At 41.3% G+C, this 558,509-nt stretch overlaps 50 protein-coding genes and 1 long non-coding RNA gene across 93 annotated transcripts in view; 31 read left to right on the top strand and 20 right to left on the bottom strand.

The window, feature by feature from the left end:
- Positions 1-2,416, top strand: part of nmt2 (N-myristoyltransferase 2) — a 6,665-nt gene extending 4,249 nt beyond the window's left edge. Inside the window, exon 12 of the mRNA XM_028426250.1 lies at positions 39-2,416. Within this exon, the coding sequence (XP_028282051.1) occupies positions 39-59 (21 nt within the window). The 3' untranslated portion in view covers positions 60-2,416. The remainder of the gene's footprint in view (positions 1-38) is intronic.
- Positions 2,373-4,006, bottom strand: rpp38 (ribonuclease P/MRP 38 subunit). Of its 2 annotated transcripts, none has more exons than XM_028426251.1 (2): positions 3,815-4,006; positions 2,373-3,612 (listed from the first exon to the last, which is right to left on the bottom strand). In XM_028426251.1, exon 2 carries the CDS (start codon positions 3,603-3,605, stop codon positions 2,763-2,765), a length of 843 nt encoding a protein of 280 aa, XP_028282052.1. In that variant the 5' UTR covers positions 3,606-3,612; positions 3,815-4,006; the 3' UTR covers positions 2,373-2,762. The 2 variants fall into 2 exon arrangements, with proteins under 2 accessions (XP_028282052.1, XP_028282053.1); XM_028426252.1 differs by having other exon boundaries at positions 3,819-4,006.
- Positions 4,007-4,745: 739 nt separating this feature from the next.
- Positions 4,746-6,509, top strand: acbd7 (acyl-CoA binding domain containing 7). Its single transcript, XM_028424602.1, has 4 exons — positions 4,746-5,078; positions 5,732-5,849; positions 5,937-5,999; positions 6,102-6,509. Exons 1-4 carry the CDS (start codon positions 5,067-5,069, stop codon positions 6,173-6,175), a joined length of 267 nt encoding a protein of 88 aa, XP_028280403.1. The 5' UTR covers positions 4,746-5,066; the 3' UTR covers positions 6,176-6,509.
- A 784-nt stretch (positions 6,510-7,293) lies between these two features.
- Positions 7,294-13,224, top strand: crot (carnitine O-octanoyltransferase). 2 transcript variants are annotated; one of them, XM_028424599.1, is made up of 17 exons: positions 7,294-7,428; positions 7,917-8,040; positions 8,315-8,439; positions 8,523-8,704; positions 8,788-8,912; positions 9,027-9,135; positions 9,271-9,364; positions 9,465-9,590; positions 9,682-9,783; positions 9,888-9,971; positions 10,060-10,167; positions 10,718-10,848; positions 10,947-11,070; positions 11,147-11,225; positions 11,739-11,832; positions 11,970-12,089; positions 12,172-13,224. In XM_028424599.1, exons 2-17 carry the CDS (start codon positions 7,926-7,928, stop codon positions 12,290-12,292), a joined length of 1,839 nt encoding a protein of 612 aa, XP_028280400.1. In that variant the 5' UTR covers positions 7,294-7,428; positions 7,917-7,925; the 3' UTR covers positions 12,293-13,224. The 2 variants fall into 2 exon arrangements, with proteins under 2 accessions (XP_028280400.1, XP_028280401.1); XM_028424600.1 differs by having other exon boundaries at positions 7,298-7,428; positions 7,895-8,040.
- A 16-nt stretch (positions 13,225-13,240) lies between these two features.
- abcb4 (ATP-binding cassette, sub-family B (MDR/TAP), member 4) lies at positions 13,241-22,670 on the bottom strand. Of its 2 annotated transcripts, XM_028424597.1 has the most exons (29): positions 22,640-22,670; positions 22,466-22,531; positions 22,257-22,337; positions 21,994-22,069; positions 21,543-21,708; positions 21,402-21,447; positions 21,136-21,327; positions 20,876-21,047; positions 20,664-20,788; positions 20,239-20,410; positions 20,023-20,136; positions 18,924-19,034; positions 18,725-18,850; positions 18,447-18,650; positions 18,188-18,358; positions 17,779-17,940; positions 17,522-17,698; positions 17,274-17,420; positions 17,091-17,195; positions 16,933-17,010; positions 16,781-16,864; positions 16,489-16,692; positions 16,285-16,385; positions 16,061-16,201; positions 15,370-15,526; positions 15,074-15,271; positions 14,635-14,841; positions 14,285-14,431; positions 14,003-14,209 (listed from the first exon to the last, which is right to left on the bottom strand). In XM_028424597.1, the coding sequence occupies exons 3-29, from the start codon at positions 22,319-22,321 to the stop codon at positions 14,003-14,005; spliced, it is 3,855 nt and encodes a 1,284-aa protein (XP_028280398.1). In that variant the 5' UTR covers positions 22,322-22,337; positions 22,466-22,531; positions 22,640-22,670. The 2 variants fall into 2 exon arrangements, with proteins under 2 accessions (XP_028280399.1, XP_028280398.1); XM_028424598.1 differs by lacking the exon at positions 22,640-22,670 and having other exon boundaries at positions 13,241-14,209; positions 22,257-22,330; positions 22,470-22,635.
- Positions 22,671-24,647: 1,977 nt separating this feature from the next.
- On the top strand, positions 24,648-33,368 carry rundc3b (RUN domain containing 3b). 2 transcript variants are annotated; one of them, XR_003671901.1, is made up of 13 exons: positions 24,648-24,879; positions 27,139-27,254; positions 27,487-27,620; positions 28,068-28,153; positions 28,336-28,425; positions 28,653-28,733; positions 29,008-29,182; positions 29,316-29,473; positions 30,529-30,675; positions 30,893-31,014; positions 31,096-31,301; positions 32,282-32,310; positions 33,189-33,368. XR_003671901.1 is itself a non-coding variant. In XM_028425145.1 (11 exons), the coding sequence occupies exons 1-11, from the start codon at positions 24,785-24,787 to the stop codon at positions 31,239-31,241; spliced, it is 1,350 nt and encodes a 449-aa protein (XP_028280946.1). In that variant the 5' UTR covers positions 24,657-24,784; the 3' UTR covers positions 31,242-31,920. The 2 variants fall into 2 exon arrangements, 1 of the variants encoding a protein (XP_028280946.1); XM_028425145.1 differs by lacking the exons at positions 32,282-32,310; positions 33,189-33,368 and having other exon boundaries at positions 24,657-24,879; positions 31,096-31,920.
- Positions 32,184-36,105, bottom strand: slc25a40 (solute carrier family 25 member 40). Its single transcript, XM_028425146.1, has 10 exons — positions 35,937-36,105; positions 35,609-35,713; positions 35,249-35,308; positions 35,054-35,160; positions 34,802-34,869; positions 34,415-34,539; positions 33,681-33,964; positions 33,483-33,564; positions 33,198-33,278; positions 32,184-32,923 (listed from the first exon to the last, which is right to left on the bottom strand). The coding sequence occupies exons 2-10, from the start codon at positions 35,706-35,708 to the stop codon at positions 32,790-32,792; spliced, it is 1,041 nt and encodes a 346-aa protein (XP_028280947.1). The 5' UTR covers positions 35,709-35,713; positions 35,937-36,105; the 3' UTR covers positions 32,184-32,789.
- Positions 36,106-36,558: 453 nt separating this feature from the next.
- On the top strand, positions 36,559-42,503 carry dbf4 (DBF4-CDC7 kinase regulatory subunit). Its single transcript, XM_028425743.1, has 14 exons — positions 36,559-36,666; positions 36,781-36,811; positions 36,908-37,036; positions 38,092-38,255; positions 38,987-39,190; positions 39,289-39,339; positions 39,429-39,498; positions 39,586-39,662; positions 39,786-39,831; positions 39,943-39,988; positions 40,087-40,212; positions 40,379-40,493; positions 40,980-41,095; positions 41,175-42,503. Exons 3-14 carry the CDS (start codon positions 36,976-36,978, stop codon positions 41,956-41,958), a joined length of 1,860 nt encoding a protein of 619 aa, XP_028281544.1. The 5' UTR covers positions 36,559-36,666; positions 36,781-36,811; positions 36,908-36,975; the 3' UTR covers positions 41,959-42,503.
- A 1,676-nt stretch (positions 42,504-44,179) lies between these two features.
- adam22 (ADAM metallopeptidase domain 22) lies at positions 44,180-91,079 on the top strand. 3 transcript variants are annotated; one of them, XM_028424722.1, is made up of 31 exons: positions 44,180-44,444; positions 44,727-44,887; positions 48,617-48,693; positions 59,718-59,784; positions 63,769-63,851; positions 66,059-66,122; positions 74,229-74,295; positions 74,439-74,515; positions 75,055-75,123; positions 75,646-75,717; positions 76,602-76,768; positions 76,855-76,939; positions 77,174-77,264; positions 77,353-77,404; positions 80,943-81,042; positions 81,130-81,201; positions 81,271-81,363; positions 81,684-81,764; positions 81,844-81,894; positions 81,979-82,042; positions 82,136-82,241; positions 82,322-82,441; positions 82,533-82,701; positions 82,919-83,030; positions 83,742-83,832; positions 83,909-83,962; positions 84,047-84,154; positions 84,529-84,629; positions 84,776-84,842; positions 87,788-87,911; positions 88,484-91,079. In XM_028424722.1, the coding sequence occupies exons 1-31, from the start codon at positions 44,348-44,350 to the stop codon at positions 88,502-88,504; spliced, it is 2,763 nt and encodes a 920-aa protein (XP_028280523.1). In that variant the 5' UTR covers positions 44,180-44,347; the 3' UTR covers positions 88,505-91,079. The 3 variants fall into 3 exon arrangements, with proteins under 3 accessions (XP_028280523.1, XP_028280522.1, XP_028280524.1); XM_028424721.1 differs by having other exon boundaries at positions 84,047-84,247; XM_028424723.1 differs by lacking the exons at positions 87,788-87,911; positions 88,484-91,079 and having other exon boundaries at positions 84,776-84,846.
- On the bottom strand, positions 70,380-73,785 carry cldn12 (claudin 12). Its single transcript, XM_028424726.1, has 3 exons — positions 73,648-73,785; positions 72,418-72,681; positions 70,380-72,321 (listed from the first exon to the last, which is right to left on the bottom strand). The coding sequence occupies exons 2-3, from the start codon at positions 72,634-72,636 to the stop codon at positions 71,512-71,514; spliced, it is 1,029 nt and encodes a 342-aa protein (XP_028280527.1). The 5' UTR covers positions 72,637-72,681; positions 73,648-73,785; the 3' UTR covers positions 70,380-71,511.
- gtpbp10 (GTP-binding protein 10 (putative)) lies at positions 91,041-94,473 on the bottom strand. The gene is made up of 10 exons (XM_028424725.1): positions 94,352-94,473; positions 93,839-94,032; positions 93,647-93,738; positions 93,417-93,561; positions 93,253-93,326; positions 93,091-93,143; positions 92,904-93,011; positions 92,724-92,801; positions 92,515-92,638; positions 91,041-91,885 (listed from the first exon to the last, which is right to left on the bottom strand). Exons 1-10 carry the CDS (start codon positions 94,382-94,384, stop codon positions 91,683-91,685), a joined length of 1,104 nt encoding a protein of 367 aa, XP_028280526.1. The 5' UTR covers positions 94,385-94,473; the 3' UTR covers positions 91,041-91,682.
- Positions 94,474-97,577: 3,104 nt separating this feature from the next.
- osgin2 (oxidative stress induced growth inhibitor family member 2) lies at positions 97,578-100,993 on the top strand. Of its 2 annotated transcripts, XM_028426311.1 has the most exons (7): positions 97,578-97,666; positions 97,755-97,891; positions 97,969-98,160; positions 98,246-98,337; positions 98,428-98,573; positions 98,619-99,089; positions 99,198-100,993. In XM_028426311.1, the coding sequence occupies exons 1-7, from the start codon at positions 97,600-97,602 to the stop codon at positions 99,605-99,607; spliced, it is 1,515 nt and encodes a 504-aa protein (XP_028282112.1). In that variant the 5' UTR covers positions 97,578-97,599; the 3' UTR covers positions 99,608-100,993. The 2 variants fall into 2 exon arrangements, with proteins under 2 accessions (XP_028282112.1, XP_028282111.1); XM_028426310.1 differs by having other exon boundaries at positions 98,428-100,993.
- Positions 100,959-109,210, bottom strand: nbn (nibrin). The gene is made up of 17 exons (XM_028426308.1): positions 109,096-109,210; positions 108,376-108,497; positions 107,465-107,586; positions 107,196-107,355; positions 106,996-107,099; positions 106,794-106,911; positions 105,997-106,187; positions 105,798-105,898; positions 105,576-105,708; positions 105,286-105,494; positions 105,025-105,178; positions 104,064-104,709; positions 103,868-103,957; positions 103,545-103,682; positions 103,314-103,424; positions 103,188-103,237; positions 100,959-102,298 (listed from the first exon to the last, which is right to left on the bottom strand). Exons 1-17 carry the CDS (start codon positions 109,124-109,126, stop codon positions 102,265-102,267), a joined length of 2,514 nt encoding a protein of 837 aa, XP_028282109.1. The 5' UTR covers positions 109,127-109,210; the 3' UTR covers positions 100,959-102,264.
- Positions 109,211-109,820: 610 nt separating this feature from the next.
- On the bottom strand, positions 109,821-110,449 carry LOC114449025 (prostate-associated microseminoprotein-like). Its single transcript, XM_028426334.1, has 3 exons — positions 110,344-110,449; positions 110,065-110,173; positions 109,821-109,995 (listed from the first exon to the last, which is right to left on the bottom strand). Exons 1-3 carry the CDS (start codon positions 110,447-110,449, stop codon positions 109,821-109,823), a joined length of 390 nt encoding a protein of 129 aa, XP_028282135.1.
- Positions 110,450-116,258: 5,809 nt separating this feature from the next.
- Positions 116,259-118,718, bottom strand: LOC114449094 (fibrous sheath CABYR-binding protein). Of its 2 annotated transcripts, XM_028426451.1 has the most exons (5): positions 118,190-118,718; positions 117,832-117,886; positions 117,641-117,752; positions 117,313-117,556; positions 116,259-117,237 (listed from the first exon to the last, which is right to left on the bottom strand). In XM_028426451.1, exons 1-5 carry the CDS (start codon positions 118,481-118,483, stop codon positions 117,157-117,159), a joined length of 786 nt encoding a protein of 261 aa, XP_028282252.1. In that variant the 5' UTR covers positions 118,484-118,718; the 3' UTR covers positions 116,259-117,156. The 2 variants fall into 2 exon arrangements, with proteins under 2 accessions (XP_028282252.1, XP_028282251.1); XM_028426450.1 differs by having other exon boundaries at positions 116,259-117,556.
- A 4,353-nt stretch (positions 118,719-123,071) lies between these two features.
- LOC114448010 (acyl-coenzyme A thioesterase THEM4-like) lies at positions 123,072-125,982 on the top strand. Its single transcript, XM_028424610.1, has 6 exons — positions 123,072-123,506; positions 123,884-124,073; positions 124,308-124,470; positions 124,730-124,840; positions 125,297-125,421; positions 125,518-125,982. Exons 1-6 carry the CDS (start codon positions 123,381-123,383, stop codon positions 125,559-125,561), a joined length of 759 nt encoding a protein of 252 aa, XP_028280411.1. The 5' UTR covers positions 123,072-123,380; the 3' UTR covers positions 125,562-125,982.
- A 1,711-nt stretch (positions 125,983-127,693) lies between these two features.
- Positions 127,694-136,065, top strand: LOC114448008 (acyl-coenzyme A thioesterase THEM4-like). Of its 5 annotated transcripts, none has more exons than XR_003671881.1 (7): positions 127,694-127,969; positions 128,347-128,536; positions 128,956-129,118; positions 131,087-131,155; positions 135,003-135,113; positions 135,215-135,651; positions 135,748-135,766. XR_003671881.1 is itself a non-coding variant. In XM_028424607.1 (7 exons), exons 1-7 carry the CDS (start codon positions 127,844-127,846, stop codon positions 135,780-135,782), a joined length of 819 nt encoding a protein of 272 aa, XP_028280408.1. In that variant the 5' UTR covers positions 127,694-127,843; the 3' UTR covers positions 135,783-136,065. The 5 variants fall into 5 exon arrangements, 2 of the variants coding, with proteins under 2 accessions (XP_028280408.1, XP_028280409.1); XR_003671882.1 differs by lacking the exon at positions 135,748-135,766 and having other exon boundaries at positions 135,215-135,428; positions 135,527-135,614; XM_028424607.1 differs by having other exon boundaries at positions 135,527-135,651; positions 135,748-136,065.
- A 2,300-nt stretch (positions 136,066-138,365) lies between these two features.
- rorc (RAR-related orphan receptor C) lies at positions 138,366-153,742 on the top strand. 2 transcript variants are annotated; one of them, XM_028424603.1, is made up of 13 exons: positions 138,366-138,507; positions 138,598-138,690; positions 142,677-142,706; positions 148,865-148,950; positions 149,514-149,655; positions 149,731-150,084; positions 150,167-150,268; positions 150,346-150,467; positions 150,845-150,977; positions 151,066-151,173; positions 151,264-151,374; positions 152,119-152,228; positions 152,343-153,742. In XM_028424603.1, the coding sequence occupies exons 1-13, from the start codon at positions 138,471-138,473 to the stop codon at positions 152,505-152,507; spliced, it is 1,593 nt and encodes a 530-aa protein (XP_028280404.1). In that variant the 5' UTR covers positions 138,366-138,470; the 3' UTR covers positions 152,508-153,742. The 2 variants fall into 2 exon arrangements, with proteins under 2 accessions (XP_028280404.1, XP_028280405.1); XM_028424604.1 differs by lacking the exons at positions 138,366-138,507; positions 138,598-138,690; positions 142,677-142,706 and adding an exon at positions 143,800-144,099.
- A 1,344-nt stretch (positions 153,743-155,086) lies between these two features.
- LOC114448007 (extracellular matrix protein 1-like) lies at positions 155,087-159,739 on the top strand. Of its 2 annotated transcripts, XM_028424605.1 has the most exons (10): positions 155,087-155,325; positions 155,610-155,666; positions 155,957-156,019; positions 156,155-156,184; positions 157,064-157,338; positions 157,907-158,112; positions 158,304-158,571; positions 158,647-158,846; positions 158,990-159,077; positions 159,162-159,739. In XM_028424605.1, the coding sequence occupies exons 1-10, from the start codon at positions 155,256-155,258 to the stop codon at positions 159,342-159,344; spliced, it is 1,440 nt and encodes a 479-aa protein (XP_028280406.1). In that variant the 5' UTR covers positions 155,087-155,255; the 3' UTR covers positions 159,345-159,739. The 2 variants fall into 2 exon arrangements, with proteins under 2 accessions (XP_028280406.1, XP_028280407.1); XM_028424606.1 differs by lacking the exon at positions 155,610-155,666 and having other exon boundaries at positions 155,094-155,325.
- Positions 159,740-160,867: 1,128 nt separating this feature from the next.
- pip5k1ab (phosphatidylinositol-4-phosphate 5-kinase, type I, alpha, b) lies at positions 160,868-173,429 on the top strand. 2 transcript variants are annotated; one of them, XM_028425164.1, is made up of 17 exons: positions 160,869-160,965; positions 162,715-162,753; positions 166,010-166,044; positions 166,457-166,549; positions 166,795-166,925; positions 167,021-167,138; positions 167,247-167,399; positions 167,545-167,844; positions 168,937-169,175; positions 169,267-169,350; positions 169,428-169,476; positions 169,562-169,646; positions 169,757-169,927; positions 170,040-170,172; positions 170,256-170,318; positions 170,402-170,501; positions 170,588-173,429. In XM_028425164.1, exons 1-17 carry the CDS (start codon positions 160,920-160,922, stop codon positions 170,588-170,590), a joined length of 1,842 nt encoding a protein of 613 aa, XP_028280965.1. In that variant the 5' UTR covers positions 160,869-160,919; the 3' UTR covers positions 170,591-173,429. The 2 variants fall into 2 exon arrangements, with proteins under 2 accessions (XP_028280966.1, XP_028280965.1); XM_028425165.1 differs by lacking the exon at positions 162,715-162,753 and having other exon boundaries at positions 160,868-160,965.
- Positions 173,430-176,091: 2,662 nt separating this feature from the next.
- LOC114448685 (protein tyrosine phosphatase type IVA 3) lies at positions 176,092-181,116 on the bottom strand. Of its 3 annotated transcripts, none has more exons than XM_028425811.1 (7): positions 180,781-181,116; positions 178,990-179,410; positions 177,200-177,332; positions 177,014-177,106; positions 176,793-176,923; positions 176,613-176,687; positions 176,092-176,525 (listed from the first exon to the last, which is right to left on the bottom strand). In XM_028425811.1, the coding sequence occupies exons 3-7, from the start codon at positions 177,293-177,295 to the stop codon at positions 176,408-176,410; spliced, it is 513 nt and encodes a 170-aa protein (XP_028281612.1). In that variant the 5' UTR covers positions 177,296-177,332; positions 178,990-179,410; positions 180,781-181,116; the 3' UTR covers positions 176,092-176,407. The 3 variants fall into 3 exon arrangements, with proteins under 3 accessions (XP_028281612.1, XP_028281610.1, XP_028281611.1); XM_028425809.1 differs by having other exon boundaries at positions 177,200-177,337; positions 180,781-181,114; XM_028425810.1 differs by lacking the exon at positions 180,781-181,116 and adding an exon at positions 180,370-180,511 and having other exon boundaries at positions 177,200-177,337.
- A 5,233-nt stretch (positions 181,117-186,349) lies between these two features.
- On the top strand, positions 186,350-189,114 carry LOC114448290 (protein NDRG1-like). The gene is made up of 12 exons (XM_028425162.1): positions 186,350-186,506; positions 186,593-186,698; positions 186,841-186,961; positions 187,088-187,150; positions 187,227-187,287; positions 187,488-187,574; positions 187,709-187,765; positions 187,879-188,045; positions 188,134-188,233; positions 188,326-188,361; positions 188,464-188,515; positions 188,624-189,114. The coding sequence occupies exons 1-12, from the start codon at positions 186,456-186,458 to the stop codon at positions 188,848-188,850; spliced, it is 1,128 nt and encodes a 375-aa protein (XP_028280963.1). The 5' UTR covers positions 186,350-186,455; the 3' UTR covers positions 188,851-189,114.
- A 1,947-nt stretch (positions 189,115-191,061) lies between these two features.
- LOC114448764 (focal adhesion kinase 1-like) lies at positions 191,062-236,309 on the top strand. 16 transcript variants are annotated; one of them, XM_028425924.1, is made up of 36 exons: positions 191,062-191,313; positions 197,734-197,760; positions 206,475-206,755; positions 206,853-207,019; positions 208,586-208,673; positions 208,955-209,034; positions 209,196-209,258; positions 209,404-209,458; positions 209,722-209,862; positions 210,033-210,110; positions 210,762-210,869; positions 211,621-211,738; positions 212,039-212,069; positions 212,397-212,467; positions 212,877-212,894; positions 213,441-213,497; positions 215,251-215,271; positions 216,724-216,821; positions 216,906-216,990; positions 217,078-217,178; positions 217,652-217,767; positions 217,989-218,089; positions 218,194-218,283; positions 218,406-218,610; positions 222,790-222,901; positions 227,471-227,548; positions 227,675-227,857; positions 228,136-228,285; positions 230,609-230,671; positions 232,150-232,189; positions 232,719-232,822; positions 233,020-233,028; positions 233,910-234,065; positions 234,223-234,303; positions 234,419-234,504; positions 234,713-236,309. In XM_028425924.1, exons 3-36 carry the CDS (start codon positions 206,519-206,521, stop codon positions 234,837-234,839), a joined length of 3,318 nt encoding a protein of 1,105 aa, XP_028281725.1. In that variant the 5' UTR covers positions 191,062-191,313; positions 197,734-197,760; positions 206,475-206,518; the 3' UTR covers positions 234,840-236,309. The 16 variants fall into 16 exon arrangements, with proteins under 16 accessions (XP_028281725.1, XP_028281723.1, XP_028281721.1 ...); XM_028425922.1 differs by lacking the exon at positions 191,062-191,313 and adding an exon at positions 192,831-192,958 and having other exon boundaries at positions 228,136-228,249; XM_028425920.1 differs by lacking the exon at positions 191,062-191,313 and adding an exon at positions 192,831-192,958 and having other exon boundaries at positions 228,136-228,261.
- Positions 236,310-239,901: 3,592 nt separating this feature from the next.
- LOC114448766 (prostate stem cell antigen-like) lies at positions 239,902-243,553 on the bottom strand. Its single transcript, XM_028425933.1, has 3 exons — positions 243,443-243,553; positions 241,045-241,161; positions 239,902-240,892 (listed from the first exon to the last, which is right to left on the bottom strand). Exons 1-3 carry the CDS (start codon positions 243,483-243,485, stop codon positions 240,681-240,683), a joined length of 372 nt encoding a protein of 123 aa, XP_028281734.1. The 5' UTR covers positions 243,486-243,553; the 3' UTR covers positions 239,902-240,680.
- A 1,416-nt stretch (positions 243,554-244,969) lies between these two features.
- Positions 244,970-248,454, bottom strand: LOC114449051 (cleft lip and palate transmembrane protein 1-like protein). The gene is made up of 17 exons (XM_028426388.1): positions 248,144-248,454; positions 247,821-247,912; positions 247,551-247,719; positions 247,343-247,470; positions 247,086-247,164; positions 246,896-247,013; positions 246,718-246,812; positions 246,555-246,639; positions 246,352-246,452; positions 246,210-246,269; positions 246,072-246,122; positions 245,917-245,999; positions 245,796-245,830; positions 245,623-245,678; positions 245,456-245,500; positions 245,234-245,367; positions 244,970-245,124 (listed from the first exon to the last, which is right to left on the bottom strand). Exons 1-17 carry the CDS (start codon positions 248,342-248,344, stop codon positions 245,058-245,060), a joined length of 1,599 nt encoding a protein of 532 aa, XP_028282189.1. The 5' UTR covers positions 248,345-248,454; the 3' UTR covers positions 244,970-245,057.
- Positions 248,455-248,908: 454 nt separating this feature from the next.
- On the top strand, positions 248,909-255,174 carry mrs2 (magnesium transporter MRS2). Its single transcript, XM_028426389.1, has 12 exons — positions 248,909-249,830; positions 250,027-250,091; positions 250,235-250,271; positions 250,568-250,680; positions 251,912-252,073; positions 252,188-252,318; positions 252,667-252,783; positions 253,090-253,159; positions 253,401-253,483; positions 253,603-253,720; positions 253,876-253,989; positions 254,095-255,174. Exons 1-12 carry the CDS (start codon positions 249,443-249,445, stop codon positions 254,152-254,154), a joined length of 1,458 nt encoding a protein of 485 aa, XP_028282190.1. The 5' UTR covers positions 248,909-249,442; the 3' UTR covers positions 254,155-255,174.
- Positions 255,175-255,982: 808 nt separating this feature from the next.
- On the top strand, positions 255,983-264,580 carry LOC114449055 (syndecan-2-like). Its single transcript, XM_028426392.1, has 5 exons — positions 255,983-256,260; positions 260,294-260,426; positions 261,366-261,535; positions 261,697-261,976; positions 262,058-264,580. The coding sequence occupies exons 1-5, from the start codon at positions 256,201-256,203 to the stop codon at positions 262,219-262,221; spliced, it is 807 nt and encodes a 268-aa protein (XP_028282193.1). The 5' UTR covers positions 255,983-256,200; the 3' UTR covers positions 262,222-264,580.
- Positions 264,581-265,629: 1,049 nt separating this feature from the next.
- LOC114449054 (carboxypeptidase Q-like) lies at positions 265,630-275,134 on the top strand. Of its 2 annotated transcripts, XM_028426390.1 has the most exons (11): positions 265,630-265,751; positions 266,177-266,303; positions 266,879-267,088; positions 267,174-267,290; positions 267,373-267,580; positions 268,230-268,437; positions 270,841-270,952; positions 272,468-272,559; positions 273,415-273,510; positions 273,788-273,893; positions 274,317-275,134. In XM_028426390.1, exons 2-11 carry the CDS (start codon positions 266,177-266,179, stop codon positions 274,475-274,477), a joined length of 1,437 nt encoding a protein of 478 aa, XP_028282191.1. In that variant the 5' UTR covers positions 265,630-265,751; the 3' UTR covers positions 274,478-275,134. The 2 variants fall into 2 exon arrangements, with proteins under 2 accessions (XP_028282191.1, XP_028282192.1); XM_028426391.1 differs by lacking the exons at positions 265,630-265,751; positions 266,177-266,303 and adding an exon at positions 266,312-266,763 and having other exon boundaries at positions 274,317-274,477.
- A 1,566-nt stretch (positions 275,135-276,700) lies between these two features.
- On the bottom strand, positions 276,701-279,009 carry dscc1 (DNA replication and sister chromatid cohesion 1). Its single transcript, XM_028424634.1, has 9 exons — positions 278,558-279,009; positions 278,296-278,464; positions 278,062-278,196; positions 277,856-277,946; positions 277,627-277,765; positions 277,479-277,531; positions 277,234-277,388; positions 276,979-277,127; positions 276,701-276,903 (listed from the first exon to the last, which is right to left on the bottom strand). Exons 1-9 carry the CDS (start codon positions 278,725-278,727, stop codon positions 276,792-276,794), a joined length of 1,173 nt encoding a protein of 390 aa, XP_028280435.1. The 5' UTR covers positions 278,728-279,009; the 3' UTR covers positions 276,701-276,791.
- A 63-nt stretch (positions 279,010-279,072) lies between these two features.
- mrpl13 (mitochondrial ribosomal protein L13) lies at positions 279,073-285,137 on the top strand. The gene is made up of 7 exons (XM_028424635.1): positions 279,073-279,223; positions 279,759-279,882; positions 280,225-280,318; positions 280,613-280,673; positions 281,325-281,411; positions 282,061-282,182; positions 284,605-285,137. The coding sequence occupies exons 1-7, from the start codon at positions 279,197-279,199 to the stop codon at positions 284,627-284,629; spliced, it is 540 nt and encodes a 179-aa protein (XP_028280436.1). The 5' UTR covers positions 279,073-279,196; the 3' UTR covers positions 284,630-285,137.
- A 2,616-nt stretch (positions 285,138-287,753) lies between these two features.
- col14a1a (collagen, type XIV, alpha 1a) lies at positions 287,754-390,244 on the bottom strand. Its single transcript, XM_028424636.1, has 48 exons — positions 390,129-390,244; positions 388,785-388,900; positions 380,833-380,949; positions 378,316-378,465; positions 378,115-378,210; positions 363,988-364,143; positions 363,735-363,854; positions 363,466-363,630; positions 363,171-363,335; positions 362,352-362,503; positions 361,374-361,503; positions 361,011-361,156; positions 360,751-360,880; positions 360,520-360,659; positions 359,316-359,442; positions 358,258-358,397; positions 356,191-356,323; positions 355,782-355,817; positions 354,612-354,754; positions 352,506-352,638; positions 351,458-351,580; positions 350,290-350,439; positions 347,557-347,673; positions 344,823-344,969; positions 343,577-343,651; positions 342,135-342,274; positions 339,444-339,567; positions 333,440-333,583; positions 333,190-333,354; positions 333,004-333,042; positions 332,780-332,918; positions 331,281-331,423; positions 330,273-330,382; positions 324,314-324,472; positions 322,662-322,739; positions 322,063-322,149; positions 309,840-309,893; positions 307,822-307,917; positions 307,244-307,297; positions 302,483-302,536; positions 298,396-298,449; positions 297,829-297,900; positions 295,380-295,415; positions 294,309-294,375; positions 293,981-294,172; positions 291,433-291,510; positions 290,442-290,597; positions 287,754-287,880 (listed from the first exon to the last, which is right to left on the bottom strand). Exons 1-48 carry the CDS (start codon positions 390,176-390,178, stop codon positions 287,852-287,854), a joined length of 5,427 nt encoding a protein of 1,808 aa, XP_028280437.1. The 5' UTR covers positions 390,179-390,244; the 3' UTR covers positions 287,754-287,851.
- Positions 390,245-398,941: 8,697 nt separating this feature from the next.
- deptor (DEP domain containing MTOR-interacting protein) lies at positions 398,942-418,906 on the bottom strand. Of its 2 annotated transcripts, none has more exons than XM_028426408.1 (11): positions 418,557-418,906; positions 418,272-418,364; positions 415,527-415,705; positions 414,974-415,097; positions 410,066-410,244; positions 407,045-407,227; positions 406,465-406,602; positions 405,282-405,352; positions 405,059-405,163; positions 402,008-402,124; positions 398,942-401,877 (listed from the first exon to the last, which is right to left on the bottom strand). In XM_028426408.1, the coding sequence occupies exons 1-11, from the start codon at positions 418,568-418,570 to the stop codon at positions 401,866-401,868; spliced, it is 1,215 nt and encodes a 404-aa protein (XP_028282209.1). In that variant the 5' UTR covers positions 418,571-418,906; the 3' UTR covers positions 398,942-401,865. The 2 variants fall into 2 exon arrangements, with proteins under 2 accessions (XP_028282209.1, XP_028282210.1); XM_028426409.1 differs by having other exon boundaries at positions 418,272-418,361.
- LOC114449063 (uncharacterized) lies at positions 411,919-412,443 on the top strand. The gene is made up of 3 exons (XR_003671943.1): positions 411,919-412,004; positions 412,085-412,215; positions 412,305-412,443. It is a non-coding gene; the product is annotated as an uncharacterized LOC114449063 (long non-coding RNA).
- Positions 418,907-420,460: 1,554 nt separating the features above from the next.
- limd1a (LIM domains containing 1a) lies at positions 420,461-436,179 on the bottom strand. The gene is made up of 8 exons (XM_028426406.1): positions 434,350-436,179; positions 429,704-429,805; positions 425,768-425,835; positions 424,768-424,830; positions 424,061-424,191; positions 423,119-423,170; positions 422,040-422,108; positions 420,461-421,627 (listed from the first exon to the last, which is right to left on the bottom strand). Exons 1-8 carry the CDS (start codon positions 435,560-435,562, stop codon positions 421,493-421,495), a joined length of 1,833 nt encoding a protein of 610 aa, XP_028282207.1. The 5' UTR covers positions 435,563-436,179; the 3' UTR covers positions 420,461-421,492.
- A 3,240-nt stretch (positions 436,180-439,419) lies between these two features.
- lars2 (leucyl-tRNA synthetase 2, mitochondrial) lies at positions 439,420-462,823 on the bottom strand. Its single transcript, XM_028426387.1, has 21 exons — positions 462,680-462,823; positions 459,317-459,561; positions 458,179-458,310; positions 455,184-455,275; positions 455,050-455,110; positions 454,875-454,964; positions 454,438-454,581; positions 451,920-452,027; positions 450,495-450,654; positions 449,950-450,054; positions 449,596-449,711; positions 449,226-449,509; positions 446,735-446,833; positions 445,272-445,409; positions 445,085-445,188; positions 444,170-444,349; positions 443,873-444,042; positions 443,004-443,081; positions 442,787-442,898; positions 441,786-441,913; positions 439,420-439,773 (listed from the first exon to the last, which is right to left on the bottom strand). The coding sequence occupies exons 2-21, from the start codon at positions 459,548-459,550 to the stop codon at positions 439,594-439,596; spliced, it is 2,715 nt and encodes a 904-aa protein (XP_028282188.1). The 5' UTR covers positions 459,551-459,561; positions 462,680-462,823; the 3' UTR covers positions 439,420-439,593.
- A 6,526-nt stretch (positions 462,824-469,349) lies between these two features.
- tmem158 (transmembrane protein 158) lies at positions 469,350-470,803 on the top strand. Its single transcript, XM_028425953.1, has one exon. The coding sequence runs from the start codon at positions 469,745-469,747 to the stop codon at positions 470,444-470,446; it is 702 nt and encodes a 233-aa protein (XP_028281754.1). The 5' UTR covers positions 469,350-469,744; the 3' UTR covers positions 470,447-470,803.
- A 732-nt stretch (positions 470,804-471,535) lies between these two features.
- Positions 471,536-475,945, top strand: cdcp1a (CUB domain containing protein 1a). 2 transcript variants are annotated; one of them, XM_028426606.1, is made up of 9 exons: positions 471,536-471,742; positions 472,123-472,323; positions 472,410-472,769; positions 472,852-473,220; positions 473,550-473,738; positions 473,823-474,191; positions 474,277-474,630; positions 474,752-474,836; positions 474,967-475,945. In XM_028426606.1, exons 1-9 carry the CDS (start codon positions 471,622-471,624, stop codon positions 475,418-475,420), a joined length of 2,502 nt encoding a protein of 833 aa, XP_028282407.1. In that variant the 5' UTR covers positions 471,536-471,621; the 3' UTR covers positions 475,421-475,945. The 2 variants fall into 2 exon arrangements, with proteins under 2 accessions (XP_028282407.1, XP_028282406.1); XM_028426605.1 differs by having other exon boundaries at positions 474,277-474,633.
- Positions 475,946-477,393: 1,448 nt separating this feature from the next.
- On the bottom strand, positions 477,394-478,924 carry clec3ba (C-type lectin domain family 3, member Ba). Its single transcript, XM_028425904.1, has 3 exons — positions 478,718-478,924; positions 478,502-478,600; positions 477,394-478,404 (listed from the first exon to the last, which is right to left on the bottom strand). Exons 1-3 carry the CDS (start codon positions 478,812-478,814, stop codon positions 478,004-478,006), a joined length of 597 nt encoding a protein of 198 aa, XP_028281705.1. The 5' UTR covers positions 478,815-478,924; the 3' UTR covers positions 477,394-478,003.
- Positions 478,925-479,652: 728 nt separating this feature from the next.
- On the bottom strand, positions 479,653-484,931 carry fez2a (fasciculation and elongation protein zeta 2a). Of its 2 annotated transcripts, XM_028425665.1 has the most exons (9): positions 484,499-484,931; positions 483,235-483,343; positions 482,910-483,026; positions 482,653-482,785; positions 482,280-482,536; positions 482,063-482,143; positions 481,849-481,924; positions 481,701-481,766; positions 479,653-480,632 (listed from the first exon to the last, which is right to left on the bottom strand). In XM_028425665.1, the coding sequence occupies exons 1-9, from the start codon at positions 484,840-484,842 to the stop codon at positions 480,616-480,618; spliced, it is 1,200 nt and encodes a 399-aa protein (XP_028281466.1). In that variant the 5' UTR covers positions 484,843-484,931; the 3' UTR covers positions 479,653-480,615. The 2 variants fall into 2 exon arrangements, with proteins under 2 accessions (XP_028281466.1, XP_028281467.1); XM_028425666.1 differs by lacking the exon at positions 482,063-482,143.
- A 464-nt stretch (positions 484,932-485,395) lies between these two features.
- On the top strand, positions 485,396-488,416 carry ubxn11 (UBX domain protein 11). Its single transcript, XM_028425286.1, has 14 exons — positions 485,396-485,518; positions 485,599-485,639; positions 485,885-485,977; positions 486,063-486,163; positions 486,254-486,305; positions 486,387-486,460; positions 486,531-486,618; positions 486,705-486,922; positions 487,001-487,078; positions 487,147-487,264; positions 487,346-487,449; positions 487,529-487,602; positions 488,069-488,194; positions 488,275-488,416. The coding sequence occupies exons 1-14, from the start codon at positions 485,448-485,450 to the stop codon at positions 488,414-488,416; spliced, it is 1,380 nt and encodes a 459-aa protein (XP_028281087.1). The 5' UTR covers positions 485,396-485,447.
- A 188-nt stretch (positions 488,417-488,604) lies between these two features.
- Positions 488,605-498,483, bottom strand: cep85 (centrosomal protein 85). 2 transcript variants are annotated; one of them, XM_028426014.1, is made up of 14 exons: positions 498,318-498,483; positions 497,460-497,519; positions 497,223-497,354; positions 493,999-494,789; positions 492,737-492,867; positions 492,481-492,598; positions 492,223-492,408; positions 491,982-492,134; positions 491,742-491,896; positions 491,531-491,648; positions 491,116-491,166; positions 490,910-491,017; positions 490,575-490,818; positions 488,605-490,496 (listed from the first exon to the last, which is right to left on the bottom strand). In XM_028426014.1, exons 2-14 carry the CDS (start codon positions 497,497-497,499, stop codon positions 490,333-490,335), a joined length of 2,391 nt encoding a protein of 796 aa, XP_028281815.1. In that variant the 5' UTR covers positions 497,500-497,519; positions 498,318-498,483; the 3' UTR covers positions 488,605-490,332. The 2 variants fall into 2 exon arrangements, with proteins under 2 accessions (XP_028281815.1, XP_028281816.1); XM_028426015.1 differs by lacking the exon at positions 498,318-498,483 and adding an exon at positions 497,649-497,758.
- Positions 498,484-500,696: 2,213 nt separating this feature from the next.
- Positions 500,697-507,202, top strand: wdtc1 (WD and tetratricopeptide repeats 1). 2 transcript variants are annotated; one of them, XM_028426342.1, is made up of 16 exons: positions 500,697-500,773; positions 501,364-501,499; positions 501,635-501,718; positions 501,824-501,870; positions 502,268-502,379; positions 502,537-502,724; positions 502,814-502,996; positions 503,113-503,207; positions 503,349-503,464; positions 503,552-503,627; positions 503,718-503,814; positions 503,908-504,078; positions 504,180-504,415; positions 504,664-504,832; positions 505,399-505,591; positions 505,709-507,202. In XM_028426342.1, exons 2-16 carry the CDS (start codon positions 501,434-501,436, stop codon positions 505,904-505,906), a joined length of 2,031 nt encoding a protein of 676 aa, XP_028282143.1. In that variant the 5' UTR covers positions 500,697-500,773; positions 501,364-501,433; the 3' UTR covers positions 505,907-507,202. The 2 variants fall into 2 exon arrangements, with proteins under 2 accessions (XP_028282143.1, XP_028282142.1); XM_028426341.1 differs by having other exon boundaries at positions 500,739-500,875.
- A 1,061-nt stretch (positions 507,203-508,263) lies between these two features.
- On the top strand, positions 508,264-510,531 carry LOC114448541 (transmembrane protein 222-like). Its single transcript, XM_028425548.1, has 6 exons — positions 508,264-508,398; positions 508,586-508,670; positions 508,753-508,784; positions 508,873-508,969; positions 509,052-509,182; positions 509,989-510,531. The coding sequence occupies exons 1-6, from the start codon at positions 508,280-508,282 to the stop codon at positions 510,074-510,076; spliced, it is 552 nt and encodes a 183-aa protein (XP_028281349.1). The 5' UTR covers positions 508,264-508,279; the 3' UTR covers positions 510,077-510,531.
- Positions 510,532-511,094: 563 nt separating this feature from the next.
- On the top strand, positions 511,095-512,718 carry LOC114448540 (trophoblast glycoprotein-like). The gene is made up of 2 exons (XM_028425547.1): positions 511,095-511,415; positions 511,579-512,718. Exons 1-2 carry the CDS (start codon positions 511,156-511,158, stop codon positions 512,546-512,548), a joined length of 1,230 nt encoding a protein of 409 aa, XP_028281348.1. The 5' UTR covers positions 511,095-511,155; the 3' UTR covers positions 512,549-512,718.
- Positions 512,719-513,364: 646 nt separating this feature from the next.
- kdf1a (keratinocyte differentiation factor 1a) lies at positions 513,365-516,686 on the top strand. 2 transcript variants are annotated; one of them, XM_028426531.1, is made up of 4 exons: positions 513,365-513,529; positions 514,007-515,037; positions 515,313-515,387; positions 516,059-516,686. In XM_028426531.1, the coding sequence occupies exons 2-4, from the start codon at positions 514,026-514,028 to the stop codon at positions 516,142-516,144; spliced, it is 1,173 nt and encodes a 390-aa protein (XP_028282332.1). In that variant the 5' UTR covers positions 513,365-513,529; positions 514,007-514,025; the 3' UTR covers positions 516,145-516,686. The 2 variants fall into 2 exon arrangements, with proteins under 2 accessions (XP_028282332.1, XP_028282331.1); XM_028426530.1 differs by having other exon boundaries at positions 513,367-513,713; positions 516,059-516,685.
- A 1,599-nt stretch (positions 516,687-518,285) lies between these two features.
- Positions 518,286-519,491, bottom strand: nr0b2a (nuclear receptor subfamily 0, group B, member 2a). Its single transcript, XM_028426011.1, has 2 exons — positions 518,893-519,491; positions 518,286-518,782 (listed from the first exon to the last, which is right to left on the bottom strand). The coding sequence occupies exons 1-2, from the start codon at positions 519,425-519,427 to the stop codon at positions 518,541-518,543; spliced, it is 777 nt and encodes a 258-aa protein (XP_028281812.1). The 5' UTR covers positions 519,428-519,491; the 3' UTR covers positions 518,286-518,540.
- Positions 519,492-523,756: 4,265 nt separating this feature from the next.
- On the top strand, positions 523,757-526,018 carry gpatch3 (G patch domain containing 3). The gene is made up of 7 exons (XM_028425850.1): positions 523,757-524,174; positions 524,341-524,810; positions 524,895-525,069; positions 525,236-525,295; positions 525,390-525,511; positions 525,596-525,723; positions 525,812-526,018. Exons 1-7 carry the CDS (start codon positions 523,766-523,768, stop codon positions 525,993-525,995), a joined length of 1,548 nt encoding a protein of 515 aa, XP_028281651.1. The 5' UTR covers positions 523,757-523,765; the 3' UTR covers positions 525,996-526,018.
- Positions 526,019-526,302: 284 nt separating this feature from the next.
- gpn2 (GPN-loop GTPase 2) lies at positions 526,303-529,231 on the top strand. 2 transcript variants are annotated; one of them, XM_028425630.1, is made up of 6 exons: positions 526,303-526,372; positions 526,639-527,151; positions 527,710-527,866; positions 527,951-528,111; positions 528,590-528,720; positions 528,881-529,231. In XM_028425630.1, the coding sequence occupies exons 2-6, from the start codon at positions 526,732-526,734 to the stop codon at positions 528,951-528,953; spliced, it is 942 nt and encodes a 313-aa protein (XP_028281431.1). In that variant the 5' UTR covers positions 526,303-526,372; positions 526,639-526,731; the 3' UTR covers positions 528,954-529,231. The 2 variants fall into 2 exon arrangements, with proteins under 2 accessions (XP_028281431.1, XP_028281432.1); XM_028425631.1 differs by having other exon boundaries at positions 526,312-526,372; positions 526,712-527,151.
- A 2,159-nt stretch (positions 529,232-531,390) lies between these two features.
- arid1aa (AT-rich interaction domain 1Aa) lies at positions 531,391-546,553 on the top strand. 2 transcript variants are annotated; one of them, XM_028424709.1, is made up of 20 exons: positions 531,391-532,606; positions 534,816-535,034; positions 535,128-535,727; positions 535,820-535,915; positions 537,108-537,348; positions 537,996-538,085; positions 538,187-538,357; positions 538,904-539,237; positions 539,328-539,473; positions 539,564-539,649; positions 539,741-539,950; positions 540,028-540,232; positions 540,390-540,525; positions 540,630-540,799; positions 540,896-541,094; positions 541,503-541,628; positions 541,970-542,063; positions 542,268-543,111; positions 543,200-543,330; positions 543,425-546,553. In XM_028424709.1, exons 1-20 carry the CDS (start codon positions 531,692-531,694, stop codon positions 545,294-545,296), a joined length of 6,885 nt encoding a protein of 2,294 aa, XP_028280510.1. In that variant the 5' UTR covers positions 531,391-531,691; the 3' UTR covers positions 545,297-546,553. The 2 variants fall into 2 exon arrangements, with proteins under 2 accessions (XP_028280510.1, XP_028280509.1); XM_028424708.1 differs by having other exon boundaries at positions 531,692-532,606; positions 540,372-540,525.
- A 702-nt stretch (positions 546,554-547,255) lies between these two features.
- On the top strand, positions 547,256-549,335 carry pigv (phosphatidylinositol glycan anchor biosynthesis, class V). Its single transcript, XM_028425897.1, has 3 exons — positions 547,256-547,602; positions 547,771-548,937; positions 549,022-549,335. Exons 1-3 carry the CDS (start codon positions 547,534-547,536, stop codon positions 549,307-549,309), a joined length of 1,524 nt encoding a protein of 507 aa, XP_028281698.1. The 5' UTR covers positions 547,256-547,533; the 3' UTR covers positions 549,310-549,335.
- A 1,822-nt stretch (positions 549,336-551,157) lies between these two features.
- On the top strand, positions 551,158-558,090 carry zdhhc18a (zDHHC palmitoyltransferase 18a). Of its 2 annotated transcripts, XM_028426144.1 has the most exons (10): positions 551,158-551,780; positions 551,875-552,035; positions 552,287-552,436; positions 552,704-552,841; positions 552,942-552,993; positions 553,420-553,522; positions 553,610-553,722; positions 554,588-554,693; positions 555,701-555,771; positions 556,402-556,537. In XM_028426144.1, exons 1-9 carry the CDS (start codon positions 551,548-551,550, stop codon positions 555,740-555,742), a joined length of 1,098 nt encoding a protein of 365 aa, XP_028281945.1. In that variant the 5' UTR covers positions 551,158-551,547; the 3' UTR covers positions 555,743-555,771; positions 556,402-556,537. The 2 variants fall into 2 exon arrangements, with proteins under 2 accessions (XP_028281945.1, XP_028281944.1); XM_028426143.1 differs by lacking the exon at positions 555,701-555,771 and having other exon boundaries at positions 556,402-558,090.
- The last annotated feature ends 419 nt before the right edge of the window (positions 558,091-558,509 follow it).

Below are 558,509 nucleotides of genomic sequence, written 5' to 3'. Positions count from 1 at the left end.
TTTTCTCCTCTAACACCAGGTTGATCTGTGTGTTTCAGGTTGGCCTTGTCCTTCAGTAGCAGCTCTCTTCACAGCTGCTACACAAACACTAGAGGTTGTCAGTGACCTCTGGATACTCCTTACCTGGACATACAGGTCGCCCAAGCTAGACAATGAGAACTACAACAGTAAAAACCAACCTGGTGACCGGGAGGAGGTTCACTCGGCTCTCGTGTCATCAAGAACATTCTCAGTTCGCCTGGAGGTGAAAACTTAAATCATCAACATCTTGAATGTGAAGTCATGCTATGCCTGAAATACTCATACAGTACAAAGCTCCTGACATGCGCACTCACATTTAGACACACAAGTCTGACATTCAAGAGGATGCCTTGACATTATGATTTATTTTTTTTGTTTAGTTCTTCTTCCGATGCTTTGTCCCAAGAGACGGGCATTTGATTTCACTGACATGGAAATATGTAAATGAAAACCGTAATGACAAGTAAACCTTACAAGATATAACAACAGGTTTCATTTTGTTTATACTCTCCAAACGTTTAGTTCATGTGCCCATGTTCCTTGTTATTGCTCTCCTTCACATTCAGACTCCTTTGTTTTTTTGAGTGTGTCTGCTGGCTGTTTTAGGCCTCAGTAGAAGTAGAAACGCTGAGAAAGAAGCAACCTGGAGAAAGCATCCTTTAAACTACAAACATACAGAGAAACGCTGTCAAATAACACATGAACAAAAAGGGGTATCTTCACAAAAGGACTCATTCAGCTGGTGCATTGATATACATGTTTTTGTTAAAAATCGAGTACAGTTACTGTACATTTAAAGCCAGATCATATTTATTCCTGTAGTGTACGTTTGGGGTTTGGGAGGGCTGATCCAAAGTATTTTCCTCATAGTTGGTGTAGAAGTCACTGACTTTGTTCAATGTGGTTTTTAATGAAGAATGTATTGCATTGATGAAGCACAATTTTTTGATTTCCTAAACAAGCAAAAAGGGTCTAATTTTAAAACAGGTTTCCATGCAACTTTATTTTATGTTTACACAAATGATGGGGGCTGTTTTCACATTATGAAACTACCACTGGTAACAAAACATTAAAACCATGCATGCAATTATACATGCAGGTGTTTGTTTTTACAAACACAGCATGGGTTATTTGCATGTTAATGGTGTGCTGAAGCAGGGCGGTGAGAATATGAATTTAAAATGTTTTTAGTTTTATAATGTAAAAAATTCCTAGAAATCTGTTAAAAGCAACAATAATTTAATTGTTGTCTCTTAAGTAGCTGGGTGGTCAGAAGTACAACACTGTGCTTATAAACTCTCATTCATACCACCTGTTACTATCTGACTACCTGCAGTAGGATGGTAAACTTAATTAACTCTTTAGGGAGAACTAAGCTCAGCACTCAGTGCTTCAGGAATCATTTCAAAGCTGGTGGAGTGGCTGAACAAACAGAAGTCTGCATCAATAACCACATCAGCTTCAGATTTTGAGCATTTTCTTGATTTCTCTAGATTTGTTTTTTAATGGTACTGTATTTTGTGTGTCAGAAAAAATATCCAGTAGGTCATTTTTTAGTGTGTTGTGCAGATAAATGCGTGAAAGTTCTGATATTTATAACTGTACCTTTCAAAAATGTCTTAAAGCATAAGTTCTGTCCTTCCTCTTTCCAGTATTTCCCTAATAATTCTAGTTTTTGAGGGTGTTTGAGCAGTTCTGTGTGACAAAAAGCTGACCCGCTCATTGTGTGAGGGGAGCTGTTGGTTTACTCAGAGCTCTGAGTTTTTTTTAATGTTCAATGTTTCTGTTCCTGTGGCTCTGCATAACTTAAGAGGTAAAAGCTGCTTTCGTTTTCTGTTGTTAATGTACTTCTCATCCCTTTATTGAATAGCCAGACAAAGGTCAGTCAAGGATTCAGGGTTCCAAGATTTCTTTAATCACTGAAAGGTCCACAGAGACAGATATTACTGGCATTACTTTAATACTGAAAATGGGTTTCTGAGTCAACGGAGTGCCTCCTGGATGTTGTTGTGTCACAGATGTGTTGCCTGCAGCTGTTTGAATGAACATAGAGCATGTCACTTTTGCTGCCGTGTTGATTTTAGCATCGATGTTACTAGCCACACCCTTTAGTGAGAACTCAACCAGAAGTACCTGCCTTATTTAAAAGTTTTTGGTTTTTTTTTTTAAAAAAGATATGGAGGTGGGCTGAGGGGGTGTACTTTTCAAATGTCATACAGCTTTCTCTAACTGAAGAACAATTTTTTATTCAACTCCATTGTAAGCTGTGGAAAAAGCTAAAGAACTTGTACCAGCATCATTTAGACATGACCCCATGCAAATAACAATCTGTTTCAACACACGTCAGCTATACCAGCATGGATATTTGATTGAATAAACTCACTTTAAAAAGGAACATGAGCGACGAGTAACTTCTTTATAACTGACAAACTGAGGGAATTTTTTTATCACCAGATACTGACTGGAAATAGAAATGTTACTAGAAAAACTTTGAAAGAAAGCAACCTGACCCTCATAGTATAAGTTATTATAGTATATAAGCCATCAGCGATGAAAAACTAAGGATTGCTAAGCTTGTTAGGCTAAAACTTAACTTAAATACAACCTTCTGTCCCCAAAATTCATTTGTCCTTTTGTCCCTTCAAATAAAACAACATGAGAAGAAACAATAACTGATTTGTCTAAACCATGGGTCAGAAGTTGTCAAGAAGAAACACCTCCAATGTGGCAGAGTCTCTGTTTCATTTGACAGGGTTCTTCTTAGGCTTCACTTTTCTTTTCTTTGCAGGGTTAGCAACTATCTTCTTCACTTTAAGAGGCTGCAGAACGGAGAAAGAGGGGGATGCTGTGACCTGCTCAGATTTGCTCTGCAATTTCCGTTTTTGGCCTCTCTTTTCACCATCTTCCTCTTCCTTCTCCTCCTTTATGCCAATGTCCTCTTCAGGAGTCACTCTGGCTTCTGCACCTTGTAGCCATGCAACGTCCAGTGCAGGTACTTTTGTTTTAATGGCATCGACAGTGTCAGAGAACACCTCATTGTCTTTGGAGGAACACTGCCTGAATCCCAGTGCGAGAACACTTTTCAGCCCCAGTGGCTCCGACACGCTCTGACTCAAACGGGGCACCTGGCAGGCCGGCACTCCTCGTGTTGCACTCAGAGCTATCAGGTGATTTGTCATGTGTTTTGGTTTGACAGACTTGCACACAAGCAGCAGTGCGAGCTCGTTCCTCTCCAGAGCCTTGGTGACCTCATTGATGCCGATGGCCAGCTGTCGTCTGGCTGCCAAATTTGTCCAGCCATTTTTGGAGGAATGACACACCTGTGTGTCCTGGCTAATCTCAGGACCAGGTTCGGATGTAGCAGCTGGGTTCTGCTCTTTCTTTTTCCTCCAAGGGCGAAACCCTTTTACCTCCTTCTTCTCAAGTCCCACAGAGAGTAGTTTGTCACTCAGAGTTTTCAGGATGAAATGCATGGTTTCTTGGGGAAGGGGACCCCATTTTAGGTTGAAGGGTGAGTTGAAGGAGGTCTTGGCTTGAATGTGCCTTTTCATTTCCTTCTTAGCTGGCTTTCCATGGGTTGCCATGGCTCACCTGTAAATAAAAAAAGAGAAAAACTATCAACACAGACACAAGAAATGAAATACAGACAAAGGCAAAATGTGTTTAGCCTCAAAATTATCTGATACATTGCTACCATATCTTCTTTAAACCAACATTAGCATAAGCCTAAATAAACAATTGTAAAAGGCAGGAATAAACCATGCCCCAGTAAAATATACCAGAGGATACTCACCTACCTGAGCTTCACAAACACCAGTGTTGATTTTCTGCCGACCAGATAAACAGACGCTAGTTTAATTCACAATAACAGTTTCTGTATGAATATTACGACATATATGACAAACGCGAGCGCTCTTTAATTAGCTTTGCCTGATTTTAATGCAACTAAAGTAACTTTCCCCTAACGGCACGGGTGAGCTACAGGGCGCCGCCATTTTGTTTAAATTGATAAATCTTTATTTAAACATTTTGACCGAACAGCGCCCAACAGCGTTAAAGGGACAGCACGACATTACAAACGAGTCATTGATTTAAAAATAAAATAAAACTAACTAACTAACAATAACTAAGGCTACGTTCAGACTGCAGGCTAAAGTGACCAAAATCCGATTTTTTTGCACGAATGTGACCTGTATCTAATATTGTCATGACAGTCTGAACAGCTCTTTTTTTATATCCGACCCAGGCCACTTTCATATGTGGTCCTAAATCAGATACGTATCCGATTTTTTGCAATGCGACCTGAAGCTGGATCCATACTGAACGGCTATGCGGCATATAGCCGACTTTTGTGTCAGTGAAAGGCGACAGACGTCACAATTCTGCGACACAGGAGCGGGCAGACAAGCGGTGTTGTTAGCAACCCGCAGCTGTTGCCAAGAAGTAGAGCCCAACTCCAAACCGCTTGTTCACAGATGAGGGAGATGAATGTTAAGAATGAAGTCAGTGTCGCTAAAAGCACCCACACACATCTCTGTACAGACGTTGCAGCTACTGCTGTCTTCCTTCTCAGCGTTCTTCTTAATATTATTTAATTATGTTGGCTACGATCGGACATTAACATAAAGCCACACAAGCACACGTCGTGTCCTCTTCTGCGCATGCGGGTCACTTCAGGGCCGCAGTCCGTTCACACAGGAGAGTGGTAGCAGTCGCATATTTTTTTGTAAACACCAAAAAATCGGATTTCACCAAAAAAATCCGAATTGAGCATTAAGACGTAGCCTAAGAGGCCACTGTTACAAATCGCTAAAGGAGGTTTGGATTGCAGGGTTTCAAAGCGTGTGTGTGTGTGTGGGGCTGACAGCCAGCCAGCCAGCCAATCAGCTCCTCCGCCGCGCTGCGTGTCCTCCTCTGCAGGCCTCTCCTTGGCTCACAGTATTTTTGCAACGATCAGCTGTGCTGCAATTACAGCTGCGCAAAACCCTCCAGAGCAAGAAGCGCGTTGACCTGCGGTACTGCTGTGCGAGCCTGCACCTGCGATCATGACTCTACAGGTAAGCAGAGGAAAGGCAGTTGCTGCTTTTAGCCTTCATTTGAGTGTCTTATAAGATGCATCATTGTCGCCGTTGAATGAATAGCGGTTTGGGCGGTGCCACGTTCACGCCATCCACTGTATGTAGTGTCATCCATCTTTGATAGAGTGTTTGATGTAAATGAAGAAAGCCAGCTCTAATCATAGTTAGTAGAGATAGAGAGAGCAAGAAAATATTATGATGCAAGAGGCTACAGATACATTAAGCAATTTCCCCTGGGATTAATAAAGTATTTCTGATTCTGAGTGCCAACTTAGTTGACTAAGGTTTAGAGTTTTTTTCCCCCTAAAAAGGTTTCCTGTGGTCTATTATTATCTGTTCTCCACGTCCCAGATCTTTTGTAAAGCAGATTAGAAGTAGGCACAAAGACTCTTGAATAAAAGCTCATTGTTTCTCTTCAACTTGTGCAATACTTAGTTTCCCGGACTTGATCCGTGGGCTGGAAAACTAGGCACAGATTTGTCATTCCGCATCGTCTGTCACTAATACATGCACATTTTAATACTTTTATACACTCCTTCCTTCTGAAACTAGGCTTCTATCCAGGTTTATAATGTAATGGTGATGATGTGACTAGTTGGAGACTCTCTTTCCTCTCTGCTTGTCCCCCACAGACAGAGTTTGAGAAGGTGGCAGCAGATGTGAAGAAGGTGAAGACGCAGCCTACAAATGAGGAGCTGCTGGGCCTGTATGGTCTTTATAAACAGGCAGTAGTTGGAGACGTTAACACTGGTACTGTGTGACTTACAGCACATAAACCAAATCACTTCATTGTAGTGTTGCTTTCATTTCATTCTGGGCATGTCCTTCTGCTTATAGATAGACCAGGAGGCATAGATGTTAAGGGGAATGCCAAGTGGGATGCCTGGAACTCCCGGAAAGGTAACATGAGTGTAAAAGTGAAAATGAATAAGACGTCAGCACTGTTTAACTAAAACATTGGAGAAGTTTTGTAATGCTTTCATCCTTTATGCACTCTTTCAGGAATGTCCAATGATGATGCCATGTCAGCCTACATTACACTCGCTAATGATGTCATCAGCAAGTACGGGATGTAAGGCTTGAGGCAGAACTAATGCAAAAATGACAACAGACTAATTCAGTCACTGAAACAAGCTGCTGCTCATGTGAGAAACAGCCTTCTGCTGCCCGAGGCCATAATTATGCAGAATAATGACTGATTTAACCCTTTCCTCTGACTTTTTTTTATTTTATTTTACATAGTCTTATTATTTGTAACTGATTAACTCTTACTGTATCCTTTCAGGTAAAAAAAAATTAATATAAAATGTACTGTATGCTACACTTTTATTTGTAGTTTGAATTAAAAAAAACTTAACACTGTCATATAGGCACATGGATGTGTTGAAAATAAAACTCTTTTGCACTGCTTTTTGCCTTTTGAACTCAGTTGTGAACTCTGAATGACTGTATCTTACTGGAACACACAAAAGATGGTCTATGCAAACTAAACATGCACTACAAACAAAGTGCATGTTTCGACAAAACAAGGAAAAGAAGAGGACAAAGAGAAGCAAAAAGGGGAGAGAACAGCTCAAATAAAAAATAAACAAATCAGAATACATGAAAATGACAAACAACAAATGCAAAATGCCCCCCCCCCCCACAGAACTGTTTATATAAAACTATAACTAAAACTGTTTAAATAAAAGTAAAATTTCCTTTCCTTTACAGTGTTAATTAACCAAATCATACACATAACACAAATAAAAGCAAATATTTCTGTGTGAATGTGGTGTACATACTTTTGCTTTAGTCACTGTTGTAACATGAAACATGTGGGTCCGAATTGTGTTGGGCTGTTTTCATCAATAAACTCATCATATTGTTCTGTGCAGTGAGAGGGTTTGTAGATTTTGATCCACTTCACTCATATTAAAATGAATATTTATTATTGTCCAGCATGGAACGGATGAATGGCTGTACTAACCAAAAGCCACTGAACTGTAGCCTAATTGAGTCAGAAACAAAACAATAGTACACAAACAAATATGTAAACAAGAGTTCAAATTTGCCTCTTCATAATGTCATCTTTTTTTACGTAGATATTGTTTTTATATTTCAACCCCGCCGCAGCACAAACTCCTTTTTTATGCTGATAAATATTTAGGTCAGACCGACGCATGCGCAGTGAGTTGTTCCGGGCTGGCACCGGGACAGCGCCTTAGTGGGGTAAAGGTGACCGGTTTGTGTGTCTGCAGCTGCGGAGAACGACACAACGAGCGGCTCACGTAGTCAGCCAGCAAAATAAAGTTATATGCAGTAAACCGAGGGACGTATCCCGAAGAAGGTGAGCTAACAAAACTAGCTAGCAACTTTAGCAGTTGTTGTTGGATTAGCATTAGCGATTCGATGTAGATGATAACGGCTAATGCGTTTACTGTTGCGTGTTTACTGTTTTATGGTTAGACTGTGTGGGTAGGGAACGTATAGATCTGATATGTCCACCTGCTCAGGTGTCACGTATGGGAGCCATTAACCTCACTATAGGAAGCTGAAACCTTGGATGTACCGTAGTTTTAACCTAAAAACTGTGATACGCGTTGACATTAGTCTGCTCCACCAGCTATCTAAAATCAAACCTTTTTTAAATATTTAATACTGGAGGAATCACCCATGTTGCTGTTCTGCTAAACAGTTAATGATTTGCGTTTTGATAATGAATAATGAAAAAGTTTAAAAAAAATAGATTTATCTTTATCTGTACCATAAAATGTGAAGTTTGACAGGTTTGACTCATACCAAGACTATCACAGTTGATCCTTTTTATCAACACAGGGAGAAGAAATGGCCAATCATTTGTCAGAGGCTGTGCCAGAGCGGACCTTCCAGTACCAAAGCAGTCTGCCACCTCTGCCTGTCCCGTCACTAGAGAGCAGCCTGGCTAAGTACCTGGATGCAGGTGGGATACCTAATGTCCCTGTTATTGTCTTTCACACATTTGCTAATATTTAATCACAAATAAGCCAACCACACACGAATATGTGTTATTTCAATGTCTTGAGCATTGTTTTGAGATGTATAAAATAGAAATAGATAAAACCAAAGAAACCAAAGAAATACTCTTAATTTTGCAGGTGTGCAAAACATTGAGTGGTTGTGTCGTTATTTTGTACATATATTGAGTGAATCCACAGAAAATGACCAAAACTTGTTTCCCCTTCATTGTCCACCAGTTAAGCCATTTGCATCTGACACGGAGTTTAAAGCTACAGTGGACATTGTGAAGAACTTTCAGGAAGGTGTTGGCAGAGAACTGCATCAGAAACTTCTGCAGAGAGCTAAGTCAAAGAAGAACTGGGTGTGTAAGCTTTAAAGGGATTGTTTTTGTCCTCTTTAGTCGTGGATGTGGATACTCAGCTCACAGTTTTTTTGATTCTTCAGCTTGAAGAATGGTGGTTAGACACAGCGTATCTGGAAGTCCGCGTTCCCTCTCAGCTGAATGTGAACTTTGGCGGACCAGCACCCTACCTGGAGCACTGCTGGCCTCCTGCAGAGGGATGTACTCTGCAGAGGGCCAGTGTTAGCACATGGCACACATTGCAGTACTGGAACCTGATCCGAACGTAAGACGTGATCACACAAGTGTTTTTGCAGTGTATTTCCCTGTTTTTCAGTTGAAGTCAGACGTTTGTGTATGTTATTAAAGGGAGAGGCTGGCTCCTCAGAAATCTGGGGAAACTGTGTTAGACATGGATCAGTTCAGAAATCTCTTCTGCACCTGCAAAGTACCTGGAGTGAAGAAGGACACTATTAAAAACTACTTCAAGACAGGTAGTGTACAGTCCACTCATCATTTTTGACATTCTGACTAAAAACTTTTAACTTTGACCTACTTGTGAAGTTTACATGTTGCTGTTGAGTAATGTACATTTTGCTGTCACATAGAGTCAGAGGGTCCATGCCCCTCCCACCTGGTGGTGATGTGTCGTGGGCGGATTTTCACATTTGATGCACTTTTTGATGGACAGATTCTCACTCCTCCAGAACTTTTCAGGTGATACACAAATACACAAAACTGACAGGACTTATATGTTCAGTATTTGAACACAAGATAAAGAGTCTTTTGGACTGCGGAAAGAAAAGCACCCAGTGTTGATGTGTGTGTGTCTCTGTGTGTTAACACGTGTAGGCAGCTGAGCTATGTGAAGAAGCGCTGTGAGGGAGAGCCAGAGGGAGATGGAGTGGCTGCTCTCACCTCTGAGGAGAGGACTCGTTGGGCGAAGGTAAGGGTGGTCACATTCAGAGGAACATCAGGCTTTGAAAAAACTCCTCATATACAAAGTATAAAGAAGATCAATACTCCTTTGTTTACATCCTCTGCAGGCCAGAGAGCATCTAATAAGCATTGACCCATACAATAACACGATCCTGGAGACAATTCAGAGCAGTCTGTTCATCGTATCTCTGGATGAGACTAAACCCTACTCTACCCCAGAGAACTACTCGAATGTAGGCACACATTTGAATTCTTTACGTTTTCATGTAGTAGCTATGAGTTTGATAGCGTGACTTTTTTCTTTAATTTTCATTTAATTTGCAGATGGCCCTGGAAGCCCTTACTGGAAACCCCACCATCCGCTGGGGTGATAAGTCATACAACTCTCTTGTGTTCTCAGACGGAACCTTTGGGTCCACATGTGACGTGAGTTTTGCTAGACAGCACATTTGTTTCATTAAACAACACATTTTTAGAAAGTATATATATAGATATAGATATCATGACTAGATTAAACATTTGTTTTGCAGCATGCTCCATATGATGCCATGGTTCTTGTGTCTATGTGTTGGTATATAGACCAGCAGCTCAAGGCTACAGAAGGCAAATGGAAGGTAAAGCCTTGCTTGTTTGTGTACATAAATTAAAAGAGCTCTCGTTGCTGTTTCATTTTTCACACTCAGTACTGGTACTGCATTTTAGGGCTCAGATGCAGTCAGATCAGTACCCACTCCAGAAGAGCTTGTCTTTACTCTGGATGAAAAAGCCTGCAGAGATATCAGCCTGGCCAAACAGCAGTACCTGGAATCGGTGAGCCTGTGTTTAGACTGAGGGTGCAACGGTTCATAAATCAACAGTTCAGTTTGTATCACAGTTCTGAGGTCAGGGTTTTTGGCTTTGTGCACGATTGGGCGCAGAGTTGTGTGGGTCTCCTCTCTGCCTAGAATGCAGAGCAGAGAGGAGGCTGCTGTGTGAAGCTCCTGTGAGACTGACTGCCTGTGAGTGCTTTGGGGCAGAGGAGGAGCTCACAGTCGCTGCTCGTTGAGGAACTTCAAAACGATACATGCTTTCATGCCAGTCTCCAAAAGTCATCAGAGAAAGTTGCTAGATTTGTCGCTAGTCACCTTTGACAACATTCAACTCTGTGGCAGTGGGAAAAATGCCTCCCTGCATTACTGCACATGTCCACAACTGAGCAAAACACATGCCCCGAACCGAGACACATGTACTGAACAGTTCGGATTTTCTTCCTCAACCTTCCCATCTCTAGTTCAAATGATCAAAGCCTGATTTAAAAAATGACTTGTACATGCAGAAATAATTACAGCTGTTGGACTGATGTGTGTCTGGGCTTTTACAGTCACAGGACCTGCAGGTTGTGTGTTACGCCTTCACAGCATTTGGAAAAACAGCTATCAAACAGAAGAAGCTGCATCCAGACACTTTCATTCAGCTGGCGATGCAGTTGGCTTACTACAGACTGCACAAAGAGTATGCACTGGTTAACCACTTTCCTATCTGTTTACTAACACCTTTATGATGATGTTTTTGAAGCTAATCAAGATTATGACCTTCATTTTCTCCCGTAGCCATGGAAGCTGTTATGAGACAGCAATGACACGCAAGTTCTACCATGGCAGGACAGAGACGATGCGACCCTGCACTCAGGAGGCTGTGAACTGGTGTAAAGCCATGATGGATCCCACATGTGATGTAAATATTTTTGCTCTGGTTAAATCATACAGAACATCAAAGCAGTGGAAGTTTTTTGTAAACATTTTTTTCTCAGGTTAATGCCAGGAGGAAAGCCATGCTGCAGGCCTTCAATAAACACAACAATCTGATGGCTGAAGCACAGGAAGGCAAAGGTCAGTTCACAGAATTGTGTATTTCTGTATAAGTATTTCAGTGTAACAGTTCATTATGGAAGGCGGACCATTACATATTGATGAAAACTGGAGTTTTTTACAAATGTACAGAAGGTCATGGTGGTGACTTTAGCAGCATGTCCTGGCAGGACATGCTCAGATATTATACTTTAAGCAATTTCCAGTTGGGATCATTAAAGTATTTCTGATTCTGATTCTGTTTATAAAGGCCACATATATGTAGGTCATGTTATTCAGAGGGTTAGGGTTGACTAAAGAAACAAATTAGTCAGTAGACTGATCTTACAAAAAGCATTTCCTCTTCGTTTTTTAAGTCATTTCTTTATGACATGTCATAGCCTCAACAACTCAGGATTAGGAAGCTACTCCTCCATTTTTTAGAAGTCTAAAGTACTATAACTTAAAAACCTCTGGTCAAAATGAAATCAGCCCGTGGTCACTGAAGAGCACCTACAGTGTCAGCTGGATATTTGTTTGCTGTTTTGTCTCCAGGTTTTGACAGGCACCTTCTAGGGCTGTATCTTATCGCCAAAGAGGAGGGATGTCCTACTCCAGAATTGTTCACAGATCCACTCTACACACGGAGGTACTGTCTCTTTAAAGATACTGGTATACTAGCCAGTATCCACACTATATCACTATATATATATATATTCTAAGTGACTGTACATTAGCTAGAAACTGTTTTTCTGTCTGTGTGTAACTGGGTGTGTGTTTGTGCAGTGGAGGCGGTGGTAACTTTGTGCTGTCATCCAGCCTGGTGGGTTACACTACAGTTCTGGGGGTAGTGGCTCCCATGGTGCACCAGGGCTACGGTTTCTTTTACCGTATCAGAGATGACAGGTGAGCATACAGATGTTTTCCTAAATATAACCTACTGAAAACCATGCTTAGAAAAAACACATTATTACATTCCTCCCTCTAGGATTGTGATCTCCATCTCAGCCCGGAAATCTTGCCGTCAGACAGACGCTGCGTCGCTGTTTAATAGCTTCTCTAGCTGCCTGCATGAGATGTTCCACCTCGCTACTATGTCTCAGCTATAGATGCTTAGAGCAGGATACTTTAAACACTTACCTCTCTGCCCCGTGTGAGTATCAGTACACATACAGACAGCACAAATCAATGCAAGAAGTACAGAACGTGTACTGTTAAAAATAGTCTGAAAATTTCCATGTAAACAGTGTTTTGAGGTGTATATAGTTTAACTAATTTTGAATGTCCACATTGAAGAAGCCTAGGACTGGATGAATGGAAAAATCATTTGGGCATTAATTTTAACTCTAAAAATGCATTCCATTGATACTACTACCACTACCCCTGTATATAAGAAGAGCTCGTTGTAAGCAGGTGAAAGCTATTACAGTTTTCATTTAATACTGTTGTGTGAATGGATCCATCTAAAATGTACACACTGGTTCTTTAAAAAAAGAAGAAAATGTGCAGAATAGTTGCAGTATCATGGTTGTTTTTATTTCCTTACCTAAATAGTTTGATTAAAAAAAATAGTTGTATTCTGATCTAAGGTAGGAGGACATCTAGGAAGTTTGCCATCAAGGTTTTCAGGGCAAAGGGAATCACTGTGATATAAAAGTTCTGACAAGGTTCTGCAGACACCATATATAAGAACCACCGAGCATGCTCTGTCAAACCATAACTCACTGTTTTACTGTTTAGGACGGTTTGGTTTAAAATCCCTTTGTAACGTTAACACTGAAGGCAGATTCACTTACGTAGCTAGATGAAAAACCCTCTGGTTGTCTAATAGTTTCTGCACAATGTGTAGTTTCACATCTGTTGAGTTACAGACACCTGAATGTGCACTTGACTTCTGTTAAATACCATGTAGAAACTCTCACATGTTCTCTGCCTTAATATACTGAATGTTGACTAAACTTTTCTAACTGTACAACATGTTGGAAGCAGGTGTGTAGTGCAGTATGAACATTCTGATGAATAAAGTTTCCAGTTAAATGAATACAATGATGCAACTGTTCCGTATTTGAATATAAAATTTTAATAGTTACATATTAGGCACGTTCTTCAAATATATTAGTGATGTAGAATCGTCTGTAGATTCTTGGTGGAGAGAACACAGCATTTTCTAGGTCGCTGCACTACTTGCTTCATTATGAAGCTGAACTCAGACATTACAGTACAGAACATGTTAACAATGACCCCCTGGTCCCAAGTTATACTCAATGGCAATAAATCCAGTGCATTGTTAGTTTTGATCATAGTGCATTTGTCGTTGACAGTTTGCCCCTAACAAGAGGAATTTTAAGAGTTAGAGACTGGCCATAAACAAAGGAAAGAGCTCAATCACACCAAGCAGGCAATGATGAGGTAGGAAGTGCTGAGAATTGGTGAGGAGCTGAGGGAAGAAAAGGGACAGAGAATGACAGTTTGACTTGTTGCAGCAGGAAAAGAACAGCATGGCATCCTATAAATTTATCAAGCTCTGGAATCACTTTTTCTATTTACTTTACTTACATAATCAGCAGTTTTCTGTCTACATATACCAAAAGGGACCAAAAAAGCTGCCACTAATCAACAAGAAGTTAGATTTTAAACCTAGGCTGTAACTTGCATGACACGAACAACACATTCACTCCTCAACTGGTCCACTGAATCTGTCAGTCTGAAACTGCATAATGGTACAAACATTAAACAGGGAGCAGGTGATAAAAGGCTCCACCCAGCCCTGATCTACCATAATGAACAAAGGAGTGTAGTTATTTGGTTGCTGCATCCTCTCATTCCCTCCTATAGCCCAGCTGTGTGGTGACCAACATGTAGTAGACTCCCTTCTTTGCCAGCAGCTGTTGATGTGTGCCCTCCTCAACCACCTCTCCCCCCTGGAAGACAGCAATGCGGTCTGCATTTTGGATGGTGGACAGACGGTGGGCCACAATGATGCATGTCCTGCCCTTGCTGGCCTGGTCTAGGGCATCCTGCACCACCTGTGGAGAGACCAAATTGTGAAACGCTTGTGGTTGTTAGGGGAGGCGATGTCATCTGAGTAAGCAATCACTCACCTTCTCGCTCTCAGTGTCAAGTGCAGAGGTGGCCTCATCCAGGAGCAGCACTTTGGGGTTGCGGAGGATGGCTCGGGCTATGGCTATTCGCTGTTTTTGACCACCTGACAGCTGAGTCCCCTTGTCACCTGCCTGGGTTTTGTACTTCTGCTCATGGAAACAGAAAGATGGGTGTCACTGTAGATGCCAAAATTAGATGTGTCGCAGAAATCACACACTTGGCAGCCTGATTGTATAAGGACACACACAGTACAGCTCCAAAACTACAAGTTCAAACACACACACGGCGCTTTTATTGACCTTTTAATGTTTTATCCATCTGCACTTCTATAAAAAGTCTCATAATTTACCTGTGGCAGGTCTTGTATGAAGCTGTGAATGTTGGCCGCTTTAGCAGCAGCCTCTATCTCCTCCATGGTTACCGTGCGGCTGTTGTCTCCGTAGGCAATGTTTTCAGCCAAAGTGCAGTCGAACAGGACAGGCTCCTGTGAGACGATGCCTATCTGGGATCTCAACCAGTGGATGTTCAGGTGCTTGGCATTCATGCCATCAAGAACCTGATAAAAAATGGTGACTGAGCTGAGTGATGTCATCACTGCTGAAGGTTTATGGAGATTCAGAAAATGAAGGATTGTCTAGATAACGGCGCACATGTAGTAGTCTTTGATAACATCTTAAGGTCTCATCAGTGCTGACAGCCATAAACACCTCACTCAGCTAACCATTAACTAATTACTTGTAGGGGCTGTTAGACAGTCGATTGCACAGAATGTGAGTTTGTTGCCTCACCACTCTCCCTTCTAAGGGGTCGTAGAACCTCTCCAGGAGTTGGATGGTGGTACTCTTTCCACAGCCGCTGCTCCCCACCAAAGCCAGAGTCTCTCCCTTCTTCACCTGCAGGTTCAGGCCTTGCAGGATGGGCACATCAGGGCGTGATGGGTAGTTAAACTTCACGGAATCAAAGCTCACGTTGCCATCAAATTTGTCCTAAGGTTTAAACACATTACGGAGGCATGACATGTTACTCTGTGTTCCTTTTAAATAGCTGTATTTGTTTGTGGTGTGCGGGGCTTGGTGTTGCGTACCGGACTCTCTCCTTCCTGTGACAGATTATCAATGGCAGGCTGTTTGTTCAGCAGCATCATGAGGTGGGATGCAGACAGTTTGGCCTTAGCGTAGTTTGGAGCAAAGGAGTTGGCCTCTCCAACAGCCATGGCGCCAAAGAGAACAGCCGAAATCACACTGCCAGAGTAAGGTAAACTCAGATTAGATTCTTTACCCAGGTAACAGTCAGTGGAGTGTAAAATGGGATTACGGTACATAAACTCAAGCTAACATGGACCTGAAGGCTAATGTGACTGATATACAGATATTTGTGATTCAGCTGCTCTAGGTGATGTCAGTGTATCAGAATGTTTATAAAGGGCTTTAAGATTATGATCAAAGGAGGAGATGAGTTATTATTTCTATGTTTTATAACATTCTAGTCTGAGGCATAGTGTGAAGTTTGGACTTCTTTATATAACAGAGCATAAACAAAGGCTTCTCCCAGCAATGACCAACACGTGATTGGTGCAGGTGTCCCATGTGCTCCAGGTTTACAGCCCGGCCAGTCACAGTGGCCTTTCACATGCTTTGAGGGTAAATGATTAACAGCAGTATAAACACTTTCTGCTCACTGGTTCAGATTACCTGCTGTCAGTGTATACAATCTGTACAACATATTCACTCCACTGTTAATCTCCTGGATAAGAGACTCTGTCCCTGGTTACTCACAGGAACACCCCTTCAGCATCCATCCTTCCTGACTGGATGAGCCAAGCTCCAAAACGGAAACAAGCAGCATATGCAAAGTAGATCATGGCCTGGGAGAAGGAGTATGTAATGCCGTATATGTGGGCCTTTTTCTGGGAGTTCCTGTACAAAGAGTAGGAGAAAGATGCAATCAGAGATGCACATATTCATACTGTATGTCCTGGTCAAAATGTCATTCGTCTTACTTATATGGCACTTCGAGGTTTTCCTGATACAAAGCTTCAAACTTGGCTTCTCTGGTCAGCGAGGCAACTGTTCGAATATTCTCTATGGCCTCTGTAGCGATCTATAGAAACATTCAGAACAAACAGATGTTCTTGTTGTGACACCAGTGCTTTAATGAAATATGTTCATCCTTACTTGAGTCATATGTCCCGCTCCGTCCTTACCTTTCCAGCCTTCTCCAGCTCCTTCTTGTCTTTGGCAGCGTGTCCGGTTAGCATTTTTATCTCTATAGCTCCAGCCGCTGCTATGAAGGGCACCACAGCCAGGAGGAGGAGGGTCAGCTCCCAGCCATACACCAAGGCCAGAATCACACCTGTGCCCAAGTTGGCAAAGTTTTGTGCGAGCGTCGCCATACGAACTCCTGAAGCCTGAGCAGACGGTAGAGATGAAAACAAACATCAGGATTCACCGTATTATTTGACGATTCTTTGTTGTAAGGTCTCTGTCGAGGCTTACCCCTTGCACTTGAGCTGCGTCTGTAGCCAGTCTTGTAGTGAGCGCCCCAACACTGTTTTTGGGTTCATCAAACCAGCCAAGATCCTATAACAAAATATGAAAATGATCACAGGGAACACCATCACTTCTTAATTTCAGTGTTCTTTACAAACCTGTCTCATCATGGCCTTAAAAGCCAGAAGTCTCAGTTTCAGGGTGAGAACCTCTCCAGATTTACCAAAACAGAAACCCTGTAATATGAATATGTATGTTTTTAAACTGCACCACAATCATCTGTGAGCGTGTGTAAAATGTATGTCTGCATACTTACCTGCAGGAACATAGTGACAAAGGATACACCTCCAATAGCAACAAACATGAGGGAGAAGAAGTTAGATCTTTCCCTGACGACCACTGGATCTGGCTCTGCAAACACCTTAGAAGAGAGTAAACAACTCATTGACAGCTTTGCAATTGTGCTGCACATAAAACAACTTAGAGTAGAGTAACCTACGGTGATAATCTTGGAGAAGAGGACAGCGAACAGAGGCTGTATAGCTCCATTGATGATGGCACAAATGGTCCCCACTAGAATGAAAGGCCACTCAGAAATGTTGAGACGCATCACTTTAAAGAACGACACGGGGGGGACATTTTCATCCTGCACAAAGAGGAAGGAGGATGAGCTGAGTCGCATCTGCTTTCTTTTTAAACTGAATTTATTCCATAACTTTGTTAAAGCATTCACACACAACAGCTCACCTCTTCAGTCTTTTCCTTTAACTCCTCCACCTCCTCTTTCTCTTTCTCCTTTTCTGAGGCAGCCCTGGAGGAGCCTCTTGTGGATTTCCTCCTGCATAGTCCAGACTCTGACTTAACTAATGGACTCTTCTCCTCCTCATTCTCTGCCTCCTCTTTCTCTGTGACACTCTGAAAAGTCTGTGGTGGGAACAAAACAGAAGGAAACTGGAACAAACTGGAACAAAAACAGGTAGAGTTTCAGTTTGTGCTTGTGTTACCTGCATGGTGACCAGTGTGTGGTAGACTCCCTGTTTCTCCATCAGCTGGCTGTGAGTTCCCAGCTCTACAATTTGACCTTTCTGGAAGCCAGCAATCACATCAGCATTTCTGATGGTCGAGAGCCGGTGAGCCACAATCAGCGTGGTGCGACCTAGTCGGACCTGCACACACAAATACAAGCTTCAGTGACAAACCACTTAACAAATGCAGTATTATTTACACATCTGTGTACTATATGTCTCCAGATTTACATAACACCAGTTTTGTTCTTGAACCCTGTTCATCAACTGCTGCTTTAGTCTCACATCCACACAGAAGCTTCTTTTTATAACTGTTCTCTGGATGCTCATAGTTAATCTCATGTAATAGTTAATCTTGTAGGTAAGGTGAATGTGTGAGTGTTTGTACCTTATCCAGAGCAGCCTGCACGATGGTCTCACTCTCAGCATCAAGAGCAGATGTGGCTTCGTCCAGAAGAAGGATTTTAGGGTTGCGGACTAAAGCTCGAGCGATTGCAATCCTCTGCTTCTGTCCTCCGCTCATTTGAGTGCCACGGTCTCCAACCAGTGTCTCAAACTTCTACTCAACAACCAACAAAGAGTGTATTAGAAAGTTAAGTCAGATAAGTTCAAGTGAGCATTATATGGAGGCACACATGTTCTCCTACATCAGGAAGCTTCATAATGAAGTCATAAGCATTGGCTTCTTTGGAAGCTTGTTCAATCTCCTGTTGCGTCACATCTGGTCGGCCGTATCTGATGTTCTCAGCGATGGTGGTGGCGAAGAGAATGGGCTCCTGACTCACCACTCCAATCATCTCTCTCAGGTAGCGGATGTTGAGGGTACGGATGTCGTGACCATCAATAGACACCTACAACATAGATGTACCTGTAAGTAGATGGACTGATTTTTTCCATTTGCTGATGCTGATTTATTGATACTTACAGATCCTTCCTGGGGATCATAGAACCTCTGCAGCAGCTGGATGGTGGTGCTTTTACCACAGCCGCTGCTGCCCACTAAGGCCATGGTCTGTCCGCTCGTCACGCTCAGACACATTTCATTCAATATCTGCAGATGAACAATGTCAGTGATGAGATCCCATCTGATTTAACATACAGTTTGAGTCAGTGGGGGGACATACTTTGACATCTGGCCTTGAGGGGTAGGTGAAGTGGATGTTGTTGAACTCAATGTTTCCTTTGATGAAGTCCGGCTTGTAGCCGACCTCTGAGTAGCTGTCAATGGTTGGATTCTGTTGAGACAAGAGTCACCGGTATTTCACTTACTCCTTAAGCTCTGCTCTGGTCTGTAGTTTGGTCACAGTCCAGAACCTGATTCTAATCATAACATCAAACAGACAATGGAAGGAAGGCTTCAGTGTATTTAACAAGGCTAATGTTTATTTCCATAGCTCCACACACACAAGCCTGTGTGGTGCGGCTAACGAAGGCTGAGCTCTGATTTGAGACTGTTTTATGTCTAAGCCTTTGGTCTTCCAGACAAGGCAGCAACATGTATCTGCAAGGCACCTTTGTGCTTTACAATAAAAGACATCTTCACACATAAATGACGGATTATATTGATTGCAAATGGCTCCCTAAAACACTACATTTTGTCATTTGGGTGAGGCAGGTTAAAGTCCAAGAAAGTCTATACAGAGGTGGCAGGTGGAGGTAATAAACTGAAACCTTCACCTTAGAGGTCGGCTGTTATAAGCTGCGTAAAAACGTAGGGATTAAGTTAAAGTATCAACAACCTACCAAAGCTACTTTATGAGGAATGACTAATTAAGACAGAATAGTAAATAAATGACTGTGTTGTTCTGTAAGAGATATACCTTCTAAAAAACTACTGGAAAGACTCCGGACAAAAAGTGTGGCTACTCAGAACATTTAAATTCCACTGATATCCACCCTAACTTCATCTGTTAATAATTATATTTGAGTCATTTTTGGGGAAAATAAATTGAAACGTAGTGGCAGTACACAGCTTTGGCTGTGCAACAGCAACCGAATGACCTGCTGTGTCTTCATTCGAACAGCAGGTGCTCCAATTAGAGCAAAATCCACCCGCCGTATCATTACTGACTCCAGGTTGTCGGCGGCATCAAAGCCGCTCTCCACAGTGCCAGAGCACAGTGGTGCCTGTTCAGTGATTCAAACTGACAGCTGTCCAGAAGCAGAGATTCAGATGACTACGAGGTATTTTATGTGTGCTTTGGGTCAAAAAATGTTGCTTACATGATCGATGATGCTGTACACTTTGTATGCAGCTCCGCGAGCACTGGCAAAGGTCTGTATGTTGGGAGAAGCCTGTCCAACCGTAAACGCTCCAATCAGCACAACAAAGAAGACCTTCAGACACACAGAGACACGGCGATGAACCTTTCTCAGAGTCTCCATTATGTTTAAAGAAATAATAAAGTGCAGACTTTCAGTCAGAGTGCGTCTACTCACGGTGAGCACATTTCCGATAGTGTACTCTTTGCTCAGAATGAGAGTACTGCCGTACCAGAAGGCCAGAGCGTAGGACAGGTAGATCATGAGGAAGGTGAACCCCATGGCAATGTTAGCAGAGATCGCCTTCTTTACTCCCATCCTCTTAGCATCCTCCAGGTTCTTATGATATCTGGTGTGCAACAAAAACGCAAAAACAAGGTTGTGTCCACATCTACTGTACAACAAAAATTAGATTAGGGTGAGTCTGCAGTGAGAAATGAGGGATTACTGTCTGCAGAAAACATTCAATTCAATTTAATTCCATTTTTAAGGGTTTTATTCAGTTACAGCCTTTTTCTGCAATCACTGCACTGGACAACATTGATCTGGCGTCTCACAGTAACAATATTCATGGACATTAGTGTATGTACGTGCATACAGACCTCTGGATCTCTTTCTCTTGACCACTGAAAGCAAACACCGTCCTGATGGCAGAGAGCACCTCTTCTGCCACAGCGCCAGCTCTGGCATACGCACTCTGTTCTTTAGTCGTAAAGGACGCCAGCACCTGTATGGACAAAGATGTGCCTGAATGTTATTGATAAGATTCCCGTGTCTCCATGATCCAAATAACAGAAGGAGAAGGGGTGCTTACCTTACTGAACAGCGCTGCTGAAATGGCGAGTGCAGGACTTACAGCCAGGATGACAAGAGTGAGCTTCCAGCCTTTGGTGAAGCCGATGATGAAAGATGCAACAAAGGTGGTGAAAGCCTGGACCAGCATCCCCGCCTTGTCACCGATACCCTCTTGGATTTTATAGACATCACTGTACGTGTAAATACCAACATTATGATTGTGATCTTCGGGTGAGTAAGGTTTACTCTCTCACTCTGTGTCATGTCTCTGTTACCCACTCTGTCAGACGTGTGTTGAGCTCTCCTGTCTCATTGACATCAAACCAGCCGATGTCTTGCTGCATGATGCGGTGGAAAAACAAGGTGCGGATTCGCTTGACCTGCCGCCCGGCTGCCAGGGTCCAGAAAGACACCTGCAGGTAGGCAGCGATGAGTACGCCGGCTCCCATCATGGAGTAGTAGATTGCAAATCTGAGAGAAGAGAAGTGAGATGTTAGCTGACTCAGTGCTTGGCCTGCCTGATGTAACATCATGTAACATCTTACTCAGTCATGTCCTCCTCCAAGGTGCTGTTAATGTTAATGGTGAAGTCTAAGGGACACAAAGGCAGCAAAATACAGTGTTAAACAAAGCTGCAATACTTCTAGAGTTATTCCTTTCAGGTCATAGTGTGCAGCCAGACTCACTGGGGAGGAGGCTGGTGTTTATGTGTGACGCGGCATCGTTCATTATAAAGCTGTCTGTCATGTCTCCAAAGACGATGCACATGAGAGGAAGCACGACCCCGTTGGTCATGGCCATGATCGTCCCAACGATGATCATCAGAATGTCCAAGCTGTCTGAAAACCTGAACTACACTCACACGAAGCGGAGAGTGTACAAACACCAAAGTGAGTGTGTTGAATGAGGGAAAAACTCTAAGCAGCCATTATCTTCTCACAGCAGGAGTCTGGTGGAGTTCAACCCAAACAACAGGAGGATGTGCTGCACTCCCATCCTCTCTAGCCACTTCCCTTCTTACCTAACACTCTCACAAAGCTTCACACACACTTAACTGTACTTTAGGAAAGTAAAAACTACGGTGCACACAAACACCTGACTGACAGAAGGAGATCAGACTATGAGAAGTGAGCTTACCACGGCGATGGGGCCGACCATGGGCACCTTTGGCTCCTTTTCTTTTTCCTTCTTTGTCTTTTCATCCTTGTTCTCTCTGAAGGAGTCATGTAAAAGTCACATATCTTCAAATATATAGCCGAACACTCTATGTTTTACGATTTGTCTTCTATTATTATCATTTCATGTAACAGCCTACTTTCTTTCAAACTTGTCATTCTCCATCACGTTTGAGGACTCATTATCTTGACTTGGTAGATAAAGAATGAAAGTATTCGTTTGACCTTAAATCTCCATTCTGCGCGTGTTTGGTGTTGGACAGTTCTTCCATCTCTTTCGTCTCCTCCATGTCTGGCTCCTGTCACAGAAGGAAACACAGTGTATAGACATTTAACACCTTAAATCATCTCCTAAATAAAACACAAGCGACAAAGAGCTAAAAATAAAAAGCTGCTGGACTCCAGGTACAAAATATAAAATAAAAGAAGTCGAGTCACCGTCTCTCGCTGTCTCTCCTCTGGTCGCTCCTCTGGTCAGGTTCAGTAGAGATGTTACAAGCCTGCAGTAAATTATGTGACGTCCTCCTCCTCCTCCTCCTCCTCACGTGTCTTTATAGCTTCTGATCGTGTGAAAGATACATATATACATGTTTTCCTTACTTACGTACTTATTAATTACATGTCTTTTCCACAGCAGGCAGCGCAAACCATCTATGCTGGGTGACTGGTTCCAACACACTTCATGTGGCGTTTCTTGCACATTTCCAGTTAAGGCGGATTTTTATGACAACAACGCCACAGCTGAGTTTATTGACACCACACTGTATGCTAAATGAAGCGAGCAGGTGTCGTTTACGTTGTTCTGTCATTTTATTAATGTGTGTAAATTGCTGATATTCTACGTGTGTATTATCCGCCACTTCTAACCTCCTGTTTTGGTTCGGTAAAAAGTTGGAGTCGAGAGTGGAGGGAGGTTAAATACAACACACAGGACCAGACCATGAGCTGTGTGTGTGTGTGTGTCAACTGACTAGGATATGCTGTTTCGTTGCATTGTACATGTGCAATGGCAATAAAGTCTCATCTAATCTGATATAATCTAATATGCACACTGTTTGATCTTATTGTTAATATCTATCTCTTTAGTAGAAAGTCCAGTCAGAAGCTGATATGATGATATGAGTGGGCAGCATGTCCTCTTCACCTGATGCTGCTCAAAGGTGTCAAATGTGAAGATGTAGTCAGAACAGTCATTTTATTTCACACACAGGTGTCTGTATAAGTGATAGGAGTGATCATTCTGTAAGAACATTTTATAGATTATAATTATGATATCACCTGTTAAAGTCTGACACAGACAGAAGGTTTCCCACAGAGGAGAGTCTTATCTCCATCGGTATATACATCAGTGTCACATTTTTCCTTTTGAAGGACTTTTTTTGCGGTTTGATGATGACAGCTGTTACTGCTGTGGTTTGTTGTATCTTCTAAAGTGCACGAAGTAGCTCTGAAACTAAAAACCACATACAGCACATCAGCCATGAACACATAAATAACTGCTGAGCTGCTTTTTCCATGTTCAATATACAAAATACATCTTCCCCAAAGAGCTTTGACATGTAAAAGTATTAAATATAAAATATAAACTGGGGGTCTGGGGTTATTACTCCTGACCAAAAACACCATTATAATTTCATTTAAGTTTCATCCAATCAATACTCATGAAATCTACAGAATAATTCAGATTAAGAGAAAAGCACTGTTAAGTAGTAAACCAATAAAAACCTGGTTACACTTTAACAGAAAGGCAAAGCTAGCCTAGACTCCATTGTCACATTTCAAAGGTCGGAGTTGTACGAAACATTTTCCCTGTAGACTCCAAAGATGTTTCACATGAAATAAAATGACATTTTAGAAGCTAGGTTTTTCATTCTGTGGTGTTTATTGCCACATCCTTCCAATATGACTGAGCCACGGGTGAAAAGAGGCGTGAGGAGTGAGGAGAGGAAGTGGAAGTGAAGACAACAAACATAGATGTGATGCTGGAGAGAAGCCAGGTGCTGTTGTTACATCAGGCCACTAGAGGGCGAAGTCACTGATGTCAGGCTTCGGTCTGTTTTACACGAAGGAACAACTGAGCACAATATACTACACACAGTATGTACAAACATGTGGGATTCAAACTTACTGTTGACATTAACTGGAGATAAGGTCTTTTCATTCATTCTTGTTTGATTAATCCACACATCACTGATAATAATGATGTGTAATAGTAATAGTAATATCCTTCACACAGGCAGGTGTCTGGATGATATCAGGCCACTCACAGCTTTCATTCAATTCACCACACCCTCTACTGTCAGTAACAACTCCATTTAATCAGTCTCATTTAAAAAAAATAATTACAATTCATCGTTCTGGGGAATAAAATAACCGGAAGGCCATCTAAACAACATGTCTGAATTTCGGAGAATTTCTCTTTTTTACAATTTAACATCGATAAACTATTAAAACAGACGAACATGCACGTTCCTACAGCTTCCTTCGTAGCTCTTTGCTCTCTCTGCCAAACAATTAATAAAAGTCATTCGCAAAGTCTGCTGCTCGAGCTTTTATTTTGAAAGCACCAAACAGGAAGTCCTCCGCCAGTCTCAGCTTTACGTTCAACACCTCCTTTCAGTGGAGCATCTTGCGTTTCCTCCGAGGTGACGGACGAAACTGGTCCTGCCCTGTTCCTGGTCCTGCGCGGGGAGCGGAGCCGGAGGACAGCACACCGCCTCCGGACGCACACACACACACAGAGACGGGCCGGGATGGCGTCGCTCGGCGTGGGGCTGCAGCTCATCCGCAAGCGAGGAGCAGGCAGGAGCGGCGCGGTGGAGAGGAGGAACCTGCTGACGGTGTGCAGGTGGGAACTCCTCATAGTGTTTAAATGACGAGGCGGCGTCTGCAGCTGAATGTATGACGATAGATTTCTTAATTTAAAAATCTGATGCAGGCGTTTGTTAAAAAAAATGATGGAAGTAGACGACAACCTCCATGTTTTATTAAAAACATGACTTCTAGGCTGGAGGAGGAAAGTCACTGTGTGGCTGCTGCACGAGTTGTGATGAAAACATGATATAACCAGCTGGATGAGCTCATGTTAGTGTCTCTTATTGTGGTTATTGTGTTTAGAAATAATCCAGGCTTTCTTTATAACTCACTGTCACACCCACCAGCCTTCATTAAATATTCATACCATCACATTTCAGTTTTAATCACATTGAATTCAGAGGAGGCTCCGAGCCAGAGTTTCAGAGATCATCAGCAAAAATTCCTGCCTCCTACAGAAACGTCTGACTCTGCCAGGAGAGAATCTGATTACTTTGTAGAATAACAGACACACAAAAGATGGTGAACTAGGTGACTTTAAGTAGGCAAGCATCCATGAAGGATAAAATGGTAAGGACAGTGTAGATCTCACACACACACACACACACACACACACACAAACACACACACACACACACCTGCGTTTTTCTGCCTCTCTCTGTCAGCTGTAGTGAAAAGCTCTCTGCTTGTACTATTGATTTGTGGTGCTGCTGGCAGATGTCACTTTCTGACTGACAGTCCCTGTGGTGTGTTTCAGACAGAGGAGCAGAATGGGTCACTGAAGAGGGAGGACATGGAGCTGTTTTTATAGTTGGGCTCTGAGAAAGTGTCAAAAGACAAACTGATCCCAGGTCCATTGCTAACTGCTCAGCCTGCTTATGCTCTGAAAACTCGTGTTGAGGCGACCGATCATAACAGATATAGATGTTTTCCTTTGGTAGCACTAATGGACTTTCAAACTGACTGGAAAATTTGCAAGTGTTTTTTTTTTAAATCTCATTCTCTGTGAGCTAATAAAGCCTAATAAACAACACCGTCTTTATGTTTGTACCATATACACCCTGTTATAGGTTAAAATAATAATAGTCATCAATGTGTTCTCTGACGTCTCAGCTCTTACTCTGCCTTATGTTGTGCGGTGTGTGTCAGAATTACTTCAGCAAACAAAGATACTTCAGGTTTTCCTGCGATCATTTCTAGCTTCAAGCATTAGCTGCCTCAGACTCTTCCTTAAATTGACACCGTTCAGTGTGTGTACTGGAGAACTGCTGAGGTTGTCAGGTTTATTGCACTCTAATGGGAGCTGAAGGAAATGCATCCGATGTGCACATTACATCGAGTGTTGACCATGAGTGATGAGCAGGCTACGGAGCATCTTCTGGCTTCAAAAGTAATTTTAGTGCAATCTAGAGGTCGTCTTATTTCTAATCTGTCATACCTCTTTTTTCTACTGTCAAATTCAATCAAACTTTTCTCATTCATAAGGCACAGCACTGAAAACAAATCATGACTATTTTTCAAAAAGGGTCAAAGGTCAGTCGCCTAGCAACAGCGTTCTCCTGATTTACACCACTTCAACACCAGTATTGTGCGCTTGACTTCAGAAACACAACATCAAGAATTACAATAGAGGGAAAGACTTGTTGTTTTTTGCAAAAATGGAAGCACAGGATCCATCTGTTGGTTTGACATTTTTAAGCAGCTTCACAGATGTATGACTGATAGGATAAGTGTAGTATAAAAGGCTTAAGAGCATGATTGTTTTGAAAAAAGTTGAAATACACGATAAGTGCTTAAAACTGAACCCTGGATTTTTACCTTCTTCCACAGGAAGCGCAGTCACACTGCTGCTAAGCAACAAGGGGTAGCGAGTGAGATACGAAGTCAGATAATTAAGTTGATAAAGGCTACACACAATTTGGCAGATTTCTCACAGCACACACGCATGCACTGTGACACATCGCAGCCCTGTCCATTAACTTTCCTTCCTGTGTAATTAGTTGAAATCAGATTATGCAGTCAGTCAGTCGGTGCACATGTGGGCTGCACATTATGGCTGGTTTCATCTCAGGAGATTAATCAAAGCCTCATTACAACTACGGAGGCCATATGTTTATGTTCTTTGCCATGTAATTGATGTTAAAAATGTTAAATGTGTTAATTAAGACAAATCTGAAGCAAATGTTGTTTGAGTGAAATGTGATATCAAGAAGGAGCGACGTGTTTTTGTCTCTGACACCGTTCAGTGGCAGAGGGTCCAGTAACCAGTGTTTGTGTCTTCATTTATGCTCAGGTTTTCAGTGAAGACGCTGCTGGATCGCTCCTGTTTTGAGACCATAGATGACTCATCTCCAGAGTTTGTTAATTTTGTTTCTATCCTGGAGCACATCCTCAGTCATCGACTCAAAGGTGCGCATCCTCCCTCTCATAAAGTCCACACAGGTCAACACAAAAACTGCAAACACAAGAGCAGGATTGGTAGAATACAAGATATTTATACATTTGAACTGAGGTTTAGGCAGCAATGAATCTTAGTTATCATCCAATGAATGCATCATTTCTGCTGTGTGCATCAATTCAAAACAGAACAGTATAGATGCAGATGAGTTCTTGTTCTCTGCTGTGCTGTGTGCTTTTTTAGGTCAGACAACTTGGTTTGGCTACGAGAGTCCTCGGAGCTTCTGGGATTACATAAAGGCTGCCTGCACTAAAGTACCCCATAATTGCATTAGAAGTATTGAAAGCATGGAAAATGTGCGATCATCGAGAGCAAAGGTGAGGCTGAAAAAGCATTGTATATATAATGCTTTAATATATGTTTAGTAAAATGTGAAAAGATAAAACTGGTTTTATATACTCTTTTAATGTAAATGTATCCTGGTCTACAGTACACACAGTGCAGACTCAGGCAGTTGTGCTTTTGGCTTACTTTGCATTATCCTCTTAGCAAAAGAACAAAGGAAGCAGTCAGGAAAAATGTTAAGAGGACACGAGCAAAAAACGTGACTCAGTCATAACTCATGTAAAGAGAACTGGAGCAAACATTGTTCTGCAAACAAGAGGTGAGACTTGGAGACTCAGTTTTAACAGGAAATACAAACAGCAGCTTTGCAGAAGAGCCAGAAAGATAATTCTAAAATAATGTTTGACTTTGACCTTTGAGCTTTTATATTAAATATAAATACCAATAATCAAAAGTGCTCCACATGTGTCCCTCTGCAGGGCAGGGCCTGGATCAGAGTTGTCCTGATGGAGAAGCGGCTGTCGGAGTACATGTCATTTGCACTGAGGGACTACAAAACCACCAGGTCTCGGTGTAATACTTCTGCACATCCACGTTTCAGCATATGTGTGATCACAGCAAGAATCTGTTTGTTATCAGTGACTTAATTTATTCCTCCTGCCATAACTTGAAGCTGTCAGTCGTCACATATCTGCAGCTGCACCTGTCCACACCTGTTATATTTGTGTGCATGTGTTTGTGTTGTAGGAGGTTTTACGAGGATGGGGCGATCATTCTGGGAGAGGAGGCGGGACTGTTAGCAGATACGCTCATCGGACTCAACACCATCGACTTCAGGTATTAATTGGCATCAGTCAGTTCTGTTCCTGTTGCCCTAAAACAGAGCAACCCAACACTTCAAACCTACTGAAAAAAGGAGCAGGTGATGGATACAAGGATGTTTCCAGACACTGAGCATTATTAAAATCAGACACTGAGTGAACTGACACCTCTTTGATGTGACATAATAAGTTATTTGTTGGAGAGACTGTGCAGTAATTGTCCTTCTTGTTCCCTCTGTTCAGCTTCTGTCTGAAAGGGGAGATCCTGGACGGCACTTGTCCCGCTGTCATCGACTACACACCCTACCTGAAGTTCACTCAGAGGTAAACGGTACATATATATATATCTCAAAGCTCATCATTACTGCAGGTTTTACAAACTCCCACACAGCGGTGCATTTCATTTGTCCATTGAGTGAAAGGACAGGGCAAATGGTACTATTGATCCCTATTAATAGTCTAAACTTAATTTCTGTACTGGTCAAAAAGCCTGCAGTCTGTATTAGAAGTTAATTTGTGGAAAAAAGAGGCTGCTATTTTTGCCAGCGCTGTCCAGAATTGTGTACTAATATGAGGCACATTTTTGTTCCCTGTGTAGCGCAGACAGCATCAGCAGCGATGAGGAGGAGATGAGGACTCTGGGGAGCAGCGGCAGTGAGAACAGCACGCCTGACAAAACAGCCACGGCCGCTTCCATCTTCACAGAGCAGAGTAACTTGGTCAGCAAGTGCAAACGCTTTGAGCAGAAGTATTGCATGGCTCTGGAGCAGAAGGTAGAGGATCTCATATATCTTTGTGGTTTGTGTTGCTTTAAGTAGAAAAACAAGTGTGTGTTTGCGGAGCAGCACCTTCATGGCTCTAACCAAACACAATGTGTTTACCTCTGTGTGTGTGTGTGTGTTCCAGGCTTACCTGGAAGAGCTGGTCCGTCTGCGAGAAGCACAGCTGTCAGAGGCCATGTCACACAACAAGGCTCTTCAGCAGAGCCTGGCAGACACACACCTCACCCACACGCTGGAGAAAGAACAGCTTGAGTACATCATACTGGAACTACAGGACCAACTGTGAGTCCACTGCCCCGTGTTTATGTGTCTGTGAGTGCATGCGGGTCGCTGACGATTAGGTGAAGAGATTTGCAGCAGGTCCAACTGTGAATTTGACATTCAGGACACAGCAAGGGGGCAGGAGGTTGCAGGTGGTGTGTTATTTGTGTGGTCTTTAAAATCAGTTGCACTCAGTGCTGCTTTAAGCCCATGAGGAGGGATTGTGTCTCAGGTTGGTCACTAAGACCCTGTTCACAATTCAATAGAATCAATTCAATAGAAGCTACAAAATGTGTGGAGGAGGGTTTATGTCATGAGCGCTAGAAGTGAAGCTGCAGCCAGTGCAATGACTCAGAGGATGGTTTAAAATGCAAACAGGGTGAAAATCAAAATGAGCGAGTGAGGGAGGGAGAGAGAGAGAGAGAGAGAGAGAGAGAGAGCTCTCACAGTGATTACAGTGAGAAAAACAGAGGATGACAGAATCAGTCAGAGAATATTTAGGCAATGCAGAAATAAATAGAGAAAAATAAACCACATCAGACACAGGATACTTGGGTGAATAGTGTGTTAGTATATAAGTGATTATAGACAATGGATGGATGGCAGCATTAATCTGTTTAGTCCGCTGCTGTAAAACTGCAGAATGTTCTGGGTTTACTGTGAATCATCTGTGTACAGATTCATGACACGGTGAGGATGAATCCAGACTTTGAGGATCCTCAGACTTATCTGCTGCATGTTGACATTCTGTGTTTACATATGGATGCCATGATTATGGCGTCCATATGTGAGGCTAATTCACCATGCTAACTGTTTTGTAATTGAAGCAAAATACAGCATAATATGAACCAAGGAAACATGCTGATGGCTTCTATTAGACAATGACAACATGTCACCCATAGATAGACCCTGTACTGCAGGACAAAGCAGGTTCAGAAGATGGATGGTGCCACATATGGCTCCATCTTCCTTCTTTGACACAATTAAGACATCAGTTACTTTGCACACATTTTTGCATCATCATAGAAGAATGTGTTTAGTGAATAAATGTTGCTGTGACTGTCTTGTGTTTCCAGAACTGTGATGAAGAACAATGATTTGAGATCAAGACAAGAATTAACAACCCATCTGACCAATCAGTGGCCGTCCCCGGACGCCTTGGATGCCAACGCTGTTGCCTTGGATACACTGCTGTACAGGAAGAACACAGGACAGTGGGAGGAGTATGTACATACAATACACACATAATTTAATCAATAAAACATTTTTAATTTGTGCCATAGAAGTCCTGACATTGTTTTTTTGCACAGTCTGAGGCATAGGTCGGTCCTCAATCACTAGAAGAGCAAATCATCAGAAATTGTTGCTGTTTCAGTGTCTGTTCTTGTCAGCACTGATTATGCGAGTGGTCTTTATTGATCCTCTGTCCTCTTCTTGCAGGAAGAGCTTCCAGAGTCTGGAGCAGCTGTCTGCAGACATGAGCCTCTCTCAGTCTTCACTTGCACCGTCACACACTCTGAGCCTGGAGGCTCGACCACCCCACACACAGTGGCCACACAAAGGTACTGCACGTCCCTGTCTGCATGTAAACACTGCTGTCTGAGAGGATCTCAGTCAACTCTGTTTGTTGTTTTCTCATCCAGGTAAAGAAGAAACTCCATCTCTAAGAGGTCTGTGTGGCTCCCTCACCTCAGTAGCCAGCTACAAGTCTCTAGCCAGCCTGAAGTCGAGTGAGTGTTTAGCCAGTCCTGCAACAGAGATCAGCAGTCCAGGCGTCACTCCCTCGTAGGAAAAGAAGAGCTAAACACAGCTCCCCACCAGGGCCAGACAATCCAAGAACTTTCTCAATGTAGGTGATATTGATTTTCTGTTGTAGAGGTGGTTCATGTTCTGTTTGTGGAGCTGGGAGCTTTAAGAGAAGTCACTTGTGCAAGCTGAGAATCTGTTGTAGCATGTCCTTTGACCATCTCCGTCACCTTTAATGTCTGATTAATGTACCATGCAGTTGTAAAGACCTCTGACACTTCACAGAGAATGTCCAAATGTAACTTCATACGAGTGTTTAAATTCTTTGTATTTTTATGTGTGCTGCATTTCCTGTCTTGGGAATGAATTAAGAGAGATTAAGAGAATGCAGATGTAGGAATTATATTGTCACTTTGCAGCATTAAGAAGACGGCAATGACTTTATGTGTCTTTACTTATCTGTAAGGAGGTTTTACAAGAGATGATATTGACTGTAGAACAGATCATTCTAAGACAACACAAAAACAATATGTTTCAGCAGTTTAGTCTGATAAGGTCTTCTATTCTGTTTCTAATTCCTATTTTTAATTCACTTATTTACCTGATTTATGATCCTTGTTTTGTCAGATCACATCTTCATTTTTGTCTGTAGTCTTTTGTTCTCCGGTGTCATGTATCATGCAGTATCTGATAGTTTTGTTCTCAGGATTAATATTCATCCTTCCATGCTGTTTACTTTATATTATTCCCTTTAATTATTAAAATACAGTATTTGACAATGGCTAGTTGATCATTCCTTTAACTCTGTATAATGACCTGTGGTAAGATTAACTGATAATATGCAGCAGAGAACAGTATTAGCAGAATATCAGTATAATGTGATTTGTATTAATTGTGACTAACCGTGTACCTCAACACTGAACTCGTACCTTTACTCTTTGCCTTCAGCTTGTTCCAGCAGTCATTTGCACAGACGTACAGCAGATGTTTTATTGATTTGCCTTTTTTTATTCTCATTTTGAATAAACTTCACTTGCCAAAACACTGAATTTTTTTGACACGTGTATTTCTTTTCTTCAACAGGTCATAGAGCTTCAATGAAAAGACATCAGGTACAAGGAGTCACAGTTTCATGTAGTTTACATGGGTACACTTTTGTGTGTCCCTCATGTTCCACAGTATCAGAGCACTATTGTGATTGGTGAGGGATTCATTGATGCCTCTAGTTTCAGGCACAGTGCACATAATCCCAGTGAGGCAGCTTCATGTGGGACCCGGAGTTCAAATTCTTATTAACAAAGGAAGGCTGCCATCTGCTGGCTGTTAAATACATCTTGCGTCATGTGATTACAACAATGTGTACATATTTACAGCACATATAGCTGTCAATGTAAAATAATGGTAAATAAATATTGTAATAAAAACATTTGAAATAATTTTAATATACTGGAATGCAGGAAAGGGACAAGAATGTTTTCTTCATTTTTTCACTCCCAGTTCTGCTTTTGTTTTTAATTTGGCAACATTCGCTTCCAGGTATAGTATATAGCAGTAGCCGTCAGGGTGTTTGTTGTCTTTGGAGGGAAATCTATCAGGTGTTACTGGTCTGCAGTGGCCTGAGTAACCTCTCCTGGTTGTGTTTGCGGAAAAATGCTTTTCCAAACTCATAACTGCTGATCATGATGGCGCAGGCGGGGGCCACTTTGATCAGCCTGGGTAGGAAACCTGGCAGAGAGACAACAGGCAAAGAAAAGAGATTACATTTCAGTTCTGCTTGTTAAAGATTGTCTTTCTTGCACGTTGTCATTCTCTGTGAAATTTATAAAGATCAGATGTTAGAGCATAGTTATTGTGGAGGTCATCACAGTGCCGGAACGACTGCTGAGTGAAAGCAGATACATTATCAATGTGAGCACGCACAAGCAGCATCATGACAGAGGTCTTCTTATTGTGCTAACACTGTGTGACATCGTGTCTTTGTGATCATTAGGACACCTACCTGCAAAGAGTCCACCAAAGCCGTCCTGTGCCACAATCCTTCTCATCACATAGAAGGTGGAGGAAGGGACCTGACAGGGCACTGACAACACAAAAACACCTTTCCAACAGCTTTCCACACATAAGAATCACTCAACTGACGGGGCCTGTTTAATAATTGAAAAGTCTATAATCACCAGTCATCATCATCAATCATCAGTTAAATCATAGTACTGTAAGAGATTTGTTTTCTCTCTGTTGTTTTTCCTCCACATCATGATATGTAAATAAATAATGGCATAATTACAGTTCTTTGCTTGTAGCTCTCCGGTCTCCACCTGTCTTCTTGTTTTGACGACATCAAAAGGTAAAGTTACCACAGCCGCAATCTGAAAGACATAAAATGTCCATTTCTGTCAAGATCTGTTTGCTGACAGAATTGGTGTATTTATCTGCAGGCTGGCAGCTGAATTCTGTGCTGCTTTAAAGAGGGAAATGAACGTACAGATCCTGACACTGCTCCAGATATGAAGGTGATGGTAAATGTGGGATCTCTGGTGTTGTACCGGTCACACAGCCAGCTCTTCCCCCTTTCATAGTTGTACCAGTACATGGCTGAGAAGGGCACATCTCTGAGCAGCGTGGGCCCCAAACCCCTCCACAGAGACAGCCAACCTTCTGTCTGCACTGCTGAACGGATGCACTCGGTCAGCTCCCTGTAGGACTGCTTCTGAGACTGTAGCTTAGTGCGGATCAGCTCCAGAGGGCTGATCACTGTCGCTGAACCCACTGATAAGAAACGGGAGAGATTACATACTAAAATACAAACATCTTATTCTCACAATATTGAATTTTAATTAAAAAGATATGTAATTCTTATTAAAAAGATAATCACTCTGCAAATGTATCACACTTTACTTACTAGGCTTTTTGAATTCAGGTTTTAATAATCACTTATGGGCAGTTATTAAAACGAGAAGCTCAGACAGTGAGCCAGGGTCACAATGTGCCTCACATTTACGTACAAGCAAACTATATTGTGAAGTATAATTACATAAAGGCCATAGGGCAGACTGCCTAGAAACTAATGTAGAAATTAAATCCCCAGCATTATTAAAACACTGGTCCTTGTTAGTGCTGACTCTGATGACTCTGAAGATCCCTTTTACACATTAGATGTATTCCATTGTGTTAACCTTTAACAAGCAAAAGTTTTCCTCAGGGACACAGTAAGCATACCTCTGGCAATAGCTCCTGCTAAGAGAGGAGCCTCCTGAGCATGGCTGCCCATCCAGACCCTCAGTGCTGCACACAGCTGGTCATAACATGTGAAATAGATCACTGTGGCTGGGACAGCCATCACACTAGAGACAAAACACACAGAGGCAGACGTCAATCATGACGAATCATCATAAATCAGTTGTACTTCAATCCATTTTTGTCAATGATTCTTCTAGAAATCTTATGTTGGTTTGCCACTTTAAAGTAAAACATCCTTAATGTGTGCATCAGGGACAGGCTAAATGACTATTGACAAGTGTTCAATAACTTGGTTTAGAAAAGGCAGCAGAGGCAAAATGTACTGCAATCAGGGAATAAAACAAACCTAGGAGATGGCACACTTACAGGGTTGGAGGCAGACCGCTCCATAGTGCCTTGACTCCCTCACATCGTATTATTTTAATGAAGGCATCCTGCAGGGTGAAGGCTTACTTTAGCACAGAGTTCTGTTTAGCAGTCAGATGGTATGTACTGTATCTCAATAAGGCTGTGTAGCTTTGTTTTGTACACAGCACTATGAACCAGAAATTCAAAACAATAGGGAACTTGTCTGTGTACAGTATAATGCTAAACAAATAAAGGGCAATCTAATCTTACCAGAGTCCCATTGAAGTAACCCGGGGCTCTGTACCAGGCCTTGGAGTTGCCATTTTCACACACACATATGTGGTCCATAAGTCCATTGCAGTACACAAAGCATTTGCCTGAAATATATTGTGTTGAAATATATTATGTTATGTGGTATAAAATGTGACAACTGAACAACACAACTTAAATTCATATTTAATATACCTTTGGGGAAGGGAGTTTTCTGTGCTTGAAGTCTGATCTTCACGACATCCAAAGGTGTGACTGGGGAAAAAAAGGCAAATCAACCTGAGTCCTGTGTTCACTGCAGCTCTTCAACTCTTACTAATGCAAGACTGTATTTAATCAAGTAGTAAACAAAAAACAATATGTGTACTTTTCAGTAAACCTTAAAGTATTCTCTATTCTACTATACATGATTCATTTACTAAAGCATAATACCAGATTAGTAGCCGACACCACATCACCTATTGTTATATAAAACTGGATACAGAAACACAACAACAACTGTTTTAGGCTCTTCGGTTAGTCAAAAACATTGTATGTATTTGTCTGTGGTCTCACCAAATACAGATGTGAGGATGGCTCCGGAACAGGACGCCACCATCTGTTGAAGGGGAGTAATGCCACCATTGGCAGGCGCAGCAGAACTTTGACCACTCATACTGTCTTTAAAAAAACATGACATACCAATTTGACAAATTAGACGTCATTCATTGTGCACGCTATTAGGTATTATTCTCATGTAAAGAATTTGCTTTGAGACATAAGCTTGTTTGTGGCCGCAAAAACGTTGGTCTCGTCAACGTGTTATCAGATAGTGTAACGTTACATGATAAGACTGAAACACAGGCTAACCTTAGTTAGCTAAGTAGCTTAGCCAATATCCTACCTGCTAAAGAACTTTAGCAACAATGATGTCTCTCATGACCCTGTTCATCCCTCTCAGGGTTTCTAGTTTCCTGACAGTGCGGTAGTTACTGCTGTCCTAATGAAAGAAATTTTACACCGCTATGTGTTTAAGGAGCTGTAGCTCTGGCTAGCTCACGTTACTGCAAACATTGCATGACGACATATCATATTAAGCTGACCACATTCGTGGAAAAGTTTGAATTTTACGTGAAACAAATCGCAATAAAAAAAATCGACCTAAGATGTATACGTATAATGAGTTTGTAAATGAAACAATTTTATGTTATATTTAAATGTATTATTTCTGTTTTTGACATAGTTATGTGGAAACATCGATTCAAAATTTAAAAATGCGTTTACCTATGTCCGGGTTGCCAGATTAGGAGAGATTTACGTTAAATCGCGTCAAACAGTTTTTATGATACAGTTCTGACAGCTGTTAAATTTAGAAAACAATGCGATTTTATTAAAGAATAAGATTAAGATTTAGTGTAATCTTACAACGGTACAGGTAAATATAACGCGAGAACTTGCTTTCATGAATGTAAGAAGTAATATGCGTCCGGAAAGTGTCAAACATGGCAACACAGACTTTCTGTGTCACTGGAGTTAAAGCGGGAAAGGGTGGTCTGGAGAAACGACGATTTAAAAGTTTACTACAGATCGTTGTGTAGTTGTAAAATAGCACGTCCGTGGACAGTCTGTGAAAACAAACATGCTACTACGGCCTTTAGCGAGTTTATCCACGTTAGCTTAGAGATAATGTAAGCAAATCAACAACTCTGCCCGCTGAGGAAACGAGATACTTAACGTACGAGGTAATTCAACCAGAAGTCAACAATCATCCAGTTTAAGGTAAGTTAATGTTACATTTATTATGTTTAAGCATATTTCTTTTGTTGCTTTCCGTGTCCTCTTTGTAAACAAAGCCATTTCTTTGTTTACACACAGGGGCAAACGCGAACTTTATATGGGATGTTGACTCAATACAGGAAGGCAGGAAAAACTAATTTCTCTCGATGAAAGAGAATAAAATGAAGCCAAAACGAACCCAGAAGCACGCAGAACATAACTGGCAAGGTATTGTGTGTTTCCGTGTTATACTAACATTTATTTGCAGTTTCCGTGTTTTTGTGTCACGTTTTAATACGTCGGGTTTAGGGTTTAGCTAATTTATTTACTGGTACGCTAACCAACTAATTTAAAGCCGATAGATGTTTTTTTTCTCACTAGATGTAAACCCAAGCAACTAAGCTAAAACAAGAATGTTATTTTTACTTAAGCTGTGCGTAAGACAAATGGGATGCAACATGTAATAGGTGACAAATGGTAAACAGAGATAGCTTAAGCTTTAAAAAGTTGGAGTAGTGAGTAGTTACAGTTTAGTTTAGTATGCTGAGTGCCCGTATATTGCTTCTGTAAAAGTGACATTCCCCAGTTTGGGATAAAGTACTTGTATTCTATTCTATAACGAATGAATGCACTTCTGTAACTGATTGACCAGTGTTGTGACCTACTCTGGTCACCCCGGATTCCCAGACTCCGTCCCCGAAGCACAGAACATTGAATGAAAACCAGTACTGATCAGTTTCAGTTTCGCCTTTATATAAAGGGAGAATGCACAGCTCAATACAGACCCCTCGATCTGCTCCTGCAGCTGACCATTTGCATTCTGTCCGTCCCATGCGTTAGGCTCGTTTTATTAATCTGACAACAAGGTGTGGTTACATTTACATAGAAAGGCATAAAAGGTAATGTTTTTCAGTGAAACATGCATATTCAATAATCACAAGGTGGAAGGCGTATACGAAACTAAAAGACATTGAAGTTCTCCCACTCACATCTTTGATGTGAGTGTGTGTGTGTATTCTCACAGGTCCTCCTGTTACGGCCTTGAGTATATCTTGTCTCTTTGGCAAGCTTGTGTGGGTCAACTTAGGGGTTTGCAGTTCGAATTTCTAAACTAACCATTAAACATCAGAATGCTTTATGACCTCAGTCAGAGGTCACGATCTATGAGCAACCATACACTTTTACCATATGTGCAGACAAACATATATTTTGACCAAGTTTGACCATACATTTCCACACCAGTTTGAGTCATTTGTCACCCTTTGAAACAATTGTGTTTTTAGGAAAAGGTGGAAACACCGGGAAGACGCTGAGCCATGCAAAGCATACATCAGTTGTGTCCTCTCCTGCACAAGTCAGACCTTTTGCTGGTAAAGTGTTTTACCTGGATCTACCATCAAACAGACGAGCAGAGACACTGGAGAGTGACATCAAGGAACTAGGAGGGGTGAGAAACAATCGTAATAGGAAAAAACAAACTGTACAAACTAGCATCTTCTGCTGTCTCCTCATTTGATGTTTTTATACACTGTCATAAACATAATCTAGACTCACTCAGTCATCATGTCTACATTTGCTTGCTTTGTTTGTGAATTTAAATTAGTCCACATAACTTTTTCTTGTTCTAATCGACCTAAGGTTTTATAAAGACTTTTCAACGTAACCTACACTCTTTAGTTTTACCTAACAATGTCCTAAGGGTACATGTGAGTCGTTGACCCACCCCCCCAAATCATGTGAGTTGATTGTCTTCTGAGTGCAAATTGGTTCTGAGCCGTTTGTGATGTACTTTCAAGACTCTGTTGATCATGAAACACATCTAAGACTGTTGTTTCAGTTAAATGGAAATAGATTCTTTCAATCGTCTTTTAAACCATGTCTGGCCAAAAAAAGTCTTGAAAGTGTCCCTCGTATATCAAATGCTGTTGTTTGGTGTGTCCTGAGTAAGGAGCTGGCTCTCCTGTGTCGAGCCATGAGGTTGTGACTTGGGTGTTTTGTTTTGTTTGTCCAATGTACGGGTCTGTGCATTCCTCACAACATACACTAAATTGCTCTGCCTGGGTGTTGTGTGCTTGGTAGAATCTTTAGCCAGTTGTACTCAAAAGTGTGGTTGGCTTCACCCTGCAGCTACATTGAAAGCTCCAACAAGTTATTCCGTCTTCACACTTTGTCTTGTAGACTGTTGAGAAGTTCTTCAGTAAGGAAATTAAGTATCTGGTATCCAACAAGCGGGAGGCCAGGTATGTGCGCTGCCTCAGACAGGACTCTCCTGTCCCCAGCCCAGACTCTGGACAGAGTTCACCACACCCTCCCCCAAACCCACACCGCTCTGGCACCCATGGGGACAAAATGAAAAACAGGTCTCAGGGCCACGCAGACACAGTAAGTTTGCATATATTGTTTGTAAGTTTATCTCTTTTTCTTTTGTATATTATTTTTCTAGACATAAATGCCCTTCATGTTTTGCCATTGTCTTACAGTTTGCATCAAGCCGAGGAAAGTCTTTGGTGGAGAGAGTTGTGCAAAAACAGGTTTGTTATATCAGCACCAGTAGTATTTACAAAGAAGAAAAGAATATGTTTTTGCTTTCTGTTCTAAAAACCTTGCTTGTTTATTTTAGGAGAGGGTACAAATGAACAAGATCCTGTCAAATGCTTTAGAGTGGGGAGTAAAAATCCTCTACATAGATGGTAAGTTTTGCTTTTTTATTTTTAGATTGTTTGTATTTGTGCTGTGCAGAAAATTGAAGTTAATTTTGCCTTGGCTTGCTCTTACAGATGTAATGGCATATGTTCAGAGGAAGAAAAAGGTCATTAGCAGCCACAAGCCTGTGACCACTGCTGTTAAAACAAGTGTAAGACTACATAATATAATTTATCATTACTTTATTTTTAAACTTATCTTAAATGTGATTATTATTTTTTTTAAATCATTATTTAAGTTTTCATTTGTGTTCTTTTCCTGTCATCCTCATTAGGTGAAAGCTGAGTCAGCAACAAAGCAAGGCCTTCAAAAATGCAAAGGTAGCAAAAAAACAGATTAATTAATACTCTGACTTAAATTGTCAGGGATAAAATTTCAGTGTCTTCTTGTCTTTTGTAAATACATGCTCAGACATACACTGTTTGTTTTAGGGGGGCGGATCAGTAAACCTTTTATCAAGGTTGAGGATTCAAGTAGGTAAGAGACTGTTTATGCAAAAAAACCTGACACCCATGGGCTGTGTTTAAGTTGTTTATATTTGTGAATTATAACACACAGTTTATTTCCCTCATCAGACATTACCGCCCCATCTACCTCAACATGTTGAACATGCCTGAGTTCAACCTGAAGACTGTTGCTCCCGGTAGTCCCTTTTGTATTGAGGACAAAGCTCCTCTAGGAAACAAACAGCGGGGACACAGGTATGGCAATTACCTTAATATGCAGACAGTACGGCATGCCTTACCTTTGCAATTAATACACTCTTATCAGACACTGTAGGGGCTCACAGTGAACATAGTAAATGTAATCACACATTTTCTAAAATGTTTTGAATGAACACTTTCTATGTTAACCGTCTGGTAACAGAGGTGCAAAAGCCTCAGCCAGTGAGGAGAGAGCTCATGGCTGGAAGAAGAACAGAGACAAAAAACGAGGTGGATACTGCGAGTGCTGTACGGTCAGATATGACAACCTCACAATGGTAAGTTGGCACTTTTTAAAAACTGGCAATACCATGCCATAACACACACACATTTCCTATACACTACTGCTGATAAACCAAAAGCCAGAACAAACTTGCAAACAATAGTTTTAAGAGTATTCAATAACTTGCCATCTGCAACTTGACCAGTTGATACTTCAACATCCTACATACTGGTCCTAGAAACGAGGGGTTTTAGAGAAGGCCTTTCACATTTTAACATTGTTTAGCCTTTCTGGGCTGATTTTAAAAACTACTGCTAGCACTAGATCCTCTGCACTGGTCCTTTAACATTGTCATGGATACAGAGCTCATTGTTGATGTCTACTTTTTAAATTGCCATCATTCATTGTGAGCAGTTATGTGACAGGAGCTCTTACAATGATATTTTTTTGTATGCAAGTGTGCACTTTGATAAATTGAGCTCATTAGCCTTCGCTGTATAGCTGCAATTATCAGTTATTTAACTGCATATTTTTTGTTTAGCATCTACAGAGTGAATGCCACAAGGCTTTCTCTAAGAGTGATGCGTACTTGGTGGTGGACAGACTGATTTCAACCTTACCCTGCAACTTTATCCCCATCAAAACTAAAGCAAAAAGGTATTGAGTAAACCTTCAGCAAGTACATGTAACTCTTTATTCCAGGCAACTAATATCATATATTTCTCTCACTCATTAGAACAAAGTGCAGTGTTTCATCTGTCCTGGTTGCTTCTGGACAATGTAGAAAAATTGACATAAGCCACAAGGGAGATCCTGATCACTCGGAGCCTGTTAAAGAAGAGCATCACCAGACTCTTGATGGGCACAATGAATTATACACAGAAGACATTATAAAAATCAGATCACCTGATTGTTCTCCACTTTGCCGAAAAAGGAACTGTTATTCTTACTCGGACAGATTCAAGCACAGACGCCCTGCTCGCAAACGGATGTGCAGACAGAATTTCTTGACTTCTTGCACACAAAGAACTGAGGAGGACCATATAGCTCCCTCCAGAAATGAATGTCTTCCCTCCAGAGATATTCCAGATGACCCAGTGGACCAAAAACCTCACCAACACCTAAGCTGCTCAAATTCTCACATCCATAACATGAACATGCAGAATGAAGCATCCCAAAAAAGGATCAGTGTTATGACAAATGAACAAGAGAAGTCTGATAAGAATGAGGATACATCACTGTGTAAGGCTTTACATGACAGACATGTATTCACTGCTACAGTGACTGAAGGAAATTTGTCAGAAAAGGAAGAACAATGCATTCCTACACCTAGCTTCTCTCCAGTCCGAAAAAAAATACAGAGGAGAGTCAAATTTTATAAGCACAAAAGACGGAAAGTGGACACAAGGCTTGAAGACATAAAGCCATGCGAAGGTCCTGGGAACTCGATACTGAAGCTGTGGGAGCTTTTTCAGTCCAGTGAAAACATGGATGTGGAGTTTCATGGATTTGAGGATTAAGTGGACCTTTTCTGTTATGGATTGTGTGCAGGTTGTTTACCCTGATAAATGAAATGAAAGGGCAGCTGCTGGTGTGTTTTAATATCGTGTTTACAGAGTAGATTAAATTATAAAAGTGTTTTTACAGTGACTGCTTATGTGCACATTTTATGCCATTCTTTTCTCTTTGCAGGTACTTGCTGACATCACACCACATGTATACCATATATAACATTGTATAAAAGTGAACTGGAAACTGAATAACTTAACAGACCTGTTATATTACATTGACAGTTAAACCCGCAAAATGTATAAAACTGTTTCATCTTTGTTTTAACTTAAAGTTGTTTTTGTTCGGTCTACATTTCAGCTGGCTTTAAATATCACTCGGAGGTACAGCATCTCTTTTTCTCATTTGTGAAGGGTGTTTAAGGGAAATTGGTGAGATATCATGACAGCGCTTCTGAAACAATTCAATGTCATAGATCTCTTGTGGATGCTTTGATAAACAAAGGCTGTGATGATGTGATGTGAAATTTTTACAGGTTTTCATTTTGTGCTGCCCTGCACACACGCTTCTTAATAGAATCACATTCTGCTTGCGTGTGTGTTACTTGGCGTTTTTGGCTTTTAAGGATTCCTCCAATGTGAACTTTTCACGACCTGCCTTCACATGTTTTATTTCTTTCTGATGCATTAGCTCGGCTTCTCCATTTCCCTTGCATTCAGTGCATTAGCATAGTGCCCTTGTTCTCCCTCGCTGCTTTTAAAGTGATGCTCTTGTTCAGACAGGAGTCTGTTTGCTGTTGGCATTTAGGGAAATGAGCATAAGTATATTTGGAGGTACAAGAACAGCAATACTGCAAACACTGCTGGATGCACACACTCTCTGCTCCTCACGCAGGTCTGTTCTTTATTGGCACAATGTGCTAACTGCCGGTTGTATTTGGATGTATGAATACCAATATCAGTCTAAATATTGGCATAGTAAATTGCTGATTATACTTCCTGTTTTGAGCCTTTACCGTTAGAACGTGTCCACAAGAGGGCACTGATGAGAACTTACTGTGTTCTCTTCCAGCTGAAGTAATTGTGCATATCTGTAGGTGATGTCGCCTGAGGGGTCACACAGAATAACATAGAAATGTGTATACATATGTAAACATTATTATTGTTTAACATTTATTATTACCAGATACAGCAAGCTTGTTACTGTGTGTGTTATTATGCAGCCAAGAAAAACCTCTAGGCATGGCATGGGTTAAACTTTGTTTTGCTGGCATTAATGCATTAGCATAGTGCCCTTGTTTTCCCTTGCTGCTCCCAAATGGATGCACTGGGTCAAATGGGACTCTCTGTGCCACTGGCATTAAGAAAAGAAGCATCAATGTGTTTCAAGCATAGCAAGCAAAAGAATAAGGCCCTCCTGAATGCAGATGTATTCTCATACAGAGCCCTCCCTGCTGCCACTGTGATTTATGATCACAGTGCACAAACTTTACCTCCCCCCATACATACAGTATTATCTTGACAATTTAAAGGTATGTACCTGCTCATCCTTTGTGTGGTTGCTGTGGACTGAAGTCCAAACACAGCCCTCGCCTCTATGAGGTTTACACCTGTAAATATTCACCTGAAAGTGGCTGGCATCTCATATAATCATATATCTTTAAACTTGTCAGTGTACCCTTCATGAGTTCATACATTCCATGGCATATTCTTGTGGTGACTATAACTCCCTTTATAATTCACAATTCCAAGATTGTTTATCACATGTGTTGATGAAGATTCTCAGTCATCCAGGTCATAATTCGTAGAGAAGATTGAAGCAAAGCGTCTGCACTTGTATCACATGCTTGGACTTGTAGTGTTTATCATTTTGGGAGGGGGGTGGGGACTTGGCTTTTTGGAGCCCTGGCAGATGATGGAGTGAGTCATGATCATAACAGGCACGAATGGCGCTTGTGCAGTTGCTCACGGTGGATCTGGTACAGCACATCATTCAAGTTGGTCCAGTCGAGTGAAGGCCGGCCCGCAGTTTTTCTCCAGCCTGCCTCCGCTCATATTTATGCATAAGACGTTTCTGCAGTGAGCCGCTGGACATTGATGTGTTTTAAGGAGGTGTCCCCAGCTCGCCTCCTTCTCCACCCTCCCTCCCTTCTCCCACCCCCTCTCTGTCTCTCTCTCTCTCCTCCGTGCCTCCTCTGTGCCGCTGATCCGCGGGGTCTCGGTGCGCTCAGACGCGCTCGGCGTTCAGACTCGCAAGCACCCTGATGGCCCCCCATCAGAGACACTGCGCTAACCAGACGATCAGCCCGGGCTTCAAGCTCCCCTAGCGAAGGCAGGACCCCAAAAGCCTTCTCCTGGAATACCGCATTGTTTATCATTTCCAACCAGAGGCAGAAAGGTGATGATGCTGATGATGCGCCCGCGATGGTGGATTTCCCTTTTGTGCGTCTATGAATTGATGCACGTCGCTCACCAGAGCAGCCCTGATGCCCCAAAAGGTAACAGATACTATTTTGGATAAAATATGAATTATTATTGCACAAAGAAATCGTTAAATCCGTATCAATGGGCCTGTTATGTTTTTTTTTAAATCACAGCCTGTTTCATGATCTACATCCAAAATATGCACGTATCAGCCCATTGCTGTTGATGTTATCAAAAGAAATGGGACCAATCGACATTACAATGCCAGCGTTGTTCATGATGGTGTTTCAGTTACTCCTGGTTTCCGCACGGAGGGAGCAGGCGGGTAATAAAACTGGTGTTTCCTCTCTGTGCAGGAGACGCCTTTTTGAGCTTGAAGGCTCTTCGTGATGCAGGCAGGTTTGTCGGGAAGGAGGACACGGTGCCTCTCCGCCTGCTCTACAGCAGACACAACCACAGCCAGATCACACAGGATGAGCTCAGCACCAGGGTTAAAGCCAGCTCCGGCTCCACGCAGGTACACGGTGTTTTTTTTGGCCAAGAAAGAGCGTGTCTGACGGAGGATGTGTGAGCTGGAGAGCTGCCTCCTGCAGACGTCTCTCTCTTTTTTTTTTTTTTTTTTACAGCTTGTTCATCCACTCGTCTCCTCCCCTGCTTGTCCTCAGAGGGGGGATTGATAATTAGTTAATAAGTAGCAAAACAGAAAAAGCAGTGAAACATTTAGACAAGAGCAGGCCGCGCTAATTACAGGTGCAGGTGCTATATGGGTCATTACTGCGTTCACATCCAAAAAACAGACTGTCCTATAAAATGATCTGTATATATTTCCACAAGGTTCATTTGGTCTTCACTTTTTTTAACCTAAAAGTATTCTTTTTAATCAGACCAGTGTTGAGGGTTTTGTTACCTTGACATGTTTCGACCTGCAGGACGGGGACACTGGTCTGATTAAAAAGAATACTTTTAGGTTAAAAAAACCAGATCAATCAGATAATTAATATATATTTTTATTGATAACCGGCTAGTTACAATGCTCAAATTCTACAATTCAGCTGCATATTTATCCTGTAGCAAGCAGAAACTAGCTAATAGAAAACAACTGGTTGCAAAGCAATCAAACTCTGGTTATTTATAATAGCTAATAATAATCATTATCAGCACCTTCTGCAGGTTGTTCACTGTTAGCATTATAGATTTGTCCACTAGAAGGTGCTGTAAACTGTTTTTACTCAAATAAAAAAAAGTGGACTCAAAAAAACATGTCTATCACTTTTAACGCACATGACAGCAAGGGTGTTTCCAGAGACCACACAAAGTCATGCACCTGGTTTGACAAATAGTAATCAAAAGAAAGAAAAGATATGTGAAAATTATTAATTAATTCATTAATTTTTAGTTTTTTAGCCTTAAAATTGTGTTTACAAAATCAGTGACACTAGGAAACTTTGGGGTTTGGGTAGGAACCCATACCTAAAAAAGGACTACAAATTCTTTCCTACTTTACGGGATACGTCACATCCACAAAGGAAGTTCAAAGTCATGGCTGAAGCAGCGAATAAACCGATAAAAGTGTTGAAATGAGTGAGGAGTCCATACTTTAAACTTTCATTAGCGTTCACCAGACTTGTTTTCTCCAATACATTCAGCACTCGGCACAAACTCGGCACGCTCGCTATGATTACAGATTGGTTTAACTTTCTTTTCCAGCTCAGCTCAACAGAATAGCAGAATATTTATTTCAATACACTTGAGGAAATTTAAATATACATACATTGATAAACTTTATTTTGTTCAAACATGATCAACCCACTCTCATCCCATAACATTAAATTGGCACGTACTGTAATTTTGCATTGTTTTGTGCACAATGACACAACTTTATCTTTTTGTGACCGGAGACCTGAATGTTATATTATTGCATTTTAATGTGATGTTTTTTTTTAATGTAATATTGATGTAATTTAATTGTTTTATGCAGCCTGACATTTTCATGACACCTAGCACAACAACCTACAATCTAATCCTGTTTTTAAAGACCTAACCTTTGTGTGTTACTGCCTAACCTCATCCACTAGTGGAAATCAAAATTGGAAGTGACAATCACAGGCACAGGGCTTCAGTAAAATAAAGCGATTGTGGCTGATTTTGAATTTATACTGTCAAATGGCTGATTTGTGTATACGTGCATAACGTTAACATTTCACAAAATAACCAGATGATTTATGTTGTTGTGCATGAAACGATCAATTTTATTACGTGGCTATTTCATAAATGGGATGAAACTGTGTTGTGATTTAAAAAAAGCACTGAGCTGTTAGTTCTCCAAACCAACCACCTGCAGAAAAGTCTACTGCAGCCATTTGGCTTTGCCTGCAATAACCAGTACAGCCCTATTATAATCACTGTAACTGTGTTCACTCTGTCAGTACAGTAAAGCAGCATGGCTCCTTTCTAGGAAAAAGTCAATTAGCAGCTTGACAACCAGTCATGTGTTTTTAATTTGTGTTAGGCCTGTGTAGGCTAGCCTATTGTGGGCTCAGGGAGTGGAGAAGGCTACAGATGGTAGCAGGCAGGGAGGTGTTAACCCATTGTCTCTATTACATCTCACACAACTGCAGCCCAATGGGTAAACATGTGAACAGGAACCATCTGCTATCGCATATAATTTTAATATTTTCCTTTTGAAGCTGATACTAATCTTAGCACAGCTTTGAAATTTGTCATTTTTTTCTCTGCACAATGTTCTAAAGTGATTTGCTGAAATTATAAAAATCATGTAATGTATTATCTAAATGCAGCTCACATTTCCCTGAATTGTTTTGGTTCTCATGAGTCAGTGATAAGTGTTTTTTAAACTCCCAACTTATAGCTCTACTAGAGATTCATACAGTCCCTAAAGCTGTAAACTGGACACTAGAAGTGAGGAAGAAATCAGGGTAGGATGATGAGGAGGCAGGCGATGGCACCTTTGATTCTCAGTCTTTAACTCTCCAGAGAAGTTGAAACGCATGATGTCACTTGCACAAAGTTTGATCCGTTATTAGCTGTTTTTAGATCAGCAGCCTAAAAACAAATCTGTCAAATAGTTCTGAAAATGTGTGACACACAGGAAGTTATTTATAGGCTATCGCCTATTTTCAGACATAGACACGAACACTGATGAATGAGCTTTGGGGAGTTCAGTAAAGTGCTCTTGTTGTTTTAGTGGAAAAACAAATGCTTCGAGCAGGATCAGTCTGTGTGTAAGTGTGTTGGTTTGTATGTTTTGTTTTTATTATTATTTTCCTGCAGAGCACTGATAGCAGTCATGCTTCAACGATCAAGAAACTCATGATCAGAAATCAGTGAAGAGTCAGTGGTGGTGTCTTAATATTGGTAATACTGGGAGGTTCTTTTATTAAACACAATTAATGATACCTTCTTCCCACATTTAGGATCCAATCTACCAGAATCAAATTTCATCACCAGTGCGGGATTGCCATTTGTATGTGCTCATACACACGCACACCCACACCCACTTAACTGCTCATATATGCATTGCCCACGTACACACTCCTGCAAACAATAGAGTCTGTGGTCACTGGGGACATCATGGACTAAGGTCATCCTTGGGTGATTGCAGGGGGAGTTTGTGAAACGAGGGGGGAAAAAAAAAAATCCCACACTTACACCCCTCCTTCCCTCATTGTCATGCAGTGTCCGATCCGTAATGAAGGTAGCCTGTGGGCCAAACCTACGGGTTGTGTTTAGGGTCAGCATTGGGAATCTCCTGCACCTACAGGAATTATTCCAGGGAGTTCCTTTTTGACCCAAGGGCTGTGTAATGAAGCCTGCACCATATGTGCCCAGCGCCTGAATGAATGAGTCCAACCCTCCTCCTGCTGAATCAATCACACACAGTGCATGCAGCCAGAGAAGTGTGCTTGGGTTTGTGGTTGTGCATATGTGTAGTTGCCCCCAGACAAAAACAGGATACCACAAAACATGAATTAACTGGGTGTTGGTGTAGGAATTTCAATGATTGACTGTGTAACTTAAACAAAAACATTCTGACAAACACTGAAATGAATGTTTGCTGGTGCGATGTTGCACTCTGGTCCTTCAGATTCAGACAAACAGACCCTGATGGCTTAATGAAAACATCAATGTAGATGAGAATTGATTTTAATGTGTATGATAATGGCTTGAAAACTAATTATGATAATGGCTGCTCTCAGTAAATAACATACACTCTCTGCCTTTTCAGGTGAACCATGTGGCACAGGCAAGCTTTCAAGTTGATGCCTTTGGGAGAAAATTCATTTTGGATGTGGAACTCAATCAGTAAGTATTACATTGTGAAATCTTTCTGTCTGCATGACCAGCTGGTTACTAAGCTAACACTGCATCTGTATTAACAGCGTATCTGCCTGAAGGTTGTCATGCTCGCAGTTATTCTTCTAGGTTTGTGTCCCTTCTTGTTTACGAATAGTCACTAACAGTACATATTTTCCAGAATTGATTATAAAATCAGTTTAATGTTAACTCGAACAGAATCTGGAGTCATCCATCATTCACTCTTGATGGTGTAAATCCCTGAGCACATATTAAACGTTAGACACAGACTTCAGTTTTTGAACTGCAGTCAGTCACTGGGGTGCTGCTGCACAGAAGTTGTTTTTCTCCTCTGCAGTGCTGTTTGCCTGTTTTTGCACATGAATGGCTACCGGTTGTGTATGACTGTATATGCATTTGTGCATGTGTGTGTGTGTTTGTGCTGTACACCTGCATCAGGTCAGTTATTGTCTGTGTGATTTAGAGGTACCATAGAAAGTGCTTTACAGGAAAGGCTGTCTCACTGCCCTGTCAGACACCGATATTGATCACAGTTGTGCTGATGGAAACTGAACTCCTCTCTTCATCCTCTTACTCCATGTACTCTCTCTTTGCATCACCCCTTTTAGTGTTGGCACCATCATCCCTAAGCTTTTCCTCCTTCATTTTTTTCCGTTTCCCTTTGTCAGACCATCTTTGTCTCATTTATCCTAAAAGCCTGTGAACTTGGCTCACACATACCGTGATGCTGCCTGCTCATCACAGTGGAAGTGACTCTCCGCTCCTGCTGTGTGAAGTGTTACATCACAGGAATTCCCAGGTTTAGAGGATATGTTTCTGTAAAGCCTGCAGTTCACTGCATGACACAACAGCCTGTTACACATGCGAAGAAAGTCCGTATCAACAATAATAAAACATACATAAAATCATTTTCATTGTTTACTAGAGAGTAAATTAGCCTCTTGTCAGACAGGCAGACAGACGTGAAATGGGGAGAGAGAGAGGGTGTTATGACATAAAGTAAAGATCTCTTATATTGAATATTGAGCCATTGAAAATGATGTGTGTGTATGTTAATGGTTTGAGTTTAGGGTGTCTTGTGATGGACATTTTCCACTATTTTGTGTCCTTTCCGCTTGACAGAGACTCTGTTTACAGATAACTTTCATTCCAGACAGCATAAACCCACTTGTTTGCGTGGGTGCAGGAGTGGGAAGTATTTTAGATAAATGGGCCAACATTGCTTTTGGGCTCCTGGTAACAAAACCCAGTTCTCAGTTTGATCAATGAGCGACTTTACTGCTGTGCATTTTTTGTGTATTTAATTGTTGCCATGAGCCATAAGAGAAGTGTGTTCTTAGTTTTCATCATTGGTGTTATGTATGCGTTATCATCATCTCTCCTTCTTTGCCTGGGGTTGGTGTTTGGCCTCAGACTGTGAATAATGGGAGTGTGGGCGTTTTGTTATAAAGTCATATGCATGTGCTTTTTGGACTCATGGTGGTTGTTACATGTATTGTGTTCTGATGTGAAAACAGCGAACAGTTTGTGTTAGTGTCAGTTTCAGTTAGTCCAGCACTTCCAGGCTCAAATATTTCAAAAGATCTGTACAGACATTCTGGGTCCCCAGAGGATGACTCCCTTGTTGCGGTGTTCCTTTCCTTTTAGTGACATTGTGAGGTTACATTTTCAGTTTGGCAAATGTATTAAATAATGGTATTCCCACTATCCGTATTTGTGTCTTGCATTAAAGAAATGCTAGCATGCTAACATGCTAAACTATCACTTTTGCTTTTATGCTGAGATTAATTCTGTCGCGTGTGCTGTTGTTGTTGGCTTTTTCATCAAACATGCTGTATTGACTCAAGCCACCCATCTGAAGTGTGACAGTCTATAGAGAGGAAGTCAGGAGGGGGTTGGTGGGTCAGGGGATCCTTATTCCCCCCTTGGAGCCTTTGTCTTCTTCATCTCAGCGACTGCCTGCATTTTACCCTTCATTGGACTAGAGTGAGCCAAAATGTGCACAGGGGTTGGGGGTTGTCGCTTTTTTTAATCATCCTCCATCCTCCAACACCCACACACACGCATTGCCACCATTGACTGCCCCACACCCACTCTCCATTCAACCCTGCTCCTACCACCCCCTTTATCCCGCCCCTCCCACCTGCTCTCGCTGAATAATAGATGGTGCTGTAACATTAAAGAGGAGCATGCACACGTGTGTGTGTGTGTAATGGGTTCTGTGCCTTGTCCATCACGTGGTGAACGGGAAACATTTGACCGCTGTACGTGTATGGAGTTACATATAGGTCCTTTTGCACAAAATGTACACATGCTCTCAGGTGAACAAGGACTTGCACACATGCACAGGCTCATAAGCACATACAGTTTTTGCCCATCATTGAAAGTTTTACAACAATGCATTTCACAAAATGGGGAAAGAATGTAGAAAAATAGTCTGTATAACCACACCCTTAATGTAGCTTAGCAGGAGATGATTCGTAGGTAGGAGAGATAGTTATTATGATAAAATACTTGGTTTGTATGCTAACCAGCTAGCTGCGGGCTGTAGCCTTGTGTAATATCACTTTGTACTACAAGATGAGAAGTCTTTGTAGTGTTTACATGAAAAAAGGGAATAGTGCTTCCCAGAAAGCTATACGTTGAGAGCAGGGATTGTTTTAAACCATTTTTACTACTTCATGATATTCTGGAGAAAAAGATGACATAACTTTATTGCTACAGTGAAATACAACATTGGTTCATCTTTCAAACTGCAGACAGATAAACACTGTTTTATAATACTTAGAAACTGTTTTTCTTAATGGTTTGTTATATTCAGCAAATACGCACACATTGTGACAACACACTGTGTCAAACAGTGTCCTGGCTGTGTCGTCGGAGTGGCAGAGGAGTAAAAGAGTGGACATGTAAGATTTATTCTAACAGTATGTAGGGTATGTATAACGGGGTGTGAGAGCAGACAGGGAGAAGAACAGGTGGGCAGGTCCAGCTGGGACTTGAGTTTCATAACCTCTCTGGTGTTATGAAATAAGTTGCTGCAACAACACAAAGAGAAAAAGGCCTCTCCCTGCCTCCTTGTGCAATGTTGACATTGACAAATACTTAATTATTTCCATTACTGTGTTGTCAGCTTTCCCTCTATGTAGACAAATTCTTTATGCTAATGCATAGGGTCAATTAAAGGAAATGCTGACTGCATTATTCATCTTTTCGCATTTATTGTTGGGGCTGGAGGGGATGGAGCTCTGATATAACCTTCTAGCTGCCTGTGTTTAGCTAGAAACTAACTAAACATCCAATGGTTCAATGGTTTGATGAATGTGTGAATCTGTGCATCGGCAGGAAAGTGTGTGAGTTACTGGTGCAGCCGAGTCTTTGTGTGTCATCTTGTTGGGGCTCAGGTGCAGAAGAGGTACGTGAAGTGTTGTCTTAATTAGAGATAACAAGAATGGATCGAAAGAAATGAGTCTCAGACAGAAGGAGGGGGGATCAATACTTAAGAGGAAGAGAATGAATACAACAAAGCAAATGACTTCTTTGTGTTTGTCGTAATTTTATTCATGCTGGAGATTTTAAACTGAGTTCAAAGTTGAAAGTCACTTTTATAAGTGCTGGAAGTTGCACCATTTTGCCACAATTCATACATTCCATGATAAATATGAGTATTTTTTTTCTTGTGGGTAGGTGTGTGATTATTGGTCAGTATGTTGATAATCTTAACCCCCAACACGTGTTTTATATATTATCTTCCAGGTGCAACACATTTTAAAAATATTCCTGCATGTTAGTGAGGAATGTTTGTCTGCCTAATGTAACACATGTTCTGTCTGTGCAGGAGGACATGGTGAAATAGACCTATAAAACAATATAAAGCAACAACGTGGACATTTTTCATTTAAATAAGCGTGATTTGCATTCAGGTTCTTGCCACTTGAGTTCTCATAGTGCTGATTGATGCTATCTGTGCCAATAAATCTCTTTCACATTATACTGGGGTTTTAAAGCTGCTGTCAGTGGTGATATTCATGGTAGCAGAAAGGTAGTAAACCTGAAAAACACTGTAGCAGCTGTACCTATGTGGACAGAGTAGGCTGCAGTACTATAAATATACTGGGAGTATATGGTTGAACCCTTAATCATAAGGTGAAGCATCCAGGTTTCTGATGTTTAAAGTGTTTGTGTAATTACCCCTGTTGCCAGTGGGGGCAGAAAGACGTTCTGCACTATAGCTTTAATGTAGGTTTAACTGTCAGCACAGTATGATCACTGCCTTTTGGTTTCTCTTTCTCTTTGTGGTTGAGAATCTCCTCCTAAATGATCCTGGATTTTTATGTTTTATTTACACATTGCTTTTATAATTTAAAGAGGATTTTTCAAAAATGCTGCTCATTGTTTGCATTGATGATTCAGATGGAAGAATTGCCATAGTGTTGGCAGTGCTCTAAATGTCATCTAACAGTGTCTCTGTGTGAAGATAAAGCGGATTTTCTGGACCTCTAGATGGCCAAAATATTTTTTGGACAGTAATGTCTTGTTTACAGGATAAGTGCATCAAATGCCATTTAGCTGAGGTCATTTTCATCATGACTTTGTCTGACTTTCAATGTGTGGCACTCATCATTTGATACTTAAAATGTGAGTAGGCGTCCGGCAGCCTTGGAACATGAAAGGTGCTGATGCTGTTCTGTTATTGCTGTGTGTGTGTGTCCCTGTACCCATCATGCACGTGCATGCCTGTATTTATGCGTTCTTCGCTTGTCCTTACATGTGAATGTGCTTCACATCTTCACATGCATATGATTTAATGGTCTCTCATGTCCCATTCCAAGATCATTTATCATCCAGCCATGTCTGGCTTCCTGCATCCTGACATTGGTACAGCCCAACTCCACTCTTCCCCTCCTTTTCCACCTTGATGTCTGTCTCTCCTCCTCTGCTCCTAGGTCTGTAATTTATTGCAGAGAGCCGTGATCTGATTTACTGCAAACTTAATGAGAAAAACACAGAGAGGGCAGAGCGTGTGTGAGAGGAAGGAAGAAGGAGAGAGTGAAAGTCATAGTTAAAGGATGGAGAGAAAGAAGAGAGGTCAGTGAGAGAGAAGACGATGTCCTTCATGCACCCTTGAGTCTTGCTGGGTGGGTTGAGTAAGTGTAGGAGATAGGGAGAAATATAGAGCATGTGTGTGATAGTTAGGTACTTTAAAGGGGTACAAATCTTCTCCTCTCCTCCCCCTCTTCCTTCGTCTTCCTCTCTTGCTCAAGTTGTGTTTCTCTCTCTCAGATCTGTGTGTCTGCAGATCAAACAAACACACATACACATACTTCAGTTCATAGCTTTACATAGCACATAGGGAATTATGTTTATGTGTCTGTGAGCTGATGCAGAGCTCAAATAGTTTATTACAGACTGTGTTTGCTAAGAGGATCATCATAACGTCCAGGACTGTGTATATACACTTTTTTACCTGGTGTGTCAGCCTGTATATGTTTTGAGTTTATGGTGTCAGCTGTATGGGGTAAGCAGGGTTAATATTGAAGAACAAATAGCACCCTGGATGTTACCGATAACGTAGTGTAAATATATGTTGCATTTAAGGCCCATATAGTGGCTCTCAGACTCTCGGCTTGGTGTTGCACTGTCGGCGCTAGCTGGGCCTCTGTCAGCGGCTTTTTTGGCAGATTAAGCATGTTGAATTGGTGAGCGATCATTTTGGTTTGCTCTGCATCTTTGTACTTCTGCATTGGCTTAATTTTTGCTGCTTGGATTAACTGCAACATTCTGGTCCAGACACAAATGACAAAAATGCAATTGATCTTTGGACTTGGTGTGTCTGGGCCTTTAATAAAGACATTATGATCTTTTGTAATGATAAAATGTGTAAGGTTTGACTGAAGAATAGGTTAATTTCATTTCATGGTTGTGTTGAGATGGCTTCCTCATTCAATCTTTGTTAGTGTCGTCCTTGTTTGGTGCAAAAATTAAAAAAATATTTTTCTCTTTATCATTTAAAATTAAACATTTAGCTCCCTGAGATGTTTTCAGTTTGGTATAAACAATAACAGTACCATGGTGATGTTAAAGGAAAAGTCAGCAGTTTGAACTAAAGAGGTGGAGTGACACCTTTAGGGGCAGGGCTCATTATTATTACCTCCCACTGTCACCTTACATGCCTTTATTTATTCCCCACTCTGTGTCTCCCACCCTTTCATTCTGCTCTCTCAAGTCATCTCACTCAGTATGGAGGATTAGTGGAGACAAAGAGAGATCCAGGAGCTGGCTGTAGCTGAAGACAGGAGCAGGAGGAAGACTGTTGTTCTCTCAGCAGGAAAAGATACTAATGCCTCTCTAAAGTCTATTGTCTCTCATAGCTTACTCCTTTCCTTCTGTTATGCTGAATAAGAATGGTTTCAACGTCTGGTTTACTGTCAAGAGATTAACTATTTAACAACATTTACAACCCCACACAATCTGATGGAGATAGATGGGGGGCAGAGTTACCCAGCGCATAAGGCTGCATATGAAATGGCATAAAATTAAACAAGATATGTTTGCTTGATCCCATGTGGATAGGGCTCCTGAAGTCTGTCTCTTTGTTTCTATTAACCCTGTTTATAGACCATGAACCATCCACATGTTCTCTTTAGTGCCTGCAACATTTCTGGCCACTACATAATTCAGGAGTCAACCTTGTTCGGCCTGTATGTTGCGTGCCATAAACCCAATGCATAAGCTTTGGGCTTGATTTTTCTGTGTTTTTTTGTCTTCAGTTTGTCTTGTTTGTAAGCATCAGTATTCCCTTTGCAACAAGAGCAGGGCTCCCTGTGAGTCTGCGGGTGGAATTGCATGTCTGATGAGTGATTGGAGAGAATGAACTATAGCCTGGAGACCTTTAATGAGGCCTCAGTGGGAGGGAGGCTGAAGCAGGAGTGGGGTGTGCTGGGCAGGTGAAAACAGCTACAGCTTTCTCCAAAGGGAACCCTCATTGCCCCCCCCCATATCGCTTCCTTTTTCCTTTTTCACATCTTTTTTTTTCTTATCCACCTGCCCATCTTGCTGCATACCCTCTTGCTTTATCCAGTGCACTTATCCTTTCTCTCCTCTGCCTCTCTTCACTCAGCACTCCCCCATCCTCATTACGGATGCCTGACACAGCACATGTTCAGTCCTTTGTGTGGAGGTACCCTTTTATTACCGGGTTAAATGGCAAATCCATATATGGAGCACAAAGTCCATTTGATGACTGCAGTGCCCTTTTGCAGATGTGTATGAATGTATGAAGATATCTTATTTTTTAAATTGAGTGTCTGTTTGTTTATGTGTTTTGGGATGTTGAGTGTATTAAGAAGAGTCTTTGAAAGGACTGTGTGAAAGCAATGAAAAGCCTGGCACCCCAACACTTCTGCCAATCCACTCACTCAGACACACACACATAAACATTAGTCCTGCCAATCCAGCCCTATTTTCTGCTCTTTTTCATCTCAATGCCACTGTGGTGCCTGGCGACACAGATTGTGAGAAGAATTTTAAACCACACGGAAACTTAGTTCATGTGTGTGTGCATGATTCACCTCAGGAGCTCTAACTGGGTTGCCACAGCAGATGTCTTTGCCCAGAGCAACTCACAACAAAATGCTTTCAAGGAAGGATGACGTTTGATGTGACTGACAGCCGGACGGACTGAATGAACTCACTGCTTCTTACTGCCAGTTTTTACCTTTGAAAGACCTACTTGATAAAGTTAAGTGAGATTTTTTTAGAGCAGCATTTTCCCAGCTGAAGCAGTATCAGTGCTTTTACCTGCTTTTGTATGTGTGTGTGGGTTGGCTGACATTAAAATACAGAGAAAGCGAGAAAGAAGGATGTGATTACTATGTAAATCGTTGTTCTAGGGTGTCTATGACACATTGTAAGCTGAAAGCTGAGTGTCTGTGGATCTACCTTGGAAACATCCTCTAGGCCTGATTGACAGCTGGATGCTTGCTCTCTAACAGATGTTGCTGCAGCAACAGTGCCAAGAAATCTCACTTTCCAGTACAATGGAGGATAAGCAGACTATTTAACAAAGCAATGAGCTGTGAGATGGAGAGTAACATACACTGAGACAGAAAATGAGAGAAAGCTGTGAGGGATGTTTGCTGCTTCTGCACTACACAGATGACACTACAATTTGACCATTTCTGGTCCTGATGATCTGTCATTTTAAAGCATCAGATATTGTGACCATGTGATAATCTCATAAATTTCTTCTTTCTGTTTTTCTTTCTTGTTAAAAACAGCCTCAACATCATTTTACAAACAGCCCTTTGATAAGCTTTTATGTTTGAAGCTTCAGCCTTTATTTCTACAGAGATAGATTATGTACAAACAGTAGAAAGATATATCTGACATTTTGTGATTGTTTGCACATCAGAGTGAAGCTACAAAGGCATACACGTGTGTGCTGATGTTCAGGTGGGGGGAGGAGGGCTACAATATGGGAAAATCTTTCCACATTTGTATGTGTCAGTGTGGGGGATGGGGGTTGAGGCTGAGTTTGCGTCTTTGTCTGTCAAATAAATTATTTAAATCCCACAACAATTAAAGCTGAAATCTGTTATCAGCGTCCTCCATTAGAGGTCCGTGTGTCTGCCATACTGTCTCAGTATGCTCCACGCTCTCTCCCCACCCCGCCTGGGCTCAGCATGCAGCCAGATAAAGATCACAAGCTCTGAATCTTAAACACACACCCCAGCAGAACAAAGACAAGTGCACGGCTATGACCCAGGGACTCGTGCACACACTAAATATCTTCATCACAGGGGTGTATGAATATCTTGACGCTGTTTCCTTTTGATGCAAAATGTTGATCAAACGTTATTGTGTCTGGGGAGTCACAGTATGTTTTATATGTACTGTGGAGGTGAGTCTCAGATGTTGTGTGATCTGAGGTTGAAGGGTGTGTAGTCTGTACAGTGGGGGTTTTGTGCAAAAGCAGTGCATGATGGGATACCTCAGTTCTGCATTCACACATTGTTTCCCCGCTGTCTTTAAATTTCACTGCTTCTTCCCCTTCTTCCTGTGCCATTATCCTCCAATCAACAGCTAGTTTTACCTCCTTCCTTTTAATTTTACCTACATAAAAATACATATATTTCTAACAAATTCAAATGATCACGTATTAACAATTATTTTATATCCATTTATAGAATGTTTTTAAAGATGGATGAAACGTCTTTAGCACATCAGTCGATGTTTCCTGAAACGCAGTTTTGAATCTTAGTGCCCTTCACCATCTCAGTGTGTGTTCACCTAACTCCTGACTAATCCAAAAAAGAGTGTGAGGTGGGCAGATGCAAGGAGCAGGCAGCTAGCGACTTGTGACTCAAGGGTGAAGCAAATAACTAGTAAGCATATCTTGCCATAATGAGGCTTGGCTCCATATGTCATATTTAGATTATAGATCACTTTGGAGAGCCTTTATTTATGATTAAATATGACAGGATTGGTTAACAATGTTTTGATTTTCTGTCATCTCACATGCTAAAAACGCTGCTTGTCAAAGTATATTCTGCAAGAGATAATAAGCTAAAAAAAACGGCTATGAGCATAAAATTAGGAATAGTAGAATTTAAGATACAAACTGAAGAAGCAGCATAGTGAGGCTGATCACTCTGTAGTTCAGGGGCAGCAGGTTAAAACATGGCAGTGATACCAATTATATAAGGCTGAGATGAAGCAGATTATAATTAATTAAAGACTACATAGGAAGTGCACTTTTTCTCCGGTACCTTTATTTTGCATCAGCAGCAACTACATGATCAAACACTTTAAAAACTCAGCAGCTTAACGTTTGTGTAATTCATGCAAAAAAAAAAAACTAAAAATGATATTCAGTCTGCAGTTTCAACTTTGCATTTTAGGGAAAATCTTTCTTCAGGTGTTTGCTGTTTTATATCAGTCTCAAAAGCGCACATACAACCTGAACAAGATGAAACCTGTCCCACCCACTTGTCTGGTTGTTGACAGGAAGTTAGTGAAGACTGATGGCTCTCAGGGTCAGTGTGGAGAGAGGCCTGTTTGGAAACTGTTCTGTGTTCTGTGTTAGTCGCACATTTTAAAAATATAGCGGTAGGCTTGCTATTTACCTTTTTTTTTCTTGGAAAGTCTCTTCATTTGGCAAATGTAAACACATTTGATATAAATGAGACTATAATGATGAGTGTTTTTTTTCTATGATCCTCCTCTGGTGTAAGGGTGCCTTTGTTTGTTGTAGATCTGTTTGTGTATATCCAGTCCTCAGATTACTGCTGGCGCTGCTCCCTGAGAACTCCCACGCCTTCTTGTGTATTTGTATGTATGAATATCAGCCTGTGTGTGATATGTTCAGGTCATTTATTTATGAGAGTTGAAAATATTTAATTATATTTTCAACTAGGCTGAAAAAGAGACAAATACCCATTCATTTGTCGCATTCCTTTGCATATGTGTGTGTGCAGTAGAGCTCATACATCTTTGTCTCAGGTTGAGCTTGCGGTGTGTAACTCCGTTGGGATTTTTGGGCTCTGCTCTGCTCTGCTGAGAAAGCACACACAGGCTAATATTTATGCCACTCTTTCTCTCCTGTACTTTCAGTTTATTTCCTGCCCTCATCCCATTCTGCCTGTGTTGGTTCTTTTACTACTTACTGACCTTCACTTGTCCTTCATTTCTCTGATAGACACACTCTTTTTTCACACTCTCTCTCTCTCTCTCTCTCTCTCTCTCACACACACACACACACGCACACACACCAGACATTTGCTAGAAGGCTGGATTTGTATAATTGTGTTTGTGTGAGTTTGTGTGCTGGAAATAGCCTTGTCCCTGAACGCTGGTCATAATTAGCTGAGCTAATGCTCTGAAGCTCGGCGCTGCCACCACAGAATACGATTGTTCTATAAAACATAAGCACACTCAAATAACTGAGTGACACTTGAATAAAAATCATGCATTTTCCATCTTTAATTCCCTTTTGTCTTCTTCTCCTTCAGTGATCTCCTGTCTTCGGGGTACGTGGAGAGGCATTTGTCAGAAAACGGGAAGACAGTCATCACCAGTGTAAGATTCTGCAAATCATCTTCCCTCATGCTGCGTCACACTTTCACTGTTCCCACTTAGCAGTATTTCTTAAGTTCTTGACATAAAACCATTCAGCCTTTCTTATTTACATCTTTTTGGGCTGCTAGCAGATGTTTTCAGTGTTAGTCACTGGTTAAAAAGTTAGCAAGTACCAGGTGAACATAAATAAGGTTTTTCTGATTGCAAAAACTAACCCATCGGTCAGTGGAGTATTTGACCTAAGTTCATCAGCTCTTCTAGAACCAGCTGTGGTTTAAGGTCTGACCACAGCTGGTTAATGTTTTCTAACCAAATAGTGACAAAAATCAGCCATATATGTTGTTTCGGGTGAACTTTGGCTGTCAACTACAGCTAAAGCTACAGAGTCAACGACTCTGTAATTGACCAGAGTCTTGGCTCACCAGATGGGTTTGTTACAGAACCATCTGGGAAGTTGTTGTCAGAATCTGTTTGGACAGAGCAGACACTTTCAAAAAATACTTGGCAGGTGATTGGATGAGCCATCTGTCTGCTACGTCTGTCTTCAGCCCAACTTTAACCAATCAGATCACTTCTCACTGTCATCACACCTAAAACACACCCGTAGCTGCTGGTAGCTCCTGTTAGGGGAACATGTACACACACATGCACATGTATCATTACTGTCATGTGAGATTATCGTCATACCAGAATCCTGCTTCCTTGCATGGTATCCCCTGATTTTATTTTCACAGAGAGAAACCACACCCCACCCATCTTTCCTCTGTTCATCTTACATTACTGGAAACTTCAGTGAAGCTGTGGCTGGAACCCTCAGCTAATATGAGATTAAGATTCCTGTGATAATCCTCTAAAATCTAAACTTCAGTTACAGGACATCCGCTGAGACGTTGTGTTACATGACATAAGTGGGGAGAGATTACAATGGTCAGGATTTACTTAGCTAAGCAGCAGATTAAAGAGAAATTAGATACTTTACAGAGAATGATCCATAGTATTACACTCATAATTATGGCACTTATTTGAAAGCAATCTGTGAATTAATTCTCCTTGCAGATGAATATCCAGAACTGCGCTCCATCTGTAGTTGGCATGGTTTAATTGGATAGAACAGAAACCCCTTTTACTATTGCTTTGAGAGAGGTTAATATGCGACAAGCCCTGTTTGTTGCTCCGCTCACTGCAGAGGTCAGAAAGTCAGCTACTCTAACACAGCTGCTACTGCTCTGATAGAAGTAGGTCAAAATCCTCTCTGCTCATGTAGGAGAAGTAGTACCAGGCAGTTAAATGTGGCCTCTGTTGTAACTTTCTGTTTAAAGTTTGCGTATTCAGAATAGGAGGACCCCTATCATAAGTAATCAGACTCACACTGCTTGTTTTTACTTTACATAATTGTGAATCCAGCCTGGATTGTTTTTAAAGCACACAAGCAGCTTTCAAGCTGTTAAATTCATATACTTTCTGTCTGACAGTGTTTGCTTGTTCTAGCTCTTCATTAGATCAACACATTGATTACAGTGTGAGAAATACTCACACAAGCTTTAATTAAGTGCCATCTTTTTTTCCTCATTGATATGTGATTCATATCACCCACCACTCCACCCTCTTGTGATGTGCACTTTATGTGAATGTGACATTGGCCCTGAGCATTAGTTTGTATTGACAGGCCTGTTGTATTTATGGAGTTTACTTGTTTCTCCTACTATCTTATGTTATTGCGGTGCTCAAACTTTAACTGGGAGCAAAGTGTCCTACTTGTTTACCAAGTGTCTAACCTCCACATTTTCATTGTGTATTGTGTTGTCTACATCAGATGATTAATTACTCTTTGTACAGGTCTTAGGAGATCACAGATCACACCAATTTAGCATCACACACACACATTGAGGATGTACCCACAGCACAGGGTTTTGGGTGTTTCTTCCTTTGATAAGAAGTGGAGCAGAAGGTTCAGGGCGACAGGGAGAGGAGAGACGCTCGGATAGTAGAGCACAGCGCCACTTATAAATAGCCTGCTGTGTCTCTTCGTTTCACTCTCCCTCTTTGCCTCTTTACACAACCTATCTTTCTCTTCATCTGTAGCTCCAATTAGGCGGATCATCCACATTTACACACACTGTTAATTTTGTTACACCTTTCATAAGTTTAGTATTCTGTCAGCCTGTGTGTTGTTAAAATTGCACTCTACTTTGTATTTGTCTACTTATCTTAAAAATGATATTGTGATAGAGTTAACAGGATGTGCTTCTGCCGTTTGTATCCAGTAAGAATTAGGTTAAAATTAAAATGATGGTAAAGATATGAAAGAGAGAGAGGGGAGCTGCAAAAACTGTAAAAAGCTCAAAGAAAACAACAAAACAGTTTCAATGTGACTGATGCTACTTTACTGTTATAATTCAATCACAATGACACACACTCAAATGCACGCTACTGCTCACACACACACTTTCTATTCACACCCTAACTTTTGAACCACTTCTGATAACTGTAAACCGCTTTTAACTTCTTTCTGTTCTTGTGAAATATGTATAGAAATAAACCATAGGACCGGTATGTGGACATGCATGTTATACCTACAATGAGTGAAGACAATGAAAGTGTAATGTTCATGTGTCAGCTTGAAAATACCAACAAGATGTTGGTATGTTTGATGAGGCTGTCTCCCGCTGCCTCCTGTGTTTATGCAGAATCAAGCTGTAGTGCACTTTGACAGTTGTAATCAGTTACATCTTAAATCAATGTACATTATACACAATGTACCTTTATGTTTGTACAAAAACATAAAGGAAATATATTATTTTAAGGCTCCATTAACAATTGAATCCAACTATAGCGAGCTACCTACTTAGGCATGTTAACAAAATTGCTAACAGTATATGCACTGAAATACATTTTAGTGCATGTATTCTATATTTAATGAAACACATTCTAACCCTCCCTGCACTGCACATTGACATGTGAGAAATATAGATCTTATTTAACTCTTTTCAAGGAAGTTAATACACATGTATGAGATCAAATAGGAAGCAATGTTGCATGAACAGTGTTCAGTTCTTATTGAGTCAAGGAAGTTAAGATCAACAGAAAAATTGTAGCAGAGAGGTTTTGTTTCTTACAATTAACATTTTCTGTGTGTAACTTTCTTTCCCTTTACATGACAATGTGTGTGCTGTACACAGCAGGCAAAAAAAAAATCATTTAGAAGATTTCAAGTGGAAGAATTTGGTTCGCTTACGTTCAGCCCTGACCTCAAACCCATTAACACCTCTGGCTGTTAGCAGGATAATAACACACACACAAAGTTCAGGTTTCCACGTGCATTTGTAGTTTAATAACATGCATCCTCACACAAACCCATCAGATGTGGTCCACTGAAAGAGCTGGATGCAGAAGTGGATGTAGAGGTGCGTTGCTTTGTGCTACATAAGAGTTTAGAGCAGAAATTGATCCTCTGATAAAAGCTGCGTTTCCTCAGGGAGACCCGCTTCCTGGCTAATGGCTGTTAGGCAGGGAGAAATGGACCAGGAAGAGATGCAGAGCACTTTAGACACTTACACTTCATACACGTCTATAGACAATAAATGTGTGTTTATGCTTGCAGAGAGAGGAGGAGATGCACACACACACAGATAAATGAAGACAGAGAAAATGAGTGGTTGACTAAGATGGAAAAAAAATTACCAGTGACGGATGGTGTGGCCTTCATCTGTGGAAAAATTGGATGGATGTGAATGGGTTAAAGTGGAGGTGCAAAGTAGTGAATAAACACACTTACTGCATGCTCACATGCCTGCACCACATTATACTTGGACTTGTGTGTATTAGCAAATGAATTCTGTGTGATTGATCGCTCTGGCCTTTTTTCTTGATGGAATATGGTCATGCATACGTCAAGTGGAATAATTCACTCTGTGTTTCAGACATTTTAGGAAGGAGCCATGTACATGAGCTTACAGTAATCTGTGTGTGTTTGTTTTTGCACAGGGAGGAGAGCATTGCTACTATCAGGGAAAGGTCAGAGAAATTCCTCTCTCCTTTGTGGCTCTCTCCACATGTCATGGATTACAGTAAGTACAAATATTATGGATGTGATTGTATGTGTGTGTTTGTCAGCCATAGCTGTCTCTGTGTGCTCACAACCTGAGCCTTTACTCCCATTTATTCATTAGGTCGATGTAATTAGTTTTAGCCAGCCCTCGCTGACTCTCTGCGCAGGTTATCAGAGACAGACAGACAGACAGACAGACAGACATCTTCTCCTCTTCTACTTCTCTTGTTCTTCTTCTCTTGTTTTTCTCTCCTCTTCCTGTTTCCTCCTAACGTTGGTATTTTTAGCATTTGCGCTTGAAAGTAACGCTCTGTCAGCGAGATGGGTCAGAAACAAAGCCTTCTGGGAATATGCTCTGAATACCTGTGCTTTCAGTCAGTGAATGTATTTTTGTGTGTATGTGTATGAAGAAGGCTGTTGATTTTGTGTAAGTTTGAAATCAAGTTGTTGTAATGTCATCATGTGCTTAAGGGAACATATGAATAATTATGTATAAAACATGCACCTATATGAATTAAATTTGTTCAGTTTATATTGTAGTAGTCTGTAGTATTTTAATTTTATATAAAATAACAGCTATTTTGTTTTTATAAACAAAACTGTGACATGGGGATTTATTTTGTTAGGTTTTTACTGGATTCATAGAAAATATTCCATCCTGCACATCTGCACATTGTTGACAGATCATTATCACTTAATTATCACTTTCCCCTTGAAGTCCAGGCAAGATAAAATTCAATAATCAGTGCTGACATGTAATTTCAGCTAATTATGTGAGCAGGTCAGATTGATACTTGCTGAGTAAGTTAAAGCAGGCACAGGCTTTTAATAATGTTTGTAGTTTTTATATCATTGTGGCAGTGTGGTAGGAAAATTCATCTAACACAGCAAATTATTTAATGGTGCATGCAAAATAATGAAAACAGAAGCAGTGCAAGCTTATAAAGCTGTGACAGATTAAACAGATTTAATGTATTACCTCCTGCTATATATGTCACATTAAGGGCTAAACGGCCTAAATGTCAGAGTAGCCTTTTGTGTCAACAATAGTATTGATAATACAATTTGACTAAAGCCTTGTGTAAGATGACGGTATCACTTAGGTAAAGAAATACACACTCTGATATTATGATGGTGTGTGTCTGAGTGCGTGTGTGTGTGTAGAGAGAGGAGGAGGGGGGAATGAAGGGAGTATATAGTGGTGTCGGGGGGTTAGACATTAGAGGGAGAGTATTTCCCTCATGCTGAGTCAGGTGTTTACCATAATATACTTCCTGCTCTCTCTCTCTCTCTCTCTCTCTCTCTCTCACACACACACACACACACACACACACAGATACACTGAAACTTTACCCTGCAATGCAATAGGCTTACAGCTGTATGTAGAGGGATGGTGCTCACAGTTACATTCTTCAAATGTTGCCAGCTCACTGCTGACTCTGGATTAAAACATCATATGAGCTTGAAATTTTTGACTGAAGTGCAGATGTTTCATCAATGTATTAACTGAAACACTGGTAAAAAAAAATAATCACTTTCAGTTTAGAACAGTGCAGACCTAGGATACTATGCAGGACCCTCAAGCTTCTAGGTCTCCTCCTTTTTTATTATTTATTATTTAATGTATTTAATTATTTATTATTTTTTGTAATGTAAATTACCAGACCCTTTAATTGTAACAATTGAAAACATTACGTACTTTGGACATTCTGATCCACTATGACCCATGCACTCCCTGTGTAATGTGCTGTAAGTGCTATGTATGCTGAAGGAGACGTATCTGTGCTGAAGGCCAGAAAGGCTGAAAAAAATGGGGAGAGAATATTAGAGGAGAAAGAAAGATTGTGTGTTCCTGCAGTGTTTACCCTTCTGACTTCACAATTTGACCCCGGCAATCTCCTAAAAGCTTCAGATAAAGTTAATTAATGGCTGATGTCAGTTCACGTGCACAGGCGCACGGGCAGGTGGGCTGAGCAGGCACAGAAGACCTTCAACCAGCTGCTAAAAGACAAACTGATTTTCAGTATATGATTGCTTGTTCAAATATCTGTTTGTAGCCTTTTCAGTGTACCCATTCAGTTTATAGTAAGGTAAAGTGAGATTACAGCAAACACTGAAGTGACTAATCTGTTACACTGATAGCTGAGTTGAGTTCTTCCATTTAGTGATGAATAAAACAACAGAAACTTTTGCTGATCTCTCCTCTCCTCTCTTCCTCTTCTTCAGTGGGATGTTTTTCGATGGCAATCACACCTACATGATTGAACCAGGAGGACAAGGCAGCAGCAATGTAAGTACTCTGAAAATCTGTGTGGATGTACTTTCAAGGAGCTGCTGATGACTCTTCTCAGTGAGGACTATCAGCATGTCCTCCCTCCATCTATATCAGCTCAGTCTGATGTGCCGACTCATTTGTTTTTGTCATATTACCACCGGACAGCTTGTGATTTTAACTGTTGTAATTTCAATGTTTATGTCTGGTTAGATTTTTTGTTTTACAGTGTTGGAGGTTTAGGAAAAATTGCAGCCATGTCACTACCGCCTTGATAAATATGTTTTTTCCTCTTCCATTTGCAAGATTTTGCAAGTTTTTTTTGCACGTACTAAGAATGAAGAGTTCGGGTGTTGTAACTGACTCAGGGTAAGGCTTGGTGTCACCTCAGCATCTTAGCTTAGACCAAAACCTTGTGACCTCTCTGAATATAATTTTCCTACAGTAGACATTTGGCGGGTGAACATTGTCCTGAGAGAAAGCTGAATCAGTACAGCTCACAAAGCAGTCACTGTGACTCCTATAGAAGCTTGAGGTCTCAGGACATAGCAGATTTACTGGTTAAAAAGCCAACAGACAGCAAAAAGGCCTTCAGCCAATTAGCCAATTACAGCACCATGATCAGAACGAAAGGACAAATCTAAGATTATCTAAAGACGCATTATGAGAGTGAAAGAGAGTGAAAAGGCTGCTGATACCCTGTGTGTGTATTACTGTGTCTGTGTGTGTGTTACTGTGTGTTTCTGGTCTGATTAAAACCTCCAGAAGATGTGTGGGTGTGGTGTTAATCAGTGAGGGACTAAACGGGAGCAGATAGGAGAGGTCAGGGACTTGTGTGTGTGCGCTCATGGTTGTCCGTAGTTGCCGTCCGGCACACAGATAAATAAGAGCATGGACTATGACTACAGAAAAATGGATATGGAGGAGAAAGGTGGAGAGATAGAGGTTTATAAAATAAATGAAATTAAATTGTCATTGAATTTTCTACAAAGAAACTGTAAAACCAGAGGAAATAATTAATTTGTGAAGGTAAATGCTATTTCAGTTAAGCAATAATGAAAAGGACAGTCAGACAGAGAATGAGCGACAACAACACTTGAGCCCACTCTCCACTCCTTACCTCTCTCCTCTTCCACCATCATTCCTCTTCAGCATTTTCTGGAGAGACAGAATTATTCAAGCTGCAAGAGCAACACATCTTAACTCAGAATGTTTCTGCAGCCCTCTATAAAAATAAAGTGTCTTGGGTTTCTTTTTTTGGTCACACGAACACAGTGACGTAAAATGCAGGAAAAAAAAAACAGTTGTGACGTTTGGCCAAAAACTCTGTGGGATATCAAATATTAAAAATCTATCCAAGGCAACATCTTTCACAGTCACACAGAAGAATTAATCACAACATTATGAACAAATTAGATTTTCAGATAAATAATGCAGAACTGTTTATGCTGCATGTTTAGTTTGTTTTTATCCTGAATTTTCCAGACAAATTAAACAGTTCATGTGTGTATAGCCACGTTTACTTTAGTAAATTAAAAAATGTATTTCTGCTTTTACAATTTATTTATATCCTTTTCATTACTAAAACTTAGCCCTGGGATACTGAGGCCACTTTCACTGTGATGTGCTGTGTCGACTGACTCAATTTTACATCTGTGTAAAAGCAGTTTAAGAACAGTTGTTTATAAATATAGTTTATATCTGCAGGATTTGCACTGCTGTCGATCCAAGTAATAACAAGAAACCAGCAGAGAGCTTATGTAAACACACCATCCACCATCGTGAATCTGCATGAAACCAGGCACGCCTGTTTAACTGAATGGCAGCATCCAGAATTCTCTCTCTAAACCACATCCCTCAAAGAAAACAAAGAGGTAGCAGTGTCTACACACTTCTGTCTTATTGTTCAATTTATTGTCTGGACACCCAACCTCTTGCTGTGTTTCCACTCATCAGGCCAGACCTGTGGCCTGATGCTGCTTGTGTCCTAAGCCCATCAAATGGTGTCATGTCATACTAGGTCAGCAGCTAGTGGCCTTTAGTTGTTGGTTTGTATTCATAAACATAGTTTGCTAAAGTTACAGGTCAGTTTCAGCATTTGGTTGTTAAAAAATGCTTCTCACCTGCACAGGTCTGTGCTGCAAACACATTTATCCATAGTGCAGTGCATAGCTCCATTGGCAGTATTGGTTTTGGCTTGTTACTTTGGGAATGCTGTCTGCATAACAATGCCACAGACAGTGCTGCCCTGGAGTGCACCACTGGCTGTCAGACTGCCAGTGAGGAGCTCCGGACGTCTGCTCCCTGTGGGCAACAGTCCATCCTGACTGCCCCCCCCCCCGAGTTCCTCTCTGTGTACGTCTTTCTCCATTTAAGTCTCACTTTGTGTCTCTTTGTCTCTTGTGACAGCTGGGTGTCAAGTCGATCTCAGGCACACAGATGTTTGCTGCTAAAACCTGTAGGTCCTCTGTATGTTAGATATAGAGACTCTTTTTTTCTCTTTATCAGTCAGTGAATGCAGAGGATTTTTGCTTGTGATGCACTAATTCTGTTTGAACTAATCTACTTGAAAGTGGGAAAAAATGGTTGGACTGCGGCTGTGTTGAGATGGAAAATCAGCGTGGCTCCTGTTGGCCATATGGTAAATCCATCTGCCCTTCTTCCGCCAAGGCAGAAAAAGTTATGCAGGACATTAGCTTAATGTCCTGAACAAGCTGCTCTTGTCACTGTATGAAGATGAACTGGTTTTAAAGTGTCCTGTCGTAACATGTAAATATACAACAGTAGATCGCTGAAATTAAAGTTCACACGCTAATAGTGATGTTCCTGGGTGCTTTGTGGCCGACACATCTTGAGTGTGTGTGTGCAACCAGACAGTTTATAACTGCGGATTCATGATGCAGACTGGAACACACCATATGTTCAAGACTCCTGTTTTGTTATGTTTTTGGGACACCTTTCTACGCCCCACCTGCACCTTGTAGATGATATGTTGCATTGTGATATATCAGGATTTATCATTCACATTTATGAACAAAAAATATTTACATATATAAATACAAATATCCATCCAGTATTTCTGTATCCACATCCACACATATCCTGTTGTGCTTTGTTGATAACAGGTTTGTGTTTTCATTGCTCAGTGTGCTTGATGCTCTGACCTGCAGGAGATGGATGACGGGAGGCTGGTGTGGGGGAGATGAGTGGGGAGGGGTGTGTCAGTGGGGGTAGTGCCAGGTTTTAGGGTGGGTGTGTTTGCATTAGGTGCCAAGGGGAGGATTTTTTTTTATACAAGCACAATCTGGAAGCGACACTGAAGCTGATGGGATGAAAAAAAAATAGGGGTGTGTCTCCCCGAGGCCTCAAGCCAACTTCATGTAACTAAACCTGGACCAGTTCATTCACACTTGCTGAGAGAGAGGGAGAATGAAATGCGTGTTATCCCGCCCTGCTTTATATTCATGAGCCAGCAGTGTGTCTCCGAGGTACCGTCTCCCTTGGCAACCCTGGCTCCGCCTTGTCTCTCTCTCTCTCTCTCTCTAGCTCAACATATGAAAGCCATCTGTGTAGACCTTCTTAATCTCCATCACTACACACCCCCTACCAAAAGTGTGTGTGCTGTGTGTATATTTTTTAAGTGAGATTATTGGCTACGAGTGATGATCTGCCGAACAAAGACAACACAGGTCAAAAAAATGCTTTGTTACGACAGTTAATTCAGCCACCACGGCTCTGATAATGGTGGCTGATGCTATGTGCGTGTTCTGTGTCAGATGCTCATTTTAATTAAGGCCTTTATTAATCATCAACCGCTAAACTCTCAAGTGTCACATCAAAGACAGAGTCGCTTCCAATTATGACTGCTGCAGTTTAGGCTGCTGTTAATTCAGATGCTGAGTCCACTTGGACTACATCAAAGATAAGACAAAACACTGGAGCACTAAATGCAGACTTTAATACAAGGCCTGCTGATTTTAATTGCCTTTGGTTTCTATCTGGAGACTGTGGTAACCCAAATATTTGCCCATGGAGCAGATCAAAGTTCAGGACAAATGTCAATGAGTTAATACTCTCAAAGTTGATTTTAAAATGTTCTGTGCATGCTAAAAAAAATGTCCCGTTACAAACATAGCATGCATTATTTCAGTAATGAAGCTCAGTTTCACCTCTTAGGGTAGATGAAGAAGAACAAATTCATCACAAATGACTCTATTCTGACCCCTTTAGGTACTCTTGTATTTTTTAAACTGGATTTGTTAGTCTCTGCACACATTTGTTTTCTAAATTATGTTTTATTCAAAACAAAAAAGCATAGAAAAGTCCGCTCAACAATGTCTTTGACCTTAACAGTGCAGTATAACATGGACACATATATGTTGATCAGTGCTCAAGACATATAAAAGGCAACAGGCTGAAATTTGGCTTACAGGACTTTTCACTACTGAACATCACACTTCAGGTTGATTTAACTACAGCACAATAAAACACATCACTACAAGTAGAAAATTACTGTTAGTGTTTTTGTCATTACAGTTCATGATTGTGTAATTTAAAAGCAGTTATAGGGTTCCTTAGTGCCATGTTTTTTCTAAATGCTATATTAAATATACATGTGTTACAGTAAATGATTGAGTTATATGTTAGAAGCTGAACATTTAAAAAAGAACTAAAGACAGAAGTCTGTAGACAAAGGCAATATAAACTGGCACAGTGTTCACAGTTAGTGCATTTGACACAATTATAACAGCTGCTCTTCACAGGGCACTGTGACAATACAAACAAAAAATACACATGGGTGAGTTATGTCTTCATCAGGACCACAGAAGACTAAGACATTGTCTTATGTTCAGTAGTGATTACAAAAGACCTCCATACTATGTATATGAAGGCAAAGTGTTAGAAACATAACAAAATGTAACAGAAAATAATCATTCAGACAAGCTTTCTTAAATCTTATATCAAGCATAGGAATGTAAACAGCAAGTTAGTCTGTTGGCCCATTTGACAAGAGAGAAGCTAGTGGTCCCACTATAGTGAAATCTCTTTCAGTGTTGGACAGCAAATATATATGTATTTTCTTCCCTTTCCAAAAAAGTAAGTGAGCTAGAGACAGTGTTAGTTGTACTAGTGCTTAAGTACTGGTAATCCTTGTTGTGAGGATAATCTCATCCTTCATATCGTACCTCTGAGGTTGTTTTTGCCCTGCTCTCAGCCTCTGTAATCAGCAATTTGCAGACCTGAGCTGACTAACAGAATTTAGGAAACTATCACTCCAGAGGCTGTAAATGGATCTCATGTTATAAACTTTCATCTATCATGTTGTATTTGTTTTATAAGTAGTGAACATTATGGAGGTTCATGGACAGAGACCTTCACTGTGCTGAGGTTCTCAGCCTCTTTTCTCTCACTCTGCCTGTGTTAACACAGGAATGTCAATCTCTATGGCTGACATTCGTGAGCGGGTGGAGTAACGATGGCCTGCGTAGCTGGATGCATAGCCCTGAGAAGGAGCGTAACTCTGTGAGGGTGCATAGCTCTGAGACGGAGCATAGCTGTAGGCCTGGCCTCCCACCTCTGATCCGTACCCATCAGGAGCAGAAAGCTGAGACACATACACCTGTGGTGGAGCAGCAGCAACCACACTTGGTGCATAGGCCTGAGCGGGCACATAAGGCTGGGTGTCAATCACTGTGGGAGGGTACATCTGAGGTGGGAAGGGCTGAGGACCATAAACTGGGGAAGGAGGATATCCGTTGGCAGTGAGAGGCTGGGCAGACAGAGAGGTAGACATGGATGGCAGTGGCAACCAGAAAGGTGAAGGCAACTTCTTACACATACAGTACCACATGAACATTAGCAGTGCAGCTAGCATCAATCCTCCAGAGCAGCCTATAGACACATACACAGCGAAGCCATCAGAGAAAATATTGTCATATTTGATGTTCAACTCCTTGGTGCAGAACAGGAACCACACTGAAGGCGCGATGGCAATTGCTCCGCCTAGAAACAAGAACATTCCAGCTACCAAGTGACAGCCTGCACTGTTCACCAGAAAGCGGATAGATTTAATGTCTGGTTCAGGCTTGTTTGAGCAGCAGCAGGTTTTACACATCCCAGCCATGCACAGCAGCAAGGCGACAGAGCCGAAGAACATGCCAGTAGGAAGGCAGAACTGCAGGAGCCGCAGCTCCAACCGGTCCACGTTAGAGTACCACTGGAAATAATAGAAGATATGATTTTGTATTAAAACCATTTTTGTCATAAACACAAAAAAACTCTCAGCAAGGAAGTAAAAGTCTCAAAGCCATACCTCTGAATCATAGTAGTAACATCCTGAATAGCCATCCTGTTTTACACATTTAGCCCACAGCCCATCATACACACTGATGTTCTTGGCATTGCGATTGAAGGTGACGAGTCTCGTCACACGCCACTGTGGGATTAATGCTGCCACAGCAATTCCACCCATAGACACAAAGGCAATGATGAAGGCAAAGGCATTGGTGGCGTGGATGTCCCGGCAAGACATTGTTGGTTGGTGCTGGCAGAAACTGAGGCGTAATAGAGGGAGTTCCTGTGAAAATCAGACAGAAAGCAGTGGCTGGTCAGTCCAATGAAGCAGTGTTAACTGTCATAAATATTTTTTATATATACCGAACTCCTGAAAAAACTTGATTATACAAGATCATCTGAATGGCCCCATTACTATTGATGTGAGTTAACTGTGCCACAGGCTGACCTAGCTATGGGCAACCCCCCTGTATCTCTATTCACCACAGTGTAGTTGACCCAATATCTGCTGTCCCCAAGAAACAATGCTCTCATTTCATTAGCAAACACAGTGGGAATGACTCTTTGGCTGAGGTTGCAGAGCATTACATAGACTCTACACACTGAACAATAGGAAATTGAATTGCTGACCAGGATGATGCAATTTTTTTTGCTTTTGTAGAAACCATGAGGATTTAAACTAAGATTATGTGTCTAGGTTGCTCTTTGCTACCTACTGGTTGTGTTTAAAGCAATAAAGCACACTGTGAGCTGAGTTCTTGTGTGTTAATGGCCCAAAACAAAAGAGGTTTACCCGGTTTATAATATATATTTTTGTTTTTATGTGTGAGTGAGGGAGACTTTTAAAGTCAGGATCACACAGCAGTTAGTTAGTTAGGTGGTCATGAAAAAAAACATTACTGTATGATAACAGGCCTTTACTCAGCTGTTATTACAGCATGCAAGACAACCCGCACAGCTAAGCTAACCCTGGATAGTTTTGCTAGCTGTGATACTTTTGGTGTTAACCCACCGTAAGGATATCGATTAAAAGTAATCGATATTTGGACATAGTACCAGCCGTGTTCACTAAACCCGTTGCCTGCATATAGTTACATAACGTCGAATTGTTTTTAATAAATATGTTTAACGCTTATTAGCCAGTAAGCTAATGGCTACAAAGTTAGCATTACTGTGTCGTTAACCTGTTGCGTCTCGATTGTTTAAATGTGGAGCTCAAACCCGTTAAATACATTATCGACAACAATACCTTATTTTCCTGGTGTCCAGTCAAGTGTTTACAGCGGAGACATTTCAGTCTGGTTTACATCCTTAAACACAACCTGAACCGAACCGAACCACAGCCTCGTACAGTTGCTCACAGCGTAAACAGGAAGTGGCCTGTGACTAACTTCCGGTGTTTCTGCCCTCAGTGCTGTTCTGACAGGCAGTTAACCCGTGCTTTTCTGCTGCTCTTGTTCACTGCTCACAGCAATTATTTTGTGACTTAAACTTCTGTAAACACAGTTTTTGAGGTGAGGCTGTGTGCAGGAATGAAAGAGTACAGATTAGATTGGATTTATTTTTATTTGGGTTCTCCTAATTAAACCCTCAGCTGTCAAGTGAACAGCCACTCTAAGACAAGTGTCCTTTCTTAACAGCTAGAAAGTGAACTTTTTCATTACATTGTTTATCTATATTTGTACTAATCTTTGTTGTGTGGGGCTGTCAGGTACCAGGTTCTATCCATCTTTGTTCTCAGGACTGAGATACTTCAAGTGGACAGAACAGTGCGTGCAGCTTTCATATCATCTCCCTGACAGACGGAATTCTTTTTTCTTTATCTTTCAGGGAGACATTCACATCCACATGATTTATAAGTCTGCAGGGCAAGAGGGACTGGGTGATCTTTTCAGTGGTAAGATGATGGCTGGAAAAGCAGTTAATATTTAACTAAGCAAAATGACTGTTGGGTTCTGTGTACTGTATTACATGTTAAACATAGAATGTGTGTTTGGCTGCTCCTGTATGCTCAGAGCAACTAATGTTTGTGTTTACAAGGTGATCTACCAGAACCACCCTTTCCCAGCCCTCCATTCCCTGGGTCAAAAGTGGTTCACAGGAGAAAAAAGAGACAGGTATGAGTCAACTTATTTCAAGCATGAGTATGTATGTGTGTGTGTGTGTGTGTGTGTGTGTGTGTATATATATATATATATATATATATATATATATATATATATATATATGTGTGTGTGTGTGTGTGTGTGTGTGTGTGTGTGTGTGTGTATATATATGTATATGTATATATATGTATATGTATGTATGTAAAAGAAAAAATGCTGTTGATGCTTTCTGCTCAAACCTAGTTATATTGTTTCCTGCCCATATGTAAAATCACAAAGCTAAAGAGCACACACTCTTGCCTGGCTCTCTTCCCACACAGCAGCTTCACCTCTTCTTCTTTTTCATAAAATATTCATCTTATGAGTAGAGGGGAGCTTGGTGCTTCCATCTTTGCTCAGACATGTCTGCAGCTCTCCCAAAGATAACCCTGCTTTAGCTTTGCAAAGTAATGCTTATTGATTTTGTCCAGATGCAGAAGTCAGGAGTTGATCTTCATGTTTACTGTGCATTTCTAAAATTCTCATATGATATGTACCATCTTTCTTCTCAGGCTTTGTTTCGAAGTGTGGAAGATGAGACTAAATACATTGAGCTGATGGTGATCAATGACCATTTAATGGTAAGCTTTTGACCAAGTGTGGTACAAGGATGACGGACTCAATGACCCAGACTTCAGAAATGTGCTACCTGTGCCTCCACAATAAAATGCTGCTAACAAATCTTATACAAATATGACCACACCACATGACTCCCATCATTATGTCAGGAGCCACAGGTTTATATATCAATTGTACAGAAGTAGCAAGACATAAAATAATTTGCTGCTAATACTCATATACGTCTGTAAAGGCAGGACCTTTATACGAGCCTTTTACTTGTAATGGAGTATTTTTACTTTGCTGTGTTCTTTATCAACTAAAAGATCTGAGTGCTTTCTCCACCACTGCTGCAAAGTCTGAGTGTGCATTTCAAATGCTTCTTTGACTGCCTGACTAAGATCCACTGGGACTGACTTTATTTAGTGTTATGCACAATTGACATTATGAGTAAACATGCTGACATAAGCTCCTTTTCTATTTAAATAGCTTTAATCCTATATTTATTTGTTTCCTCTCCGCTCTCTCTCTGTCTTCCTCTTCAGTATAAGAAGCATCGGCTTTCCGTTGGGCACACGAACAACAATGCTAAGACAGTGGTCAATATAGCTGACATGGTAAGAATTGTATTGATCCTCTTCTTGGAAAGCACACCACAAGCACTCCCAGGTATCACAACCGAGCACACATTGCACTGATTTCTCATTCAATCAAACTCACTTTCCCCATTTAAAATCTCTCCTGCACCATAATGCGCTGCAAGCAGCCATTAACCAGCCGGTTATGAGCTTTCAGATCTCAGAGGACTGAAGCAGCAGTGACATCCCAATAACTACTGAGGCTGGTATTTCATTGTTTGATTATTTGTAGCCGTGTGCTGTGTTACTGAAATCTGACCTGCTACAGGGTCACATCGGTAAGCTGATAGGCTGGTGAAGCTGGAGAAAGGTCACACTTTTTGTTGTGCCCTTGAAGATGATCATTTGAATCCGGCTTTATTTGGGAAGGACACATCGATTTCCACTGGGAGTCCTAAACATCGTAGCACTTGCATATAAATACAGTACACAAAGAGGGAAAAAAGCAACAGTAACACTTGTTCATGTTTTTCATGTTTGACTCTGCACACCAATGCACAGAGACGTATATCACTGACCGCTTCCTCTCTGCTCCGTCAGCTTTTCCTGACGAGTATTGGCAATCAGTTTAAGTGTAGATGATTTGCTCTTCTCCAGTGTTTGTCCTGCCTCTGGGGCCCCAAATAGATTTGTATCTTAAGAAAGCAAACATTATTATTTGCCAGCGAAATTGCTGCCTCGCTTTGTGTTTCACTGTTACCTTTGTTGACTGTCTGGTCCTGCTTGATGTGCTGCCGTCTGGATACAGCATCATACTCTGTCTGTCCGTCTGATCATAATGAGCAGGTGGAGATGATGATGAGTTTTGACATTTGTTCATTGAAGTCTTGAAAGGTGACATTAAGTTTACTTTAATTCCACAGATTTTCAGGGAGCAACTTAATACCAGAATTGTGCTTGTTGCCATGGAAACCTGGTCAGCTGACAACAAGTTCAACATTGATGACGATCCCATGGTAACCCTAAAAGAGTTCATGAAGTACAGAAAAGATTTCATCAAGGAGAAATGTGACTCCGTTCACCTCTTCTCGTAAGTTTAGATATTTGAAAAAAACAAATTGTTTCAGCATCTTTTTATTGAACATACTTTTTGTTGTTGTTGTTGTTGTTTTTTAGAGGAAACCGTTTTCACAGCAGCTGGGGTGGGGCTTCTTACATGGGAGGAGTTTGCTCTCTTACTAAAGGAGGCGGAGTCAATGAGGTAAGTCAAAAATAAATAAATAATGACAGCCTTCCAAAATCACCCTCAGTTCAGAGTGAAGTACATACAAAAGAAGCAGCATAATGATTATACTTGAATTTTCCAGCACCTGTACTGTATGTGTATTCATGTAGTTTCAGTTTAGTTGCATTCAGATTAGCTGGGATGAAATAATTGATTGATTTTACACAGTGACTGATGTGATATTCTGTTTGTTCTCTTTTTCTTCATCAGTACGGGAAGACAAATGAGATGGCGATAACCCTGGCTCAGTCTCTTGGACAGAACATCGGCATCTTCTCTGACAAGAAGAGGATCCTCAATGGTACGCTAAAAAGTGAAACTATATTTTACAACCTTTGTTGTATATGTGATTTTGATGTGATTACAGCATTTTTAACTATATTTTCTAGGAGAGTGCAAATGTGATGATCGCTGGGCAGGCTGTATCATGGACGACGTTGGGTAAGTTAAAAAAAGTGTTTTCTCATCTCAGCTCACAAGAGTCATTGCTCACAGATGCAGTGACTCAGTTCTCTGCCATCAGAGTTTCCTAACAAATTATAATCACAGTATCCACTTGGATGCAACTCTACAAAGACGCTGTTTCTATTATATGATAGATGTTTAACAGTCACAGTCTCATTCTGCCTACAGAGTTTAGCTCTGAACATGATGTCTTTATTGTGTAATCCTAAACAAACTTTCCTTGTACGAGTATTTCAGAGATTAACTAAAAGTTTTCAAGCTGAATAATCATCTAGCAGTAATCAGGCCATTTCAAATTCTACCTAAATATTCGCCTGTTTATCAGTTTAAAATACAGATATTTGAATATATTTCTATTTTTGCATCACTTGATTGTAATGGTAGTTTTGCTGTTTACCACTAGGTGTCAGCCCAGGTGTATTTTCCACATCTTTGCTTTACATAACTTCATCAGTCTTTCAGGAGTTAAATGTTATGTAATGGCTTGCTTGCCAAGGTTAGAAAATATAAGTCATTCTGTGTGTGTTTTGTGTCGTCGGTTTCATACAGAAATCATGAAAGTGTTCGTCTTAAAATGTGTCTGCTTGGCATCATGCTACTGTGAGCATATGGGAGTGTGTGTGTTTGTGTGTGTGTGTGTTGGTATGTGTATACCCCTCTTCTTAAATACCTCTTGCATTCCCTCTTTATCCCGAATGGGACAGCAGGTGAGCAGAAGTTTGCTAGAGCGGTTCTTGCTTGTGCTGGTTCTGAACCAACTGGCTGCCCAGGGAGGGGGTTGTCAGTCACCACAACCTCTCCCATTTCATCCTACAGCACGGCAGCCACTGTGACCCCAGCTTCTCTTTTTATTTAAACCGATATGAACAATACAGTTTGATGTCCACTTTATAATACACTTGCTGTATTTTTCATCATCATCATCACATGTACTTAGTGTGTGTTCTTCGGTTGTTTGTCTGATCAGCCAATCAAAATGTTCTTTCATTTTCTATTTATTGATAGGCTCCCTCTGTGCCTCACCCTTTAAAAATCAGGACCCTCCATCGCCTGTTTTTGTCCATGTCTAACCGATTGATACAGTCTGCAATGTCATTCTCATCTTAGGTCCTTTAACATTCCACATCCAGATCGTGCTCTATTGAGTTACCACATAAACCTGAGAAACCCCGATTAGTGCTCTTAAAAATTAAGCCAATGGTATTTCAGACATTTGTATTCAACGAGCGACTTCAGTCATGTCCATAGACAGATATTTATTTTTATCCCTCAGCACCTGCATGTGTGATCTCTGTTGCCTGACTAACACTACTAACTATTTTCACATTTTTTTCACAGGGTGTGAGCTGCTGTGTGTACATGAGTGGATTTGTCTGTTCACATACACAGTGTAGTGTGCAGTGTGTGTGTGTGTGTGTGTGTGTGTGTGGAAGCTTTTAGTAGGCATCTTAAATCCTAACTACACCTTGTGTGAGCATGGTAAAAAAACATTGTCTTTAAGAGACCAGATAATGATTTGTTTTAATATACATTAAGGTTGAGTTAGGATTTTGAAATAGATAACATTTTGTAGTGTTTTTATACTTTTATTTTCCTCTCATGAAAGAGTGAATGGTGAATATACCAGGACAAAATATGTATTTTATTTTAAAGGGTGTTACATTAATAATAATACATTAAATCCATAAAATCCGAAATACACCAAGCAGCAATGACATCAGACCCACCTCATAATACCATGAAAGGGTGCGCATGGTCTGAAGACTGTATGTGTCAAAGTAACATCAAGGTTTTCCAGCACCTGGCCATCAACATGAGTTCCATCAGACCTTCTTCCACTGTTCCAGCAGCGTTGCTCCAACCTTCACATGCCCATTATTGGTTCCTCAGTATAGGCACTCTGACTGGTCTGCAACCACACACCCGACAGCTTTCCATCAAAGACAGCATTACACTTACACTTGCTCATTTTCCTCCTTCAAACACTGTTTTAATGTTGAGAGTTGTTTCTGCTCGGTGTATACTGTAGCAAGGGGGAAATGATGATGATGATGTTGATCAGCATAGTAGCTGTTGTCCAGCCTCCTAACAGCCATTAGGAGGCAGATGATAAACAGATGAATGAAGGAAGAAGAAATGATGAGGGAAAACTGAAGGAACAATCCATCCCTAAATCTAATAATTGTGTTTTTCTTGTGGTCTGCAGTACTACTTCATGTAGGAATTATGTTCTAACTATGTCTGACAATAGAAATACTCACAACCATCCAATTGTGCAACTGAAGAGAATGGAGAGAATGCTTATTTCTCCAAAACTCTACAAGCAAAACACTCTAGATCAAAGAAAAGATGATTATTTGATCTTTGGAAGAATTGTTCCTGGAAATGCTTTTTTTCTGGGCTTCATTACACAAGTACAGTCTGTACTGGAAGGAAAATAATTCCAGTATTACTTGACGGTATAATACATATTTTGGTCCCATGTTGATATGTACTGTGAAATGGAGAGTCTTTATCATGGCTGGATAATAACACTATCCCACATCAAGTTGACTGCATGTTTCATTTTTGCTTCACCCCTTGTTGTTTAAAAAGGGGCTGAGAACTACAAAATTTTGATAAGATTCGGGCCCTGGCACCAATTCCGAAGATTCCCACATGGCAGCTGGGATTTAAACTTCAACCTGATCAGTTTAGGAAATCTTTCTGAAATATTGTAGTGTACTCCATTCATCACTGTATGTTATTAGCCAACCATAATCATTGTAGTTGGCTTCACTTAGTGACATCACTTATAAAATGACCTCTCACAGCTCTCAGACTCTCCCTTAGAGTCTCTTTGTTATTGCATTGTCTTCTGGTGATGTGAGATAAACGTCCGCTCCGATGGAATCATCAGCATTAACAAAGATAATAATATTTAAGTGCTGGCCATTGTAACGCCTCAACTGATTTTTCAACACGTCTGCTAACCTCTGGTGTTGATTTGGCTTATTAAGAATTAACGGAAGCAATCAGTGGTTCACTCTATTTATAAAACTGTCAGTATGATTTCTGTTTTGAGCATCTTATCAATGTTTGCACTGATGTGATAGTATTACAGCACAATATCAATAGATGATGCAATAACAGTTCTTTTCCAAGACAAAGTAAAAACATCTTATAGGGTCCATTCACATCCCACACATATCTTCATATGATCCTCACAATATTAGTAGCACTGTATATCCGCCCCCATGTTATTGTAAGGATCTCCTCTGAACTGTGAGTATGGTTCACCTGTGATGAAAACCTCAAAAATATACAAATATAAGTAAATCATATACCACAAATCTGCTGTACCCATGTATCAACTACTGACTGTAATTATTGTAGAAAAAAAAAACATTGATTAGGTGTAAGAGTATGAGAAAGACAGATTATATGGGTATTTGTTTTGTCCTGTCTCACACTGTCTGGGGATGCTGTTTGTATCCATGGTGACACCATCATATGTTGTGGTTGTGTTGAACAGTTTCTACCTGCCCAAGCAGTTCTCTGACTGCAACGTGGAGGAGTACTACAACTTTCTGAACAGCGGTGGAGGAGCTTGTCTGTTCAACAAACCTCTGAAGGTACGTCAAACATACCCATGAACATACACATACTGTATATGTATGTATTCATGTAAATATTTATTTTTCCATTTTTACCCCACTCAGCTGCTGGACCCTCCTGAATGCGGAAATGGATTTGTGGAGCCAGGAGAAGAGTGTGACTGTGGCAGCCCAGTGGTGAGCAAAAAAAAACTTTGACACACACCATAACCTGTTGACAATACTTATACTTATTGAATTTTCCAGGAATGTGCTAGACAAGGAGAGAGCTGCTGTAAGAACTGCACCCTGACCCAGGGCTCCACCTGCAGTGATGGACTCTGCTGCAATAACTGCCAGGTACAAAACAGGCAAAGCTCCACATCTGAGTGTGTAAAACACACGGAGCACAGAGAGCTGACAGAGGAGATGTACTTTTGAAGCTGCCATTCAACTTTTCTTTAAAAACTTGAATCTTATTTTTTAGCCTCTAGAACCTAATGCATGAGCAGCTTTAAGTCTCAAACCTTTCCTTTGTGTGAAGCTGTGGCCTGATGGACTGATATTAGTGTATATTACAGCAAAGAAAAGGATTTGCTTGGAGTCATCTACAGTGTTGTCCATCTCATGTGTATTGTATATTGTATATCTCATGTGTATTGTAATCCCATTGTATATAGATGGAGTACATGGGCGTTACATGCCGAGATCCAGTGAATGACTGTGACATCCCAGAAAACTGCACAGGCAATTCCAGCCAGGTGAGTGTGAGCTCAGTATGTTTTTTTATACTAAGAATCACATCGCTGTATTTTTAAAGCATTTTTTGTTTTCTCACAGTGTCCACCGAATGTGCACAAGATGGACGGATATACATGTGAAAAAGACCAAGTAAAACCTCTGACAGTTTTTTATACTTTTCAGTAAATTACTTGAAGAATGATATTTATTTTGACACTTATATTCCTTTTACAGGGTCGCTGCTTCAATGGAAGGTGCAAAACCAAAGACAGGCAGTGCAAGTACATCTGGGGAGAGAGTAAGTGCATTGTCTCCTAGACCTAAACACTGGTGGTATTTCACGGTCCATGGAATATTATACTTAAGATTGGAGGTGATGTGTCTCCCTCAGAGGCAACGGCTGCTGACAAGTTCTGCTATGAAAAGCTCAATATTGAGGGGACAGAGAAAGGCAACTGTGGGAAGGACAAAGACACATGGATCCAGTGTAACAAACAGTAAGTCTGCTCGGTGAGTGACATATTCAGTGCTTTGTTATCGTCTCCTGCTGATGTGTGTTTGTGTTTTTGTGTGATAGGGATGTTCATTGTGGCTACCTGCTGTGCTCCAACATCTCACCTGCCCCCCGACTGGGAGAGCTGCAGGGAGGTCTGACATCTTTCTCAGTAGCTCAGCACAGTGCGTCTCTGGACTGCAGGTACAGATCTTTTTTTAGCTACAACACTTCACATCATGTCTTTCACATGTCAAGTGCTTTGTGAGTGAGTCTGTGTTTGTTTGCTCCTCAGCGGAGCTCACGTGCTGATCGACGGAGACACTGACCTGGGGTACGTTGAGGATGGGACGGCCTGCGGAACAGACAGCATCTGTTTCAATCACAAATGTCTCCCCGTCCAACAGTTCAACTTCAGCACCTGCCCTGGGACCACAGACAAGACCATCTGCTCTGGACACGGGGTACGGAACCGGCTATGGACACACACAGGAAACGTGCACAACAAGTTTTATCTTTTAGCTCAAACTGTTCACATGTCTCGATCAGGGATCCCTTGACTTGAAATATCATTATATATATGTAAAGCAACACCTTAAGTTTTCCTGACCACAAGTTTAATTGCTATAATTGTTTCTCTCTGAGACAACAAAATAGATATTTTCTATTTGCTTTCCGTAGGTGTGCAGTAATGAGCTGAAGTGTGTGTGTTACCTGGGCTGGACAGGAGAGGACTGTAGCTCCAAGTCTCCTTTCAGTTATCTGGTAGTGGGACCCACTGCGTCTGTTTCAGGTAGAGATTTCCCTCCCCTGTTCATGCCTCTCCTCCCTGTCAACATTCAGGTCTGCTCTCCATCACTGTACTACTCACTTTTTAATGTTTTCTATCATTTTATCGCTCTCCTTGACCTCCAGCCCTCAGATTTTCTGTATCAACCTTTTTTTTGTTTTTTCTTTGTTTGTTGCATTTCTGTTGTTTTTAGCGTCTGTGTTTGCTCGTGTCTGCTGAATATAACCAGCTGTATTTGTATTTACTAAAACCATGCATGTCACTCTTTTTGTTTGTCATTATTTTCACACTCATTCTTTGTCGACAGGCTGATGTCTTTGACGGAGTGACTTGAGGTCAGATTTGAGTTCCCTTTTCATTGTGTTTGTCCTGTCCTTTGATGTCATTTCCTCTTTCACACCAGCTTCACCCCAGTCAGTTAATTAAAACCTCTTAAAACCTCTTTGATTTTAAACATAAACAGTTTTTTTATTGTCATCCTGAATGGAACGTTCCTCTGAGAGTAGTGCTGGAGGGTAACAGCAGTTTGGTGGTTCTCGGTTTTCCTTTTAAACCTTTCCTGCTTATTGTTCAGTGTTTTTGTGTTTTGCTGCCGTGTTTTGTGGCTTGTGTATTCCCATGTGTGTACATGGCTCAGGATACAAGAGACACACACCACCCAATTAACACACATTTGGCCTCCCACTCTCCTCTCTGCCTCTGTCTCTGTCTCAGGTATCACCACTACCAACATCATCATCGGGGCCATTGCAGGCTCCATCCTCTTCCTCGCCCTGATACTGGCTGTTACAGCCTGGTGCTACAAGTGAGTATCGTGCGTGATGCGTAATAATGTGCTAAAAGATAAATGGACTGATGGACTGTATGATTTATTTTTTCAGGAGCTACAAGCAGAGACGCTATGTTGAGTCAGAGGTTCATCGAAGATTCTGCCGGTTTGCTCACTTTTTTAAAAAAATACTGTCTGACTGTCTCTTTTCCTGTTATCTAGCATCCTACATGTTATCCTGTATTTGCAGACAAATGCCCCCAGGTGATTATGTCACAAAGCCTGGAGATGCAGATTCATTTTACAGTGACATGCCTCCAGGCGTCAGCACAAACTCCGGCTGCAGCTCCAAGAAGAGGTCAGCCTGCCTGTCGCACCTGCAGATTTGCACCCTGTCCTTCACTCCCTCCATCCCATCCATTTCTCAGAACATCTCAGTGTTTGGCTTCAGGTGTGCCATCCCATCATCACTCATTCATTTGTGCACAGCTGGGTGTATGTGTGTGAAGATGAGCTCAGTATGTGTTCATATCATGCTTTGTTACTATCACGGCTTTCTAAATTTCTAAAATGTCCAAATATGTGAACATTTTGGAAATGTAGAGTTGTTTATCTGTCATGATAGTTTATCATGGCTCATCTCCTTCCTTCGCCTTAGCCTTTCTCTTTTCTCCATCTTTATGGCATTTAAAGAGGGACATTTATGAACTGTTTTGTGTGTATGTGGTGTAGATCTAACGGCCTGTCCCACTCATGGAGTGAGAGGATTCCAGATGCCAAACACATCTCCGACATCTGTGAAAATGGGCGACCGAGGAGTAACTCATGGCAAGGTAACGTAAATCCCTACTGATACAGTACATCAGAGGGAGCAGCTTCTCCTGCACATCAGAAATGCACTGTGTTTGTTTTCACACGTGTTCTGCATTGTATCATCCTGATATTCCTGTATTCAAAGTGTGTTTATAATTCTCTCCAGGAAACCTAAGCGGAAATCGTAAGAAACTGAAAGGAAAGAAGTTCCGTGCACGCTCTAACTCCACAGAGTAAGTTCCTTATGGGGAGTCGAAAACAGTTTACACATGATCTGCAGATAAACAGACATTCTGTGGGAAACAAACTCTTTTAAAGGATAAAGCTGCCATTATTCTTTAAATTAGATTTTGATGTCAACATTTCCCACAAAAGCAAGCACTTAAGTGAATATCATATGCACAACTTTCATCATAATTTTGAACTTATTTGAAAATGTTTGCTCCATCAAACAGAATGTGGATAAAAATGACATTTTCAAGGGCGTGCGTAATTTTGTCTCCACCTGTGTAGGAATAGACCAAAACAGCTTAATAACTGGTTACCCAAATGCCCTAGTAGGATGACTTTATATCCGAGTGCTTATGACTTTGTACTTTAAAAATGTGCTGTAACTGGAAGAATGTTTTCTCAGATTTTGTCTCAGAGATAGTGATGCAAATTGTTCTGAACCTCGTTAGTCACAAATCACTTTGAACTCTGAGCTCTTGTCCGACCTGTGAGGCTGTCCTCTTAGCTGCGAACAGATAAAGTATTTGCATATGTGCTTGTTGACTGTGAATGGACAATGAGCAGTGTGCATGGGCTGCCTCCCAGCCTGGCGTGCAGGTGTGTTTGTAGGTCTTGTAGCACACCTGCACTCATTATGAGCATGTGACTGACTGAGAGGCGAGAAGCTAACTGCTTGGAATGATGTGCCTGATGACTGAGCCTGTGACACACTACACAGTTGTTTGTGATTTTCATGGTGCCGTTTTCATCTGAAACCACACGCAGGTCTGTCCACCACCATTTTCTCACCATTTTCTTGATTGCATCTTGTTCAGAATATCTCTGCTCTGCTCTGCTCTGCTTTCCTAAAATATCTCCTCTTCCTCTCTCTCCCAACCACACCTTTGCTAATTTTTGGAGATTTTTCTGTCCTTTTTCTTTTCTCTCTTTCTCCCCCCTCCTTGTGTTGTGTCCATTTATCCCCACCGCCCACCTCACCTCCTCCCCTCCTCCTCCCACAGGTATTTAACCCCTCGCTCCAAAACAGAGTTTTATGATGTAACTAAATGGGTAGAAGATGTGAATAAAAACACTCAAGGACCTTACCTTAGGTATTACCTCAGACCATGTCCTGTACCCCACACGCTTGTCTTAAACTCCCTCACTTTTGGTTTCATTTGCAGTTTGGTAGTGAAGAATTAGCGACAGTGTCTTAGTCTTTTTCCCTGAAGATGCTTTAATGTAGTGACAGTGTTACTGACACCTGGCATGTTGCAACATGGGGTTTTTAAAAGGGGTGGCCAAACAGCATCAAAAATATGAAAAAATACATTTTTATGCTTTAAATTTTACTATTTTAATTTGCAGATTTTATTTTCTGCTATATTGCATTGATGCAAAAGAATTAATGGTTCTTTCTGCCTGTGCTGGTGTTACTAGAGAGTCGTGTTACTCTTAATTTCTCCTTATTCCCTTCTTTGCCCCCCCCCCCTCCCCCTCCTCCTCAGTCTCTTGTTACCTCTGCATGGTCAGTGTTGTTCCGTCAGTAAGTGTTTGTGCGTCAGGTCCCGCCTCGCTCCCTAGGACCTCACATGTCTTTGCGTCAGTGTGATGTCACTGCTGCACCAAACATTTAGGGTGCTGCTCCGTGACATCATCACTGTGCTGCTTTTATGTAGGCTGACTCCTCTGATCGTGTCCAAGGTCTATAGATAATCAAAATTATTAATCACTGGAATCTATAGACCTTCACAGTGTCCAGGAGCACACTCTGTACCCTCCCCATGTGACAGCATCAACTGAAGTAAGGCCTGAAAGAACAGAGAGACATAGAGCTTTATACACTCAACAAAAATATAAACGCAACACTTTTGTTTTTGCTCCCATGTTTCATGAGATGGACTTGAAGATCTAAACTTCATTCCAGATACACAATATTACCATTCCTCTCAAACATTGTTCACAAATCTGTCTAAATGTGTGATAGTGAGCACTTCTGCTTTGCTGAGATAATCCATCCCACCTCACAGGTGTGCCACATCAAGATGCTGATCTTGAGATCTTGTATTAAGAGAGCCTGGTTACAGAACAATTTCCATTTAATAGCACTAGTTCCTTTTTAAATTGTAATTTATTTAACAGGGGATATTTGAATTTGCTGAAGGAGAAGCATTGAAGCACAGATAGAAATAGAGAGATAAAGAGGACCATATGAGACCTTTGAAAAAATAATCAAGTTTTTCAGAACAGAATCATTTTTATTATGTCGGAAAATTCCTTCTGTAACCAGTCGTCCATCCACTCTACTCTCTCCAGGTCTTTCTGATCTGATCTGTGTAACAGCTGCTGCACATGTGGCAGGCTGTTTGTGGCCGTTTAACTGAATAGGTCCTCTCCCTCTGAATCTCAGTATGTTGTTCTTACCCAGCTCCAGTCTGGTCTTCAGTCACAGTTATACTACTTACTCGCTCCCAGCACTCAACATTTAAACACTGATCTAACCTGCCAACCTGACGACACACCGCTTACACAGACAACACTTGTCACTGTGGCTAACAGGTTATTTATGCACATTGTGGCTGACTTGATGAAAGTGCTGTGGTGTTTTGAAGAATATGAGTAACAGGAAACTACGTCTGTGCCCACACTGCAGCTGGGAACTGTGTAGCGCTGTGTTCAGAGGTTACTCTTAAAGGCAAAGCATCGGATGCACCGGTTTGTTTTTTAACACATGACCTGTCGCTTGCATTTAGTGAGCAGCAGTAAGAGCTTTTAAGAGCAACCTCTCACTTTAGGAAGGTGAAAACTGTATAATTAGAGCAGCTCAAGCAGGATGTTGCCCAAAGTCACAGATCTAACATTAGCTAAACTTCCAGGCTCTAACCTGGTTTATTTATCTGTGTCTTTGGCCAACTTAATCCTTCAACAGTGGAGGCGATATAATTATGTCACCACCTCTTTTCCTCAGGACACTGTCCCCCGCCAAGTCCCCAACGTCCTCCACAGGATCTATTGCATCTAGCAGGAGATACCCGTACCCTATGCCGCCTCTCCCCGACGACCAGAGGAAAGCCAACAGGCAGAGCGCCAGGGTAAGTAGATTCAGCCATGATGACGATAGGATTTGCACCTTAAAGTTTAATGAAGTAATTAAGTTAGTGTATCCTTGATTCAATTTGAAGATCTGTGTCAAAATGCAAGAAATTCTGTCCTGGTGTATTTAACAAAACCAAAACCTTGATGCAGCATCTTCAGAACACCTCTGTAACAAATCGCAAGTAGAGCTGAGGCAGGTGGGTGATCGCGAAAGCAGGAAATTCGCATTGTGAAACACCAACTGCCTGTCACTCCAAGTGGTCACAACTATAATTATGCGTAATTTTAAGTCTGAATATAATTAAAACAAGTCAACAAAAAATCACCCCCTGTACAGTTGACACTAGAAGGGGTCAAATGAAACCACAATTGTTGTCTGTTCCCGGCTGTAAGCATATTTCTGCTGCGATGTTTGAACATGGGAGTCAGCCCCCAGTGGTTGCAGTGTGAACTGCAACTTCAAGTCTGAGCCTCTGAGGTTGTTGCTTGATAAGACGCCGTCAGTTCAGTCACACGTCTCTTTCTTTCTAACTTTTCTCCCTGCTTTCTTCCCTTCTTCTCTCTCCAGCTGTGGGAGACCTCAATATAACAGCTGTCTGACCCACTCTGCAGAAAGACCTTAAAGAGCTACACTTGTCTCTCCTTTTCTATGAATGAAAAACACAACAATAAAGCTAAATTGACTCTAAGCAACTAAAGAGAGAAAGAGAGAGAAACCAAGAGAGAGCCCCCCCGCACTGGACAGGAGGTGTGTTTGAGTTAGTGTGTAACAAGTCAGCATCTCCGAGACCATCTACACCTGATGGCGTCATTCATTGGATCTCTACTGGATAATGTGGAGTGCCGGTGAAGAAACCAGCTCTACATCCACTCCAGACCAGCTGGAGCTCAGACTGAGCTGTTCCTGTCTGCTCAAGCCTCACCAATGGGACTGAAAAACCTTAAGATCACCGCTTTGAACCCCCCCACACGTCCTATCACCTCATTACACCCTCCCTCACTCGGTTCCTGTCACTTTGACACCATTGCCCCCGGTCTGAGTCAGAGCAAGGAGCAGGCCATCATTATCACACACTGCATCACCGGGTTTTTGTCAGACCGTTCTGACACACGTGAATCACTGTAGAAACTCCAACCCTGTATGCATGACAGCCCTGTTTATCAGCAACCTCCTCCTACTGAAAAGAAGCACTGGAAGGAAAGCATGCGAGGAGGGCAGTGATTTTTATTTTCTCTTTTTCCAACCTTTATAGGCTCATTACTTTCTCTCCACTGCAGGTAACCTGATATTGTATTACTAGTTGAATCCCATGACATGAACTCTACCCGACCCCACCTTGCTCTTCAATCTCAGTTTGTGTGTGTGTGTGTGTAAATATGTACAGTGAAATACACACAGAGTATGTTTTTAATTTTTATTTTGAAAGACGAAATGATTGGAGAGAAAAGCCTCTTCTCTTTTTGTGTTGTAGACAGAAGCGGATCTCAGTAGATACATGTAGAGACTCTGCATTCTATTTTTGAATTTCCCCCTCTGTGACTGTGACCTCTAAACATTTCTCCATCCACAGCAGAATGTAAGTGTTTCTTTTATATTCTCTAAGCACTATTTCCATCCATCAGATGTCCAGTAATGTTGTGGCACATTCCTGAGATGGGTTTTGATGAGTATTAACTTAGCTAAATTTGAATAGTTCCATGTGCCATTCTCCAGTGAAATGAATGGACTAAGATGTGTTTGGTGTAGTTATAGATGTGCCACTTGTCATTCATGTGGAACTTTTCCCAGTAATGATGATGTGTTTAGTTTCCCCTGCATTTTACATTTGGATGTTTGAAACCAGTATTAAGTGACTCGGTTCACGTGAATGTGGAGGGAGGTGGATTCGACCTGAGACTGAAAAATGTGCATTTTGGATTTAGCTGTGATGATTTGAGATATTTAGCCTTGTAAATGATTAACTATGCTGTACAGTGCTTGCTGTTTGAGCTTGTGAAGACCAACAGCATGACAGTTCTATATCAAATTAAGTCATTTCTCCAATAGGATGTATGTGAGACCATAATGGAAATAAGCATGAAAGCCCCCCCCCCCCCATCCCTCACCTATTACTGTTGTCTTAGTGGGTTTGTGTACCACTGACTATACTGTTTGTCATGACAGGAAGCAGGGTTTGAAATGGGATGGCTTTCTGTGGCTTTTGTCATGTCAGTGTAGTTACTTAGGGTAAATTTCTTGGATACAACTCCCGCTCTCCAGCAGCAAGTTCTTTGTACAGTTTTGACTCTACCTTGTGTAGAAACTTGTCTCAAGGCCTCATATTTGTCATTTTACTGTTGGTTAGCTTTGGTTCCAGTGTGGGCACTTTTACATTTGTAATTCATGTATGCATTAGGACTGTATAGGTAATATGATCTTCACAATATCAGACTAATATTGCTACTAGTATCCTTTTTTATTAAGTACCTTTGTAATGTTCACTTTTTTCTCAGCGTTATGTACAGCAACTATTCAAACAGTAATTAAGTGCATTATTGTAATTATGTGTGAGTTTGAATGGAGACATGAGGTTTTTTTTTAACACATTTGTATTGTGGCCAATAGAAGCTCTTGTTCCTTTGGCATATGCCGATCTGTATGATTTAAGGTTTGGGCTCATGATTTGCCTTCTACCAGAGCTGCTGTCTGTGCTCTGGACTTTTTAAAGTCAGTGTGCCCAGTGGAGCCTGAGGAGAACATCACCTTAGACATGGTAACACTGTGCTACAGCTGGACATTGCATTGCACAATGCTCTGAGGACTCTCCACTGAGGATGCAGGCTGCAGGGATTTTCAATCTTCCAAACATATCTGCCTGCACACACGGCTGACCGATCCTAAGAGGACTCTGGCAAACGTCCCCCCCACAGATGAGCTGTCTGGCCAGAGACTTGAATGTATTCGTGTACCGGAGCGCGTCATCCACCCTGTCTCAGCCACGTGCTCCCATCTTGCCAGACTACTCTGCTCCAGGAACCTTAAAAATCCCACATGTACCTATTTTGTCATTTTTTTTATTTAATTTTGCCTGTACAGACTGACAATGCAAAAATCAATCCCCATATTTTTTTCCTCCTCTTAATCATTCAGTATTGTAATATATTTAATATAAAATAAAACTTTCATCAACACATCTGTGTGCTGACATTTGTAGTAGACAACAGACACACACAATCAGTTTTACACCCTGATGTGCACCCATCCAACACAAACCCTGTTCTGTAGCATCAGGCCCATGTAACTGCTACTTACATGAAGACGGGTTGTAGTAGATGGTGGTCACTGCTTTACTTTGCCCTCCCTTCACAACCAGCACAATCAATTGACAAACAAACATGTTACCTCGCACAACATGAGTTGCTGTTCATACAAATAACACAAACTACTGAACTGTTTTAGTGCACCAACAACTGTCATGTTGTGCAAGGTACATTTACTGGTCAATGCTGTGTGGTTGTTATAAAAAGAATGGTCTGTCTGTACTGTCTCACAGTACATTTTTAGATGATATAAATATACAGTTCAAATTGTTTTAGCAGTCTTAAATGTCATGAATGAACAGGCCAACATTCAAAGTTCAACACGATGATTTGGCTGTAATGTCGCCCACTGTAAGCTGCACAGTTTTGTTGTCACGGGTGACATTCATCTCCAAGCTGGTACAATGCAGCTGCTCTGCAGTTCTGTTGCAGATGGATGAGATGTCGGCCATGTTTTTCTCAAATGATCATGTGAGCTGTGACCTTAGCGTCTGCAGCCTTTCTTGATGGATGGTTTTAGTAGCTAGTACTGCGTCTTCGTCAAGGGACTGCCGGATGCAGCTCTTCAGATGGTTTATACCGAACCCAGTGACAGCAGAAACGGGGACAATGTGTCTGAAGTTCAAATAGCGCCTTGGTATCATATCATTAGGCAGCAGATCAAAGAACTCTGTGAAAAACAGCAGAAACAAAACACAATTAAACAAATTATTAAAGTAGATGCTTCAAACTGATATACAGTGTAAAGTACAAATCGGATGCATTCAAACAAGATATTTTAGTTGTATTAACTGCAGTCTGTTTTTTTTTTTACAGTTCAGTGATCTATTACTTTAGTAAAACTACACACAATTTATCACTCTAGCCTATGATTCATTGCTGCTGTCAGGTATTTGTTCTAATCATTGCATCCTAAAGGCTGAATTAATGACATAGTAACTGTAGGAGCCAAAGATTAATTTATAGAAAATTATCGTTTCTTTTCTCTTTGAGTATGAATTTAGGTTGGACTGAGCAGATAAAGGAAGGAGCCATCTCTTGGAGGGTGTGGTAAGCAGGAGGACAGTCTCTTTGACCTCACTTCCTCTTCCTGCCAGAAAGATATAGGCCTCACCATTTTTTTTGTTGTACAATCTTTAGTTAATCTTCATAAATAACTTTAATTTGAATGGACCTTCTGTGAAGTTTGGTTAAATTATGTGAGCGTCAAGACTAACTGCGCTGCCACCAAAGTGGTTATAATATAGGACAAAATAAGAAAAGAAATAACCACTACTGTAACAAAAAATAATCACATACCTTCTGGATTTTGTAGCTGCTCCCTCAGCTCTGCTAGTTTGTCCTCGGCGTCAGGCAGGTCCATCTTATTCACCGCCAGTAACGCAGGCTTTGACAGCAGCTCCTCCTTATACAACTCCAGCTCCTTCAGGTAACAGTTATAGAGGAGATAGAGGAGGATGGTCAATCATGATTATGATTGTGACATTTTTATGTAACTTAACTCTCACCTTTGTCAGGAGCTGCACAGCTTCAAAGGCCGACCTGAAAGGTGTTTTAGCTGCCAGCTGGAAACCACATACATCAACCTGCAGTCAGGAGAAACACAGACCGTCAGTCATCATGAGGTCGTTTCCAGCTGGTCATTCCGACCACACACAGACATAATAGTTGTCAGCTTGTGTACACACCACAAGTAACAGCTGCTTGGTCCTTTCTACATGTTTGAGGAACTTGTGACCCATGCCTTTGTTCACATGAGCCCCCTCAATTAACCCTGGGAGGTCAGCAACAGAGATCTATCAAAATAAAAGCACAGATAAATGAAGAGAGCACTAAAAAGAAGCAATATACCAAAAGCTATTATGCCTCTCATACCTGCTTGTAATCCGGATACATCAATTTGCCAATCTCCGGCTTCAACGTTGTGACTGTGGAAAATTAAGGAAAAATCATTTAGATTTAGCAGAATTAAAGATAAGCACTTTGATCAATCTGCTCAGAATCACAAATGAAAAGTGAGAAAATGTATTTGCTTACAAGCATAGCTGGCAATCTGAGGTGTGGCATTAGATAACGATGTCAGCAGAGAGGACTTTCCTGCATTTGGGAACCTGAAGGTGAAACAAAAACATCATTTACTCACAGAAACAGGAAGAAAAATCAGCTGACATCTGTATGTTTATACATGTTCCTGCTCTCACCCTACGAGGCCCAGGTCAGCAATGAGTTTCAGGTCCAGCCTGATGTGTTTAGCCTGCCCTTTACTGGGCTCAAAGGCAGAGTAAAAGGAGCCTCCTGATCCTCCTTTAGCCACCATCACACGGTCACCTTCAGCATTCAGTTCACCTGATTAAAAAATGGTTGAAACAAATTTAGGTGGGTGAGCCACTCCACTTTCATTTGTGGGAGGTACTAAAGGTTCTTCACATACCAATTTTTCTGCCATCATCACTGGTGACAGTGATACCAACAGGAGCAAAGACCTCCCTGTCCTTTCCTCTGTCTCCTTTCAGAGCTCGGACACTGATGACAGATTCAAACAGCTCTGATAATGACTGCATGTTCAAGTCAGTAAATGAGCCTTAAGATCAAATATTAAGGTTTTGAATTTGTTGAAACCAACCTGCTATTGGCTCCTGATCCACCTACAAATCGTTTCTGTGGGTATTTATCCTTGATCTTCTTTAAACTCATGTTCTTTGACGCCACCACCCAAACATCTCCCCCATGACCACCTTGTCCTCCAAGACGAGGCAAACCCATGCCCCCGCTGCCTCCACGGACATACAGACGGAGGTTGTCCACAAAGTTTCCATACTGGAAATAATGGACACAATAAGTCAACAGAACTACATTTGTCAAGCAGACACCTAATATTTCTTTCTATCCATATACATCTAAATATTAAAATCTCGACGATTTAAGGACTAAATGCCTCTAAATACTAAAACAGTAACCATATCTGTTTCCCATCAGCCCTCCTCTGTAGCGCACTGTTAGCTTATCATTGAAGACGTCAGTCACTTACAGCGCAGCTTGTTTCACAGACAGTTAGCTTCGCTGCTAATATAAAGCGTTACAACCTCTTGCTGAACAATAGTTTGTCTCCATGATACAGGTCTGATGCAGTTCTTACCTTCCGGAGGCAAATCCTACTCAGGTGCACCATTTTCGGTGGCGTTTATTTGCCACTTTCTGTGTCACCGCAGCTAGCTGTTAGCAAACATGTGTTTGTGTGAAGGACAGGAAGTAGTGGTGGTTTCTCTGCGCTCATTGGTTGTGGAGACGCAGAGGCGGGACTTTACTGGACCACGTAACTGCTGGGACAAGATGTTAGTACTGTAATAAAAATCGTGTAAAGTAGCATTATATTATATAAACATATATAATATTTTACATTATATTGTCCTCTATACCTCTTGATTATCCAGATGCTACACATCTATCGTGCCTTAAAAGTGAATAGGTCCTGCAGCACTAATGATATAAATGATTAAAAACTTATTTTTTAGTTACAAAAAGTGTGTCTAGCAAATATATTATTATATTGACCGGACAAAAATTGAGACATGTTTCTTTCAAATATAAAAGACCATTGAATCTGCTAAGGTTAACCTACATGTGGGGAGCGCGTGTTAAAAATATAACAGTTCACTTTATGCCCACTCAGTGCCAGCAGTGTCGGCGGCGCTGTGAGGATGCTGCTGGGAGATGCTCTGATCTTCTCTCCCTCTCTCCCTCCCTCTCTCTATGTGAACGCGCTCAGCCTGCCGGTGCAGAGTGAGATGCGCATGTGACGACAAAAGCAGACGCAGGACCCGGTTTCTCTCTTCCACACTCTGCCATCAAGACGCAGAGAAGATCAAACCCCTCAGTCATCCGTTAAAGGCTGCCAGACCAGATCTCACCGGGTCTGCTGGGATTAAACTGCACGGAGGTAAGAGTGTGTGTGTGTGTGTGTGTGTGTGTGTGTGTGTGTGTGTGTGTGTGAGGTGTGCGCGTGATGACGAGAGAGAGGTTGGCTTATTATCTCATTCAAGACCCCCAGACAGTTGGATAGGTCCTCCCACCGGTGTCTGTCTATTTATACGGCCACAAAGACCGCCGCGGGTCGTGATTACAGGACTCAGCGTGGAGACAGAGATAAATCACAGCGCGGTAAGACCCTGTTCTTGGCAAAGTGTTGTGGATGCCCGTGAGTGTGTGTCTGAACTAATTTATGCAACGATGGTGACACAGACACAGTGGATGTCGCATGCGCCCCTTGCGCCTTTTTGGACGCAGGTTGCTCGGAGTCAGGGGTGGAATGGGAGTCCATGAGGAGGATGGTGTGTGTGTGTGTGTGTGTGTGTGTGATGGGGCATCATGCTGCTGCATCACTTCCTCCTGCTGCAGCAGCAACATCCAGAACCAGTCCAGTCCTAACCTGAGTTTAACCTCAATTTTGTAACTGCTCCTCAGACTGCTGCGCGCAAATTATCTCACGTTGCAAAGGCCCGTTAAAACCAAACGCGTGGAAAAACGCAGCAAGAATTAAGCTTTGCAAATGAAAGACAAAAGGACTGGTTCACTGTTTACATGTATTCGTTGTAAATATAAAACTGTATATAAGACTAAAAGTTGAACACAAAGTTACTCCATCATGTTCCATCATGTTCTAGAAAAGCATGGTCCCCCACCACATGCTGTAAAAGGCACACATGTAGGCGCATGATAACTGTGCAAAATGAAACAAAGTGAAGCCAACACACACATTAGGATCAGGCATTTCTATTAATATCACAGATTTTGCTGAAGATGTACTGAGTGTTTTACACTGAATTTAAAACACAGCAGGTGGTGAAGGCAGGTTTGCACTGATCTCAAAATGTCTGAAACTGTAAAAACAGCACATGATGCAAACACCACTGTTGTTGCATCACACTGTGTTAACACCTGTCAAAGACTCTGCTGCAAATGACACTGATGTTACAGACTTTTTCATGTTCAGGGCCTGGACCTCCTTCTAATGCTACATACAGCTGTCTGACTGTGTCTGTTTATTTGAAGCTAGTGTAGAGTAAGTGAACTATGGAGTCAAAGATCAGCTTCCTGTTCAGTCAGGCTGTTATTTTGCATTTGTTTACCTGTTGTAGGCTACATGCCATCAGCAGGAAAAACACTGCCAACATATACAATCTACATCAGTGTGTCTGCAACTAGGAATCCAATCAAAAGTTGTTATGACAGAAAAAACTATGTGATTGTAAACACTGTGTGTGTTGTCACATTATTCAGTGGTGTTGAAGTGCTAGTCTGTGTGGCATTCTCCAAACAGGGCCAGGCAATGTGTGGAATCCCATTGCTTTTACTGAAAAGGGTAAACAAGCTGACCGGCTGGCCTACAGACACAGGTCAGACGGGGGGGAGGGAGGAGTGCAGAGAGGGGTGCACTGTGGTGGCAGCAGGGGGACATGGCAGCTTTAGGGGAAACTAGCCAGACTATTGGGGAGTAAGACAAAAGCAACACGAGCAGTGTTTTGGTTGGTATGAAAGTGGGGCAGGTGGGCACTGTTTGCTGTAGTTGGTAATGTTTTGGTGGGAGAGCCTCTGAGTGTGTGTGTTGGTGGAAGTGAGAGGAGCAGGAGTTGTGATGGTTTGATCTGTCAGCATGCCAGGACCACATTCTCATCCTGCTCCTGTTGAAAGAGGCGGCAAAGACATAAACAGGCCCAGTGGGATTAGGGCCCACTCGGAGGAGTGATCAGGGGGGATTTGCTTCCCGGCGGGCACACAATGGCACTATGGCGTAACGCACAAACACACACTACACATGCTCCACGGCAACATTTCACAACAGACCCAGGCCTACATAAATCTGATTAGAACTCCCTTTTGTTTGGGAAGCGGCGCTGGGGTTAACAGACGCTAGTCTCACTGCGGGCCATGTGTGAGCGGACAGGGGGTGTGTGCACACTGGTGCGATGGCAATTAGAAAAGCTGGGGGTCACGTTGTGTTGTGGCGGGGTGTTTCCACGTGTGTGAAGTCCCAGACAGACAGGGAGGGTCATGGCTGTGTGTGGAAGCACAATAACAGGATGAATAAAGTTTTTTTTCTCCCTCAGTGTGTGTGTGACTGAGTCAGCTGATGATGGTGGATGGAGACAGGATCTAAGCTAACATGAGACAACAACAACATTGGCAGACACAAAGACAGTAAGCCGGTTTGAACCTGTTCAAATAATCTGACCCAGAAACATGAAAACAGTGGAGGGACAAAGCCCAAACGAGGCTCTGCTTTTAGGGAAATATTGAACGGGCAGCTGTAGAAATGTCTGGAACTTTCCTCACATTTCGATTATTCTTTGCCCCTCCTCAGTGCCGACTCTGGCCCAGGCTGCAGCCATGCCTCTTCTGGAAGAGACCACTCTGCCCCATGAGCACCCACCTACTCTCCCCGTGGTTATCATCGGTAAACTTTTTCCACATGTCCCCCCCACACAGAGTTTTCACTTGTTTTAAATTTCAACCTAACATGTGATCCTTTTCATCTTTTCTAGGCAATGGGCCATCAGGTATTTGTCTGTCCTATCTGCTGAGTGGATACAAGCCCTACTTAGACACAACAACTGTCCATCCAAATCCAATATTATACAGAAAGCTGCAGGAGACAAAGCACATTCCCATCACCGAACAGGTAAAAACACATGCAAAGTTCTTCTTTTGAACACAATCATATTAAGGTGAGTGAACACAGGGATTGTTTTCTTGCAGGATCTGGAATATTTGAGTGAAGGTCTTGAGGGGAGGTCAAGGAATCCTGTGGCTGTGCTTTTTGATACATTGCTGCACCCCAATGCTGATTTTGGCTATGAGTTCCCTCCGGTCCTTCAGTGGAGGAGGGACAAGCAGCAACACATACCACATCTAGTTCTGGGGAGGGCAACACCTGGGGGTGCTTGGCATGTAAGCCTTTATGCTATACCTTTATGACTGTCCACATCTATGAAGTGTTTTCATTTGCTTGACTCTGCCTCCCATGTCTTCCCAGGCAATGGAAGGCTCCATGCTGACCATCAGTCTGGGAATCTGGCTGGAGCTTCCTGGGGTCAACTACAGAGACCTGACCAACGGTAAACGCAGGTAAAGAGAGACGACGAGGCTGACACTGCTCGAGTCTGAGTTTATTTCTGTGCCACTTTTCTGTGCCCTTATCACCTCTTTCTTCTGTAGGGATATGACAAACGACAGGGCCACCCCAGAGGAGATCTCATCCTATTACCGTAACTATGTGAAGCTAAAGGGTCTCCAAAAGAATTTTGTTGACAACACCTACGTGACCTCTGTCCAGAAACTCTGCCGGGGCCACGAGGGGGAAGGTCATGAAAATGGGCACTGCGATCAAGGTGATGGAGGGGTGGGAGATGGTGGAAATGAGGGCTTTGAGGGAAATGGAGTAGAGTGTGTAAACAGCGGAGGAGGAGGGGGAGCTCTCTGGGAAGTAAGGGGATACCAGCAGGTGCAGAACGATACTCATGTCCCCTTCTCTTTGTTTGCTGAGAATGTAGTCCTGGCCACCGGTGTGTCCGATTCACCTGTCCGTTTAGGTGTTGAGGGGGAGGATCTACCATTTGTGTGTCACAGCATCTCAGACCTGGGCTTGGCCATAAGCAGGAGACAACTGGATATAAACTCTGATCCGATTCTAATCGTAGGTGCTGGTTTGAGCGCTGCTGACGCAGTCCTGAGTGCTTCACAGAGCAACATTAGAGTGCTGCATGTTTTTCGTAAGAGTGTAGATGACCCAGACCTCATCTTTAAGCAGCTTCCCAAGACCCTGTATCCAGAGTACCACAAAGTTTACAACATGATGTGCTCTCAGACCTACACAAATGTGGCACCCTCTGCTGCTCCCAACAGACCCCAGGCCGTTAGCATTGCCTCTTCAGTTTGTGCCAAAATGTGCCCAAAGCCCCAGCTTGCTACAGGTAACGTGGCTGGTAATGTCACCCTGTTTCCTGACTACACCAGTTTCCCTGAACACTGCGTGGTGTCCTTCCAGCCAGATATGAAGTGCTTGCTCCAGGGAAACAACTCCCTCAAAGCTTTCAAGATCTCCATGGCCCTGGTACTTATCGGGACCACCCCAAACTTGTTTTTTCTGAAGGGTCAGGGCCAGTACCTGGGTCTGGATCCAACAAGACCCATCTCCTGCAAGCAAAATCCCATTGACATCCACCCCTACACTTTTGAGTGTACCAAGGAGCCAGGTCTGTTTGCCATGGGCCCGCTGGTGGGAGACAACTTTGTTCGCTTCTTGAAGGGTGGCGCCTTAGGCATCGCCTCCTGTCTGCTGAAGAGACTCAAGAAGAAAGGCAAGCTCATCAGCAACAGCGGGAATAACTTCATTTGAAAATGTGCTGGAGAAACGAGCCTTACGCGACGATCTTAGGGCGCAACTTCAAACCCAACTGTTGTGAAACTTGGGAGTTTCAATGTTTTCATCATTAATGCAGTGTTTTCTCATCCAAGCTAAGGCAACTGTTACAACCTTCTGAGACCAAAAAGACAATGGATGTACACTAATTCGTTTCTAAAGAAACAAAAGAGCTTTCAAGAGTCTTGTCTGACTTCATATGAAGTCCACATAAGTCCAAGTTATCATGTGCCAATGTTTTCTAGGCAATCTGTAACCTCATAACTGAACGGGACCTTATTTTCATCAGGGTTATTTTTTCATTCACCGTGTGTCTTCAATCCATCTACTTACCACACTGAACTCGCTGTCATATAATGCTTTAAGTCTACTTTAACTTTGCCTTTAAGAGAGGGAACACTCAATAAAAGCCACAACTCCCATTTCATTCCATTAAATTCAATGCAAGTGTGGTCTCACTTAGAAAAACTCCACGAGAGGGGTTTGACTTCAGGGTTTTTTCTGCACCAAGGACCCCCTAAAAACGGTTTAAGACAGGGCCAAAGGAAGCCAAAACAACAAGCTGGAAAAAATACTATAAGTTCCCATACAGTGTAGGGGTTTCATCACAAAGGCCCATAGTGAGTCAGGAAAAGCCCTGCACAATCTCATAAACTGTGACCTTAATGGCCAATAAGTCAAAATATATCTGATTATTGAGCCTTTTTTTGGTTTTAACATCAGAAGATTCTTCTTTTAGCTGCTATTGTAGGTAGTTGGAGCCATAAATAAACCTGACCTGCTTCGCTGATACTGAAAGGCCTTCTATGCAAAACACTTGGCTCCGAATGATTTCTCTCTCTCTCTCTCTCACATACACACACACTTCTAATTTTACTGCTTCGGTTCAAATATCCAGACATTTTAGATTTTATTTACCGTACATTTATTTTCATGAGAAGCGTGAAAGTCTTGATGCACGTTGTGATTTCCCAGAATTTCCCAGAAAACCTGAACTTTTCATCTGAAACACAGAAACTCTCTACCGCTTTAAATTTAGACAAAGTAAACTTGAAAGTTGAAAACAGTGGAAAAATAAGAACTTTTGCTGTTTAATTTCGGATTACATAAATACTGGAGTCTGGAGATAAAGTCCTTCACCACTTGCTGTGTGATGTGGGACATTTATCTTGATGTAGACAAGACAGATGACAGATGTTTAGGCACATATTTAGGCTGAAACTGTGCCACTTCTTCTTAGTTGTATCTTTTACACATTAATAATAATCTTTGTAGAAGTGTAATAGTAGTTTCTTAATGTTAAACATCATACACAACTTCTCAGTTCTTACTTTGACCACAGCGGATTTATTTTCACATCAAACAGCCACTACAATAGAAAATATTATAACGTGTGACGGTAGCAATCTATTTACCCTTACTATTATTAATATTTTTTCTTTTCTTTCAGTCATTACGGTACTGTCTCCTAAAATGTGATATGCAGAATCTCTTTCCGTGTGTCGCTCACACACAGCTCATGCTTTGTTTACTGTGATGTGACATTTTGATTCTTGTGTAGGGGAATTCTTCTTCTTTTACCCTCCTTCAGTACAATATGAGTCAGTGTTGGGGGTAATGTGTGACTTAATAACATATTATGTAGTAATATTACTTTTTCTAAATTAGTTCAACACATGAATTGTTTAGATTTTGGTAATAGTCAACTAGAGAAGATGTTACTTATGTTTGGCTGAATTATACCTTATTGCTTTTTATTACTGACTTCTGAATACATATTGTTTTGAATATATGCATGCAGGCATGACCCACTGCCTAGCAGCAGACAGGAAAGTACTAAGAGGATGGATGTGAGAAAGGTTTGTGGACTGATAAAAACCCAAGGCTGTTGCAGGTGAGACGTACCTGTCCACTGCTATAAAGCACAATGCTTTTTTTATTTTTCTATTTTGTGTCTATACACTTAACAGATTAGTGCAGGTGTGTAAGATTGCAAAGCCTTCAAGTAATAAGCTAAATATTCTTATTGAAAGATAGAAAATTTGTGTTTTATGGCCAGTCTACAGCCAATGAAAATAAGAGTTTTATTTCAAGCTGAATGCTGAGTTAACTCTTCGTGGGCTTAGCTGTCTGCAGAGAAAGGCCAAATGAAGTTTGGCATGACAACTAATTATATGAACATTTTCCGATCTGGTTAAAGTGCCTGAAGAGTGAGCTCACTGGAGATTGCTTGAGAAATCATTACACTTGAATCCCAGTCTGAAGTTTCAAGGTCTGCTATAAACCAGGGAGAACATTGGGTCTTAACTTCACTTGGACGGATCAGCTGCTTTAAGCATGCAGAGTTTTAAAACTCTCTTGTATGACTGCAGAGTTTTTAATGTTTTGTATGCCATATTTTTTATTACAGATAATAAAAAGTTTAAGCAAAAATCTGAACAGTTTCTTACATTGTTTGCTGTCAGTGACGTAATTAGAACGTGACTACATTCATAAACAGGAAGAACAACAATACAAAACAAATAAAACTAAATCAGCAACATGAAATTATGGAGTCTATAAAGCACTGCTGGGAGTTGCATATATGTCCTGTGCCTCTGAAATGATTCCCTTGGGGAAGATATGAAGGCATTTCATCTTCTCTTGGATAGTTTGGTGGGGTTGTACCTAAAGAGACACACACACACACACACACATAAGAGTGTATCATCTCTCCATGTCAGAATGGGCTTTTAACATTCCTCATGGATCACTCCTCAGTGTCCTCAGAGGCATTTTGAACAAACAATAAAAACAGCCCAAATTAAGCGCTGTAAAACAGACAGTGTTTGAACAGCTTAAAGCAAACAAGCTTCCTATAAACCGCGTCTGGAAACTTCGTGTAGACCTATCAAAAAAATACCGGATTGTTTTCTCAGCAGCCGACTCTGTTCCCCAGCTACGCATGACTGACTGGGCATGACTCAGTGATCAAACAGCTCAGTCTTGACACACACACAAAATCAATCTCAGACTGTCTCTTTTCTGCTTAGTCAAAGAAAACAGCACCAACCTACATCACCCGTTACCCTGACAACCACCGTGACGAAAGAAGTGCTAGGGCCTGATTGGTTCAACAGAAGCGACAATGGCCCCATATCCATAGTTCTCAGTTAATTATGTAGTGTGCACCTGCTTATAATAACTACGGCTACACAGGCAGAATCAATAAGAGCACATCAAGGATTCTACTCAAATGAGAGAGCATGTGAAGATGAACAGGAGAAGCTTTTTCTGGCTTTTAATGGGATCTATACTCCTAAAAGATACAAATGGAATATTTAACATGGCAATAACTAGGTTTTCTTTTGGACTATACTAGACCTTTGGAGTTTTTAAGAAATAAGTGACAGTAAAAATGTTGATGAAAGGGCTGAAGAGGCAACAGGACTTGTAGGGCTACAGTCTCTTTTTTCTTTGCGTAATCTTTAGAGGTTGACTTATTTTATGAACCTCAGACAGAGTCTTTATCTGAGTATTATTGCAGATGAATAACACACAAGAGGAGATTTCTCACCTGAAGAGGTCATCGCCTGCGGTCTCGTCCCGTTTGTTCTGGCGCTCCTCCTGAAACACAAAATACATTAAAATGCAAATCCAACATTAAAGACAACTGATGAACAAATAAGTGAGCCTACAGTACCTCAGCTGCATCTTTCAGCCATTCATCAAGATCAGAGTTCTTGCCCCTGTTGTGGACCAGCAGATCAGATCCTCTGATGACGTGCTGGAGGCTCTCTGTACCTGGCTGGCTCTGTCGCATACAAACACGGAAATGACACACAAACATTTACATTACCATTTTCTGTCTGTAATAAGACTTTGAGTTAGTCATCAGTACTGATCTCACAGGCGTGTGGCACTGCAGTCTGACCTTGTGGAATTTTTTGAAATTCTTTGTGAAGCCGTTCTGCATCGGCTGAGGTTTGGTTTTGGGAGGAGCCCTCACAGTGAGGGATCTGAACTCTACCACCAACAGCTTCTTTGGAAGATCTTCATCAACCTTTGACTCCTGCAGAGCAAACCAAAAGCGTAGATTGTCACTACATGGTTTAAACTGCAATGATCTAAGTACTGTGGCCTACAAAAGCACAAATAAAGAGGAAAATCCTACATGTAGGCAATGTAGTGAGAAAACAGAGCTTGTTCAATGTAAAGACATGGGACAAGCTGAAGAGTAAACGAAGTTCCACTAACCTCAACCTCCTGTTTGATTACAACAGGTTTCAGTGGGGTGTTAGTTTCTTCTTTAATGTGGCGAAGATCCACACTAAGTAGTTCTAAATCCTGCACAAAGAGAAAAATATGAAAACTGATCAATAGTATTGATGCAGACAATCGAGTGAAGCCGTCATGTATGTTTAGATTCAGCATGAATGAGAGAATACTTTACCTCAACATAGGACTTCTTATCCTCTTCCAAAGGCAAAGTGCTTTTACTTGTGCTGGCTGCTGAAAATTCTGATGGTTTGCTGGACTCATGTTTACTTGTCATGGAATCCTTTGGATGAAGCTGCTCTATTTTACCAGAGGTTATACGCCGTTCAGACTGCCAGCTGTGGTTCTGAAGGAGATTCGAGTTTTTCTCCACCTCTGGCTTTTCTTCAGTTGATTCCTTTTCATCCAGGCGAACCCTTTGTCTCTTACTTGAAGAGGCCTTCACAGGAGTTAAAACCTGTTTTGGTTTTGTTGAACTCTGCACTGTTGGCTGCCCTTTCTGACAACTGAAGACTCCCTCATCATCCATATCATCCATGTCCAGAGACATGATCGACTCAAGTTCCTCTATCTCTATGTCTTCTTCCATCTCCTTCCTTTTCCTGCTGTGCTGTTCCTCTGAGACCACCTGAGAACGTCCTGTAAACAAATCTGTGGCTGTGCCTTGGGTGCTCTGTGACACAAACCTAGAACTTCTGTTAGGAGGTGAGGGCATTTCCTCCGATCTGGCTGGCGTGTGTGGTGGCTGCACGGTGATGCATGATTCCAGTATAGGACGCTTTGGCTCTGACATGACAGCCAAGGGCTCATCTTCCAAAGGCCTTGATGACAGGAAGGAACAGAGACCAAGGGGTAAAGTTTATCCCAAAATATGCTTTTTAATTAAATCTATCTGTTTTTCTCTTTTAGTAATTTGTTAACAGTACAAAACAACCCTAACACATGCCATTCACTTTGCATTGCTTTGTTTTAATATTTACTAGAATATCAAATAACTCAATGAGTAAATATCTACATGTATTTTAAACTTCTTAGTCTGTTTTACTGTCACCAAGTGAGAGAATGTTTCATGATATCACTAGGTAATGCAGTTGACAATTAGACATTGACAAAAACACTGGGATTGCCCTGTTTACCTTTTCTTGTTGACTGGCTGAAAGAAGGTAGTCAGAGTCGACTGTTTCTGTGGGGAGACTTGTGTAGATGTTTTAGATTTCTGAGGTGACTGCTTATAAAAGGATGTCTTCATGCCAACATTGGTCTTAGATGTTGATGGCTGAGATGTTATGCCTAAAACAGCAAAAACAAGTACAATGTCACACATCCCTAAACATTTAATCAGAGCAACAATGATGCATAAAGCTGGCTCTGGACAGTGTATCTGTTCATGTGGCTACCTGCTAGTTTGGAGGCAGGTTTCTTCCTCTGTGAGTCAGTGTTCTCTGCAGCACTGTATGATGAGTTCATCGTATCAGCCACAATGCACTGAGTGGCTGCCTTCGGAGCTGTGAGTTTGGAACCACGGAGCTCACTGCTATTTTGAATTTGCTTCTTTTCTGGAGTTTCACCTACAGCCGGCACTGCTGTTACCTCAGATAGCTTTATCCTGATGAAACAGGAGACATTACACATTTAGACCGGGCACACAGTTTGAACAGCTTTACTGCATGGGACTGTGGGTCTGTACCCTTGTGATGGCTCTGTGTTAACTACATAAGCTGTGATGTTCTGAGATGCTGCAGGTAACACAGTCTCATCCACAGCCATGTTCTGTGACAGTGATGCACTGGGGAGTCTAGGTTGTATTTGAGGTGAAGGACCTAAAACACAAACATCAACAAATCAGAAAAAAAGACTGATGAAAGAAAAACAACCAAATTGTTTAGTGCTTCTCTGCCCGGTCACCCACCTGAGTATAGACCTGAACAGGATGGATTGCAGTACTTGTCGCTGGAAGCATAGATGGCAGCAAAACCAATTTCGGACTCAGTGATGACTCGAAGGCCACTTCTGCGTCAAAATTACAGTAAAACACATCATACTCACATCACCCCTTCACCTCAACGTTTAAAATTCCTAAAAAGCCATCTCTGCTTTGTGCTTTGAACCTTTCAACGATGCTCTTTGCAGAGCTGGCCCACTCTGTGGTAGAGGAAGCAAGCAGAACTTGGGAGCTGCCTGTTGTAACATCTACCAGGCAGCTCTGTGGAGACTCCAGCAGGTCTCGGGGCAGGGAGCCCACTTCCAGCAGCTGACTCCTGCCTCCCCCAAAACTCACTGCTGCACTCAGGCGCTTCATCTGTAACCAACCCAGGAGACAATCACATACAGGGGAGGGTGCAGGGAGGGCTTAATCCCATTTATTACACAACTACTCATCAAAATACTCATAAACATAGAGGTTTTATATTTATCCATACATGATTTATAGCAGTGGCAAGGTTGAACTTAAGAATTTCTACTGTAAAAAAGATTTACTTCAACATGCATTACTCCATTCCTGTAGCTTGTGATGAACATTAGTCACTTCCTGTGAATTATTACAAACTAAATATCTCTACAAGTAATTTGGAAACTAACAGATTCTGAACTGTAAAGGGGATCAGTAGCTACAGCTCTTCCACAAAACAGCCTCGCCACTTGAAGCACCGACTGTCCCAGAGGCTGCCGACTGCCTGGCAACTGAGAAGTAGCTGATAAACAGGAAGCTCACAGGACCATGTAACTTACACTGTAAGGAGCAGGGCAATGGGCCATTTTATTAGCTACAAATGCTTTTCCCTCTAAATTGTTATCGTTAACTGGATAACTGGACAAATACTTAACCTGCTCTCTGAAACTAGCACCTGAAAATAGGACAGTTCTCAGAACTATATTTTAGTATCACAAAAAACAAGTAACAAACCTGTTTGGCAGTGAGGAAGATGAAGGTCTTTCCAGTGAAAAGTTGTTGGCGAACTGCAACTGTTCCAAGGTTAACATCCTCTTTACTCAAAATGGGTTCATCAATCTCAGGGATGAAACTTAACAACAAAAGAGTACAGAGAAATATAACAAGGGAAATACAGATTATAGATTTGTATCTATATTATAGATTTTGTTATTACCTCTCAACTTTGGGTAGCAGTAATCTCTGCTGTACAGCATTGTTGAGTTCTGAGAAAAACTCCGGCTTCACAATGGGACGACAACACAGTAAGGCCGAAATTGTCTAATTAAAGCAGAACAATTGCAAGTTACAAGATTCATACAGATGACCAGAGACATCACATGTTCTAATGAGTATAGAAACTCTGCTTCTCCTGACCTTGATGTTGACTTTAATAGAAGGTGTGGTGAGGTGGGTGCAGTCCTTGGTCCACATGTTGACTAGTTTCCCCCCCATAGCCGACAAGGCCCGAGAGAGGGAGGTCTTACTCTCACTGTCTAAACACGATGAACATACGATGAAGCTCTGCTGATCCACGCTGTTAAGAAGACACATAACATAACATAATGGTATTTTGTTATTATTTATTTCATTTAAAAAGCATGTTTCTGAGTTGTAAACAGAACCAAGCAGATCTTGTTACAAACCTGAATTTGCTTTGAAAAATCCCAAAAGTAACATTGTCCCCTGACTTCAGGTTCAGCGGCACTGTTAGACGCTCATTGTTCACAAATGTGCCATACTTAGAGGTGTCCTTTAGAGTCAAGGTCTGAAAACAAAATATAAGCAAACCTTGAAATGCATTAATCTAACAAACCCTCCTACATCTTTGTGTTTAATAATGCATATGTTGACAAGAAAACCTATCCTTAAAATGAATCTTATTACGGAAATGTTTGACAAGCCCAAAAACAAATCAATCAAACTAACAGGCTTAGAGCTAATGGAGAGGACTGCAGTCTTGTCTCTGTGCTAAAAATGGAGGCATTTGTCAAATGCAACAGTGCTATACCTGATACTGTAGAAGATTTGTAAAATTTATAAAATCCTATCAATACAGCTGAGCAATGTTACACATGAAGTGGTGAGAATCTAATAGCTTTATTGGTTGGTTCATTTTCATCTAGGGCTTAGGCAACAGCACCACCTTCTGTGCCAAGGTGTTATGACATTCGTATTTTTTTATTTTATTTTGCATTACAGTATTACAAAGTGTGTTATGGTGGCTAACACAGGTGAAGATAGAGAAAAGACCCAACACATTAAGAACACATTTTAATTAATTTGAAAACACTGGAAATGCAACAAATATGAAATGTGATGCTAACAACAGAAACAGAAAGTGATTGCAACACAAGTAGTACAAACAACAAAGAAAACGTTTCCAGTTACCCTAGACAGTGAGATGGTTTTGGAAATTAGCTGAAATCTCTTAGTGTATTTTAAAATTATGATTAAATTGTTTAAGTATACCAAGAGGAATCTCTTGAATATTTTCAATCTGTGTAATAATTATTATATGTGACAGCTCTCTGTATTCTCTCCTCACTGTACCTACCTGGTCAGTAACAGTGAGGGAAGCATGTGCCCTGCTTATGGATTGGTCATCGGGAAGAAGTATGTCACAGTTCTTGCGGCCCACCACGTACTCCTTACTGGGTAGGAGATAGTGGGTGTTACCTGTTAGAGACAGATTAAGGTTGAGAACTCATAGCAGACAAACAAACATATTCTTTCACAACAATGTTGAAATAAACTCTTGATCAGCAGGATTTGTGCTATTGTAACGTTGTCTTCTGTTATCTAGTTTTACTGTGAACTCAAAACACTTCATGGAACTTCCTGGAAATAAAGAAGTACACCTGTTTCCTCTTTAACAGGTTTACGTCTTTATTTCCTATTTCCACTTTATTTATCTGATCACAAGATGCTGTTCACAAGATCCATATAATACATGATGGTCACAGTTAAGGGGAGAAAAGTATTTAGTGAACAGTTTAAGCTTATGTTACCTGATTTTTATTCCCTGTTATGTTCTCGGTAAAGTTGTGAGTGTTTCAACAACAAATGGCAGTTTTAGGCATCCTTAAAATGCACACTTAGCATAAAACAAAAACATTCATCACATCAACTAGCAGTAATAATAACACAGCTTGCGAACAGGCACTAGGGTTTTAGATAAGCTAACAAAGCTAACTACGTTTTTTACAATCAATAAGCTACTGTCACTAAATAAATAATACTAAATACAAATATCAGCCGTCACAGAATACATTACCTCCAGGGTGCAGAGGCGTTAATATCCACATGTTACTGCCGCTATTTGAAGCTTCTTCATCAGCTCAACCAAGTTTAACTATGCAGCGGACTGTGGTAGGCGCCGTGTTGTGACGTCATATTGCTGCGCCGCATTTGGAAGGAGCTACCTTTACACCCAGCCAAACTGTTTGTACATTTGTGAAGCATATTTCAGAAACTAGACTGATTTGAGACCTCCTTTACAGTTCATGGTGCTGATGTAGATCAAAATGTAAATAATAAAATATATGAGTAATGGATTCAAAATTAAATCACTCAAATTATGCATATTGGAAACCAAAACATGATAAAAACACATGCATATCCACATTCAGACTCTCAAAGACTTGTCAAAACTCCTGTTTTATTAGGTTTATTACATAATGATAAACAACAGGTAAATTCTGCTGGGCACCTGAATGATTACTATATATTATATATTTATTTATAAGTGTGATGATATAGTTCAACAACAACAAATATACCACATAGTATTTTTATTCATCATAAAACATGAACCAAAACCTCTCAGAAAGATCAACGTTACTTCAAACATTAACACTTAATTTTTAAAATGTAAACCCATGAATATAAACAGCAAGAAGATATGTTGCTATTGGCAGATGTTGCAAATGATTTTCTTTCTTAAATTAACCTTTACCTTTTTTTCATCTATTGCTATAATCTGTAAATAAATAGCTGAATTTAAAATAAGGGGTCATTGTCAGATTTCCATGGCTGACCTGCAGCCGTTCTCAGACGGCCTTGTCCCCACAGGCAGGGCAGTTTATGATTGACTCTCATCACTGCAACGCTGGTGCAAGAGTCAGGTTTACGGATTATTTCGCACCAGTCTGGGTAGTCCACAGGCTTAGCTCCACTGTGCACAGAGAAGAGTGTGAATGGTACAGTCAAGTGTTTTTGCACTGCACAGAAAAAACAAACTTACTGATCACAGCATCCAACTCCAAACGGCTCCATGCAGACACACTGGTAACAGTCACTGGTGATCCAGCTCTCTCCAATTCCATACACCTGACCCATGTGTTCACAGCTGCCTGAAGACAACGAACAACAGGAGCTGTGAAGACGCTCTATTCTTTATGTAAATGTGACATTTAATGGTGATGAAGATTCTCAGTCATCCAGGTCATTTGTGACCACTGAATGTGCATGAATATTTAAAAAGGCACACACGTTTCTAGAGACATGCACACCTATGTCTTACCTTTGGTGTTGAAGAAGCATTCCCCACTGTTATACACTGAGAAACATGGCACAGTGGCACTCAGGAACAGGAGTAAAGCTGAGAGGACTCCTGCTGTGTTTGCCATTTCTGCTGGTAAAAAAAAAACAGTGTAAAGGTACCAAGACAATAATGAGCTTACAGAAATCAGGTTGTTTTCTTACTTATTTCGATTTCTCCAAGAAAAATGTTCTGTTTCTAAATTGTATGTCAGGTCCTTCCTTGCTTTCATTCACCCTCCTGTTGTTCCCGTCCCTCCTCTTTTTGTCTGTGTCTCCTCCTCGGTTCCGCTCTTGAACTGGCTCACTCTGTCCCCGTGGTCTCAGATATTTATACTGCACCAGCACGTTTTTTTTATCTACGCACTCATTCTACTGTCTTTGTTGCCATTTGTCCACTTGTTAATTACATTTGTTCATCTGCACACACACACACATAGAACATGTAGACACACACACACACACTAATGAGCATTATTATTACAATGTTGGACGTTCCTTCTTCACGGACAGAGCCCCAGAGTATACAGTGTGCACTCTTTCAGATAACATTTGTCTCGGGGGGGTGCCATTTGACCCTAACAGTAGATCATGCTGGTGACACCCTGTGTAAGACAACCAGCCAGTGGCCTTTTGTCCAATGAAGGAGCTGCACAAACATGAACCTTTGACCTGCTGCTCAGTACGTAGTTTAGAAAAGGCCAGGTTTGTGTTTTTACTGTCTGATTTTACAGCACAGGTTCCAAGCAGAGATCCCGAAGATGATTTTCTTTCTCTTACAAATGACCAATTTTCAAACTCGCTGATGCATATCAGTTGCTTAATTCAATTTCATTTAATTAAATTATCATGCAAATAATAAGATAGAAAAATGATTCAGTGAACTTCAGTTGAATTTTCCTATATGAAGAAGTCTCTGTGTGTGTGCAGTGTGGGGTTTGTTTCAGTAAGAAAAGGCCATTTAGGGCTTCTAAATTTTATGTTTCGATGTTTTTCATCATTGTAATGTTTGAGTAAAACTCCTGGAGTCTTCTGATAATGTGCTCATATGCACACACACACACACACACACAAAAGTCAGAATTGTTTGGTTCTTCTAAGGAGAGATGCCCGGAGGCTGATCTTATCTCTCTGATTCTGTAAGCACACTGCTGCACCTCTGCAAACATGTTATGTTATGTTGCAGTGACTACGAGTAAAAGAAACGACATTTCCTTTTCTGAATAAGACACTTATCTGATCATTAGATTTAAAAATCCGTGACAACAGATCAGATAAACTACAAAGGCACACACAAGCTCCTGCTATGCTGCGCCCTCTAGTGCTGCAACTCTCCCACTCCAGATGTAATCACATAATTATGCAGATGTTTTCTGTGCACTCTGACATGTCTACCCAGCTTAACAAGTGCTGTTAGTTTTGTTTTTTTAAACAAAAAATGAGCCCTCACTTTACTGTCACTGTTTTTTTTTGTAGGTATGCACACTACAATGTCTCCTCCTATGCTTCCTTATTAAAAAGGGCTATTACAGCATACAATGCCCTTATAGTAATTTATTGACTGGGATGGAGACTGTTTCATTATTTAAATGTATGTATGTATTATTGTCATTTAGTTCACATGTGGGTCAGGCATGCATAGACAGTAATGAATCATTCCACTGAATATCGTATTATCAGACTTTATTTATATCCACCATGCCACAAAACATTATTAACCCATTCCTGAAGATAAAGAACATGTTTAAAGTCAAAGAACCAGAAGAAGAAAAAGTCTGACCTCTCCCAGATTCTGCTCTGCAACACTGATATCATAAACCTATATGGTGTTAGATACAACGCCTGTTTGCTTATGGAGCAGGATGTTGTGGCACATAGGTCCCATCGTAAGACTAAAGTGCTGTTTGAAGATTGCATACGGGTGTGTGTGTGTGTGTGTGTGTGTGTGTGTAAATGAAAGTGCAGGTGTACAAAGGAACGTGACATTCAGGGTTGCTTTTTTTATTGTAAAGATTAACACATTGTTTTTGTTCTGTTGATGTTAAAGTATATTACAAATATATATATATATATATATATATATATATATATATATATATATATATATATATATATTTATATATTAAGCCATTACAGTGCATTCAACAGTGACTGTAACTTTACCTGGTCATCTGGCCTCCTGAGTCCTCTTACAAAGGTAGAACAAGGCTGAGAAGTCAGTGCCAGACTCTGTAGGAATATGTCTGATATTTAGTTGACATGATAAAGCACAAGAACAACCGAATATCAAACATATCACACAGCCCCTGGCCAATCAGAGCAAGTCCTGGAGAAGCCTGTGGCAAAACAGAGACACAATGCAGTGAGAATAAAATGCCAAAGGAGTGACAGAAACCACACTATAAGTCAAAGTAACCAGGATTCCAACAACCTGTGCAGCTAGGATATGACACAGGAGCAGGAAGTCAGAAATGACACAGGGAGTCAGGGATCCTGTTTCATATCTCTGTTTGCGTCAGGTAACACAGTGGTTGACAGTAGACAATAGGAACAATTCAATTCAATTCAATTCAGTTTTATTTATATAGCGCATATTACAATCAGACATTGTCTCAAAGCGCTTCACAGGAACCCCCCTAAGAGCACTGTGGCAAGGAAAAACTCCCTTTAAGAGGAAGAAACCTTGAGCAGGACCCGTCGACTTAAGGGGGAACCAGTCCTGCAGGAGCCTACAGGAGAAGAGGGAGGCAAAATGCAAAGAAAATCTGTCTGACGTATACAACACACACCAAATATTGAAGATACTCACATGTTCCCTGCATCCAAAACAAGAATCACGGTTTCCTGTCAGTTAAATCTTAGATTAAAGAAGTGTTATAATAAAAACTCTGCTAATTCTGAGTGTGTGTGCAGTTAAAAAAAGTGACTAACTGTTAAATGTTTGTGAGGCTGTGAGCTCTTCCTCAGTTGGAACACATTTATATACACAACCCTGTGTGTTTGGGGGGGACCATCTACACCCATTAACAAACACACCCACTGCCCCATGTAATTAAAGGATATTGATTACCTTCTGTGGCCTGCAGCCTTTCCTCCCCACATTAGCCTGATCAATAGATGTGATGTTCACTCTACTGTGCTCACAACACACACACACACACTCGTCCAGAGTCAAATAACTTTCACATTTTGCCTGTAGGGAGGGCAAACGAGAAGCATGGCGGTCATTTCATGTGTGTGTTGTATCACTAATATTCACCATAAACATTTAAATATATAAAAAGATAAACATTTGAGTAAGCCCAATTATAATACAATTTTAGCATTTCTAAAATCTAAATAAAAGCAAGAATTGTGGTGTGATAGTAGAGGGTAACATTATAAAACTAACATAATAAATCTAATCTATAAACTAAGATTTCTTTCAACAGCATCCACAGGTGCAGGCTACATCCTTTATTTGATGAGATGGCATCAACACTTCTATCCTCTCTAAATGTTGCATTTCTAAACTGGGTCACTGAGAGGAGATGCCTTGTGTTGTACTTCATACAACAATTATGTAATTCTGACTGTAAACATAAATAAGAATTTTATTTAAGCTTATCAATAATTTGATTTGAAGCTGAAATCATTTAATTGGAGGCTCAATCTCTTCTTTAGGTGAGGACATAAAGTGTTTTGAACACTTGGAAAAACTAAGAGTCGGGCTGACCTCTGGCTGTCAGTATGACCTCAGCATGTCTGCACACAGGCAGTGTGGGGCTTTAAAACATGTGCCGAATTCACATGAACTGATAGATGTGATGGTTGTGGGTCATCATTTTGTTTTTAATTAAACAGACGCAGCTGGGCCATGCAGTATAGAGTGAAACTAAAAATGTATCCAGAAAAACTGCATTCATTCATGATTGAATGATGATGATGAAGACATCAGTTCTTTGTCACTATTATGTAATGATGCCCTTCTATGAACATCTAACCGCGTCATCAGTGACAAACAGCATGCTATTTTTAACACAGCTACATACTATATTTTATATTTCTGTAGAACTGGCCCACTCCACGTTATGAACAGCAGACCTCGTTTGTGACATCAGTCAGACTGTCCCTGTGTGCTGCCTCCTCTCCTGGTATGACGCTGACCTTGTCGGCCTATTGGGGCGGAATGATAGCCCTCTGATTGCCTAATTGTGAGCCTGCGGGGAGTATTTTAATTTCGAACAGATGGAAGCCAGTGTGAAGCAGAGCGAGGGAAGACAGGATGATATACTATACTAGAATACATGTACTCCAATGCTTTTAATGATTAAACAGGATTTACATTCACTCAGTGCCCTTAAGATCCTAAAAGGAAAATCATTTACCTCCAACTCAGTCATCTCCCAGTTTCCCCTCATACAGAAAGAATAACAGATTTTTTAATGTGTTGATCAATCTGAAAGAAGCCACAGATGTCACAGTGGTTATGCACCTCAGTCTTTTTCCTCATGTGAGAGAATCCACATCCGCAGCCAGTAAAGCACAGTGAGACACTGAACATGACGTTTCTGTTCTAGATAGAATCTGGTTTATTCAATTACAAATAAATCTTAGCTTCATTACTTAAATTAAGTGTTATGATGCTGTTTTTATTCATTCGCCTCTGCTTCACTGCTTAACAACAGAACAAATACTTGACCATATAATAGCGGTGTAAAAAGCATTATTCTCTGCATCTGTGATTTTCTTTACAAAAAGTCATTAATAAAAATAAATAAAAAATCAACTTTATTTGAAAACACACACACTTAATGAAAACTGTACAGCTGGAGCTTCACCAGGATAACACAGTGAAGTTTATAGAGGGTGACAGACGAAGGCCCGGGCTTCTGTGATTGGTCAGAGCTCTGGCTTCTCCACCTCTCTCTCTCACACAGACCCAGAGGCAGGGTCAGTAAGAAAACAGAGGCAGACAAGGTTAACTGTGAGTATTCAATACATACCATATCTCTGCCTTTCCAGTGTTAGAGGTGGGGGAGTTATCTAACCAAATTAAAGGCCAAAAGCCCAAAAGATACATGCCGACTACTGAACTGCAGGACAGTCTCTTGCATTGTGCCACTTGATTATTTGCAATGTGAATCTTTTTGCATGCAGTCAAATTTTACTCAACATTGTATACCAGGTTTGCTGTCCGAGAAGCCGACTCAGAGAAATGTGAAGTTACAGCTTTTATACTGGTGGGGTAAAGGGTGTGTGTGTGTGTGTGTGTGTGTGCCGGTAAATGAATTATGAATTATGAGAGGTGTTGCAGGTAGGGGTCAGGAAGGTATCTTACAAAGGCAGGATAAGAGTTGCGGTAGTTAACAACAGAGAGTAGCGCTGGAAACAACACTTCCACCACCAGGGGGTAGAGGATAGAGTTCAGACCTTTTTTTGTGACAATATAATAAGGAATATAAGGTTTATTAACCAACACTAATCAATGGGGCAGACAACAAAGGGTGCATATTAGATGTATATTAGCAAATGATGATCAAAGCAGCCGGATTGTGACTGAGATTTTTCATCAATGTACAACATAACAAAAAAATATCTGTAAAAAGTTAGTTATAGCTGTTCAGAGAGCAGGTTTCTTATCACGTCTCTTGTTGATCTTTTGTTTCCGTGTTTGTATGCTTTAATGATTAGCTGACCAGGATACAGGTTAGTGTGATTTCACAACCCTGCATCAGTAAGGCCCCACACCCTATCCATTGTGTACTGTGTGTGGATCATTCTGACACACTGACCCCAGGTGAAATGAAAGTGAGACTGCTTTTTGGCTGCATTGTTTTGCATACTTGAGTTTTCCATAAAGCTACATTTAACCAAACCTTAACTTTCTATTTAGGAAACAGGTGCACGTACACATACTTCCATTAAGGTTACATTATCATTTAATGCTTTGCAAACATAGGGGCATTCTTTTTTGTTAGTTCACAGCAGTGTATTATTACAACACACTGAATTTCACATCTACCACCATCATTACACAATGAGGAAAACCCGTCTGTCTGCTTATAAAGGTTTCGGTGACTGAGGGACTGACAAAAAAAAAGCCAAGAATGTGAAACAGCCTAGATAGGAAAAACATTTGCATTACAGGGTTGTCTGGTTTTTTTACAAAAGCATTTTATATCAACAAACAAAGAACATCTACCAGGCCCATGCCAACATTTTCCTGAAGCAGAAACGGCATATACTGTGATACTGCAGTGTGTTTACATAGACAGGATCAGGTTTTGAAGGATCCTGGTTTTTTGTTTGCACATGCTCCCTGGATATGGATTATGATGTGCTACCTGCAATATTCTAAAGGTGACCAGGATAGTGTTGCATTTAAATATCTTTGCCTGAAGAGAAATCCAAACATATACAGCCACAAAGAAACTTTTATTACATTTTGTACACTGTGGGAGAAAGTGTGGAAATATTGACCTACTACAGTCTACCTGGCAGACAGTCACAGCTATTTAAGTTGCACCTTTATATTGCTGACAGCCCATTTGAATGAATAGCCATTTAATGCTTGTAAACATCACAGGTGACAGTCGCAAATAGTAAACGTAATAACTAACTGATCATTTATCATCTGTGTCCAGGCTTCTCTGGGTCCTATTTACACTTCTTATACAAACAGGATCAAAACCAGGATCCATGCAGGATGCTCATGTTCATGCAAACACACTCAGTAAAACATGCTGAAATCTGGATTCACAGTTACTTTGCCTCAGACTTGTCCTTAAGGCCTCTGCTTTAGGCTTTTACTATTTTAGGCTTCTGCTTTGGGCTCCTCCTGTTTTGGGGCCTCTGCTTTGGGCTCCTCCTGTTTAGGGGCCTCCTGTTTGGGGGCCTCCGCTTTGGGCTCCTCCTGTTTGGGGGCCTCCGCTTTGGGCTCCTCCTGTTTGGGGGCCTCCGCTTTGGGCTCCTCCTGTTTGGGGGCCTCCGCTTTGGGCTCCTCCTGTTTGGGGGCCTCTGCCTTCGGTGCCTCCACTTTGGGCTCCTCCTGTTTGGGGGCCTCTGCTTTGGGCTCCTCCTGTTTGGGGGCCTCTGCTTTGGGCTCCTCCTGTTTGGGGGCCTCCTCCTGTTTGGGGGCCTCTGCTTTGGGCTCCTCCTGTTTGGGGGCCTCTGCTTTGGGCTTCTCTGGTTTCACTTCAGCACCACACAGTTTACTGTAAGAGGATATAAATGTAGTGAGTGTGTAGATGTTATGGGTGTGAATAACTTTGCAGGTTTATATGTAGAAGTAATCACACCTGTCTGATGGCGATTGCTTCAAATAGTTACACACTGGGCTCTGCGCTGCAAGCTTCTCTTTCAGTGCTTTCTGTTCCATTTTCCAGGTGTCTACTTCCTTTTCTAATTCAGCTGTACGTGACATTAATATCATGAAATTCTGGATTTTACCATTAAAAACTGACATTGAGACCCATAAAATGTGACTTACCTTTCAAATTATTTAATTCCGTCTCTGCCTTTGCCAGCTGATCTGTTTCCAATTTCTGTGAAAGGAAAACTAAATCTCAATTTTGCAACACATTTTTAAAGAGTTAATCTGGTTTTTAACCTTAAAACATTCTTTGCACGGTAAGAAGTCACCTTAATGACCTTTGTGCAAACAGCTTATAGTCAAGAATCTCTTAAAAGAAAATTCCCATTCTCCCTCATAAAACCATAAGAGCCATCGAATGTAATCATTTACACACACACACACACACACACACACACACACAGAGAGAAAGCACAAACAAAAAAGGACTAATGGCTGCTGTATGTGTGTGTGTCCTTGCACTTTTTCTCCACACCTGGTCTCCTGTGCATATGTCCACATCTCCCTTCGCCTTGTCTGCTTTGACCTGGACCATGTTCACCTCTTCCTGCAGTGCGCCCTGCTCGCTCTGCGTCTTGTCCAGCAGGTTCTGCTTCTCCGCGCTCTCCTTCAGATACTCTCCCAGCACATCGTGGGTCACCCGCAGTTTGATATCTTGGAATCTGTTCCTCTTCTCCTCTATGTCATGTTCCCTTTTTCGTAACTTAATGGTTCCCAGCAAAGCGACTGACACGACTAAAGTTAGAGGAAGCAACACCTGTACTTTCATCCTTGGACGGGAGCTTTGCGCGTTCTTATGTGCGGGGCTTTGTCCTTAATGCTGATGTCCTTACAGTTGTTCCCACAGCTGTCACAACGACGCTTTTTTAACTTCCATGTGTGATTCAGTGATCAGATACACACTGTAAACCTGCTGTGTTCCTGTCTGTTGAGCTTAATCAATGCAGAGCCTGGTTCACCTGGACAGGACTTCATCAGTGTGAGCTGCTGCGGTAGAAACACGCCCCCCTCCCCTCTTCCCCTCCCCCCCCCCTCCTTCCTGCATGCATTGTGACGGGTTGGCACAGATCACCTGTTCATGTTCCGCTCACCTTGAGCGCACTGTGTAACCTTATGGACAAGTCAAATGTGACTGCAGATAAACATGAAAGATTGTTTGGTATCTGTGAGAATCTGTCTACAAAGTGCGCACATAGCTGCGTGCTGCAGTCCTTAGTTTTGCAATCTTGAAAACATTGCGGAAGAATGTTGATCTTTTTTTTTTAAAGAAGGTTATAAGAATAAAATTCAAATGAACACACAGGCGGATGTTAGGCTCAGAGAGGTAACACAATCCCGATGCAAATAAGGTGTTTGTATAAGCCTGGTAAATGCGTGCGGAGCAGACGCGGACGACTAAACATAAAAAGCAGGTTCTTCGTCCCGCCCAGCCAGTTGAACAGGTAGATCAGGTAACAGGTGGCGAGCCACGTAGAAGCACCGGACTCCGGGGCACAAAATAGGACATAGAAAAAGGACAAAGGGTGATTATCTGTGGCCCTCTTCATTGATCAGGTGGTCTTTTCTCAGCCAAGATGAAGGTGGCGGTTGTCCTAGTCTGCCTTAGTATGGCTGTGATGGTTGGCATGATTTTCCAGACCGTGACCCAGGAGTTCAAGCTGCATACACTAAAAGCCCGCATGGCAGAAAACTCAATGGAAGTCAAGCGGAAGGAGGACGCCATCATCGAGGTGAAGTCTAAAATCACTGCTCTAAAGACGTCGCTGTCGTCCGTCAACACCAAGATCGAAGAATTGAGGAAGAAGAAGGCAGAAATTGAGAAGTCGACGCAGGACGTTGACAATGGTCTACAAACGTGCAACAAAAACAAGGTGAGGCACACACACACACACCTGCAGCTGCTCTTCTATTTGAATGAGAGATGCATCATTTCAGAACATGCACCAGTTTATTTTACATTTCCACTTGTGTAACGCTGACAAATACCTTCACCTTCCTTATGTAGGAGGACGCCATCAAAAAGAAGGCTGAAATGGCAGAGGTCATGATCAAAATCAAAGGTAAAATGAATTATGAGAACCATAATTAAAAGTCTTTAGATGTTGTATTGAGTTTTATTGCTTTATCAATCAGGCTTTATACCTCAGTGTGTTTTTATAACACTAAATCTAAAAACTGGTGACAGCTCTGCCTGCTCACATCTGATATATGCACTGTTGTGCACCCTTGACATCCATTAAGTCTAATGTTGACTGTTACTCTGCTCTTTTGAGACTGAGAGGTACAGACTTTTTATTTGTTGATGATCAGTATAATGCGACCAATGGAACCAATGCCAGGTCCATACTGCAGACCTGTAATATTAACCTGCAACTTGACAAGTGGAGAACCATCATAACACACATTGGCTTTGCATATTATTTATTATGAGCTAAGGGCCACAGGCTTGTATAATAAACCATCTCATGTCTGCTCCGTTAGTATTTAAAGATATTTACTTTGCTAATTGGCTGATGAAGTAAATTTCAAAGGGCTTGTTTGCCAGCCAGGTCAACCCTGGTGGATGAATGTCATACTATCTATGGATGGTCTGCCTGGTCTTTTTTTTTTTTTTACTATTTTATTACTGTAATTTGTTTCTATTATTTGTTTTAGCGGATCACGAAGCAGCTAAAACTAAAGCTCAGGAGGACATTAAGACCTTGAAGCAACAGATTTTGGACAGAGACACATCTATCTGTGCTTATGCAGATACAACCAAGGAGGAAGCACGGTAAGAACACAAACAGGAACACAAACACCTTGTGTGTGTGTGTGTGTGTGTGTGTGTGTGTGTGTGTGTGTGTGTGTGTGTGTGTGTGTGTGTGTGTGTGTGTGTGTGTGTGTGTGTGTGTGTGTGTGTGTGTGTGTGTGTGTGTGTGTGTGTGTGTGTGTGTGTGTGTGTGTGTGTGTGTGTGTGTGTGTGTGTGTGTGTGTGTGTGTGTGTGTGTGTGTGTGTGTGTGACTCTCAGCTTCAGTTGCCTAAAGACTAAAATTCTTCATTGCATTCTTGCTTTTGCAGGAAACTGTGTGGGGTTGAAGCAACAAACTAGTAAACTTAGAAGTGCTTCTCAGTGACTGAACATTTTCTAAGTGAAGCATACAATGAGTCAAGGTATATGTTTTGTTTCTGTTATTGCTGATGGTCCAGCTCTGCTTGTTTCTTATGAGAAGGGTTGGTTTAAAATGTCTGTACATTCTTTCGGGCATGTAATGAGGGGAAACGGGCTGTGTTGTTGTATATATTTTTTATATGGTTATGTTGGTTTGGTTGGAGCTTCAGTTTGTTTCTGTAAAACTCTGACACTTACTTGTGTTTACAGGCATCACAGATAAATTTGCTGTCAAAGGTATTACCGGTACTTAAATTAGCTGCCGGGCTGCTACATGAACCATGTTGTTTGAGGCAAGAACACTGTGTTTGGTATTGTCTGAACCATGATAAAGACTGCATGACATGTCATAACCAGAAAAGTCCAAGCTCATCAGTATGATATCTGTGCAATCCAAAAAATATTAACATGTTCATTAATAAACATGAAGTGAGTCATTTTGTTTGAGATTCAAGGTTAACCCTGGGCCTTATTTGCCAAGTTAGAAAACTTAGTTAAATTGTGCTAGTGTACAAATCATTGTATTTGTTTGACTTTTGGGGCAAAACTCAAATAATGTTCCTTCAGTTGTGTGTTCCTCTAGCTCCCCCTAGTGAAGAACTGAGGATTGAGGCCATCTGCAATCTTTCATACTTTTACTTGAGTGCACTGAGCAGTTATTTCTCTCTCCTCTCTGTATGAATAGATCCTATTGGGATGAAGTGCTAGCAGCAACACTCATAAGTGATTGTTACAAGACTTGATCCAATAAATAAAATCAGGATATTTTAGTGCTGTTTGTGAACATTTGTCTTGCAGAGCATTTTATTGTAAGAGAGGATACAGTGTGTCCTTTAGCCCTGTTATTGATATATAGCTACTAGAAAATCCAAATTCCATTTTGTGTTGCTTCTTCTTTATCAACTGTCAACAAGAAACATAGTAAGTTATAACAACACTAGCAGCTTTAAGTGAGTCAAATTGTTTTTGTTTTTTTATATGCAAACGAAGTACACTGCTCAAAAAAACAAAAGGAATCAAGGATCAATGTAAATCAAAATTATTAACCCATAGAGGTCTGGATTTGGACCCATACTCAAAATAAAAGTGGAAAATCACATTACAGGCTGATCCAACTTAAGTGGAAGTTCCTCAATGCATCAATGCCTTCATCATGCAGGAACTGCTGACACACTTCAGCCACATGAGGACTAGAATTGTCATGCATCAGAAGGAACCCAGGGCCCACTGCACCAGCATATGGTCTCACAATGGGTCTGAGGACCTCATCCTGGTACCTAATGGCAGTCAGGGTACCACTGGCTAGCACATGGAGGGCTGTTCAATCCTCCAAAAAAATGCCTCCCCACACCATTACTGACCCACACCAAACCGGTCATGCTGGTGGATGTTGCAGGCAGCAGAACGTTCTCCACGGCGTCTCCAGAGTCTGTCACGACTGTCACATGTGCTCAGTGTGAACCTGCTCCCATCCGTAAAGAGCACAGGGCGCCAACGGTGAATCTGCAAATCTTGGTGTTCTCCATTAAGTGCCAATTATCCTGCGTGGTGTTGGGCTGCACAAGCCCCACTTGTGGACGTCGGGCCCTCATGGAGTCTGTTTCTGACAGTTTGAGCAGAAACATGCATATTAGTGGCCTGCTGGAGGTCATGTTGCAGGGCTCTGGCAGTGCTCCTCCTGTTCCTCCTTGCACAAAGGAGGAGGTAGCGGTCCTGCTGCTGGGTTGTTGCCCTCTTACGACCCCCTCAACGTCTCCTGGTAACTCCTCCATTCTCTTGACACTGTGCTGACAGACAGCAAACCTTCTTGCCACAGCTGTCATTGATGTGCCATCCTGGATGAGCTGCACTACCTGAGCAACTTGTGTGAGTTGTAGACACTGTCTCATGCTACCTCTAGAGGTGAGAGCACTGACAAAATGCAAAAGTGATCAAACATCAGGCAGAAAGGATGAGAACAGAGAAATGGTCTGTGGTCAGCACCTGCAGAACCTCTCCTTTATAGGGCTTGTCTTGATAATTGCCTCTCATTTCCACCTGTGTATCCTCAACATTTCTGAGCCTTATCTGTGCATTATACCAACATTTCCTCAGTTACTGGACATTCAGGTTTTGTATAAAATGCCAAAAAAATTGGTTGCCACTCTGTCGCAGCCAATCATAATGCTGACTGTCAAACATGTGACCTAAATGAGGCGTGTCTGGGCACCCTCGTGCCGGAAGTTGACATGTCTGCTGATAGTGACAGATGAAAGTCACCGGTAAAACATTCGCGGTGAGACTACAGACTGAGCAGCCGGCCCTACTGTATTGTTTTGTTTTCCGGAATATCTGTACACAAACATGTGTTAAACACCTTTAAAGTATTCTACTGTTTTACTACAGCGACAGTGTTCTGTTACCGTGCTAGCTAGCTAGCATAGCAACTACCTCGTAGCCCTCTACGGCTGTTGTTACACCATCGTAAAATAACAGGCAGCTCTTTCAGATCAACTCAGTTTAAACATAGTACAGATGGCAAGGACTCTTTGTCGAATATTTAAGGGCTGCCAGAGCATCTGTTCTCTCCCACTAATGAAGACTCGACTCCACCCGTCTGCCAGCGTCTTATTGAGGACCGTCTGTGTGCGGAGGATGTTGGTATGTATGTCCGTCTGTAGAATGACCTGTTCTGAGGAAAGTGCTTGAAATCCCTGGTGGGGGCTTTGTGAATGAGTTTTTGTTATGCGTGCTAGTTGTTTGGTGAATTTATGCTCCTGTCCATCCAGGAGTTTCCCTATTGGTGTGACTGCATCCTGTCCCACAGCTGAAAACTTGGGTTTTGGCATGTTATATTGCATCATTAAAAGTAGCATCTATATTGGTAACACTTGTGATTGACATAACTCGAGGCTGTAGTTTGTAGTGGTGTTGAAATGCACTGCAACATAGCTGTTTTAGATGTTTTGCCCAATTACACACATAAGTAAAGTAAATCCTGAAAATTGAGGATTATAATGGATTTGCTTGTGTTGCAGACGCTGCCATTACCCTTTTCACCCAAGGCCCGCGACTTTAGTCTGCCAAACTCCTCATGGGGAGCAGAAATGAGGCAGTTGTATGAGCATTACAACAGCCAGTGTGAGGAGGAGATGAAGGGAGAAGAGAAACAGGACTGGGCATGGAAGAGACTGCCAAGCTACAATCGTTCTCTCAAATATGCTACAGGTACAAATGCAGACATCCTTTCTGCTTATCCATTTTGTTTATGAAGAAGAACAGTAAAAACACAGTGCTGCTTTGACAGGACAACAATGTTGTGGTCAGTTCTGTATCCCTCCTTTGGCGAGTTTCTGTTAAAAAGGAAAAAAGAACATTTTTTATATCTCATATATGTTTTATTTTTCTTACTCCGGTTTGTATCATCACCTACACGTTGTTTTCTTGTTTTTTCCTTACTAGGTGGAGTGTATCTGAGTAAGATAATCCAGTCAAAAGCTCGCCTTTTTACCCGAAACATCAAAGAGCCTGGGGCAGCCTTTGAGTATGTCCTCTTTGTTAGCAAAGATGAGCAAAAGTGTGTGTGCATTTTTCAGGCTGGGCACCTACTGGAGGGCCCCCCGGGGTAAGATAATAGTTATTGTTATCCTAGTTTGTGTATAAACATCATAACAACACAACACTGGTTACTCAAATTTGATTCAATGACCTTGGTTTTTTGATTCTGCTCCCTCCCTCTCTCTCTCTCTCTCTCTCCAAATTTCATCTCTTCCTCCCAATTATCAGCTTTCCATAAAAGTTTTTTGCTAGTTTTAAGTAGTATATATATATATCTATCTAACAGTTTAAATTGTTGGCTAATAGGCCTGTTTGTGTGCTTCCAGACATGTCCACGGGGGGGCAATAGCCACCATGATTGACACTGTGACAGGAACTCATGCTTCTGTGCTCTCTGCGCCTGTTATGACTGCCAACCTCAACATCAACTATCGCAGGTAAAGAAGAATCAGTTTTTATTAGCAAACAATGATTTACTTAAATCTACTCAAACAGAGAGTTTAATAACATTACTAACCAAATCATTAGCAGAATAATTAATAAGTTTTATGTTCTGTGTTTTCTTATTTGTTTTAGTAGAAATAATTTAGTTGCATGTGGGGAAATTCAAATGTGCTGTCCCTGTGTAAGACTGCAGGCAGCACACAGACTGTAGGCATCTGCTCTGAGGTGGTTTACTGTGGACTGACATTGAATGATGATACATAAATGCTTCATGTCATTAATTAAATGTTCAGTACTCTCCGATTCAGTCAACCAAGGACCAGTAATTTAACCCATGATACCCAAAATGGTAATATTGCTGTACCTCTCATACCTGCTTAAGGGAGTTAACCTTATAACTTAACCTTTATAGTCTGGCCAGTTCTAACGAACCTTTGTCTCGTCTCAAGGCCCATCCCACTGGGAAGTACAGTATTGATTGAATCTTCTCTGAACAAGACAGAAGGTAGAAAAGTCTTGATTTCATGTAAAGTGACCAGCACCGATGGCTCCAAACTGCACACAGAAGCAACAGGTAACACATATATACAACATGTCTGATGGAAAACTGTTGTTGCATCTCCACTTTTTGATAATCTCTTGTGTGTTTGCTTTTATGCCTCTCGTGCAGCACTGTTTGTGGCGATCAATGTTAGCCATCTTCTGGGAGGGTGACTCAATGCTGCAACCTACTCCAAACACTCAGCAAACAGAGGCCACACTGCGTGTATGTATGAGTGTGTCTTTAACTTGGAGTATTTTATTTTTTTTACTGGATTTTTGTACATATTTTCTAGGAGAAAGTTAACTTAAAATGACTTTATTGGTCTTTTATTAACTACTAATAACTGTTTCAGCAATATATTATTTATTGACAAAATGTTAAGGGTTATTTATTGTAACTTTAACAGTATTATTGGTTTTATCTAACAATGGGGCCTTTTGGAGAGAGGTTAATGCTTGAATAAACATTTCCTCCAAAAAAGCCTTACTTTTTAAACGTGTTTTTTCTATCTATCTATCTATCTATCTATCTATCTATCTATCTATCTATCTATCTATCTATCTATCTATCTATCTATCTATCTATCTATCTATCTATCTATCTATCTATCTATCTATTGCACATATTGACATATTGTGTAGGTCTTCTAACATGATAAACACATAAATAAAACTAATTTTCAATGCATAGTAAAAGTCACAATGTATAGGTGTGATTAAGGTAAAATTATATTTGTTATCATTCAGAGCCAAAAATAAGACCTCAAACTACCGTAATACCAAAAGGAGTTTTCAATGCACTTGATGGATGTATGTAGCTGTTTTTACAAATTATGATAAGTTTTGTGTGTTTTTAACATTACACGTGTGAGTTTTGATTTTCAGGTGTGGGTTGCTGACTGTTACCCCGCTATGTGTTGGATGTGGTTTTAGTTGAATGGGGGCGTGAATTAGCATCCTGTGAGAATATTTTGCGACTTACAGTGGAGACACAAGCAGCTTCAGACTTATAATGACCATAAATAGAAAAGTGGCATTTTGTTTTTTGCCTTGAGCCTTTAAACATGTTCATGTACATTTGGAAAAGGCTGAGGCGTGCCACACTCTGCCATAATAAGTAACGCTGTCCACATCACAGAGATCTGTGCTTCTCAGGCAGCTGCTGCAGACCACTGTGCTCAAAAAGATATGCTTGTGATATTTCACCGGAAAGTATGTAGGGCACTTTTTATGCTTATAAATATACTGAATTTACGACAGGCTGAAGGCAGCGTGGAATTATTTATTTCATATCACTTTTTTGCATCTTTACCGGCTTTATAGACATAAACTCCTGCAGAACAAATATCAAATGATGTTAAACAAAAACTTTCATGGTTTGGTTTAGTTTTTCTTATTCATTTATTTACTGTCCATTTACCCCTGTTTTGGAACTAAATGGTTAAAAAGATCTGAATACCTGAAGAAATGAAGTTATCAGGTGCAGCTCAGGACATTTTTGGTTACAAGTCTGCAGACCATACACACTTTTCACTGCATTTAACTTCAGTTCTCACAAGTACACAACAAATTAACACAACAGCTTTTTTCTTTTCCCCTGAAGAATCACGTGGTTGTCGGGGGGCAGTTGTTTTCCATTTTCAGTTAAAACCACTTGCAAGCCCTGACCACTGTGATGTGCTAGGGGCATGATGCATTCAGTGTTTAAAAATCAGACTTTAAATAATCTGAATAGAAATCTTCATTTCCTATTGGACAAGCCAGGTGGAAGCACATGAGACACATCAGTATCTGTTTGAGTGTTATCTTGAGGGGAGACGTACAATAAAACAACCAGGTCCATTTCTTCAGAAAAACACTTGTTACACTATATGTGTAGTTTAGAATGAAGGCTTTACTGTTGCTTAAAATGTGTGGTTTCACCCTAAGAGACTTAGGACCTGGGACTTAGGTTATTATTTGACAGCCTGCGATGCTAGACTAAATATAAGACCTTTAAAAAAAAGTAGCAAAATTACAATGTAAACATACTGCGTATTAATTAAAGCGATGTCACCATTTTATTTAAGATGTCTGAATAAACCGTTGCATGCTGGCCCAGCGCTGCTGTGCTGTGAGTCCGCGGAGATTATTTAATCGTATTTTAATTTATGTAATTTATGTAAAGGATTCCCTCTGACTATTCTCGACTTCCAAACTCCAGTCCAGTAGGTGGCGGTAAATGCGTCTTAAATTGCCAAACGCCAGCTAAATTCCTGAACGAAGAAGAAGAAGAAGAAGCGAAACTCCTAAAAGAAGAAGAAGAAGAAAAAGTTGACATGTCTGCTGATAGTGAAAACATTCGTGAGACTACAGCTAGCATAGCAACTACCTCGTAGCCCTCTACGGCTGTTGTTACACCATCGTAAAATAACAGGCAGCTTTCAGATCAACTCAGTTTAAACATAGTACAGATGGCAAGGACTCTTTGTCGAATATTTAAGGGCTGCCAGAGCATCTGTTCTCTCCCACTAATGAAGACTCGACTCCACCCGTCTGCCAGCGTCTTATTGAGGACCGTCTGTGTGCGGAGGATGTTGGTATGTATGTCCGTCTGTAGAATGACCTGTTCTGAGGAAAGTGCTTGAAATCCCTGGTGGGGGCTTTGTGAATGAGTTTTTGTTATGCGTGCTAGTTGTTTGGTGAATTTATGCTCCTGTCCATCCAGGAGTTTCCCTAATGGTGTGACTGGATCCTGTCCCACAGCTGAAAACTTGGGTTTTGGCATTTTATATTGCATCATTAAAAGTAGCATCTATATTGGTAACACTTGTGATTGACATAACTCGAGGCTGTAGTTTGTAGTGGTGTTGAAATGCACCTCAACATAGCTGTTTTAGACGTTTTGCCCAATTACACACATAAGTAAAGTAAATCCTGAAAACTGAGGATTATAATGGATTTGCTTGTGTTGCAGACGCTGCCATTTCGCTTTTCACCCAAGGCCCAGGACTTTAGTCTGCCAAACTCCTCATGGGGAGCAGAAATGAGGCAGTTGTATGAGCATTACAACAGCCAGTGTGAGGAGGAGATGAAGGGAGAAGAGAAACAGGACTGGGCATGGAAGAGAGTGCCAAGCTACAATCGTACTCTTAAACATGCTACAGGTACAAATGCAGACATCCTTTCTGCTTATTCATTTTGTTTATGAAGAAGAACAGTTAAAAACACGGTGCTGCTGGGACAGGACAACAATTGAGTCATCAGATCTGTATCCCCCTTTTGGTTTAGTTAAAAATTCCAAAGTTATTTCTTATTTCTGTATGTTTTAGGACACAGTTCAGACGTTATCGATCACCTCATAATGCAATGTATATGTTTCACTTAGTATACACATTATCTCTGATTTCACTTTAGGTAGTCTTAGATTGTAATTTTTATTAGGCGACCCTGCAACTTTTTTTTTTAGCATCAAATACCTAAATTTATTAAAATTATTAAAAAGGAAAATCTTTTATATCTCATATATGTTTTATTTCTGTTTGTATTATCACCTACACATTGTTTGCTTGTTTTTCCTTACTAGGTGGAGTGTATCTGAGTAAGATATACCAGTCAAAAGCTCGCTTTTTTACCCGAAACATCAAAGAGCCGGGGGCAGCCTTTGAGTATGTCCTCTTTGTTAGCAAAGATGAGCAAAAGTGCGTGTGCATTTTCCAGGCTGGGCACCTACTGGAGGGCCCCCAGGGGTAAGATAATAGTTATTGTTTGTGTATACACATCATAACAACACAACACTTTACTCAATTTTGATTTAAAGACCTTTGTAGCAACTTCCTCAAACCTCCAATAGTCGCCAGATGAAAAGAAAGTTGGGCCTGACCTATTTGTCTGACGCGCTGTATTGTGTGATTAAAAAAAAAAAGACGCTGAGGCGTCTTCCTCTTGATGAGATTTTATATGGATGATCATGAAACAAAACAGAGATGAATACTTAAACCAAAAGAATAAACCGGTGATGAACGTGCAAAACTGTGCGCTATAGTATGTTACATTATGCTGCGTTATGTTGGATACTGCGTTGCGGTCAACAAAAACTGTGGCTACCCAGCTTCCTTCTCTCCTAACACCCGTGCCGGTGAGTGAGTGCCCGTTTTATAGATCCCAGTTGTCACCACCTACACCCACATGACGCAAACATTCCCCATCACATTGACAACCAGCCTAACAAAACGACAAACGACTCACTACTACACACAATATATGGCTTCCACACACCAGCCCCTAATTATTATGCTAACACATAAGAATTACCCACAAAACAAAAATACAAAAAATACGCACCTGGCGAACGAATCCACTTTGGTCCGGAAAAGTCTGTATCACTCTCCCCATTAGCCAAGAGTTCCGAGGCGCCATACTGTCTATTATAATCACCAGATCTCCCACGACGAGATTTCTCTTTAGTCCTGTCCATCTCTGACGCTCCTGTAGCTGAGGTAAGTGCTCCTTAACCCATCTCTTCCAGAACAGGTCAGACATACATTGAACCTGTTTCCACCTCCTCCTTCCAGGAGGTAATGAAGGTGAAGTTTTTAACAACAACAAGTGATTTGGTGTCAATGCTTCTAGGTCATTCGGATCCATGGAGGCCTTGGTGATAGGACGGCTGTTAAGGATGGCTTCAATCTCACAAAGAACTGTGTGAAGACCTTCTTTATCCAGGTTTTGTACACTGAAGGTTGAATTAAGGACTTTACACACAGACCTTATTAGCCTCTCCTATGATCCTGCATGATGCGGGCCAGTAGGTGGATTGAAGCTCCATCTGATTCCCATCTGCAGCATGACATCATTGATCTGCCCCTGATTCCACTGTTTAATGGCAGCTTTCAGCTCACGCTCTGTTCCTCTGAAATTTGTTCCATTGTCAGAGCGCAGCTCCCGCACCCGTCCTCTCCTGGCAATGAAGCGCCTGAGTGCATTGATGAAGGAGTCTGTGTCCAGCGATGGAGCAACCTCAATGTGTACGGCTCTGATGGCAAGACAGGCAAATATGACGCCATACCTCTTCACCATGCTCCTTCTGCTTTTAACCTCAAATGGTCCAAAGTAATCCACTCCCACACAAGTGAATGGTGGTTCATCTAGGACAATTCTGTCATGAGGTAAGTCTGCCATTTGCTGGCAAACCGGCAGAGCATTCAGACGACAACAAATGATGCATTTGGAGAGTACCTTCCTAATGGCAACACTCACGCCAGTAATCCAGAACCTCTCCCTTAGCTTAGACAGCATGTGGTTATGTCCACCATGTCCCACTTCCTGATGTACATGTCTAAGCAAAAGCTCTGAGACGTGATGATCCTTTGCCAGTATTAGGATGTTTAGCTTCCACAGGCATAGACAATCTACAGAGCCGGCCACTGACTCTCAGGATTCCATCTTGCAACTGTGGGCAGAGCTTATGGAGGTGACTGGATCTCTTAATGTGTTGACCTTTCTCCAGACTGGCTAGCTCCTCAGGAAATCTCTGTCCGTGACAGAACTTAATGACGGCAAGCTCAGCCTGGTCCAAATCCTTCACTGTAAGACACCTATGCACAGCTGTTCGTTTAAAAAGATTCATCTCCTCTGCCACTGAGAATCTCTGTTGTTCCTTGTTAATGTGAGACCATGCAAAGGTCAGATGTAACCGTCTCCTCTTCTCCACACAGGTCTTTGATCCTCAAGAACCATGCCACTGCTTTCTTTAGGCGAGTCCAGGAGGAAAAATACTGGATCAGGTGAGTGACAGGATCCTCCTTAACTTGCACAGCATTCACTGCAGCAACCCTTTTAATCTCAGGGTCTTCAGGTGAAAGATAGTTGATGTCTTCTGTGTTAACAGGCCACTCACTCTCAGGATGTAATAGAAAGCGAGGTCCTGACACCCATGCTGTGTTCTGAATAATCACATCCACCTTCACACCTCTAGAGGCTATATCCGCAGGATTGCTGGCAGTGTCCACATACCTCCATTGAGTAGAACAGGAAGCTTTTAGGATCTGAGAGACACGATTAGCAACAAAAACTTTGAATCATGAAGTCTCGTTCCTGATGTACTTCAGTACAGATGAACTGTCTGTCCAAAACACAGAATCCAAAAGATCCATCTGCAGCTCTTTCCTCCACAGAACATCCATGCGGCTGGCAATGGTTGTGGCAATGAGCTCCATTTTGGGGATCGTAACTGATTTCAGTGGAGCCACTCTGGCCTTCCCCATAATGAAAACACTGTGTATTTCTGACTGCTTGCTTCTCAACAGCAGATAAGACACCGTTCCATACCCGACCTCACTGGCATCACAGAAATGATGTAACTGGGCTGTAGCAACATCTCCAAGCCCGGGCAGTTTCACACATCTGCCAATCTCAAACATGTCCAGCAGATGGAGCTGCTGCAGCCATTTCTGCCACTCCTGACATACTGATTCAGGCACAGTGTCATCCCAAGCAATCTTTCTCCTGCATTGGTCTCTCAAAGTCTTCTTGGCTGTTGAGACCACAGGGCTCAGCATTCCAAGAGGATCATAGATGGAGCTCGCAGTCGAGAGGACTCCTCTTCTGCTGGGTGGTCTGTCTTTCAGTACAATCCTGAACTTGAAAGAATCTGATTTTATGCACCATTCCACACCCAACACTCTCTCCGCAGATGATGAATCTAGCTCCATGTTTAACCCTTCCATGCCTCTTGCTCTTTGACTTTCAGAGATGGTTTCTAGCACTCCGGCCTGTTGCTCATCCTTGACCTTTAGAGCACAGAGAAACCAACTCATGTTAAAGTGACACTGCTTCTTCCTCTGTGGCCACCGACACAAGACAATCATCCACATAAAAACAATGCAATAATTTATCCACTGTTTTCTCACTGTAGTGATGTCTGTAGTCCTCTGCACACTTTCTGAGTGCACATTTTGCACAGCTGGGAGATGATGTTGCCCCAAACAGATGCACTTTGGTCTGGGACAATGGGCAGCTTGCAGTCCAGGCTGGTCTCCAGCCCCTGTAAGACCACTTGACACCAGCATATTGTCAACAGACATCACTGTGTTCCTCTCAGCCTGTTCACAAACACTTGGACAGGTTGCTTATGGAGTACTGTGGGATGCTTCAGGCTACACCTTGAGCAGGAAATCCTTTTACGGCATTACAGCCTATCTTCTTCTCATGAGCCATTTTTCCCAACTGCACACATACATCCAATGTATGTCCTCCTCCACAGCAAATGCACATTTATCTTCCCGTTTGTCTGATTTCCTTCTCCTTCTTTACAGACTGATATGTTTTTAATGATGCTCAGCATGTTGGAAGGTAAGTCCAAGTCATGAAGATACTGCACTTTTTCCATGGTGTTACAGCAACCTCTGAGGAAGAAGCTGAAATCCTGCAGGGCCTTCACATCTTCAGTTTTAATCAGAGGCCATAACAGGGCTTTGTCCATGTAAGCAGAGGCAACCATCTGTTTGCTCCCAAACTGCTCCTTTAACAAAGTTTTTGTTTTCAAATATCCCCGTTCTAGGTTAATGTATTGGCAGCTCCTCACAAGCTCTTTGGCGTGACCTTTTGTATGTTCCAGGAAGTACAGATGATCACAGCTGTCAGTGGTGTTCTTCTCAATTCCATTTTCAAAGGCTCTGATAAAGGTGTGGTATTTTAATGAATTCATATGGTAGTGTAGTAGGGTCTGATGTTTGAAGGTTGTATGTTTTCCATGACAGGTGTATGTTTGATCTTTGGTTTTGCTCCTGGATGTCTGTCACCATACTGTTCAGGTGCTGATGGAATAAATTCATCTGCATTGATGTTGAGTGGTGGGTTTGATTTTGCAAAATAAGAATTCATTCCATCTGAAACCTTTGACGTCCTCCTACCACCTGTCGCACCGTGTGTTTTGAGAATTTCAAGTTTTGCCATTTCTCCAGCAATTTCAGCCTCCAGCTGTAGCTTTTCCCTCCTTTTACGCAGCCGTTCCTCCTCTTCTTCCAGCAAAACTGGGATGTTTTGTTGCTTCCAACATTTGAGACACTGTCACATGGATTGATGTTATCCTCGATTTTATTTGTGTATTCGATTATTTGATTTAATTCCACAGAGCAAGGTGCATTCACTTCTGCTGAATCCTGTGGCTTCTGTGAAACATCCCGCGTTTGTTCAGTTTGCTTTTGAAATGTACTGCTGTATTAAGATTAAGAAACCTTTATTAGTCCCACAGTGGGGAAATTGCATATGTCATGATGCTTGCAAACCATTCCTTTTGTTTAATAACTTCATCGCAACAGTTCATCAGGTGCAGTGGTAGCATTCTCACACAGTGTGTTTAAATTCATTAAACATTGTTTTGTTTGAGACACATTTTCCCTTTGTTTCATGAGTTATTTCATCTTTGGTATCAACCCTTTGATTTTATTAACAATGCCTTTACGTTATGTTGCAATCTTTCAGTTTTATTCATCAAGGCCTATTGAGTGAGTTTGCTTTGCCTTCTTTTCCCAGACTCTGCAGAGCACGAGGTGGCACTTGTTTGACTCATTGTCACTCTTTTCATTCATTCACTTTTCAGTGAAACGCAGCATTTAAATACATCCACAAAGCGTAATAAATCCAGCATTTATTTCAACAATCCAATCATTTTCCTTTGAAACATAATCCAGCATCGCACATTCAAGCCACAAGGAACAAATTCAGCGCAGGATCGCATCCGATCAGCATTCAATCATTAAAAGTCTCAACAGCGACACTCCGGATTCCTTACCCCCACACACATCCACAGGTAAGCTTACCTGTCCTCCATGACAGGACGTTAGATGTGGCCCATTCATTCAAACTGCTACACTTACTTGGCGTCTTCCTGATTCCACTGTGCTCTCGTTTTGCGAGTGATGACTTTCTTGATATGATGCCTTTTTTGTTGACAAAGTTGTGGTGAAAGGAAAGTTGGGCCTGACCTATTTGTCTGACTGCGGTGTATTGTGTGATTACAAAAAAAGACGCTGAGGAGATTTTCCTCTTGATGAGATTTTATATGGATGATCATGAAACAAAACAGAGATGAATACTTAAACCAAAAGAATAAACCGGTGATGAACGTGCAAAACTGTGCGCTATGGTATGTTACATTATGCTGCGTTATGTTGGATACTGCGTTGCGGTCAACAAAAACTGTGGCTACCCAGCTTCCTTCTCTCCTAACACCCGTGCCGGTGAGTGAGTGCCCGTTTTATAGATCCCAGTTGTCACCACCTACACCCACATGACGCAAATATTCCCCATCACATTGACAACCAGCCTAACAAAACGACAAACGACTCACTACTACACTACAACACAACACAACACAATATATGGCTCCTACAACCGTGGTCCTATGTTGTGATTCTGCTCTCTCTCTCTCCCTCGCTCTCTCTCTTTCTCCAAATTTCATCTCTTCCTCCCCTTTATCAGCTTTCCATAACAGTTTTTTGCTAGTTTTGAGTCGTATATATATATATATATATATATATATATATATATATATATATATATATATATATATATATATATATATCTAACTGTTTAAATTGTTGGCTAATAGGCCAGTTTGTGTGCTTCCAGGTATGTCCACGGGGGGGCAATAGCCACCATGATTGACACTGTGACGGTAACTCATGCTTCTGTGCTCACTCTGCTTATTATGACTGCCAACCTCAACATCAACTATCGCAGGTAAAGAAGAATCAGTTTATTAGCAAACAATGATTGACCTATCTACTCAAGCAGAGAGTTTAATAACATTACTAACAAAGTTTTCTTATTTGTTTTTGTAGAAATAATTTAGTTGCGTGTGGGAAAATTCAAATGTGCTGTCCCTGTGTAAGACTGCAGGCAGCACACGGACTGTAGGCATCTGCTCTGAGGTGGTTTACTGTGGACTGACATTGAATGATGATACATAAATGCTTCATGTCATTAATTAAATGTTCAGTACTCTCCGATTCAGTCAACCAAGGACCAGTAATTTAACCCATGATACCCAAAATGGTAATATTGCTGTACCTCTCATACCTGCTTAAGGGAGTTAACCTTATAACTTAACCTTTATAGTCGGCAGTTCTAACGAACCTTTGTCTCGTCTCAAGGCCCATCCCACTGGGAAGTACAGTATTGATTGATTCTTCTCTGAACAAGACAGAAGGTAGAAAAGTCTTGATTTCATGTAAAGTGACCAGCACCGATGGCTCCAAACTGCACACAGAAGCAACAGGTAACACATATATACAACATGTCTGATGGAAAACTGTTGTTGCATCTCCACTTTTTGATATTCTCTTGTGTGTTTGCTTTTATGCCTCTCGTGCAGCACTGTTTGTGGTGAGCCGTCTTCTGGGAGGGTGACTCAACGCTGCTACCTGCCCCAAACACTCAGCAAACAGAGGCCACACTGAGTGTATGTATGAGTGTGTCATTAACTTGGAGTATTTTGGAATTTGAATATAATTTCTAGGAGAAAGTTCTCTTAAAATGACTTTAATTGGTCTTTTATTAAATACTAATAACTGTTTCAGCAATATATTATTTATTGACAAAATGTTAAGGGTTATCTATCTATCTATCTATCTATCTATCTATCTATCTATCTATCTATCTATCTATCTATCTATCTATCTATCTATCTGTCTGTCTGTCTGTCTGTCTGTCTGTCTGTCTATCATCTATTGCACATATTGACATATTGTGTAGGTCTTCTAAGATGATAAACACATAAATCAAACTAGTTTTCAATGCGTAGTAAGTCAGAATAGTCACAATATATAGTGATTAAGGTAAAATTATATTTGTTATCATTCAGAGCCAAAAATAAGACCTCAAACTACCATAATACCAAAAGGAGTTTTCAATGCACTTGATGGATGTATGTAGCTGTTTTTACAAATTATGATAAGTTTTGTGTGTTTTTAACATTACACGTGTGAGTTTTGATTTTCAGGTGTGGGTTGCTGACTGTTACCCCGCTATGTGTTGGATGTGGTTTTAATTGAATGGGGGCGTGAATTAGCATCCTGTGAGAATATTTTGCGACTTACAGTGGAGACACAAGCAGCTTCAGACTTATAATGACCATAAATAAGGTGGCATCTTGTTTATTGGCTTGAAGCATTTAAACATGTTCATGTACATTTGGAAAAGGCTGAGGCATGCCACACTCTGCCATAATAAGTAACGCTGTCCACATCACAGAGATCTGTGCTTCTCAGGCAGCTGCTGCAGACCACTGTGCTCAAAAAGATATGCTTGTGATATTTCACCGGAAAGTATGTAGGGCACTGTTTATGCTTATAAATATACTGAATTTACGACAGGCTGAAGGCAGCGTGGAATTATTTAATTCCTTTTTGCATCTTTACCGGCTTTATAGACATACATCTAACTCCTGCAGAACAAATATCAAATGATGTTAAACAAAAACTTTCATGGTTTGGTTTAGTTTTTCTTATTCATTTATTTACTGTCTATTTACCCCTGTTTTGGAACTAAATGGTTAAAAAGATCTGAATACCTGAAGAAATGAAGTTATCAGGTGCAGCTCAGGACATTTTTGGTCCTCTGTCAATTATTGGTTACAAGTCTGCAGACCATACACACTTTTCACTGCATTTAACTTCAGTTCTCACACAGTTTGGTCTGATGTGTGGTTTCTGAGTGTATGGGCTCCTCACAGTTCAGGCCTGGTGGTCTTCAGAGGGCCCCTCACATCTTTAACCTCAGTAAAGTGCAGATGGAAAGGCTGCAACAAATGTGTGCGTGTGTGTAAGTACACAACAAATTAACACAACAGCTTTTTTCTTTTCCCCTGAAGAATCACGTGGTTGTCGGGGGGCAGTTGTTTTCCATTTTCAGTTAAAACCACTTGCAAGCTCTGACCACTGTGACGTGCCAGGGGCATGATGCATTCAGTGTTTGAAAATCTGACTTTAAATAATCTGAAAAGAAATCTTCATTTCCTATTGGACAAGCCAGGTGGAAGCACATGAGACACATCAGTATCTGTTTGAGTGTTATCTTGAGGGGAGACGTACAATAAAACAACCAGGTCCATTTCTTTAGAAAAACACTTGGCAGAAAAAGAACATGTGAAGCAAGTAAACGCAAAACAACTCATGGGGACTTTTACAGCTGGGCCAGACAAACGGCAGGCTTCATGTTAGTATAGTTCTTGATCTGAATGCTGTATGTGTAGTTTAGAATGAAGGATTTACTGTTGCTTAAAATGTGTGGTTTCACCCTAAGAGACCTGGGACTTTGGTTATTATTTGACAGCCTTCCATGCTAGACTAAATATTAGACCTTTAAATTACAATGTAAACATACTGAGTATTAATTAAAGCGATGTCACCATTTTATTCAAGATGTCTGAATAAACAGTTGCATGCTGGCCCAGCGCTGCTGTGCTGTGGGCCCGCGCCATGTCTTAGAGGAGCGTTTACCACAATGATGTAAACCGAGAAGACATATCGATTATTCATCGTTTTCTTTGTGCCATTCTACCTCGGTTAAAGCGAGGCATTGCATAGAGTTATTAAAAACCCCATGCACATATATTACATGGAGTCGAGGGGCCCTCCAACAAGCCTCTGTATTTACCCCCAAACCTATGAAAAGGAACTTTATTCAAACATGTTCCAGTTGCCGTGAAAGAACAGGCCGCTGGAAACGAATGTCTCCACTCTGCTTTGTATTTTTCTCGATTAGTGTGGCGGAAATTTGTGGCAGCAACATGGGATTATATTTCTCAACTGAGCACTTCAAAGCAAAACCCGATCCGCTGCTATTACGTAACAACCGGTGACATAACTCTCTCCAAGCTGGGACGGTCAGGGCGCACGGAGAGCGCGGGGAGGGGGGGGGGGACGCACGGCTTGTGTACGGCCGGCCGGTGCAGCTGCACTCTGCGCGCTGCTGCTGCCACGGGGGGAAGTAATTTATTTCACAACAACCCCACAAGAGGAGGCTGACTGAGAAGATGACGGTTTGGGACCCACTGTAAACACTGGAAGGAGGCGAGATGGCCGTGCACCTCTTTAAATGCCTGCGCCGGCCCGGGCGCTAGACCAACCAACAGGTCTGTCACTTCACCTTAGAATCCAAATGGCGGCAGGTGGAGTTCAAAAGCGACTAACTAAGCAGGCATCTCTCTGTGTGTGTGTGTCAGTGAGTGTGTGTAGGACTTCCCAGTGTTTTGACAGGAGAGTTATGGAATATGAGGAGCCCGGTCTGCCCCCCGCTGACACCCCCATCAAAACAGGTAAGAGGAGCCATCACTGAGAAAACAGTGGCGGGAAGTTGCAAGAAAATGATGTGTCATTGTGTCTTTTATGTACGTCCCCCCTTGTTTTACACCAATTAGGCAAAGCATTTATTTCCCAGCATGCAATTCATGCACCCACCCCTCCACCCCCACCCTTCCTTGAACACTCATTATCTGTACCACCTGACTCTCTGTTTCTGGCCTCCCCACCACCTTGCTCACTCTTATCTTCTGACCCTCCAACTCTCATCCATCTTTACCCCAGTAACCCTCCTCATCCCTTTCACTGGGGTGTGGTTAAGGCACTGTGAGTGGGTAAGAATGGCAGTAAGCCGGAATAATCTGTGGGGATTAGCCTTTATTTCTACTTCTGGTCAATGCATTTCTATTCAAAGCCTACTATAATAAACCCATGGGCAGTCAGTGGAGATAAGGCCGCTCGTCCCTCTGCCACAGAGACCCACCGCACATCGCTCCAGCAGCACAGTGTGTTGGAGGCTGCAGTAAGGAGAACATGATTGTGTCAGTTTATTGTGTGTAGAGTGCAGAGGAAAGAAAAGACTTTTTTTCTGCTGTTGTTGCTGTTGCAGAGGAGTGTATACCCTTTTCTCGAGTTTATGTAGGAGGATCACAGCTGCACCCTGTTCCATTCAGTCAAAATTTAAAATTGTGCTTACACTCACAAGTCACCCCTGCTGTGTAAAGTTATGCAAATAATTTAGACTTGGTTTATCTGAGCTTTTCACATATGTGTATTAATATACAATTCACATAAGAAATTGGAATACAGTTCTGATTCTGATACAATTTGCTGTAGAACCCAAATAATAACCTTTAAAGTTTATGAAAAAGCAACACAAATCAGTACACTTGGTACTATGTACTTAGATACAGCCTGACTAAGTATCTTTGTAAGTGATTTGAATACTATGAAAGTATTTTATTAAAGGTTTATTTCTAAGTCATATGTTTACATATGTACAGGAATATGATGTAAAGGTTTTATTTATTTAGATCAATAGAGGAAAACTAAAGAAAATGTGTTGCTGTATAAACTCTTGTCATATTTACAGCTTTTAAAGGGTTCTATCTTCTTTCTACTGCAGGTAGAAACACTCCAAGCCACTTCTAGCACTGCTGACGATTACCAGCCAGTCTTCTGTCAAACAAACCGATGCTAAAGGAGTTGACAAAGTCTTCATAGATCCATGATTTGGTTGAATTTGACTGTAGAACAACACAAAGCAGCCTGAATGGAATAAGACAAATGTAGCAAGAGGAGGTAAATGTTAGGAGGTTTACAAAGCAGCATCAGCCATCCTAACAGCTCCTAGCCCTGAGCTTTATTCAGGTTGAAGCAGAGTGTGGTTGTATTTTCAAGGTTAGTTTCATTCTGTTGACATGCCTCTTTTCAAGGCAATGAGTGTCTTGGTTTTAGTGGCTGTTGTGGGTGTCTTCTCATTTTCTCAAGCACTAGATTTAGTCTTTGGCGTTACTCACTTCACACCTGCTCATCACTGGGCTGTCTGTGGTGTCCTCCAGGGATATGGTGTCGGTCAGAACGTGTTCATTCTCAGTGAACTACCGATTTTAAGCAACTTGTCTCAGCTGTCCATCAATTTCTCTTGTTGTGATCATTTATATGGGAACAAAATACATTCTGCTCTTTTTTTTTTACTTTTGGACCTTTAACTTTTGCCCCAAAACCCTTCACTGCAATAGCTGTCCGTGCAGGATTATGTACAAAATCACGACTTTCTTATAGATCAGATCTGAGCATCATTGATGTCTATTATGAACCAAATGTGCTAAGCTTCATGCATGAGGATGTAAGACTGATTACATAACAGTCTGCACTAACCTGCATCAACAACTCATCGCTCCTTATCAGGCCTGCTTATAACTGAGTTAATTTGATTTCTTCTGTAAATCAAGTGATCCAGAATGAACCGAAAACACCTTCTGTCTGGCTGAGTTCGCTCAAGAGTTACACTGGTCTGATCATGAACAGCCTTATCTGATTTAGAAGTATGTGTTCTGTGCCAGCGGTGTCATGGTTTATAGTCAGGCAAAGTTGCCGGCCTACTCTCTGAGCTTAGTGGTCTTCAGTGCCGTTATGTAATGCAGCAACTGTCACTTCAGCGCTCAGCTTAGATGTCAGAGAGCAGACACGTTTGAGTGAGATTTTGACTGATTGGGCGGTGTTGATGTTTGTACGTCTGCATTCAGCAGGGTGGTGTATGGTGAGTGTGTGTGGTGGCTTCATGGCTTGGCTTAAAGGTGTGTCTTGCTAAATGTGACACCTTTAGTTGGTACAACCGCAGATGCTGGTGATTGCGTTAAAATTCTTTTTTTCCACCACCTGCCACTGACCACATATGATGATTCCATCCAACTGCAAGGCTGCAAAAATGTTTACTCAACAACACATTCAGAGTGTGTTATAGGGGCCCTTAATGTGGCTCATATTAACTAATAAATGTGTGTGATGAACCACAAATAAAAAAAATAAAGGAGAAGTTTAATCTTTTAGGTGTTAATGCTATCAGTTAGTCATCAGATATTATGGCTTTCGCATGGGGCATAATGAAATAAACTGATTAGGTGTAAAGTTCTTTTTATATATTTAAGGTTACAGACTCTCTTTCCGTCTCCCTACATTTTGATTTATTTCTGTTATTTTTGCTAAAAAAAAAGGCAAACAAACACAATGAAATACATTTTTCATATTTTCTAAATATATCACAATTATGTTGTAAATACGTCCATGCTCAGTAAATCTGACATTCCTCCATCAGTTCAGGGACATTGTTGTTTCCTAAAAACATAAATTCAAAGTGTTACACTCGATTTAAAATCGTCATTTAGCTCTGATGAGTGTGGTGGAGTTTTATTTATAATCGCTTACTCTGTTTGTAGCGCTTGCCGCAGAGCACTCATTCAGTTGGTGCTGACATTCTTTACATTTTCCGTGTGTGTGTGCACTGCTCTGCTTTCATTCCATAGTTTCTGCTTATGAAGCAAAACTGATTTGATGAGGGCAGGAAAACAGAAGAAACCACAGAGGGCCTGATCAGGCACCAGACAAAGACCGGCTAGCTCTGTGTCTTCCATTGATACTTATCTGCTCAGCCTTCGAATGCCTCTCAGTCTCTCTCTCTCTCTCTCTCTCTCTCACACACACACACATACACACAGATACATACAACTCCAGAAATAAACCCTCTTGGTTCAGACACGATCCTTGATGCATTTACTCGCACTGTCTGCAATTCACACTTTCTCACAATTGTGGTCAAACAGGCAGACAAAAAGAGGACCGATTGCTTCATAGACACCCACCTTCCTCTGCCTTCACCTCCTGTGTGTACACGAGCTGAGGTGTCATACAAACATAACATAAGAGATGCGCTGTGTAAATACAAATCCTGTAGTTTAACCTCTGCGTGATCACAGAGGCTTGTTATCCATAAGAAGAAAAGTCTTGGTTTATCTCAGCTGACTATTAAAAACAGAAGTTTTAGGTTAACTTTCTGTCACCCTGTTGACCCTGCTGGTTTCATTTTGATGTTTTTATGTTGGTTTACACTTCTCATTTGCATATTTGTTTATGACTGTTTTGTTAGTAGTCATTCACCTCACTGCGCCGAGACCAGCTATAGTACAGCTTTGAGTGGGGGAAGTGTTTTGATCAATAAGCCATAAAGATTTCAATAAAGGAGAAAAAGTATTATTTTCTAGTATCAATAATAAAGGTGGTCACAGCCCTTGATGATTCTGTAAGGCCTGTAAGGGGAGTGTAAGGGCCCACTATGATATTTTCCAGGGTTGAGAGGTAGACGGCAGTACCAGAGCGGTATTTTAGTTCTTTCAGTAGACGGGTTGTCATTGAGAGCACACTGCCTGTTGAGTTTCTGTTTATTTATAAAGTTGTTGTAAAGTTGTAATTTACTAACCTTTTTTCTTTTTAAATGATTCCTTAGGAGGAGCTGTGTCCAAGAAGACTCATTTAAGTAAGTTATCTATGAAAATGTGTGTGTTGCTGTGTGGTATAGACATTTCTTGTTTGTGCTAGATATTTGTGCATGCACTGTGGTTAACATCATAGTTAGAGCACATACAGCATTGCACCTGTACATCACACACACACACACACACACACACACAAACATGCATACAGTGGGCCATTAGCAGCACCGTGTGTATGTTGTGTCTTGCACCTGTGTTGCCCGCCACACACACACGCCGAATACTTTGCTATCTGAATGCAGATTACAGTGAGATAACGTTGCATCTTTTTTTAAACTCTTTTGGTTTAACACTTTCTGCCACAACTTTAGCACACCTGGTGTGTGGAGATGTTGTGTGTAACACACGCCGCCAACCATCATACGGGGTGGTGTGATGACAAACAAACTGAGGCTAGAAAAATAATGAATTTATTGATCAGTACTTGTGATAAAAAGAGGTGAAAGAAGCAAGAATGTGGTGTTTTGTAAGCATAGATGTTGGCGATTTAGGAGTCAAGAGTAGTTTATCTTTGAGGTGCTTTGGGTGAGATGAGAGGATAAAGGTGGTGGAAGTGTAGATTGACTCAAGTACTATACTTTTGTACTGTTTTCAGGTACTTGTCTTTTTTTAATGTCTGCTTTTTTTCTACTCCAGTATAACACAACTTTGCACAATTATTTGCAAATAAATATGTAATATTCTATATTGCTAAGACAAGTAAAATGGCTGACCTCTTACGTGTTTTTTCTGTAGTGTAGTTTTACTACTTGGAAAACATCTCAATATTTTTTATCATTTGACAGCAGATTTCCAGCAACTTACCTGCAATATGTGAAGCTGAGTCTAAAGGGAGAGCAGTTACTCTTTAAGCGATCAAATTTAGTTAAGGTTAAGAATTACCAGGACAACAAAAAGTATAAAAGACAGGATATTTCTGTAACTCACAGCCTCCTCAGTGCCTCCTGTTAGTTTGATTTGAGTTCTCACTGAGAGCATTAAATGTGATAGACGCTTTAAAGCAAAATTTCTTTGACGTGTGGTAATGATTGAGGGGGTGACAGATAACAACAAAGGTATGAGGAAAAAAGTCAGATCAGGGGACAGTCCCCCCCCCTTCCTTGTCTCTGTCTCCTCTTTCTCTCTCTCACACACACACGTACCCTGACAAGGAAGGTGAGGCGTCGACACTGACATAAGGCTGAATGTGTGTGGTGGAGCTGCAGAGAGCTCCAGACCCAGCTCGCTAAAGGACGACCAAAAAAAGAAGAAAGTCTGAAGTGGTGCAAAGAACGTGTGTCAAAAGAAAAACCATTGTTAGACAAAGTGAGAGGAAAAGTGAGTTTGTGAAAGTGGGACAGACGTTTAAGACAAGTGGAGGAGTGAGGATGATGCGAGGTAGGGATAATGTTCTTCAGTTTGTGTGTGTGTGTGTGTGTGTGTGTGGGCAGTACAATCAAAGATTTTTATCAATTAGATCACTTTTACATCACAGTTTCTCTCTGTGTCTCCTGAGTTTTAAAAATTATTATTATTAAAAGTATCATTATGACTGTGAGCGGACATTTCTTATGATTCACAAAGCGCTCGTCATGTTTTGTTCCAAATCCACATTTTTAAGCTCGATGTGTTCATCTGAACATCTGAACCTGCTCTCATGAAATTAGAATCGCTTTCATTCACACCTGTGACTTCAAATATGTCGACTTTGAAATTTTAACATTTTGTTTCGGCTTGAACGATAAAAGCTTGTTGAAGATTAGAGGCTCACATTGATATTAACATGAACAAGCTTTAATTAGCTGAAGCGCACACATACAGAGATGGTCATTGAATTTACAGTATGAGGACTGACGACCTTATTGTTTTGAAACTTAGCCATCTGTGTCTGTTGGCTGTGTTCAGGCTGATTGATGTGTTTCGGTTTTACGGTCTGGTAACATGACTCAATTTTGAGCTCTCTTTGATGCATTTAAGATTTGAATCATGCCACAGATATTTCTGTCTTCCAGCCCTCCCACATGTACTGTATACCTCGGGTAAGGTGCTAATTTTACTGCAATTTTAAAGTTAGAGAAAAACGTGTGAATGAAAAAAATGTCTTGTTTAATCCCGCACATTATGTATTAGTTAAAACCATCAAATAGCTAAGTAATCATAGATACATAAAACCAATCATTGATCTAAGACCCACCAGATTGGTTATATTGTGACATTTAAGACACTGCACTTTTTTTTTCTTTGACTCCCACCAGACTCTAACCAGCATAAAACAGGATGCTTCGCTGTAGCAGTGCATCAGCTTGAATGGACTTCACATGCATTAGACAGGATGCAGAGGAAATGCTCAAATGTGACAGTAAAATGACAAAGAATTGTTTTTTTCACATGACTTCCAAACTTATAAAAAAACACACTAAACATGGCAGCTGGGATAGAAAAGGCAGAGACACAAATGATCATCTGTTTAAGATGCTTACACATTTTTGCTGTTGCACAAACATGCACGTTTTTGCACAGCTGCTCTTTAGATGGCGCCTATAGATGCGGCGTTATGCTGCTCTGCAGCTGTGTGTGGATACAGTGTGCAGGAATTATTCAGTCAGATGATAAAAAATGATACAAAATATAGCTATGAATTATCTCATTTTGTGGTGTTCACACACTCACTGTGGGCTTGATCCCATCAGCACTTAGGCACACACACACACACCCCTTTGTGTCTTGGGGGATTCCTATGTCGACTTATTTAGTTTCTTTATCAGAAAGGATTTCCTTGTTCCTCTGGGTGCAGAAGCCTGCACTGCACTTCCAAAGTAGCAAAGGCGCTTAGGTTCACATCAAAGTTAACATCAAAATCGCAGGTGACACATTCTCACCCCAACATAGTAAGTAAAAGAAATGCAGCAGTTAAGCTGATTCATAACCTGTTGCTGTCTTGTAAAAACATTACCTCTTTCAAACACCTTCAAATTCACAAAGCACTTCAAAGTTAAATACTGTGATCTGAAGTTAATTAGTTCTCAGATCAGCTTTGATGATCTCTCTTTTCCACAGATAAGAGCCTGTGGGTTCTTTGTTGTTTTGTTTTCCCCCCTTTTTTTTGTTAAATAAATACTGAAACTTTATGGTGATGGAGTTTTCACAATTTATGTGACAACCACCACCTGAAGAAACTTTAGCACTGAAATATATTTAATGTAATTTGTAACTAAATATTCCAAATAAAAGTAAACTAAACTCACCACATTGGTGGCAGTATCGATATGGAGATGATAATGTTTTCGGATTACATTCATAAAGCTGTAAAATTATTATTATTATGAAATGTATAGTTATATAAATTCCACCACATTTAAACGTATTGTTTGTGTAAAGACATAAATGTGAAGTTGAAGTAAATTTATTTACTGTATTTTTGAAAAATCAACCATTTCATTCTTTTTTAACGGCCATTTGTTTTTTTCCCCCGTCTTATAATGTTTCAAAAAAAGAAAATAAAGAGTTGGTAAGATTACCAGTGAGCAAAATTATCTTAAATATTATTGAGAACATACATAAAAAATATGTCTACTATTGATAATAAAGGGGAAAAAATATCTTTCACTTGTGTAAACAGAAAACATTATGTGTAATTCTCCTGCCTTAATTATATTGCAGATAAAAAATAAATAAATAAACGAGCCGTCTGTGTGCAGGAGTATGTGTGTTTGTCGGGGTGTGATGTGTGTACACACATCTTTGTTTGTACCAAAGGTAAGCTTCCGTTGAGGTTTTTTGTCCGTTTACAGTGCAGAGAACAGACTGCTTACGGAGTGATTTCAGAGACAGTATCATCAGTATCTGTAGTGTGCCCCCCCACCCCCACCCTACCAACAGCCCACTCATAGGCCCAAACACAAACTCAGTTCTTAACACAGTGAGGAGAGCACTGTGCTCCGTCTTTATTTTTTTTTGTTCCAATGATTTTGAAAGTGTTCTGCACTCTGTGATACTCACACTGATGAAGTGTGTTGATGTAAAGTGATACATTTTTTCTTGTGTGATTTATCATACAACCAGACCTGCCGGTCTTTGTTGCCATTAAAGCATAAGAATATAAAAGTCTGACGTGCACTATGATTTCTGTGTTGCTCTCATAAAAGCAAGCTTCAGTATCCCTCAGTGCTTTTTCAGTATAAATCGTTTTAGATTGTTTTGAGTACTGATTGAAAGGCTATCAGTCCATGACGGCACATTGGTACATCTACCTTGCCTGCAGAAGCGTGGGAGGAGGCGATCTTTTACACACTGACAAAACAAAATTTTTCCAGCTCTTTGCTCGCCATCACCATGTAAGCACTAAATCAATTGATCAGATTGGTTCCTTCAGCTTTGTGCGGCGTGCTGATGGTTGGTTTCATACAGTGTGGTGTCACCAGAGTGCAGTGGAAATAATGTTGAGCAACGAAAGTAAATTGTGTTACTTGCTAGACCGTACTAGAAAGCAAAATAAATGTTCTTTTTGTGAAGTATTACTGAAAATCATGCATGCAGACAGACTTAAAAACACTCACTGATTCTGAGGGCCGCTGCATGACAATAAAGCCTATACACTTTGGTAATTAGGCTTTCTCTGTGCATGTATTTTTGTGTTCAGCTATATTTCCACAATCGGCCACTCTTTGGTTACTAAAGAAGACACAAATGGAAGAAACAAAGGTGGTGCCAGTGCTCTTTATCTCTCACAGTGCTTTCCACACAGGGTTTGATTGAGATGCAGGGTCTGATCGGTGTAGGCCTGTGGCTGGAGATAAGCTGAGAGAGACACATGCATGCACAAAAAAACACCCACTTACGGCAACCGGTGTCTTGATGCAGTTACAAATTCACTGTGTAGTGTGTGTTGGAGAATTATCAGAGCTTAGCGATATGGAAAGTTATGTGTAAGATTGCTGTGTTTGGGTGCGTGATTGTGTGTGTGAACAGTGAAAGGTTGTGGGACATGGTGGATTTCCTGTTGTTTGAGGTTAAGAATCAGAACTGAAATAGCAAAAAAAAAAAAAAAAAACTGAGACCACTAATGTTCTCTTCTCCTGTCCTGCACTAAAACATGATCAGGTCACAGCTCAGTCTTAATTACAAATTATTTAGCGTGCAGATATATGCTTCGGCCGAACTGCTGTCTTATTAGCTGCAGTCATTGACTGTGCATTAGTTTTAGGAGGGCGTCCTCAGGAAACTTCAGGTGATCCCTGTGGCACCAGATAAAGAGGGCACACACTGACACACTAACACACACTTGCAAAGAAAAATCTGACACAGTTATGCACGGAAATGCAAAAACTACAGTATCTACATGAACATCATCGACTCACAGACGTGGGATCTTCCGCACATTGGTGGAAGTAAGAAGGAGATAAAAGAAGAAATTATTTAGTGCTCTGTGTTTCCTTGTGTTGCTTTAATCAAAAAATACCACAACTTATTTTTTGGGGGCTATTTCTGTCTGTTCTGATATTTCAGCTTCTTTATGCATAAAAACACACCACTAGGCACAAAAAAGAGTGATGCGTGAGAGATGAAGGCATCAAGTTGGAGGGGGGAGGGGGGAGGGGAGGGGGGGGCAGCCATTACTGGCAGTGATGAAGGAGGGAGAGTGCATTACTGGCAGTTGTGTCCTTTATGAGCGAGACAGAGAAGGATTTACAAAGAAAGAAATGACATGAAAGAGGGACAGTCAGAGTGAAAGAGAGGCCAGGCAACCACTTAAAAGGACTCTGAGGTTCACACCTTCATATTCTCCGCCAATTCTCCATTTGCAAATATTCCATGTCCTCAGAAGACTCATTTCTTAATGCATTTTATGTTATTTTGTTTAATTATTAAGGCAAAAGGTGTGTGAGAGGAAAATATCTTTGGTTGGCTATGGTCGCTCAACCACTGGTAGACACTGAAGGGGAAGTACAGCATTAGGTTCTCACAGTGGGAATCACTTTGTAGTCTGTGCTTCACTGGGTTCAAATATGCAGTGTCAGTGTGGGGTCAGTTGAAATGATACCCAAATTATACAATAATATATAATGTAATGTCATATTCAGACACATGATTGTCTAAGATGCTAAGATGCAATCAGACTGCAGAATGTTGACGTTCTAATGTTTTTATTTCTGTGTTCATTCAGCCCAGATTGAAGTTATCCCATGCAAGATCTGTGGTGATAAATCCTCTGGAGTGCATTATGGAGTCATCACTTGTGAGGGCTGTAAGGTGAGACACAATAATACACACACAAACACACACACACGTAATATTAAAAAACAGCGCATTGTTTCTCAGACACTGCAGGACGGTGCATTCACATGCTCCTGCTCTGATTCCCTCTGCTGCAACATGGATAGGGTCTTTGGCTTCTGTGGAGATTGGAATTTGAATAGGACCCTTGACATAAAGAATGCAGATCAACAATCATCATGATATCTGAAAGCAAGTGTGATAGATGAAAAAACTGTAACCATACAGCCTGTCAAGAGTTTGGTCTCTCTGATATTAGTTGTCTTACATATTTATATTAAACTGACTTTCTTGACTAATAAACTTTTTTTAAAGAGACATACATTATGGCACAATAAAAACTCGATCCATGTCTTGCTATTTAGCATTGTATGTATTTTTCCCCCAAAATATGGTCCCATTGAGTTCTAGTTATTGTAGTGTCACATTGCTCATTATTGGAGAACATGTCTTAAAATCTTTCTATAATTATAAATGTTCAAGGTTTCCTCTTTTTATATATAAAATGATATCTTTGTTAACTCCACCTCTCCTCTCAGGGGTTTTTCCGGCGCAGCCAGCTGCCGACTGTATCTTACTCCTGCTCGAGACAAAGTAACTGTCAGATCGACCGGGCCAGCCGCAACCGCTGCCAACACTGCCGTCTGCAGAAATGTTTGGCACAGGGCATGAGCAGAGATGGTGAGGCATAAACACACTTAACACATAAACAAATCCCCTTCCTTTATTTTATTTATGTCGTGTTTTTCCCCCCAGCGGTGAAGTTTGGCAGGATGTCCAAACGCCAGCGGGACTCTCTGATCGCTGAAGTGGAGAGGCACCGACAGCAGCAGCAGCAACAGCAGCTTCAGGGCGACACCCAGTCTGTGTTGTCCTACCCCACCAAGAATCGTCAGGACCGCTCCCCACAACTTCTGCAGCCCATGGCCTCAACATACTGCTACTCCGGGGATGCTGAGCTGCTGCCCTATGCCACAGATGTACACTCGTACCTGGTGTGCTCCCCGAACGACTCCCAGATGCCTGGCATGATCTACAAAGGCTCTGGTATCTCTCCCAACTCCAGATCTCAAGGCAGGGGGGAAAACAATGGACTGCCTGATATAAGAGGTTAAACATTGAAGTGGACACATACTTCCCCGAGTGCAGTTCTGTTCATTCACCTCTTCTTTTTCTCTACTCTTTCCATAAGGATACGACTCCAGACAGCCATCTCATGACCTGATGGGTATTCATCCCTACAACGCTCTTGAGGATCCTTACAGCCTCTATCCTCACTCTCTGAGGAACATAGGTAAGCACAGTTAAATTAAACATACACGTCATCATGTTCAATTTCTAACACGTCCAACTGCTTCTGCTTTCCTTCAGATGAGCTGTGTGCCAGCATTGTGCGTTCCCACAGAGAGACCAGCCAGTACAGAGTGGAGGAGCTGCCGGCTCTCAGGTGGAAAGTCTTCGGCAGAGAGGAGATCCAGGCCTACCAGAGCAAAGTACACCAACCTGACTTCCTCCTTCTGTGTGTGTGTGTGTGGTTGTGTGTGTGTGTGTGAGAGAGAGACCTTATTCAGACAGAACTGAAAAGAAAACATGCCATTTTCACATGATGACACAGGATGAGGCCACTTCTGTTTGATGAATCAAACAGAAAACCGAGAGAACGTCTTTCATCATTTCCCCCTCCTCTTCTCTCTCTCTGATCAAAGACAGGAGGGTAAATAAAGTGATAAATACAGAAACCTGATCAGTAGCCTGCTGACAGTCTACTGACTGGGCCAGGAGAGGGAGGATCAGTCTGTGTGGGCTGTGTGAGATCTTTTGCCCTTTATTTTGCAAAAAGAACCAAGCTGTATTTTTTTCTGTCTCACAGTCTGTGGATGAAATGTGGCAGCACTGTGCCATCCGGCTGACTGATGCTGTGCAGTACGTGGTGGAGTTTGCGAAACACATCCCAGGTTTCCGAATGCTCAGCCAGAATGACCAGATTGCCCTTTTAAAGACCGGTGATTTCCCCCTGCTGCTTAAAACATGAGCTCCACTCACAACTGAAATCTCTCTTCTGATCCAGTGTTCTTTTTTTTTTCACTTCAGGCTCGATGGAGGTGGTTCTTGTCAGAATGAGTCGGTTCTTCAACACGGAGAACAGCACGGTGTTCTTTGACGGGAAATTTGCTGGAACTGAAGTCTTCAAGTCTTTGGGTGAAGATTTCATTTTACTTCACTTTACTCCATGAGCATATGGTGACATCATGGTGACCTGTCAGTAATCTGTGCTGTTTTTTCCTGCAGCATGCAGTGACTTAATCACAGCGGTGTTTGACTTTGCTCATGGTATGTGTGCTCTAAAGCTCACTGAGCAGCAGATCGCTCTCTTCAGTGCTCTGGTGTTGATCAATGCAGGTAAGATCAACTGGGCTCAAACAGTGTGTAAGATACTTTGACACAGCATTGACAGTTGGTAGGGAGATAAAGAGGAAAAATGCTCAACATTACATGCTCTGTCAATCATGCAGCTTCCTGTAGAGAACTAGTCAAAATCTTTCAGAAGGGAATTACTGCAGTATTATTTTCTCTTATTCCTCTCCAGGAATCACCCAGACAAAGGACATTTATTTAGACTGGTGTTTTTGTAGTTTGAAATCTAATCAGGGGCAGGCTTTGAAGGTGTGCACTGTGTCCATAAGTATAGCTCAAGTTCCTGGAACAAGCTGAAAAGAAATGTAAACAAAGCACTGAACGATGCACTGAAATCAGCAACTACATGAAACACTATAAACTGTTTGTGTTCATTCAGCTCTCTCAACTATTGCACATTTTTTTTGTGAATACTGAACTGTCAGGATTTTTTTTTGTCTCAAGGATGACCTCTAACACTCTGCACGTATAATAAGATGATGTGGTTAGGTCAAAGGTCAACTTCACTGGGACATATCAATGATAAGCACAAATAGTTTTTACTTGAAAATTTACTGACTAATTTTTATCTCTAATTATTCTAATTATAACATGGTTTACTTCAGTCATTAGCCTCTATATATACTGCAGTGGGTTGTCAGTGAGAGGGTGATAGTAACAGGATGGTAAATAAATAATGAGAAAATAAAAGGATGATTTTAGTGAGTCTTTTTTGCTCTTTCTCTGCAGACCGTCCGTGTCTTGAGGACAGGGGCAGAGTTCAACGAGTACAGAGAAACGTGGAACTGGGACTCACACACATTTTACAACGAGACAACCAAGAGAGTCTGATGCAGAAGGTACTGTGTTAAAAAAAGCAAAGAAAATATTTTTGTTTACGTCCATCAATATAAAGTTACTGTCTATTATAGTAAAAAACTAGATCTGTAAGTGTGTCTGTGTCCTCTCTGCAGCTCTACCAGAGGATGGCAGTATTGCGTTCACTGTGCAGTCTGCACATGGAGAAGCTGCGCTGGTTCAGTCAGCGGTACCCACTCACTGCTCACTCCCTGTTCCCTCCACTCTATAAGGAGCTGTTTGCCTCTGAGGCAGAGCTGCTGCCGGGAAACACTCACTGATGAAGAGTACACAAACACAGACACACATTATTTTATGTCTCACCATTACTTCCTGACAGAATCTATTTTTCTATTAATGAAAATAAGAAAAGCACAGTAATCATAGTGTGTTAGGTATTACATGACTTCCAGCAGAGCTTTATTTTTCTTTGTTTTGGTAGATTACAAACATTAATTTTGATAGCTTCAAACTATTTTGATTATTGCGGGGAAACCTGTTGATGTTGTTTGAGATTTGAGAGTTCTTTGTGAGTGAGGCGCAGGTTGATTTTCTCTCAGGATGTGCTGTTGTGATTCTGCCTGGTTGGAGCCACTGTGTGTGTCACAGTACATTCAGACATACAGATTTAAAACGGTTGCTGATAATTCAACTTAAATCTGTCTTTTGACCAAAAAAACATCCAACCTGATGCACCTGGGCATTTATTTCACAGAACCATTTGGGGCATTGGAAAGTATTTGTGCAGCGTAGGCACTGATTGGATCATTCGTATTGGAGGGGACTGGATTAAGAATCTGAATTTCACAGCTTGGATTATTTGCTCGCATGTACAAAAAGTCAACAGAACAAGATAGAAGGAAAGAATAATTTAACGACTGTGCTAGCAGAGCCCAAAACTGAGGGGTTTCTGCTGATATGATGCATAATATTGGAGTACTGTATGCACGGTTAAAACTGATAAGGTGCAGTTTACGATATCCTATGCATAAAATCGGAGCTCATACAGTGGTTTTGGACTTCTGCAGAGTTTATGCAGAGCCCTGCTGAGCTTACGTACATACATGCTGTCTGCCTAAATCAAAACATTTCAATGCCTCTTTGCATCTGTATGTCTTTAATCTCCTCATGGCAATGTCACATATTCAACGATGAATCCTACAGAGAGAAGCAGTTCAGTATCCTCCTCTTGTTTCAACACATAAATCCTCACAGACTTTTATATCTTTTGAGCTTTGTTGCATTAAATGTAGAAGTATTATTCAGTTAAAACATGGCGCTGCGGTTAAAATGCCCTCCTCTGCGTGATAACTTTTCCCCTGTTCCCGGCCGCCCAGATTAATTTGTCATGTTTTCTCTTTTGTTTTTGAATAAAGCCAGGAGTACAGATGAAATGTTGGGAAGTTTCAGCATTAAGTGCTGTTTGTTCTGGATGTAGTCCTGTCTGTTTCGGGAACAGAAATTTAATAAGGATAATTCCATGTAAACCTTCTAATAAACTGCTGACGCTGTGACACCAAAGACATGAGTAACTTATTTTATTTATGAATAACTGTCTAACATACACCTGTGAAGACAAAGTGACCAAAATCAAGATTATTTACAGAACTAGCCACGTCAAGTTTAACATCTGTATGTCTCAGCACAACTTCTCTAAAACTGTAGCTGGAAATGTTAGTCACTGTGGGTGACTAGCTGTGGTCAGCAGGTTGTCATAGACAACATCTGTTGCTAACAAAATTAAAAGGAAGCAAAGTAAGAGGCAATGAGTCATTCAGATGTGTGTTATATTTTCCTACAAAGACTGGATGTTTAATGCAACAACTTTCATTTTTACATGCAGCGATTTTTGGGTTTTGGGTGTTGTTTGTGTGATGAAGTAAACAGTTCTGTTTTAGATACCAGTTTCAAGGATTTTTTGTTGTTTCATTGCCTGAAAACATGGTTAAATATGACCTCACTCGACACCCTTAAAAACAAAAAAAGAACATTTCACAGACCGTCTGTGGGCAGCGGGCTACCAGATAATTGGTGTGTTGCAGCTTTGTGAAGACTTGTGTGTCTCTTTGTTTGCTCCCTGACCTCCTGGAGGAATTTCCAACACTTATGAACAGCTTCCGGACCCCCAGCACTCACCAAAGCATCAGCTGTATCTGCCAGGTGGAGCGGCAACAAGCAGGATAATTCTCTCATTTAAAGTGCAGCCTACAGGGAGCAAACAGTGGAAACTCACTAAGCCTACAGCAGCAGAGGGAGTTCTACTGTGGCCTGATTTGGGAGGAGTTCACATTCAGTCTTACAGATGGGAATCAGCGAGGCCACTCAGACTCAGGGTGAGATAACAAAAACACTTTGAGATTTGTGATGTCTGTCACCAGGAACAAAGAGCCAAACACAAACATGGGCAGACACAGCATCCATATGAGAAGTCCTATTTTGCAAGATGACATTTATGCAGCTGATGCAACATTTTCCCCTTTTTTTCAATAACAATTTTTTTAGTTTTAAGCAAAAAGATACTGACCACCCAACTCTTAACAGAAACAAACATACACGGTAAAATAAACCCATAATATCAAAATTTTTATTGTATTTAAATTGTAGTTATTTTGTTTTATTATTATAAAACTGTATTTATATCAAATTAGACAGCTATATTGAAAACATAGTCAATCTTAAATTGACTATGTTAGTGTTGAATGACCTTAAATGTTAACATGTTTGCCTGTGAGTCATGTTTAAAAAAACCTTCTTCCCCCTCTTTCCCTCTCCTTCCTTCTGACTCCACCTCATCTCCATGGAACTCCTCACTACAACCATAGGGCTCTCTCCCTCTCCCTCTCCCTCTCTCTCTCTCCCTCTCTCCCTCTCTCTCTGCGCAGCCGCTTCTTTTTGGACCAATTACCGGGCCGGTCTGCGCGCTGCCCCCGCTCAGCGTGTGTTCCTGGGCGGCCTCTGCTCGCTCTGCCAGGACAGTCAGCTGCAGCAGCAGGACAAACAGTACGGGACAGACTCAGTAAGGGGTTACAATGTTTCCCTCCGGCGCTGTAGTCTGCGCCACCGCGCTGGTCTTTGTTTCACTGGGCGCAGCATCCACAGGTTGGTGCACGTATTTCTCTGACTTCTGGTGTTGACATGATTGGTATTTGTTGTTTGTGTTCTGGCTGCTGGCCAGACTCCATGTTTGTGTGTCTCCACTGTGGTCTGAGCGTTTGTTCCACACTCAGCCAGTAAAAAAAATAGGCTACTCTGATCAGGTTTGGGTAGATTCTTGTACTTGAAGTAACTCTGAATGCAGAGTTTAACATGTAATGCAGTGTTTTACAGTGTTGTATAAGGCTCAGTGTTCTTCTGACAATTCGATTTTTTTGTTTACTTCCCAGAAGAGCCTTTCATTGAGCAGCGTGAAGTCACCTTTGACATTGACAAAATCAGGAAAGGTGTGTGTTCATTCACATGCTGGTGTAGTATCTCCTCCAGGACCAGTTAGTATCTCACATGCTCAGACTGGCATTTGGCCAGCACTCACTACTTTAAAACACAATTATAGGGTTAGGACCCATTTAAGGAGTACGAAGCAAAGCAGCTTCACTGAATGTCGGAAGAAGGAACTCTGCTCTAAGTGTTCTTGCTCTAATACAAACTCAGGAATGAAAAGGCCATGCAGCATGCTTCTGTTTAATGTTTCACTGTGTGAATATACTTTTTTTGATATAAAAATGTGTTGCAGATCTTCATGAACCAGACCTGATGCAGAGAGAGTTAGACTTGACAGATCTTATAAATTTCAAAGGTTTGTTTTTTGATGTTTTGGATTACAAACAATATAACTAGCTTTTAATTGTGGTGTCCTATCAGCTCCCTTTATTTCTTTTTTTACTATCCAGCCATCCATCCATTTATTAAAAAAAATATTTTTTCCTTTTAGATATTGCCAGAGACCTCACACCAAGAGGACGTATGTATCAATTTTCCACCTTTTTTTGTCTTTTTACAATAAAATTGGCTCCTGTGCTGTAGTCAGAGGCGGAACTAAAAGCAGCAGCCATCTCCTTGTGGTGGTGTGTGCTCTTTAAGGCCCCGTTCACACTGGAGAAAGTCATTCCAGCTAGAGTAGGATTGAGCCCAGACAGCCTTTAAGCTGGATGCGTTCACACCTATTTTCAAATCTGGCTAGCACACAGTTGTGTCCGCACTCAATCCGGCTTCATCCAGCGTGTTTGCTGTTCTCCAAACCACTAGGTGGCGCCTCGTAATATGGCTAATAATGTGGCAAGCCAGATTCGCTAGCCACATTTGCGTTCACACCTGAGCCACATTTGAGCCAATCCTGCTAGATCCACCTCTCGAGGGTGGATCTAGCCGGCTTGAAATCAAACTGGATTCAGCTGGATTGGAGGTGTTCACACTCGGAAAAAAACACATCTGGATTGATCTGGATGCGGCCAAATCCTGCTTAAGCCACATTTTTTTCCCCATGCCTACGTCATGCACCTTCCATTGGTCTCATGTGACTTTTATTCTGGCAAGGAAATATGAACAGTAGTTGCAGTTTGTCTCAGAACTTCTGTTACTGCAGATGTAAATGATGTCATCACATAGCTGCTAGACTGGTACAGTCTGTGCTGCCAGTTGAGCTGCCATACATAGATAGATAATATAGAATATAATGTGAAATGTGTCCATGCCATGCCCAGGAAGAGGCACTCTGTGTGGATACATATGTTGTGCACAGACAGTGAGAGCTGCAAGGATTGGTTGTTTCTGTTGTCCATCTAAAATAAGCGATTGTAGCTGTGGATTATTGTGCGTTGTTTTTCCTGACTTCCTTTCATAGGTCAACCGGGTTTTTCACCCCGTTCCTCTCCTACCATGGGGGACTATCCCATTCAGTTCCCCCTTGGCCGACCCACACCTGACAATCTCCAAGCCATCTGTCTCCATGGAGACCAGCGTCCCCGCTACCCTGACTCTTACTTTCCTGCTTCTGGTTTTGGTGTGGTTAAAAGAAGGGCCGATGCCGTCAACAAGGCAGAGTCCTGGTTTGGCACATGCTGCAAAGGCAACCAGACGTGGGGCAGTGAAGTGACGCTGTGTTGCACCACACAAGTGGTGAGTTTTCACAACAACTCATGTGGCTAGTTCTGTACAGCATGAAATGAAGATAGTCTTCTTCTTCTTCTTCTTCTTCTTTCTGCTGGTGATGTTTTTCCTTTGAGAAACAACATGATGAAAAAACATTGTGTTACATTACAAGAGACAAATCTAGATCCCAAACCTCTGAATTGCACACGGAGGTGCTGTTTTATTGACAAACCTACAATTAGCTGCTGAAGCTGTAATGTGTAGTGTGCTCAGTTCCAAACAGAGTGTGTTCCTCCTGCATGTGTTTTGATTTCCCTGCATATAAAAAAACATGAAACATTCTTCACATTGCCGAGATGATTGAAGTTGCATTTTTCAAACAAAGCTGAAGACCTTGGGCGTTCTCGGGAGATAAGCAAGCACAGACCATCAAAACAGGCAGACCTTGGCATGAGCATAGCTGAGGCTGTCCAAAGAGAAGAAACAGCCCTGCACAGATTTCACCAGTGTTACTTTTTATCTGAACTCTTTTCCGTGCAGAGTTGTGAACACTCATACACTCTGGCTGTATGTTTGTTTTCTGTGTTGACTCTAGTGGGAGCAGTTTGTTAAATTGTTCTGTAAGGAGGACTCGTCAATAAAAGCTCCTCAGTATCACTGCTGTAAATTCGGAGGCACACACAGACTAAACTGCTTCAATGACGGTGCTCCAAACCCAAACTATGGGCCAACGGAGAAGGTGCCGGTGCCGCCGCTGCCTTCTGCCTCCAGCTTCAGCTTTGACCCCAACACTTGTCAGAGGTAGGAAGAAACCATTAAAATTAAAGAGAATATTACCATGGTTTCCGCTCAGTCTCACCTTGCAATTCCAAAGACTGAACAAAACTATTATGTTTTTAATGCATAAAAAAGTAGCCCTAAAGAAAATGCATCTTGAGAGGTTGTATGGAAAGGCAGCCCTATGTGCCCTGACCTTATGCTTCATACATTAGAGAGAGAGCCAACAGAAGAAATAAGAAGAAGAAACAACCGACTGCTCAGAAAACACACATCAACTTCCCCCCCGGGCGACCCACTGCAGACAACATTGACTCTCTGTGTCGCAACCAGAACCTTCGCCCCCTCTTTAACATCAAGTGCCTGTCGGGACCAGGCAACAAAATGCTGGCTCATCAGGCAAAGACCATTAATCGTGTTGAGAAGGGATTTAAACAGTGTTGCAAAAAGAAGAAGGGTTTGCTCAGCTGTGCAGACCAGAAGGTAAAGAAGCTTACGGAAACATGATATTTCTGTTTAACTGGATCATTTTTAAAGCTGTTCCCATTTCCTATTTAGTGGCGTGAAGGGCTTAACACATTCTGCCTGGCTGAGAATGGTCAACAGGTGGATTTCAAATGTTGTGTGGGCAATGAAGAAAATGAGCGACACAACTGTTTCCAGTCAGTGTCTCCAGATCCATTTTATAACATGACTTCTGCTACTGAAGAGCTCTCACTCAACCAAATATGTGACACGCACAAAATCATCATGAAAAGGTAAGACAGTACGACTTCCTATCTCCTTCCATCAAGGTTTGCTTTATGTCCTTAATATTACAAGGATCTAACCACATGCAAGCTACACTCTCAGTAAGCAACACAATGTTTGGAGCATTACTAACACTGTGTGTGTTTTATAGATTCCCTGTTGGTTTTTCTCTCAATTCCTTTGTGAATCAATGCTGCCCCCTGTCTGAACAAGAAAAGACTGCTTGTTCTGTGCAAAGGGTGAGTTTATATCAGATATAGTGTTTGTCAAGAGAAATTCTGATTTTTCTAATGCAGCTTGTCATTAATTGCTTTTTATTTCAGCTTGAGGAAATGTCACGGGATGCGTGTTTAATGCAGAGGAGCACTCATGATGATATCCGCCGCTGCTGCATCATGCCTTCCCAAGAGGTTCCACAGTGCATCTCCAAAATTCTGATGGATGCTGTCACCAGAGCAACCGAAGTGTTACATCAGAAGATGAGGAAAAGGTGCCCTGCATCCTAAATGCCTATGATTTTCTATGCTCTGCTGTTGCATTGTGGCAATCAGGAGAATGGTAAGCTAGCAGCAAATATGGCTTTTAGTCTGTGAGGAGATACAATTGATACAGCAGAGGTTAAAGGTCTGTAACATGTAATATTCCAAATATGGACCAAAGTCTGGCTTCATCTGTGTTTTTGCAGTTATCAGAGATCATTGCTGGCTTTTATAATAAAATTGAAACAAATATATTGTTTATGCATACTTTTAAAAAAATAACAGACTGCTGTCTGTGTCACTGCACCACTATTTTATCAGCTGCTCCTTGGATATTTGATTATAAAGGATCTTTTTTCTTTTTATAGTTTTGCAGTTAGGAGCATAACTGCAACAGTTCTATTAAAAACACTCATAAATGATTCTTTTGTGTGGTTTTACTGTGTGGTTTAGTGTGTGACACCTTGCAGGCAGGGCCTCTGCTGCTGCAGGGCGATGAGATAAATGTCACTGATAAGGGGAAAATGCAAAGAAATTAGCTATTTTAGTTGGAAACTGCAAGACGTATTTGTGCAGTTTGGCAGAGGTCAGATTTTGACATTTGGTGAACACTCTCCCGGCCCTGAAGACTAGCCCAGGAGCTGTGCTCCTATTGGACTCCTGTGCAACTCCTATCTCCCTTCAAGGACAACTGGTGAACTGCCTTGTAAACATCTCGGTGGTCTCAGTCATACTATAGCACACAGTTCTCATGGAACTGACGCACATACACTCCCCTCCCTACCCCTCTCTTCCTTCACGTCTGCCTCCGTATCTGTTGTTTTCTTCCTTCATCCTCTGTGTCTATGAAAAAATTCCATCACGTTACCATGTGTACTGTGAACAAGTGTCAGTGTCATTATGTGATTGTGTTGTTTTTATGTATCGCAATCTGCAAACTTATTTTCGAGAGCCAAAAGGGCGCCTTGAACGGTCGCCCTGGTGCTTTTAGTGCACTCTTGCACTAAACACTAAGGCATATTCCTAGTAATGTGTTTCCTGACTTACATGGCAATAAACTCGATTCTGATTCTGTGGCTTTATACTGGATGTAAACCATTACAAAACATTGTTTTAAGGTATATGTTGACTTCAACATGCTGCTTCTGAGACTGGGCAAGGAGAGTATACAAGAACCTTTGTAGCAGGTATGGGTTATGTGTAACACTACTAAAAGGTTTTTGGGGAAAGCAGAGCTTCTCTGTAAGACCTCCAGAAAGACCAACAAGCAGCTGCTGGCAAGAGACAGCTGCCAAAGAGCATGAGAGGGCTTTGTGATGGATATGGTAATCCCAGCTGACTGTATATCAGGAAGATGGCGTTTCAAAAGATTGAGTATATTGACATAATACGTATTAATAGAACAAAAATGTCCACTAAATGACGTGAGTAGTCGCACCATGTTTTGGTCTAAAATTAAACGGTACTTTTGGATGTGCACTGTTGTATGTTGTCCCACATCCGTCCACTGGGCGCGCTGTGGCGCTGCTGCTGCCGCTGCGACACGAGCATCAGGATTCAACTGTCGGCGCTGCTGTCTGTGATGTGAACAGTCAAATCGTAATGGCGACTGCTGGAACAGCAGACTCGGGATCAACAGCCCCGACAGGTACCCGTTTTGTTATTCTTCATTCTTTATGGCCTTCAAATGTACATATAAGTAGCTCTAGGTAACATTTTGTGACGATGTAAATTGTGTGATTTGGTTACTATTGATTTATCAAGTCTCGGTTAGCCCGTTAGCAAGTTAGCATCGAGGCTTGAACCGAACAAATGAGCCCGGCGATCGCTAGCTTGTTTAGCAGCCTTTAGTAAACCCTGATGGTGATGTTGTTGTTAAATACACGGATCTTTAGTTTGTTAGCAACTAATATTGAGTCGTCTGTCTGAATTTTAAAAGTAATTCACGGGACCACGTTGACCAAACTGTGTGTTTTGCTATCCAACACCGGCAGTTACTTCAATGATAGGCTACATGTTGTGCTGCGCTAAAGAAGCGTCTGGTATAAGGACTTGTAGTTTACGGTAAGCTAGGGTTTGTTGTCCTGTGAATGACTGGGATACGTTAAACGGCTGCAGGGTCGAAACCATCCATGGGAGGTAGCGTAAGCTACTCCGTTACCCCTTCGTCTTCCTCGCATGCTACACACCTCCCCCTCCTCCTTCTGTTTCTGATTGCGGTATACGCAAATTCAGCACGCTAGCCCCCCCCCCCCTTAAATTACTTTGATGCTTTTCATATTTGAAGTGATATGTTATCTAAACAATAATTGATTTAATAATTGCTTTAAACGGTGACACTGTAATGTCAGGCTTATCCAGTTAGTAAACAGGCTTCATTCATTTATTCCACTGTCTGTGTTCAGTTAATAAAAGCTTTGTAATATCAAATACGTGCATGGTGAATTGCCCATCAGTGTTATTTTTTCCAGAGACCTCAAAAGTACACATACAGATGTTTAATTTCTGAAGACAGTACAGATGATGAAGATGTTTCTTGTTTATCCATGAGGCTGTGCATCACTTATTCACTTTCATGTGTGTAGAGGAGTTACTCTGCTCTGTGTATCCACCCCTGTCTGAATCAGTGAATAAATATAGTAACTTTAAAGAACTACTGTGGCTTTGCATGGCTAACATCCAGAGACTACAAATACAAGGCACAGCATTCTGTCACAATTCACAGGATTCACAGGGAATCTACAACACAGGCTTGCAGATATTTAAGTGACAGTAACATTATGTGGTTTCTGCACTAGCCCTCAGTGGCCTTGTTTCGTAATTGGGCCAAGAACCAGTGTATTTATGGAGACTTCATAGGAAGAAAATGATCTAAAGAGACTGTGTCCCATATTACTGCCATGTACATGCTGTAGGCTACATGTGAATGATGGTTGGCAGGGACTTGTTTAGTATACAGAGAGGAACAGATGGTTTGTCTATTGTCATAAGGCTCGCCACTGACAAGCTAAATTCATTGTCAAGTAATTAGGTTAGTCTGATTCCTATCCTAAATCTGGTTCACAGTGTGATAACCACTTCCACATTGTCCTTTGAGATATTGCAATAAACTGCAATCATGATAATTTCCTAATCGATTAAGGCTTCTTGGATAAATCTGTCTACATGGCCCAAAGTGTCCCCTTAAAACTACTTAGAAGGATTTGATGACCATTCAAGAACCTGTTCCTGAATAGTGTTTACTGCATCATGGCAGAATTGCTTCTGGAATGATTTCTGATTAAACCACTTATACAACACACCTTTTCGAACCTATATACACTCCTGCTTTAAATTCGTTCAGTGTAGCTCATTTACTGGGTTAAGCCAGTTAGGCTCACTGTGTCCTGCTTCACAGATATAAGGACACAGTTCTGGAGGAGAGCGTTACAGCGAGGTACTCGCATGGGTGTGTGTGAGTGTTTTCTGTGTGCGTGAGCAGAAACTGCATGAGTTAGTGATGATAGTGTGTTGTTTTACATAATGAGAGGAATGTGGGCAAAGTGATGCTCGTTGTTTCCCGGTGGGTTGCAGTGTGTTAACTGAGAAGCAATGCATGGCATTGAGTGAGTCTGGCTCATTTTTAATACTACCACTCTTTCTGAAATACCTTGCGTGCATACCCTGAATTGATTTTTCTCAGCACAGATGTTTTTTTGTTTCTTTTTGTTTCTTTTTTTTTACACACAGCTTTATTACTACAGGTGTATAATCTTCTTAGTCCTCAATAGGGATGCATGATAACTGTTTTTTTTTTTCAACAGATAACAGTAACCAATAACTTCCTGCTTCTTGTAACCGATACCGGTTCAATTCTTCAAATGAACTTTTATTGTTAGCAAAACTCTGTTAACAGTAAAATAAAGTCTTTTACAGAACCAAAAGCCTATGACTGCTTTAAACAGACCAGGGGTTTTCATTTACTTCACATCTTTGAACATAAAGCCTGTCAGAGCAACATTTTCTATAAGAATCAGAAATCAAAACAAGCAACGGCAATCGAACTAATAAATGAAATGTGTGACTTTCAAATCTGTGTCAACGTTAACGCAGTCATATTATAAAAAATAAAATAAAGCTTTCAGACAAATGTAATTGCACAAAAAGTGCAATTAAGGCAGAACAGAAGCATAATGTCAGCTTCTGCCTTAAGTTTTTCCTTGTAAGAGAAAAAAAAACATTTTTCATTAAGACATTTTTCAACAGGCCAACAATTCATAACAGAGCAACAAAGTGCTTTCTTTGATCTTGCACATACAACGCCATAGGCGTAGCTGCCATTATATCAGAGTGGGACGTGTCCCCCCACATTTTAAAATGACCCCCCCCCCCACACACACACACACACATTTACTGAGTAGGAAACTCCACATAATGTTGTTTCGATTCTTCGCGAAAAACTCCGTTCCACTTGATTCATAAGAGAATAACCTCACCGCTGAAAATCACTCCACTGGTTACCACAGCGCTACAATACCGTTACTATAGTAACGGAGCTAACAAAGCCAGTGGCTTTCTTCAAGCGAGCGTAAAACACCGCAAAGAGAACCGTAGGTGCTGGTCGAAGCTGGAGGAGGTAACGTCAGTGTCATCCCTCAAAGTCCAGCTCATGCTAAAGCCTTACTATTTTGTTACATGGACCTAGGTGACGTTAGGTTGATGTTAAATCAACTTAGCAAAGTTGGGAGGAAGCGGCTGTTTATTTTCAGTTACAGTAGACAGTATTATTTGTCTGATGACATGTTGTTTGCCTTTTCTGCTCCCTCCCCACACACAATGGGCATGAGCAGATTCCTAACAAAGACACGGAGAGTTAGAGTTGTGTAGGGCCAGTGGAGGAAGTTCTATTGCAAAGGTGAGTGATGATGGGAAAACTGGTGGGCATGAGGGAGATTTGCCAGTTTTTCGTCTCTGTAAATGAGGGAGGGCGGCAGATGGAGGCTTTGTATGATCTGTTAGTGTAGTAGCACCAGTGTGGTTACCAACACTGTTGTTTCACTTGGAATTAGTTTTTGTATGTCACTGTTTTTAAAGTAAATTAGTTTTTGTTGAATCCGTCTCTGAAATAAACACCTTTTTTAACCACAGAAGTAAACCCTTAACTCAATGACTAACAACCTGTTAAAATCTGCAGGAAATTACTTCATATTATTATATTATATTTCATAATATACTAATATACTTTTTTTCACCACCCACCCACAGAAGGTGCCCCCCCCCCCCACACATTTTTAATGCTTTCTACACCACTGAAATGTGCATTGTCATACATTTCACTTTCTTAAGTGTGGGCTCATCAGGGGGAGATTTTTCTTTATGAAAAGTAACAATTCAGCCTTTTCACATCTATTTTGGTTTCTTTTATCATCGATCACATGTGCAGCAGCAGAAAACAAGCGCTCGCTGTCAACGCTAGTGCAAGGGGCAGAGAGGTATTTACGTGCAAGTTGGGCAAGGTTTGGAAAACAGAACTTGTTGTTGTTGGATGGCGGGGATCACGTCTGCAGCTATGGATGTAGCTTTGCTCATATCTCTAGTCGGCTGTTCACACGGATCCAGAACGGTAAACATGTTTTCGACTAGTGTCCATTGGTTTGCGCTCAGAGTTGCAGGTAGCTGATAATCCACTCCATAAACTGCAAGCACTCGCTTCTGCTGTAACAGGCTCCTCAGCATGTAAAATGTGCTGTGTGGATATGTCCTGCTTAAGCCGTGTTGTTTTTACTACTTGTCATGTTTGTAAGTCCGCCAGACTTGGCAGTGTTTTTATCAGTGTTTTTAATTTATCCTGTACCGTAATATGTGTGAAATCCAAACCATTTAGGTTTCGTATTATGTGTTCTATTTTATCTGTGGAAAATTTTAATAATCGGAACTATCTGAATGACGTAATTTTTTTTTTCAATATTGGACCGATAATTGTCGGTGGCGATAGTTATTCTGCATCCCTAGTCCTCAGTCCTTTTGTTTATATTGACCTCTCTGCAGTATTGGAGTAGATGTTGCCATTGGTTACAGGCAGGAGGTGATTGCAGAGTGGGCGAGGTAGTACGTTTATACAGCAAGTTTATGTAAGGACACAAGAAGTCAGGTTGAGCTTTTTTCTCATCAATGTGCTGGAATTTTAAATCGTATCTTTGTCCACCATGCCAGTACCTTCTACAAACATACAGACATCCTTACCCAGTGTTGGTATACATACATGATAAAAATGTTAGAGTCTTTAGTCTGCTTAAGACACAAAGTAGGCTGTGACAGGAAAAGCTAAAAATCTTTTTGAAAGGAGGTGGTGATGTTGACACACATCCTAAGGGACCTCTGTGAATATGGAGCAGGCAGCTCAGGGGAGAAGTAGTGCCAGTTCACATGGAGCGGGTGTATCGGTTGCAGCAGTCAGTAACAGTGGCCACTTTTAGGTCACACCTCATCATTGGCCTTATAGTCATCAGCCAAAGATGGAAATAGCCCAGCTAATTAGCTAGCAGAGCATTTCATAAACAGTCATTAATACATTCTTTCACAGTAAAAGCTTCCAGCTCTTCACAATGACGGCATTTACAAAAATACAGTTTCTACCTCCTTGAAGGTGTTTGAGTGTTGTTGAGTCCTTTACATGTTGTTAACCATGGTTTAACTTCTTTTTCTGACTATAGGGGCCAGCAGCATTCGGAAAATGGCCCCTGCAGAGGTAAGGCTGTCAGGAATTGCTTCAAAACACCACAACATTATGCATGGCCTCAAGTAATGTCAGTGTTGACTTAGTCAACTCACAAGTGAGAAAGAGCTGGTTAAGTGTTTTCATACAGGTACAGCCTGAGACATCAGTCACCACAAGTTTGTTTTGAAAGTAGAAGACTGGTTTAATTACTCAGGTGATAACAGGTGAATAAATGTCAGAGTTTTGTAATGATCAGATTCAGAAAGCCTTCAGTAACTTATCAGCCAGTTTAATGGCTATATTACGAGAGAATGAGGTAGCCACATGAAGATCTGCAATGACCTAAACCTTACACACTGTACTGCTGTTTTTTGGTTTCTAAGTTAACAAATACAAACATATACACTAGACCACATTTAACACTGAATGTCTCACTCCCTAGATGCCTGGTTCTTCAGGCACATCTCAGAGTATGAAGAAGACCATTGGACACCGGGGTGTTGAGACCACCACAGGAGAGACCACCTACAAAAAGGTTAGCACAGACGGGAAGTGGACGTGGATCAGGGACATCAGTGGCTTGTTGAAGTCCACAGTATGGAGCAGCAGTGGTAAAAGGGGGTGGGGGATATCTAGTGTGTAGGCCAGCATGTTTGGTGTTTATGTTCTAAAATTAGTTTGGAAGTTCCACTCAGAGGCTATAGAATAGCAATTGAAATGGCAGAAGTCAGAGGAGTAAAATACAGCTTGTTTTAGCATTTATTCACTTTTCCTCCTCAGACCACGTCATCAGCCCTGAAAGGTGCGATCCAATTAGGCATTGCTCACACGGTTGGCAGCTTAAGTCAAAAGGCAGAAAGAGATGTTCTTATGCAGGACTTTGTGGTGGTCGAAAGCATATTCTTCCCCAGGTGAGTCAAATAAGTTGTTGGAAAATGTGTGTTTTTTTTTCAGATTAATAAAATAGTTAAATGGCCTTTCCTTTCTCTCTCTTGTGTTTTTCCAGTGAAGGCAGTAACTTGACTCCTGCTCACCACTACAGTGACTTTCGCTTTAAGACCTACGCTCCTATTGCCTTTCGTTACTTCAGAGAACTGTTTGGCATTAGGCCAGATGACTACCTGGTCAGTACCTACACCAAGCACACGCTTCCATGTTTACAACAAATGCTCTTATTATACCTTTAGTCGTGCTGAACTGGATATTAATGCAGACTCCTCTCTCTCTTTAAGTATTCTCTGTGTAACGAGCCTCTAATCGAATTGTCGAACTCCGGAGCCAGTGGGTCACTCTTCTATGTCTCCAGTGATGATGAGTTCATCATTAAGACTGTTCAACACAAAGAAGCAGAGTTCCTTCAGAAGCTTCTGCCTGGCTACTTCATGGTGAGTCTGGATGGGGTGAAAAGAGGGGGTGTGTTCAGAAGGCTGGGTTATTATTGCAATAACTATAATTATCAGTAGAAGGTCTAAGTGAGTGGTAACTAATAATTACTTTCTAATGAATGTGTCGTATACCTTTCTTTTGCAGAACATAAATCAAAATAAGCGGACCCTACTACCCAAGTTCTATGGACTGTATTGTGTTCAGGCAGGTGGAAAGAATATCCGTATTGTAGTGATGAACAATCTTCTTCCCCGTATCATCCCTATGCACCTCAAATATGACCTGAAAGGCTCCACTTATAAGAGGCGGGCCTCCCTTAAGGAGAGAGAAAAGATGGTTCCCACTTACAAAGACCTGGACTTCATTCAGGACTTGCCTGATGGCCTGCTGCTGGAAGCAGACAACTACAATGCCCTGTGCAAGACTATCCAGAGGGACTGTTTGGTGAGTCATTGAGAGATTGTGTTTTATCTACTGACGGATTTTTATCCAAGTATCATATTCCAGTGTGTGTTAAAATGCCTGAGCAGATGCTCATTAAAACCAGCAGAACATATAATGCCGTCACAATATAGGGGAAAAATGTCTGGCTAAACATTAAAGAGAGTTCAGTTCAGTTCAGTTTTCATGTCATTTAAAGTGCTGTTCATCTATATTGTCTTGTTTTGTATGTATTGGTTATTGGTGGCCAGCAGATAACATTGTAGTGGTGTTCCTTTTATTGGTTTTAATTAGTTAATTATGGAATTATATCCATCTGCAGACTAATCAGTAGATGCAGTCTCCTCCTGCAAGACAAAATATAGATTCTATCTTACTACTGCTTGTACTACTAAAACTAATAATAATAATGGTAATACGCTTTTTCTAGAGTAATAGGTCAGTTCAGTCAGACAGTTTCTTTTGTTGCTAAGCTCCACCACCAGTGGCAGTTAATAAACAATTATGTGTCAAGTGTTAAAAATGTGGCTCAAGTCTGTGTGACACTGTAAAGTAATACTTTATTTTGAGGGATGATACTGTTTCAAATGATGGGAACAGACTGCTGGCGTTCAACACAGAAACCCAATACGTTGTGTAAAATTAGTGTGGTTGCCATGCCATGACTTTTGTTGTTCTGTGTGTATGTTTTTGTTTTTCTATTTGTTTTTTTACTAATATTTTCACGTGGCAAAATAATTAGCTTAACTAGGACATAAAGGGAAAGTGTTCCAAATATGTTAAATAGAATTGTTCATAATTTTCAAATATTCTGCGTCTTCTAAAAGTTTTTAGCTTTAGACTTACAGCTACATGCTTGAACACTTATGCCCTCACTAGATGATTGGCAGGCATGCTATATTACCACATTAACTAATGTCATCCATAAAAACCTCTACTGAAACCTCTTCCCAAACTAGGGCTCTCCTCCTGAGGTCCCAATAAAAATGTAAGCGCATGTCATGTAATTCAGAGAATCCAGTTTTACGTGTTTTGTTTGGATGCTTCATTACTATTGGCCCTCCCAAATTATTTACTTTTATATGTTCAATGTAGCTCTTGCAGAGTTTCAAGATCATGGATTACAGTTTGTTGATGGGCATCCACAATTCAGACCAGGCCAGTAGAGAGCGGGACAGAGGTGTGGGGACTTGCAGGGGAGAAAATGCAGTATCAGAGGGGGCGGTGACTCCAGATCAGCGCCGGCCACAAGCCCAGAAAAGTCTTTACTGCACAGCCATGGAGTCCATCCAGGGGGAGGCTCGAGGGAAAGGAGCTTTGGATTCAGAGGAACAGTACGTCTGACTTTATGAAGACCATTTTTGGTCCCTGGAGGTGCACTTTGATATGACAAATAGATAAAGAGACGTTTCTCTCAATTTCCAGCACGGGAGGTATTCCAGCTCGCAATACTAAAGGAGAGAGGCTGCTGATCTACATTGGCATCATTGATATTCTCCAGTCTTACAGGTATTTTTCAAGCAAAGTTTTTACCAACATTTTGTATGCAATATGCTTATATAGTTTTACTATGTCAAATTATTTAGGTTTATTAAGAAGTTGGAGCATTCTTGGAAGGCCTTGGTCCATGATGGTGTAAGTATCTACGTTTGTCTAAAGTGTGGATTGTTTGTAGGTCAGTTTTGTTTGTAATAATCATGTTGCTGTTTTACCTCTTCAGGACACAGTTTCAGTTCACAGACCTGGCTTCTATGCAGAACGCTTCCAGCAATTTATGTGCAGCACAGTGTTCAAGAAAATTCCATGTAAGTATGCATCTATAAATGTAATGAAGTTATTAACGTGCATGCATAGACAACATGGCAGTGGGAGACTGCATGCTGATAGATCCACACATGTCCCCTGTCCTTTTCAGTAAAACCATCACCATCTAAGAAGAGTCGCGGTGGAGGTCAGGGAGGGCTGCGGAGGGCACCCACGCTGGGAGCACCCACCCCTCTCTCCAATGCAACAGGACAGTCTTCCATGGACTCCAGACTAGCCTACCACAGCCATTTTAAAAGCACAGAGTCTGAGGCTGACAGTGGTAAGAACTGAGGAATCGCATGTAGTAAGATCACATTAAGAAGAGCTGCATCCACAGGTTGAATTCATTCATGGGTGCATTCAGATTGAACACAACAACAATTTCTGCACAGGTGTGCAGTTGGACAGACCTGATTTGGTTCCTAGGACTCCTCCGCCAGCGGACAACCCTTCCGACTGTGTGGGAAACCTCTCCACCTCATCACTAGGCAGCACAGGGGCTGCCCCCAACTCTCCTCCCCTGAGGTAAAACTTCAAGTGTCCACCCCGTCTCACGTTACACTAAGATCATTAAAGTTTCTTCTGGTCTGACTGAGTCTTCTCTGCAGGTCTGTAGGAGTAGAAGTGCACAACTCAGCAAACACAGACTATGACCAAGGTGCTTCCCGCAGGTAAAACAGCATTGAGGTTTTTGGTTTTGTGTGTGTTTGTGTTGCTTATTTTGCTCCACTGATTACCTTTTCCACTGTGCTAGTTTGGGAGCAGAAGGTGCTGCAGATAATTCAGGCAACCTGTCTGGAAATGAAGATGTAGTTTCTCTGTCAGACATCATCCCTGAGACCAACATCTGTTTTGTAAGTTGAAACACTTATGTTAAATCAACTAGTGGGTGTTGTATATAATCAAAATCTTGATATTGACATAAGTTTCTCCTTCACAGTGAAAAAAAAAAAAGGACCCAGTGACCAGTGGTGTTCGGTTGGATTAACACCGTCACTGTATGCACGTCGTTGTCTGCTCTCTGATATACACCTAGAAAAAAGTCTTCTGACTCTGAAGTGGCAGTATTATGTGGATTTAACAGATTTAATTTCATCTGTCTGCTGCATCAGCGTTGTACACATAATAATGAGATGTATATTGTAAAAAAAAAAAAAACCCATCAGCAGCGGATGGTAAATGCTGTTAAATCATCCCTGAAAACCACTCATCATGCCCACTGTTCACAGCATGAAGAGATGTGAGTGGGCAGAGACAAGTTAGCAAGAACACACACACTTAAGAGCACATGAAGGGCATGGTCTGAACAGGACAAGGAGTGAATATTTTCCTGTATTGATGTAGAGTCTAAGTGGGTTCACAGTTCTGTGACTCACATTTTAATGTTACTGCACATACTTTTCCCCCTCGACAGTCTTCATCTGCAGGGGCATGCTGAATATGGATAGTTTTCTCATTGTGATTGATAAGAATCATTGAAATCGACACTTGCTGCTGTTGACTCTGCAGTCCTGTATGCATTTTTCTTTACTGATAGTGGATGTACAGTATTTGTTTGGAATGCCAGAGGAATGGCTTAAAGCAGACCTATATGATAATTTTATTTCATGTTTTGTTGTAAGTTATTTTTCTGGAAGCCTCTGTGGCGCCATCTATAGAAGATCTCGCCATTGCTGAATGTACATTATAGTGTTTTCCTTGCACAAAATGTGTCTTATTAACATGGCAGATCACATTTATACAACCCCGGTAATCTTCCCCCTCTGATGAGGCCATATGTGCTAATGTGTAAATGAATTCAAACCCGAGAGCTGTCGGCAGCAGTGCTGGCCTGTAGACGTATTAATTTAACAGAGTAGAAATAATTTCAAGTTGCTGTCCGTCTTTCATGTCTGTGCCTTTACATGTTTGCCCCTTCCCTGACATGTGACATATGACTGACATTTTTACAGGTTAGTGCTCTGGTTACACTCAGAAACTTGCCTTATCACTACAACTCAAACTGCCATTTCTATGTCTGGACCAACCAATCAGTTGTCACATCTTAATGCAATATATCTGTGGATGCTCTCATTCATCCAGGTCATAGTCATTTCCAAGAGTTTAAATCGAGGCAACTGGACTCAAGGATTGTTTTTTGAAGACGTTTCACTTCTTAATGCAAACACTAGTTGAATCTTCCATCTGGTTATTATATATGTTGAGCGTTCTGATCATTTTAATTCAAGTCAGACAGTAAGAATGTCTGTCGCTTTCTCATTTCTGCTGGTTACAGAAATGACACCTGCCCACACCCACTCTCGGACCAATCTTACCACCCACATGTAGGTGATTTTTACGTTTTATTTGTATGTAGTCTTATTCAGCTCCGGTGTTCGTAAAGGCTTTATTTCCAGATGTTTTGTGTTTACTTTATTGTTTAGTGCACTAAGCAAAGCTACTGTGGTGGCTGAGCTTTTTTTTCCCTGTGAGATATTTTTCACCTAGAAGTTAGAATCACTACCAAGTGACTGTAGCAACACTCGAGACATCATCTCATTTAAGGAATTACTGTTTATTTTGTGAAGCACATGTGGTCTATGCAGCAGAGAGGGGAGAGGGGGTGAATGTGAGCTGTGATTATAGAAAGAAGGAATATGGCTTGTGTTCACTGACGCACAGTGGAGGATTTAGGACTGAGTCTCTTGTAATGTAAAGAAGTCATGGCACCAAAGATGGAGCAGAGCAGGCAGGTGAAGGATTCCTGCGAATAACTTCGTTAATGTCATATTAGACACTCCTGGACATTGGGCTGATGTGTTCTATATGGTAACAACACTGGGTCGACCTGTGTTTTGAAGATCTGTAATTAAACTGGATGTTTTTCAGTCATTTCAATATTTAACCCCACATTCCTGTAAAATTCAAGGTCAATATACTACAATTGTGGTAGCTTTTAGGACTTGATAGTGGTGTAGTTGAAATGACTTGAAATGAACAATTATTTCATATATTTTACTTAAGTTTGAAATATAGAAAATTTCATTTGTAAGTTAGTCGGTTGAGGGTTAAACATCCACCAAAGAAAACACTCCAACAATCCATTTCTGATTGGAAAAATAATCCAGATTATATTTTGTGACAGCTGGATTTTGATATTTTATCTTGCAGCTTGTTTATATGAGTGGTACTGACTAACTGCTGGATGCAGACCCGTTCTGTCGCAGTCGTGTGCTACACCTTTGCACAATAAAAACAACCTTTGGTGCTTAAAGGGTAGAGCACTCAGTAGTAGACACTACAATACAGTTGAAGTAGTTTATTATGAACCACAATCGACAACCTGTCAGCTCTAAGAAGTATATTTATTAACATGATTGATTGCTGTAGGTATTATGTATCTTTAGACGATTGTAAGAAACGTGTATACTGACAGAAGGATGTCTGAAACTTTATAACATGTGTTGCCTATAAAAGGGGACTGTTTGACAATTTCACTTTTTTATATTTCATGTTTAGATTGTGACACGATAGATATATTCTCTGTGTGATGATTCTGGGTTGGTGATCTCCCATGCTTTTTCTACATGAATGTTTCACACGGCTTACGAGCCAACATTGCTGGTTGTCCTATATGCTCCAATTACTATATTTTTACTGTGTATAAAATGTGTATATGTACATAGGAGTCACAGAAATGCCTTCTCATGCAATATGTGCTGCCTGTCCCTCCTGCCATGTTTCAGTTATGTGGTGGTGATGTTTTCATGTCTGATTTTAAAGGATTAAACATATTTTCTAAATATTTGTTTTGGTCATCTTGTTTCTGAGGGTTATCTGTCGCTGTTTTTGAGGAACAGTCTGTTGTCTTCACAGAATATTGGATCTGAATTCTCATCCGAGTTTGCTGTTTAACTCCAGGCTCATCTTCCACTACAATCTGACCTTGCCTGGGGTGAGATTGCTGTCTTCTGTGTAGCATTTGATCTCAGGAGCAGAGAGGACATACTAGTCTCATATACTTAAGAAACCATATCAATGAAGGCTTGATTGACGTCAAACCCTCTGCCAATAGCAGTCCTGTTCTTGGCTCAAGATGGTGATGGGCACTTGTGAATCTTATGATTGTTGGCTCTTCATCCACCCACGGCTGAGCTAACCCATTGTCAGAGCGCCAGGTGTTTGGTGGCAATGACAGGAAGTCTGTTGCATCATCTCCAGTGTGCATCCTGATATTGATCTTAAATATTACAAAGTCAGAAGTCGATAAAGAGAAAAGCCCTTATTTCCTGGTGATGTCTGTGAGGAATCAGATGCACAGTCAATGAGAAACTGGCAAGCAGAGAGATTTAACCAGGTCTCTTATCATCATCTATTACCTGAGACAGAAAGTCACATAGTAGTGGTAATCTTTATACTCATTTCTTTTGTGGTCATTTTTATATTGTTAATAAAATAATGTTTTCATTCATGTGCAATTCTAACAATTTGAGGTGTTCTATCAAACAAATTTGGTTGTATGACATAGCTTCATATCAGAATCTTTGAAGTCACCTTATATCTGATCTCTGAAGGCCTCCGCTAGATGACTTACCTCAGGAATGTCTGATGTGCTTTTATTTGTAAGAAACAAACATTTTGCACAGAGGATTTAGGGTTACACTGTACCCCGCCTCTCGATGATTGATGGCTGGGCTGCCCCAACCCACCAGTTCACCTGGTGAATTAGGGGTTAACCTCTAAAGCCGTTTGCATACTTTAAAAGCTAAAAATATAGCTCTAGAAAGCATAGAAACATAGATCTGTGTTGATCTTATAATTATTAATTGTCTGTAATAATAAAGTTGTGGCAGGAGTTTTTATTTGAGCCACTAGATGGTAGCAGTGAGCCGCGGAGTCTGATCTGTCCTCAATAAAATGTTTGGCTGCGCTCTTGTTTTTCCACGTGAGCTTTTCTCAGTGTTTGACTGCTGTAATTTTTCAGACCATGTTTGACAGCCGAGTGGCTGTTCATTATGTAGTGCATGTTGTAGTGTGTAAGTTAGAATTGATTATGTTTTTGTGCTTACTGACATAGAGGGTCCATGTGGGTTACCCTTTAAAAAACCTACATAAAAGCCTCAAGCAGCAAAAGTGTTGCAGGTCCTGCAGAGTTTACTCTGTCCTCCCCCTATAGGGGCCCCAAGGCACAGAACTGCCGTAGAAGCTTAGACACAACTGAAGTCCACAAGTAAGTCACGAGTGGTAAGAGGAGACATACAACTCCAAGGCACTTTCTTTTGTTTTGATTCAGAGTGAATCAAGCTGATTTTAACTGAGCAAATGTCTCACAATTAGTGAGTCCCATCCTCTGTTCTCTTGTTTCACATGTAGCTAAATAGAACTTATCAGATATAGGAGAATACATGGACATCTATAAAAAGTTAGGGACAATGACACATTTTTTAAGCAATGCAAAAAATTTACAGATGTATGACATGTACACCTTTTTTGAAAAAACAAAAATCAGCCCAGGCCTGTCCCAATTATCAGTTACCTACCAGTCTCAGACACATATACACATACACACACTCAAACAAACACAATAAACAAACAATTTGTTAAAATTCACATTTTGGCTGATCCTTTAATTGAATGTTACAGCCTCTCATTTTAACACAGATTGTTCAGGACAGGTGGTTAAAGATGTTTTTAACAGAAGCAGTGCATGCTATGTCAATGACAAAGAAAAAAAAACCACCCTGATACGTGTAAGGAGCTGCAGCCTAAGCTTATCATGTGATGGTGCTGAAATGATACCAGCACCTCAATTTATCCATGTTTTAGGCAAGAAATTAGCCTCAGGTTAAACCCAAATGTGTAGGACACAGGAATATGAAACATATAATACTTTTTAGTAACCAATATAAATGGGGAGTGGTTCACCCTGCAAGAAGAACACAAGTGATACACATGTATATGTATAATATATATTATTATTTACATCTAGATTACATCCCTCAGTCATATTATAATAAATTTATTTTCTTATGATACAAACCTGGCTAGGAATCTAAGGCTGCTAACAAACTTAACTTAACTCAACTCAGTAAACAAAGCGTAATGTAATGCACACACCGATATGTAAACATGAGCACAAGGTATTAAAACCGTGACAAAACCAAATGAAGGCGCCGTGTTTACCAAAACGTTTCATGCAAATGTCAACCTGAACTGCCGATTTGCATTAACAGGGGAAAAATAACGATAATGATTTTAAGATGTAGTCTCTCAAAAATGTTTAAAAAATGTTTTTTTTATACTAAAAAAAAAATTATACTGAGTGTGATTTTACACCCTGAGATTGCTGATGTTTAGACACTTTGGATGAGTATCATATCAGGTTTGAGGTATTGAAGACCGTTCAACAGTTATAAAATCAGTTCCTCACCTAATCTGTTCAGGCAACATGAACAACACACCGTGTTTTTACTTGTTTGCAGGAAAATCTGAAAGTGAAAACATCCTCCTTCCATTTATTTTGTGTCTTTTTCAGAAATACAATCAAAAACACGCGATAATGTGTCATTCATTATTTTTTCCATTGTGTGCTGTGTTGAAACAAACGCTCAACAACATGATCCTTGAAATAAAAGAAAGATGAAATGTCTGTAAAAACTACATTTCCAGACTACCTGTGGGCTGGTGAAGCCCTTGTACTGTGTATCAGTGTTTGTGATAATGACACAAGGCCCGTGTGGGTGAATTTCCAGAAAAATTGCTGAGGTGTGTGAGTGTGTGTTCACATTGTGCAACACTTGTTCTTGTGTGTGTGAGAGTCTTTAAAGCGGAGTCTCTGCTTCGAGCGATACTTCTCCAGGTAGGTCAGCTGTTTACTGTTGATGGCTCCACGACGCTTCCTGAAACACACACACACAAAAAACACACTTGTTTGTCATTTCAGCTGCTCCAACATTTTGTAGGATGTCGTGTAGAGATGTACTCACTGTCGGATGAGCTGAATAGCATCTTCATACTTCATCCCGCTTTCTATGAGAGCCAAAGCGACCAGCACAGGAGCCCTAAATGAGCGAGTGCAAAAACACAGTGAGTCCTCTTTGTGTCTGCAGCAAATCAATTCAGTAATGTGTCTTTATGAATATTTGCATGTTTGTGCATCTCTTTACCTTCCCAGACCCGCCACACAATGAACAGCTACACAGCTTCCTGGATCCTCCTGAAACTTCTTCTTCAGCAGACTCAGCCAATCATCAACCAGCTTACTGGGTGGTGGGGCTCCGTCATCAAAGGGCCAGTCCTAAAAGAGAGGGCCAAACACTGACTGTGTCCCTCTTAGTGTTTATTGTTTTTTAAATGTAGTATATATTGTGTTTGTTTGTGTTCTTACCACAACTGTGATGCCATCTTTCTCTAGAGGTGTTTTGTCATAAGTGATGTCACAGACTCGGACCACTGTTGTGGCACCGTAACGCTTGAGGTCCTGAAAGGACACACACACACACGCACATTCATGCATTCACTTTCAGTTATATGTATCCTATAACACTTCTGTTCTTTGTCTCACAGCTCTCACCTCTATGAAGGAGCCCAGCGTGCTGTCTGTGGGGTTGTGTGTGATGAGGAATCTCATGTTCTTGTGGCACAGTTCTACTGGAGCAGGACGGTTCATGGTGGCAAGTGTGACCTTTGACCTCCCAGGAGGGCCTCTAACCTTTACAGGTGATCAGTTAGTGGTTAATCATAAAGTCAAAGAGCACAAATAAGCATGAGTTCATGTTTATATCTTTGCTTTGGTCACAGTATGTTATAATTTCAAATAAACAGCTCAACCATTAGCAAATAAATTAGCTTAGTCTAGCTATACGAGTGAAAATACATGGCAAGAAAACATTTTTTTGGTATGTAATTCCTTGTAACACCACACACCATCTTTCCCACATTTTGTTTTCTGGAAAGTAAAAACAACAAACAGTGTGATACTCAGAGTGAGCACTAAGCTAATCTTCTAATCAGAGTCTTGGCAACAAAGTAAACACACATCAAACTGAATAAACACCTTTGCAGTCCACGCTTGCAGTAAACGCCGAATGTGTGTGTGTGTGTGTGTGTTTTATTTCATTTGCTTGCTTGACTGTTTTTGGTGAAGGCTAGGCTGCTTGATCAGCACCTCACTCTGAAGTGTTAAATTAACTCCCATCATGCTGTGCATGGTCTCTGATGGTGAAAAGGGTGTAGAACAGCCCTCAACCCTCAGTGTTGATGACACATTGACACCCATGATGAGTGCTCACTCCTTTAAATTTGCTTAACTTTAAATATATTAAAATATATATACAAATATAGTTCAGTCTTTGTAGTTGTTATTAAAGGGGAAATAATCTTAAAAAAATCACTGTATTTCTTTCATGCAAAAGTTACACACAAATGTTTATGTCTAGTATTTCTCATTATCCTGCTGTATTTTTGAATGTAACGCTGGCATTGGCCTGTCTTCTTTGGTGCTTCTTGTCCAGTCTCTGTTCTTGCCTTCAGATTAACGTATTCATTATGATTCAATTATGATTTGTTATGAGTTTTCCAATAACCGGAAGGTTGGTGGTTCGATCCCAACTCCTCCCTAGTCATTGTTGTGTGTCCTTGGGCAAGGCACTTTACCCGCATTGCCTCCAGTGCGCTCACTGGTGTGTGGCACTCTTTGCTGAGCAGCCTTAAGCAATTTCTCTGATGGGATTATTAAAGTATTTAAAATCAAAATCAAAAAATCAAAATTAAACAAATGCAGAAGGTCAAATTGTAAATGTGAATAAACAAAGCTAGAGATGACTTAGGAGATACAAGTCTAAAAAATAAATGAACCTGCCAAACTGCTCTGTCATTTCACAGAACAGGAGGCTGGCAGCAACAGGCTCACACTTTCTAAGAACTACAGTGAAGCCTCTTCCCAGCGATACCAGCACTATGATACTACGATAACAATGACTCTTGTTTACTGTTGCTTCAGTGGGTGCAATGGTTGGAGCCTGAAAATTCAGTTTCACACTAAGAGTTCTGAATTTTTGCGTGAAACTGAAATTTGATGATAGATCATTTTGAAGCTTGTCCTGGAACAATGACCGTATACTGAAGCCTTAGAATTACATGGTTAAATGCACTAATCCCCTGTATACAGTATTAAACGTGATATTGACTTTATGTCTTTGGACATACATACACAAAAGGTGAATTTTAGCAGCTGGTTTAGATCATACTGACCAACCTAAAAAAGAAACCACAGCATCATATAGCCGGCCAGTCATTAATGAAGTGGAGGTAAAGGGGGCACCCCTATATTTAGTCCAGATCTGGTGACCAGTCGCCCCTCACCTTTAGCTCCAGCTGTAGCAGTTAGCTGCTGTGTCTTCAGCTTCTCTTTGATCTCTGGGTGAGTCTGGACTTTCTGTGTGTTTTGCAGTTGTTGTGATTGTTATTCCATCAGGTGTGTGTATCCTTATAGTCCAGGATGCTACAGTTTGTCAGCGTTCTTTTTGCTTTATGTCTGTGATCGTCACTGATCCCGCTCTTCTCTTGTCTCTCGGTAGCTCTCTCTTTCCTTCTGTCTCCAGTTAGTGCCGGAGCTCCACTTGTTACCCCATCAGCTGGCTGGTTCAGAGCACGGAGGCCAGTTGTCTTTCAGGGTTCATGGCCCCTGGACTGCATGGTGCAGCATCCTCCTAGACCAGGTCTAGATGTGTTGAGCGTGGCAGTAGTCACCAGTCTGTCGCACAAACTCCATCAACTGGCGGTTCTGAAGAGCAAAACAAAGAGCAGAAAAATAAATGTGGTGCTAATGAAGTAGAAACCTTAAACTATTTTAAACTAACAATATTTTTCTTATTCCAGCCTCAAAACAAAACATCGGCTCATCCTTCAAGAGAATAAGAAATAGAGCAGTTGTTTTCTGTAAATCTTTCTTGTTCAGTAACAAAAACTGAGATCTGGTTCCAGGAGGTCCCACTTGGGAAGTAGTTCAGTGAGAGAAACATGAAGGAAGATGGTTCAGGCTGTAACCCTCCACCCGCTCAAACACTCAGACAAACAACCAGGGAAAGCCCAGAGTTAATCTGGGTAATCTGTGGTCACCTCTTCACCTCAGCTCCAACACACACACACATTCATAATCACACACAGACTTACTCAGTCACTCTTCCAGAAGAGTGTAGTCTGTTCCAGGTTGTTGAATTCATCCTGTGTTACCACTAATCAGAGGTCAGCTATTTTCCATAGAGTCCAAATGTGAAAAATCAATATTTATTGTACAAAAAATGCTGAATGAATCCAACAAAATGTCACTTTGGACTGTGAGAAACACGACTTGATAAAAACAGCATGAAATGACCTGACAGCAGCAGTACTTCCAATTAAAGGTGTAAAGCCGCCTTCTGCTCCTCAGAGAGCAGTTTATGTTGGAAAAACAGGTGCATCCTAGCTGTTTGCTCTACCATAGGCTAAGTCAGGGCCCAAAGAGAATAAAAATGGATCTCAGTATTATTTTAGAGGTGCCAAAGAGTGTCTGTGAAGTAAGGCTGACTGAGCCACGGTAAGCTTGTAGCTTTACAACAAGACAGTAGTGGTGGCCCCACACAGGATAAACCCTACAGCAGTGCAGTCACCTCTGCAGACAGAAAGTTGTGGTTTTACTATAGAAGAATTAATCAGCGTGAAAAAGTCCCGACACCTCAGTCTGAACCTAACCGCTCCTCTTACCTCAGTGGAACAGGAAAATCCACAAAGCACTGACACAGTCCTGCAGAAGCAGCAGTCCTACAACAGTCAGAATGCTGACATACAACCAGCTGACTGCCTGTTATAGTAAACCCCCGAATACCTGCAGCTGTATTTATAGCTCTATCTATACCAGTGGCTGATTCTATGACACATCACATTTTTGCAGCAACAACAGTCTGCAGAGCTGCTTCACTCCTGCCTTCCTACTCTCACTGAACTCCTTTGATTAGCTTGATTGCCAGCTGCCGCTCCCTTTAATTATCTCGTTTATCTAGTTTTCTCAAAAGCTGTGAAACCTGCTATGACACTATGTCAGAATCAGGAAGCTGTATGTGATCATTATCTATAATCAACCGTCACGCAGCAAAGTCAATACAAGTGAAGACTTACCGCTCAGCTCATCAGTGTCATCTCCAAACACAGAATAAATGTGTTCAATTCTTCTGCAGTGGACGTCTTTTCCTGCTGAAAGACCAGGCAGAGGAAATAAGACAACAACCTGTTGCTCTGCCCCACTATGACACTAACCTATGCACCTCTCCTCATCCCCTCTGGCCCTGCTCAGTAAGCCTGGCTGCATGTGCCAGTTGGTAGCTCTACCTCGCTGTAACAGTGCAGTGTGCTGGGCTGAGGATCTGCTGTGAGCTGGTCTAATCAGGCTGAGCAGCCATCTGACCCTGACAGCCCTGTCACCGCCAGAACACTCTACAGTTAATGCTCTTACATAGAGAGGAGAAGAGCCTCACCCCCCCTCCTCCTCCTCCCTATCTTCCCTCCACCTCCTCCTCCTTTTCCATTTCTTCAGCCATTCTACTCTTGCCCCCCCCCCTCCCTCAGCAGCCACTAAAGAAGGGGTCCCTTACCCTTCCAGGAAACCCATGACTGCCAATCAAGCCTATGATCCTTCACAAAGTAGTGACAAAATTAACAGGAAGTTGTGTTTTTTGTTTAAATATAACTTGTTCAAATGTTCAAAATAATTGCTCTCTATATGTGTGTCTGCCTGGACCTGCTCTTGTTTTCCCTTCCTCTCTCCCTCTCTCCCTCTCTCCCTCTCTCCCTCTCTCCCTCTCCCCCTCTCTCCCTCCTTCCCCTCCCTGAATCGTCTAAAAATAGACGGTCCTTTGAGCCACCAGACAGATTGGACAAGTCAACTCATTGAGTCCCAGTTCAAGGAATTAACTTTCTCTTTATACTACCAGGTTTGTTTGTGTTCGCACAACCAGAAAACAGCGTGTAAGTCTCCACAGCAACAACAGTAAATGAGATTGCTTAAAAGAAATACAAAAGAAGAGTTTAGGCAGACAGGTTTTTAAGGGTCATTTTTGTCTGCCAAGTTATGGTATAGACATTAGAGTCACATGGCAGTCACAAGCACAGACCTCACCTCACTATCAATCACTTGGAGTGGACATGACTGGTCACCCACACACAGGGCTTTGAAACCACCTCTTACTAGCTAAAATTAGCTGAAGCACTACTTGAACTCTTTCCACTTCTTTGCATTGAAATGTGATGTTTACTGTTCATGGCTACATTATATTCTGTGTACTGCTTCCTTAGAGCTGGAGACAGACAGATCAGACAGAATGAAAATATAAACAAAAACACAATATGTAATTAACTAGAACTTTGGTCCTAAGTTTGGAGATGATTCAATTATAAATATATATATATATATATATATATATATACTTTATGTTGTAGACTGTAGTCCGCTCTGTGCAGTCTAAGGCAAAATGTATTTTGTACACCTAATTTTTATTTCTGTCATCTCAAATATCACACAGTCACAGGTACTCTTTCTTACTTGCAGACCAGTTCGCTCTTGTGTGACTGTTTGTCTTGAGGCTACAGGCAGCAGTGTGGTGTCCTAAACATGGTTTATGGAAATTTGAGCTGATACCGAGTAGGTCAGTCCTCAGCTGGCAGTCTCGTGCTTTTGGAGGAGCCTAAAGGACACTTGGGTTGCCAGGCCAGTTTCAGTAAAGCAGTGGGTTGAACCACAAAGACCTTCACTTCACCTGTGGTCATCCTTTGTTCTATATAAAAAAAACAAGTGTTCTAAGACCAACCTTTTAGATCATGAAGTGAAACTATGTTATTAGTCTTCTCATGATTTTTCATCTGTTCATCAATTATCTTTTAAATGTTGTTGTATTTAAACAGGCTATAAATCATTTAAAGTACTGAAAGACACGTTTAACATTTTACTCACTGAATGAATAAATATCAGTTTGGACAACATTTAAATAACAGTGTTGTGTTTCTTAATTATTCCTCAACACTTGCACAAACATTGTGGTACTAGATCCTTCTTGGTAAGCTATTCTTGTCATTATGCAATGATTGATTCTATTTAAACCTCCAATCATCTTGATAGAGAAGCGTTAATCTGGCTCAGGATCTCCTGCTCTCATCCAGTTGTATTTGTTTCTGATAAATACCCTTCAGCAAAAACAAGTGAGTCAGTCACAATGCAGATCACAACAAGAACGACACCCCTAACTGTGATATAACAACATATTTACACTTTGTAATTCCTCTGACTACTCCAGCCTAATCCACCTCCTTAGAAGATTCACGATGAATGACTGAAGTGCAGACGAGCTGCACATTTACACTGATTTAGCAGGTTGATATATACGATTACACAGTGCGTCCCCTCCCCTGAGGTAGTTTGTAATTCTGTCCCTGCCACTCGTGCTGCTGTGTGAAATACTATGTAATTCCCTGAGCATCTAGAAAGAAACTGGATATGAAAGGGAAGTGTAGTTTCTCATAGCTTTTAGAGTGTAAGCTGCCATTCACACACAAGTGTTAATGACATATCTTTTAGCTTAAACCGTCATTCAGGAGCTCCCTGATTTGAGCTGTGTCAATACTATATTGTTACACTCAAGCTGTATTGATAATGTTTTGTACATTAGATTTGATGTGATGTATCATCTCAGTCAAAAAAGGATAGAATTATTTTTTATTATTTTACATTTCCATACAACAATTTGTTTTCTCTTACATCCTAATAATTGACCCCACGCAGCCTCCAAGCTTCATGCTTGCAGTTGACCCACCGATGGTTTTGACCGATCGGTGTCCTTTGAGGAAGTGCAGGCAGTTTAGAGCATATTGTAGATGTGACGACAGGTCACAAGCTTTTCATCCTGATGGTTTTCTGTACAAAGACTTCTCTCTTAAATACTCTTAAATAATCTACAACAAAGCAACAAAGCTAACAGCTATTGATAGATTGTTGTGTTGTATTTGTTGACCCTTTGTTGATCTGCTTGGTTGTTTGGTTGTTTGGTGAACATACTGACAGCTAGTTCATCAAATCATGATTTGACTTTTCACCAGCCAGAAATGTTCTCTTTGCAGTAAGTGAAGGTTTTACCCTGAACTCCACAGCAGAACTCGGTCCATGACAATACATCTACATACCTTTGCAACTAATCATATTATAAAAGCAGCCATGTGGTTTTGCACGTAAGCATGCACCCTCAGAAGCATGCATGCAGAAGAACTCACACATACACACAACTTACAAACAACAAAAACACGCACACACACACACAGTTGAGCATGTGGCAAGTGGCAGCAGCTGCTGCGTGTATAATTAGAATGTTTTGAAAACTGAGAGTCGGGCGGCAGCACTTTCACCTGCAGACTGAAGAGTTACCATGACAACCAGCTGCAGCAGCATGATAATACACCTTTATATACCAGTTTATATAATCTTATATAAAAAAGACTGTCTCTTACTTTTCATTTTATTATCCATGTCCTCTGTTTTTGTTTTTGGTGTAATAGACAAATCAAACAAGGTGAATAAAATTCCAAATGGCATCCTTAAATATTGTTAAAATATATTTAAGTTAATAATCTAAATTTCACAGGAAATAAAATGCAAAGAATGAAGGAACTAGCAAACATAAGTGATATGTACTCAGGTGTAAAAAAGAAACATTGTTTTGAAAAACAGCATGTGGAAAGTTTTCCTGCAGCTCCCTCTAGAGGACTCTACTGGGAAGATGATGCTCCAGGCCAAATAAAGCAAATATTTACAGAATGTGTTTACTGCCTGACAACAGGTTACATTCTCCTGTTAATGAAATTATTCTTGGGTAAGTAAAAGCCTACATTCCTCTGCAGTAGCAATATTGATTTAAAAATACATGTTATACCATCATCATGCTGTGGCCCTTTATAATACCTGCTTGGACATTATATACTTTCCTTTATAAATGTCAGTATGAGGCAATGATACATGTGGCTTGATATTGCTTCTGTGTAAACACAAAATATATAAAAAGAAGCACACTTTTAAATTGCTGCTGCTACATATAATGTCACTGGGATCACAGATCACCGAACACGTCTCCCAGAAAATGGGGCAATGATCAATGCCGAAATAGGCTAGCAGGCCAGAGCTTAGTCAGAGTTCCTATGATGTTATTATGGCCTCAGACTGACGTGAGGCTGAGTAAGAGCCATCTGCCTCCTTCTGCTCTTCAGCCACCACTAAAGAGATTAAACACAGAGCTCTCATCTGTGTGTGTGGACAAAGCAGTGGTGGCATCATGTCTTAAAGAACATTTTTACCGTGCAGTCTGTTGTGTTTCCGCCCCGCCAGCTGCTACTGTCTGCAGCATAAAGTCTAGATACGTCTGTCCAGCCCTCCCTATGTCAATATCAATAAGGAGTGTCCTATATGTCACTGACTCAGCATGTTATAGATTTGGGATTCAGAGTTTTGAGAACAGTCATCTTGTTTGATACAAATTGAAATAATATGCCAACAGCTTATATAATTATATATCATCTCAGATGCACTTCATATGTGTATTTATGTACATTTGTGCATGTGTTGCTGTGTGTATGTGTGTACTGTCACTTTTACCTGTATATTGGTGCCTAACCAACCTAATTTCCCTACAGGAATTCAGAAAATTACTAATCTAGAAGTATATTTTGTCTTCTGCAAAAACTAAAATAAGGTTTGAACTGACTTTCTGATCAGCAATATGTTCTGTAATTGCTTCCCATAGAGACTAATTCTAAGCACAACGGTCCATAAACATTTTATCTATTTGTATGTAACTGATTTTGTAACATGTTAACTCAAATGTACACATTTCAAATGATAAAACCATCACTTTTACTCCTGTACACCTGCTCAGATTCTCAAGACTTATCTGTTTAAGTGTTACCCTCAAAATAAAAATGTTATTGTTGACCAAGATTTGCATAGATTACAGTGTTGACTGGATGCTGTTAAGATGTTTTAAAGGAGATCACTGTAGGCTGGATGAGTGAATTGAAGCAGCTGTCTGAACTATATGTGACTTGCAGAGATCAAATTAATTGAATATCCTACATTAACAGGAAGGTCATCTTACTGGACTAATGGGAGCAGGCCGCTTTGCTGTGAAGAACAGATGGCTCTCTAAGATTAAACAGCTGACCTGCTCACGGCTTGGCTGAAGGTGTTTTGATTAACACCTCACAGCAAAAAATAACAAGCTTCACTTGTATGATTTTTATTTAACACCAATCAAGCTCTTTAAAAGTCACATTTTGGTTGTGATGAATGACATTTGTATAAATTATTCAAAGCCAAATTTAAGAAGAACAAAGTTTGATAAAAACAAAAAGTAAAATCTCAGAGGAAAACAATACAAGTGTCTGTGTCTGATGATTTCATCAAAGTATATTTAAATGTGTGGAAACTTCACAATGTAGTTTTACATATGCAATGTAGATTGTTGTTAAATCCCTGCAGAAATCCTCTTCTCTCTGTGGAAATCCAGCCGCCTGCCAGAAGTGGGATTAAAAAAGAGAGGGACATTTGGCCACGTGTGATCCAGGTTAGGGCTTAGACACAGATCAGATTCGGAGGGTATATAAACCAGCTCAAACACACTGCCTGTCGTGTACACGCAGAGTGGCTGTGCTATCTGACTGCTCATTAGGAGAGGAAGAAAAACAAAACACTCCACTACACAGAGAACATCTGCCCCGTGTTTGCTTGTACACCTGTGGTTATCTACTCTGCATCAGAAGCCATGGTTCTGGAGGAGAACGACTGTGACTCCGTCTTTGAGCCCCAGATCACTGTGAGTATCACTGCGAGCAAACTAGCAAACCACTCAGACTCTCTATTATTTCATCACGTGAACTCGTCTGCATGTTTGTACTTCAGGAGGAGCATGTGGAAACTCCGTATGGAGACTTCCACTGCATCGTGACAGGGACTCTGCGGGCAAACCGGCCTGTCATCCTGACCTTTCATGATGTCGGACTGAACCGTAAGTTCAAATTCACACACCCATATATATCTGTAACACATCTGGATACAAAATGAAGGTCCCTGCAGCAAGTACAAAGTGTTTGAATACTCTGATATGAGTTTCGTATGTATCGCTCTGAGGCTTTCTTTTCTTTTTACAGACAAAACCTGCTTTGAGACTCTGTTCAACCATGTAGACATGCAGGAGATCACCAGACATTTAACTGTTTTTCACGTTGAGGCACCAGGACAACATGAGGCCGCCAAAACTCTGCCTGCTGCGTCAGTACAAACCTTTATTACTGAGTTTGTAGGAATAGTTGCTAGAGTGCTTGTATGTACAGTACACATTCAAAGGTAAACACAGTGGCTTCCTACTGATGGGTAATTTGACTTTTGACCCCTCAGGCATGCCTACCCTTCTATGGACCAGCTGTCTGAAGCTCTGCCTGCCCTCCTCAAACACTTTGGGTATGTCAGACCTGAAGCTGGTGCTAAAGTCTGTTGGTTGGATTCTACTTCAATTCAAACTTTGTGTGTATTACAGGCTGCACAGTGTGATTGGTCTGGGAGTTGGAGCAGGAGCGTACATCCTGGCGAAATTTGCTGTGAGTTTAGATTTTTCTAATCTCATTTAAACCTAAGTCATTTTACACTTACTTTGAAAAATAGACTATAAACTAATTTTCCGAGTTACAGTAAGTCAGTATTTCTAAGATTGAAGATGAGTGACAGCTCTTGCTATGTGCATGGCTAATTTTAAATTATAATAAATCCAGAAGTTTTGACTAATCTGTACTCTGTGTAGCTGAATCATCCTGATTTGGTGGATGGACTGGTGCTGATCAACATCAACCCAAACGCTGAAGGCATAATGGATACTGTTGCATACAAGGTAAGCAACGTGTGTGTGTGTGTGTTACTATTAGTCTGATAGTTAATGTGCTGTTCAGTGTGCACTGGTATTCTTTATTTTTATTATTGAAACTAAATAGAGCCTAATCTGGTGGAAATATGTGTGTGTTACAGATCACTGAATGGACCCACACTCTTCCAGACACAGTCATCACACACCTGTTTGGAAAGGTAAGTCATCAGAGTCAACTTTAAGTAACCACAACAACAACAAGTGACATATTTATTCCTAAAATATGAATCTGCAGGGTAAAGACACTTCTTATGTTTGCTTTGTCTTCCAGGATGAGATTCAGACCAACCATGACCTCATAGCTACATACCGTCACCACATCACAACAACCATGAACCAGTCCAATGTGAGTCAGTTCATCCGCTCCTACAACAGCCGCAGTGCTCTGGAGGTGGAGAGGCCTGTTCCTGGAGAAAACATCAACTTCAGGACCCTCAAGTTAGTGAAACCATCACGTCCTTTGAGGGGTTTTATGAGTAACATGACAGCCAGCCTCTGTTAAATTCATGCCTGTGTTGGTTTACAGGTGCTCCACTCTGCTGGTTGTAGGAGATAATTCCCCAGCTGTGGAGGCTGTGGTCGACTGCAACTCTAAACTCAACCCCACCAACACTACACTGCTCAAGGTAACTGAACAGATAATACTGGAAGTGGCAGGCAGAGGAATTACTGGTAAAAAAGTTCCCTCTTTAAATCCTTTTTGTTTGCTTTCTCTCAGATGGCTGACTGTGGAGGACTTCCTCAGGTGGTCCAGGTTTGTTCACACATTCTATGGGCTACTTGGACAACACTGTAAGATATCTGCTTCTGATTGGTTGGACCATTTGTGTAATACTTTTTATTTCTTTCTCCACAGCCAGCCAAAGTGATCGAAGCCCTCAAATATTTCATCCAGGGGATGGGATACTGTAAGTGCAGTTTAATCTTAAGATGTTCAGTGTTTTGTTATAACTGATCTCATCCATTTTTATTAAGGCTCATGCAATATAGTAAAGCTTTCCGTCCACTTCCTGCAGTGTCCAGTAGGAGTATGACCAGACTTCGGTCACGGACGACCTCTGGCTCCAGCGTGTCATCTTTTGAAGGCCTTCGCAGCCGCGCACACACCAATGAGCTGCAGCGTGGCCGGACACACTCACATGGCTTGGAGGAAAAGCGAGGACGTGCACACACCGACGTCTCAATGGAGAGTATTTCCAATTCAAACCAGGCCATCTCCAGGTCCACTGAAGTGGCATGCTAGAGTGGAGGCTCCTCCTTATCCCATGCACTTTATACCTCACTATAACATTGTCACTCTAGTTTCCTTTCTATATCCAACTCCACTTAATTGTGCCCTTTCATCTGCACTAAGTCTGCATGAAAAGCCATAAGACCATGTGACCTCCCTCCAATATACCTATAGCTCCAGCTGGGTGTGTATGTCCACACCCCCTCATCAATTTCATCATCCTTTCTTTCTTTTTTTAAACTGAGGCCATCACATGTAATTATAATGTATTTATGAATAGTGGGTAAATAAATAACATATTCACTGATGAGGTCTGTATGTTTATAACTGTAGGGCTGTGTACTGATGATATCCAACCATGATAGTTGTGTATTAATAATTGCATGTAGTAAATTTCATGTAATTCTGTGTATATCATTGCTACAGTAAGGTGTGTTCACTTGAATTATTAAAGCACTTATTATAAACTCATCTTTAAGTTTTATTTAACAGTCAGAAATGTGAAGTCAACAAATGAGTTAAAAACTATAAGAACAACAGTTAACACAGAAATTGGTAACACTATATCACAGTATAAACTTTAGGGAGGTGTGCACAGTGTGAATGCATCCATTCCACACTTTTATGCATTTAAATATTAGTCTGAAGGACAGATTCGGGATTTTAAACAGGTTTTGCTGACAGTGATGGCCCCTGTTTACATCAGAGGTGATTTTGTCAGTAAAAAGAGGCAAAAACATCACACTGTCTTCTGCTACTGTTAGACTTTCACAGTGGGAGGTGGGCCTTTGTAATAACCATCAGTTGATTTTGCATCTTTTATGTGATTCAATTTACCATAAAAATGACAAACAAGGATAGATTGATGGATAGATTGTACTTCTCCATATTAACCAACAGATGGAGCTCTATAATGTGTTTTTTTGTTTTGGAAAGCCACTTGGCCAGGCTGTGTGTAGCACAGACATGCATACAACACTCCTGATGTCACTCCTCTGGCACTCTTCTACATCACTTTTTGCTCTTTTCCACAGAGCTGGCACTTTTACAATAGCCTGCTTCCAATTTTGTTTTTCTTAGTTTTCTCGGAAATACACATACATGCTGTATATGAGCACGTATATACTGTATACACAAATTATTGAATTCCTTTGTTCTCCTGATCCTGTTGGAGGTAGTTGTGTTGAATGATATGCTATTTGAATGATAATCTTATTTACAGGACAGTGTACTCTTAATGACATCATGAGGTTTAATCCTCCCCCTCAGCCAGGCCATAATTTACACCACTCTTTTGTGTGAATAAAAATAATCTTTGAACTGAGTGCATGTGTAGGTGGGACTGTGAGTGGATTGTTTGGGCTCTGACTGCAAGACAGTGGAGACACACAGATCCAAGACAGCATAATGGCAGCCAGCATTGAAGTCACAATTATTATCATCCTCCCTGTGTGTGTGTGTGTGTGTGTGTGCATCTTTATCCCAAAGCTTCTTTTGTTTGGCTTACATTATAACGCTGTGATGAATAATGTATGACAGAAATCTCTTAAGGTTTCATTTAAACATGAGACACCAGCTCTGGCACGACTATGAGCTCTTACATGTACAGTGTCTTCTGTGTCCTTTAATGTCAGCCTAAATCCTACAAACTTTCATCTACACTGAGAGACATTTGTGATTTTGTCCTATAAGGCGGATTTGATGGCTGCTCTGTGGATTACTGATAAAGTGGGGAACAATTGAGTTTATAAATCCTTTTTTATTCAATCACCAAAAGAGCAACCATAATAGAGCATAGGTGAACAAACTTATTATTTTTTTCTGGATGTTTAATTCAAATTTTGGACAAAATATTCTTTCAACAGCTTTTTTTTTTTGCATTTATTTGTTTGCTCCAATGCCTCCATTCCTGGATCTTGACCATGTGTCTTAATGCTTTAAATAATATTAATATGGGTAAATAATAACTGTGAGATCAAAACAAAAATAAGATAATTTAGAATAAAATCATGATTTTCTCTCTGTTCATTTCATTTGATGTGAGGTACATCATTTCTTTCCACACCTCTTAAGGGGAGTAATGGGGGAGGGGTGAAGCATTGTGTGAAATTGGGACGTTACATAAAATTATTTGGGGACCCTCGCTGTAGCTGTGGACACGTAGGGCCCCTCTCCTCCTGTCAGCGAGCCCTGCCAGCTGCAGCCATGTTGGAAAAGATCAGCAGCAGCAGCAGCAGCAGCGCTAGCAGCAGCTAGCGTCAGTGGACACCGACAACCGGGCACGGCGCTGTTGTGGACAAAAACAGACCGAGAGAGACAGAGAGAGAGAGAGAGAGAGGGACCCAGAAGGTAGAGACACAGCCGCCGAGCCGGTGCTCATATCAGCGGGTGTGTAGATTAAAATCAACACCTACCGGCTGGATAAGGTGACCGGTTACGGATAGTAGGTGCGGCCGGGTTCCAGGGCTGAAGTGGGTGAGTATTGATCCCTCTTGGGGGCGGACTGAGTGGGAATAGCCCACCGTTAGCTGAGCTAGCTTAGCATTAAAGGGGGTAACACACACACAGACAATAGGGGTTAACGGCAATGGGATATGTGTAGGTGTGTTTTCAGCAGCTGGCATTTGGATTTAGAGGAATCATTGTGGAATATATGGATATGAAATACTGGTCATTTTACCACCGCGAAGTCATTTGTATTCCTAACAGACAGACAGTGGTGCAGTGGCCGAAACCACCCCTCTCTGTTTCTCCGGTAGGTGCAAAGGTCCTCAGTGAGGACTGTTCCTGCTGTCATGCAGAGCAGCAACGCTGTGGATAAACATCTGTGTGTATGTTGAGCAACGAGTTGCTCAGACTTACTGTTGCAGGCAATGGGTTTGAGACAAAAGGGGGCAGTTCTTACTTAACCTGAGCGTCTCAAGTGTTTTGGCTTTGCTCGCCTTGTCACGTCAACAACCAATACCACACACACATACACACACACAGAAGGCCGATTGAAATGTATTAATATTTGAACAGCCTCTGATTTAGGACCATAAATCGTTCATTTAGCATGCTTGGTGGAATTAAAGTTTAAGTTTTGTGCAAAAACAGTGTGCACAGCTCGGTGTTTAGCAGCTCTGTGAGTTGTCATTTGGTGTCAAATCTGTTCTGTTATAAATCTCCTTCAGATTTCTGTTCTCCTGTCATTTCCTCCCATCATGTTTCCTGCCTTTATGTGAACCCTGATCACACATCCCCTTGCACCAGAGTCTCAGGATGTCCAGGTGTATTTGAAACAACAACATTTTAATGAGAATATGCACATCAGCATTTTGGAGTTTTATGTTTCTGTAAAAAAACCCCAACAAGAATGATACACGTCGATCTCCTGTAGATAAACATAAAAGGTGATTCATATTATTGATGGTGAATCTGCGGTTAAGTTAAAAATGGATATGATCTTGTTTTTTATAAGTGTATTATGATGTAGTTTCACTTCCTGGCATCTTTATTGAATCACTTCCCTTCCTCTGAATGAACACAAGTACCTTTCATTGTAGAAGTCATTGAAACAGTAGTTTAGGTTTCCTAGGTTGCCACTCCATCCATGGCTTCTGTTTTTGTCTCTTGTCTGAAAATATATCACTTTGTTTTGAATGATATGTTTAAATCGTGTTTTTAAGAACACATAGCAGAAAATTTGCAGCAGCTTTGTTTCTGTGTGTCTGCCACTTCTCCTGTTACTTCTCCTTATATGAAGAGGCAGGGATGGGGATAGCAACATTGACGATGCCAGATTGATTTTTACCCGTGCCTTTTTCAGTGGGGAAAGATAACGGAGAAAAGACAGAGTAGAAGATAAGATGGGAGGCGAAGAAAGGAGAAATAGTGAGGAGAATTGAGAGAAGGTGGGAGCAGTTTAGAAATGAAACTCAACCCCCAGGTGTGTCAGTCTGAAACAATCAGTGGGCGGGTGTTTCCTTTCTCCTATAAGTGACAGCATACAGTACAACAAGGAAGTGGAGTCTCAGGATAGAAATATACAGCACGCAGGCGATTTTTAGCAGAGGCTCAGTCCTCTGTGAGCAGACTGCCAACATGCAGTTCTGGGATTTCCTGGGCTGCACCAATGGAGGTATGTACGTGTGTAGTCATACTGATGGCTCGGTGAATCTGCTCGGCTGTGATTGGACCGGTATATGGGCGCTCTTTGCTAGGCAGGTAAAGAGGGTCTAGCAGGCTGAGGGCTAGAAAGGAATTTGTGCTGCTCACCGCTGTGCATGCAGTTGCATGTGAAAACCTCACAGACAGGTAGAGAGTGGAGCACAAACAAAGACGAGTACGTTGTCAGCCTCTTCTGTGTTCCTTTGATAAACACGGCTGCTTGCTTCTGACAACAGTTTTGACAGATGAATCAAGTTGCACAAATGTGTTTGTTTGTATCTGTTGTTGAATCTTGGCCAGCAGGCTTGCTTCCATGAAACATTGTGGGACTTTTCTTTATACTTGAACTTGAATCTTGAATCCTAGATTTGTAAAAATCTAAAGATGGGATTCAACACTTCTTCTGCACTTACTTTGCTCTTACTGTCTTCATTATTCTCAAGACAACTTGAGAATGCTGTCATGCTGTCATACTTCATAGGCACTGGTATTTAACTTAGATTTAAGGCTATGATATACATACTCTACAGGTTTTAGAAATATTTTTCCTCAGGCTGGACATGTCTTGGTCATTTCATATCACAAATTCTGCAGCAAGCGTAGTCAAGTTATGACAAGTGTGACCTCTGTTTAAGTATCATTACCTTGGGAGGGCTGCCTTCATGGGCAAATGTGGTGCTGATTTCTTTAATTAGTGCTTGGTTTAATTTATTCAGTACCCTTAAATGTTGTTTAGTTGAAACCAAGTATCTTTGGGGAGATTGATGTTTAAAATCACTACATTTTCCCCTGCATCTGTTCAGCTAAAACACAAATACTATGCAGACTTTTGTAAGTGTGTCTGCTGTAGTCGTAAACACACACATCCTCCAAATCTATAAAGGATGGAAACTCTGAGTTAAGTTCTGTTGTCTCATGTCTTAACTCAGATGTGGTTACATTATTGTGCTGTATTGAATTCCAGGACAGATCTACCTCCAGCACCCATCCTGTGCCTCGGGGTATGTTTTCTGCCTGTTTCTCTCTAATAGCTGTAGATACCTGATGGTTTGTGTCATATTATTTACACTCACTAGCAGTGATCACTGTCAGAGAAGGCACTGTTGAGCAAATTGTGGGATTTACAAATAACATTATATAAATAGTAAAAAGGTACTCAGATTAGGAGCAGAATTTGATCTTGTGCTGTCATCAGTTTGATTGTATTTGCATCTATAGCTCACTGTTTTGCATAACCATTTGGTCAGCACTAAATGTGAAACTAAAAGACCTCCCCATGTTGTAGGTTTGCATTCTGTGTTAGATTTGTCTTCGGCGTAGGTTTATGCACCATACATCCGACATGACCTTCAGGTGAGAAGAAGTTACCATTACACATAACACCTATTTCAGAACTCTATATAAGGCACAAATGTTTGCTTGTATGGAAAAATCCCATCAGGTTGTCCAGTGATGTAATCATATTAAACTGTGATCAAAACAGGAAGTCAACTGAGGATTTCAGAAATATCAATACCGTCCACCTTAAATTTCATTTCCCTATAATACTAAGTCATTTAGACTCAGGTTTACCTTTTCTAGAGAAATGCGCAGTGTAGCTGCCATATGCACATTTAAAGTACAGTTACACCCAAACAGTGTGGGAGCCATGTTTTCACTTACGAGCTTGTGTAAGCATGTTGGTGCAAAATGAAGTGTTTTGAAAGTAGAAACAGATTTATTACTTCATGGCTGGCTATCTCTGGCAGTTTAAATGTTTTCTGTTTTCTTGCCATTCTTTTTGTGATCGGAGACAGTGGGCAGGTTTTTACAGATAAACAGACAGAGAGGAGTTCATGCAGTAAAAAAAGATAGAAGTATCAACACTGCTGAGTGTTTAAGAGTAAAATCCTTCTTTTCAGTTCCTGAAAGCATTCAGAGATGTGAAGGTTCTGTGGGACTCCAGAGACCCACAGCGGTTTGGATTTATACATATCTGAACTTTGTTGCAGTGCACTGAGGTAGAGCCATAAAACGGCTTGTAAAAAAAGGCTTGTTTGTGTAAAAACAAATGACACTATAAATCTATAAAAAACTGCAAGAGTGGAAGAGAATACAATCGGGATCTGCAACATTTCTGCCCTGTAAATTCACTCTTCTATTTAAAGACAGAAATATTTACTCTTCACATGAGACTTGCAGAGTAGTTAGTCAATAATAGATCAACGTGATAATAAAAAGAATAATACATCGTCATGTATCTGGACAAACAATGTTTTGAATGATCTGACAAAGCATTAACCATGAGGATGAGAGCTGGTCCTGTGGTAATAAAGAATCTGAATTTAGTATCCTCAAACAAATCTCTCTTTAATTTTAACACTTTAACGTCAGTCTCAAAGCTTCTGATGTTATATGAAATCCTTAATCCTTATGAGTCCTTAATATACGAGATTCAAGTGTGTTGTGTGAGGTATTTGTTGATAGGAGGAAGATAATTGTTGGTGATAATGGGCCGTATGGCAGTCAATGAACAGATGTGAGGGTTGTTAGAAACGTAATAAAGGGTCTCTCTCTCTGAATTGATGTGAGTGCGCTGGAACGTGAAGTTGTGCGTTTATGTTCGAGCGTTTTACACTGACACATATTTCTTACAAACTGAGCGTGCAACTACATTTGACTATTTGTAAATGGGAAAATAAACCTGCAGTGTGGCCTCTACTAAGCTATGTTGGCCTGTAAAGGTGATAACATGGGGGTTTAAATGCGTATTTTATACCACTACACAAACTGCAGACATGAAAAAATGCTGCAAAAGCCTCAATTCTACGTCTACTACTTACAGTGACAGCTACCTCATTGAAGTCATCGCTGCTGCTGCGGTGACACAGCTACACTGTGTTGTGGAATTTTGACAAGCGGATCAGTGCAGAAGAGCTGCAAAAGGCTGTTGTTGTTTCCACGATGAGAAAGGAGTTTTGCAATGCCCTTAGCATGGTGTCAACTGGCATAGCCTTGTGTGTGGTTTACAGCCAGAGACAGTATTTAGTTCTTTTACTCTGAGCGAGGGAGAGAGAAAGAAAAACGCTAAAAGCACTGGAGGAGGGGGCTGTTTATGCAAGTGAAAAGTTCTAGTGATAGATGTATCAGTTGATTTGGGCCATTGTTAAAGGTTAAAGTGAGGTCATTTCTGGTGAGAGAGTTCAAAACCAGGACAAACGCTTTAATAGAAAATGCATATGTGCTGATGTAAAGCTTGATGTTGCTGTTAGCATATTGTATTTTTAACACCAAAAAACATTTCAATTCATGCTTACTCCTTTGGCTTTTTTTGTGGAATGTGATGCTAGTCCAGGTTCAAAATTGCTCAGTGCCTTAATGTCAGGCCTATCACAGGTGAATATCAGACTAAAGATGGAGGCTGAGAAAACAATGTCAGAGCTGGTGTTTTGTTGCTTTTGATAATAGCATATTACTTGTAGCCAGCGTTTTGGACAAAACTCTGCCAGGAACAAATTGGATTATGTGATTAGAGGAAATTATGTGAAGTGGCAGAACACACACTGAGCAGTGGTGAACCAAACCAAGTAAAATTAAAGTAAGTAAAGTGTTATAACCTTATAATCTATACATTTATTTATCTTATACTATACTATACTATACTATACTATACTATACTATACTATACTATACTATACTATACTATACATACATGTATACATTTCATAGTTCATGCTTTAAATGTAGTATGCTGTGTGAATTTGGGACAGCCTTATCCTACATGTATCCTAAGACAAAGCCTTGGCTTCCTTTTTAGCATCACAGTCACTGTTCATAGCTGTTGCTTAGTAACAAATGTCAGGTTTGCTTCAGAGTGTTGAACATTTCATCGTATGGCTCATTCTGCTGTCATTTTTGCATGAGAATGTAGGACTGAGTGAAATGGATTTTTTTTTTTTAAAAAGGTGTTGAGCAGAAGGTGACTGAGGTCATGTTTAAATGAGACCAGCGGGTGAAGTTATTACAGCATGACAGAGCAGATATTTTGCCAAGTCATGATGCTTGCCTCCCCCCAGCTGTCTGGGGTGCAGCACATATCAAATCCTCCTGATTCATTGGAGCTGCTGCTGCTTGGTCTGTCAGCGGCTGGTCAATGCTGACAAACATGTAAACCAGTGCAAATACTTAAGTGTGATTAGAAATTGACTCTCGTCAGTCAGGAAAGTCAGCATTGTAGCCAATAGGAGTGGACATTGGTCTTTCAAAGTGGTCAAAGTCTTGTTAGTTGTATTTGGTAAACAAAATTTAAAAGTGATCAATGATTTGATTACGTTCTTTGTTTGGCTCGGCTATCTGGCTGCCATACTCTTACCTCATGCCACCCCTGGTTGCTTTTGTCCCCTTTTATTTCTTCTGTTTATGTTGTCTTCTAGTTGTGCTGTGGATTGTTAAGGAGCAGATTAATAAGCAGGCAAATAGCTCCTTACCCTAAATACAGTAATATAATATTATCTCTTGCATGCAAGTGAGGCACATTTCATGGCAGCTCCTTGATGACATACACAGTTGGATGGCTGTAAATGTGTTAAATTTATAATAATTGTTAGTAGTAGTGGTAGTAGTAGTAGCTTGCATTGATGTCATGGCTCAGTTAATTACACACTGTGACTAAATCATTTACTCTTTAAGTCACTGAGCTATATATTCACACTGTTATGAAAATTAAACCCCCTTTTTCTCCCCCTCCCTCCCCCTTTTCTGTTTCAGATATTTCCAGAATATCATACTACACTGGTGAGTAGAAGATTCAACATTTCTACTTTCCTATTTTAACACACGCAGCTATGGTACAACATTGTATGCATGTTTTTATGTTTATTTTAGGGATGTCCCGATCCGATCACATGATCGGAAATCGGGCCCGATTACGTGATTTCAGACTCGATCGGAATCGGACATTACCTCCCGATCAGGACTCGGATATATACTTATTAGGGCTGTCAAAGTTAACGCCTTCTGTGCAGGGTGGCTCTGTGTCCTGTAGTGCAGGGGTATAACAGCTGCTTTTGGTGCGACAGGTCCTGGTTCGAGACCTCGATGTGCTGCGTGTGTGAAATCTCCCAGTGTGGCGGCACACACACACACAGGCCTGTCGCGATAAACAATAAATCAATTAATTGCACGATAACTTTAAATGGGCTCGATAAGTTTTTCGGCCGCAATAAATTACATTTGCATGCTTGTTTGTTTTCCTCTCTCTCTCTCCCTCTCGCTGCCAAAGAGGCTGGATGACAAAAGGCGTCACTCGGTGCGTCGTAGCGTATAAAGTGTGCAAAGTCCGGCCGTCAGATTTAATATGGCCCGCGGCTTCTGTTTCTTGAAATGTGTCAAACCAACAGGTAGTTCTTATTTTTTAACTCATTGTGTAACGTTTACAGGATGTTCTGAGCAGACCACGGTCAGCTCGCTGTCTGCGTCGCCACGGTGCGTCACAGTGCTGCAGGGTTTGGACGCTGGTTACAGCAACACAGAGAGCTGTGAAGCTGCACAACACCGGTTCAACACTTCCACACAATTCACCACAAGACTAAACATGCTTATGAATACAACGTGCTATCAGAGAGAGTCCGCGTTGTACGAGTGAAGTTCTCTGCCTTCTCACTGGCGGCACTCGCTGCAGCGCCACCTAGTCTAGTTCTCTTGCCCAGTCCTCTTGTGCCATCTCTACTATTTTATGTGTTTCTGTCTACATGGTGGCGTTTTTAAAATTCGCTGATGCGCATACACACACGCAAACGCGTTCGCACACAAACACCTGTGCGTACAGGTGAGCCCACTCCCAGCAGCAGGTAGAGTGCATGTTGTTGTTTGGCTCTCTGTTGCTCATGACGTGCTAGTTGGTTTGACTTAACTCCATTGACTATGCTCAGATAAGCTATGGTAATAGGCCTACCACTACTCATAATAATAATATTAATATCATTAATAATAACAATAATAATAATAATAGTGTTGATAATTGGGGGCCTTTCCAATGTTAAATGTTCTTTAGAAATTAAAGTTTATTGATCTTTGAAAGGGTGTACTTGCATTATATGTCATTATCATTATGTTAGTTGAACATTGATTTGACAATATTATCGCTTATCGCAATAATTTCTCTTGGCAATACACACAAACATACACGGGTTTTGCCGCAATGAGTGCCTTTATAGAAAGTATCGGATCGGGACTCGGTATCGGCAGATACTCAAAATCAAATGACTCAGACTCGGACTCGAGGGCAAAAAAACCTGATCGGGACATCCCTAGTTTATTTGGTACTTTTTTCTGGTAAAAGGTTATAGGATAGTTATTATAAGCTTTATGTTCTGTTGTTTGATGTTGGTCTTAATTTAAGCTGGGCACATATTGTACAACAAACTAATACACTTAATCAGAGAAACTTTGTGAGAACAACTGACAATTACTGCTTCTGAAAGTTAATACTAGAATTGTGACACACTACACACACACACACACACACATGCTCCATGCACAATCTTACCTTGTGAGTGCAAGCAGCGATTTGTAAGGTGTGTGACCAGTATCAAAGAGGGTTGGTGTTACAGTGTCATGGAGTGGACTGAGGAAGAGCTGAATAATTTCAGAGGTATAGATAAGACATGTTGGGGCCCTTAGCTTCCATCTGCTTCCTTGGCTGTTGCTAGGTAACTGTTGGTCCTACAGTATGTCTTAAAGCAGGATGTTGTATATGTGGAGCTGAGAACTTGTCATCCGTGAGAAGGACCAGAACGTAATTTACAGTTCTGTTTTTACATTGTCCAATGGGAAAGTTGTTGCCAAAGGTGAGGTTAAAATTGAGGTTAACTGAAACTTATAATAAGATTCGAAAATAACAGGGCACCTAGAATGCAGACTAAGAGGCCACAACACCAAAAACCTCTTTATTGTTTTTTATAGCGCACATATTGGGGCTAACAGAATAGCTCTCTATGTAACATTCCTGTTTTATACTGAATCCTAATTTGTGACCCATCAGAGATGAGTCCACCTACACATACTGTCATGTGTCAACAGTGTTTGTGTAAATACTCCGACTGCAAGAAGTGGCAGACAAGGGAAAATGTGAAACACACAAATAATATAAAATCTGAGCTTCGCTTTTAAAAAGCAGCAAGGTTTAAGTAATTTCTCCTCCAGATGCCAAATCCATAAATTTCTCATTTTTGTGTTAAATGTATTAAAGAACAAGAAATAGGCATACCTTCAGTACATGCTGCAGGAATGCTTGTGGCATTTTTATATATATATATATATATATGATTATTAGCACAGTCCTTTGATCATTGTCAGTATTTTGGTGCTGGAAGCATCGTGTCCCTAGTCATGGTGTGCTCAGTCACATCAATGTGATTTAGTGTCAGAGTGGTTAGCAGCCAGTGAAGGGCTGGCATGCTGCAGGAGGAGGTGAAATATATTTTGAGGACAGAAGGACAGAGGGCAGTAGAGTCCTGCAGACATACAGAATGGGGAAAAGAAACAAGAGAGAAACAAGTGTCGTAAGAGGTCAGAGAGTGGAATGTATGTTTTCAGTGGCTAAGCGGTGATCCTGGCAAAACCTTGTGTTTGTGTGTTCATGAGTGCCTGTTTATTCTCATAAATGTGTTGAGTTAAAGTGTGGTGCGTCCACTGCATCAAGTCTCAATTACAGTGTCTCTCTTTCTTGCTCCACCTCCACCTCTCCTTTGTTGCCCTACACACATCTTCACACACACACACACACACACACACACACACACACACACACACACACACACACACACACACACACCCCTCCCTCTCTGGTTCTGCCTGTTAGTGATCGGAGCAGCTTTTTCACTGCAGCTTATAGCAAAAACTCAGCAGAGGAAGGAACACTTGGCTCACACATACACACTTTCGCTGACTACACACACACTCAGAACCAACTACCGTACCTGCTTACCCACATGCAAATACCCTCTCTCTGGTTTACTCTAGTCTTTGCTGCACTCATTTTGGGTAAACGGTGTGTTTGTGTTGGCTGCAGCATTGTGGATGTGTGTTAGGAATGATGCTGTGATCTAGTTACTCTTTGCTGCTACAGAAGAAAGGCTTCAGAAGGCAGACCGAATGACACGCAGCTGACTGACTTCCAAACGGATTTACTGCATCAAACTTGCTCCTCATTTTTCTCTTCGTACTTCTATCTTGCCTGGCTTTACATCACATCTTTTTTTGATCCTGCATTTTTGTTCCACCGTTTCTGTCACTTTATGCCTGTCTCTAACATGAGATACCTGCTTTGACCTGGTTAACTCCTGCAGGCTCTGAGCTTTATGGGGAAGATTTGCAAGACGTAAGGCTCAGGTTCTCCCTGGGGTCTCTGCTTTCTTTCTCCCTCCTGCTTGCTTTAGTTCTTTTGATTTTTTTCCTCCTTGCTCTTCATATTTCTTTTTTTAATAATTTTATTACTCATTCTCAAGTCTCACTCTTTCTTCCTCTCTCTGTATCCTCTCCCACCATTTGCTCTCCTTTTTCCCTCCTGTGCCGGTCACTCTCATCTTCCTCTCCCTCACTATGCTCTATTTCTCTACGCTTCTCTCTGCCCTACATTTCTGTCTCTTTTTTCCCTGATGTCTGTTTCTCTTTTCTTATTCCTGTGATCTGTTTTGCCATCCTCTTTGGACAACATTGTGGATTTACAGAGCAAAACTACGACCTTTCTGTGGAAAATTGGACTTTGATGTAATTACACAGAGTCCTACTTGTCCAACAAGAGATGTCAGTGTTATTTTGTAACCTGGATGTTTGACATACAATGCCAAACCTAGTGATTTAAGGTTTATGGATGCTGGGAAAAGATGTTCGTTGGATTTCACATCAAGGATTGATTCATTGGATCAGTAACTCTGCACTAATGACCTGAATTTGATATTTTAGGGATTTATTGGCCTAATGAGCAAGAAAACCATCCGTCAGCCAGAGGAGCCAAGCACTGTTTTGGAAGTTTCCAGCCTGTTGAAGTGTCCTTGAGCAAATTACTGAATTATCTCCATCCACAGGGACTCTGTCTCCCTGAGGTGAAGGAGCTTCCTGGCAGTGGATCATTGCATATCACATTGCACAATAGTGAAGGTCCTAGTGCTGGGTTAAAGGTCATGATGAATTGGATGGATTGATTACTAAGACTTGGACACCAGTTATTTCCTCAAGTCATGAAGTGATATGATGTTTCAGCAAGCTGTAGAGGCGGGAGCTGCACTCTGGCTGTACATTCAGATCTGAGTGCCTTTCAGTCGTTTGGTAATTAGATTATTATGCAATAATAACTTTCAGATTAACTTTGGTGTGGACAGATTTGGCGTTCTAGGACACTGTGGGAGGCAGATGTTTATTTCATTCTGATTGAAAGATGAAACATCTGGAGCTCTCGGCTGGACAATAGCACACATCTGATTGGAACAGAATACAAAGGATATTTACCTTCTGTGTTTCCTCTACTTGTGATCTTTACTGGAGTTACCTACGACACAGTGGTTTTGATTAATTTTTGTTCAAATGAAACACTTTGAACCACTAAAAACCGTGTTTCCAGCACAGCAGATCTAACTTACAGGACATCATTTTTTTGGATACATTTAGTTGCTTGTTCAGGATTTTTTTAGTGGCAAACAGCCACATTAGGAAGTGTTCCTAGTCTTAGGCTCTATGCTGTTTTTGGGGCCCAGCTGTTTTGTCTGGGCCCTGTGGCCAGACCTGGAAGCACTCTCCCTACAGAACAAATGGAGAACAGCGGCTGCATCCCTCTCTGCTGGAGCAAAGGGGCCTGCATCTATGCACAGCACCCCTTACCAAGTATGTACCAAAAAGTGTCAGTAGATTCAATAGTAACATGGCACAGCCAGGTAGTTCTTGTTTTTGTGATGTCAGCTGTTCTTTAATAATATGTTTATTTGATACCATGATTTGTTTGTTGGTTAAGATTGGTTCTGTATTTCATCACTCTGGGCTGGGTGATCAGTATTTGTTCCAAATCGCAATTATAGTGAAGGGATTTTTTTTACCATTGGAGGTTGAGATGGATAGCTGTAAGTGCAGGAAGGGCAGGAAGTCCTCATATCCACACGTTTACAGTGCTTGGTTCAGTGTAATAGCAATGTGTGAAGATAAAGTGTAGCCTACTCAATCACAACAGTCACATCTTCTACAACAATTTATAACAATGTTGGTTTAAAAACTGTACTAAAGTTGTGTCTCATTCATTTACCAGATTTACTAAACTGTACAGATTTGTATGTAGGAGATGGTGGTTGTTAGTATCCCTGACCTTTAGTCAAGTCTTCATAAGATAAAAAAGACTGATTTGTGTTACAGAGACTAAAAGACTGTGACAGATTTATGTCCCTACTGTGAGTACACACTCACAGTACTGTACATGTCCACTGGGTCTTGTGTTTTAATCAGCATTGAACTGCAAATATGTTCTATATTAATAATTTCTTCTCAGACCTTTGCTATAGATAATGTGCATCCTTGGCAGAAGAGACAGAGATGCAGTAAAGAGTATGGGAGAGGGGGAGGGCAAAGGAAATTGTTTGAGGATGAGCGAAAGATGAGAGGGAGGAAGGAAGAGAGGTTGTGGTTCAATAGGACAGGAGGATCAAATGGAGACGGAAGGCAGGAAGTAAAAGGTCTAAGCATGAGAGGAGAGCAGCAGGAGAAGTTTTAAAAGGGGAGAAGAAAATTGTTGTAGATGAAGGGAAAAGGATGGAGAAAAGGAAGATGGGGAATAAAAGAAAAAGAAAACGGTGCATGTGAAGAAAGGGATTTATGTGAGGAGCTGTGGGGGAGAGAAACTGGGGAAGTAAAAAGCTGGAGAGCTCTTGCTTCCCACAGGATTGAGCTAACCCCAGTAACCCAGATACCAGTTAGACAAGGAGATAAAACCGCCTTCTGCTGCTTCTACGGGACAGAGCTCAACTCCAGGCCTCTGCGGTTTAACCGGTTGACTGTCAGTCAGTGGAACCCCACTGAGAGAGGAGGCTGTGGGTCTGGCAGCTGCCTGCATGGCCTACATGATTTGATACCTCTCCTTGTGAGTGTGTGTGTGAGGGCACACTTTTAGTGCAGTTACCACTGAGTGGAATTTAGTGCTGAAGAGATGGGGTAATTTGTGCTGTATTGTGTAGTGCACCTACTTTAAAAGGGTAATTAGTGTGTGTTGGTAATCTGCATGTTAAAGTGGCCCAAATCTGAAGGAGAGCATCTTCCCCCAGGACATCGTATGTATTCCATTGCATACATGGTATAAGCACAGCCTGTTTTGTTGAATGCTGCTGAGGAACAGACAAACATGCTTTGATTACATATAGCAGCTGTAGGTATGCCTACTTCTCTAATAGGATTAAGGAAAGCTCTATGTAGTATTTAGGTTATGTTACGTGTATGTGATTTTTGTGCCACTGCTGTGTCTTGTGTTATAACATTAGTGCTTAAAATCTAATCTGATTACTAACTGGCTGAGTGAAAAACAGGGCATGGCAGACTGGTGGTTTGTGACTGTGTTGCTGGTGCAGTTGCTTCTATTTAAAAATGAGTTGCAGTCAAAATAATGCCCCCAATACATTTTTTAACATGTCCCTCTGAGACGAGGATGCTGGAGCAAGTGCTGAACTGAAGATATGGGCAACTGCATCACAACTGCTTTCTGGGCTCACATCCTGCACAGGCTTTTTCACAGAGTTTAGAGTTATATTAACATTTCAGAAGACTGATTTCCAAACACAAAATCATCTCTTGTGCAGTAAAGTAAGACAACGTTGGATTGGATACTGTATTAGACATACACCATAGACATACTCAGTTTGTGCATGATGTTGAAAATAATCAGTAAAACGTCTGTATGAATGTTCTTTGCGGGATTTATCATCAGGCATATATGAGAAACCTGAAAATTTGAAGCTTTTCCAGCAAATACATGCAGCCAATCTTTTCGCAGCTGTCAGAGTAACACGGGAGGGATTATAAATGTTCTGCTCTGCAGAGCCACGCTCATGTATTTATTATGCAAACAGCTGGCTTGTACCTTTTAATGTATTCATCATGGTGATGGAGGTTTCATCACATAGAGTCAGTAGTTACTAAAAGGTCAGCTGGTACTTTGAAAAGAGCTATTGCAGCAGTGCCCATTTTAGGGATTAAAACAACCCACGTAACAATAATCCAGTAATATCACAGTTATGGTATTATCATTTAATTGGACGATAATAACACTGTAAGAGGGGCATTTGTAATTGGATCTACACTAATCATAAGACTTAGGGGTCTGTGACCATTATACACTGACCTATATGCATTACAATTACATTGTAAGATCACTTTTAGCAGCAGTGTATGTAAAAAAAAAAACAGTCCTACTTTTGTGTTTTTTACAAAGAAATATGCAACAATTTATACCTTAGTGTAAGATTATACAACATAATCTTGCATGTGCACTTTTTGGTACGTCATAATCTTCCTAGAAAGGCCAAAAACCAAACCAAAAAACAAAATCTTTTAAGGCAAATCAATCTGCAATATTAAAGCTCCATAAAAGGAAAACCACCTCTGTAAAGACCCAGGAAGTAATAATGTGTATAGTACCTAAGCAGCCATGCACAAACGTTTGATCTAGCAGGGTCTTATAAGAAAATGCTGAGTCAAGTTATCAGATGCATATTGTCCTCCTTAACTCTCCCATTGCAGTCTTTGTGCACATGCACACACATGCACACAGGGTGAAATTCACTTTCTTGGTTGAAGGGGCTACAGAAGGGCAAACTGTCAAAAGTGCTGAATCAACTTTCGCTGGGTCAGTCTCAATATGTTAGTGTTTCTTACTTTCCTCTTTTCAGCAGGGAGTAATCTGGCCGTGACCTAAGCACAAGACAAAAAAATGCTGAATGTAGTCATTGTTTTTTTTGTTTTGTTTTTTTGCTTGCTGTAGCTGTCCAGTCTCGCCTAAATAACTAATGCACTGCAGATATTTTTTATAGCAACAGTACCTGAACATAGTGGTATTTATCGTCTACATATTTACAATGAATTGTTCAGGATGTTAGATATTCAGTTTAGTTGTGTCTCTTTTGTTGCCACACGAGTGTGAGAACACACAGTCAGCTGAAACCAGCTCCTGTAGTGATGATGACTCAACAAAACCTGCTAGGATTTACAGGAAGTGACAGTATATGACACAGGAAACATCAGCGTGTGTGGCTCTCACAAGAATGAAATGTGCACACAATCTAGAAAGTGGACATATATCAGCATCTTTAAAATGTTGCTGTGCTTATTTCCTCAAATTTATCATTAAAGGTTCTGAGAAAGAGCTTTGTGTGTAATGCCCCCCCTTTCACCAGAAGATTATTAACTAATTGAACCTCTTTTGCAAATACTGTAGGTTGATTAGAAATAACTAAATATCATGTCTGTGTCTGTATTTTCAGAATATGACCGCCAGTTAGCCCCAGCAGGAGCATCTGAGTCCAGCATGGCATCGTCTTCCTACTTGGAACCCAACCTCAATCACTCGGCAGCGGGTGGTTGTGGGGTCAAATCCCGGTCTGGGATGCCTGGTGGTCCTAGTGCCAGTGGCTCTGCTGGGGGTCTAGAGCGACCCCCAGGTTCTATGGACCGGGTTCTGAAGATCTTCCATTACTTTGAGACAAACAGTGAACCGTGTACCTGGGCGAGTAATATTAGACATGGAGATGCTACAGATGTCAGGGTAAGACACACAGTTTCTTAGCAGTCCACCTCTTAACACAGTCATTTCCTTGACTCTTACTTTTTTATTGTGTTCGTACATCGACCTGTTTCCACAGGGTGTTATCCAGAAGATAGCAGAGATCCATAAATTGCGATGTGTGTCCTCTTTGGGCCTCCGCCTGACCCATTTGCACTCGGATGCTCTCCATTGGTTACACCCTGATTTGGGTGTGTCTCATGTAAGGGAGAAATATGAGAAACAGCACCCTCAGGAGGAGTGGAGGTAAAACTACAAAATGCTTCTGTCTAGTAGTACAGTAGCTTGGGGAATTGAAATGCCTGGGTTATATAAAGAGGGTAAATTCAAATGGTGAATTCAGTGTATGACTGGCATGCAATTAAAAGGTTCTCTCTGCTACTAGCTGCTGCCTGTACATAAATTATAACCTATAATTTTCCATTTATGTGATGCAGTTTCTTAAAGTGATGTTCAATAATGAATAACATTCAGTGGTTCATCTTATCAGCTAAAGGCAGCACTCTTCATTTCTAGCCTGCAGACAGTGCTGGAATTTGGCCACCTTCACTCAATATTGTTAACCGCTCTGTTTATAATTCAGTCTTTTGTCCTGCATTTGATGCGTTACACCCAAAGTCATTAAAATTCAAATAAATTCAACAGGAATGAGATGTTCACCCCGCTAACATACAGCGGAGGAGCGCTGCCAGTTGTTGCAGCTCTGCCTCGGAGGGCGGCAGAGCTGCAAGCCCACAGGAGTTTCTGCTACCCAAGCTATTGTTAGAACAGCAGCAGTAGCCCAGGGGATGGACTGACTCTATCACAGTCACTCCCTCACGTGTTTTTCTCCCATTTTTTTTTTCCTTATGCGTATGCCGTCACTGTTTTCCCTTTGATCCTTTTCAACATCCTCATTTTTCTCATATCTCGTATTTTCTCTTTTCTCTCAAACACACATGTATTCTTTGTCTTCTAACATCCTCTTTTCAGTTCATTCATTATAGAATAAGGATGTTTTATTCATTTTGTTCTAAGCCATGATTTCCTTTGTTATCTAACTACAGTCCTGTGGCATCACAGCTGCTCCCAGCGCACTACTCTCCTGACCCATTTCTCTCTGCTGCATTCACTGCAATATGTCACTCATAAAATTATATGTCACCATAAACAATTATGGCCCATCTGGGTGGTTTTGTGTCGCAGCTTTTGGCAAGTGTAGGTGTGAGAATTTCATTATGTGTTATGCTGTTATAAGTTGCACTTTTAAGTTCAGCGTCAGCAAAATATGAAGCCACATTTTACTGTGCCTCCAGATGTAGTGAAGTGAGTACAAGGGGCTACATTTTTCACCTTAATGACTTTGGCTTAAGATAGGTGTCTATATTTTGTAGTATACCACCATTTAATTCAAACCATTGGTGAAGCTTAAGATGGAAACAACTGTAGCCATGGAGACAGAGCATTTCCCTCTGCTGCTCTCTCAAGTTCAGACTTAGTTAGCTTAGCTCTTATCCCATGGACTGAGCCACTGACAGTCAGTGTCATAATACATTTTCAGAATGAATACAACCGTAGCCATATTCGCTATGAATGTACAAAATACCCTGACTGCCAGAAGGGTGATATAAAATTCTGCGCTGTAGCTTTTTATTATTCTCCTCTATGCCTTTATCTGGGCCAGGTTGCACAGAGTTCAGCTGTATATTTGATTAAACACACTCCCTCTGGTACTTTGCCTCAGACGATGCTATACGTTGTTACAATATATGTTTGTTCACGGTTGAATTTTGAGGCGTACATGTTTAGCCCCATTTTCATGATCATTTCCAGGTATGAGTTGCGGATGCGGTACCTTCCTAAAGGTTATCTCAGCCATTTCTCCGAAGACAAACCTTCTCTCAACTACCTCTATCACCAGGTAAGGCCACAGAATACAGAGACATGTGCATCTGATACACTAAATCAACTGCATGTATAAATTGATGTTATCTATAATTTAACAGATACTGCTCTGTTTTGCATCTTAATGAAGCTGGTATGCCTTGAATATCATTTAAGTTGCTAATACCACCCACGCTGCTCTAATGTGTGATGGGACATTATGCATTGATAGCCTTTGGGTTTGCCTCGAGCTCTGTAATATTTACCAGTGCATAAATTGTGCAGTAAAGAAATTATGCTGCTCTGCTGTTTTTTCAGGTAAAAAGTGACTACATGCAACATATAGCTGACCAGGTGGATCAGGATGTTGCATTGAAACTGGGCTGTTTGGAAATAAGGTGAAAAAAATGCAAATATACTGGTAGATGACAGCTATTTGTGTAGTTGGACCCTAAAGCACCAGTTTATATTTTTAACATAAAATCTTTTTATGTTTTCTAACATAAATGTTTTTATGTTTTTAACATAAAATGTGACATTCTCTTTTTAAAATGTACAGGAGGTTCTTCAGAGAGATGCCCGGAAACGCTCTTGATAAGAAGTCCAACTATGAACTTCTAGAGTAAGATTGATAGAATTTGGTCCACGCTGTACACTAAAATAATTTAAATTTTTATTGTATTGAATTGTAACACATGTATTGTATTGTAACACATTTTCAGAAGTCAAAATTTTCTTTTTTTTTTTTTTTTTTTTTTTTTTTTTAGGAAAGATGTTGGTTTGAGAAGGTTCTTCCCCAAAAGCTTACTGGACTCCCTTAAGGTGAGTTTAAATGTGTACACATAAAAACTCTGTTCATGTCCCCGCCTAATTGAAATTACATCCTTCTGAATGTGCTGACTGAGTTGTAGCGGATGTCCGTATTGGCAGGGAGGCAGGCTTGATGACTGAATGAATGTCAGGCTGATTATCTGATTGTCTTAAATTAAGTTAAGCCTCTTGTTGTCACTTACTGTGTGCCCTGTCCATGTGTGCTATGCTATTTTTTTTCTTACTCCTTGAATTGTTTTATTTCTCTCTATCAGGCAAAGACGCTTCGTAAGCAGATTCAGCAAACCTTTAAGCAGTTTGCTAACTTCAATGATGAGCAGAGCATCCACAAGTTCTTTGAGATACTCTCTCCTATCTACCGCTTTGACAAGGAGTGCTTCAAATGTGCTTTAGGGGTAGGAGTTTCTATGATTTGTTGTAATTTTACTGTACTCTGTAGTAGTGTTTGAATTCTTTAATATACAGTTCAAACATAGTTGAAACATTCAGTGAACAGATATATATATATATTTAAGTTAATAAAGCAGATGATATTTTAATGCTGTCTCTTCTTCTCACCCTTTAGTCTAGTTGGGTAATATCAGTAGAGCTAGCTATTGGACCCGAGGAAGGAATAAGCTACCTCACAGATAAAGGGTTAACGGTGAGTATGCACATAAACTCCTCTCACAGGGTTGATGTATGTAGTCTAGTCCTAAGAAGACTTAATCACTGCTGTACATACTTAACATTAGTAGGGCACAGATGCAGTCCGCCATACTGCCCTCTGCTGGGTTGCCTATTTAAGGCTGTGTCTCCTTTCCTCCCTAAGGTTAAGTGAGGTTTGAATAGCCAGAAGCAAAAAGTTGCATTGGGCAGGTGCTACCTTTACAGCCGTGTCAAAAGTACAGGAAATAGATGCACACATGCAACTCCACTGCTTAGTCTGACTCTTAACCGCCCTAGAGATGTCAGCAATTATTATTACGTACATGTGTTTCTAAAGAAAGTGAATCAGAATCTGTCCTTCCATGAAGGATCTACAGTTCTTTGAAAAGGTATTTTCCACTAAAGTGAATGAAATCAGCACCAAGATACTTATAGTTGGGTTTTAAATTTAATACACAATACTTTAGACACACAATATCTGTTGATCTGATCGGACAAATTCGCATTAATTTCCGAACATGTGTATACAACATTTGCAAAATTATAGTTTCAAAAGTGTCAGTTTTTTCAGTCAGCGGTTTCATCTTTGCTTTTGTTGTGTATACTAGAATTTTAATATGTTGGTGTTTTGTTGTTGTCTCTGCAGCCTACACACTTAGCTAACTTTAACCAGGTGCAGTCCATTCAGTACTCTGCTTTAGAAGAAAAGGACAGGAAGGGCATGCTGCAGCTGAACGTGGCCGGCGCACCAGAGGTAAAAAGGTTCACCTGGCTTTTGTTGGTGGATTGTTATTGCTTTATTGATGGAAGGATAGATAAAGGCAGATCTGCAACTCATTGTAAACTGTGCATCCTTTCTATACAATTGTCTAACTGCAAAGTATAGAAGCTCGATTGTTGGGTCTAAAGTTATATTACTCGACGGGATGCATACTGTTAAAAGATGCACGGAAAAGAAGTAACAACATTTGAGATCTTTGAAGGCAGCTGTCCTGCACTCAGTGTCATACACATAAGAGTCACCTGGTGACTCATGGGGCCAAATCAAGTGACATGGGTTTGCCCCTGTTTGTGGGCTCACATCCCACAATTCACAATTTACACTTTAATCTCATCCTTCTTTGTCCTTTCAAGACTAAAACATCTGCAATTTGCTTGTTAGGTACAGTTACTCAGAAAAGTATATTAAAAAAATGCTTTTTCATTTTTTAGAAAAGGTCTTTTTAAATGATGGACCTGATAAGTACGAAAAAAATACATGGTAATTTAAAAAAAATGATAATTATACTACAATATTAGCATTCATATTATTAAATAGATTTTTTTTTAAGTTCAGGAATGTAATTCATATGTCTTCACCATGTCCAGAAAGCATGGCTTTAGTCTTAAGAAGGTAACAATGTGTGTGTGGATGATGCTGCTCCTAATAAAGCTTTTACTGTGTCACTGTGAAGCAGCTCTCTGTCCCACTCTTACATTGTATCCTTCTGGGTGTGTGTATGTAGCCCCTCACTGTCACTACAGCTTCGCTGACTACAGCAGAAAACATGGCTGACTTGATTGACGGCTACTGCCGGCTCGTCTCCTCAACTTCTCACTCCTTCATTGTCAGAGTCCACAAAGGTAGGACACAGAACTACTCTGAAATGATGTTATCATCTTGTGTTTGTACAGCTTTATAGTAGTAGAGGTGTGCTTCACAAAATGATGATTGTGATCATTTTCTGTTTATCTAAAAAAACATGTTTGCTATAAATAGTGCTCCAGGCTGATATTGTTTGGCTGATTGGCCTGTAAAGGTTTATGCTCGTCACTTTAAAAATCCACCCTGTGGTTCACTAGTTGTTTTCTAAAAATACCTGACTGTGGCTCTAACATGAAGCTCCTATGTTTTGTGTCTAACTGTTCATTGTGTCTCTGCAGAGGGGGACAGAGCTCTGCCTTCTTTACCAAAGTAAGTCATTTAATATCATTTTATACTCAATAAAACCTGTACAAAGAGAATGTATTTTATTCACTGTAAGATATGGAAGGGGTGTAGTCAAAGGTCTTTCCCTTTACCACTGCAACACCCACAGTGAGTTTAACTTTACATAGAAGATATAGATGCACATGTTAGTTCTTAATTTCATTACATTTGACACAGTGAAGCAGGGCACATGACAGGAAGTGGGTGGATCCTCCATTTCTCTAGTTCCACTGTGTCCGAAGCTCCTTTGTAAAAAAATAGATTTTGTTGTATGTAATCCAAATAAAAAACAACTTTATGTTTTTGGTACAGAGTTTCAAATCATGAGAAGCGGATGGAGAGACGGATGGATGGAGTACGAACCCGAGCCGTTTGTGTCTCAGGTATAAAACCCTGCTTTATTTTCTCGCCCTGCCCGCTGGTCTGTTTCTCCTCTGCTAGTGTGCTTCGCTGTCCCCTGCTCTAAATGTCATGAATGACAGTAACTGCAGAGAGTTAGATAAAGGGTTCATAGATATGTGCTGCTTCCCCCATAAAGCCCCATCTGTGTGTGCAGTGAAGAGTTCTTGTCTTGCCAGATGTCCTCGTGAAGAGCTTTAGTCACTGTCACTCTGTGCTGGCCGTCTACTAATCTCTGACTCACGTACACACATAAATACAATTACAACTACCATGATATATTACAAACTATATGTGACCTTTGTTTAATTTTGGCATTCAAACGGTAATACTGATGCTTCTCTCCCCTTTTTCTCCTCTGTGTTTGTTTTATGCTGCATGTGGCTTCGGCAGGTCACATTAGTGGCGATGGTAAACAACATTCTTTCTAATAAATGTTGTAAATTAGTAACACGCTGGAATTCCTGCACTATGCCTACATTTATTGTCTGTGTAAATTATTTCAATATCTGTCTCAGGGAATCAGCCTGGAACTGTTTCTGTGTTATCCATGACTCAACCTGTTTTTCTTCAGCTTGTTTCTCTGGAAAGAACCTTTCCATCCCTCCCCTTTCCTCTCTCTCTCTCTCTCTCTCTCTCTTTCTCTCTGTCTCTCCCTCTCCCTCCCTCTTGCTGTACTGTCTCACTCCTTTGTGTGCAGCTGATCTGTAGTACATGAACTTTTTAATTGTTGTGTATGTGTTTGGGGTTTGGTATGGTGACGATCTTTCAGAAAGGTACTCCTGTCTGATGGTTCTTCTACAGTTTTCACTCTGTGTGTTGATTAGGGTCCTCCAGTTGCATGCTCAGTTTTTTTGTTATATGGGAAGTAGCAGAAGTAAAAACATGGGATACAGAGTTTAAGAAGTGAACTTCTTGTGAATCTTCTCACACGGTTGTGTGTTTTTTCCTCTGCAGAAACAGACGACTATGCTGAGATCATAGATGAGGAGGACACCTATACCATGCCTTCAAGTAAGTAAACATACACATACACTAGTGTAGCAAGTGCAAAGGCGAGGTGACGTGTCTGTGAACATCCTCTGTGGACTTCATCAGACTTATGCAACATGTGGGTGGAAGTACTGTATATGAATCTTGTTCTTGTGTGTACTGCTGCTGTTAACCTGTGCTAATCCCCTTATGTAATTTAAGTTAAATGCTAAAAACACAACAGATTAACCTTAGAAAAACATTATTGCATCAGTTTAAAGATGAAAGGTATTAGGTATTGTTTAATCTGGTCAAACGTACAGCTTGGACTTAAACTTCTTTAAGAGGGGTGTTTTGAGGATGACTCAATGTATGAATCTACATTTTCCAAGGTCACATGTAGTAATTTCATTTAAAAGGGGAAGCACATGCTTTTTCTATTATTACAACTGCAAACTATATATTTATTTTAGTGAGATGCCACAAGATCTGGCCATGATTACAACTTCCTCAGATGTGTTTGATACATTATCTGAAGTGAGGATTTTTCAGTTGTGTCTGTGTCCTGCGGATCGCTCCTATCACAGTGTGACAGTGTGTTAATAATGTTAGTGTGAGTCATCAGTTTAATAACTGATTCAATCTAAGTGCTGCAGTTACTGCCAAATAGTGCCTGTTGGTCACGATAAGCTCACTGCAGTGCTGCTGTAAGTGGTGATGCTTGAAAGGCAACATTGAGAGGCAGCAGAGACGAGACCTTAATGTAGGGGTTGAACAAGAGCTGGGATTTTAAGTGGAAAATCCTTGACTACACATTTTGGCTAAATCACACATTTAAACTGCCATAAAATGTTGCCTGGGTGTCATAAGCACTTGTTCCATGCAGCCAAATCCCAACATGGCTTTGCTTTTTTGACCATTCATAAATTATAGCTGTTACCTTTGTATTTGAGAGTTACACTTGTAAACACACATACACAGAGACTCAGGAAGTTACTGAATATTCAGACCTACAATGTAGAAGATCTGAAAGTGAGTGATTCGTTTAGAAGCGTTTAGAAGCGTTTAGAAGTTTCAGTGTGTCAGTGACTGTCTCAGTTGTGTTAACGGCAGGTTGTCAAGCAATTCACCATTTGGTGTTTAAGTGGCATTGTAAAACACACCTGTGGCAAACTGAATAATCTAGCAATGACCAGATGTGTGTGTTGTTGCTTTCCTTTGGCAAACCTTCATCTAACTATAAGGTGTCAAAAATCTTAGCGTGTGTTCACATTTTGTAGTTTGGTTCTTTTGGTTGGAACCAAAGCAGAACATGATACTGATAATAAGTCCTGGTTTACTGGAAAAATAATCAAGATCCAAAAGCTATATGAACAATGTTACACCAGACTGATATATATTGTAATCAAATCAATAGTCAATTTGCTAACATACACCAAATATGCCAACTGGATGTGTGTGTTATTTTAGTCGACCTCCACCAGAACTCATTTGGACCGACGCCCAGCTTTTTAGTGGCTCTTGGCTCGCTTGTTTGATATGCAACAGTTGTAATGAACCACACTAACGGAGCAATAAGAACCAAATTTGCAAAGTGTGAACATTTGCCTAGAGGAAGTTATTTTTTTGCCAAGTGTCTAAATAGCATTGATAAACGGTACTCCTAACCCATCTCGATCACTGTCACTGGACTCTGTAACACTGACATTATTAATAAGCACTGCAGAAACATTTTACAGCTCTCTGTACTCACAGCTAGTTATTTCTGTCTCCTATCACTAACCCATTTTCCCAGAATACTATGGACTAGATCAAGGTAATGATTGGACCGTACCATGACTGTGAATCCTGTGATGGCATTTTGATTTAGTGGTTGTTGTGACCCTTTTACGTTTGCTTGCAAATAAAAATCGGGATCTGTTTCTGTACCCTGTTGATTTGACCTCCCCTCTGTTGATGTTTGGTGTGCTGTCAGTTTTTGCTGAAGTGGTGGTTGAACTAAGTACCAGGTGTTGGACATTAATCTTGTGTTTATTTTAAGAAAGGAAATAGTTTTCAGTTGCATATGTATTATTCTAAAAGAAAAAGCAATAACAATACAAGTGATCTGTGGCTGTTAAACTACATACTGCTCAGAGTAACAACGACATGGCAACAGCCTAAAAACGTTTTATTTAATATATTATTTAATCCAGAATGTTGACTCAGAGCATGTTCCTGTACAGCTTTGTCCCAGAGAAGTAAAGAAGAAGTGTAGTGGGAGGAAAGGTTTTAAATATACCACTAACAAACACAGTAACACTTCATTATTTATCCATAACGCTAGAATTGTTTTAGAGTATATGGACGACATTCAGAGACCACAGCCTGTAATTTTGGCCAGCACACAGTTTATTTCAGCTGCAGCTGATTTCCACATCTGGACCATCCCTGCTGCAGGCTTTTTACTTCCTGACACCATCGTCTCTAAACATGTGCACACTGAACATTATGACAGCAGTAATTTATTATTAAAGAGAAGCCAGAGATGTCTGTAAATGGACATTTATAGCTTCCTGTGTGTTACATTCATATGCTTATTACATGGACAAAGTCAGGTCAACAGTGTCATGCCTGTCAGGCAGAGCAAACCACCAGCTTTCAGCAGCCCACGTTTCACAGACCCTTTCGTTCTTCTATTATTAAAATGAAATATAAAATTGACACATTTTACAGAACACTGACTCACTAACCAGGATATAGTTTATTCAGCTATGTTCCACTATTATTCAATCCACCTGACTTTATCCATATTACATTTGAACTAACATAGAAAACCATGTCCATATATACATTGAGTGCTATTGTCTGTGCTACATGGCATGTCTCGCTGTGGTTTGCTGATGCTGTTGTTGCATGCTGTTGACAGTAAGCTATAGTGGTATCTACAAAAACCAAGCTTGTCAGAGTAGGAGGAGAATGTATATGAAACATAACTGTTTTTCCACAAGAATGACTTCACACAGATTTGTTTACGCTTTTGTGATGGGTTCTGAAATGAAATGTGTCATATTCATACAACTGTAAGAGAATTGTTTTGAAAATTTCACTTGTAAATGTCTTCGGGTTTTACAGGCTGAAATAAACACAGCCACACAATGTAAACTGCTCTGACAAGCTTGGGAGATTTAAGGCCTTGGTGTGTGTTTGATCTGAAGGTCTTCTCTGCTGTTTACATTTGTGTATCTGTGTTTGCGTGTGTGTGTTCTTATGTATCTTGTGTATGCAGCACGTGACTATGAGATTCAGCGGGATCGCATTGAGCTGGGGCGCTGCATAGGTGAGGGTCAGTTTGGGGACGTCCACCAAGGAGTCTACATCAGCCCGGTATGCAGTCTTTTACATACACACACACAAAGTGCTACTGACCATAAATAACCTATTGTGCTGTGGTGTATCTACATCTTGCAGGAGAACCCAGCTCTGTCTGTGGCAGTGAAGACGTGTAAGAACTCAACGTCAGACAGCGTCAGGGAAAAATTTCTCCAAGAAGCACGTATGTTCCTTGTGTGTGTGCGTCATGTTTTGTGTTTGCATGCTCAGCCCCTTTAGTATAGTTTGACACACATTTGTTTTCTTGCAGTGACCATGCGTCAGTTTGATCATCCTCACATTGTTAAGCTGATGGGAGTCATCACTGAGAATCCAGTCTGGATCATCATGGAGCTCTGCACTCTTGGAGAGGTAGTGTTTGTATCACAGGAGGCTTTAGTTAAGACACAGGTCTGCCTGGGAGGCTTGTCATTTTTTGATATTTGTTGTAGAAGGTAGATTTTAAAAATGATTCATTTAGAAGTAAATCAGATTATACAAATACAGTGTGTGGTGAAAACACCTTTTCTTTTTACATTTTAAGTAGGTTTGAGTGTTTGACACATAATTAATAACTAACTTGTTTTCCTTTTAATATTTCTCTTAATCATTAGAGAAGCATTCTGAGCTTTGTTGACTGTTGTTTGATGTTTAGATCTACAAGGACAAATCTTGAAAGGGGGTTTATAGATATACACAAGTTGTCCCACTTTCTCATGCAACCGCTCTGCTATTTCATATAATTTCATGTATCTACGTTGTTTCTTCTGTTTTCTTCTAACCATTTTTTTGACTTTTGTTTCAAATGTGTTTACAAATCTTTTTAATCTCTCTGTTCTCCATAGTTACGATCATTTCTCCAGGTCAGGAAATACAGTCTAGACCTGGCCACTCTCATCTTGTACTCGTACCAGCTCAGTACAGCACTGGCATATCTGGAGAGCAAGCGCTTTGTACACAGGTATGAAGTTGAGCATGAAGCCACAATGTAGGATGATATTTAATAAATTATTTATTAACCATAGCAACATAACAATTCATATTTATAATGACATAATGCAGTCAGGAGTGTATGTTATTAAACACCACAGCAACATTCAGTATATGAATGTGTTCAGTGAAGTGGAATAAAAGAATAAAGTGCTTGTCTCCTACTGCTTTTAACTGTTTCTTCCTCTGCAGGGACATCGCAGCGCGGAACGTCTTGGTTTCAACAGTCGACTGTGTAAAGCTGGGGGACTTTGGTCTGTCACGATACATGGAAGATAGCTCTTATTACAAAGGTAAGAAAGAACTCTATGGAATAGAATATTGTTATTCATTGGACTTAAATGAACACTATCTGATCAGTGAAGTGTAACACGTTCTTTTTATTCCTGTCTCCCAGCCTCTAAAGGTAAATTGCCTATTAAATGGATGGCTCCGGAATCCATTAACTTTAGACGATTTACTACAGCCAGTGATGTCTGGATGTTTGGTGAGTTTAAGCCTTTATTGTCTTTTGTTGTGTCAGCTTTGTTTCAGTTTATTGTGCAGCAACACTTTTCCCTCCTGTAGGTGCCTCCCTTTATTCTGACAAAGTTTTATATTGTTTCATAGGCGTCTGCATGTGGGAGATACTGATGTATGGCATCAAGCCCTTCCAGGGTGTGAAGAACAATGATGTCATTGGCAGAATAGAGAACGGCGAGCGGTTGGCCATGCCCCCTCAGTGCCCACCGACTCTCTACAGTTTGATGACAAAGTGTTGGTCATACGATCCAAGCAAAAGGCCACGCTTCACTGAACTTAAAACACAACTAAGGTATTTTGTGTGTCTGTGTGTGTTTGTGTAGATGTCACCTTAGAGATTCAATTTACATTATGATGCATTCTGCTTTAGTTGAAGAAGCAGCAATTCTTTGGGTTTAGGTTTGTGTTTTTCCTGCCCAGCATCCATCTGCAAATGGACAAAACACATGGTAATGATAGCACATTTCCATTCCTAGCATAGTTTGGAAGCTTTTTCTTTGCTACTCTCCATTTAGTAGTGTAGCTAATGGAATGTGTCACAGTAGATGCTTTCCTGATGGGGCATTCTCTTACACCTTCCTAACAGCAGGTGTCACTCTGTCTGCATCAATCACAGCAATTTCACGATAAAGACTACAGAGATGAGCCACTAAGCTTTGGCTGACTGAGGAAAAAACATAGATCAACATATAACCAGGTTAGATAGGACTCTTTTATTAGTTTTAAAGATAACATTTCAGATTCTAAATTATCTTTATTTGATATACAGAATGATTACCTTATGGTTGGCATGGTAACAGAGATGTGATGATGACAGGGATAGATTAAACAAAAAAAACACACCTTGCTTCCTTGTTAAATGATACATCACCGCCTTGTTACTACATTTACCTGCAGAGCGAGAGAGTATCTATCAGGGTGCAGTATCCTGTGCTTGTTGGGATCAGTTAAGGCAGAGCCAGACATCACTGCTGGTAATTTGAAAAGCTGCTGCGTAAGCCATTGCATCACTTTGAGCGTAAAGGGTACAACCTATTCGTGAGTCATCAAAGCAGTTCCAAGCCACATTTGACATTTTTTTTCCTCTTCTTTGTTGTCTACGGTTATGCACAGGGCCAGTGGGGGTAGAGTCTTTTCCAGTCACAATTACTCAACATGCCATCATTATTCAGACATGAGCAGACCTGTAGTTTTTGGAAGTGATTTTTTGGCTTCACCCCTGATAGGAAATGGTACAAACTGTTTTAAAGATGGATGATGAAGCTTATTTGTAGTGGTCTACAAAAATCTTAATTTTGACCCAGTGGTGACATCTACCTATGAAATGTCTTGCCAATCATGAACATACCTCCACTGTATTAATCACATTTTTATGGTATCAATATTCCGCTCACACACTCAAATGGAACAATGCTGCAGTACAGCACGACGCCATTATTTCCTTCAACATGCACACTCTCTCTCTGCTTTACTCTTTTTTTGCTCAAACAGGAAAATATGAGTGAGAGCATTTTTAAGTCCTGCAGTTTTATGAGTTTGCTTAAAACCAGCATGACTCACACCTGAAATTCCACCTCCAGTTCTCTCTGTCAGCTCTGCTGTGTTTTCCTTTTCCTTTCCCCCCTCTTTCTACAGCTGCTCTTTTTTCCATCCTCTTGACCTCTTATGCCTTCTCAGTTTGTCTTCTTATTGTCTTCCTTTTTGGAGTTGCAGGCCTTCACATCACGGAGGTCTGCTCATGAGTTTGACACATGGACCACATGTTTGTGGTTGTATGTTTTAACAGGAAGGAAGGCAGGAAAAAAAGTGTGGAAAAGTACATGTGCCTTTGATGCTAAGCCGACAGAATTCAGTACATTTATTTAAATTGACGATTATATCTTGGCATAACTGAGAGCTGTGGAACCGTCCATGTGCCTCATGCAGTGTCTTGGATACCAAGTCAATATTGACCATGTTCACTGTGGTTACCAGCTATTAATAGGGGAAAGTGATGCCATATAAGGTTATACAATTTTGGTTTCTTTTGGTCTGGCTGGCTTTTATATCATAATATCAATTATAGGTCTCTCCTGCCAAATATGCAGCTCTCAGCTACTACTACAGTTTTCCTAGACGGTGGACCAACATGACTGTGTGTGTGTGTTTACACAGTGGGCAGCAGCCAGTAGCTTCAGCTTTCCAAAGAACAGAGAAAGAGAGAGAACAGACAGAGAGAATGAAAGAAGGAGGGAAAAACTAGAGCAGAATTACTGTAGCGCTGTACTCTCATGGTCAAAGCTCGCCTACTGAGGCTCCTAATGCTCAGATCACATTATCCTGATAGTGAAGTGTATGCCTGCTGAAAGGCTGTAGCTTGAAGTAGTCTAGTGGGGCTAGATCCAGCCAAGCATAGTGGTATCTCTTAATAGTGTTGTTTGCAGTTTGTGCTGACTTTCAGTAGATCATTCTTCTAAAAGTCCTTCAGTGGATTAGCTCTGTGATATTGGACTTTTCTTAAGGTAAAGTACTGTGAGTCTGTCTCATGAGGTTTTTCTAAATGGTTTGTGTTTTGTAACTGCTGTATGCTGATCAGTGAATGTTACTGCAGGTATGAGTTCAGTCTGAGTTTTGGAGTTTGTGACATGGTTCTGTCTCTGGCTGTCTTTCTGTGATGCTCCTCCGCAGGGTGGAGAGTTTAAGTCTGATTGAAAGTCTTTTGTTGGTATGTCTACATTTGTCCCAATGTGACTACAAGGTGATGATTGTAAGGTTTTTGTGGTTTTCCATCATGAAATTAGGGTTGGCCACATTAAAACATTAAAATATATTTTTTATTGATGCATATTTCTGCCTGAGTATTAATATAAGGGTTAGATAAATTAGCCCGAGTACAGTACTTCACTAGTGCTACTTCATTAGTTCGCCCTCAGGTAAGAACAGCATGAGAGTAGAGCAGGGTGTTGCTAAAGACTAAGCAGTCCGCTCAGTCTGAGTAAATAAACGGGGAAAACCTTGTTATTCCAGGTGGTGGTGGTGTGTGTGTGTGTGTGCTGCAGGGGGTGGAAATGTTGGGGTTGATGTTACCAGGGGCTTTTGGCATCATCATCATCACACATAATAATGTGCAATGTCTTTTACTGTTACAATATTGGGCAAGATTGGCAGATTCATGGATGACTGCTTACCCAACGATATGACAATGTCATTTTTTTCTCAAACCAATATATGTTTTAATGTTTTTATTACACAAGAGTTTATAAATAATATATAAAAATCATCCTGCAGGCTATAGCTTGTGAATAAATGTAAATATATGAACAAAGAAAGTTACAATTGTAGAAGTAAAAATTTTATTTTAGTTATCAATCAAGTTTTTGACACTTTTGTGTTTAAATTGAACATTGTTGTATGTGCACTCTGCACTGTTGTACGTGTAAGTGTGAATGCAATGGAAAAGAGGAGCGGACAGGAGATGGATGTGGACAGGTGCAGGGACACACAAACACTGCTGGAGACAACAGAACAACAGGGTAACAGTGTTACTAGAAATAGCTCTTACCCTTGTTGAGCAGAGGCCAGAAGAATGAGACAGTGGAGAGAGAGTGAGTGTGTGTGCTGGACTCTTCAGTTTTGGTGGAACTTTTCAGAAGCAGCTGCTTCTTCTGCAATTCAGGGTTTGGTTTTGTAGCAATTTTCCCAGGAAACAGGTCAGTGTGAGTAATTTTATCAAGTAAAATTTTGTGTGGTATCTTTGTCTGCATGAGTCCGAAAAATGTTTTGAGTCGTGGGATGTTGCTCGACACTGGCTTGAGTTGTTTTATTGCTGTAGCTGGCTGAGTGTCAGGAGGAACTGTTGAGACAGCAATGAGATACTTCATAACAAAATGGAATTTTCTTCTTCTGACTGCAGTAGTTTATGTTTTGACAGTCTGCATAAACAGTGTGGAGTGAAGAAGGCTTTGTGTAACAGACTGGAATGAAACTCTGTGTGTGTTAATGGGGCTGTCAGTGAGTTTCATATTTACAGCAAGAGGTAGAAAAACACTTAAGCAAGCAGTGTGTGTGCTGTCAGGAAAAGACTCTGAAATGTGACTGTGTGTGAGAGCGTTAGAGTTAGTTATTTCTTGTCTCATTGTGCAGCCCTGTTTTATTAAGTACCATTCAAGGTGGGACTGGACAGACAGTGAGGGACAAAACTGAGGTGGCATCTGTTACAATACAGTTGTTTTCTCTGGCTGCCTCAGCCTTTGTTAAGGGCATTTCATACTTGGTTTGCAGATCCATTTTTTCAAGCAGGTGCTTTTTGCATCATTATGTACTTAATATTAGCCATTCATGATATGAAAGTCTGTATTATTGTGCAATTTACCTTAAGATCAATCAGATGTTGAGGTAAATGTTTATAGTTTTTAATTATGTGTTTATTGCCCCTATTCATATTGTATTGATCACACAGTGGCATGATGTTGACATAATTGTTTTTTTATAGCACTATATTAGAGGAGGAGAAGCTCCAGCAGAAGGAGAGGAGCAGGATGGAGATGAGGAGACAGGTGACTGTGTCGTGGGACTCAGGAGGGCCTGATGAGGCACCACCAAAGGTAAGACCACCTGCTGTTTGTGTCTCTGTATGTCTGTGTTTGTATAAGACCAAAATCTGTCGGCTTTTTACTCTGCTGTGTGGAGACAGTGCTGTGTTTCTGTTGTCTTCATTGTTTTGCATATTATATATGTTTAGTGGTAACCATTGCCAAAGTCCACAAGGTTTACTGTTTTATTTAAGGTTTCTCCTGACCCATGTTTCATGCTTATTGAAATTATAGCTGGGATAAGCTCTTACATCCAGATAAGGTTCATGTATTGGATGTCGCTCTGAGATAGGGGGGAAAAAAAGAAAGTGAATGCTTAAGTCATTAAATCAATGATCATGTGATTTTATGTCAATAAAATAGTTTTTTTTTTATTCAAAAAGCTTTTTTCTGATATATTTCTGCAAGTCTCTGACCACTCCCAAACACTGCTAAACCTGAACAATGATCAAAAAAGATCAATAAAGCGGTTCAGCTTTTCTTACATAGCTTTCACTTCAAATGTGTCCTTGATAACATGCTTTTACAAAAATGACATTACTGCATAAATAGTGCTTTTTCCCAATTCCTTAAACCCCACCACCCCCCACACCTCTACCTCACAGCTTGTTGCCCCAGCTGCTAGCTGCTTCACCCTCACTTACTGCCCCAGTTCCCCTGCTGTTAGCATCTGTTAACTGCTTCTCTTGGTTACAACTAAAGCCATATGTCTTGAACAGCAGTTCATGAGATGGGGAGATGTGTTTCTAAGCCTTGAGCCATTCAGCTGTTTATACTATAACTAAATATGGATCCTAGTGTACAGTAAGTAACAGCAATAGAAGATAGTGCTTCAGATATGGACTTTAGGCTGATTCACCGCATGGCTTTGAGGTCTGTGCTCGAGTTCATCCCTGTCTGCTCCATCTGTCTACTACCTGACTTTTTTTATTTCCACGTGTTCCTTCTCTGCCTTTGTCCTTCTGTTTGCAGCCCAGCCGCTGTCCCTCCCTGCAGCCCACCTTCAGTCTGGATTGTGTTTCTGCTTCTTCTGCTCATCATCACTGCCACCAAACACAGCATTTTGCCTCACAGCTTTCCCTGTCCATTGGAAACCCTCATCCTTCATCTCCCTGCACCACTTCTCACCTACCCTCTCCTCCATTCTACTCATCATGTCTGAAATTTCCTCATCACTCTTCTCCTAGTTCTCAGCCTTCTTTTCAAATCACCTCTTACTACAATAGCTCTTTGTCTTCACACAAGGCGGAGTTAAATCCTGATTCCAAAGCGTATCCGTCGTTGTCGCTGCAGGCTCAGGCTAATGTTTATTCTGCACCTCACACAGATTCAGACTGTCTGTCTAATGGCAGCTGTTTCCACAAGACAAATCTCCTTACTAACAGCCATATGCTCTGTTCTTCTGAGCCAAAGTGCCTCGACCATCCCTGGCACTTTGCTCCACTCCTCTCCCAGTCTAGTCCAGACCTAAACTCTCTGCCCTGTGGCATGTCAAGTGTTTGTCCCCACGCCCTGCAAAACATACAGCCAAAGCCAATTTCCAATCTCAAGTCCTTGTTGTTTCCCCGCTTCCACCCCGACTGTCAGACTAATCCCAGTACCCCACTCCAACCTAACTCTGACCCCCAGGCCCACCCTGCTGTGCAGTCATGTGGGGGGCCCCTATTGGCCCCTGCTGCCTGGCTTACCCTTCCCCACACAGAGAGGGTACCTTCAGCCTTTAGTCTGTCCTCCACTAACCCTCACCCTTCCAGCGGAAAGTCAATTCCCTCCTCGAGACCTTTGAAGGCAGGTGGTGTGCTACTATACTATAGCATTTTTTAATAACAAGAGCAAACCTACAGTGTGTGTCTGTATCAAAAAAGGTTGCAACAGTCCAGTCCAGTGTTTGTGGAGGGTTTGATAAATATCCAGAGGGGTTTGAGAAAAATCCACAAAGCTTAAAAGTCTTAATATTTTAATTTTGTCCTAGTGTTGTCTCTCCGTAACATAAATATTGAAGAGTAAATAAAACACAAAGGGAAATTGTCTTATTACAGTAAACCCACTGGCTTGGTAACATGCAAACAGTGCTCCATTTATCATCATTTTCTGATTTGGTCCAGAGATAAGACTGTTGACAAAACAGAGAGAAAATGTGTGAAATAACAAAACCTTAAATGTAGTGTTATTTTTGGCCAACACAGACAGCTTATGTTTGCTTATAAGGTTATTGAATGTACTGAAATAATATTTTAAGGGAAATTTTATTTGTTTAATATCTGACATGTCACTGCTTCATTCAAACGTATGGTACTTTTTTATTATACCTCCAAAAATGGTGGTTTGGTAAGCCTCTTATATAAATATCTGATGTAAATTTACCGTTTATTTTAGCAGGACTTGTCAGATTCATGTTTAATTTCACAATTTACACTCATAAATAAAGGGAAAAATGTAGCAACATTTTTTGATCTGTCCTCTAGGAGTATACTCAAACTAATCTTTTTTTGCATGCTTTATTGATGCTGAAATGTCCTTCCTTATATATCTATATATATATATATATATATATATATATATATATATATATATATATATATATATATATATATATATATATATATATATATATATCACTATTGCATCTAGGCTATTATTAACCTGCCTGTGATAAATCCTTAAATCCACTGTTCTAACAGTCACATATCCAACACACATGGACATTTAATTAGAATAACATTGTTTAAACCATGCCTCTTAAGTATTCACACCTTTTTTCAGTCCAGATCTGTGTGTTCAAGAGGAAAGTGCTTTGTACAGTGTAGTTCAATATGATGCTAAGGGTCTGTGTTAATTCTTGTCTATATAACCTTCTCTTGTTGCTTAGATTTCTGAAATGAATACCTATAAATACCTAAAGAGAAGGTCTGTCACCACCTCAGTCTGTTTACACTGACAGCTGGTCACCTTGAGCCAGCTGCTGAGTGCTGACCAGTGATACTACTACACCAACATTTCTAATACTGGGAAAGTATTTATTTAAGCCTCAAAAGTGTTTGGTTTACAATTATGTGCTCCGATGAGAAACAGCCTGAGGTCATTCCCTCCATCTTCTGTTTGGCCTGCAGCTGAGCCAAACAACAAGTTTAAATCCCTGCAGCAGCCAGAATCCATTCCTGTCCTAAGTATCTGAGACATTCCTGCTCCAGAGCTATTACTGTATGTTTTCACCACACTTTGACCTTCAGTGGTGACAGATGTGTCTGTGTGGGAGTCAATGAACTGTGGCCCATAGCATTACATGAAGTAACAGAAAGCCTCAATTACACTGTGCTTCTCAACATTACTTCAAGTTTTTCATGGTCACCGGTAGCATTAAAAAAACTACATTTCAGTTTGAAAGGAAAGTGTTGGCACCACTGCTCTGCAGTTTCTGATGGTTTACATTCAAAACGTCTTCAGATTATTTAGTCATCTTATATTCAAAGTCATCCAGATGTCTTCAGTGTTGTTGTCCTGGTGTGACACTCTCTGTTTGTCTTTCTGTTGTTAAACTGAAATCCTCCCTCCTGGATTACAGTGAAGTGAATCTGCTCACTGCAGATTTAAACTTCTAAACACTAATTTTGTCCCTGTATGTTGGTCTGATTGTCTGATCATTTGAAGCTAGTTTTTGTCTTGTCTTCAGTGTCTTGTCTGCTTCTCTCTCTTGTTTTTTTCCTTTCCTTGTCTCCTTCCATCTCTCCTTGTCTTTCTTTGCTCCCTTTCCTTTCCCCCATGTGTCTTTGTTGCTGTCGGAGGTGTGGTCCAGAGAAAGCTACTCTGAGAGACTGTGGAAGGTAGAGGTTGCAATAATATCGTCTTAGAAACAAGCTCTATGTTAGAGGAGTTAAGTGTCATTCTGAGAAGGGAGACTGTTCATCAACTTCCTGCAGATTCATCCCAACCAGACAACAGGAGAAGCCTCACTGTGGGTTCACCAAGCACTTCTGTTTTTAGCAGTATTAGCCTGAGAATAAAAGGAGAAAATCATAATGTCAGAGTTGCTCCTCTACTAAACTGTGTTCCTTTAAGCAGCAGCGCTCAGCAGAAGCTTGGCATGCTCTGTATTAAAACTTAACAAGAGGAAAACCCCCATTCATTATACTGACAGGAAATATTTTGCCCCTCTGTTGTTCAGCCTGGTCAGCAGCAGCACAAGTTTAAAAGTGCTTGAAAGAGAGGTCTTTGGTGAACGTGCAACACTCTGTTTACACACCTGCATCACATCTAACCACTGATCAACAATCTTTTATAGCTGTAATCCATGAACGTTTGTAACATAGGAACAGTAGTTAGTGCCAGTTCAACTAACAGCTTGCTGGACTTGCAGCCCAGTGGGTGATCCCTGTTTTGATTGACAGCTAACCCGGCCACACAAACAGCTCCTGGGGGTTTGTGTGCTGATTGTCTGAATGACCGATGGTCCGTCTTCTAACCTGTAATTTTAGGAACGAGGTGGTCAATCCATGGTCACTCTTCGGTGTGGTGTTTTCTTTTTTCTCTGTCTTTCTGTATCTCAACCTCCATCTCCTTCTATCTTTCTTTTCCTGCCCGTAGCCGAGTCGACCAGGTTATCCCAGTCCTCGCTCAAGTGAAGGCTTTTACCCCAGTCCTCAGCATCCTGGACATTATCAGGTATGTAGACAGGCCTGATGACTCTTCTACTGCCATGGTCTAATCCCACAAAACTTGAATTGATTTATTTAATGTCGTTTTTACATTGTGATCATATCTCTGTCTCTGTCCTCTCTCCGGTGTCAGATGGCAGGGTATCCAGGTCCTCACACTCTCCCCTCTGTACCCAGCGCTTTGTACCCCCCACAAGCTGCTATGCTGGACACACACCACGCACACACGCACCCTCGCCACCATGTCCACACACATGCGCATGCACAGCACCTTCCGCACGGACAGGACATGGCACTCTGGGGCTCTCTGATGGAGGTAGGATTTTACACACACACATACATGCACACACAGGTCAGCTGTGACACATGTAAGTCATATTGTATATTACAGTTTGTCATCCCATTGACATCCTTTATTTTTAGCGTGTGTGCGTCCACCATCTCAGTTCAGCTTCTCATCAGTCTGGTGTGTGTGTCTTGTTTGTCTCCACGTCTTGTCTGTGTGCATGTTTCTCTTCATGTGTCTGTGTTGGTGTGCATGTCTGTTCTGCTCTGCTTGTCTTTTGTTGCACGTTTGCGTATGTGTGTGTGTAGGACAGGGAAGTAGACATGCAGCAGTGTGTAGGCCAGCAGTGCCTGTTAATGGAGGAACAGCTGATGATACAACAGCAGCAGATGGAGGAGGATCAGAGGTGGCTGGAACAGGAGGAAAGGCTGCTGGTAACACACACAGCACACGCATTGGTAAACACACTAACGCTGTAACAGTATCTTTAATACCAAGTTTATTTGTAATTTAAAGGCACACATAAGAAGAGTTACATATGAGCATATAAACATGTCTCTGGAAGAATGGAGCTCTGGTGTACCCTTGTTTGCATTATTATTTGTTCTTATCTGTTTTTCTGGTGTTGTGTATGGTGCAGTGCGTAAGGCATCGTTGTGTTGCTTGATTGCTGGCTTGTTATTTGTGCTATTTTTTCAGTTACATAGTGCATGTTGTCATTTTTTGTAGTCAAAAGTTTAGTTAATTTCTAGAAATCTGTTTTAAGTGTCATCACATTGTTTTGAAAGAACAGTTTGTGACGGAAATGATCATCCTGTAAGGAACTACTGGCAGCCATCAATGTGTTTAAGGTGTAACCACTATCTATTGATGACAACCTAAAGCAGTCTGATTGGCTAAAGTTAGTATATGATTGACAGATTGTTTATACAGTAACATGCTTTGTTTAATTTCTGAAAGTGCCTGATGACACTGCAGATGTTTCTGTGTAATAAACAATCGGGCAGAGACAACACAACAAAATAATAACAAAACACACTCAGATGCACTGACACAAATGATAGTGGAAATGTTTTCCACTAAAAAGTGATTAATCTTGCTGAATGTTGTCCTGGAAAATACCACCTGGTAGAGTGTATGTGGCTGCAGTACCTCAGGTTCGACTCTCTTTAGTGATTATTATCTAGTAAAGGCCAAAAGTAATTTTAAAAAAGCACACCAACATCTAGAGGTGTCCTGTAAAATGGATTAAAAAATACCTTTATGCTATATATTGTGAGCTGACATTTTTGCTCTGCTTCACATCACAACACATGTATGTATGTATACATCAAAAACACATTTTAAATTTGTGTAGCCATCTACAATTCTTACAGAAAAAAAACAAACAAAAAGTTTCTTTTGTTCGGTGTTCTACCATATTTTATTATGACTAGAACAAAATGAGCTTCCACTTGCTTCTGCTGCTAAAACTCAAGACAGGCAAAGATAAATGAACACAGTCGGATATTTACTGTGCGTTATTTGTGACAAAAAGATGAGGGAGGTTAGAGGAAGGAACCTTTCATCTAGGATGCATTTTTCAGTGATTAAAGGAGCTGTCTGGGGTTTTAACTCAAGAATTTTATTGTGTGTGTGTGTGAGAGAGAGAGAGAGTGTGTGTGTTTGGAGGCAGGTGTGGCCTGTATGAATTCCAGGCTAATGATAGGCTTACAGAATCTGACAGCCCAGTCAACAGTCTGTCGTTGACCCACAACCACTAACTGACAACACACAAGATTACTGAAAAGCTGAGGAGGCGTGAAGTCTGTGTGTGCACGCACATGTGAAAGTGTGTGTTTTAGGCTGGCTGGTTTGTATAACACTGTCACTTCAGGGAGGGATGAGATGGAGAGAGAAAGAGAGAGAGAGAGAGTATGGTGGGAGAGAGCAGGAGGAGGAAGTCAGAAGGGTTTGGGAAAGAAGGGCAGACATGCTCGCTTACTGACAGCTCGTTGGCAGCGTGCTCCATCCCTCCTCCTTCCCTCTCTCTCTCTCTCTCTCTCTCTCTCTCTCTCTCTCTGTATTTCGGAGGCAGATATAAGTGTGCTGGAAGCTAGACCTGAATCTGAATTTTTCTCGTGATGAAACTGCTGGCACAGACGTGGATACAGACAGGAAAACACTCAGACGCTCACAGAGGCAGACAGAGCAACACTGAGACACTGTAAGATCAGGAGATAACATCAGAGACACAACACCTCAGACAGCTCGGACACAAATCAGTCATCAGGAAACTTTGATGAACTCAATGGCAATGTTGGTCTTCAAGTCCTGTCTTGGAAAACTGGTATGCATTTTTACTTGGGGGGGTTTTTATACCAACGATATAACAACTTTGTGTGACTTACAGTGCGTTTCTCTTTCTCTGGAGGTTTTTTGTTTGGATGGATTTTTTTGTTGCTTTTCTGCAGTCATTCATTCTCCCAGTACAGTCAGTCATTTCCAAGACCTCAGATTAATATGGATTGGGAGTCTGTTCAGAGAAATTCATTTGGGTCCAAAAGCTTTAAATCCACTGGGTTAAGTGATTCAATGACGCTCCAGTCTGACAATGGCATGGGATAAATGGGATAAAGGGTTTGTCTCAGAGCATATCCCAGGAATTCAAATCTCATTCTGCCAATTTGCCTCATTGTTTGTTATAAAACAGTCATTGTAACTTTGCATAGCTATAGTTAATATCTGTAAATCTGTTTGAAATGAGGAGATCTAATGTTTGTGATTGTCTGTGATTTTTAGAAACCAGACACACGGAGTTCAAGAGGGAGTCTGGACAGAGAAGATGGGGGACTCCAACCACCAGTAAGCGATCTATCAATTTATCTATCGATCTATCGATCTATATACCAGTGCTACCCCTGTTCAGGACAGTAACACTGGTACATTGGCCCTCAACTACGCGTCACAAAGCCTCTATTGAAATAACGCTTTGCTCTCCCACCGCATCATTGAGAGAAGTTATTTTTCTGAACTGTTTGTGTTTTTAAGCGAAGAGGATGTCTGATAAAGACAAATGTTGGCGGAAGTCTGTGTTATGGTCAGACTCGCTGCAATTGGCTGCAGTGTGTGTTTGTTTTGATTTGAGCAGAGGGATTGATCGAGGGACAGGAAGTGACCTGTTGGGGGTAGGGTCAGCAATGCGGGGTCAATGTATTCTCACAGCATCACTAGATATTAATAGAAGACTGTTGTATAAAAACAGAGCAGAGTATGAAGCAGAGGAAGATATGCTGCATCTGAACAGCATTTGCAGATTTATTATTAAACACAAATGGCTTTTTTGATTATTTAAAAAAAAAGCAGATTATTGTGATTTTTACAATGTTCTGTGACATTTTTGCAAACGGTGTTTGTTAAAGAAAGCATCATTTCTTCACATTCATTATCACTCAGGAGAGCAAACCGCATCATTTTCTAAATTGTGGACCGTTATGTAACTGTAATCAGAGACACGTGTAGATTTGGCAAAACCTGCCGGTGATTATATGCTGTTTACACCCAGGTGGTATTGAAATGTAACTTCATCACTTCTCTTGCAGTGTTTTTATAATAGAGAAGTCTTTTGGTTTCTTTAGCTTAGTGTGTAACTTTATCCTTGTCGGGGACTCTCCTGCGTGTGGATGTCTGTTGTTTCCCTGATGCCAGCAGAAGTTGTTGTAGCAGTCTGGAGTTGCCACGGGCCAGATATTTCTGTCTCTGTAATTCATCTCTCTGCTTGTCCTCCTCCTCCCATTGAATGGTTGTGGTTTGTGGTGGGAAAATCTCCCTCGTTTGTGTGTGTGTGTACGTGTCTGTAAATTGCTGTAGTGGAGTATATTTTGGGTGTCGGTGGTTGTCAGGCCGCAACACTCTTGATGGCACTGAGGCATTTTGAATCCCCCTGCACTGTTTTTTCACACAGAGAAAACAACGAAAAAATGCTGTAGTAATATAACAAAGTTTGCGGCATCGTTTTATTTTCACAACCATAAAATCTTAACAACATGTTTGTCCTCCCGATTTGAATAAGAAACACTTTTTGTCATCCCCTGTTTAGTCAGTCAGAATATTTTTGTTAACACACTGCTTAGACCACACACACCACTAAAAACAGGCGCAGCTTCTCGACTGTAGACAAACTGAGACTTGTTGTCATGCAACAGAAACAATTGTGTTCCTGCATTTTTCACCACTGCTGGTGGTGGTTTCTGCCTGTGAAAGTCTAATTTCCTGTAAAGCTACTGATTATGTCTAAGCCTGTGCACTCATTAACCCAATGTTTTTGTTGTTTGTTTGTGCAGACAGGAAACCAGCACATATACCAGCCCGTTGGCAAAGCAGGTAATAGACAAGCCCATATCTGTCCCTAATTACAGTCATATAACCACTATTGTTCTATCTTCGTTCTTGATCTTCCAAAATATGTGCTGTAGTTCACACATAAAGCCTTACACAGCCCTGTTATTCTTTCTCAGAACAGATTCTTTCCTTTTTCTCTTTTGCACAACAGATAGGGTGTCAGTGTGTGTGTGTCTACAGACTGTTTCTACAACATGGCAGATCTGATTGTGAACTCTGCTAGTGAGCAAACCAACCTCTGTTTATATGGACTCAGACAGCATGCCAAGCTCAATATGTTGTGTGCTCAGAGCATGAATTCACCAAACATGTAATAAAACTGAAAAACCATTCAACTTGAAACAGTTTAACAGAGTGAGCGCAAAACCATTTTTTATGTGTTGATGTGAACATATTTAGTTTTTGCACAATAAGAATGACCGCAGACTCTGATTGGTGGAACAGTAGAATCTGTCATCACCTTCTGAGACAATACAAGTTTTGACTTTCTATGTGTGTATGTTTCCTGCAGAGCATGTGGCCCCCCCAAAGAAACCTCCTCGACCCGGGGCCCAGAGCCAAGTGGGCAGTCTGGCTTGTCAAAATACTGGAGATAGCTATAATGATGGAGTCAAGGTACACACATACAGTGACTGACACACGTTCTGAATGAATACCTGAAACAGCAGCACATACACAGACTCAACATTTACCAAATATACACAGTGCATGTTGATAATGGTTAGAGCATTAATATTTGTATCTTTTCTTTGCCTGCTCTGTCTCTCCCTCCTACTCCTCCTCCTGCACTCTGCCTTACTGTTGACCCCTAGCCCTGGCGGGTAAGCAGCACAGTCTCTGTGTGTGTTTACTGTACGTCTTGTCTAATAGTGGACCATCACCTCTTCGATTACTCAGTCACTGATCACATTCTGTTGTATTAACTTATAAACACATTGCTTTCCTCCTTCTGCTCCTTTTGTTGTGTAAATATCAGTATTTACCTCCAGACTAACATCTGATCTGACTGGTTTTATCTATTTTAGATGTGTTGAACTAATTTAGGTACTAATAACAGTTATCTAGACTAGAGAGAAAATATTTGTTGGTGATGTGTTCCTCCTCTCTGTAAGTGCTGTAGTTTGTGTATGATATATGATGTAAATGAACACCCTTAGTTATATGTAGTTTACAGTAGAGTGAAAGTCATGTGTAAAAATACAGGCAGTCAGTGGACAGGAAGCTAGATAAGGCTGTTTTACACAGTACATCTATTCATTATGTGTTTTAGGTGCAGCCACCTACCTGAGTTTACGCGTGTAATCCAGTTTAGCTTGTGCAAGTGTGACACTGCCACCTAGTGGCCAGAATTGAGAACAATTTCTCAAAATATTTGTCTGCTATTCATTTTCATGATAAAGCATATAGTAGATCCAACGACCTACAGATATATTTATTCATCCACATGTTGTATTCATTCACCCTGACTTTTGCTGTCTGTTCCTCTACAGTGGCTTTTCCTCTGATCGTGATTCATGTCCCTCTGTAATGCAGGATTTTTAGTGATTCTGATAAGTGTTTGTAGTGATTTTAAAGATGAGTGTTTTGAGAAGTTTTATGAGAAGCTCATTATTCGCATTCACATTGTCTCAGCCATCGGTCCTCCTCACACTCCCCTGGCATTTGTTCTTTGAGTGAGCCTTTTCATCTTCTTGTTATTCAGCTGCAGCCTCAGGAGATAAGCCCGCCTCCCACTGCCAATCTGGACCGCTCAAACGACAAAGTCTACGAGAACGTGACAGGATTGGTCAAAGCTGTGATTGAGATGTCAAGCAAGATTCAGCCGGCTCCTCCGGAGGAATATGTGCCCATGGTGAAGGTATGAAGAGCAGTGCTTCTTATAAACGCATCACTGGGTCTTTTTCCTCTTATGAGCTACAAACTCCTAATTAACCGTATGAATGAAAACTGTGTGAAAATGGTCTTATTTTCTCCCGTGCTTAAAACTGATGTCTATGTGTATTTTTGTGTTTCAGGATGTGGGGCTGGCATTGAGGACTTTATTGGCCACTGTAGATGAGACTCTACCTCAACTTCCAGCCAGTACACACAGAGAGGTAGAAATGCTGACAACATGCATACTTTTACTTAAATGCTGCATAATCACATTATCATCACACATTTGCATAGGCGTGTATTTAATCCCATTTTTGTGCTTTTTTCCTTCCACAGATTGAGATGGCACAGAAGCTGCTGAACTCTGACTTGGCAGAGCTAATTGGGAAGATGAAGTTAGCCCAACAATATGTGATGACCAGGTAGGTACCAACAATATTATTGTAGGTAAAGCATTCTTAGAAACATTTGTATGTTTTTATTGATGCAGAAAAACATCATACATGGCACAAAAATGCTAGTTAAAAGTTTCTGTTAGTGTCCATGAAAAGCAACTCATTGTCTCCTCTTTGAAGCTGCTGCAGTGTCTGATAAAAACCTGCTGTATAATGTTTTGTATTTTTGTCTTAGTCTCCAACAGGACTACAAGAAGCAGATGCTGACGGCCGCTCACGCGCTCGCTGTTGATGCCAAGAACCTCCTGGATGTCATTGACCAATCCCGGCTCAAGATGATGTCCCAGTCCCGTCCGCATTAGCCCCGCGTCGACCAAGCGAGACCAACAGGAACTGGTTATGGTTCCTGTTGTCAGCGGAGAACTAAAGACTCTTGGATTAGTGAAGTCAGTCCTTATATATGTGAGAGCTGACTGAGGTGCCTGCTTGAGCAATGGCTCTGATGTTCTGATAACAGTCTGTGAAGAATCATTAGATGTTGAATCCTGCATTAGCTGAGGTAGTCACTTCACCTGGGATTAAAATCTCCACCACTGTGACTTTCATAATACCAGAACAGAGCAAAAACACTTCCTGAATTCAGGGACTTGGCAGCTTCGCTCTCTTTGGACTGGAATATAACAACGAGAGGAGAAAAATGGCGATTTTTTTTTTTAATTTGAGGCTGTGGACCTGAAGTAAACCTGATTCAAGGCTCAGTAAGTTCACAGAAGAACTGGCATTGGGTGGACTAGTCATAGAGGACTACAGCTTCAAAGCAAAGCCATCAGAACCTGATCAGACAGTGATTGAGCTGCAACATATCTGCATGAAACTTCACAGTGAGAATGGACTTACATATCAGTCAGCAGCCATGTCAGTATGTTTGTGGACACTCTTCATGTTTGTGAACATCCTCCTCAGATTAAATATCTCCTCTTCATCATACAGGCAGATCACACCTAACGGACTCTGGGGTGACTGTTTCGACAGGACAGTTCACTGGAAATTCATTCTTGGTTTGAGAAGCAGCCTCCCACCTTCCTCCTCCTCTATCCATTCCTGTGTTCCCTTCGCCTCACTAGGTTTTATTTATAGACTCAAATTGCATAGGAGGAGACGAAGGGAGGAACGGGAACACTAGATTAAAACTTGAGAACGGTCTTTCTCCACCCTGCTGCCTGAGGAAAAGAACACACTATCCTCCTCCATATTTCACACACACTTTCCTTCACACTGTTACTTTCTTCCTGCAGTCTTCCTCAGTTCCTCTCTGAGCAGGTTTTCAAGACTCCAAATGTGAAGAATCCCACTCTGTCTGGATAAACACCACAGGCAGGAAACTCCCCACTCACACTCTATTTTCTCTTTTTCTTTTTTTTTTAACGGCTGGCTCCAAGTTTTTTGTGTTGTTTTAAGTAGTCGCAGTCTTCTTCCTCTGTACTGAAAAACTGTTTGTAACCTGGACTACAACCAGATATTCAATCCCAGCAATGACTGATGATCATAAGTGAAAAATAAAGCAGAAGATGGATCCTGAAGGTTCAGTTTGATTGACTTGATCCTTTAGAGGAAGAGGAGGGTATCATGCCTCAGACTGGTCACTGAGCTTGACTTTATCTATTTCTGTGAAGACAGTGTGTCTCCTCTTCTTTGTTCTATCCTCACCTGTAATCCCTATATCGTTCATATAATCACACCTGGTGGTGTCCCACCAGTGACACAAATAGTGAATTTCCTGAAAACACCAACAAACTGCTGCCAATTATTCGTCAGGTGTAACACTTAAAAAATATATATATAAAAATATAAAAAAAATAATAGTCCCCAAGGAAACCTAAAAAAATGACATGTGGAGTACACACGACTGGAAATTAGCAACATGTGTCTTTGTTAATATTGACCCCACATGGCGAAAGGCATACTGCTACATTAAATATACTGGTGACTGTACTGGTATAGCATGATATACTGGTATGGAAAAGAGCATATTTGCACAGCACCAAATAAAAACACATCCTACGTTTTTTTAATCCCATTTTACCCAGATGTGATTTCCATGTTCAGCCAGCAAAGTAACTATCGGATATCTGGGTGATTTTAGGGATTAAAGTGTAAAAAAAAAAGAAGAAAAAGAAAAAAAACATTCTATTTTATCTCCTTGTTGTTGCGTAAATCTGCTCATGTTGGTATATTGTAAGCTATACTGGTGTGTATCACTGGTGAATTGTACAGAACTCGTATTAGTAAACACTGGTTTTTATTTTGTCTTCTGGGCTAAATCAGCCATCCTGTCAAATAGGAGGAAAAAACAATGAAATAAAAATAAGAATGAAATGGAAATAAATCTGTGTGCCTCACTTACATATTTAATTTTATTTTTACAGCTGCAGTGTTTGAGTCCTGTCATTTAACCTCAGTGTCTGTCTGTCTGTCGGAGATGAAGGACCTGAGACTTCGCCCCAGGCGCCAAGACATCTACCAGAACCAACCTACTGACGGTGGATGTCAGCCCCTCAGAGCAACCGGCTACCGCTGACAAACAGCATGATCATAATCTATAGACATTCAGGACTTAATCAAAGATCAGGACACTGAAAGGACATCAGGGGTTTAAACTGTTCTCACTGCTGCTGATCTGATGAAGTGTTTGTCTCTTTGCTGTGTAAGAATGATGCTGTTTAACAAGATCAAGAACCGCCTGATGGGAGAGGATGAAGAAGTTCTTGATGTGGCTCACAAGGTGAGGATGACTGATTGGACAGCTTTCTAAACTGTGAAATAAACATTGGATAAATGAACCATTACCACTTTGTTTCTTCACTCGATCCCCATAGCGTTCTCCATCCACACAGCGACAGGTTGTCCATAATTTGGCGGCTATGGGTACAATTCAAAGTGTACTGAAAATTTAATTGAGGTCAGAATTAAATTAAACATTATTATTTATAATTTTAATATGTTTTATAATTATTTTAACCTGTTCATGTTTTCTTTAATGGAAAATATTTGGACCTCGGTTATTTAACTGTGGCTGTAGCCACTGTTTAAATGTACAGCAGTGCATCAGTGCCTATGTTAATGTACAATAGTGCTGTTTTCAGCCACAGAATCTGTTCTCATATGTTCTGTTATATATATATATATATATATATATATATATATATATATATATATATATATATATATATATATATATAAAGCCAGGTGTGTATGATTTAAGGTTAATTGTACCCATTATTGTAATGTGCGTAGAAAATACAAAAGAAAGAAAGAAATCTGCTGTTGCTGGCCTACAGAACTAGAATAGTGTGTAAACCCTACATGTTTTAAGTGATTATAGTCACAATGTGATCAGAAATATAATAAATACTTTTTTAAATTTTTAGGATTTTTACTTAAATCTGCGTGCCAGCATGAAGGTGTTGAAAACATCATTGGTTTTGTGTCACTTTATTGATGATTTGTGATTTATTGATGGTCCCTCGGGCAGTGATCGTCTGCCGAGTACCACCCTTACTCCAGCGCTGTGTGTCAGCAGGCTCGGCTCGCCACAGCGCTGCCACAGAGCCCGCCCGCCCGCAGGAATGGGTCGTCGCTGTGTTTTTGGTTGCTCTAATTTCCGCAACCTTTTCCCCTTTCCTCCTACCCCCTGGTTGAGAAGACAGTGGCTGGAGTTTATACATTTCGAAGAAGGGGGTCTTTGTCCGAACTCGCGGATTTGTGACAGACATTTTTCAGAGGACTGCTTTGTTAACCTGGGAATGCACACTGCAGGAATGGCTAGCTACCTTATGCTGTCAGAGACCGCGGTCCCTTCCGTGTACACTGTTGGTGCAACTCCAGCTGTAAGTAACTCACTGTAAATCACAGTTTAATAAGCTGATATTTGTTATTTACTCAGTCAATGTTTATAATGTCCGGAGGTGCATCATGTTTTGCTATGCTGGCTAATGGCTAACGTTACTAGGTTTCAGTGTCGTTATGGGCCTATTTTACCCACAATATGACTATTGTCGTTTGACCATACGATGCTAAACAGTGTTCACGCGTGGAGCTGGATATTCATCACAGCCTGTAGTTTATACAGCCTTTATTTACTGTAGGCCCTGGCTAACACGCCAATAGCTCGATGCGCGTTTCATCCGACATTTACGGTACGGGTGCTGGGAGTGGACAAAATTGACCCAAAACAATTCACCCAAAACCCAAAAACCCAAAACCCAAAACAATTCAAACACTCAGATAACCTGTATGAATTAAATGCAGAATAAATGGCAATGATTGATTATATGAGCAAAAGTTTTTGGTGTCTTAAAAAACAGTACTGCTGTATTCTAATTACCACCTATTTAGACTGTAACAGAATCCAGTTACAGATTAAATTAATTGATTAAAATAAACTAGATAACTCTTGTGCATTGCTCATCTGTAGACCTCAGCTAACATGCCCCCATATTCAGACACTCAAAAACGTGTTGTTTGTTTGTATGTCACTGTTTAGAGCAGTGGAAATGCATCGCTTGCCGTCAGACATGTCGCATCCCAAACAGAGACACAAAATGGAAAACCACAAACAAGAACAGTCGGCACGCAGCTCTCTGTGAAAACTCTGCAGAACACCTTCAAAAGTACAGGTTCGTAGTTCCACTTATCTTCATATTATGTATTAAATTATCTGTATACACTTTTTCTTATTGTATAAATATTAGTGTGCTTATTAAACATGTCTCCTTTGTATGTTCATTATAGCAACCCAGGCTAAAGTGCCCAGCAGAGACTGTGGTGTTTGCACCCTAACCTTTCCGTTGGACAGTCCTATTTTGTTCCTACAACCAACCTTAGCAAAGAGACCCCCCAAGAGACCTCGACTTTGCTTCACAGATGAGGAGGAAGGACCATCGGAAAACAGCTTACCTGTGGTGGTTAATGAACAAGAGGATTCAACATGACCCTGAGGACTGCTGTGGGACAATAGATGCTTTCCTTTTTTTAACTTTTAATCTTTTCTTTTTAGACAGGTGAGTTGGTGAATGTCAGAACACCTACAACACAACAAACTGTAAAACAGTGTTATCTGTGCTTCTGCAGGTCATGATGGAGAAAACATCAAAGTAATTTGAAACAAATTACATATTTTAAAAATCAGTTGTAACTGGTAAACTGTAGTGTGGTACAGTTTATTTGCTAAACAACCTTTTTATTTACAGTAGTCCGTTTCATAGGAAGTGTTAGTGTGTGTTTTTACAATGACTACAGAGACACCTGCATGAAAACAAAGTTCCTGGGAAGCTTTGTGAAGCTGTTACATTTTTGTGCACAGAGGTGACTTGTTCTGGAAAAACACATACAGAGGCTAAATATGTGTGGTAATAAAAATGTCCTCTTTTACTGAGAATGTGCTGTAATTGTTTTTAATGCCACATTAAATGTTCCCTGTTCTAAACCAGCCAGCAGATAATAGGGTTCAGAATATTTGTAGTTTTTGCACTTTTGCAGTTTTTCTATATGAAACAGGACAAAAAACCAGATTTGGTGGTTTTAAACATTGCAAACAACAGTCAAGAAGTTCACACCTTCTACATTTTGTTCAATGCTTGATCAGCTCTTTAGGTTTGGCTACTTTCAGACCAACGGTTTGAAGCAACTCAAATCAGATTTTTCTAGTGATAATCACATCTGCTTTTTTTTAAAGGTCTGGATAGTTACAAAATTCAGATCGTCAACCCTGATTTTTGAATCAGACTTGAGTCAATTTAGAATCCTAAATGGAATATATTTCCACTTTGAGGCCATGTATGATGAATAATGCATAACCTTTTTTAGGTTTACTATAACAGACCAATACTGAATGTTTTTATTTTCTCTTTGATTCTTTTTCTTGTCTTTGGGCCTAAAATTAGACTTACATCACACCACAAGTATGAAATATGATGTAATGTAATAACCACAACATTTCAGGCTAGAACAAAGAGTGAGGCAATAAGGCAGTATCTATGCAGCGTCACATTTATCATTGTGAATATAACAAATATGAGAGTATGTATATATGTATAGCCTGTATACATTATGATAGATTTACAAAGTGAAACAGTATTTACATGATATGTAGAAAATAGACACGAGCAGTGCATCCTGTAGCTTCCTCAGTACTGGTACATTCATCAGTGTGTCAGCAGTAGTAAAACACCCACAGCCAGGAGCAGCAGTGTGGTGTGGATGTGGATGGAGTTGGCTCCGCTGAAGTTACACAGATTATAGCTGCTGCAGCAGTTGATGGTGTTTCCATTTCCGTTTGAGTCTACTGAAGCGGTGGACGCAGCACCACTGCATGTAGCCCGGCTGGCACACTGCTTCACTATGGCTTTCATGATGCCTGGACAACACACAGACAGACAGACAGTAGGTGTCTTTTACTCAGCACTGATGTTTGAGAATCAATGTTCCCTTCTAACCAATAATTTTAAAATATAAAGGAAATGTTTTTGTATAAAAATGGGGATCCTGAAAAATGCCACTTATCGTTACCTAGAGTGTCAACGATCGTCATGCATGTGTCGAGGGGCTGCTGACACTCCTGAGTGCTCTTGTTGCATTCTTCATTGGTGGAGGAGGAGCTGCACACATAACACTCCAGTGACAGCACTGCAAATATTAGGAACAAGGCAAGGTGTAAAGGCAGATTAGTCTGATGACATACATGCCATGAAGGCCAGGACATGACTTTTAAAATGTTCCTCAAAGGCAGCACAGAGGCCTTCAGCAAAACAAACATCATGAGGTGTGACATTTCTGAGTAGTGTAAGGTTTTAGACTTCTGTGTAAGTATAAATATAGATGTATTGTGTAGATTCTAATTATCTGGGAGGGAACCAGTTGTTTTAACGTGCAGTTCATTTGTCAACTTGTTTCATGATAGGATGATTTTAAATCAGGTAACAATTTATGGCTCCTGATTGTCTGCCTCTAAAAATCAACCAAACCTGACAGATTAGATATTTTCAGTCTGACTAAAGAAGGACTAAACGACTGAAAACCTACGGAACCTTTATGTTTACTGCTGCTCCCAATGACAGCATTGTCTGAACTTGACAGGCTTGCCTAATTAATCATAGTGTGCACCATGTTCCTCCCAATCAGAGTCTATTTTTCTGCTCTCACACTGGTACAGTGCATAGAGGGTCTGAAGTTTGGGATATGTAATACATTAAAAATGTGGTGGGGTGGGGTGACCTGAGCTGCATAATTTGGGGGGGAGGACGAAGGGGAGATACTGCATCTTGGGGGCCTTGAAGGAGGTGTCTGGGGGGGATGCTGGTGGACGTTGCAGTGTTGAGGATAGTGTTGATCTGGCAGGATCCAACTGAGGAGGTGCAGGGCTGTAGTGGAAGAAGGGAGGTGGGGAGATCCAATGAAGCGGTCCTGCTGTTGTGCCCCTGCAGCTGGTGTTCACTCTGCAGTAGAGTGGGCCCAGGGGGGGTCGGAGGCGTTTTGGTGCCTCAGAGAGTGACTGGTGCCTCCACATCCATTCAGATGAGGGTCTCTTCCTTTGAACAGTTCCTCCCGTTCCCAGAACAGGTTAAAGTTATCGATGAAGTTTCACTGCATGTGTCTCACAGGTCTTAGACAGCTAAGTATTCAGTGCAAGCAGGCGACTGAATTTATTTATCCTCCTATCAATGTTCGGGTGTCTCTTAAGGTTTAGAGAAATGCTCTTGGTATCAACTGCACCCACATGCAGAATGATGTTTGACTCCTGAGTGGTTTGACATGACCTGAGGGAGAAGTCCTGTTATATCAGAGACCGTGGCACTCGGATAGCTGCATGTGAGGATTCTTTTATTCTTGACGTCACTGATAGCGCCGTCTCCAAGCAGCAAGATATATCTGTCCTTCACTTCTGGCATAGATTCTCTGTTTTTGTGTGCCCGATGTTTCTTCTTCATCTCCCTCTCTGTTTTATTCTTTACATCCCGTTTCTTATTCACTGCAGTGTATACTGGCTCGTTTACAGCCAACTCAGACAGTGGTTGATATTTGTTTCTGAGCTGTATGCCTGGTGATTCAGCGTATACCCCACTGATATTATCATTCATTTTTCTCATTCTCATTCTGTACCAGGTGGCATCAGTCTGTTTAGGTCCAGGCTTTATAGGTTTTGGAAAGGACACAGTGTTGTGCTCTTAAGGAAAATATACTTTGCTTTGCATTTGCCTTGTCTTTCCTCGCCCTCTGTGTCCAAACTGTTCTGTCTGGTTTGACAGCTCTCTCCCCAGCCGTCAGGCACGTGTGACAGCACACAATACTGCACATTAACGCTCAAAACGTAACAGAATTATGTTCATTTATTAACTATGAAAGCACGCCTAGCGTGACACAAAGGTTGCTAATTTACATATCGGGTAAACGTACAGAGTTGTTTTCATTTGAGAAACTTATTTAATAAGATGAATGACGTGACTTATGTCTCTCTATTATTAAAATTGATTATGTACTTTTTAGTTGCTACTAACCTTAATGTGATCCATTTAAAGACGTTCTAATTTACTTAAGTGTTACACATTTCCAGTGTTGATGCATTAACCTGCAGTGTAAATAATTATTAAGGTTTTTAAACAAGCTTAAAGCTCTCACACATGTTAATTATTAAGTAAGATAAAGGCAAGTACTGATATTACAGAGGCTGTCCTTCAGCAGCACAGCCGGGCAGAAATAAATCTGCGTGTGATAGAAGGATTGATTCGTTTAAAATGTAGAAAATGACCTAATGTATCTGATTATGGACACTGATACTACGCCATATGATTAACAGGTTCCCTGGTGTCCTCGCAGCCATAGAGTACACAAATTTGAACAGATTGTAGCTCGTCCGTACTCGAAAACCCATGACCTTTGACCTCCTGTGCGAACGGTTTAATTTACTTACCTGGAGAGAAGCAGAGGAAGAGGAGCACAAGGCCACGCAGCATCTTCTTCACAGTGTGTTCAGCACCTGAACAGCTGCTGTCTGCAGTCCAACCTGTCGTGCTCTGCTCTGGGTGCTTCCTACTGTTTGTTTTAAACGAAGCTGCTGGAACAGGTCCGCCCACATTACCAGCCAGCATGGCATACAAACACATCTCATAAATGTTGTCTTACAGTATGTGTGTGTGTTGGACATTCCTCGATCTTGCTTTGGTTTCACAGATACTTCCCCTTTATTTATCTGCTGTCAATCATAGACACAGTGTGACTTAAAGCTTCAGCTCGCTGACATGCTCTTTGTATCTCAGGCCTCTATTATGTCATGACTCTCAAATACAGCTCAACCTGTATGGTAGGACTCCCTGGAGAGTTTTTGTTTTTTCAAGAGGAAAAGTCCTAATATTCATCCCACTTGTTATGAATTTAGAAAAAAATATAATTTTAAATTTCTATGGTGAGACCTGCCTGCTAAATCACTGGCTTATGGTCACAAAGAAGTGCACAAACACACACACGCCCATTACACACCCAAGTCACATGCTTCAAGAAAACACTGGTGATTCCTTCCCTGTGGTCAAACCTGAAAGAGGATATTTATTAGTTTGTTTATCCTTTTAGTATAAAGATGCTTAGAAACCATTTTCTATTGACAGACACTCACACACATGCACAATCCTTCTGCACACCTGGCAGCAGGTTTGTTCTCATTTACATACATTTTCAATCTGGTCATACAGTATGTTCACATTATTTCATTTTATTTAAAAGTGCTGCGAAACAAGTGAACTATTTACATTTGTATGTTTGCATTTCAAAGTCATGTATGTCCTGCCGGATGGCATGTAGATAAGATATTTCTCCTTTAATTTCTACAGTATTTGGAATGTCTGCATAAATATCACTGTTCACTGCATGATAGTGTGGTGCCTGGCGAGGGTCAATCAGAGCAAATCAACCCCCTTATTTAAGTGCAATGTCAGGATGTGAGAGGGGCCGGAGGGGGGCATCAGAAAATTACCTAAGAAGCTTCGATATTTTATTGATTTTATTTCCTTAAGATAATTAAAAAGTGCTTTTCCTTGTTGGTCTCAAGTTGTGCAACCCTGCAGAGCCTGTGTTTGTGGAAATAGGAGGACAGTTTCTATTTGATTGAATGTTGCAATGTTAAATAAGCTCTATATAAGCATAATTAAGCTTCTGTGAACTGCTGGAACACTAACTTATGCCCTTAACACAATGTACATAATGTAAAAAACGGAACGTTCCTCATGCATGACGAGATAAATCCAACAAACACAGACACATCTGAAGTGGTGATGTGATGCTGTTGAAATGGTAATTCAGCATTAAACATATATACGGGGTATTCTGCAGAGAAATTAGTCCACCGGTAAAAGGGAAGCTTCATCAAAGCCATGCAAAGAGCAGCAGCACCACCAGCCTGAAGTCTGAAGTTTGTATCTGCTGTGTGCCACCGACAGGTGTCCTGTTTCACATCATCAAGGCTGTCGAGTTATTGTTCTTTTGTTTAAAAGTGACATTTAAAGTTTCAGAGAAAAATGAAAACTGATTTCCCTTCACTGAGTCTTCACCTTCTTTGTGTGTGTAGCAGACTCTCGCCTTCTGGATCTGGAGGCGTAACATCTGGTGAGTACAGGAGATGTAAGAGGAGGATGGTGTTATTTATAAAAAAAACTTTAAATACACATCTGTGTTGATGGTGAGCCACAAAGTTGAATTTGGGTTTTTATACCTTCGCTGGTAGAGATAGAGGAAGAAGAGGAGCTCATCTCTGAAGCAGGACAGTTGATGAGAGGAGGAGAGAGGCGCAGAAGAGGAGAAAAAAGAGGCACAGCAGCACAGATCTGAAACCAAAGTGTTCACTCCCTGTGAGGAGAGGAGAGGAGAATCTTTTATTATAAATGTCTGTGATCCAAATGACAAACAATGATTACAGTTACTAAACAATACTCACTCTGTACATCAACACTGTGCCCTGCAGGTGACTGACAGACTTCAGCTGGTGAACAAACAGACAAGTTTATACTTTTATTTAATTAAATAAGTGAATCAGATCACCTGTAAATAAATAAATACATTTGTAAAAGGCTACACTGTACTGTCTGTAGCTGCAACTCCCACCTTATAGTTTATAAAGAATTGGGGGGCCATTGACAGGAAACCAAAGGCATATACTCCTGAGAGGAGGAAGAGGAGGAGAGTGAGGAAAGGGAAGAAAAAGACAAGGGTTCAGGACAAAACCAGTCCTGTAAGTGAGCATGTTTACAACTGAAGGTGGATGTAAGAAAACTCACCGGTCACCAGGCTGTTGATCAACCATGAAAAGTAGCTGTTGAAACAATAAAACTTAATGTTAATTTAATCACCAGAGAGGAACTGTGTCACCAGGACACTCAACATCTGGCAGCAGCTCACCTCTTCTGGCGTAAGTAGGCCAGTGAGAAAACAGCTCCGCTAATACACAGAGGATAGACCAAGTAGGACAAGTATCTGGACGCCTGTGACAGACAAAGAAGTCAAATGACACAGAGCCTGCAGCAGGGCTCTACAGAGCAGACACAGATACATACCTGTGCATCATACTCCACTGTCTTTCTCTCTTCTTCATCCAACTTCCTGACCTGCACATCAAGAGACCACAGCAGCTCCTGCGTCATCCACACATTTCTATCCAATCAAATGACATCATCACTCTACCTCTTACTCACATGGAGCTTGTTGCTTTTACAGTGCAGCTGGATCTTAAACACTTTAAACACTTTCCACACCTGAACAGATTATAGAAGAGCAGATTAAAACTGTCTGTGTTCATCTTTACGTCACTTGTATTAGTTTGAGGAGACTTAGTACCTCTACACATGCTCCCAGTCCCACAGGAAGGAGCACCAGCAGGCTGGTCTCCTCCAGCAGATAGAGGAAAATCAGCAGAGTGCCTAGGCAGCGCCACAGAACTAGAAAAGAGAAGGACACTTAACTTGTAGTGCTTTAACCTTCTCCACACTCTATCTCAGCACATATATAATTATTGATTGATGTGATTGTGATTACCGTACCTGACTTCCTGGACATTCCCAGCATGCTCTTCTTTTTTCTCCATGAGCTGATGTCATTTTTAAGTGCCAGAAATTCACATATGAGCTGTAAATAGATAAAAATCATATATATTTTAAGCACTTCATAAATCTGTATGGAATAGACTGTGTTGTATCTTCTCACTTGTAGAGCTGTGATCACTGCAGTCAGCACTAACACGTAGAGGTTGGATCCCACTAAAGTTTCTTTGATCTCATCGATGTTCTCCTCCGTGAAGCCTGCAAACACAATAATATGTGTTTTATCAAAAAACACGACATTCTTAGGCTGTGTGTTTGTTTCTGCTGTTTTATTATCTCACCAAACTGCCGCAGGGAATAAACCATGTCCTGTAGATGGACCCAAAACCTGAATCCTCTCAAAGATATTCCCTCATAGGACACAGTAAGAGGGAGCTGAGCAGTGCTGCTGGTGATCTCCTGTGGATAGAGTAATGAATTAGCCGAGTTTATTTAAAGCCTAATGTAGTGTCTGATGTTACAGCCTCCTACCATGAGGTCTCTAACTCTGAAGCTGAGCTCATTCACCAGCAGCAGAGGGAGGTAGATCATCTGTCTGCCTTCCTGAGAGCTGTCAGCAGGGGCGAGAGGAAAGGTTAATAAACAGTCCCAAGTCATAGGATGTTTTTCCTGTTATCATTCAATAAATGTGACGAAATAAGATAATCTGGGAACAAAAAGCACCGTCTGCAGTAAAGCAGCTGTCAGCAGCACTTTGATTTTGACCTCCAAAGCTTCATGTGACTTACACTCTCATGAAGCGGCGCACATCACTTGGAAGCCCTGCCTTGCTGAAGGTGAAGTCCTCTGACATTATAGTAATTGAAAGGTGAGGTCTCCAGTAGGACACGGGATTCTCAAGTCTGAGACCTGGCCTCTGATGGAACCACAAAATAATTTATCTGCAGGCTGTAAAAGTGATGCGTTGGTTGAAATATGATGCGCCTTGACAGTTACCTTCTGCATGTCCTCTGTGTGGAGAGGAGTGATGTAAGTGGTGAGCTGGGCTGCATAGTGGACTTCTTTACTGTCCTCCAGAGGTGAAACACCAGCTCTGTGAACATAAACGACTGCATACAGAGTGCCATTCGCACGAGTCTTCTCTGGCAGAGAGACATTCACCTGCCTGGAGAGGGAGTGAGAGATGTTCATCAGTGTCTTTGCTCTCTGATGGACATAGTCTATAATGTTACTGTATAAGTAGATATATTAACATGTCAGACACACCTTGCAAATCTAGAGTAAGGATCAAATGGGTCTATTTTTACAGCCAGGTCAAGTGGGCTGTTGTCCGGCACGAGGCAGGTAAAGACACTCAGCTGAGAAAAAAACAAAATAGTTAGAAAATAAGTGGATGAAAAAAGAAGACTGCTCAAAAACTGTTATTATTTTCACCATTAAACAACTGCTGAGGAGATTGTTGCTCAGATCAGTCTCCACTCAGAGATATCAATCACACAAACAGTACTATGGTTGCTCTACATGGGGAGTCAGCAACATAAGCATTTAAACAAATATAAAAACGTTGGGGTCTGTAAACCTGTGCAGACCTGCAGGCTGGGTCTTGCTGTCAGGTAGGAGGTGATGCAGTGCTCCCCCCTGCCTCCATCGCAGGGTTTGGTGTTGAGGAAGCCGTACAGCAACCAGGCGGTATGCAGCATGTAAACCACAAACACGCCGAGCAGCAGCTTAGCGATGGAGCTCCTCTTACTGCCGCTGTCCGCGGGTTTGGAGTAACAAGACGGAAACATACCAGCCTATGGATACAGAAAGTACAGATAGCAGAATAAAAATCGGGAGCGGTCTTGTTTAAGAATAAAGCTGTGTAGCTATATTCGGATACAGCATCAAACAATACAATCCTCACGCTTCCTCCCTGCCACACAATCCTTCCGGTTATCTGCATCCAGCAGAGGGATGCTGATGCTGACAGCCTCCGCGGCTGCGCCCACACCAGAGCCCACACACAATAATTATTTTATATATTATTAATTAAAGTAGTTTCGTGCAGCTTTTTATGCGAAGTATACAATATTATAATTATCGGTAGACACATGTCATTTAATTGACTAAACAATTATTACTGTTATGCACACTACTACTTTGCAACACATTCATTGCTTATAACTTATATGATAAATGTATAATATAATCATTAGGTTCGGCCAAACCTTAGCACTTTACAAAGTTAATGTCAAATATTATACTAATGTAAAAAAAAACAGTGTATCTAAATAATAATTTAAGCGTTGTCGTCCGAGTGGTTGACTTTAGCATAGACGATCTTCGGTCGCGATGCATTGTGGTCCGGCAAAGTCGGTGCTCTTGTCGCTGTCCTCCTGTTTGCTAGTTCTTTCCATCATGCTACCTAACGAAACTGTGTCTTTTGACCTGAAATGCAGCATTAAGTGTTGATTCAGGACGTGTTGTAGTCAGCGACAGGCATTCGAGTAATGTTAGTTGTGCCTTCGGTTACTGTCACCACGAATTTATAATGAATAGTCTGAGCAAAATAGTTTGGTTATACTAGCAGCTAAAGCTAATAGCATAACAGACGCTCTTCACAACAGTGATAAAAGTTGTAAAACCAGCTAACATTAGCTGGGTTGAAGCAACCTGTACACTATAAGAAGTTACTTCAAGTAATATTTGCGTTTAATTTGCTGCTCACTTGCTAAAAACTCCAGGACGCCGAAAAATCATTGATGAAATGGCTTTTAATTTTTAAAGCTCTTTTTCTGCTTATGGAGACTGAAGCTTGCTTTCTGGTCCTCCTCTTCTTCCAGTCCCCGCTGCTGTCTTTTTTATGACCTCTTTGCCAAGGTGAACATCTGCTCTCCAAAACCAGCATGGCAGTCAGTGTGAAGGCTGTGTGTTGTTGTGGTATGGAGATCAAACTACACAGGCTGCTGCAGGCTGGCTCTGTGAGCTGCACCAGGATACCCTTTGTTGTGAACTTGGATCCAAAGCGCCTTTTTAGTTCTGTTAGTCCTTTTTCCTCAAAACTCGGTGGTACTCAAACCCTCAACATGTGTAGTGCACGTACAGTGCTCTATCCACACAAATGTACTGTGCCAATTTGGAGTAGAAAACTGGGATTATTCAGCAAAATCTACAGCAATGATAGTCCAGATTCAGTCTTCAGACAAAAGCTGCCTGTGTCAACATGTCGGCCAAGAAGTTCTCTGAGTGCAGTGGTAAGAAAGAACCTGTTGCAAGGAAGTGCATCATGGCCCGGTAAGATTACAAGAAAGTAAAGTTTATTTTCAAATGTTACATTGTGCAGTTGTAGTGATGCCTTATAACATTTTACAGCACTCCATATGGTATACAGTCTATCTCATTGTGCTGTTGCTGTATAAGGGCTGTGTTGCAGCTGAATCATGGTGGAGACACATGATGTGTAATTTTTCTCTCTGTCTTCTTTCAATAGTGTCCTTTATCCGCACAATAATTACAGACACCCCTATTTCTAGTGTGCCTCCAACATTTGTAGTGGTAAGTAATACACCAACTTCAGTGGTCACGAAACACTTCTAGCTGCTGCTGTTATTTGTCGATATGATGATTTTTTTTAATGAACTGTTGCAGACTGTGACATCAGACGTGTGTGACAGTGATTTTTTTATTTTTTTTCACAGATGAAGTTTGACCAAGAGGGAAATGTGACGTCATTTGGTAAGGTTCAGAAATAAAAGATTGTTGTTTTAATTTGAAGAGGAAAATTAGGGTATATTTTTTTAAAAATACACTTTCAGCCGCACAGATTTAGATAATGTTATTATACACCAGCACTCTGTTGTGTAATCATCTCCCTTATGTTCTATATGTGATATGTCCTGTACCTGTTTGTAGTGCTGAAAGTAGAAAATATGCATCTTCTTTTTAGTGTATAGCTCTGTCTAAAATAAGTCAGAAATATATACAATTGTGTGATGTCTGTATTATTACACATTGACTCTGCTTCTCTATAGAAAAGAAGAAAACAGAGCTGTGCCAGGAGTTAAGTCTTCAAGCCAGAGACCTTCGCTTTCAGCACAGCACCAGCCTCACTGCTAGAAACAACTGTATTATCATACGAATGGCGGTATGTTCTCTTTCTTTCCTATAACCACACATTTACACCACATGAGTGGGATCTATGGGCAAAATGTTAGCAGAGCAACAAAAGCTTTAGTTTTAGACATGTTTAGACAACACTTTTATGGGATGATGCCATGCATGCAATTGGCATTTTTTTCACAGGACAGGTTTTTCCAGTGTATGTTTACTGTTAGCATGCATCTGTGGACTTACACTTCAAAGTTATGTCTAACTTCATGCTCACTGAAATCCCTCGGGGTGTGATGCAGACAGGCCAGGGCCCATTCTCTTTCTGGTTTTGGCTGTTACTGGGACATTGTTTGGTTTCCACAGACACCTAAATGGAAGTAGGATTGCAATGAAAATTTGTTTTTTTGTACAAGGGCTAATGAGGACTTGACCTGTTTTGTGACTGAATGTGATGTTGACTCCTGGTGGAAGATTGCTGGTGTCCATAGTCAGCTCTCTGAGAGACTGGTCTTTTGGCATGGTAATAGCTAGAAGAAAGGACAGGCCTCAAACCTGGCCTCAAATGGAGAAAAAATGAATAAAAAGAGTTTTTGCATTTGTTGGCTCTATGCTGCAGAAAGAAGTCACCAGCAGGAAGATCAGTTTCTCAGACATCCTTTCAGATCAGTCTTAAGACAATAGTCATGTGTCCATTGGACATGAAATGTCATATACTTGCAAAATTATTACAGCAAATTATAAGGAAAGCTAAATAATTTAAGTGGGGCAATCTTAAGCACATTCTCTTGCACAAACGTATGTTTTTGTTTAACACCACATCTCTGGATCTGCAATTTAATTATTTTCAGGAAAAAAAAGACGAACCTTGTTAATACATTACCTGAAGTATTAGAAGCTTTCAGTGATATAGCGGTGTTATGTGTTATCTTCCTCTACCAGCTGTTACACACAGACAAACCTCAGTTAGAGAAGAGCCAACTCTAAACACTGCTTTAGACCCAGAATGCACAATCTGATCAGTGATGCTGATTGGTGCAATAATTCTGGGGTATCACTCCCAGCAAATATTTACAGATCAGAGCCAACTTTTGTTACAGTCTTTGAAATGCCTTCATGGCTATATAAAACACATTGTGCATATAGTAACACATTCTAAAAGGCTATTGAACAACCTGATTTCTTAAAGTAGTTGCATTTAATCTTGGTATCAGAGTACATGTTTAAGTGTGTTTAAGAATGCACCCCTTTCCCCTCTGTCTCTGCAGGCTTTGAAAGCCATCTTGACCCCGCAGTCCCTTTTGGTGTTGGACTTTCGTGGACTGGGTCTGGAACGCTGGTTAGTGCTGGAGCTCGCCCCTCAGCTGGCATCGCAGACTCACTCACTGCCCTTCGAGTTCAGAGCACTAGAGGCCATCCTGCAGCACAAAGTGAGACTGATAAGAGAAAAGAGTCTAAACCTACATAAAACCCCAAAGTTTAGGACATGTGTGAAACTCTGTTTTTCAGCAAAGCAACATGTGTTTGTGTCCTTGTGTCGACAGGTAAACTCTCTACAAACCCGGCTGAATGACGTGGAACCAGTAATAATGGACACATTGGAGTCCCTCGTTGATCCTAAGATTCTTTCTGCTGATAGAACTAAACTACATATACTTCTGCAGAACAGCAAAAGGTATAGCAAGCAGATGTTTATGCTTGCACAAGCTTTGTCTCAGTTCAGAGTGCTTCACTGGTGTGTGACTAGGCATTTTTATGAGCTCCGTCAAATGCAGTCTTGTATTCTCTGGTTGTGCAGTATCCAGCCATCCACATTTAACATTTTCTTTATTATGGTTGAGAAGAACTGGGTCAGCATCTGTGGACTGTTTTTTTTTAATCTAATCGTTTTATTTAAGATAGATCCTCAGCTTTGATTGGATTTCATTTTTATGAATTATGCCTCACATGGATCATCTTATAACATGGCTGTGTTTACACATCAGTATATTCTCACATTTACTTTTGTCTCTTTCTCTGGCAGCTTATCAGAGTTGGAGACAGATGTAAAAGTCTTTAAGGACTCCTTGCTGAAGATCTTGGATGAGGATGAGATTATTGAAGAACTCTGTCTCACAAAGTGGACCGACCCAAGAGTATTGTATGTTACTCAAACACTTCAGTACATGATTTCTACAAAAGTAATTTCCCATGCAAAGTTAGAAGCTACAGAAATATCTATTTGGAGATAACAGCACTAAAACATTCCAGAAACAATAGATGGTGTTGGTCTCCCACCAACCCTTGCTATGTGGAAAGTCTTTTGTGTTTATTTGACCCTGCTAAACCTTCTTAATAATCCAACTACAAACTAGACTCATCAAGTAACTATTCTTAGTGGGTGACATTAACTTTGACATTCAAACATGCATCTAAACACTCTTATCAGTGTGTGTCTGCCTTTTAGTGAGGAGAGCAACTTGGGTATTGACCATGCTGAGGAGATGGAACTGTTACTGGAGAACTACTATATGCAGGTAGAGCTACTTTCATTCATAGTTTTCTCAAATAAATAGAAATAATACAAATAAAGATGATTGTAACATACTTTTTACTTGTTTTTATAAAAGTACATTCATTGAAGCTCACCAAACACCCTTTTATCATTTGTCCATTTGCCTCTGTTTTTTAGTTTGTTTGTATCAAAAGAAATGTGATGTGTGCACATAAAGGCCAATCACTGAGATATTGATTGTGACTGTGAATTTCTCCATACAGGCTGAGGAGCTTGGGAACAAGGCCAGAGAGCTGAAAGGTCTGATAGACGACTCTGAGAGTGTCATCTTTATCAATCTGGACAGGTACAGCGTGTATACATTTGTGTTTGGCTTCAGATTCAGAGAAATTCTCTAACATATTTTAAGGTGTCTAAAGACAAAATGACTTGTTGATTCTACCCGTGCTGACTGTTTTACCCCAGCCATCGGAACGTGATGATGCGTCTGAATCTGCAGCTGACGATGGGCTCCTTCTCCCTCACATTATTCGGCCTGATAGGAGTCGCCTTTGGAATGAACTTGACGACAGCTTTTGAAGATGTGAGGCAGTTTGCTGTGAATAATGATGAATATCATACCTATCATATCATAATATCACAACTTTTTAAACATGGCAGAACTTTTATTTTTCCTTATCTAATGTGGTCAATGCATCTTTGGTTTATTTCTACTTGCGTGTGTGTGTTTGTCACCAGGACCCTCGTGCTTTCTGGCTGGTAACAGGCTTCATGTTCTTGGGCAGCGGGCTGATTTGGAGACGGCTGTTGTCATTTCTGGGTCGACATCTTGAGCCTTCAGTTCCCCCAGCAGTAATACAAACAGACATACAACCAAGATATAGAACAGAGTGTTCCTTTAGGGTTGAGTTCACAGGAATCAGTGTTTTAAGATCATTTCCTCTGTGTCTGATACAGATCCCTCCAGTTTGGAAGAGAAACATGAAAGCAGTGGATGCCAAGGCCGGAGTAAGATGATGTTCGACCTGCACTCATAAAATGCCTCAGAATCTGCAGCTGGAAAGTTTCACCTCATGTCTTGCCTCTTGTGTGTTTTATGTGTCACAATCATATTTTTGTTTTTCTGTTTTCTTAGATGATTTGTTTTTCTAATTACGTTGTGTGTGTGTGTGTGTCCATGTGGATGGAACAAGTGGGTGCAGAGTGTTGCTCACACATTGCTGCTCTCAGAGCAGCAGCTGAATGTGTGGGTGAAATGCAGTGACTGAAACAAGCCTATGAATGGGCTTGAAACAGAACCAAAGTAACATGACAACCATGTTGACTTACATGTTGAACATGGACAACCTGCTTTTTCTGTTAAAGCAAAGTAAACATAAAGTCCTTGCCCTGGAAAAGAAGGATTTGGTGTGATTGTAAAGTCGTTAAAAGCAGTGACAAACAAGTACTATTGTTAGTCAACTGTAAATTGTAAAAACTGCTCACCAAAGGTGTACCTTGAACTAATTCAGTTATTATAAATTCACTCTGTCGCCACTCTCAAGTTAATGTTACTGTTAGATTTGTTAAGATTTAATAATGTCTTTGTCTACACAGTGTTGAGTGCAGAGATCTGTAGGAGATCTGCACCTAGGCTTTATTTAAGTGACCAAATAAATCAGATCAATTAACAGGACAGTGAAGGTAATATATTTAAATTTCTGTAATTGTGTGATTTATACTGTTTTGGTTGAGCTGGGCAAAACTGTCAGACATATAGGTGATGAGCAAGCAAGTTTGAACTGCAAGAAAAAAAGCAAACCACTGCCTTACAGTAAAGTGTGTTTTTTCCTGTTTGTTATACTTGATGACTAAAAATAAAAAAAAAAGTCCATGTTCTTCAACATGTTCATTCATGGGGTGCTTTTCACCCTGAACAACAGGCCCCAGAAACATAAATCACCGCAACTAGATCCACAATACGTTTATTCCAAATGTATTCACTTCTTTGAAGGCGTCTTTGCCAGTAGCTATAAAAATTAAAATCCTTAAAACCTATGCTCATTCAAATTGTTTGTTTTTCCCTGTTCTTTGTATTTTTCTTGTCTTATCCGACTGAGCTAAATCTAATTTAATGTGACACTGTACATTGTTTCAAGCCACACCCTAATTTCCCAGCAGCTGACATTAGTTTTTATATTTTTGTCTTGATGTCAGAACATGCATCATGTTTTGTAAATAAAATGCAAGATTGTTGTAACTTCCATCGTCCACTAGAGGGAGTCATATCTACAGGGCAATCACTGCTCTGCCCGTTGAGAGGATAAAGTCAGTAAAACAAAAGCTCTCATAGATCAGAGTGTGAAGATGAAGTTTCCTGAGGAGTTGACTTTAGCATTGCACAGTAAGTGCAAGTGGCTGACAAGTGTTGTCTCCTCCCCTTCTGTTTAGTGATGTTTTTCTCAGCTCTGAACTCATGGCTCAGGCTCATTAGCATTAGATTGTTAATGAGCCTTTCAGTCATGTGAGACTCGGGCAGGAACCACCCACAGATCACTTTATCTTCACACGTCCATAAAGTAGCACATTAGTGTTTATATTTTTACGGTGTCGTGACAATCTCAAGATGTCAGCCTACAGTAAAAGGATGGTCATATCACACCTCAGTCTGTCATTGATCGAGCCAAACTAACTTATCATTAAAACTGTGTCCACAACGTTTTCTTACGTTGTTCGTTAATTTCCTCTTAAGTGATGGAAACACGTGTACGTGTGTGTGCGCGTGGAGCAACGCCCCCCCGCTCACTGCCTACCTTCTTCAATGAACGTCACGGCGTGCTGACGTCACCTTGGGGCCACGCTGCCCAGTCCAAACAACTTCTGAGTCCCAACTCTTTATCACAGTCACGACGAGCCGTCCGGGAAAAGTGCTGAGATTTAACTGAAGTAGTCGAAAAACAAACCCAACAGCGGCAACAAGAAGAGATACCAGCGTTCTAACGACTCTTTACATCATCCGCTTTAACGAGTTTTCAACTTACTCTTCACATATTTGCTTTGTAACCGCCGTTTGATCTTTGGAAGATGAAGAATCTGTGGTTGTTGTTCATCGTCGGTTTTGCGACTGGGTTTATCAGTGAAAACGTAAGTAACTTTTTTTGGTTTTAGACTACGTTTGAAGGAGTGTACGTTAATGTAAGACAGCAGTTTTGATTAACACGACGACTTTGTTTTTGTTTGTTTGTTTATTCTATTTAGGAAAAGACGTTAAGAATAAATCAATTTAGTTCCTTTTACCACAGTCTAACCTTATCACATCATTGGTTTATTCCGCGCTTTTTAGTGTCGTGTCATGTTCACTATGTTTACTTTGCTGCTACATTGCCCTTATGTGTTTTACCACAAGCTGGTCATCAACATGAAAATGAGTTTCTGTTTTTTTAATTCTGAACAAAGTTTCTCTTAGAAGTATTTACAATAAAACAGGCTATAGACTGGGTATTGAAGCCGAGTTCAGGCGTCCATTTGGTGTCAGGTTCACACAGACAGGACCAAAGTCTGCTCAGCCTCCAACTCACAGCTTACACATAGACCTGGCCTGAATTTCTCACCCACACAGAGAAATTCAGGAAATCAAATCAGAAAATAATGAATAGTCAAGTCAGGCTAGAATATTCTCAGAAGCCCAAATCCTAGACGGTCTGAACTGAAAACTAGAAAATCTCTTTTTCCCCTCCTCGTTTTGTCTGCATGTGTTGTATGTGTGTGTGTTGTAAAGCTGGAAAACACCTGGAAGTGACATGCAGATAAAGCAGAACTCTGTTCATTGTCACAAGTGTGAAAAAATATCCTGGATCCATGATTTATTGACTGTAAAAATCCCAAATGAGAGCCAGGGAACTTCAGCACCTCTCTAGAATGCATATTATTTAAGATTTATGGACTGTATATTGTGAAAGGGAGAGAGCTGAAACATGACACGGTCCTGGTGGGTATTTGTAGCAGCAACTGAACAGAAAGCTTGACTAAAGGGGACAGAAGGAGCCGAGGACAGCAACGCAGAGGAAACGAGTACTGTTTGTCATTTATTTCATGGCCCTTGGGGCACTGTGAGTTGTGCTCACACAAAATAACTTTTTACTTGTTTTACTTCATGGCAGTAATACACAGATCCAGTCCTAAATTGCTGGGTACGATGGGCTGCATCATGTATTCAAACTGTCTCTATCTCTTGAATGTGGCTGTACAATTACAAGTCCTGTTGCTCATATCTGAAGGATGAATGTTGAAAGAGGCACTTTTTTGAGCCGTAGTTGTGTCATTTTCTGGATGGATGACTCACAGTGAGTCCCTCTGGGCTAGTCCAGGCAAGCATCAAACTGTGTGGGACACACGCAGTTTTCCATTCAGCCGCAGCAGGCAGAAGAGGAGGAAGAGGGTGACGCCTCCTCACGTACAAAAATGATGGAAAGATAAAGTAAAAAGCTCGTGATAGAGTGATTATGTAACAAAAGCTGTAGGTTGACACTACTTGATATGGAGAATTGGTAAACAGGGTTCATGTGCTCTCAGTTAATTTTGAATGAGTCACATCACTGCTGCTGTGTGGTGAAGGGAGGACTGAACACATGTGATTGGCCGCCAGGCTATTTCTTTGTTGTCTGCCTTTCAATCTCAGCATACCCTTGAGGGGTGTTCACACTGTTGTCAAGTATGTAGGCTATGACCAGACCTGAAAAAAAAGTTGTTAAAGGCAGAGTTAGGCCAGCCAACAATCGTCACCGCATGTTGTTAGTTTTCTATTACTGATCACAGCTGACAGAGAACACCACAGGGACTGTTCATTTGGAGTCAGATGTCAGTTTCTAATATCGTCCGTGTGTGTGAGACAAAAGTAGAAACTATGTCACTTTCTGGGTGTTAGTATTACATGTTTAGGGAATCATAACACTCATGTAGTTTTGACAAAAATGTTCTGTTTCTCCTAGTCTCAAATAATCTTTGTCTTACAAGACTACAGCTGCTCTTAAACAACAAAACACGTTTTAATGGGGGTGCAATATTTATGACTAAGAGCCTTAGTCAAACATACACTCCCTTCAACACAACGTTCTGTACCGCAGCTATCTTCATGATGATGATGACAGGTCTGCTGTGTGCTTAAAGTTGTTACACAACCTCGCTCTTGACCTGACTTACAGCTCATTGGGGAAATATTTAACTGTCAGTCCAGTGGACACACAAAATATAGTGCTGTTGATTGCTACTATATTTAATAATGCACCCTCCCAAAAAAACCTTCCCCAGTGAATCTTGAAGTTTGTAGCTCTGTGATCAGCCTGTTTCCAATAAATTATCTTCACCATGACAAAGCACAGGGATAGAAGATATTTATATACAGGCTGCACGTACATACGTATGTTTTCCAGATGTGTGTACTGAGTCACGTCTTCCAGTAAACCCCAATGCAGGCAGGTTGGGCTGACAATATATATTAGCCCTCCTTATATAGTACGTTTGTGAATGTTTTGTGCATACATCTTCCTTATTGTCATACTCACTGATATGAGATGATGAATGGAGACTTCAGCCTCGTGCCATGTGTCCATGTACAAGAGGGATTTATTTAGACTAAATGTATGTGGAGGAAGTGGTCTATTTGGCAATCCATCAGTTTACCTTCAGGTCACACCCGGACATTTACCGTACGTGGTTTGTATGCCCCGAGTCGCTGGGGCAGTTCAGTCAGTACAGACCTGAGCATGAACTGCTCTCTCTCTCTCTCTCTCAGCACATTCAAGTAATGTCCAGACTGTGAGTTTGTCAGTAAATTGAAGCTCAAAACCATCATCTGCATGATGGTTGTTGACATTATGTCTACAGCAGCTACAGCCTGTGTGCGAGCATCTGCTTTTGTAATTCCTACGCTGAAGACAGGAAGAATGTATGAGCCTCTTCTGCTATTTTAGTCAGCTTTAGTATGAGATTCTGCTGTCTCTTCAAAATGGATGGTTCTCTGTTTGGCTTGTTTCATCACAACATCTGGCTTCTCTCATAATGTTGTCCATAGTTATGGTTGCAACATCTGAACTAGGACACACAGACTCCCATTATGCCATGATGGAAACTGTTTTTTTTAGTAAAGTTTCTCAGAATAAATGAAGAAATCTCATATATCCATGTAACTTCTGATGTTGGACTGTTTTGTGCCTGTTGGACCTTTTGGATCAGTTTGTTGTTCATGTTCTTTCATGCCATCTTGTTTCATGGTTTAATTTTCTGTATTAATGATCAAGTTGCACTCAAGAATGGAAAAAGTCAAACTGAACGGTACACCTCATCACACATCTCTGCCTTCAGCACCTGTTTTATGAGAAGAACACAGAACTGTCCCCGTCTCTCCCTCCTTCCCTTCTTTTCTTCAGGGTCTGTCCTTTCTCCCTCTCTCAGCACCTGTGTTAGTGGAAGCATAGTATACATACCAGACATACTTCAGGTCTCAATGGGCCATATTCATCCATGTCTGTGAGTGTGTGTCTCTGTCTTTACACCGACATATGTTTGAGCCTCATCTTCCCCTCTTTTTGACTTTGAGAGTCATTATCAAGTTTCTGTCTTTGAATCATGTGCTTTCTAGTTTTCCACAGCCATTTGTTCTAACTTCTGTCTGACTAGGCTTTAGATAAAGAGACGAGTAGATCTTTGCTTTTTATCACACTCCTTTGTGTAGTGTTGGGGTTGGCAGGAGGTTTTCCTTAAGCTGCAATCTTATATATGAATCAGTCTTGTGTGTGTCTGTGCCGTCTTTTGAAGCTGCTTTATCTCTTTCCTCCTCCTCTCAAATGCACTTAGATCTCTGCTGTCTGGCTCTGTGAAGTATCACAAATTACTGCCACGACACATGAAATGAAACGAGCTCCCATTTATTGTACACACTGTGGTATGGATACAATACACACTCTCAGACAGCAGCGCACAACTCTGGCATATTTAGCCAGCATACATCATTGGTAGTGAGAGGTATTGTCTTACTCCAAAGCAGCAGAGACATTCACATGTTTTCAATTACTGTGAGGAATTCTGCAAGTGTGAATCTGTGCGTATCTGAGTCTCTCCCTCTGCTTTTTTTCTCTTTTTACAATAATGACGTCTGTGTTTTCCTTTTTCTCTCCTACAGCTCTTTGTCCTCTCACAGTCGCCCCCTTCTGCTGCAGATGACCTGTACATAGAGGGCCATATATCTGGTGACCTCCCTATAGATGATGAAGATGGTGAAGATGATGGATCAGGTTCTGGATCTGGAGATTATGGTAAACAGAATAACTTGTTTTTTATTTTTTTTTATTTTCTGTGACATTTTAAAGCTGTATCCTGGCCCCAGTTTTGTGTTTTTTTTCCTGGGAGAAGTATCGTGTAGTGTCTGATGTCACACAAGTTGTTGAAACATAAACAATCCAAACACTAGATACAATTTCAACCCATCTGTCACCAACCTGGCCACCCACAACCTGATTCAAGTGTCATGTGCAGCTGCTCTCCCACACAGCCACCTTAAATTGAACACTGAATGAAAAGAACTGTGTTTTGACATCTAAATGTGTGTTTTAAGAATGGATATCAATGACGTTTTGTTGAAATGGCTTTTAAAACGTGAATGTGAATGATTATAGTAAAACTCAATATTGCATAATAGATAGATAGATACTTATTGATCCCCAAGGGGAAATGTATTTTCAGACCAGGTTTGGTTAATATAGCCTAAAACATACAAATTGTATTTTTCAAAAAGAATGTTGACATAAATGGTTTTGTTTTTGTTTTGTTGGTTATCAGAGAGAACTTTTAACAGTGAATAACAGACATCAATACCTCCACCTGGTCACACATGTAGACACATGAGCAGGCACACATGCTTTTACATTCAGACACAGAAGCACTCACAATGTGCCAGATGTTTGTCCTGAGGTGATGTGGAGTGAACCAGGTGAGATTTTATGGATAACCACAGTCAAACAATTCCTTCCCTGCCTATAAATGACTCACCTGTATGCCTACAATGAATGATGTACTGGAACATTCACTGTAATTTCAACATTAATTGTGGTTGTGTAAATTCCTGGCTGTTACAAAACTCACACATTAACTTGTTCCTGAAGTTGCTCAGAATTAGTCAGTGAGCATAGTGCTCTGTTTAAAATTACTCTAAAGTCTTATCTGCTTCATGGAGGCCATTTCCCCCTCTTTCTCAGTTATTGGTGACACATATAAGGAGGAGATTCTCAGGTTCCCCAATGTCTCCAAAGAAATTCTGCCGCTTCAGCCACAGCCAACAGCAGACTCTCCTCACAACCCACCAACCACAGTGGCAGGCAGCCAATATCCAGAAACCACAGTGGAGGACAGCGAGGCACCGTACACGGTAAAGTTAGAAAATCTGTGATATCCTGTATACAGTTTTAAATATTTGGATAAGTACACTTCCAGGGATTTCTTTTATTGGTTTCTTCTGCTGTGTGCAACAGAAAGCCTCCCTTCATGTTAAATATATTTCAAACCACGTTATATATTCTGTTCTTCCAGTTATCAGAGGATGAGTCAACAAATGACAGCGTGCATTTCACGTCCACCACCAGCACGCCTTTCTCTGAAAATGCTACACCTGATCTCATCATGGACACCGGTGTAACCGACAAGGACAACAGTCTGGATGAGGGGGATGTTACACCACACAAAGATGAAACCGTGATCAATCAAATTGATAATGAAATTCTGGTCAAAGTTGGCCGCAACGGAAGACTATATGACTCTCATGAGCAAGTAACCTCTGAGAACCTTTGGGAGAGGACAGATGTGCTGGCAGGTAAGAACAGATTCCCACTATTGTTAGCACTTAGCTTGATGAGTCTCATTTGTTTCTAATAATTCTTTGTGCCTTCTGCAGCTGTGATAGCATGTGGAGTAGTCGGATTCCTCTGTGCCGTGTTTCTCCTCCTCCTCCTCGCCTACCGCATGAAGAAAAAGGACGAAGGTAGCTACGACCTGGGAGACACCAAGCTTTCTACAACAGCCTATCACAAAGCACCTACCAAGGAGTTCTATGCCTGAACTCACCATTAGGGACAATCAAGAGTGCCAGTCAGGACTGAAAATGGATCTATAAACAGCTGAAGATAATTCCTGTCAATGAAGTTTGAAAACCGACACCTCTGCTCTACTCCGGCGCTACGTACATGATTCCTCCGTCATCCTTTCATGTTTCTTTACTCGATGTTCTGTGTTTTTGAAGAAGGTGTCATAAAAAACACACTTGGACTTTCTCAATGCATTCCTGTGATTTCATGCTGGGGCAGGAGCCATAAGTACACATTCTAAATTGTAGGAATGGAATCTTTTCTTTGGATCACAGCTGTTCTAGTGCTGGTCGTAGACTTGAATTTTTCATAACAGTGTGCCTTAAGACCAATATTACATCTTAAAGCTGAACCACACTGGGCTCCAAAAAAGCTCAGAGAGAGATGGATAAGATTCTTTTCAACAGATTTTCAATACTTAATAAAATGGTACCACATATAGATTAGTGTTAAAAACGGCCTTCAGGAGTGGATACCTTTTCCCTTTATCTGCTTGTCTGTTACATTTCTGTAGGCGTTCTCTGCTGAATGAGTATTTTTTTGTTTTTTTTGTGAATGAGTATGTCTTTTTATATGCTACCCAGTGTTGGTGGAAACTTTGTTACTCTGCAGGTACAAATGCTCATTTGATTGATGATAAATCTGACCAAATATAAACATGCTTTAATGTCTTTTGGGAAGTTTTTTTAGTAGCTTTTAATGGTGTTTATATGTTTAGAGATTATATTTCCATTTTAATTAGAGTTCTGTTTATTTCCTTGTCTTCATACATTGGAAGCCTTGCTGAAGGCCCCTCAAGCATGCATCTTTTTTAACATTCGTAATAATTTCAGGAGTTTTTTTAATTTGCTGACTGAGTGCTGCACGTATGTGGGACAGGTACAGCCAAAGCTAATGACTATAATTTAGAAACCATGGAAGTGACCAATGCTTTCTGATGACAGCCAAAGCACATTCCTCTACAACGTCCTGTCCACTGCATACAGCTATAATAAAGAGGTTGAGGTTAAAGGGACAGTGGCAGCCTACAGTAGAGTTTTTACAGCAGGGTAAGAGAGTTCAAATACAGTCTATTTAACTTTCTGTAATGAGATTTTTTAGGTACTCTCCATGTGAGATTTTTTTCAGTTTTCAGTCTTTACCTTAGCTAACCAAAAAAAGTATGGGAGGGCTAGGAGGCAGTTGACAGCAATGACAACAGGGTGATATTCCCCTTTGATAGCATGTTACCCTATAAAGTATATTTTATTTTAGTAAGGATATATGGAACGTCTATGTGTCAAAGATGGCCGCACCTTATTATGGAAGTCTTTGAAAGGTCAAGTTAACTTTTTAAAACCAGCTTTTGCTACCAGCATGGCTGAGATCAGTGGTTAATACACACAGTGAGAAAGGGCCTCACTGCACAAAATTTCAGAATATAATTTTATTGTCATCTATCAATCTATCATCTATCAATTTAGTGTGTGCGTTTCTTTATAGTATTGTAATATTGTCAGTTATTGCCGCTTTTTGCTGCCAGCTTTGTAGCAGGGTTTGTCTCTTTTACTTTGATTCCCTTCATCAGGCAGTGTAACACAAGTCAGGGCTTCTCAATGCTGTTTGCCATTATAGAAATGCCTCTAGGCTATAATAACTACCTATTCACTGTGGCTGGAATAAACAGGAAGATCTGGTCACCAACCCACTGTGATTTACTGTTGATATCTGTTGAATCCTCAGTGCCTCGCAGGACATTCATTGCATTGCTCTTACAGTATTAGTCTTACCCTTTGTCCTTTGAGCCCACAACTGTTCACTGAGCTGGTCACAGAAAAGATTCTGCCTGACCAGACCCATCTAGGGTTAAGACAACGGGATGCACTTGCTGGCAATCCAGCAGGTGGTGAGACACAACCTTTCTCCTCTAGGATCCTTTTGAGTTTATGTAGTCTGTTGATGAAACTATAATTTATATATATTAATTTAAACTGAGACTATAATCCAGATTAATATGTCAGTGATAATTGGAATTGTACAGTCATTGTTGAAGCCTTGTTGTGCCTTTGCTTTTTTAAATAAAAAATATTTATATTTTAGTGTATTTGATCTTTGGTTCAATTCATTTTCAGTTTTTTAATGCATTTATAATACGATTGCAGTAAAGGAAAAGGTCCCTGTTGATAAATTGCAGCTTTATTTCTGTATTGAATGTGAATTGAATGAACTTTAACATATTAATAACAATGACACAATGACAGACAATGTGTGCATAGATGAGGCCAATAAAGAACTGTGTTTCAGAAATGGTGTATCTCATGAGGTTCACTGCTGAATAAAAGATGTGGCAATGACGAAACTAGCTGTTTCTACTTTGTTTAGGGGATTAGTCATAATAAATGTAAGACAATACGTTCTATTTTTGCTCTCATTGTCCCTCTGCTTCCACACCTTTTTGGCCTATTTTCATGCCTGCTTTGTATCTGTCTCTGACTTCGCTGTTGAACTAATTCTCCACATTATTTTTGGTGGTCTCAAAATCAGATTGTGACAAAGTGATGTTCTCGTGAAAGAGATCTGACTGCACACTTCTCTTTTGTGAATGAGCTTTTCATTGTGAGCATGTAAAATGTCTCCCTCCCTCCCCCCTCTGAGAAAGGTCAGCTGCAGGTAAAAGCACTCCATTGTAGCTTTTGTTCCATTTGTTTTCACAGTAGTGCAGAAAAACATTTCCTCCCAGCCTCAAGAAACATCCTTTTATAAATGTAGGTCCAAGAAAAAAAGTTCTCAAACCAGAGTGTCAAACCACGCCAGCAGCCAAATGGTCAGATGTTTTCCAAGACCTAATGATGCAGAGAGAAAAACACAAATGACAGGTTGGTAAAAGACAGGGGGAAACACTGAAAGCCCTATGCATGGGATAATAGTCTTATTGGAGTGAAGTCCAGTGATGCATTTGTCTAGTAATAAAGTACAAGAAAACTATGCAAATATTATTCTAACATGGGTGGGACATGCACAGCGAATACCAGCGACTACAGAGGAATGCAGAAGATTAGTGGAAGAGAAAGATGGTGGACCACAGTCTGGGATGTGTACAGAGAAACGCTGTGTTTTGTACAGTAAGACAGAACACATCCCAAATAGTAATAGACATTATTTTGGGAACTGAAACTATTTACATGGAAAAATAAGCAGAAAACACCCAGTGAAGCATGTTAATGTTCAAACAGCACTGATGCTGGGTTTCTAGTCAAATATTAGTCATGTTTTTTCCAAGTATTTATGTATTTCAATTTTAACAAATACATACAAATTCACAGAGACCCTCTGATCCGTAGAAGTCTCTATTTCTCTGCTATTATTTTGTAGAGTCGAGGCTTTTATTGTGAAAACAGACACACCGGAAACGTTTTGTCCCGCCAGCACGCTAAAATCACGAGAACAGCAGGAGCTGTTTATATTCCGGTCTACTCAGCTGCAAAAGGTGTTTCAGCGTCAGCGACAGCTATCTTAACATAAAGGGTTTGTCATATCTTTCTAAAGAACATTTCAGACGTGGTTCAGAAGTTTTAGCGATTCTTTCCAGCCTCAGTCTGTATTATGTTGGAATTATCACCGTGTTTTGAAAGAGAAAGTAAAGCTTGTGACTTCGCTTGTGTTAAAACAGAGTTGTACAGAGTATTTGAATGATTATTAGACCGAGCTCAGACTTGAATCACAGTCAGGTCAATAAAGCCAATAAAACTACAACCTAATCTAGCGTCACTCGTGTTTAGCCTTTAGCGTTATAATAGTGCACACAAGTGTCACAATAAAGGTTCAGGAGCTGCGGTATCCATCGTTTTTAGAATGAACAATTACTAATGTGGGGTCAATGAAGTGCTGTCTGGTCCTTAGTTAGCCACACTCATATTTATTTATGTGTTTATTTATTTATTTGTCCACAGATGGCCAGGGAGAGGACACTAACCGTCCTCCTCCCCATGTCTTTGGTGCTGATGTCCTCTGTGTGTGACTGTCATCCTCACTCTGCTCCACACATGCGGTCTGCATCCAATGATACTGTAAGGAAAGGTAACAGAAACTCATCCACAATCTGACATGAATGCAAATAAGAGCTTCCATCAGGCTGTTTTATAGCCTGCACAGCATAGAATGACAACGAACCAGAGCACAGAGAGTTAACTGCAGCTATCACTGACAAGGTGTCTAAAGGTCTATTCAACTTCTGTTCAGGTGGAAATACCAGCTTCAAAAACTCATTGAACTCATAACACAGACGTGTTTATGTAGTGGTTTATGTAGCAAGACCTCATGCAAACATTATTATTAATTTGGCAACACTGAGTGCTTCCTTACTGCTTCAATAGGATATAATTTGGTGAGATGCAGCAGGTGCTGCTGGTCATCAGTTCTTGATTAACTGATGATCAGCAGGTGTGCAGACCTCTATAAAAGCAGATGTTTGGACAGTTCGCTTCAGGTGTGTGTCAAACACAACGCCAAGAGGGAAAGACATAAACAATGGTATCAGGTGTATGTAACTATTTACTAACTTTTTATGTTTTTTTTTAATGTTAGGCTGTTAAGATTGTTGGCGGAAGACATTTGTCACCTGACTTTGTTTGTCTGTGTGAACACATCCTCAGACATAGCAATAGAGGTTGCGGGCTATGCTGATGTAGCCAAACAGATCATTGACCTGGCTGTGTTTGGCGCTGCCCAGAACCGCTCTTACACACGACTGGCTGACTTTACTGACACTATAGGAAATCGTGTCAGTGGCTCACACAACCTGGACTTGGCTATCAAATACATGTACAATGCCATGACAGAAGACGGGTTGGATGTCCATTTGGGTGAGTGTGGTCCCTGGTGTGTGTTTGGAGTGAGAATACATTGCAGACAGATAATAGTAGTTTTACCCTTTGGTGTCTCCTGCAGAGCCAGTCAAAATCCCACACTGGGTAAGAGGGGATGAAAGTGCACAGATGATTATGCCCAGGGCCAAGAGTCTGGCCATACTGGGACTGGGTAGCAGTGTAGGGACGCCTCCTGAAGGTAAGGACCATGTTGTATAAAACAACTTTGATGTCATCTGTTATCTACCTTTCTGTGACTGTCTCATTCCTCTGTCTCCCAGGTATTGAAGCAGAGGTGTTGGTGGTTCAGTCTTTTGAGGAATTGAAGCGGAGAGCCAGTGAGGCCCCTGGAAGAATAGTGGTTTTTAACCAGCCCTTTGTGAGTTATGGAGAAACTGTGGCTTACCGTGCCTATGGTGCTTCTAAGGCTTCCCAAGTGGGAGCTGTGGCTACACTCATACGATCCATTACTCCATTCTCTATAAACAGGTATCCATCTTCCTTCCTACAATTGGAGACAAAATTATTAGCCCCCTTATAAAGTGGGAATGAACTGTGGGGTTGCAGACCAAGTAAAACTCCACTTCTGTGGAAAAGACAGCTCCAAGCTAGTCTGAAGTATGCTAGGGACAACCTGAAATGAGATTACACATGCTGGAAGTGTGTCATTTGGTCAGATGAAACAAAGCTAGAGCTCTTTGGTCACAGGGATGTTGCCTTCATTTGGAGAAAAACAGTTTGCACAGGTAAACACGGTGGTGGCAGTATAATGTGCTATGGGGATGCTTCAGTGTGTTTGGAACAGGTTGGAGGGAATGATGAGAAAGGGAGGCTGAATATCTGAAAAGAAAACCTAAAGCACATGGCAGCAAAACTGAGTCTTGGTCATTTTTTGTGACCTAAAGTGTTCTAGTGAGGAACTACATCACTATGAGAGCAACATGAACATTATAGACTGGCCCTGTACAAAGTGTACTAAAGACCAGGGCCCATGCCAAAATCTCTGAGGATCAAATCTCAAATCTGGAGGATTGAAAAATAATTTTTTAAAGGGGGCTAATAATTCTGTCTTCAACTGTGTCTAGGATTCCTCCTCAGCTTTTCTGTGTTTAGTCAGCTGATACCTGTCTTTGTCTAGTCCACACACTGGTTGGCAGGACTACCAAGATGGAGTAAAGCATATCCCCACAGCCTGTATCACTGTAGAGGACGCTGAGCTGATGTGGCGCATGGCACAGAGAGGTCAGAAGATTGTGGTTAGACTCACAATGGGAGCCAAGACTCTTCCGGACGCTGACTCTTTCAACACAGTGGCTGAGATAAGAGGCTGGCAGCACCCTGAGCAGGTAGCACTCACTTACCTACTCACTTATCACATTAACCTCTGTGTCTGACTAGATTATCTTGGTATGTCATCAGACTCCTGTCTCTCTTTGCGGTGAAGTTTTGTGAATAGCTGAATATAAAATATGGAAACAAATGTCCTATCAGAAGTACATCTTGATAATAAGAATAACTGTCCATCATGTCTCCCAAAATTAGAAACTTCTGTTTTGTCTGCCTTTGTTGTGTAATTGTGTGTGATGATCTAATCTTTTCAGAAACCAGTATCGAAACAGTTTCTATGGAAAAAGCAGGCTTGTGTATATTTATCTGATGAATACTGTTTTTTTTGTCCAAGCTCTGACCACATGAATTAATTGGGTAATGTCAGCAAGGAATTCAAATTATTATTAATCTTACAACATGTGAATCCCAGACATTCTCATATGCAGTGATCACTTTTGTAAACTGACTCTTAAGCTCAGAATATGATCTGTCAAAACATGCCCTCAGAGTACTGAACGAATGCAGTGCTTGACACAGCATGCAACAAGAAAGAACCCATCTAGCAGGTCTTACCTGATAAACAGATAACATGCTGCTACAAAAAAATCTAAATGTATACAGGTACACTTGTTGGTAGGGGGGAAGGATGCCACTGAAAAGCAACTCGCTACTGCTGCTGACATTCAGTGGACAGGACTTATTTCAAGGTGTGATGGAGGTCTATGGAGATGGGGGCAAGAAGTAATTGCTCAACTGAAAACACTTTAATCACTTTCTAAGAGTTTTTCCCTTCAGTGCCTTTTATGTAGGTTGCAAAGAACTGCTACTTGCTAGACTGCCTGATAACGTCCTGCATTAATACTCAACATGCAAAACATAACGGAACAGTTCAAATGACCAAATACAGGAGTCTGAGCGACTTACTGTTAACAGGCCTCGACTGTTTTGGTATTACTGAGTGTTTATTTCAGTGGCTCCCATGTTTGCAATTCAAATGAACTCTGGCCTTCTGTACAGGTCTCTCTGTTTTAATGCACTAACTCAAATGTCTGTCAGCAGACTAGAATCAGACTTCTGTTGCTGATTAAGCTTTTGCTATTCTGATCTGCCAATGCTTACTTCTTTACAGTAGAAAAGGGAACTGAAAGTGTGTGTGTGTGTGTGTGTGTGTGTGTGTGTGTTTGTGTGTGTGTGTGTGTGTGTGTGAGAGAATGTGTGTGTGTGTGTGAGTGAGAGAGAATGTGTGTGTGTGTGTGAGTGAGAGAGAATGTGTGTGTGTGTGTGAGTGAGAGAGAATGTGTGTGTGTGTGTGAGTGAGAGAGAGTGTGTGTGTGTGAGTGAGAGAGAATGTGTGTGTGTGTGTGTGTGAATGTCTTCTACATCTCACAAGTTTCTTTGGATTTTAAAATACTAATTTCTGCTTCAGAACTAAAGGTTTGGTAGCCAGTGATTAAGTTGATTATAAGTCTGTTTCTAGATCTAAAGTACGTCACTGAACCCCATCTAAACATCCTTTTTACACTTTCATGCCCTCTCAGAATTCATACTGCTTCCTATTATACATTGTTGTAAACAGACTGATGGCAATACTAGCTGAATCTATCACTGTCAGCAGGGGCAGAAGTATCACTCTGATGGCAAATTATGACAGAGAAATGATCAATCAGGTTTAAAAAATAAATAAATGTTTCACTAATGGTGACCTCAGTTATTACAAAATCCCAGATACGTGCTACAATCTTGGAACAATCTTTACTCGGAGAACTTGGGGGAGATGATTGGCTCAAGTTAGCATATTCCATTAACGTGCCAATTTGCGCAAAACGCACATTGAGGGCGAGGCTAGTTGGAATGAAGTTATTCAGTAGTTTTAGACTGGTCCAGTGAACACGCTGATATGTCAGCCACACCACTCACAGGGCTAAAAATATATATTTGCAAAAGAAGTGCTTACTTTTGTTTTGAAGGAATATTTGTCTTTGGGGTCATTGTCCAGCCTGGATTCATTCAGGTCAGAAAATGTTTTGTAACATGGAACAAAAGGGCAGAAGCGTCCCTCTGACTGGAATCCCTCCCCTTTAAATTCCTGGAAGTGGTAATAACATTTGAACTGTGTCCTTTTGGCTCTGTTTTCATGTTTTTATAAGACTGAATGTCCTTGCAGATAAAAAGCTTTTTTCCCCCATCATAAACACCAAATTACGGTATATGCGAGGCATATAGTGCCTCTGTTTGTGTGTGCTTTTGTTTAAGTGTTGACAAATTCACTTACTTTATGTATTTTGATTCACTTCAGCGTGTTTAATTCTACAAAAATGTTTATATAGAACTGTATCTGCATCTATAAAAACTCTCACCACACAGCCACCACCCAAAGCCTCTCTTTTCTGTATTTATAGTTTATTGGTACAATCTTGTAGGTCGTCTTACTGAGCGGCCATTTGGACAGTTGGGATGTCGGCCAGGGTGCCATGGATGATGGAGGTGGAGCCATGATCTCCTGGGAGGCCCTGTCACTCATTAAAGACTTGGGTATGATACAGACTTTATATACAAGCTTTATGTAACTTGTTTGTCCTAATGATCCATGGCTGTATTCACAAAGATTCTAAGAATCCACTCTTAACTTACCCTAAAAAGTCTTAGTAAGGACTCTTAGCTTAAAAATGATTTAAGAACATTCTCAGAGCGACTCTGAGGAAGGAGCAAACTGAAGGTTTGGTTGGTGTGGTTGACCTCGTTGCTAAGTGTGATGAGAACATGTTCCTTTGGACAGTGACATGAAGACTTGTGATCTTAAATGATGATATGATCATAAACACAAATGACTTGGATGTAATATGTATATGATATTAACATAGGACTACTTGCTCAGCTGTCATCAACTTTCTGTGATTGCTGTCTAATAGAGGCGCTGGTTGGAGAAGATTCACCCTCAAACAAAATGGAAACAGGTTAATGAACTAGAAAACCAAACTGGACAGAGGAGCAAAGCTCACTCTGAGCACAGTTAGGTGACGAGAGTAAAAAGGTTCTACGAGCAAAATTCAGCCAGTCATTGTGGTAATAAAATATAAGAGAGGACAGAGTGCAGCAGATCAACACTTCATCTCCCCTTGGTTTTATGCACAAGTGAGGAGTGTAACAAGCGATGTTATGTCTTCAATCTAAGATGAGGTCAACCACAAGAATTATGCCCGCTTCATCTATTCTGTAGCTTTTTAATAGCTCGCTGTCACTCATAGTTTGGAGAATGTTTCTCCTCTCTGTCGCTCTGCCATATCCTCTCTGTTTAAGGAACTCTTAAGCCTATAAAAAGTCTTCCTCTTTTTTTCACCTTAAGTCTTCTCTTAAGGGCTAAGAGGTTTTGTGAATCACTTTTATCTTTACTGGGGTTTAGTCTGAATTACAAGGGGAAATTCTAAGAAAATGTCAAAGAATTTATCCACTAATGTGAACTCTTAGCACTAAGAATCCTGTTGAATATGGCCCCTCATCTTTTCTGGGAAAAGTGCAGACAGCTGTTCATGTATATGGTTTCTATGCTGCAGTCACAGTCTGTGGATGGCCTATAATTTTTTGCACTTAAAGTTGTGACCTGTTTTTGTGAATTGGATCCATATTTTCCCAAATGCTGGACAAGGAGGACATTAAGTCAAAGTCTTCTACATTTGGCCATAAATGTATAATTTACCCCTTTAAGTAAAGCCTTATGAAACAAGGTAGAACATTTTGTTTTCTATTCTGGTGCTCTAACAAACTCCATCAGCCTGTTAGTAAATACCATGAAATAGGAAAAAAAGCATCCTGTTCCAAACATAGGACCACATTACAAAACAATTCCTCTGACTGTAAACAGCCATTTCCTCCAACCGCTTGCAGTTGGAAACAGACATGGATATAAAGTGCAGTATAGTAGTGAACAACAGAATGTTACTGAATTAGTTAATGTGACTATGACTTTTTTAGTCAGGGAAACCCAAAGGCTTGATGTGTATGACAACATCTACAGAAAAAATAAACATACATTTGTGTTTCTGTCTGTAGGTTTGCGTCCAAGGAGAACATTACGAACGGTGCTATGGTCAGCAGAAGAGCAGGGTGGTGTTGGAGCGCAGCAGTACTATGACCAGCACAAGGTACAGTCTACTGCTAGTGTAGCACTTAATAGAAAACACACTGTAACAGCCATAAACCAAATATTGTTCTTTTCATAAGAAGCAGGAAGGGTCCTGTGAAAGCACAGGAGAGTGTAGGAGTGTGGAAAAGTACTGGACAGGCCTTGGCTAGCTCCCAGATATTTCTTTGTGCAAATCGATCTAAACAGCAATCTACACAGTTTCCTTCTGTAGAGCTTTGGCTGCCTACCAGGCCCTGAGTCATGATAAAATACATTACAAGAACAGGAGATTAGATTTATCTCTATCAAGAACTAACACAAAGAAATGCAGTTTAGCACCTAATTGGAACTGCAAAGAATGAGGTATTTATTTATGCATAGATAGTAATAGTGGTATAGTGGTGCAAAATAGAGACCGTTGATGCCTCCTGGAGGGCAAAAAAGCCCCTGACAATGCTACTCACCCTCCTCAGAAACCACTTTATAGCCTCTTTGGTGAGAGAACCTGTGTTGCAGGTGTCATATCAGACTTGGTTTCAGCTTCAGTTTGAATGCTCATGTAATAGTAGATGTTTACTAGAAACGAATGAACCAGACGGGCCTTCTTGTTGGAAGGTTGAGGTACAGGATTAGTGTTTTTTTGTACAAAACACATGCTTTTCACCAATGAATTTTAATCGCATCCATCAGCTTGAAGAAGCTAATCTAGCTCTATCTCGCTATCTCAGGTTGGTATTTGCATTCTCGTTGAAAGAAGCTCTGCCCAAGATAAAACAAAACATCAGCACCTGAGACCACCTGCAGGAATCTTTGCTCTTTTTCTATCTGTTCTTTCTGTTCATCCCTTCTCCTCTCTCTGCTTCCTCTTACACAGGTGAACATATCCAACTTTGACCTTGTCATGGAGTCTGACTTGGGGACATTTGCCCCACTGGCTCTGCAGTTTACTGGCAGCGATGCAGCACGAAAGGTGAAACCGGGACTTTTATGTACTGGTTAGAGTAGTAGGCTTTAAAATCTAAAATCAGTTAAAAATGTCATCTGGTAAATGTGATGCATTTCCTTTAAAGTTCTGATCATTTCTTCCCAGAATAAAACATGTTGAACTTGTGCATTTTAACAGGAAGAAAGTGGTCTTTCAACAGCACATCTGTTAACCACAGAACTTAGGTCATTTTAGGCATATTAATTTAGGCATAAAAACACTGGACCGATTAATAATCCCCGTTCTGTGTACATATGAGCAGGTGATGGAAGAAGTGGTTAAACTTTTGGCTCCGATTAATACAACCAAACTGGAGAGCCATGGGGAAGGGACAGACATCTCACCATGGATGCAGACAGGAGTACCAGGTCAGTTGAATCATTATATCTGACTGCAACCTGCAGAATGTAATTATGATGCAATAAAACTTAATGTTGTATTTTATTTCTAAAATGTGCCATAAAATGTTTGAACGGGTAAAATGAGGAAAAAGTGAAAATTCTAGATGTTCTTGGTGTTAATGACATCATCTCCTGAAAGTGCTGTTCACACAGATTATCATCGTTTTAAAACATTTGAAATTAAATCAAGATATTTTAAGTAATGAAATAAATTTTCAGGAATATTTGGAAATTGGAAACAGACATTCTGTAAATCTTAGCTATCTGATGAGCACTTCACTGTGGTAGAGGAGGAATGGAGCTGTGATGATGTCTTGAGTCTGAGTAGTTTGAACAGACTTGAACAGTCAGTTATGTGTTTGTGTGTCCCTCTGTCCCTCCTTCATCCAGGTGCCAGCCTCCATGTGGCAGACAGTCGGTATTTTTGGTTCCACCACAGTGAAGGCGACACCATGACGGTTCAGGACCCTCAGGACATGAACCTTTGCTCAGCATTGTGGGCCGTGGTTGCCTATGTTGTGGCAGACCTGCAGGACATGCTGCCCAGGTAGCATGTGAACAACCGCAGATTCACAAATTTCTCATTTTTAACTGACTTTTTTAGAAGCACCTGAGATTGAATGTGAACTGAGCTTAGATTGAGATGTGATTCACAAGAATATAAATGCAGATGATGAGTGTGATGTGTGAAGAAGTGTACTTGAAAATCTGTGTGATCTATGTTTTGTCTGTTTAACGTCAGGGTACTGACAGTTTTACTGAAAACCTCAATAGGTGCAATGCATCTTTTCTCAGATGACTCCAGGATTGTGGACATACTCAGGTCCTTTTTGATGACTGATAAGTTTGTGTCCTATAGTAGGAACCAGTTTTAGAACATTTAGCACATTTGCGTGGAGCATACAAATCCCTTTGACTTATTTTTTAATTTTTTTTAATTTAGGTGTGTGGGTTTTGAAGTTTACCACAACTTTTCAACAGAAAGTGTTATGAAGATTGGATTATCAGCTGTAAGAAACAGCAAATGTCATCACTAGTCAACTAAAGTGAGCAAGAAAATGTAAAATGATAAGAAGAAAGTTTACATATTTCCAACTTCGAAAAGCTACTGTTAATTTTTTTTAAGATTGTTGTGTTGCTGTCTAAAATGTCACCACTTTTACATGATTTTACTGTAAGATCTGGCACATAAAGTATTGAGCATCTGTTCTGCTGCTGTTATTTTTATTTAGCTGATTGTGTAATTATTGCTAAGAAGGAGGAAGAAAAATGACTACATCAGACATGTACATCTCATCAATGGAAAGAAGAGGAAGGAGAATGGAGAAGCAGGGTGAAGAGATGAGAAAAGTATAGATCATGCAGAGCAGAAGAGGAAGTTAAGAGTGTTCATCACTGTGTGGGTGCTATACAGCAGCTCTAACACACACACAGATGGGGCCTCTTAACCCCTCAACTGATAAATGAGCAAACCCATCAGGTGATGCCAATGTTAGTCAGCCAGTAAAGAAACATTCATTGTGTGTGTGTTGGAAAACAGAAATGTGTGCAGCTTTTCGTCAGTGTCTGGTGAGATCCTCCTCGTGTGTGATTCACAGTATTGTTAGTGTCTGCGTTTAAAACACTGAGTCACAAACATGTAGCCATGACGTGACCATGACAGTTCAGTATATTAATGATTATAATAATGCCCACTGCTTTCAGCTGAAGATTCCGTTTGAGATGACATATCTCTGTCAGTATAGTGATCTCTTTGTACAATGTAGATTTCAGATTTGTATATCCAAATGAAATGAAACTATATGAACTATTTCTAGACAGGAATTGTTGACCTCAGTCTCATCTTTCTTTATTTGTAGTAAACGAACAGCTTCTTCCCTGGTTTTTAATCCCGTTTGTGGTTGTGTTTTACAACCTTTGCGCATTTACAGTTGCACATAAATTTCCAGCACCTGTAATAAGGCCAACAACTGTCAAGCTGAGGTGGTTTTAGTGATAAAATTGTTGAGCCAAAAACTCTTTCTTAAGTCATAACTCGGTGTTGGTTGCATCACAGAACATGAGGTCAAATCAAAGCCTTATACGGTTGATTTGTAAATGCTGGCTACATTACTGCATAAATGACTTAGCAAATGTTTAGAGTAATAATGAAATGTGCCACCTCAACAACGATTGTCTTATTTTGTAGTTTGAAGTTGCTCATTACTTTCCCTTTTCAGGCTTCAGATGATATTTCAGGTCTCTGACTGATACTTCCATGTCCAGTCTAACATGGCTGAATTTTTTGCAACCAGAGGATGACAGGTTGGTAAATCAAAACAATCCAGTCATTATCATTTTCTCAATGGCTCAGGAAGATAGATTCTGTCCCAGCAGGCAGGAAGTGGTGAAGACCTTGGAAAGTTCGCCAAGATGGCGCAGATTTAGAATCCCCAATAAACCTAACAAATGTGCCTTTGGAATGTGGGAGGAGGATATTCTAATATCACATGAAAAAAGCCTCCAAAATGAATTTTTATTTTTATTTTAATGCAGTAGAGCAAAAAGCAGAATTATTTAGTTAGTGTGCCGATCATGTATATTTATCAGCACCACCTTGTGGAGAACCTCAGCTCCTGCTGTACACCTTATTCTCTTGTTGACTAACTAACTCAAATGAATAAACAATTTATTTCAACAATTTAGTCACAAAATAAAAACTGAAATAACATGTAGTAACAAAGGCAATTTAACTTTAAGTAATTAATTTTTTTATACACTTTACAACCTAATTACTTAAACCCACAGACCAAACACCAACAGGCATTTTAAATTAATGGATACTGAAGTCACAGTGGAAGTTGGCACCTTTGACAGAGGATATCTTCATGTAGCCACAGGCCTCCTAGAGTTGAAAACCTTAATCCCATTTTGCAGTGAAGATCGAGCATATTTTGTCAGGAGGGCTCCGGTGGTCTGTTTCTCTCCACACAGGTCTCTGGACAAGAAGAATATTCGGGTAAATTCACATTTTGCTTTAATAATGATGATTTCCCAGACAGGTGACACTAACTGTATGTATGGTGTGATGTCCTCTTCTGTCCATTTCTCTCGAAGTGTGAAGAGCTGGTTAAAGCGCTCCACTGTGCCCTCTGGGAGATCCTCCACACGCAGCAGGGAGATGGTCTCAGGGTTGGAGGCACGATCCACCAGGGCCACACCCTTTACAAGACAGCACAAAACATTAGGAAACTAGTCTGAAAAGCATGAATGAATTAACTGTGAGACAACCAGAGTCCTGGATGCAATATGAGAAGCACGGGATCACCTTCAGCTGGTCCAGGTTTGTACTCATGCCCTCTGGGACGCTCTGCTGCCAGACCTCCTGAAACTCTCTTAGGTTGAACTTGACGGCATTCTGCAGCAGCATTAGTGCTAATCCTCGACACACTTTATCCTGATGTAATGCATAAAACACTTCGTCTGTACAGAGAAAATAGGACAAGCATGACAGTGAATCACCAGTTTACTGACAAAATCTGGTCTGACAAGGAATCTTGTTGGTTTGTTTACCGTTTTTAGTATAGCGTTCCCCATAACAGTTCAAACAGTGCTCGATCATTTCTCTGTTAAAAAGAGAATCAATCACCTCTTTGAAATAACTAATTCCAACATTTTTTAATCTCTAGACCTGATCATGAGGATCACAGGTGGTTATTACCTGGGCTCCAGTGGGGCCAATTCTTCAAGACTGGTTTGAAGAGGAACCTTGTTAAAGGACCAAGACTCTGAATCCACCAACTGAGTGACATGACCAAGCAGCTTCATCTCATAGTCAAAGTCAAGCACACGCCAGTAGCCTGGAAGGAAGAAAGGACACAATGTGGTAGGAATCTGTTTTGTTATTAATAAGTAAATTACACTTTAACAATACATGCACGTGGTTTTACCATTGATCTGACAGGCGTGGATGGTGTGTAAGTGGGTCTTTATCTCCTCTTCACTGGCTTGAATCCTGTCCAGCAGATCCTGCATAGTGTACTTAGTACAGAGAAAACTATTATTACAATAAAACATATATCATAATTCACACCTTACTTTTTTACATGTGATATTTTTAAATGATAAATCTGGTTTCTCAATATTGAATATTTACTGTATTCTCTGTGTTCTCCTCCTGGCCTCCTAATGCAGGTCCTTCATAAGGATTCTCCATTAAAAGCTTCTTCAGTTTCTTCAGTTTCGGCCTCTGTTTCCTCAGTTCCCAGTAGCTGTTACAAAACCCCCAGATCTACACAAGAAGTAGTTAAGAGTTATTTTTGTTTGTGTGTGTGTTACAGCTTAACTCAGTCACCATTTGAAGGAAAGCACCTATGTGTGATTTACGTGCCTGAGTGTGCACCACATGAGAGCTGTCCTGGCTGTTGGTTAGTTGGTCTGGTGTTCTGCATCCAGGTACAAACAGCAGCAGGTTGGATGTGTCAGCTATTTTTAGATCATAGGTCTTGTCTCCACTGCAGACCACAGCATGCTCGTCTTTGTCCCCCCGAATAACTAGACTGTGAAAAAAATGTCAGTCATAATTTATCACTTTTACTTATTTACCTCCATCATGCATTTTGTGCCGCAACTACAGGGTACACACAGCATACCTCTGGCCTGCTTCGATGTGTTTGCACAGTGTGTCGTCCAGCTCCATCAGACAGTAGTCTGCAGATGAAACGTTTTCTCCAAAGGACAGACAGTGGATTGTTGTCTGTAAGTCTTCCTCTTTCAGCTTGGCGATCTGCAGTGTGGCCTTCACCTCCTCTATAGTTCTCATGTTGAAACAAACGATAGGCTGGATCGATAATGTTTTTATATATTAACCCCCTTGTCTAAGGACAACAACTCGGCGTTGTTATAAAGTATAAAACAGTTTTAAACTTATGATACTCTGTCGCTGTATTCTGTCAAATTTCCCCGCTCTCTTTCTGTCGCGGAAAGGAAGTGATGTTACGATCTACGTTGACATGTAACATCAAAATGCGACCGGGTAGGAACTATCATTTGACACTCGTAAACGCCAAATAATTATCTTTTAGGATGTATTTAGGGGCTGTAGTTAAAGTGTACCATCACTGAACATAAGCATAACATGTGTGTTGTACTAAACGAGCTATATACAGATAAACGTGTAACATAGGAACAGTAAAGTTTTAGGTATTGTTTCATCCGAACAAAATACCTGAACGGACCGCATCTCACGTTGAGGGTCAAACATTTTGAGGATGTGCTAATAGAGTCGCAGAATGTCAAGTTTTTCTAGATCAGCCCAGGTAATGTGACACGTTGTACATTATATTATCTTTTAAAGTTAAGTTTAAGCTCATCATTTGGACATCGTGTGCATTTAATATAACGGTTGTTGCAATGTTAGCTAACGTTGCTAACGAGCTAGCTGCGTGTGTGTGATTTCGGCTGTGTTAATGGTAGAAGAAGAAGAATGATGGTATATTCTCAGATGTATTAATAATTTGTATAAAGTAATGCAGTATTTAACAATTTAATCAAATACCACAGATTGCATTAGTGAGGGAGCATTTTTAATTTCTTTGAATTAGGCAACACAAGGCTGGTAAAGTACGGAAAGTACTTTTCCTCTTTTGTTTTAATTAAAAAGTAATCAGAGAAATAAGATGGACATATCACATGAAATGTGGATGAACTTGTCATGGTCTCAGTTTACATATGTTCTTCCTCACATAAAATGTTAGATTCTTCCGAAAATGTTTTGACACACATAGTAGAAGCATTCTCTTTTGATAACCACATGCCTTATGTAAATCCAGTATTTATTTTTCTTTTGTTCAGCAATGGGCAACCTTTGCCCGTTCCTGGTTCCTAATTGATGCAAAGATGCAGCCGCCTGGAAAGATTGCAGTTATGTCTTCTATTAGATTACAGGGGAAACACAAGCCAATCTATCATGCACTGAGTAAGTAAGAGCACTGTCTATCAGAGAACACACATCTACATCCATATGTCTTACTTGATCCATGTGTTAACTACTCTATACTGTTTTTTGGTTAAACATAAAGAGTAATAACATAATAGAGTATTAACAAGTAAAACCCACGCTGACTTGTTGTTACATGGAATGACCACATGATGGCAGCTGAGCACCATTTTTATAATACTTCCCTTTAACTAACACTTGAGTTACATTTTGGGAATTAATAAGAGATTTTTATCACAGGCTGGTTGCAGTTTTTGTTTAAAAAAAAACAAAAATCAAATAGCTGTCCATAGTAATGATGCCTGAAAACAAACTTTGCAGGTGACTGTGGTGACCATGTGGTTGTAATAAACTCCAAACACATAGCTTTTTCTGGGAACAAATGGGAGCAGAAACTCTACTCATCACACACAGGGTAAGTGCATGGTACTTTGTTTACTGTCTTCTTTCAGACTGTGCTCTTTAGTGTTTGTCAAATGAGTGATGGAACAAATATTCATACAAGCTTGTTTGTAGAATGGCACTCAAAAAGCATTTGATCCTGCTTAGCATTAAGTCCTTGTGCAAAGGCTGGCCTATATATTCTTGTTACATTGGTTAAAAGTGGGAACATTTTTTTAAAGAAACATTAAAACCAAAACAAATAAATCGGTATCAGAATTTGTCATGCACAGCACAGAATGACTTGGCTTTGTCTTATTCTCCAAAGGTACCCAGGAGGATTCAAACAAGTCACAGCTGCTCAGCTCCACCAAAAAGATCCAAAAGCTGTAAGTGCTGTTCTTTTTTCGGTATTATTTAGAGTGAATTACTGTCAGCAAATGTTTTAAGTCTATCCAAAGCTTGATACAGGAAATTAGTCTGTGAAGAAAACCTGTCCAAGCCTGCACAGGAGAAGGGCAGCCCAGAATCACTTACTCAAAAGCTCAATAAGAGATTTTCTTGCATATGTCTTACAGGCTTATTGAAATACTCTTGTCATGTGGGAACTTCTAGTAGTAGCAGAATGGCTTGTACTAATCTCCAGTGTGCGGTTTAGTGAACCAGGAGAGACATGCACTCTGCTGTTGGCTTTGTGCTGCTGCAGGTTTCAGTCCAGTCGATGACCACAGACGTGTGTCCTGATGGAGATTTAGTTAAAGTGAAGTTTAGAGGCTTGGCGAGCGAAAAGGGAGAAATGGAACTGGACAGATGAGTGATTTGTCAGCGCTGTCTCTGTCCAACATTTCTGTTCAGTAATTTTGTCCAGAAACTCTGTCCAAGACTCCAGCCTGAGAAACACTGTTGCATTTTAGCAGCAAATATAAGAATAACATGGAGGAAACGAGCAAGGCTCCTTTACATAAAGACATTTTTTTTATAATTACAAGAATCAGCGAGTTCACTGTTGGTCTGCTTTTTAATGTGCTGCTTCTCTCCAGATTGTGAAGTTAGCAGTTTATGGCATGTTGCCTCGGAATCTGCACCGGCGCACCATGATGCAGCGATTACACATCTTCCCTGAAGACGTAAGTCCTATTTCACATAATCTCTTTTTCAACCTTCAACATTCAGGCTTATTAAAGACAAGCGCCTCAGTCATCTCAAAGTACTCTTTACACTGCTGTTGTTTGAAATAATAATAGTTCATTAATATAAACTCTTTGCTGACTTTCAAAATAACTAAGATATAAAAACATTGACTTGCGAAGGTAAAGTCTGGAGTATAATAAATGTAATAACATGTATAATAATAGTGTGAAGTGTGAATCTAATTGCTTGCAGATGGGCGAGCAGCAGTTCTGTCTGTTTTTCAAAACAGGGGAGAAGGCAGGGGAGAGCTGCTTCTTAAAAGTTTTGGTTGTTGTTTTTGTCTTATAGTTTGATCTGTTTGCCCGCTCCTTAAATGAACCTGTAGACACCAGCCTAGCCCTAATGAATATTAATAAGTCCGACTGTCAACACTGGAGAGTGAGCGACCCTAAAGCCCTCTTCAAGTCTTTGAGTAGAATATCTGATCTGCTTCTGGTTTAAACAGTGCCTTCTTCTTCATGTTCTTCTTCTTAAATGTGTCACCTCCTTTTAAATTCTTATCCCAGTCCTATTTCCTTCCTGTCTCCTTGAATTCTGTCCTGTCTAAAAATTTCTTAAATGTCTCCTCTGTCCACCCCTCCGCAGGAGCTGCCAGATGACATTCGAGCCAACCTGACAGAGGAGCTGCCTCAGCCCAGAGAAATTCCCAGGAAACTCAGCGAGTACACCCAAGAAGAGATAGATGCCTTCCCCCAGCTGTGGACACCGTATGTACAAACACACAGAGAGCATGTGCATGTGTAAATGCAAACACTACACACAGTTTTTACTGCAGATAAACACAAAATCTCCTGCAGCTCAAATATAAAGAAGCTCATAGTCCCTGATCTGCTCTATATAGAAGCAGCGCAACTGAAAATAAAATGAAGAATCTCTTTAAAGTGTGCCTCCACTGGGAATCATTCCCTTATCTTTTTGTCCTTTTAGGACATTTTTTACCATAATGAGACATATTTTTATGTCTTGTATTGATTAGGACAAGCCACGAGGGGGTGATGTTGATCTGAATACCATTCTCATGCCATATCTTTTTTTTCTGTATACCAGCCAACCTCCTCTCTGATACAGTAGCTGTAGCATTTGTTGACATTATCTTTTTGGATAATAAGCTGCTTGGCATGTTGGTAAATAATGATATGATGTTTGAATTTCTGAATTTTAAACGGCTGTTAACTTGTGAACTTTACTTTGGAGGCAAGGCTTAGTAAGAGTTGTTTCAGTTCAGTCCTCCTGCATGGCTTCACTGCTGTGTTCTGCTCAGATTTAGTCAGCGATGAGGTCTGTATTGTTTTCAAACCAAGCAACGCATGCAGAAAAAGATCCAACTCACAGGCACGCCAGTCCGTTTGCAGCCAGTTCTACTCTGACACTTCCCCCTTGTGCAGGAACAAATAAGATGCAACATTTTTCATTGTAACTACAAACACATGTGGCTGTGGTGTAAATGATCGTCAGCCAACAGAGAGCTGTCATTATGTGATATGATGCTCAGTGGACAGACAGCTGCTGGCTTCATGCCCAGCTGTTTTGCTGGAGTGCCATGTGATCTTTTTAAGAAGGCCACTGCACATGAGAAACAATAATGGTCAAATGTCACCGACACACAAAGGGGAAGTCAGCTGTTTGGCCGTACAAGGTTTCCATGTAGTGGGTAAGAGAGCATCTGTTACTCGTCATAATCATATTCATGGCTTTTCTTACTCCACTACTTTCTGGTTGGAGATTAGACTGACACTGTGACCCACCGTTTGCCAGCATGATAATATCGTGCTGCTGCATTTCTCCAATCTCACCTGCAGTAAACATCATTCTGATGGGCTAACTGAGAGCATCCCCCTTTCCCCTGCTCTGTGCCAGCATTTGCATTCATTAATCTGTCAGGCCATCCTGTCCTGTTTGTGTGTGTGTGTGTGTGTGTGCTGGTCCAGGTTAGGGTTGCTATCCAGTTTGTCAGGTGGTCTTTCTTTTATCCGCTTCAAAAGTTTTGACTTTGATCCTTCAGTCACTGCTTCAAAAAGTAACTGAACTAAATGTTAACTGTGAATTATTCCCCGTGCAGCAGAGGTGAAATAAATCAGTGTCTCTTGGTTGTAGAGGGCATTGTAGTGGATTTTTCAGGGATGCGAAATATTTTCTAGCCAGTTGTGAATGCATGTAGATTTTTTCCTTAACTGATTGTAGGTAACATTAGGTCTTGTAGTGAAATTAAGATAAAGATGGACATAAATTTGTATTGATAACAGTGTGTGACTCCTCCACATATTTTTTTTCGAGTATCTATGTGCTGCAGAGCTTTGAGGATTAATAATTGTCAAATTATCTAACTATCAAATTAATAAGTACATTATGATTCGATGATTTTCTTTCGCAGTGGGTGTGTTTTTTACAGATATGTACGGCATGTCTGCACTGCATTCAGCTTTGCTGTCAACACTGGTGCCCATGTTGATAAATGAGCCACTTCATATTGTTTACTGGTTCAATCTTCTCAGCCAATCAGCTTGCGCACTCGGGCCGGTCGCTGTGTGGCCACCAAGGTCAAACTAATCCTAGTTTATTTAAGAGATAGGCCTTAGCTTCGTTAATATTCACTCATGCTGTGGCTTACTCATTTTACTGACCGTCTGTGTGTGTGTGTGTCAGTCAGTCAGAGAGAGATGGGGTTGAGGTCATGGGGAGCAGTTCAATCGTTACCCTTTATTAAACACATGGTAAATATACTCGCAGAAAAATCTTGGTGCAGAGGTGAAAGACTGGATATGTACCTTCCCTGTGCCGTACAAGAGCTCAGATGTAGAAAATCGACAACATAAACATACAGCTGTGGTTGATAGCAGCGCTATTACATTTGATAACAACATTTTTCTATTTTGTATCAAAACCAATACAGCGTGCTCTGATAAAATCTGTCTGCTGCAATCTCTGCTCGAAATTAAACGGGGAAAAAACACAAAAAGGGGACGCTGTGAGTCTAAACTCATTTTGAAAAGAAAAAAAAAAACGCATGATAAGATCTCCCCAGTTTTTCATCTGTCACTTTCTCTCCATGTTTTCTCTGTAATCGGATCTTCTCCCAGCAGACTTTTTTGCCTCCTCATACTAATATATCGTCTTGTGTTTCCTTCACAGACCTGAAGACTACAGGCTAAAATGAAACCAAGGCTGCCCATGGTGACTAAAGCAGAGAAGGTTTTTTTTTGTTTTAATATTAACACCACACTTAAAGTGTGAGTATCATTTCATATAATTGCAATTATGTGAACATACACTGTAAAGGGGATTTGTGTAAATTCAAAATATCTGATTTTCTCTGGTCACTTGGGAAAAAAAATGGATTTTGTCTAAACTCATCAGCCCAAAGTTCACTTTCCTTCTGGAAAAACACAAAACCTCTCACTTGACATGACCACAGCTGATCTGACACAGCCACGATCAGTTTGAGATTTCACCCTGTGGCTCAGAGAAAATCAGCTTCTGTGGTTTTTCCTGATTGCAGAAAACTTGAAATGATCAGATATGACCCATAAAAATAACATCTGTTCAGACCTGATCCTACCTTTAAAGGTTTGTGAGTTCATAGTGAAAGCAATTTAGTGTGTTACTATGACAGTTTTTGGGGACTGTTCAAGTGAACTGTAAAATAAACTATTTAACAAATCTGTCAGGTTGTGTTTTTATGTAAATGTTGTAAAATTTACATTGTGTTGTGTTAGACAAGCAACTTAAACAGTTTTGTAGTCTCATTACAGATTTATTGGTTATAAAAGCAAATAAAATAGAAAATAAATAAGTCCATATTATATGGAGGGGTGTGGTAGTGAGACACATTCCTTACTGAAGCTTTTGGGCAGTTTAAATCTAGACCGGGGCTCATGGCACGGCTTTTAGTGGTGGTTTTTTCAGACTGTAGTACAGGAAGGGAATCGCTTACACTTCACTTGAGTTATTGATTTCACAGAGAGTATTTTTAATAATGACTGGCTTCAGGTCTCGTTCCAGAAAAAGGTCAGAGATCAACCAGTGAGTGAATGGTTTCCACAGTGAAAGGGCCCGGAGTTTGCATAAGAAAAATGAAAACGTCAGCGTGAGACGAACACACAGCTTTGTTTTAAATTCACGCCAAAGTCTAAAGTTTACAACTCGGAACAGACCTTAAGTGTGATAACAGAATGAACATAACATCAGATACATTTGGGATAACAAGGACTATTTAAAGGGACAGTTCACCCCAGAATGACATATTCATATATTTCCTGTTTTTTGTGTGTGTTTAGAGATTTCTGCCTTTTACAATGTAATGGAAGTAAATGGTACTCTGCTTGTGGTGGATAAACACCCCGGCACAAGACAAGAAAGAAATATTTCTGTTGAACTGTCCTTTTAAAAGCAGAAATTTAATACTTCTGGTTCCACATTTCATGTTGGGTAGTTAACTAATAATAAAAAATGGCAAAGAGAAGCAAACAGTACAGTACAGGGAAATTACTTTTCAATATTTTTTTACACACTAAAAATAAGACAGCATGGAGGTGGGGACTCATCATTATAAAAAGCAGCCTGTACAAATGTTTGCCAGCTCATTGTCCCCAAATATTTGAACTGCTAGTTACAACCAAAACAAGATGCACATGTTCATTTACACACCCCAAGGAGACATGCAGCTCTCTCTCTCAAACACACACACACACACACAAAACAAAACGGGTTCAGTCCTGAAATCAGTTGTAGAATGAAGAGGAACAGGTCTTACCTTTACATTACCACTGGACGATGCTAACATAGATCAGGCACTTTTCGGACCTCCCTTTTTACAGAGACATCGTCCACAGAACTATTTACAATGTTTCACCTGGTGGGAAAACAGGAGGGAGGTTCTCACCACAGTTTCAGATGAGCAACGATGTGCATGTGCATGTCCGATTTGTGTGTGTATTGTGATGTGCAGGGCTCAAGCACTTCAGGTGAGTCCAGTCCTTCCTCTAAGGTCCTCCCTCCTTACTCTCCTCCATGACGACGACGTCACGTGTAAACCTCCTGGCGACGCCCGGTGACCTCAGCTCCACGTCCTCTGAGTGGGTGGGGCCTGAGCGGTAACCATGGCGATTGGGAGCCAACTGAGGAGGCTGTTGGGCATAGTACTGAGGCGGGTAACCACGGTAATAGGGGTCCTGCTCTTCTTCCTCTTCCTCCTCTTCGTCCCCTCCTTGGTCATTGTAAGCCACTGCAGCGGGGTTGTACGGCTGGTTGTAGGGAGGATTGTAGGGCTGGTAGCCGCCTTGGGGCAGGGGTTGGACTGAGGTGGTGGGAATATTTGTGGTCAGTAGGAGTGAATGCATCTGGATCATTGCAACTAGCATAAAACCACTACAGGTGAGCGAGGCGTGAGGTTAAGACTGGATGCAGGACTACAAACACCACCAGCACTTAGAAGCAGCATGATGTGGCTATAGAAGAGAGGCACAGCACACACACAGACTAAGATGTAGGTTTTTAAGCATCTCCTTGATGCTTAAAAGAGATTTCTGTGAGTCCAGAAGATTAAGGTTAATGAAGAAGAAAATTTGAAAAAATGTGATCATTTTCTGGACATGAAAATGATCACATGACTTCAGGATTTCTGTCTGTCTTCATTTTGGATGTTCAGTAATGAAAGCAGCCAATCGGCATCAAAGCAATTCATCACCATGTGGCTGATTCATCTGACTTTGAAAGATGCGATTAGCTTTGATGAGGTTGGAGTGTGAAGCAGGGTGAAGCAGGGTGAAGCAGAGGCTGCTGCAGCAAAGCATTGTGTAGACAAGCATTTGTTGACATATGACACTGTGATCAGCGGAGGCCATCATCACAGCAGGGATTGGAGGGTTTTGTTTGGGCTTGTGGTAAAGTAAGTAATCCTTTTTCAAATATGGAAAGAGCAATTTAATGCAGCAGATCTGATCAAGGAATCTTAACTAGAAATAAATCCAGGAATTCTCTGGATTAAAATTGATAATTTGGTGTAAATAATGTGTTTACACACATGTGGGCACAAAGTGGTCTAAAAGCACTCAGTCTATGCAGAAAGCTATTTTACTGAATGTTAAAAAAAACATTTTCTGCAAAAATGAAGTGCAGGTTTCAGAAAGAAATGTCTCCCGAGAACCAGAATGCAAAAACCGCTGCTGCAGGGATTAGAGGTTAAAGAGTGTCAGGAGTACTTATCCATCCCAAGAAATATTGCAGCCTGGGAATGATTGGATTTATCAAATTCCACAGTTTCTAGTCTTTCTTCTTCTTCTTTTTTTTTTTTAAAGAGGGCTCAGGGGGAGGTGAGCGGAGGAGGAGGAGGAGGAGGAGGAGGAAGAGGAAGAGAGGAAGATGGTTGGAGAAATGTTCTTCAGTAATCATTCCCATAGTCCTGTTGAACTTCAAATCAGAGAGATGAGGAAACAGAGGGAGGGGGAAAAATCAGAGAGAAGATGTTACCTCACATGAAGAAGAACCCAGGAAAAACCCAAGAGTAAAAACCGCTCAAATCCTCACACTGACTGAAACATCCCAGCTGCTGGGATGCGGTTTTAAAGGTAGAAAAAAATAGAATTAGAACACACCATGAGTAGATTTAAATGCTTTGGCTTATATAAATAATAAGACATTCATATAAAATGATCTCTATTTCTCTTTCTGTTCATGAGAAAGTACAAATAAAGATTTCCAACACAGAAAGCAGAGTAACAAGAGAAATATTGTAACCTCACTGTTCACAGATTCACACATAAAAAACAGCAAGAGACAAACTGCTGATAAACTGACTGGCTAAAAATTCCCAAAGGGAAAGCAAAAGTGTAAGGTCAAAATGACGCCGCTCAGAAATAAAAATATACCACACCATACTGTATTTTTAATTGCAATATTCCTTGGAAGTGGTCAGGGAGGCTGTGTGTAATCCTTGCAACAACAAAAGGACTCTTGTAGGTCATAAAATAGAAAAAAAAAAACCATTCAGACTGGAATTCATTGCTATAAAATAAATCTAGTTTGATGGATGAAGTAATGTCTCATCCATCTGCTACTTTTAGCAGATGATATTTCATCAGGACAACTTGTCAAATGAGTAACGTCCGAGACGAGATGGCCTACGACTGAGGACCCTGAAAGGTCCTCATCATTGACGAAAATTCAAAGACGTCCTGTGTGTGTGTGGGTGTGTGTCTGTGTGTATAACATCGTCTTTTATGAGATCTCGATACAGACAAATAGCTTTGGCCTGTTAAGTTTTTAATCCATCAGCAAGGACATAAATGTATAAACTTCACAGTGGAACAGCTATAAAAGGCAGATCAGTCTCCAATTCTCTGAAAGCTTTACAAGAACAATAACTATCTGAGAGCCAGCTGTCACTGTGAAAACAATATTTCACAAGTTTATACGTATAAAACTGGTTTTATAAGTTGTGATGGACCATGCAGGACCATAGGGTTTAAGCTATTTATGACAATACATTTGCAAATATAAAAAGAAAACAAATAGCTCCGAGTGGACAGTGGACACTGTGAAACTAACAATTCTCAGATCAAAAAGGGGCAAATAAAGACTCTTATAATGTCTGGGTAGTTGGTGTGTTTTGACTATTATCAGCAAAATATTCCAGTCAAAACGTTTTCTCTCCTTCAGCTGCCAAACGATTATAATAACATAAAATAATGATGTTTAAAGCTGACTGTAGTATGTTCAAGTGCAAAAACTGGACAGACCGGTTTCAAGGTTTTATAGAAGGCCCTCTGTGGTAAATAAAACAGATCACACCCTCGGTGATGTTGTCCATAGCTCTGAAGCTGCTTTAGAGTTCATTTTAACATGGACATGAGGATGGAGTACTCTTTTAGGCCTCAAGTGGTCATCTGAGGAACTGCAGTTTTTGCCACTTCAGCATCAGCTTTAATTCACACTCAGCTGCTCACATGACTTTTGACTTTCTTTTGTTTAGAACTAAAGAATCCTTTTGGATAAAATACTCCATGGGCCATGCGAGATGTCGATACCACCCAAGGAGGCAAAGGTTGCTTATACCTTTTAAAAAGAAACAAGTCTGTAGTCAACATTTTGGTATGATAACCTCATTGAAGTCACAGCTAAATTATTGTTCAACCCTAACTTTGCATTAGGGTTAGGGTTAGGGTTAGGGTTACAGCTAGGTTTAGGGTTAACCCCAAACCAGTAGCCCACAATACAGATGTAGACTATGTTCAACTACCTGAAATAGATTAGTGCAAAGAGGTGGTATTGCAAGAATATTGCCAGTCTAATTAATGTACTTAATACAGATTAAATAGACTACCCCATGTATTAATATTAATAATATTAATATTAATAAATAATGATCCCATATTGCCATCGATGAACAAATGCATAAAATTGAGTTTCATGGTCTGCTTTCTTAGCATAACAGTCAGCCTGATCTAGGCTGAAAATCATCCCCTCAGAATGAGATAACGTGAGTAAACTGAATCCTTATAAGCATGCCAGTGTTGAAGTGTTTGTATTTTGTATTTCTCCTGCTTCCTGATGCCACAGGGCAGGTGTGATTAAAAGTTTCAAGAGCTCCTCTGTACTTGTTTGAATGAAAGCTCAGTGTGTCACCTTTAAAATGATACTAAACACAATTATACTATAAATTACTGAAATATGTCCTTAGATATGCATCAGTGTCAAAAATGCATTTTTTTTTATCAGGGGAGGGAAACTTTAACAGCTGATAACAATAATTTAGCTGTGACTTCAACGGAGTTATCATACCAAAATGTTGACTACAGACATGTAGCTTTTCAAAAAGTATAAGCAACCTTCGCCACCTTGAGTGGTACCGTAACATCTCGTCTGGCCCATGGACTAAAAGTTGAATCACCTCCCCAGTACAGCTGCCTTCATTTCAGCACACCGCCTCACCACCTCCTGTGTAGTGTGACCGAGCTTTTTCACAGACATACCTCCGATGTTGTATCCCAGACAGGAATTCTGGTCACAGTATCCTGGTGGGCCCGCTGCTCCTGTGGTGCCTGGATTTCCTGGTCTCCCCGGTGTCCCCGAGTTACCAGGCCGACCAGGTGGGCCCTGGCTGCCTGTCCGTCCTTCACCTGGCAACCCTGAAGATAGATGAAAAGTTTGTATTAACAGACTACTTTTACACACATTTGACATTTTGGTAAATGACTCCAGCAGAGTGACACCTGGTGAGAAGGGATAAAAAAGGGGAGGTAAATAAACTGGAAATGCTCTTTCCAGAGAACATCCTGTCACTGTACTATCACCTCTTCAATCTCTTTTAAAGCCTCTGCTCTGCTGCTCTAACAGCATCACAAAAAATAAATAAATAACAATAATAAGGGACAGCAAATGGTATTTCACAGGAGAAGCTTCACTTAATAAATATGAAATTAACATTTCGAGAGAGATTGATTTGCCAAAATAAAAGCTTCCTCAATAGTGCTTTTTTTTTGTAACACTTATCGGATTATAGAAAAGTTTGCAGGGAGTTTTGTCAGCTTGTTTTGTGAGTATTGATCGCAGTAAACAGAAAATCCCAGCACTGACATATTTTCATAACACAAACCTCAAATTCCTCACAGCGCACAGGGAAATCAATACAGAGAGTTATATTCATGGTCCAAAATGTCTGCTTGCTTTTCACAGACAGGGATTCAACAGAGAGGAAAGAAAATCCAAAATGCATTAAGCCTCTGTGCAATTTAATTCCATTGTTTCAATATTTGAAACATTTTTTTTTTGGTTTTGCTTTGAGAAAACGATGAAAGACATTTAACATTCAGTAGCTGTGGAGCTGAAGACACCACAAACAAATGTTCAGGAACAGAATAAAGACAAATTATTATTTTGGAAGCAGCCAAAGCACCTCAGAATGTTATCTGAGGTCTGAGGCTGCAGGGAGTACATTCAGTCAGACCCTCAGGATTGTCTTACCGGGAGGTCCAGGTGGTCCTCGAGGTCCCTGATTCCCAATCCCCGGACTCCCTCTTTCTCCTTTTTCTCCTGGCAGACCTGGAAACACACACACACACTTTTACGCTAAACCCTTTTGTTTGTATCCACACAGCTCCTCAAAGGTTTTAAAGGTGTTTAAGCCTGACCTGACTATTTTATTAAATACTTCCAGAATGTAACATTTACAAAACAAAGTTTTCTCCACTACATAGTATTTTCAGATTAGGTTTTCCTATAAAGCTTGTAAACATTTTGTTTTCTTTGGACTTCTTTTTTAAGTTGTTTCACTTTAATATTGTGGAGAAAGATTATTAAACATTCAATACAGATATTTTTTAAGGGGTCTTTTGAGATCGCAGAAAAGACACAGCCAAGGACACGTGGCTAATTAATGAGGCACCTGCTCAACCCGGAAGCCCCCAGTGTTTTGGTTTCATGTTTTTTGTTTTTGTTTTAAGTAAAAGGATACAAATCCGTTTACCCTTTTTGAAAGACAAAACAGCACTTTGAGCTTGCTGGTCTTTCATTTTTTTTCATGTATGATCTTACTTAAAGCTGCAAGGCCAACAGAGCATGATACATTCATCAAATATGGCGGTATTGTCCATCGCTCACGGGCCAAGAGCTGGCTGATCCAGCTTGGACCTATGAAGGCGGCCGAGGATCCATTTTGTCAAAATTATTTAAATGCTGGCTAACATGGATTCCCATTGGTGTGGGGTTTTCCTCATAGGATGTGCTGCAAGAAGTGATTGAAGGCAGACATGTTTTCTTACTGCTCTCACAAGATGTATACCTGAACAATGGATCATTGTCTCAACGCTGTGGAAATGTATATTTGTGTTAATGTTAATGGATTTTTGTTTTTGACTGTAATCCTTCCTCTGCATGAATCTAAAACTTTTCTTGGATGTGTTGTAAATGTGTGTCCACCAACTGCTGTAGCCTTCAACATAGAGTCCCCCTTTTAGCTCTGCCAAACAAGTCAGTGCTGATTAAAACATTCTTCTGGGTAACAGTGTGAGAGCGTCACCGCTGACACTACCTGCGGTGCTGACAGGCCTAAATCATTATTGTTTGCTTGAATGTGACGACAGATCATTTCTATGTAAATGTCCTGCACTGCATCAGATGTCCAACACATTTAATCCCAACATCAGTATTACATTGTCATTTTGTTGGACGTGCCGAATAAATAATGCGTCCATGATCTAATAATAATTGGCCTGCTGTGTGCTGCTGTTCAGTAATGCAGCTGTTTGAATGACCTAATGGAATATCTTTTTTTCACATGCTCTAATATTAGACAGTGACATAAAACCGATCTGCAGATTTTCTCCCCTGCTGCTTTTATGACTGTCTTAATCAATAGCACAAGCAAAAAGGAAGTAAGCACAATGAGGCTGAGGAGAAAACATTTTACATTACCTCTAATAAAAATGTATTTTCTACACTGGCAGCTGATACAGCTACAAGCTGTCTGTGCTACATTTTAAGTGGATTCAAGTTTGTCCTCAGTCTCTGGTAGCTTAATGACCAGCTCTAAAGTAAGCCACATTGTACATCCTATAAAATTCAGCTTACTCTGGTTTCAGTTCAGCCTATAAAAACCTCATATGAGTGTGTGTGTGTGGTGAACAAGTGGCTTCACATCATAAATGTCATTGGGGAGAATCAAAGCTGAGGAAGACATTACCACACTGCACACTTCCTAACTCCCTGCTCTCAGCTTTCCTGTGTGTGTGTGTGTGTAGGCTCATGTGGTTTTTCAGTGTGGGTTGCGTGTTTTCAGGATGAAGATGGAGCCTCGTAAAGGCTGTTTCTCCTCTAAAGGCCTGGTGGCGGGGGAATGACCTCATGGATGTTGGAGTTACTGTCTTCTCTGGCCTGGATTGACGCTCGTGGGAGCTCTGATGCAGGCTGTGAGTTTGTGTGCGGAGCTGCAAGAACATGCCAGACCCCCAAATACAGCAAACAAGCAAATTAACTCCGATATAAGCTATGCAGAAAGTCTTATTTAATTTCATTTTCCAGTGTCATTTCTGTTCTTTTTTACTGTTTATTGTTTACATGGAAATGCCTTATTTAAGGTGCTGTAATGAGTGTGACTTTTGCTCAGGCGCAGTTTTAGAGCAGAACCACTAATTAAATAAATCTGACCCTGTCTGAGTAAATGACATTTATTCCACAGACAGTAAGAAGACATGAACCTATAACACTGGATGGCCTACTTCTATAAAAGGGCAAACATTTGTTTACACTTTTTAATGCAGAAATCTGGTTTTGATTTGCTTCATATTGCTTAAAGCATCATGACAGTGTGCTCCACCCTTCTTTATAGAGTGTTCTAAATCCAGTAATACCAGACAGATACTGTACAACATCATACAGTTTCACAGAGATTCTGCCCTCTATGAAGCAACAACAGGCTTAATGAGTTACAGAATCTTGCAGATTGTTTCAGCTTCCCCAACAGTATGTTTCCTCTGACTGCCTGTTCATTATGTTATATTGTCATTATGCTCACCTCTATCACCCGGTTGGCCATTCTGGCCATTAGTACCAGGAAATCCAGGTCTGCCTGGTGGGCCCTGCTCCCCTGGAGCTCCTGGGAGGCCCCTCCTGCCTGGTTCTCCTGGTGGACCAGGTACTGTTCGGACTGACACCGATGACTGGACAGGGATCTGGTTCAGGATGGAGTTATAGCGAGACAAATGGCCTTCACGAGAAAGAGGAGAAAACATTAGTTTAGCTTTTCGACATTTTGGAAGACCAAGAAAAAAAGTGATGGCAGCACCAGGTCAGAAAAACGTATACATGCTCATGTTGATGTGTAAATATCAGCGATCACTCACTCTGGATGAGCTGTTCACACACTTGCCGTGCAATAGCTCTCACAGCAGCTTGGGACTGCACATCACCCTGAAGAACAAAGACAGAGCTCTGAGGGTTTGATATTACACACAGTAGATACCACACTGATACCACTTCTGCATTTATGCGACCACAAGGGCATAAACTGCCAGAGCAGTGGTTGATAAATTGACGACGGGTGTGGCGTGGGTGTTTAAGGAGCAACACTTCACCTTTATTTCAAACTGACTCAAAGCTGGCATACTAAGAAAAACTGATTTTAAAGTAAAAATTGAGTTCATCTGCTGTGCCCTTTGCTTGCATAAAGCATACCAAAATAATCAGGTCAGTTGACGGTGCGTTGATCAGTGGATTGAGGTCAAGTCATGTTGAGTTTGCTGATCAGATCAGGTTGTGGGTCCAGTTATATTTGTTGTTTTTGTCTTGAGTAAAACATTTCAGTCTAGCTCAGACAGTGACTGTATATCACAATGAATTTAGCAAAAAGCATCTACTAAATGATTATTATAACTTATCACTGAATCTTGAATGGTTAGGTGCTTTAGTTCATTCACAACCAGGCCACCTAACTACATGTACAAAACGTGAGGAGAAAATCCTGTCAGACACTTTCATGCTGAGTGTTGTACTAAAATGAACTGCAGCAGGGCACAAATGTCCCCAACAGTAGATAAAATGGAGCCGAAACGGGAATTACAGGTTCGATTCACATTGGCAAGTTGCATGTCTCTCAAGCCCTCGGCAGTGATGGGCCACGCTACTGTGTCAGCAGAAATACAGACGCTGCTCAGCTGCTTCAGCCATGAACACTGATTTGATTTGGTGCGCTGTAAATGAGGCTGAGGGAGTATGGGGGGAATAAAGTGAATGTTTGTGCAAAAGATAAACGGGAAACAGGGACTGGAGAATAATGTAATTTCATCTAAACAAGGGTGTGAAGCCTTTGTGAGTAATAGTCGGAGTTTTATGGCAGCAAAATAATTGTACTTTTAAGGAAAAAATGAAGTAGTAAAACTTGATTTGCTCTAAAATGTGTGAGTGGTATGACTTACTCTTTCTCCTTTGTCACCCTTTATACCAGCAGTACCCTGAAACATAAAAGCAGAGGAGCAGAATTAACCACCAACTCTGGTATGTCCTCAGAAAGAAAGAGACAACATGCTTGTCTCTTCTTGAACAGCCCCATCCCATTGTTTCCTCTTCGTGTCCCACCATACATCCTGATCACACAGCTAGTGCACAGTAGGTATGTTTTGCTCTTTGTGCCTTTAAGATAACACACAGGACCTGATGTTATTGTGCCCACAAGCTGAGAGCCACATCTGGGCTTTAGATGGAGCTTCCATTCTGCTATTGTCAACACTGTAAAGCACAGAGATGCGTATCAGATGCACAATACACACTCAAAGACCTGCAAGGCTTGTGCATATCGAGGGTGTAATGCATTATAATCCAGAGGCAAATAAAAGACAATATTTCCTGGCAACAGAACTGTGTGCTGATATGATAAACGTCAGTTTGATGTTGTTACAGCTTGTGAATAAAGGCTTGCTTATCTTGGGGGGGAAATGTCCTTGACCACCAGCAACCAGCTGCTGTGTTTGTGCGTGAAGGTGGGCAGAGAGGGATCATATGCATATTATACTGCAGATGACAGAAAAAAAAATACGTTTTTGCCAGCATTTGACACAGTTGTCGAATTGGAGAGCAGGATTCAACAATAAAAGTCTGATTCTGGACGACATCTGTGTGTCTGTCTGGACCATGTGAGTCTTCATGGGCACATAAATGTCTCCTATCTTATCACAGAGATGAGGGAAAGCCAAATCAATCTAGTTTAGGAGCCAAAAAAAATGGAATAACTCTCATATGATTCCTTTATTATTCAAATCAAAACTATCTTCCCATTATGTCCTGTTTATGGAGGCTCTGTTGTGCTGAGTCAGTGTTTTCCCGCTCAAAATCTTTTACAGTTCATCTGCAGAGAGAAGTGCACTTACAATGACTTTACTGTTACTTCAAACGTGGACTGATAAAAGAGTCAGAGGAAGATTTCATAACTGGCAAACATAAGGCTACCGGCTACCAAGTCAAGCAAGATAAATTAAAAAGGCCTCAGGTGGTTGAGTCGCTGGAAACCACATTCAGAGACAGACTCCGGTCCAGGTTGGACACACATGGTCTCACTGCTACACACTCAGGACACCGCGGAGAGCGACAACAACCCCACAGGCCTATGTGTGCATCTGGTGGCAAACCTGTGCTCTGGCTAAGATGAGCCAGACGCATTCAGATTTGCATATAGTTTTTACAAAAAGTTCCATGAGTAATAATGTTGATAGATGGAGGTCAACTTTTCCAGATGCATCATGTTTGGGTTTTTACATCAGATGCTTCAGACAAGTATCTCTAAAAAGAAATAAAGTCCTGATATTCTGCATCTCTTTTACAGTTTCCTGCTTTCAGCAGTGTAAATCCACCATCCCTCCACTCATTTCTCACTGTTAGTGAGGGTGTAGATGTGTCAGACAAAACTGGTAGGAGTCACTTTCTTTCTTAAGGTCAGGTGTGTCACAGTGAAGCAAAATCCTGAATTTCCCTTCAGATTTAACTGGCTACAATTTCAGATAAAAACTTTTAAAAGAACACATTCTCCTGCAGCTCTGCAGAAGGTTACAGGGTGCAGAACAGGGACTGAATCAGTAATTTGTTGTTGAGGTAAAGTTTGAAACTAAAAATTTAAGATGTTAAATATCTGAGTGAACTCGAGGAGGTGAGACTGGTTTGTTTTGCACACATTCATAAAGGTTTTGTCTTCTGTTTCAGAGGCAGATGTGATCGCTCACTGTTTTTCGTGTATATACTGTGTATATGTGTGTGTGTGTGTGTGTGCGCGCTTGTGTACGAGTTGGGGAGGGAGTCAGTGATTTATAGCTCTTCTCTGTGAGCCAAACTTGCTGCTTGCCTGCAGAGCTGACCCCAGACTAGATTAGCTGTCACAAACATCACAGTATCATCTGTTCCTGTTAACATTACACAAAGTTCGGAACATCTTCTCCATTTTCTACTTCTGTTCTTTTATTGACTCTTAGAATTTAGTCTAAACCATAATGTTGTATTTTTCCTTTATTATTCATTTATGCACATTACTAAATGCTAAATGATGATGATTATATGATGCAGCCAAACACTGTAAGTGAGGCACAATGGCATAAAAACAGAAAACAGGGAGAAGGCCATGCCCTCCTTTCCACAGGGTTAAATTTGGATGAGTTGTGTCAAACTCTTGTAGATGGATAATGTGAGGGACAACAGTCACCAGTTACCTCTTATGAGTGTAAACCAAACATGCATTTACATGTCTAAACACTGCAAAGGTGGGTTTGTGTAAAGGCCGTTTAATGCAGTTCAGGTCAAACAATGAAATCATTTCTCAGCCCACACAGCATTAATTTAATTGTGATGTTCCAGAGGAAATAAAAACAAAACATTTTCACTCACTGGAAGTCCTTGCTCCCCTTGTTGTCCTGCTGGTCCACCAGGTCCTGGAGCTCCAGGCGCTCCAGGAGCTCCCTGAGACAAAGACACACAAAATTGTTAAATATATGAAGGCCAGGCAGATGTGTTTGTTCTTGAAACTGAAAACTGAAAACACTCATTTGTGTTCAGGCTGACCAGTTTTATTGTAGTCAGCATCAAAATAAAACAAAAGTGGATACTTCAATGATAGCAAACAGCAGACCAAGCAACTCTGTTCATTGTCTTCCTCAACTTCAACTCGTCCACTTGCTCACTGTGAATTCTTTCGACAATTACCTGCTCCATACACACACAGGCTGAATCCGACATTACACAGACTTTGTAGTCAGGAGATGCCGGGAAGAACTCAGCTTAATGACCAGATTCAGACATTTCACACACAACCCCATCCAGTGAAACATTTCAGGCCTGCAGTGCAAGCGTGAAAGGGGCTTCAGAGACAGAGACTGATGAGGCAGGAGGGTGACTAGAAGCAGAAGCAAAGAGGTGACATGAGGATGTTCAGGATAAATAAGAACACAAACTTACAACAGGTCCGGGCGGGCCTTGTTGTCCCTGTGGTCCATTATTTCCAGGCAGACCCTGAAAGAGCGACAGGAAAGTACATTCAGTGTATTAAATATTTAGTTACACTTTCATCATTCTAACTTTGTTTTGCCTGAAAAGTGATAGTTTTTCCAATATAAAGTCAAGAGGTATTGAAGAAAACCGAACTGGCGGTACACACCAGAAATCTGCAAACCACCGCCTCCAATCAAAGCTTTAGGTCTGGTTGTATTTAGAGGAGACACAGGTGCATTTTTCCAGACTGTTACTCACTCAATGTCTTCTCCATGATGCTGTGGTTTTAAAAGAACATGCTCACATGACACTGCAGCTTTGATTTCAGAAGCACCATGGGCCAGTTTTCTAAATATATGACACATAATAACAGGACATATAATCACATGATGATGGCTTGCTTGTACTCATTGTATTTATGGGCCATTTAAATTGAACAAATTCAATGCTATTAATGTGCAGCTTGGAACTCAGTATCCAGTGTTCTGGAAAAGAGCTTAACCTGAGGTTCAGCTAATTCTTTCACTTCAGTCTGGATGTCTGTGGTGCTCTGTGGTCACACACTGTATTTGATGCCCTTTCAACATGGACACTCCTTATATGGTCCTCACTCAGCGGACAGAGACAGATGGAGGCACAGTGTGTTAGAACAGAGCTCATATCCAATAAATATATGAAGTTTGTCTCATAATATGAAACATGTTTCACTATGAAACCCTCCTACAGTGAATCAAAGCACATGTGGAGCATGAAGAATTCCATCCTCCCACTGTGAAGAAGCATTTGTTGTGAAGCTGGACAGCCTGGTGTCGCTCCATAAATGCTCCCTGGTGATTGTGGTATGTTCATTAATGGAAATATCTATACATATATATTCTGCTCAAATAACACATTATATTCCATCTCCTCTAACCAAATTCAGGCTCATGAAAATGTATCACTGCTGTTGTATGTTGGACTCGGTGCAGCAGCAGCAGGTTTATGGTCTGACCTGTAGTCAGAGAAACCTGGGGGAGGCTAATCTAATTCTAGTTTTTGTGTGCATGCCCGACTGTCCACAAACACTCTCAGTGTGTAAGTTCTATTACCAAGTCTGATTTTTGTTCATTTTCTATGCAAAGTGCTGTGAAGTACAGTTTTAATGCACCAGTCCTGAGCTGGAAAATTCAAAAGTCATCACTGTATTCCCAAATAATAAATGAGTGAGCCAAAGAGATGGCCTTGACAAGAGTGTTTTTATGAGCCTGAATCTCAGTGAAAACCTGGATGGACTCTGTTTGGACCCATGTGGAAAAAGATCTGTAAATAAGAGCCAATGACAAAAATGAGAGTTATAGCTTCTCTTGATCCATTTAACTGTGATACAAACAGATAAAGTACCCAGGAGACACAGACTGTTGTTTCAACAAATCTAACTGGCTGCTGCAGCACGCGTTCAGCCAGATGTACTGTGTTCCTTCACTCCAAACCAGGACGCTGCTGGTACAGTTTTAATGTGAAACAACAAATACAGCTCTGCACCACACACACACACACACACACTACTATCTGCTGTAAATGGCAGCCCTAAAAAAGACCACTCTGAATGAACATTCAGCCACAGAAGCTGCTTCCTTTTCATAATTACCGCTCAATTGGTTCTAATCTATTTTCTGTACTGCTGTAGCAGAGATAGCATCTGATAAACTGATTTTACTGCTTTCAACACATCCACTGAAAAAAATCATTTACTGACAGATATGATGAGAAAATCCTGATTAGAGACATCTCCTGCCTTGCATGGAAACTAAATTATAATTAGACATTAGATTCTACAAACATGAATTGTGGATCTTTTTCTTTAGTCTGTACAATAATTACAAATATTAAGCACAGAACAGATCTGTAGCATCCTAATGAAATATCAATGCTGGAGGCCTGTCATAATCAATGCTACAAACAAAACATTTTCCCAGATTGATAGCAGCAGAAAACTGCGCTGATTAGTCATTTTATACAATTACACTCAATGATTACAAACATGAAGAGAAATATGTGAGTGTGGAAGCATGATAGAGTGCTAGAGCTCCCTAAAAACACTTATGTTGACTTCACTCAACATGCAGTTTCATGATTCAATTCATGAATGAATAACCAAGCCTAAATCTCAGAGCCGTAAACATTTAAAGGAGCAGTACGTATAATCTAGTGACATCTAGTGGTGTAGGTGCAGATTGCAACAAACTGAACAACCTTCCACACTACTTCCAAAATCAGATCATTGTCTACAGACACATCAAGTGGCCATGCACTTAGGAAGGTTTAGCTGTAGCAGCTACACATTCCTCAGTGCACCAGATGTTTAGTCTGTAAAATGACTGTATATCGCAGCGGCCCACATAAGACAAATATTGTCCTGGGCTGTTTACTGTGTAATATATCCATATCTGCTGAAGACAGTCTGACAATGCAGTATAAGTTTGTTAAAGTTATTAGGGATTGCATGAAATATACATGCACCAGGCAGAACTGGTTAAAGGTCATGGTCATCCAAATTATAGACTTTTACATAAAAACCAAACCTTTATACACCATCAAAGGTGACATTGGGTCTTTAAACATAATCATATCTCTTTAATTAAACAAAAAAAAAATGGAGTGTATTCTTTTCCTGCTAAGAGTTCATGAACTTTCAACCTATCTGGCATGGTGAGAAGAAGAAAGGAAACAAGATGACAAGCCTGAAAACTATGTATGACTTCTTCTGACAACTACCACTGAGGGGATGGGAGTCTGGACCCGTATCAGCCAACAAACAGACAGCAGATGGATTATGTGCAGAGAATTTCACCTCTACAGGATCCAGGCCAGGAAAAAAATCTTCTGTTGTCATATTACAAAGCTGTAGAAAATTTCCTCCACCTGGTTGCAGACACATTCGGCCAGCGAAAAGCAGCTTTATTCAAAAACTAACACGTTAAGGATAATCTACTTACTTTTACTCCACTGTGTTTTTAAAAAGATAATGTTGCAGTTTTCACTCTTCACAGCAGACATTAAAAACATAATTAATGACATCACATGTACTTTGTGCACTGCTGCCTTTGTTCTGGTATTTACAGCCCAGTTGGGCTTTGTAAGGCCTGACTCCAAAGTCAGCATCAACTACAGCCAGGTGGTATCACAGAGCCTTCATGAATGGAGCCTCGCTCACTGTGAATGTGTTTTTTATGCACAGACATAAAAACCTAACCGAAACAAACAGCTGTATGTTTAGATACTGAACACAGCTGGAAAAGTACTGTAGATGCTTCCACACAAACACCGCGTCTAAAATGTTTCTAATTTATCCACGTCTTGCTGCAGTCAGCTGTTCATTTATCATGTTAATATATATTTGTTTAGTATCATGTCCTCCATTATTTATGTGGAAAGTTAGCAAATATTTTCTTGTCACCTCCTTTTGCTATATGAATGTACTATGTGGGAAGAAATTTCACAAATATTGAAAAACACTCTTTTACAGATTACAGGAACATTGTTGCTGCTGGGTCACTCCGCTTCAGGCACATCAGCCAGATGACCCCCTCAGATATTTAAAATCACTGATGTACATCTATTATTATTATGAAGAATTCCAGTTTTAGGTCTGTAAGTGTAACTATTTGCAAAATACAGCCCTTTGAAATTTGAGTTATTTTTCTCAGTTTTGGTCAATTTGCTTTCAACCAACTGGTGGAAAACTACTGGTTTTCGGCCACATATCGGCATTTATCACACCCAAACTATTCAAGATAGGATACATTTTCTGATTCTTTCGGATTCTATGGGAAAAGTTATCCCTATGCAGCAAACATCAGATTTTTACACACAACAGAGGCCATGCAGTAAAAGCTTGAACTTGGCCGAAAGCAAATTGACCAAAACTTTCTCCATAATATTAGTAGACTTACATCAGTGAATTTTTTTGAAAAATATCTGTGGAGGTCATTAGGCAGCCCTCTGTGTGTTGTAGAATCTGATCATCAGCTCACCGAACAGTAACCAGTGCTTGTGTGTCAGTCTAGTATCTTACCCTTGGTCCTGGGGGGCCGTCTCTACCAGATAAGCCAGGATTTCCAGGAACCCCCTAAACAAATCACACACAGGTTTGAATTAATATGACAGCACACACTGACAACAAATAACATAACACCATAACATATAATAACATAATAACATAATGGTACAGCAGCTAGTTGGACACCAGTTGGACACAGTTTATGTTAACAGCTTATGTTAAAGACGTTCATGCTTTCAGTCATGAAAAGCCTGGATTCCTCAAAATAGGGCATGAGTGTTATAAATATTTGATATTTACTTTTTTGTGTGTTTACTGTGATCTTTAAATGGATTTACAAGAAGTCTTTTTTCTTGGCTGTGTGTTAAAATACATTCCACCAAAAGGTAAAAACAGATAAGTATTTCCTGTCATGCTCAGCGATGCTTTGACAGTAGTGGACATAAATTAGATTTGTGGAGAGAACTGCCTTCGAACCCTCCGGACGCAGACAGTCTTTATACCAGCAGGCGACCCTGCTGCTCCATCTCTTGCCCCATTTCCTCTCCATCCACCTCTCTGTGGGTCAGCACACACAGCCAGCTCCAAAATACAGTCATAGTGTAAGTCTGGAGGTAATTTACGTCTGCACTTCAGCATTAGTGAAAGGTCCATAAAACAGGACAGTTAATACTGTTAAAGGTTCTACAAATTACAGGACGAGGTCGCAGAGGACGGGCCTCATATGATTAACGAAGTGCTGTCAGTGCTGTTCAGATGTTTTTCCCCAGGACATCTGCATGTATCCTGTTACTTTCACTCACATGTCTGTAACAATGCCTTTACATCATTGCACCAAACAGACACTGAGAATGTGTCAATAAGTTAATTAAAGCAAAAGGATCCTGCCAAGTAAAGGGCATGTTCCAAAGTTTTAAGGGTTTTATTGAAACACAGTAAGGTATAACCTGTTACTGATAAATCTTTAGAAATACTTAAAACAGGTTGTTTTTGTCATTTGAACATGCACAAACACACCCTCTCTCTCTCTCTTTGTGTACACAATGATTAAGTTCTATTTGTGCAATTGAAAGTCTCCCATGACTGAAAAATGTTTGTTTGGGCAACTAAAGTCAAAAGACTGACTGACTGACTGACTGACTGACTGACTGACTGACTGACTGACTGACTCATCATTGTTAAACAAACAGACCCTTTCACAGCTTTATAGGCAGACTTCATCTCTACCATTCGTCTTGTGGTTCATGTTAATGAAAGTGTGTAACCACTGCTCTTATTTTCCTTGTGAGGATGGGCAGATTAGTTTACAGAGACTTTAATAAAGTGTTGATAGAAGATGAGACATTGAGGATATTTTGAGCAGGAAGGCCAAAGAAATGAATGATCCTGCAAATGATTCTGTTTCAGCAGAGCAGACTTGGGATCGCTTTGTTGCAGAATGACACACAACCATATACACACACACACAGCTCAAAGCTCCTAATGTCCTGCAGATTAAGCGATGAGTAGGATGGAAGGCTAAGAGGGGCAACCATAAACATCAGCAGAAGATCTAGAAGGAGAACAAGTGTAATTTATTTATAAACCAAACACACACAGCTATATCCTTTTCTCAGACAAAACAAAAACTATTGCTTGATAACACACCCACATAGGCACACTGATAAACAGTGTAAGAGTGAGAGATGAGAAAGATGGACACACACAAACACACACTCTTAGCTATTCATTGCAGCAGCATTTTTCACTGTCAAATTGAAACAGAGGTGAGGGGGGGGGGTGCTGATGACAAGGTTACACGTATTTACTGCAGAGAGAGACAGACAGAGACGGAGAGAGAGGGAGAGAGGGAGGGAGGGAAGGAGTGAGAGAGGGAGGGAGGGAGGTAATTGATGCGTTAGAGTTGTGATATTCTCTGTGGTCCCTCATATATTACAACAGGACCCTGGAAGCTACAATATTCCCCCACTGAGCTACACACACACACTCACACTCACACCCATTCATATTCCTCTCTGACAAAACACATTATTACTCTGTAACATAGTGCAGCACAGGGCAGCACTGCCAGCTTTTATTAATAGGACTATGCAGGAAAAGACAGCGCCAGCTATTGCTGCATCAAGAGGTGTTGCAGCTCAGAAACTAGTTGTTTTTGCCTCAGGTGGCTACTGTTGGTCCTCTCCTTAAGTTAGTGTAGGACAGGACACAAATTTAACAGACCTACACAAATGAGTAAGCTGCAGCAACATCAAACCTTAAAAAGAGAACATGTTCTCATTTAAACATCCAGAACTTTAGAGTAGAATTTATCTCACATGAAACAGAACAGAACAACTTGTCTTTTGAGCTGCTGAAAACAACGGAGATCACCTTTTACAATTCAACAAATATTGTCATTATTAAACTGTAAGATGGAAAATCTACCACTGAAATGATGAAAACAGGGACATAATGCACAGTAGAGATAATTGAAAGAAAACCGGCCATGCCATCATTGTACAGCGTGATCTGAATACTCCAGTATGATCAGTGCCTGACTGGCAGACAGGAGCAGTGACTGTAACAGGTGGAGCTTAGTGGTGCAGACAAAAACATATAAGTGCTTCTTTTTTCTCTCTCTGCAGGAGTCGTCTCTCAAAATGAAAACTTTTGCACCGTCAGCTCCACATGGAGAGCTTCACCGCAGCTAAATCTGCATGTAATGAATTTAAAATGAGTTTACACACTCATTCTCTAAAATTAAGTGAAACCATGAGCAGGTGTAGTAGCCCTTATCCCATACATGAAATGTAATTGGCTGATAAACAATCACAAGGCTCACCAAGTATTAAAAATACTTACAAAAAAAAACATCAGATCATGCTGTGAGAACACTGAACATTCCCGAGAAATGATCAGGAAAATCAGATTATTTTACCTTCAGCAGTGGCTGACACACACTGATAAGTGTTCAGCTTCCTGCTGGATTTCCTCCTGGGAGGTTGAAGTAGTATTTGTGTTCAAGAGTTTGATAAAAGCCTTTGTTTCTACAGCAGGCAGAGCTGCAGACGGTGCAGCGTCAGGATCTACTGTAAGAGCTTTCAGGGATGCCGGCTCCCACATTCTCCACTTTCAAACAGTGCATCACTTCACGCAACAAATGTGTCACAACATGAGGTAGAAGTCGTTTTAACTGTGCACATTATGGGTCTTGATAACGGGGTTATCACCCAAGGTGAAGAAGAAGAAGAAGAATTCAAAGAATTATCTGGCAGGCAGCAACAAAAAAGGTAGATTTCAGTCCCAAAGCTTCAGATAAGTTGAAAGCACATGATCACGCTCACAGCTGTTTTCACTGAATTAGACTGATGAGATCTCAGGACTGTTTGTGTTTGTGTGTAATTTACTATTATGTAAGGACATAAGTCACATCGTGGACACGTATCTCCCTCTGGGGAGTTCTTCTAAAAGAAATGTAAGGTCCAGACTTTAGTAGAAAATGTAAACTCCTCTAAATTCATGCATACACAACCTGACAACACTAAACTCCAATCCGAGGAGAAACTTCCCAGCTTGGGATGAATAAAGTATTCCTATTCTGTTCAATTAACTGACAACTGCTTGGAATGTAACAGACAGTAAGGCCATTCATATTTTCTACACATGAGCTCTGGACTCTCCAATCAGATTTCAAGTATGTTTTTTTGTACCACAACAAAAACAACAAGGAACAACAACAGCAGGGAACAGTTTCACAGCAGCACATATAGGCAGACGGATACGATGACACACAAATATGATCGACCCACTTACAAATCACAGTGGTGAGACCTGTGAGACACGTGTGTGTCAGAAACTATTAAAACATTTTTACATGACCCCACAATAATGACAAAATGTTCCTTGATATATAATATCACAGTAACTGGAACATTGAGGGTGTCCATCTCCCAGCACAGAATCATTAAATTAATTCAGTATTACCTCTGATTGGTTCACTGTCCAATAATGAAGGTGCTGGTAATGATTATTCACATCTCAATAGTTTCATTAGCCGGCCCTGCTGTCCACATGCATGTGTGTGTCAGCAACAAAACAGTCCAGACGCACTCCAGAGTGCCGTTTCCTGTCTCCCTTGGTCGGCACTGTCACTCATTTATGCTATGTTTTATGAAAGCATTAAAACATAGTGTAGACAAGTGCATATGGAAGTCATTTTATAAACAATGGTATGAATGATGCACTATAAGTAAACCAATCATGAGTCACTTTTTATCACCTCCACATTTTAAGGTGTGTTACTAAGAAATCAGCGTCACTGAATTTGCAACTTCAAACAAACAGCCAAGGGGCATTTTAAAACATTTTTATGTGTATAAACAAATAAAATGTCCACGATCAACCAGTTTGTTATCATTACTATTAGAAACACAGAAGTCCTTCCTGTACCTTATCAGACTTATTGTATTGTGGTGTTTGAGCTGTAATCTGAGCATCACCAGTTCAAAGTGTTACAAAACAGAAGCAAAGTTACAAAAATATGCAACAATAATCAACCTGCAGTGATAATTAATGAAGAATTAATTTATATCACACACACACACAGTGGGGTATAACCCAATTCAACTTTCCTTTAATTAAGACAGGAGCAGAGGTAAAGCCCTGCATGTCAGTCTGGATAAGAGCTGCCCCTCTGGGCACTACTTTGTGATGATGATGAATCATATCAGCATACTTCAAATACACACTCCCCCACTATGTCGTACTGTCACAATCATTTAACCATGTGCTTACCATTGGTCCGGCAGAGCCGATGTCTCCACTCTCTCCCTTCTCCCCACGAGCCCCCTGTGAAACAAACAGTGTCACTTCAGCTGCACTTGTGGTGTTAACGATAGCTACTACAGGACTGGAAAAGCCAGCATCAGTTATCTTAATAGAACACTGGGCCACCACCAGTGCCCAGAACAGCATCCGCATACTTTGGACAAGATCCTACAAAAGTCTGGAAGTCTATTCGAGGTATTATGTCAACATTTGTCAGTTTGTTCTGGCAGGCGGTGGACAGCTCAACATAAATTCCAGTTATAATTGCTCACATTTTATAAACATTCAGGGCGAAAGACGGGAACAAACCAACACACATTTAGTGTTTGTGTCTCCCTTATTATAGGAATAGCAAAACTTTTGACCCATATTTATCTAGAATCCAGACATAGTGGTGTTTTTCTTGCATTTTTTTTTATCACAAACAAAATCCATCCAAACATTACGGCCACAGTTTATTTGTGTACTTATGCTGATTTTAATGGTGAATTGTGCAAATGAAAAGATGTGGCTAAAAATAAAATATCACACAAATAAAGTGTTACCGATGGTCCCTGTATGGAGAGTCCGCTGGGTCCCTGAGGACCAGGTGGCCCTGGAGGTCCATGGGGCCCAATTTCTCCCACCGGTCCTTGAGGTCCCTATGGAATAAAAAAAAAAAAAAAAAACACAATGTCAAACCAAAGTAATTTAAAAACAGACAGGTACTGAGGGTTAGTGAAGGGACACCTCACCCACAGAGAGCAGGGGAAGAAGGGGCCGAGCAGAGAGAGCAGGAGGAACCTTTACGATTTATTGTTGCTTGTTCCTCAGGAGACACCAGGACCATGTTGTGTTTATGCACATCAGCTAATTGATGTCTGCACCTACTCAACAAAATGCCCATTAAGCATCATCACTGCTTTTCATGCTGGAGGGCCTCTGCTGCCTTTGGCTGCAGGAAATAGATGTTGCCACATGTCCATCCATCTGTAATCAGGCTGTCATGTGATTCATGTGTATGAGCCGCAGAGAGAGTTTCTTCACTGGGACTCAGAAGAAAGAAATTCCTGCAAACCACCAGTGATGTGCAACATTTGTAGCTCAGCAGCAGCAGCAGCAGCCAAAGTAATCTCCACTCTGGCTGTATTTATTTTTTCACTGTTTAACCTTACAACGAAACCAGGGATCAGATACACAGGAACACAGCAGGAATTAAAACAATCAGAGGGCGGAGAATTTCTCTGTGATATTTAACTAAATAATAAATATGATCAATAAAATATGGCTGCAAAATAACTGAAAAATGTATCTGAGGGTGTTCTATAATGAGGAATGCACCAAACAGATTAGAGAGAATAAATAAGGATGAGTTCACAGGGGAGCGTGTCTCATATAAGAACGTAATCCAACTATTCAAATCAACTTGGCAGAAGCTACAGAGGTACACACGCTGCTGAACAACAGTGATCTGGAAGCCTGTATTAATACACTGTACTGTACAAGTGCGCATGTGTGCATCAGAAAACATCTCGCTTCAAAACGAACTCAATAACACCCATCAGACCAAACACACAGTCTGTGCTGGAAAAGCTTCACACAGACGTCAGACATGTTTTTTTTTTTTAAGTTCTGGGTGGGCTGCTTCACGTCGTGATGTGAATACAGCATCACTCAGCAAAGTTGAAGTGGGACATATGGAGGAGATAAATGAACGTATGCTCTTGATTGACAGCCCTGTGTGTTTGAGCAGAGGTGGCAGGACCCATGCTGCTTCTCTCAAAGGAGAGGATTACATTACACTCATGGGAACTGAGTATCGGTGTTGATACATTTCAATCAGTATCAGGCCTTGTAACAGCTACAGTTGGATGGTTTGTAACTCTGCACAGACCACCATAACAAAACAATAGCAGATGAATCTATACAGTGAATCTTTTACTATTAATCCAACAGGACAGGATGTGTTGGAATAGTGATTATTATTGACAAGGTGGTGATCAGAGGCTGTCTGCAGCCTGGAGGCAAAAACAGGAAGAGATACCTGGAAACAGCCTGAAGGCTGAAGTGGTCTGCTGCTGTAAAAGGCTCTTTCTTTGTTAATCAGGGAATTATTTCACACATCTCATCTTGGACATCTTAGATTGATCATAAGGACTACTCTGTCCTTGGATGAAGTGCTCATTATGAGCCAAATAAGTAAACAAGTCTTTTGGGGCTCCCTTTTATTTTGGTTCAGAAAAAATAAAGCATACTCACACCCCTCACACAGAGTTCAGTCAGAATCACGAAGCTGAAGATCAAGTTTGAGGTGTTGTCAAGGACATTGATTTTTTTACAGCAAACTTAAATGTATTCCTTCATAAAAATCACAGAAATTAAGGAAGGTCTGCCCACTTTATGTTCACAACCACTATTCCCCCACAGCACACACCAAAATTCAGTCTGTCAAAATATGGTCTCAGTGATTAGTGCCATCGCCGGGGGTGATTTCATTTCCCCAGCTTGAAATATGCTACGTCATGTTGCCTCATCCATGTGAGGACCGACTGTGTGCTGAAGAATAAAAGTGCATTTTACAAACCGTCACTCCTGGCTCCCCTCGATCTCCTCTGGCTCCTCTCATGCCTGGACCGCCCTGAAACACAGAGCAAAAACACACTATAGCAGAAGGACGTAATCAAGCCTTGTAAACTGTGTGCCTAAAAAAAGAGAATAATGGCAGCGACACACGCCTCTACAAAAATAAATATGCTGCTTTCAAACATGGAAAATGGGGTTCATGTTTAAAAATCTACTCCACATGTCTTTCCGATGAGTGGATTATGAATATGATGGACAGAGGCCAGCGCTGATCGGTGCTGTAAACTGCCCCTTTTGAGCTCTGCACTTTATTACACTGCATCTGTGACTAACAGTGGGAGTCTGAGGCTGTAAACCCTGGGCTGACCCCTCTAGCCCTGAGGTTTATCCGGGGACAAACAACTCACATCTGCTAATCATTGGCCCATTTGGGGATATATCCTCTTCCTGTGTTTGCTTATAGGCCTCCCCTGGGAACCAGGGGGCGACTTGGTAGTTCCTAAAGTATTCAGCCAGAGGGGACAGGAGGGTGGAGGGTGGAGACGTGGTGAAAGCCAGAGGTCAGCCAAATGTATGCTGGGCTACTTGTTATTCCTAGTTAGATTTAATTCTACGTTCAACTTTCTTCTTAATACAGATTAACAAAATACTATTTGAGTTAGTTCACCTACAATTTCAAAAGGAGATAATCCAAATAAAGTATAGGAACTACAGTCTTTTGTTATGTGGGCTAGCTATCCAGCATGCAGTGTTGTAGATAATATCAATGTTATTTGACTAATGTTTTACCTGTTTCCTGCTCTGCTGCCATTTTACTCTATCTTTGGTAGATCTATTGTATAAACATGTATTTTAAGTCAAGGCATTTAAAAAGTGTTACTCCGAGGAATTTTACAGAATATGTTAATAATTTTATTCAAGGGCCGGTATAAACAAAACATTTTTCATTATTAACATTACAGTGCACCTAAACGACTGGAGTCTGCGACTTGTTGGAGGTAAGAGGCCAAACCTGCGGAGAAACTGAAATTAGCTTCCAGCAGCTAATAATTATGTTAGGATTTTTCCATGAGCTTTTAATGACGGTAGAAAAACACACTATTATAATTTAACTGGGCAATTTGATAGCAAAAGCAAATTTTAATTTTTTTTTATTTTTCAAAAATAACAATGCAAACAGCATGGGCACTATTTGGTTTTAACAATGTACACGGGGGGACTGAGTGTGTCTTGTTTTCCTTAATGTCAGATTGATTGTTGACTGATGCTCAGTATCGAGCCGAGTCTGTGCCAAATCAGGCGGCACAGATTGCAATTCAGCTGAGCCAATCAATACTGTTTGAAACATAGAAAACTGAAGAGGTCTGCTGCTGTGTGAGACAGGAAAAGACACACTACACCTGACAGAGGACTCAAACATGGAAATTACTCTGAGGAGGAAAAGCACATTGTTGTTGTTCTTTTTATTGAGTGATTACCTCCAGCAGCATCGCATCTGTGTGGATATACTCAAAATAAGTATTTCAGATTCAACTAGCTTTATTTTCTCTCCTTAGTTTGAGTGGCCAAAATCTCAGCAGCACACAGCCATTGTTCAGATTAACACTTGTGTATTTTCCAGATTAATGCTTGTGTAGGATTTTGGATGTTCTCCTGCCCGCTGTAGGGCGCTTGTCTTTCATTGTTGTAGCTATTATATTGTTTTAACAAGGGGAATAGCACTGCCTCTTCATCCCTTCTCAAAATCCCACTGACTGCAGTGTGCACTTTTAGTACAAAGGCAGCTATGATTTGGACATTAAACCATTCATCTACGCCCATATGCTGCAGTTAAGATGTGATTTAAGAAGCCCATTCAATGCCGGAGAGGCTAACAGACGACAGACAGTGCGACAGACACGGGAGACATAAAGTGACAATAAAAAGAGAAAAGGAGCCCTGAGCATTGTGGAAGGAGAAAACAATGGAAAGCTGTAAGTTAACAAGCTAAGTGCTATATTAAGCTGCAGCTTCAAGAGAGAAAACATGAAAGACACACACAGAACAACAGAACTGAATAAAAGTCATCAGCCTCTACAGCAGTCTGCAATAGAGACAAAATGTTATTATGACCTCTCAGGTAGCTTCAACATAATCAGAATATGCAAATGTAAAATACTGTTTGTAACGCACTATGGGGCTAGGGGCCTGACTGCGGCCATAGATGTAATTAAGCGACAGAAGTAGGTTCGGCTATGGAGCCTAAGTGTGTGAATAAGACACCAAACAACAAAATAGAGCTCAAATAAATATATTATTATTATGTAATAGCAGTAATAGCAAGTTATGAGCTATTATAATAAATGTATATATTACTATGGTATATATATAAACAGGTATTCAATAATGATATTCACAATAAGTAGTCAAAACTGTGATGACAGAAGGCAGTTCAGTCCGGAGAGAATAGTTCATTCAATGTTCCAAAGGAAAAAACTTGAGTTCAAGAACAAAAATGGGGAAAACTCAAATAGGTCCGTAGTAATCCTACCGCGTCGCAGCGGTGATCGGGCAGCTCGCCATCTTGAACTCGATTTCAACTAAAGGAAAAAAAAACCTGACCTAAACAAGGTCAAACACACAAATTAAAATTCAGTATGAATTAAATAATTTTCCATCAAGAAAGTAAATAAATACCTTCATAAATAACAATAAATAATGCTAAATAAATAATACCATTAATGCTATTAGTCATACAGCATGTACTGTTATCTTGATGATAACATTTAACACATATGTATCAATCATTCAAGTTTCAAGCTAATAGTAGTGCACTTTATAATAAATCAAATTAAATTAGCAATAAGCTAATCTCAGGTTCATAACATTTAAATGTCTAGGCAAACAAACAATTTGTTTGTGCATGTCGATTGGTCAATACAGAATTACCATATGCCGTTTTGGCTTTAACCAGAAAAGTAACAAAAACAATACAAAACGAACAAAACAACCAGTAATAAAGTATTCAGTCAATACTTCAATACTATGCCTAACGTTCGGCCATAAAAGTAACAAAAATAGCACGGTCTATTAAAATAAAGACCGATATAAACAGCGTTAGCTACGCTGGCTTAGCGGTTAGCCTAAAGGCTTTTAAATGGGCGACCGCAGCACCGCATTCAGTAACAAAACAAAGTTTGCAGTCGTAATAACTGACTCACCGCTGAGTGGATATTCACGGAGATGAGGTAGGTTCAATCGGCGGGGTTTGTTTGGGTTATGAAGCAGTTTAATCATTAATTTTTCCCGAATGCTAACCGGAGCACACCAACCACAGGGACAGCAGCAGCCATGGAGCAAGAGGAAATCCGGAAGTGCGGGGTTGTGCCCCGGAACTTATAGGAAACACACCCTGCCACAATAAAGTGGTGACAGGAAGTGAGATGCTCTATGTTACGCGGGTTACAGGGTCCCCCCCTGATCTCATGTACGTCCTCGGACATGAACCAGGCTGGCAGCGAATAGCTGGCTGGCTGGGACGTGAAAGCATCTCATCTTCCTCTTCTTCCTCAAGGGCAAAGGAAAAAGCAGAGGTTAAGCCATGAAACAAGGCTTGAATGCTCTTTAATAGTGGCTTGCCGGGCTTAGTGTACTGCAGCCGATCAGGTGGATTTCTGGAGCGGTGTGAGCGCCTTAATGGTGGTTCGCCGTCAGAACTCATGGTTGCTGATTCAGCAGGTGAGTGTGGCTCTAACTCAGAAGGCTCTGGAGTGTCAGGTTCTGAAGCGGGATTTTCTTCAGCTCTAGAGACTTCAGCAGGATCAATTGTTTCAGACACAATTGCAGGTTCATCACTGTCCACAGCTATTTGTTCCTCTTCAACAGCTTGAGGTTGCTCTACTTCCATCTCATTGTCCTCTTCTGAAACAGATACTGGAGATTGTTCAGGGACGGAAGGCTGGTGAAGGACTGGAACAGGCGGCTGGGCAGTGGGTAGGTCAATAATGGTTGTGAATGTGACAGGTTCAAGGGATGATGGGGTGTGCAGAGATGAAATCAGTTCATCCTCCAATGGATCTCCTTCACCATTAGCAAGCAAAGGTATAGGAGAAGACACGGGTGATTTCCTCTTCTGCTTGGTAAGTATTTCCTTTTCAGGAGCAGGTAAGTACCCGCAAGGCAGTAAGAGGTCTCGATGCAGGGTTCTTAATGGCTTGTCTTGGCCTTCTGGTCGGACTGTGTACACGGGAAGATTGCCGGCTTTCTTTACCACGATATACACAGATGCCTCCCATTTATCTGCAAGCTTGTGTTTCCCTCTCAATCGCACGTTCCTCACAAGAACTCTGTCTCCAATGTCCAACTCTGAGGCGTTGACATTTCGGTCGAATCGGGTCTTGTTACGCTCCATCACCTTGGCCGAGTTTTCGATGGCTAGTTTGTAACTTTCCTCCAGGTGGGACTTTAATTTCTGCACATATTGTGTGTGTGAGGTGGATCTGTCCTTGTTCATGGGCAGTCCGAAAGCTAAATCCACTGGTAGGCGAGGTTGTCGGCCAAACATGAGCTCATACGGTGAGAATCCTGTAACATCGTTCTTGGTGCAATTGTAGGCATGCACTAGAGGTTTTACAAAGTCTTTCCAATGGGTTTTTTCTTGTTCAGTTAGTGTTCCTAGCATGTTCAGCAATGTTCGGTTGAACCGTTCCACAGGGTTTCCTCTTGGATGATATGGAGTGGTTCTTATTTTGTGAATACCAGCCATGTCACAAAGCTCTCGGATGGTTCTGGATTCAAAGTCAGTGCCTTGGTCACTGTGCAGCCTCTCTGGAATGCCATAATGCACCAAGAAATTGTCCCACAGACACTTGGCGACAGTCCTGGCTTTCTGGTTTGGCGTGGGCACAGCAACGGCGTACTTTGTGAAGTGGTCTGTTATGACGAGGATGTCTTTGACTCGCCGATCCGGTTCCACAGACAAAAAATCCATACACACCAGCTCTAAGGGATGAGTAGTTTTGATATTGACCAGGGGTGCAGCTCGTTCAGGTAAGGATTTGCGTCTTACACATCTTTCACAGGTTCTGATTTTGTTGATCACATCCATAGACATTTTGGGCCAATAGAATCGGGAGCGGACCAGGTCCAGAGTTCTGTCAATTCCCATATGGCCCATCTGGTTGTGAAGTTGGTGCAGAACAACAGCTCGATACTCCTCCGGCAGTACTAGTTGGTATGAAGGCTCACTTCCCACTTGTCTCCGCCTGACGAGAAGGGTGTTATGGAGCTCCAATTTATTTACTTCTCGCAGTAACAGGGGCAAATCAGGAAGTTCTTCCCTCAACTGTGATGGTGAGGATTCTCCACGCTCAAGCTGGGCTATGACATGTCGGATGACAGGGTCGTCACGCTGCTTGGCTGCGATGTCAGCTGTGGAGAATTGAGGGAGTACAGAGGAGGCAAATTGAGCATCATCCATGAAACTGTCAGGCAGGCTGTCAACATGGATGGACATGGATAGCACCAAGGCATGGTCAGAATCATGATTTGAGCTGTACACCAGGTGACGTTCACAAACTGCTTTTATGGTGTGCTGGTCGATGGAGGCATAATCCGGTTCATTGAGATGTTGCTGGGCAAATCTCAGGATTCGTTCCTGTTCTTTGCGGGAAACAGAATCATCAGACAGCTCACCATGAGGTCTACGAGACAAACCATCAGCATCTGAGTTCTGCTTGCCAGCTCTATAGATGATTTTAAATGTGAAGGTGGACAAGGCTGAAAGCCATCTGTAGCTGGTAGCGTCGAGTTTTGCTGAGGACAACAGGTAAGTTAACGGATTGCTGTCTGTTACTACTGTAAAATGGGCACCATAGAGGTAATCATTGAATTTCTCTGTCACCGCCCACTTCAGAGCGAGAAATTCCAACTTGTGAGCGGGGTACTTTGATTCACTCCTGGAGAGGCCTCTGCTAGCATATGCAACGACTCTGTTCTTTCCGTCATGCTCCTGATACAACACAGCACCAAGTCCAATAGAACTTGCGTCAGTGTGTAATGTGTAGGGCTTCCGTGGATCTGCAAATGCCAGGACAGGAGAGGAGGTGAGTTTGTCGATGATGGTTTTGAATGCTTGTTGGCACACTGGCGTCCAACGTCCTCCGAAGGGTTCTTTGGGATTGTGGTAGTTTTCTTGTTTTAAGGTTGGTTTCAGTTTCTTCTGGGAAGGTGGATAACCAGCTGTAAGATCATGCAATGGCTTGACAATGGCTGAATATCCCTGGACGAAACGCCGATAATACCCAGCGAAACCGAGGAACGATCTTACCTCCTTCAGGTTCTTGGGCTCAGGCCAGGATGTGAGAGTTGCAATCTTGTCAGGGTCTGTTTCGACACCATTCTGGGACACAACGTGACCCAAATATTTCACAGATGTCTGGAAGAACACACATTTCTCGACTGACAATTTCAAGCCGAAATCTTTAAGTCTGTTGAGGACTTTCATCAGGCGTTCTTCGTGTTCCTCCAGGGTTGGTGCAAAAATGATCAGGTCATCAATAAAAACCAAAACTTCTTTTAGATTTAACTCCCCCATGCACTTTTCCATCAGCCGTTGGAATGTGCTTGGTGCATTGGTAACCCCCTGCGGCATCCGGTTAAATTCCCAAAACCCCAACGGGCAGACGAATGCTGTTTTTGATTTGTCAGTTTCCTCCATCTCAATTTGATAGTAGCCCGACTTGAGGTCTAGCACCGTAAACCATTTGGATCCAGAAAGGGCAGAAAATGTGTCTTCCAGCTTGGGTAATGCATAAGCATCTTTTATTGTCTGAAGATTTAGTTTCCGGTAATCGATACAGAGACGTACACTTCCATTCTTTTTGCGCACAACCACAATTGGAGAGGCGAAAGGTGAATCTGACTCACGGATGACTCCTGAACTGAAAAGTTCTTGCAAGTGCTTCCTTACAGCGTCAACATCCTGAGGGTGGATCGGTCTTGGCCTTTGTTTGAAAGGGGTTGGATCAGACAGCTTGATTTGGTGTTTAACTTTGTCTGTCCGGCCAAAATCCAGATCGTGCTTTGCAAACACCTCAGGAATACTGTTGAGCTTGTGAATGATGCGTTCTTTCCACTCTGGAGTTAGAGGTGAGTCTCCGAAATTGTATTGCGGTGAAGGCGATTGTGACGACTCTGTAGACTGGACTGGATTATGGACACTTTGATCTCTTGAGACAATAGTCTGGAAGGTGCTGATTTCTGCAATGACTGCTCGGGCTGGAATGTGGATCTCATGGTCAGACTCATTGCTCACCACAACAGGCAGATGACATGGCCGGTGCTGAGGTAAGTCAATGAGGGAGGTCTTTACCATGAGTCCACCAGGCAAAGGGCTGGAACTTGGGTGCTCAAGGATGACTGCCTTTTCTCCTTGCAACAGCCTTGCGACCAAGCATCCCTCGAGGACGATAGTTTGGCCTGCTGAGATGGTAAGTGGCTGGTTTGACTGTAAGGTGACAGTGGAATACTGGTCATCCAAGTTCTGGGCATGACGGTGCTGGAGGATCTTGTACACAGCGATGTAACCGGAGGAGGTGGGTTGGAATGACTGATCAGGGTGAGTTTCAAAATGTTTGCTGTATGCGACATCCAGAGTGTTAGTACCAATGAGTATCTGAGGGTGAAACTGTTTCATGTCGGGTACAACAAGTGCAAGTGTGTCGATTTCTACAGGTGAACCGAGGAAATCTGGCGGAAAGGTCATGTTGAGCTCTATGAAACCCAGGTAAGGTACTGCTTGTCCGTTTGCTCCTTCTATTTCCAACAGATTATCAATTGATTTGATTTCATGATCCAAGAGGTAAGTATTGTAGAAGGAGTGAGGAACAGTGGTGACCTGAGAACCAGAATCAAGAAGACAACTGAAGTGATTTCCTTGGATTTGAATTTGACCTGTACTTTTAGTACCCACAAGACCTCTTGGCAACAGTGGAAGTTTGCATTGTTCTTTGGGACTTCTGGTAAATGCAGCTCCTGAGTGTCCCATTGCAGAAGCTGGTTCTAGTTTAACGACTTTGTGTTCTTGGCATCCCATTCTTGCTGTTTTTGGCGTAAAAGTTTCTTTTTCTGCTCGACAAGACTGGGGTTGGCATTATTGGTGCAGGTGGAGGAAAGGTGGCCATCTTCTCCACAGTTGAAACAGTACCATGGTTTGGGCTTGGTAGCTGACTGAGGTGAAGGGCGATTTGGTTTGTTTGGTCGTGGTATGGACTTGAATTCGGCTGGATTTTTCCTGGACAGAAGCTGAGACATTTGCTGCTGGAGTTTTTGAAGTTGTTTTTTCATTTCTTTCAGCTCATCATTGGACGTACCGTGCCCACAGGAACAAGCGCTCTGGGACTGGATGTTAACTTTCGGTTTTGACGTACCAATGTGTTTCTTCATGAGCGACTCCTTAGCGAGTTGTCTGTCTTCCTCTGTCCTAAGTTTCAGCAACAGTTCAGAGAATGGGGGTGGATTATTTTTATGTTGTTCCAGTTGTAACTTGGTTATTACAGTGTTGTCCCAACATCCACGACAAAACTGTTTCAGGAGATGTTTATCGGTGTCATCAGGTGAAATTCCTCCTTGCTTTACAACAGTGCCGAGAGTGAGCTGCAGTCTTTGGAGATAAGCAGACGGTCTCTCTCCTGGATTTTGAAGAATATTTAAGTATTGTGCATACAATTCTTCACCATCCTGTACAGTTCCAAAGGCTGAGTCAAGTACACTTAAAAGAACTGAAGGCAATGTGCTTGGGCTGAAACCCTTAACCAAATCAGCAGCGGGTGATAACAGGCTCTCTATAATTCGTCTGGTGACATGCAGTGCTGAAAGGCTGGGATCGGCAAGCAATAGATCAATTTGGGAACGCCAAGACTCAAAATCTGCTTCATTACTTGGCTTTGGAGTCCTTCCAGAAAAGGCACGAAGACGAAGCAAAGTTGAAGCACTCAAATCAGTGTTTCGGACCACATGTTCAACAACAACCCTCTGTACTTGTGATGGATTGAGGTCATCTGTTGACAGTGAGACTCTTGGAGGTGGTCCAGGTTGGCTTTGACGGGGTCTTGCCCCCTGCTGGTCAGTGTAAGACTGACTGGGGGGAGGTAAAGACAGTGGCCCTCGTTGTTCCGGCACTGGCTGTGCTGTGACAAGTTTATCCACTTTCTTTTCCTCTCTTTCATCATCATCATCGTCATCATCATCATCATCGTCGTCCTCATCGTCCTCTGTTCCTGCTGCATATAAATGTTGGCCGATCTGGCTCATTACTGTCTTGAGGACGTCTTCAAAGCGGTGGCCGCTACGGTCAGCGATTTGTCTGAGCTCAGTGAGGTAGTCAGGGGGGTGACTGCTGCTGTCCTCTGTGGCGGCATACTCGAGAGCCAAAGCAGTAACGCGGAACACAAGATCAGCAACAGTTCGAGAAGGATAAGTGTAAGGCAGAAGTGGTTCTAATGCGGTAAATGTAGTTGCTTCAACAAACTCAACGATCAGGTTTTTGAAAAAAGTACTGGCGGAATCATTTACATATAACGTGCGTTTTATCTTACCATAACTACGCAAACAGTCTATTATTTCTTCATCGGATTTAGTGTTAGTCACACCGGATATCATGACAGACTGCGATACGATCACCCCAGATTCCGCAACAAAATCCATTTTTTCCCTTTTAAACCAGAAACGTAATAAATGATCAAAAATAACCCAAAATATTCACACACAAAGGCTCCTGGCTAGCTCGCCACATGTAACGCACTATGGGGCTAGGGGCCTGACTGCGGCCATAGATGTAATTAAGCGACAGAAGTAGGTTCGGCTATGGAGCCTAAGTGTGTGAATAAGACACCAAACAACAAAATAGAGCTCAAATAAATATATTATTATTATGTAATAGCAGTAATAGCAAGTTATGAGCTATTATAATAAATGTATATATTACTATGGTATATATATAAACAGGTATTCAATAATGATATTCACAATAAGTAGTCAAAACTGTGATGACAGAAGGCAGTTCAGTCCGGAGAGAATAGTTCATTCAATGTTCCAAAGGAAAAAACTTGAGTTCAAGAACAAAAATGGGGAAAACTCAAATAGGTCCGTAGTAATCCTACCGCGTCGCAGCGGTGATCGGGCAGCTCGCCATCTTGAACTCGATTTCAACTAAAGGAAAAAAAAAACCTGACCTAAACAAGGTCAAACACACAAATTAAAATTCAGTATGAATTAAATAATTTTCCATCAAGAAAGTAAATAAATACCTTCATAAATAACAATAAATAATGCTAAATAAATAATACCATTAATGCTATTAGTCATACAGCATGTACTGTTATCTTGATGATAACATTTAACACATATGTATCAATCATTCAAGTTTCAAGCTAATAGTAGTGCACTTTATAATAAATCAAATTAAATTAGCAATAAGCTAATCTCAGGTTCATAACATTTAAATGTCTAGGCAAACAAACAATTTGTTTGTGCATGTCGATTGGTCAATACAGAATTACCATATGCCGTTTTGGCTTTAACCAGAAAAGTAACAAAAACAATACAAAACGAACAAAACAACCAGTAATAAAGTATTCAGTCAATACTTCAATACTATGCCTAACGTTCGGCCATAAAAGTAACAAAAATAGCACGGTCTATTAAAATAAAGACCGATATAAACAGCGTTAGCTACGCTGGCTTAGCGGTTAGCCTAAAGGCTTTTAAATGGGCGACCGCAGCACCGCATTCAGTAACAAAACAAAGTTTGCAGTCGTAATAACTGACTCACCGCTGAGTGGATATTCACGGAGATGAGGTAGGTTCAATCGGCGGGGTTTGTTTGGGTTATGAAGCAGTTTAATCATTAATTTTTCCCGAATGCTAACCGGAGCACACCAACCACAGGGACAGCAGCAGCCATGGAGCAAGAGGAAATCCGGAAGTGCGGGGTTGTGCCCCGGAACTTATAGGAAACACACCCTGCCACAATAAAGTGGTGACAGGAAGTGAGATGCTCTATGTTACGCGGGTTACAGGTTTTCTTATTGAGATGGAGCATTAGAGGCTAAATAAAGACAAAATAAAGATGTACAAAGCTGAAAGAGATCGGTGGCCTGAGGATATTTCTAAACACATGAGTAAGTATGTCTTGCTTCGTTGAACAGGGAAGAAAACTGGAGGAATTGTAATCTGCTGTGTTAAATGGAATTACCATATAATTACTTTCTCAAACTACACCAGTGTTTACCTACCCCCCCCCCACCTCGCCTCCCCTCAGCACCCGTAGGAGCAGACAAAGACAAAGAGAGAAAACGTTAAGAAGCAGGAGAAAATGAAAGTGATGGAGAGAGAAAGGAAAAAAGGAGAAGAGAGAATACAGACAAAAAGTCTCAGGCTCTAAATGAGCTCATTTACTTGCATCATCTCAAAGCCTCCTTCAGGTTTAACCTGCTGCTGCGTGAGAGGAATACAGCATGCACGTTCTTACCCTCTTTAACATAAGGGCACCTCCATACATCTAAAAATTGTTCCTTTAAAGTGGATCTGCACCATGCAAATGTGACACACTGTTAATAATTATGTGTTCATATAATTACCTCTAACTATGAATTATTGTGTTTAGATTGAGGACTATATTTTAACATAACATTTTGTATCCACCAAGTTTCTACAGTAGCCCACCAGAGAGGAACTTTCACATTTGTATGTATGTAAATCAAATGAAAACAACATGAATGGATCAGTGGCTGTAGACTTATTGTGAGTTAGTACCATCATTTCCTTATCTTATTCTATATGCTTTTACTTGTGAATTTAAGTTTTTATGTTTGCTGGCCAACTTGGAGGCAGGTTCAAGCTGGGCTGAAGCTAGTTGTACTGTTTTAAAATTAATTAAATCCATATTCTCATAAACTTCTTTAATTAGCCGCCAGAATGTCTGTATGACATTTACACTTGATACTTTTACTGGACTTGTTTGAAAACCTCTTTTTCAAGAGAGTCTAAAAGACTAGGCGCAAACGACAGATCCGAAAGAGGACTCCAAAAAGTAAAAGCCAAAAAAAAAAAAGAAGTGGAGGAGAAAATCTGGAAGAGGTAAGGAAACATCTAAAAGGTTTCCTCATAGGACTCTGCAGGGACACTGTCACTCCGAATGAAAAACCTTCCACAGTGAGTGTACAATAAAGCATAAATGTTCTTACAGGAGGTCCGGAGGGTCCTGGAGGTCCTTTGCTGTCCTGGGAGCAGGTGCAGGCATGGGGCATGGGAGGACACTGCTCTTCAACTCTCTGAAAACACACATAACACATCAACAATGTCAAGCACTGCAAAATGCGCCTTGATTTTGTCAGTAAACAAGATAAGAACAGTTTAAAGATGTCCGTCATAGCTCAACTTTTCTCAGATGTTTGGATCAGGAATAAACTGATAACACAGCGGGTTCTTTGATCCTCCTGACAGCAAACACACCTCAAACTGACCGATTACAAACCGATTACTCTAGTTCTAGAAAATTTGATAGTAAATTTTGGTTTTATGAAATGATAAATCATTTAAATGAGATTCACACAGTCTGTATGTGCAATAAAGACATGTTTCTTAACTTTCAGGTGCTCAATTGGTGAATTTCTCTCATCTTAAATGAAAATGATTAAACCAGTAACCACTTTTTTGCTCTCATCATAAGCGCCCTTATTATTTCAGGTTGTAATATTCAGAGAACTAAACTAATGAACAGCAGAGGAGAGGTAGAAAATGAAAGAGTGTTGGACTGAGATGAGTACGTGTGTTTGTTTCTCACCATCGCTGGCAGCTCACAGCACTTATCTCTGCTGGCCCAGGATGTGCTGCAGATGATGTCAAACATCTGGAGCTGGAACTATAAACACACACACACGTGCATGAGTACACACACAACAAACACAATTAATACTACATTACATTATTGTTAGTGAGAAAATACAGATGTAACACAAAGGCAGCATCAGAGGAGGAATATCTGGGGCTGTTCATCTGAGCCGGGGGACAGACACATGAAGTGTGGCTGGTAGCTTTCATAAACAAAATGAGACTTCTGGAGGCTCTCCTCCTAGGACAGACTATAAATGAGGTCATGGGAGGTCATGGGCTTAGATCTGAGTCATTCCTTAAGTAATGCTACATACACTATTTATTTTATTAGAGGCCCAGTTTGAACATTTACATTCTAACCAGATATCCCCACCTAATATATATACTTTACAGTATGTACACCTGAGACAACTACACAATACTAGGAATTTAAATACCACACAGCAGAGATGGCAGCCTTGGATGAAAGTCATTTTTATCTGCTGTTGTATTTCTGCAGCCATTATTTTCATTACTCTACTAAATTCTGATGAATGATTTTGTTCTCAATTCACAAACATCTCAGGTTCATTTCATGCATATTGAAAGACACCCAGTGACCTAACATCTACCCTGAAAAGGTCCTATTCAATTCATGTAATGTATGGCAATAAAAAGGAAATGTGAGTCAAATGCTTTTAATCTGTGCAGCCCACATGGAATGGTCTTATCCTGGTAATCATAGTGCTCCTATTGCAGCACTACAGGGGGTCTACCATTGAAAAAGGCCCTGGCACTTTCAGCTGAACTAGTGTTGAGACCCAAAGATACAGATGCTGTGGTTAGCTTTGACACAGATTCATAGAAGTGCTGGAGAAAATTAATATTACTTTATGATATGTATATATATATAGTTTTAGCTGTCATTATGAACACTCATCTCATGCACCATAATAGGTTATTTTTGTAACAGATTTCTTTGTGTTTTTTTTTCTTACCAATAACAGACAATCTTACAGCTAGCTACCAGGTAGCCAGAGAAAAACACACTTCTTTATTTTCTTTTTGAAACATTTTTCTTTTCTTTTCCTTGCAGCTGATAATTCTATTGGAGCAGCTCTGATGTATAAACTTAGTCACTGCAGTGCTAAGTATTTTCAGCAGGCTGAGGTAAATCAACTTCTCCCCTGCTGATGTTTGCCAAAGTTTTTTTAATGCCAGTGCTACTTAAAGGGCAGAGCATAATATATATATATATATATATATATATATATATATATATATATATAAAAAGCACTTTGTACGTTGCAATAAATAAAAAGAACTCCCACTGAGTATATTTATGGAGGCTGTAATTGTTTATGCACACACCTAACTTACTGATCATTACAATCAGTGAGTGGAGGAAAGCCAGATGATTAGCACTTGATTAAAAACATTTTCCTTAATCCTGTGCTATACAATTAAAACAGTCAGACCTGCCATCTGAGAAAGAAACAGATAAATATTATATATAAACATTACCTATCCTTGCCAGCCTCTCCTTTATATTCCTAAATGTAAATTAGTCTTGTAGTAAGCGTGTACTTTAACAAAAAACAAACTGCAGGCAGTCGTACTGACCGGAGCCGAGTTGTCCCGTCTGCCTCGGGACCGCACCATCCTCCCAAGGATCTCCACTCCATCTGTGGTGATGTTACCAGATGCACTGACAGATTTCTCTCCAACAACAGAGCAATCTAACACCACCTTCACCGTTGTCTTGCTGATGGTTACATGGAGCTGTACAGCAGAAAAGAGCAGAATGCTTTAGAAATATGATAAGATATCAAAGTCTTTAATCTGCAAAAACACTGTCCAAAGTCGATTATGTACCAGCTAGGTCCTTGCTTGAGGAACTTCTCAGCTGATGAGTAACCATTGAGGTAAAATTCTAATTACCAAGCAAGAACATTTAAAAGGAATTTCTGACATGATTAGAGGAGAATATGCTAATTAAAACCCCAACAAGTTGGATACCAGCTATACAAGATCATTTTGAACCTTTTTTAATCAAAGGGTGTTGTCTATCAAAGAGATTCAGACACAGAAAAGAATGCAATAGATTAAAAACTGGAAGATTTGCAGATTCCTGCATCATTACTGAAACAGTGGCATGAAATTTTTAATTTTAATTTTTTTTTAATTTTTAAAATTTTAGATACTTTGAGGGGGAAATTGCTTAAGGCTGCTGCCAAGCAGTGTCATACAATGACCAGCAAGGCGTGCCTCACCAGTGAGTACACTGGAGGCAGTGCGGGTAAAGTGTCTTGCCCAAAGACACACAACAATGACTCAGGGAGGAGTTGGGATCAAACCACCAACCTTCCGGTTATTGGACAACCCTGCTATGCCACTGAGCCACTGCTGCCCAGAAAGGGAGTCGAAACAACTGAAAGTGTTTAAAATGACATACAGGAAAGCTTCTGGTCTCACAGTGAAATAATCCTCGACCATACAGGGGACTTCAAGAGGCTAAAATAGCAAGCACCATCCACCCAATATGCATAACAATTTTGTGAATTTCATGGAGAAATGTTGCAAATTTCAGGCCTAGTATTTTGGCTGGAAGAGTCTTAGTGGATATTTCATCACTCCTGTTCAGAAGCCTCACCATTCAGGCTCCTCCAGCTGCTGGGGGAATTGTAACTCACAGGAAGTCAATCACTACCAGCTCATTCTGGGATACATTCTGGCAATCACCTTTAGAATAAAACCAACTTCTGACCAGAAAGAACAGTGTTTTTTTCCCCTGGCAAAAATGAAATCAACATGTGTAATGGATATGTTAACTGTACCTGCAGGGAACGCCGTCACAAAGAAATTGATTCATATCATTTATGGAATAAAAGAAACTCTTCATAAATTACTAATGCGAGTTTAGGAACAAACACTAACACAACTGAATATATGGAGTCAACCAGAGTCATAACATGGCTGTTAGTGCAGTCTTGATCAGCCAGAAAGTAAAACACTTGACCCTCATGTGTGTCTTTACTGACTAGTCACAGTGACAATGAGTTCATTTGTGTGTGTTTTCTTCTTATAAATGCTGTCTAAAAGCTTCTATGCACACAAATTACCCTGTCCAGTCAGAGTACTGGATGCCTGGATGCCAAAACTGCCTCCTCAGAGGAAACTACTGCCAGAGCCATGAACCGTGAAATTCAACTGGTCGCACAGTTAATGAGCAAAGTGTGCTGCATCCTGGTGAAGGACAGCAATAAACTAGATGATTAGTATCTGCATGCTTCATCATTTTAGGGAGGTTTTTTTTTTTAAATTTTGCTGTCTCACCTGCAGAAATGCATATGTGCAGCACACATACCTCAAAACACACACACACACAAACATGCAGTTAACAAGGCATGGTTAATGTGGAGTTAGACAAAGTTCATATTCAAGTGTCAGAGCCCATCCCTGGGCTGACATCTGAACGGCTGTGTTTTAATGACTTTCTGTTCTCATGCTCCACTCTGCAACACTCCACTGGGCATGGTGTGTGTGTGTGTGTGTTGTACTTTCCTGATACAAAAGATGAAGAAAATTCTCTAAGGTGCAGACATTTTGCTGGTATTTTGCAGCCCTCTCAGGTTTCAGTTAAGGTTAACATTAGTGGTTGGAAAATGAATACAGATCAATGAAATTTCTAAGGAATTTATAAATGTTTGTGTGTGTCTATGTGTGTGTCTGTGTGTGTCTCTGTGTGTTTTGATGCCAGTCACAGTGCTTCAGGCTCCATAGATGGTCCCTCCATTACTCTGCAGTGACTCAATTTTCAGACTAAAGGAAGTTCATTCTTGAAAATGGATGACATACATATGACAGTAAGGTCAACTCCAAACAGAGACAAATGACGCCATGTCTGTTCCTTCCTTTTGATTTTTTTGTATCGCATGCATGTGCCTGCTTATCATGTCAGTCTTGTAGAAAAAAAGTGTCTGATTTGTGCAGTTAGCATTTAGCCTCTGTTGACTCAGTTACATAAACATTAGTTTAAGGCTACTGTACCCTGCATTGTTTTTTCTTTCAGTCCGGTCCAATGATTTCTGCACAGTAATCACTTCTTAGTGACTTGCTTTGATTAAATCTATACACTGAGTGAGGTGCAGTTCTACCACAGCAAAGCTGTAGATAGATAAAATGTTGTTCAAATCACCAGAATGTCTCAAACTTACATCTTAGTGGATAAAAAAACAGTGATAAACTGAGAACGATACATGGAATGAAAAAAAAGGCTTGGGAGCAGCTATCAGAAAAGAAACTAAACAAACAACAAGGATTGAATATAAGAAACAAGACGACCAGAATACTTTTTGCATGGTTCCGTTTCTGGCAGGTCAGATGGCTCGCTGGAGCCATCCACAGCTAATTCTACCGCCAGCACAAGATGAATTATCCCTGTCTTATCCATCAGCAGCATCTTCCTCTAATATAAAGTACCTCATTTGTTTGTAGCTATGTCAGCAAAGGATTTTGTTTTCTGTTATCAGAATTTGTTTTGGTTTCATCTTTTAGACAAAGTTCCTTTTTCTATTTTTCTCTGTCTACACGACTTACAGTGTTAAATTATCGCTGCAATGTTGCAACTCTGTGCTGCTTTGATAGCAAAAGCCATAACACTGAGCTTCCAACATTATCTTTACTGGATGTGAATGTTAAAACAAAGAGAACAGAGAGGAAAACAGTCCAGAATGATTTCAGTAAACAGAGATAACTCTAGAAAACTAGGAAGCATATTCTTATTTTATTTTTTTTACTTTCAGGGAATAAAACAGTGGGATGTTTTTAAGATACCAGCTAACATGAAAGAGCAGAAGAAGAATGAGCAAATACGTGAAAGAACGATGTATTATGAGCAAACACTCTTTCTCTCTCTCTCTCTCTCTCTCACTCACACACACACACACACACACACACACACACACACACACACACACACACACACACACACACACACACACACACACACACACACACACACACACACACACACACACACACACACACAGTGTGAGAAAATGTGTAAAGTAGATGAGGCTATATCAATATTCCTGCTGACTCAGCCGTCTCTGCGCCACACTTAAAATGTGCACGCTCACTTATACTTCACTCTGTGTGTGTGTGTGTGTATTTTACTAAATGAGTGGCTGCTTGTTTATTTTAGCATTAACGTTAATGCACTTGTATGCAGTCAGCAATATGTGAAGCATTTAACTGCCATCCAAAGACAAGCTGCTATAGTCCAGAGGGGAGCGCACCTCAGACACAGATGTATCAGTTTAGATATATATAAAAAAGAGAAATCTAAACAATCAGTGGAGATGTGGCAAATGTTTAATAACTAACCCAGGAACAGTCACAACAGAAAGAAGGTTAAGTCTACTTTTCTGATATTTATAATATTATGGAAACTTTCTTAATAAGAAAAGTGTTGCACGACAAGAAACATCTGCAGTGCTGACAGGCAACTCAAAGGCACTGGAATAACTGATGTAAAGACACTATGAGACAGCTGCAGCCTTTTCATGTAACAGAATAATCTAAAATAAATAAATTTTCAATAAATCCTATGGCCATTAAAGGACTGTGAGAAGGTTCTATAGAAACATTCAGGTAAAAACTGCCACATGCTGCAATGTTTTATCTGTTATATAACCCTCCCTGGCTCTGTCCCTTTTTACAAACAAATCAGATTTGAGTTGTCCCAAAACTGTCCAGCAGCTTTCCTCATTTGTAGCTGCTGCCTTTGTGTCTTTCTGTGGGACACTGCTGATTGGTGCAAGCTAAGCTTAAAAGCCCCAAAAGAACTGAAGCAGCTTCCTAAGTGTGTAAGTTTTTACAGCACACGACAGCTTTAAGTACTGCTACTAACTTTTTTAATGTGAGACATTTAATCATTTGATTCACAGAAAGAGTGTCCATATATTTCTGAAGGATAAAATAGGTCTGTGAGCCATCCTGAATAAAACCTTCTTATTTCTCCTTTCTGTATGTTTTCCTGTTTATGTTTTCCTTTTGTGTCTCACCCCCCCCCCCCACACCTGTTTTCATTTTGTGTGTATGCATGAGTGTGTGTGTGTGTGTGTGTATGTGTGCTTCGCTGAGCAGTGACAGATCCTGCTGGGTATTCCAGCTTTCAAGTGAGGTGTCTTCATATGGTAATCCCTTTATAAAAGACACACAAACATGCCCACGCGCACGGACACTCCTCTTATTCACTTGTCATCCTGTCTAAATGGAGACGAACACTTCCTCTGGCCAGGCAGTCCTCTGCGCCTGTTCCCTCTCTGAACATTGTCATGTTGAAAGACAAAAAAACAGTGGAGGAGACAAAAGACACAGAGAGTGATGGACAGCTACTGTCTGACATTTTGAGGATTGTGATAAAGAAGGACGGACAGAGAGCTGGTGGGCTGCTGTTGGTTTGTTTTCAGCAAAACTCCACAGAGAGTCTAAAACAACACAACAGAAGGACTGTCTATAGGCTTTGCTTGGACTTTATATTCTTTTAAGTAATGTTTCCATGTAACAAAACTAAAAAAAAAAAGGCAAAACAATGTGTGCTATTAGAAGACAACACTACTGAGCACAGCAGCTTATTCCAAGAGCACTTCTGTGAAGACGAAGGCCTGATTATCATTTGACAATGTTGTTATTTCTGTATTTTATGTCTCTAATTGTTGTTGATGTTTCATGACAGAGTGTTTTGCACTGTGAATTAGCCTTTTACTGAACCACATCAGCACCATTATTTATTCAGCGGAGGCATTTGCATCATTTCCTTCCAGCAAATTGTCTTCTGCTGCAAGAAATGTCATCAAAACTTACCATTTGAGTCAGGCTAATTTGATACAATGTCATTTACATAAGAAATATTTGGATGTAATCCCAGTGATTGAGGAAAATATGAAATGTCTTTGTCAGTAAATCAGCTGGGAGGGCAGAGCAATATTTTCTCTGGTGGTTCAAACACAACTCCTCAGGGAGGAGTCACAAAAAGTCGCATAAAATAAACACAACTCCCACAAATGTAGCCTTTTTGTTTTTTTTTGTTTTGTGTTTAACATTTGTGTGACTTGATTGTTACATTAATTAAAAATAAAGAACAGTGGTTTTTGTATTATTTGTCAAAAGTCCACAGATGTTTCTTAAAGGGTCCACACTTTCACTCAACACACACACAGCTAAACAAAAATGCCAGAGAGAGGGCTGTCATCATCTCATTCAGACACATTTAGAAAGTTTGGAACCACCTGTCTGTATTAGAGCATCTTAACCCTTTATGCATTTAAAATAAAAATATAAGACATGTTATTCTTTGGGTTAAATGGAAGCTGTCAAAATAACAAAGCCAACTTTGGAAGTCATAATCACAAAAAATGTCCATTCTGAGCTTCCATAGCTCCTACACAAGCAAATGTTAACATTCTCCACTATGACACTGAACATACTGTATGTTTGCATAATGACTAAATTGATTCTACTGCTATAATTTTAACCAAATAAGTAGTTTCCAATCAAAAAGGTTTTATGAACTCACCTTGTGGAAGCTGCCATGGAAGATTCTAGTAATTTCAGTTCCTTCAAAAGTAACCGTCTGGAAGTCTCCTTTGTAGTCGTAGTTGAAGAACGTCAACGTCTTTCCAGAATCTGCCGGGAGGACAGAGTCAGTGGTGAAGAAGTATAGACATGATGGCTGTCTTCTGCTTGTAGGAACAGCAAACCTTTTTTGCTGGACAGCAGAGGAACCTTGATGGTTGTTGGTCTGTGTCTGTATACTCAGATATATGTTATATTATTTCTCATTCTGCTCACTTGTTGATTGACATCTGTATGTATAAAGTATTCTCCTGTGTTAGGGGCTGCTCTAGTATTTCACGAATCAAACTAAAGTAATTCAATATTTCCTATTTTTCTTCCACCTTAGGTATAACAGGGTCAACGAAGACAGAAACAGAACAGCTAAAAATGATTGTTTTCCCCCTCATAACACCCTCAGGCTGCTGCTGGGGATCCCGACCATCATCAAGGCCAGATGGTAATGCATTCACTGCAGCAGGTCACTAATCTCCTCTGAAGTCGAGGATGTCCCAGACAACTCTGAAGTTTGACGCCTGAAGGGAGTTCACCTATTGTTGCCTCCTATACATGACACTGTAGCTGCTGCACCATCATTACCATTGTCAGCCCATCTGCTGCGACTTTGAAAAGCGGCTTCAATAGTATAGACAATCTCCCCCTCAGAAAGGGTAACAAAGGTTCTCAGCAAACAATAAGTTAATTTAACTCTGAGATAACATAATCATTGAGGTTAAAGAGGTGTTTATTTAAGTAGAAGTGGTGTATAGGTGATTATAGTGACCATAGGTGACCATATCTTGTCAGTCCCACTTCTAAGAGCTGCACTCTTTTTGTGGATTTGATAAGAAGCAGAAGCTGCAGCACACATCTGCTGCTGTGTGAGTCTGTACCTGTGATGTTGTCATGCTTCAGGTGAGACAACAAAATAAAGATGAAGAAGCAAAACCTAAAGTTCTTAAAGACTCACTGTCAAGGATTAGTCCCACCAACGGCTCGTTGTCCTTGTTGAGTATCTCCCACAATGCAAAGGGCTCCTGTGGGGTCTCAGGAAGGAGGCGTAGCATCATGGAAATGGTGTAGTCAGATGGTAAACCTTCAGGGTGAAGGTACCTGGCACACACAAAAGAAAGTTTTTTTAAATGCCATAGTCTTCTTTTAGCGGCTGTGAATGCTTTTAGAGTGCTTTCAGACTGGCTGTGAGCACCAGCTTCTTTTTGATCACACAGTCTAGCTTTTTTTGTGTGCAGTTGCCTCCAAGCACTTCCTGTTGAAATCCACTTTTGCAGCTTTTCAGCGCTCGTCAATGCCTGCTTTTCACACACTGAACAATCACACACCAAAAAGCTGAAGTTAAAGCTGGTTGACAGCATAAACTTGGAAATAGCACCTAAAATGGAGTGCTCCTGATTTCATATGCTGCATTCCTGGAGTAGCCACATTTGTTTGCATGTGGACTGATTGGCAGCAGACTTGCAGGGATATGTGAAATTATTACAGTAATATTTAAGATACTTAAAGTCTATAATATCAATATTTGTGGCTGTTAGTGTTTGGGGGCAGGTGCTATTATTAGAGTGACTTGGACTGTTGTTAAACGATAATCAAAACAAAGATAAAGGAAGACCCTTTAAACATATTGGCCTTTATGTTAGCTCCCCTGTGGCTTTCTGTTAGCCAGAGGCTCTGTTCATTTTCATTGGCACAGGTGGTGAATAGTTGAAGGACCGTGTGTGTGTGCTGCTGGCTGATAATTCAAAGCCCTCTGCTGTTGTGTCCCACTGACTACTCACAGTGACCACTCCCCACAGCCAGGAAGAGAGGAAGGGAGAGTCACAAGCAAACACAGATGGGTAAACAGGAGAGTAAGAGAAAAAAAACTGCTGGAAGGAAGCACATGTTTAAAAAAATGACATCTTATCTAATACTACCAAGAAGAGGTGTGTGGTACCATGTGTGTCCTCTAAAGGAAAGAATTTTTACCTAAACCCTTACCCTGTTTTCAACACCTAACCTTAACTTGTATTTATTTATGCCAACCACAATTAAAATTTAGCCACAATTTTTCCTCCTTAATCTTTATCTAGAGTAGCTTTAAAACTGAGATTTTGGTTGCTGAGCCTGAGACAAAGTCCTAGGAGTAAGACCCCATTCAGACTGGGGTAAGTCACAGTTAAAGTTAGAGAGATGTGATCCTGCTTCCTGCTGTGGGTAGAGAATGCCTGGACAAATGTGTCAACTTCACACACAGACACACACACCGAATTTTCTCCCAAATTAAATTGAAACGTTGACAGGCATGATTACAAGTTTTATCAGTTTCTTGACAAGATAACAAGAAAAACACATCAAAGATAACAGCTAAATTGTGTGTCCACATATATCAGAGCACACAATGAAGAGAAGCAGCTGAGAGTTTGGACAGCCACCCCCCCACGTACACACACTGGGTGTGACGTTTTTACTCACTTGGTGGGCTGTGACACCAGGGCGTCGCGGTGTAACCTGTAGCAGGGGAAGCTGTTGAATGAACCTGGCTCCAGAGACACTCCTGGTATGGTGCTGTACTCCTTCTCTACCAGACCAAACTTCTCCATCATACGGAAACCTGCAGCGTGATCATTACCATCATCATGATGTGCAATCACTGCTATCATTACCAGTGCCTCTGCTGTGGGGTTTAAAACTCTTACCTGCCAGTGTGTTACCACTCATCAAAACAGACGGACAAGCTAGAAGACAGAAAATAGTCTGTTAGTTCATCCTTGATAGATTCAGCTCTCCAGACTCGCTCCAGTTCTACTGACTGACCAGAATCTGACGGGAACTCTTCTCCCTCCTGCTCTCTTTCTGTTTTAAACATGAGGTATGTTACTTACTTGCAGTGGCAGCCTCGCAGACGAAGGTAATGAGCTGCTCCTCAATTTTCTTCACAGCATCCAAATCATCCACAAAAAACACATGTCTGTCACTGGGTTTACTGGCTATATTCACCAGCTCGCCGTAGTCTGCGTCCGCAAAGCCAATTGCAAAGATGATATAGCCTGAGGAAAGATTGAAAGAGGAAGACTCAGAACAGTCAGTGAAAAAGAGGAGATAATAGACATACATGCTAAATAAAATCCCAACCATCCATCTGCATCTCCTTGGACACTTTGTTGACGTCATCTTGTGAACGTCCGTCAGTCAGAACAACCAGGACCTTAGGGACTCCCCGCCTGGCTCCAGCCTCTGGAGTGAAAATGGACTCCTTCACATGTTTGATGGCTCGACCTAACAAAAGACAACACAAAACAATGAAGTGAAACAACCTCCCTGTTTAATTGTTTTAATCAAGTATAATAATGCTCATGAAAACTAATTTTTGATGTGCTTTTTAGGTGACGTCTTCCATTATCAGTCAGGCCCAACAGCGCTTGATGTTTAGGGTGTATACAGAGGGGATTATTGTTGTGAGACAAAGGCAAAAATGTCAAACAAAAAGGCCAATCCCACAATCCAACACTCAAAAAATCAAAACCAAGTTCAAACAAAAGAGCCAAACCTGAACTTAAACACACAATAAGAGAGCACAGCAAACCTGGAAACAAGAGAGGAACACAGGACACACTGGCAACCAACAAGGAAAAGATAAGGTGAGGTAAGGCGCAAATACAAGACACAATGGAGGGAAAGAAGAAGTGAAGTGAGAGATGGATAAAAACACACAAGGAAACTTGACTTTCAAAATAAAACAGTAAGAATAAACAAAACAGGGCAAAATAACTAAAACATAACACATAACCAAGCAAAGCTACAAGACAGGACTGTGGATCATAGCAATTATCTCTTATAGCTGAACCCTTCTTGTTATTTTGGAGAATGAGCTCCTTAAATCTGTGTATTCAATGTACATAGTCAGTTTAACACAGAAGGATCTCTGAATAATCCCACTGAGAGGAATACAGCGAATGTATAACTCAACCAGTTTCGAATATGTGCAAGATTATTTTAATAAAATTGTGAAATAATAACCAACATCTAATGTTATAAATCTGCATCCTCACTTCTTTCATGGAGGTGAATGTTTGTGACCAGCGCTACAATTTTATTACACTTGTTAGTTAAACAAACATGCAGCTCCTGAAAGCTACTCAAATCAGACTTCAGCACATTAGTATTTAAAAAGCATCAGAACAAAGGAGATCCTATGTATTACAATGAGACCTCAACACTGAGAGATGAGACGGAGATGTCATATTCCACTCTATGACAGTCTTGTCAAAAACTTACATGAACTTTTGACCTAATCAGTCAATAAAATCTGTCTAGACAGCTGTAACAGAGCAGCTACAGAGACTCCTGTACATATTTGAGTGTAATGCTGCTTTATGTGCATCATTGTTTGAGTTTATTGGTTCAATAAAGTCAAATATGAAGAAAGGGAGATGCTAAACTAAACCACTACTACAAATATTTGTTTCTTTATTAGATTTCTGTTGTTAGTGATGACAGTGTCCTTTATGGCTTTAATTGATCTAAACTCCTCTAAAGGCTTAATACCAATACACACTCATTATGTAAATGCAGGCCAATGTGCACAGCTGTGTAATCATCACACACTTAGGTCACTTCTATTTAATGCCAATATTTGCATATTATCCATCATCATTTGCATTGATCGTTCATATAGCTCAACTACTCATCTCTACCTGACCTTTGCATGATTAAACCAACCAATCACTGCCATTAATTGTCTCAAGTCCCTTACAATTTGTCCTCTCACTCCTCTTCAGCAGTATGTCTGAGCCATTGAGAAAGGTGCTTATTATCAAGGAAATTTGTACTAAAAACAAAATGAGGCACAACACTGCAGTTCCTGGAATGGCCACTTGAGGCTGGCTTTCAAAGGTGAGTCATAGATGTCCATATTAAAATGGATGTCCAGCTAAAATAAACATGTTGAAAACCTCCATAGATGACTTCTATGTTCCTAAATGAAACCATACATAGTGGCAAATTTTTATGTGAGTCACCCAATTAAATTATATTATCCATAATTCTTCTTAGTTAAAGCCAAACTTCTAACACGTGAGCTTCAACCTACACATAACATCATCACCCAGAGGCATCACATTGGCTTGCCGGCAGACTGCACACATGTCTGAGAAGCCTCCCACTCTTTTGAATTCCCATAATCCTTTGGAAAGCAACGCAAACTGGCACCAACAAGGAAAAGAGTTGAAATTTAGCATGGCCACCCGGATGTTATGTTTACATCACTGCCAAATGGAGGAGGAGGAGGAGGAGGCAGCGAGAAATATCTGTGACTACTGCAGAGTAATTTATCCCAGGAGTGGATGTAGATTGTACCTTTCCCATTTCAGACAAAAGCCAGATGTTAGTGGGTGAGTTTGTCTGGTGAGAAAAGATGTTAAGTTGACTAACTTATGCACGCGAGACTGTGTGTGTGGTGTAAATGGATCTATACAGTATGTGGGTGCTGTCTCTGTCTCCTGTCTCCTAACCAAACCAAAACCCTCAGACCATGTCATCACTTTCTCCCCGTTTTATTTTTTTTGACTGAGCTGTCAGTTATGACAAATGATAGAGTGCTTGGCCTGTAAAGTGGTGTGATGTCAGATATCTGCCAGTGCTACATCTGTTTCTACACTGTCCTCTCGTTGTGATGGGCAAGACTGGAATTACAACAGCCAGCCAGGCGTGAAGCAATGAGAGGGGCAGAGAAGGGGAGAAGGGCAATGAGTGAGAGGAGAAGCTCGGTGGTTGGTGGGATGGAGGAGGGAGGAGGAGGAGGAGGAGGAGGGGAAGACGACATAAAAACATAGTAAAAAAAAACAAGTAAAAAAAATAAATCGAAGACCAGGATGGGTTCAGATGCCCCTCATCAATCAGCAATCCATCGCTTTGTGCATGTGTGTGTGAACTAATCCACAGTTTGGGTTTGTTCTGTTTGTTCTCTCTCATTGTCACCCAAGACAAAAAAATTATAGAAAACTTTCTCTGCCTCACCTTTTGTGATAACAAGTGAATCACTAGAACAAGGACGAGTCTGTCATATTGTCTCTGAGAGCTATTAAATCCTTTAATCTCCAAAAAGTTACAGCAGGTTCCTCAGAATGCCTTCTGGATCATCAGATGCATTATTGAAAATATACAACAGCATTTAAATGGGTTTTACTTTCTTTCATAGTCAGTGAAACTCATTCATAGTGCATTCCTGAACTCATAAAAGACTCATAAACCTTGAAAATTGAGTGAGGGTCTCACACCGCTGCATTACTGCAGCTGAAGCAGGGTGGATGCTTAAAATTACACTTTAACTAATTTAATTGGTGAATATATTACTGACTGAGTGACACAACATGAGTCAGTCACCTCAACACATAGTGACACAGACACATGGACATCAAACACACCATCACATTTAAATTCCTCAGTCTGCACTGTTCAGCCAAGCGGTGTCAGGGATTAGCACAGTTACTCATGTAGAGTATAAAAATCTATCTCAACACACACACACACACATTGTATAGGGGCATTACAGCAGAATCTCACTAAGCCAGTCAGAGGCTCACTAATACCTTAATGAATAAATGCATAGTGAAGAGCCAAAGCCCAGAATATCAGGCTCCACACCACGAATCCTAAACAGGTCTCAACTCACACTTATATCAAAGGATGGTGGAAGGCATTATTTTTATACTGTCTATGAAATTTATATAAAAGGACTTATGGCAAGAAGCTTGCTCAGAAGGTGAATAAGCAGCTGTCCCTCCTTTTCCTCAATAATCTCTCCAGTACCATCGAGTGAGAAACTAAACCGCTGCAGCAGCAGCAGCTCTCCAGCAGCTCTCCAGCCAACTGCATGGGACTGTGAGGTTACTGAGAAGCTCCCAGACATGAAATGAATCAGGTTGGAATAAAAACTCTCAGAATGAATTAAAAAAAATAAACAAGTCAACTTCCAAAGAATGCCTGTTTGGAAATGAAACATTAGACAAGTGTGTATTGACCCCAAGGTCATCAGGACTCAAGACACTGTATAAAGTGTATCTAGCCAAATTCCACACATACAACATAAAAAGGCAGTAAAGCAGCAGGGTTCCTTGTTGGCTAGCTGTTGTATCCACATAGATGCATCTGCCAAAGGCTAAAGGTTTAATACAGTGTTTTATTTTGGGGCTTTAGGAGATTTAAACATAGCGAGGGGCCTCTATGGGGTCTAGTGTGGTTTTTAGAATGAAAAAGGGAATAGTTTGGTTTTGGAGAGTGAAAAAAAGGCTTGAGAGCCAGAGAAACTTCTGGTCCATCTCTCAGCGGTCCACAGGAGTAAGAGGTAAGTGAGGAGGTTTGGGAACATTCAACTGCATGATGCAAAAGCTTTAGGAGCGTCAGGTGTTTAGGTCTGTATTCATTGTGCTAAAGGCACCAGTCCCAGATTTATTAATGGTGAGGGTCATGTAATGAGCAACAAGAAGAACAAAGAGTCCAGCAGCAGATGGTCTGAAGCTCACAGAGCTCAAAAGTCAACATCATGGAGTCATTCTGGAATAATATGGCACAAAACAGAATGGACTCGTCTAAGACCCTGACTGGATCTCCTCAGATATGGGACAATGTTGAAAAGCACCATCCAACAAAACATCAACTTGAAAACATTAAATATCTAAAGGTTCTATAGTTTTCACATATATAAAGGAAATCATACAAAGTGCTATGTGACTAAAATATGCTGTGTGGAGTTTTTGTGGTGGAGACAGCAGCCTGAAGATCAGACATTGTCGTTGTGCTACTGAAGAAGATTAATTCTGTGCTGAGTCGTGTATGTGAGTGTTTGTGTGGGTGAGACACAAAGCGGTAGAGGGGGAGAGGGAGACAGAGAAATTGTGAGGCTGCAAGCATTAGCCTAACCTTGTGAGAGCTGGCTGACTCCTACCTCCAGCGTGTGGGGAAGATGAAATTTCATGGTTTATTTTCTGCTCTGCCACATGAACACACACTGTATACATATACTGCCCTGTCAGCTGAAACACCATTCCACCTGTGTTAAAACAGTGGATGTGGGTTAAAAAATGTCCTGAGGGAAATGAACAGAAGGATGGACACAAGAAAAATGATTATTACAGAGGAAGAACAAGGTTATAGAAAAACGGGGGACATGAGAAGATAAAAAAATTGGAATAAAAAAAATCAAAGTAAAAGTAAAATGAGTGGTGAGGAAGAAGAGGATTGGCAAAGAAGCAGAGGAGATGAAGGAGGGCGAAGAAGAATGGATTGATGGTATATGTTTAAAGATGATAGGGGAGCAGATTGGAATAGCTCAAGGGCACAATTACTCTGTGCAGACACTGAGCCATGACCCTGCCTTCAGGAGGGAGAGAAAGTACTCTAAGCAACCAGCATTACCTGTGAAATCACATAACACACAGCGTTAATGACATTCACCTTGTGTGCGCTGACAGCTCCACACTTCCACTAGAGTTTTACAAGACATTCACAACCCAAGGAGCTTATTATGGATACTGACCCTGGATTATATGCTGTACTCTCTGACAGCACCAACAGGTGTCATAAAGCAGATGAGAAGTGCCATTTTCTAGAATTTGTAGCTGTTCTGGAACTTAGGACCACATCACATCCTTCTCGGTGGTAGAAGAGTTTTCTCTTTTTTCATAGTTTAGCTGCTGGTGATGCATGCAGATAATCGACAATTTCAGGTGGGCTTCATGGCAGTATTCCAACTCAGTTAAAAATAACTCAGAATAGAAACGGCACAACAGTGCAGGCTGCTACCCTGTCTTCCCTGCCATTAACACACACACACACACCCATCCTCATGTGACCTGGCTGTCAACGTGAAGTCACAGAACAGCAGAGAAACAGTGCTGCTGCCTTGGTCTGTGCTTAAATCATAGGTCATCTGCAGCTTGTATTATAAGAGTTTGTTGACTTTTTTGTCCTTTTTGTCCTAATATAATTAGTTTATTTATTTGGTTTATCACTACTTCCACTTCCAATGTGCAGTCTTTATTTTAACACCATTCACCATCCAGGTAAATTTAGACTGAATCAAAAAAATAAAAAAAAAAAAATTATACTGCAAAAATCCTGTTAAATACACCATTCTAACCTGTTTTGGTGTTTCCTCCCTTGTATCTGATCATCTGAATAGCATCCAGCAGTGCTTCCTTGTTGCCATGGGAGCTCAGCTGGAACTCAGTCCGAGCATCGTCACTGAACTGAGCAATGGCCACCTGGAGAGAGACGATAAAAAACAAAAAAGTTAAAGCGTATGTCAAATTAAATTAAAGTGGATCTCACATTCTCCTGAAATATTCTGGTTTTAAACGTACTTTCAGAAATAGTCTAGTATTCTATTCTACAAATTACTCTCGCAAAGTGTTTCTATATTTGTGTGCACAGGTTTGTTTGAGCATCCTCCAAAATAAGAGGCAAGCAGCCAAATTACTCCAAGCAGCTTACATGGTGTTATTTGAATGCTATGAAGGCAAAGTGGTCCAACAGTAATATACAGCTCATTATCACCAACAATTTATTCTGAACAGCAACAACCGTATCAAAACAGATGCTGCTTTTGTTCACTGAAAGAAATTCTGTAATTATACAAATTGGGTTTGAATAAAGAGCACATTGTACAGATGGGTTCAACTATACGTGATGCACACAAAAAAACCAGAACAATGTGTGATGCTAATGATGATCCACAGAAAACTCTCTACAATTGTTGTAGAGTCCCCCACAAAAAAAACACTCTAAACGTAATGAACTGAAATCAAGTTTGAAATCAAGTGACTACCTCCAAGGCTGAGAAGTAACAGAAAGTCCTGAAATTGCAGTTCCTTAAGTAGCCACTAGAGGCCGGCTTCAAATTCAAGTCAATCCCCACAGGCCTGCATGTTTACAGTCTAGTATAAAAACACTGTTTTTATCTGCTGATCGGTCCCTGATGTCTTTATATAACTCACCTGTTTACATTTTATTTTTAACTTTATCTTGTTGTGGCTGTCCATAAAGAGACTGGGCTGGGAGAGCACCTTCTGCACCTGTCACTACTTGTAGCCTTAATATTTTTTAATGAGCGTTTGAAAAAACGTCCATATTGTCAAAGGACATATTACAGACTTATTTTATGTAAGCCTAGAAAATATATATGTATGTCCCAAATCTCAAATGGGAACTATAGTCAATTTAATTGCCTTGCTGTAAGAGGAGCGAACAACTATCATTACCTCCAGACTGCTAATGGTGCTGTTGTTGGCTCAGGTCAGCCTACATTTACCAGCCAACTCTGTCTTTACAGCACAGCCAACTTTCTCACATTACAGCCAGTGTTTTGCTGTTGGTCTCCTCCTGCCAGAGGGTTATGGGGCACAGTGAGGGTAACAAACTGCTTAGACATTACACAAATGAAACAAAAAGGGTTTAGCAAGCACCTCTACAGTGTGACAAATGAACCAGCTGAGGTCTGCTGACATTGTTGAGGCCATGCAGGAGAGAAGCACGAATAAATCAGATCACAGTGACAATACAAATCCGATGCCCCGAGTTTAGAGTCTGGCATTACTATTGATGAACCTGATAAATGAGAAACAGGCAGAGGAGATGGTAATATTCACTGCAGTAAAAATGTTCAAAGTGTTGCTCGTGGTGGAGTCAAGCTGATAGTATATTAGAAATTGTTTGAACTACTTGAGGTTTATTTCAGTTTTAAATGCAGCTAGGCTTAACTTATTAAAACCAACAGCCCTGCCAGAAAAGTAATGTTTTCTGGCACAAAACACAGCAGCAGCAAATGAGCAGAGTTAATCAAATCCTGCTCAGCAACAAAAAGTCCTCCTAGAAAGTCAGTATTAAATCACAGGGGGGTTTCAAAGTTCCTCCTCACTTTACTGAAGGTACAAAAAATCCCGCTGGTTTCTCCGGGGACTGCTAAAGGGAAATGGGTGAAGAACTGCTTCAAAGTATTCTATCAATTAATGCAAACATCAGCACTTTTCTCAAACGATAGATGAGACGCAAGCACATCAAGAATCCAAGGTTCATTATATGGGTCTGTTGCATCCAAGAAAGGAAAATGAAACCAATACAGACACAGATATGAACTTACTTCATGTTAATTCCTCTTAAATGTTATGAAAATATGGCTGAATGGGTAAAAAGGTTTGCAGTCAATGAAGGATGCTGGACAGGATGGAGGATGCGCAACAATGGACAGTAGGACATTTGTTAATTTGACCACTGGTAAAAAAAAAAAATATGACTGGAAAGCAAGCATTAACCCTACTTATCCTGCAGAGTTTGTAGGGATTAACATACTCGCAACACACTACATTTGCTTTTGTGAAAAGGATTTTTTTACCCACAAATTACACTAAGATGTGTAATTTCTTCACTCCATCATTATTATGGTTTTCATTGTGGCTTCTGCTGGCCAGCTCCCCAGCATCTGCTCTACGTTACATTTCCCATGAGTACGCATTTTTCAGGAGAAAAATGAAAACAAAGGGGATAAATTACAAAGAGAGAGAAAAAATTAAAAGCCTTAGGCACGTTTGTATTTCTGTTGGTTAACTTATGATACTGTATGGACTGGCAGCGCAGTCATTTTCACTAGATACAGACGTTTAGACTAGACAGGAGAACCACTAGCAGTCATAAATGTGAATACCAGCACACTAGGGAGGCTCGCTGTAACATTAGTCAGAGTGAGGCGGTCAAGACTGCATAACGTATTCATTTAGATATCTTCTATAGATTCAGAACAAAGACGGGTAGGGAAGGGTAGGGTGTGTGGTCTGACCTGTGTGCCATCTGGTCCAATCAGATCCAGTGATCCCATGGTGCTATAGAGAAAACGTGTGATCTTCATGAAGTTGTCATCTCCGATGGACCAGGAGCCGTCGACCAGGAACACCAGGTCGGCCTTGGCCTCCTTACACACTGGACAGACACAGAGGTGAGACGGAGACAGGTTTAACCAGAACATCTTTTTGTCTCTGCATTTAAAAAAAGTAATTTCACACAGAATGAATGTCAGCAGAGGACGAAGCATAAGCAGAATGTTAACTGGCCGCCTAATATATTCAGACTGAGTAAATATGCAAAGTATAAGGCACAGCAAATATACATCTGCTGGGAAAGGGTAAATATGCAAAGACTGGGTCTTCAGAGCAATCTGTGAGCTGTGGAGTTCAGAAGATTAAAGGTACAGTGCGCACACATCAGAATGTGTTTGTGTGTTTTGCTTCAGTTTTATTGTTCTCAGGTTTCTCAATGGCTCCCAGAAGCCTTGTCGTTACAGTCATAAAGTTATTTTGTGGTATTAACAAGTTTTCATGTCTCCAGCAAATTCCAAACCTTGTTTATGAGCATGTCCGCTTCCATAAAATGCTGAACCTGAGGAATGATTGTATTTCTAAATTTAACAGACGAGAAGAGGAGAGGAGATATAATGGACAATTTCATGCTTCCTGTGTTGCTGTCTAAACACTTTCTACAAATTGTGTCCATCCTCTTGTAGAAACACGTTTAACACTATATACAACATGCAGTAATATTCACTTCCTGTCTTCAGCCACATTTCTGCCTGTTTCTCTGACCATCACTTCCTTTAATTCTCATCCTTTTGTTTGTCTGTCTTTCTCAAACTTACAGAAAAACAAACTTTACTTCCCTGTCCTGAGTAAAGGTTGCCTGTCATTGCAGATGGAGGCGCCGCTCTGACAAAGGTCAGAAACTTAGACAGAAATGCTTACAGACGGGCTCAGCAGGTGTGTCTGTGTGGACCAAGGCGACCTTTTACCTGAGCCCAGCAGACAGAAACAGAGAAGGAGGAGGAGGAGGAGGTGGAGAGTCAGACTGTAAACTTACACCCCTTTGTTCCTGATCTTTCCAGGCTTGTCGATCAATTTGGAAAACATTTTACCCATCATATCTCATGAGTCATTTACTGTTGCAGGTAGGGTTGAATTTGTCTGGTAAGCTCTGTGTCATATTATTTAGCAAAGATGTTAAGCTTAACTGACTCTCTCTGATTTTATGGTACCAAACCATATTGGAGCCATACAGCTTGCTAAGTGGTATGAAAGGTGTTCGCTTTGCTGTGTATAGTTTACCTGCAGCAACTAAAGGAATGTTTTGGTGTTCAAAGAAATATAATTTCTGCCTTTTTTCCACTCATTTTTTAACTCAAAACGCTAAAACTGGTGTCACTGTTATCTTACGGATAAGCTTCTTATTTACCTTCTTTAGCAGGTGGGATGGTGGGTGGGGGCTCTGTGGTAGGTGGTTCAGTCGGAGCCTGAGTGGGTGTTGGCACTACAGACACACACAGACAGACAGGAGACAAACGACAAGGTCATCAGTCATGGTGATGAGAAGTGTGATCAGTGCGTCTATCTGCATCTCACAATTCCACCCACTTATGCACACAGTAAACACAAACTGAGAAACAGTAGTTTAATTCCATTCAGCTGAAAGTTTCCTAATCCTAATCCAACATGAGTGATGGACCTTCACAGAAGGAAATCTATTGCAAACTGTACTTAGAGCACATCAGCAATCCAGCTGCTGTTTGACGTTATCGTATTATGTTTATTGTAAATCTCCTTTTCCTACCATCTTTGGGTTGGGGACAGGAAAAGTAATACTCTCACTTTTTATTCTAGTGTCTGAACAGAAGCTGTTTCTAAGCGTCACAAACAGCCACAGGTGAAGGCATGCTTCACTGACAAAACAATTACTTTGCAGGAAGTTCTGTCAAACAAGAACACAGCAAGTATTAATCATCTCAAGGAGCGATACATACTTCATATAAATAGATCATCTCAACAAATATTTGTTCAGCCCCCACACAGTAACACTGTGACGACATGAGACAATCAGACACTGGCTTTAAACTTTAAAATTGGACTTGGTGTGAGACCCAGCTACAAATAAAACTTCTGTTTACATGTGTAATATTATGAAGTATTGTATTTAATACTTTCACTATATGTGAAAGGGATTCTGGCTACAGTTGTTGAATTTCACAACCTGCTATCTGCTATGGTGGGTGTGTGTGTGTGTGTGTGTGTGTGTGTGTGTGTCTATCTATAACCCTGCTTGTGAGGTGAGTCCTCCTGGACCCGGAGCTGTGCGGTTCACCTCAGCTCATCAGCTGACCAATGAACTGCAACAGCAGAATCTATCTTGTCAGACAGACAGAGACCAACCACAGTTAAGAAAGCTAGCAGCAGAAGAGAAAGTTGCAGAGGTGAGACAGATGTGTGGCAGAAGGTGACTACAGGGGGGACAGATGGAGAAAGAGACATAAAAGGCAACTGGAAGGATTAATTTAGGAAAATGGGGTGTGCAGCAAAATGATAAGGGAGGAAGAAATTTGTAAAAAAAACAGCTCAGAGTTTGAGTCACCAACTGTATGTCACCTCATTTAAAATAGGTTTTAAAGGACAGTCCTGCATGTATACATAGTGGGATAGTGACATACACGTCATGTCAGTGACTGAGACAGAAGGCCCCTCCATTTCCTGTATTTGCGTGTGAACGGTGATCTGGTATTGGCTGCTGGGGGTGAGGTCATAGAAGCACTGCCGAGAAGCTCCGCCTCCCACGGTCACTTCCTGTCTCTGACCATCTGCAAGCAAACAAAAAAACCAAGAAAGACTTGTTTAAATGAACAAAGCAGTGTTTTATTTTTCAGCCATGTTCCTCACTGTATTCAGTCCTGGCAAAGAGCTACAGACAGACTGCAGGTTTGTGGGCTGTGACTCGTGCAGTTTCATGTTTTGCTGACTTTATTTAATCTAAAGTTTTCTAACAAAATCAATTGTAATACATCAAAGCCATTCAGTCTCTGACACATCTACCAGCACTGAATGTAACATGATGAAATCATTCAAAAAAACAAAAACACACACACAATAAAAACACGTCTTTTTATCTCCTGAAAAATAAAATGAACATTATTGATTTCTTTCATCTTCTCCTGAGAATTTCCTCTGGATTGCAGACTGCAAACATTTTTAATTTGGCATTTATTTTGAAAAGCAGTGGAAGGACGGGATCACAGACAGGAGAAAAAGAAACGACAGCTTTTTAGGTTGGCAGCCATATACAGACAAACTGGAAACTGGAAGCTCACACATATACAGTACACACTCTAATAGCTGCCATTTGTCAGTTTCATTAGTCTAATTCTATTTCCTAATGTGTCTCTCATCTCGGAGAGTGACAAATTAGCTCGTCCTCAGCACAGGAAACAGCCATAGATAATAAAGTTTAGGGAAACAGCTGTCACTGAGACTCTGCACTTTTCCATCTGAGAAGGTGTTTAAGCAGCTGGCTGGCTCTGTGTGGATTAAAGCAAATCTCTAAAGTTTGAACATCCAGCCACTGCTCTGACAGGAGAGAGGGAGAGAGAGAGAGGGAGGGACCGAGATAAACAGCGAACAACATATGAAAGATGGAGAGAAATCTTCTTTTGTTTAATAAGGCAATAAAAAATGTAAACACATCACTTGCTGCATGTTTCTTCATGTCTACATTTATCAGCCAACACTCTAGCTTTCCACTTATTTTAATGAACACTTACCTCCAACCATCTACTGGAGCTCTGTGAGGAAAACCCATTTTATGGCAGAGATAACATTTGATGTCGCTTTTATGTTAATAGGAGCTGCATTCAGTTTAGGTGCAGTGCTGCATTAATGCTGCCTCACAGAGAGGTAACAGGGTCAGAGTTAACACAGTTAATGTTATTAGTCACACCGGTGTTTCTTTCTGTGGTGTGACAACCCAACCTTTACAAATCCCACCAATACATCCATGAAATGGGATAAAAGAAATCATATCTGTGGGCCTTTGTCAAAATGTTAGTGGATACACAAATGATTCTGTTTCAAGTTTATTATATTTTTATATTTAATACTGAAATGAGTCACTAGAGGGATATATTCACTCTCTTTGTATCATTGTTGATGACGAATCCTATAATCTGTCCTCACAATGGTCAAAGTTTGAAGGTTCTATCTAAAGAGTTTGACATTTTTTGGGACTATCATGACCAAATATACGTACAATAACTGACCATGTATTAAATCTGCTGTTTGGATTCTGGTGAGGCCTGAGCACACACAACCTGCTGGCTAAAATGAACTTTGAACTAAAATGTTTAAACCATAAACACCCAGAGTGAGCAGAGACGGAGGCTTAAACTGCACCATGACGGTAAATAAAGCCATGCTGGAGATAAGTAAGAATCCACACAACATTAGCTGGCTGTGTAAAGAACAGACAGCAAACACTGACAAATAACTTCACTCCTGTCACTTTACTGTAGCTTTTATATGATCTGTGCTGCAGAACCAGTAGCACACTGAGGACTATTAAAGAATAACACACACCTTCAAACTGCACAAGTGTTTTCTCTTTTCTTTTTGTATCAGGAGACATACAAACATCTTAATTAACGCCATTTTTGATCTCATTAAGTCATATTTTGCCATTTAATTTCATTATCTTCTGTAATTCTTTGGCCTATCCTTGTCTCTTTTTCCCCCCTTTAACCTTCTCTAAAGGTCACACTCTGTATCTTTATTCATTTTATTTCCTGACGTGATGACATGTACAATTCTCAAGGCGGTTTCCTCCCACGTCGTTTATTGTGCATATCATATCTCCCTTCCTGTCTGCAGGTAGATTTATGAATATGCTGAAGCTGCTGCCATGTGAGAATGTCAGAAATATGTAACACTTATTTCCTCAGAGGCTCATATCCATATGAATCCAAAAAGAATGTGAAAGGTAACCATCGCATATGTAAGAAAGCTCTAAGCTGCCTGGACGTTAGTTAATAATAACCCTTGGAGACATTTTCACCATTTCACACAAAGTATAAATCTACCAGGAAACATGGAGTCTAAATCCAGACACCAAATATCACAACTCTAGTAAAGCCTTTGATTTACCCCCTGAATTGTATTCCAGTCACTTATCTGGCAAACGTCTTGTTTCTCCCAATGTGGAACATGTTAGGAAGACGGAGTGTGCACACAGGATGACTACTGCTCGAATCACTCCAGTGTGTATCCACCATTAATTTAGCAAGGTGATGAATTTACACTTAATCAAACTCAGAACAGACACAGCAATGCAGGTAAATAAAAAACATGCAAATATTAAAAAGGACAAAGCATGTGCATGTATAAACATACTGTACTTACTTAGTGTAGACTGTATGGAGACTCTGTATAATGTGGCACTTAGCAGAGGCTGCCATTGAACACACAGGCTGTCAGGACGCACCTGGTAGGTTGACAAGCCAGAGACACCGAGGAACACTGAAAAGAGACAAATGACAGAAAATCAGCTTAACATCTACTGTTTTTATCCCTGAGAAGGAACATTTATACGCCGCAAATAAGTGTTTGCGGTTACTGTATCAGCTTCTCTGTGGGAATCACCAAACAACCTGAGATTTTTCGTTTACAACTTTGGCACAGATCTCTCATCACACAATTTTACTGATAGATGTTAATGTGCAACTATTTAATGCCATTGTATTTGCCTGGTGATCAAGGGGTATGATACATACACACACACACATGTTGCATTATGTGTCTGTAAGCATGTAGTGTGGTCTTTTGTTGTATGTAAATCCAAGGATCAGTTATTCTGCTGCCACATGGTAATTTACAATGCAACTCCCATATCTATACTGAAGGCCCTTCTTATGTATTCAGTTTGGTTGAACAAATCCTATGGTAACAAAATTAGTCAGGTCTGATGAGTGGAAAACAGTGAGGCACCGTGCAGCAAAATGCAAAACACCACGAGCAATTTAAATAGCTAAAGCTTGTTTGGTAGTGAGATTTCAATGTACCAGGCAGCAAACGTCCCAGGAGCCACACTCTGTTTTCTTCTTCCTCTCTCTCTCTCTTGTTCTTTCCCCCCTTGTTACCAGAATTTGCTGATGATATAAAACAAACTTGGCTCTTGTGCCAGTTAAATTGATATTTTATGCTGGGTACCATATGGCTGGTGCCTTATTTTAAATACTAGTGAATAATGCATGTGACAGGCAGTCAGTTCTCTCAATAATATGCAAAAGTGTGGACAAAATTTACTCAGATATACATAGACATGCAACAGTCTCACATTCATGTGAACACATGAATTTAGACACACAGTATTTAGTACTGATGCACATATGGCTGCTTATCAGCAGTCAGTGCTGATTCCTCCTGTTGAGCTTCATGTAGTCTTCTCACAGAGGAGTATTCTATCTTTGTTTTTCTTACTTTCCTAAACTACAAATCGCACAACAGTTTGCACTCATTTGAATTTTTACAACTTTGCAAAAAGGCTACAAAGTTATGAGGCTGGATTGAATCCCGCAGTAGTTCTGCAGAAGACTATATTTTTATTCTAAAACTAAAACATTCCAGCATAAAACTTAATTTGAAGGGAAACAGTTTAATTTCCTTCACTGATCCTCCAGGTATCAATAATTAGCTTTTTAGTCTACATGTTAGTGTGTGTAATTTATTGGTGTAAACATGCCAGTTGGTTCCCATGATAAGGACCGCAATGTATGCTGTGCATCCAGGGAAATAAGTCACTGTATCCACCTTATTAGAATGACAAATGAGTGAAGCGCAGCTGCAATAAATCAGTTCCTTCAGCGTGGAGTAAAAATATGGACGTTGAATTTAACTAAGCTCTGTGTAACATGGAAGAATCTGATACATCTGAAAATGTATCACAGCGCTGGGAATTGACTGCATCTGCTGGAGATAACGTGTGCAGCGGAATATTTAGCAATGAGCCATTGTCTGAATCCCCTGCCAGCAGTACAGACAAACAATGCTGTACATATACAGTGCAAATCTATATGAATAAACAAAACAGGGAAAACATGAATCTGAGGAGATAAAATCGTAAGAATATACATGTGATAAATTCTCCACCCTTGTTAAGTTTGGTGGCAGAGTGTGAGGTTTAAATATGGAAGGTTGTTACGTACTGATTGCCTCACATTTTATCTTTCCCTTATTATGAAAGCATCTTTCATTGCAAGAGTTTTATAGAGACAGAAGAGCATGAGGGAGTTGTAACTCATCCTGCCGCACTATGATTAAAGAATGGATGAAAGATGGCACATCACTGCAGCAGAAATTAATAATAAAAAACAGGAGCATTCCTCTTTATTTGCAGATGATGTGCCAATCAGTTTATTACTTGATATCTTTACATTTAGCTTCAAAGTCAAGGGAAAGAGCTCTCTCTAAAGAAAGGTGAAAATGTCTTTTTTCCCCTCTCTGTGTGTATTAATGTGAAATTCATGAGCAATTAAAATCAGAGTATATTTGTATTTCCTCCACTATTTGGCGAGTCCCTTCTGGCCAATCATCCAGTAAGCCCAAAGGACAACAAGAGATTTTAAAGTTAGGGATGATGCAGCAGTTTCCTGAACACAACACAACACACACACTAACACAAACTCAAAGTCAGAAAACTAAAGGGACAACACAAATGTTTGGTGTTACCCACACTAAACTGAGGACTGTTTACAAAAAGAACCTATTGTTTTTCTGTCTCATAGTGCAGCATTAACACCCACATTAGTGTCTCACTGCCCCCACTGATGCCAAATCTATATGCAAAAGGGATTGTTCTCAGTGTCTGACAGGATAATATGAATATCCTTCTGTCTATCTGTCTGTTTGCAAAAGTCTCAAAGGAAATTAGAGCGTTATCAGCAGGCATGTCTTCTTCTTCTTCTGTGTCTGCTGCCTCCAAACCTTGAAACATTCACACTGTCCTTTAGACTGAAAACAGTACGACTAGAGCAAGCTGTCCTTTGAAGTCATGTTTACATTAAATCTAAACTTGTTTTTTTGAGGTTAACACAGTCTGAGTCAGACATCAGCGGTGTTCTTTGAATGTATACGTACATGTCTTGGCATTGACTAGCAGTGGTTGACTTTGCCCTGCAGGGTAGGAAGCCATCACTTGGACACTGTACTCTGTCCCACTCAGCAGGTTGAGCAGGAACATGGTGTTCACATCTTCACCCACTGTGGTCTCCAAAACTGGACCCTGATCTGAGAGACACACACAAGCAGAAGAAGAAAAGAAAAGGGTGAGTTATATATATATATATATATATATATATATATATATATATATATATATATATATATGATATACTTCTTATATACATACATTTTCTAAACAAGTGCTGCATGGTTCCTTACAAAATAACAACCCTACATACATATATATTAAATAGCTAAATTAAAAATGAAACAAAAACATTAAAAGAAGACAAATAAAAACAGATAAAAAGGAGGAGTAGCAATTATCCTTACAACACACACCACCCACAGGAACACTGTTTAATAGGAAATAGGTATCGAGTATCTGTGTACATCACACTGAGAGGGATTCTGCTTTCATTGTAGGTTTATTGTAGCAGTATATCTGTGTGTGTGTGTGCAGGTATTTGCACACACAGCCAGTTTTCTTTTCTTCTCACAGTGAAAACAGCAGCTTGGTCAGATTTATTTTAACTTAAATCCTAAGATCACATGAATGCAGCCTGTCTGTTTGAAGCTGGATCCTCAGAGACAGTAATTGTGTTTAAATGACTAAAAACAGACATGGAAACAATAAAGACTCGTCAAAAAGGCTGAAACAATCAGCACAAGAAGAGCAATAGAAGAGTGCAAATGGGCTTTTGATTAAAAATAAATGAGGAAGTGGAATGTATTATTTCAGTGCTGGATTGCTGACATTTTCCTTAAAGCCTTGAACTTCCTGTTAAGAAGTCACTATCAGCAAAGCCAAAACAGCCTGAGAGCAGTTTGTTTTTTTAGCCATTATGTCAGAGGTTTGTTTCCCATTACAAGAGGATTAAAATGTCTGGATGAGCCGGAGTCCCAGAGCATGCCAAACAGAACAATACTCCTGCTGGACTCCTGCTTTTGAGAGCATCCACATGTGTGTGTGTGTGTGTCTTTGTGTATCATACACATAAATAAAAAGAATGACATTTACAGGTCATCCCTAATCACTTCTTGATTATATGATCTCTTGGTGTGTTTGCGTGTGTGCATGTACCATAGACAGGCTGATAGACAATTTTGTAGCCGAGCGTAGGAGACTGAGGTGGGTCCCAGGTGACCCTGAAGCGGTCGTACCACTCCTCTGACACACGCAGGTTTCCAGGGGCCAAAAGGGGCACTGTCAAAATAAGACAACATCAGAGTCAGAGATTTATTAATGATTTTGCTTTTCAAACAAAAGAAGTCAAACTGATTAAATTAAATGTTGTCTAAGGGAGAGCAGGCATATCAGATTCATGACCGTCACCACAGGCATATAACAAAATAGCTGTAGACAATCTTAGTGGATGTATGTAGGCCTATGTAGGAAGAGATGGAGTATTTTTACGTGAAGCTGCTCAATGAACTGTTTCTACTCATCACCAACACTAACATTAAGCGATGCAGCTTTTGGGAATTGTGTTTTCACACGCTTATACTTTAATAGATTTGCAACAAACTGTGACAAGTCAGGAGCTGCTGGAGTTTTAGGATAGTAAATTCCCTTCAGGCTCTGATTTACAAGAATTTTCTTCATTCACAAACAATAAAAAAAATCATCACTCAGTGCACATCAAGTGTGCCCGGCCTCTAATTTATCATCACACCACTGTTCATGCTATTTGCATGATGGTGAACTAAAAGGAGTCTCATCTGAAAAGATGGCATATTTTTTCTGACATTTCATTTCTCTGAGCCGCGAGGAGACGATCACTGCTGCTCGTGAGAGGTAATCTGGAGAATAGTTGAGAAAATCAATTAGAGCTGAGCAAAATAATTTAATCGTCTCATTAATGGAAGGAGCTGCTGTAATTATGAGCAGCCTTCATTAAGACAATTAGCAGCGCATCAGTATTTGTCGTGGCTTTAATTTATATTCTCCTTCAGGAACATAAATGAACATGAAATTAATGTAATGCAAATGAACATTCTGCTCACTGCAGTAAAGCTCATTGTCAATAACTGTCAGTTCTCATCTCCTCCTTTTCGTAAAATGTGGTTTATAATTGTGTGTGTGTGTGTGTGTGTGTGTGTGTGTGTGTGTGTGTGTGTGTGTAGCTTACATGTGGAGCCTAAAGCAGTTACACTTATGCCATCTTGTCCATCTCTGTACACCGGTGTGACCGTCACCTTGTACTGAGTGTCCGAGTGTAAAGGCTCAAGCACTGTCCTCCTCTGACCACCAGGAACTAACACCTGAACACACACACACACACAGACACACACACAAAATAAATTCAGGGAACACTGAAGGAGTAGAGGGAATTTTAAAGCAGTGGTGAGTTCAGACAAACAGAGAGCTGGCATACAAATTGGGAACACACACACACCAGGCTACATCGTGCACAAACACACACACACACACACACACACAGAATCTGTATGGGGGACATTTGGAAGCAATGATGAAGGCAGAACAACAGAACCTGCATGAGGCTCTGTTCGCCTTAAGAAGTGATTTTAAGAATTCTGTTCACTTCAGCTTAGTCAATAAAATCAGTTGATGCCAAAAGGCGAGGCAGAGAGGAGCTGAGAAAAACCCATTACTGCCTGGTTCTCATTTATGAGTGTCGGCATCTGTTCTTTCTCTGCATGTTAGTCCTGTGTCAGAAAGTTCAGCATTTCAATTAAAAACTGTGACAAAGTTCATCATCATAATGTTGACGTGTTACACAAATGTTTCAAATCAATTAGAGGAGATGTTTGACATTAATTAATGACACTGGAAGCAGCAGCAGACAAAATGATCTCAAAGTTTGATCCTGGGGAGTGTTTTAAATAATTCTATAAGGATCAGACCTATTCAAGAAACCCAGCTCTCAGTCAGAGCTGACCTATTATCAGTATCCGGAGTCATTCTGGAAACGGTGTTACTAATTGGAGTATCAGACCTGAAAAAGATGATCAATAGATTTTAGACAACAACTAATTAAGGATGTGTAAAGCCGTTGTATCTTCCAGAAGGAGAATGTAGACAAAATGAACTCGAGTGGAGTTTTGTCAACTAACTAAAGACACAAATCTTTACCCTGAACCATTTAAACTTGTCTGATTTTCAGAGAGTCTCTTGCTAACGGCCAGCAATTAAAGTAAACCCCTTTCTGTTCTTTAATTTAAGAAATTTTTTACTAAACAAGAATATAATGTAAACAAGGGCGAGAGATTCGTCATTGTGCTAACAGCCCTGATCCCCAAGTCATCCCCTGTAAGGACAGGTAAACACATGCATTTGAAGGAGCTGTCCACTGTGACTGTGGTGCTGAAAACTTCCACACACACCCACATAAACAAACACATGAAGACACTATCGCCAATATCCATGCTGTCTCTTTTGCCCTCCATCTGTCTCTCACAAACATCCACGTCAAAACACGTCCCAAACTTTTAAGAGGAAGCCTGACCTGAAACCGCCCTTATCTATCAGCCGGCAGACAGGTTTAAGCCTCTCTCCCATTTTGTTTAGCTATTGTTTCTTTTTGCACATCTCTTTGTTTCTTTTGCTTTTTTCTCTGCTGCCCTCCATCTCCGCTCCCAGTGAGGTAAATGGCTGCTGAAAAGATAATGGAATGTCTTCTAGCTTGGCCTGGCCTCTCCATCTTCTATGCCTCTGACACCACATTGGGAAATTAAAACTGGGGGGAAGGGAAGGAGAGAGGAGGGGGGTGGAGAATGTAAGAAGAGGTGGCAAGATAGAAGACAGGAGGGAGGGAAGAACAGAGGGACAGAAAGAGAGGATGGAAAGGCCATGTGTGTGTGTGTACGTGTGTGTACATCAACGATCAGGGTCAGTACATGGCACTGAGCTCAAGGGCTCTTAGAAGAGAAAGCGGGATCAGGAAGGAGAGTCTGAGTGGACCGGGACTAAAAGTGTAATCAGTTTTCGGACTGTAGCAGATGACCCAGAGCTGACCGCTGTAGGACCATCTATTTGGCTGGAGGTGTGAAATAACACCCTCAACCTCTGAACACAACTTCAGTGTTGTCCATTCCATATAATCAATGTTCACAATTCACCCGGTAAGAAGTTTATGTGTGTCTAAATGTGTGTGTGTGTTACAGGCAGGTGTTTTAATAAAAAGTTTTGAAACGCTCCTTTATCCTTCTGTCAGTTTTTACTCATAAGTGACTTTACTTTATGATACTAACAGCTCATGGTGTAATCAACTCACCGTCTCCGCCTTGAGCCCACTCCTGAACCCGACGTAGGAGACCCTGTAGCTCTGCACGTTGGGGTCGTCCATCTCCCACGAGGACTCTAAGCTCTGGGTGGTCTCATCACTCAGCTGAAGGTTCCTCACAGCCTGACGCGCCACTATAAAACCACAGACAGAGGCGACATGGACTTTAAATTAATTCGTCAGAATCAAGTTTAAACTTGTTAGCTGGGTGATAATGTGAAGTTGCAGTCAACTCATGCATGGAGCACATTTCCTCAAGAACATTGCTAAGTGTTGTTGTTTGTTTTTTGTTTCATCAGTCTCAATAATGGCTCTAAACCAAAACAGACCAATCGGAATAGAAATCAGATGAGGGCTCCATGCATGATTTAGCCTGAAACTACAACCCCTGATTTTTAAAAGCTTGCTGGCCAGTTGCAATTTTCACAGGAGTTTTAAACAAAGCAGATGTGTTTTTAGGATGGTGAGTAAAGACTCAATGAGAAGTGCCGCTTTTTTTTAAAGTTTTTAATGCCACGAGTGGAGAGAATGCTCTCACTCAATTAGCTGCAGTCTGCTCACCATACAAAACACAATCCAGATGGTCTCCGGGTCGCCTCTGAGATAATGGAGTCTGAACTCCAGTCTCTGGTTGAAGCCAACATGGTGAACCAGACTTATAAAAACACAAAAGATTTTATAAACTTGTTTTACAAGGTGGGTCCTGCAAAAAAAACATCGTCAGTGTTTTAGCTTAGGATTTTTCAACACAAGCCCTCAGCGATTCAGGTTCTGCATCTAAATGAGCTAAAATGGCCAAAACTGTGCAGCAAGGACTTGGTAGAACTACGGCTGCACTTTGGCAACACGAGCACATGCTGGCAGCCAGTAGAGCCGTTCGCATTTAAATGGCAATAGGCTTTCTTGACAGATGCCTTGGCTTGAGTCATAATTAAAATTTGGCCTGTCTCTCTGCAAGGATAGTTTTTCAAAGAGAGGACCAAGTGAAATTAGCCTGCTGTCCACTGGACTGTAACACTCTTCAGGTTCAACCCTGCTAAATGTATAAAAATAAAAACAGCACAGCACAATTTGAAACCAACACTGTTGTGTCAAAGTCTGCAGAGTGGTATGGTTTCACTCCCGACGTTTTCACAGAAAGCCAATTTGGACACCTCTTACCTGCGGTTGTTGTAGCAATCGTTGTCGTTTTGGCCACTGGGGAAATACAGACAGCATAAATCAGGTAATTGGATACAAGCTCTTCTCAACATTTCTACATGTCAATAAGTAAAGCAATTAGACAGAAATACATAACAAATCATTGATGGTAAGATAGATTTTTTTTCTTCTGAGATAAGCTGAGACAAACAAATCAATGCACACGTGTTGATACCTTGACTCATAAGCTCTAATTTTGTGATTCTAAATGCACATGTGATTGTACCAATCTGTTGTAATAGGCTGGCAGGAGCACCTAAAGGGTTAGTCTGGTCACATGCTAATTTAAACACAGGGAGGGAATATATTGCTGGAAAATCTTTGTATTGATCAGACAAATCAAATATGATTTGAGCTATGTGTCACTTACATGTGGTCTCTATGACGGAGACGGTGTCACTCTCGGATTCATCTTTGAATATGGCCGTCAGCATCACTTCATACTCAGTAGAGGGAGTGAGTCCGGTCAGGATGTATCTGTTGTCACTTCCACTCAAGACCACCTACAGAAGAGAAACACAAATGTGAGTCTCATATTTCCAAAGTCTACGTGTCGTCCAACAATGTGCGCTCTTTTGTTTAAAAAGCTGTTTTTAACAGCTCATCTGAGCCACACCTGAAAAATGCATAAGCATTTTTAATGAAGGCCAGTCTGTCTTTATTATACCAGAGTGTTAGTGTCAGTGAAATATTAGGGTTGGGTATTTGTACTAGAATTAATACAAAAAACACATAAAAACATCTCAATAAGCATCTAATTTGTATTTGCAGAAGAAAATAAAGAGAAGATCCTGACAGTAAGTTAGGAGATGCAATAAAATTTTGGGCATTAATTTACACACTTTTAAGTACAACTCCAGACCTTTTGAAACCTGAGGTCGTCACTAAGTTTTAGTACAGAGAGCTGTTCAAAACATAAAATAACAAGTCGACTCAGTGCTCATAATTTCTCCGGTGAAAACAGCAGGGAGTGGTGGAGCGTATTTTAAGAAGCTGGTGTCCATGGAAACATACTTTTATTTTTACTTTGTATTACTTTGTTAAATTTACTATAAAAACAAAATAAAAATAGCCATCTAACAATGAGAATTTAAATCTAGAAACTGGATCAGCAGCATACAGAAATGTGGTCTCATCTGAATATACCAAACAATCACTATAATTTGTATTACACAGAGGCAATTCAGACCCTGAGGGAAACACAAAGAGGGCATCAAAAGTACAGCCTACTTCCACAGAGAGCCCCTCTGAAATTAGAATTTACTCTAAATGACTCAATAACCAGATTTTGTGCAGGACTAGGCACAGTTACATGCAAATGTTACCACCATGGCCAGTTGAGCTTTCCCTGGAGCAAGCACATCTTTAGTGAGTCATTGTTTCTGTTTTTTTTTCTTTCTTTTTTAATCCTTCCATATTCAACAGAATTGTTCAGCGATAGTCAAGCAGACTTTTTAAATTGAATTTTAATAAAGATTTATGCTGGACGATATTTCATTCTCACTGTCTCTTTGTTGCATTAATTCCCTCTCAGATATAACAATACAGAGCAGATCAGTGGAGAATGTCTGTGTGTGTGTGTGTGTGTGTGTGACTGTGAGAGTGTGTACACACGTATGTGCAGTATGTGGGTGAAAAACAGAGAAAAGCAGCATGTATCCCTTTCTCCAGGCTGGTGGTATTACAGCCCACCTCTCCAACTCCCCAGAGTGTTATTTTCAGCTCTGATGACTCTCAGCAAAACACACAAACACACACACACACTCACACACACTCTGAGGGCTCTATCGCTGCCTCCCAGCTGTCTCTAAACCCCCAGATCATGGTAATAAAACACCCAAGCTATTAATTTGTAGATTTATTCAGGCTTTATTTGTATTCAGCCATGCCAGGGGTTTTACCAGCTACCAGTGGTAGAGTTAAGCTTCAGTGTAATGTCGATAGAGATGAGCCTTTTTTTTATCTGGACCCGTGGAGTGCAGCCACTTCTTTCCTCTAGAAAATAATAAGTGGACTCCTGACTAAATGAAAAGCCCTGAACACATGCAGGGTATTTATCATCTCATATTATGATACATGTTGTTTGCATAATAACATGTCTGTGTGGTTTGCCGCTCACAGGGATGCCACAGATTCAGACGGGGTGTTTCATCTAAATATAATCTGTTCAGACACTCCTCACCAGGAAAACAACAGAAGCTGTCAAAATAAGAATACAGTTCAAACAGCTGGTATTTACATATACAGCTGCATCTGTGGGTACAAAAAGGGTGGAGAAGCTTGCTGCTGCTTAGTTTGCCTCATAAAATATGCTTAATAGGTTGAAACAGCCTGTTTTAAAGCAGATTATGATCTAAACTTAAAAGACAATGACATTATTTACATCAGTCACCAGTCACACAACTTGAAACACATTTATTCATTGGATTTTACTGACCTCTTTTGTGTTGCCACCGGAGAAGGTTGCCCATGAGAGTCTGTAAAGGGCGATGTCATTGGCTGAGTGATCCCAGCTGACCATAAAGCTGTCTGTGCTGACATCAGTGGAGCGCAGGTTCAGAGGACCAGGAACAGGAGCTACGGAACAGAGAGAAACTTTTTCTTGAAATAAGAATCACAATCATTAAAGTTACATTCTGTCATTTTTTTTATTATGACCACACTATAAGATTATGAAGGGGAGCACATCCAGCTGGTGACTTATACTGCCTAAGAGCCCTGTTGAATCTTCTCTGAGGTCCTTTTCTTCGTCTTCGTAGTCATATAATTCCTCCTTTTTTTTACTAAAATTTTCATTTTCAATTAATTTTTTTGTAATTTTACAACCACTATCTTGAGTAGAATTCTTACAAAACAGTTTACCCTCTGGGAATAATAAAATGATTCTGAAGCTGGGACAATTTAGTGCACAAGTTTAAACTGGCAGCTCAGCAGTTATCAATATTGTCCTATTTCTGTGTGAACACTCTCGAATGTTCCTGCCATTCGTTACTCCTCCCTCAGAAAGTTTATGCTAGGTCATAATACTTCCTTTCTTAAAGCTGGTTCACTGAACAAAGTTTGCCAGCAGATATATAAAAATCAACTCGAGCCTTTTGGAGTGAGAAGCTTAATAGCTGCTTGCCAGACGCACATTTCTTTGAGCTGACTCAGCGCTGGAACCCAACAGCTTGTTGCTTAAAGGGATATTCCTACAAATCAATATCTGTTAGTGTGACGGAACAGACACAGTGAAATGACCTTTTAATGTGACTGGGCTATTATGCTGAGGTGTAAATCAGATGGGCACTCTGCCAAAAGGACCAGCAAGGGTAATAAAATCCAACTCTCTTTGGCACAAAGAGAAAAATGCTTTACCTTCCAATGATATTGATACAACTATTTTCTAGAAATTGAGAGACAACGGCCCTCAGCAGAGAGTCAGAAATAAAATAACACCACAGCAGACCACAAAATGAACAAAAATTAATTAAATTAATTTCTGCTGTTTCTTACTGGTAGTGAAGCCATCAGTGAGCGGCTCTGATTGTCCCTTGCTGTACAAGGCAAAGATGGCCACTGAGTACTCCATTAGAGACGTTAGCTCACTGAGGTCATAAGAACTCACAGGACCAACCTCCACCTGCAGGACATAAACACATCACACACACACACACACATCAAAAGTGTGTAAATACACACGTAAAAGCTTTCATTTACAAGCAGACACAGTCTTCTGAATATGAGGATAAATCAGCATGATAACCATAATATTTTAAAAAGGACATTAAATTCTGTTCTTGATATCTGAGGTTTGTTTGTTGGTTCCCATCATTTGAAAAATGATGTAGAAGAGGACAATGATACAAGAGGAAAAAAAACGAGAAGAAGGAGAAACAGGATGAGGTAAAAGCAGAGTAACTAATAGCTACTACAGTTGAGCAAAATAATGCACAAGGAAATGGCTGAGACTGGTTTTTGCCTTTAATCCATGTTACTTCAATTGAATATTACTTGCATAGCATCTTAAAATAAAAAATAAAAGTCTTATGGTCCTTTGCAAAAAACCCAGAGCCTGACCCCCAAGCAAGCAATTAAGGCAGCAGTGACAAAGAAAAAACTCTCCTTTAACAGGAAGGAGCAAGAAAAAACCTTGAGAAGGTCCTGGCTCAGTAGCCCATGTCATGGTCCCCCAATAAGCGTATAGCAGTATTGCTGAGACGATAGCTAAGAACTAGTCGAGTCTGTTCTTGCTATGGCTTAAGCCAAATCCACACAATGTCTGTAGGTATAGATAGAAGCCCTGGCACTTTTGTTTTTGCTTAGATTAAAGCAAGGTGTTGTTTAAAGTTGAATCTTAAGTGGAGGTGGTGTCTGGCCCACAGTTACTGGTTCCATAGGAAAATCAGCAAACCTGCACTTTGCACATCAGAGAGTTCTATTGGGAATATACAGCACTAACATATAAATGGTAACATGTATTGATCAGAGCATTTGTTGCAAACAATAAAGACTCATTTGTTAGTCAACCTTCAGCTATAAAATATACACATTCTTAAATGTTTTCACAAGATATTATACTCAATAGTTATTTTGGTATGATGTCATGCTGAGTAGTACAATCCTCCTAATTCATTTTCTTCATTTTGTTGGACACAAACACTGTCAAATTAACGAAATCAGTTAAACACAGGGTCACACACAGCACACACATACACACCTCCTCTGTCACCAGTCCGTCACTCTTTACCCACATAATGCGGTAACCTTTAACTCCAGCGGGAGCAGGGTCCCAGCTGAGGTGGGCTGAGTTGTGAGTGATGTCAGAGAACTGAAGGTTGCCGGGAGGACTCAGTGGTACTGAAGGAGAAAAGAGAGGCGGAGACACAAGGCTTGAGTTTGTTTGGTACAAATCTGTTAATGTTAATGTCTGTCTAAATGCATAGCTCACATGTTGTTTCCTGGTTTGTAATGGGGTCACTGGCCTCTTCACCATACATAGCATAAACAGTGACAGTGTATTCAGTGTGAGAGTTTAACCCCTCCAGCTCCAGCTCTGTAACTGCATCTGAAACCTTGACCTGGAGACAAAAGGACACAGGAAAGGCACTTACATTCTGCTTTTCACTTGCAAGGTTTCACAACTTCAAACTAAAGCAGCAGGCGTCTGTTCTAAAGCACTAAATGTTCTGTTTTTCTGTCTTTCACTACCTCCTTCTCTTCCAAGTCTCCGTCATCAGAAAGAGGTGCATACAGCAGCATGTATCCAGAAACTCCCTCCACACTGTCCCATCTTGCTTTCATGGTGCTGTGAGTCATATCAAACAGCTGGAGGCCGGTCACTGTGGGAAGAGCCACTACACACAGAAAAAACAGACAGACACAGCGCATCCCCAAATACATTTTAGAAACCAAGACCTGCATAAACAGAGAGAATCTGCTTGTATTATCCCTGTCTTAGGCTTTCACAGCTGTTAAATGTTGTTGCTAACTTGTGTTTGTCAGATGCTGACTGAAGCTTTTGGCGTGCCGTTTTGTATGAACAATTCTGCATGTGTGTAAGAATAAACTTACGTGTTGTTTCCAATCCTCTCAGAGCTTCACTCGCCTCGTTTGCATAAACAGCAAATACAGCCAGCTGGTACTCAGTGAGGGAGCTGAGATGCTGTAGCACTACAGAAGTCTCACTGCCGGCCACTACAGCCTGAGGTGAAGGAGGGAGAATAGATGGATGGAGGGGGCACCAGAGTGAGGAAATGGATGGGAAAAGGAGAATGGAGTGGGGTAGCGGGACAAAGAATGGCAAGGGAAAATGGAAATTGGGGCAATAAATGAGAAGAGATGAAAATGATAAATGGAGGAGAAGAAAGAGAGAGGAAGAAAGGGGAGGAAAGAGAGATTAAAATGGGAAAGGAGAGAGGAAGCACCATCGATTTATTGAATGGGATAAAGCACAAACGACTGGAGGCTAAAGAATATTTCCTCATTCTGAACTGAGAGGATGACAGTTGTGATAAAGATTAGGTCCACAGTAAGCCAGCTGGAAAGGTCTCGTCACACGGCTCCAGAACATCTGGTCCCTGTAAACCCAGCTAAGCAAAAGATTTAATGGCTTCTGTGGTCAAATGTTCTGGAAAAATCAAGCAGGTGCCTGGATCCACAGCACTATCATTTCTAGTGAGCCTTCATAACCTGAACGGATGTTCTGGGGAGTTGTGAATGGAAGGATGAGAACGAGAGGTATATATGAGTGAGTACGACCAGCGTCTCAAGGAAAAACTGATCTCAATCTATAAGCCTGCTCCATCCCAGATAACTCTCACTGGCGTCGTAAATATGATGGAAACGAGTAGGGTGCCCATCTCACTCTGCTCGGACCGCAGTACTCTTCCTTTGGCTTCAGCTTTTAGATAATACTGACTGTCAGATTCTTGGAGCTGTGTGTTTAAAATAACATACATATCTTTTAAGTTAAATTAATTATATAGGTGTGACTATATTCTCTGATTCTCTGATATATTCCTGATTGATGTTGTCGACAAAGAAGCGTACCTCCTGTGGTTCTCCTCCCTGTACTGGATAATACACCACTCTGTATTTCTCGACATTTCCGGGGGCATGGCTCCATGAGACCCGAAAGCTCCGGGCTGTGACCTCTGATGTCACCAGGTCGTGCGGCGTTCCCATAATCTCTGGTGTTTGTTCTGAAAGAAAACCAGAGGAAAGAGAGGGATAAGCAAACGGACTGCATCAAATAACTCTGACAGGGAGAATGTTTTAAGCAGGAATCTCACAAACACTGAGGATAATAGTAAGGAAGACAAAAATTTAATCAAAACACATGAACATAGAGGAGCATGAAGAAGATCATGCTTAGCTAACTCAAGCTATGTTCAAAACATCAACTACAACGGCGTGATATTTTAAAATTTATCTATTTAACGGTTGTAACAATGTGAAGAAGCTGCACATGTATTATTAACCCTTTTGTATTGTCTGGTATGAGTTGTGTTAAGCTTGTTCAGCCTGTTTTGACTCGCTTAATGAGGAAATTCATTATTATCTGCAGTTGTTTTCACCATTTAAACACAACAACAACCTACAGATGGTGATAAAATCTTCATTCCAAAGTCTTCACAAAGGCCTGTGTTTTAGATGGAGTGATTTCCCCTCATGAACAGATCAGTCAAAGCTCGGCTTGAAAGTGCTACTTCTACACTTTCTTTCAGTGTGAGGGGCAATTACCCTCATAATAATACAATACTGACCTGTCAGCTGGCCACCCTCTGCTTTTAATGTCCACATCAGTCCACACGCAAAGACACAGGAACCCTAAAAAATTGGCTTTAACTATACCACTTTTTTTCTTACTCTGCTTGATGTCTTTGTCTTGCTGCTCCACTTGTTCACACACTGTTCGGGTTAGTCCCTCCACTATGGAGCTCATGATGTTGAAGTCAGCCACGTTGTAGACATGAGTATCATCAGGCTCGGAGGCGATGGAGCGCAGCTCATTCTCATCGGCATTCTTTACACCTGGACAAAAACAAAGGACACATGTATGAATGTTAGCAGATAGCTGACTGTCAGACAACAGACAGTCCATCTATACATGGCACAGCACATTGCTAAAGTCTACAGATCTCATGCCCATGTCAACTCTCACCAATAGCGAACAGTTCAACGCCGGTGTTCCGCAGGGTTTCAGCTGGTGGAATGACATCATCCTGGGACTTCCCATCCGTGATAAGGATTCCAATCTTGGGAATACCGACCCGTGAGCCAGATTCTGGCTTGAAGCAGTTCTCTAATATATAAGTTAATGCAAGACCTGTGCACAGAGGAGCGAAGGAGCAATGAAGAAAATCAGATTTTGTGGAGCAATCAGAATTCATGCTTGAAAAAAAGTAAAGTAATATTAGTGAGATTGAGTGCCTGTGAGAGTGTTTCCTCCTTTGTAGGGAAGGTTCTTGACGGCATCAATAACAGCATCTTTAGTTGAGAAAGTATTTAGATGCCACTCGATCCTGGGATCTCCACTATATTGAGCCAGACCTGGAAATAGACATTTACACGTACATACAGAGTCAAGTTTTTATTATTCTCTCAAACAAAGAGTAATATGATGGCTGATCCAGGCAGCCATATTGGTCTCATGGTGTATCCATCTGTTCAAGAGTTGACCTACCTATCCTTGTCTTATCGATGCCAACATCAAAAGCATTGACCAGGTTTTCCAAGAACATACGGACCAGCCTGAAGTTGATGCGGCCAATACTCCAGGAGCCATCCACCAGGATCACAATATCTGCAATGGCTTCAGTGTGGCACACAAACTGATCAACTAAGAGAGAGGGAGGAAAGGAGAGACAGACAGCATAAAGTCAAACTGACCACAGCCACAGCACAAACACATAAAGAAAAAAACAATAAAATGTCAATGAAAGACAACTCCCATGGTGCATTACTTTCCATATGTGGGTTTATAAGCCAAAAACAAAACACAATAAAGGCACAACTCAGACAATTTCAGGATTTCTTTATTGAACAAAACATAAAACTAAAAGTAACAGACACAATAAAAACACTGAATTCATCCATTTCCTTAAAAACACCATCAATGGCCAAAAACTGACAAATCTGTGGTGTTTCTTCATAGAACCAATCTCTGAGCAACATATTAGATCTTAAGGGAGTCTCCACAATGCATAATTAGATGACCCCTCTAACATAAGCACATACCTCCATTATTTCATTCATTGGAATTCCATAACTGCTTATCTTGTCGTCCTGCCTAGCATCACATCGTGAAAATGAATGTGCCCACTTAAAGCTGCATCATAAATCACTTTCCTGTCGACAAATGTAATTGTGAATAATTCAGAACATGCTGATAAGGTTGAACATTCATATCTTAATGAAGAAAAGCAGTGAAAAAAAGACTGCTGACTGCAGGAGATGCGAGTTATTACTTTGTGTTTAAACAATTAAGGCACAGAATATGGACTGCAGTGATACCATATGAGTCCATACAGATGATTTAGTGGTGTTTTTTAACATCTCAGTGAAGTCAGCAGAGAAAAATGTAGTTTAGTGCTCATTTGAAAATGGACTAATATTTATTATGCTACCTGTGCTGTTCATATTGTCATCTCAGACAAACACTTGAGATATGAATTAACAGCAGAGAAGATCCGCCTGCAGGTATTTGCTTCAATAAGTGATTTTGCAGACAGTCTTCTGTCTGCTGCCTTTGTCCATCTGAGTGTTTGAAGTATCAGTCTACTGCCAGCAGCACACGAAGGACAGGAGGGAAGACAACAAGGTCAACAGAAGTAATGATGAAGAGAAGAGAAGAGAAGAGAAGAGAAGAGAAGAGAAGAGAAGAGAAGAGAAGAGAAGAGAAGAGAAGAGAAGAGAAGAGAAGAGAAGAGAAGAGAAGAGAAGAGAAGAGAAGAGAAGAGAAGAGAAGAGAAGAGAAGAGAAGAGGCTTGCTTCAGGAAAAATGGCAAAAGGCTATGAGGCCAAAGACCATAAATATGATTCTTACAAAACAAACAAGGATGGCCTTTAAGAAAGTCCAAGGTTAAAGAACATTGTGAAAGAAAAGCAACTAAGCACCAGAAGGCGTCTATAAAAGCAAGGAAGAAAGAAATAAGGGAGTAGCCAGTTAAAAAGTGTGAGACGGGATTAGTATTTATAGTAACTGTTGTTAACACTGTGGCTGAAAAGAGAGGTGAGGGAAGAGGCAGTCTGAGAGACACAGAGAGAAGAGGGGTACTGCTGTATGTGAACAGCCATCAAGACTGATGGAGGAGGTGGTAAACAGGATTAGAGGGTCGGTAATTACAGCTAATTACAGCTCACTGACCGTTCTCAGATCTATTGTTGCTAGTGTGGTGAGAGCATGGACCAGGCGAACTGCTGGTGTTTTACATCTGAACCAATAATCAAGCTTGTCCCCGTCCTTCACATTACTCCGGCTGACAGCCAGTTTAGCTTGATATAAAGGGGCTCTCTTCCCGTCCACAGATCAGTTACTCCATCCATTCTCATTTAGGTGGGAAAATGGATAAGCTTACATGCCATTTGGGTCAGATATAAGAGAGTTTTAGTTAAATATGCTTTGATTTATGTGATTTTTTTTTATTCGTTTCAGCAGCCTGTCTCAATTTGTTTAAAGCTGAAGCTGAAAACTTCAAGTTTTAAACTGAAGTTAAAATCTGATTTACAGTGACAAGAAGAAAATAAACAGCACAAAAAATGGGAGCAAGTGTAGACAGAAAGTCAGAGTTGAACATACAGTCCCACACATCCAAGTTTTCCTCCCAACAATAGATTTCAGAGAGAGTGTTTCTTTTGCGTTACTACTGTATTCACCAATACCAAAATCCCTCAACGCTGCTCTCAACCAGACAACAGCAGGCTGGTCAAAGGTTTCTCTGCTCCTTATAAGCCCCATCTGCCTTTTTTTTCTTCTTCTCCTCCTCTCCTCTACCTCTTTCCGCCCTTTATCTCCCTGTCTGGCGCCTATGCTGTGGGTCAGAGTGCAGCTACTGGGGTGCAGTGGGGAAACTGTGTGCGCACATGGCACATGGGAAAGAGAAAGAAAATCGAAGATAACTGATGCAGAAAAAAACAATACTGACTTCAAGGTAAAATGTGTTTTGTTCTACAGTGAGTGCTTTCTCTCCTTCCATATCCACCTCTGTGGCCTGTATAGGCCGACTGTGTTCAGCACAGAGATTCCACTTTACTGTTGCAGCTAATCTGTTGGTGTTTTTGCTTATCTGTTCAAGAAGGAACAGAGGTTTTAGAAAATGTTTACATACATTCATTAATTGTTTTAACAGTTCTACAGAAGAGGTGACAATTTAATGTGATGCTAAAGATGGACATCATATCTGTTCCTCACATTGTAGTTTCACTGTCCACTAATATGTCATTTATATCAGAGGATTGTTTTGTTTTCTTCTCTCTGCTGGTGAGTGTGTTACAGCTCAGCCAGCTATTGAAGCTCAGCTGTAAAACAGACTATTGTATTTTTAACTACTTTGCTGAAGTATTGTGATTTTTTTTTTTACCATGGAAACTGAGCAGGTCTGTGTACGTCCTGATGTTGTGGTGGGATCTTGATTAGACCCGTAATCACAGCTTTGTTTGTATGTAAAAATATAAAATAAATTTTAATCTCAGAAATATTTAATTAAATAGTCGAACTGTAAAAAACTGTTTTATGGATCAGTGATGCCACAAAACTGCATCACTCATTCACCTGCACAGTGATCAAACAAACTGCATGCAGGAGCTAAGCTTAGCCGAACACTGAGGCATCCAGCCAGGCTGAGAGGTAATGTTGTTGTTTTCTATAATTATAAGTAATATGTGTACAGTTAACATAAGGCTGTAAACATGTTTCTGCATGTTTCTCATTTTAACAGGGATTGTTTTAAGATTCTTGATGGAATTCTCAGGGGACTTCACTTCATTTGTGAACTCCAAGGATTACTGCGCCTATTTTCGAAAGTAAGCATTCTCCTATAGGAGACATGTTATTTGTCTTGGGTTACTTTGCTACATGTCACATTATAGATTTTTTGCTTATTTGGCCTATTGCATTCATTGTCTATCAATCAATGTCTATCAAGAATTTGAATTGATTTTTGAGGATGGCTGAACTGCACCTGAACCTTATTTGCATGGAAGCTCATGATTAAAAAAACAGGTATTGATTAAGAGTATTTAATTGTGAGCACACAGTTGGACCTACACCAACTACAAATGGCATGCAAGCATTTGACTGCAGTGTCCACCTGTTGTCCACCTGGTGTCCACGAGAGAGACAGTGGGAGAGAGACAGAGAAGAACCGATGACATTTTACAACTTGGAGCCCTCACTGCTGTCTGCAGAGCTGTGGGAAAAAGTGCGTGGCTCCAGGACAATTGAATTAACTTGTGTGGGAGTGGAGTAATGGGTATTAAAATGTGACTGCAACAATAGAAGCCACTGTTGGCTGCAACATCTTAGAGAGCAGAGACAGGCATGCAGCGACAGAGACAGCGAGCAGCAATGAAAGAGAGAGATTGTCCAGGGTATGAGAAGCAGTTAGCATTTGTAACATAAACACAAATAATACACACACAGAGGTTTAGAAACAAAATGCTCACATGCTGTAGGCTACATCTTATCCTCAAACAGCCCAGATTAATTAAACTGAAGCAGATTGCTTTGTAATCTCCTTCTCCAGGGAACACGCACGCTCAAACTTATAGCAGGGAGAGTAATAAATACACAAACAAACATCGCACACCTTCACATACACATTTATGTAAACTTTTACACCCCTCCCCTCTCCTTCTCTCCTCTCATTAACAGTAGCCGGCCTTGATTTATTGCTGACCTCTATTTAGCCGGGGATCAGACAGAGAGTGCTGTCATTTCAATCTCTCTCTCTAGTTAAGTTTTATTTCCCCCGCCGCTGTGATTGTGTTTCAGCGTCTGGAATTAACATCGAGGACGGTGACAGGCATACGGATAGATGATAGAAGCAGTCAGTCAGTCCCCACATCAGTGAGAACCCTTTTCTTCTATTCTCTCAGGCTGATTCCCCAGGTGCTTTTAGAAGAGTACTTCACCTCCAAGATAAGGCTAATTCATTGCAAAAATAATTGGACACTTATTCCCAAACAGTTTAACACAAGTTGATATGTTTCATTTAGATCTATTACTATTACTATACTCAACACACTAACTGCAGCAAAAAATGAAAATGAAATATTATTAATATGAAACTCAAAATATAACTTCAGGATGAATAAGTACCATTCCCCCTGCCTGCTGTTTATCATGTAGAATCTGATGCGTTCATATAAGCAGTTTCCTGCAACTTGTGGCAGAAAATCCCACTTTAAATCAATGCAGTCTGTTCCTTTCCACCTTGTTGGCTCATGTGCTTTAAGTGCTCGAGCAAACTAAGATGAAACGTATGCATAGCATTCAAACAGACAGCCACAAAGACCTGGCCTTTTATTTAGTTATCTAAAGGATCATAAATATTGCAGCAGTGATGAGTTTTTTTGGGGTTTGGTCTCTGTACACCACCACTCCGAACACTGAACAGTGTGAGTGAAGTTAAGACTTGCTGCTTTAGGTTCATTCAGGAATTATAGTCAGTTTTACACACACACACACACACAGTTTTGGTGGTGGTGGTGGTGGTGCATTTGGTGGGTGTTTACCAGAACTCTCAGCATCAGGTATGAAGAGGGGTCTGTGCAAGTGAATGACAGCAGCATTAGTCTAGAAAAAAACCTCTTCAGAAAGACAGCAAATACACAGAGGGGCCGGTACAAGTGTCCTTTCACAGCATCTAATCAAGACAAGAACACACTGGGATAGGTAAGCATGTCACTGTCAAGGTCTACAGTCCAGAGATTCACTACAAGGTGCAAACCGCTGGTCAGACTCAAGGACAGAAAGCTAGAATATACTTTGTCAGAAAACACCTGAAGAAGCCTGCCCAGTTCTGGACTAAGTCTCTTTGGACTGACTGAACCAAGATAAACCTGCAGCACAATGATGGCAGCTCATGATCCAAAGCATAGAGTGTACAGATTCAGACTTTCTGTTAAGTGTTAGCTAAATGCTGTAAAACGTATATAGCTTCACATAGCAGACAGATAATGACACAAAACATACAGGTACCCAGAGGGAAAAGAACTGGGATATTCTTCAGTGGCCAAGTCAGTCACCTGATCTCAACCCAACAGAGCTGAAGACAAGACTGAAGGCAGGAAGAGCCACAAACAAGGACCGGCTGAAGGCAGCTGCAGTAAAGGCCTGACAAAGCTTTTCAAAGAAGGAAACTCTAAATTTGGTCACATCCATGGGTTCCAGACATCAAGGAGTCGATTGTTTTCAGTGAAATGTACCTGTACATGTATAAAATGGAATTACTCATTTCTGTGGGTATATATTACGATGAAGTAATATGAACAAAACCTCCAGACACAGAAGAATAAATATCAATAAAACAAAGTGCAGACTGCTTGGAAACAGAGAAATAAAAAAGTATAGGTGGACTGGTTCAAGAAAAATCCTGCCTTTGACCACAATTGAACCCCAGAGCTGTTTGAACCTGCCTTACAACAGCAATGGCGCACAAGAGCTCCAAAATAAGACTTTCTTTGTTTTATGAGCGTGTTTATTCAGTCAGGAAACAGGCAGATTGATACGCCTGTCGTTTGCTCAGTGGGCTTCAGTGTAACTCAGACAAACTCAGCCAGGCTCATGCATTCATTTTCATCTGTGAGACCTGTGGGGGCCTACGTGAGAGTAAGTAGTGTGATCCACTGGGTTTTGAGGTGTAATCCGACAGCTGTTTTCAGGCGGTTTGTATCGTTCCACCAGAGACCTTTCCCTGCTTGGCCTCCTGATCTTTAATCCACTGTCTTGTTCAGTTCCACTTCACTGAATACACAAACGTACCGACAGCACATGCACTGTAATGTATGCTGGAAGCAACACATGGCCTATAAACACTCCTGCCCTGCCTTTCTGTCTTGTTTCTTCAGATCTACCTGTCTCTGTTTGCCACTTCTTTTCTTTCTGTTTGCCTTTCTCTAATCTCTCCATCAGGAACACACACACACACACACACACACTTGTTGAAATGTGTCAGTTTATATTAAAAATCAGTTTATAAAGCTGTGCAGCTCTTATCCTGTCTGGTTATTTTTTAGCCCTGTGCACACATTTTAAGATCCTTAGACATAGGTGTGGTACTAGAACCAGGCTTTTTTGTGACCTTTCAATACAATACTAGCTTAATTATTAATTCCGCAGGACAGACTGCAAACTAGCTCAATCACCTCTTTCACTCAACTCCCCTTTTTTTAGGATTTGGTCTTAGTCAGGCACAAGCTACTATTTGTTTGATGGATGTATACATTTATCAGCTCAAGGGAGAGAAACTAAGCCAACAAACTGTGTAAGGACGATTTACTGCAGTTAACCCGGTTATTATGAGCTATTGGAAAATCATGGTAAATTATGCAAAACAGAGCTTGTATTCCACAAATGAGAAAAATATCTGTCATTTAACCCTGAATACACCAAAACTATGGGGGGAAGAGGGGAAGGTGAATGTAGAGGGAACAAAGAAGTATGTAAAAGAATTTAATAGGCAACATGTGATACAGCAGGTACGAGACCTCTGATGGCTGAACTTAATCAAATACACCCTTTGTTTTGGTGCTTCTTAAGTTTGGCCCTCAAATGTATAGACATTGGTTGCCAAGGCAACATCACCAGCTAAGACAGAACTCAAATAAAAAACAAACTGCACTCCCTCTTCAATGATTGTGTGAAACAAAAACAAACGGAACCTTTATTGTCCTCCATCTTCTTCTCTTTCCTCAGGCTGCCCCTATTCTACATTAGAGCTCTGTCTTAAACAGATCTAAGAACATCAAATATAGTTTTTGGTTACCTGCAAAACGGAGAAGGGACAGCAGCTTAACACAGCCAATAGTACAGTGTCCCATGAAGATGGGAGCCATAGCAGAAAAAACAAATCAGGGCCAAAGTGGACGCTAATTATTCTAATTGACCTCTGCACTTAAGAAGTCCTTGCTGCTAATGACCAAAATGCCATTCACACATCCACACACACACACACACACACGCTCGTTAACTACTGTCATCGAATTAGCTCAACTCACCCGTGAACCTTCCCTCTCTAAATAGAGGACAAGTACAGCAGCCTGGTTACCACACACACACACACACACACACACATCAAAATAAGCAAATGCTGATCTGCTCCTAAGTCTCTGAGCAGACGTCCAACATGTGTGGAGATTTTTCTTTACTTTAGCAAGACTAATTTAGTAGTTGGAGGATGTCCAAAACAAAGTGTGAAAACAGGAGTTGTGATGATGGAAAAAAAGACGAGATGAGACAAATGGAGACAAAACATACATTTACCTGACTTCACTCATTGTCACCTCACTTTTCATTCTGGTTTATTTTAGTACTGGTTTCTTTTTAACACTGTCCTTACTTTGCCTTTCATGGACCACCTCTTAATGAAACTGTGCATTTTCACATTAGTCACATCATTACTTTCATATCACGTCTACAGCATCCATTTTAAATGTCTTGGAGCCTTTCATGCTCTTAGCCATGACATACATATTTGGCTCGTTTTGTTCTCAAATGGAAAGAAGTGATGTAATGTTAAGAGCCGTTCAAAGGAAATGATAACATCCCTCATGAGTTCACTTGTGGCCTGCACATGCTTGTATGGCCCAGACTGTATTTGTCTCCTTTCATTTGTGGTATCAGTTTCCGTCTCTCTCTAGCCTATTAGTCAGTGTAGCTGTGCATCACCCTGGCCACAAACATTTGACATGTTGTGTGTCCACTGAGCATCACGCTGACTGAACGATGAGGGCCAGAAATTAAATTAAATAGAGAGCAAAATGCACAAAGAATAAGGAAGTCTATAACTGGCAATGCAAGAAACTAATAGGACAATAAATAAAGTGAGGCACACAGCCACTAAGAGATGGAGAGATTTAGACTAAATGAATGTTAAAGCTGGGAATTAGCCAGGTGATAAATATAGAGAGATGAACAACCACACAAACACACATATGTGCACACCTAGCTACAAAGTGCCACAGCTGAAAATAAATGATAATGTTAGGAATTAGGGCTGGCTATAAATATAAACCTTGCTCTCCAGGTGTGTGTTTGTTACCCTTAGCTGAGGTGATGGATACTAAAGGACTCACTCTCCCTCTCTTTCTCCCTCTCATTGCCAGCGTGGTGAATGTCAACAGAATCTCATTGGCCTCCAGCTCAACTTTAACTACACTGGTCCCTTGGGTTCAATCTGTGTCTGCCTGTGTGAGCGCTGCATTCAAACTTCAGTCAGGGAGTGAGGCAGGCAACACTCCACTTATATCCTGTTAGGTAATATTTATTAAAAGAGGCACCACGGCATGGAGGAAAGGGAGACGCTTCTGCCCATTACTGCCCAGTGATTTCCTCTCTTCCATGTGTGCTGCTAGCCTGGTACTCTGATTGGTTTATGTCAAGACACATGCTCTCACTAAACAACAGGAACAGCCAATTTATTCCCTCTATAATGCACAGTATGGGTAGAGTTAAAGAGAGGAGGCACTGGACAAACTCCAGACTCTGACTCATTTGGACTCTTCACTTTACTTTTACATTCTGTTTGATTAGGCATCAAAACTAGTTTGGGGTAAAATCATAATTTGACACACACACACAAACTCACCTGTCTAAATAACAGCTGCTATTATAGTAGAAGCATTGTTTAGGGTCAATTTCCAAAGAACATATAATACTATCCTGCACAAGGGGCCACTAATGGATGTGTTCCTCCTTTGTTAAAGAAAACACACATATATAATATTATCTGCTTCTTAATGACAGCTTTGAATGAAATAGGAATAAGCTAACCATTAATATATAATAAAAGCAGACACTGAAAGCAGAACCTTTGTTTTTTTTCAACATGTCAATAATTGCTTCTATTGGACAGGTAAAAGGCACAGAGTGGCCTGTAGATACTCCATCATGCTTTCTGTTGCAAGAATGAGTGTGTTCTATAAAAAACTATAACAAACTAATCTTTGCTATTCAGAGTTAAATAATCTATAATAATGATTCTTGAGGTGAAAATGTTTGGAATAATGTTCTCTGGGTCAACTGAATGAACAGAGATGGCAACCTCATGAACTGATGTCATTTAATAGGATTACACAGTATTTGCTTTGCCTCTTCTTCAGTCCAATGTGGAAAGAGTAGATGTTGATGTTTTGACACTTTGGACCGTGACAATAAAGTGTGTCAAACACTGAGACATTTTCTAAGGAAGCCAATTGATTAAGGAGCCCTGAGAGAGCTTTTTTTGTTGGCACAGATGAACCTGTCAGAAATAAGTGGAAAGTGAACGCATGACAAGCTTTACTTGGCATTCTGCTGACATGGGGCCGAGCATGTTTTGTTTTTTTATTTATTATCGTTATTCTGCCATAATTCAGTGGCCACAATGAGCCGACTGCTTGAGCTGCTTTCTTTCATGAAGATTAGAATAAATCTGTCCTGATGTCATCATGAGCAGATTTACATCAGTGTCCACAAATGAACATTTACTCAGACAAGATGAACATTTCTAAGATAAATGTGAATCTACATGAGGCAGTGGAGACAGAAACAAGACCAGATGGATCAAGCTTAACTTAAAGGCACTTTGTGTTATCTCAATACAACATAACACACAAAAAAGTAGACTTAAAGGCACTTAGTGAAGGTCTTCTTCAGTTGCTAACCTGCTGAGATCTCATTATCGATGCAGGAGTGACACACACATATAGATATATTTATATTTTTCTGCTTTATGATTCACTCATCTCCTGCCATTTCCTCTCTCTCTCTCTCTCTCTCTCTCTCTCTCTCTCTCTCTCCGTCCTCTCATTCATATAAAAAGATCTTCTTTTTGAACAGTGATCAAAGCTCCAAATATGTTGCTGTGTTTAATTTACAATCATCACTTATAAAAGGAAACATAGTAGGTGTTCTGTGTATTTATAATTAGGAGCTGGAGATGAGGATGAAGCAATTGCTCCAGGGAGATAATGTGGCTCTGATGGTTCTCATTAGGACAGAATAAGGAACCACTTCACTAATTTGCCAAAAAAAAATTCTGTCAATAAACAAACTTCAAGCAAATAACTGACTAACTTTATTTGGCTGAGTCAGCAGTAAACTGTCTTTACATTTTACCACAGTCTTAGTTTTACTACAGTGAACCTGAGCAGTTTTGTCCTACCCTGCACAGTAGTCTTAATCCTGAGAAAATATTTAGGTTATATTGACCACAGACAATGACACAGCAAAAAGTCAGACACTTCAAATGAGAAACGGATATTCAAGGAGAAAGAGGAATTCTCTGCACATCGTCCAGCGGTGAGCAGCTGAATCCGCTGGACTGATTTAGAGGCTGTGAAAAATGCTTCAGCCTTCTCTCCAAACTCAGAGTCCCTGACTGATGATTCAAATCATTGACTTTTAGGGTGCAGACCTACAAATGACTGGCATCCAGATTATATGGAGAGAACTACAAACCAAGGTAAAACATCTATTAAAAGTCTTTCCTGTTTGCTGCAGAGTGAGTCAATGACTTCCCAAGAGCAGACAGAAAACGAGTTTCTCTTAAAGCTCCAACAAAGGACTGTCTGTATTTAGTTCAGAGCAGCCGATGCTTATGCTCTGCAAGATGTGGTGAAGTAATTTGTCGAGTATCTTTAGAACAAAAGTGGGTGGCTATAAGGTGGTTCTGTCACCTAGAGCTGAGGAAGTTTCATGACACTTGCTTCAGTTGAAGGAATAAGCACATCTGTCCAGTCTGCTTCAATATGATCACAAACACAGTCACTTATGCACTCGAATGATTTCCCAGTTGAAGTTGGTTCTATTTAGGGTTCTATCAGAGTAAACTGAAAAATAATTTATTTCACTTCAGGATGGAGGTGTGACACACTTGTGTACACACAGCTGGCTAGAGTGCAAAAAGATAACTGACTTGTCTGATGTCTGAAACGCACACGCAAACAACAGGGACGAGGTGGGAGTGTGAGCCAGCTGTTAATGAAAGGTTTTGTAAACAACCCACCCTGACATGAAAGGAAGCTGATTACTACTCTGGAACAAAGCGGTGATGGACTGGGTTAGCATTGGTAATACACACACACAAGCACAGGAAGACTTTTTAATACATCATGCAATGCCATGTCTGTGGAGCTCTGCAGGACACTGGTGTTATCGCGGTAGATAAACACACACACAGTGCATGATAGAGAGTCATACATTACAGCCCAACATAAAAGAGATTCATAGTGACACATTAGCATCACACTGTACACAAAGCTGCAGACACACACACCTACGGCATATCCCCAGAATTCTACTGAAACACAGCAGGATGTTATTATAATCCTTAACAGGTAGGAGGCAGAACACCCAACAAGGTCACCTCTGAGGCATTGAATGGTGAATGACTCTGATAACAACAGACTGAAGGAAATCCAGCTTTATAATCTGCCTACAAACAGGAAGGAGGAGGAAGAGGAGGAGTGTGATAGAAAAAAACAAGAGAGCATCAAAGATCTAAACCTTTGTGAGTGTGTGCATGGGTTCACTGTGTGAGCTCACATGAAATGATTTTTTGGTAATTTTGGAACCAGATGTGCTGCCACAAAGGCACAGCTGGAGCTGGGTCTATTACTAAAAACAATTACAGCCTCAGTGCCTTAACACATGGTGTTGTTCCCTGCAGTTAAAGTATGCACAAATCTAAAGTAAACATGGCATTTCTAACACAGTTAACACTTAACATAATTTAATAAACAAGTGAATGGTTGGCTGATGACAGATAAGATGTACATAAAGATGGAGATGGAGAAGTCATGAGATGACAAAAGACAGATCAAATGGCTCCTGGATACAATGAATTAAAGACAAGGACAAAAGAGTCTGTTTTATGAACTGCTGCTGGAACTGATGCCTGACATATACAGATAACAACAGAGCAGGACGACGGATCACTGCAGGAAGGAGTGACACTGAGACTGTTGCTGACAAAATTATGAGTTAGGTGAGCAAAAAAAAGTGCGTTTCAAGTGTAAGATTGTGGGTCTGACTTATTAAAATGTGATTGGTGAATGTGACATTTGGTGACTCAGATTACAATTTGTTTGCAACAAAGGACTACAAAATCTGCCAGTACAACATGCTGTATGTTAATGTTTGATAAAAGTGTTTAAATGCTTTTTGTACGGGTGGTTTAGTGACCAGCATTTAATGTAGAACGCAATGCAGGTGCGCCTATCACATAATTTGTTTGTTGCAAAGCAGACACTTTTCTGTTGAATGCATGGAGTTGACATTATCGTCAATATTAAATCTGTGATGTGTTTTCCATCCAAGATCCAATTTATTAGGTATTCATGGACATGAACGGCTCAGTGAATCTCTGACTGTGTGTATATTGCTCTCCTGCTCCATCAGCACTTATGAAGTGCACGTATAGCGTTACAAAGTACAACTATATGATGATATATAAGGGTTATAGTCCTTAAAAACGATGACACACAGTTAAATGAAGGCTATATCAAATAATCTAAACCTTTTAGCGCCCTATGACAAATGATGGCCCACGCAAAACCAAATAATATGCCAGCCTAAAGCGTGTGTGCTTAAATAATAAGCATCCTTCCAAGGAGTAATGAGATTCCGCCTTTGTGAACACTTTAGGCCAGAAAACGCTGGTTAAAAAAACTAAAGTTACAGAGAGTGATGTTTAAAACTTGTAAAAACAATCACATTTACAAATCAGCAGCAGTTAGAGCATCCCAAATTTAGCCACAAGCATCCTTCATGTCTGAGTCCGATCATTACCAGCTCCATCTTTGTCTCACACGCACACACAGATACACATATTACCACAATCAATTATTCTAAAGCCAAACAGTCCTCCCTGAATGCTTGTTTATGGGAGAGAAATCAGCAGATAGAGGACAGTTTCTGTGCATTTTCAGCCCCAATAAAGAAAATTAATGCATTCTCCTCCTCTCTCACATTGCATTGAAAAGAGTTTGAAATATTAGCCATTTAAATATGTGGACATTAACGCTGCCAACTGAAAGAACATCTTGGTTTTTAAAATAAACAGACAAAAAGCCAGACGTTCTGTACGGGAGGGGGGGAACGGAGGGGTGGGGATCAAATTAACGGGCAACCACACAGACACCAGCGAACAGCGTAGGTCACTCGTCTAATATCAGGAGGTACGGTCGTAATAAAAATAAAGTTTCCACAAATCACAGCTTTGAATGATTCAGCAGTGAGGCATAGATGGTTTTGGCTGGGACTTGTTGGGTAAGTAGACCACCAGGCTGACGTCTGCATGCTCTGAAAGGTGGATTTCACTGTTACGCACAAACGCTGCATGGGGGAAACACTTCAGTCTGATCCAAGTGGACATGGACAGACAGCCAGACTGTTTTTTTGGTTTTTTGATCTGTGGAGCTCGTGTAAAAGGCGGCACGAACGGTTGTTTTTCCTACCTCCAAATATCACTATGGCAACGAACTGGAGGACTCTTTTAAGCAGAGTCCTAGTCATCAGCTTTGTTCATTTTATTTATATGCTCTTGTGAGCGCAAGCTTTGGATCGGCCTCCTCTCATGGAAACAGTGTTTGTGTGCGTTTGTCCTACCTCCAGAGATCTCGTTGGCATCCTCAGGAGGTACAAGTGATTCAGTCAGCCTCTGCTGCTCAGTCTTGTCTCTTCCATCAGTCTCACCTCTTTCACCTGCAGCAGATAGAACTGATTAATCACATGTTTTCTAATGAAATAATAAAAAAACATCCCTTTCTGACAGAAATTCAGCAGTTAATAGAACGGCAGTAAACCAACCTTTATATATATATCTGCCCAGGAGTGGTCTGCTCTGCTCAGCACCACTGACAGCAATGACACTGAAAGTGTATTCTTTAGAAGGGTTGTAGTCTGTTATCAAGACTTTTGTGTCAGATTTAGACACTATGACCTCCTTCTGCTGACCACCTGACAAACAGAGGGAGGCAAACAGACAGAGAGGCAGAGGTTAAAGGTTTAGATCCATGTTGTTAATTAAACGTTGCTCAGCAAAATATTAGTATTCCCGAGTTATGTCAGGAGAAGAGCTGATTAAAATTCCCCTTTGTGAATGCAGGTAAACATTACATTCAAGGTCGAAATACTTCATTTATTTGCGTGCATGTTCTTTTATTTCTGTCTTTGTGAAAAAATACAGTTCATTTTCAGACAAATCGGATGCAAACAAGAAAAATCAAGACATTTTTATTAATGAATGCGTTCATTTGTTCTCACTTAGAGTTCTGGGTGACCCATAGTCGATCCTCACAAAGAAACAATAGTGAGTGTGAGTGTGTGTGTCCTCTCTTCAGCCGTTAATCTCCATCGAGCTAACAGTTCACATTATCACCTGTATTATCTTGACCTTGTAATCAATCTGGCCATCAATATAGTGTGTCTGTGTGTGTGTGTGCGCGTGTTTCCCTCCTCAGCTTTGTCCCTGTACACTGATGACTAATGACACCTGTGGGAAAGGCGAGATAAATCCCTCTGAAGGCAACTGCACATCAGCACATCTGCACATGAGGTAACTGCATTGATCAACTCCAGTTTGAAACTCAGCCGAACCAAACTGCTATCAATCAACCGAACATCAAGACCCAAGCTGAAGGTCAGGCATTCACCTGGTCACTATATGACAGCTGTTCCACACATTGAGAGTTCATATCTCAGAAAGATATCTTTAAATATGACTTCATGACTCTAATGAGTTCAAAAAGTTAATTTACAGCAGGAAGAAGTGTTCCTCTGTCAGCTGAGATGCTCACTTTAGATGATCAATGTGCAACAGGGGTTAATGGTAGCATCTAATTAGGTAATTACTTTACTCAGTTGTACTGCTTTATTCTGTTCGGTTCATGTGTGAATTTTGTAAATTCATATAAATCAATTCTAGTCTTATTTAGAATAGATTAAATTTTGTACTTGTTTTATTTTATCCTATTGTATCTTACCCCATGCATGCAAAGGCAAATTCCTAGAAATGTGAATCACTTACATGGCAATAAACCCAATTCTGATTCTAATTAAGAGCAGATTATTCAGTCCAAATTCATCCAAAATGCTGCTGCTGAGTTGGTTGGCATCTTGCATTGACTCATTTGAGGGTTCCAGTATATACTTTAGCAGATCACTCCTTAGTTAAACATGCTGACCATGGCACAAATGATTCCTCTCAATGTTCAGTTACATAGAATAAGAAGCTTGGCTCCGATGATTTTAGAGAATAAACAAAGGCATCTGGCAGTAATAACTACCACACTACTATGTATGCAGACACACACAGCACACACCATTAGAATTTCAAAGCTGCTGGCAGGCTTTAGTAATACTCATAGAATAAATTATGAATCCACCAGGCAGACAAACAGAAGCACTACTCGATGTGATAAGAAAATAGGAGAAACTGACAGGAGGTAATCTTTTAAATGATACATGCATTAAGAAAAAAAACACAGCAACTCGTCTTTGTTGGGAAAAGTGAATCATTATGCTCCAACCTAAAACCTGAATCCAGCTCAGCTGATTTTGCTCTTGGATGTTACGTTGAGCTGACAGGTTAGCTGCCACTCAGACCACCTGCTTTGTGATCTGTTTGCAAAAAGGACTGCAGCTGTTCTTATCAAGCTTTATGGAGTCTATGGTTCATCTGACTCCAGGACTCAGGACAGGTTCCCTCAGAAGACTTTATTAACCACACATAGATACAGTAAGGATGTTTTACTGCATTTGCTAAATGCCTTACTGCTGCACTCCACTCTGAGAAGGAAGTGGCCATAAATTGAAGTGTTAGTTCTCTTCACAGCCGACAGAAGCAGCAAAAAAAACTGCTTTCTTAAAAAGCGGTGTTTGCTGGAAAATGTTGTGTTGAAGTGCTTATTCATTTTTATTTCAACAGTGAGGGAGCTGACTGCAGTCTTCAGTGTGGCATTAATGGCAACAAAAGCAGGCCATAGACCTGTGCAGGACAAAGGCAGAAAATCAGGCATCCATCAAGCCAATAATCACACTCAGTAATAACCTGAGTATAGTTCCCATGCACCTATCAGTCAAATTTTTAAAATTTTGCTGACGAGCTCCACAGAAGCAAACTTGGCAGAAGTGCAGGGCAAACTCTGAGTCCGCCACATCTCTCAAGAGCGTAATCCCTTCAAAGAACTTTGATAAGAAAATTACATAATCCTTCCTGACAGACAGGAAATCCAGGTCATAATGGGACCCTTCATATAAAATTTCAAAGTTAAGCTGCACTTTGTCACGGAGGTTTTCTCTCTACATGTGCCTAAAACATCTTACCTGGTAGACTGTTGTAGAGAAACAAATAGCTGTCAAAGTCTCCTTTGGGCTCCTTCCATGAAACGAGCAGTTTGCTCTGGCTCAGCACTTTGAAACGAAGCCTCCTCGGAGCTGGAACTGAGAAAAAAAAAATCATCCAGTTGAATCAGCCTCAATAATGTGAGGAAATAATTAGAAATGAATAACATGTTGATAAAAGAGTATAATAATTACTAAAAAAAGTTCCCAGAGATCAGTCAACAAGAAGTCAGCAATTATAAGAAACCCAGACAACAAAATAAGAAGCAAACCGAAGAGGAAATGAATGAATGGTTGAACAGAAGGACACAGAGGCGCCAGCAAATTTCAATTTTAAACATTCCCACAACCATGAGAGCAACTCACAAAGCCGGTCAGCATGGTGCAGAGTTCAGCTTCAGCTCAGAACAGCATGAAACAGGTTTTTAAAAAGCAGAAGGAACCAGTCAAATTCTCTATATAGAATGCATCCTAAGGAAATAACTGCATTTTATTTATGTTACAAACCAGTGAAGAAATCATAATAAACGTGTCTGTGTGTGCTTCTGTGTTCTGCAGAATACAGTATAAAATGAAGAATGGTGACAGCAGCCATTCTCTGCATGAGCATGTGTTTGTGCAGGCTGTGGTTTCTCAAGCACAGACAGCACATTCTGCAGAATCACAGTGAGAAGGAGAGAATTTGACTGTTTCTGATCTACAGACAGAGAGAGGACAGCAAAGAAAAGTAGTATCACCTCAGATGAAAACAGAAGTCGCTGACATGAGCTTTATGTCACCATTTCACCGTTTAATATGTTATATTAGTCTATGTTAATCTGTTTCACTGTCATCCATAAATATGATGACGCTCCCAATGCAGAGCTGCGTTACCTGTCAGCACTCCTCGCACTCATATCAGACTGAGGATCATTCTATTGTTCAATTCATCAGTGATACATAGGACGCATTTTAGGTCAGGTTAAAACTCGTGTTGTTAGAATCAATGGTGTCTCGGAGAACTTTGGCACAGAGGGCCATGTTTTGAGTCAGGAAAATGTTGACACGTTTTGACTGATCTATCCCACTGGAAGCATACCCAGAGAACGAACAGCACACAAAATGTTAAATGTCAAAGAAGCCATTTAACCAAATGATCCAAATAATCTTTCAGTCTACAGATCACAGATCATAAGTGGACAAAGCCTGTTAGTCTAAAAAATAGAAGCCAATCAGTCTTTGAAATAACCAACAGGGGGCGTCTCCATTGGTTGCATAAAGACAAAGACTGTGGAAGTCAATAAGATATTAAGCCTACTCTTTACTCGACCTATGTTGCTAATGTATCGAGCCAGCTAATGATTGCATTAGCTAAAAATGTAGAGTTACCATACTCTGCTACAGTCCTTCCTTCTTCTAAACTCTCATAAAAACCAAAAAGACAACACAAATGCTAAAAATGGGCCTCTTCTTCACCAGTCAGACTGATACCCGCTGTGAGTGCTGACATGTGAAGACTGTGCATTGGGCATGAATGAGTGAGAATAACAGACATACTGTAGGTGATATGATGTTGACAAACCTGAGGTGTTCGGGATTTTCACTCGCAGATGAGAACAGACTTCCATCTTTCTCACGGAAAATCCCATTAAGGCCATAAATAGAAGTAACTGCAGCTTCCGAATCCAATTATTATATTGTGGAAAAGTAACAAATGATGCTGATGTTCATCTATCCAGGCTTTGTTTTATTTCTTTTTCCAAAATTATTGAAGTCAAAAAATGATATAAATGGTTGATTTGGCCTATTTTAGTAAATGTATACGTATGTATTTAGTAAATAAACACTACATTATTTAGATTTTATACATTTTTTTTTCTGCCTAAGCTCATTTTTAGTAGAAAATCTTAACTAACATTTGAACATTTCCTACTAAATATCCTCAAACTTTAATTGCTGGAACAAACTCATCGTGAACTTTTTATCAGAACATGCCGTTTGATCATTTTTGCATAGACAGAGTGCAACAATTCACAGATTTCTATTATGCTTATTGCTTTTTCTTAATCACACCATACCATTTAACAAATACTGCATATAATTACACTACACAATAAGAATCTATGAATAATTTAAGTGTGTGACAGAGGTGGGTAGATAGGTGAATGCAGTTGGCAGACAGGGCACTAATAACAGAGAAAATTACCTGGAATTCCTTGATCTTTTATTTTGCATGTCAATGACCACACACACACACACTGAATGAGCCTACCATTATCTTTTATGCTGTGAATGAATGTCAAGATCCATAAGTCGGGCGCACAACCACAGACAGCGACTATGATTAATGAATATGGACATAATAGCTGCAGATGCTGACAGAACATGAGGGTCTCTGGTATAAATTACACTTCACAAACCGACACGTCTGTTCATGTTTACTACTGTAAATATCATCCAAGAGCTGCATGCACACACTCTCTCTGCATCTAAGTGCCAAGATGCTTTTGTGAAATGCATTACACCCCCCCTCCATTCCTGTAATTTACAGATTGTATAGGACAACAGTATATTAGACAGTCCAGAGCAGTTTATCCGAAAGAGTAACACCACTGGAGTCCCCAGCAGCTACTCGCTTCTTGCCAGGTACTAACTGCAGCTCCAACCATTTGGCAGAACCTTTGCAGCTATTGCATAGCAACAACTTTCAGCTCCAGTAAATACTTAACCTCAAAGAAAAAAAATGACAAACCCCCAATGTGAAAATTATACAAATCCTTTCAAAAAGGGTATTTAACGTGTGCAGCTGAACCCTAATTCAGAGGCTCTAATTTCAAGTCTGAACTTGAGTAATCTCCTGACTCTGCGGGGAGTGTGAACCAGCCGGCCCAGTATGAACTGGATTTATCTGGGTTATGTCGAAACAAGCACAGTTTGATGCCCCAGTTTGAGAAGGGATGACTCTTCTGAGGATTAGGAGCAGGGAAAACTAGCAGGGATTCCTGCTAGATGAGTAAATTCTCACTGTCCAATCCTCTGCTTCACCCGCCCCATCTCTGTTTCAGCTTCCTCTTCCCATCTCCTAAGCCAACATAGGCTTCTATTCATGCCATCTCTCCTCTTCTTCATCACTGTTTCTGTCTTTCCATCTCTCCATTCAGCTCTTTTGTTGTCTCATGTCCTTCCTTTGTCTTCGCTAGGTTTTCTGGCTTCTTTGGTTTCTCCTTTCACAGCCAGCTGCCTCTTTCCTTCCCATTTCTATCTCTTTATCTTCTTTTTTTCCTCTTTTCTTATGCCAACCATTATTTGCCTTTGTCTTTCATTTCCTTCTAGTTCATTTTCCCTTCCCACTTTTAATTCCTTTGGTTTCCTCCTCCTCCTCTCTCTCCAGATAAGCCTGGTAGTGACTCCACTTTTCAGCCTACAGTAGCTTCACTAATACTCAGGATTTATGGATGACAACTGCTGGCTTGCGCTGTCACCACCAGATAGCTACTGTACTGTTCATGAGGGAGATGGGGGGAAGTGTGTGCGCACTGCAGCACGCGTCATTCAGCGTCTCGTTTGTACAAGAACGACTCTGTGCGCTGAGATAGCACTTAACCTGATTCCACTCTGCCTTTTTCTTTCCACCTCTCCGCTCTTTTTATCTCCTCTGCTGCTCTCAAGGAACACTCCTGTCTTTTATCACATCGTCTCTTCTTATCCTTGGCTTTAAATTCTCCTCTACCTCTCATCTTCTCTCCTGCACTTTACCCATCTTCTCCTCCTCTGCTCTTCACTCCTGACTTAGTACCATTTTTCTGCTTTTCAATACCTACCTGTGTAAGTGACGCCTTTTTCCCCTCAACAGTCATCTCTCAGCTCCAATATGTATGTGTGTGTGTGTGTGTGTGTGTGTGTGTGTGTGTGTGTGTGTGTGTGTGTGTGTGTGTGTGTGTGAAATTTAAAGTCTGTTGTGCCTGTCTGCAGTCTGGTGAAAGAAGCTGTAATATTCAGCCTGTCTGCTAGTGGAAAAAATATCATAAATTACTCAACAGGGTTAATTCTGCTGGTGATGATTGGCATTAAACAGGCAGGAAATGTTACACTGAACACTCTGCTCCTCAGATTACTGCTGCAAAACTTGGAGACAAGATATTAAATTAGTCTTTAAAGGTCCTTTTTGTACTATTGTCGGCCAGTCTTATTCTTAAAACTAACATTATATAACATTTTTATGCTTATTATGTAACAAAATAAATGTATTCAGTTGTTCCCTAATACTAAAGCACTGTTACTGTTCAACCATTCAATCACAATCAAACTTTAATCATATAGTACTTTTTGTGCAAGGTAGAGCGATCCAAAGTGCTTTACAGATGATTGACAAGCCCACAGTAATGACAATAAAGAGAAAGATCAATTAAGGACAATTGTGAACAACAAAAAAGATCTAGTTATCCAATAAGAACATCTTCCAACCATTATCATTTATTTCTTAGCTGCAGGTCACACCTGATGAAAGCACTACTAGTCGTTTGCATGCTTTAGTGGAGACAGTGGTCTGTGACAGTGAGAAGTGATCTGATCGGCTGAAGTAAACTTGTCACAGATGGTTAATCTAATCAGTAGTTAGAGCTCAAGTTTCCACAGATGACTGCCCAGGTGTTTATGGTGAAGCACATCATAAAATGTCTGCATTAATGGTTAGTTTACAGCAGGTCTGCCTCTGGTCCTCTTTGCAGAAATAATATTGTGTGACAGGACACGGTGGAAAATGCACCACTTTCTGAGTTTTCTTTAAATGAGTGATTAACCACAGAGAGTACAGATTATTCCTTGATTAGTGGCACTGTGACAATTTTTCTTGGTTATTTTAGGAGCAGCCAATTCACAAACAATTTATACAACCACAATGTCTGCACAGCCCTGAGTCACTTGAGGCTCTGCACTCTCTTCTTCTGTGATCTTAAGAGCCACGTCCGTATGTTCCAAAATACTTGTAGTCTATTTCATTCTTTTTATACTGCACCCTCTTCACCTAAGACTACTTTGAAATTCAGACCATGCATGCACTAAACTGGATATGCTGGTGGATGTTGCACACAGCCCATCATATTGTTCACACACTTCCCAAAAATCCTCATCCACTCATATTCCTATCAAATTAATTTGGCTTATTTAGAATCAGGAACAGGATCTACAGGGTCTCACTATAACAGGAGGGCAGAGCCACAGCACCTCCTGCCCGCCACAGCTCCTACAATTCAATGCTCCATTTAGTCTAAAGTGGCTGATGATTATGACAAGCCGGATTACCATCAACAGCAGCGGAGTGGTGCGATGACAGCCGTCGGGGTTTTGGTAATTTAGCAGTTTTTAAATTCCGAACAGGTTGTTGCTTCTCATCCTCCCTTTTGTTTATGAATAAATGATTTCCCATCATTGGCTTCTGTCCCTGTTCATTATAACTGAAATTACTGGCCAACACTTTTACTCATACTAATTCACCAGGCTGCCCTCTAATCACACACACACACACACGTGCCGGGTACACACACTTACAACACACACAAAAGTGCAATACTTTTGCCAATGTGCTCTCGAGCAAATCATCTGTTGGGTGTTCTGAAGAACAGTATTGACCCAGGCTGTCAAGCAGTCAACAAAATCAATCACAATAATTAACTATGCACATGGTAAGCACGCACACACAATCTGCATACATGCCAGGAATGTCTTCGAGTGTGTGAGTGTTTGTCTGTCTCTCACTTTACTGGACAACTGTTCAGCCGTTTTCTTTTGCTCTTGGCACGTGTGTTACTGGTGACCCAAGTAAGTGCACTGCCATGGTTGAAGTTGTTTGGACAAGTGGTTGTCATATTTTGGCTGAAAGTAGTTCTTGTTTAAGCTTTCACAGCAGCACTCTCCATCTTCCCTGCTGGGGCAGCAGAGGGTGTTGACAAGGAGTTCACAGGAGCTGAGCAGAGCATTGATGTGATCTGAGTTTACCAGATGAACAGCTATTACTTTATCTATTGTATAAAGTGTTTTCATGCAGGTACTTCAAATGAAATAGTGATTATAAGATAAAAACAATGCATTAATTGAATAATATTTGTGGTTTTGAATTTTTTCTTGTTGAGCCTAAATCCCAAAAGATTTGTAATATGTAAAAAACACTTCCTGCACTCGCCCACTTCAGTGGGAGTTTCTGAGACTGTCCAGACATTTGTATATATACAAGCATCCTGCATGGGTAGAACACACACTAATCCTCGAGCTAAAATCCCCTCTGACCAGATGTTGTAGCTTACAGGGACAGACCGCAAACATTAATGGCTATCACATGCTCCCTAATGAAGGGATTGAACAGGGGCACATTTTCAAAGTGTCTGGGAGGTCATCCATGTTCTGCTGTAAATCATTTAGATTAAATCCCAGCCTAATTTATGGTTTCACACTTCGGCCTCACCTCTCCTCATTTCTGCAATAAGGATGATGAGGAAAAAACAGTGATTGGAAACTCACTGACAAGGATACAGAGAGTGAGGGTAGAAAGGTCTAAAGACACAAAATAATAGTAAACTCCTGCCCTTATTGCAATCCCTAAATATTTATTTGAGAAATAAATCCAAAGCAGCCTCACACTGATCTATTCAGAATATAAAATGTATTTTTAGGATGGACTCATAGATTGTATTTAGACATCTTATCACATTTTTCATGTGAATTTTGAAAGATTCTGCTGCTTCCCTGCTGCTCTAACTCCACATCCTGGAAGGAATGTGAGCTACACACACACACGCACGCACACTCTCACACGCTCACACATGCACGTGCGCACGTGCACACACACACACACACGCGCACTCACGCACACACACGCACACACACAATAACATACAATCTGGCGACATGCTTTTTATTATTAACCCCCAAAAGTATGACACGTCTCCAAAGTGATTTAGGTCCCCCAGTAATTCTGAAAACACACACACAAACACAAAGCAGGGTCAGCGTAAGCTTAAGTGTCCCTCTGGGTCATTTTCATATGATCGTTATCCAGATGGTTACAGTCAGTCTGACCCTCTGCACTAGCTACCAAATACAGCTGAATTCATGCACAACATGCACAGACAGTAGCCAGCTTGCGCACACACACATTATTTAAAGCTCACTCCATTCATTGGAATTACTTTGTGAAAGCACAAGGAAGAAATATTTTTACACCTTCATTAAATCACCTGACCTCAAGATCTTGATCACATGAATAAAAAACAAATCAACTACTGAGCAGGAAGACTGTGTCAGAACATCTGAGTCTCATTCAGAAAAACACACATCTGTTTCATGTTAACACAATATAATGACATAAAACTTTAGTTAAACTGTGTATTTCTTAACATTGTTGTTCCAAAATATCACACAAAGCAAACAACAGTCCCGTTTCTGATGACAGTGTGATTAAACCAGATATGCTGAGGTGAGGTTAATTGCAAAGCACGTTGGAGTGTTATATATATTATGCACCACATTGTGCAGCAAATCATGACAGCGTGAGGCACACCGTTTCAACACATTTATTAAAGCCCCACTGAAGCATGGCAGCATCGGCAAGCCGTGCCGTGCTGCTGGGGTGAAATGGCATGATGATGTGAAGGCGATATGATTGTGAGCATGATGTGATGTGATTGGACCGAGCCTGCACATCAAATAGAGGGAGGAATGAGGGAAGAAACGGCGGAGGAGGGGGCACAGAGAGGTCAGGTAAGGGGAGAGTAGAAGTGGTGGAGATAGCAGAGGTCGCAGAGGTGAGGGCGTAGGCTTGATGGGAGAAAGGGAAGAGGGGAGAGGAGAGAGGAGGTGGATTCTGAAATGGATGAAGGGTTTGGATTTGGATGGGTGGATAAGGGGAAATGCAGGGGCAGGAGGGCGAGAAGCAAAGAGAAATGAGTGAAGTAAAGTGTTACCTTGATCCTGTGCTTTACTGGGGTAATAGGAAACGACAGCTAGTAACACCAGTGGAGCCAACAAACACCAACTGATACGTCCCGTTGACAACATCCTTTCAGCTAGCAGCACCAACCTGTATGAAGGGACAGAAAGAGAGTGAAAAAAATCTAAGAGGGAGAAAAATGAAAGCAGCTCTGTGACAGAAACACCATGAATGCATTCAGAAACACTGTGGGTCAACACAAGCCACTGATCTGGAATCACTTATCTGACTTTAAAATCTGTATTTTTACAATTACTGAGCAGACTACACTGACCACAGAGCAGCTGCCAAGCCCCCCCCCCGCCTACACAGAGCAGGCCTGGGGCAAAACAGTGACGGACTTTGTTCCAGAGAAGAGAAGACAGGGCTGACAGAAAAAGGGGTGAAGGACAGACAGTGACAGAGCAGTTTGATTGACAGTCCAGCGAGGGAACATTTCATGAGTCCAATTGTCCAACCAAAAGAGCAAATACAGCCCCTGTCCTCTTCCTCCTGTATCTCATCTCCTCCTCTCACCCTTTACTTTTTGTTCTCTCCTGCACATCCCCCCTCCTTCACCTCCTCTCCAGTCTGCCACTCATTATTACAAGCAGAATGGACACACACACACACACACACAGGGACCTCTTATCTTTTTACTCTCTGAAACACACCTTGCTGACAGTCATATGAATAAAACAGCATGTGCAACTAAAGTTGATTCAATATTGAGGCTCTTCCTGTCCTGTCTGTAGGAAACCTTGTGGTACTGAAAGAGTGAGCAGCTCCTTCAATCCAGACAGTGTCAAAAGACCAGAAAAATGACAATGCATATTAATAGGGATAAAAATACTCCAGGAAATAGGACTGTTTTTTTTCTTCAATAGATCAGCCTGGAGACATAAAGAAGAAAATAAAAAGGATTAAACAGAAATCTCTCTCTCTCTCACACACACACACACACACAGAATTTGGAGTAATCAGAATAAACTAAAGAAACTGAGATCAGACAGACCCAGAGTGGTTCAAATTTATCCTGTGTTAGTGCAACATTAATCCAAACTTTCCCCTGTCTTCAGTTTGCATAATGTCCTCTTTCTTGCGACCCAAAGGGGCAACTTTGCAACTGGTTAATTGGTTAATGAAAACCAGAATTAAGGCGTTACCCTCATTGAAATCCACCTCTGTGTTTGTTTTTTTAGGCTTAAGGGACACAGATTACACACACTCGACTCAGAGTGGACCCCGCACTAATAGAAAAGTAGATAAACACAGACGATCTATTTTATTGCGAGGAAAGTGTCTTTTGCCAGAATATATTTTTAAAATCATTTTCCACCTGCTGTGAACCTGCAAGTTTCCGCAGCCCGAATGAATCTTCCTTATCATTTAAAAGTGCCGCTGACTGATGTAATTGAAGTTTCTTCAGCCAGATTTAGGTCAAACTATCGGAACGTAGTTAAATGGACTGATTGCGCCGAGACGCTCCAGCAGCGCACACCTGTGTCCAGGCACACACACAAGGAATGAATGAAATCTGCTTCCGTACCTCTCCAGTCATCAATTCAAAGCGTCCGTTTATCCCCAAAGGAAATCCTCTGAATACCAAAGACTGCTGCTGCCACCTCCTAAAACGCTCCTCTTTCTTCTCACTCTTCTTTCTCCTCTCTTTCTTTCTCCCACTCTTTCTCTCCGGATACAGATTCGGTCAGTCCGGAGTGGGTGTTTCTCTCCTCGTTATTCAGCCATCCCTCCCTCCAGCTATGCCTCCTTGTCCCAACCCTTTCCTTTGCTCGGGTTCATCTTGGAGGAAGGGAGAGAGAGAGAGAGAGAGAGAGAGAGAGAGAGAGAGAGACGCGGACCAGTGGCGCTGCGCAAAATCCTCCGCTGCCAACCTGCAGGCTTCAAATCGGCATCTGCCCCTCGGGGCCCTTTATGTGCGCCTCCGCGGTCACGATGGGACTTGTCGTGGAGGACACATCCGTAATCTGTGGCTTTAAAGGATCCACGCGGTCATTACTGAAACTCGTTTAGTGTGTGTGTGTGTGTGTTAAAAAAAGTCCGTCTGGATCGGCTCTGTGCGCTCGGAGCAGGTGCCTGCCATGCCCTGCCGCTGCCAGCTTTGATGTTAAAGGCACATTGACACAGGTTCTCACCTCTGCTCAAAGCTGGAGGTTCAAAAGAAACAAAATGACTAAAGCAGCTTGGAACATTTGAAGTTCACAGTTTCACTTTCAAGCACAAAATGTCTAAGTTAATCATTTATTCTGTCAATGGAACAGCTGGATGTTTTTGCAGACCTCTAAAAAAATGATGAGCTGATCACAGTGAACTTACAACACTAGCACAGGTAGGAGGCTAAACAACTAGCAAGGTCCATTGAGGTTTGGTTAGGTTAGAGAAAACGTCATGCATTCACTCTTTCAAACCATAGACTGTTTACAATATGACACCCATAGGTCTGAATAGACATGTTGAGTCCCTGTGGGAGGCTCCAGGTGTCAGCCTGTTGGCAACATTGCTGTCTGCCTAAACAAACTTCTCCTAGCTGCATGTAGCCATGTTTTGCCTCATGATGCATTGCTTTTACACCACCACCAGAATTACTGGACCACAGATCTTGTTTTTGGTATGATCAGACAGGTTTCCCCACTTTAATGTCTCTTTTTTATACCATTGAAAAAACAAACCTGTCATCACAGTGTCTGGCTTCAGTGGGCTTGTTGGCTCTCGGCTATTTGAGAATCTATGGTGCCGGCAGCAGGGTGCAAGTACAATGACCCACCCTCTCTGTCTCCACGCTGTAAAGGCACACTAGAACATAGCCCTCCTGTCTTTAACAGGTTGTGTGTGGAAAACTTTGCTCTAATTTAATTCTTCAAATTTTCAAGAATGTGAAATGATTTCTTTAAACTGAAGCAACTAACATCACTAACATCATCATTTTTGAAAAAAAATCCACCTGAGTGCACTTTGTAATGCTGTTTACACACTCAGCTCCTCTCCTGCTGCAGAAATGTAGCGACTTGCCCTGAGGGAGGAAGAATGGGAGTCATGGGAAACAGTGAAATGTGCCAGTGGCTGAATGAGATGAAATGCTGAATAGCTACACTCCAGGTGTCTCCCTAAGGGCATGCACACACTCTGAACACACACGCAGACACACACGCACACACGTCCATGCACTTCTTAGCCAGACAACTGTCCAGATGCCATAAACACTATAATCGGGTGGATAAGGATTCTAAGTCCTTCTCCCTCCATCCTCCTTCTTCTTCCTCCCTTCCTGTCCTTCTGTTGTCCCCCTTTTCCTTCATCTGTTGCCCATTTGCAGAAGAACACACACTTAACTAATACTCGATGATAAGGAGTGGAACTTGACCTTAAATCAAGATAAATGATCAGGTCGGTCTATCACTCAATCCCTCCTGGATAGACTGCCATAAAAATTTGTACAGACTCTCATACTAAAAGTATTTGAGCCCCACACTCTGGGCACCTACAGGACTGAACTGTCTGTAATTTTACAACATGTTGTGAGCTTGCCGTTGTTAGCTTTTAGCTTGGAGCGCCATTAGCACAGCCTCACAGTGCTGCTGCTGCTGTGGTCATTCATGTTATTTACATTACATTGCACAATGACAAATGACTGTGGCTGTTTTATTACTGAAACTTTGTTTCATCATTTGTTTCTTCAATATTTAGTATTGAAGAAATGTACCTTGAAACCAATTAGGTTTAGGATTAGGATTAGGATTTGTATTTTAACTTTAAATTCCAAATCACTGCAATCCCTGGTGGGTTTTGATTGACAGCTCCTCTCTGAGGACTCACAGCCAACAGACATGAAGACCTGCCCAGTGGATGAACCACACTGCACGTCCCCATTCATTCCCCTTGATGGGCTCTCTTTGTTCATCTCATTATCTGTTTTACTTGTGCCTTCTTTTCCTTCTTGCTCTCTCCTTCTTTCAGTTTTTGTCATTCTGCAGTCCTAATCTGTTCATCCTCCTTCTGTCTATATTCCTGCTGCTGACGTTCATCCCAACTGTTGAATAAATGCATCATACACGGCAGAGTTGATCCATGGGTCATTTAGCTCTGCGCCATATGGTCTGTCTGCAATGCTTCAGAAAGTTTTTAAAGTCAAGGCACAAGTATCTGCATAAAACTGCAGGTATTTGGATGATCAGGGAAGCAGTTTATCCCCCAACACAAATGTCTTGATTTTTTCCCCTGTGAGTGCTGTGTTGTTCATCCATGTCAATAGTTTCGATGTGTTAGTGACTGTAGAGATTTCTGCCATCCCCTTAATATAATGTATAAAAACTCTGTATGTCACATAAACAGCACTGCTGCCCACAGGAAACAATATGATTTAATTTATGGGTGACGTGTCCCTTTAAGAATAAAGTGCACACAAAACTGTAAGGTTGGGTGTCACAGAGAAGAAGAACTTTTAACAACTATTACACCTCAATATGTGACAGTTCTCACCTTTATAAAATCGCACTACTGCCGGTTGCACTCAGTCTGTCAGGTTATGATTCTACCTCCATGATTTCTACCTTTCCTTTAAAGATAATCCACATAAACTTTGATTTTGGTGTCTGTAAAGATAAGCTGTCGTACCTCTGATGTTTAATACTACCAGTTTAACCTGGGTCAACATGTTGTAATAATACAACTGATCAAACCATAGCACAGGCTCTTGTATTTCCTCTATCTGTTCTATAATTGTTAGGAACAAGCCGGCTATTGTTGCACCGGCAAACAGAGAAAGCATCACTTCCTGTGCAGTCAAGGATTTCTCCCAGGAAGCAGGAACCCCCTTATCTAAACACATGTTGAAGCTGGAAGAGGTTGAAAGATGAATGTGTATCAATCAGCGGTGAGTGAGAGAGCTGCAAACTGTTATTATGAAAAACGTCTTGCAGTCAATGCAGTGATTTTGTTTTACATTGCACACTATTACACACAAGCACACATAGGAGCAACTTTCAGCTACATTCCTTCTCACCTCCCTCTCACACAATGACAGAAGTCTGCAAACACTCTTAACATTACACCTAAGCAAATACTTCCCCCACTTTTTCCTCTCCTTCCACTTCACACAAACACACCTGAAGCCCCCCGCTCTGCATTTTTGTAGAGATAACCCGAGGCATGGAGCTTAGCACCGTTCCACAGTGACAACACAGATCACTGTGTTAGTCTCACACACACACACACACGCACACACACACGCACGCACACACTAAGCTGCATTTCAACCTGAAGAGGAAACATGGTTTGTTTGTTTTACAAGCTCAAGCCAAAGACCTGGAAGAGTTCAAACAGAGTTGACACATACAGGGTCGTGCCCATGCATATTCTACTCAAGAGCAGTGTGTTAATAACAAGCAGCAGGTTAATATGAGGGCAGCAGCACACTGAAGTGACCACAGCCTACTGATTAGTCCAACCAGTCACAGTTATTAGCCAGCTTGTCATCTGGTACCAGGCCCGCTGTTCTCAGAGCGCTGCTAACCTGACAGCTCTGTGATGGTGCGACACATATATTGAAGAAGAGATTTTTTTCAATTATTCAAGGACACAGGCAGCTGTTCATTAACTACGTCTTCACACTGAGGTTAACCACTATGTTCCTTTAGAAAAAGAGGTGGGAGTCAAATAATGTCCGATCTGAAAAGTTCCAAAAAAACTTAATATTGGCCCCAGTTGTTAAAAGCCACACATCCTCCGACCATTCTGGCACCAAAAGTGTATTTTTTTCCAAACATCAAAAGAACATTTAATTTTTTGAAGGCAGTCTAAGCAGATTCTCACAAGATTTAAACACAAATGTCCAGCTGACTCATTTTTTTGTGATACTAAATGTAGCTGTTAGCTGTGTGAGTGACAGAAGAATGAAACAAAAATACAGTATGCTAACATAACATACACATCTCTCAATGCATAGAGAGTCTTTGCTGCTAATCTGCAAATGTCCACAAGGCAGCGATTAAGCAAGCAGCCCAACAGAAATGCTGCCATGGCTGTAGACGAGGCTGTAGACGAGGCTTAGCCTTGTTTGGTGTATGAGAAGTTGATTCCAGTTCAGAATTGTACACTAAATGACCACAGTCCAAAAAGCTAGTATAACAAAAATAATCATAGATGAAATGCACAGAAGGGGGCACACTGGAAAAAAAAAACTTTCCTGCTCCACAGTTTGGTTGAAAAATATGTTTTGAAAAAGGAACATTTTGGCTGAGAAAAAGGCAACTTCCTGCCTGAATAACTAGCCAAATTCACAGAGCTTGCAGCCACAGCCCAGGAAGCGTTTGGCAGGCGGCTAACATTTCAGCTTGCTGTGACTTGTCCTGAGCTCCTCGCCTGTGGGGAGGGAAGACGAGGACAGGAGACAATTCACTTGAAGACACAGTAATAATGCCTCAAAGGCATGCAGGCAAAGGAAAGAAGACTTTTCTTCTCCTGGGTAATATTCTCAAGCGTCCTAATCTCGCACATGTGATAACACTGATAACCTTAATTTAATCATGCCGGTATAGTCACATATATTAGCACACTGTGTCAAAAAAAGCTAATTAAATGGATGCAGTGAATGTTCCTGGTATGCATATTTTCTCTGGCACAATGCTTCCAATCACTTAATAAAAACTGATAAAAATATAATACCAACCTGAAATCACATCATGTTATTATGTGGTGCAGATTCTTGTTCCTTAGAGAAATCAGCAAGTAATAGACTCAAAATATTCTGTATGCAGAAGCAGAAGGAAAGAGGTGTTAATAAACACAAAGTACTCCTCACAACTGCAAATAGGTACAGCCTGTGCGTGCTATGTCAACATTTAACAAACTGGAGACAGGTGCATCAGCGATAACACTTTTTTTGAAGATATGTGTCAGACTTTAAATCAGGTTGGAAGATCTGCATGTTTATGATCCAGTTATTTAAATAATGTTTGGCTCAAAGAACATTTTTTTCTTTTTAAACCACACTGGAAACTGTTTCTCTGGGTACCTCACATTTCTACTTTGGCTTATGCCACTGCCTTGAGACAGATTTTTTTTATGTTTAATAATTACTTGACATCTTGGCTTGAGGCATTTGTATTGGTCTTGTTTAATTGGACCAACTGGGCTTTTCAAATCTTAATATGGTTTTTACACAGCAATATATGCCACTTGATGAAAGCTTCCATCCCAGGCTGATGTGAGCGTGTACATATTTACTCCTAACTTTGGCAGTGCGATTCTGCATGCGCAGAACTTCATCATGTTGTATCGACACATCATACTCTCCACGGGCTCATGAACAGAACTGGATTTGTTCGACACCCCTCCAAAAACATCATGACCACACATTTGTCCAAACACAGTAATTGAATTTAAAATTTAAAAAAAAGCTACACAGTCCAGAGCTGCTTTGCATTAACTCTGTTAAATAAACACCTTTTTATGATCGGCTCATTTTAAATATTAGTCTTAGATCTTTTTCTCTTTTTGTCTTTTCATCCAGGTCTCTGTGTCATTTAATTTCCTGTGTGTATGAATGGATGGTGACAAAGTGAAGGCCGGTGGCTGAGCTAGTCAGTAAATAAAAGCACAAATAGATGTGAAGCTGTGGTGCTCTCATCTGATAAGATTTAATTTAGTGCTTAAATCAGTCAGTTTCAGTATGATCACACCATCAAGACAGATCAGAAACATCCAGAGAAACCCTGCAGAAAGGTCAGACAAATAAGAGGATTTAACCATTTATGCAGTAAGAAAAGTCTTAAAGTTGCACAAAAAGTTAGGATCATCTAAAACTAAAACAATCTGTTGACTGGATTCACACCCTGACATTAGACAAATCTACACAAAGTGTCTATACTAATACTGCCCCTTGAAATCAACAAATGTGTCCACACATGGCTGGAATAGCTTAGCACAACAGTATAACAATGCCCCCTGGTGGTGGCTGTGTGTCAATGCAACAGAGGAATTTGGTGAGAATAGGAAAGCGAGGCATTGTTTTTAAATAGATGAAGTAAACCTGTGATTAGTGCAAAACTTTTGTGTTGTGTTGTTGTTAAATATCACATTTCTTCATGTGTGTGTATCTTTCATGTAGGCAGAGTGGGGAGCATCAAAAGAGAGAGACAGACATTAAAAGACTAACCTGGCAATAATGAGAGCACAAAGCCTTGACACTCATTGTTTACTTCTTTACATCAAAAACAACAAAACTGCTCAAGATGTTTAAAAAGTGAATAAAATGCTCAGTCACTGTTGTTAACCATGATTTTATCTATGCTGCTAATGTTTCAGGGGGACCCTAAAAAGTGTCAGATCTGGCTGGGACACTGATGCTTTGTGACTTGTAGTCAGAGCTGTTTCTACACTCAACAAAAATATAAACGCAACACTTTTGTTTTTGCTCCCATGTTTCATGAGATGGACTTGAAGATCTGAACTTCATTCCAGATACACAATATTACCATTCCTCTCAAACATTGTTCACAAATCTGTCTAAATGTGTGATAGTGAGCACTTCTGCTTTGCTGAGATAATCCACCCACCTCACAGGTGTGCCACATCAAGATGCTGATCTGACATCATGATAGTGCACAGGTGTACCTCAAACTGCCCACAATAAAAGGCCACCCTGAAATGTGCAGTTTTGTCTCACAGCAAAATGCCACAGATGCCACAAGCATTGAGGGAGCGTGCATGGCATGCTGACAGCAGGAATGTCAACCAGATCTGTTGCTCGTGCATTGAATGTTCTTTCTCCACCATAAGCCGTCTCCAAAGGCATTTCAGAGAATATGGCAGTACATCCAACCGGCCTCACAACGCAGACCACGAGTAACCACACCAGCCCAGGACCTCCACATCCGCAGGTTCACCTCCGAGATCGTCTGAGACCAGCCACTCAGACAGCTGCTGAAACAATTGGTTTGCATAACCAAACAATTTCTGCACAAACTGTCAGAAACCGTCTCAGGGAAGCTCAACTGCATGCTCGTCGTCCTCATCGGGGTCTTAACCTGACTCCAGATCGTCGCCGTAACAGACTTGAGTGGGCAAATGCTCACATTCGATGGCGTCTAGCACGTTGGAGAGGTGTTCTCTTCACGGATGAATCTCGGTTTACATTGTTTAGGGCAGATGGCAGACAGCGTGTGTGGCGTCGTGTGGGTGAGCGCTTTGCTGATGTCAATGTTGTGGATCGAGTGGCCCATGGTGGTGGTGGGGTCATGGTATGGGCAGGCATCTGTTATGGACGAAGAACACAGGTGCATTTTATTGATGGCATTTTGAATGCACAGAGATACCGTGATGAGATCCTGAGGCCCATTGTTGTGCCATACATCCATGAACATCACCTCATGGTTCAGCAAGATAATGCACGGCCCCATGTTGCAAGGATCTGTACACAATTCTTGGAAGCTGAAAATGTCCCAGTTCTTGCATGGCCAGCATACTCACCGGACATATCACCCATTGAACATGTTTGGGATGTGCTTGACCGGCGTATACGACAGCGTGCACCAGTTCCCACTAATATCCAGCAACTTCGCACAGCCATTGAAGAGGAGTGGACCAACATTCCACAGGCCACAATAGACAATCTGATAAACTCTATGCAAAGAAGATGTGTTGCACTGCATGAGGCAAATGGTGGTCACACCAGATACTGACTGGTTCTGAGTCCCCAGACCGCCAATAAAGCAGAAACAAAATGCACATTTCAGGGTGGCCTTTTATTGTGGGCAGTTTAAGGTACACCTGTGCACTAATCATGATGTCAGATCAGCATCTTGATGTGGCACACCTGTGAGGTGGGATGGATTATCTCAGCAAAGCAGAAGTGCTCACTATCACACATTTAGACAGATTTGTGAACAATGTTTGAGAGGAATGGTAATATTGTGTATCTGGAATGAAGTTTAGATCTTCAAGTCCATCTCATGAAACATGGGAGCAAAAACAAAAGTGTTGCGTTTATATTTTTGTTGAGTGTAGTTGTGTTGTTGAAATTAGCTGTCGTAAGTTGTTTTGTCTACATATATGCATGTGATGTGCTGTTTGTTTGTGACTTTTACTGAAGGAAGGTGTAACGCTGTCTGACAGTCCTGAAGATGAAACCACGAGCACAGAGTGGAATCAATTTATTAAACACTTAATCATTAATACATTAGAACAATGTAATGAGCTGCTTCGTCAAATACAGACTGTGAGCTTATATTGTCTTGAAAAACCCAACATTCAATCTCGGATAACGGAGAAAAATAAACACGTAGCTGTACCTGCCTGAAAATGTTGGAGCCCTCACTCTGGAGGTGAACACAAAGCCAAAGAATCCCTTTGAGTCGTTTAATTACTGAACCGCACAATGTTGAGGATGGTGGTGAAATACATTCTGTCAGAATATCACTGCTTAAACCACCGCTGGGTTAAATGTATATATATAAATATATTTATTAAAGGATGATTGTCATTTAAACTGAAGCCTGATCACCTGGAACAACGTTAAAAATGCAGAGAAACATGAGCAGGATGAGGCATCAGCTGACCAACAACTGTGAATAATTAGCAGCAAAATACAGTGAAGTCTTAAGGCAAAAACTTTCATTCATCAAACCTGTTTCCTTAACTTTACAAACTGCCATCAGACAAACATGCTTCACTTTCCAAACTGTCCTCTATCACAAGCCTTCAACCAGACAGTGAAAAGAACAAACACTGAGCTGAAAACTGCACAGACGGGATCTTAATTAAAGAAAATGACAAAGATTTGACTCATGATGAGCACAGGAAGGAAACTCGAGATTATCATATCTTCTATATGCGGCTCAGGTTGTTTTACCATATAAGTATGTAAACAGTATGCATGTTTACTGTATAACAGCATATTGTATGGCATCATCCATGTAACACGAGCAGACTCAGCAACTTGGCAGAGGATGTCTAAGCAGACAGCTTTTTGATATTTTATATACAACGAGGAAGTTTAGTTTGAAAACTCAGTTCTACAAGTCAGCAGGCTGACGGAGTGCTTCGATTTAGAAGGTAAAACTACATAAGCACACGTGCATGCAGTTCAACGCCTACGACGTCTAAGCACACTGAGTAAAACCAAAGAAATGTCCACTGAACAGCACACTCACAGGACACATTTGGAGGCAGTTTACTGTGGCAGGTTAATTCTACAGTTTGGCAATAATGTGACACTTCCTGAATGTTCGTCTGAAGTAGAAAAAGTTCAGTTACTGCATTGAGAGGAACAGGCAGCGTAACTTCATCTAAAACAACACGTCACACACTGTAGGAGCAACATGAGAATCACTTATCCATGCTCGGCTTTTTTATTCATGCTAGTTTGTCTAAGCACACGATGACAGTCTACAAACACATGGTTATTTCTGATTCTGATTTAAACCTGTTTATTTAAGAGAGGCCGTCCTTAAAGGACCATTCCAACTGAACTCCAAAACACCTAAAACACTTCCTGTTTACTGCTGGTTCTATCAAGCCAATCAGACAGACACACTGGATTTTCTGTTTTTGTGCTTGTCACAGCATGTTTGTCCACATCTGTCCATCACAAGACACAAGTTGGACACATTATTTTAACACAGCTTTATATTGATACTGGGAGACCAGTATTATTTTATATATAAGAATGTGATATAGATGTGTTAGTTTTTCAAGCCAATACTGACTTCTAACACACACTAAAGAGTGATCTTAAGAAAAAAAAATCACATCTGTGTTAAACGTATTACACTTCTGAAGCTACACACTGCCATAACAGTAACTAAAATCACATTATAGTTTCAACAAATAATGAAAACATTATTTGATCTGTCTAAATATTACTGTCATGTCTCTCTTTTTTTAATCTCTAAAGTGAGACATGCAAATAAAGTTGTCTTTCCTTACCTCAGATCAGATGTGTATTAACCTTCTATGAAGGACAAAGAAATATGAAGAATAATCACTTGATTAGATTTAAATTAGGGATGTCAAATTGTAGTTCACATGTTATATATATATTATATATAGTATATGTATTTCTGTGCATATGCCTGCGGCTGCTCTCACTCCTCTGTATGTCAGGTAGCACTGTTTACAGCTGGAGCGCCCTGTACATCTACATACTCTATATTATATCATTATCAAAAAGAAAAGCTTTTATCACTCAAGTGCTTCTGTTAATTAAAAATAATTCATTGTTCAAGTGCTCATAAAGTCAATCTATTCTTTGATATTCTAACGGTGAATATTTATAGAAGCAGTATTGGTCTGCTATTTGCTAACCCTACATTAAGGTCATTAACGTCACTGGCATGAAACATATCGGCTGCTTTTCTGGTTATTATTCTTTTAAACAATTGACTCTGAGATGAGTCTGACTGCATTTCAGGTGAACGCTTTGAAAACACAGAAACTGAAAGCAAGTTTTTGGTTTAAGGGAACTACATCCATTTTTCTAAAGAAGGACGTCTTCACTTTGTGTGTCAAGTCTATCTTTTAACATTTCTATAAACTGTACATTGTGCCCGCGGTTCATCACTGCTGTTTCATCTCAGCTCCCTGCAACTAAGCATGAATCTACCTGGGCATCAATCTACTTTTACATTTTCATGCAGCAAGTTCTATCTTTTTACACACTGGGTCCCTAAGTAAGGGCAATAAGCAATGAAACCTAACCCTAACCCTGAAAACCAAAGACTGTAGCTACTTGCAGTATAAAAAGTCTCCCTAAGTGTTTTCACATCCCCATCAGCAGGGGGCAGCGATGAGCCGCCAGGAACTTCAGTCAATAATTGGAAGGTAACTGGGGGAGAGGTCATGTCTGTAAAAATATTCTTCCTTATTTCTCACAGTTTCAGGTTGTATCTTTACATCCTTTAAGTGCTCACTTAGCGACAAACGTCTGTAGTCTGTAGAAGCTGTGGCTCTTGTGCGTTCCCACTTCTGTGCGTGTGCCTTTAAATCCAAAATGAAATCCAAACAAATCCATCAAATCAGGGTTGAATGGTGTACTTGACTCTAAGCGCCTCTTTTGCCTCTCAGTCGTCCACCTTAAAACAATGTTGGAAACGGGAGAGAGTGAGTCATGTTTCTCTGTCAGCGTGGTTCCTGTTTTACCAGGTTATTACTGCACTACCCTTCAATGAGTTTAACTCCAGGAACTGTCTACAAACTTTATACCTCCTCCATCACTTCCATGACGATTGTCCTGGGTCCATTCAGGATCAGGTTACTGACAGTCCGGTAGTCATGACAGAGGACGTTCAGTCCATTCACCGACACCACGAACTGACAGACCTGGAGAAAGATGGACAGAGAGAGCTCTCAACTTTAATGACAGTCATACAGGTATGAAATGAAGATGAAGACACTGCACACTACATCCAGGATCCTATAAACAGCCTTGTGCCAAAGCTACAGCACAGAAAGTGTCAGTGAGCTTCAACAGTAAACAGTGCTACCTGACATAAAGCTATAATTGAGGCAATATAACTGCAGGTACATGTCAGTCATGGTCTGATCTTTGCCCCATCTTGCTTGAACCCTGCCTCCCTTATTTAACCAGCACTCCAACACTGCAACTGCAGATAAAAATAGTACCTCTGGTCCGAGCTGCCTTCTAGTTGCTGTTCTTGACACATGATGCAGCTGCTGTGTTTTTTTTTTGCAAGCTATTACAAGTGAGCATACACACACAGGCTGCTAAAAGTCTTCCAAAAGCTCCTGGTTATAATACACGTCAGTAAGAACAAAAGCACCTCATTATTCAGATATTTATACTACCCATAAATCACCACGGTGCATATGTAGACAGCTCAGTGATGATGGAGGAAAATCTTTTGCAGATGTTTATGGGCCTTAAACACAGGGAGCCCATTCTTTACAAACCAGTGTTTACTGGATACATGCAGATAGAGGCGACAATTTGGGGTTATTTTTACAGTAATTGCCACTAAATGTTTTTCCAGCTCTCCTACTGAAAACAGGCAGAGAAAATAAGGGGAGAGATTAAGAGTGATAGATGAAAGGAGGAGAAGGGCCAGACTGGTTAATCCTGTGTTGCAGATTCATTTCAGGCTGTATACTCAAAGCTCTGTGGCCTCCGTCACACTACTTGAGTACCTTCCTTCATGTACTCCTTTCACACAGCATTTCTCGTCCCTTTCTTTGCACCTTTCCTTCTAAACCACACCTCCCCCTCTTTCTCTCCCACTGATGCCTCTCTTCTTTCAGGCTGTGGGGATGTTGTTCTTGGCTGAGGGCCCAACTGAACTGAATGGCTGAATTGCACTGAGAGGGTTAAAATCACTCTCACACAGAGAAAGGAAAAGAACAGAACAGAAACATAAAGGGGAGGTGAACAGAGACAGAATAAATAACACATGTAAAGAGGCCACACTGAGACGTTCAGCTTGCAGCTGTGAGCAATGTAGAGGTTAGCATTTCTTTAGAGAAGCTACTCAGGTGATGGATGACCTGAGACCCACTGAGGCATGGAAGAGCCAAAGAAACTATACTAAACAGTATATGCAGACTGTATACAAGCACGGTTAAGTATAATACATAATTGCAATAACAGAACTGAACTTCATGACCACCAAATAATAGATGATTCTAACCAGCGTGCTACAGTTTATATTCTGACTGCATCGATGTGAACACAGATGAAATGAAACACACAAATCCAAATGATGATCAGCAATTATTATTAATCTGGAGTCATAATCACTCTGACTGCAGCCTCAGCTCAACCTTATTGTTTAATTTGTAAATATAATGAAAGGAGTTGTGGTTTTATATGGATTGTTGCTTGGACAGGAGCAGGCACTAGCAGGAGTGTACTGGTTGCCTGGCAACCTCATGGCAAAATCAAGACTCCAGGAGAGTCTAAGCGAGTAAACAAGAGCCTTTTCCCCCAAAAAGTCAAACTATTCCTTTAATAAACAACCTATAAGACACTTTTTCACCCTTTGAACCAGTCCTGTCTGCTTGCATCTTTAGCTTAATCCAAGATGTTTTATTAATATTTGGAAATTTAAATATTCAACCATTTTCGGGATAAATGACAAATGCTACACATTGTTCTGCACACACACAGTGGTGTGGAAGGATCCAGTAAATCAAAGGTTGCACAAATGGGCACAAAGTAAGATAAACAGACACCCCACTCTACCTGCAAAGTACATTAGAAGTGGCTCTAAGAGTGATGTATTGGACAGTTATGTAAGCACTCAGATCCATTATACTCAGCTGATGTGTGTGATGGAATAAGATGCAGACAGGCAGAGATGCAGTGTTTAAGAGCATGTGAATTTTTTAGTAGTTGCATTTCTCATCTGGCATTTTGCATGCCACCTCACAGCACCACAATCCCTCGCTTGGATTGTGTTTCTGTCTTATTACAAATCAATAAAGCTATTAAGGATGAGATGGGGCGGGAGTACCGTAACCTTCTAGGAAATGCAGGGAGTGCAATAAACGCTTCACATCACATGAACTGATGAGGCTGCACACTGGAAATTTAACCTACTACGATGTCAGAACAACAATAGTAATACTATTCTGATTGTGCTTTAGTGTTTTTGGCTCATAAATGTAATGATATAAAGCACAGAAAATAAAAAAGAACATATCTAGAGTAAAGATGACATCTTTACTTCACAATGAGGCCCACAGAGCTAATCACATATTCATAAAACACACGTACGCTTTACGAGTGTGGACATCTTTATAACTGACTTGAGCTATGTTATGCATCTCCATGGTGATAAACAGCAACCAAAGCAGATGTAGGATTATTTCCACTGACTGCTTCCTCTTTCAGTAAAAAATATTTAAGCTCCTCTATGTCTGCCTCCTTCCTCATCTTCTCATGTGTCTTCTCTCTGATGCTTATTCCTCCAGCTGTTCAGATTAAGTCCTAACTGTTCATACTTTCTCCCCCGTTTACACATTGTGGTTAAAGTCTGCATTCCCAGGATTCCTCACTGCCACTCTGTTGACATACCCTTATGCCAGCTGCAGCAGCAGAGCCACCACTAAACCGTTTCCCTCCTTTCATTCCCTCCCACAAGCTGCTTTAACAGCTTCTTCTTTGCTCTCATCCTGAGCCTTCAGCACTCTTCATTTTAACCCTGCCTCTGATCTGTGCTTTACTGGATCTATGAAACCACCACAGTGTTCCTAAGACCGTAGTCAGTATCATCATAGTCTTATACATCTTGGTCTCACCTTCATGCCAGCAGCAGCTGCAGGTCCACCGGGGTCCACGGCCTGGATGTGACAGGGTTTGCTGCCTCGCACAACAAAGCCCCAACCCACAGCATCTCCTACAATCTGAGGAACAATGGGAACATGTCAGGACTGTTATCACACAGAAAAATGTAGCACATGTCTGCAGCCAGCATGTGCACATGACTGCAGGGACACTTCCGTGTGTGTGTGTGTGTCCTACAGTGAATGTCTTCTTTATAAAGGGTCCTCCTGGTGTCTGCAGCTCCTCTGGAGTGACTTGTCTTTTCAAAACTGATGAGAAAAAAAACACACCAACACATTACTGTTACATGTTGATGTAAAACTAAATTCTGTGTGTGTGTGTGTGTGTGTGTGTGTTTATGATAGTTGGTCACATGCTGACAGAGCCTTGAGGCACACTGCTCCTGAAACAGTATAGAGTTCCTTCCCTTCCTCCAACTTCCCCTAAACATTACTCACTTCAACATAATTCATGTTAGATCCTTTAGGATTTCCCCACAAATTATAGAACATATACAGCCCTACCAGTGTTTTATGAGCTGTATAAACTAAAACAAATATTTTGCACTGATTATATAACTAAATATTCATACATTCCCATACAGAATATCTTAATAAATATAATTAAGAAAACACTATATGCTGCAGAAAATTCTTAATCAAATCCATGTTCCAAATGACATGTGAGGCCTGTGTTCATTGGGCAATAAGCTCAACGATTCACCAATAGTATATGCAGCACTTCACCTAATCTGATAAAGAGGAAGTGAAGACCTTCTAATCTCTCCATCTGCACATTTTCATGACCTCTCTGAGGGAATCCTGATCTAATCAGATGTATGGAGGAAACTTCTCTAATAGTGCCCATCAGCCGGTATCAGAGGCCAGCATCTTTTTTTCATCTGGGCAACTCATCTGCTGCTGATGTTTTTGGACTTCATATCTTCCTTATTATGTGACACGCATAATTTCTGAAGTTAATGTGAAACAGAGGGGAATTACCCTCACTATATGTGTGTGTGTCTGTCTTCCTTTTCCTGTCTGTGTAGTACCATGTGTAAGTGCTAATATTGAAGGGGTTCTGCTTGTACAAAGGGACTCCTGTCAAGGACTCCGCTTGGATTAACACATCAAAGCAGCTCTCACACTAATAACGACACATAAATAGAACACACACAACAGGCACACACACAGATCAAATCAGAAATGCGCCACTCGTCATTTATATCTGCAGTCAGACTTTAAAGCCATCCGTTCCCACATGATGAAGGTGATAATCACTTTCTCTTCACTATTTTTATTAAGTAAGTCCACATAAAAGCTGACTGGTTGTCTATTATTAAAACACACCCGAAGCCAACTCTGTACCCGTGTTTTCCTACCAGATTTAGGATTGCAGAGGACAGGTGGACTGCTGCTGAGCGTCGGACTGCTGCTGTAATAACCGCTGCTGCCACAGCTGCTGCTCATGCTGCTCCGCCGAACACCGACCACCACCTTTATCTCTTTGGTGGGACTCACTGAGACACAAGCACAAACTGAGATGTTAGAAAAAAGAGAGCGAGGTGAGAAAGAATCAGTATATAGAAAATAAAAAAGTGAAGTATATTAATTTAGCCTTCATTAATGTTTTTTAGATTTGAAATGACATCCATATTTTTCAGAGATGAAAGTAGTGGAGTCAGCACTTTTTGTGACTTGCTTCTGCCTGGCAACAGAAACAGGGTTGGCTGTGTTATCTTTATATGGCAGACACCACCAAGGACACCAGTCACTGTGTGTGTGTCAACAGAAGATAAGGTTTATATATGTCACAGTTTTTTTCTCACCAAAGGGCAATGTTTAAACTTTATAACTAGACTTGAGTGAACCTTTTAGCACAATGGAGGCTTTCTACAGGAAATATACAGAAGACCAAACTGCTATAAACATGTTTGATGATTCGGGCACTGTGTAGTGTACCTGACAGGAAGCTGGTGTTGCCTCCATCTGAGTTCTGTTTGCGCAGACAGAAGGGACTGTCATGGCTTTCAGGGATGCTGCGGCCACGCTCATGGAGGAGTTCGAGCAACCGCCGCCTACGCCGGAAGTTCATCCTGAACTGATAGAGGAGCGGCCCGTCGACAAAATGATGCTTGTTGGTGACTAATAAGAGAGAAAACAGGCATGAAGACAAAAAACGTTGTGTTATGTAGAGAGAGAATGAAAAAAATGAAGAAATGAAATGTTGCAACAATGCAGTGAACTGTGTGTTCACTTTTCGTCACACAAGCTGTACAAACACAAAGAGCATTAACCTTAGGCGAGCTGATAAGACAGGTTAATGGCACAATTATTAATCAGATTGTTAAAGTGAGACTCATACAAACATCCAGAAACATACTGTACTTCAGAAACCTGCTCAGCTACTTGTGTCTTCTTGTGTTTAGGGCTGTAACTGTAATCATCTCTTCATTTAATGCACAGGCATGTTGAATACTTGAATACTACATTCTGTGGTCTGTTATTTCTAAACAACACACTGATGCTGGATGTTGTATGATGTATGATGTATAAAATACATGTTGCTATGGAAGCCCCTCTCATCATTGTGGAGGATCATGTCAAGTTTTTTAGTAACTAGTGAGTAACTTTTCAACTCCTTTAATGGCAGATATCCCTGTATTATATCCCTAAACCTTCATGAAATCACGGACAAACCATCATGGGTTAAGTCACGCTACACAGGGACACAAGGACACGTCTTTCTTCCTTGTCAGTCACAAAACAAAGATAGCCTCTGACGTCTGATTGTTACTGAATGTCTGATTGTTAATGTTCTAATTATTATATGACAGCAACAATCGAGTCGATTTTAAGTGCCACATAGAGAAGTTTTACAAAAATGCAAGTTAGTGACTTAGTGACTGTTGTATTTATGAGCAGTGTAACAACACACAGTGCACCTGTGGTTACTATAACTGCCTTTTTGTGTATGCAAGGCTGCAATCACCCTTTATTATGTATGACAGAAGGCAAAGCACATGCACACGTCTTTACACAGCACAATGATACACCAACCCTGCTCTGGTTTAATGTAATTATACACATCAGCCCCTACTTATTACAGACTGCATGTAACCTTTAGGACTGCTTTATGGCTGCCTGCCTGTGTAACTTGTCTGTAAACACACTGCACAAACACAATGTGGATCCATCCAGACCTCCTGTACATCACAGAGGAGCAGAAACACAGAGGAGCAGGTTATCCACTCTTTGTAATCTGTTTCTGATTGGAGCATGGAGGCTGTAAAAACATTACCTAGTGGTACAATCTAAAACGGAATGGTTTTTAATTACTGGTACACAAGGGAGTGTAACAATAAACACAGTGTGAAAGCCACATATCAGCTATGAAACACTAGAGCAGTTATTTCCACGGGGAGGATGACAGAAGGCTCTGTGAGGTCAGCAGGAAGTCATCACACTGTTAGTGTGTGTGTGTATCATGGCATCACATTCCTCTGCCCTGAAGATGCTTAACTCTACTACTAGAGAGAGAGAGAGAGAGAGAGAGCAGATGGACATTCTGAGTAAGAGGCATTCAGGCAGAGGAAGGGAATCAGGAGCAGAAATAACTTCATCACATGATGGACTATCCCTCCAACATTCATAATTCTTTCCTTACTCTCTGTCGGAAATCATTTCCTCTCTATTTAAATCCATTTATATGACAAATCCTGCCACCAGTGTCCTGTAATTTACTCTAAAGTGCTTAAAATCGCTGAGCACCAGCCGTGTTAGAGAATATATTATGCATGTTTAATGTTCATTGCAACCTGCTTCATTCATCAAGATCCCCAGATAAAATTAGATTTGTAATGACAATGATGACCTTTCACACACTAGGATTGTGTGACTTTTCTGAGTGTTAAACATGACACATGAGCTCCATGTCATCAAGTTGTAAGATAAGATAAGATAATCCTTTATTAGTCCTCCACAGGAGAAATTCACAGTGTTACAGCAGCCACACTGTAAGAAGGAAAAATATTAAAAATATCAAAAATGTCATGTGATGATCAAACAGCAGGTGATTTAGAACTCTACTTATTATTAAACATTTAATGTGAACTGTGTGTGCGAACAGGTCAAAAATATTAAAAATATTAAAAAATATTAAGAGGTGGAGATGATACATGTTATTATGCTGCACAAAGCAGAAGCTCTACAATGACAACAAACACTTTGAGTTTCATTTCCCTAATAACAAATTGTGATGACAAACACTATGAAACAAATGTTCTGGTGGTTCTTTGTGCTTGATTTTACATCTGCATAAAGTCTGACTTTGTCACAGTCAATCTGATCCTTGGCCTGTCTCATTTGACCCTATTAAACATGAAACTGTGAGGCAATTATCGTACGAATAATTGGCTTATTACCGCAATGACCTCTGACCTCCAAACTTTTCCAAAATTTCTACATGTCCTCTCAAGGTCTTAAGGGTTTGTTTCTTATTTCACATCCCACATCCCAGCCATAAAGTCAAAATAACCTGCTGACCTCTTGAAGCCTGTGACATTCAGGCTCATTCTGTAACACCGCTCACTCTTACACATAGTCCATCGTGAGCCAGGTCAGGTCAAGCAGTGAAGATGAAGAAAACCAAGACTCGTGAGTGGTGAAACACAATCCTGTTCAATGTGAACTATAATGTGGGTCAGTTAAAAACAGCCTGAAATGAGGCGTGATGAATTTTAGGAGCGAAACTAACACAGTTTCCATTTAAAAGAGTCCAGTTACCTGTTAGAGAGAATATTAACCTATTTTTTGTTTTAGGTGACAGAGCTTGAAGACTTTGATGGAACTGTGTTTTCTTGGTTAGAAGCTGAAGCTGCAACCGTAGTAGCAAAATGATATGAAATCATGTGAATTATTTACTTCATTGTTTCTGATTAGATTAATGATCTTCAGTGTGAGCATCCCCTCCCTTCTCCTCACCATGCTGGATGATGCCATGTTCCAGAAGTCTCCGTCCCAGCTGCTCGGCCTCCTCCCTGGTTGGCATCTCGCCTTCCTGTAGCAGCCAGTCAATAAACTCTGAGGCCACCAGCGTCCGCTCAAAGGACACACCCTCCTCCCCTCTGGTCTGTATGAGGTTGTTCTCTGTGTTCATCAGCCTATGGAGGAGAAACGCTGTGTTACTTAATGATTAGGAATTGGTGAATGAGAAGAAGTAGATCAATTTATGTTTTCTAAAAAGAGTTGTACATACAGTTCATGCTCAGATAATGGAAAATAAACTCAACCCAGCACTCAGTCCATTCAAGTTGTTGGTCACTGAGAAAAGGGAACTTTGCTCGGAGGGAAATTCCAACATAGAAAATCTCTCAAACCAGCAGCTCTTCCCATTTCACCACTCTGTAATCTGCACCGTCAAAATGCACAGCACTGTAACTGTCTCCACATAAGCACTTCAGCCACATAAATGGAGGATAGAATTGGACTCCTAAAACTAAAATTAGACTACTCCTACACAGCAAAGTATAGATTAGATTTGCAAGCATGCAAAAGAAATGGTGGTTATAAAAAGGAGAGAGTTGTGTGGATGGCACCAGATCACAAACTCACTGACAAGTTCACACTTGAAAAAAAAACAAAACTGTGCATACAGACACACACAAGATACACTGAATTTTCTGTGGTTCACCTACACATGTCAAAACATGTACTGTAACATCAGCAAGACACTAAACTTTCCTGTTCTGCACATTATACTCCCACAGTCATAAACTCTACAACCTGCACAGTGTAATACAAACAGGATGATAGAACCAGAGCAGTCTGTCCGTCTGATAGAAAACAAATCATCTTTAAAACGGTATCAACTTAACCAACAGGCGACAGATTCCCTACAATGCAATCAGATCAGAGAATCTGATCAATTAATTTTGAGAGGAAAGAGTGATGAAGAATGACTTAAAGGATTAATATACCACACTTATTTCTGCACTTAAAATACTGTTATGTTCTGCCCAAAGTTAACAAAAGTGCCTTTGTGTTAGTTATCTGATGGCATCTGAACATGTCGGCTTCATGTCTGAAAGTACAACCAACAACCCAAAACTGAAATCCAGGCATCCAGGTGTGCGAGCTTTTTGGCAACATAAGAACAGAGAGCCATGACAGTTTGAGAGGCAGGAACGGACCACTGGGATGGGAACCTTCTAATCCTGTGCCTCTGGCAAATACCATATGCATGCAGAACGTGATCTAACACAGACAAAACCAACAAAGACAAAATCTTACTGGGAGAATGAACAAAATAAAACTAAAAAAGCTTTGAACTCTCCTCTCACACTGGTTCATTAAATTGGCTGAGAAAGGTGTTTCAAATCCAGAGAAGAACTGTGCTCTCAGTGAAACACGCACACAGTATATTCCTGAAACATCGACCCTGAATAAGTGAAAAATAGAAGAATAGAAGAAGAAAGTAGTGCAAGGTGCACACACCCAGAGCTGCTCAGTCAGTTAACACACCACACAACCAATGACTTGTGTAGCTGTCAAAATATGATGGATTGGGAGCTTTAGCACAAATTACTGACATGTTGAAATGGCTGATATGTTGAAAGCGCTGGACTCAATGTTCCATGACACCTAACTGGGTACACAATGTCATTTAATCCATTTAAACATGTTAAGTCAACAGATCATGTTGTGCTAGATTCAAAGGGACTGACTCCTGAGTAATAATACCAACCTGTGTAATACAGTGCATTATTCATTACCTAGGATGGGTTTTTAACAGATCATGATTACTTAAAGTAGGATGACTTCAGCCACCCTGACCTGGATATCCACTCAGAGTAGTTTTGTCTGAGATGTGGCTGGATGAAAAGCAGTTCTCTCCTGCTCTCATATTTGATCTCACATAAAGGTGATGATGACTTTAAAACCTTCAAAAAGTAACCACATGAAAACAGCTGTGGCATCTATGTATTGTGTTTTTGTCCATAGAAAGTCACTGCACCAATCCAGACTGCAGCATTTGGTAACGGTGTCCATGAGGTAGGACAGTGAGTCAATGTGGCATCTTGTCTGCCTTCATTCCAACATGAAAGGAAGAAGACGTGCTGCTCAGAAAACTGGTATTCTTTTTTTTGTAGTTTGTTTGAACCTGTTTGGCAATACTTCTTATTCCTTCCTTCCACTAATAATGTCCCCACAACAACATCAGGCAACAATGAGGGCAGAAGTGACCAACAACATCACACAGGCAGCACTGTTTGGATATGTGTGAGAGCCACAAACACACAGAGGTCACCACAGGTCCCACCAAAAAGAACAATCCAAAGATGACAACTTTAAAGAGCACTATACAGTAAGCAAACCACCAAAAGATGTTTGGCTTTTGTTATAACTAAGTCAAGATACACATGACAAAGATAACATGAGACTGTGAGGTCAGAGGTTGGTATGGTAAAAGCTGAATGTTGGGTTTTATATGGTTTCCCTTAAATTATTTAACACACAGTCTAAGTGCTCTCTAAATATAGCTGCAGTCTAAGCAGAGCTGGAATAAATCACATTTCCACCTCAAATGTTGCCTAATTGAGGAAATGAAATTTCACATTAAAAACCCAGCAACACGCTAGATTTGGGTTTTATTGATTACTTCTGCTGATAGCACTCTTTGGCCAAACAAGAAATTTGATGAAATGTACCTAGTCCATAATACATAACTGCTAATAAGAACAGTTTGCCTGTTGAATTGTTGCTTTTTCCTATAACTACTCAGATATACAAACACCTTTTCCCACTTAATGAGCTCAATACAGCTCCACGGCTAAATCACTCCTGTTTGTATTTTCATTACACAGCCTGTCCAGTGGACTAATTGTTAACAGCCTGTAATAATTCACGACTTCCTCATATCTCAGTATTTACAGTCTCCTAATGCTTCTAACTGATACCTCGCAGAACAACAAATAAACGTACTGCTTTATCTGACAGGAAAAAACAGAACTGAGGTCAAGTGGGATAAAATGCAGAAAAAATGGTCACTAGAAATGTAAAGTATATACACTTGCAGCTGCAACCACATATAGCCCTTTAAGTATTGCAGTTCCACGAAGCTGTCAAAGGCTCAGAAAAAGGCAGCAGGGGAATGGAAAACAGTCTGCTGTTTGTCTGTTTTCAAGCCTTGGAAAGTCCTGCACAGCGGACAAACAGATCTGTCTGTCTGACACTCACACACAAACATACTGATTTACAGCTTCATGCACAGAGAGGATGAATGTGAATCTTGCAAAGCGATACTGCCAACGTGTCCTTGAGAAAGGCGCAGCTACAACAGTGAGGCTAAAATACAGGACCTCTCCCTCCATTTCCAGGAGGATGACATTCATCTATGAGTGCCTAGGCTGGATCTGCCCGGAACAAATCAAGATTAAACAGAGCAGCTGCACTTTGACATGTGGACAGGAGGAGCTGTGGATTGAACCACTAACCCTGTGAACCTGTCAACATCCCGCTCTAACATCTAAGCCACACAAAATTGAAGCTATTCAAAGATTAACAGGGTAAACAAATTGTAATCATTGTTTTCATTTGACAGTTTAACATGACTGAACCAGTGCACAAATAACTAGTCCACATAGGGAACAATGCTTTAAAAGATCCTCCTTCTCTCTGACTCTGGCTTAGGAAGTGCTGTCAAAACAGTATTCTTATTGGGCTTTGTTTATGTTGGTTCAACAATCATTAGAGATCAATGCATCTGTGAGGCGGGCTGCTTGTTTTTCCAATGGAAAAAGTAGATGTGAACATGCCTGAATGACACTTTATGTAACATACAATACAGTAAGAATGTATGTGAATGTTGCATTCAAGGTTATGATCTGCAACAGTATGCCACAGACTGTATCTAAAGCTGTCGCCGAGTAGTCATTCATTTAAGCTTGGCATAGTTTTTAGTAAGTAAACTTGAACTTGTATCAAAACAGGAAGCAGGAACAACAATCATCCCTGAGTGGGAGATGTTTGCATGTATTTTTATATATGTGTGTGTGTTCTGGGCTGCACCACAGTGATTACATAAACACATAGCTTGGAGAGTTGAGACGACAGATGTCTCCTCTTGGACTATTTCTTTCTCTTATGCAACAACCGAGTGTGTGTGTGTGTGTGTGTGTGTGTGTGTGTGTGTGTGTGTGTGTGTGTGTGTGTGTGTGTGTGTGTGAGTGTGTGTGCGTGCGTGCATGCGTGTGCATGTGTGTGTGTTTTAACGCACATAAAAAAGTAGGTCTACTTAAATATATTGTGTTTATGCACATAGTGTCACCGTTGCAAGGGAGGCACAAAAACCCTGTAACTAAATCAACACTGTAGAGATAAACCAGCAAGAAAAGAAGGTTTTTTCACATAGAAGAAGAAACTATTTGTCTCATTATTAATGGATAAAACTACATCACAGGTACACAGCTGATGACAAACAAAAACAACCCTCCTCTAATGCAGGGCTCATTTCTGGATGAAAGCTTTGAGTCATGTCTCGCTAATATTCTTCCAATACCCTCTGATTTTCCTCATCCTGTGGGCTTTCAGCACGGTCTAAAACTGGCAACCCTGCAATGTTAGCTAATCTAATGCAAACCCTTTTTTCCAGGGAAAAAACATTTTGTAAAATGTACTGGTGGTAGTGTTTCTGATCAGCAGAGCGTGGAGAGGGGACAGTTTGTTCTGTAACTTGCTAAGTGGCCATGAAGATACAAAAGTTTAAACAGCAGATTAGGACACAGTTCACCATGTATCCTACCAGCATGCTTTACCAGCACCGTCTGCAGACAAGTGTGTATGTCTGTTTTTGTTGTGTCTTCTGTTTTTTGTGTGTGTGTGTGTTCATACTTTTCATAGATCCTCTGCCCTCTCATGAAGACCTTGGCTTCACTATCCAATGGGAATGTGCCGTCATCCTTTCTGAAGCGGTAAAATAACTTCATGTCTTTGAATTCCCGGTGCTCATCACACACTGGAAACAGCAGCAGAAATTCAACATCAGGAGGAGAAAACATGGATTACCGTTTTCATTGAATGTGTTCCCACTGATAAGAAATGTGGGCCTCTTGATATTTTACTAACATAACTGACATGCAGGCTCTAACTTAATCTATGGCTCAGTTTAGTTTAACATTAAGTTCTGTTTAAACATCCACTAAAGAGAAGAAGGCAGCCTGTCTCTGTCTCTAGTGTCTAGTCAGATGTGAAGCAGGTAGTGAGACGCTACGCTGGAGCCAAACTGGCTGACAAACACAGAGAATCATCCATTAGGAGCCACTGCTTGTTCCCAGAAAATGTCAGAAAAGAAGGAGAGAGACAGAGAGAGAGAGAGCCCTGCTGTTATAGAAATTGCAAAACCAAGGCAAAGCTGACAACCCCATGCACAGAGCTTCAGCCTTACCGTGATGAATGATGCTCTGGTCTAAAAGTTTCTGCATGATTTTGATGGCCGTGTCTCGATCTGAGGCCTCCTTGTGTTCGATCAACCAATCAATGAGCTCCTTAGCTACGAAGCAGTTTGGGTACGTTCTCAGATGGTGCCTCCGATCCTTGATCACCTTTGCCTCGTGGAGCCGGAGCCTGGAAACAAGTGAGAGAACCTTTGATTTGTTTTGTTGGAGATGTCTCCAAGACAACCAGTGTTCTAGTAGAAGAAAACATGATTTACTTTCAGAGGGATCTGAATGTACAAGGTTAAATCTGTGTTTATGAAATTGTTAGACAGGGCAACTCCTCGTGCTTCTAGGAATAGATGCTACACTCATATCATCAAGGTGACCTCGTTCTGAACCTGAGTTGTGAAACTGTTCAACACATTAGCCAAGCTTCCTGCAGTTAGCCAGTTCCACTCCATGCTGAGCCTGTGTGCAGCTGGCTAGCATCACATCAGATTAGCAATGACAGTTTTCGTTCAGCCCAGCTGTTTGGGCCTGTACAACATACAGATAGCATCCATTCAGACCTAACATCCTGACTTAGGGAGCTTGGGTCTGATCGAGGCCTAAAATCCTTTCTAAACTTGTGCTGAATCAAACAATGACCATTTCTGAGTGACTGTCAGACTGAGCCTCAGGCTGAAAACATTCATGAAGCCTCACTCTCCGTCACATTCTGCCAGGGAGCAACAAACTCTCTATTCACAGCTATGAACCAGTCACAAGACTTAGTATAGCAGCTGCATGTGCCTCTGTGCAATGATAGCCGTCTCTCGGTCACCGTTTCAGCCTTGTGCCTGAAACAGATCTGCTCTCAGATACACCAGCAGTCCACATGATGGAACACAAATGCAAGATAAGATTGTGTCCTGTTATCAGTTTTGGGAACCGAGTCACTTATGTTCCATGAGCTATACACGTGATAAAATGAGCAAACAAAGGTGTGAGGGGAAGTACGCTCCTCGCTTTTATACAACTACCTCAGATCTAATTTTATACTTAGTAACTCAATACGACTGTTCACAAAGTGAAGTTCACGTTTGGTCTGCAGACAAAGTTTAAGGATGGACTCAACCAGGTGGTCACAGTGAAATGTGAGGGAGAATGTGCTAAACGTCATAAGCAGCCATGTGAAACTGTACGACACACCCTCCACAATGTCACCTGTAGGTTTCCTGACGAGCAATTTAAAGGCTCCAACCATCGTCACCAAGATAGTGCCTCACTCCGCACCAAAGACAGATTCTACCTGCTAGCACATGGTTGCTGCAGACATCACAGACATGCGGATAACCTTTTATAATACTTTCAGCTTGCTGGGTCACTTTTCTTGAGGAAAAATTACAAAATGTCATCCAACAGACCCCAGCAAATTCATGGACCTGTGCAACATAGTGTAAACGTAGTCAGCTGCAGGCTAACCTGGAAGCTTTAAGACCAATGTTTGGTCATTGCCCCCAAAAACTGGGTCATCAGACAAAATAAATTCAAACTCTAACCTGTTGATATATATTATATATATATGTTGATAATATTTAGAGGCCAAAGTTATTAAAGGAGCAATTTCACTGACTTAAATGTCAAGGATTTATGAATCAAAGTTCAAGCTCAACTCATGTAGCAATAAGAAATGCTTTTAACAAAATCAACGGCCTTATACTGAGGGGACTGTGGGCGTCTGTACAAAATTTAAAGGCAATCCATCCAACAGCTGTTGTGACATTCAGTCTGGATTATAGCAGCAGATCAAGTAGGCAGAAAGAAACAAACACACAGAGATCCTTGCATGTTGCGGCCTCAAGTCCTTTCCTCCAGAACAGCAGCCTCTCAGAGGACTGACAGCCAGCCCCACAGGCCAACCCTTCATTCACTGACACTAGCCACACTGCCAGCTGGCAGCCTCACTGTACAGCTGTGCCAGGGACATGACACATAAACACAGCAAACAATGATAAACACACAAGCTAACAGTACACTGAGAACAACATAAAAATTAACTATTAATGACATTAGCATTGTTTCTTGGTTCTTCGGGACAAATGTAATTCCATATTCACACCCAGTATTTCAGATAGGGGTGAAATTCCACACATAGATACTATACCTGTTGAGCCTCTATTCACTGCATGGGCGGTGAACACAGTGCTGTACTGTAGGTCAAAGGGTACAGCATGTCAACAACACAGCCAGGGTTATTGGTACAATTCCCTGATAGTTTAAATGGGCAGGGCATTATAATGACAGAGGGGTAAGTGGGTTCATCTGTGCAGCTGAACAGGCACTGTATCAGTGCTGCAATAATGTTCAGCCCTGAAAAGAGTGAGGCAGAAGAGATCACAATGCCACAGGAATGTGCATGTTACATAGGCCAGGGGCAGCAGTGTGCATGCCTTTGTTTGGCTGTGCATGCTGCAGTGGGGCTGACACTGGCTGTACTGCCTGTCTGCAGTGCATGATCATTAACCTACTGTCAAACACTACAACACCCACTTCTGTTAAGGGAGTCTTGCCCAGTCCTGCTCTTCTTCCTGATCCACAAAGACACATGCAGGACCAAGCTTGCAAACATATAATCAATCATGTATAGTGTGCTTATTCATTCAAAGTCCAAATAATATAACAGCTGATACTCTTGAGAACATAGCAACCACCCATCAAGCCCACAGCGCACCGTGGAAAGCGGGGACTTGGACCAGGACAATCCGACATACCTCAGCTGTTCTCCGGTGACAAGCACCTCGGCTAGCCGCTCCAGCTCTGCAGCCTTCTTCTGCATGGTGTTCCCGATCCCGTCCATCTCTCTGCTAATACAAGAGACACAGACCAAGGATGTTGTTGTTGCTCAACAGCCACACACACACAAAGGCATCATTCTGCAGCAGGAACATGCCTTAGTGAAAGCACCCACATATGGAGAGAATGAAAAACAAAGGCGTGCAGGCATCCACGCGGTGGTGAGCTCTGAAAACACACAATGCGTGGACACCTGTGCTTACCCTTCAAGTACCATGGAGAGCGAAAAATGAGGTTATCAATATTCCTTTGATTATTCAAGAGAGGATTTATTCCATCCCCAGCTGGAGCAGCAACACGCAGGGCCAGCAGAAACAGCAGTCCACGCAGCGCCTCAGCGTGCCAGCAGCTCCATCCGTCCACTGTTAAGTCCTCAGAAAACTGCCACGGACGAATACCTGCACACACACCACCATGCATGCATGCACTTCCCTTTTATGAACCCCTCTATTTACGTGGCTGTGAAAGCCCTGCTCTCACAGCAGCTCTCTGGACGCTGCTGGGTTTGTTTGTCAGTGACACACCACACAGGCTGAGCGCACGTTTTCTCCACGGTGCAGCCGGAGCCAATCCACGGAGCCCCTGCATTGGGAGGACTCTGCTGTCGTCACTGGGGGAGTTAACAGGAGGGGTGGGGTTACAGAGATAGACGGGTGCGCTTGATTCATGCACCACAGTGTTCGGCAAAAATATATGGACTAGGGGGAAGCAGTAATGTTCCCAGCACATACACCTTTTTAATGCACTTTTAGTATTTCAATGAACATTTTTACATTATAAATATTAATCAATAATAAAATCTTTCTTCCGACAGTGATCGTTCACCAAGTGTTGCTCTTTACCAAATAACTAAAAAAGAAATTAAATGGTCAAAATTTCAATGACACACATGCCGGCAAACAGACGGAATGCAACAAAACATTCTGGACACACACAAATAAAAATATCTTCAACCCACAGCCAATCATACATTCTCCTGCACATAAACAAGAAGACACAAACGCCTGCAGACACACACACACAATGAAAAGAAACGTCCTGAGGATGATGTGTGGGGTTTGGTGTTACAACACTCACCAGTAAAGATGGGTTATTAAAATAATTTTTAACAATTTATATGCCAATCCAGGTAAACGCAGCACTGATTAAATACATTTTTAAATAATCTGTATTTAGTGTGTCACCACGCGACACAATGTTGTGTCTGAATAGAAAACCAGCGCTTCCTCCCTGCACAGATGAAGTCATCTGATATTTCGTTGGCTGCATGTGTGTGTGTCCATGTTCTGCAGACTAAGGGTCTTTTTGTGAAAAGATTACAATGTGTGTGAACCCCAAAATCTTATGTATGCGTTTGACCGCATGAGAAGAAGTCACAGCGAGGAGCTCTAAAAATGCATTTCATCCTGTTGACTTTATCACTTCACCTTACAGAGAGGGTTAAGCTGCATTTTTACATTCACATGTGTGTCAATACGAGACAGTGATCCACGACCAGTGAAGGGAGAGTAAGCTAAAAACAAAGATTCATTTATGTAACAAACCATTGTGTGTACTATACAGCCAATTCAGGATTGAGTCGACCGCGACATCTGCTGGTGAATGTGTGCATTGCAGGTAACCGGACGATTATTAGTTAATTAAAAAAGAAAAAAACACATTCTGACAGAAATTAGTCACCACTGCTTAGGACAATGATCTGTTGGGCCTGTTGTTTACCACACCCTGTAAGCAGCGATTACTGTGGTGTAAATTAGCAGTCCAAAAATAACATTTTTGCAACGTTTATCTACAAACAACAGTTAACATATCAAACTTATTTTAGAAATAAATAAATAAACACTAATTTTAATCTTAAATGTGCTCCATAAGGAAACCTGGCGGGCTTCCTCATCCTGCTGTGATGCCTGCAGCATCCTCCACTAAAGGTGTTTTGACCTATGGCACCTAAAGGCCCATGATTACTGATCACGTCCTAGCATGTCCTCATAAATTTAGAAAGGTGTCTGTGCGCTCTACCTCAGGTCGACCTGCAGCTCCTCAGAACATGATGTGAAAAATATTAAGTGAAATAACACCTGTATTTATTTAAAAAAACATATAATCCTAAAATTCTGCAATGCATTTATTAAATATTTTCTTCTCAACAATCATACAGCACATACGTATATGTTTGCTCTTCGTCTTAGTCTACAGCTGGCTATGAAATAAGGACCTCAAATAACAAGCAACTTATGTATTAAGTTAGTAAAATCAAAAGACAAAACATGAACAACTTCTGGACGGCAAAGACGGACAACCAAACTTCTTCTTCACACTGTAAATCAAACAGGAGTTTGCACCAAGTTAAAGTTCAGTCATTATAGGCCTAAAAATATGTTTTTGTTAGAAATATAAGATGTTTGCAAATGTAACAAAATGCAGATCTGCAGGCCAAATATCAAAAGTCTTCATAGGTGCATAGGATCTATACCTGTAAGTGCTTAAAACAAATCATGTCTGTTGACTGAGAGGTTATTATTTAATGTAATGTATTGCTGTTTGTATAAAGAAGATGAGGAGTAAGGCTCTGTGTGCAGGTCAAAGGCCACTGCTAACATGTTTAAGATAATACACGTTCTACTGATTAAAACTGTGACTTTTTAAAAGTAATATTTAATAAAAACACTTTGTGTCTGTCTTAGATATAAATATAATACTCCTGCTGTTGCATGTAGAAAGTGTGAGTCACATGAATGGAGTGAAACTTTAGGTACCTGTGATTTGTGTCACATTCCACAGCTGACTTCACATAATAATCCTTAATAGAACCTTTTTGCACATGATTCATAAACCGACCTGAAGGCACGCAGTATCTAAAAATAGGATATTTACACAGCTGAGAAAATTCTATTTACATAAAAATAACCACTTCTGCAAAGTCAGCGTGGAGCACTCCATTGCATTCAGAGTAGGGCTTTGGTGTACTTCATATACGTTCTAAAAAGGCAACTTCATTAACATTCCTGTTAAAAAATACACACCAATCTTATAGCAGGATGTGTCAATCAATCAATCCTCTACAACAAGAATTGTGAGTCTCCACTGCGGCGCTTCCTCCATCAATCCACCAGGTGTCTCCCCCCTCCTGCAGCGCTGTTTAGAAGGAGGGGGCAGCAACCGGAGAGGAGCAGCCAGGCTGGATGCGCTTCAGGTGGCAGGAGTGGCAAAGGAGGTGGCCTTTCAGAGGGTAGCAGCGGTGACCCTCTTCGTCATTCAGCTCCATCTTACAGTCCTGAACCGGGATGACACATATTCACTCAATCAGCTCAAATTTTGAATTGCTCTGATAGATAAGGGGCTCTTTAAAGTGTATTTGGCTGACAGTTTTTAGAAAGAAAATATATGCATTAAGACAAGATTCTAACAGAAAGGTGCTCACAGGCACTTTTTGCTTCTCACACCTCACTGATTTTATTTTGATGAAGTGAAGGAACAGCAGCTGTCAATCAGACTTTGGGGGAGAAAAAAAGGAGAAGCACTTGAGTAAAATGATGAGATAGTGGTGATGAGGTGTCGCATATGTGCTCTACTCAGCACTGCATAATTACCAAGACTGTAATTAAGATCAGGGATCCACTCATTATAATATCTCCTAATGAGCTATTCAGAGGGTCTCTGGCTCGCAGCCAAATGTTTGTACCCACCTCACAGTGATAACACTCCACATGATAGTCTTTGTCCATAGATACAACTCGAATGGTTTCATCAGAGCCCTGAAAGAAAGTCACAGCTTTACGTCAGTCTTACCACAGTCTTTCTGTCTGACAAAATGATGCTTCAAATGATCGATACAAAGCAACTTTGGGGCTCGAGTGCCTGATCGTCTGTTTGAGTGTACACCCCTCCCCCCACCAAATCCCTGTAGTTTCACGCTGTTTCTCTGAAAGACCAGAACTGAGAGCTTGTGTTTATCCACCACATCTAATCACAGCTCAGAGATATCAGACTTCACATCGCTTTGACCTGTTGTCTAGTGGGAAATATGGCTGTACTTTGGCAGCTATGTTCTGTGTTTGACCTGAGTCCACCTTCAATCTAGTTGTACTCTTACATTTAAACCTATATGGCCAAAGATATGTTATGTAAGGTCACAGTAATCTTTGAACTTTGAATACCAAACCATGATTAAGAGAACATTTGGACCATAATTTAAGGATTCCACTTCCAGACAAGCACTTTGTGATCGTATTATTATTATGTAGGTTAAAGTTCCCATAGATTTAATTGTTTAAGTGTTTCTTATATGATAATTATCTGACACTTTACGTCACCTTGGCTCTCCATCAGCCAGTGCCAGGCTAATGGAGCTGCTCAGTTAAAGCAAACTGCTGTTTCATGGTAACTTAAACAATGCACCGACATTTTAAATACTTTTACCATGATATTAGGAAACTTGGCATCTATAAACCATGGCCACAACAACCACTGACTGAGTATACTGTACTGGTGTCTTTCATTGGTGCAGCAATGTATCAGAAGTTGGATTTGCCATGAAAGAAAAAAAGATGCTGTTGAAGATGTTGATCAAGAAGTGTCAGCTTCACCTTGCACACCCGGCGGTGCTGCTACATGTAAGTTAGAGTAAACCCCTCTGATAAAATCTGCATTTATTGTTTTAGTGTTTTCTTTAAGAAAAATAAAAACATAAAATGATATTAATATTTTGTATACACTCATATTTACATCAATAGAAAGGCTGAAAGACAGGCTGATGTTATCTTACCTGTGAAGGCAGGATGGGCTGGTTACAGGCAGCACATTTAGGTGCAAGGACCCTGAGAAAGAGAAATTTAAAGAAAAACGCATTTCCATTGACCTGTTTGAACTTTACAGAAATAAATGAATGGACTAAATTTACTTCATAAATGATTGGAATTTAAATTCACACGTGGTGTCCCAGTTCCAACCTTGAAACCCTCTTGTATTTCTGACTATATTCACAGATCCTGATTCAACTAAGGACATGCCAGATTTGCAGATGTGCTGGCGTTTCCTCAAACACGTGACTCCTCGAATCCAGGAGCGAGTCGAAAAATAAAAAGCAAATTGAATTCATTATTTCCACAGACACAGCTGGCACCTGGATGTCTGAGGATATAACAAAGGGTCTCACAGTGTGGATGGGCATGACTGTGGCTAGAAGTCAAACACATACTGTATACACAATAAGGTTTGTCTGATTTAATCAGTCTGGAGAACATGTGGGGGCTGTGATTGGCCACGTGCTCTGCTGTGCTGTACATGCTGTCCCAGCAGAGAGACGAACTGCTGGAAGTGCTGCTGAGCCTCTGCAGGTGCTACTGCTGTTCACACACACACACAAAGCCTTGACTTAATGTCAGAGGACCTTTATTTGTCCTTACTGATGTCAAATTTGGACCATGGCCGCTCGACCCTCTTCACACCTCTGACTGGACAGCAATCTTTTCACCCTCCCCCTCCCCCTTCCCGTCCTTTCATGCCAGACCAAACTTCTCATGTGTCTGCCACACGTGGCAGAGAGGAATCTGTGCAGGCCCTCTAAACCCGATCCTATGGTAGCTGGGGACAGTTGACGGTCTGCACTGTGATTTAACTTGGAATATGAAACCTAGACTTGTTTTCCGGTGTCATGCTCAACTAATTTAACACATAAATCCAGGCTGTGTGTACACTTGGTGTTCACCTGTGATAGTCTTTGACACAGTAGATTTTATTTTCAGTGTCCACAGTGAAGGGTACTCCATCAAGGGTCTCGTTACAGATGACACAACGGAAACAGCCAGGGTGGTACGACTTCCCGAGGGCCTGCAAGATCTATAGAGAGAGGACATTAATATTCTTATTTCCCTCTTCCACTACCAGGTTATATGACTTTTTTGCTATTACAAGAATAATGACTCATCAAGAGGACAAAAATAAGTGCTCCAGCTGTATTCAGCATAAGGATGTAATAACAATTACACTATGGAGAGAAAACTATAGTAATTAAGTAAAAAAAATCTTTTAACAGATGATAGGTTGGCTGTAATATTAGGAAGTAAGGATTATGAGACACACAAAAAAAACTGAGACATCTCCTCGACTGTGTCTGTTGGATGGAGAACATATGTACTCATGTCAAGAGAAATCCTTCATTTCCTGCCTTCTGATGACATCATCTGTGTCTGTCTTTTTTTTTTTACCCACAGGCCTGTGAGTGTATGCGTATGTATGTGTGTATGTGCAATCACTCAGAGCCAACTTCTCCTGCTGAGTCTTTATCCAGATGTGCACATGGAACACTCATTTAGGATGAAGTAATGTTAAGTTTCTGCTGAGATCACCTGGCTCTGAACTACACACAAACACACACACACAGACAAATCACACAAAGGTCCAGCAGACACTCACCATGTCCATGATCAGATGTCCGCATGCGTTGCACTTGTCAGCAGACTGCTGGAAACCAGAATACTGTAGTGGAGGAAAGACGAGTGATGTCATTGGAATTTGGTTATTTAATGGATGACTGAAGTTTCTGACTCTCTTCCAATATAACTGCTCAACAACTCCACAATGTCTTCTGTGCACCATCCAGTGTCATCTGTGCAGTTTAACATGTGCAGGAGAACCAAAGGGGTTCTTAAAACTGTTTTTTCTAACTACTTACTCAACAGGTAAGGATTTAAAAGGTTTAATAACTTAAGGCCTCTTTAAGGTGCTGTATAAAAAAATCAGTATTTGCTTAGTATGCACTGTCAGAGTAGCCACACTAAACCTGGCAGAGCAGCAACATACATGGCAACAAAGCCACAGCAAATTTAATTCAGGATACATTTCTATATTGAGCAGCTAAGAGCTTTCAGTAGAAGGGCAATTAGATGAGGCTCCTGTGGTAAACATCCACAGTATGAACAGAAAACCATGAACACTGGCAGTATAATACATCCTCATGGCCAATCCTGCTAAAGGTAAAGTTTCAGTTGTGTTTTAAATACATTCTACAGTATAATTAAGAATTCTGAGGTTTTTCCATTTTTACAAAGCACATGCCGTCATGCCTCATTGGTGTATATAGCCTAACTGTCCACCAAGCTGTAAACCATGGGAAAGCAGCTTCTCCAGTTACTGACCTCCTTCCAGCCCCACGCATAGAAGGAAGCTGACATGAGACGCCAGAATTTGGGTCACGAGGTCAAAGTCCCTAGCTGGTATTTTGTATTTATAATGAGGCTGCTTATGGTTTGGTGTAAAAAACACCACACAAGTGGCAGAAAATGTGAATCACATACAGAGAGTGGGTAACATCCTGCATAGTATCGGTAAACTCAATAAAAATGCCTTAATTTTTTTAGGTCCTAGTAAAGGTCCACATGCTTCAGCTGAGGTATGCTAAACACTGAAGACTCACCAGGAAGTCCTCTTCACAGAAAACCTTCCCTCCGACGTAGTAGAAAGCCTTCCCTCTCAGCCTTCGACCTGTACAAACAGACAAACAGAAAGTCTATTTGTATCTTTTCATGTTTCCCCTGAAGGTATAACAAACAGAAACAGAATAAAAATACAGATTTCTTTCATTACTGAGATGAAGGAAGATGGAAAAAAGGTAAGTCATTGAGAGAAGGTTGAAATATCATGGTGGAAAATCTTGCATAAGCCAAAAGCTCGCTCTCAGAAAATAGTTACAGCACTAATGCATGAAGACCAAAGTGATTAATTACAGCCATTCGAAGGTAATGGGCCTCTTGCAATATTCATTATATCCTGCTGAATCCTAAGCAGATAAATCAAATTAAGGGATCTTTGGTGTGCTGGTGTCTTAATATAATACTGCTGGGACACAGGGCAGGCTGCAAAAGGACAAAGAACACATCTGGATCAAACACGTGTGGGGAAAATGCTGATTAAATTACTGGACAGGTGCAACACGTTAAACACTCCGCTCTACTGGATTTCACCACCACAGGCCAAGGCCTACACTGACTTGCCATAATTCTTCTTTGTTCCTTTCCAGTGCCGTTCCACATGCTGGGCTTCCTGTATGTCTGCTGTCACACACACACACACACACACACACACACACACACATCAGGCCATCTGTGTGAGGACATTCACTGACATGAGGCAGTGCCTCCCACCTAACTCTAATCAATCCTAACCTTCTACACTTATGCTCAAAGAACTTCTAGAACTACAAAGGCATCCAAGAAATCTTCATTCCCTCTTATGATTTAAACCTCATACTGGTTCTTACAAAGATAGCACACACCGCCAAACCTTGTGGCTCACTTCACAGCTATTCTTGCCCAGGTCCCACAGGAAGAGGGAACATTCCTCACATTTTCTAAAAGGGGAGGTGAGGGGATAGCTGGGGGAGAGGAGGGATTAACCTCAATGAACAGCAGCCTTCTTTATTTTCTCCAAGGCTTCAACTGATGCTCTGTTTACCTGTTTGTATCCAGACCTATGGCTGTCACAGTCCAAAGGTCTGGCTGTAGAGGAGGAGTAGGGGGTGTGTTCGATTGGTATGTTTCATTTAGTTAGTTAGTTAGTTAGTTAGTTAGTTAGTTGTTAAGCAAAAGTGAAACAGAAGCAGCCCCTTTATGGTGGCTGGACAACAAACTCGCTCTTAAGGTTTTACACTGTCCACGATACAGCAGCCTACAATTAAGAATAATCTAGGCGCTTTTCAAATGTCTTGTGCCAGCATTGTGAGCTTTGCATGTCTGGCAGGGTGCCTTTTTTTCTTGCCACTTAGTTTTAGTGTTCTCACACTGGGGATATGCTGACATTGCTGTTTCTTACTATACAAACAAAAACAAACCAAAAAAGCCCTCCAAAAAATAACACAAACAAGGAGATAAATCTTCAGGTCAAAGTTTACCTGTATGTTCCATTTGATACAGGGAGCTAGGATTTCTGAGCTTGCTGATGTTAATTTCACAAGTCAAATTTCCAGTACATAAAATGTCAGAGAAACATCAGCAACCCCATTTCCATGTCCAACTTCAAACAGAATCATCCAGATGACTACTTCCTGGCCTCTTTTCTCTATGAGGACAGAGATCATACACCATATTTTATCAGTAGAATATAAACCATCTGACGCATCTGCACAATCCACCCAAACAACTATTATAGTCTCGATGAAAAAGAACCCAGCACAACATGCTGCCTTTTCTCCACTCTGCCTTATGTTCTACTTTATCATCATACATCATGATTTGATTGGAGAAATGTGATTCCTATTTTAATCCGACTCATAATTGACCCATTAAACTACATGAACCAGTTATATAAATTGCATTAGCTTACTGTAACAGAATGGGAATGAATGGAGCACACGAGGTCTCACACAAAACTACATTTAGAGGCCGAGTCAGGCTGAACTGGTCAAGAGTAATTAATGACAGACAGTCCCATGTCACTAAAGGAAGGAGGGAAGGATGAAAGGTATGTAAGTGAGTTATGGGCCATTCCTCTTCTTCACATTCTTGTCTTTTTTCCCACTGAGTCAGAAAGGGAAGGCCGTGAGCTTCACGGAAAGATAAGAGCTTAATTACAGTCAGGAGTCGGGACTGGTGGTTTGAAGAGTACCAGAAAGAACTGTGACTATTGCGACTTTATAAAAATGTAAAACACCAGAGGGACAGAACAAAACACAAGGCTGCCTCTAATTAAATCATTCATTGAGTTTCTCTTATGTTATCCCATTTAGAAAATAAGAAATTCACATTGACCCTGTCTAATGAGCATATTTCAAATTCAAATTTAATAATTTGTTTACTTTAAATTATAGTAGGTCCTATTAAACACAGCAGATGAATAACAAAAAAACTACCTTGCTGGTAGTCTGAAAACATTTCTCTGACTGTTGACAGCACCTGGGGATGTTTGGTCAAGGCCCTGACAATCTACCCACCAGATGTTAACATACCAGTGGATTTAGGACCAATCAGATCCTTCCTTGGAAGTCTCCAAAGCCTTTGGACTGAGTGAAATAAGGGGCTGATATTACGAAAGCGGAGGTTGTTCTTACTTGCTGTGTGTGTGGCCATGTCGGTGAAATTATTTGGTTAAAAAGGAAAACATAAAAATGGAAAAAAAAATAACCAAAAACACCATGTAAAGAAGGACAACAGCTTCATTTTACCACACATGTTGTCTAATTGGGATGAATCTTCAACAAGCTTCACGCTGTACCTTTAAATGTCTGTAAACAGTCAGTGATTAACCTAAAGGGACGCCCCCCTGCAGCGAACTGCTGAATCCCAGACATGCAGCCTGAGCTCCCCTAGCCAGCAGGAATGCTCTCCGGCCTCTCTGATAGGCCTGTTATGCAACTCAACAAGTGCCTAAGTTGCCTTGACAGACAAATTTTGAAGGAAAATGTAGTAGATGCTTAATACAAAGCACTATTTAACAGCACTGTGTGGGTACATGCATACTAATAATCTGGCTGTGTGGTAGGTTGTGTGCTCCCATTGAATGGGCAGCCTGTCCCTCACTGTCTCATTGCACCCAGCTGACATAACAGCACCTACTGTCCTCCGGTAGCTCAACCTACTGGGGGGCCCCCCATGCCTGCATTCCTCTCCAGATGAGATGCTTTTCCCTGGGGCCACTCACAGCAAACACAACCCTAATGCCCTCAGATGGAGCAAGCTATGAGAGGTATGTGGTGTGTAAACTCTCTCCCTCCACTTCAGACATCAGCTTCACTCTGAGCCACAATATGTCTCCTCTCTCTTTATCTCCTTGCTCTCACATGGAGGGTAAAGGAAAACAAAGATGTTAATAACACATCTGAGTGCATAGGCAGCAGGGTCAAAGGTGCTGCAGAATAATGAGCCTTGGCAGAGGTCACCACAGTGTCACAAATAATTGGGACAGAGAATTTAATTGGTTGGAGCAGAGAGACAGGTCATACTTTAGGCAAGTGAGAGCACCGATGTTCAGGCATGAAGCTACAGGTCAGGCATACATCAGTTATCAACCTGGCCAGTGGGCCAAGGAACCATGGGTCAAAGAAACAGAGCATTCAGGACAGTCAGGAAAAAGAGGAGACTAACCTGTACCTATTTCTAAGCCAAGCGTTGTTTTTATTGACAGATGGATAAGTGAGGCAACAAGTCTTTCTCTGTGTGTCTTTGTGTGGGCTGGAGGAGTGACTGGCACACCCAGAAACCAAACACCAGCAGGAGAGAAAAGTAATCCCTAAATAATGTGTGTTTTTGCTTATGGCAGTGTACGACTGAAGGTACCACTTTCATTCAAAAGTGTACGGCCTTTGGCAGCCTATCAGTCAGACAGAGTGGTGTGTGTGTGTGTGTGTGTGTGTACTTACTACAGGCACTACAGGTGAAACAGATGTCATGGTAGAGGCTACCCATTGCCTGGCAGGCCTGGTTGGCTCCATACACTGCCTTATTACACTTCACACAGAGACCTGGAACACAACAAATCATGTCAGCAAATCACAACAACAAGGCACATATTTAACACTCATATTTCACACAGCATGTGGTGCAATTGATTAATTTTATTTATTTTTCAGGGCAGTCGGGGAACTACACCACAACATTCATTTTAAAAACAAAGCATTTTAACAGTTCCTACAAACTATTAGTTTATGGAGAGAGAGAAAAAATAACTTCAAAAGTCCGGAAGCTGGTTTAGCAAGCTGTATGTCTGAAAGGGGAAATATAACACTATTGGCTTATTTGCCTTGGCTCTGAAACTATTAGTTCTGTTAATAAAAGGAGCTGATAAAAATCAAAGTGTTCCCTCCTCTCACAACACACACAGTTAGTGTAGCTACTTAATATTAATCCACCCACTCAAACAGGCCAAAGCAGATTTTATCAAATGTGCAAATAAAAAGCACCAAAACACACGAGTGTTAAAGTTCAGGCCTTCTTCAAGTCACAAAAGATTATGCTTGGTCAATCACATAATCTCTTTTGACTTTGGACAGCTCCTGAGCCACACAAGTTTTCCATGTGATAAATGTGTAACTTTTGTCTGCGGATGCGCTCATTGATCCAGGTCACAGTCATTTCCAAGAGTTTAAATCGAGGCAACTGGACTCAAGGATTGTTTTTTGAAGACGTTTCACCACTACCCCGAGTGGCTTCTAAAGTTCCTCAGAACAGCCGAACTGAAGGGGGGTGGTGAAACGTCTTCAAAAAACAAATATGTAACTTTTCTTTTTTTTTATCTAGAGCTGCTTAGGACAGCACTTCACAGAAACCTGAAGTTAAAATGTCATGTTTCATTGTCCCACCTTCCTGCCATTCTCAGTTTCTCTCCCTGAGCATGCACTGCATGACATGATGTGATGTGACATCTGACATAATGACTGCCCATCACTGCTGACCCAAACGGGTAGTCAGCCAGCAGATAAATCAATCAGATGCGGTACCATACAACCATCCAATCATGAAGGATTAAGTCAAAACAGAAGAGGCAATGACATTAACGAGGGATGAAAGCGAGACTTCGAGTTTCTCTTTAGTGTGAGGATGTGAGTGTATGAGCATGAGGTTATTTATGTGTGTGTGTGTGTGTGTGTGTTTTTATAGAAAAACTCCCTGGAGACTGAGAAGTAGAGCTCAGCATAAGAGAGCAGAGCAGCCCAGCCCAGCCCAGCCCAGCCCTCCTCCAACACTGACAAAGGAACTTCTGTTTCCACTGTACGCAACACACATCACACGACTGCCTCCTCTAAAAACACACTCTTACATTCAATACCCTTCTTCAAATGTTTCTCCTCACACTAATACCATATACAATTGGGCTATATATAATTCAACTAAGCCCCTCCGAATGCCACCACAGCACAACACATCATCAGGGGCCCTGATGGCAGGAAAGAAGATTTAGAGATGATAAAAAGGATATTATTAGAAAGCAAAAGAATGTTGCTCTTGTGTAAGCTATTTTGTTTACACAAAAACACAATAAAGTAGTCATGCCCTCAGACGACTGCAGCGAACGAGCCTCGGTCCTTTCAATCACATCCTCTGCAAACAGCACAGAAGGAAGAAGATTTTCAGGGAAATGGTATACAAAGCATACAAAACACACAACCTTTTTTCTTCCTTTGCCCCCTAAAAAATGCAATAAAGAGTTATTTTTTGTTCTAAAAAATGTTATATTTTTATAGCACCCTCCTTGTCGTTTGGGCCACTACAAATCTTGCTTTTGGCCACAGTCCCATATTCCAAAACAGTGTCATTATTGAGGGGACTGACTGCCTTGGAGTGGGGGGAGGGCAAGCAAAATATGCAGCCATTCCCCCCCTCCTCACCTTTCCCAGCTGTCAAAACTCTGAGCAGACGGTTGCTTCTTGACCAATATGGCCCTGACAGAAACTAAATCTTTGTCACAGATTGTAGCAGTTTGTTTTCGATAATTGGGCCCAAGATTTCAAAATCTTCTCCTCTGACATTAAAAGTGTTGAATGTCATTTAATAGCTTTGTTTTAACAGTCTCTACAGTATTTCACTTGATATCTATCTATTGCAGATGTTTTTCTAAGACCTAAAGAGATGTTCAAGCAGCTTGCTTGAGAACAACTAGAGATATTGGCCACAGAGCTTGATGAATCCTGTCCAATATAATGGAACTTCATTGCACTAAAATACCAAACAAAATCAAATTAAAAACTCAATTTTAAAGACCTTGTGGTGACAGGTTTTACGTACGAACCACAAAACAGCCTTATGTTCATGGCAGTGTGAATGGATGTAGACATAAGTGTCCTCCTTGGTTCAGTTTTAATGGTCTTCACGGCTACGTGGATAAACTGCACTGCAGGCCATGGGGGAAAAATATATTATTATATATATATATATATATTATATATATTATATATATATTATATTATAAAAATATTCGATTTTGGGGTAACTGTCCCTTTAAGCTCTATGGGCTTTGGAAATAACAGGTTAGTAGTAAGTTAGAAGCCTGGCTTTGATCTACACATCGCCCTGTCATCATCATTCATCTTTTTCTAACTTACACCACCAGACATCACATTGTCACATGTTCAAAGACACATGGGGGCACATTCAAAGACAAAGAGACATGGGTGTGCATCAGAGGATATCACATTCACACACGCACATTAAAAAAATGCTTCTAAAAGTCTGGCGGAGCAAAAGCCAAGAATCCCTGGGAAGAGTTAAGACTAAGCTTTCCACTCAATAGCCAGATGGGATAAATTAATCCTCCATCTTAACACAACAGTAAACGCTCTACTGAATGTGTGTGTGAAAGTCAGAGGAAGGGGGCCAGCGGAACTCTGGGATGTCCCACCACTTCTCTCTGTTTGGATGAACTTGTCTATAAATCTTACATCCTCTCAGGCTCATGTGGCCAAGGACAAAGGAGCATCCACCAGCTTGTCTTTAAATCTCTCTGTTTTGTCTACTCATCCTTTCAGCTGCACCACAGGCACCCCAAAACTTGTCTGGGTCCCCCCCTCCCCTTCGTATTTTAAGACCTCATTTCTAAAATTCCTTGCTCTCTTCCTTCAGACATTCCTCGGCGTTCCCCTGGTGCAGCCATTTGGCACTAAAGTCATTTTCCCAGAACTTCAAATTGCAGTTATGCCATCAGGACACTGTATGAGAAGGGAAATCTGATGGACAAGTCATGCACATGAATACACGTCAGTGGATCGGATGATTTTAAAAGCAGACCAAAAAGTGTCATCTATCATTAACATGACTCAGAACACACAAAAGTGTGCATGTGTGCTTTTCATATCTTATTTTGCAGACTCTTTCTTGAAGACACTGAAGTGTAGGAAAAAACTTACACAAGTTTTGTTTTGTCAGGCATTAAAGCATGACTCAGAGGATGAGCCATGGTCTGATCTGATGGGAAAGTCCTTATAAGAACTATGTGTGGGCTATGCGGGAGTTTGTGTGTTACTAAAAATCTACACCTCTGCTGGTCACACAATGTGCTCTCCCACACATCCGTGATATTCATGTTGCAGGGCTATTTATGAGCTCAGTCGTGACAGTGACGTATGCCAGAACATCTTCCCTTACACCCGAATGTCAGCACACAACAGGAAATTACTTTAAGAGTGGGTTTTGTGTGTGTGTGTGTGTGTGCGTGTAATGTGGCATTTTCTGGCTTGCGACAAGATATCGCACATCTCACACTGTTCCCATCCCACTATCTTTCTTCACAAAGCAGGACGTCCTATTTCATGAATGGTCTTGGCAAAGACATGCTCTTTCTGTGCAACAAACAGTACAATATATCTTGCCTACTAACTGCATCTGTGATAACAGCCTGTCCGTGATCTCACAGCCAAGCATCTGGTTTTCAAAACTGGATTAATTTCCTGAGAGAGCAGCTTAAGTGCTACAAGCAGTGATATGAGGAACAGAAACCAAAATATTCTGCTGAATAAGAACATTTTTTCTCCTCTCAACTCACCTCTGCAGGCACAAAGTACCAACAGCTTGCTGCTCAAATGACCAAACACCAGCAAGAACATCCAATGGTGTGGATATTCATTATCATTTTGCATTGATTTTGTGCACAAGCATGTATGGCATAATAGTGTGTTAATGGCATCATTTTCAAGCTCTCATGCTCCCTCCGTAGTGATCAATATCTCTCTGAGAGGAAATAAAGGGCCAACATTTGACAACATTCCTCTTTAATGCTGGAGGGTTTGTTGTGAATGAATCATTTAACAAAGACATAACAAATTAGAGAAAGATTCTGTCTGCATTGCAATGAGGAAAAGAGGCCTCATAAAGCATCTGCCTTATAAATTTAACGACTTCACTGGTAAAGACTGACAGCTGGGGTGTTCCCTCTCTTTATGTCTGTGTCTGTCTGCATGAGGGAGACGCACAAACAAGATGTAAGTGCCTTTGTAAATCTAAATCCAATGAATTTGTGTTGAGAAGTGTGCGAGTGTGTCTGAACTATGTTGGTGCTGGAAAACTGAAGTCTTACCGAAGTAGTCAGCCTTTGGTTGGGCATCCATCTCCTTTTCCAGCCGCTTAGTGAGGGCTTCTAGCTTTATCTCAGCAGCTGAAGGCCCCTGTTCAGAGTTGTGGGCGATGGGGGACTGACACTGTTGTTGGACAGGCTTAGGGGGACATTCAGCTTCAGCAGTGGCAGCCTGTCCACAGGCAGGTATCTGGCTGTGACCTTGACCCTGGCTGATGCTTTTGGAGACACCACCAGGGCTCAAGGCAGTGGTCATGGTCTGCACTTTGGGTTGAGGTGCCTCAGAAGATGCAGGTATGACTGAGGAAGCTACCACAGGACCATTATGGCTAGTAGAGAGTATAGAAGTCGGAGAAGGTGGCACATAATGAGCTGCAGGCTGAGTGGATGTCTGCTGCAGCACAGGGAAATCAGTTCCTCCAGTGAAGGCACTCAGAGGCAGAGCAGGGACCAGGTCTGCGGGTTTTGCAGGTGCATGGTTCTCCAGGGTCCATTCCCTGGCTGGTTCGGCAGAGGTGGTTGGACTCCGGTTGACAGGAGAAGTGACAGCCTGGTTCTGCTGGGCTGGAAGACTGTTGACGGTGGGAGGTGCTGGCAGGCGCTGGGTCTGCAGCTGAGGAACACTGCTGCTCCCTGACCCAGACAGAGCCCAAGCACCGGGCTGGCTGACAGGGTGACGAGCATGTGTGGGCGCGCTGTGAGACGCGTTTCCAGGGCTGGGCGGAGAAGGGGTGCTGCTGTGCTGGTATGAATGTGGCTCTGGGCGCTCCTTGTTATCGTAATTGTTTCCATAAGCATATGCTCTGCCGGCTGCAGGTTCAGACTGGAGCGCCGTGTGGTGTTTCTGGCCGTCAAACTGTGCGTACTGATTCCCCGCCGCGGCGTTCGGCACTGGGCCAGAGAGAATCGGGGGCTTCGCGGCCGCCTCACCCGGCTGTCTGTAACTGTTAATGGGCGGTCTGTCTTTGGTGTAATGTGCGCTGCTGTGACCCCCATTCATTTTAATGGCCTGGTTGTTTTTGGCCATCTCCTCCTGGTGCTTCTGCATGTGTATTTTAGTCATTTTGGAGGCAAAGACTCTTCTGGTCTCTTCAAAGTCGGGGTTATTTCCTGCATCCCTCCTCATTCGAAACAAACCATCTCTGGATGCTTCATACATATTTAAGTCCTCAATAAACTTACTCGCTTCGAGTCCTAAATCCTCGTATTTATCCATTTTGAAAGAACGTGTTGCGTCCGCTCCGATAAACAAAGTTACAGGTCGATTTGTGCCAGTCTAAAAAACAAAACAAATGTCCTTTAAAGAGTCCAGAAACTCACAGACTAAAGAGCAGGTTCTGGGTTAAACTTCCCTCTGTTATTTCCAACTTTTCCGGTCCTTTGAGCCTGATCCCGGTGAAGAAGAAAAAGTTACAAACTCCTCGGTGAACGCTCAGCTCTGCTCCGGAGAAGCCGCCGTCCGTCTGGTTATAAATGTGAGCGATCCAGGATCCGATACCCCGCACGACCCCTCACGCTGCCCCCTCCTCCTCCTGCTGCTGCTGCTGCTGTACAGTCTCAGCGGGAAACCTTCATTCAAAAACTTTGTCCTCCGCAGTCTTAAAACGATCTTAGAATAGTTAATACGTCTTTAATGCCGCCGGTAGAAGTAGTCTAACCACTGACCGGACCGTGGGAGAGCTGCGGGTGCGCGGAGCCGTACGTGGCCACCACCGGTCGACAGTGGGGACTGAAAACAGGGCACAGTTTGTTTTTAAAGGCGCAGTGCTCAAATAAAGTACAACTGAGGTTAACTGAACCATAACCCTATCATATGTGTTGTAATAAAACAGCAGCAACCTTTGGCAGATCTTCATTCTCTTTGTGTGTGAGTAACTGGCCCTGACATCCTGTCATGTCTTAAAATATGACTCAGTCACTGCTCTCCTAGGTAAAAATAAGCATTCAGTATTTTTATACTAACTTATAAGAGGTTTAAAAGTTTTGAATGAAAATAAATGACATGAGTGGATTTACTACTTTACAGCTGTGTGACAGGACAGGGGGGCCCTTCAGGGGCCGGCCTATAGTCCCTGGATCTGCCTATAATCAGTGTATAGGGCAGTGATGATCACTACAGGATAAGGCACCAGAATTCACCTATATCTTTTTAACTTGTTGCATTTGTATATGACCGACTCACCGTTTCAAATAGTCTCATAAACAATCTCTGCAGGGTGGGAAAAAAATCCATAAAACTGTATGTAAGTACTGTCTGGGTGTGTTTTCCTGTGGGTTTGGGGGGGGGGGTATATTTCAGTTGATGTGCCTCCTCTGAGTTTTGGTTAAAATGACCTCACACATTCCTTTTTATGAAGCACACACACACACACACACACACACACACACTGAACCCCTCACACAGTGTTTCAGTAGGATGTCAGTCAACACAAATACATCCAATTTGTGCATGAAACCTGAGTGTGCATAATTCTCTGACACTTAAAGTGAAAAATATTGAAACACAATGTTCACAATGCTCATATGCCGCTGCTGCTGAAAACAATGTAATTAAAAGAGAAGGTTTAAAAGGCTCAACCATCTGTTGTTTGAGGAAACAATCGCTTCAATACAGGCTGCTGTACTTCTGACACACATTTACTATAAACAGTTGGCTTATTGTTGTGGTAAAAGCTGCAAGGGAAGTTGACAACATGACAATTCACATAAGAAACTATGAACAGTGAAAGTCAGTGTTTAAAAGAATAAAGCAGGAGCTTTCTGAGATTTTACCATTTACCACAAGGGTTTGGGTACACATGTCACATCTGTGACAGACAGATGGGGACATGCCAAAGATGAAATCACAGAAATAGTTTTGTTCTGAGCACAATACAAACATGTGGCGACACCTCTGGAAAACCTGAGATCATCCCCGGTAATCTTAATAGCACCATTAGAACCTCATTAAATGAGAGAGAACACCAAATAAAACTTTATTTCCCAGTTTTTTAACTCCACTCACAGCTGTAGATCTTACAGGGGAAGACACATGTCTGATACATTCAAAGCTCCAGAGAAGTCTGCAACTGTATAGGTTGAGCCCAAGCAACATTTGCAACGATCAGTAAACTGTGTGCTAACAACAGATGGAATCAACAAGGCACTGAGTGAAAAAAATACACACTCTTTATAAAAAATGTGTATACAATCAAAAATCTGGATCCTTTTTTCCAACACAAAACATGACCCACCTGTGTGAATGCTGTCACCATGGAGAGGAACAGTAAATAAATGAATAACTTTGGCAAGTTTTGTGATTACACACACACACGGTTTAACACATTATAGGATTAGAAGACGAAAAAAAACCTGCCGATATAATGAGCTCACACAGAGAACATCCACAAATGACCACATTACTGCCTCTCAGATGATGAGCTGGGGCATTACTGTGTCCCCTGTGAGAGCACACAGCTCAGCCCAGGGACCGGACTGCTGCAGCGGAGGATGACTGGGACTCATCTTCCATGTGCCCCACCCCCCACCAGCAGAGTTTCTTAAGAGGAGGGGAAATTATTTTTCTTTTACTCATCAAAGACAATTTTATGCTGCACATCTCTTGTGTAAGGAAGGCAATGACTGTGATCTGAAGAGAAAGTGAGTCACAGAGAAATACTGTTGCCTATTCCTATTCAGTGATCCTAGTCGTCATGGAAACTGCAGAGGTGACGAAATGTCTTAACGACATCGGGGTCTGACAAGTGACAAAATTGTTAGAGAAAATGCAGGTATCACTTGAGCATAAAACAAAAATGAAGTTTATCCTTATTCAAATGTCACCAGAGGAAGTGATCCCTGGCATCTCTGACCCATCTAAAGAGAGCTTGCTCTTATTCTCAGGCTTATTGCTGAACCCAGATCAAGTTCAGATGCATTTATTAGGTGCTGTTGTGGTGAAGACACTGAAAATAGCAGAAAAAAGAAGCAAGGTGGGGTTACCTCCATGGATATAAGAGATATTTCACACAGGCAGCTTGGAAGTATGAAAGAAAATATGGCAGATACAGAGACACAAGATTTAACGCTTCTCTATCTCTCTCCATTTCAGGCTGTCACAGCATCAGGTTGATGTAAAATTCACACACAGAATAACTAAAAATGCCCCCCCCTTACTCCTCTTCCTGTTATTCTGTCTCTCCTGTGAGCCTTTTCCTGTCACCTGATGGTCAAAGATAAAGCACAGAAATATGGAAAAGGTTATGAGGATCAGTGAGGAATGCTCTGTTTTCCCTTTTGTCCACACATTCCTTTTCTCTTTGTTTGACTAAAAACAAGCCTTTTACTTACATAATGAGACACAGCATGATTTTATCAGCCACAAGCTGACCATCATGTTACTATCAAAATAAAAGCATGTCCTCAGAAGCTGACTTTGCAAAGCTAGCATGTGTTTTGCACTTTTAAAAGATCAGATTCCTTCATTCTCATTCACACACCCACCAACGCTGGTGCTTCTGCACCTACCAAAAATCTCAGATCAACCAGAGATGTGGGCACCGCGAGTTGTGAAAGACAAACGCTTGTACATATCAAATGGTTGCTTACTCACGCAGCCTTTAAAGATAGGACAGTGGGTGGACACAGAGATACATTTCAGTGCCTCTGGCTTGTGTGTGTGCTGGACAGTGCCAATGGCTGACTCATGTTGGCCCGACACTGAGACACAGAACTGATGAATAGGCCCTGCTGGTGATGAGACACACTGGTGAGGTGAAAAGTCCACAACCGCCCGCTTCCAGAGGCCTCACAGCAGGCCATGTACGGCGCTATGATCAGATCAGGAGCTAAAAACAGGACACAAACACTGATAAGGCGGATGATGGTTCTGTGACTCGACACCAAACAGAGATGGCTTACAGCAGACACAGAGGTGTGAAGTTGTGGTCATGGATGCAATGCTTAAAATGGAGAAAAGAGAGCAAGTGAATGATGAGTGGAATCTGAAGTGGCCTCATGTTTGACTGTTGACAGGATCTGACTGATAAAAGGCTGAGAGAGACAGGAGCTGAATCACACTTTGAAGAGACTCACTGCTTCTTGAATCTTTTATTAAAAACAGGAACATATAAATAAAATGTCTTTAGGGATATTTAAGACTTCCATTGTTTGCCTTAAATTATCACATCAGAACTTCTCTCTATGCTGAGTCTCTGACTGATTCAATACCATCTCATGGCTCGAACAGCTGCAGCGAACGCCCAACCGTCACTCATTGATGAGGAAGTTGATAAGGGCAGTCCTGGGGGACAGGATGGCTCGCTTGATGCTGCGCTTGCTGAGAAGCTTCTGCCCCATGGGGCTCTCCAAGACCAGCTGCTGCACCCGACTGGAATCTTTGGACACCTGCACAGGCACTACAACACTGCCACAGACCTTGTTGTTTATCTGTGGGTTAAGAAATAAGAAAGCGGGGGATGAAAAAAGTTACTAATTTGTTCCATTTGACAAAGAGGCCCTGCCATGTGAAGCTCTTCCCGAACTTATTCCTGGCACAAAAGTCCCAAAATAACAGGCTCCACCTCTGCTGCTGCATATACAGTGAAGCCTTTAAAACACATAGTTAGTGGTAGGTATGGGAAGGGCACTCAGGCTTGTATGTTTAGAAGCCAGTGTATGCGTGTACACGGTGAATGTGATCCTGTCTCTGGAAGTGGTTGCAAATTAATGATGTGTGTGGTGGTGCGAGTGTGTGTGTGTGTGTCTGAGGCCACTCAGCCTTGGCCTCCATTCTGGGACAAACCCAACTACATGATTAGAGGACAGAGCAAGTGAGGAAGCCCACAACAGAGAGCTCAGGCTGAAGGAAAAGCAGCATCATCATCAACACTGAGCGCCAATATTTTCACTCAGAAAGTGGCTAAGGTAAACAAAAATGGAGTAATGTGTAAAAAGAGAATTATTTTTCTGTTTCCATTAAGAAGACATCACACTAATTTCCTGGATAAGTCTTCTAACCATAATTACTACTTGTCTCCTGCTAACCATTACCTCAAAGAATCACTGCCACATTTTTTTTATTTTAATGCTGCCTGAGAACTTCTGACATAACAGGTTCTTTGTCTGTGGGAATCCAGAGCTCTTCTCTAGACATTGCTTAAACTCTTGTGCATGCTTTTATTGCAAGAAAAGTAACATGTCCAGAGGATGCTATGAATGAGCTGGTAGACTTGCTTTTACATTAGCTTTGCAGCAGATACAGCTGCAGGACACCATCCAGAAACTAAGCTGCCGCAAGCTACTGGTCCTTTTGCTGTGCATTGTCTTATATGACAACAGAAACTGAATTATTCTGCTGGCATGAATTCATTATAGGCACCTTTTGTAGGATGCCATAACTGACTCAAGCCTTGAAGGAGCCTGTATGTGTAGTGAAGGATGAAAATGGCAGATGAACACTGAGCAAAGTTATTATTCTCTCATAAAATGATGTTTGGCCAACAAGGGCTAAACTACAGGCTGGGGTAGTGATGACTGTAAGCTGGATTTACAGATTTAACATTGGTGTACCTGTGAACAAGGCATCCTGGGACATGTAGGCATTGCCTTACTGACTGTGTGAGCAGGGTGACTGGGAACACTTTCAATAACAATGTGTCACGCTGATCACAATCAGCATCAGTACTGACTGGACATCCACATAAAAAAAACTGTTTTTACCCTAGAATGTAACACAACTAACACAGAGACACACCAGGTTCTGTTCCTTCTATGTGGTGTCTTTCTTCTATCATTATCCAGATAAAGACAAGTGAAACACTATTATTCAGCTGACTGTGTTTGCCGTCATCACACATCACATGTGTGTGTGCGTGTCTGAGAGACAGAGAGAGGAGATTAAAGGGTTCTCTCAGGGGATAGAGCCATCTAGAGAGAAAAGTCAGATTAAAGCTTTTATCTATTAGCTGAGTTGATGTTCCGAGCTGTGTGAAGACTGACACGTGTTATGTGTTCATGTGTGTGCTGGTGTTAGCATGGATCTGAGCCAAGTGGATTTTCTGAGCTACTTCAAAACAGCTGGATATCCCCTTTAGACTGTCTGCACACACCTTCAAAATGTACACACACATACACAAATTCCTGATGATGACATAGGCTGCCACACTTTTACTGTTTATGAGTTCAGAGACTGAAGACTATAGTGAGTCTTTAGCCTGTGGAGAACAGTGAGAATAATCTGTTCTCCACCTTTTTAATTATTGACCAGCTTTTTTTATTTAGCTTAATGCCACTTGACAAGCCAACGCATAAACACACACACAGCACAGGCCTGCGCACACACACTCAGGCTAATCATAGGTTCTCTTGAAAATTACAGACTATGAATGTAATCAAGGACCAACGAGTCTAAGAGCGGAGAGTTTGAGAGAAATTGTCTGAGGATGTAAAAGTGATCCTACCAGTACAGACACCTCCACAAAGTCAGGGACCTCCAGATACTCAGGGTCCACAGAGGGCCAAGCCTGCTGCAGGACATCCCCACCCTGCTGGATGAGTGGACAGAGGGGGTTTTTCACCTGGCAAAGACCTGGGAAAGAGGAAGAAGGATGTCACGGATATATTTAGGAAACATGAACTAAAGTACATTCTCAACAACTCAGCCAAAGAGTGCTGCTTGAAAACAAACTTCCATGACAACACAGCAACAGCACAGCTACCTCCCACCCTGACTCAGTTAAACCAGTGAGTGTACGTTATATTGGAGGCACAGGGGAAGGATGTGAACTTCCTCTATCCTGTACTGAGTGTGTGTGTGTGTGTAAAACAATAAAGACGGAACAAGAGTACACACACAAATCACATGCACACCTCCCTGTCTTTCGTGGTCAGGCCTTCCTGACTCTGGCTATCAGCTGGTGTGTTTTTCCGGAACCTCTCTTCTCTCAGCTGTGCGCAGAATGCTTGTGTACGTGTGTCAACGACAATAAAGGGATGTCCTCCAGGCCAGATCGAGGGCAAGCTTCCACACATGGCACGAAAAGTGGCGCTACACTTTCCTCTCTATTGTTTGGCCTTACATCTTTCAGTTTTGATTGACAGACAGTTAGTGAGATTTTACTGTACATTTGTTTAGGAGGTTTAGCAGAAACAAATCACACTCGCTAATTTATTGGCTGTTACATCCCTGCTGGGCGTTCACTGGTGTTAGATAAGCTGCAATGTCAACACTGTGTTTGTGTTCTGAGACTTCTTCCTACCCTTACAGACATCCTAAACAACCTCAAAGTTCAGATACGTCGTTTGTCACTGTCAGTAAAATTCCATCCATTTTGTGGTGATGCTCTTTAAATTCAAAGCCAAAAATAAGTAGATAACACACACATAACAGTGTGTAATATAGCCCCATATCCACATGAATCCACATATACATGAATAAGCAATTCATTTATTTGTCAACAACCTGCCCAAAGTTCAGAGGCCAGGTGAGGAGCCATGGGTGCTGTCATCAAAACCAGGGCAGCCAGACCTTCCTCAAACTCCAGACTGTGCTGCAGGATCCTCGCGGTGGCACTCTAAAGACACACATAAACACAGGTGTTACAGATGTGTTTCCCACATGTGTGTTTTAGACCATACCTGTAATACATCAACCTTAATGTAAAGGAGGACACACTCACACTCAATGTGTTGGTGAGTCCCATTAAACGAGAGATGGCTGCATTGAAAAGAAAGTCCTCTGTGAAGTGAGTGGTCACCTGAAAATACCAACAACAAAAAATGTCAGTTGATAAAATCTGAGACTTAACGGTTTTGGTTAATGGACACAGATTTTGTCATGGAATATTTTTGATTCTGCCTGTGAGAATCATTAGAAAACAATGACAGCGTTAGATGTGGCAAACAGCGTGTCAGCATTCCCCTGCTTAGCCTTCTGGGAAGAAGAACCCATTTGGGATGGGCCCTGGGGGGGAGAAGGCTGATCAACCAGGCTTTTCTGAGGGACGGATCAAACGACAGCCTCGGCTTTGAAGGCTTATAGCAAACATCCCGAGGTCCTTTAAAAGCACTGGCCCTGAGCTGGGGGGGTGGCAGAGAATCAAACCTGGCAGCCAATGGAAGCTATTTATAAAGTGTGAAAGGAGACAGAGTGGATTTAAAATCAATTTCCATCCCCTTCTGCTATTACTCTGTACTCTGGGGGTTTCAGGTTGCAATGGGAATTTAGCATTGGATGGAAATACTTGGACTTCAGATTTTGTACTGCTGAACTGTGTAATGAGTGATGAGCTATCATACAACATCTGGTGATAGAATATTTGAAAATAGGCCTGCAGAAGAGGATTAGAGTCACAGTATAAACTTTTTCTTCTAAGAATTCTAAATTTAAACTCAAAAAAGTCAAATAAATGACTCATACATACTTTTACAGTGGCCCTAATCCTCTTCCATTCATAGCTGACCCCTGCTGGTAAGAAACTTTTTGCAATCACCATGATGGCTTTTTCAGACATTTATCACAGCCAGCCAGAGACTGCAGGATAGCTACCTCTTGAATCACATAGTTCTTGTTCTCCCAGATCTTTTTGGCCTCAGCCAGCTCCTTCTTTTTCAGCAGGGATGGGTTGGGGTTGTCTCCTAGCTGCCGTGCTTCTCTGAGCTTCGTCACCAGCTGCCACAGTCGAGACTGCCATCGAAGAACCCCGGGAAGCGCATCGGCTGGAGAGGGACGACAGAGACCCAGAGGAATATTATGAACTTTAAATACTTTATTTACCAAGATATATTAATTTGTTAACAAAACATATACTACTAATGTGTTATTGAATAACTTGAGGTGCCTCACTCTTGACATTCCAGAGGATGTCCTGTTCAGGCGGTGCAGCATAAAGGATGTAAAGTCGAACTGTGTCCACGCCGTACTGCTGGACCACATCTTGGGGGTCCAGACCGTTGTGTTTAGATTTACTCATCTTCTCCCATGTCACTTCAATAGGACCACCACTGAGAGCCGCTGGTTCCTCTCCTATAAGAAGCAGGTCAGAGGTCTCTGGATAACATTCTCCGTAGGGCTGCAACAATTATTCGAGTACTCTAGTAGCTAATATTCGAGGGCAAAATGCATTGACAACTAATTTAGTATTTGATGACTCAGTGACAACAATGATTCTCTGGCTCATGGTGCAGTGGGATGATCAGTGTTTTGGGTGCAAGAGGCCCTAGGTTCGAAACCCGAGTGAGCTGTTTGCAGGTCGGACACACACATACGGTTTTGGCGCCGGGCATGCAGGCGGCCGCAGACTGAAGCAATGACAAAGCAGTGGTCCAAGGTAGGCGCCCACTAGTGAAGTAGCTATTAGCCACAGCCGTATTTATGGGAAAACTATTATATTTACACGTGATCTGATTACTCAAATAATCGGCGAGTATCCGAGTATCAAAATACGTGTTTGTTGAAGCCCTAATTCTTATTCTCTGAAAGCCATCACTATCCCCTGTTTGTCCTGTTAACATGCTAACAAATAGATAGAAGAACGATACACAGTTTTGGTTGAGTTGCTAATTAAAAGACACCTCTATGGTCTCTTTTGGATTTCATGTAATTTGAGTAGTTGGTTAACATGTCAATTAGCTATAAAAAAAAGCAATAAGGCACCAAACAGAGTGGCACTGATATTAGCAGCACAAAGGGAATGAGGTGAGATGGTTGTTAAAAATGTGTCTCATTAGCAAACAGCCTGCAGATTCAGGTTGTGCGTACCTGTGAAGTCTATGTCTTTCCTCTTGAGGTACTGACCACTGTCTGCCAGTTTAAAAGTCTGGCCCTTGATCAGTCCCTGAACCAGTAGTTTGTGAAAGGGTTCCCTGGAAGAAGAAAAGAGTGTTTGATAAGATACAAACACTAAAATGTACATGTTAGTGAGGAGATAAATCACAGTGTATCCTACCTGTGAGCCACGAGACCCTGATCTCTGCAGAAATGACAGAGGAAGCGAGCATAGTACAGGTGCATGACAGCGTGCTCCTTCCCTCCAATATACACATCTACAGGAAGCCAGTGGTCTGCTTGGTCCCGTGCAAAAGGCCTGCAGAGGAAAAGCAAATTAAAAGAGGCTGCTTACTGGAGAGGTATTTGTTTTCCTTTGATTTGTTGCTGATGAAGTTGAGTTTTTTCATACATCTATAGAGGCACGCCAGCTGCTCGTAGAGCTCTTAGATTATTCCGAATGAACGTATGTTCATTAAGATCAAATCCAGGTCCTCCTATGATATGTTTTTACATAACATTTCACAATATATTCTGAGAAAACATTTTGTCAGATTTCTTGGAGACATTCTTCCTGCAGGGGGCAGGCTGGAACTAAAACACAACAATCCAGGGATGAGGCTTCAACAGAAGCACCCTAGAGCCTCCTCTGTTTCTTTACACTCACAGAAATAAAAGCTGTTGAAAATTTGGCTCAGAAATCTCCCTCTATGCTCACTGACTGTCCAGCTGGCCAGCAGTAATAATGCTTTTTAGGGCAGACCGCTAGCTCCATGTGTCACCTTTCACACCAGTCATTACTCTCCTTCACACCTTTTTGCCTCCCTCTGCAGCTGATGGTGTCTCTGGATAATTGAACCAGGGTTGAAAAGTTATGAACTCACAATGTTGAAAATAATTTACTCTGTTAGATGGAACAGGGCCAAGGAACTCTAACACATAACTCCACATACACACAGTGTAACACCCTGTTTCCATTTCCTTCCTCTTGCTGGCTACTTTCAGCATCTCCTGTTTCCTATTTTCATCATTTCCCCCAGTGCACATGAGGCTCAGCAGGCCAACTGAAATGCACAAATAGTGTAATTGCTTTTTCTGTTGTGCCATAATCTGTCCAGCAAAGAAAAGTGATGGAGAGAGCAGTCCTCCCCCACCTCTCCCTTTTTAAAGCAGCTTTACTGCCAGGTCAGGGCACTGGGAAATTAATCTCTTTTGTTAAGCTCAGGCTATCGTTACCATCCCAGCAGGTGACAGCCATGGCACTCAATCTGTATTGGCAAAGAATGCAACTTTTATGGAAGTGTATGCATGTGTGCATGCACAGAGGCATGTCTGAAGTAGGTTGGTGGAAAATACAGAAGGGGTTTATGTGTTTAAGTGTGACTTTCACAAATTTCTAAGAAAAAGGTGTGCAAGTTTAATAATGAAGCCAAGAGTGCTAAAAGCTACAATGAGTCAATCTCCATAGACCTCCACGTATATAAATGATTTACAGCAGAAATTAACATGTTGACTACTGATGCCTGGATGTCCTTTATCCACTCCCCGTCTTTTCATTTTTATAACAGCTGGGTGTTAGTCGGGATTAGGTGTTGGCAAGATGGGAATAATCTCACTAACTGGAAGTGAAGTGGTTGTTCGTACCTGCTTGAGTTATGAGGATCTGTGTATCTGAAGTAATACCAGGCTGAGTCCACAAACGTGTCCATGGTGTCTGTCTCTCTCCTTGCTGGGCCCTTACATCTAACAAGATAGAGAAAGAGACAATAGAGAGTTAGCAGACATTAATATTATACTGACAAATTAAAAGGTGACAAACTGAATGATCCCTGCTTGCATGCTCAAGGAAATGGCTCATTATGTGATTCCTTAGTGTGTGTGTGTGAGTGTAAAGCTGGCTCCATCTGGCTGTAGGGGTCATGTCCCTGCAGACAAGCCAGGCTGGCACCAGAACTCTGTTCCTGTGCCCTGACTAACAGGCTGTGCTAACAGGGAATGAACTGGCAGTCCGTACACATGATCATGTGTTTGTGTTGGAAATGCCACCTCTTGCCCCTTTTCTATCCAAGCCAAACAGCACTTGGGCATGTGATGGGAATCTGCCAGCTTTCACTGTGCAGGAGAGGACATCCACAAAGACAAAAAGTTTTTTTTTTTTTATTTCAGATGTAAAGCATTTAATGGAAGAGTGAAAGCATCTGCTTTTTATTTCATAATGAGTCTCAGCAGATTTAAAATCAGTGTCCCAGAAAGATAAACACAGAAACCGCTCTGAGCTTTGCTACAACAGGTATGGACCTTAAGGGATGTCTCTGTTGTGTGTCACACAAGCACAGTCAAATGTTTCATTAACAGACGAACACGTGGAGAGGCAAAAACTCCTCGGCCACCAACCATAACAGTCTATAATAAGGCTGTGATTATGAGAAAAGAGCTGAAGGTTGCCTAGCAACAGGGCTAAGGTGTAGCAAGGTTAATATTTGGGAGCCAGGTGTTATTTCATGATGAAAACCAAGCAGTAAAGCAAAGCTAAATTCTTCAAAAGAATTTCAGAAAGAACATCTTTGAAAATGTAACAAAATAAGTCTGACATCAAATTTCCCACTTCCTGTCTCATTTAAACTGGACAACAAGAGGCCAAGTGGTAATTTGACAGACAGCAACTGTCAAATTACCACTTGGTAATACTACACACTACAGACAACACACACAGAGGTAGTCCCTCTGGAGGGGGTGACCCTCCTCTAAGCCATGAAAGAAGAACAAAAATCTGTAACCAAAGCTGAAGCAACCTGTGTGCATGAGTGTGTAAAGTGTGTGTGTGTGGATTTGGAGGATGAGCCAGAAAAAGCCAAAAGGCTCTCAAACAGATGCAGCATGTGAGGCAACTGCTCACTCCATGAAGGAAAACAGGCCCCCATCTGCTGTGTGACTGCCTACCAACGAGGTGGTCTCTTTCTCTCTCTTTCGCTTTACCTGCAAATCCACAGAGCAACAACAACACACACTTTCCTGCACACCTTCCTAATCAGGCTAAGCCATGGCAGGGTTCAGTTGGCAGGCTAATTTACAGTGCCACAAAAGGGTCGGAGAAGAGATGAGCGCACAGGAAATGACTTCCTCAAGGACAGATAAAACTCCATTTCTGCCGCCCATCGCTCATCACCCCGCTCGTCTGTGTTCCACTCAAACTTTAATTGGACATGGTCGACGAGTGAAGAGAACAAATTTCGACAGACACTTAACAACAGAGGGGAGATGGGAAGAGAGGAGATAATGGCGTCTTTGCGATTATAGCCATCAATCATCGCTGATGGGAAGAGTTATAGTAGCTTTGCAGAAGTGAGTGAACACAATCTGATGACTTGTGCCATCTGCGACTGAGTGGGTCTTTGTTTTAATCAACATGGTGCCGTGACGGTGATTAGTCTTATTCAGAGAGGAATTCCCATGTCTGCGAGGAATTCTAGAGTAGTCACTCTGCATTCAACACACTCACTGGGATAAGTCTTTAAGAGTTGTGTGTGTGTGTGTTTGTGACTTTGCACAAAAGGTGAATGTGTCTGCATAGTATTTCCGTCTCTCTCTCTCTCTCTCTCTCTCGAAGCACAGCTGGCTTATGTAACCTACATCATCATCATCTCATGCTGCTCCTGGCTCCTGTCACTGATGCCACTCATTACATAACCCCGTCTGAACAAAAGTATTAATCACACAATTTACAGGCTCGCTCTCAATGCTGTGTGTTCTTGCAAAGGTGTGAGTCCTCTCATTTCGACTGTGCTGGTCTCCTGAGGAGACACAGGAAGTAACAGAGAAGGTTTACACATGAGTCAATTTTCACTCCACAAACACCATCATGGACAAGACCATTTCCCCAATCGCTTAATTGGTGGCAGCTACAAGCAACACTGCATCTCATTTACAATATCACTCAGAAGAATGGGGTTGCTGATCTGCTAATTTAGTGCTTGAGGAGATAATAGTGATAAGGACAAGGTCTGTAAAAGGCAAATACAAGAAATTTCAGGTGTATGTGGATCAAACCTGTTTTCACAGCCCGTGTGTCCAGAAAAAAAAAACTGGAGACAGTGTGATCAGATCATTAAAATGTTATTGTTACCATTCCTCTCACCTTGGACATTTGCAGTTGACCCAGTCATGTGCAGCTTCAAGAGGAGACACCCCTTCTCCAGTGAGCGATGGCAACTTTGGCAGAGTGACTGGCAGCTCCTCTTCTGGGACTGCAACTGGACCACAAGACCCACAATGCACTACAGGGATGGGTGTGCCCCAGTAGCGTTGTCTGGATATTAACCAGTCCCTGAGCTTGGAGCTGGTAAGGTGGCCTCCAACCTTCCGCTCTCTGGCCTTCTGGGTAATGGAGTCAAAGGCCTGCTCTCTGCTGAGGCCAGAGTACTACACCAAGAAATCCAAGAAAACAACAGATCAAAAACTACTGAAGTGCACAACTTCTTTATATAAACATCATCATTAGTGCTGACCTCCTCAGAGTTGATTAGTGTTTGCGTCCCATCTTCATGGGTGTTCAGCACTGTGGTCCACCTCAGATTCAGAGCTGTGGCCACAGACAAGTCCTCCTCACTACAGTCAGGGATGCCTGTAACATAAACAGCAAAAAAACATAAACACACATAACTGATCCCTGGAGAGAATAAAAAACCCTCCCTGAGGTGATACTGTGATGTAACTAATCGTTAACAATCCCCTGGGTTCCACCTCCACTCTGTGACACAAACACCCACCAGCTTCACACCATTATGACATCTAAAACAACTCCACAGCATTGGTCTACAGTAAATGGTGGTAAATTCATACATATTCATACAACATCTCACCAAGCACAGTGTCCAGATAGCCATCAAACCCCTCCTTGTGAGAAATGACCACAGGAACCTTGTGTCCGGTGAACAGGTTGTGAGCTGTGACCTCCGTCAGGGAGTCTGGAGAGAAAAGGGTGGGAGGTGTGAGAGAGGCAGCGCTGCATCCCCTGGTAGCTCATTATCAAAAACCAGCCACTGCTGAGACCTCTTGAAGGGAATCCCAATTAATATATATACACTCAGTCCACTGCAGCTTCTCCAATCATAACTAGTATGATGGTTATATAAACATATAGATGTGAATCTGAAACTCGTATATACTGGTGATATATAATATTAGGACAAGTACACTACAAACCTTTTATCATTAATTTTAAAACATGTTTCTGTTTCATAGAGAGGCTGTTATTTTAAATTAGTATGCACATAGTATGCAAGAACTGTTTCGTGTTCTGGCAACATGTGGGTGTACAGGACTGAGCCATCTCATTCTGAAAATGCAATGCTGATAAGCTGGTAAACACAAAAAAGCTGAGGTTCACACATAGAGAGAGGCTCACCTCTGCCCGGCTGAAAGGCTTTCTGCAGGGCAGAGCGCACCGAGCTGCTACCGTGCAGCAGTCTGTGGGACGGCAGGATTGCCAGGTATGCCACTCCAAACACTGTCTCTGGAGAGAAGGTGTAGGCTGACAAGGTCTCCCCCGTCTCCTCCCCGTTCACCTGGGAGATAAAAAAAGAGAAGACATGTGAGTTAATGAGGCAGATGTGCTGCCTTTCATATCACAGTCTGAACTGTATTAATTAAAGCCTATCACTGTTGTAACATCATCAGTCAGCTGGGGGAAAGAAAGTAAAATCTTGATAATTGGTTTGGTTAAACATGTAAATCTGATGGCTGGGACTCTCTTCTGTAGAGTGTCAATCTTATACAGCACGTAGCTGTATTAATAGATGAAAGAAAGAAGTCTATGAATCAGCAGACATCTGAGGAATGACACAAACTTTAGGCCTACATGGACAGAGAGGCTGGCTGCATCCATGAGCAGATGGATTATGAGGACAGGGTTTGAACAGAGGCAGGAACAGATATAGAAAAAGATGCAGCATGCTCAGAGGAACAAACATTCTCATGCACACCATGGTTCTTGTGGGTATTAGCGAATGAAGCCATCAATGTGAAAAGGGCTTTAACGTCAAAGTGTTTTTTGTCTTGTTGCAGAATTCACCTTGAATATGTGGTGAGAGGTAAACAGCATGAGCAGTGTAAAGCTCCTCAACACATAATCAGGCTAAAATGTAATTTTATTCTACACACATGGTTGGTTAAGGGAGTTCTAATTAATAATTAGTGCACATCATGTTCAGCAGATTAATAAAGTACATATCCTCGGTGCTCTAGGGTGCTGCTGCAACACTGCAGGTTGATGTAAAGATAAACAGTCATTTCAATTAAGTTAACAAAGCTTGCTGTTAACTGTCAGAGAAACTCCTACATACAAAGATAAAAATAGACTCACGCTGTCTGTTTGTCTTTAGAAATATTAAGACTTTTTAAATTAAGGGAATAACTTAAGCAACATTTCTTCTATCAGTGTTGTTTAATAGCAGTCATGCAGCTCTCTGTGGGCTGTCTGCTGCTGCTCAGTTTGAGCAGACCTGTGAAGAACAGAAAACATGGCTCTCAGAAGAGTCAATAGAAACTAATCTGTGACATCATCTGTTTGGGTAAATTGCCACTTGCAGATGGAGCCACCCAGTGAAAGTGAACAATAAAGCAGAGCTTTCTATGTTTTGGTACATGATTTTTAATAGAAATACAAACAGACAGGGGCATATATGAATGTAAAATAAAGGAAGCAATCAGGGGGAAAAAAGACATGAAACAGAGAGGGCGGGGAAGATGGAGCAACACTTGAGGCTAAAAGAAAGCAAGATGCATGAATGATTAAATCATGAGTAGTAGAAAAAAGGCAGCTGAGACTCACCTTGAGTTTAAAATCAAAGTAGCAGCCGGTGCACTCTCCAATCCAGTTGGCCTGCATGGATTTGACCCCATACCACTCTGGTAGGTCCTCCAAGGCGTCCAGGAGAGGCTGAAGAAGGGAAGAAACAAGAAGAAACAAGTTCACCACTTTGTCTAGAAAGAGCTAGGAGAGAGATGTTTTTGCACAAGTGTCTAGCTGTCCAGGATAATGCAATTGACTCCAGTTTAGCGTAGCCTCATTTAAAGCATAGCCAATTTATTTTGACAAAGCAGCAGAGCCCACCAGCTCACATTATGCAGACAAAAAGGGATTTTTAAACATTCTGACCTCCACCCGCCCTACTTTCCTTGTTATCACAAAGCACTCGCCTATACACTGAGCCGACATCCCTTCACACACACACACCAACAACAGTTATCCTGTGCGATCAAAGGTAGCTATGCATATCAACAAGGCTCAGGCCAAAAAGCCACAGCTGGTCTGAGGACAGAGATGTTCTTATTCTCTATTTCCTTTTCAATCTGTCACAATTTATTACCCGCAATCCCCTCACATTGCAGCTCAGCATGCAGCACCTCATCACAGAGTTATCAATACAAACATAAACACAGGCAATACTCATCACTAGCATGACTGCATAGTGTGTCAGCAATGGATTTGCTCCAAGGAGGTAGAAAAAGAGGCAGAAATTCCCAAGAATCTGTGGCAGCATGACCCAGAGATCCCAGGGAGAGGCAGCAAAACGAAAGATATTAGCAGCAAAGAAGAACAAAAAGTCATGACACATCACCGATGATGGCTTTAAAGTTTCAGGCAGTAAAGGCTTTTTTTCCTGGAACAGTAGCATGAGTAACTGAAATATGTACAACACGGACAGGAGTCGCCATGGAAACTAAGAAAAGCTTACAAGAAAAAGAACAGTATAGCAATAACCAAGGATCAGTGCATGTGTGAGAAAAGAGGACACACAAAAATGTCACACAATGCAGCAACACAAATCAATGCAAATCGCTCAGAAATCTGCCTCTGTGAAAGTCGCAAATTGTTTGTGGTTAATTTACCCAAATGACACTAAACAATTCTGGAAGCTGTGCAAATATTGTGTGAGAACAATGCACTGAGCTTAGTTTGTGAATCATTTAGATGATGTAATAGGCAGGCAGTGTCTGTCTGTGTGCATGAAATTGAAAACTCTGCTTCGTCCATGTGATAATTTAACATCCTGCACGCTCCACATCCAAAAGGTCTAAATAGGAATAAGCAGTCATGATACAACGTGGAATAACTCGACAGCTAAACTGAATGAATACTGTCTAGATGTTAACATCGTCTGACAGACGTAGAACGCGCGTAGAGGAGAGCAGACAAATGCACACGCAGAAAATCACAGTGCAATTACACAAATTTTGATTTGGCATGCTCCGGTTTGACACGGTCCTCCCTTCTCTCCATCTCTTTCTCACTTCTCTCCCTTAACACCTTCCCTCCCTTACTTCCCACTTCTGTGCCTGTCAGAGAAAATTAAAAATGCAGGAACACATTGTCACAGTAGGCTGCTTCCACCTCCACTCACACCTCTGACACAGACAAGTATGGGCGACTTCAGTGCTGCAGCTGAAACTGACAAAAAGGGACGAAATGATTTTGTGAATAACACCTCAAAGGACTAACTTGGGTAACTATAAGTTTTTGGGGGGCATTTATTGGCATGTTTTTTTGTATTATTACCATTTTCCAATGAATAAAAAGTAATTTTTATCCATTAATTTCATACCTCCAAGGCACTGATTTCCATTTTATTCCAGTAACTCACTCTGCCTGTCACTCTCATCCCCCGTCTTAATATTTTGATGGAAGCATGAAATAGCTGAAGTTATTATTTTGTCAAATTTTCTTCTTCTGTGCCTTTAGCTGTTCACATATGAGGATTTTCTGCTTTTATCACTGCAATCTGGATTTATATGGATGGATTTTGGATTTATAAATAATATTTTGAATTATTTAAAAAATTATTACATTGTAATTTAAATTTAACTTTAAATAAAAAAAGAAATATTTTTTTTTCAACATCCACATAAAGCCAACACATTTCTCCTCCAACAACAACAACAACAATACATACACCCGTCCTACATCCAAAATGCCCGACCGGTCTTTCCTGCTGGTGATTCACACGAGCCCAGAGGAGCCAATTTCACCCTGCAGCAGGCCTGCTCACCCCTGTGCTAAAAGATGGAGGCTTCTCATCAGCCAGCCAGGCCACCTGGCGGTACTAGCCAGAGTCTGCTGGGCTCTCAGAGAGATGCCAGGCTGCAGATGATGGTCTCCAGGGGTCTGATTGCAGAAGCAGAGAGGCGGGGTTGCAGCTGCTGCTACCGAAGGGTCAGCCATGATTGTTATCAGAGTAATCCGCTGCTCATTTTTGCCCACATGGAGCTGCTAGCCAGCCGTCCAGATGCCACACACTCACATACTAGACAGGGCTCACACATACACAAACACACCAACACACACAAACCTTCCCGTAGTTTGTAGTCTTGATGAACCATTGTGTGAGTAGCTTCTGCTCGACCAGAGCACCAGACCTCCATGAGCGACCATTTTCATCCACTTGTTCATCTGCCAGCACTGTCTGATCAACAGGATCCCAGTTCACCACAGCCTGAATAACACAAGCAGGTACACAAATGCAGATGAACACTTACACAGTTAAAATTTAAAAAGCAGAGTTTAGGATTTAATAGACAGACCAAAGGCTTATTTCAAGGTCATCCCATTTCATTACACACAATCAAAAAGCTTCTCACAGCCTCTGTTCTTTTCAAATTTATTCTGAATAATGGGTGAGCTGCTTCAGTCATTTCAGTAACTGTCTGGGACTTCAAACCTCAGCCAATCACATTACTCTTTCCAGAAGGAAACCAGGATAAGCCTCAGTGAAAAGGACACTCCTACCTCTTTCTGATATGCCAGCCCTGCTTCAAAAAGATTGACAAAAAGAAACTGTGTCCACCTGTAGTAGTCTGGAAGACAAGTGGTCACTTCCTGTCAGGAAAAGCCAGAGTCAGGTAAAAAAAAAAAAAACTTCAGTCTCCAGTTGATGCTTACATCTTCATCATTTCCTACTCACTCGGTCCCAGTTGAAGCAAAGTCCGAGGCTATCCAGTTGTTCCCGCATCGACTGTATGTTACTGAGGAGAGAGAGAAAGAAAGAACCACAAAGTTAGTTTAATGAAACAGCTCATACAAATACACACGTGATACCTTTTAGTCCACTCCTCTGGGTCAAGGCCTCTCTCTATGGCTGCATTCTCAGCTGGAAGTCCAAAAGCATCCCAACCCATTGGATTCAACACCTGTGTGGCAATCAATGGATCAAAAATAAATACCAAATATTTTCTGTTTCAGCCGCTTAAATGTTTTATGTGATTCTTTATTGTGTTCTCAGAAGGATCTGGAAAAATAAATAAATAGTGATTTTTTACAAAATACGTTAAAAACTGTTGCCCTGAAAATCACACAGATTGCATCTTGGAGCCTACAGAGAAACTCTTCAGCAAATGAACATCAAAGCATAACACTAATTTCTTAAGTAATACTTCTGTCACATCCATTACATCGACCAACTCCTAAACATACACTGTCCTTGACAAACACTCAAGACAACAGGTCCTCCACTCGTCTCTTTAGCTCCTCCGCTGTGTTTTTCTGCTTGCTGAGAGAGAAGCGAGATGAAAGCACAGAAGGCTTGAGTAAAGCAGAGGCGAAGCAGAGTGACAGGGAGTCGAGGGCTGGAGAGGATCATTGCGCGGACTCTAACGGATCTGATGTTTCAGACGAATTGGTATCCTTGGTAACTGCATGGGCCTCATTTATAAAGCCGAGCGCTGGATGGTATTAGGCTAAGAGAGCTCAGAGCAGCAGACCGCTGTGACTGCTCAGGAGGAATACAGGAATAGTCAGAGCGAGGTACCCACCAAAGTAAATAACAAAGCAGAGAAACACATGCAGCTCTCTGACATGGATGTGCTTCTGTGTGGTAAATATGGACGTGGGAGTCAATGGAGACTGACTCTATGACAATCTGTCCACTGTAATGCGCAACAAGTCCGTGGCAGCCTCAGACAGATTGCTGCATCTGCAGCTCACTGGATGATGAGGAGGACAGGAGAGCTGGGAGACTGATTTTGTGAATGTGGAGCCACTCTGCCACATGAAAGTGTCCACCCACACAACTCCAGCTACAAGCCCAACTCCATCTGTGGCAGCTTTGAAACACAATCTAAGGAACTGTCTGTTTTCCTCATCACACAAACAGATTCAAACATTCTCTTGAGTCTTGTTCAGGAGACAAATTAGGCTGATTTTACACAGTAATCCAAGCACAGACACAGCTACGGCATTTTTTTTATCTCGAATCGTAAAATTTTAATGAGAAGCTACACAGCTATAACACTCTCATGCCTGGCAATATGTAGGGAGAGTCAGATGTCACAACAGACTCCTTTTCCATTGTCTTTCTTTGTTTTCTGGTTTGTCAAGTTGGGTGTTGTGAAAAACAGGGTTTATAAACAGCAAGAAGCAGCATGGAAACTAATGTGCCTGTTAAAGTATCTGTATTCCAATGCAATCTAATCTACATGTTTTAGAGGGGCAGGAACACTCAGTCTTTAGGAAAAAAAACTGCATCTCACACATGAAATACCTCCTAAAAACCAGAAAATAGCTTTAGGTATTACCACTGACAGAGAGTACCTTTCTTAATTAACTAGTGAATACTGTGTGCATACAGCAGAACGGAGTGCGCTTCCTGACAGATGCTGAGAGACAGTACACTCCTGCGCAGGAAGTAGTTACCACTCATGTGAAACCAGGGGAAAAAGCAAACGGAGGGAGAGGAGATTCTCTCTGTGGGGAGAAGGGGGACAAGATTCACACCTTCCCCACCAGGAGCAGAAAACACAGAGGTAATAATCAAACTCTTCATCTGGATAAAGACAGGGACGGACGGCGCGCGGACATCAGTGAAAACTGAGGAGAAGGTGATTGTGTCACCACAGGAGCACTTGAGCCTCATCAGCAGCAGCCGCTTAGTGGAGTCAAACAGAGTACTAAATATTGATTGTTACACTTTGATCTGAAACAGACTCGAGTCGATAGCACTATAGAGTGCATGAGATCAAGAATTTAGATTTGACTTTATTTACACCTGATTTTAGCAATAAACAAAGACCTCACAGGGAGGACCAAAATGACTACAGCAGGTTTAAAATCTCCTGTTTCTTCCAACAAAACCACATCTTTGCCTTTAGGCAGACTTCAATATCTGGGTTTATTTTAAAAAGAAGCTCAATAGGTCCAAGGTGTCATAAAAATATCTCCTGTCACAGATGATTATGGAATCAACAAACCGATGAGCAGCTCACACATGGAGACTATGAGACTACGGTACATTTAAAATGTAAAGTAAAAGACGATGTGTGTGACCATAATGTATAACTACTTCTATCTTAGTTTTATGTATTACTTTTAATGTTGTAAAAGGATTTTTATGTTTGTGCTATTACATATAATACTGCTGTTCCTGCAGACTGCAGTCTCACTTACAGGAATGTTTATAGTCCTGATTTTACACACTGATTATAAGGTTGCATTAGTTGTATAGGTAAAGTACATTAACTGGTATTACAGCAGATGGACACACAAACTGAAACACACATTCAACAAAGGAGATTTTAATTACACGCTCCTGGGGTAGTGTAAACTTTGGCCATGTAATTGAAAGGAAGAAGGTAATAAAGCATTAGTAATGGTACCCAACCATTACTAATGCTTTATTATGTGCTCAATGCGTATACACAGCATGTGTAAATAGAATATAAGCATCGCAGTTAAGACAGGGCGTGTAAACAGAGTCCAGCAGTAAACATAGCTGACAGAAATTATATTCATGTAAACAGTGATAATTATAAAAAATAAATAATAAATAAATCATACAGTCTGAGAGGAGCAAATATATTATCAATACTGGATCAGTCCATTAACTCTATATGACAGACTGACTCACTGTGCTTGTTTTCCATGGATTACCAGAAACATTATTAATAATGTAGCAACAGCTACAATAATGGGAGTTTACTTTAAAGAGAATTAAACATGCTATCAAATGTTTAAAGAGTGTGTATGTTAGCACTGACGCACTACAGCTGAAGTGAGGATGTTTTAGGCAGTATGCAAAGGCACAAACATATTCTCATACCTCATGACCTCTCATTCTCTGGAAGTGGCCAATAGTGTCACTGATGGTATACACTCGTACGTGGCCCATATGCAGACGCCCCGATGGGTATGGAAACATGGAGAGGACATAAAACTTCCTCCTGTTGGCACTCTAGGGAAAAATAAGAAGCTATTACAATCATGTACACAGCTGTAAGAAAGCCTCATGAGATGTGGAAAAAGATCATAAAAGCTTTATTTTAATCCTGAGAGACCACAACGGAAGAGAGTGTAGAAGTTCTTCACTCCATTATCAGTCTGGCTTTTGAATGAGCATTGTATAAAAGAGACTGCATTAAACTGATGAGGTCAGGACAGGCATAATAACTCATCACACACACAGAGCAAGGGAGCTGACTGACTTCTGCTGTATTGCTGTATGAGGCTCTAAAGGCAGCTGATTATAGTGTCACATTCTAAATTGTGGCAGCACAGATTATGGATGGTTTACAGTCACAACAATGTTACCATAGCAACGCTGCAAGTGCCAGTTACATTCAGCTATACATGATTACAGGAAATATGAGACATGAATTTTTCAATAAATTAATTAGGACCAGGGTCCTGTCATAAATGCACTTCATCACTGTCAGCCTGGCCCAGGCAGCCACACAGTCATACCATTAGGATATATAATCAGCCAGAGCCCCGGGTCTGACATGAGCTACAGGGGCTGGTGCCAGTAATAGCTGAGAGGATCATTTGGAAGGATGCATAACAACCTATTAATCACTTAATATAAAAACTAGAGGCTGTTGAAAAGCCTCTGCTGTCCAGTCAAGTGGCTGTTTACATCCATATCAGTCTATATAATGATAAAGCTACAGTGCAAAAAAAAGTCTCCCCTTCTGGCAGTGAGTGTAATTACAAATACTTCAGATGCATGTGTACAGGATACTGTACCTCTGATGGATGTTGTTAAGTTTGTGACAGTCAGAGTCATCTATGTTTTTAAAACAATTCTAGTTTGGCTGCCAACTCTAAATAGAGCTCTGCAAAGTGCCAGGCTAAAAACAACAAAAAACAGTTTCTACTGTGCAAATACAATGCTGCTTCCTGTCATGATGGAATCAGCCTAAAGACTGTAAGTGAGACATAAAAACTAAAGCTCCTCTTACCTCATCCTGGGCATCTTTCTTCCACTGTGCCATAATTCGCGGGTGCCACCATTCTTCTACCCTGCGTCGGGTCTCTGTTCGATAGTCCTTCTCCCACACTCCTGTCTCACTGAACAAGGTGCGGGTGCTGGGAGCGAGACAGCGGAGTACTGGACTCAGAAAAGTACCCCTGCTTTGGCCAAACCTGGCTGCACACAGGGGATACACAGCCAGCCGTCTCACAGACACCTGCATAGTTGCTTCTCCTGCAACAGGGACAGAAAGCACAGTAAATATTGGGAATGTTAAAATACTGAGGATTCTTATTTAGAGGTGAGTCATCAACAGTCAACTAGTCAAAAAACACATTCACTTTCATTAGGAGAAGGACACTGGAACTAGAAACTATAATTTAAAAGACCATAAAAAACAGTGCACAAGTGAAAATAATGTAAATTTCACATGCCCGAAAAATTCATCTTTTATGTTTAAACTAAGAATACTATGCAGATTGTTTCACCATTTCCATATATTGGTTCAAAAATAAGCTGCTTCTGGTCCCTCCCTGTCAGTGCCATTAACGCACTGATTAAAATGGATATAGCTGGTAGCAAAAATACAGGAAATCAATTATACATACATATAAACCGGCCAAGGGCCTTATGACATCACAAAGGGCTGCAAAACAGATTGGCTTATTTTAGACCCACTGTTTTTGATCAATGGAGTGAGGACTGAAACAAGAAGACATCCTGTGTTGTGGGTCTCAGTGCACACTGAGGACACAAATATCAAACATCTAATCATGATTACTGTGAAAGTTTTAACTAAAAATCTATTGGCCTCTCATGGCCAGATTATGTCTTTTAGTATGTTTAGAATGGCACTGGTGCTTTGAAATCCTAAGACAAGACACAGTCTTTTGTCTGAGATCAGTTGAAAACTAGAGGACAGACAATCTACAGCAGGCCCTGAGGTTTGGGAACTGGGAATCTGCTGAGTAATCGGGTCAAATCAGGTCTCTGCTCAAAACTTTTTTTCCACAGAGCCTTTTGTTTTCCAGAAAATTTGAGTAGGAAAATGTTTGCATACCTGTTTTCCCAATGGTTGCTTAATACTATTTAGCAAATAGGTGTGAAAAGGTGTCAGTACATTTGTACATTGGTGATTCTGGACCTACAGTCCACTTGCTGGGAACAGACTGAGTGACAGCTCTACTCTGCAGCCTTCAACATGATTTTGTTTTTTAATTCCCCATTCTGTTTCACAGTCTGTGTTCTTCACACCACATCACTCACACATGATTTTGTGAAATAAGAGGTTTATTCAGTGTGATGTGATTATGGCTCTGCCTCCCTATGAAGCTCTGGACATGGTGTTTTTATTAAACTGCCAGCAAGCTCAGATGTGCGAATGACATTTGTAGTCATCTGATTTGAAATGATCCAACGATTTCTCAGCTTTAAATCTTCCCTGCATCTTTCCACTCATTTCAGTGCATTAAAGGAGGTTAAGTGCTCAGAGTGCTTCAGGACATCACCTTCCCATGACAGTTCTCCACTTCTAGGTCTAATCGGCAAAATGGGCAAAACAAGATCAACTAACAAAAGAAAAGTAGATTTAGAAGGGTTCACTCCTTCAACTTTCATGTGTTGTTGCAGTGGGTCAGACAGTCAAGTGTATGTAAGAAAAAACATTTGACCTAAATTTATCTTTTACACAACACAAACACACACAGATACATATAAACACAGTTTCCAAGGCAACCTGAGATATTCAAACAGTCTCTGCATCCTTGGCAGCGGTGGACAACCGCTGCTAACCTGACCCGTCAAGAGGATATTTTCCACAGCAGTGACGCATCTGGATCTCAGACAGCGAGACCTTTACAGCAGCAGAGTAGAAGTGGAAGTCATAACCTGCTATCCCTGACACCAGACTGAGATAGAGATGTAAATGAAGTATAGGGAAATGATTACTGTTTATCTGAGGCAGAGGGAGACTCACTGAAAAGGTTATTCTATTCTATGATGTTATGAAAAATACAAGATTTCTGCTGAAAGAAGAAGAGTCCAACAAATCAGTGAGAAGAAGTCAATATTTTTCACTTGAAACATGATATCAACAAAACAGCACTTTGTCCAGGGTGCACAAATCTCTTGGTATAACTCTGAGCTTTGTATAAATACCCTCTCCTCTCCTGTGCTTCACCCACCAGATTGTGGGGATATGTTTTTTTTAAATAAATTCTCTTGTGTATAAGCATCGCAGCTACCAACACTCCTCCCTCAAGCTGAGGATGGGAGAGCCGAACACTCAAGACTGTATGTGTCTCTGACGGTGCGAGTGAGTGGGCAGAGGCGAGAGACTGTGATAATGTTTCTATGGTGATTGGGCTCTTCCATTCGGGTGTCTCCTGTGAAGAGTGACTGAAAACTTCTGCAAACAGCCTCCTGCCTCTGCTGTGTGTACAGCCATCAGAACCCAGGTTAGGTTGAATATATTTTCATAAATATTTCTCTCCTACCAGAGAGTGTGAAACTATAACCATGGGTGGAGTTAAATAATAATCTGTTTTAGGAATGTCTTTAGGAATGTCTTTAGGAATATCTGAGAATGTCTTCTTAAAACACTAAAAGCTATCACCAAAACATATAATCCATTGATCAGAAGCTTGAAGGCTCAATCTCCTGAATAATGGCTGAATGTGAAAGACACCAACACACGCTATTACACATGTGTCAAATCCGGCCTGCTGTAGCATTCTATCCGGCCTGCACCACGATGTGCAAAACACATATGATCCGGCCTGTACTGCAATTATCCTGATTCTAATCTGGCTCTTTTTTGTAAACGTATGATTTTAATTTTAAAAAAGTGCCCCCTTCATAGGACAAAAAAGTCTGGAGTCTTTGAGTTTGACCCCCCTGCCCTATTACTTGCCTGGTAAATGCATCTTTGACATCTGGATTAGAAGATTAGATTAGAAGTATGAGTACTGCTCATAGTAACTGCATCTAATGGCTGAATCTCAGTCACACTTACAGCAGCACAAGACAGACGCTAAAGCAGAGTGAATCACAGAAATGCCATTTCCCCCATTGTGGGGCAAATAAAGGTTTTCTTAATCTTCTTAATCTTAGAACGCCTGGTCTGTTCCATTAATACACTAGACTTATATCAACATGGGGCTTTGTATTGAGACGCTGAAAAATATTATGTAGGTTAAACCAGCAGAACAACTAGTTTAAATTCACCTTCACACACTAACCAAACACCTGCTTCCTTCCAAAGTGCTTCAAGTATTTCATGCTTCCTTGTTGACAGCTTCTATCTCACACTGAAGGATGAACAGAAACAAACGTCGAATTTAAAGATACTCACTGTTTGATTTCCGGTCCCTTTATTTCCGAGTTGTGATCGTAATGTCATAGAACACAAAAATCCATGTTAAAAAACATCATGCTTGACTTTTAAAACGCTGTAAATGACCTGTTTTACAGGATCACGACTCCACTATAGGCGCCGCCATCTTGGATTTCAATAAACTTTATCAACACAGCGCACGCCTACAAAGACAAACCCTGTCTTGTCATGCAGAAAGGCTTTTTATTTCATTATTGTTCGCTGCACCGTCCTACAAAACAACACTCTTTGAAACCATCCTCCTTTTCCTCCTTAGCATATAGCATAGCATCGGATTGATTTGTGTGTGCATGTAAACACATAGCAGCTTGCTTCACTGTTAGTTTGAGAGAGTGATGGCTACCACTGTTACCTTAGCAACTGTGCAGTATCCTCCTATTATTGTCATTGTTCATTAAAATAAACAATTTATTTGTTTTTTATTCCATCAGCTTATAGCCTCCAGATACAGAAAATGGGCTTCAGCAGCTGGAATGGCATCCATTGTAAGGAGAAGAATTTGAAGAAATCAACATCAAGGCCTTATAATTTATTACTGAGAAGTTTTAACCCACTTGCTTGCTGTTTAAAGTGTCTTCTATCTTTTTCCTTCTTTATCTTAATAAATTATAAACTCAAATCATAAATCAGTCATCTCCACATAAGCAAAGAGTTACCATACAACCCACCAAGAATAAGTCCCTGACACAGATTCACTGTCAGCAGCACTACAGTATCCTCAGGAGGGACTGTCATTATATGTGATTTCTGAGAAGAGTACTACCTCTTTGATGCCAGCTTCCAGCGTAAAGTAACTGCTGACTGAGAGAGAGAGAGAGCGAGAGAGACCCTCTACTCACTCTCTCATCCTCATCACAGAACAGAGAGCCACTGAGGAGGAGGAGGAGGAGGAGACAGTGTCTCATCAGTCCCCACACCCACTTCTCTTGTGGTTTTCACCTTTGATCTGGCACTCCAACAGAAGCAGTAAAAAAGGGACGAAGTCAGAGTCATTGAGGGAGGAGAGAAGAAGGGTGGGATATCATTAGCAGGAGAAAGTTCCTCACATCTGACGTCAGCGAGCTAAACCTGGGGCTTTGCTTCAGCTTTCTGTCGTATATCAGAGTTAAATGGGCGCCTCTGCCCAGGGCACAACAGGATGTGGCTGCAGAGGAGGAATGAGAGGGAAAAAATGGGTTTCTGACACAGCGGAGACTGTAATGTTGCACAGCTGAAGATCAGTCTGCAGATATGAGTCTGATGATTATATTCACTTCCACACCACAACAGTATTTCATGGATGACTGCAGATGTTTTATTATTTCTTCATTTTTCTTACCACTCTGTTTTTTAAGGCACAAGCCAGTTAGTACCAGTATGTGCCAATAAAACACAGTGTGGATTAACATGCTGCATGGAGGCTTAGGGATGGTAACATTGAAGGTCACTTCTGCTGCTCTGCCGTCAATGAATTGAGTCAATATAACTGTTTGTACAACACCTGATCTAAAGCAGTGGAGCATGGAGGACACTGTGTGTACATGATGTTACATTTTCTCATCAGATTACACAGATGTGAGTTGTATAACTGAGAGCATTCTGGCCAGATTGTTGTGAAATTAATGGCCCTCTGTCTATTTTGGTGATGGAAATGTGTTTCTTAATTATTTCTATTAACGAGATTTGGTTGTAGTGTAACATAATAACAGGAAGCATAGCAGCTGTCTGTAGACCAGCAATGCCTGCATCATCACACTTGCACCTCCTGCTTTTGACCACATCCCACAAGTAAGCCCCCCGCCCCTTCAGGACTGTGTGGGCCTGTACAAAATGTGCTTCATTCAGATTTGTCTGACCCTCACCTCACTGTTTGATTAGGTTTTTACAATGTAGCTGAGCCCAGTGTCAACCTGAGCACTTTAACTTTAATTTGCCAGAATAAATGAAATAACCAGTGTGGGTGTCTAAGTGCCTTTACAAACAGAATATTGAATATTTAACTTTGTTTCGGTGTTTAAATAAAACCCAGACACAACTGTCAAACTTAATTACATAAAATGTAGTTTCAAAGGAAATGTTTGTCATGTTAGAGCAGAGGGTTAAATAAGAGAAACGTATAAAAACATAACATAACATGAACCAACAACCTCACAAGTGTCATCACAAACTCCTGGTGGTGTAGTGTTTGGTGGCCTGTGTACCGCAATTATCCTGATTCTGATCCGCTGCATGTCATACACCCCACCCCCCTTCACCACTTACTCTTCCTGTCTGTATGCTTGTGTAAAACTTGACTGCTGCATTATAATGGTCCTCCAACAATGTGGCATGTAAGGAAAACTGATAGGTATCATATAACAGGAGCAGATGGAGGCTCAGTGTCCTCAGGGAGCGTCTGAGTGAACAAAGCCAGTTTATTGCTGGAAATCTGTGGAGAAACAACACAGAAATAAAACATGGAATCACTTCTGTGAAACTCTCAGCCTCTTTCCAGTTGCCAGTTTAGTCGCAGGGCTTCACTTTTTTTCCCCCTGATTAACATTTAAAAACCATTCTTAATTTAGTGCTTTTTAATCAGTTATTTCTGGATTTGCCTTCTGACCTTCTGTTGTTTTTCAAACAAATAACTTTAGAAAGCAACCAATCATTCTCTTGTTCCACCCACATCTGCCTTCTCATTCCCACCATGATGAACCATCAACCCCCCCCCCCCCCCCCCCCCCCCCTGTGTGTCAGTGGACGATTGCATTTCACCAGCAGAGAACCAGATGACAAACGAGCACACAGAGCTGCTGTTAGGTAGAAAGCTGATGAGGGGTGTGTGGGGCTGACTTGTTTTTACCTGTCCAAGGTGCCCTTTCGTGACTGTGCGTGTGTGATTCACAATCCACATCAGCCTCCATGAGGAGTGGTTCCACAAAGAAACAATCTCACACCAGCTTCCAGAGAGCGACGAGGTGAAGGCTGATAGGTCTCTGCCTGCCGCTGACCGCTTTTCAGACAGCCTGATAAGTGTGATGTTATTTCCAGGGCCTATTTCACAACAACAGCCTTGTGTGTCCTGCGCTTATCTGTACTCATGTAGGACCTCAGAGTGAAACGTGGTGGCACAGAGGAGATGAAGAGCTTTCCAGATGGAACAAGATCTCCAATCTACTGGGACTTCTCCGGCAGCTTTCTGATCTAATTTTTTTTTACACCGTTCCATGATTTTCATTCATCTGAGTCTCTCCTCTCTGGCTCCTCGTCCACTTTGCCCATTTTCAGAGCAGCAATTAGTGCCACTAATTAGTGTACATCTCCCGCAGATCCAGATCCCTCTACAGTCTCTTAGATGCACTCAGAGTGGTTGTAAGTGAGGATGAGGTTGCAATCTGATTAAGAGAAATACGAGTTTCTAAATTATCATCCTATTATGTCCTCAAGTAAAATTTAATATCTACATGTGCTTATGAGGATTTTAATTGCTCTCATTTAGAAAGGCTAACGGTGAGATGAAACTTTCTGAAACATAATACAAGAATAAATGAATTAAATTAAAATTATGCTATGACTGAATAATACACAAGCTACAGTTCTATTAAACCAGGACAACCCGATCACTCTGCAAGGTGTAAACAGGAACAAACAATAAACAACATGTTAAATAGTTTGACATATACCACTAAAATCATAATAGAGTCAGTGTTAGACTAAAGCATGTTTACATTAATTATCACATTTATGATGTTCATGTTGGTTGCCATTGTACCCTGTGTCTTAGCCAACTGAAAGCTGGGATAGGCTCCAGCCCAAGATGCCCAAGATATTTTTCAAAATATTTGCATATAAACCTGAATTTATTAGATACGTCACATCCACTTCTGCATATTATGATCCCTCTGTGCTACAGTTCTTAGTCATTGAAATAACGCTTCTAGTCTTGCCCCATCACAGGACTAATAAGAGAAGGAAACTCATAGTTTCCCAGTCAGTCCTGTGCATTGTTTCTGACCCACAGTCCCTGAACACAACTTTGTTTTCATTTGTGGCTTATGTCCTGACCTTCTGCACTATTCTGACCACACACACAACACAACCATAACGCTGTTATTAGTTTCATCATTATTACTACCATCTATGAGTTTCCTCTACTCCACTGCTTCTAGGGAAACTGCCGTTTTGTTGCCGTGGTGATGGCAGTGATTGGAGGTATGACAGGAGTGAAGGAGACAGACAGGGGATTCACGAGGCTCAGATGTAAAACAGAAGCTTTAACACTGTGACTGTGAGCATGGATCCAATTCTCAACTTCTAATTAAGCTGGCTGTGTGTGTGTGTGAGCCGGTGGGTCAGGCTAATGGTATCTGATCCAGCACAGGGCTGATGAAGGCCAGGCAGCAGCAGGTTCCTTCTCTCGGTTTCCTGAATAAAGAGCTACATTTTGAGAAAATGAATCTTTCATACATTTTCTTTTAGCAGAAGACTTTTATCTTACCCCATTTGCATTTTTGTCACCAAGGCAATTTACATTTTTATAGCATAATTAATGAACAAGAAAGTCATTTACATTTCCTTGCTCTCCTCACCAGCACATTGTCTAGAGAGCATATCTGACACAGAGGGACCAGCATTTGGAAACGTGTGGGAGTGCTGGAGAGCACCAGAGAGATGTCTGAATGCACAGAAAGAGAAACGAACAACTACATGATTGTTTTAGAGCAAAAAAGGACGAATTAAACATGCTGTCATAATTAAACGACAAGGAGACAAGGGAGGGGCGTGGGCTTTCAGGTGCAAATTAGGACCAAAGCATCTTTCACTTCAGCTGGCCTTCACATCAAATACACAGAGGCAGGCCAGTGGAGCAAATGACACCATTTAAACAGCACAGAGTAAAACGATTCATATAAGTGGCATTCATGTTTCCCAGCCCGCAAAAGATGAAACAGAATAATTCATCACTATTTTGCTTCTGGTCAATAACCCAATTCTGTCTGTCAATAATTAGTTATTCTGATACATTATACATAAGTTGTTATGAAGTGCTACACACTGCTGAAAAAAGAAGAATAAGAATCCCATGTTTAAAGCCGCATCACCCTTTAAAACATGTTAGCAGGAGCAGAATTCACAGAAGGTTAAGTGATTGAAAAATGAGGGTGCACTCACTTTCCTGCAGGTTCACAACAACAGCCTCTTCAGGAGGGACCGACACAGTAAGACTGTAAAAAAAAAGAAGTAGAATATAATGGCAATGCATGAGTGTGAAGCCTCTAGTGCCTGTATTGTGTTTGAAATGAGGTCAGAGAACTGATTCTGTAATGTTTGAGTGCTGTTGTGTTGAGAGGTGTTCTGGTATTGGCTACTTCATGGCATTAGCCGGATCAGGCAGGAGCTTTAGATGAGTTAGTTGCCAATAAATGCCCACAAACATATGCAGCCACAAACCGTTACAGAATAATAGAGTAAAATGATCCTCCACAGGTCCTCCAGCCTTATCAGGCCAATAACCAGAATTTTTATTGGCTCACTCTGATTTGAGCCTGCTTGAATCCAAACATGTGTTCAACAATTAGTAATAATAATTAAACTATTATTAGAGCGCCACAAAACATGAGATTAGCAGCAGCTGCATCCCCAGGCTGTTACTGTAATCACATTTGCTGTCAGTGCCGGACCCAAAACACAAAGAGGGCGGGGCAGGGGAGGAGAGGGGAGTGACTGATTCCCCTCCAGCATCAGATGCAGCAGCCAGGTGAGCCTCACCATGCACAAACCCCCTGCCGCTGCTGCCGCTGCCCGGCAGAGGCACATGTTTATTGATGTGCCCTGCTTCCCCCGAGTGCACAACACAGCTGAGAGAAACAAGCACCAACACACAGAAAACTCAGTGAGCAGAGAGCAGATGAACAAACAAAGAGCCAGATTACAGACTGACGGGTTTAGCTTTAAAAAAAACAGTCTGTACAACACAAGAAGAGAATGGCTGCTGTCAGGAGATAAAGGAGAGAAAGCACTTGGTCAGACAGCTGGTCACTAAGTGAACATGTTGAATTTATCTCAGGAAACTGCAGCTTTTTGTCCTGAACCTCAAAGTGCTGAATTAGGTGCTGTCATGTAATTACACATGAATATAATGCCTTTTCTGCACCTATAATCTGTCACCATACACTCTGCAGAGTGGCTGTTTTTATGACAGGAGCTCAAAAGTATTTTGCATGTGAATATTTCCACTTAGCCTTGTATTATTTCCAAGACACCTTACAGTGCTGATAAGTGGCTTTCATTCAGGCTGGACTCAGTTAGTCTATTCTGACTAAATAAAAGTTCAGAAATTAATCCATCCAGCATGGGGCGCAGATTAACTTCTTATCTTTTAGCTCAATCGGTCAAATGAAGTCATTGATGTGACCTTGTTGCGTCACTGTCGTACTTAGTCACCTAAAAATCCGTGGGAGCTTTTACAGACATTCAAACCTTGTGGTTTTTTTTTTACTAGTAATGGAAGCTTCCAGAGTGCATGATGGATTCACCTAGATTAACTGCAGGCGTACACTCTTAATTTACCTATTCCAACTCATAACAGGTCTGCCTTGTCTCCATACTGACTGTTATTCATTTCTGCTTATTTTCCTGGTGATTATTTGGATTACTGGTTGGAAGACACGCGTTGACTGGGCGCTTCTGTCCTTGCGCACTGGAGGCTCTCCCTTCACCACCCCTCTGCGTTGTGGTGCTCAGCGCTCACACCTGAAGTGACGGAGCAGGAGTGAAGCTGGGAGCTGTGAGCGCTGCTCAGTCTGCTTCTCCTGAACAGCGATTGGAGGGAACATTTGGACAACAAGGCAGGCGGAAAATATCCAAGCGGGAGGGGGATGCACGCAAGTGACATGCTTTGGAGGTTTCCATTTAAATACCAGTCGAGCGGGGGAATGACTGTCTCCACTGGGAGCTGGGTTTTTAAATCATTATAGCGAGTGGCATTTACAAACATTGCACATCTTGTCCGTCGCCTGCGGATCGTCACAACACCATGCGAGCAGGAGAGACGCGCCCTGTGCCATGCTGAACAACTCTCCGACTCTCCTGCTGGTTGTGAACGCGGTGGCCGCACTTCTCCTGCCATGCCAGGGCTGGAGCGACGAAGACCTCCTCCTGCCGCCCATCAACTCCTCCAACAGGTTCCTGGCCAACCTGGAGGTGGACGTGCGCTTCTCCAAGAGATCTGTGGAGGAGAGCGAAGCCTCGCCCGACGCCTCCTCTCTGCAGACTCTGTCCCAGTGCAACGTGAGCGTCCAGAGACTCCTGCCCACCTCGCTGGTGGCGCGGTGGGACAGCAGCTTCGGCTTCCAGTGTGATGTGCTCATCTACACCACCAACAACCACGGCAGGGCTTTCTTCTCCGCATCCTTCAACAGGGCGATCTCGCCGGTTGTCATCGAGCACCTCGGGGTTACCGGTGGTCAGCAGGAGTTGCGGCTGTGCGTGGGCTGCGGGATGTCCCGCTACCGGAGGTTTGGTCAGGGCAGGTCGAGGGGCCAGCAGAGCGGGGATCAGGTCACTTTCTGCTGTGTGGATTTCAGCCTCGACGAGCTGAAGGGGGACAAAAGTTGGAGGCTGAACAGGAAGCCAATCGAGTCCACACTTGTGGCTTGTTTCATGACTTTAGTCATCATCGTGTGGAGTGTTGCTGCTCTCATATGGCCAGTACCGATCATTGCAGGATTTCTGCCTAATGGGATGGAGCAGAGGAGACCGAGATAACTGAACTCATCTTTATATCATTATAGCCTGTGCTGCCTATACTATATAACTGTAGCCATTCAGATGCTCACGTGAATGAGGAGTGTGAGAGAACTTTTTGAACAAATGCTTTAGTTTTGGGGTGTCCTTTGACCAAGTCAGGTAAAGTATGAAGGATTGTTCTACTAGCCAATAGTTTACTGGGACCAACACCAACGTGTTTTGTAAACCCGTGTAGGCCTTCCTATAGATCATGTCAGCGTAGACTGTGCAAACTTTTCTCTTTAAACAGTGTTTGTATAGTTTTTAACCTTTATAGAAAGTTTTCTGCCTTATTCCCTGTGTAGGACTTTTGCACTGGACGCTGAACTTTGAAGTGTGCTGTCACATAATACAATATATAATCCACAGTTATACTAATCATTAATGTAATAGTATTTTTTCCAATAAACCTGAAAATAGATGTTAATCATGATTGACATAAAGAGGGTTTCAATACTTATATTGGTAGATTTATAATGTCGAGTTCAATATTGCCTTTACGTGTTTATTTGTATTGTCTCCACAATTTAAAGAAAATAAAATGAATCAGAATGTTTCTCTTTCTGGATATGAATGCATGGACTAATATCTGAAAATGGCTCCTGTCAGAGTGTTAAATTATTAGCCTATAATCTGTAGCAGATACAGGTTATCTATACCTCAGAAAGACTGTTTCATTTGCAGTCACTGTGTAAAGTTTGCAAAAAATATTTCAATAATATAACCATAACAATACATTAATACATAGCCTAATAATAATTACAATATTTATTGTAATATTTGCCTACAATATGTATCCTGGAAATATGAAATCAAATAAAATCCAAACACCTCCTTGTGTAATTGCACAAAAGGTAAAAATAATTCCTAAAAATTATAAACATATACATCAAAAATCATTTGAACCTTTTTTTTATTTTGCATCATAATTGTTAGGTTTTTTTGTCTTATTTTATTTTAAATGAGTAACTTTGATGAGGCATCAATGAACCCCGCACCTGTCAAAATGGCCGCCGTGGCCCCGCCTTTACTTTACCTGGCTCGAGGCTCCCATGCAGCTGACACTACTGGCGCAATAGGAAGTGCAGGAGCTTCACGGGTTGAAACGAGTTCCAAGGAATAATGTGGCGCAACAAACTGCATGCTGCGGAGGAATGAAACGTGCGCTAATCTCTGGTGATTTCTCTCGGGATTACACATCTACACCGGGGACCAGCATGTCCTTAGCCTCTATACAGGTTTTACTTCTTACATCCATCGTGTCTTCCGTGTCAGGTAAGTTAATAATTAACCAGCAGGACAGATTTCCTGTGGAGTGGTGGATCTGTTGTTCAAATATGGACGCTTGATTGTTCCTAGAATTAAAGGAAAGATGCAGGAATACCAGTAATGTCCAGAGAAGGCCACGTGTCAGATGACAGGACGTCTGATTTGTACACTTATTAAACAAAGAACATGACAGAGAACAGCGTGCTATGCTGAAGCTGTGTGTGAACATTGCTGTGTTTGCTTAACAGAGGCTTGCTTAGTCATAGAGGGAGTGAAGGCACACTGTCAGCCTGCTCATCAGCTCAGTGAGCCACATTAACTCTGCTCACAGGGAATAAAAAGGAGGATTTTCTGTGTGTGTGTGTGTGTGTGTGTGTGTTTTCCAGGGTTGACCATTACTCCTGAACGTGGCACCACCCTCCGCATCACCAGTCCTCAGGTCTATGGTTGCAAAGTGTGCACAGAATCTGGACGTTCTCAGCAATGTACCTCATCTCTGTTGTTACAAGACAGCACTGCGGTCTCTGTGAAGTTTACCTGCACTGCGCCTGAAAATGAATTCACTGTGGAAGTAGTGCAGAATATAAGTAAGATAACATGTGTATTGTTCTGTGGTGTATTTGTTTGTTTCTACAGTAAAATATGTGCTCATATATGCACTTTCTTCTTTCAGAATGCACCACGTCATGCAGCGGCAACATCCTCCAGGCCGACTTTGGCTCCCTTCCTCTGCAGGGTTTTAAGCGCAGGTTCACCTGGAATATAAGCGCCTTGGCTCCAAAAGCTTTCAAAATAGACTTCACCAGGATAGGTTTGAGACAGATCAACCCATCAGAGAGGTGTCCAGACAGACACACATACAACCTACAGGCTGTCCAGACCACTGGGAAGGTGGCTGTGGGGACATACTGCAGGTCGGGTCCCATTAGTAGTGCTCAGATACTGAAACAGGGCAGCTTTTCTCTGGACGTCTCAGCAGGTAGTCAGCTGCAGAGTGGCCAGTTTGAGGTCTCTGTAGGAGAGGAAATCAAATGTAAGTTAAAAAACAGCTTTCTTGTGTATGTTTTAAAAAAAAAAAAAAAAACAAGATTTTAATTTAAAGGTTTCTCTTCTAGCCCTCGCCAAGATTTCTGTGACATTACCCAAAGAGAACCCGACTTCAGACTTACTGTCACCAAACTACCCGGACAGTTTTCCTGATGATGACAGCATGGAGTGGTACTTTGATGTCCCAGACAAACACAAGACCACTGTTCAGCTTCTAAACCTCGTGCAGCCGAGCTGTTTGAAGAAGCAGGCGGCGGTGGAGTACTACAGGACAGGGAGGTCAGCATTGGTCCTGAGACTGACGGACACCCAGCCGGATCAGACTCAGGGAGATTTCTCACTGATGCTGAGGAACTGTGAGATGGACAGAAGACGAAGCGGCTCCCCTGGACTCTCCGTGAACATCAGGGTGTCTGCTTCAAGCACAGCCTCATTAGGTTTGTATAGTTTGATGCAAAAATGTATATACCATGTTAAATCTTTAGCCTATATTCATTGGTGTGTTGGTGTCTTTTTGGTCTACATTTTTGTAACTGAGGGTGCCGTTTTTTTTTTTTTTTTATCCAGGGGTGTGACTGACAGTTTTTTGACAGGATGGCTGAGTAACAGTGATGTACAGATTGGGTGGGAGCTCTCAGATTGCCTCATGTCTGAGTAATGAATGTCAGCAGTGGCACATCCTCATGTTTGTCTTAGTCAAACGGCCCGTCCACACGTTTGTGGGGGAAACAGAATTAAAGCTGACAGTTTTTTGTTGCTTCTTTAGTGTCGTGTCAAGTGGATCTTGGCAAGGAGGGAGTTTCTCTCCACATTAATAAGTTGAGACCAGCCTCTGACTGCAAGATGAAAATGGACTCTGTGATGAAGGAAACAATCACAGTCACATCAAGCAGCGACTTGTCTTTTCAGGACTGCCTCCCTGAAGACATACAAGTAACCGCCACTAGAGTCATAGGTGAGTCCAGATTTGTGAAAGAGTGTGAAAATGAGAAGCTTTAACACTTTTTGTGATGTAGTTTTTCTATTTTTAAAACATCAGAGTGCAGTCGTCTCTGTCCGACAATTCCCATCCCGCTGCTGGTGCCTCTGGTGCCATCTTGCCTCCCAGCCCCTCTGAACAGCATGACCTGGACTCTCCGTCCGGCTGAGCACGGCACTGTTCTGCTGACCGCTCCCACCGGGCCGCTTAAACAGTCCCTACCAGGACAGATTTGCAATGACAGTATCAGCATTGAAGTGGCAGAAGAGGATGGAAATACTGTCGGAGTGTTCTGCCCTAATGGAGCCATACAAAAAGTCCAGATCCACAACAATGTGTCTGTCACGTGGCGGTCCAACATGGGCGGCAGAGTTCTGAGGTCCTTTTTCAAGTATGTGCTGAACGCCAGTTTTGAAAAGGAGATATCAGGTCAGAAATACTTTCAAAGGAAGTGAAAAAGGTGAATATCTCTCCTGTAATATCCTGTAATCCTTTATTTCTCACTCTTATCCAGAACGATACATATTTACAGTATCTCCATCAAAGGACACCCCTGTAATCGTTGCTACTCCTGGTTGGCCGGTTGGAATGCAGCCTTACTCCACCGTCTCCTGGATCGTCTCTGTTCCTGCAAGGATGGAGGCGAACCTGATGTTCGGCAACCTCAGCCAGCCCAAGTGCAGAAACCGTCACACTGACATCAGGGTGCAGAGAGTTGGCAGGCTCGAGGAGGACTACAGCCGCCGGGAGGATGAGGGGGCCGAGAGCCAGCTCACCGTCTCTGAGAGCTTCTATCTCAACATGTCCAACTGTATGCCTGAAAGAGGACAATTCAGTGTGATCACGAAGATCACTCTGCAGGAAAGCACGAGTAAGAAGAGCTTTTACAGAATTGCCTCGTTGGCAGCAAGGAATACTGAATGGTTCTTTTAAGATTTAATGGTGCAAGTGTTAAATGATGTTTTTTGCTGTTGGTTTGTCTCATTTAGATCTTCTGGCTATCATTCTGAGTGTTCTGGCTGCTCTGCTGGTCATTTCTGTCATCGTGTTAGTGGCAGTCTGTATGATGGTTAGGTAAGTGGATTCCCTTTGTCTTTTATTTTTCATAATTTCTTAACTTTATTATCAATCAACACACTGTTTGATTAGGCAACCGAGATACTGTATTTAACTCTAAAACACACCTTTTCCTCAATGGTAACAGGAAGAAGAAGAGGGATGTCGAACATGAAGTGTCCGTCTACAATCCTTTTAGCGCCAGCTCCGAACCTGCACAGAACACGTTCCCAAAAACACGTGAAGACAATGAGTCCCATGTGTACGCCTCCATTGAGGAAACACTGGTCTACACACACCTGCTGAAAAAGGGAGCAGAAATCGGCATCTATGGGGAGTTTGATACACACCGACCCTCCGAAGGACACACAGACTCACAAGAGCAACAGGTCTCTAAGGACACGGGTTCAGACAACATGGAGGTCGGGGTGTATCAGCCTTTTCGGTTCTCCTGTCAGGGTCCTCCGCTTCCCCAGAGGCGCCTAAGCCATGGCGAACCCATGGTGGACAATGAGATTTACCTCCGCGCAGATGAAAGCGAGGAGGAACATTATGAGAATACAGGGCCACGGCTGGAGCCGGAGGGAGAGAACTCAGCATAAGATTGGATTCAGCTTTCTGATTTTCACTTGACCTACATGAACTTAGTGATATTCATTCCCTGGTGCCTGTGTGATTGCCTGCTGTTCAGCTTTTGCACCAAAGTGAAGCACAGAAAATAACCCTGTTCCAACCTGCCCACTGCTATTAACGTGTTTTATTTAGATGAAGGCGCTGTTGTTTCGAAAACTGCTTAATTGTTCCCTGTATGCATGTTTAAGCCACTACCTTCTGTTGGTTTTAGGTTATTTTTATTTTTGTGCATGCATTTTGTACAAATATAGGATCTGCTGTGTGCTGTTTACATTGTGAATATATAATTTGTATTATACTAAAAGGATGGCATTATTGCTGCTGTTTTCATAGCATCGCCCGATGCATCAGTTACCACTGATATTTATAATAACTTTTGGATGAACTCAAACATGTTATGCCATTAATGTGCCATCAATACACTCCTGCTTACACCTTTTAGGAATTGATTAAAGATGTTTTTGTTACATGGATTTTTAATATTAAATAATAATAACAATAATAATCTGCTGCAAGCAAATTAATCCTTTTCTCTTGTTTTTGTGGTTAACAATCAATGTATTTGTGGTTGGAATGAGCTCAAAGAGATAATGAAATCTTTATTAGAAGAAAGACTGAATGAGATGTATAGTTTATATAATTTTTGTGTGAAGACCCTAAACAAGCTGGTCTAATGGTCAGAATGCATCAGTTAATTTGTACATTTCCTTGTACATCCTACGGTGTTTCATGATGACTGTCTAACCCAGAAGATGCCCCAAATATGATTCAGTAGGATTTCAGACAATTGGTAGAAAAGACAAAGTTCAAGCCATCAAAAGTCACCCCTGATGATATTTAGGAGTCTTTATACATGCAAGTTTTTCCATGAATGCTTTACAGACTGCTTCAGTCTGTGAGTGACTCTCTGAAATCAGCAAATATCCATGGAGACGTACAAACATGTTGAGCAGCATAGCGAGTGCCGACCTGATGAAAAAAATGCTGTATGTGGGTGGAGGCACAGTAAGTAGGGACTCTACTGCACAGATGTAAGGCAGGTAACGCTGGAAATGTGAAATGTGTTAAACATCCACACTGTTTCCCTCTTGACATCTGACGGCACTTTTACATCATGGTATCTCATGTCATCTGGAGGAACAATGTCATGCTCCATGCCTCCCAGAATCCATGTATCTGCTGTTGTCCCCAAGTGCATCAGGCTCAGGACCCCCTACAGTTTGCGGGTAGGTGTGGGTGTGGAGGATGCCATTCTCTACCTCCTACACTGTGTTCACGCACATCTGGACAAAGGGAGGGGCACAGTGCGGATCCTATTCTTGGATTTCTCAAGTGCCTTCAACACCATCCAGCCCCTGCTGCTACTGGACAAACTGAGGGAGATGCTAATGGACCACTACTTGGTGTCCTGGATTGCTGACTACCTTACGGAGAGACCGCAGTACGTCAGGCTAAAGGACACCACATCAGACACTGTCATTAGCAAGGAGCTCCCCAGGGGACGGTGCTGGCCCCCCTCCTCTTCACCCTTTACACCTCAGACTTCTGCTACAACTCAGAACTGTGTCACATCCAGAAGTTTGCAGATGACAGATAATTCCTTTACTTTTACTGCACTATATTACATTACCATCTATGCTGGCATGCAATGTTTATTCATAATCCCTCTTATCTTCTATCTTTATTTTTACTGTACTATGTTCTATTTTATTCTATTTAACGCTTGTTCTGACTGTTGGTGTTATATTGCTGCTGGTACCCGAATTTCCCTGTGGGACCTTCCCAAAGGGATTAATAAAGTATTCTATTCTATTCTATTCTATTTATTCTATTGAAAGGTTATCCTTCCCCATTACCTCTTTAAAACAACAGCAAATATAAACTTGAAACTCATAACTAGAGATAAACAAAGTGGCACAGAGAGGATACTCAATGGTGAATGTTCTTTAGTAAAATAAATGACTTTATTAAAGGCAGCGAGCAGATATAAAAACACATATGACAAAAGCAAGCCATCCAGTGTTGACCTCGATTTACATCGTGCTGGAGTGGTTGGGTTTATTAAATGTATGTTCCAGTGAGGTTAGCTTATACATCGTGCCTTAGACTCCTCGTGTGAACTCTGTCCTGGACTGACTTCTGGAAGGCTTGGTCATTAAAAGAGCTGAAGAAACATGCAGCACATTATCTTTCAATCTAGTGCACAGCATTAAAATGCATTATGGATTTCATTTGTTTCAGCGCGCAATTTGTTTCATTAAAGGACCAGTGTGTAGGATATTACGGAGATACGTTTTTTGAAGCTCACAAACAGACACTGGGTATCCTTGAGATCACATGAGATGGGGCTTGTCACCGTGGCAACGTTGAACATACAGTGAAAATTTGAAAGGTGTTTTTTACCTGAACAATCATCCATATGATGGGTGAGAAGGTGTTTGTTCTTCTTCAGACTTCTGCAAGCTGCTTGTACTGTAAATCCTACACACTGGTCCTTTAACGTTCATTAATCTGTACAGAGTGATGCCAGAGCCTGAGCAGCAGCACAGCTTTCAGACGATGTTGAACTCACACACAGAGGCCTTTTCGGCCCTGCAATTCTCATCAAACCACTTCCCGTTGGCTGTGGTAGAGAGGACGGCACAGTTCTGGCTGGGCCCCCCATCTGGTTGAAGAGTTATCTCCGTCTCCCAGTTCTTGAAGCGTACGCTGGAGCCTGACTGGTCCACCCAGTGGTTGTCAGTCACCATGTCATTGATGCCCAGCCAGATTTGCTCCTCTGGGCCAATGCTCTGCCGCACATAGCTGTAGAGTTGGTCATTCTCTTCTCCGGTCAGGGGAGTGCTCAGGCTGCCTCCTTTGGCGATGCAGTCATCGCTGGCTGCGTGGAAGTTCTTCTTTGCAGGATTGGCCAGGAAACATTTGCCGAGGATCTTTGTGCCTTTCAAACAGACTGGAGGGCAAAATGATAGGAAGTCATCCAGGTGATTCTTCACATCAAAACAATTCAAATGTTAGTTTTAGTGAAACTTTTATGTGGAAGTAAATACTTGTCTGTAAAGCTTGCTGCTCTTTCAACACGTTCAGCTCCTGAACAATGTCATCAATCTGTTTCTTCAGCTCCTCGATTGCAGCACTGTTGGCAGAGTCTGTTCATCAAGACAAAAATCTGCATTAATGGTGAGCTCTAACACAGTTCATCTGTTATTTAGAGAACAAATGAGGACATGTTTTCACCAACAGCATCAAATTAATATGGGTCCTACCTTTCTTGCCATTTCTCTTCTTGGAGGAGGTCTGCTGGAGAGAGCAGTGTGCCAGCAGGAGAAGGCAACACACCATCCAAACTCCTCTACCATCCATTGGAAAACAATCTGAAAAGGAACCGTAGAGAAAAGTGTTTTGGTGCAGCACCACAGAAAGCTCCGCACAGCTCTGAGCGCTGACCGGACTGTTGTGTTTGACACGCTCCACTCAGAGTTGACTGAGGAAGTCTTATCTCAGAGAGGATAAATGTTTTACAGATGTCTAACAGCCGAACAGTTTTTAACAGTCTTCAGACAAGCATGACTTCGGTTCCACATGTTTGGAAGTTGCCAATAAATCACAGGAGGGCCCTACTGCTGTGTTTGTTAGTGTGTATGTTTACATAAGAAGGATTTCAATTATTATAATAATGGAAGATAATCAATAATTGAATAGTTTATCAGGAGTTTTGGGAGAAACAAGTTACAAGTAACATTGTTATGATGGGGTCTGTTCTGTTCTGGTCGGCTCCAACAGGCCAGGGGTTGGATGTTTTGGGGTTTCTCCCAGAACTTACATCTGGATCTCCTCAGTGAGCTGGAGGGGGTGCGGCTGACACGTGGCACAGACTTACACAATGAAGGAATACTACTGGGAAATGAATATTTGTTTATGTGTTGTGTTCTTCTGTAACACTTAGCAGAGGGTTTGAGTGACCTCAGCTAGCACTGAGAAATTTTCCAAGACTCACACATCTCGCAGCCAAATAACACAGTAATGATGCAAAATACATGAATTTCTTTTGGACAGGTTGCATTGGGGAAACTTAGTTTCAGGCTAATAGTACATGTCAGATTTATATAAATAATAATATAGGTAAATGATCGTTTAGAACATGAATAGTGTTTAGAAGTAGCCATATGGTGATGTATGTGGCATTGTAATGGTCTGTAATTAAAACTATAAAAAATATAAGAAAACACACAGTGAGACAAAAATGTGAATTTTATCAATATCTCTCTAATATTTACAAAATAAACAGTAAAATAAACAGTGAAGCAGGTTCTGTCAGTAGTATTGTAATACAACATTCATTGAAAATAAGTCATTTATCATGTACAAAAGTTCAGGCAAAGGCAGCTTGTATAAAGTCATAGATACAGAATGCCCACTGTTGGTACACACTGCTGACACAACGGGCTCTGATTCAGAGCTCCAGGCAGCGCTACACACAGTGCATGGGTCACAATTCAATTTTCTCTCAAATGCATAGTTAGTTAGTAAATGCCAGTCCGGACGACATCACTTTAGCCATGAACACATTACTGTTGATGTGCACTGCAGAAATAAAGCAGGTGGTAGACTGTGTCTGCACATGGAAAGCTGTGATTCATGGTTAAACTAACTGATTTATTTATTATATATATCCCTCTGATTTAATACTGACTATCCTGTAAATCAATCACATCTTTTATTCATGTTCAAAACTCTTCATATATTTCTCTGTTACTGCCATGTCTCTGTCAGTGCACTTTGTTATTTGTTCGTTATTAGTGTGTAGCTTAGCACTTCAGATAAATACAAAGCCCTCTGCACAGCAGCTTCGCTCTAATTCACAACCAATAAGAAAAGCTCAGTGTGTCTGTATGGGGATATTTCTTATATCATCTATCAATTTTCAGGAGACATCTTCACAGTGTAAGACACACACAAAAACTAAAAAAAACAATTCGCAATTATCCACACAAAAAGAATATCAGACCACACAGAGGTAAAAACATCTAGGAATAAATTAAGTGTGCTTCATGGTTCCAAAAAAAAACAACAACAAGAAATACAAGGAGTCTTCCTCTTCATCATGTCATCATGGTAAACTATCTGAAGCCTCTGCCGAGTGTTAGGCACCGTCTTCTCTGGTTTATGTCGGGCAAAGAACTGTGACACAACAAAGAGGAATATTACCAAAACTATAAGAGATGGTGGGTAGGAAAGACAAGACAGGAGAGGAAGAACAAAAGGAAAACCTTTAGAACATCCGTTAACTAAATGCTTAAAAAGCAAACCTACTTAAGGTGCACGTTGAGTGAAAAAATGCTTGCACATAAAGTCCTCACAACTATTAATCACAAAGCAGCATATTGGATGTTAAGTGCAGGGTACACAGAGCTGTGTTTGTATGTGTCTGTGAGTCACTGTCTGTGAGTCTAGACACAAACAAGCACTAACAGCATGGTGCAGCTGGTCACTGTGCAGGAGAGGAGTGAGGGAAGTGAGGAGGAGAGACTGCACTACAGTTCAGTGATGGAGAGGGGGCGCTCTCCCATCCTGAGAGTGAGTGACCACACCACCACAGCGCATCATCATATGTGTCACAAACCTCTCCATCCAGCGCTCACACCAGAGCTAGCGAGTATAAGGCAGCGATAAATTAGGCAGAGAAGAAAATAAGAAGCAGAGAAGGATAACATAAAAAACAGGAAGTGAAAAGTAAAAGAAAGAACACAGAAGATGCTGCTTGAATGTTTAAACATCTCAGAACACCTGTATAGTACCAGTTGTAAGAGTAATTCTTAACTCTCTCGTTGATGTGTTCAAATGCTTACTGAACGATGGGATATTTGAGACCCCAGAGTTATTTGCTTCAAAAACAATAAAATATTCTGACATTATTGGAGCTTTGAGTGTCAATTTTAGGTATTCACATTATTGGTTATAAATTATTAGACAAAAGCCTATACCACATCAGTCGGCATGCTAACTGATGTAGCAATGCAGCTTGATTGTTTGACTAAACTTATGCAAGCTGTTAAGTGTAATGTGAATATTTTGTGTCCTGTTTCTCCCCCCGGCAGCGTAATGTGCAAAACAGCTGGTGTGTGTGTTAATTTCATTTTACGCCAGCAGCACAGTAACAATTGATTATTGATCCTCTGGTTTCTGTCACAAAGCAGACATACTGTCACATCACTGCAGTGTGGAAACACACAAAAGAGAAAAACTCACCTTTGAGAATGTAGTCTGTGAGGAGACTGGGCACCTTGTCACTGTCATCTCTCATCGCCTGTAGAACTGAGGAGAGAATCAATCAATCAATCAGTGACGATGACTCAGAGCAATCCAACCTCTTGTAAGTGCAGTTGAAGGAGCTTACTCTTGGTCAGGATCTGGAGGTCTTCAGTTGAAGGAGCGTGTCCTTTTTTCTCATAAGGGATGACTGTGGTCAAATACTGTAAAGCAGCCATAAAAGACAGGAAGAGACGGGCATTAAATAAGAAACAAACAGCAAAGAACAAAAGTAAAGTTACCACAGAGGAACAGAGTAGAACAGATAAGGTTCAGGTGTGGAGAGAGAAGAACCAAGTGACCTGTCTGTCAGTGCACCCGCTCCCAAAAGTTTGCCGGAAGCTGTTTTGAATGACAGAGGACAGTCCCTCCATGCTGAAGCGCTGAAGAGGACGGCAGAGAGGTGAAGAAACATGAGAGAAGATTTCAGAGAAAAAACAAATGCTGCTTGTATCAAGGAGGCCAGACATGCAAGCAGGCTGGAAAAGATTTCTTTAAACCTGATAATAAAGTACTGACTGATCCCAGGGACTTCTCCTGTGACGTCCCAGCTCCACCTTTGTGCTTCTTCTTCTTCTTCAGCGACTCTCGGTGCTCTTTCTGTCGGTTCTGCACGTCAATGAGCGCTGAGATGAAGCTGTTCTTCACCTCTTTCTCAAAGTCCAGCTCGTCCCGGAGAGCCAGCTGCAACACCAGCTCCTCCGAAAACCTCCTGATGTTCGACTCCGTCTCCTCCAGACGCTCATTCAGCTCTGCTACACTCATAGTCCTCACCCCTGCGGCACCAGAACACACAGCAAACATGTGTTAATGAGTCTTTTATTCTTACAGTCCTCTTAGGATAGGTGGACAGACTTTAAAACATTCTATATGTGTTTCGCTGTACACTCACTCTCCTCGTAGTCATGGTTAGTGCTGGTCCGATGGACGTCCAGGGAGAGCATCGACAGGTCTGACTGTGATGGGTTGTGCTCAGCCTCCATGTCAGGCGAGTCCTGCATCATTTCCTCTATCTCCTCAATAACCTGCAGAGAGCATCAGCATGTCACAGAGGCAGCTCTCAAAAGAACTCATCACAGATTTCGGCCATGTTAAGCTGTTGTGTCTACATTCACAGGCCTGACAGGTGGAGGTTTCTGTGTAACCTACCTGCTCTGCAGTGAAAAGAGGCTCCTCTGCGAGGGAGGACACGATGATGGAGTGCATGTCCAGCTGCTCCCTCAGCTCTTCGTCGTCGGACAGTTCCACTGTGACATCAGTCTTTCTCTGGGCAATAGCAGAATGGGTGGGGTGGGGTAGGGGTGGGGGGGATTTAATCAAAACCCTGGCACAATAAATATTTGAGATTTGTGAGATGAACGGAGGGAGTGATTTGGCAGGGGAGGCTGGTGGTGGATGAAGGGAAAGTGGGACAGGGCCGGGAGGGGAGGGGAGGGGAGGGGAGTGGAGGGGAGGGGAGAGGTGGATCACTCACGGTTTTCTCGTCCAGGTTGATGGTGGGGATGTGGAGCGAGCATGTGTGGGACCGCGTCCAGTCCACCGCCATCACGTGCCCATAGTTGCTGGTTAAAACATTCCAGATTCTGTAGGGACATGAGAACACATGTGCTGATGATGTCGGGATTGTTAAATTAGAACTTGAAATTGCATTATGAGAAATGTAGGATGGAGTGTTTTTAGAGTCAGGATAGTTTAGCCACTACTTCATTTGAACAGTTTAAAGAGAAATGTGCTATCAGCCCAGAGATACTGTGTTTATGTGGTCAGCAGCCTCTTCACCACTAAGCTTTCTTTTGTTTGCAGCGCTTAAGATAATCCCCAGAGTGCTGAAGTGACCCTTTAAAAACAACCCGGCATTTGGAGCCTGACTCTGTGTGCAGCACAGAAAATACTTTTAGTCATCCCATCCACAAACACAACAACAATCAGATTAAACTGCTCCGATGTTCAGAATATAATCCACCTACAGAAGTTGAAAAGGCCACTGGTGATGACATTTAAAAGTCTCTTTAAATCCCAAACTGCAGCATGATGCTTCCTGGATGCTGAACCCAACGTTTAAAGTAGGGCAGCAAAATATAAGGTTTTAATATGGATATGTGTAAAAGAATGTCTTGGAGGTGTGCTAGAAATTAGGTGAAAATTGGTGTGACCACCGGCTGACATCAGTGCTGGTAAACACTTTGTGACTACTGCAGAGTCATCCGACCTGAAAGTTCATGTCAACAGCAGTGTGAAAGGGTACAGCCTTTCACACTGCTGATAAAAAGCAAGATGTTAGTGGGTTCAGTGTGAAAAAAGAAAGCATTTAACATCATTTAAGTATCAATGTGGCAAACCAAGATAAATAATGTAGATCATTAAAAACAGCGTTTTTAGAATTATTATGCAGAAACCAGTCATATGCTAAACAAATAAACAAAAAATGTGATGCCAAAAAATGACTATTGTAAATAAATAACAGCTATAAAATATAAAAATGAGACCTGTCATATCAGCAAGTACCGTTTTTGGGAGCTATAGGGACACTGACAAACAGCCGTGCACCTGCTCTGTGTCAGGATAGAAGTGGGTTTGGGAGCTGCAGCACATAAACAAACACACAGATCAATGTCTGTATGGTTTTCTATCTGCAGCAGGAGCCTGCACTTCCACGGTGGGTGTTATTAACATGTATCCTGCAGGCTGCGGTGCAGACAGGCCACACACGCACACACACACACCACACACACACTCACTCGTCTTTCTCCAGCAGCGTGTCCTCAGAGATCACACTCACAGGAGCGATACTGTCCGTCTTGGCGTTAAAATCTTGAAAGCATGCGGATAATTTCTCATCAAAATCGTTCACAAGGTCCTCCATGGATCTGAAACCTCCGTTCTCCCCCGGGGAGAAGGTGCAGTCTTGCAGTTCGGGGAGATCATCATTATCACCGCCCAATGGAAGCTGCGGCGGCGGCGCGGCTTCCCCCGCGGCGACAGTGCGGCCTTTCTGCGGCAGCAGCAGCCGCTCCCTTGAAACCCTGCTCACATCACCCAGGTTCGGCCACTCGTCGTCGAAATGTGCGATGGGTGCAGCCATCGCCCGGACCTTCCCTAATCACCCCGGTTAAATGGTGGATGTGTTATTGTGGGGCTGGCAGGCCTCCGCATCCTCCCTGTCAGCCCGCTCGCTCCCCACACACGGCGAGGCTGCAGCGGCCCACTAGCGGCCACACGCAGCATTTTAGGATCAGATGGAGACACAATAATATGTCAGACTTGTTATTGAAGGTCTTAATTAAAATCTCAGAATGCTGCAAATTAAATACACACAACAGCGTGGTCACACAATCACATGTAATGTGAAAAAAGTTTTTTTTATTATTTCATATGCCCCTCTAAGCTTATATTTCATGCAGATCATTAATTTATAACAAAGTTCCATATGGTACAAACTCCTCTGTTTTATAACATAAAGCTTTTAAACAAAGAAAGTATAAAACGCACAATATTCCCCTCTGACATGGAGGGAAGGAACATTTGAGAATGAAAGAGCGACCTCCTGTGGATCTAACAAGAACTGTAGATTACAACATAATGAACGGCCGTAGTTGCTATTGGCAACCGACTACAAACTAAAGCAACACAGGAAGTCCCTGTGAACAGGCCTGTACTCGAACAACAGTGAATGAAATATTAAAAAAAATGAGCTCACCTCTGTCCATGCTGAAGAAAACGAGGCGCACCCCCCTGCAGGGCCTCCAGGATGAGCCGCGGTATGTGTTATCATTAACTACACAAGTTTAATGTGTGACTCTGAGGAGTATGATCACATTCAGCTGCCTCTGTTCTGCAGGGAAACTCGAAAAGTGCCTTTCAGGAGGAATGTGATAAAAGGTATGCTGCACTTAAGAATTATTTATTTACCCTAAATATGACAAATCCTGAAACCTTAAGTTTTTATTGTTGCCTTACAATTAGGCACATGTTTCTTAAATAATTAACTTAGATTAACTTATAATTTGTTGTATGTGCTGTTTTTATTTATAAGCAACATATTTTGTTTTTGTATGTGGATTTCTAATAATGTTAACAATCCTACCAGGTACTTCCTGTATTATACACTGTCCCTTTATTGTCAGAATTTCAGGTAGCTTTGACAGCTGATGACTCCTCTTCACTCCCCTCTCCCCCTTCATCTTCTTCTCCAAAGTCCAAAGCTCCATTAAAGAAAGGTACCATTTAGAACAGCCCTTTTTTTTCAATGCTGTGTTTGTCGGATAAGTCGAACCTCTGACTCAAACACTGACACCTCCTCAGCTGCACCTCCTTCTGACTTTGAGCTGATGTCGGCCATGGCAATGCGAGTGACCCAGCTGGAGAAAATAGTTAAAAGTCAAGCAAAGGAGATAGAGTGCAAGGTGACACAGCTCTCTCCTTCTATTGAATGAATATCCAACTTTCAAATAAGTCAAACTCTCACTTGATGTTTTTATTGTCTTCCTCTGAAGGATAAAATGATTTCAGTTTTGGAGAAGAAGCTGAAGGTTCAGAAGGAATCAGGTATAGATTTAAATGATGTGCAGACCTGAGACTGTGCAGACCCTGTGGTTCTGACTCTCCCGCTCCTTTGTGTGGATGCAGGAAGTGGCCTAAATGGCAGAGATGATCTTGAAAGAAGGTGCCAACAACTGCAACATCAAGTGAATGAATTGGAGGTGAGGCGGGGCAGGTTCACCTGTGGTTATGCCTTGATGAGTGAGGATGTTGAAGTTCTCTATGTTGCAGGACTTTCTGAGTGACTATGGTTTAATCAGCGGTGTTTCAACCAAGGATGAACAGACCTACTCGTCAAACAACAACCTCTGCCAGCAAGGTATCTTCATCGTTGTGAGCGTTCATCATTCAACAGTCCTCTTCATCTTTATGTTTACCTTTATACTGGGTGTCTTTCCTTTGCAGAAGCTCCTGTTGGCTGGGGATTCCACATGGACTTTGACCTGGTGCAGCAGAGGATCAGGGATCTAAACATCCTCGCAGGGGAGGAAGAGTCGTTTGTGCAAATGACAGCAACAGGAGCCCAGCTGGCAAAAAAGGATCCTGTTCCACTGAGGCTGTACAGCAATGGTATTGTGATGTTTGATGGTCCTTTTCGCTCTTATAGGGAGCAAAGCACCCAGGTTAGTTTCTGAAAGTGTACTGTGCACACATGTGGACTGTTTGGTGGTCAAAGCTCTCTTCCTGTTGGGGTTTTGCAGCAGTGCATGAATGATCTGATGGATGGATATTACCCATCGGAGCTTCGAGAAAGATTTCCAGATGGTGTACTTTTTGAGGTGAGTCTCTGTTTCCTTCTTGTCATCTGATGTGAAAATTTGTGTCTTATTAGAAATTCTCTGTGCAGGTTCATGACAGGCGACATGAAGAGTTTATCTTCAGGCTGCCCTGGGATACATTTCCTGGTGAAGGACAGGCTGTGTGTGGGGACAGGAGTGAATCAGCAATCAGCTCTCAGATACCCAGTCTGTTCTTTAAACAGTTACAATGATTGACATTAATGCCTAAGATTTACTGTCATTCTGATCATTTCTTCTGATTCACAGGGAGGAAGCTGAGCACGAAGCAGTTCCTAAACAATCTGCCCAAGCTGGTAGTCAAGGACGGTCAAGTGATTGACATCAGGGACTCGCTGAGGGCGACCCTGCAGGTGAGCAGCAGCAGCAGCAGATCCATTTACGTTTACCTAAGTTAGTCAATGATACAATACTCAAAGTACTTTTTTCAAGGGATCACCTGATGGCCAGGGGAACAGCTCAGAGATCCTCATGGATACATTAGCAATGCAAGCGATGACAAACAGGTAAACAAAATGTATCCATTCATTATGGAAGCACATTGAAAAATGTTCATGTTTAAACTGATCATTAGCAGTCTCACGAGAACACGCCAGTCATTACAGTTTCATGTATAGCGAAGGATATTCCAATATCCAGATAATGTAAAAAACATTGCATCTGGGGTTTACTATGTAACATCCAACAGCATCGAAACCATGCACAAATTACATGGAAAAACACCCTGTTTAAAGGGATAAGGAATTACTGAAGTCAGGCGCCATACTACATGTAAAACCAGATTAAATCTCAATTTGGCCACGTTGACTGATGTTGAGATTACTGTATACACTGATCTGAAAAATGGGTTAGGCCAGCCCGGACAGCTTACCACGGTGTTGGTACAGTAAAGTGCGTCACCGCTGATGTAAGAAGAAGAAGAAGAAGAGACACATTAAACAGGTTTTTCTTACACTTTGTTGCCATCACCAGACAGGCCTCTACCCATGACATCATCACACTCAGGGTGAAGTCAGAAGATGGGGATCATACATACATAGTGAAAATGTGTCTCTCAGAAACAGTTGGTGACCTGCGGAGGTATCTGGACAAACACAGGTGAGGCTGCACACATCCCCCCCACCCCCCACTTTAAGTTCTGTTTTTTATAACCTGGCTCACTTTTCCTTGCTCTGTAGAGGAGGTCTGGCTGGTTATGACATCATCAGTGCGTACCCACAGTGCTGCTACAGTGACGACAGCAAAATGCTCAAATCCTGTGGAATCGCAACAAATGCTACTCTGCTGCTGCGAAAGAGGCAACAAAGTCACACCGACTGAAGTCAGTAAACTTGAGTGTTCTTCACGGTGGATGTGTTACTGACCTGTTAGAGGAGAAGCACTGCTGATGCTAGTCACTTGTTGTGTCCTAGAAAGCCAAGACTAATAAAGTCAGGTCTGATTTAAATCATATCAATACTGTTTCTTTCTATTCTAAGAAAATAAAATGAAATCAAATGAAACCAAAGTCAATGTTGAAAATCTTTATTTCTAAAATATGCAAATACAAACAAGGACCAAAGTATGAAAATATAAACATCTTTTTCCCTTTTGCAAAACTTTTGAGATGTTAAGGCATGCGGAGCCTGACTTTCTACAGTTCAATCTTGTGCTAGTTTAGTTTAAAGGTCCCATGAAATGAAAAATGGCTTGTGTGTCCTAGAGAGTGCTGTTGTGTTTTTACTTTTTGTCAAAAAGTAATTGTTGCATATTTGTACATTTAAATCCCTTTATCTTCCTGTAAAGTGTCAGGGTTTTCTTTATAAATGGCTTGTTCACTCGGACACAAAATTACATCCAGTACAATGTGATTGGAGATTTAGGGGTGATCCAGCCAACCCCTTCCCATCATCATCATCATCATCGTCATCATCCTCATCTGGGATTAAAACACCTGAGGAAAGTTGACCTCATATGTAACACATCAAATCACAGGAGAACATGACAATCTAACAGCCACTTCATGGGACCTTTACACATAGAGGATGCCAAGTTTGCTCAAACACTTTAGCACAATATTACAGCAACACATCATTAAAGAGGACCCAGAACGCTTCCACACCGAGTTATCAAAGCAAACAAAACAATAAATAATACTGAAGGTTAATACTGTTTCTCAGTCATACATTTGTCAAACAGTTAAACGCTCTGTCGAAGCCATTATCAACCTGAAATGAACAGTATACGGTGAAGTTATTCATCTACACACAGCAAATTCTACATTGTTCACTTCATCTCTACCAGGAACAAAAATAGTCAGGGCCTCCACAAGCTGTGTGACAGAAGCCAAATGTTCACTACTACATTCAGAGTCAGGGAATGTATTGACTATCCTACTGTTTGATACACTGAGAGAAAGGTCATATTGGAAGTCAGCTGCAAATAGCCCTTTGTGGTCTAAAATGAATTAGCATTGTAGCTGCAAATGTGAAAGAAAGGCACATGTTGGTATTCATTCAGAAGGAGGCCTGCAGCAGAGAGGAGCGTTCACAGACATTCACAGATGAGCACAGCGGCTTCAACCAGAGTTTCTTTGGTATTAAAACTGTAGGCCTGTTGGTGAGAGACGTTGATTTGGTATTAAACCCCTCAGTTGTTATGTCTTATACCTCACAGCAGAGTCTAATATTACAGTGTCGACCATTTTAAATAATGGCGCGTTAGTAACACTTCCTTGAAAATTCAGTTAAAAGCACAGGCTAAAATATTTTCAGTTGATTGTCAACCACTTCTTGGAAAATTCCCGTAATGAGGGAAATTAAGATTTAAATAAATTATAATTGTGGGAGCTCTACACAAAGAATTATCCACTGGAGTGGAACAAAAAGTATAAGACTGGTAACCGACGGTTCATGTCGTCATTCTTTAAAAAAAAAAAAAAAAAACACACACACACAATGCAAGGATCAAGTATTAGAGGTAAGTTATTTTCTGTTAGCCCTTGGACTGAAATAGATGAAGTCACCAGGGGGGTGGGAGGGTTCTGAGCTAGAGGCAGGCTTGAGATTCCACATTTAGTCAGTCAAGAGACTGAATGTGGTAAACCATTTGGGTTTTCCTCTGTCCTCATTGTAAGAAAATTAAAATCCAGTCCTCGTTCTGACACTCAGTACCAAGCCATAAATTAGACAAGCCTGTCCAATGCCTCAGAGGGGAGAGAGGCATCTCTCTCTCACTCTGCCACCTGAAGGTCAAGGTTATTGAGTTATGCAGTTCTCTCCCATGTCCTGTGCGTAGCGGTCCAGTATTACGTTCCGTAATTCCTCAACATCACGGCGCAGCTGCTGAGCTTCGACCAGCTTCTTCTGCAGCACCTCAGGATTCATCCAGTCCTCATCCTGGTCAACCAATGCTGGTGGTGCTGGGAAAATAAAACACAATAATTTCATCTCACGTTACTTTTTTTTTTAAATGACAAGTTTTAAGTATTGGTGCTTACAAGTGAGGCCGAGCAGTAGGGAGAGGTTGGGGTCCTGCCCCTGGGCTCGCTGGGTCAGAATGCTGCACAGGGAGCGCAGATCACTAAGACAGGAAGCAATCTCTGCATGTAGGCTTTGTGTAAGCCGAGCTCCAGCTGGCTGCAGGACGGAGGAGGCCTGGTTAGTGCTCCTCTGCTCTGGATCAGTCATCTGCTCCTGCAGCGTCAGGTTCTGCTCCATCAGTTCCTGGTTCTGGGCTGACAGCTGCAATAGTCATCAGCATCAATGTCAGGAATTAAGGACTCAGAGGCTCCTTCCGTATCAAACTGATAAAAAGAGTTTTAATGTGGGTTACCTGCTTCATGGCTGTGTGGAGCTCCAACACATTCTGTTCTTTGGCCAGCACCTCCTCTCTGAGAGCATGAGAGCTGCTCTCTTCCTGAGATATCTGTTCCTCCAGAGCCTGCAGACACAAACAAACAATGACTCACAAATGTTAACAGCCTATGAAAAGTATGGTAACCACACCCTTGTCTGGATTTAATGTGACGAGAGAAACACCTGGATCTGAGAGCCAAGCTGTTCCATCATTCGGTGCTGCTTCTCAATGACCTGTGAAGAGAAGAAGTGGGTTTTAAAACAGGATCTACTGATTACATTACATCAGTTTTTCTGTTCTCTGTTCTGCTGGACTTTGTGGTTGTGGCTTGAGATAGTGTGTGTATAGGAAACATATTCATGAAGAATATGAACAATCAGCAGACATGGTAAACACTTCAGCACAGCATATTCTAGAGAAATCTCTCTCTGTAAGCCTAGCTCAGTTGAACACACTCAATAAATTAAATCACCTTAAAGAATGAAGTCATTTAGGTCAACACAAAACTAGATTTGAGATTTTATCTGATATACATTACAAATAAAAACTGTGCCGTAACGTATATGGTGTGTCCTGCCTAGACAAATGATCACAGACCTTTTTGAGTCTCAGTTGCTCCTCCCTCAAAGAGTTGTTCTCTCCTCTCAGCTTCTCAAAGTCCAGAGAAGGAAGCCTGGCTCCGTCCTCAAGGCCCTGCTGCACACGCTGCTGCATACTGATAAACACAAAAAACAAACAAACAGAGTATTCATTATGTGTGAAAGTGAAGAGAATTAACATGCCAAGAGATGGCATGCTGTGTACATACTCTGTAATGGTGGTCAGCAGGTCCCTCTCCCTGCGTTTCTGCTCCTCCAGCTGAGCATCTTTTTCCCGGAGCTGTGAGCATGTCGTTTCCAGAGAGGCCTCTAGTTCCTTTACTTTCTCTTGAAGCTGAGCTGCTTGCTGTTCTGCCTCTGAGAGCTTATATAAAAACACACACACCCAGTTTAGGTGACTGGCTTGTGTAAAATAGAACAGTTGCTACATTAAGGAAAACCATTCTAACCTGCTTGTTCTGGCTCTGGTAGTCCTCTAAGGTGGGCAGGTCAGCTAGATAGCGCTCAAGAGTTTCAATACGCTGCTGGTTCTCTCTCTTCAGCTCTGCCTCTTTCTGACATTTCTTCTTCAGGTTGTTGATGTGCTTGTCTCGACTGCGGATCTGCACAACGAGGCAAGTGGTAAGTGGAATAACGTACACCATTGTTTAAACCCAGTGTGTGCGTTTTGTGGTTTGATCAAGCACACACCCTTTCTTCTTGTTTCTTTATCTCCTCTGCGTGTTTCTCACAAGTTTCCTTTAGACTCTCAGTCAGTCGCCGTGTCTCTGCCTCAACCGCCCCAAGTCTGCGCTCTGCCTCGGCTTTCTCCAGGGCAACGCAGTCAGTGCGCTCAGCAAACTGTGCCCTCAGGAATGCATTCTCCCTCTGTGCCTCCTACAATGTCATCATTCGATTAAAAAGAGGTTTTTCAGGGCGACAGTAATAGAACACAGGATATTGACTAACCTGGAGACGCAGCATACACATATCACTATAAGAAGACCCTCGCCCAAGGAGGGCTCCATGCACTTGCAATTCACTTTCCCTCAGGCGCTGCTCCAATTGGTTCATGTGCTGCTTTTGTCTGTTTGATCACAAACAACCATTACAACAAACCATATAGTTGTTATGCATTTCCCATACAAAAATGTTTTTTACATTATCACAGTATTAAGACAGGACTGAGTGACAATGTCCCAACATGAACAGAAGAAACGCTTGCCTCTCAATAATGAGCTCCTTCTCCTTCAGCAGACTCTCACTTGCTTTGACAAGAGCATCCCATTTGCCAGAGTCGGGGTGAACTGATGTTGAGTACAGAGATGGGTACTGACTAACTCCTGCAGTCATTAACTGTAGCACAAGAGACATAACAAACTTGAGAAAATATACAAATGCAATGAGAGTTTCATCCTTCTATTCCTTATGATAAATTGTACACAAGGCTAACATTCTATCTATCAATATGACCTTTTATCTTTATCTATCTTATTTTACCACAGTATAAAACATGAATTGAATTACCAGATGCTTTAAATAAAGACACACACACATTATTGATCCCTTTGAGCACAGACAGGGCAAAATCTAAACTCTGAAAACAGGGTATTAGCTGGACATCTGCAGCCAGATGGCTGGTTAACATTAGCTTCCCAACTGGGACATAGCAGAGCAGAATAATAAATAACAATTCAACAAACATAAACACAGCTCAGCAGGCAAATTATTTTTTCTAGAATCTCTCACAAATGGTATCCCTCTCATAAATTGGCATCATTTTTCAGAGAATTGACCTGGTGCAGTTTCTCACTTATGATGATTAGCATCACATAAGAAAAAAATATGTTTAAGTGATAAAATGACTGTTAATGTGTCAGCATACAGAACAGGGCAGTAGCAACAGTCACTGCCAAGTGATACCAAGTCATCAATTACCATAAAACAAGTAAAAAGTAAAAGCATTTTTGAGATGGTACCGAGTTGTTGAAAGACACGCATTTACAATTTCAACTGTACATACTGCAGAAAAGAAGCTGTGACTAGCTTCTAGTCATTCTGAATTTAACATGTGATAAAGTGCTCCTGTCAGACAGCATAAAATCCTGTGAAGTTCTTATGATTTTAATTCGGGTGATTGATTTGACAAATCCCGCTTTAAAATAGGACAAAGTGTCTGCATGCCTTCAGGCAATGATTAGTGGACCGTATCCAATGTTGACACGCATACATACATACAAATAAGAGGGTGTCTCAAAAACTACATTTCCAGTCAAATTTCAATGTCTACAACCACCCACCTACCCTATTTCAATATACTTAATATATATCCCAGGGAATGCACTTGAAAACTGTTCAAAGCAGCCAAAACAAGTCTAAGCATGAGATAACAAAACCTTTCCACTGTACTACAACATATTAAAAGCTGTGACACTTCTAAAAAAAGTGTTTCTTTATCACCAAAATATTACAATTGGGAGGACTTGCCTGCATTTGTTCCATTTGAAGGCGTAAACTCTCCAGTTGCTGTTTCTGTTGCTGTTGTTGCTGCCAGCTGGATAGTTCACTACATCTGTCCTGCCGTAAAGGCTCGTAACCTTTTGAGCTTGCATGCTCCCTCAGCAAAGCCTGTGTCTGCAGGCTGAGAGGGCCTGCATACACTCCAGCGGATCCAGCTGCACCCAGCTGGACACCCCTCTGATTAGAGGCTTCTACTGTGCCAGGAATGCCAGGTCTAGATTCAGGCAGAACCTTATAGCTGTGCTCCATAGCTCCTCTGTAGACCTCAGACACACAGTCTGGGGTGTCTCTAATCCCGGCTGCCTGTAATCGGAGCCTGACATCAGGGCATAACCCTCCTAACAGAGCAGACTGATTTAGTGTAGGTTCCACAGCAGGAGTGTCAAACCTCTGGCCCTCATCCATCCTTGTGTGATCTGTGGGGAAAAGTGAGTGGTCCAGCCCATTTACAAGGCTGCGATAACGACTTAGGCAGTCTGGCTTGGGCCCCACAAGATCACCTCCCACACCAGCCTGAGCATCCAAGTTGGGTGAAGATGCCGACTTTGACAGAGAGGAAGACTTCGATGTGGAGCCGCTTGGAGTTCTGGAGCCAGAGGAAGACCTGTGACCCTCAGAGGATTGCGTGTCCTCCTGAAAACATGAGTAGGGCTTTGAGGCCGGGGAGGCGGCCGTGGATGGCATGACATGTGCAGTGGGTATGGGGATCTGACTGCGGATGGGCTGGAAAGATGGGCTGCTACTGGAACTGCAGAAATCTGAAAGGACACATGACAAACTGTTATTCTCTCACTATTCAGCATAAAGATGTGCCTTGTTTGAAAATCAGTGCAGATTATCTGGATCACTACTGCAGGCCATTTTCTCTATTTTCAGTCAGTGATGTAAAGTAGATGCAGCAGGGTTTATGGGTGGCCTACTTTGATGATGAGGTGTCACCACTGAAAGAATTAACTGGCTCTGACTCAACTGAGGGAATAGGCTTATAATAGACTTCAACCACCGAATAGAAGCTCTCTAATACATGATCACCAAATATATTCTTTATTTTCTCTCTTAATAAAGCTACGTTTACCTGCGGTGTGCAATACAGCATTGTATACAGTAGTATGACCAATTCTGTTAGGACTGAACAGCAGACAGAAAGAAAACTTTGCTGACATCAAACGCACGTTAGTCCACTCGAATGAAGCTACAGACACACTGACTCCACGCATAAAAAATTTCACCCACTTAATTTGGATACCTCAGAGATCACGTTATGCCCACAAAGTACTCAGTAAGATCACTAGAAGCACCTTCAGACATCCCACAAGCCTCAACACAACTTCAACTTACATAACAGTTTTCAACAGCGTTACAAACCTGAGAGACTTGATGAAGTCTAGAAACCAGGCAGTCACTGGAATGCCACAAGCATGTTATTAGCTGTGGCATTTTTTTAAAGCTGAACTGAGGTGAGTACATCTGCAGGTTTTAAATCACAACAGCAAACTGCGTTCTGCATTTCTGCAACTCCTAAGGCTAACACCAACAGCGGTGCAGCAAGCAGGCCCTGTGCCCAAAGCTGTATTGTCCTTGGACAGGCGAACTAGCCCGTACTGAGGTCTGAGCAAACACACACAACCAGGCACACACAGGAAAGGTTAGGGGTATTTATAGCCCACCTCTCAAGTTACAGAGTGATCAGTGGGTGTCGCTTATTTAAGCACCTTGCCTCCTCCCACTGTAACACACATCACACGTGTACATTCCAAGTCAGAGACTGAATGGGATGTTTTTTCCCTGCTCAGTTTAAACCACAACCTTAAGTACAAAACTTACACAATCACTCAGGACATTTCAATTTAATAGAAGGCAGACAAATAATAGACACAACATGTTTTCAACAGCATAAAACTTCAAATATAAAAGATGCCTCCAGGCCCTCCTAACTCGTGACTGACTAGAACAAGTCTAAACTGCTCTGCAAGAAGAACATTTGCTAGATGTTTGAACAGCAGACACTCCTTACTTAGAAAAGTGAACAACAATAACAAAGCCTGTTTGTGCTTGTTTTTTAATGTCTGATCAATTAAATCTGATTAGTTTTCCTGTCTACACAGCTCTATTTTAACAGATCACTTTGAAAGCTAGCTTGCGGGTTACCTGCCATGTTGCTAGGTACCTCTGTCGGGCTGGACAAAGAAACTAGTAGTTACATTAATTCCTGAATCAAGACAATAGCTACAAGGAAATGCATTCAAGGAACACACTAGACACAACATGAACAGGTGTAGGAGTTGGACAAAATCATACAAACCTAACAATTATTGTATCTGATAACAAGCATGGCCAACATTTGCTTAACTACAGCTTGGATCTTTCAAAGAATGCTGTGTTACCAGCCCTGAGCGCAGTGATCACCATATGCAGGACTTGTTAAGACAACACTGGCTTCCACTAAAATAAAATGGTGCTTTCTTTGGAAGATGTACATCTACTTAAATGTTCTTCGCACATTACCTTTAAGGTCTAGTGCCAGGAGTCATGCTGCGCACTGTTTAAATGACCATAGTGGAAAGGAATGCATTAAAACATGCATCACTTAAAGGTGTGTGCAGCAGTCCTATCAAATTCACCAGTTTTGTAAAGTCTGGAAAATTTTCAGTGCACTGTCAGTGTTCCATCATGTTTACTGTGGAAAAAGAGACCACCCATCCCAGCAGACAATTTATCTAGTGTTTTTTTTTCCATTCAGCTTGTGGCCATTTCCACTGGGATGGTCCTACAATAATACTAAAAAATAGCGAGCGTGACATTCCACACCACAGGCAAGGTCCAATCCATATTTAGATGTCCAGATCTGATATCCCAAACATTTATTCTTCAAATTAGCAACAACAATTAACAACAAAACAGTAAAACAATGCCTTGGGTCATTTTTAGCTATGACTTTAATCTATATATGTAAATGTCCAGAGTGCTCACTCTTGAAAAGGTACACAAACCAAGAGCGACTAAATGACTGGTCTCAACAGTTTCTGCCCCAATTTAGCACAGAGGTTTAACAAAGAGCGCTATAAATATTGTATAAAGTAAAAATATTCAACCAACAAAAAGCAGTTCTGTTGCTGACAGACAAGTCTTGAAAACAATGTTACATAACACTAAAGCACTACATGCAGAAGAACAAGCAAAAGTCACATCACCTTCTGTGCTGTCAGATGCTGAGGTGCCAAGACCAGTGTCCCCGCTGTCCGATGTTCCAGGCCGACGGCCAAAGCGGCTTTGGAACTTCTCTGACACAGCTGGTGTCTGCCACTCCATGTCAGCAAATCGAGCTAATGTACATTTGTAACAAGGGACAATGGCAGTAGAGCAGTGTATCAATAACATGTAAAACTAATGCACAGATTATGCATTTTGACAGCACAGTGTCATCTTACCCGCCGGCTTGGATTCGTGGTATCTGTGTGAGGTTGTCATTCCATACGAGACAAAGTCACCTGACAAAAACAAGAAAATAATGCATTATTATAAGGTGAAGATGCACTGAAAAAATATAACTGACTTATCAACAAACACAATTTTTGTAAAGTCTTAATGTATGTTAAATAAGTTCTCCCTTCACACACTTTAACAAAATGTGTGGTAACTTCAACTTGATCAAACCTTCCACTGTACATTATGTGCTGGGCGGTCATGCTCTCGGACACAACAGCTGCTACCTATTGAGTGATTTCTTCACCTATCAAAGTCATCTGCCCCTCACCAACCACGCCAGTCTTTTCTGGGTACCAACAAAAATAACAACATGAGCACATGTCTTATAGTTACATAATGTCTTACACAAATATCCCTATGGGGCTATAGAAAACTACAGGGCAGGCGGGTATAAAGATAACTGGTGGGCACAGACAGGCTGTAAGATGCAGCCGGTTGTTAAAAACTAATCCTATTCACTGGCTTATTAGGGAAGGAAATGACTCGTTAAGCAGCCAAAGTAAGCTTTCAGCTAAACTAACCGCTTAATAAATTTGTGAAAAGACTTTCAACAACTGCTATAATTATTTGTTTCTGTGCTGTTTCAAAGTGGCTCACATTTTTTTGTACGATGCAGGTCACCGTTAACGGTTTTAGCTAATTCGTTTTCGTCGAACAAGCTAGCTAACAGCTAACCCAACGTTGTTGCTGCTTGGTTAGCTAACTTGAGTTAACATCAGCGTTACATTACGTCTGTTAGCTCTTTTGCTTACATTGTCATAGATAATATATCTATCGGTTCTAAAAAATTGATACTTTACCTTTTGTTTCACCTAAAACACTAAATGCCGTAACAAATCTCGGTTTCAGGCTCGTAACCTAAGCCGAATCTGTACCATCCGCTGCTGCTGTTGTTCCGCTAGCCAACTGATCCTCTCTGATGGCAAAAGACCCACGGAAGACACGCTGAGCGCTTGTTTAATATTACAGCGCCGCCCGCTGAACGCGGAAGGTTCACATATTGTTTCACAAAGCCTCTGAGAGCTTCCTGTCTGTTATGTGCACACTTCCGCTGTTGTCACATTTGCATACTGCAACTCCGAACACTCGGGAAGAAATGTTTGATGACTCTACTGAAAAAAAATGTTCCTAACGCAACAACTAGACGACCGGATTTATTTTGTCACGTGACCAAAGGCCGCTGCGGTGACACAAAACGAATTAACCTCACAAAGCTCTGCTGTGAACGCTGGAATAACCTAGAAATTACTTTAGCATTCAGTGGTCATTGTGTTAAATTCATAAATTACAATACATTCAATTAGAGTCATTTATATGGTCTAATTATTGGACCATCTAATTATTATACAATAATAGTTAGCAGGTACTGTAAGTTTAAATGCAAAAAAATGACATTTCATTTGCAGAACTGGCATAGTGGCACTGAGTACTATAATATACAAATGGGAAATAAATCCAGATTTGTTGCACATGTCAATGCTCTATGTACGTTGTTGATGTCCCAACTTCCTCCCGCAAACTGATGTCAGCATTTGTAGTAGTTTCACTTCTTTGTTGTACAAAGTTCATTTGTGTGGCACCAACTGGCTTCCAGGCAATTGTAAGTGTTTAAAGTAACGGGGCAACAAACAGCAGGGTAGTTAATGAAAAACAGACTACGCTTAGTGTAGTAACTGCATCTATTATTAACCACTGACAATAATTTATCATGTGTAGCTACAGGGCGAGTCAGGGCGTTCATTCAAGAAATATACAAATAATCTGTTACGTCACATCTCCCATGTTTTATATCTGATTTTTGCGATAAAGAATGAACTTGATGCCAATATTATTATTTGGACAGTGCTTTTATTGTGAAATGCGGTGGTGCCGGTGTTGTGCCAAAAAGTGATCGCCTGCCAAAAAGAGATTCCCGTTGCAGGAGCGCGCACAGAGCCTTAAAGCTGCATCGCAGACTGTCTGCGAATTGCTTGTGTGGGTATAAATAAAAGGGGAGAAAACGTATTGTGGTTGGTCTTTCCTTGAAGTAAATCATACCCATAATATTTTATTTTATCAACTGAAGTGCTGTTAAAGGTCTAGTACACCCTGTAAAATGTTGATTGTTGTCCAGCCAAAAACGATTACTGCCCATAAAGTGTGCCCCGAGGTTAGTGCTGTCTCCAAATGACCTGAATTTATTCTTTGTTATCACATATAACAAATCATATTTCAATCAACACCCATATACCTATGAAGACTACTTTAAAATGCCAATAAACTGATATATATGAAATATTTTACACCTATCAAAGTGTCTTAGATTAAATGCTTAGAACATAATAATATAGATTGTCTGAGCACTATTGGGAAAAATCAAACCCACTATCAGCACTTTCTTTAACCACCTTTGACTGTATTCGAATAATTAGAATTGTCTGTATTTGAAAATGCAAAAAAGTATCTGAAACTGTGTGATCAGAAAAAGAATTTCTAGAAAAGGGCATTTCCTGAAGAAAATGCAAGTTTGATTGCTGCAGCTAACGTATTGCTTTGAATGCTGATGTGAAGGATTGCTCTAAATTGCTGGAGAATCAGAGCAATTCAGAGCTTTGTATGCCTCTGTGTGTCAGCCTGTCATCATGGTAACAGTAGAGGAGACCTCGAAAACCACTCCAACTTTGAGAGCCTGGCGTGCGGAAACGATTCGGAGTTAGAAAATTCTGAATACAAGTTTGATAGAGCAGCATCTAATGAGCGTTTCAAGACTAAGTTTGACATTTGTAGGAGGAGATACATTTGGCAGATGACACCGAAATTAATTAATTAATATTTGAAAAACTATAATTTTGGGGAAAAAAACTTGAAGTTGACCCGGAACGTCCTCTGGGAGACATTTTGATAGCTGAATGGCTGAAATCGGTCAATGTATGCTGAAGATACGCTGCGCCAAAAAACGTACGGAAAAATAAAAAAGAAGAAGAAGAAGAAGAAAGACGGTGAATAACAAGAGTTTGATTGCCGTTGCTGAAGAAACATTTTTATTTTTTATTAGTTTGATTGCCGTTGCTACAATCAAACTAATAAAAATGTTTATTTAATGGCAGGCTTTCAATCATTTATTGTCCGCCCGCAGTGTGCGCGTTCCCCCGAAGGGAATCTATTTCTCGGCATGCACACGTCGTCATAACACCGGAAGTGTTTGGTCTGTTCGCTGGCGGAATAAAGTTGCGTGATTATGTCCAGTGGGAGGTGGATTGTGTTCAAGTCAGAGAAGGTATTAGCGAGAACCCTGTCAACAAACTCACACAGAGTGTCATTTATCACTTTTATTAAATGGACATGTCGTGACAGACGCCTTTTTAGTTCGAGGAAAGCGGTGAGATTTTCTTAGCAGTCGCAAAATATTATTAAAGCTTTGCATATGTTAGCGGTACACGAAGTAGACGTTTTGTTTAGCTAGCAAGGTAACGCCAGTACGCTAACACCAGCTACTTGGTACGTTCAGGACAGGTCTCTTAAAGGCCCGATGTTTATCTGGCTAACGTTTCTGGTAGGCTACCGGTACTTAAACATTTAAGGAATTGTTCGTTTTTGGGCAAACAGCCGATTGTTATTCTGCTAGAGATGCATTGCTAATGTTAGCTAGTTAGCTAGAGAACTCGCCTGGTTGGTGTTCGTTGACGGGAACAAACGCAGCACTATCACTGGAGTGAGAAAAGTCTGTAGACCGGCTTGCGTTTTCAGATGTTTTAAAGAACACAACAATTACTAATTATTTCAAATGCCTACTGACATCACTGCCTTCTTCTAAGCGTCCGTCCCGTATGATCTGTTTTGACTTAAAGGTTTTCATCGTGTTTACAGTTTACAGAAGCGGAGAATAAATGTCATCAGTGCTCTGACCCCTGGAAACCTCAGGCCCAAGACCTAACTTATGTTTTGCGGTGAGGCCATGACTGCTGTCAACATCACTAGAGACATCTTGCACAGGCAGATCAGGGTGAGCAAAGAAATGCCATCAGTAAATGTGTTAGTGAACAGAGGGGGATGCCTTTCTCACATGACATTAGTGGGACTGTCCCCATCTTTTTCTTATGTACATCTATGTGATAGAGATGTTGTATCACATCCTCAGGACAAGAGGGCTTCAGGTTTCCAAAGGGTCCATCATGTGACTGACCCCTTCATCAAGCGGCTTGGACTAGAGGCTGAGCTGCAGGTACAGTTCTCTTTATGTAAATGCAGAGAGGTGTGTCAATATGGCAACATATGTCTGTGTACTCTTGTGTCTTCCTCTGACAGTGTATATTACCTGTTTAAACAGGGCCATACTGGTTGTGTGAACTGCTTAGAATGGAATGAACGAGGAGAGTAAGTCTTGAAAACTTCTTGTCAACACTGTGTATTCACCAAAAGCTAAGTTGCATGTCCTGTTTAGGATTTTTGTTTGTTGCAGCTCTTTATGGGTTAGTCCTAATTCTTGAATCTTAAATGAATTAAGATTAAGATTAACTTTATTAATCCCTGTGGGGAAATTAAGTTGTAGTAGCAAGGATAAATACAATAGACACAGCAAAAACTCTTATATACACATACATGCACATGACAGCAACAAAGGAAGAATATGTACATACACACACATAAAGCAGATCAAGGGGAAGATAGAAGCATAAAGACACAGTTAACTGAGAACTACTAGAATTACTAGTGAAATTAGTAACCAGTAATAGGAATGTTACTTGACTTCCTGTCTTGTTTTTTTATTCAGTCTACTGGCATCAGGTTCAGATGATCAACATGCCATCATCTGGGATCCATTCAGACACAAGAAGCTTACAACTATGCACACGGGTCATGCAGCAAATATATTCTCTGTAAAGGTGAGGACAACTGATTTTAAGATGCATGTACTGAGTGTTGTGGGACATTTTACATACAGATATAGTTTGTTGCCAGAATATCATTGCGGCAGCATGCAAAGGTAGTGAATGTGTCTTACTGATCACTCCATTCTGCTGTGTTTGTCTGTCCCTACAGTTCCTTCCTCACTCTGGGGACAGAATTTTGGTTACAGGTGCAGCTGACACAAAGGTCCACGTGCATGACCTAACAGTGAAGGAGACCATCCATATGTTTTCTGATCATACAAACAGAGTTAAACGCATCGCCACAGCACCCATGTGGCCCAACACATTCTGGAGTGCTGCAGAGGATGGCATCATCAGGTTAACATAATCATAGATATGGTTAAATCATATCAATTGACTAATTTGGGTACAGGTATAATTATCTCTTTTCTCCTCATTCCATACAGGCAGTACGACCTGAGGGAAAGCAGTAAACACTCTGAGGTACTTATCGACCTGACTGAATTCTGTGGTCAGCTGGTTGAGGCCAAATGTCTAGCTGTCAACCCACGGGACAACAACTACCTAGCTGTTGGAGCCAACGGGCCCTTTGTTCGCCTCTACGACATCCGGATGATTCATAATTACAGGTTTACAAGTGTTTGATGGCATTCTTTGATGATGATGATTATTCAGCAGCTAATCTGAGGTAGCGCATGGATAGACATTACAACTGGGCTTTCAAGTGGCTTTGTTCCTTCCACAGGAAGTCTATGAGTCAGGGCACATCAGCAGCTGTGCACACATTCTGTGAAAGACAGAAGCCCATCCCAGATGGAGCTGGACAGTATTATGTTGCAGGTGTGTATATGGCTGAGCTGTCTGCCAATTTAATGGATAAATATATATACTAATTCAGCTCTACAGTAACATGCAGGCTGCTGGAGAGTTGGCTGGGATGAAAGTGTATGATAAGCAGTACCTTCTGTTTGAATTATTTAGGGCACCTGCCAGTGAAATTGCCTGACTACAATAACCGCCTGAGGGTCCTGGTTGCCACATATGTTACTTTCAGTCCAGATGGCACAGAACTGCTTGTTAACATGGGCGGGGAACAGGTAATACAAGGAACAATGATCACCATGGCATTTACCATTCATCCCTTTGTTTTCTAATACTTGTTTGTTTTATGTTTTTTTTTCTAGGTGTATCTCTTTGACTTGACATTTAAACAGAGGCCATATACCTTTTTGCTTCCAAAGAAATGCCAGTCATCAACAGGTAGATCTATGCTGCTTGTGTTGACAGCATCATCTTATTCACAAGAACATAATGAATGTATTTCTAATTCCTGAATCTTTGGCTTTCCAGGTGATGTGCAGAACGGAAAGACAACCAATGGTGTCTCCAATGGGATGCACTTACCCGCCAGCCACATTTGCTTTGCTGGAAGCAAAATGCACTCTAGGTATGGTCCTGGTTTAACCTGACATTAATTGCTTAAGGATTTGCACATGTGAAGTTATATTAAAATATTTTCCTTTTCCTCTTGGTTTTTTAGTTTAACTGAGCTCCCTCCACATTTGGAGAAGATCAAGCAACAAGCTAATGATGCATTTGCACGGCAGCAGTGGACACAAGCCATCCAGCTCTATAGTTTAGGTATTCGTCAGGCCAGCTGCAATGCCATGCTATATGGGAACCGGGCTGCAGCCTACATGAAACGCAAGTGGTATGTGCTGATGTATTAATTACAGAGATTATTCATTATGTTTTCCCAAAGGCTTTGGACGCAGTCATTTACTTGTTTATGTTTGCGTCTGTGATTCCCAGGGATGGAGACCATTATGATGCCCTCAGGGATTGTCTGAAGGCTCTGACTTTAAACCCTGGACATCTTAAAGCACACTTCAGGCTAGCACGGTGTTTGTTTGAGCTAAAGTACGTGGCTGAGGCTCTGGAGTGTCTGGATGATTTCAAAGGAAAGTTTCCAGAGCAGGCGCACAGTAGTGCCTGCGATGCCTTAGATAAGGATATCAGGGCTGCTCTTTTCTCCAAGACAGACTCAGGTGAGAAAAAAATTAAATGTAATTTTGAAAGCATGAAGCAAAGCCAGATCTTGTAATAAACTTGAAAACATACTGATATTGGATCAAAATTTTGATTTTACTATGGAGTGAGAAGTTCATAGCAGCAAAGTATTTTTTAGATATAGGGCAGCTATAACATATATGAAACAGTGTTTATGTGTTTGTAAGTCTATCAGGTTTTATTTTAAAATGCATGTGAATCACTGGTAAATGTGTGTGTTCACCAGCTGAAGATAAGAAAGCCAACAGCTCCATTCGATTCCACTCATTCAGCCGCAAAGAGTCTATACCTGAAGATGAGTTGGTGTTGAGGGAGCGCAGCTTTGACTACAAGCACAGATACTGTGGTCACTGCAACACCACTACTGACATCAAAGAGGCCAACTTCTTTGGAAGGTTAGTCTAGTATCTCACTGCCCATCCCACTAGGGGGCAGCATCTTCACCAAAAACAACAGTGTCAACAAACATGAGTATGCCTCAGGTCTGTGCACCTCTTTAAAAAGTTTTGTTTACATCTCTGCTTAAAAGCATTGCCAGAAAAATTCTATTTTTAACTTATCTGTGCATCGCTTTCATGGAATCATGATTTATCAGATATACTTTCAGGGAATTATATAATGTATACACTTTGAAATTGTTTGTTAAAATCTTTTAAGATCTCTGATGGGATCTCTGGTGGAGTTTACTAATGGTTTTTTCTATTAAAATATGTATCCAGACACTATTTCAGTATCTAATTGAACATTAGATAGCCTAAAGTCACAGTTCACTTATACCGGCTCATCTTGCTGTATCGCTCTTCATACCTCAGCTGGGAAAGTCGCTGCTTAATGATGTGAACAGGCATTCTGTGAAATAAGTTCGATGTACAACAGTTGCACAATTTCTTGGTAAATGCTCTCTGTCCCAAGAACACAGCTTGTTAAGCAGGTCTGAATGGATTTCTTCTGTTTCCAACAGCAAAGGCCAGTACATTGTCAGTGGCTCAGATGATGGCTCTTTCTTTATCTGGGAAAAGGAGACAACAAATCTGGTCAGGATCTTGCAGGGGGATGAGTCCATAGTCAACTGCCTGCAGCCCCATCCTAGCTACTGCTTCCTGGCAACGAGTGGTATCGACCCTGTGGTTCGATTATGGAACCCCAGACCAGAGGTAATTGAAAGTAACAGATAAACATATTAGGATGTTTTTGGCCCCGGAATGCTGAATAATCATTGTGAGAAGACAGGTATGTGTAGGGGGGAATAATGGTTGATCTGTTTCCTGCAGACGGACACTGAGAATGGGCGTGTTGTGGAGGACATGGAGGGAGCTGCTCAGGCAAACCAGCGGCGTATGAATGCTGATCCACTGGAGGTAATGCTGCTTAACATGGGCTATCGCATCACTGGCCTGCGTGGTGTTGGCCCAGAAGGTTCAGACGATGAGGACAGCTCAGAGGGACAAGTGCAGTGTAGGCCGAGCTAAACAAACTCTTATCCATTCTGTAGAATGGAATTAGGAAGCAAAGCACTCTCCCAGCTCCTGTTTGAATCTTAATCCCGCCCCCTGTCTGACAGAACAATGAGTGAATGACATGTCACATCTCTGCACTATGCATCGCCCTCCCCTGTCCCATCAGAGGACCGGTGGAGACCACTTTGGGGAGGAAGAATTCATGGGGGGTGAAGACGACACCCTTCTCGTCCCTGCAAAGCACCAACAACACCTCAGTCTGTCCCTCCACCCTGCAGTTGCAGGGGGGCACCTTTGAGGAGAGCACCTTCCATGTCACTCCCCATTTTCTCACAAGGAAGGAGGAGTTCAGCACTTATCCCTCCTCAGGTTTATGTTGGAGAGACAAACGGCACATAGACGGAGACACCTGCTGTCCATTGACCTATTTTCAGGTCAGAGTGGCCACACAGTCACAGTGTTCTCCAGAGGATCAGCTCAGACCTGAAAACAGGTGCTTTGTTGCATCTAATGTCTGCTCTACAGGTCAAGCAAAGATCCGCAGTGCCCACTCATCTCGGAAAGGCTGAACACCCAAGTCACTGATTCTCAGTTAGACGTGATCCTGTTTTTCAGTTGTCCCTTTGGTTACAGGAAGCCTAGGAGTAACTGTCACTCTTCCAGTTGTGAAAATTGCTGGCATTGCTACATTTGAGTTGCATTTATAAGCTTTGTTTGTCAGTGAAAAACCTTCTACCAAAGGTTACCAACCATATTGTAAACGGCCAAGGATTAATGTTTGATTCTCTGTTGACATATAATTTTGGCTTCTTTTTAGTTAAGAGGTTTTACTAGTCAACAAGATAAGGACAAAAAATATTTGTTTAAAAAAAACATCTAATACCATTTTCTATTTTAGTCTCACTGATTGTACACGTCATACGAGATGAACTTCTGTTGGGTCTAAGTGGGGCATGAATGCTAATTTGTAGTGAAAAGTATTTGGTGGCAGTGGGGTTCCTGCCTGCTAACTGTGTGGCTCTAGCATTAGCCCTCTGCTGCAGTCAGGTGTTCAGTCCTGCTTGCATGAGGCTTCTCTGACCATATTTTCTGGTCAAAAAAAAAAAGAAAATGGCAACATCCCTCTGTTGCTTAGAGAACAGCTCATTGCCCTCAAATGGGATAAATGTTAATGAATGTGTCCTCAGCCACATGCGTCAGTAGGCTTTCATGCGTTTTACTTTGTTCATTGAGACACTGTTTTTCCTTTGAGGGATCCTGTAATAACTGTTGTTGCAAACAAAACAAAGAATAAACTTATTGAACACCTGCTTGTCAGTGTTGTTTTGTTACTTTACTGATACAACAGATCCTGCTGCACTGAAACAATGCTCTGTAGGTTGGGAAGATGTACTGTAGGTGAGGCCATGGTGTGAAATGTCTGCTCATTTATCAGTGTCTGCTCTACACCCAGCTTTTGCTGACTATCACAACAAATACGTGCACAGTACATCACAAGCATGAGTAGTTAGGGGAGCAGCCCATGCCCCATATACTGTACAGTAATGAGGTGACCCAGCTTTAGGAGTAGTGGAGGTTACATCACTGTGATTAAAGCTCACTGCTGACTGAGATGAGATAGTAGTCACACAATAATTAAACACAAATGATGAAAAAATATGTTTGGTTTTCAGGTGGATTATAATGTTTTTAATGGCCAGAGCTGGATCATCCACAGTAAGAGCATCATTGGAAATTTCATTTCTTAAGGCATGTCACGTTTTTACATATTTTTGATACCTTGACAAAACATGGATTCATCTGTAAATTACTTTTTACTAGTTCAAACTTCAGTGTATCTATATTATAAATATATGTTATGAATATTCCCTGTAAAGATGTATTACATATTGTACACATCAGATATACACAACGGTCCTTTCAGATATTCAAGCAGATCGTTTATACAAATTAAAGATGATTTGTTTCTCTGAATCTGTGCATCTGTAACGGAACTTCATTAATTAATCTTAGATATCCGAACTTGCCTTTTTACTGGGCTGTCTGAAAGGACAGAGGGGTATCATTGTGGATAACTAAAATGTAAACACTTGTATTAACTAGTATAGTTAACTATAACTAATAAGTAATAATAACTTAAATAATAATAATAACTAGTAAGTTATTAACTAGATATAATAAATGTAAAAGTGTAAGTTTTATATATGTTGAATAGATACTAGTAAGAATCTTCTTTCTTAATTAGTTTTAGCTTAGTTTTAGACATTTAATACGTCCTTACTGATGAGCCTGGGCTCCCATTGAATGTTAATGGTGGCTGCGTGCTTGCGCTCCCACGCTGCGTTGCCTCTGTGCGTCATCTCCCTGCTGTCACTCCAGGCTGTGATGGCGGAGGTGGACGATACCGACATAATGATGAGCTACCAGGGTGATTTCCTAAAACCCGACAGAAAAAGCAGTCGGTACCCCTACTGCATTGTCTGGACACCTATTCCCATTTTATCGTAAGAGGCTAATAATACAGTTTCCCTGCTCATGCTAGCTAGTTAGCATTGTAGCTAGGTTTTAGCAAACGTCAGATTAACTGAAGCAAATGTATGACCCATTTATACACTACCCGTTACAGCTTTATGTATATTGTGATACAAGCGTGCATTAAATGAATCATATTTACTCCGTTGCATCCTGCAGGTGGCTGCTCCCCTTCATCGGTCACATGGGTATCTGCACTTCTTCTGGTGTCATACGAGATTTTGCAGGATCCTACTTTGTGTCGGTGAGCATCGCTTAAATATGCAAATGTTCATCAGAAGCCAATGAATTTATATGATTCATAATTTGTGGCTTTGTCTTTTCAGGAGGACAACATGGGGTTTGGTAGACCAACAAAGTAAAATTATCACTCAAAGTATTTCATTTTATAAACCCCACATTTAATTGATCACACAGATTGATTTGAATGTATAATGTTATTATAGGTATTGGAAGCTCGATGTGGACAAAGTGTGTGGTAGTGGTGCAGCTACGTGGGACAAAGCGGTGCTCGATGCATCTGAGGAATATAAATGCAGGCCGGTGAGACAGTGTTTACCTTTATTATCTACATTTCTACCGTATCAGCACATATGATCAGTGTTGTTTTCTTGTTTCCTTAAAGCACAATCTGTGCTTTGATAACTGCCACTCACACGTTGCCATGGCCCTCAACCTCATGCGCTACGACAACAGCACATCTTGGAACATGGTGAACCTGTGTGTGCTGTCATTCATTCATGGGAAGCATGTGAGGTAAGACTTAGTCATCAACCTAAATGGAAAAGCCACCACCCACTCCACCCACACTACTACTTGACCTATACCAGTGTTGTACATCTGCAGCGCATCTTTAGTTGTAAACAACTACTTCCATTGTAATTTGTTGTGCTGATGATGGGGGTTCATGTTCTCACACCCTCTCCCTGTCCTGTGGGAGACGGGTGGAGGGAGGAGTGACGCCGGATGGAATTCCTTTTCTAGCATTGTACGAGGACTACATAAGTTAGCTGAAGAAAACGTGGTTTGTGATGATACTGGGCCAAACACAGCTCAAGCATCTTCAACACAAGCATGTACACAGACCGTTAAATTGCTCTGCTGCTGGATGCTCGTGAGCATTAAGAGACATATGGCTCAGAGAACCCCCCTCATTATTCTCCACTGACCCACATAGAGAACGCTGGCGTCACAGTTTGTGCTGCCTTTGCGCACACACTCCCACAGCACCGGAGTCTTTTATACAGAAGGGGAGTCATGTAATTTATCACTGACAGCAGTGCTCCCCTCCTGTGTCACCGCTGGAGGTCACCTCTCCGCTGGGGCTCCCTGCACCGGCTGGGTGGATAGGACAGTAGGACACGAGTCGGGGTGTAGAGCTGCCGGCCTCTGGGAGTAAAGACATTGGACCATGTGATACAGTAGCTCACAACACCTCACATGTCCTTGTCTGTCCAAAATATACCAGGAAATAGTGTTTTACCCTCTGTGCCATGCGCCATCAATATCCAGGTGTTGATGATAACTCTAATGCACACATTACCCTTTACTCTATCCTTCAGCTGGGCTGCATTCCTGAAGACCTGGCTGCCCTTCCTCATGCTGTGCGGAGTCCTGGCCACGTTCATCCTCACATTCAACCTACAGTAAAGCAGCGAGCAGTGCAGCGGCTCACACATAGACTCTACACATTGTCATTGAATGATGTGTTGTTACGGGACATTTGTTAGTAACAAATGAAGGACTTCATTGTTTATCATGTGGGTATTTCAGGACAAACCCTAGCTGTTCATGTGTTGTTTTGATATGAGTAATTATGGTGTTTGTTATTATTTAATTCAGGTACACTCTTAAAAACATACCATTAGTGTTTTTCACACAGTGGGCTCATGATTTCATTAAAAATGAAGGCATCTTGCACCTTAGGGTTATGTAGATTGAAACATTTGAGTTGAAGACTTGTATTTTTCATGAATGGCAATGATGAATGTGTTGCGAGACTGGTTAATGTACATTCCTATGATGAATCGCTACAAAATGGATCACAAAATCTTAATGCTGAAAGTATTCATCAGTTATTTGTCTAAGAGATATGAGCCGCTACCAAAGATAGAATGATGGAAGACCCTCATGTGAAAAATTGGTGGTGTTCTCTTTTTTTATGTGTGTAAAAACAAGTGTGCTTTACTTTTGTTGTTATTATTTTTAATTTCATATCTCCAGGTGAAACTGATTGCTTTCCAACTGCATTCTCCTGCTGGAATGTTATTACAAACCTGCTGAATTAGTAGCAATAGTACATTTTATGCATTGTTGTTTTGTTTTTGAAACTACATATTTAAACAAACATTATTTATTGCTTCATATCATCGTTGTTTTTGTTTTCTGTAACTTTAATTATGGGCTCCTCCACGCCTCCGCCCAGCTGACCGTGGTGTAGATCACAAGCTGTGGATGCCCTGATCGTCCTCTGTACCTTTAAGGGAACCACGCACCGCTTTCATCCAGCAGACTCAGTGTGATATGAACTATCATCAATTTACAGGGAACCTTTATTCCCACAGTGGAGCAGATGAGGAGGGACCGATGCTAGGAGCGAGCCATCTCTGCAGTGTTTGATTAGTTTGTGAATATACAGGGAGAAGATAGCAAATTATCGATGCATTTTTTTCTGTACTTTGATTTTAACTCTTGTTATAAGAATTAGTTTTTTCCCCTGTTATTTAGAAATGTGTATTTTTGTGATCCGTGTGTTTTTGGGAATCCTTCTCTGCACACCTTACCAGTGCTTGGAGTGTCCCTTTGGCTGTGAGTGTTTTGTTGTCACCCGCACAGTGAAGTGTGTTTCTAAGGATCTGCTCACAGTGCCAGAAAATATTCCAGGATATGTCAGGACTGTCATCATCACAGGGAATAATATACAGCAGATTGGACCTGATTCGTTTACCGAGCTGGAGAATGTCACAAATATCATTTTAAGCAATAACAGGTGAGAATGTCTGTTTCACTCACGCATGTTAAGCCATATTTGGATAATGTGAATAATAAATAAATAACAAATATTTCTATGAATGTGTTTTTTATTTGGTCAGTACAGTGCATGTATGTTAAATGTCTATGAACAGATGTCACAGTCTTAGTCGTCTCCTCAGGATTTCAGAGATGGCGTCCCACACCTTCTCCACTCTCATCAACCTGCGCTTCCTGGACCTCAGCGGCAACCAGCTGGCCCTCATCCATCCAGAGGCTCTCAGCATACCTGGCAGTCCCCTTCAGGAGCTCAATCTGAGCCACTCTCTGTACAACTACACCGCCCTCACTGACCTCACCACGGCTATGCGCTGGGGTGGCCTAGGGGGGCTCCTCCACCTCGACCTCTCGGGGAACCACCTCACCCTTCTGCCCCCAGGGATGTTCTCCTACCTTCCAAACCTTCAACGGCTCTTCCTCGCTCACAACTCTTTGGTGGCTGTCTACACTGGCACCTTCTCCGGGATGAACCGCCTGGAGCTGCTGGACCTGACGCACAACGCCTTCAGGTCATTCAGGGATGATGCACTGCAGGAGCTGGAGAAGCTTGAGAACGCCAGAATCATTCTGGGAAACAACCCGTACACCTGCTCATGTGAGATCCATAATTTTGTCACTTGGCTGAATAAAACTAAAGCTCAAATAGATGTGGATGCTGTAAAATGCACCTCACCGGGTGAGCTAACAGGCACCCATGTGCGAGGGCTCAGCATCCAGGCCATTGGGTGTGTTTCTCCAGTTCTTGCAGACGTGACCGACCTCACTCTGCAGACATCCTACGTCTTCCTGGGTCTGGTGCTGGGGTTCGTGGGCATGGTTTTTCTCTTTGTGCTCTATCTGAACCGCAAAGGCATGAAGAAGTGGATCATTGAAATGAGAGATGCATGTAGGGACGTTCTGGAGGGGTATCACTACAGATACGAGATGGACTCTGACCCCCGGCTGGGGCACATCTCTGCAGACGGCAGCAGGGCGCAGAGGCATTTTGGGGTAGCTTTGTCTCAGCAGCTGCCAAACGACACATGTATTGTCCAGCTTCCTACAGACAAACATGTCAAACAGGTGACCCCCTCTCCATCTGTAAACTTGTGATCTTTCTGTACAATAACTTGAGGTAGCTGTCAATAATTTGTGTTAAGCTTCCTGTACAGTGGTTAAGTCTCACCTTTAAAGTGCCTTTGTGTTTGAGGCACTGGAGGATCTGTTTTTTTATGACATAGGAAAATATACAGTTCAATTTTTGTCATTAGCTATTACTATAAATATCTTGACATGTATTAATAAATAACATAGATGGCAGCTAAGTGGCATGTTCACCTAAGAAACTGTAATTTTAGAAAAGGCCTTTATATTATTAATTATACTTTAGGAAATAAAAAACTTAATTTAAATTGAACTATTAATAAATTAACTATATGTCATAATTGTGCTCAGTGGTGATCATAGTGTGATCTGTAGGAATATGTAGTAAAAGCTACTGTATGATTGAATTATATTCACATAAAATATAAATAAAATGTGTGTGTACATTTAATTGGCTTGTGTTGTGCTATATTATTATAACTGCAGTAATGCTACACACACACACACTCCTGTTTTTCTCCAGGTGAGGTGGCCCCGCTACTTCAATTCAATGTGAGGGTGATTAAGTGTTTCCATAGAGGGAAAAATAGGGCAGAATGAAAGATATTGTTTGGAAACACACCTGCTGGCTCTGCAGCTGTGCGCACCTCTGTGTGGCCTACATTGTGTGTGAATTGTTAAGTTTTTGTTGTTGTTTCACTTTTTGAATTTTTCTGACCTCTGCCCTGTTTCTGGGCTGACTCTCTCTCTCTCTCTCTCTCTCTCTTCCTTGCGCGTTTATTTCCGCCTTGCTCGTGACGTCACGACTCACCTGTGGGTGGGTGTTGGATCTGGGATTAGCTGTAGCCGCAGGTAATAGCCAAACATTGGGAGGCTCTCTCACAAGACTGTCATTATTTTTTTTTTTACCAAAGGAAAAAACCGCCGTGAATGAGCCGAGCTGTTCGTGTGAGGAAGCTCTGCGCTGCTTCTGTTGAGCTTTTACTGCAGGTTTGTTGTTTGTGTGGTGAAGGAAGAAAACAAAAAGTTACCTGGAAATCTGTGGGCGGCCGAAATCCGTCTTTTCTTCTCTCTGAAGCACTAGCTGGAGTTTTTGTCTCACAGACTTCCGCGGTTTGTTCGGTAAACAAGCTACTCGCCATAAAACGTGACCACAACTGTTTCTTCTTATGCGGTAAGTGGACGTTTTGCAAGTCAAATTAAAAACAGTTAAATGCGGAGTGAGCTTCTGTTTTGTGGCCACACACGTACTGTATATGCCACATTTAGGGCGCGACTATCGCGCCAGCCATCAATACTCACTTATGTTTACTTTCTCATAATGTTATGACATGTTGCAAAGTGTTAGCCCGCACGAGTCTTTAAATGTTGGTCCTCAAACGTGTCATGGTGTGTTTAAAGCTGCAACAAAGGGATGTTTTTTTTCGTTTTTGTGTTTTATGTCTAACCGTTCCTCTCTCACACCAGGTCCCAGGCTTTCTGAGCCATGCCTGGCCACAGCTCAGGGGCTCCTCAGGCGTCCCGCCACCACAAACGCCACAGCTCCAGCTCCAGAGTTCCAGAAAAGCACCGTCATTCTCGGACTATATCCCGAGAGAACAGCCAGGACTCCTACAAGGACCCTCATGGGGAACATCTTCATGACTACTCCAGGTATTCGGAGAACAAGTATGGTCGCAGCCGAGGCCATCCCCGGAATGGAACAGGACGTGGTTCAGAGTCTATAGGATTTATTCCAGGGTCAGCGGACAGCACACCCACCAGCAGACATGCCTGTGGCTCCTGCACCTCTATGGGCTGGAGTGGCTGCAAGGCTCTTATCTGCTGTGTACTGACCTGTGGATTTTATGGCAGCCGCGAGCCCTGCCTGCCTGTAAACGAGAGCTCCACAGACCACCCCCCTAAAGCAGGCAGCGAGCCTCACCCTCCTAATGGCATTGCTGTGACCAACCCGACCTGCGGGATCCATTTGGAGTCCACCAAAGCCTCCAAGCTGCCCACAAGCGACAGCTTCCGCTACCAAGATGTGCGCATCGCAGGTCAGACAGTCAAGTATACAGTCCCTCCCCCAAAACGGACCCGTACACCTGGTAAAGGGGAAAACCAGCGGCCGGTCAGCAACCCCAGCCTGCTGGACTATGATTTGGATGACCGGAGCGACACGGGCACAGATATAGACTCTCTCATCACCAAGAAGCTGCTAGAACTCTACGCCCTGCATCAGATCGACCAGTTGGCCAAATGCACCTCTGACTCATCTTTTTCCCGCAAGACCAATGAGATCAGCGAGCTCATCTACAGCATCGCTCAGGACTACAACCTGGAGGAGCAAGAGGCTGAATGCAAGCTGGTGCACGGGGTCATTCGCATCAGCACTCGGAAGAGCAAGAGGACCAAGAGCCATCAGTCGGCGGGACAGCGTCCAAACGGCAGGAGCGACGGCACTCTCCCCGACAGCGGCAACGAGACCATGACAAACACCTTCATGAGCAGTGATTGTAAGACGATCCCGTAACAGTTAGCAGTGCCTAAATATTTATAACAAAACCTGGCTGCAACATACCAGATATAGTAATCATCTGACCTGTCTTTCCTTAATGACTCATAGTGTCTGTTGGAACACAATATGCATGATAACAATTGGTTAATCTGAGGCAGGTTGGGACAGGTACATGGTGTCTGCTATAAATATTACACAATAGCAGAAATGACAGGGTTAATTCTGAAATTTAAAGCATCGATGTTACATTTATTTTCTGCCATTTGTCTGCAGTTCCGGAGGTGAAAGTGTCGGAGCAGACGCCATCAGACGAGCTGGCGAGGAAAATGAGACACTACAGCGGGAGAAGTGAGTACAGTGGGAATTTTCCATTGCAGGTGCACTGGTCCACTTTGGATGTGTGAGGAGTTAGGATACATTATATCATAAAATTAAGCTACGTTCTTTATTTGTCCTGGTCTTTGAGGTATACTCACCCACCCCTGGTGTGTGAATCGGTGTGTGTGCATGGCCCATTGTGCCTGCTGCAGCTGTAGGCATGTTCTCACCTCCTCTCTACTTTCATACCGCTCTTTAAGTAGTGAAAGCGCTGCATTCCTGGCCTTTTCTCTACACTTTACAATCCCTGGCTCATTAGAGGCCTCCTCCCCACCTCTGCCATCTAACACCCATCAAGTCCGCCTCTTCCCCCCCACCCCTCCAGCTCAGCGGGTCATGCAACACCACCTGGCAGAGCAGCAGATCAGGTCGCATTAAATATATGCCGCATAATGTCCTCCTGATTTATTATGTAATTTTAGAGAAGAACTTGGGTTACAGATGGATTACCGCGCTGCAGGATCTTTTTTTTTTCCTCGTTCTTCTGCAAAGAGGCTGTTAAAAAGGATGGGGTGTCCCATTACTTGTCTTTGAATGAGGGTACAGTGCATTGTGTTAACTCTCACATCGCTGCCTGGGAATGTGTCACCATCCTGGTCTGAACGCTCCATAAATAATGTGATTTTCTCTGTTTCTTTCAGCATACTCCTCCAACACCACCACGGCCTACTCGGCCTACCATCACAACACGGAAACGGTCTCTTCAGGCGCTCCTCTGCTTCTCTGAAAGACCTGCACACAGGCAAAAGCCAAAAGCACGGACAGTAATCCGTCATTTATAATGCTGTTACTGAGTGGAGCACCTTTAAACCTGGGTGGTTGTCCCTCCCCTCCTTTTCAGTGGTCCGGCTAATGTTTGCTATCACATTGTCATTTTTTTTTGTCTTTACAAGTAAATAACTCACTGATGGGGTTATTTTTCACACAGGGATGTTTTGTATGCAGTGTTTAACGTTGTTTTCAGAAAATGACTATCAGCAGTCAGGAGGTCACTAGTGACTGATAGTAGAACACAACCGTCCTCATTCTTGTCCTTGCTCTTGTTTATGCAAGCCATTGTGCATGTGCCACATGCATGTTTGAGCTCACTGACTCCTGCCATTTCTCTAAGATGCCTGTTTGGACCTGAATAAGCCATATTTTGATGTAAATATTCTTACGTTGATGTTACTTTGTGCTTTGTGCTAAACTGTGTGTGTGGTATTTGCCCTCTTTTTTTATTAAGCAATGTCATATTTTTAACAAAATAAAAGTCTACATGTTCACACGTGTACAGTCTCTACACCCTGTCCACTCCATCCATAAGCCAGAAAAACATTCAGACAGTCACAATAAAAGCAGCTTAAATAGTTTTGAAGCTTTATACACTCCTGTATATCAACAGGTCTTTTTCTTCAGTGTGTTTTCTGCTGCTGTCTCTTCAGCCTGTTATTCCTCTTTATCCCTTGGATTATTGTTGTCAAGCTCATCTCCCTGAGGTCACTGTGCTGAAGCAGTCTGGGTTTTTTTTTCCACCCTCAGCAAAAGAAAGAACTCGTTTGGCTGGTTCTGACAAAAAGGAAATAAAATCCTGGAGTTTGCCTTTGTCATTTATGGCAAAGGTAAGAAGCAGAGTAGAAAATCAGGTGATTTCAGGAACCTGTCCTGCATGTGATGTAGGTCAAAAACAGCTGTATGTATTGATAATGTATATATGATACCATAAAACCCGAAGCTTTACTGTAAATGTGTGAGATGATAGATCTTCTGACCAGCCAGTTTGATACTTTTATTACTAGTTGGTAAATGAATTAACACTTACTGAGATATATATATATATATATATCGGTGGTCAAATGTTGTATATTTGCGTTAATTTAATATATACAGAGAAATATGAATGCTCAGATGGTTATAAAATCTCTGTGCTTGAGCCTACATGTAGAAAAAAGACTCATAGACTACAAACCTGTGATGTTTGTATTCTTCTGTTGAATATGAAGCTTTGTCTGTTGGCGCTGCAGTTTGCCTGTGCAGCCCCGTTTCCTCTGGCTCACTGCCCCCACCAGCACATTCCTGTTTTACCTGTATGAGGTGTCATGTAAAGCCTCACTGTTTCACAACTAACATACCACAGCCTAGGGGCAAAAGAGGTGTTGTTCTGTATAAACTATATAGATGCCTGCAGATTGTTTACAAAAAAGCTTAAATTTCCATCATTATGCATGAATGAATTTCATGTTTTTTTTGTTTGAATTATTGCTTTTTGTGTATTAGAACATGTAATAATGGCTTTGTATGTACTTGTGTATTTATTTTCACCTTTTAATGTTGTGCACATGCACCAACAATGGAAGGGCTTGGTTTTAAGTCTACTTTCTAATGGTTGTCTGTTGTTTGCCTGAGTAAACATGCAGCTTGCATTATCTTCCACTAGAGGGAGACAAAGTACTACCATTAACCATGTTAGGGTGTGTTATCTTGTGCTTTAATGAATATAACAGCCATGTTATGGGTATTATACATATGGGTATATTATGTTTCACAGAGGCAGTTTTAATTAGACAGAGTGCTACCTACTAAATCCATAGGGTTGCACTTGTAATATTTTGTCTGATAAAAAGAAATTTGTTTTTTATTGATCTTAGTTCCACAACGTCATGTCAAAATGAAAATCAGCTGGACAAATGTAAAACTGCAGAGGTGGTCACACTGGTGAAAATGGTTGTAGAATGGTTGTAGAATAAACATCTAGCCATCTTAGAATAATACAGACTTGTGTAAGTTTTGAAAAAAAAACTCTACCTTGTATTGAAATTGTAACTGTGTCAAATACTGTGACATCCTGCTGTTAGGCTTTTTTAAAAAAACAATGACTTCACTTCTATGTTCATGTATAAAAATATATTTATTTGAATGAAAAAACATATTTACAACAATAAACAAACAAAAATCTTTAACATAAGATCAAGTATACTGACAGCACTCCACTGTCTCCAGGTGGTCAAGTTTGTCCACTAAAGTGACCTTATCTTCAGTGTAAATGTGAGTAATTAAATCCCCATGTTCACAACTTCACAGTTTTGCCATTTTACATTTTTTAGAGCATGAAGAAAGTTTTACATCATGACAGGATCAAGCCCTCTATCTGCAGAAAAGCATGTCGACCAGCAGCTCCAGCAGATTGGCCTGTCCTATCACAGGCCGAAAGAAGAGTTCAGTGATGAGGCTCGGTGTGATGCTCTGCAGCGTGGAGGCTGTGAGGAGGATTCGAGCAAAGCGCTCCTGGTCCCCCGGTTGAAGGAGCTGGACCACCTCACTCAGGGCGTGCTGAGCTTCCTGTTGCAAGCCGTGAACAAAGAGGGCCGCCTTTAAATCTGGTACATCTGGGGGGAAAAAGGAAAGTAAGGTTACACACATGTATATTATTTTGTGTTCTATTAACTCTGATGGAGCAGTGAGATGGAGCAGTATCAGGGTGTTAGTTTGTACATACCTGGATTAAATATTGTGGTCCCTTTAAGGTATGCATACTCCTTTGGGCTCAAATCCAAACTCCAAAACTTTTTGAGGCAGGACTTGAGTTTGTTGACTCCAGCCATGGTGGGCTTCTCTCTCTCCATCTCAGAACTATCCTGGCGATTTAGAAGAATATTTTTCAGCATGCTGTCGGCAGGACTGTCCGTCACCTCAAAGTCCACATGCTCCTGGGCCAGACCCAAAATAAAGAGTGGTGCCCAGCAGCTTCTGAGGAGCACAAACTGATCGTGTTGTGGCAGCTGGTTGAATGCAGGTAGGTTCTTCATGAAGTGAAGTGTTTTAACCAGAACTGCTGAAGCTTCTTTGCAAATCTCAGACGGTCTTTTCAAGCACACTTTCCGCTGCACCTCGCAGTTACACCTGTGAGGTATGGAGGTGTAGTTGAAGTTGTCTTGGCTTGTGGTGCTCCTATCCATTTGGCTGAGGATGTTGTAGAGGATCGGGTTTGAAAGCCTCTCACTGCTGGTTGAACAATGACATCTGTTATCCATTGTATTCGATGTCTCTGTATCGTCAGTGCAGATAAATGTGTGTGTCCTCTCACAGGATGGGCTCTTTGTGAATACTGCTGCTGCTGCCTCCTGTGTCTCTCTATTTATAGGACCAACCCTCCCCTTTTGGTGGACTTTGACTTGTCAATACATTCTATGTGAAAAACAACCATGTGCTCTGCCAGATGACTGATGGAATAACTCTGGGGAACTGATAAGCTTTTCTCAATGAAAAAGGAGCTGCTAGAGTAATGCCTGGATATCAAGAGGGTTGGGCCTTATCTTGTAGCCGGTGTCATTAACCCAGGCAGTACCAAGCTACCAAGGACTGCAGAGGTAATCAGCCCCACGCTGTGTCCCTGCACACTGCCAGCTCACACCTGTAGAGCTGGAAAGAGGCCAAAGCAGGTAGGGGTCATTGATCTTTAAGTTAAGACCTCAGGAGCTGTTTTTTTTTCGTTAAAATACAGTATTAGCCATGATTATATAAAAACCGAGGCCATTAGTCCCTACACTAGTTTATTTTTTTTAATCCTTGGTTTGATGTCATTGTTTTCACAGCTGGCCTGCTGCTACATTTCTGTTCAGTCAATTTACAATGAGAGTTCAAATAAAACTCTGACGTAACCTTTTCACATCTCTGTTTTAATTCTGCACCATTATGGGTTACCACTGGGACATATTGGCATGTAAGACTGCATAGTCGCACCACATCCAGATGTCTGAGATCTACAGCCATGCAAGCAGCTCTGCGAGGTCTGTAACTATATGCAGCAATAAAAGGAGCTGGATACAAGCTTACATTCACTTGGCTCACATGCCTAAAAATGCTTATTGTAAGTGCTACTATGTAAAGGGTAGCTGCAGACCAGGAGTATGTACCACAGACTTAAAACAAGTGATGCAAAATGATGACAGCACCTCATGAAAATGCAAAGATAGGCAGAATGCTGAATAAAGCCCACAGTGTCCCACTGATCCAACACATCAATGAGGTTTACAGCATGCTTTTTAAATATGGCATGTTTCACCTGGAGGTTAAATTGTCTTATTCTAGCCATTTGAAAAGTGTTGTTATATTTCTTCATCATTCATTTAATCAAGAGTAGGCATAATAATCATAAGCTATTTACATTACAGGACAGAACAGATGCTTTGCTGCAACAAGGTAGAAAAAAACAGATACATAGCCTATAATTATAAAAGAACAACAACATTGTGCATCTATACTAAGTAAGTTAACTATATAGAAATTGCTGTCACCATGTAGCTCTACTTTGCATCATTTTTTTACATTTTGTTTTATCGACACAGATTTCACAGCATGAAAGAACAAAGCAGCGTTGACGTGCTAACTGATTAATGTTTTGGACTGAAACCACTTTGCAGATTTAAAGCCACATCTGGAAACTACACATCTGCATCAGAGCTTAACTCAGCTTGTTAATGCTGGCTGCATGTATCACACAATTTAAATGAATTTTGTGTCTGTATGATTTTTTTTTTTTAAATTTATTTCAGAAACATTCATTGGTTGACAAATATCTAGGAATTCCATGTTGGTCAGGTGGTACAATGTCCCAGCTGTGATTTAAATGTGTTATCTGTCCTGTGCCTGGCACAGAGGAGTCTGGCAGTCTGATAAGAAAATGACTTTATTATTGCCACAAATAAACAAACAGCACAGTGATGAGCTGTTTTAGTTCGGACATTTAGATCTTCTGAAGGTAAATGATTGCCTCATTCCACAGTCACAGGGGACACAATGTAAATATTCCCTGGTCTTTATTTTTTTTGGCAGGATACTTGATAAAATAAAAAAAAACTGAGGTTCTGAAGCCATCACAGGATGGTAGTGGAAGACCTGAACCAGCGGAGTCAAGGTCAGTGCAAAAAGTCAATGACTGCAATAAAAAGATTATATACCAGACACAACTGGCAGCACCAGTCACCGAATGTTTGTTCTACTTTATCATTCTCCTCGCTCATTCCTTGAAAGAATCCTCTGGAACATTTTCCATCACCTCATTTCTTTCCTGGTGTGATCACATTATGATACACTGTGATGTTTCATATGAGGTGTGATGTGCACACACACACACACGCACACTTTAATGGACTACAACTTTCAAAACATGACGATACATATACATTATCTTCAAGTATGTGATCCTTTCAGGAAGGTGACCTGTAATGCACTCAGGAGCGCTGAAGCACGCTGACAGTTGTAAATGTTGGCGATAAGGCCCATGTTTATAGAGGTTAGGAGCAGGCAGAGACGGGCACGGAGGACAGGCGCTTATCTGCACCACAACTGTAAAAATAAAATGTTCTTCATTACATGACTCAAACAATTGCTGTATCCTGAGATCAGGTAAGTGAGACAGTCCAGATTAGATGAAACGTGATATAAGAGCTGGCATCTTAAAACGATTTTTAAAAACTGGTATTTAAATTGAAGCTATGTAGGATTGCATTATTACATTAAGTCTGCAATAACATCATAAATTACTAGATAATTTTGAAAAAATTGTGCCACCAAATCTCTCACCCTGAGTTAGGTTTCCCAGGTCAGTGACCTCTCACTGCTACCACATGTGTGTGCGTGGTGGACATCATGTCTGGAATACAACATTTGACCCTGACCTACAGCTAAAAAAAAATGTGGTTCATTTGCCTGGCTCCATATGAGCCTGACCTGTATTAGGTCACCAACCTAAAGATCCTTTTTTACATGTGCCTAGAATAAAAAGCTTTAAATTATGCTGAAATTATATTTTTGGGCGGTTTATCAAATTCCTTATAAAAGTAATGCTGGGTACTGTATTATTGTGCAAACAAAAAAATAAACAGCCCAATATGGCAATATGTATCAGATCTGTGATTATAACATTTAACATCACACTAGAATTATATTATGGCAATAAATAAAGTGTTAATAGTAAACCTGTCATAACTGGAAAACAACACTGTAGATGCTACTCTACATGCTAAATTAACACAAAACACTTCTTTTGTGGCTTTCTTTGATTATAACAGAAGGTTCGTTTACTATGTTAAACAAAGCAGTGCTTCGAAGAGTAATTCTACTGATTCTAAAGTTTTACTAATATCATCCCACACTTCTTATGACAACACATTACAGTATTGTGTGTTTAGATGTCTTCTTTTTCAAGCTTGTTCCTGGTTTATTTTACATTTCTACCCAGAGTGATGTCTGGCATTGTTTCAGGAATTGTAAGACTGAATTTCTCACCTTTCAGTGTGATAACACCCATAAAGTCAAGCTCATTCCAGAACTACTCCTTCATACTTTATTTGTAATTTTGAAAATAAAATTGATGTTCCGTAACGCAGGCAGGTTGTGACTAATGCTCTTTATGTGTGTAAAGTGATGTCAGGGTCCAGACTCCCGCGTCTAGTTTTACTGCCTATTACTATCAAAATACAAAGATAAAAGCTGAGGTGAAGGCCAAAGAAAGCGTTGGCCCCTGGGTTAATGAACTCTGACTGAACATATTTCTGGGCCAATGCTCTAAAAGAGGTGAAATCACACAGTAATGGGAAACATTTCAAAGGTTTGGTCTCAAAAACCCATGGACTGGGACCCAGGCCAGCTATGTTTTATGTTGCTTCCTTTCTGACTTTCTTCACTTAAACAAGACTCAGACTAACTGTACACAGAAGTATTACATTATCATTTTAACTTTCCAGTTTTGTCTTGCAAGTAAATGTGACTTGTGCCAGAGAGAGAGAGAAAGAGAAAGAGAGAGGGGGAAAGAACACAACAAAAATGTCCATAAATTGATTAAGACTACTTTATTAGGCTACTCATAAGTATTATATATTATTTTATATAACTATGATTCTATTAAATTCAACAAAGAAAGAAATGGTCACAGTTTGTGTATTGCATTCATTCTGGAACACGTGAACATCCTTAGATACCATTTTATCGTTTGATATCGTTTGATTCTTGCTTCAGGTAAGCGCCTGAATGTACACTAGTTACAGTCACTGTTATTTAAAATAAATAAATGTTATGTAAGGAATATCGAAGTATTTTAACTTTATTTAAAATAACTAATGAGGGGTATGTTCATGAATAAATACACAATAAATAAATAAAATAAATAGTAGTTTATTGTATCTATTTATTCATAGATAGTATATACAGGTGTATATATCTATGGTATATTTAATACGTTTTATTAGTTTGGTTGCCCAGCAACCAAACTCTTGTTCTTCTACGTCTTTTTGTAACGTCTCAGGAAGCGGATGTGACGTGTTTCTGAATTTCGCTTTGATGACGTTTCCTGCTCCTGCTGATAAACAAACATGGCGGATAGTGAAGCGGAGGGTCCTGTATATTTTGCAATTAGCAATATTCCTGTAGCATTTCATTCTGCTGACCTGAGAAATTATTTCAGCCAGTTCATTGAAAGCGGAGGTTTCCAGTGTTTTCACTTCCGCCACCGGCCGGAGGTCCTTAGAGCGTCCGAGGCGGCTGAAAGTACGGCGTGCGGTGAAGACGGCAGCTCCCAATCCTCGGAAGCCGACGAGCTAACAAAAGACGGACAGTTGTCAAAGCAGGCGGCGAAGTCCTGCTGCTGTGTCGTTGCAGTGCATGCTAAAGACGCTGACAGACTGGTTAAGATGTATGCGGAGAATCACTGGATCGACTCTAAGGGGAACTGGTTGGCCAGACGATGTGTTATCAAAAAAGTAAAGGTTTCACACGACAAAGGTTAGTTATGTATTATATATGGTGATAAATTACAGGTACCTTCTGCTGATTCACTTTTCAGGTCAAGGGGAATATTACTCAGACTATGACAAGGCAATGTCATGGCTAAGAAAAATGTAATCATATGATATTACTCTGTTTACATATATGTTTTTTATTCTTCTAGATGATGGAACTTTTCCCTATAAAACAAAGTATGAGCAGCGGCACCATGTTTCCCTGACAGAGCGTTTTACAGAGGCTGACCTCAAAAGCTTATCAGAACTGAATCCACCTGCTCTGATGCAGAACGGGAACGTGGGCACACCGGTGAAAGTCTTCCTCCAACTCATACAATCCTGCCGCCTGCCTCCACGTCTCATTCGGAAGTTGGGCCTCACTTTCCCAAAGACCAGCTCCAACCGTCGTTATGGGAACGTGCCTTTTCAGTATCGCAACACTTGCACACTTCCTGCTACAGAAGAAACTGTATTAACAGCCGCTGGACATGAAATATCCGGACCAGGCCCTTTGTCTGCTTCATTCTCAGGATCAAGTCGCCTAATTGATCATACAGAGACAACAAAGGCTGGTGATGCACATGAAGAAGAAGAGAGGGGGGAGGATGAGGAAGACGTACAGTCAACAGCAGATGATGTATGTTTAGTTTCAGGGGGTTTGTTTGTATGTGTAGACTGTGATGTAGAGATTACTGAATTATCACCATCCCTTCATTTTTAGGATGATGACCGCTGTGAGGAGTGGGAGCGCCATGAGGCTTTGCATGATGATGTAACGAGCCAGGAGCGAAGCAAAGAGAGACTGTTTGAAGAAGAGATCGAGTTGAAGTGGGAAAAGGGTGGATCAGGTCTAGTGTTCTACACGGATGCGCAGTACTGGCAGAAGGACGAAGGAGGTAGGCAACAAAACACTGATCATGCATTTTTTTTTATTCACTAGTATTCCAAAATATAGTCTTACCTTAACTAAAATGGGTTATAATCCTAATATGTGTTCAAATCACAGTGTGTAAAGTGTCTTTTCTCCTTGAAATTATTCTGTTGTTTCTGTTCTCTTTTCAGATTTTGATGAACAAACTGCAGATGACTGGGACGTTGATATGAGTGTTTACTATGACAAAGGTATTTCATTCTTGTTTGACAGCCATAATTGCTTGAATAACAAAGCGAAGCAAACTGTTGGAGGTTTATTTTAACCATGTCCTTTCTCTCACAGATGGAGGTGACATGGATGCTCGGGACTATGTCAGAATGCGATATGAAAAGAGGCTGAGGGAGGGTGTTGAAGATGGATCAGGGCATAATCAGTCTATTGGGAGCTTTGAGAAGTTTACTAAGGTCAGGAGGCTGCTATAGTACATTGTTTGCTCTAATGTCTGTCGTATGTTGAAAATATTTTTTTTCATATTTGTTCTGAATTAGGGTTTTGGCCGTCGTGTGATGGAAAAGCAGGGCTGGAAGGATGGCGAAGGACTTGGAAGCAGTCAAGTTGGGATTCCTGAGGCCCTTGAGAATGAAGGACAACATCCAAGATGCAAAAGAGGCTTTGGGTGAGCATGAACACAAAAATATAATCTTCATAATAACAAGTGTCAAATATGTATGAGTAAATTCCTATGCCCTTGTTTGTTTCCACAGTTATCATGGAGAAAAATTGCTATTACATCCTACAAAGAAGCCCAGAAGAGAGTACAATATAACAACAGTGTATGATGAACCTAAAGACATAGATAGAGGAGACCCGTTGCTAAGACGTCAACCAAACACCAGTATGAAGTACAGAGGGTGGCAACCAGGTGGCAGCCTTCGACCACTAAGATGACCATAATTACATATCATGTTAAAACACCCTGTTTTGTAGTATTTGTTTATTGTCAGACTTCAGTATTAAAATATTTTTTAATCAGTTCAGTCTTACTTATTTTTTGCATTTCTACAATTTACATGATTGATGTTTTTTTCTATGGTAATTCTATGTGTTCGTATGAAATACAATGTATAATATAAAGTATAAAAACAGGTAGCATGTTAGCTAGGCTCAAACAGTATGAAGCACTGCCGGGAAGAAATTGTAGTTCTTACTGACTCACATTCACTGGCTCTTATTTTGACAGAGCCTTAACCCGGACGTACTTCAAAATAGCTTTAGCCTGTTTGTTAGCGGTCGCTGTACGCATGCAAACAAAACGGCGCCATACGGTAACTATCCATCTGAATTTATACATTTTATAATATAAGTCCACATTATCATAATTAGTATTAAGTGATATTCCTCTGTTGTCACACGCTAACGTCTATTTACTTATATAAAGCCAGTTATATAGCCACTCACACCAACTTGTGTGGATGTGTTGTTAAGCCATTATGTTTATGTATAACTAATGAGTTTTAATTTAGTAGCCAGTGTCAGAGAAGTTAATCGTCTGCTTCTGTCATACTAACATGAGACACTGTGACTCTGCCAGCTGGATGCTGAGAACCTGACATCACATGTGGCCCCTCTGACACCCTGCACCAATCTAATGTGAATTCCTTCAGGCTCCTTTGGCACTGAAACCATGTCTCAGCAGGCAGGAGTGAAGCCCTCTCTACGCTTTGGTCAGGTGGTTATTGGACCGCCTGGCTCAGGCAAAACCACCTACTGTCAGGGCATGCAAGAGTTCCTGACTCACCTGGGACGCAAGGTGGTTGTGGTGAATATGGACCCTGCTAACGAAGGATTACCATATACTTGTGCAGTGGATATCTCAGAGTTGGTCACTTTGAATGATGTCATGGAGGGCTTGAAGCTTGGGCCCAATGGTGGGCTTCTGTACTGTATGGAGTATGTGGAAGCTAATATGGACTGGTTAGAAAACAAGCTGAAAGAGTACAGTGACTGTTACTTCCTCTTTGACTGTCCTGGACAGGTAGAGCTCTACACACATCAGAGCTCAGTGAAAAACATATTCACGCAGCTGGCCAAGTGGAATTTCAGGGTGAGAATGGACCTGCTACATCATTCAAACAGTAACATATAGAGATTATATTTGTTTTTATTAAGGGTTTTATGAGTTACCTATGGTAGGTCCATGTTTGGAGAAGCATGCGAGAAGACACACAATTTTAGCCTTCACCACCAGTTTATAAAGTCTAGGCTATATTTAGAATATTATAGCCACTTTGTTTTTTGACAGCTGTTTCTAATGGGGAACTAAAGCCAGTTCATTGCTCACAGAATACAGGAATTGTTCATGTACAGTGGTGTATTTATACTGCTTCTTCCTGTCCTAATTATTGAGTAAAGACAGTCACACAAGAGCGCAATCAACCTCATAAATTGATTCAGTTGCAGACCAGCAACTGTTGTGAGTAATGCACAAACTATGGATAAGTACTTTGTACAATCCCAGCTAAAAAGGCAATCCCTTTAACATTAGTAAAACAGTTCAGACGGATAAAGCTTGGATGAATAAGAATCTTCTTTAACATGTTGGTAAAACAGCCTCACATTTAGAGTGTCTTTAGGTCTTATGATGTCCCACACTCTGTTGTAGCTGGCAGCAGTGCACCTGGTGGACTCTCATTACTGCGCCGACCCAGCTAAGTTCATCTCTGTGTTGTGCACGTCTCTGTCCACCATGCTGCATGTGGAGCTTCCCCATGTCAACATCCTCTCAAAGATGGACTTGATTGAGCAATTTGGCAAACTGGGTAACCTTTTTTTTTTTACTTTTGATTTGAGTTCCATGTCTTTATGTCTGCCATGGTAACGTTCCTGTCTGTTTTCCTGTGCAGCCTTCAACCTTGACTTCTACACAGAGGTCATGGACCTCACCTACCTCCTCAACCACTTGGCTGCTGACCCCTTCTTTAAAAAATTTCACAAGCTGAATGAGAAATTGGCAGAGGTCATACAGGACTACAGCCTTGTTTCCTTTGTACCTCTCAATGTGCAGGTATTGCTGCTGCTTTTGAAACATGTCTTGTCAGAATTACAATAATATTTCTACAAGTCAGTATGCTTCAGACGGGTTGTGAAAGGGTTAATGTGCCGGTAGCCACTTACCATAATCTGTGGAAATGTCCTGAACATCATGTGTTACATTGTCTCAGCACTAGGAAGAATTTTCAAGTCACTTACTTGATATTTCATTGTTTAAGCAGGCTAAATCGTGTTAAATGTTACCATTTAAATTTGAGGATTAGATCAGTTTTCTGTAGATGGATAGGACTGTTAAAAGCCAGTGGGCTGTTTGTGCACTGTATCCATTCTCTTACATTACTCCTCTATGGAGAATGATTTGATCCTGTGTACAGCTAGAGATGGGAGTCTAGACCATGTGCCATAGACATTTGTTTTTAGTTTTTTTTTCACAGCAGATATTTGGTTCTTTCACTGGACATATACAGAAAAGACTTTTTCCCCCCCTTCAGGACAAAGAGAGCATGATTCAGGTCTTACGAGCAGTGGACAAAGCCAATGGTTACTGCTTTGGAGACCTGGAGGAGAGGAATCTACAGGCCATGATGTCAGCTGCTGTGGGAGCAGACTTCCAGTTTAACTCGTATCCTTTCCTAACTGCTGTAGTGACTCATTGTGACTCATCTGGTTTAGAATCAAACCTCAGTATTTACGGGAGATGACTGTAGAACTTACCCTGGTGTTTATATAGATACAGTATGATTGATAAATTGTTGCATTTTCTTTAACAGTCGATCCAACAGGACACTCGGGGTGCAGGAGAGGTATGTTGAAACCAGTGGTAAGACAGTGGAGCAGGAAATGATGGAGCTCTGAATAAAAAAGAAGCAAAGTGGTCGTCTCTTCAGCACAAGTGTACCGAGGGGGGTTTTGGAGTCTTGGCAGCATCCATCTCACTTGGCCTGAATCTTATCCTCCCTACAAATGCAGTGAAGACACAGGAACTAAATTTGGGTGCTTCAAGGTTGCACCGCACCTCATGAAAATCCCAATGAGGCAGACAGAGGCAGCAAAGGCTGAGCTCTTCTTAGTTATCAATAATGTATGCTCATATTTTTGTATAGATGACAACAAAGGACATTTTCCAATAAATCCCAGACATTTTTCTTAAAATGAACTCATAGTCTCTGATTTTTATGTTTGATTATAGTAGATATTTGTGACATCATTTTGTTTTTAAATAAAACGATATAAATAAGTTTATTTTTACTGTGTATTATTTGCTGTTTATTTGTACACACAGTTCTTCAAGGTGTTTTGCCATTTCTGTTTTTTCTTTTGTAAAATAATAACATACAGAGGTGCTGGGCTTTCTCTCTTTATTGTTCCTGTCTGTGTAATCATGCATAAATCAGTGTTTTGCCCTTTGATGTGCTGTGAAATAACAGCCTGCAGTGCCTCATATGCTTAGTCGTTTGCAGAACTTTATGTTAATAAAGAAAAGTGTGTTTTGTCCACGGTTTAGGGTAAATTGAGGATCCTAACCGCGCAGTCCATCCATGACTTTGGTCAAGAACGCGTCAAGCTTTATACTTGTCCAGCAGGTGGCGCATGCGCTTACAAAAATCCTCCTTCCACATCCACAGAACTCTGCTCCGGGTTTTTCCACCAGCCAGAGCAGAAAAATTAAGTCAGGCGGGGAGAGGAAGCCACATTAAATCTGTGTTTCTGCACAACTGGCCCTGTGTCTGGTCTCTAGGATGGAAGAGCCTCTGTCTTTATAAAATCCAAACTAAAACTCTTCCATTTTACTTTATACTCCTACTAGTGTACCCTTCCATCACCTCAGTTTAAAATAATAGCGTTTTCATTTAACATCTTTAATTAAAGTCTGTAGACAACCTCACGCATATTTAACACGAGGCTTCGTGTGCGTGCATGTGCTCTTTTCTTTTTTGCAGGGACGAAAATAAAGCACTTTAGAGATGTGGCAAATGAAGCCTGTGTGGTAATGGTGTGTGTGAAATTATATGTGGAAAGCTCATTGCCTGCAAAGCTCTGTGTGCATTAGGGGGGTGTGTCAGGCAGAATGTTAAATTGTGTTTCGATGTTTGTACATGTGATCAAGTATGCCTTCTCATTGGTACTTCCTGCCTTTTTCCCTATAAGCCCCCTAGAGGTAGATGTAGTGTGTGTGTGTGTGTGTGTGTGTGTAACAGACTGCAAGAGAGACAGTTTGTGCGTGCGTGCGTGCGTGCGTGTGTGTGTGTGGAGAGTGAGAAAAAGAAACCGAAAGGCAGTCTCGTCCCACTTACACACCAAATATGAATTTTAGTCAATACCCAATCGAAGTATTAAACGCCCCATTACACTTATAATGAATTTGCATTTGATTATTTCTAATAAAAACTCTCTCAGTCCCACACACACACACACACGTTTCATTCCATCCCCTTCTCACTGCTGTGCGTACACCCTTCGGGTGTTTTGGGTTGTCTGTGAAACTAAGAGGGAAATTGGTGATTTTTATAATTATTGATAAGACTTTAAAACTCCAGATGCACCCTCTTTCTGGTAGATAAGGTCTGAGCATCCCCCCCCCTGTATGCTGTAGTTCAATGTTGAGAGAGAGCTGGAGCCTGTGCGCCCATCCCCCCACACTCAGCAGAGAGTGTTTCTGCTGGAGTGAGAGACAGACAGCGAGGAGAGGGGGTGGTAGAAGAGAGCAGAGCAGAGCAGAGCAGGCAGGGGAGGGAATAAGAGGGAATGTGCATTGGTAGTCTCGTTTGCTGCAAGGCTTCCTCCTTCTGCTCTGGAAAAACCTGTGTGGTGCCTTTCTTGCTTCATACCACTCAGAAATAACTGGTGGGAGATAACACCAGAGTACAAAGGCAGGTTTATAAGATGGATATATTTTAATAGATATAGGTATAGTTTTTTTGTGGAGTAATGATACAACAGTGTGTTGAGTCAGGTTTAATTAACTACAAATACTTTTCAGCTTTCATCTAATATGTGTCTTGCAGGATGTACCAGGACCTTTTACATATATACACTTGAAAAATATGTATTTCATGAATTAATTAACTTCCTCGCCGCACTCTTGGATTTCATGCGTATTTGTGGCGCACAGCTGCTCGATTGAAGTGCATTGTTTTAAGAGTTGAACGCACATTAAGACTCGTGTGCGGAAAATATTCCACCTATAGGAGGGGAAAAAAGACAACGTGAGGTTTGAAACAAAAAAAAACTCCAGTCCGCAGTGGATCGGCTCCGGTCCATCTCTTGCAGCCCTCCGTGCGGCTCAGTAAAATGGCTGTATCTAGCGGAGCCTCGTGTTGGTTGGGTTCGCTCCCTGCCTCTACCCGGGCTCAGTAACACAACTCCCACAACAATTTCTGTCGCTTTTTTACGCATTGTATGGAGCCTCCATCATCTCTCTAACCCACTTACGGAACCGGAACCGGGGGGATGGAAGCCGGATTCGGTCCGGTATAAGGGGTGGGAATGAATCGGCACAAGGATAAATGGTTCTAAACAATTATTTATATTCAATGCTAGCATTTGATTGTGACTGACTCGCCGAGAGAGGGAGAGAGGTGGGGGGGTATATCATGGCCGCTCAGGTCGCCAGCGCTGCTACTCTTAACACTAGCCCGCCTTCCGAACTCAAAAAGCCGGATCGAGACCCCAAGGAAGACTCGGTGCCGGGGGAGAAGCAGTCAGACAAAAAGCAGCCGGGCTTGGACAGCGGATCGCCGGGCCGGGGGGATCTGCAGGACGGGGCCGACGGTGGAAATGCAGGGGGAGGAGGGGAACCTGAGATGAAGAACGGGAATGGGAACCCGCCCAGGGCTAACAATAATACCCAGAATGACTCTGTTGGACCGGAGGGAAATAACCACCCCGGTTTGGCGCATCACCACGGCCCCGCTTTTCCTCCACCTTCGTACGGATACGGTCAGCACTACGGTCGGGCCCCTTTTCATCAACATGGCGGACAACAAAGCCCTGGCATGGCAGCTGCTGCGGGTCCGGTCGTGCAATCGAGCAATATGATGGACCCGTATCAACCTAATTCACATGACCATGGCTTTTCGAACCACCAGTTTAACAATTACAGCCCATTCCCGAACAGGACTCCCTATCCCGGCCAAGCGTACGCCATGAACTCTCCGCGCAGTGCTCAGGCGCCGACAGCTGGGGGGCAGCCAGCTAAGCAGCAGCCACCAGCGGGAGGACCCACGGCGATGGCTGGATCTTACAATAACCAGAGATATAACATTGGAAACCCTCAACCTACATCCACACCGACTCTCAACAAGCTTCTAACGTCTCCCAGCTCAACGCGGGGATATCCAAACTACCCGTCTAGCGACTACAGTAGCCAAGAAGGAGCTAGTAAGGGACCAGCAGACATGGGCAGTAGCGGCCAGTATGGAGGGAGCAATCCGGGTTGGCAACAAAGAAGCCATCACCCGTCGCCTATGAGCCCGGGAAGTGCCGGGCAGCCGCTAGCTAGGAACCAGGTAATGTCAAATAATTACAGGAAGAAGATGTGGGCTTTAGCATGTCTGCTTCCCTCCTTCTAGCTAGTTCACAACGTAGCAGGCCAGCCATTGTCTGATACTAGTTCGCAAAGACTCTAAAATGGCTGCCTCTCGTGTGTATTTTTTTCCTTTACACCACACCATTAAGTACGTGTTGTTTTTAATATATTTATAAAAGTATGTAGCAACAGAAGAGTGTGTCTTGAAGAAGGTACAAGTAGTTGAATTGATGTAAGGACGTTCAGAGAGCAGAGAAGAAGGCCCGACTTTGTAAAGGGGCGAAAAGACTCGCCGAGGAGCAGCGGCTCGTTTTTTTCCTCCTTTAGCTTTGCTACTTTCTTTATGTGCTTTATTAACATCGCATTGTGGTATCGATTGATCTAAACTAAGCTGCTGTGTAAAAGTTAACCTGTTCTCTTACATACTGTTGTGTGATGGTTGATTTTTAGTCTCATGTTTATATTGTTTTCGTGCTCGATAAGCTGTAATTTAGTGGCCATGGCGGAAGGAGTATGTTCCGTGCCGAATGAATCTCTCACGGTTAGTTAAATCACTTGTATATGTGCTCTTTAAATGACATAAACATAAATGTTCCAGAAAGAGTGTAAATTGTGAAATATTAAGCACACGTTGATTTACTGCGTGCCCCTGTGCTGAAAAGCTGCCGGGCTTTGCATGCATGCTGCCTGTAAACAGACGGCTCTGCTTAGTGAGTGAGTGAGTGCAGCCTGCAGATTGCAGTTTGCTCAGGGATTTGAATTGTGGAGGTAAAATCCTACTGTCAAAGCCAGGAGATAGTTGGTCTTGGGTTGACATGCTAGCTGAAATCTGATTGGCTCCTCATCCGCTGCTCATGGCCATTTATAATTACATGTGATGCAAGGCAACAGTTGCTGATAAGAACACACAGCATTAGCTCATCACAGGGTCACCAGAGGCATTACTTCTGTATTCTGCCTGTCTGCTATAACTTTGTATGCTATCAAAAGCAATGGACGTGGTTAATGTGCAGTTTAATATTTTGATAGATAGACTTTAATCAATATATATATATTTCATGTGTCTTATAAAAGTAATGAAGATTGGTGTATAGGAGCTCCAGCTCTCGTATGGAACATTATCGCATATGAGGAGGATGTGTGATATTTAAAAAAAAAAATGGCTCATGACATCTGTGTTCTTTATGTATTAACATATTATACCCCCCTACCCTCCCTAAAATCAATGGATTGAATTGATTGGATCAAATTGATTGAATTTGTGACACCATACCAAAATATGAGGTCTTCCTGTGAGAGTGTGTGTGGGTCTGGTATGCCACACAAATTTTGACTGCAAAGAATTCCCCCAAACCTCCTCCCCCCAAAGCCAATCAGAACACAGTCCACCATCTCTCACCCACCATGGGAGTTTCCTCTCTGTCTTATGCAGATTAGCCATGTGCGGCACTTATTTATTTTACTTCATTGTCTTGGATCTGCGAAATGTCACGTAAGGCATTTTGCATACTCTTTGTGAAAAAGGCTTCTGTTTCGCTGAGGAGGCTTTCATCTGCAAAGTACACAAATGGAAATTCAGTCACCCACTAATGTAAAGGCCTACTTTTCGTTTTGAAGTAAATCATCTTTTATTGAAATGATCATGGAATACCTGACCTTTTAGCTTGCAACACATCTAGGTGTGAGGCAGCAGTGTTGGGTCTTTAACACCATTAGCTCAGTCGTGGAAGGAGCATGCACGTGTACGTTTCTCACTCTCTCTGACTGTTGTGAAAATACTTCATTTCGGGTGTCATTCATTCAGAGCCAAACTACCGTCTCTGGGGGGAGAAAAAAAGCTACTTGGACTGGACTCAAAACAGGAGCACAGCTGGGATATGTTTAAGATTGGGCAGACTGCCCTCCATTTGAAAGTAGATATATATAGCTCTGTTGACTTCTGAAACTATGGCAAAGAGAGGTGAAAAAAATCAGGGTAATGACCGTGGGAATTAAGGTGTAAAAAGCTCAGTTTCTTCATTCATACGTTTGTTTTTACACTTTGAAATGTATGAAGTCATTAGCTGCTGTATCCAAGCATTTATACTCATCTGAACAGATGCTGTAATGGTATAATAAATCATAAGGGGGCTTTTGTATGCATATGTGTAGCTGTTGGCTTAATTTGTTTATGTTCTTTCCATGTCCAGCCACCTGGTCCCATGGACCCAATGGGAAAAATGAGAGGTCAGCCCTATGGCGCAGGTAGTCCATACGGTCAGCAGTCGCAGCAGGGACCACCTACAGGTCCACAGTCAGGACCTGGTTATCCTGGCCAGGGTTATGGCCCACCAGGTCCTCAACGATACCCAGTGGGAATGCAAGGACGGACCCCTGGTGGCATGGGTGGCATGCCGTATGGTCCACAGGTTGTTTATCTTATTATCCCTTTCTTTTACGTCTAATGGTATCAGTACTTTCTTTGGTTTGAAGGCATAATGTGTTTGTGTATTTTTTTTAAGATGGGATCTTATGGACAGCAGGGACCAGGAAGTTATGGGTCTCAAGGCCAGGCACCCTATTATGGCCAGCCAGGACAGGGTCCTCACCCAGGACAGCAACAAACGCCATACTCCCAGCCGCCACCTGGACAACCTGGTGGCCAGACATCTTACCCAGGGCAACCACACCCTCCACCAACGTCTGTTTCACATACCCAGGGGGGACCACCCTATCAGCAGCCCCACATGCCCCCACAGTCCCAGGGGCCACTGCCAGGCCCATCTCAAGGGCCCCCACAGTCACAGCCACCTTATTCTCAAGCCTCAGCTCCACAGTCTGGCCAGTCTCCCTATGCCCAGCAGCAGGGCCCCCCCAGTCAGGCTCCTCAGCAACAGAGTTCCCAGTCAACCCCTGGATCACAGGGCCAGTCCAACTACCCAGGATCCACCCAGGGGCCTCAGCAGCCCCCTACACAGCAGCAGTCACAGTCTCATCCACAGCAACCACCGGGACATGGCCAACACCCACAGGGGCAACCTACGGCTTACCCGCAGAACCCTCAGCAGCAGCAACAAGCACAACAGTCACCTTATCAGCGCTTTCCTCCTCCTCCGCCACAGGTACAAACTTCACTCTTGTTTCATTATCAGTTTCTCTGTGTGTTTCTGTATCTTTGGCAATATACCCAAATATGTGTTCTTTTGTTTATTAGGAGGTGTCCCAGGACTCCTTTCAGCCAAACGCCCCTCCATCCACTCAGTCTAAATCTGGTCCAGAGGACAGTCAAGGCCGCCCCTCCAGCCTACCGGTCAGTCATGCTTGTCATATATATGCTGAAACAGTGTTTGCTATTTTGTCTCGGTGTTCTTAATTCTACAAATGTAAATGTTCGATGCTAATATTTTTGCTTTAGTTGTGGTTGTTGTGCTTTCCATCACTCACTGACACACATTTGGCTGAGGCTAATTGAAAATGTGCTTTGAATATGATTTTGAGACATTTGACTGGACACTGGTGCAAACAAAACAATAGAACGAGAGACATTTTAACATTACAGCTTCAGTTTAGTTCCCTTCCCATATATAGAATATAATAGAAATGCTTTATTCATCCCAAGCTGGGGACCTAACACAGTATTTTGTATCTAATAAATCCATTTGTGTTTTTAAGTAGTTCAGAACAATAAATGCTCCACATAACTGATGATGATCCTTTGGTGACCATGGTAATGCATGGCACCAGAATTTCACCTTGTCACTGCATTTTTAAAAGACCACACAGTAATAGCTTCAAAATATTGTTAGTCGTCACATTTTTCTCACAGGCGGTTCTGCTTTGTGAGTAGTAATTTTAGTGTGAGTTCTTTGTCCCACCACAGAAGTGTAATTAAGTAGCTTTAAAATAATTAGAATTTGATCCAAAATTGTTTTTTCCCAGGTGAGTCTCTATGATGACATAACCAAAACAGTCCAATCACTGGGCCAGATTGACTTGATATTATACAGACTTGGCTTTTTTGGATGATGTCAGTGTAAACCTGAATTATTGTTGTGTAATATTTCATATAGTTTGGATTGAACTACAAGTTTAAAAATACCCTAAATCTGTGAATACATGCGAGTATTTAGTTTGTATAGAAATCACATGGCTAGGCTGGTGCTAAATGCTGACTCGGCTCACATCCTACAAACCTTGGTAACCATGACAACCCCCGGCACTAATGCACACTCACTTTTTCTTTGAAAAAGATAAATAAGGACAAAGGCCTCTGGGTGTGTGTGTGTTTGTGTGTAGTATTTGTATCTGTGCCACTCATGAGAGAGGGAAGATAGGGAGTGAAACATATTGACACTACAGCCAATATACACAGTAAACACTACAATAATTTACAAAAGATGTATCTTTTACTCGGTATCCTAAATGGGATACACAGTATGCATGAGAAGCAAATGATTTTGTAGTCATACATTTGTCTGTAACTTGCCTGGATGTCTTTTCAGGACCTGTCAGGCTCCATCGATGACCTGCCCACAGGTACGGAAGGAGCCCTGAGTCCTGGTGTGAGTACGTCAGGTGTGTCGAGTAGCCAAGGCGAGCAGAGTAACCCTGCCCAGTCGCCCTTCTCTCCCCACACGTCTCCTCACCTGCCAGGCATCCGAGGGCCTTCACCTTCCCCAGCTGGCTCTCCTGCCAGCGCTGGCACACCCCGCACAGGGCCGCTGTCACCCGCCAACATGCCAGGTGCGCTGATCCTTTATGTGACATGAAGTGTGTGATATGTGATCCCCACACAGTATTGACAGTTGTTTCTTGAACCATTAAAACATCAGTTTTTCCAAGTAATTGCTGACAGATTTTTGCCATTTTACCAAATAACTGCAATTGGTTTTTCATTAGAGAGCTTTTAGTTACCTTTGCCTAACAAAGAGAAAGGTGTTTTTTACACTGTTTTGCAGTTGGATTTGGTTGCAACTTCTCCCTGCACTTGTTTGTTTTTGGTCAGTGTTACGCCTCCTGGATGTTTGACCTGCACTGTGCTGAGTGTGCAGACTTTGACAGTAAAAAGCTGTTTCTTCTGTTGAAAGTGGAAAGTTTCTCTGTGCTCTCCTCACTCTTGAGGTTATGATTTCATTACAGCTCATTTGGAAGACCTGTCTAGCTCAAGTGGGCAGCTTACACAAGTGATGTGGAAAGTTGAAGCTGGCATTACACTAATGATGTTTTATCATGTAGAAGACCTCATATATTAATGTTTTTAAGAAAAATAAATAAGCTAATGTATTTTTAATACACAGAAATATTGTAATTCAAAACAAACATGTATGGGTCTTAAATATCAGAGCTATTGCTAGAGCTCACAATAACCCAAGTTGATAATTAATTTTTAGGGACCCAGATGCCTCCCAGGCCATCAAGTGTGCAGTCAGATGGGAGCCTTCATCCTGCAATGAACCAGTCTCCCATGGCCCAGGACAGAGGTACGTTTTCTGTCTAAACTGCAAAGCCTACATGAAAATTAACAAGTCAGGAGTGTTTGCTGTTGCGTTAGTGTCTGAGCACCATCTCCCTTCCTTTTCAGGGTTTATGCAGAGAAACCCTCAGATGCCCCCTTATGGCTCCCCCCAGTCAGCCTCTGCACTGTCACCACGCCAGTCCTCTGGGGGACAGATGCATCCTGGGATGGCCCCATATCAGCAGAACAATTCGATGGGTGGCTATGGGCCGCAGGGAGCACAATATGGCCCTCAAGGTTTGTTCTTTTGGATTGTCTTTTTTTTTTTTTACTGTAAGAGGAACTTTTCTTTTGATATGTAACTTCTAGAGAATCATAAGGGGTGACTTCTAGAGAAAGTCTTAAGACTTTAAATTGAATTATTACAGATTTTAAACTTCACTTTCTACCCATTTGTGGAGTTTATTATTGTAAATATTTCACTAGACAGACCTATGGAATATATCTTGCTGCCTCATAGGAATACCATGTTATCGTTGGTCCCTCCCTCTGACTCTGTTGCAGCTATTTATAGCTGTGTAGCAGAGAGTCAGCTGACGTAGCAGAGCCTCCTGTCAGTAGAGCTGAAACTGTGACAAAGGCTTGTTGCTCAGGGTGCACAGCTCTCTGCTAGCACACTGTGAGGAGAAAGTCTGTCTCACACAGCTTTTCAGGAAAATAGTTTTTTTGGCTATTACAAGACACTTTTAATTACAAGTACAACTAAGGCCATTTCACAACAGTGTTCAGATAAAGCCAAGACAATACTTTAACTAATTATTTTTGTTGTCATTTCATCTTTAGGTTATCCCAGACAGCCTGGCTATGGCAACATGCCAAATGCCAATTACCCCGGGCCAGGCATGGGCTCAATGAATCCTATGGCTGGCCAGGGTGGTGGGCCACCATATGCTGGCATGCCTCCAGGAAGGATGCCTCCTAATCAAATGGGAGCACGCCCCTATGGCCCTAACATGGGTCCCAATATGGGCCCTAACATGGGTCCAAACATGCCACCTAACATGGGCAACATGCCGCCCCAGGTAGGCTCAGGAATGTGTCCGCCTCCAGGGATGAATAGAAAACCCCAGGATCCCACAGCCATGCAGCACCCTTCTACCAATTCCATGCATAACAGGTTGGTTCTCAGGTTCTTACCTTTAGTTACTTACTTTAGGTGTACAGTACTTCAGATAGATTCATATGTTTTTTTTTCTCCTCTGTCCAGGATGCCTGCTTACCCCAACATGTCTCAGGGCATGATGGGTTCTGGTCCACCATACGGCCCTCCAATGAACAACATGCCTGGAATGATGAACACTCCAGGAGGATCGCCCTATCCCATGGGGCCAAACATGGCCAATAATACAAGTGGTATGTTGTACAAAGACAACTGCACCTGGGTTTGTTCAGTTTTTACCTGCCAACATTACAGATAACACAAATTCCTATTGTTATGTTTAGGTATCACCTCCAGTCCAGAGATTAATAATAAGATGAATAACAAAGTAGACGTGAGCGTGACGCCCAAACCAGAATCAAAATCCAAGGTAATCAGAAGATCTTTGAAAGTCTTTAAATGCCTTAATTTGTAGAATTTTTGTTTCAAAATTGGATTCTTATTTCCATTCCACAACACAGAAGTCCAACTCTTCCACCACAACCAGTGAAACGATAACACGGCTGTATGAGTTGGGACCAGAACCAGACCGGAAGATGTGGGTAGACCGTTATTTAGCCTTCATTGAAGAAAAAGCCATGGGCATGACCAACCTGCCTGCTGTAGGACGCAAACCCCTCGACCTCTTCCGGCTATATATGTCAGTTAAAGAGATAGGAGGCATGACACAGGTAGGTAAAGGGTTCCAAAGTACATTGGTGGCTTTCTGCTTTCTTTCTTGTCTAATGATTTCTTGCTTGTGTCTTAGGTAAATAAGAGCAAAAAATGGCGTGATCTGGCCACCTCTCTGAATGTGGGTACATCCAGCAGTGCTGCCAGTTCTTTGAAGAAACAGTACATCCAGTGTCTCTACGCCTTTGAGTGCAAAATTGAGCGTGGTGAAGACCCGCCCCCGGAAATTTTTGCAGACAACAAAAAGAATCAAGCCGCTAAAGTCCAGCCTCCCTCTCCAGGTAAGAGACTGACATCTCTTTATATGATACTGCATTTCACTTGAAACACATCACACATGAAATGCATAACTTGCTGTTTTGCAGTGCCATTAAAGTCATGTACCATATCTTTCTGCTTCTCTCTTGTTTCAAACTGAAGCATCCCTCTGCTCCACAGCTGGGTCAGGCTCTCTGCAGGGACCTCAGACACCCCAGTCCACCAGCAGTTCCATGGCTGAGGGTGGAGACCTAAAACCTCCCACCCCAGCCTCCACTCCTCACACTCAAATGCCCCCAATGCCACCAGGGTCCAGGTGACTCTCTTAACCTTACAGCAGTAAACTTATACCAGTAGATCATAGCCTCTGAAAACATTGTGATTCATGTGACTGATTTCCTTCCTGTGCCTCTCTCCTAGGAGCAGTGTTAGCCTGCAGGACCCCTTCTCTGAAGGAAGTGACCCAGCTTTTCCCAGGAAGAACCTGACTCCCAACTCCACCTATCAGCCTGGCATGAACACACCAGACATGCAAGGCCGAATGGGCACCTATGAACCCAACAAGGACCCCTTTGGAAACATGCGGAAAGGTTTGCACACAGGACAGAGATGTCAGTTTCTCTCCTCAGTGACCAGTTATTTCAAACAAGTTTCTTAATGTGCTGTATGTCTAAATATATTTCCAGTTGGGGAGCAGTTTCTATCTGCTAACCAGGGCCCTAACAGTGTTACGGGTGACCAACAACAGCAGCAGCCGCCGACACAACAACAACAGCAGCAGCAACAGCAGCAGCCTCCATTCAACAGGGGACCGCCTGGGGCCATGGGCTCTATGCCAATGGGGCCCCGACAACAGTACCCTTTTGGACCAGGCTATGACAGAAGGTAAGCATCACCCAATAGAACAGGTCACAGAAGACTGTTTACTACTAGGTATTTTTCTCATCTGCCCACCTCACAGTGTCTATTAAAGTGTTTGGACTCTTGTGTACTTAAAATAAAACGTTGAGTTGGTGTTTCATGCCATAGTTTAATAGTTGTATTGTTGACAAAAGAACCAAATGCAGCCATATCTAAAGAAAAGTAGCAATATGTATTTCAGCTTTGGTTTTTCTGTAAAGGTTTTCTTTCTATTGACCAGTTTCTGTACATTATAGACTTGGATCTGTCACATTTTCACTTGCAACAGTATGAAGTAATCCTTGTCAGTACTACTGATATGGCAGCATAAATTATTGCTCAAAAATATGAAAAGAAAAAATTACCACGCGTATCATTTTGATTTTTCCCCAGATCGGAGCAAGGAATGGGCCCAGAGGGCAACATGGGATCCGGTGCTCCTCAGCCAAACCCTATGATGCCTGCCAATGCGGACACAGGGATGTATTCGCCAAATCGCTTCCCACCACAGCAGCCACGGTCAGTTCACTCAGCATGTTTTTTTTCTTTACTCTGTCAGTTGAAAGCAGCTGTCAACAGAAACGGGTCATTCTTCACATAGGTACATGGTTATTGCATTTTATATATAAGTAAAAGTTCAGTTTTGTTTATTTTGTTAAGGTTTTCCTGGAAAAATAGTTATATTGATGTGAATGTTAAGTGTGAAGTTGTGAGCCCAAAGGAATCTGTTACAACTGGATGTTGTGTTTGATTGGGAATTCATTACTGTCTGGTGCATGTATAATAGTGAGGCTTGTCCAAACTGAGTGAGATATGCAGAGTATTTTCATGGTCAAACTGATTGGGAATAATGGTTGCAGGCATGATTCCTATGGAAATCAGTATCCTGGACAGGGAACGCCCCCTACTGGCTCTTACCCAAATCAGCAGCCTGGAATGTACCCACAACAACCGGTAAATGATCCATCTGCACTACAACAACTCCAACTAGCCTCTACATTAAGATCAAATAAAATCAGTTACTTTAAAATGTTTTTTTGTGTGAAGGAGCTGCTTTCATGTTTGTTTTTTTGCTTGAATGATATTTGACCTATTTTTTTTAATTATTTGTCTATTGATATGTTGTATAATAACTGTCATCCTGTGGTTTATCTGTAGAGTTACAAGCGTCCTGTGGAAGGGGGTTACCCACCATCAAAACGTCATGAGACAGAGTATAGTGGACCTTTTCCTGGTGGACAGCAACCACCGCAGCAGCAACAACAGCAAGGAGGCGCCTCTGCACCCTCTTCAGGACAGCAAGAGTCGTACAATCAGTACAGTGGCAGTGGGCCCTACCCTGGTTCTGATCGTCGTCCACCTGGGCCCAGCAATCAGTTTCCCTTTCCCTATGGTCGTGAACGGATGCAGGGAGCAACGGGTCCAAACGCGCAACCTAATATGCCCCCTCAGATGATGCAGCCAGGTCCTGATGGTCCTCAGGGAGGCATGTGGCAGGGACCTCGAGACATCAACTATCAGAACTACCCTGGCAGACAGGGTGGTCCTGGTGGTCCACCGCAGGGACCTGGGTATCCGGGCATGAACCGCTCAGAGGACATGATGTCAACAGAACAGCGCATGAATCACGATGGCCAGTGGGTAGGTCAAATGGGCCCTCGGCAGCCTCCCTATGGCCCAGCTGGTCCTGGCCAACCTATGCCTCGCTCAGTACAGTCCAACTACCAGCCCCCTCAGGGTGTGCAAAACCACATTCCACAGGTGTCCAGCCCAGCCTCCATGCCCCGCCCCATGGAGAGCCGGACATCACCAAGCAAATCTCCCTATATGCATGGAGTAATGAAGATGCAGAAGGCCGGCCCGCCGGTGCCAGCATCTCATATAGTGCCCCCTCCAGTGCAGTCGCCTCTAATAAGGCGAGATATGCCTTTTCCGCCAGGATCTATAGAAGCTTCCCTTCCTGTCTTGAAACCACGTCGGAGACTCACCATGAAAGACATCGGTATTGATATTGATTGCCCACTTATATTGTCCTCACTTCTAAATTATTGGTCAGGTCACTAATATAGTGTTTTGTCTTGTCTTTTTAGGAACCCCGGAGGCCTGGAGAGTCATGATGTCATTAAAGTCTGGTTTATTGGCTGAAAGCACATGGGCCTTAGATACCATCAATATCCTCCTGTATGATGACGGCAGTATTTCCACCTTCGATCTCAACACGGTAAGAATTTAGCCCCCTTTGATGGTTTATAGCAGAGCATGGGGTAACATGGGGTAAATATCTAATAATCTCTGTATTTATGTTCTCTCCTCAGTTGCCTGGCCTATTAGAATTGGTGGTAGAGTATTTCAGACGTTGCCTCATAGAAATCTTTGGCATTCTTCGGGAGTATGAGGTTGGGGACCCTGGCCAGAGGACACTACTTGATCCTGATGCCTTGAAACGAAACTGGGATGGCACAGAAGAAGCGGAAGCAAGAGCTGAGGATATGGAACAGGAGGACGAAGATGATGAAGAGGAGGAGGAAAGAGAAACTGAGGGCCCAGCTCATGTAAAAGAGGAGGAAGTTCATAACCCATGTTCTCGGGGTCAAGAGGAGAAGACGGGTGTGGAGGAGAGGAAAAGCAAGGGTTCTTTGTCTGAACAGACTGGCTCATTGCAGTCTTTACCCACCCACGAGAGACACAAACAGGCCAGCAAGTTTGACAAATTTCCGTTGAAAGTGGTACGAAAGAAAGATCCATTTGTGGCTGCGCAGTCAAATAACCATGGCAAACTGCAAGATTTTGACAGTGGGTTGCTTCACTGGAGTGCTGGTGGAGGAGACTCGACAGAACACATCCAGACCCATTTTGAGCCATGCAAAGACTTCTTGGAACCACGAGAACGAATACCTGTCCCCCGGATTTTGCTGAAGAGACGAGTCCATGAAGAAGATATCAGGGAAAATTGTTTGCTGATCGAGGAGGAAAAAAGGATCAATCAAGAAGAAGAAGAAATACTAAAAGAGACAGCTTTGTCAGAGAAATCTGCAGTCTCAGAAAAGTCCCCACCAAGCAGTGAGGAGGAGAGTAAAACAGATTCTGAGACGAAGGCGGTTGAAAGAGATTCTAAAAGTCACCAGGAGAACAATAGACCCATTCCTCCCACTTTCAGTATTTTATCCCAGAAGTCAAAGCAGACTGGCACCATCCTGGAGGACGAGCCTCACAGCAAAGACGAGGGACCTCTCATTGCACTGGCTAACTGGCAGGATTCTTTAGCCCGGCGCTGTATTTGTGTGTCTAATATTGTCCGTAGCCTCTCCTTTGTGCCAGGCAATGACCACGAAATGTCCAGACATCCAGGGCTGCTACTACTACTTGGCCGCCTGATCCTGCTCCACCACTGGCACCCTGAGCGCAAACAGGCCCCGCTCACGTACGAAAAAGATGAGGATTCAGATGAGGGTATGGGCCAGAGGGATGAATGGTGGTGGGACTGCTTGGAGCTCCTGAGGGAGAACACATTGGTCACTTTGGCAAACATTTCTGGCCAACTGGATCTCTCCATCTATCCTGAGAGCATCTGTTTGCCTTTGTTGGATGGTCTTCTCCACTGGGCCGTCTGTCCCTCAGCAGAGGCCCAGGACCCCTTCCCTACACTGGGCCCTCACAGTGCTTTGTCACCTCAGAGACTGGTCCTGGAGACGCTAAGCAAACTAAGCATCCAAGACAACAATGTGGACCTCATCTTGGCCACTCCGCCATTTGGTCGGTTGGAGAAGCTATATGGGAACCTGGTGCGGCTAATTGGAGACAGGAAGATTGCCGTCTGCAGAGAGATGGCTGTGGTCCTACTGGCCAACCTGGCCCAGGGTGACACTATGGCAGCCCGAGCAATTGCTGTTCAGAAAGGCAGTGTGGGCAACTTGCTGGGCTTTTTGGAGGACAGTCTGGCAGCCACACAGCTTCAGCAGAGCCAGAGCTCTCTACTACATCTACAGGGGATGCACTTCGAGCCCACAAGCCCGGACATGATGCGGCGAGCTGCCCGGGCTCTGCACGCCTTAGCTAAGGTGGAGGAGAACCACTCAGAGTTCACACTACATGAGTCCCGACTCCTCGACCTTTCAGTGTCTCCCTTAATGAACTCACTGGTTTCTCATGTTATCTGTGATGTACTCTTTTTGATTGGCCAGTCATGACAGCTGTAGGGAGCCACGGCTCCACTATTTGGGGGGTTTTTATCCCCAAATCCCCTCCTCCCTGGTAACCTGGCTTGTGTGTGTAACGGGGCAAGAAAAGTTAAGCGACTGTCTTTAATTTATGAAAATCCTTGAGATTCCATTCTCTGTGGCCTTCCCCAGGCCAGCCCTGCTTGAGGAGGGCAATGACAGAGCTGGGGTGGATTACAAACCAGAGAGATGTCGACAAAGTGACACTACTTGCAACACGAATGCCAACTGGATGACACGGAGCAGAGTACCACGGTTTGGGAGACTGTTCTGCACTTGGGGGGAAAAAGTACTTTTTAATAAAGATAAATAAATGAATAAATAAATAAATAGCTGAAAAACAAAAACTGTAACCAAAGTTGCTGTCTCGTTTACAGTGAGTTTGGGAGACACAGTGTGCCCTAGCTCTCCCCTTGCGGGCACAATGAGTCTGTAACTGGTTGACGTTGGAGGTGAAGCAGACTGACAAGTGGCCTACTGGTTATAGTTGCTGTAGTTGGATTCTCACCAGTCAGCCCGACAGTAGACAAAGTGCTGTCAATAGACACCTTCACCGGGGAGGCCTGTGCAGTGTGCAGTAGATTGTAGGACATTTTCTGTACCGTACTGCTCTTGAGTGTAAGCATTCTGTAACACGTTTCACACAGAAGCTGACGATGCAGCTCCTCTAGAGTTTTGAGGTCATTTTAGTTTGGTGTTAAACAGAAAATGGCTTTCTTCCCCAAAGTATCAAGAACCTACAACACCCTTACCTCCTCTTATCCCTTGATTGTATGAATACCCTTATGAAAAGAAATCACCTCTTAGGACTGGTTTTCAACTTCAAATACAGCTTTGCTGTGTTGTATATATAATGTTGTACATTATACTTACTTTCTCTGTGTCTGTCTCTGTCTGTGTCACTATTCTCACACTTGTTATTGGTGCGGGATGGAGGCTGACATGTGAGTTCGGTCTGTGACCTCCAGTCCCCGCCGATTACACCACCTCCTTTGGTCTCTCCACAGCTCCGTAGTATGGCAGACACGGCTCAAACCTGTTATCTCCTGGTACAATGAAAATAAAACTAGATGAAGTACACATTGGACAAATTTTCTCCAGTCATGGATTCTGCATATTTGTATTTCAGATTATGTAGCTAAGACAACATGTAAATTCCTCCCTTTCCCTTTTTTGGCTCAATGAATATCATTTATTCAGTATGAAATCTTTATACTATATGTTCCACGTGGTAAGAATAAATGTACATTAAATCTTCGTAAGCTGTTTGATGGTTTCGTTCTTTGAAAGTATGTGTTGCCTTCATCCCTCTTGAAGCTTTTTTTATGTTTCAGTCAAACTTCATGGCATAAATACAGCGTTTTACCTAACATTAAATGCTACAACTATAACACAGATTTTCTGTGTATGAATTTAATCCTTATCCAAATGGTATTCCTTGCCTTTAAATCCACCTTTTTTGTCTTCATAAATGCCTCGGGAAGAATTTTTAGATAGATACGTAATCAATCATCCCATTCAATTCAAATTATATTTATATATAATATTATAAAATTACTGGCATGTGTACACGGGTCAAAATTAACTTTTGAGTTTGAGGTGGTCAAACCTAGCTGCCGTTGAACAGACTACAAAGACCAGACAAGCGTTTCATACTTGCACCAGTTGAAAAACCATCTTCATGTATCGATGATAAGGCGCCACCTACTGGAGAGAAAATGTATTACAATGTTGCAAATGCTGATACGATTAAAAAACAAGTCAGTAAATTCTATTCAAAGGGTATTACCACATCACACACTGTTAAAATAAACATCCTTTTCATTTCAATTGTCATTATGTGTACGAAATACAAGAACTTACTCTATGAGCTTTATTTTGAAAAGAGCGTGGTTTCGCCGGAAGTGAATTGTACCATTCGAAACGAGGCAGCCTGCTGCAGGATGAGGATGTGAGGACAAAGATTGCAGCTGAGCAACAAACAAACGCAAGATGAAGACGGAGAGTTTAAGAATGTAATTTGTGTTTACGCTCTCTCTGCTACCGTCTAAACCAAATAAACGCGTAAACACGCTTTGCCCGTATAGCTCTTGTTTCGAGCTAGCTATGTTTTTGAGAAAATACGACGACTCAAACGGAGAGTGTTTTGTAGCAGCGACAGTGATGCCTGTCACAACCGGCTTTGTCACAATTTGTCCCTCACTTCAATGACTATGGATGTCAGAACAGTGCTGGAGTTTGCTACGGTTACCCGAGGCCTCTCTCTGTTTTTGCAGGTGTGTTTAAAGGCAGTTGTCATGTTGATATTATGCTAATTAGCTTTGCTTGTTCATTATCTTTATAAATGGGCCTTGGCAATACCACGTTTATAATTGTTTACTGTGCAGAGTAAGTCAGTTGTTATTCCAAGTTTCTAATAATAATAATGTGACATTTCTTTTTAGGCTGTCTTGAATGCTGCCATCCCTGATCATGAAGCTGATGCGTTCAAGCCCCCTCGGACAGAGGACCCTTTATACTTGGACTCTGTTGTGGAGTGGTTGTTTGGAGGCCTCTCTCACTGGGATGCTGAGCATTTCCTCTTCATAGCAGAGAAGGGATACCTCTATGAGCACAACTTTGCATTTTTCCCCCTCTTCCCTGTCATCCTTCGCGGCCTGGCAGAAACGCTGCTGTGGCCCCTGAGCAGCTGGCTGAGTGTGCGGGGGCGTCTGCTGGTGGCAGTGGCTCTGGGGAACACTGCCCTCTTCCTGCTGAGCGCAGTCGCCCTGCACGCACTCAGCAGAATAGTTCTGCAGGACAGGCGTCTGGCTCTGCTCTCCAGCCTGCTGTACTGTATCACTCCTGCTAATGTTTTCATGACGGCTGGATATTCAGAGAGCCTGTTTGCTGCGCTCACTTTTGGGGGTCTGTTCCTCCTTGAGAAGGGATTCACCTTCCGAGCCTGTTTGGCCCTCAGCATAGCTACTGCAGCACGATCCAACGGACTTGTCAACATTGGTTTTCTACTTTACCTGCCATCACTGCATGCCATTTCTCAAATTCGTGTATATCGCACAACGAAAAAGGGCTACAGCAAAATCTTCCACTACATCTGGGCCATCATCTGTCTGATTTTCACTTCTCTCATGGGAACAGCCATCATTGCCCTCCCCTTCTGTGCTTTCCAGTACTATGGGTATAGGACGTTTTGTACACCATCCACCTCCTTGGAGCGGATCCATCCTGCTCTCTTATCGCTAGCTGAGCGCAGGGGCTACCGAGTCCCAGATGAAAATGGTCCACCACCCCTATGGTGTATGAGACCCCTCCCCCTGCTTTACTCTCACATCCAGGATGTGTATTGGGATGTGGGCTTCCTCCGATACTTTGAGCTGAAGCAGATACCAAACTTTATTCTGGCTCTACCTATGGCTACGCTCGGCATAATGGCTGCTTACGCTTACTTTCAAGCTAACTCAGAACTGTGTTTGAGGCTTGGCCTTTGGGAAACAAGTGCAAACAAAGGACTTGACAAACCAAGTCCGGGATTCTTCAACCCCAGAGTGTTTGTGTATGTTGTGCACTCTGCAGTTCTCCTGGTGTTTGGAATGTTGTGCATGCATGTACAGGTAAGAAAATCATGAAATGAACTGTGTTGTTGAGAGACAGCTGGGCTTTCCTCTCAATTCATTTCTTTAATCTGTATTTTTTAGGTCCTCACCAGGTTCATGGCCTCCTCATCTCCAGTGCCCTTCTGGATCAGTGCTCACCTGCTCCTCCTCAATGAGCCTCTTCTTCATCGAAGAAAGACATCGAACCCCTGTGTACACATACACACTCATTCCAGAAACGGCTGCAAGCACACACCTCAGAACCCCATTGTTGCACTGCTGCCACACTTTAAAGCCTGCTCGCCAACCACACAAAGCATCCTGGGATACTTCCTGTCTTACTGGGTACTAGGCCTTGCAATGCACTGTAATTTCTTGCCATGGACCTAAGACAGATGCAATAATTTGATGTAGAACTGGGCTGTATGTTATTTTTTAAATTATATGTACAAATCTAGACTAAAATCATTAATAGTCACTTTTTGTTGTTTCAGTAATAATTAAGACTGAATTGCAATAACATTACAAAGACTTTGAGAAAGAAACAGTTGTGGTTAAAAAAAACAAAAAATCCTAAGAAAAGTACAAAAAATCTGTTTGTCATATTTAGTGTATGTATGCCCAGTCCTTTGTAGATCTGATTTTGTCATGATAATATAGTATACATTTGACATATTTGTCAAATATGGTTCTTGTTGTGGTCATTTTTAGGAAAATCATGGTTGTACTTGGGAAAAAAGAAGCTTTTTTCAAGCTTTAATTTGTTTGTTTTTTTTAGTCAGTTGCACTCCACAGCATGTTTATTCCATGTTATAGCTTGTACTTTAAATGGTAATGGGGAAAAAATAAATGAATTTCAGTCTTGTTTCCACAGCTTTTGTTTGTATTTATGTAAAGGGCATTGATGGAAAAATATACATACTTTGTTGTAAAGTACATTTCTTGCTAAAGTTATGCTGGCAAGTCAGCCTTAAATTTTAAATCAAACTAAATTTGTAAAAATGTAACCAGGATTATAATTCACATATATAGCTAAAGCTATGTAAATGTGGTGTTTTATTTTCACCCACAAAACACATCATTTTCCTCTAAAGGCCTGCAGTCCTCTGTTTAACCAGTAGAGGTTACTGTTACTCAGAATCAACCTGCTGCAGCAATGTCTCCTTAAATTAATGGTTTTATTTATTATATTTTTTTAAACAAGCATGTAATGATTTTAAAGTGCCCTGAACGGCTACAGAAAGGAGTTTCTGGAACCTTCTGGCTTGTGTAAGAGGAACATCCTGGGTGGTGGCTGTGATTTCTCATTCTTAGAATAAATGGGATGTAGGTGTAATACTGTAACAGATGAACACTCCTGCCTTTCATAATAAGATTGGAAACACATTGAGTAATGTCATAGCTGATGTGCTTGTGCATGCATGCACACAAACACAGAGCTCTGGCCTTGCTTGCACTCTAAAACTGTTACAGCTCATCAACAGTTAACATCACAAGGTCAGAAAGCACTTAGCTAGTGAAAAGTGCATTGCCACCCCTGAATCTTTCTTGCTGGAGCTGATGAGAAAAGCTCTGGAGCTATTCAATGTGGACACATGGCAACTGTAGATCCCCTTTAAATCAAACATGCACATTAAACTAAGATAAATGTGGATTTTGTTGCCAGTTTGCAACATTTGAAAAGAGGAACCATCAATCCTTTACTGATAGTTTTAAAATAAGAGAGTGTAAGAGCTGATGAGATTATGGTGCATGCTTGCAGTGGTCACCTGTATCCCTCGGTCTGTTATGTCCAATAAAAGTAACCAATAATCATTTAAAATTGCCCCAAAATACACCATTCAAAGCTCTTTTCTTGGCAATTGTTTTTATGTAAATTTTCCAGAATCTTCCTCCTTTTCTGTCAGACTCGCCTTTTTATTAAATTGCGATTATGTTTTGAATGTTTTGATGTTTTTTTTAATAAATATTCCGTTTGCATGTTTTTTTTCCTGCTGTTTCCTATTTGTATTATTTGTAATCAAACGTTATAATACTATACTAATACAATACTATAATACTGTGTGATGCCATAAAAGCTGCCTTTAAACGTGTAAATCCCAACAGATGATCACTGATATACAAATCATCTCCCCGCCTGCCAAGCAGCTGCCCGGACGTCTGTTCATCGATACAAATCAGCGGAACGCGCGTGTTTACGTCAACGACCACGTCGTGACGTACATTGGCTGACCGTAAAAGAAAAAGGAAATGAAACTGCTGCAAGAAGCTTGAGCCGTAGCACCTTTAGCGGTGTTAAATTCCTGCTAAACAGCGAGTGAATTTAACCAAATGACTATTAATATTTATCCGCGGCTTTAATGTAATTACCAAAAATGGTAGTTAATCCTGAGTCAACTCAGGAATTAATTCAACTGCTAAAAGTGAACTACGGAGAAGAATACATTTGTTGGTACGCTAGATAGCTAGCTAGCGTTAGCTTTCGGGATGATCGCTAACAGAACAAGGAAAATATAAATGTCCCATTACTAAATCTTGAGAGGACAAACTCTCGAAAACACGTCAAGAAACAGTGTGTCGTGCGTGTGCCTTTAGCTACCTCCGAACCGTGTTGACACTGTTTATAGGATGAAGAACTGCGAGTACCAGCAGATCGACCCGCGGGCACTGTCGGTGTCGCCGCTGTCGGCACAGAACCACAGCGAAAAGAAAGTGCAGCGGTCGCGGAGGAAATGGGAAGTATTCCCGGGGAAGAACCGGTTTTTCTGCGACGGACGGATCATTCTGTCGAGACAGAGCGGTGTCCTTCCGATGACACTGGGCCTTATTGTTGTCACTTGTGGCCTTTTCTTTGCATTCGAGTAAGTAACTGTAAATGTCTTTGTATTTTTTACAACCTTGTCCTTTTTTGCCTTTACAGGATATGTTCCATATTAAATATTTTTTTTTCTGCAGTTGCCCATTCCTGGTGAAACATCTGACGGTCTTTATACCTGTGATCGGTGGGGTGCTTTTTGTGTTTGTGGTCGTCTCCCTGTTGAGAACCAGCTTCACAGATCCAGGCATCCTACCCAGGGCCACCCCAGATGAAGCTGCAGACATCGAGCGACAGATAGGTAAAGCACATGCTGCACACTGTGGACAGATGGGGTAAACAAGCTTGGCCATATGGGGGATCTCTGAGGGTCATGCTTTGTTTGAACTGCAGACCAAGACCTAAGCAGCTTACTCTTGCGATTGAAAAGCGCAAATAACCACATGTAGCTTGATTTGTGCATATTTATCCCTTATTTTTTCATGTGTTTATTCCTTGGATAAACTCTTTTGATCACATGTGTCTCTCCCCTTGTACCTACTTTATTTTAAGATACCTCAGGATCCTCGACGTATCGCCCCCCTCCGCGTACCAAGGAGATCCTCATCAACCAGCAGGTGGTAAAGCTCAAATACTGCTTCACTTGTAAAATGTTCCGCCCTCCTCGGACCTCCCACTGCAGCCTGTGCGACAACTGTGTGGGTAAGGATGTGGTGGAAAGTTGGCACATCAACAATTATTATACTTAATATTAAATATGTATATTATGTTATGTTGAATGTGTCATACTATATGGCTGTGGTGTTTCACATTTAATTATGTTCATATAAAACTGGTATGTGCAGGATTTAGGAGGTTGTCTTCCTAAGAGTTTACTGAGATAAATAATCCCACACCATGTTTTGTGCAGTAATCGTTTGAAAAGGATGCTCTAAGTTCTTGTGTCTTCTGCTCTTCTTCCTCCTTTAGAGCGATTTGATCATCACTGCCCATGGGTGGGGAACTGCGTGGGAAAACGCAATTACCGCTTTTTTTACAGCTTCATCATCTCACTGTCTTTTCTGACATCTTTCATATTTGGCTGTGTCATCACTCACATTACTCTCCGTAAGTATTCTCAGTCAGTATTTGTATGATTTGATCCTAGCATGTTGTCAAGAACAAATATAAAATATCTCTGTTGGTGATTTTGTTTTTTTCTCTGTAGGTTCTCAATCTGGTAAAAGCATTGTTCAAGCCATTCAGGAGAGCCCTGCAAGATATCCTTTGTATAGCATTTTCACATTACCAACCCGTTTATAAAAATGACGTTTTTTGCAAAGAAAAGCAGAAGTTATGCTGTTGACATTGCATTTCCTGCTGCTCCTTACCCTAAGCCTACCTATAATAGGATCAGAGAGTTAGCATCCAGCAAAGCACCACTTTAGGTGTCATTTAGTAGTAGGTTTGGTGCCTCATGGTATGAATGGCTGGACAAATATAGAGACTGTACAATGATTCACCTTGCTATTCACAAAAAGGGTGCATTTTTAATGTGCGTTTGTGTTGATGATCTATGTGAAAATGTGGGAGAAAACAGCTTGCAAACACATTCACACTTAGAGATGTATATCATGTGGCTCTGATGTGGCGTGTATGTTTAATGATCTTTGATAACAGTGATGTTAGCCTTGACTATTCTGCACTGTGGTGGAATTGGTTATTTGTTTCTTCTCCATCTGGTCTATTCTGGGCCTCTCAGGTTTCCATACCTACTTAGTAGCCTCCAACCTCACCACAAATGAAGATGTGAGTCACAACATGACAAACCAGAATTAATAATGTGATGGTAATAACAGCTGAACTGATGCCTCATTTTCTTCGTTATTTCTGCAGATAAAGGGATCCTGGTCGAGTAAAAGAGGAGCAGAGGAGTCTGGGAATCCATACACTCATAACAGCATTATAACCAACTGCTGTGCGACATTATGTGGCCCAATGCCCCCCAGGTGAGTAAAATCTGTCACAAGGTTGGAGCAGGCTTTGGTTGCATGGATACAACCAATACGGAGAGCTTGTAGCCCCGATGAGTTGCAAGCTGACCCACCTTCAAACAAAGCTTAGTTGTGGTTTTATATTATGTTTATAAAGTGTAAACTGTCTATTCAGAGACGTCTCCAACTTCATTCTCATGTCACAAATTGCAGGTCAGTAAACAACAACCAGGGTACAGAACAGGTAGTCATGACCCAGATAGCTATTTTCTCTTATCGGTTACATGTATATTTACAGGCTGAGCTGGAAGCCAGATTCCCCCGGAGGATGATAGCTGTTTGTTTTTTAGATCGACCTGCACTACCGTACAAAAGGTTGGGGTCACCAGGCCAGTTCTATAGCTTCTCTGATCAGCATAACAGTTCTGCTGTGCTAACATAGTTTCACAAGGGTTTTCTAATCATCAATTAGCCTTTTTAACATTATTAGCTAACACAATGTACCATTAGAACATACGAGTGATGGTTACTGGAAAAGTGCCTCTGCATATTTCTGTATATATTCCATTAAAAATCTAACTAACCTTTTCTAACTAGAACATTCATTTATCACATTAACAATGTCTAGACTGTCTGATTACGTTAATGTTAACTACATTAAAAAAAAAACGTATAAAGACATATAAGAGACATATAATAAAGACATTTTCAAGTGACCTCAAACTTTTGAACGGTAGTGTATGTGTCCCTTGTCACCTCAACAACTCTTGGTTTTGAAAGCATAACTTTGAATGAATGAAAAGACTTCCTGAACAGCGCTATAGTAAAATCATCAGCTATAGTATGCGTCTGTAACACAGTCCTCTGTTCTGTTGTCTAGTTTGATTGACAGAAGAGGTTTCCTCCCTCCTGAAGAAGTGATAACCGCTGCTTCTGCCTCTGAGATCGAACTGCCTCCTTTCGTGGCGAAGAATGATGCAAACATGGTAGGATAAAACGGCTTGTGGCTCCCTCCCAGGTCCTGACTGTCCCATAGCTCATGTGTTGCCGTTGTTGTTAGCTTGTCCCCCTCCTCGTGTACCCTTCCCACCTCTCCATCCCACGTGTCTAATTGGCCACGTGCATTTCATTAAGGTGTTTCCAGTGTTATGAACGTTGCACATTTTCATATGTATTATCTATGAAAACAGAGAGAAAAGCATGTTTTTTTTAATAGTTGATGAGAGGCCTTGAACATCCTTATTAGGATTGCTAGCTGGCATCTGACACATACAAATTACAAATGAATGAGCTGGCTAATTAGAGGTGGTACAGAACAGGAAGACTGACACAATTTAGAACAAAATGTTTTCAGTGTCACTTTTAAAAATGAATGGTATCATTGATAAGTTGTTCAGAAATGCAGAAAGAGTGCTTTAATTGTTAGACATACTGCTTAAGCTGACTTTCCCTGGCAGACTGCTGCGGACATGTTGTTCACATTTTGCTCTGTGGGACAGTAATTGGTGCACTTTCTTTGTTATTTGACGTGTTTTACGTAGACAGAAGACTTTTATGTTGTATCTACCTCCTTGTTACTTCATTACTAAGTGTGCCTGTATGTGTTGGTTATGGTTTATGCACAGAAAGGGTTTTATTACTGCCTTTTATTAGAACATGCAGATGGTATTTGTGCTGGATTTATCATAAATCTTTTGTCACATACTTTATGATATATTTGTCTTAATATTGTTAATATATATCTGTCATCATTTTATCAGTTCTATTTTCACACACATACACATGTGTTCTTTTATATGTTTAATAAATATTTTTGTATTTAGAGATTTTGGCCTCTGTTTTGGTTTCTGTTACCATTTTTATTTTTTTTTCCACAATGTGACTGACTACATGTTTTAAAAATAATGTTTTTTCATTAATGGTTTGTGTAATTTCACTGTTAGATAAGAGGTTTGACACTCAGTGCTGTACTATATCCATTCCATCCTGCCAGGAGGAGAACTGTCAGGATTTTTCTTTGTCCTGCACAGCCTGAAGGGCGTTGCAGCATGTTGATGGTTGATGGTAAGAGTAGGGTTGAACATTAAGCCAATCACAACATCTCTTCACCTGCCATTCACCATGTCTTCTTTCATATTGAAGTGCTAGTTATTATTATTATTATTCTTTATAAATCCAGATTTGTTGTGATTGGTTTGTGATGAGTAATGTTTACATGTGAATGTGCATGCTTCACCATCATTCATTCTTCTTTTTCCCCAATAACATTTTCTAACTCACTCAGCTTTGGATGGAGCTTGTTGTTTAAAGATTGAGCTTCTTCTTTGTCCTCTCTTTAGAAGAGCTTTTGTTCTCGTCAGGGTGTCATTGTGCATGCATGGTGACCTAAACAATCACATATCACTTAAACTGTATGTGCCTTTCTTAAAAACACAGGATGAAGCTGCTTCTGACAACCTTTCTTCACCCTTCTTTATATTTTGTCTGTTGCATTGTGTGCATCTAACTCATTTCCTCCATGCTTGACAGTGCTGTCATCATTGCTTTCACTGTGCAAACTAATCCTTGAAATCACATTGCAGAATTACCATACACACTTGTCCTGTTTTTACTGTTGTCATTTCAGTTTGGTATTTTCAACACAATGCTGTCCTCCATTTTATTGATTACTGTTTATTTTATGTCTTTGCACAGTGTACACAAAGCACGAAGGATGTGCTGGAGAGGATGGTCCACTCCTCTGACTTTCAAGGCCTGTGTCCCCCTGGGACTCCAAAGACCACCCCTCTGGTCCTGGAAGTTTCCAGCACTGCAGCAGCACCAGCCTCAGAGCTTTCACCCCCTGCCGGCTGCTCGCGACAGCTTGCCCATCAGGTTGCAGTCGCTCCTTGCCCCCCATTCAGCATTGGCAAAAAGAGGGACTCGCTACACTCAATCAATCCAGCCTTCCGTTTGGCCTCGCCCTCACCGTCGCTCAGCCGCACCTCCCTGATTCTAGGTGATGTACCCGATATTAGCTTTGTGCCACTGCACTGAGTGCATACAGTGGCCTTAGGAGAGCAAAGAGGGTCACGAGTGGACTGCTGCACGCAATACTGCTCTGTATTGCCGGTTTTGGCTACACAAACCTTTTCATAGTGGTGATCATGATGCATGCATGTTTTTCAAGATGTTATTGTGAGGACTTGTGAGTTCTGTCACCAGTGTATACTGTATACTATGTCCTTCAGAATGGAGGTAAACCTTAGTAACACTTGGAAGCACAATATAGAGGTATTTTTTTAAAGACACCTTTTTTTAAAGACACACAGAACATGCCTCCACTCTGTCCGCAGAACCTCAGCGTTTCAGTTCCTGCTAATACCTTATGCAAACACGTATGTATAAATCTGGGAATAATTACTGTTTGACTGTAAATGCAAGACGTTTTGGATTTATGGAGCTGGCATGCTCTGGATAGTGAGCCATTTCAGGAAGATCAACTAAAGAGTTAGCCTTGTATCCTGTGTCATCACCTAGAACCATCTCATCCCAGCGTCACTGAGGGGATTCAGTTCGACAGATAAATGAATAATCAGTGTTTGAAGGCCAGGGAACTTTGATGTCTTCTTGTCACAGGTTTTGTTGTATTATGTATTCACTTCTGCATGTCTTGGACATCAGATGCTTTTTCTTTTTGTGACGTGTGTCACTTTTCACTAGCTGAAGATTTTTAAAAAGCTGTGAACTTGTTCAGGTATTTTAGGTTAAATTTGTAGCATTTCAGAAGTAGTAGTAGTAGTAGTAGCTCCACATATTTTTTTATTATCCACATGATTATGTAATACTCTGAATGTCAAAAGAAGGTATTTAAATCATATTAGCTGTTTACTGCGAGGACACGATGGCAGTATTTACCACTGCATTTACCACATGCTGTTTGCTGTTGATGTAATTTACTGGGAGGTTTTCAGTATGAGTGAGCATCTTTTTTTCTGTTGCCATGTTGACTGTACATCTGTCAGGAGTGGCTGTGACCTTTCCCTGCTCTAACAGCGTGAAACTTATCCTGTTTCTGTGATGGAGTACAATTTCTCATGAGAGTGAACTGCAGTAGTTCATTTTTACCACTAGGGGGCAGGATGTGACTGTTGAAAACAGTCTAGTTACTTTAAGAAAGGCCTTTTGATGTTGTATTTGTTTTTTTTTCTAACTGAGTTTTGAAGCTGTACATTCTGTAGACTGTGAGTTGCCATAGTGATTGGGTCGTTCATTTATCTGTCTGCATCAGGACTCCATAGTATAAAATTACAAGCAGTGCTTGTATGAACAAACATGTTTGTATTTTGTAGAGTGTGACAGTGGAACTGTAACATTTGGTCAATAAATATGATCGCTTTTGTTGATTTTTGTTTATTTTCTCCACATTTCAAACAATAGTGACTGATTTTTAAACAGAACCATGTCAGAACATAATGTGAGGGCACGCAGGGTCCATTTCTGACAGCAGCCTCATGGAAACAATGAAGAGACGCATATTAGCCACATGTGCTCCGACAAGCAGAAGTCCAGTAATGAAAAGAGTGTGTGAGGCGTGTTCAGCTGACACAAACCTACCCTGTAAAAATGGGTTACAAAATGACTCAGTAAGTTAAATCAGGTGATAAGCGATATCTAACAGCGCAAATACAGAAGAAAAATATGTTATTTCTGATGTTTTAAAGAGGAGGATGCTCCTGTTCACAGCAAAACGAAAACTGACTATCCACATAAGAAATGTCTTTCTTGCAATATAGAGCGATGCACAGCCTCAAAGACTTACT

The sequence above is a fragment of the Parambassis ranga genome, chromosome 16 (genome assembly GCF_900634625.1).
Source record: "Parambassis ranga chromosome 16, fParRan2.1, whole genome shotgun sequence".
NCBI classification, from domain to species: domain Eukaryota; kingdom Metazoa; phylum Chordata; class Actinopteri; family Ambassidae; genus Parambassis; species Parambassis ranga.
Note: the sequence above shows the minus strand (reverse complement) of the source record. Positions and strands in the feature narration are given on the sequence as shown.

What these genes read in the sequence shown, in the direction of transcription:
- rpp38 (XM_028426251.1), bottom strand. Translation starts at nt 3,605, where the DNA reads ATGGCAACCCATGGAAAGCCAGCTAAGAAGGAAATGAAAAGGCACATT.
- acbd7 (XM_028424602.1), top strand. An exon ending in AGTTGGAGACGTTAACACTG is followed by an intron (nt 5,850 to 5,936) that starts GTACTGTGTGAC and finishes TTCTGCTTATAG; the next exon opens with ATAGACCAGGAGGCATAGAT. An exon ending in TGCCTGGAACTCCCGGAAAG is followed by an intron (nt 6,000 to 6,101) that starts GTAACATGAGTG and finishes GCACTCTTTCAG; the next exon opens with GAATGTCCAATGATGATGCC.
- crot (XM_028424599.1), top strand. Translation starts at nt 7,926, where the DNA reads ATGGCCAATCATTTGTCAGAGGCTGTGCCAGAGCGGACCTTCCAGTAC. An exon ending in TAAAAACTACTTCAAGACAG is followed by an intron (nt 8,913 to 9,026) that starts GTAGTGTACAGT and finishes GCTGTCACATAG; the next exon opens with AGTCAGAGGGTCCATGCCCC. An exon ending in AGAGGACTCGTTGGGCGAAG is followed by an intron (nt 9,365 to 9,464) that starts GTAAGGGTGGTC and finishes CATCCTCTGCAG; the next exon opens with GCCAGAGAGCATCTAATAAG.
- abcb4 (XM_028424597.1), bottom strand. Translation starts at nt 22,321, where the DNA reads ATGGAGGAGACGAAAGAGATGGAAGAACTGTCCAACACCAAACACGCG. An exon ending in CAGCAGCGCTGTTCAGTAAG is followed by an intron (nt 20,789 to 20,875) that starts GTAAGCACCCCT and finishes TTGTCCATACAG; the next exon opens with GTGCTGGCGTCCTTTACGAC. An exon ending in TTAAGGCCATGATGAGACAG is followed by an intron (nt 16,865 to 16,932) that starts GTTTGTAAAGAA and finishes ATTTTGTTATAG; the next exon opens with GATCTTGGCTGGTTTGATGA.
- rundc3b (XM_028425145.1), top strand. Translation starts at nt 24,785, where the DNA reads ATGGCGTCGCTCGGCGTGGGGCTGCAGCTCATCCGCAAGCGAGGAGCA. An exon ending in AGGGACTACAAAACCACCAG is followed by an intron (nt 28,154 to 28,335) that starts GTCTCGGTGTAA and finishes TTTGTGTTGTAG; the next exon opens with GAGGTTTTACGAGGATGGGG. An exon ending in CTGGAACTACAGGACCAACT is followed by an intron (nt 29,474 to 30,528) that starts GTGAGTCCACTG and finishes TTGTGTTTCCAG; the next exon opens with AACTGTGATGAAGAACAATG.
- slc25a40 (XM_028425146.1), bottom strand. Translation starts at nt 35,708, where the DNA reads ATGAGTGGTCAAAGTTCTGCTGCGCCTGCCAATGGTGGCATTACTCCC. An exon ending in GTTACTTCAATGGGACTCTG is followed by an intron (nt 34,870 to 35,053) that starts GTAAGATTAGAT and finishes TTCACCCTGCAG; the next exon opens with GATGCCTTCATTAAAATAAT. An exon ending in AGAGCTACAAGCAAAGAACT is followed by an intron (nt 33,279 to 33,482) that starts GTAATTATGCCA and finishes TTGTGTTGTCAG; the next exon opens with TGCCCTGTCAGGTCCCTTCC.
- dbf4 (XM_028425743.1), top strand. Translation starts at nt 36,976, where the DNA reads ATGAAAGAGAATAAAATGAAGCCAAAACGAACCCAGAAGCACGCAGAA. An exon ending in CGCAGAACATAACTGGCAAG is followed by an intron (nt 37,037 to 38,091) that starts GTATTGTGTGTT and finishes TTGTGTTTTTAG; the next exon opens with GAAAAGGTGGAAACACCGGG. An exon ending in GATATGACAACCTCACAATG is followed by an intron (nt 40,494 to 40,979) that starts GTAAGTTGGCAC and finishes TTTTTTGTTTAG; the next exon opens with CATCTACAGAGTGAATGCCA.
- adam22 (XM_028424721.1), top strand. Translation starts at nt 44,348, where the DNA reads ATGATGCTGATGATGCGCCCGCGATGGTGGATTTCCCTTTTGTGCGTC. An exon ending in GAGGACAAGGCAGCAGCAAT is followed by an intron (nt 66,123 to 74,228) that starts GTAAGTACTCTG and finishes TTTATCTTTCAG; the next exon opens with GGAGACATTCACATCCACAT. An exon ending in ACTGGGTGATCTTTTCAGTG is followed by an intron (nt 74,296 to 74,438) that starts GTAAGATGATGG and finishes TGTGTTTACAAG; the next exon opens with GTGATCTACCAGAACCACCC.
- cldn12 (XM_028424726.1), bottom strand. Translation starts at nt 72,636, where the DNA reads ATGTCTTGCCGGGACATCCACGCCACCAATGCCTTTGCCTTCATCATT. An exon ending in GTTACTACTATGATTCAGAG is followed by an intron (nt 72,322 to 72,417) that starts GTATGGCTTTGA and finishes TATTATTTCCAG; the next exon opens with TGGTACTCTAACGTGGACCG.
- gtpbp10 (XM_028424725.1), bottom strand. Translation starts at nt 94,384, where the DNA reads ATGGTGCACCTGAGTAGGATTTGCCTCCGGAAG. An exon ending in TCAGATTGCCAGCTATGCTT is followed by an intron (nt 93,144 to 93,252) that starts GTAAGCAAATAC and finishes AATTTTCCACAG; the next exon opens with TCACAACGTTGAAGCCGGAG. An exon ending in CTGTGCAGCTCCTGACAAAG is followed by an intron (nt 92,639 to 92,723) that starts GTGAGAGTTAAG and finishes TGTTACCTGAAG; the next exon opens with GAGCTGGAGTTGTATAAGGA.
- osgin2 (XM_028426310.1), top strand. Translation starts at nt 97,600, where the DNA reads ATGCCTCTTCTGGAAGAGACCACTCTGCCCCATGAGCACCCACCTACT. An exon ending in TCTCCCCGTGGTTATCATCG is followed by an intron (nt 97,667 to 97,754) that starts GTAAACTTTTTC and finishes CATCTTTTCTAG; the next exon opens with GCAATGGGCCATCAGGTATT. An exon ending in CTGACCAACGGTAAACGCAG is followed by an intron (nt 98,338 to 98,427) that starts GTAAAGAGAGAC and finishes TTTCTTCTGTAG; the next exon opens with GGATATGACAAACGACAGGG.
- nbn (XM_028426308.1), bottom strand. Translation starts at nt 109,126, where the DNA reads ATGTGGATATTAACGCCTCTGCACCCTGGAG. An exon ending in AACGCCTCTGCACCCTGGAG is followed by an intron (nt 108,498 to 109,095) that starts GTAATGTATTCT and finishes TGTCTCTAACAG; the next exon opens with GTAACACCCACTATCTCCTA. An exon ending in CTGCTACCCAAAGTTGAGAG is followed by an intron (nt 106,912 to 106,995) that starts GTAATAACAAAA and finishes TTTGTTGTTAAG; the next exon opens with TTTCATCCCTGAGATTGATG.
- LOC114449025 (XM_028426334.1), bottom strand. Translation starts at nt 110,449, where the DNA reads ATGGCAAACACAGCAGGAGTCCTCTCAGCTTTACTCCTGTTCCTGAGT. An exon ending in ATGCTTCTTCAACACCAAAG is followed by an intron (nt 110,174 to 110,343) that starts GTAAGACATAGG and finishes CGTTGTCTTCAG; the next exon opens with GCAGCTGTGAACACATGGGT. An exon ending in GGAGTTGGATGCTGTGATCA is followed by an intron (nt 109,996 to 110,064) that starts GTAAGTTTGTTT and finishes CTCTGTGCACAG; the next exon opens with TGGAGCTAAGCCTGTGGACT.
- LOC114449094 (XM_028426450.1), bottom strand. Translation starts at nt 118,483, where the DNA reads ATGAAAGTACAGGTGTTGCTTCCTCTAACTTTAGTCGTGTCAGTCGCT. An exon ending in GGAATTAAATAATTTGAAAG is followed by an intron (nt 117,753 to 117,831) that starts GTAAGTCACATT and finishes TGTCACGTACAG; the next exon opens with CTGAATTAGAAAAGGAAGTA. An exon ending in AAGCAATCGCCATCAGACAG is followed by an intron (nt 117,557 to 117,640) that starts GTGTGATTACTT and finishes ATCCTCTTACAG; the next exon opens with TAAACTGTGTGGTGCTGAAG.
- LOC114448010 (XM_028424610.1), top strand. Translation starts at nt 123,381, where the DNA reads ATGGCAAGGACTCTTTGTCGAATATTTAAGGGCTGCCAGAGCATCTGT. An exon ending in TTCTCTCAAATATGCTACAG is followed by an intron (nt 124,074 to 124,307) that starts GTACAAATGCAG and finishes TTTCCTTACTAG; the next exon opens with GTGGAGTGTATCTGAGTAAG. An exon ending in CTACTGGAGGGCCCCCCGGG is followed by an intron (nt 124,471 to 124,729) that starts GTAAGATAATAG and finishes GTGTGCTTCCAG; the next exon opens with ACATGTCCACGGGGGGGCAA.
- LOC114448008 (XM_028424607.1), top strand. Translation starts at nt 127,844, where the DNA reads ATGGCAAGGACTCTTTGTCGAATATTTAAGGGCTGCCAGAGCATCTGT. An exon ending in TCTGTGTGCGGAGGATGTTG is followed by an intron (nt 127,970 to 128,346) that starts GTATGTATGTCC and finishes CTTGTGTTGCAG; the next exon opens with ACGCTGCCATTTCGCTTTTC. An exon ending in CTACTGGAGGGCCCCCAGGG is followed by an intron (nt 129,119 to 131,086) that starts GTAAGATAATAG and finishes TTCTCCACACAG; the next exon opens with GTCTTTGATCCTCAAGAACC.
- rorc (XM_028424603.1), top strand. Translation starts at nt 138,471, where the DNA reads ATGCCTGCGCCGGCCCGGGCGCTAGACCAACCAACAG. An exon ending in GGCGCTAGACCAACCAACAG is followed by an intron (nt 138,508 to 138,597) that starts GTCTGTCACTTC and finishes TGTGTGTGTCAG; the next exon opens with TGAGTGTGTGTAGGACTTCC. An exon ending in TCACTCTCTGAGGAACATAG is followed by an intron (nt 150,269 to 150,345) that starts GTAAGCACAGTT and finishes GCTTTCCTTCAG; the next exon opens with ATGAGCTGTGTGCCAGCATT.
- LOC114448007 (XM_028424605.1), top strand. Translation starts at nt 155,256, where the DNA reads ATGTTTCCCTCCGGCGCTGTAGTCTGCGCCACCGCGCTGGTCTTTGTT. An exon ending in ACTGGGCGCAGCATCCACAG is followed by an intron (nt 155,326 to 155,609) that starts GTTGGTGCACGT and finishes TTTACTTCCCAG; the next exon opens with AAGAGCCTTTCATTGAGCAG. An exon ending in TCAGCTGTGCAGACCAGAAG is followed by an intron (nt 158,572 to 158,646) that starts GTAAAGAAGCTT and finishes TTTCCTATTTAG; the next exon opens with TGGCGTGAAGGGCTTAACAC.
- pip5k1ab (XM_028425164.1), top strand. Translation starts at nt 160,920, where the DNA reads ATGGCGACTGCTGGAACAGCAGACTCGGGATCAACAGCCCCGACAG. An exon ending in AGTGTTCAAGAAAATTCCAT is followed by an intron (nt 169,647 to 169,756) that starts GTAAGTATGCAT and finishes TGTCCTTTTCAG; the next exon opens with TAAAACCATCACCATCTAAG. An exon ending in AGAGTCTGAGGCTGACAGTG is followed by an intron (nt 169,928 to 170,039) that starts GTAAGAACTGAG and finishes ATTTCTGCACAG; the next exon opens with GTGTGCAGTTGGACAGACCT.
- LOC114448685 (XM_028425811.1), bottom strand. Translation starts at nt 177,295, where the DNA reads ATGAACCGTCCTGCTCCAGTAGAACTGTGCCACAAGAACATGAGATTC. An exon ending in CGCTGGGCTCCTTCATAGAG is followed by an intron (nt 177,107 to 177,199) that starts GTGAGAGCTGTG and finishes GTGTCCTTTCAG; the next exon opens with GACCTCAAGCGTTACGGTGC. An exon ending in AAGATGGCATCACAGTTGTG is followed by an intron (nt 176,924 to 177,013) that starts GTAAGAACACAA and finishes CCTCTCTTTTAG; the next exon opens with GACTGGCCCTTTGATGACGG.
- LOC114448290 (XM_028425162.1), top strand. Translation starts at nt 186,456, where the DNA reads ATGGTTCTGGAGGAGAACGACTGTGACTCCGTCTTTGAGCCCCAGATC. An exon ending in TCACACACCTGTTTGGAAAG is followed by an intron (nt 187,766 to 187,878) that starts GTAAGTCATCAG and finishes TTTGTCTTCCAG; the next exon opens with GATGAGATTCAGACCAACCA. An exon ending in GACTTCCTCAGGTGGTCCAG is followed by an intron (nt 188,362 to 188,463) that starts GTTTGTTCACAC and finishes CTTTCTCCACAG; the next exon opens with CCAGCCAAAGTGATCGAAGC.
- LOC114448764 (XM_028425916.1), top strand. Translation starts at nt 192,922, where the DNA reads ATGCAGTTCTGGGATTTCCTGGGCTGCACCAATGGAG. An exon ending in GAACTTAAAACACAACTAAG is followed by an intron (nt 218,611 to 222,789) that starts GTATTTTGTGTG and finishes GTTTTTTTATAG; the next exon opens with CACTATATTAGAGGAGGAGA. An exon ending in CAACAATATGTGATGACCAG is followed by an intron (nt 234,505 to 234,712) that starts GTAGGTACCAAC and finishes TTTTTGTCTTAG; the next exon opens with TCTCCAACAGGACTACAAGA.
- LOC114448766 (XM_028425933.1), bottom strand. Translation starts at nt 243,485, where the DNA reads ATGCTGCGTGGCCTTGTGCTCCTCTTCCTCTGCTTCTCTCCAG. An exon ending in CTTCCTCTGCTTCTCTCCAG is followed by an intron (nt 241,162 to 243,442) that starts GTAAGTAAATTA and finishes TAATATTTGCAG; the next exon opens with TGCTGTCACTGGAGTGTTAT. An exon ending in GACGATCGTTGACACTCTAG is followed by an intron (nt 240,893 to 241,044) that starts GTAACGATAAGT and finishes TGTGTTGTCCAG; the next exon opens with GCATCATGAAAGCCATAGTG.
- LOC114449051 (XM_028426388.1), bottom strand. Translation starts at nt 248,344, where the DNA reads ATGTTTCCGTCTTGTTACTCCAAACCCGCGGACAGCGGCAGTAAGAGG. An exon ending in CAGCAAGACCCAGCCTGCAG is followed by an intron (nt 247,913 to 248,143) that starts GTCTGCACAGGT and finishes TTTTTTTCTCAG; the next exon opens with CTGAGTGTCTTTACCTGCCT. An exon ending in ACACAGAGGACATGCAGAAG is followed by an intron (nt 247,471 to 247,550) that starts GTAACTGTCAAG and finishes TGGTTCCATCAG; the next exon opens with AGGCCAGGTCTCAGACTTGA.
- mrs2 (XM_028426389.1), top strand. Translation starts at nt 249,443, where the DNA reads ATGGCAGTCAGTGTGAAGGCTGTGTGTTGTTGTGGTATGGAGATCAAA. An exon ending in GTATTATCATACGAATGGCG is followed by an intron (nt 250,681 to 251,911) that starts GTATGTTCTCTT and finishes CTGTCTCTGCAG; the next exon opens with GCTTTGAAAGCCATCTTGAC. An exon ending in TGGAGAACTACTATATGCAG is followed by an intron (nt 253,160 to 253,400) that starts GTAGAGCTACTT and finishes TTCTCCATACAG; the next exon opens with GCTGAGGAGCTTGGGAACAA.
- LOC114449055 (XM_028426392.1), top strand. Translation starts at nt 256,201, where the DNA reads ATGAAGAATCTGTGGTTGTTGTTCATCGTCGGTTTTGCGACTGGGTTT. An exon ending in CTGGGTTTATCAGTGAAAAC is followed by an intron (nt 256,261 to 260,293) that starts GTAAGTAACTTT and finishes TCTCTCCTACAG; the next exon opens with CTCTTTGTCCTCTCACAGTC. An exon ending in GAGGACAGATGTGCTGGCAG is followed by an intron (nt 261,977 to 262,057) that starts GTAAGAACAGAT and finishes TGCCTTCTGCAG; the next exon opens with CTGTGATAGCATGTGGAGTA.
- LOC114449054 (XM_028426390.1), top strand. Translation starts at nt 266,177, where the DNA reads ATGGCCAGGGAGAGGACACTAACCGTCCTCCTCCCCATGTCTTTGGTG. An exon ending in TGTAGGGACGCCTCCTGAAG is followed by an intron (nt 267,291 to 267,372) that starts GTAAGGACCATG and finishes TCTGTCTCCCAG; the next exon opens with GTATTGAAGCAGAGGTGTTG. An exon ending in AGTACTATGACCAGCACAAG is followed by an intron (nt 272,560 to 273,414) that starts GTACAGTCTACT and finishes CCTCTTACACAG; the next exon opens with GTGAACATATCCAACTTTGA.
- dscc1 (XM_028424634.1), bottom strand. Translation starts at nt 278,727, where the DNA reads ATGAGAACTATAGAGGAGGTGAAGGCCACACTGCAGATCGCCAAGCTG. An exon ending in CACATCGAAGCAGGCCAGAG is followed by an intron (nt 278,465 to 278,557) that starts GTATGCTGTGTG and finishes TTTTTTTCACAG; the next exon opens with TCTAGTTATTCGGGGGGACA. An exon ending in GGAACGCTATACTAAAAACG is followed by an intron (nt 277,389 to 277,478) that starts GTAAACAAACCA and finishes TTCTCTGTACAG; the next exon opens with ACGAAGTGTTTTATGCATTA.
- mrpl13 (XM_028424635.1), top strand. Translation starts at nt 279,197, where the DNA reads ATGTCAAGTTTTTCTAGATCAGCCCAG. An exon ending in ACCAAAAAGATCCAAAAGCT is followed by an intron (nt 280,674 to 281,324) that starts GTAAGTGCTGTT and finishes GCTTCTCTCCAG; the next exon opens with ATTGTGAAGTTAGCAGTTTA. An exon ending in TACACATCTTCCCTGAAGAC is followed by an intron (nt 281,412 to 282,060) that starts GTAAGTCCTATT and finishes ACCCCTCCGCAG; the next exon opens with GAGCTGCCAGATGACATTCG.
- col14a1a (XM_028424636.1), bottom strand. Translation starts at nt 390,178, where the DNA reads ATGATAAGGAAGATTCATTCGGGCTGCGGAAACTTGCAGGTTCACAGC. An exon ending in AGACAAAGACATCAAGCAGA is followed by an intron (nt 362,504 to 363,170) that starts GTAAGAAAAAAA and finishes GTTTTCTTTCAG; the next exon opens with AACAAACACCAGAGATTATG. An exon ending in TCGGCTCTGCCGGACCAATG is followed by an intron (nt 302,537 to 307,243) that starts GTAAGCACATGG and finishes TGATTTGTTTAG; the next exon opens with GGGGTTCCTGGAAATCCTGG.
- deptor (XM_028426408.1), bottom strand. An exon ending in GGGCAGAGGATCTATGAAAA is followed by an intron (nt 410,245 to 414,973) that starts GTATGAACACAC and finishes TCTCCTCCATAG; the next exon opens with GCTGATGAACACAGAGAACA. An exon ending in CCTCTGCAATCCTAAATCTG is followed by an intron (nt 405,353 to 406,464) that starts GTAGGAAAACAC and finishes TTTTCTCATCAG; the next exon opens with TTTTGAAAAGACAAGTCACT.
- limd1a (XM_028426406.1), bottom strand. Translation starts at nt 435,562, where the DNA reads ATGGATAAATACGAGGATTTAGGACTCGAAGCGAGTAAGTTTATTGAG. An exon ending in TTTCACCTGTAGTGCCTGTA is followed by an intron (nt 425,836 to 429,703) that starts GTAAGTACACAC and finishes CTGTTTGTACAG; the next exon opens with GTCGAAGGCTGAGAGGGAAG. An exon ending in TCTGTGAAGAGGACTTCCTG is followed by an intron (nt 424,831 to 425,767) that starts GTGAGTCTTCAG and finishes CCTCCACTACAG; the next exon opens with TATTCTGGTTTCCAGCAGTC.
- lars2 (XM_028426387.1), bottom strand. Translation starts at nt 459,550, where the DNA reads ATGCAGGTGTCTGTGAGACGGCTGGCTGTGTATCCCCTGTGTGCAGCC. An exon ending in AGACTACAAACTACGGGAAG is followed by an intron (nt 452,028 to 454,437) that starts GTTTGTGTGTGT and finishes TCCCTTCTTCAG; the next exon opens with CCTCTCCTGGACGCCTTGGA. An exon ending in GGCCTCTGAACTTTGGGCAG is followed by an intron (nt 441,914 to 442,786) that starts GTTGTTGACAAA and finishes CCTCTTTCCCAG; the next exon opens with GTCTTTGCCAGGTGAAAAAC.
- tmem158 (XM_028425953.1), top strand. Translation starts at nt 469,745, where the DNA reads ATGCTGAACAACTCTCCGACTCTCCTGCTGGTTGTGAACGCGGTGGCC.
- cdcp1a (XM_028426605.1), top strand. Translation starts at nt 471,622, where the DNA reads ATGAAACGTGCGCTAATCTCTGGTGATTTCTCTCGGGATTACACATCT. An exon ending in TGTAGGAGAGGAAATCAAAT is followed by an intron (nt 472,770 to 472,851) that starts GTAAGTTAAAAA and finishes TTTCTCTTCTAG; the next exon opens with CCCTCGCCAAGATTTCTGTG. An exon ending in GCAGTCTGTATGATGGTTAG is followed by an intron (nt 474,837 to 474,966) that starts GTAAGTGGATTC and finishes CAATGGTAACAG; the next exon opens with GAAGAAGAAGAGGGATGTCG.
- clec3ba (XM_028425904.1), bottom strand. Translation starts at nt 478,814, where the DNA reads ATGGATGGTAGAGGAGTTTGGATGGTGTGTTGCCTTCTCCTGCTGGCA. An exon ending in GAAGAGAAATGGCAAGAAAG is followed by an intron (nt 478,601 to 478,717) that starts GTAGGACCCATA and finishes CTTGATGAACAG; the next exon opens with ACTCTGCCAACAGTGCTGCA. An exon ending in GCAGCAAGCTTTACAGACAA is followed by an intron (nt 478,405 to 478,501) that starts GTATTTACTTCC and finishes TTTGCCCTCCAG; the next exon opens with TCTGTTTGAAAGGCACAAAG.
- fez2a (XM_028425665.1), bottom strand. Translation starts at nt 484,842, where the DNA reads ATGGCTGCACCCATCGCACATTTCGACGACGAGTGGCCGAACCTGGGT. An exon ending in CTCTTTTCACTGCAGAGCAG is followed by an intron (nt 482,786 to 482,909) that starts GTAGGTTACACA and finishes TGCTCTCTGCAG; the next exon opens with GTTATTGAGGAGATAGAGGA. An exon ending in CCTCCAGATCCTGACCAAGA is followed by an intron (nt 481,767 to 481,848) that starts GTAAGCTCCTTC and finishes TTCTCTCCTCAG; the next exon opens with TTCTACAGGCGATGAGAGAT.
- ubxn11 (XM_028425286.1), top strand. Translation starts at nt 485,448, where the DNA reads ATGAGCTCACCTCTGTCCATGCTGAAGAAAACGAGGCGCACCCCCCTG. An exon ending in CAGGAGGAATGTGATAAAAG is followed by an intron (nt 485,640 to 485,884) that starts GTATGCTGCACT and finishes CTTTATTGTCAG; the next exon opens with AATTTCAGGTAGCTTTGACA. An exon ending in ATAGGGAGCAAAGCACCCAG is followed by an intron (nt 486,923 to 487,000) that starts GTTAGTTTCTGA and finishes GGGGTTTTGCAG; the next exon opens with CAGTGCATGAATGATCTGAT.
- cep85 (XM_028426014.1), bottom strand. Translation starts at nt 497,499, where the DNA reads ATGACAACCTCACACAGATACCACGAATCCAAGCCGGCGG. An exon ending in TGTGTATGCTGCGTCTCCAG is followed by an intron (nt 492,409 to 492,480) that starts GTTAGTCAATAT and finishes ATGACATTGTAG; the next exon opens with GAGGCACAGAGGGAGAATGC. An exon ending in AGCAACTGAGACTCAAAAAG is followed by an intron (nt 491,167 to 491,530) that starts GTCTGTGATCAT and finishes TTCTCTTCACAG; the next exon opens with GTCATTGAGAAGCAGCACCG.
- wdtc1 (XM_028426342.1), top strand. Translation starts at nt 501,434, where the DNA reads ATGTTTTGCGGTGAGGCCATGACTGCTGTCAACATCACTAGAGACATC. An exon ending in TCTTGCACAGGCAGATCAGG is followed by an intron (nt 501,500 to 501,634) that starts GTGAGCAAAGAA and finishes TCACATCCTCAG; the next exon opens with GACAAGAGGGCTTCAGGTTT. An exon ending in CGGATGATTCATAATTACAG is followed by an intron (nt 502,997 to 503,112) that starts GTTTACAAGTGT and finishes TTCCTTCCACAG; the next exon opens with GAAGTCTATGAGTCAGGGCA.
- LOC114448541 (XM_028425548.1), top strand. Translation starts at nt 508,280, where the DNA reads ATGGCGGAGGTGGACGATACCGACATAATGATGAGCTACCAGGGTGAT. An exon ending in AGGAATATAAATGCAGGCCG is followed by an intron (nt 508,970 to 509,051) that starts GTGAGACAGTGT and finishes GTTTCCTTAAAG; the next exon opens with CACAATCTGTGCTTTGATAA. An exon ending in ATTCATGGGAAGCATGTGAG is followed by an intron (nt 509,183 to 509,988) that starts GTAAGACTTAGT and finishes TCTATCCTTCAG; the next exon opens with CTGGGCTGCATTCCTGAAGA.
- LOC114448540 (XM_028425547.1), top strand. Translation starts at nt 511,156, where the DNA reads ATGTGTATTTTTGTGATCCGTGTGTTTTTGGGAATCCTTCTCTGCACA. An exon ending in ATCATTTTAAGCAATAACAG is followed by an intron (nt 511,416 to 511,578) that starts GTGAGAATGTCT and finishes TCGTCTCCTCAG; the next exon opens with GATTTCAGAGATGGCGTCCC.
- kdf1a (XM_028426531.1), top strand. Translation starts at nt 514,026, where the DNA reads ATGCCTGGCCACAGCTCAGGGGCTCCTCAGGCGTCCCGCCACCACAAA. An exon ending in CACCTTCATGAGCAGTGATT is followed by an intron (nt 515,038 to 515,312) that starts GTAAGACGATCC and finishes ATTTGTCTGCAG; the next exon opens with TTCCGGAGGTGAAAGTGTCG. An exon ending in GAGACACTACAGCGGGAGAA is followed by an intron (nt 515,388 to 516,058) that starts GTGAGTACAGTG and finishes TGTTTCTTTCAG; the next exon opens with CATACTCCTCCAACACCACC.
- nr0b2a (XM_028426011.1), bottom strand. Translation starts at nt 519,427, where the DNA reads ATGGATAACAGATGTCATTGTTCAACCAGCAGTGAGAGGCTTTCAAAC. An exon ending in GACCACAATATTTAATCCAG is followed by an intron (nt 518,783 to 518,892) that starts GTATGTACAAAC and finishes TTTTCCCCCCAG; the next exon opens with ATGTACCAGATTTAAAGGCG.
- gpatch3 (XM_028425850.1), top strand. Translation starts at nt 523,766, where the DNA reads ATGGCGGATAGTGAAGCGGAGGGTCCTGTATATTTTGCAATTAGCAAT. An exon ending in TACAGTCAACAGCAGATGAT is followed by an intron (nt 524,811 to 524,894) that starts GTATGTTTAGTT and finishes CTTCATTTTTAG; the next exon opens with GATGATGACCGCTGTGAGGA. An exon ending in AGATGCAAAAGAGGCTTTGG is followed by an intron (nt 525,724 to 525,811) that starts GTGAGCATGAAC and finishes TTGTTTCCACAG; the next exon opens with TTATCATGGAGAAAAATTGC.
- gpn2 (XM_028425630.1), top strand. Translation starts at nt 526,732, where the DNA reads ATGTCTCAGCAGGCAGGAGTGAAGCCCTCTCTACGCTTTGGTCAGGTG. An exon ending in TGAGCAATTTGGCAAACTGG is followed by an intron (nt 527,867 to 527,950) that starts GTAACCTTTTTT and finishes TTTCCTGTGCAG; the next exon opens with CCTTCAACCTTGACTTCTAC. An exon ending in GCAGACTTCCAGTTTAACTC is followed by an intron (nt 528,721 to 528,880) that starts GTATCCTTTCCT and finishes TCGATCCAACAG; the next exon opens with GACACTCGGGGTGCAGGAGA.
- arid1aa (XM_028424708.1), top strand. Translation starts at nt 531,692, where the DNA reads ATGGCCGCTCAGGTCGCCAGCGCTGCTACTCTTAACACTAGCCCGCCT. An exon ending in AGCCGCTAGCTAGGAACCAG is followed by an intron (nt 532,607 to 534,815) that starts GTAATGTCAAAT and finishes TTCCATGTCCAG; the next exon opens with CCACCTGGTCCCATGGACCC. An exon ending in AGTCCAGCCTCCCTCTCCAG is followed by an intron (nt 540,233 to 540,371) that starts GTAAGAGACTGA and finishes TTCAAACTGAAG; the next exon opens with CATCCCTCTGCTCCACAGCT.
- pigv (XM_028425897.1), top strand. Translation starts at nt 547,534, where the DNA reads ATGACTATGGATGTCAGAACAGTGCTGGAGTTTGCTACGGTTACCCGA. An exon ending in GCCTCTCTCTGTTTTTGCAG is followed by an intron (nt 547,603 to 547,770) that starts GTGTGTTTAAAG and finishes ATTTCTTTTTAG; the next exon opens with GCTGTCTTGAATGCTGCCAT. An exon ending in TGTTGTGCATGCATGTACAG is followed by an intron (nt 548,938 to 549,021) that starts GTAAGAAAATCA and finishes TGTATTTTTTAG; the next exon opens with GTCCTCACCAGGTTCATGGC.
- zdhhc18a (XM_028426143.1), top strand. Translation starts at nt 551,548, where the DNA reads ATGAAGAACTGCGAGTACCAGCAGATCGACCCGCGGGCACTGTCGGTG. An exon ending in AGACATCGAGCGACAGATAG is followed by an intron (nt 552,036 to 552,286) that starts GTAAAGCACATG and finishes CTTTATTTTAAG; the next exon opens with ATACCTCAGGATCCTCGACG. An exon ending in CCTGTGCGACAACTGTGTGG is followed by an intron (nt 552,437 to 552,703) that starts GTAAGGATGTGG and finishes TTCCTCCTTTAG; the next exon opens with AGCGATTTGATCATCACTGC.